General features: G+C 47.3%; 1 protein-coding gene across 1 annotated transcript; it reads left to right on the top strand.

Annotated features, from left to right (window-relative positions):
- Positions 1-2556: 2556 nt before the first annotated feature.
- Positions 2557-266733, top strand: LOC146838949 (uncharacterized). The gene is made up of 4 exons (XM_085599991.1): positions 2557-2749; positions 52140-54266; positions 67963-68068; positions 264408-266733. The coding sequence occupies exons 2-4, from the start codon at positions 52833-52835 to the stop codon at positions 265763-265765; spliced, it is 2898 nt and encodes a 965-aa protein (XP_085456117.1). The 5' UTR covers positions 2557-2749; positions 52140-52832; the 3' UTR covers positions 265766-266733.
- The last annotated feature ends 207661 nt before the right edge of the window (positions 266734-474394 follow it).

The raw sequence follows: 474394 nt of genomic DNA on the forward strand, positions 1-474394 counted from the left end.
CTGCTATTGAAGGAGTAAAGGAGCAATCAGCACCTACTGGCTGGAATCCAAAAGTTGGGGATATCGTTCTAGAAATAATTGCGGTGAAGAAATAATTTAGCCCATCATACCGTGCCAGTCCTTGGAATTCAAGGTACCAGAACAATGTTTTTGCCACCGCTTGCTGGTTGTAAAGACAAACGCTTTGTCTCCATTGATCAAGTGAAACTGCACCAGTTGGCCGATCCTACACAGTAGGCCCGAGGACTCCTGGGTAGTTACCTAACCCTTCTCACTATCCTATAGGAAATACCTCCTTGTGCACTAAACAACAGCATTGTTTCCCCCAGGTTGGGGAGGGTGGAGAATGAACATTTGTTGATTCCAGTTACCGCTGCAAATACAATCCTTCTTCAACTCTAAACTCCGGATGCACGTATTGGTCCGTCCTCACCTTTCTTTAACTCTACTTTTGCCATTTCCAATGGACCGCTCTCCTAAGGTCTTTCTTCACCTTTTCTGTTTCCCTTACCGAAAACCGGATAGCTCCATGTCACCGCAATCATCACTGATGCCTGCGGGTTCTTCTGGTTTCGGTGGGAGTATTATTTGTGTATTTAAGTCCGAGCAAGCGCACGCTCTGGGTCATTGACCTACAGCAAGCAGACGGATGCAGTCTTGCTGTGAGCACGTAGCACTGTCACGTGCCCCATGGAACTTTATCCACACTAAGGTAAGGAACACGCCTGGCGCCTCGAGCACCCGAATACCTTTAACCGCATTGTTAGTCAAGCCCTAAGCTAACACTCCGATTCCTCATTACTTCGTATAATCTCAAAGGGAAGCGGACAGCCTGCCGCAGACCCGCCCTCAACATTAAATCATCTGTGGACTACAAGCCACGCTTTGGTAAGATTTCAATAATTTACCTCCAGTCTGGTTTTCCCTGAAGCTCATTACCGCAAGGGATGGTCCTCATTTTTGTACAATCACGTGTACCCTCCGCCACACAGGTCCTGATCTTTTACCTTTTCCCCAAAGTTCCCACACCGACACCGGCCTATACACGCCGAGGTGCATCATCTGCATCAACGCTGCATTACCCATCAATTGCCAGCCTACACCCTCACCAGGGGTAAGTCTCCCATTTGCGCAACACCAGCAGTTCCCCGAATTGTGAGCCCATTGACATGGGATATCATTTGCCCTACATTTTTTCACGTTGTTTTTCTTCTATTCTCTCTCTCTCTTTAATCCTCACATTACCAGAATCCAGCTGGGTTTCCCTGTGAGTACCTTCTTTTTTCACTATTACCCACGGTTGGCACATTCCCTTCACTCAGCTGAGCAATTGAAAATTCAGGTACCCCATACGAATTCCTTTTGCCTATATGATCCAGTCGATCGCATTTGTGCCGGTATATGGGCCATATGCTGACATCACACTGTTTTTATTCTTCCTTTCCCAGATGTCCCTATAATCATAGGTCCTGAGGAGACCCTAAACTCTATATAGGGTAGAAACGCTGTCAACAGTAAAGATGAAAGCGAACCACTGATTCAGCACTTATTATTGTATACAGTTGCTGTATATTTTGTATATACTCAGAAATGGTCACTTTCTGTAGAAAGAATCCTTGTAAATATTGTCACATTGTGTCACGTATATTTTAGGTTCTTGTTTCACTTGGGGCACTTCGCACAATTGCCTATTTCAGTATATTATTTGAGTAATACATACATATGTGTTCAATGCGACCATTGGTGTGTGTGTGTTTTTTTTCTTTCTGACATCACCCTAACCCTTTTATCGCGATTGTGCATTATAGCACCTATATATGACTATACTATTCCACAGGAACCGCTGTTTCTTGTATTGCTTCCCACTATAGCATACACTAACTTGAGCTCAACCCCTCCTAGAAAGCCTCTGATAACACCAGTCAGGTCACAGGGCCCACCAGACAGATTGCTGGCCCATGAGAAGGGCCCCAGGTTTTACCTTCTACAAGAAATACCTCAGGACCTCGCCACCAGCAATCCAGACCTCTCCAACCTTACCAACCAGGCCTTCCTCCCACAAAGCTACCAGGTTTCCCAGATTCATGGGTGATGTACTCCTCCTGTCCAGACTTTTTCCTTTTGATTCTGGGATTTGTACTGCTGTTTTATAATGAAATGAACATGACTACAAGACCTAGAATGTAAAGACAAATCCTGGAATGGTGCAGCATTGGACGCATGGACATAGTAAACTGGACAGGGCTGCTTCTACCAAACCATACACTAACTTGACATCAGCTCCCCTAGAAGGTCTTTAGTGACCATCATTCAGAGGTCAAGACCTTGTTTTGAACCAGACTCACCCCAGGCCCTCACCGACCACCATTCAAGTGCTATAACCCACCAGTCTCCTCTCACTACCCACCAGCCAGGCCTCACCTAAGTGGTTAGCAGCTTGCACCACAGGGCAGCTAATATAGGGTATACTTGCAGCCAATCACAGGCTGTCTCGAGCTATTATAGGGGCATACTTGTAGCCAATCATAGGCTGGCTCGAAAACTTGAGCCTGTTGCAACTGTAGCGATTAGCAGAAGCCATGATTTGGGCCAATCAGAGCCCGCGCCGCCCTGGGGGCACATTTTAATGCAAACACGGGGAAGAATTGCTCGTTATTCCCCACTGTAGACCGAACCCTTCGGTGTCCCGCGGAGCTCTAGATCCCTGCACGGATCGCGGTGAGAGAAGACGGCTTCATCCTAACTAAAGGTGAGTGCCCGCTCCTTTAAGAACTAGCGGAAGAGGGTGTGTCCAGAGCTGCCGACTTTGGAGTTGTTGTTGTGGGTGCAGTTTTGTGTAGCACGAACCGAAGGTCTTGGAGCGCTTTACAGGAGCACCAGTTCCATTACACAAGGGGACATTTTACGGTAGGGAACCACACTCGGCGTCGGCTGAATATCCTGTGAGTCTGGGCAAATCACTTAATCTTCTCCAAACCCATAAAACGCATGAATGTGTAATGTAATTGATACACATATAAATAGCTCCCATACCTTCGGGTCGAGGTCGCGCTATATAAAGGCTGTAAAACCTACAAGCTGAGTGATGCGGTGCGCGAGATGGACTTTTGTGATTTACCACACCCAATATGGCTGATGCGGACTTCAGTAGGAGAGCGTCAGCGAGCTAGATAACTAGAGCGCTAACCGAGCAGCGGGAATGCGCCTGTTGTGGGCGACATGTTGTTGGATAAAACACTATTACTTGTGATATTTCATCTTACTCTGCAGCCTGCTGTATTAGGCACAAGCGTGGCCTTCTGTGGTGATACAATTTGTGCAAGTAGGGAGTACTTGAGACGTGCACTTCCATTTGTTAGCCATTCCCCATGCAGGGCTAGGCATAGCGTTTTCAGCCGGTTATGTTTTTAACTGGTACCTGGCTGGTCCATTCTGCTTTAAAATAGTTACCCAATTTTGCTTCTCGTTTACGCTATAAAAGAGTTTGTTAAAATTAATAAAGGGCTGTGGCTTTTGAGAAGATGTTTACAGTATGTTTCATTGAGGATAATTTTGCTTTACTGAGCAAAAATACATTTCAGTGTTGCATGATGTACATGCTGTGTGTTTGCCACATCTTCACCTACCTGCTTTTAAAAGAAATGCCTTGGTGTGTCCTTAAAATGCTGGTTGATGAGTCACTAGCTTCGTTAGTTAGTAAAACTACCCGACAGTTACCAGAACTAGTGCATTGTAGCTCTGTGTTGCATTTATTATAGTTGCTGTATCTTGTTGCAACCAGTGTCTTATTTACCACTTTATTACTGGTAGTATTTTATTACAGAAACCCAACCGTTCTTGATGCTAACATGGGGCATGTGCCGTGGCCCATAACCTATTTTGCATCACACAGACGGCAATGATACAACTGTTTGTGGTGAACAAGGCACCTTTGTGCATTGACCCCTCCTATGGAGTGTTAAACTCATCAGATGTGAGAGCTATTTCAGTGCTGTGAAGCAGATGGATGCTGCTTCAGTTTGGAAGATAAGAGACCTACCAGTTCTCCAGATATCTCCTGATACTGGTCATGAACAGTGATTAGGACAAAGCCTTAATGAAACAATTTTTTTTCCACCGGTAAATTGATTTCAACATTCAGTAAGCCAAAGAAAGTAAAGAAATGCATAGATAATGTAGCTGTATGGCTCCATGTGTAGCTGACGTGTAAACTGCCAGACATAATGAGGTAAAAGAAGTTGCACAGACAGATCATTAGTGACCTGGGCCTGTTTTTGTCATGTATTTTAGATATGGCGCTGCAGAGTGTTGACTTATTTACTGGCTCGGGATCTGGGAGTACACAAAAGAGACGGAGTGCTGGAGTGGCCATATTAGTGTGGTCATGAATAGTCATAGGAAAGTAGAATTGTGTGCTGCTGTATGTGATTTTACGTTCTCTATTTCTGGCAACAGTGTGGATGTCATGGTATCTTCTATCCAAGATGGTTGACTTACTCTTCCTAGATTTTGACAAAATTAGTTTACACTCCTAATTTCCTGTATCTTCCATTTCTGTGTGAACAATTGCCTACAATCAATCAGGTACATTTTAATGCTTACTACTACGTGCTGCTATTGTCGCGGAGTTAGTAGCAAAGGAGGTAATGGAGCCACTAACCTCGGAAGAGTATCAGCAGGAACGATGGTAGGCAGAAAGGTCCCCCTACTCCCCTGGGCGCAGCCCCACACAGGGTGAAGCAAACACTACTATGAACGAATGCGCCCCGGGGAAAAAGGGGAGAGGATAAAATAACAAACACTGCGGACCCACTGGTTTCTCCTAGGTCTACTTCTGCTTATCATTCATGCCGCATCAGTACAGGAGCGTGGGAGTCCAGCAGAGACAACTGTATAGGGAAACGAGACAAGAAGCCGGGAATCAGAGAAGCACAATGCAGGAACCCAATTGCCCCAAACACATGGAAAGAACTATCGCACTCACACGCTCCACCTCGCAGTAGCCAATATAAAGAATACTTCAGGATGCCGTAGTTCGTGCATTTAGTAAGAAAACGTAAAGGTGTAGTCAAGAGTCCCGGTTAGTTAAACATGCCGTTTCAGTCACTACATGTTTGTGTCTATAGAACCAAAATCAGCAAAAGGAAAAATCCCTTCTTCATATAGGGACCAAATCCAAAGGAAGCACTCCTGCGCAATTCCCCACAAAACCTAAATATCTGATAACAGCGAGCGCAGAATGCCGCTGACGTCCTGCTGCGGAGATCAAGAACCGCCCCAATTAAATCACTGAAGAGGTAATCCTGGCATCCAGACGCTCGGGGCTTTGGAAAGCAAGTTCCCTTCCGTCCTCCGAAGGCAGCCAGGAGAAGGGAATCCCCTGAGACTCGGCACAACGGCGAGGAATAACTTCCGCTGGCCGAGGCTCAGAGGCGTGTGGAAGCGGAGCGGTGGTGGGCAAAACGGGAAAACAGGGACGTGGGAGCACAGGGACGCGGGAGATGGCAGCTTGAAAACCGGAGCTCCGCTGCTTGGTAATCCGGCGGGAAGACTTCTCGGCTCGGCCTCAGAAAGCGCTGGGAAGTTTGTCAAGCCCCCGATCCTCGGAGGAGGAGGGGCTTTGTAGTTTTTGTGCGTCCGGAGCGCTGGAGTCTACTTCCGGTCTGCCGCATTCCAGGCTTCTGGGTAATGTTGTGCCGATCTATCCGCTTGCCCTCTAGTGGCCCCTCGCTTGCAGCGCATTCATACACAGGCATTCTCTTTCTAATGTAAGGAATGGGAAGCCAGTTTAACGCTCTGTGCCCTTGCCTCCGGCACGCGATCGCGACAGCTATATATTTGGTTGAACTAGTTCTAAGCAGATAAGATGTCGCCACAACGTCCTGCTCGAGCAGACTCCGAGATTCTTTTCGATGTCCGGCTACAGCAGATGACTTTGGCACCTCTGCTTAAACAAGTTTATTATTTGTCTGTTTGAAGGCCTGCTGAGTGCACTCATTATCTAAGCTGCAGAATAAGAAGCGCGTCATTACCACCATACAGTCAGTCAGTCAAAATACTTTATTTCGAATTTAGAATATAAATTCATAAAAAGTCACAAACGGCACAGAGTTAAGTATACATCCAAGATAAAAAAAATCAGTCCCATCAGAATGTTTAACAATCCATATCCATTCTAGATTTCAAAGTGGATTTTAAAAAACGGACAATAAAATATGTACAGTCCATATTCAGTAATTGTAGAAACATTAAAGCAGGTTTAACTTGAATAAAATTCATTTTCTTTAGAATTGGGATCAGGAAGGTTTTTCTTGGGACTGAATAAAAAGTACAAAAAAGCATAAAGTGTTCTATATTTTGCGGCAATTGCCCATTACAGTCACATACTGGTAACAACTGACATACATCTTTTTCCCAGGGCGTCCATGGGCGCACAGTGCAAGCATCGTCCTCTTCGCTGGCTGTCACATTCCTACTGGCAGTGGTGTGTTTTGGATTCCGAGGCTGCAGCCTCATTACTCCATAATAATTTTGAATTTTTAAGTCACTGTTTTGTTCTCCTATTGTTCTGTGGCACTTTGTCTCTGGTGAAGTTGGTTCACACGGTCAGCGCTGTGATGGGTATGTAGTGCAAGCAGGTCAGTGTGAGTAGTTTATAGTTGCTGGGAGCACACGCTTGTTTATGTCACAGCCCATTTCCTAGCAATTATAAGAAGGAGGAAAGAGAGCTTTCTGTTGTCTGAGCAGAGTAGCTGTGTTTACCACAATGAAATCTGTCATGAAGTGTTCAGAGAAGTTGCATGATTTAGTGGAGAGTCACTGTCGCCTCCTTCCCGTAAGAACCCACGGACGGAGGTGGCTACTGATGATCAGGAGGGAAAGGAGGAAGAAATAAGAGGGTAGATTGGTGCAAGCGTTAGTGTACAGATTTAAGGCAACCAATATATAGATTATGATTAATGTTAATATCAAGAGTACAAAATCAGCATTTTTTAAAGTTTTTAAACAATTAGAAAAACTGTAATAATCATTCATGCACTTTTATATCCATCATACAGACTCACAAACATTCTGAAAACAAGTTTAAAACATTTTTGAAGTGGTGACATATTGTACACAACTGATAAATCGACACAATATATAAAGAACAATGAGAATTAAAAACCAAGTGGCACAAATTCAAATGACTGGTGCAAGGCCCAGAGCTGAAAGCGATCATCCAACACAAGACTCAATTTGTCATTTCTAAGGTTATCACAACTAGTGGAGACAGAGGACGTCCAAGACTGAACCAGATCATTTGCTCCTTCATGCGTCTATCAAAGGGGTAACGGAGTATTAGTGGAAGTAGATTGACAAGACTTCTTTTTCATGGTTTCTTTCATGCAGATATCGCATACAAAATTTTGAAGACGAGTTTCAGTGGATAGTGAAGGTGAATTCACTGATGAAGAGTCTTGTGTCTCATGGCACATTTATCTCGAAAGAGGGGAGTCCTTTGGAACCTGTGGATAAGGGGGTTGAGAAGGCTGTGAAACGCTCATATGTGGCTTCCAATTTTTCTATTAGAGCAGCAGCATATTCGTCCTATCCTATCCAGTTCAGAACAAGATTTTCATTAATTGGCAGATCTCCTGCAACAGGGTGCTACTTTGAAAGGCGCTTGCGCTAATGGAGCAGGCTGTGTGCCTTCAGTGAAATTTCCTATGATGGCTTGAGTGCTGCTACAGCTGGTTCCTCCATAGCAGCAAGAAAAAGGATATGGCTCAGAAGCTGACATGGCGAACGTGTCACAAAAGGCACTATTAATAAACAAGCATTGGCATAGCCAACAGGTCTCGCCTTTGGGAGCTTGTAAGTAAAAAAACAAAAACTGAAGTGTAAGACTTCACGTTTACATTTACTGCATCCTAAATACGAAGTAAATGTAAATGTGAAGTCTTATACTTCAGTTTTTTTTTTTTTTACTTACAAGCTCCCAAAGACGAGACCTATTTTCTATGCCAATGCTTGTTTTTAATGAAATCTTTAACCGAGGGTTCAGAGAAAAGGTATACTCAAAAGAGGAGTTTAAGAGGGAAAAATCATCCAGGCCACCCTCCACTCAATCAATAATACACACTATAAGACCTGGAGATATCAAGCACTATATCACAATACATGGGATTGGGAGAGGGGCAATATAAACATTTATTATACCCTCAAAAGTAGCTCGTATCATGAACTATCAATACCAACCCAAGTGCTCAAGTTTAACATTTAAAACAACCCGTCATGTGCAGAACAATCCAACCAAAGCATAAGTCAGAAAAAATGTGTGGAGAATGAGAAAGCATCTCACGTGCGCAACACCAGAGGAGCTGCTGGCTGGTACTCGCCAGTGTGCTCACGAGTTTCTCATCATCGATGACTTTCTCATGAAAAGAATGAAAAGGAATGTGTAAAAGAATTTATACACCAAGAGAGGTATATTAGGCAGCCCAAAAAAAACCAAAAGAAAAATTTTTTGGAAAAAAGACCCGTGTGGTCTTACAGATAAGATTAGGTATGACCCACGTCTATATTCTGACCCGTTTTATTCCACTCTGTGAGTCACCCCAAGGTTAAAAACACGGTCATGTTCAAAAACCACATTTATGAATGGCCAACATGTTTCATTGCCTACTTAACTTGGCGGCAAATTCATCAGGGCGTCAAGGGACTGCAATCACCTCCCTGGAATAAATCTGTTGACAAACAGAAATCGCTCGTGAAAGCCAAGGGCCCATATACCAGCTCTCACGGAGTCAGTGTATTGAATGAGCACTGTCTGTTGCTCTATTGGTCCTAATGCCCACACACATCCGTTATTTTGTGGTGCTTAGACCGTCATCGTACGGTAGAAGAGCTCACTCGGTAACTCATTCCCGGAACCAGAATGAGTGGCTTTCACGAGCGATTTCTGTTTGTCAACAGATTTATTCCAGGGAGGTGATTGCAGTCCCTTGACGCCCTGATGAATTTGCCGCCAAGTTAAGTAGGCAATGAAACATGTTGGCCATTCATAAATGTGGTTTTTGAACATGACCGTGTTTTTAACCTTGGGGTGACTCACAGAGTGGAATAAAACGGGTCAGAATATAGACGTGGGTCATACCTAATCTTATCTGTAAGACCACACGGGTCTTTTTTCCAAAAAATTTTTCTTTTGGTTTTTTTTGGGCTGCCTAATATACCTCTCTTGGTGTATAAATTCTTTTACACATTCCTTTTCATTCTTTTCATGAGAAAGTCATCGATGATGAGAAACTCGTGAGCACACTGGCGAGTACCAGCCAGCAGCTCCTCTGGTGTTGCGCACGTGAGATGCTTTCTCATTCTCCACACATTTTTTCTGACTTATGCTTTGGTTGGATTGTTCTGCACATGACGGGTTGTTTTAAATGTTAAACTTGAGCACTTGGGTTGGTATTGATAGTTCATGATACGAGCTACTTTTGAGGGTATAATAAATGTTTATATTGCCCCTCTCCCAATCCCATGTATTGTGATATAGTGCTTGATATCTCCAGGTCTTATAGTGTGTATTTCAGAGAAAAGGTGCCTGCCTTCCCTCTCTGCTTTTCTGAGGTTTGGGCTATGTGTGAGTACTTTTTTTTTTTTCTAACGAGGACTTTAATTGAAGGTGAACTTTTGGGAATGTTTTTTTTCTTCTTACCGTTCATGTGTAAAAATCATCAATTAAGCTACAGTGTTCGGAGTGGAGTTAAAGACAACAGTGGCATTCCTCTCCGGGTCACAGGAGCCTCACTCTCGTTAATCCCATCGAGGCCCACATCCTTTCACCTGGCGGTGAAGACAAACAGTCGGCCCATTAGCCAGGCGGGTGAGCCAAAAAAGAAACACACACACACAAGCGTGTGTTCAGAGTTTAAAGTCCTTACTCAGGCGACACCTAAAAAGATTTTTTTCAGGATCTAATTTGTTTGGATATCAGCTGGTGGAAGCTATAGGAATATTTTATGGCTCAGGAAGAGCATTTGGTCCATCCTTTCAGGGAAGAGTGAGTCAGCCCATGTGGGGAAGAGGATCTGGACAGAAGTGTCTTACCAGTGGGTGGTCAGATCTCTTTATTTTCTGGATGTCTGTAGGAACTCCAGTGCATATTAATGGGTTCTAGAGATACAGAATATGTTTCAAATTAGTTTTTTTCCCAGCCTCCAGAATTTTTATGCCCCACTCCATTGTCATCAAATGTGTAGAAACGTCCTTGAGAGATGGTATCCTAAAGTTGTTAATGAAAGGGCTTATTGCACTGGTTTTGACAACCAGGATAATAAAAATTTATAAAAATCGAATATATTTTTGCAAATTGGTGTCCTGTTTCTGTCCTGTCATGTAACTTTCTTATTCTGTTGTTTGGTGCTGTTTAATGCTGTACACATTGGGCCAGATGTATGAAGATGCCATTTTGTGATTTCCTAATTGTGAATCACAAGGATTCACAATGTATGGAGGTATGTAGTACACTTTCTGCGATTCCTAGGGGGTCGCAAATGACCTACCCCATCAATATAAATGCGACTGCCTAGGAAGCGCAGAAATCACAGGGGTGGTGGCCTGCAATCAGCAGACCAACATGATCGGTGATTGCTTTTAAACAGTGTTTGAAATTGAAAAATAGAAGTGCAGGTACTCTGTCCCAGAGTACCTGCTTGTTTCTGAGAAGTGCCGGTACTCTCCTATTAAAAGTATAGCATTTCTCTTGAGAAGTGCCGGCACTCTCCCTCCCAAAATAAAAAAGTGGCGGTACTCCGTACCGCACAGTACCGGCCCATTTAAAACACTGCTTTTAAATAAAGCAATCTTCTTTTTTTTCTTTTTTATTGTAAAGCAGCCCGTTTTCCTTAAAATCGTCACAATGTGTCACAGTGCTTAATTTGTAAAATATGAAGTCCAGGTGCTCACAATTTTTCAGGAGGCCACACCCACTTCCTCCCTGGCTCCACCCACTTTCTCTACTGGCTCCACCCAAAACTATCGGCTCCGCCCACTTCCTCAACTGGCACTGTTGAAAGTCAGATGTAATACCCGATCTGAATTTAAGCAAGGGAGCCATCCCGCAAGTAAGCATTTGATAGGAGCTTCCCCTGCCCTCTGAACATTTTGAAAAAGATTAAATCAAAAGTGCATTTAAAGCACAATTTTGGAATAAATTAGCTAAAACGACTAATGCATTGGAAAGAGACACTTGAAAAATTCTAGTGCTCTATGTGCCGATTTGGGGAAAGAACAATACTGGGGTATGCCATTTTTAACAGAGACTAATTGTATCATGAGTTTGAAGATACAACTATTACCTGTGTTGCCCTGAGCTGATTACGAACATTGGAACCCTGCAGATAGTTACCTGCTCTCCCTGCTTGTCCTGTGGTTGCTGCTGGCTCTCATTTCTCCCGCCGCCGCTTTGCTGACTACGCGGCCGCCGAGAGGAGAAAAACTTCAGCCCCCAGAATCCCCAGCCCCAGGAGCAGGTGACGCTAATCACGCGCCCGGAGGTCCTATAAAAACAAGCACACCTCCGGGGGAGCGGGTGTTGCCCTGAGCTGATTACGAACATTGGAACCCTGCAGATAGTTACCTGCTCTCCCTGCTTGTCCTGTGGTTGCTGCTGGCTCTCATTTCTCCCGCCGCCGCTTTGCTGACTACGCGGCCGCCGAGAGGAGAAAAACTTCAGCCCCCAGAATCCCCAGCCCCAGGAGCAGGTGACGCTAATCACGCGCCCGGAGGTCCTATAAAAACAAGCACACCTCCGGGGGAGCGGGTGTTGCCCTGAGCTGATTACGAACATTGGAACCCTGCAGATAGTTACCTGCTCTCCCTGCTTGTCCTGTGGTTGCTGCTGGCTCTCATTTCTCCCGCCGCCGCTTTGCTGACTACGCGGCCGCCGAGAGGAGAAAAACTTCAGCCCCCAGAATCCCCAGCCCCAGGAGCAGGTGACGCTAATCACGCGCCCGGAGGTCCCATAAAAACAAGCACACCTCCCGCGTCGCGGGACGCGCGCGGGCGGACGCCGGGCTAAGCCCGGGCAAAGGGCGGGCCCTCTGTGGCCCTCAGTGGCCGAGGTTGGCCGGGCAGGGCCCCGTTATTTCCATATTGCTGCTCACAGCATGTACATTCTCTACAGCTATTGAAGGCGATAAAACGGTGAGGGTGATACAACTATACAACTATTGACTGGTCGCATATATAAACTATACATTGACAGTTGATTCTTAGTATATCATTGGTTAATTTATTGTGTATTAGTTTTTTGCTTTTATCCTTTTACTTGATACAAAATGACAGCCAAAAAACTACGCTCTGGAAGAGTCTTAGGGGGGAGATCATGTATTAAAACTAGGTCCAACCCCCTGAGGAATAATTTTGAACATAGTCTACAATTGAAGGGACAGATGCAGTTGTTTAAACTATGGGAAAAACCAGAGAATAAATATATGGAAGTTCCAGTCACTACTGACAATGAGACAATAACTACGACGGAACCGCAGATAGAAGCAGCCTTCGACACTAACTCTAGGTCAGCTACGGAAAAAGTTTCTCCCACCTTACTCCTGACTAAAGATGTAGACATCCTAGCATGTCCTCCCAAAGGAGATAATTCAGTCTTACTGAAGGCAGATTTGAAAGGTTTTCAGTATAATACTCCTAAGGTTACAGAAGAGAAGGTGGAGGATATAAAAGAAATCTCTATTCCGTCTAGTATTGATCTAGAATTGTGTGGTCGTTATATGGGTGAGAGGGTTGTGAAACAGCCTGATCCTTGTATTTCCTTAAACGGAGCAACGCCTTCAGGATTACGGCTATATAGTAGCACCCCCTCTATGACATCTAATGATATTTTTTCACTGCAGAGCGATTTGAAATCTCCTCAACTTAACCTATCAGGTATCTGCTCTCTTACTGCACCTGAATATATAAAAAATGAAAAACCAATTTCTGATTCTCTGATAGCACTTGAGCATCTGCTGACCTCCATATTAGGTTTATTGAATAAATTCGTTGGGAGCACTGACTGTATTATGGATTCAGTTACTGAAATATTGAAAGTATTAACTGCCAAAAATGCTGTGAACAGGTCTATTTTTCCTATCGAACCTATTGCTCAGAACGTTATTGATAGTAACATTGCATTAAGAAAAAATGTATCTGCGGGGTTGGTATTAAAAGTAGATATTCATGAGCCCTCAACCTCTTCTTTACCAATCTCTGCATCTTTGAGGAAAGAATTAGAACCGATTTTGAAGGAAGAACAATCGGCAGTGGTTAACCCAACCGCTGGAAGCGAATTTTTTCCTATTTTTATTCAGGATAAAAAAGAACCTGAAGGTATTGTGGTGACTACTGGGACAGTAATAGAAAAAAGCAGAAAGATTAAAGGGAAAAATAGGAAACCTGTTCGCAAATATAAGAAGAAAAGACAGAGGAAAATGATCTTTCAAGAGCATGTAAATACAGAAGTAACTGATGTTATAGAAACTCTAGATAGTTTAATACAGGAGACTTCATCTATTGAGGTTGCTGGTGGCCTCACCGATCCTCTAGCTGAAGGCCCCCCCGGTGTCAGCACCTTGGATGGAGGACCCCTTTGTTCTGAGGCTGGTGGGATAGAACCTCTTGAACCAAAGGATGAAGTTACAAGTAATAGGCCTATTGAAAAAATAGTACTTAATCCATCGGCATCTACTTTTTGGCCTTTAGCGCATGTGACCACTAATTCATCTACTGTAACACTAAAAACTTCCAACCCATGTGTGGATACTTTGTCACTGGATTTTCTCCCCTTATTCGATTTAGACCTTAATATGAATAGATCATGGTTGCTGAATTCCTTCAAGGACATTGAATGCTTAAAACTTATTTTGTCAAGCGACATTGATTTGGTTTCAATAATGGGGTTTGAAAATGGTCCGCGCGTAAGGGTAAAATTCTGTTAAAAAATAATTGCGAATCTTGTCCTCCAACAAGCGGAATCATTTCAACGTAGAGGGATTGATGTGCTGCCCTTTATTAATAATGGAAATCATATGTTCTTTAGAAAAGGAGCTTCTGAGCTGGGACTTGGGCAAGAAGACCCAATTATTCAAAATAAAGATCTAAAGATACGGGTTTCTAGAGGAAAGCGTATGGTCTCTCAGGTACCTTCTCCCCCTGAAAATCTTCTTATTTCCATGACAGAAGATAATCAACACTGGAATTGGCTTCCTGGAGTTTTATCCAGTAACACATCGAACAACTTAAGACCGTTTCTACATCTTTAACAGTCAATTAAAAATCATATCCTGGAATGCTGCAGGATTACATAATTGTCCTCAGAAGTTTGATTATCTGTTCTCTCTGAATGCAGATGTGCTATGTATTCAGGAAACATGGTGCAAAGATTCTCTTTATGGGGGGAAAAATTATTTTGTATTCGAGGCCCCAGCCACACCCTCAAGAAAAGGGCACGCGAAAGGAGGAATAGCCTGTTTTTTATCAAACTCATTACAATGGCAATTTTCCCATTATAAGGACACTAGTAATCTTTTTCAATCAATTACTATTAATAATTTAGTGTCCACAGGTAGACGGTCCTCTCTTGTAATTCTTAATGCATATATCCCACCTGAAGAGATTTTTAATACCGTTCTGAAGCGAATGTTTTCTTATGTCAAACAACTACTGGAGCTCGATCACCCCCCATATATATTACTTACGGGTGACCTAAATAGTAAAGTGTCCACTTCGAGTATAGACTTGTTTAGAAGTAAATTTAAGGAAGAAGCTTACAATATACCCCAAGCAATCTTTCCTAGTAAAATGAAAACTAACAAAAGAGGAAAGATATTACTTGAAGAACTTAGTTATGTAGAGGGGTTAATTGTAAATGGTAGGATGCCCTCTGACACTCCGGCTAAGTTTACACATAATTCCTGTAGGGGTGAATCTATTTTGGACTATGTAATTACGGATTATGATTCATTTTCTTATGTTCAGGACATGATGGTCTCTCAATCTTGTTTGAGCGATCATAATGTGATTAATATAATAGTTTCATTACAAACCCCAGATACTGAATCATGGTCTATAATTAATAAAGGTGTTTCAATTCATTGCAAGTCTGGAAGGTGTTTCTGGGACCCTTCAACTATGAAAGACGTACAAAATATTCTTGCCCAAACCTTACTTGATCTAGATGATTGGCAGGGTAGGGAATTTTCATGTTTTGAAACTCTTAAGGAAACCCTTACCATGAGAGCTAGGAAATTAAGTAAACCTAAAAAGCCATATCTCCCTCCTAGTTTATTATTACCCCTAAATAAGGAAATAAATAAACTCGTAAGGCAACAGTTCATTAGTAGAACTAAGGAAAATGAGTATAAGATAGCCTTATTAAGAAGAAGGCGAGCTAGACTTAGAATCAAATTAAAAAGAGAAAAAGAAGATTCTCTCTGGATCAGGTTAAGAGAGGCATCGGCCTTTAATAAATCTAGAGAATTCTGGACCCTAATAGGGAAGGGATGTGGGGTAAGAACTTCCCCTATCCCTATCTCTATTGCCGAAAATGTCTGGATATCATTTATATCCAGTTTGTATGCTTCTAATAATGTAGAGGGGGATAGCTGGGATTTAGCCCTAAATAGTCAGCCTATTATAGAGCTCCCATCTGAGAAAACGATCGCTTCGGTGATAAAGAGTATGAGTGCGTCCGGAGCTATGGGCCCGGATGAGCTGCCCATGTCTATAATAAAGCAAGACGTTACATCCTGGAGTAGGATTCTCCTTCCAGTATTCCGTGCGTGCTTTTTACTGAGATCAGTCCCTAATTCGTGGAGGGGAAGTATATTAATCCCGATATTCAAAAAAGGAGAGCGGGATAGCCCTGGGAACTATCGTTTAATTGCTCTTTTAGATTCGATAGGGAAAATTTTTGCAAAATGTCTTTTGATTTTAATCTCCGAATGGATGGAAGCGAATGACATCCTACCTTTGGAACAAACTGGATTTCGTAAAGAGCATGGTACACTTGATAACTTAACAGCATTACAGGTGATTGTCGATAAATATGTACGTGTTCGCGGTGGTGGAATATATGCGGCATTCATTGATTTCTCCACAGCGTTTGATAAGGTCGACCGACCAACCCTGTGGAGAAAACTCGCTATTCTAGGGATGCCGTTATATTTGCTCGAACTTGTAAAAGCCCTCCACTCGAACACGTGGTGTAAGGTATTACAAGGTGGAGAAAGAGGTTTGTCTCAATCTATCCCCTCACCTAATGGGCTAAAACAAGGGTGCATATTGGCCCCTATATTGTTTTCTCTCTATACGGCAGACCTTCCTTCTTCCATTTCAGTGTGCGGTGGGATAGCCCCGATAATTGGAGGATCTCCTGTATCAATTCTAATGTATGCAGATGATATCCTCATATTAGATTTAACTCCGAAGGGCTTGTCTAACCGCTTATGTGCATTAAATCAATTTGCAGAAGCAAATTTCATGAAGATTAATGCTTCGAAAAGTAAAATCATGTGTATTTTTGGAAAGAAAAAATGTAGGTCTGTAAATTACGGATGGGCCATAGGCGGACATAAGCTAGAGGTGGTAAAAACCTACACCTTTTTGGGTAAAATAATATCGGCAAACTTAAGTGAGAAACTCCATACAGATCATAACTCGCGTAAAGCATTAGCCCATGGTATGGGATTATGCTCCTTGTACAAGGCTACAGGGAAGAGACACCTTACACTATTTATGGAGGTATTTAGGGCAAAGATCCCTGCAACTTTATTGTATGGGTTAGAATTAGTAGAGTTAAAACACTGGGGATTTTTACATAGAATGGAAGGAAAGATATTAAGAAGAATTACTTCCATTAATACAGCTTGTTCTGTATCCTCATGTAGATTGGAGTTCGGACTCCGAAGTTGTTGGGTACAGGGGCTGATAGCTCTGGTAAGGTGGGTAGCTTGCATAGCTAGAGGTAAAAAGGATTCCTTACGGGAAGCCATAAAAAATGAGCTTCTGGGCAGTTTCAATGAGTTTTCCCTGTTAGTAAAAAACTTTAGAGAAGCAGTAATTCTGTTAGAGCTGGATGTAAGTACTCTGTTCCTACTTACTCCCTCCGAACTAAAATCTAAATTAAAAAGTGCATCTTGGGAGCTCAGTTATAAATTGGATATGATTGCCCAACAAGGAAAATCGGAAAGGCAACTTCTTTTAAACACATATACATTAAAGCTGCCACAACAATACCTCACATGGAATATCCCCCACAGAGTCCGTAGGTTTTGGTACCTGTTAAGACAAGATTTGCTTCCACTAAATCCACTTTTAGCTAAATGGTATGGTGTATCTCCTATATGTAATCTTTGTCATAATGCTGTACAGGATCGTAATCACGTTCTGTTTATCTGTCCTGTTTTACGCCCATTGCGTTACAAATGGTTGAAACCTATCTGTTTACAATTAGGAATTTTAAATGTAAACACTTTTTTTCATGCACTTTACTGTCCTCCAAATGAAATGTTCTGTTTTAAAGTTTTTAACTTTTTTTTAGGTTTTTTAAATATTTATTGAATGAAATATAGAGAAATATCTGTCAATTGTCAGACCAGTGTATATGATGTATCTTCTTCTCATCTGTTTGTCTGTGATTTTATTGTAAGTATTGTTGTATAATTGTGTCTTTATTTTATGTGGCCCTCTTTGAGAGCCAAAACATAATAAACTTAAACTTGTGAAACTATTACCTGTGGTTAATTTGTAAATAAATAAGTGCCAGGGCTCTGTTCAGGAGGCACCTTGCACCAGCACATTTTTCTTGTTAGCGCCGCCTAAAACAAAACCATCCTTTAAGCATGAAAGTGGGTCAAAGGCGTAATGGCCAGAGCTGCCAACTTCGGAGCACGGGAACCAGGTTCGAGTCTCGGCTGCGGTTCAACATCCTGTGATTCTGGGCAAATCACTCAATGTCCCCCTGTATATGGATGTGGCCTTAACTGGTGCTCCTGAAAGTGTGAGTGTTGATGATTGAGTGCTGGTGCTGAGCACCTGAATTCACCTGCTTAAATTAGTCTATGTTTATAAGGCACAGATTGGAGTGAGAAGCAGTTTTCACTTATGTGTATGCCATTGTAACTGAAAACAGATATGGCCCAATAACACATTATTTAGTGTCACTATACTAACATACATACATTACTACAGGGCAAAGGTCAAATTCAAGTTTTTACCACAGAAAGTTGAAAGGATAAAAATAGTTTTTTGCTTCCTCACAGACTGGCTGTAACAATTACTTTACACAGGTAAGCAACTGTTCAAATAGTCATGCATCTCTTCAGTGCAATCTTACCCCATTACAGGTGGGTGTTGGTTAAATACCACCTTCCAAATTCGCCTCTTGTGAGTCATGGACCTCCTCCAATCTCAACATTGGTAATAAACAGCATATCACACGCTGCATATCTACTCCGCATATATGCACGAACGAAGCACAGCAAACAATTAGATCGGCAACCTGGCACTTTTTCATCCACATTTCAAGAATGGTGTGCACTACTTTTCCTCCGGTATCATCTATGTGGAAAACACAACATGATTTCAAGAGGGTGTGTGTTTCTATCCCACGAGTAAAATGGTAATAACATGCATTCTAATGAGACCCCGAAATAATAAGTACGTTTCTGTCTGAGAAACACGCACGTGGCCTGGTGTTAAAATAGCACCCTGCTCAAGGAGACGCTGTCAAAGGCATGGGGCTCGTGGCGATGTTTTGGAAGCCCCTGTCCCTGGGCCACGGAGTAAAGCAGTCTCTTCCAGCTTCAATAAATCTATCAAGCCGGTTTCACTTTTTCCCCCCAGACATCACAAACTAGGGCACAGTGAAACAATAGAATTATCAAGGGAGAATTTCCTAAATGTGTGGGCCTGGGGCACCACTACATTCTGTCACCTTTTGTCCTCTCAATCACAAAATTGGACTTTGTGTGAGCAGCCCCCAAGAGGAACTGAGTGCCCACGAGCCAAGGTGCTTGCGCATGTGCGGCCGATGGGTTGGAGGTTGCTGCACAGATTCTAAGAATTAAGTTGCTGACAGAGTGATAATCTCTCTCATGTGTATGCAAGAAGGTGCAAACAGCGTGACAAAGTAAATGCAAGTGCGGATTCAGAAAAACGATTAAACCTTAACGTAGTCTGCCACTGCCCGGCACGGGACAGGAGAAGGCTGGATGAAGGGCAACAGAGGCCGTTGCAGGGCCTCTAAAGATTAACCCCATTACACCGGACTTCATTGCCGAGCCGGAGCTAGCCTACCACGCCGGTGACCTTTGCAGACAGTGTGACACCACCCTTCACGCTCTCACCCCCCAAAAAAGCAGCGTTGCTACTTACAGATACTGCTGGTAGTGGTGGGCAGCCGGACACTGGCCGGCCTGCCTGCCTTTATTCAATAGGCGGCCTAGGCCTGCTACTGCCTGCACTCGACTGGGGAGAGGCTGTGGTCCATCGGCTAGAGCTGCTGCCTCTGGTGCAGGAAACCAGGGTTCGAGCCTCGGGGTCGCGTCCACATCGTGGGTGCAGGAAACCAGGGTTCGAGCCTCGGGGTCGCGTCCACATCCTGTGATTCGGGGCAAATCACTTCATCTCCCCGTGCCTGAAAATGTAATGTAAATGCGGTGCTCATAGAAAGCGCTCCAATACCTTCGGGTCGAGTTCGCGCTATATAAATATGCAAAAAAATTAAACTCTACGGCGGGGACAGTGCGTGCGGGTGTGCCTGGGGCAGGGCACTTTGAAAAAAAATCTACGCACACACAGCTCTCCACTCGCAATACAACCCCCTGCCCAATGAGTGTCTCCCAGCCCTCCCATTGGCTGCAGCCTGCCACCTGCCGCCTAAAACACATTTGAAATGCGCATCGTCATTGAAATAAATAAATAACATGAGTGGGGCGGTCTACGCGCGCGAGTCTGAGCCGTAGGTAAATTAGTTTTAGATACTGAATGTAGTAGTCTCGAGTCTACCCACATTTACATTGCTTGACATATGACGTGTCGTGCAGAGTCAGAGTTGCAGACGCGTGGTGTTATGTAGACCCGGCCCAGATAAATAAGTGCCAGTGCTAAGCACCGGAAAGCACCGGCACAAATTAAGCTGACTAAGAAAAAGTTGAGTACATTACCACAGTTTCTCAACAGTTTGATTGATGAATTGAAGAACCCCTCCAAAAATCTGCATATTGAGAGGGAAGTTGTAAAGGGTTTCCATCCTGTTCCCAAAAACGCATCTCCATTGAGCATCTCTGACTGCGTCTCACTATGTATAAAAATCAATTTTATGCGGACGCATTTCGGAATTACATTTGTCTAATCTCATCCTTGAAACCAGACTGTGGAGGAGAAGAAATGTACATATTTACCAAAGGAATAAACTAATTCCAACCCGAAGATGTCCTTCCCTGTAACAAGCGGAATACAGGAACTTGCCTCAGAAGCCCCTCTTCATACATCGGCAGAGACTACTCTCTCAGTTGCGGACTGATAAATACTCAGAGCATCAAGTGCAAATGATCAAACAGACCAACAAGAGGATGTAATATAAATGGAAAATGAAACAGCTCCCGTTGAGCAGGCTACGGCCAGGGCTTCACGAACAAAGTCCAGAATACATGACACGGAGAAATAATCAAAAATTGATTCATGGGGGGCGTGGCCAAGCCGAGCATGGTGTAGGACGCGAGCTGTCGGAGCTCCGGGCTGCCGCCGGCTAAAATAAGCTTTTAAAGCACCTTAAACTGCCGGTACAAGGCTTCCCCTGGTGCGAGAGGCCATCGGAGCTGGAGGGGGCTGCCGCTGCCTGGTGTGCCGGGCTCGGGGAGCACGACTGGCGACATCGGAGGCCGGACACTGGGGAATCCCGGGCACGGAGGAGACGGCCGCCATCTTGCGCGACCTGCGCCGGCGAATGCTGCTGGGTCTCGCGGACCACCCGATCGCTGGAGCCTGCTGAGGAGCCGTCTGCGAGGCTGCCTGGCCGGCCTGAGGCGATCTGAAGCGGCGGAGGGCGGGGGCCGAGACCCCCTGGTGCCGGTCGAGGACAGCGGAGCTGGGCTGTCTGCCCCGGCAGGCGAGGCCGCCATTTTGGGACCCTGCACCGCTGAAGCCACGGATGCTGCCTGCGAGCGCCGGACCCTTCTGCGCTGGACTGCGCTCGAGGTGAGGAGGTCGGCGGGAGGCGTCGGCCCGCGGGGCGGTACACCCTGGTTGGGTAAAGCCTGTAGCCGCTGAGGATACCCTGTCAGCGGTGGTCCCGGACGCTGGGGGGCCCCAGAGAGCGCTGTCAGTGTGGTGGCGACGGCTGCGGTGAGGGCGCTTGAAGGCCTGGAGCAGAGGAGGTCGCTGTGGCCCTGGTTCTGAGCTTTGGCCTGGAGGTGGCTGGGCTGGCTGGACTTCGCGGGCGGCGGCTGTGGGCTTGGAGGCTGGCCCGGGATATTAGCTCGCCCCCCCTGCTGGACTCGACGGAGGAGCGGGGCTGAGGGGTGCGGTGGCAGCGGGACCCGGGACGGTGGGACTGCTTAGCTACCGGCCCCCCCCGGGTGGTTGCTGAGCTGTGGGGACAGCGCGCTTTCTTGGAGCGCCGGACGCTGTGCTGCTTGCTCCCTGCGTGAGCGGGGAGGGCCCTGAGTTGGTCTCTGGTGGGCCCGGCGACCTGGTGGCCTCCGTGCCCTGAAGACGACGCGGATCGGCGTGGGCCGCGAGGCCTTGGCTACCTACAGCACCTGAGGCACGTCTGCGGCGGCGCTGCGACAGGGCTCCCGGCTTGGGGATTGGAGCGGCCTTCCACTGGACGTGACCCGATCTGGCCTGTACGCCCTTCGGTGCGGGCTGGCCCCCCGGGGGCGCTGAGTGGACGAGCCGTCCTGCGGCTGGGGTCTTCCTGTGGAGGCGGCGTATAACGGCACGATGACGCGCACCAAGTCAGGAAAGGACCCATCGGCGCCCGCGAAAGATGCCACAGTAAAGGACCTTTGGAGCAAGCCTGGAGGGGCGCCGACGGGCTCGCAGGCGGCTGGAGCCGGTGGGTCGGCAGAGCCCGTGACACAGTCCTTCATGGCGGTCTTCATGCAGGACCTCAAGTCCGAAATCGGCTCGCTGCGCACGGAGGTCCAGGCATGCGTCAAGGAGCTCCGGAGAGATGTGGGGGAGCTGGGGGACAGGGTTGACGACATGGAGAAAACCCTGGACGCCCGCTCGGAGGATCAGGAGCGCCTGTGGCAGAGGATAGCGGCCCTGGAGGAGCAGAATGTGGAGCTGCAGATCAGACAGGAGGACTTGGAAAATAGGGGGCGCCGCAATAACATCCGCATTCGGGGCGTCCCGATTGGCGCGGAGGGGACGGATATCATGACCTTCGTGGCGGACCTCCTGCATGAACTCCGGGGGGACGACGACGCCTCCCCGCCGGCTTTGGACAGGGCCCATAGAGTGTCGGGCCCACCCGGAAGGCCAGGTTTGATTCCCGATATCCTGACGAGGGTCCACTTCTTCGTCGAGAAAGAGGCCATTATCAAGGCGACAAGAGACAGGACGGACGTCAAATTCAACGGGGCCCCGATACAGCTGTTCCAGGACCTGGCCCCCACGACTCTCCGGCGCAGACGGGCCTTCCGACCGGTTACGGACAAGTTGCGAGCCCTCAACATTCGATATCAATGGGGACACCCCTTTGCCCTCATCTTCAACTGGGAGTCCAGACGACGGGTGCTGCGGTCCTACAGGGAAGCCGCGCAGCTACTCCAGATCCCAGACTCCCCTCCGGCCAGCCCAGTGCGCGGTGCCGCGGGGCCTCGAGCCTCGCTTAAGCCCAGCTGGTCCGGGGTGCGCCGGGGGGGGCGCTCTCCTTCCCCTGCCGCCAGCCGCTCTTCGAAGGACAAACAAGACATCATACGCCACATTCGGTCGCTGGAGGCCGGAACCTCACCGGCGGGGTCACAGGAGCCTGCTCCCTAGTAGCCTTCCGGACATGCAATTTGGGCTCCTTCTCCCTTGGGTAACTGAGATGGCCCGCCTCGTGGTTCCCGGCTGTTGGTGCGGGAGGGGACGGCGGCCCTCTCGCTGTTGTCGCTGCTGCAGCTCCCGATGCCGGGCGGTGGCCCGGGGCCTCTTCGAACCTGGAGAATGGCGGTAGTGCCGACGGACCCCCACCACTATTCCTGGGAGAGTGACTTCTCTGGGATAACCTGTGCCGAAGTGCCTGGCCATTCCCTAGACTGGAATAGTTCTTGTTGGCCATGTTGGCCGTTTTGTGCCTCTAATTCTTTCGTTTATCTTTGTTCTTTGACTTCCTTCCTCATTCTTTCCTTACCCTCTGGCGGGGGGGCTCTGTGGGGGGGTTGGGGGTGGCCGGGGGGGACATTTGCACATGCTGACCCATGTCTGTGACTACTGTACCCTCCTGGAAGCTCGTCTCCTTGAATGTGCAGGGGCTTAACTCGCCTAGCAAACGCCACCAGATCTGGAGGTACTTGCTCCAACAGGGGGCAGACGTAGTATTCCTGCAGGAGACGCACCTTCTGCGGGCTGATGTGGGTCGTATGGCCCATCCGCGCTTCCCTCACAGATTTTGGGCTTCCGCAGCCACCAAGACAGCGGGGGTTGCTATTTTCTGCCGGGCGGGATTCTGCCACGGGGACACACAGGTGCGTAAAGACACTGCGGGCCGGGTCCTGAGGGTGGAGCTCACGAGGGGGCACCGTAGGCTCACGCTTTGCAATCTATACGCCCCTAATCAGGGGCAAGATACCTTTTTGCGCGGGGTCATCCGGGAGTATCTCGACCCGGTGGATTCGGACCTCATAGTGGGGGGGGACTTTAACCTGGTCTGGGACGCGGAGTTAGACCGCTGTGGGGGAGGCTTCCGAGGCGTGGGGGCCCTGTCGGCTACTGTGAAAAAATCCCTTACCGCTCTGACCTTGGTAGATGTGTGGCGTTATCACTCCCCGGGGCTGAAAGACTTCACTTTTTACTCGCACGTCCACCGCTCCTACTCCCGCATCGACATGCTCTTTGTCTCCCACTCCTTGCTCTCTGACACTATATCAGTCTCGCACTCGAGCATCTCGGTCTCCGACCATGCCCATGTGGAGCTGCTGCTCCACGAGCGCTCCACTCGCGCCCCCGGCCCGCGCCGCTGGCGGTTCCCGGATCACGCTTTACGGGACCCGAGGGACAGGGAGGAAATAAAGACGGCCATCTTGGACTACTTTGAGCACAACGAGTTGCCGGAGACCCCCCTCCCCCTCCTATGGGACGCTTTCAAGGCCACGATACGGGGCACCCTCACGGCTATCTCTGCTGCACGGACACGGGAGGCCCAACTGTATGAAACCAGACTTACTCGCGAACTCCAGACGCTGGAGAAGATGGACCAGACCCGCCCTTTGGCGGTCCATAAGCGGCGCCTGGCGGTCCTTAGAGGTCAGTTACGGGCACACCGGACAAACAAGGCGGAACGGGCACTTCTTGCGCTCCGGCAGCGCTTTTACATCGGTGGGGATAAGGTGGGAAAGGTGCTGGCAAGGCGGCTGCGCGCTAGGACGGCAAAGGCCCACATTGCGAAGTTACAGGGAGGGGGAGGAACATGGGTGACCACCGAGGCAGCTAAACTACGGGCGTTCCATGGATATTATTCCTCCCTGTACGAGAGAGAGCCGCCCGACCCGGCGCTGATCACAGAGACACTGGGTAGTTGTGAGTGGGAACCGCTGAGTAAACACCACTCTGAGCTCCTAGAGGAGCCCATCACGCTGGAAGAAATAGCGGGAGCCCTGGGAGATCTTCCGCTGGGCAAGACACCTGGACCAGACGGGCTACCGGTGGCATTCTTCCGTGCCTTTCTGCCGCAGCTGCAACCCTACCTACACCGTCTCTTTAACTCCTTCGCGGATTCGGGGGGGCCGTCCCCGGACATGGCGATGGCCGAGATTGCCCTCATCCCAAAGCCGGGGAAAGATCACACCCTCTGCTCCTCATACCGGCCCATAGCCCTGTTGAACTCGGATCTTAAACTTTATACTAAAATCCTTGCCAAACGGCTTAGTGCTCATCTCCCACGCCTCGTGGACCCGGATCAGGTGGGGTTTATTCACCAACGCCAGGGGGCAGATAACGTTCGCCGCATTGCCCACATAGTGGGAAAGGCCAGGCATTGGAATATCCCGGCTTGCCTGTTGTCCCTAGACGCTGAAAAAGCGTTCGACCGGGTGGATTGGGAGTTCCTTCGAGCGGTTCTGCGGAAAGTGGGGATTGGACCCAAAATGGAGGCACGCATCATGGCCCCATACGCTGCTCCGGCTGCCCGGGTGCGCGTGAACGGCCAACTCACACAGCCTTTCCCCATCTGCAGGGGCACGCGGCAGGGTTGCCCCCTATCGCCTCTGCTTTTCGCCCTGGTGGTAGAACCCTTAGCTATTCTCATTCGCCAGTCACCGGACATCAAGGGCGTCTCCCTTCGGGGACGTGACCATAAAGTGGCGCTCTTCGCTGACGACCTCCTCCTCACGCTGTCTTCGCCCTCCGCCTCGCTCCCAGCTGCGCACTCGTTGCTACATACCTATGAGCGGGCCTCCGGGCTTAAAATTAACCACGCCAAGTCTTGGGTGCTCAATCTCACGATCCCGGAGACGGAGGCAGCGACGTTGCGGACGAGCACCCCATATCAATGGGCGAGCGACTCCGTGAGATACCTTGGTCTCAACCTGACGCCGGACCTAGCCACCTGGACGCAGGCCAATTGGCAGGAGTGCAGACGCTCTGTCCTAGATGACTTGCGCACCTGGAAGGCATTGCCGCTTTCCTGGCTTGGTCGCCTCAACGCGATTAAGATGTCCGTGCTGCCGAAGATTCTCTACTTGTTTCAGACCCTGCCGACCCCCATCCCGGAACATTATATCCAGGGGCTACAAAGGGATTTGATCTCCTTTATCTGGGGAGGTAAGAAGCCGCGATTCTCTAACAAAATATTAAAGCTTCCTCGGGATAGAGGCGGCCTTGCCTGTCCCAATCTACTTGAGTACTACTGGGCGTCACACCTCCGATGTGTCCTGGAGTGGGGGGCGTGGGAAAGCGAGAAAATCTGGTTCCACATGGACAGGGCGGTTACCTGTCGCCCGATTTGGGATCACGCTTGGCTGCCCCGGGCGGCGCGTCACCGTAGTGCGTATATGGCGATCCCCACTAGGACGGTCCTAGAGATTTGGGATAAAGTGGCGGTCCGCAGGGGCCTCACCACCTTCCCCTCACCGCACACCCCTCTAGCTCGCAATCCCCAGTTCCCGCCGGCCTGCTGCGCGCCATACTTCGAGAACTGGACGGAGAGTGGCTGCCGGACGATCCGAGACCTCTTCGAGGGAGGGGCCTTCAAATCCTTCCAGCAATGTCAAAGGGACTTTGGGCTGGCAGACGGGGACAAGTTCCAATACGCTCAGCTTCGGCATTGGGTGCAGGGCTCTTCGCTGATGCAGGCGGCCACGAGACCTCTCACCCAGTTTGAACACTTGGCGCGTACGTTTGGCTCCTACAAGGGCCTAGTCTCTCGAGTCTATAAAGTGCTTCAGCATTCTCAGCGGCCAGGCCTACACCCGTACCAAGAGCACTGGCAGAATCTTTCGGGCTCCGAGATTAATCCCGCCCAATGGACAAGACTATGGAGCGACATCCCCAAAACCTTCCGCAGCATTCCTCAACAGGAATCAGCCTACAAGGTGATGACCCAGTGGTACTACACCCCTGTCCGATTGCAGAAAATGTTCCCCAAGGTGTCCCCGCTGTGCTGGCGCTGTGCCCAAGCACCAGGAGACTTTATCCATATTTGGTGGACGTGCCCGAGTCTGACTATCTATTGGAAGGAAGTCCTCAGCCACATCAAGAAGGTGCTTGGTTACCCCCTGCCAGAGGACCCCCTCACGATTATTTTGGGCCTTCGGCCGACGTCGCGAAGGGCAATGACAGGCCGCGATTGGCACCTGAGCCTTCATATGTTAAGCGCCGCAAAGCAAACGGTGGCGGTGTACTGGAAGAAGGCGGAGCCACCGTCTGTCAACGTGTGGTTCACTCGTCTCTGGCAGGTGCTGACGATGGAACTGCTTACAGCCCGCCTTCAGTTTAGAGACACCAGGTTTAAGACCCTCTGGTCTCCCTTGGTGGCCCACTTGGGCAGGATAGAACACGCGCGAATGACACCGCCGAGACTGCGGGCCTTGAAACTGTTCGACGACGAGATATCTCAGGCGCGTTCTGAGGTTCTCACACGGCCGGGGGCATTGACACCTTCGACGTTGGGGGGTTCCTAGCTGCGGGTGGGCTAGCCGGGGCCGGACCCCACCACGGTGCAGACATACTTCCCCACAGGCTTCGTCCCTTAGACCTGGGCCTCCCCCTCCACACCGCTGCGAGGACTGCCGTGCTGCCTCCCCCTCCCCCGCCGCCCTCCCCCTCCCCCCGCCACTTTCCCCCCCCCCCCTTTCTGTTTACTTAAGTTTGTCCTGCCTTCAGGACGTGTAGAGGTTAAGTGCGTTACTAGGGCCTTGATAACTCAGCGCGGTGGCGCGACGCGCCTCTATCCAACCCCTTCCGACCCTGCGCGCTTACATCGGGGCGCTACACCGCCACACACGAGCTACCTCACACATTGTGTACCCGCGCAACACGCTGCAGCTCCGGCTTAGTGACAGGGTTGCCCTCAGCTGCGAGTTTCGTGTCGGAGATTATCGGGCGTCACCAGGTACACATGCCTTATCAGCCCCCGCACCGGGCATACACGCGGCTCTGGGTGGGATGCGGGGTGATGGGCCTCCGGAGTATGACACGCTGATGGCAGTGAATTGGAAGGGGGGGAAAAACTGCGATATGTTAGGCAGTAAGGCCTTTGTAAAATGGAATTGATTTTGTTCGCTGCCGGCCAGGTTGGTTGTAGGCACACAGCTGTGTACTTTGAGCTCACCTCTTTTTCTAAATAAAACAAAGTTGGATACAAAAAAATTGATTCATCAGTAGGACCTTGAGGACAGATGACAAACCGGCCATGCAAAAGATTGCACAAAATTAGGAATCGTGGTCTGAAATCAACCACACAAGTGGGTAAGGCCTCCCAAAGAAAAGTGTTCCCAATATTCAAAGGCTACCCCCAGAGAGCAATGCCCTCTCTGCCGGGACCAACCTCTTCTCATATTCTTCCAGGAGCAAGGCACAGGCCCAAGGAAGTCCTTGGTGTTGAGGCGTAGCTTACTCTTGCCTCCTGAAGTCTATAAGGCACCACAGGTTTTAAACAATGATGTTATGGAAGTTCTGTCCATCTACCAAGACATCAGCATGTTGTAGTTGAAGAGAACTCTAATTCACCTTTTGTTGATTCACTCAGTTTCACTATATATAACAATGGCATACTGGATTCTACGTTGGCTTCATCAGAAGTGAACTCACGCCTAAAATCATCCATTAATCAAGCTCCGAAACATAAACTAGCTGATGCTGCTAAAAGGCATAGACATACAGCTCCAGTGGAAAATGCAACACATCCTGTGGCGGTAAGATTCACCACACCACACCACATGGGACAAGGAAGAACACAAACCTGTCAATGATTAACGCATTCGCCGAAACGCGCCTGCCAGGTGTTTTTCTACCGGATAGTGGTAAATAAATTCCCCTGAAGAGGTTCCAAGCATGTGTCGGACCCGTTCTTTAACCCCTTCGACGCTCATGACGGAACGGTTCCGTCATGAGCGTCGGTTGAGCTGTGCTCATGACGGAACCGTTCCGTCATGACCACGCCCGCGCAAGCAGCGCTCAGCACAGCGGGGGAATCCGCCCCGCATGGAAGGGGTTAAGGAAGAGTGGTCCGAGATGTATCTTGCTTGATACGTTACCCCTTAACTTCACGGGCTAGTGTTGGTGAGATAAAACAATAGTCCAAACGACAACGTATTAGTGGCTGGTGTATGGCATGAGAATATTTTCTGTCTGGGGTTGCGCTCCCATATATCCGTGAGTTGCCTCCAACTCAATTTGATAGTACGCTGCTGCCACATGTATCTTAGCAAACCATGCAGCACCACCCATTTTTATCTAATTACTCATTGATCTTTTGGAGGGGATTTGAGTCCGTCCAAATTCTTTTGTTTAAACTACATAAATACACACACACACACACACTCATGTCTCTGTTACAGTTGCGGGCCACCACTAGAGGAGACAATCAGATGCAGGAAAGTTCTCCATCATATGATGACTTGTACTCCCTCCTCTTTGTTCCACCCCCTCCATCTATTCCACCCACTTATGACCAGTTGATGGAGCACAACCTCTCCTTTCTCCGTCAAGAAGTACAGGCTTTCTTGGTCAAGGAAGCCATAGAGAAGGTGCTGGTATTCGAACTAGGTCATGGTTGCTATTCCTGCTACTTTCTGGTGCACAAGAAGGACGGAGGACTCTGTCCTATCCTAGGTCTGCACCATCTCAACCTCTTCTTGAAGAAGGAGAAATTCAGACTGCTCACGCTCACCCAAGTGTTGTCTGCACTCGATTCGGGCAGATGGATGGTAGCATTGGATTTGCACAGTGCTTATTTCCACATCCCCATCGTGCCGGCCAACAGACCCTATCTGCTGGTTATGGAAGTCCATGAGCACTTTAAGTTTGCTGTGCTCCTCTTTGGTCTTACCGGCGGCCCTCGGATTTTCACCAAGGTGATGGCGGTGGTTGCAGCTCACCTGCAGTGGTCAGGGAATTCAGTCTTCCCCCATCTTCAACCACTGGTTGTCGAAGGCGGGCTCACCCTAGGCAACTATTTCCCATTTTCAGACTACGCCGAACCTGCTGCACTTGCTGGTATTCACTATCAACACGCCGAAGTCACACCTGACTCAGTCTTATACGCTCCATTTCATTGGAGCTGTTCTGGACACAGTGCAGTTTTGGACCTGTCCTCCCGAGCGGGAAGTCCAGGATATTCATGCTATGATACTGATGTTTCTGCTCTATCGTAGATTTTGGTGAGACTGACTGAGGCGGTTGGGCCACATGGCCTCCTGCATTATGCTGGTGACACATGCCCGCTGACTGTGTAGGAGGACCTGAAGGTCCAGTGGACTCAGCCTCAGGAGAATCTCTCCGACACAGTCCATATCTCAGAGGGGACTGAAAAGAGCCTGCAGTGGTGGCTGATGAACCGCAATAGGGTCGGTGGCAGACTTCTCTCCCTTCCTCTGCAAGATGTTGCTGTAGTGACAGATGCGTACCTTCTGGGATGGGGTGGCCACCTAGGAGAATTGCTCAGAGGACTCTGGGCACCGGCAGAGCCCGAGCTTCACATAAACCTGCTGGAACTTCATACGATCCAATTGACATTAAAAGCCTTTCTTCCTTCGATCAAGGGAAGGCTGGTGCAGTTGTTCACGGACAACACCACTGCCATGTGATGCTGTTAGAAACAGGGCAGGGTGGGGCCATGGACCTTATGTCAAGAGGTCCTGCATCTCTGGACATGGCTGGAATGTCAGTGCATTTCCCTGGTGGTTCACGCCTTGCTGGCTCTCTTTAATGCCAGGACAGACAAACTCAGACGAAGATGCCTAGCGGATAACAAATGGCGTCTCCACCCAGAGGTGATCGAGGGTCTCTTTCAACAGTGGGAAGAGCCTCGGTTAAATCTGTTTGCCACCGATGAGAGCGTGCAGTGTCAGGAATTGTACTCCAGCCTCCTGTCTGCCTTTCGCCTATACCACTCCTGCTCAGAGTTCTCAAGAAGATCAGGAAAAACCGGGACCAAGTTATGCTTATGGCTCCGGATTGGGCACTTTGTTATGCGTCAGTGGAACCTCAACCTGGTTTTTTCCTTTCTCATATGTGCCCCCTTTTAGCCTTTACCAAATTGTCCTCCTAGGCTGTTGACCATCAAAACAGTCTTTTTAGTGCCTATAACATCAGCTAGAAGGGTCAGTCAACTCCCAAGTGGGCACCAAGGCAGACTTTTTCCCAGACAAACTGTTCCTCCGGACACGTGCCTCTTTCCTGACAAAGGTTGTCACTCCTTTCCATGTAGGCCAGAACATCACCCTTCCTACCTTCTTTACTCCTCCTCATCCCTCCAACAAAGAGGAGAGACTCCAACACCTGGACCCCAAAAAAACCTTGTCTTTCTATCATGACTGGAAAAAGAGTTCTGGGTGGATTATCAGCTCTTAATGGTTTATGTCTGGAGTAAAAAAGGAGAAAACTGTACAAAAAAGAACCATCTCTTGATGTATTGTCCTGAGTGTTAGGAGCTGCTTACGCTAAGGCCAAACACAGCCCCCAGAGGGCTTGTGTGCTTACTCTACCAGAGCCAAGGCTATAGACACTGCGTTAGTGCACGGAGTTACTCTGCAGCTAGGAGTGTCTATCAGATGAACAAATTACTTACCATTGGTAATCCCTTATCTGGTAGAGACTCTATCCAGCTGCAGATTCCTTACCAATCCAACCAACTCTGGCAACCGGTTCAGGTATGAGGGACACTCCCTTTCAGGGCATTAGTATTTTGCACACCAGTGGCCAGTTTTCATTGTGGCTCCGCGCTTGGTGCTAGAATGTGAATTTACCATAAAAAATAAGATAAGAGGCTTTTGGCAAAACAGGAACAGCTGGTTTAATTAAACGCAGCGGCTGGGAGAGCAGGCAACAGAGTCTGGGTCTGAAGACTATCTCAAAGCACATTGCTTTCGACCGTTATTTTGAACATTGCAAGAAGCGTCGTAAGGTTATTTGTACATTCATTTGGAGATAGAAATATGGGCCTAGTCACTGGGCCATAAATCTGGTTACTTGATAAGAGCGCAGGTGGGTCTAACCTTGCGTGGACACAATGGAAGGCCAGCGGTTACATGTCTAGATGTCCGGGATGGGGAGCTCAGCTGATTGACTGAGTGCTCCTAACTTAGTGTGGCACCTGACTTTATGGTGCTTTTGGGAATGCGGGCCTCTCTGACCAATTATGTTTTATAGGGGCCAATCTCCTAAGACAATTGTGTTGTCGCTGCCTAGCTGTGGGATCGATCTGGGCTTTCCTGTTCGCTCGTTTGTCTAAAGGTTGCGTGTCATCCCACCGTGACATGTCCATCAGTTGCTTCAGGCCTATGTCGGAGGGCCTGCCTGACCACTTACATTGGACTGGGAGTTGAGCGGGAGGTCATATCGGGCAAATTCAACAACAATGATGTGAGTTGGTTACTATATGTGCATATATCATGATGTGCATTGATATTGTATTTTCCAATATTAACATTCCCCCCTCTAGTCGATTTTTCAACTACATCATTTACCCCATACTTCATGACAGTCACATTGTTCAAGATTGGCTGTGTTTCTGTTGTGTCTATTAGTAATTGCCTTGTTACTTGCTTTCTACCTAATTTGAGAACTGCGTTTTTACAGCAGGAAACCCTCACCTGTAGGAAACCACACAAAATAGCACAGGAAGAGCAATTGAAAGCAATGACGAGCACAGTCTGGTCACACATCGGGGGTAACAGGAAAATAAGTCTATAAAAAAGTTCTGTTCGGGGGAACCTCCCTCCATCATGTCAGCTTGTAGACAATGCAGTTGGTGAATGGCAAGAGTTTGTGTCCCATTGTATAGATCATTTCTGGGGATGAACGTGCAGCAGGATACCTTGATTTTGACACCCCACACTCCATCGCAGTCATCAAGTCCAGCACATACTGATGTTGCATCACCATAAGGCGGATGGCTGTTAGTTCTTCTATGATAGTGTTTAGGCCGAACTCCGTATCGAGTTTTATAATAAAAAAAAAAGATAATTATTTTTATTGAAACAACGCTCATCATACAGGGCAAAGACAGAGAGAATCTCAGTTGTACATTTAGTATGGCATGACATCGACACACTATATGTGGGCAGTCACCGTTGGAATCAATACATCGTTAGCGCTGCCTTGGTCTGGTTTGATATCTTATAAATAGGGCTCCCGGTTTTATGGTATTTATTTTTCGGCCATTTCCGTCTGTATTTATCCACATTTATTTTTGTCACAAGCAAAAGACGACGCTACAGCTAGTATTTTTCCGCATTTATTTAAATCAACAATGCACACATGAGCTCGGTTGTCATTAGTCAACACAATACATTAATCTGAAAACTTTGCCATTGTAGTACACAATACCTTTCAAGCCCAACATCTTGCTCCAAATACCATCTCCTCCAGCCACTCTTCTAGTCTGCTATCCCATATTGAAAATACCTTGGATCTCATTTGACCTTTCTAGAACCTCACAGTAATCCACAATGCTCTATCGCCAAAAGGACAGAGCCACAACCCATCATTTCTGCTCGATTTCTTTCAAAATTGCCACTAGTGCTGCTTTTTAGTGCCCAAGGTCACCCAGTAAATATCTTGAACACCTATATGTCCAACATAACCTGGACACTACCACATGAAGCCAGAACCCCATGGGGTAGGGGAGGGAGGGCAGGAGCCCGAGGCTGCAGAGGGACAGAGAGAGGCATCATTTTCTGCATCTGCGGTTGAGCAGCCAATGAGGGTCATCGGACGCAGATGTGTTTGGGGCCAAGCTTCTATTTCCGACTACTAAAAATTACAAATGTTCCACTTGAAACACCGAGTTGCAGCGCTCCCAGAGCTTTCCTGTGTAGTGAGGCATATGCAGGCAATAACAGAATGTTTTGAATGCATGCTGCAGTGCACATAATCAATTGTTTAATTACTAGCGTGGGGGGGTAGTTTGTCACAAGTCTGAGGGCTGGTGAGCAAATCGTGAATACAGAAAATACATGAAGGACATTAGGAGCATTGTCACGAAAGGATTTATTAACACTCCGCTTTTTACTGGTACTCGGAGGCCGTCACAGAATAGATGGCGATCGCCTTTATCCCGGAGGGTGGGAGTCGCAGAGTTTAGGTATAGAGAAACCTGGGGCATGCAGCAAGTCTCACCTTTACGAGAGCATGGTGCTCAGTGACCAGCATGGCACAAAAATATGCTTACGAAATTTTCAAAGATGCCTATTAAACAGCTAATCCCAAACAAAATGAATAAAGGCATTAGAGGGCATTTCAGTCACTCTACAATTAGGCACACCAATCACAATAAAAACGAAATGAAAACGAGACCACAAATCGGGGGGAGCGAACACCTGGTGCTGCCGCTTCATACATGGGGTGGGGGAGGGAGGGCAGGAGCCCGAGGCTGCAGAGGGACAGAGAAAGGTAGGAGCGGCTTTCAAGGCGTATTGATCGGAGGCCACATACATAAAATACATGGACCTTGGAAGTTTCAAATGGCGGCGGGCTGGCGCAGAGCTAACTCGGGCGGCGGGCTGGCGCAGAGCTAATCCGAGCGGCGGAGTCCTGGATCCCCGGAGATGCTGAACAGGAAGACGTCTTCAAACGTCACTGTTCCGTAGTGCAGGCAAAAGGAAAAACAGGCAGGTGAGCTCCCACAATAAAGGGCAAAAGTTCCAAGGGCGGGGCTGGAGGTGTTAGCACGCCCACACAGTGACGCTTCGATACGACCAGGATTGGCTCAGGGTCACGGCCGTCACTAGAAGACCCTGTGCCAATAGGTCCACACCACAGCACATCACTGAAAGGAATTCCCAGTATCAGAACAGGGGCGTGGCACGGCAACTCTGAATCACGGCAGCGCTGCAAAATTTACCCGTATTTTGCCGTTTCTAAATATAAATACAGACAAAGGAAAACTTGTTTCCCGTCTGTATTTATTTCTGTATTATTGTGGTTTAAACGGAAAACCGGGAGCCCTACTTATAAAGCACAAATGAATGCCCTGAGGCGTCTTGGCGCTGAGACATAAAATAGGTGGAAGTCCATGGCCATTAGTTCCTAAAGAGCCAAGTCTTTGAGAACTTACGAAACTTCAAAAGAGTGGGGGCATTTTTTTATATCAAGAGAGCAGGTTCCATTTCTGTATAGTGCAGATCACAAAGCTTCTGCCTCCCCGCGAGGATAATTTAAAGGATGGTACGAAGTATCCTCTCTGGGACATACCTTCTGAGTTTCTCTCTCAGGCATGCTGGGCCAGATCCCTGAAGTGCTTTGTATGTAATACAGAGAGCCTTGACCTCTATTCGCTTTTGGATTGGGAGTCAGTCTAGACTCTGTAGGGCCTGAGAAGCAGACTGAAATCGCAGTATTTTCACCAGCAGCATAGCTAAGTTAAGTTCTGGATAAACGTTTCAAGGTGCCTTTTTGCAGGTTTTGGTAAAAGCCATTACAACAGTCCATTTTGGACACTACAAGTGCCAAAACTACTGTGTTCAGAAAGTTTAGTGGGAGAAACTGTGCTATCTTCCTGATAACAGGGAGCAAATAAAAAGAGGTGGAAATCATCTTGTTTACTTGGTCCGTGTAAGGGAGTCCATCATCGATCAGTACTCCCTGATTTGTAACTTTTTTTTTTTTACTGTTCCTGGGACTGGACCCAGTTAATCGGGCCTCCAGGATGGGTTCCAGAAAGAGATAATATTCCTGAAGCTATTAGCCTCGGTCTTCGAGGAGTTCAACTTAAGACAGTTGTTATCTAACCATATGCTGACTTCCCTCATACAGTTACGAAAAGTCTCTTTCAAATTGGGTCCTTTTCTGGAAAGTGACACTACGATGTGTCGTCTGCATAAGATACCAATGACAGCCCAAAAGATTTTACAAGAGAAGAAAAAGGGGTTACATAAATGTTGAACAGGGTTGGACTTAACGATGAGCCCTGGGGAACACCACACGGCAGGGAAAAGAGTTAAGATGAGAATTCCTTCAGGGTCACCATTTGCGTTGGATCGGTCAAAGATCCACACCCTGTATCCCCAGATTATCTAACCGGTCGATCAGGTCATTATTGACCGTGTCAAATGCCGCAGTCCAGTCTAGTAGAATGAGGGCGGCACTCTACCCCACTATCTACTGTAGCTCTAATCATTTCAGTGGCAACGATCTGGGCAGATTCTGTGAAGTGTCCTTTGCGGAACCTGAATTGGGAGTCATCCAGCAGGTGATTATTGTCCAGGAAAGTTGCTAATTGAGAATTAATTTATTTTTCAATTTCCTTCACTAGAAATGGAAGTCTAGCAATAGGTCTATAGCTGTTAAGGCCCAGAATGTTCAAATTAGATTTCTTGAGCAATGGGAGAATAGAAGTAGATTCCTACTCCTCTGGAAAAAAGACCTGTACTGAATATTGCTTAAAGATGGATTTCAGTTGTGAGGCTGCCAAATCCATGATAAGCTGCATGATCTTGGGAGGACAGGGATCCATGGGGGATCCTAATTTGATGTTAAGGACCGTTTGTTTTACTTGGTCCTCTGAAAGGGATTTCTCCTGAAGAGATTCTCATGTTTTTCCCTGACGGATATGTCCTTGTTAGGCTGGGGTGTGGATACACTGGAGGAGAATCTATCAAAATTAGCCTCTACTTTGTTTTGAAAAATCATCTAAAAAGTCACAAAAGTCCTGATTAGCACCTTCCATGTTCTTACTAGCTGGGGATGAAAGTTTTCTAACCGCTTGAAATAACGCTTTGCAGGTCGATTCTATAGATTTAATATAAAAATCAGATTTTTCTTTAATAATTAGTTTTTTGTATTCAGCAAGCATAGTTTTATATTTTTCTTTTTTACTACATCGTAGCCTTTCCTCCAGGTCCATTCCGGTCTACAGCATGCCTGTTTGGCCACCCAAAGTGTCTCTCCGAACCAGGGGGCTGAGGACTTAGTTCTTGTCCAGACGTCCGGGATGGGGAGCTCGTGATTATTATGGGCAGAGTGTATGGTGTGTCCTGATTGGCTGAGTGTTTCCAACTTGGTGTAGCATCTGACTTTAGGGTATTTTGGGAACGCAGGCCCTCTGGCCAGACGTGTTTTATTGGGGCCAATCTCCTAAGACCTTTGTGGTGTCTCAGCCTATATGTGAGATCTATCTTGGTTTTCCTGTTCGCGCATTTGTCTAAGGGTTCTGTGTCACCCCACCTGTTATCTGTCCATCAGTTGCTTCTGGTCTAGGCCGCAGGGTCTGCCTGACCAAGTACTTCTGACTCAGGGGTGAGAGGGAGGTTACATCTGGCGAATTCAGCAACGATGGTGCGAGTTCGTTATTATACGTACATATATCATGATGTGCATTGATATTGTATTTTCCAATATTAACACACCCTCTGCGTGGAAAGTTCCGAAAGTAACTGATGTTAGCGTGCCGAGATAGCACCTCTATAGGTACTGCGCATGTTACTTCTGGTGCGGGCGGCGCCGACAGCGCAGACCCGAACTACACCACCTACCAGTGTGCAGGGTTATTGCTCGAAAATCTTCCGGATCCAGCCTGACACCTGGGGATATTCAGAAGTAAGGAATGTGCGGCTGGATGGAGCTTTACCTGATAAGGCGTTACCACAGGTAAGTAACTTGTTCTTTGTTTAAATCTAATAGTTTAATGAGTTTCTCTGTTAAAACATCGGGGAATTCCTGTGACAGGTTATCCATAGCGGTCTGCTCCTTGGCAACCAAAATCTGTTCTTTAGCCCTGGTCTAAGTACCATGCCAAGCAGTTCCTGGTGAAGCCACCCCAAAATATTGAGACCTTTTTTGCTACATGTATTTTACCCTGAATTCTATATCCCTTGAATACGAAATTGTCTTCTATGTACCCCTCCAGAATTATCCTCCGTCCTTCATAGGAGAATGAAAATCTGTCAGGAGGGAAAACTTTCCTGTCACCCCATTTTTAGGTCGAGCGCTGAGCCAGCGTGCAAGCACTGCTCTGGGGTTGATCTGTGGTAGTTCAGTACGGGGGGAGAAGCCACTCCCACTACCCCGCCCACTTTTTCATTGGCTTGTGTCTTTGTCCATTCTAAATGCTGACTTCCGATTGGTTTATAGGCTGTTAGTCCCTCCTTATGACAGCCATGTTGTCATTTGTATCCTTCCATGGCTACTGGCCCCTTTACTTCGTGTTGCATGAGCACTGTTTTCTATCTGCCCTCTCCCGCCCGCACTCCCAATTGCAATGCAATAGGTCTCGCATAAATGCATTGCAAATGCTTGTTGTATCCTTGTGATTGCTTCTAGGAAGCGCGCTTCCCATACCATGGTGGCCGCCAACATATGCGCACCGGAAGCTAGCTGAGCGGTTCCTGTCCAGGTAGTATATTTACCAGTGGAGAGCGAGAGGCAACGTTCAAAGAAGGGCTGGATCTGAACTTGTTCTAGCAATGATCTATCTATTGTTTAGAAAAATTTATGAGGCATATTACGGATTCTCAAAACGATTACCCGCCCCCCTTTGACACAAACAACTAGTATGGCTTGGAGCTGCTGAGCTCGTGCAGGGATGAGGCTCAGCTGCAGGTGGAGAGGCAAGGGCAAGGTGAGTGTGCGCCATTTTTCTGCATGAGGGTCCTGATCACTCCTCGCCCTTCTGTAGGGTGTTCGAGCCAGGGGCTTGGCACCAAGAGCCCTTGCACAAACCGAGTTGGGGGCATGTTTGGCAATTAAATTGTGCAACGAGCATCACGTAAAATTCAGACAAAACGTCTTCAATATTCCCCAAAACTTGATTTCGTAAAACGTTAAAAGTGATTTTGTTAAAGCTTTGTATTTTAGCAAATCAGATCATCTCGCTGGGTTAAGAAGCATTTAATTAAAGCAGTCAGAGGCGACACAGTTTTGTATCAAATAAGTGAGGTAGTTGTTTATTACACATAGGGCAACATTATAGTATGCTAAATATAACCAGAGAGAGTACAGTGAGCGCATGTTTAAAGGTGCTGCTATGAGCAATAATGAGGATAAAGGAGCCGCAGTGAAATTACATATTTTGATCCAGTTTTTCTGGTTTCACATTGTGCAATTCTGCCACTAAATGGGTATCACCGTCTTTCGTGTTTGACATCAAGGTTTATTGCTGTGGCTTTAATTCTTGGAATATGAGGGTTCAGTTTGAGTAGCAGACAGATGCCATATAAAAGCCCGACTTGTTTTGGGCCCAAGGGTCCAAAAGGGTCTCGAGCTGAGCCCGAACCAGGCAAGTAACTTGACCTTTCAATAGGCCCTGACATAGTGTACTCAGAGGGCCCTCGTACAGGGACACCGGCTACTGAGAACCCCAGTGAGTAGAAGTAAAGGTGCTGAGGATGGTGCCAGTGCATATACTGGGCGAGGGGTGAGAGCGATTCATCCCGTGGCTTATGTCGCTCTGGGATGTATGTCGCTGGCCATTACTAATGCTTATTCCAGTATTGAAATTCTATGTCGCTACCTTCTTCCATCACCCTGCCCAAATGCCATTTTTGTGCAGTGTGTAGGTGTAAATCTATAAAGAAAATTACCTCCAAGTAACTTGTGTTATAAACTGGTGAACTGTTGGTCTTATGTTATCTAAATATTTCCATTTTGCCATCTGGCAATGTAGCAGCCAGAACTGTGTCCACTCCTCCAGCTGTGGTTACTTTTAGTGGATGTGATGCTTTGATATATGTGCATTTGTAGAGTGCACAGTCACGCCATGGAGCATTCTGGCCCTGAATAACAGTTATTATTGTCTCATTTGATAGACCTCGAGGAATAAAAGGGTGAGTGGAACGTCTGGCAATCGAAAATGTGACCTTCAGGTCAAACAGACTCCTGGAGAGGATGCTTTAGTCCACTGAGCCTCTGGACTTGGCTCTGCAGTTTCTCCCACAACGTACAACAGTGCCGCTCATGTTTCACCCAGTTTTGCACTTATTGCCTCAGAATAGAGCATAGTTCTCCAGCTAATGTCTCCAGGCTTCTGCAGTTGGGATTGGAGTAGAGCCTAGAGATTGGTACTCTGCTCTGTCACTTGTTCCCCTACGAATGTCACATATCGGATAGACCGTTACGGACGAGGGACGGCTGCCTCTTCCAGCTATTTGGAGAATACTCATGCCCAGCACCAGACCGAAGAATATTTACCCCTACAGGTGTCTATAGGACACTCGTGTATGCTGAGAATACACCGTATGTCCTGAGGCAAACCCCTATACCCTCCTCTACTTCCATTAGTAGGGCTCCCCTGAAAGGACGAATACTACACCGCCTGAACCCTCCAGGTATGGACAGAATATTCCATCACCGAGGTGGAATCCCTCTTCGACGATGGACAGTTACGGACGTTTGACCAAATAGTGGCAGACCATGGCGTCCCTCCGGGACAATTCCTGTGATATAGGCAACTCTTAGACAGCAGTCGTCAATTCTGGAATTTCGATGAGGGGGAACCCCCGACACATCCGGTACTTCACACGCTTCTTCACATGAGGGCGGGTCGACACCTAGTTACCTGGCTCTATAAGGCTATCAGGGAACTCCTTCTTAAACCACTCCACACACTACGACAGACATGGGAGAACGAGGTGGGACGGGCATTCCACGATAAGGAATGGGGGAAGGCACTAGAGTACCCCAAAAAGGTTTCCAGGAACGTGTGATGCAAAAACATACAATTTAACATTCTTCTCAGAGCGTACCTCATGCCCCAACGCCTACATTGCTTTTACCCGGACACCCACTTTGCATGTCCCCCAATGCCAGACCCCCGAAGCTGACTTTAAACACATGTTCTGGGATTGTCCCACTATCCAACTGTATTGGAACAAAATCCACCAGACACTCCGAGAGACGACACACATCATAGACCTATCTACATGGGAAGCGTGCGCCCTTGGGATATCCCGCAGGGGGAGATCCGGAAAGGTGCAGGGTCGCTTCACATCTCTAGCTATCCTTCTGGCAAAAAGGGGGCTGGCCATGTATTAGCAGCCTGGGTGGGGGCGGTGCGAAAATGGGGCACAGCCGAAGAAGAAGTGTTGCAAGATGAGGGAGTGAAGGGAGCACACAAACACCCCATATGCCTGGAGTGGGCACAGATATTACACCAATTTAAACATCCACACCAGCGGAAGCGCCCGAGGCCTCTCCACCCCAGACACTACCTGTATCCCCAATCGGGCCGACAGCAGTACACAATAGTCTGAGCCCAAGGACTTAGGATGATCGCCCTACCCGAGCCAACCCCGTAGGCCCCATACACAGCCAAGACCACCCGTAACTACCCGAGATGGTTCCCCCCCACGTATGCATGACCACACGATGATGTCACATTGCGACCAGCCACATATCAGATCTCAGTAATGCATATCCCCACCCTCCCTGCCCCCTGTAGCTTTCCCAGTTCACCCCCCAAGTTTGAAGTTAATACTATACATCGGCAGTTCCATAGCCGGTGATCGTCAACAGAGAAAGTATCCCTTATCTGTTGCACTACATAGCGCCCATGTGTCAGTATGGGGATAGGCATACCCCGGACTCCCGGGAGCCGCGCCCAACCAGGCTAATGCACATGTCTGTTAAAATATTCAGACCTACCAAATAGGTAGCACCCAGTTTAACCACCAAGAAATATCAATTGTACGCCGGATGAACAGTTACTGTAAACTTGATCATCAGTAGATGCTTCCGTCTCGGTCCGTATCACAAACATGTATTGCTTTGTTATGACTGTACTGTGCCAATCTGCTATGAATGATGTTAAAAACCAATAAATACATTTTAACAAAACCTTGGGATGTGAGGTGGGTTCTGGCTTAGTCAGAACTCCAGCTCAGGCTGTTCTAGTTTGTGATGGTGGCATAGATAATGCCACCTTACTTGTCTGTCAGAGTAATCAGGGCAAGTACAGACAACAGACTTTGATCAATGTAACAGAGGCCATGGCCTACAGGGGCCAGTGTCACAATGGTGACAGAGAAACTTGCGTCTCCTGACCAAACCATACTTGGAGAAATGTACCAAGTGACCAATGCTAACAATGTCAGGAGTGACCATTTCTTGACAGTTGTTAAATTCAGCTGGAGAGGGCTAACTGGGCCTAAAAAGGTTGTGGTGTCTTCAAACCTACCAGTAGCTCGTTTGTTGGGCAATGATTTGGAAACTTCAGCCTGGGCTGAGGTTGAATTCAGGACTCATGCAGAAATGTTGGGCATCTCTGTGAATGTGTTTGCTGTGACCAGGTCACAAGCCAAACTGACCTCCACTGAACAAGGCCCTGGATCTTGGAAAAATGGACCAGGTACCTTCCAAGAGAAAGAGCAGGAGGGGTAAGGCAGTGTCTCCCCCACCCCACCCCCCCCGACTCAGAGGAAGGATCAGTCTCTTGAGGGAGATGATCTTAGTCCCACTGAGACAGTGACTACCGCCTGCTTGTAGACCTGTTATGGTGAGAGTGATGACTCTGGAAACAGGTACTGTTGAATCACTTAATTCTAAGTTGTAATACAGACAAGTCCTCGTCAGCCGCACCAAAAGCCCAACCGCTCTTGCACCTTTGAATCCCCAGCCCTTCATGCCCCAGCAATAGAACTGATCAACCCCAACACTAGAACTTCAAGAGGACAACAGAGTCCTTTATAGGGTTGAGGATAAGAGACCTACAGACCTTTGCAACGGAGCGCATCACCATCCCACTCTATGCAAAGGAATTATATAATTAATATCGGGATTAAAAGTTTTAAAAATGTTTTGTAAAAGTCTTCAATAAAACTGACTTTTGCTGATTTTGAGGGTTTTTGTGAGCATCGCTACTCTAGCAGTTGTAATATGGGCCTTAAGATCTTTTTGTTCTGGTGTTAATCAGTGAGAGGTGCTGAGTCTAAGTAGACTCCTTAATCAGTATCCGCTGGAAAATCCGCTCCATCAGAATGTGTTCACCTGATCTTCTTTAGAAGTTATATGTAGAGACTGAGGACTGGGATTAATTTCTAGGGATGTTTCTCATGGAATCTGTACTTGAAATTTGGTTAGGTTATGAAGACGAGTCTACGATGGCTGGGGCATCAGGAGCACCAACAGTGAAGGTCGGAGGGAGGACTTTATAAGCAGTCAATTCATTTAAGAAGGTGCTTGGCAACCATCTGTGTTGTATTGGGTTGTTTGCTGTTGCTTCAGTTCGTTCAGTTATTGCGTTCTTCAACTTTGTTGTGTTGGATTTACTTTTTTGGTTCCCTGGTGCTCTGCCTGAACTCTGACTTGTCTCTAAAATATATAACTTGTTGCATTATTATTAATGGCGAGTCTTGTATAGCCCACAGCTACCCACATGGGATTTCCCGGTGCTCTTGCAGCAGGTCGAGTCTATCCAAGCCCCACTGACTCAGAACAACCAAGTCTTCAACTGTCTACGAAAGGTGGACAGCAAGGTACAGCTTCTCAAGGGTCCCAGTAGGGCATTTCGCAACGTAGAACCTTGATAGGAAAGGAGTGGCCTCCCATGCTTGTATGTTTGACTCTGGGGACAGTGCTCAGGGACAGTTCGATGGAGCAAAGGGGGCGGGAACTGTTTGCTGACTAGTTGTCTGAACTCTGAATGGCCTCTGGATTATCACTTGGTGTTGGTTGCTGTGTTTGTTCTCCTACCTACTTCCTGAATTACAGGTTCGCTTTCAATCAGAAATTCCACCATTGAGGTTTCCAGCTTCCTGCTAAGTTCCCTGTAGCCTGCCATTAAGAAGCCTGTAAGCGTTCCCACCAGTTCCTTCTTTTCTAGGATAATTTAAGTGTTAATGAGTCATAGTAAAAACTTGTTTATTTTTCATGCCTTCGGTGCACATTTGGCATTTACCTACGAAAACACTATAGTGGATTGCCTGAAGTATGCAAGACGTGGTTGGCAAGATTGCAACATTCCTGCTGTCTTTTTAGGCCTCGCCTGAGCCAGCGCGCACGTGCTGCTCTGCAAGACATTTAAGAAGGGCTTTAAACTTTGGAACACGAGCTCGTGCGTGTGCTTTTGTTTTCTTCACCCGCTATTGGCCTTTGCATGCATCTTTCTAAGAAAGACAGCACGCAATTGGCCAAAGACGGGTGCATGTCCCGCCTCCTCTCTGCCCTGGCCTAGTGTCCGCGGGAGCAAGCGCGGCTTTCCTCCCTCGTCATGGCTCATTAAGCACAGTGTGCACTTTCAGCTCCATAACGCGGTAGCTTTCACTTTCACATACTGCACTTGTTTTATTTATTTATTTATTCTTTTCTTTGTGAGCCACTCACTGCAGGCACGACGTGTTTATTTTTTATTAACGAAGCATTGCGCTTTAATACGCTTTAAATTTCAAATGCCGTACTGGGCTGTACAGAGCCCTCATTGCTGTGCATGTCCTACATGAATGGATATTTGTTTGTTGTATAGTGTGCAGTACTGGGCTTTACAGAGCCCTCATTGCTGTGCGTGCACTACATGAACGGATAAAATTAGCTTTTGCTCTACAAGGTCTGCTGGCTGTTTGTTTAGCAAATTCATACAGCGCAAACTGAACTCAAGAGTAGTAGAGTCCTTTACAAGACACCCAGTTTCATTACATGAGCCACTCTCACTGCAGGCACGTGTTTTCTAAATTAACTGAGCATTGCGCTTTAAATTTTAAATGCAGTACTGGGCTGTACAGAGCGAGCATCATGCGTGATAAATCAATTAATCTCCCCATGGTTGCCGTGTTTACTAAAAACGGGGTGCTAAGGAACATTCACATGCGCTATAAGAAGGGACCACCCCATTAAATCTGTTTCGTGTTCTATCTACTCGCGGTTTTTTGTTTCTAATATTCGGCCTCTTTCTGCTCTCCCATGTGCCCCCTTCGAGATCCTTCTCTCCTTCCAAATCCTGTCAGCACCCTCCTACCCAATAGTCCACCACCACCATGTCCACCACCACCACGTCCACCACCACGTCCACCACCACCACATCCACCACCACCACATCCACCGCCACCACCACCACGTCCACCACCCCCACGTCCACCATGTCGTCCACCGCTACCACATCCACATCCACCACCACCACGTCCTCCACCACCACGTCCAAGTCCACCACCAAGACCACCACCAAGTCCACCACCACATCCACCATCTCCACGTCCACCACCTCGTCCACCACCACCACCACGTCTATCACCACCACCCGTGACAGGTAAAGTGTCACTGGAGGGCAGGGGTAATAAGTGTGTCCACCTCGGCTGTACATGGGACATTTAAGGATGCATTGTGTGCGAGAAGACGGAAATAGGGGCTAGAAGTATTATACCAGACCCAAGATACATTTTGAAGAGGCGCAATGTCACAGGGGCTCCTGTAAAAGCACTCGCAGCATCTCTACCTCACAGTGGTATACCTGCACGAGCCACTCACTCGAAACAAGCATTGGCATAGCCGATAGGTCTCGCCTTTGGGACCTTATGAGTATTTAGCTATGCAACACTTGATATTGTTGCACCAAGGATATTGTGCTGGATAACTAAACACTTATAAGGTCCCAAAGGCGAGACCTATTGGCTATGCCAATGCTTATTTTTCTTACTCCGAATCCCCCTGCATTCTAGGATTTAGTCCATCAATTTTTACTTACTTCTGCCCAGGCAGAACTACATTTTAGGGAGTCTGGGTCGATCAAGACTACGAATCCCAACACTTGCCAGTTCCCATTCAGTCCTACCCAACGTGCATCATTAAGGTTGAAGTGCTTTTTAATCTGAAAGTTGTTTGGCTGTCAACTCTGGGTCCCTCTGCAGCATGTGGTCTTGGTCAAAGGGTTTGTATTGCGTTACAGGACAAATGAAAAAAGCCAGGTTTGCTTGCTGATAGCAGGCTTGTGCAATAATTCAGCCCATATAAGGTCAGTATTAAATATCTGTCTCTCCAAGGAGTGAACGTCGACCCAGACATTCCCACGCATTTGACTTTTAGTCTGAATGCAGGGAACTGAGCCACCAGAAACGTAAGAAAGAAGGGAGCTTCCCGTGGGATTGAAAAAAGAAGGACCATTCTGATGAGCTCGGTCTGTTTGGCTATAAAAAGTAGTTCATGGTATTGCTTACCAGGTTGACAAATAGGATAAAAATAGGACTGAGCCAGTGATCTCAGACTGCATATAGTGAAGTGTGGATGTAAGAACGCAACCTTTGGTGAATGAATAGATCAACAGAATTTGAATTCAAGAGCTGCCTTGAAATTATCAGATCAGGCGAGCAAGTTGTCTTTGTCTGCCATAATTAATTTCTTTTCCTGAATAACCAAAAAGTGGGGGGCAAACCATTGAAAAAGGGGCACTTTCCTACAAGGAATCATTCTCATCTAGCATTTTGAGCCCGTCCTCAACTATGTGTGTACGGATTGTTTACATGCTGTGACCCTGGCGGAAGCTGGATTTGAATTGCTCTATATGGTGCATAATTGGACATGGGCACATTTCTCAAGGAACTTTGCTAGAGTCGAAATGTTGGAAATTGGACGCAAGTTATTTGGGTCCTCATAATCTAATGTGGGTTTTTTTGGAATAGGGGTTACCTGCCTGGATATTAGGCAGTCTGTTATAGCGCCTTGAAGTAGTGAAGCATTCACTGTCTTGGTCCAAAGTGAGAGTATAGATGTGTTAATCTCAAGTTAGATAGCAAAGGGGTGGTTTGACGGTTTAAGTGGTCTTAGAATTTTAAAAATAGCGTTTTCATCAAAGATTTTGAATGTGTTCCACGAAGCATTGTTTTTGAGGGTACGTCCAGGTAACAGAGGCAGGAGGGTGTTGTTTATTGAGATGACCGAAAGGTGCTCTATTGTTGTTTGAAGATCATTTTCAATGTTTGCCTTTTCCAGGAAGGAGGCAAATTCCTCGTATTTTGGATGCAGGTTAGATCAAACAGTGGATAGGTTGGGCTGTCTATTAGATTGTAGTTTTACAATTTCTAATAGCCTTTTTAGGTGATTTCTGGCTTGGTCTAGTTGGTTTCTAAAGAAATTTGCTTTTATATTTCTGATGCCTTTGTAGATGCTTCTCAGAGATCTCAAGTGCTTAAGGTGTTCGAGGAACAGTGAGAATCTCCACTCTTGTTCAGTGTGTATCAAATTGTGTCTTTCTTAAGTTAGGTTACCATTATACCATCGTTTGGAGTCTTTAGTGGACATTATTTTTAGCTGTAAGGGCGCTATTGTGTCAAGAATGTTTATCATGAAGTTGTTCTAATGGTCTGTAAGGTCATGTACATCAGACTTGTCCACAGGAAGAGGCAGGATGTTATTGCTGACAGATGTCAGTTCGTTATGGTTTGTTTAGAGGGCTCCTTTACCAGTATCTGTTTTTTTTTAGTTGAGCTTTGTGTGGCTTCAGTGATTAGGAAGGTGATGATGTAGTAGTGGTCTGTTCAGTTGCAAGGTACGATAGATTCAGGTTGAATGGAATTGGCCTTGACAATGATTAGATCCAAGGTCGCACCCAAGTTATGTGTAGTGCTGTCAGAGATTTGGATCAGGTTAAGGTCCTCTATAAAGGTTTTTAGGCTGTCCGCTGAGGGATCATCCTGGTTGTTCCAATGGATGTTGAAATCTCCAAGGAAGATCTAGGTGCAGTGTTGCTCCATGTTGCAGGTGGATTACCATAATTTGTTCGATGAATTAGAGGTTGTCTCCAGGTGGGTGGTAAATCACATGTATTTTGCATGTAGGCCTGTAGGTACTCGCAGTGTTTATGCATAGATATTCACGGAGAATAGCACAACGGTTTGTAACTGTATCACCGCAAGGTTATTGTGGTGCGTGTAGATGATGCCTCCACCTGGTCTGCAAGGTCTGTCTGATCTTATGATGTGGTAGCTAGGTGGGACTAATATGTCAATGATTGGTGTGGAAGAGTCTTTAACCATGTTTCAGTCAAGATTACTAGATTAAGCTTGTGTGCCAGGATGAGGTCAGCGATGTCCGCCGCATTTTTCTTTGCTGCCCTACAATTGAGTGCATCTATTTCAGGTATAGTTTGGTGTCCCCTGAGGTAGTCTATATGATGGGACTCTCTTAAGGTTAGTCTTGTTTACGTCTCTAGAGTTGGGCCTAGGTTTTCTGTGTGGGTTTCGAGGGAATTGTTTGGATAAGAGCCAGATTGTCTGGGTTATTGTGCTGTGTTGGCTTATATGTGAAGAGAACGGAGTGAATGTGACTGTCTAATAGCGTATCCTTTGGTCTGATTGGCCATGTGGAGGCATTGGGGTAGGGTATAGTCTGCATCTCCAGTAAGGTGTTGGGGAGATCATTGAGGACATATTGGCAGGGGTGTATGATGTCAGTCGTGAGAGGTAGTTAGTAAGTTGGGAATGGTTGTATCTATTATTTTCTGGAGTCCTGATGGGCCACCTGTTGTAAGCTTACTCTAGGTGATTTTTCTTAGGTTCTGTAAGTCTGTCTTGAGTTGTTGAAGGTCCTGTGTAGTTTGACCAAGTCTGGATTCTAGCAAGGTGTGGGAACAGGTGGGTGTGGCCAAGGGACTAGGTGGTGTTATGGGCTGAGGTGTTAGAGTAGTGCTGGCCTGAGAGAGCTAGTGGGGGAGGGGGATTGAGAGAGATTTAAGCTTTGGGTATGGAAGAGTAGAGATCTGTAGCTTACTGGTTAGAGGCATTTGAGACTTGTGGGTCAGATTACTAGTCAAGTTTGGAAGTTCAGAATTGAAGAGTATTATAGTTTTGGTCATGGGGAGTGTCGGAGGCAAGCTGATATTATCCAAGGAGGTGTATTCGGAGGTCGAACTTAGAATAGGGGTGATATTTACTTTTGTTGCTGTGTAATTCTGCGACCCTTGCTCTAGCAGTGAAGTGTGGGCGCATTCTGGTTTGGTGAGGTTGTGGTCAGATGATTGGACGAGGATAATCCCATTGTTATAAATGGAGATGGCTACCTCTGCACTGCTAGCTGGAGAGGGAGCTACGGATATTTTTAGACCATGAGTCGTCGTATGGGATGTAGAGATCGAGAGCAGTGAGTAAATGGCTTTCCTCCATAGGGCTCTTCTTTTGGTGTAGAAGATAAGATCACTTATTAAGGATCCTGCAGAAGTAGGGGTCCGAGATTAGTGTTTCTGGGTGAGACTTGAGCTGTGTGCGTTTGAAGCTCTTGGAGCTTGTTGTTTGTTAGATCAGGAGGCTATTTAATTTTATAGGCATTGGGGCTGCCAAGTTCCAGTTTGGTGTCTAGTGCATATGGTGAATCAGTATCCATGTCTGAGCGCAGCACTGGACCCAGATAATGGGGGGTTAAGGCATGTGAGTGAGGGTAGTGAGACACACTGAGCTCTCATCTAGGCTGACCAGCCTCTTAGCTATAACAGGGCGTGGAACCCAGTGAGATGTGAGTGAGTCAAAGTACAGTTCTCCTGATTAGCCTTCAACACTTTTTCATGTCATAGTGCTCCGGCCCAATGAGAAGTGCATTGTGAAGGTTAATTTCCAGAATCCTACACAGTTAAAGGGTAGAACGCTGGTCTGGTGCCCATTTATGTTTTCCATCAAGCAGTATCCCAGCTCGAGTCTTAGCAAAAGCACTATATTCTACTTCTTTAGCAGTGATTAAAAAACACTTTTAAAAGTGGCATTTTTCTGCTTTGAGACCGACTGTACAAAAACACTGGATTGATTGGGACATAAAGAAATCTTAGGCCTGAAGTTTTAATCAATAGATATCTTAAATTCAGTTTTATTAAAAGCGATAGGGTGATTCGAGATTTACTGTTGACCCACAAATAGAGCGAGGGAGACTAAAAACAAAATTTTACATGTGTGCTCTGAGGCAGTCTGCTTGCTAATAACACCAAATGGCTACTTAGACGAATCGGTTATATTCAAAATATCGGCTTAAACAGTTCATGTTCCTTTACTTGCATGTAACAATGACAATATATTTTTAAGCGTATTGTGAACACATACTATAAATGCATCTCCAAAATGGGGAGCTTATCTGATAATTACGCAATGAATTGCACTGTGGGTCAGTTTAAGCGGCAGAATGAGTTCCTCTGCACTTTACGAACAGCAAGCTACCTATTGAAACAGATAACATGAAATGGTAGTTTCAAATGCATGACTTGTAAATGTGAAAGGTTAGCTATCATTTGCTTTTGTCCACGGCAGGTTTCAGACCACAGAAACACCACAAGTAAACAGAGGATAGGAAAACACTTGGTTTACCATGATGTACCCTGTGGCCCAAGCAGAGGGCCAGTTATTTCTGTTTGTTATAATGCCAGGGTTTTGAGGTGGCAGCACAAAGAAATGTTAAAATACATACCTTGATTTTAGTATAAGTGAGATTTATGTATTGAGTCATTCAGTTTCTTAGTGGATTTGAGGGCTTTTTTAGTCTTTAATCTTCTGAGATCAGATATGTGCAGTTACTATACAAGAAACTTCTCTTAGGAAATGCAGGGTGACGTTCAAGTAAAAGATAGTACTTAGATTGAATTGTAGTACGCAGTAAATATACATTTATTGAGGTACTGGATATTTTTCTCCTTGTGATGGGAAATGAAGTAGACATGGGGGGGCATGAGAAGCTTGTTTTTTCTCCCTTGATGTGTTTACACACTTTTCATATATTTATATAAAATCGAGTTCCACCAGTAGTCTTCAGGCTGCCACACAGTCTCCGCAACTGGCTTAGCGAAAGGTGTTTCAAATGAGTTTAATCGAATAGAGTGCAGCTTATGATTTCTAATTCTACACTTAAAAGTAATGAGAAATGGTGAGTTCTATGCTCAAATACTGCATTGAAACTACTAAAATAGATATAAATAGGGGCATCATTGACAATACAAAATAGAAAAGTTATTAGTCCTTGAATATAAATAAGCAGCTTATACTATAAAATAAGTACTTATAAAAACTGGTAGAAAACGGAACGGAAGTGGATAGAAATAAATGTCCTCCTTTTTAGGGCATATGCATCTTTACAAGTCAAAGGGCAATTGTGCGGACCATAGTCAAGAGAAGTTGGTTGAATAGAGTTAGTTGAATCGTCAGACAGCTCTATTGTTTCGGAGTTAATTGTTTGCATATTCATAGCTACAGAAGTGAAGACCTACATTAAGTTTTTCAAAACTTCCCATTTGTACCGTGATATTGTTACTCTGGTTTATTTTACATATCTAGAGTGCCAGTATCACAGTAAAGGCCGTCATTACACATGAACTAGTGTTTAGTTTGATAGTTATTGAAACAGAAACTAAATCAACACAAATTTGTTGGGAATTTATTTGGTGTGATATTTATCAAATACTACCAATTTTTGCTTTTGGAATTGGGCTTAAAATGGATTTTAATGCTTACCTATTTGAAATGCTGTAATTTAACAAGGCATGCATTCTTTATCTATGTCATTAATTACTGGGTATGATAACCATTGAAACGTATATATTTCTGATTCCTGCCTAGGTAGGTGTTTGCGCCGGGATCTCAATTTAAAAAATACAACTGTGATGCGGTTCTAGATAGAAAATAAAACCGTCTAATAAGAGGCACCACTCCTTCTCTTTCATGAAAAGGTAAACTAATGAGGAGATAAAAAATACATTAATTCCAACCATATTTAGTTAGAATTTCACTGGTTAGTATTAGTTATACATGTGTTTTTTACAAGCAAAAAATTGAATTGCATTTTATGGGGACAAAAAACACAAAACTTTGTTTTTGTAAATAATTTTGTGCAAGTTATTTAGTGGTGATTCATCTGAATGTCGAATGCAATAGGGGTGCTAAACAGAGGTTTAATCATGAAATATGAAAGTCTTTCATAAAAGGAACCGTTTTTGTCTGTGGGTAGGGACCATGATCAGTACATGCACCACTATAGGACATTGTGTTTCTGTCTAACACATGCTATTCATGTGTTTTTATATTTAGATGTTTTGTACAATATTGCTGTGCCTAAACTGCACACATAACCAATTCTATATTTGATATAGGGTTTTGCTTCTTATGTTGCAGATATTTGTATTTGTTCATTGCAATGTGCTTATATTTTGTTTTACTTCATACATTGTTATATGTAGTGCATTTCAATTTTTCTTTGTTCTATACCAAAAGCTTGAGATTTTGTTAATAACTAGATCAATATCTTTATTCCAATAGCATGAAATTTCATTAAATGGATAGTTTCACTTTTCCTAAAAGATAAGATGCTCTAATGATTCCTCTTAAAGTATCCATGTTTTATGATTTTAGATCTCCATAACTCCAACAGCGGGAGAATCCATGTGCATCTTAAACTAAGACCCATCGGAAATGTGTACCATAGAAGCTGGAAGCAATGGTGTTTGTTCTTCAGAAAGGGAGCAGTATCACAAGAGGATGAATAACCCAAGTATGAACAGATCCATCCTGCAAGTAACCAACTAAAGCAATCCATTGGATGTACGAGTCGGAGTACCTTCACACCATCTGACTAAAACAGATAAACATGTACCAAATCAAAAGGCAAATATGCTTTATAACATTTCCAACACTGTCCTTGATCTGAGCTCTCCCAGTGATAGTCACAGCATTGCTCTACTGCATAAAAAAATGATAATCGTGTTTTATTTGCGGTTAATGTAATCATCTTTTGGCCACACTATAAAAACTACATTGAATGTTCGAATCTGCAGAATACATACCTTGTAAACCATGCAACTAAAGGGTAAAAGATGTAGCAATGCTTCTTGCAGTACTGAGCGATGTACTAACATTTCAGACTTATTTTCCTCTTGTGTAAAATGTAATGTGATTGAACAAGAAAAGACAACCCTCACCAGAGAACAAAGAATGTCATGACTGTGGAATTAATTTAGGCAATATTAATCTTCTCTATTGTTGGAAAATTCTTATCTGCAATACCACATACATGTGAATGTGCAAATAAATGAAGTTTTATTCACCATGACGGGCCATCAGCAAACTAATCTGGATGATGAACATAAAAATGCAGCCAAGCAAGAGTCTGAATTGCCAAGAGAAAAACAAAGCACAGGCAGCGAACGTGTGAAAAGCTTAAAAGTCACATCATCAACCCTAAAATGCCACCAGCAAACAAAGAAAGGAAACAAAATATTCATGTGCAGCGAGTGTGGGAAGACCTATAAGCAGTCCTCACTCCTAAGGGTCCATCATAGAATACACACAGGGGAAAAACCATATGTGTGTATTGAGTGTGGAAAGGGTTTCATTCAGTCATCAGACCTAAAGCGCCATCTACAAATTCACTCAAGAGAAAAAACATATATTTGCCATGAGTGTGGCAAGGGATTTGATCAGGCATCGGGCCTATTGTGCCACAAGCGAACTCACACAGGAGAAAAACCCTACGCATGCACTGAATGCGGGAAGAGCTTTAGTCGGTCATCAATCCTAAGGCAGCATCAACAAACCCACACAGGAGAAAAACCATACACATGCAGCGAATGTGGGAAGAGCTATATTCAGATGGCACACCTAAGACTGCATCAACGAACACACACCGGCGAAAAACCATTTAAGTGCAATGAATGTGGTATGAGTTTCAATGTATCATCAAGCCTATTGTCTCACAAGCGAACGCATGCAACACATAAAGCAGTCAAATGCAGTCAGTGTGGAAAAGGCTTTAATCGCTCATCATATCTAAAGATCCATGAGAGAACACACACAGGTGAAAAACCATACAAGTGTGGTGAATGTGGTGCAAGTTTTAGTCATTCAAAAACCCTGAAGTATCATCAGCAAATGCACACTGGTGAAAAACCATATAAATGTAAGTACTGTGGAAAGGGCTTTCATGAATCTTCAAGGCTAGTGGTCCATCTGCGAACGCACACAGGAGAAAAACCATACACATGCAACATATGTTGGAAGAGTTTTAATGAATCATCATACCTAAGGGTACACCAACGAACACACACAGGAGAAAAACCATACATTTGTAGTGAATGTGGGGCAAGTTTCATTTATCCATCAGCTCTAAAGGCCCATCAGCAAACACACACACGAGAAAGAACTCACATTTGTGGTGAATGTGGGAAGAGCTTCAAAGCAACATCCATAAGGAGCCATCGGCTAACACACACTTCAGTAAAGCCATACACCTGCAATAAATGTGGAAAGAGCTTTAATAGACCATTAACCCTAGTGTGGCATCAGCGAACACACACAGGAGAAAAACCATGTAAGTGCAACACCTGTGGGAAGGGTTTTATTAATTCGTCCGGTCTAAAACGCCACTGGCAAACCCACACAGGAGAAAAACCACACACATGCAGCAAATGTGGGAAGAGCTTTATTCAGTTGTCGCACCTAACACGTCACATGCAGATACACAGAAAAAACATAGATGTGCAATGAAAATGGGAAGAACTTTGAATAATTATCAGCCATAGGGTACCATTCACAAATATAATAGTGGAGAAGAAACAAAAAGATAGTGAATGTAGGCTTTTGTGAATTGTCCTCCCAGAGAGCACTCAATTGAAAAACCAATGCATTCAGTGAATCTGATTAATATCTCTCTTAATTTTATATTCTTAATGTGCTATCAGGAAACACACACAAAGGGGGAGACGAACGTAGGAAATATGGGATGAATGTGCCAGCTATCAGTGTTAAAGAACAAACATGATGCAGTGATTGTGGGTTAAGCCTAAATCTATGTCAGTAAATACGTATGGCACGAACTCATTAAATTTAATAAAATTATTAACCGCTGTACTAATGTAATGTTAGGAACTCAAAAGTGGACATGTGTATATAAGAAATTCCAAGGAATGATCTTAAACTCAGTTAGACCCTCAAACGTATGGTTTGTTTAACAGAGAAGCAAAACCATTCATGATTGCTGAATATATAATGAGTTGCAAACCTATTCAAGTTCGCTGAGTATGGCATGATTTTCATCCATTAATGTGTCATAAGGCTGTTACTTCAAGAATGTTGAGAAACCCTTTTTGTGCAGCCTCTCACACACCTATGCCATTCTCACTATATTGTGTATTGTTTCTAGGAAGTCACACTTGCATTCTTGTTATTATATTGTATACACATTTTTTTAATCTTAACTGGTTTTTACTGTATTGTCTCAGTGCAGTTAGTTGTTCTCTGTTACAACATTGCATAATAATGTACAGTACTTTCATGCATACAAATCCTCTTGCTGTATACGTATAAGAGGTTTTATATGCTATATGCACAGAGCATACCTATATAAAGTATTTTCCAACAGTATTAAAGAAGTCTGATTGCTGTGTAGTGGAAGAATAAGGGTTGGAAATTATTCATAAATAAATTAACGAAGTGTAAATATAAAAAAATCTGACATATAACATTGTTTACATTTGTCAGAGTATGGTTGGTTAGACTGGAACGCTCTCTGCAAGGAATGACACTAAGCGGTGCAGAAGAGGACTAACACTGAAAATTGTCAACAACCGCAAGTCCTATGAACAGAGGTTGTGGTGACTTTGGAGAAGCTCCTTTCTGATGCCAGCTGTGCTTTTCTTTCCCCTTCGTTTTCTTCTTCCTGGTCACACCTTAGCCTCCCACTTCTCCAGGTTGAGTTAATGGCAAATTAACCAATTTGAACTATTTCTCTGTTTGGGTTGGAGAGACTGACCATGGAGCCGGCATATTTTCATGCTAGAAGTTTGGTTTCAATACACTTTTGGTTCTGCATAACCTTTCGTGTTACAGTAGACAGTCATCTGTAGATAAAAACATTAACACAAAGAGGAAATCACTAATCAACCATGATGCTCTTATCTTTGCAACTGCATGCTCTGATTGTGAGAGCGTAATTGGTACATCTTTTGAAACAAGACCTGTTTAAGCTTCAACTTGTTATGGAACACCTTTCTTTGCAAGTGGATCTTGTGATGAATTAACTCTGAAGTCATGTTTGTGTTCAGGAGTTAAAAACGGTATAAAATAGTCCAGGTTCTTTCATTTATCTGTGTGATTGAAATATATATTACGTTTGTAAGAGAATTCAAGAATATGACACTTCATTTTACCCTCTAATCAGTAGCTCAGAACTTGCTCTCAAGTACTGAGTAACCCACACCCAATGCCGCTTTTATTTGTTATGATGTGAGAGATTCCATCCCAGTCATTTAATACCCAAATTAATGAATACCTACCCTATTATGAGCCTTAAAACTACTGGGGTATGAACAGCTCACTGGTTTCAGTAGAACATTAATGACCTCAAGGTGAACCCAAATTTGCATGATCAGTAACCTTACCTGTTAATTCTCTCAGAACAAGCAACATTGATACAATTATTTATTTTGACTTAAACTAGTTGTTTAAATTAAATAACACTGTAAGGGCGGCATTGTGGGTCACACTTGCTGAAAACTGACAGTATTTCTACAGTTTGTCTCAGTATTGTAATATTGGAAAATATAGTTTACTGTATGTGTCCCAACAATTTTATCTCAAAAGAAAATCTCAAATGTATTAAGGCAGGAGCAAATCTACAAAGAATTAATATTACTTATTCTAGTGCGAAAGTCACAAGAAGGGGAAGAAACTTTCCGCTGTGCCAGTCTGTTGACTATACGGAAACATTCAACAGCAAGAGTTTATGCCTAAATGTACAGTAGGAGCCTGGGTGTCATAGTTCATGGATTTTGGTCACCAATCTAAAGGGGTGCCACAAAGCTAGTTCTATTCACCTCCAGAGAAAAACCATGATTTCTAATTGTAATAGCATTCACAGCATCCCACATATAGGGGAAAATTGTAATGGGATGACAGTGGAAACGCTGGTGCAAGGCTCGTCACACTTCCTTTGGAACTGCAGCACTTCCTTCGGAACTGCTCATCGAAGTCTGCAATGAAGCAGTGTCAGAAAATAATCTTGGAACATTAGTATAATATACAATTCTACCTAATTATCTTAAGTAACAAGTCCTCTAACTCACCAGTTTCTTCACTTACTTAATGCAGTCTCTAACTGGGAATATAAGAAAACCATGGTTACTATTTGTGCTTTTGAAATTCTTGCGTGGAGCATTAATGCGTAACTCTATGGACCTTTAGAGAGTTAAATGCTTTTTTTTTTTTTTTTAACTTTATTTTTCAATTTGCATTATACAAATTCAAAAAACAAATCGGCATCAATACAGCGTACATAGACATACTATTGGTGTTATCATTGGCATGTAGCACAGATGGTCGGATGGGGGGGTAAAAATACCATGGGGTCACATAAGTATCCAGAAGCGTTCTACAGTGAGGAGAAACATGGGGCATAACATCGAGTCCCAGTGCGCATATAACCGGGGTCAGTCCCCTCACTCCGTGGCAAGGGGATGTCCGCTTTCCTCATCCAACCCACTCTCCTCGCCATCAGTCGTATCCTGCGAGGAGGACTCCCTCTCCGCCAACCCTGAAAAGCACAACACCCACCAAACCATGAGGTCTTCTTGCAGTTTACCATCCCTTTGGATGAGTTGCATGTGTGTTTCTTCAGCTAGGGACCACTCTCAGACATCTTTAAGCCAGATGGACACTTCTGGGCCCCTCTGCAACATCCAGGTTATAGCTACCCTTCGCCTAGCAAGCACTAGCATTAACTGCAGAAGCTTACATGGGAGTTTCCTATTCTTTGGCTTCCGGACAAATGCAAGTAAACAATGCAAGGGTTCAAGCTGCATTCAAATGCCTGTAGTTGCAACTATCCTGCCCACCACCTCCACCCAGAACTGCCTGACCAGAGGACAATCCCAAGCTAAATGTAAAAAACCCACCTTATCTGTGGCACATCTAGGAAGTTAAAGTGTGTTAATTTAAACCTGGCATTGCAGGAGACTTTTCGTGTGAGGGCGCCTATGCGTGCCCACTGTTTCTCTTCCAGCAGAAGAGCGAGATCCCTCTCCCATGCAACCCAAGATGGTGGCACCGGTGGGGCAGAGTCTAGTTTCATAGCCTTGTAGATGAGAGATATCAGCCTGCGACCTGTACCGCACATAAGCAGGATGTCTAGGATGTGTGTGAGGGGTGGAATATCTGGGTACTGTGGCCAGGTGGTTTTTACTACATTCTGAATTCCCCGGAAATGTAGGAACTGACCCTGTCTGAGGCCAAAGTTCTCTTCTGCTTGCTCATAGGTGATAAAGGTCTCGTTGGGAAATAGGTCGGCAAAAACTTCACATCCACCCTCTCTCCAAGGTTGAAAGGACATATATCGTCCCATGTCTATGAAGGGGGCCAGTATCCAAATCGGGAGCTCCCTGTGAAAGGGTGCTTTCCATAGGACTTTTTCGACAAAACACTGCCATATACCGGCTGTATGTTGCACTATATAGGGAAGAGATGCGTCTGACCCTTTGCCCGGCATCAAAGCTTCCTGTAGTGCCCGAGTATCCGCCCTGTCGGAGAGAAGACGTTTCTCCCAGTTGTCCGCGTCTGTCAGCCAACGTGCCACATGTTGCAGTTGGGCCACGAAATAATAAAAGTCGAAGAGTGGGGCTTCCAAACCGCCCTCCTCATAGCTCCGTATAATAGTGTTAAGAGCTACTCTACTACGCCGGCCCGCCCAAAGCAGGGATGTGAGCAGCATGTTTAGGGCTTTGAAGACACGTGGCGGCAGCGGAGATAGGGAGTTCTGGAGTACTTGTAGTGTCCTGGGAAGCATCACCATCTTAGAGATGGCCAGCCTACCCATAAATGACAGCGGAAGAGTGTTCCAAAATGTCACCAATTGTTGTAGAGACGTGATTATGCGGTCCACATTACGTGCTAACGCCTGTGTGTCCGTCGGGGCCACCTGTATCCCAAGGTAGCGGAATCCCACCTGTTCACAACGCAGTCCCAGGTCTGGGAGATCGCCCGGAGGCACCGACGCCAGTCCCGCTAGCGGGAAAATCAGGGACTTACCGCGGTTAAGTCGCAAGGGAGAGAACTCATCAAATCTTTCTAGGTGATGCAGCAGGACCGGTAGTGCGTCCCGGGGAGATGTCAAATAAAATAGGGCATCGTCAGCATATAGGGAAATGATGTGACTCTTGGCACCCACTGTAATTCCCCAGCGTTCCATGTCAGTCCTGATCCAGACCGCGAAGGGTTCTATGGCCAAGGCAAACAATAAGGGCGAGAGAGTGCCCCTTCCCAGTTGGTAGTCTTCCGATCTCGCTCTCCCAAGTTTAACCCTTGCATGAGGTGCTCTATACAAGATGCTAATCCAGCGACAAAATTTAGGGCACATCCCACCAGCGCGTAAGACCTCGTGAAGACCTCGTGAAGGTATCCCCAATCTACTGTGTCAAACGCCTTGGCAAGGTCAATGGAGACCAAGACCATATGTTCCTCCCAATCACGCACCTCATGCATGATATGATTAAGCTGGCGCAGATTCATTGCTGTGTTTCATCCCGGTATGAACCCACACTGGTCCGCATGGATCAAGTGAGGCATGTAAGGCACTAATCCAGAGCTTGCATAAGATTTTAACATCTGTGTTTATCATTTTAATCGGACGATATGATGAGGGCTCATAGGCATCCCCTCCATGCTTCAAAATCATGCAGATTTCCCCCTGTGACATACTCAGGGGGGGGTGGGGGGGAGGACTCCGCGTTCAAACGCCTCGAGGTAGACCTGCAATAAGAGACGGGGAAGTGTGCCCACGAAGGCTTGATAAAACTCCGGGGGGAGCCAGTCGCTCCCCGGGGCTTTGGCGCACGGCAAATAGTGCAGGGCAGATTGTATTTCTCCCAGCGTTCGGGGTTCACCGAGCTCTTTCTGTGCTACCTTGAGGATAGCACATAGTGGCAGGTCTTGTAGGTAAGGGAGATGGGATGCCTCGGAGATTGCAGTCTACAGATGTAACCTGAGGACCTGGAGAAGTCCCACCTCTGAGTGGACCAATCCTCCCGTGGGCTCCCGCAAAGCCACAATCGTGTCAGGGGCATGTTCATTCCGGAGTATCCAAGCCAAAAGCTGGCTCGATTTATCTCCTTCCCTATGAGGACGCTGTCTGTACTGTGTGAGGGTGCATTTGTTGAGCCTGTCCCAAATGTCATGGATGCATTCCTGAATGCCACGCTCCCCTCTCCGCCGCGTCAGGGGCTTTGCGAGTCTGTAGTTCCAAGAGGCGACGCTATTCCTGCAATTCCCGTTGGAGCTGTTTCCGAACCCCATATGTAAGGCCCATGCATGCTCCCCTTACCACCGCCTTGAGGGCCTCCCACTTCGTGGCTTGTGATAAGTCTGACCCATCCCAATTTAGGTCAATATAATCATTTAAGACATGTTCTATGTGCTGCTTCCCTACTGGGTCCTCAAGAACCTCTGCCGGCAACCGCCAAGTCTTTGGGCGAGTTATTGGCCCCCCCCCCAATCAACTACACATGCCACAGGGGAGTGGTCAGATAAGAAGCGCACTTGATGGGTCACCTCAAAGGACCTAGCCGCATCGGGAGTAGCAAGCAGAATCCTGTCTAAGCGACTGTGTGTATTATGAGTGAACGAGAAACAAGTATACACTTTCTGGGCTGGGTGTCCCTGGCACCATATATCGTGAGCCCCTATGTTCCCCACAACCTCTCGGAGTTTCGTCGTCATTCTAGGTTTCGTACCAGTTTGGGGCGGGAACCTGTCAAGGTCGGGGTCTAGGACACAATTAAAATCCCCCATCCAAAGCAATGGGACCTCAAGTTTCGATATCAGAACCTCCTGTAGGGACTAAAAGAAGTCCGGGTCATCTGTGTTTGGGGCATAGGTGTTCATTATTGCCACATCTCTGCCATCTAGCTTAGCTTTAAGGAGCAGGTACCTCCCATTAATGTCAGCTTCTACATATTGAACAGCCAATGGGGTCCCCGGGGCCACCCACACAAGCACACCCCTGGCGTAGGAAGAGAAGGAAGAGTGGAAAACCTGCCCTCGCCATTTCTTCATCAACCTATGAGCTCCTTCCTCAGTAAGGTGAGTTTCTTGGAGGCAGGCTATCGAGACCTGATGCCTGCGGAGGAAGGACAGGACTCTATATCTCTTGCTGCAAGTGCCCAGCCCCCTCACATACCAGCTTAAAAATTTAAACCCCATAAATGATTAAATAAGCGGTCCCCGCTCGCTCCATAAACCCTGATCCCCAGATGCCATACCTGCAATGCCTGAAAAAGAACCCAAACAACCCCCAAAAAACACCCTCCCACGAGTAGTATACTGACAACAAAACATGCAGAAATGCCCTTCCCATGCTGGTGCCAAGACGTGCACAGCTGTCCCATTAGCCCAACCGCAGCTAAAAAACACTCTACCGAAAAAAAACTATAAGAGAACCCCCCCCCCCCCCCCCCCTGAACCAACTCCCAACTTAGGCCAGCCGCCACACGATAGATCAATGACCCAAACTGCCTTATTTTACACAAGCGAAACATTGGTACTAGATTGTGCAGTATCGCCCACAAGATACATATGGCATCAACCGTTTTACAATAATCATTTCTCCCAAGTCGCTGCAAGTCAATGGTCCCAAGGCCTCCAATGACCGGCCCCTGCCCACCACAGTAACGTTTAAAGAGAATAAATAAAAAGGATATAGCCTTCATGCAGGAGCTGAAGTGGGCGTGAGCGGGTCCATGACCGTTTCCGGAATCACATGAGAGGTCGGCGGGACAGTCTCTGGCACCAGTCTCTCTTAGGGAATCCCTGACACATTTGGCAGAGGAGAGTCGTCCGAGTCCGAAGACTCCACGCGTAGGGAACCATCGTCCCCCACTGTAATTCGCTGTCGCTCCGCCTGGACATCACCATCAACTCGATCCTTCCATCTTCTTCTGCGGTTCCCCGGAGGTCTGGACCCCCAAGCACTCCGGGATCCCCTCCGTTCACGTTGGGGGAGGGCCTCACCCCTGATTTCGAGCCATTCCCATACCTCCTCAGGTGCATCGAAAAAATTGTCCTTTCCTTGGGATATCACCTTATGTTTTGCAGGATACAGTGACATGTACTGTAGATGAAGTTCACGTAGCTTCTGCTTGATGCCAAGAAAGGATTTCTTCTGCTCCTGCACCTGGCAGGTATAGTCCAGATAAATGGAGACCTTGGCGTTGTCAAAAATGAGGTCCGTTGTTTCTCTCGCTGCTTTCAGGATACAGTCCGTGTCCCGATAATTCAGGATTTTTGCTATGAGTGCCTTGGAGGGTGCCCCCAGCGACGGCGGAGGGACCAGCGCCCTATGGGCTCTCTCCACCACGAAGACCTCCAACAGGCCTCTGGGGCATAGCGTAGTTTGTATCCAGTTCTCCAGGAACCGCTCCGCGTTGCTCTGTTCCGAGCTCTCCGGAATACCGAGGGCCTTGATGTTGCTATGACGGGCCCTCCATTCCGCCTCCTCCGCTCGGCGTTCCAGTGCTCCGGTAGAATGGGTGAGCTGAGAAACTTGCTGCTTCAGGAAAGCCACTTCTCCCTTAAGCTGGACAATGTCCCCCTCTGCCGTGAAGACCTTGTCTGCCACCTTCCGCAAGTCCGCCCGTAGTAGGTTCACATCAATAGAGACGGTCTCTATTTGTTTTTCCAGGGCGGTGCGGGAGCCCTGAGTTCAATGCATGTTAGTCCAAATTAGTTCAGTTTTAAAAATCCAGGGAAATTATCATATGTACGTAGGTGGAGATGAAAACAAGGCAGACTCAAAGTGCAAAATTAGAATGTGCCCAACAAACCAAAAAAGTGATAGAAATAATGCACAAGCATAAAGGTACAAATGTGCAAGACCTTGAAAGCAGTAAACAGTTGTAGATAAGATCCAATTAGGCAAGATAGTGAAACAGTAGGACGTCCCAGTTCCCACCTGATGTTTCTACAGCAAGGCACTGGCTCTTCAGTGATCCTCCAACCACTACCAAACATTAACTGCTTTGCTAAGCAACAAGACTGGATAATATCTAAATCCATAATCCAGCTTCCTGCGGAAGTCGTTGGTTTCTTTTTGTTGTGGCGTTTCACTGACGTGCAGGTCACCTTTCCTCCAAACCTGAACGTTGTATCTTGCTCTCCAATTGTGCTAAGCATTCAACACAATTTAAATTGATATTTTCTGTAGCTCTAAAATTCCTGACACCGGTATGTTGTGTAATCATGAGAATGGGGTATATAATAATCACCAAATTAGATCTACTGGTCTAATTGATAGTAATGGTGTTTTTGTGGAACAACAAACTATGCAGCCAACAATTTTAGATCCATGTATGCCTGTGCATTAATTCTTACAGAGAGCCAATATGTGTTATGTTTATATTCTTGCTGTATTTATGGTCTGCAACATAATTAAAGTCTCGGCATGTTTCTGCTCTACATCACACTTTTTTGGGCTTTCATTAGGAAGAGTAGGCAGAACCAATATTAACCTATGGTCAGGGAAGTAAATTCTTTAGGTCAGTAAGATCGTCTTCAGTTCCCAGAATATCCTGTATCACATTGTCTCCAACATAGAAACTCAGTGAAGGTTGGGGGTGCGCCAACTCAGGGAGCAACCACTAACTTGGATTCCAGCCAGTTGATGACCATATACAGTTTGTATTTGTGTTAACTTGAAGGGAAGTCCAGGGTCCTGCTATACCAATTAGGTGAATGATCATGGCTTAGTGTGTAAATTTTTCTTAAGAGATAACTCTTTCTCTGCCTTGGACGGTGTTGGACCTGGCCCTTTTTGAAGGGTCATCCCTAAACTTTTTGCCTTCCTCCTGTATTTTTTCTGACCTGGTGTTGGCTGATTTATGACTCTGGGCACCTTACCACTGCTGACCAGTGCTAAGGTGCATATGCTCTCCCTATGGTAAAATGTATACATTGATTGGTGTCCATGATTGGTTTATTTGGTTTACTGTCAGCCCCTAGTAAAGTGCACCAGGAGTGCCAGGGCTTGTAAATACAAATGCTGCTGGTGGGCTTGCAGCACTGGTTGTGCCACCCACAGAAGCGGCCTAGTAAAATGTGTCTAGGATCTGCCACTGCAGAACCTGCGCGCAGTCTGGTACTGTCGCGCTGACTGCGCAAGTGCACCCACTTGCCAGTCGCTAAACCTTCCCTTAACTACATATTAGTCACCCCTCTGGTAGGCCCAAGGGCAGGGTGCATTATAGGCATAAGGTAGGACATGCCCTGATGTGTGTGGCATGTCTTAATAGTGAATTACAGCCATTTTCGTTTTTCACTATTGAAGGCTACCTGCTCTCCATAGGCCAGAATGGGCTACTGGAATTACTACACCCTGTAATCCCAGTGGACTCATAGAGCATGGTAGAAAGTTATGTTTAGTATGCCTGAACTCAGAATAATAAAATACTTCTTTTAGTAAAGTTTATTTTAATATCCTGCGTTTGTAAATACTACTTTTAGAAAGTTAGTATTTACTGATCTGGCCATTCAGTCCGCCTCTGCGCTGTGTGTGTGTGTGTTCTGCCTAGCAACAGTAAGGAGCAGGGTTGGGGAAACCCCAGAGACAGGTTGGCTGCCAGGTGGTGGGTAGAGAGATTACACCAGGATGGGTGGGAGGAGTACACCCTGACTCTTGAATAGACCTGTGCTCTGCCAGCACAAAGCTGGCGCCGCCCCCTGTGGAGCGGCTGATGTCTCTGCCCTGCTGCTGAAAGGAAAGCGCGGAGTCATCCACAACACAGTGCTCCAAAAACTGGACTGAGCCAGGCCCAGGCCCCCTGGCGCTAAAGAACAAAAGAATTGGTGTATAAAAGTAGGAGCCTGGCTCCTAAGAAATCAGATCCTGTTTGCGCCAAGAAGAAACTCTGCCTGAAGGAGAAGGACCTGGAGAAGCTGAAGGAGGAATACTGTCTCTCTGCCTGAGAGACTGGCCTGCAGTGGGTGCCTGTCTGCTGGAAGGAGAGGGAAAGCCTGAAGAAAAGGACTTTGATTCAACTTGTGCCTTTAAAACAATCTCCAAGGGCTTGCGTGTGAACTTGCCCCCTGACCTGCGCCCCAGGAACAGTGGGCGCTACCATCCTGAAAGAAGAGGAGAAGTGCCTTGAAGTGATTCAGCAAGCTGACCCCGGAGAACCTGTGCATCCCCTGATCTCGCTGAGCAACGCGACTTCTGCTGCTGGCGTGGCTGCAAACAACGTAAAGGCCTGACAGCCCGAGCACCGTGAACAGTTGCCCCCTCGAGCCGTAGCTCGCAAAGTAAGGTGGAGATCTCCGCGCCTGAGCGCCGAGTCCCTGTGACCCCTGCCGGGTTGTAGAGGCTTCTGCAAAGGACTAAAGTGCCCTGGTTCGCGTCTCCGGCCGAAGCTAACAGCGCGCGGCGCTGTGATCTCACCCCGAGGCTGCCCTCCTGCTTCTGACCCCCTTCGTGGCAACCTGCATCCTGCCCGAGCGCCCCACGAAGCTCCGCCGTCCCCTGGACACTGGGGACACCAGCGCGACGTGGGACACCCCTGGACTGGACCGCGAGGCCGCCACGAACCTTCCCCGTGAAATCTGCAAGGTATTGTGCCAGCGCGTGAAAAGTACGGCCCGTACTTGCCTTTGTACGAACCGTACCTGCCTTGTAACTACGGGTGCCTGGTTCGCACCGTACTGCCTGTGAAGTGCCTTGGTTCGTACCCGCCTTGTAAATACTTGTGCCTGGTTCGCACCGTACTGCCTGTGAAGTGCCTTGGTTCGTACCCGCCTTGTAAATACTTGTGCCTGGTTCGCACCGTACTGCCAGCTGAAATAATGGCGCTTTGAAAAGTGCTCCTTTTGGCTGAGTTCGAGCCGTAACAGCCTTGGTTCGACCCGTACTTACCCTGGGAACAGCAAGGTTCGAACCGTACCTACGTTTTAACCGTACTGCATTGAAAAGCATTACCGGTGCTCACTCGAGAAGAGTGAGACTCGGCAAGCGTACTCCGGCTCACGCGAGAAGCGTGGGAAACGGCAAGGCACTGTAAAAACCTTGCCAAAGGCACCCCAAAGGCGCTACGAAGTGCCCAGAAGACCTAAGAAACCTATTTTAAAGAGAACTGTGCCATTTTTACAACTGTGGACTGCCCGTAAAGCATTTTGAGAGTAACTGGATTATTTTACCAAGAGAACTGTATTTATGCAACCTGCCTGAAAGAAAACCTTTTATATAAAGAATTATATTTTGGACATAAATACAGCCTTGTGTCTTTGTGTGGTGGGGTGGTGATTATTGTGTGGGACAACTTGAACGCTTAACCTATATGCCCTCTGGAAATTTAGCCTGACTGCTCGCGCCACGTTACCTAGAGGGTGAGCAGGGGTTATTTTTAAAGAGGTGATCCTTTGCCCTGACTTAGATGAAAAGGGTCCCTGCTTGTCGCAAGTGCATACCTGCGCCAACCAGAGACCCCGGATTCTAACAGACGGTTACTCCTCCCTGGCTGGCATAAACTAGCCATGGGGGGAGATATTACAGTCATTGCTGTGATTGCCAATCCAGGCCCTCACCCCCTGTGTATGCCTCTTATTCTTGATGGTATATGTAGAGATGAATCTCCTCCTCCGTGTCAAGGGTGCTGTTGAGGCGCTGCTTCCTCATACTCCCACTTCCTCATGTGACAGTGAGGGTCACACTAGGAGGCCTGGGGTGGAATTCAAAGAATGTCCACCCCCCTGGGCTGCTTCGGGCCGATGGAATGGCCCAGAGCGAGCGCGTGCAGGCAGGCGCCTGCTTTAGAACGCGGCGTTTTCAAATGCTGTGTTCTAATTGCTTGTTATTTGGGGGTCCTCTGAGGCAGGTAGGAAGCAGCGTTTTCCTTTCTTGCCTTTCTCATGGAGTTTTATGGATTTTTGAACTTAGCGCTGGGTTTGTTATTTAAATGATGGCCGAGTCTGCTGCTGATGTTAGGGAACCCTTGAGAGTGCTTTGCCAGGCAGGGAGGGAGGATTTATTGGCCCCATGGGTGCTGGGTCAAGCATGGACCGGTTTGTCAAATAAAAGAAGGGCTTCTTCAGATGGGGTTTCTGCTGCTATTTTAGCCTGTTCTTTATCTGATATCTCCCCTGAGACTGGTGATGTTAAGTTGCGCTGTGGTAATGGTAAGCTTTTAAAAGGGGATTATTTTCTTATCTCATGTCAGCAGCCTGCTTCCTCAGGTTTGGGGAGAGGGAGGGGCAGGTCTCGCACACGCGCAGTCAGAGGCAAACTTCTTCAGAAAGCAGCCTCTCTTGAAGGTGACTGTGGCAGCACAGATGAGGTGCTTTTGGTTGGCATTGAGGTTATGGCGCCGCCTAGTGGGGACCTACATATGGCTAATTTTGATGTTAATCGGAATACTACTTTCCTAAATACAACTGCTAAACAGGATATTCCTATATTTGGTAATAAATTTCATTTGTCAAAAAGCGTGTGTTATGCGTCTGGTGATAGGTCTCTCTCGCCAGTTTTTTATTGTGGGAGTGGTGAGTCAGCCTCAAGCAGTGTGGTTTTGTCCGCTGGGGACGCTTCAAGGGTTGGTGTAAAAAGCTATTCTGGTTTAAAATCAGCTATAAGCACCCAGGTTTTGTCCTCTAATCAGAGTTCAGGAGTTCTCCTTTCTCGCCTTGAGTTTGGCAGTGTCATAGATTTGTCAGTTAAGGATAAGAGTGCGCCAAAAGGGCAGGGCCAATGGGTGTGGGTTAGTGATGAGGCTAAAAGAAATTCTACTTCATCAGACCTGCCTGCAGAGCCTCCGATGTCTGCGAGTTCCAACTGCTTGCAGGCCAACGATGGGACAATACTGCAAAAGGGCATCAGGTGCAATGATACATCGATAAACAGGTATAAAGCGTCCTGTTCTCTTCCCCAACAACAAAGGGAAAATCCGGTTGCGGTTTTCCCAACACCTTTGACTAACCACAAAATTGCACAGCTCAAAACAGCGGTGAACTGGAGACATTTTGATGGTGGAATAGGGAATGGGGCTCAGCCATCCGGCAGTGGGGCCTTTCAGGAGGTTTATGATGATGGGGCTGATGGATTTTCTCATCTGGAAGAGGGTGAAATTGGGGTTGGGGATGAGGATGGCTTTACAAGTTTTTCCCAATCCAGCAGGGGGGAATCACTAATAAGATGTCCAAAGCTCATATTTTACAGATGAAAGAATCAGAACTGAGTTGGAAAGACTTCAAGCGATATACCGGCGGCAGTGAAAGTACCAGCGCGAAGAAGTTTTCAACGCTGGACAAGCCTTTTCAGTCAGGTGAGGTGCAAGTAATCATCCTTGCTGTAATGCCAATTTCAGAAAACGCAAAGTTCATGAGATTTTAGTTAAAGGTAAAAATAGAGATGCTAAGGTTTGCTGTCATTGTGAGACACCTTCGGAAGTACAACAAACGTCATCTCCCAGTACTGGTAAGGACAAGGGCGAACTAGAGGAGTCTGAGAAACTTGCTCAGAATTACGCAGCGTCTAAAGTCCAACAGGATAATGAGAAGGTAACCGGTTTAAAAAGGCTTCCTTATATGGGTCTATCTATGCCCCTCTGTTCTCATTTAAGCAAGAATACCAAAGAGAAATTTGTAGAGGTGAGTTTGTTGATGTCTTTAAATTGCTTCACAGGCAAATCCAGTCTAAAGAAGGTTCCAGAGAAGAGGCTTGGGAATTAGCGAAGAGACCTAGATTTCATACCAACATAGATTCTTGGACATATGCATTTCTGGTTTTTGCAAGTGTTTATTGCGAGAAATTCCCAGATCGAGCAGTATCTATTTTTAAGTACTTGGAAACAATCAGAAAGGCTCAGTCCGAATTTGGAGGTTTTGCTTGGCTTCACTATGACCAGGAATTTAGATCCCGGCTAGTCCTCGTTCCCGATAATCCCTGGGGGGAGGTTGACAACGAATTATGGGTTCAATGGATGTATCCACAGAAGCCTCCTCCTACCATGCATACTGCCTGCGGGCTTGCTATTACTCACCGGCCTTTTCGTAACAGACCCACCCTGGGAGGGGTGGGTACTTGGTCCAGACCCCAATCACTCATCCCGGGAGCATGCTGGAATTTTAACCGAGGGTTCTGCCAGAAGTATCTCTGCAAATAAAGAGTTCAAAATGCAGTGGTAAACACACCATTTTGCAGTGTTTCAGCGAACAAACCCAAGGGTATACTGTCCGTCAGGGTAGAGGGCGGGGTGCTCCATTCCAGCCTAACCACAAGGGCAGTTACCCCAATTGATATTCCCAAGCTATGTTATTGGCTTCAGTTCTATCCTCTGCGGGATAAAGATAAAAAATTGGAATGGGGTTTCAAAGAAGGCTTCCGGCTTGGTTACCAAGGTCCTAGATGCCGCAGGTTTGCTCTTAATTTGAAATCTGCTAATCAATTCCCACACATTATTGCTAAAAAGTTACACTCAGAAATTGCTGACGGAGGAATGGCTGGTCCTTTTTCTACCTGGCCTCTTCCCGACCTTATCATCTCTCCCTTGGGTGTTGTTCCAAAAATGGCACATGGTGAATTTCGCATGATACAGCATTTGTCATGGCCACAAGGTTCGTCATTGAATGATTTCATAGCTAAAGAAGATACTATGGTACACTTTGCTTCAGTTGATGTGGCTCTCGAACTGGTGAGGAATGCCGGCTCACATGCGGAGTTGGAAAATGTGACATTAAATCTGCTTGTAGATTACTCCCTGTGCACCCAAGGGACTATGCATTGCTTGGTATCCATTTTGAAGGGCAATATTTTGTTGAAGTTTTGCCTATGGGTTTTGCAGTTTCTTGTCAACTTTTTGAGGATTTTAGTTCATTTCTGCAATGGCTTTTCTCTTTTAGATCAGGTCATGTTCAAGTGTCACATTATCTGGCTGACTTTCTGTTTGTTGGTATAACTAAGACTCAGCAGTGTAGTAGAGCGCTTCAGTCTCTGGCTGAGGAGAAAACTGAGGGCCCTGCAACATGTTTGATTTTTCTGGGCATTGAAATTGACTCAAAGAAAATGGAGGCCAGATTGCCATTAGCAAAAGTAAAAGAGATTTTGGATTTCTTGGCACATGCTAGGTTATCTCATAAACTCACCTTGTTCGAGATGCAACGATTATTGGGTGATTTGAATTTTACGTGCAAAGTGGTGAAAGCTGGCAGGTCCTTCTGTCGAAGGTTAGGTTTTGCTATGTCAGGTATTACCTTACCTCTTCACAGAGTTCGAGTGTCTCTTTCTATGAGAGCTGACTTTGAAGTATGGATTATGTTTCTTAAGGTCTTCAACGGAGTCACCATTTGGTCTTTAGACGAAAGTATTTTTTATGGTCAATTCAGATTTTCTCTGATGCATCCGGGGCCAATGGCTTTGGGCCCTTCTGGGATGGCAAGTGGTGTGCTGAAACCTGGCCAGAGAAGTGAATTACAGAAAAGCGTAGTATAGCATTTTTTGAATTCTTTCCTCTGATTGTAGCATTGGCCATTTAGGGAACATGGTTGGCAAACTAAACCGTTCTTTTTCATGTGGACAACAAAACTCTGGTTGACCTGGTAAATGATCAAAAGGCCAAAGATTGATGTCTGCTAAAATTATTACAGAGATTCATGATTGGTTGCCTGATGTTCAATGTAATGTTTAAAGTAAAACATGTCCCAGGTTTGGATAATAATATAGCGGATGCGTTATCTCGTTCCCAGTGGCAGAGAATCCATGGTTTGGCACACGGAGCAGACCCAGTAAAAACTCTGATTCCTCCAGAGGTATGGGAGCTAGCAGATTAAAGATACGGCGATTACTTGAACACTATCTTGCTGACAGTGCACGTTTAGCTTACAGAAGAGCTTAGGCTGAATTCCTACATCTGGGTGCTGCTTGTCACAGCAATGATGAAATAGGTTGTTTAAATCGTAACAATGATATCTTACGGTTCGTTTTGGATAATATTGATGGGAATATATCAGCCACTACAATTGCTTGGAAACTGTCAGGCGTTTCTTTCTATGGTAAGTGTTTTTGGGGGTATGAGCCATCTTTAGGAGACCTGGTAGGAGAATTTTACAAGGTTGGTCTAAAATAAAAAAGCACTGTACTGTATTAAGAAAGCCTATAGCTCTTTCCTTACTGGGCAACATAATATCAATTTTACAAAGAATGTGCTATTCCCATTTTGAATTTTTGTTATTCAAACTTTGCATGTTATGGTTATTTTTTGGGGCCTTTAGGGTCTCAGAGTTATTGGGTAAGTCAACCTCTCAGGGGTTAAAAGACTCTAATGTTTCAACCACTAAGCAGTCTCTATGTATTTTATTTGAATCCTCAAAAACGGATCAAAAAAGTAAAGGGGCTACTGTGGTATTGTGGAAGCTTAGCGGCCCGCTTTGCCCAATTTCAGCTTGGTTCCAAATTAGGTTAGTGAACGACTTTTCGCAAGAATTTGTTTTTCAGCACCAGGACGGTTCTGTTTTAACAGCTTCCCAAATGTTAGCAGCTTTACGTATCTTGGGTCTCAACCCCATGGAATTTGGTACACATTCTTTTTGAATAGGCGCGGCTTCAGAAGCTGTTGGAGGGTTTTTTTTGCTGCAACAGTTGAAATGTCTATGTCGCGGGTCATCTAATTGCTGTTTAAAGTATGTTAGAGATTTAGACGATTTATAGATTTGTTTTGGCCTTCCTAACATCTTTTTCTTTTTAGGTGCCCTGTTGAACCGACCGGCATCCATGCCAAGCGTCTGGATCGTCGGACTCTCCTTTATTAAGTGGGCAGCCAGACAGGCTGAACGAAACCATTATGGACTTAATCTAGGTTTTAGCTTTGCGAATATCAATATTGATTGGTGGGGAAAAAGTGGCATGCGTTGGGGTCAATTGTTGCTGTTGTTAAACAAGTTATTTTCTTCTAAACCATGCCCTAATGTACTTCTTCATTTGGGGGAAAACAACTTGGTGCAACTTTCGGGCCTGGGTTTCCTTATTGAGATAAAAGCTGACTTAGAACGAATCATGAATGTCTTGGCCTTCCACAAAACAAATTAAGGGCTCTGGTACCAAGGAGGGTGTTGGGGGGGTGCTGATAAGTTCTCTGCAGTTGACGGAGCCAGAAGAAAGGTCAATAGGGAGCTGCATCGTTTCTTTATCACTAATGGGATAAGTTGGTTCGCCCATGAGGATATTGGCAAGGATGATTATCAATTTTTCAGGCCAGACGGGGTTCACCTTTCATTTATAGCAAACAAATTGTGTTTGGTGAATATCAAAGAAAAATTATCGGATTTGTTGGGGTTGCAACCTTGGGGCTAAGGGCTGTATTGGTGACAGTCCCTTATTTGTCACTTCATGTTTATATTTCACAGTCATTTCTTATATATCTTCATTAGTTTTTTCCTCTGTTGGAGCCGCATTGAGGTCAATGCGTTTATTCTCATTAAATCTATTTAATTAAAGAATTTGGTTTGAAATACTGACTTTAATTTGACTAAATTGGGAAGTTTGCACAATTCAAATACTTGGGGTGGAAGGGGGGGGGGGGGTAGGGTGGACAGGAAAAACGCCTGTTCAGGGTTTTTCCTGGTGGCAGATTTGGACGGGATTTAGGCAGGCAGGAAGGGTTGGGGCAGGCAGAATAGCTTAAGGACAGAGGGAAAACAGATTACAGAGGAATGAGGCAGGAGGTAGGAAGGGGGACAAACTAAGGAGTTGGGGACGAATTTCAATATGGGGAAAATTCATGGGGGATCAGTATGGCATGGGGGATCAATATGGGGGAAATGTTATGGGGGATCAATTTGGGTAAAATTCATGGGGGATCAAGGAGGGGTTGCGGGGGTTACATTTGAGCCGTGTTAATCTCGCTTGCATTATTGTAATTGAATTGATTGTTGCTAATAAAGTGACCTTCTACCCCCAATCGGTCGGTGAAGTAATTCATTGCCCGATGACATGTCTCTCTCACGGGGGGGGGGGGGGGGGGTAGGGGGGCCTGCAGCCCAGCGAACTATTTGCTGCTCGGCTGTGATGGAGGCTCAGCAGTACAATAATCTCATCCCCTGCCCATTGTCCCAGCCTGACATTTACGCAGGAATTGCCGAGTCTGCCACCTGCCACTGAACTTTAGTATCCGGTGCCCCCTGTCGCTGCCTGTCGGCTCCAGAGCACACTGGGAGACCCTTCTGACAGCACACACGCCTTGTGCACCTCAGCTCGTGTTTAATGCTAATCCAGGCGGGGTAGCTCCTTGAAGCCCTACAAGCAGCACTATAGTCTTCCAGACAGGACAAGATGGATATCAGCTGCTGAGGTAATTCAGTTTTCCGATCTCGTTCATATTTAGCCATCATTATGTGTCTTTCCGCCATTTTGTGTTGCCCTCACTCAGGCAGCATGGTGAACGAGGTGTTGTTTTCCCTCTTCCTACTGCAACGTGTCAAATAACCTCCTGCCTCTGTTTAAAGCTGGTGTCAGGGTCCGGCCGACTCCACTAATCCTCGTCTGGTTTGACTGATCCCTGTTTCAACTATCTGTTGGTTCGCACCATTCTTTCCTGACTTTATCTTATCCTCTGGCATTTGCTATTCTTTACTCGTATTCTCTCATTTCACAACTGTCCTCCGGGGCATACAAATGTGTCCTGCCACCTGCAAGTCGACTTATAAACACTACCACTGATTAACTTGTGGGGAAGGGTGACAAACACAGTTGGAAGAGAGGCTTATTTGAGTTACTTAATATCTTGTTTTCACATTCTTCTCATTGGTTAACCCTGTATGCATTGGGAGTGTTCTTTGTGAATATGTGTGTTATAAAAGATTGTGCGCCACGAAGTAAAGTGGCAGTCTCCTAAGAACATACCGAGTGTACTTCTGGGACAACTGTACTTAGTTGCAGCTAATAAACCTTATCTTATACAACTAACGGAGTGTCCCGTGTCTCTGTTCGACAAAGCAGGTGAACTCCGGAGATTAGGCGTACCCTGCGCCGCCAGGCCCATAAGGTCCCGGTTCTTCAAATTGGCACCCAACGGGGGGCGGCTTCAGAGGTAGCAGTTCTGCCCGAGGATCGTGAGGAGCCCCGCAAGAAAATTCTGGAGGAATCGCGAACCACGTCAAGCGACCCCTGTATGTCGAAGTGGTCCGAAGGTCTTTTGCAGCGCGGTTTCTCCTTTCTGAAGGCTGCTGGCGACTGCTGCCCTGACTGCCGCCCTGCTTTGGTCCCTTTGATGATGTTTGGTATCGCAAGACATTAGACGGGCCTCTGTTGGCGTAAGAAGACACTTAGTTAAGTATTGGTGAGTAGCTCCCACTATTTTGTTTTGATTTGGGTCTTTGATTCGGCTATTGCAAAAGCCGAAGCCGAGGGGTGAGTACGTTTGTGCTGTATTATTTGATTTAACCCCTTTATGTTTGTGAACAGTCCAGTGAAATAACGATGCCTGGTCTGAGTAAGTTTAGGAAGTTCTGTTGCTTTGGTTGTAATAGGGATTCCTGGCTGGAGGACTCTTGTCCGATTCCTCCGGTTGGAACTCCCACCTATGAGCTTTATTCAAAACATGGTGTCGGCCCCATTGCCTTTAATAAGGCATGGATCCGATACACGAAGAACGATGGTGTTATACAGTGGCCACAAAATGGTAGTTTTAAGCCTGACATATTAGACAATTTGGAAGCGATATTGTTCAAAAGACAAGCCCGGCCGGCAATGTTTGACTCTTTCCGCCTCTGGCGTAAGGAAGCTAAACAGAAAGAAATTAAGCAGGCAAAACGAGATAAGAAAGCACAAAATATGACGATTATACAGGCTGCCCAGCAGTTCAAAGATAATGAGATTGATAATACAATGTAAATTTCAGAGAGACAGCATCGTATGGCAATAGATAGATGCTATCCGGTGTTGCCTAATTCCCCTTCTGATAAAAGTAAGAATCTGGAGGAAGACCCTTCGATGTCTCACCTATTGAGATTGCCTCCTCCCTATGTACAAGGTGCTAATGCACCCCCGTTGTTACAACCTGTTCAGTTGCCTGTTGTCCCCCCACCTGTTCCGGTTCTTCCACATTTGCCCCTTCCGGTATTGCCACTCCCACCTCTCGTGCCACCGACTCCTTTGTCTCCATCTCCTGATCCTCAATCTTCTTTGCCTTCGGCTCCCCTTATAACTGCCAGTTCCTCTCCTGTATCGCCTAATACCTTGTCACCTGTCCATATGTCTAATTCTCCTACTGTGCGCAAACGAATAACAGACACTGTCTCCTTTCTTTGGGACTCTGAACATTTCTCCGGCTTTTTCTCGAAGATAGTCTCGTAGTCAACTTCCAGGTTCCGACGAATGGGTGGTGTTGGACTCTCTCGCTCGCAAATGGATCGAGAAGGGTCCCCAGTATAGTGTGAAAGATATCATGATCACCTTTCATCAGTGGGATGCGCCCACGCAGAGATATGTATTTAATGTTATGTATGACACTCTCGCTAAAGGATGGGAGGATATGGATTTGGGTTTACTTCCCCGGGGTCTGTTGGATGTTCAGGGTAATTTCGATAAAGGACTCATTGTGGGTTCTAAGGTTGAGGACGCCGTAAGGACACTTGTTACTTTTAGGTCCTTATTTTCTTCACAAACTGTTCTTGATTCTGATCCTGCTGTTCGGCAGACATTGAAACATTACCCAATGAGAGAGGTTCCTCCGATATGGAGGGAAGAGGTTGCGCAAGCAGGTAATAATCCAGCTATTCCCGCTCACTTCCAGCGTATATGGATACCCTGCTGGTTACTATAAAGAATTGTCCCAGACTGTTGATGCCTGTATTATGAATTTAGCCGATATTGACATGTTGATGGGAAATGTAGTCCCACAAGCGTTATGGGCTCGGATTCGTAGAGAGGATCACGTTCAAGAATTGGGTGGTACATGGAATGCTATAACTGCCTCGGATAGAGCACAAGTGGGTGGTGCTAAGCCTGATGTTTTGATCACAGAACTCCATCGTAGGATTATTACTTTAATGAAAACAATGATGCCCGCCTTACGAGTTAATTGGGATAAATTAGCTGCGTGTAGACAGAAGAAAGATGAGTGTCTCCGATTTCTTCACTCGTTTTGAGGAGACGTTTATTGATCACAGTTGTCAGGATATGACTACGGAGGGTGGACAGCGATTATTTGTAGATAAATTCGTATTTAATTTGCTCCCAGAGTTGTCACATAAGTTAAAAGACTCTGAAAGTTCATGGGCTGTTTCTTCTTCTGCTCAGATATTGGCTACTGCTCAATATTACGAAAACAGGGACAAAGAGGAAAAAGACAAGCAAGAGAAAAAGACTGAAGAATTACAAAACAAAGGTTCTTCTGCAACAAGCTTACCCTCCTCGCTCTGCTCAGTGCCAGTTTCAACAGCCTCCCCAATTTCAGAGGGTGTTTCAAAAGCCTGAGCCCTATATTCCGCGGCCTTTGTTAGGTCCTAACCAATGCGCCTATTGCAGGGAGGAAGGTCACTTAAGAATGGCTGCCCGGTTTTATTACAACGTAATGGAGGACTATCTACTCCACGAGGTCGTGGTGGTTCCCAATTAGCGCCCAGGGGTAGAGGTTGAGGTATGTCGCCACAGACACAGCATTCCCTTCCACCTCCACATTCTATGAACTACTTTGATCAGCAAAATACTCAGTCTACACAGTATTACAATGATGATTACTATGTTGAAGGTGAGAATGACGGTCTTTACGCTAACTAGGACAGCCATAGACAAAGTGAGGGAGTTGTATCGATTCCAGTAGATCAGAATGGGCCTTATGTTAATGTCACTACAATGGGTGTTTCAGAGCCATTTCTTTTAGATACTGGTGCGATGAGAAGTTCTATTATTCAATCCAAACTCCCTGGGGAACCTTTGTCTGGGTTAACAAACGTATCCGTAGGATTTTCTGGCGCCTCAGTTCATAGCCCGGTCTCTTGTCCTCTGCCTATTTCAATTGGTTCTTATGATTTGGAAGCTCCGCTTCTTTTAACGACTGGTTGCGGCGAAAATCTGTTGGGTTTGGATTTATTGAAAAGATTGCATGCAACGATATATTGTTCTCCTTCTGGTGTACATCTCGTTTTGGGGCAGAAACTGACTTCTCCAATGTATTTGTCTAAAGATCAATTTCCACCTGAATTGCTCTCTCTCCCTGCAACACTTTGGGCTACGGGTCCAAATGATGTTGGTTGTCTTGAGATCCCACCCTATGTTGTTACCCTCAAGCCCAATGCTAAATTGCCACGCATACCTCAATACAAAATTCCCAATGATTGTGAAAGAGCACTTTTTGCTATTATTTATAATTTGGTTCAGAAGGGTGTGGTCGAGGAGACGAGGGGAAATGTATGCAATAGTCCTGTTCTCCCGGTTCTTAAACGCACTGATCCTTCTCAGCCTCCTGTTTATCGCTTTGTTATTGATCTCCGGGAGGTTAATAAAATTGTTGTACCGCAGTTTCCTGTTGTTCCAGATATCACTGCCCTGTTAACTATGATACCTGCCTTGGCAGCTTGGTTTTCTGTTATTGATCTGAAAAATGCTTTCTTCAGCATCCCCATTGCTGAAGAGAGTAGGGATATTTTTGACTTCTCTTTAGGAGGCCGAAGTTTCTGGTTCAAGCGCGCACCCCAAGGCTATTGTGGAAGTCCCTCCATCTGTAGCCAAGCTCTGAAATGCCAGCTTGATGCTTTCCCTTTGCCGCCTGGTGCTACCCTTATTCAGTATGTGGATGATTTATTGATTGCTGCTGATTCAGAGGATAATTGCAAGAACGTGACTATTGCACTATTGCGTCACTTGTCTGACCTTCACCATAAGGTTTCACCTTCTAAATTACAATATGCCTGCCAAGAGGTTACCTATTTAGGTCATCTCTTGTCGAAGGAGGGAAGGCGACTGACCCCAGAACGTATTCAAGCAATTGCACAAATGTCTGTGCCATCCACACAAAGAGAAGTGCGTGCCTTTCTGGGCATTACCTCTTATTGTAGACCGTGGATTCCAAATTTTTCTTTGTTGGCTAAACCTTTGTTGGCACTCACTTTGAAACACACACCCAACCCCTTCCTTGGACAGACAAATGTCAGAAGAGTTTTGCTGATTTACGTGCTGCTCTGTGCTCTGCTCCTGTGTTGGGTACTCCGGATTACAGAAAGCCCTTCATGCTCTATGTCCATGAAAGAGAGGGTTGTGCGTTGTCAGTCTTAACACAACGATTTGGAGACAAGCAGCGGCCATGTGCCTACTTTTCGGCTACATTAGATCCAGTAGCCAAGGCATTGCCTAGTTGTCTTAAGGCTACAGCAGCAGCAGCAATCTATTCGTCAGTCTGCTGGAGTGGTGCTAGATAACACTCTTATTGTTATGGTACCACATGCAGTGGATACCTTGCTAAATAGGACAACATCTTACAAGCGCTCGCTTGTCTGGGTATGAGCTGACGCTCTTGGCTAGTCATGTGCACATCAAACGATGTAACACTTTAAATCCAGCCACATTGTTACCTCTTCCAGAAGAGAAAGGTATTCAGGAACAACATGATTGTTTTCTCCGTACTGAGAAGGAGACAAAAGGTAGGATTGATTTGAAAGATACACCACTAATGGACCCGGATGGGATCCTATGGGTGGATGGTTCTTGTTTTAAACTCCCTAATGGTGAAACAACTTCAGCTTATGCTGTTACCACCTTGCATACAATCGTGGAGACAGCACGCATCAGACATAATTCAGCTCAGGCGGCTGAACTGATAGCTTTGACCAGAGCGTGTGTGTTATCTAAGGGGAAGAGAGTGAATGTATATACTGACAGCCAGTATGCGTTTGGTGTGGCACATAGTTTTGGTCGTATGTGGAAGGAAAGAGGATTCTTTACCTCCCACGGTACTAAAATACAGCATGGTCAGTTGGTAACTGATCTTCTTGAGTCAGTTGGTTTGCCTACCCAGATAGCAATCATTAAGTGTAGTGCGCATAAGAGGATTACTGATGATGTTGGTCGCGGGAATGCGTTTGCGGATGAGGTAGCGAAAGAAACAGCCAGAGATGCTATGAGGCGCATGTATGTTGCGGGCCCTGCAAATTGGGTCAAGGAAAAAGGAATGTGTGAGGATACAATAGAAAGTGTGAGATCGATTCAAGGAGAAGCTACAGAGAAGGAGTTGAGTAAGTGGAAAGAGAGTACAGGAATGTTAGACGCGATGGGATGTTGGATAGAATTGTCCGAATATCAGCGTTGGCTGTTACCAGATGCCTATGTACTGCCAGTAGTTGCTATGTCACATGGTCCAGCCCACATCAGTGCGAAAGGAATATGTAAGCTTCTGGCTCCAGTGTGGCTGAACGAAGGGATTCCAAAATGTGCAGATAATTTAGTGAAGCATTGTATCGTTTGCTTGATGCATAATCCAGGAAAGGGAACCCCAACTCCAGCAGGTCATTTTGCTCCCCCAACATATCCTTTTGAGGTTTTGCAAATTGATTATATTCACATGGAACGATGCAACAATCTCAAATATTTTTTTGGTGGTGGTGTGTGCCTTCTCCAGATGGATAGAGGCCTACCCCCTGAAAGACAACACTGCTTTGTCCACTGCCAAAGTTCTTCTGAAAGAGTTCTTCCCTAGGTTTGGTTTGCCACGCATTGTCTGGAGTGACAATGGAAGTGAATTTGTGGGCCAAATTATGAAAAAGGTGTGTGCCGGTCTTGGTATCAGGCAGAAATTCCATGCGGCGAACCATCCCCAATCAGCGGGTTTGGTAGAGTACTATAACGGCACTCTCAAACTTAAGCATGCAAAGGTACAGGCTAGCACGGGACTTGCCTGGCCCGATGCTTTACCTTTGGCTCTCCTATCCACTAGAACAGCTGTACATTCTCCTTTGGGACTCAGCCCATACGAGGTTGTTTTTGGGCGCCCGGCTAATGTTTGGGGAGTTCCTCGACCTAAAAAGTATTCTGACATACAGTATCCAATGCTGATTGACTACTTACATGACCTCATCACTAAATTACGTGTTCTCCACCAACAGGTTCAAAACGCTTTACCAGAGGCCTCCACAGACCCAGGTCATTCTATCCAACCGGGAGACTGGGTCTGTGTGAAAAAGTTTCAGAGGACAAGGAATTTGGAACCTCGCTGGAAGGCGCCTCGACAAGTTCTTCTGGTGACACGTACAGCAGTGAAAGTCGAAGGGAAAAAGAACTGGATCCATGGCGTGCACTGCAAAAAGGTGCCCTTGCCCTTGCCTCTTGACCAGTGGGTCCGTAAGGGTGTAGGTGATTTTGAGGGTGAAAGGGTCCCTCGGTTTGTACCTTTCAGTAATGCACACCTAGATGGAGCTCGGTCAGAGAAAGAAGATGACGTTTTACAAGAAGCCGTACCGCCACATCTCCGATTGAACACTACAGATCCACAGACACTATTTCAGGACCAAACTGTACTGAACAGAACTCGATATAATTTAAGGCCTAGACTGGTCAAGGACACCTGAGATTTTCATCTCTTTCGTGACATGTATCATCTGTCCAGGTTGCAGGGTCACGGTAGGAGTCTTGGTTCGTGACCTGTATAGTGGCTAGGCCCCCAGGACTTGCAGTGTCATAGGACGGCTAATAATCACAGTCAGGTGAGTAAGGAAGATTGCCGTGAGCAACAATTTTAGAGGATGGATGTCAAATTGGGAAAGAATAATAAGAAGGAAGAGATGAGAAAGAAATATTGTAAATTAGTGTACAGTCAATGTGGCATAGCATTGTGTGTTCTTATGTTTTCTAGTATCTTATTGGCTTGTGCAGGTTGGATTGTTCATTCTATGCAGCACAAACCTGTCCCTACTTCTATTTCCTTGCCTCTTCATTCTACTATCTCCCCACATCAATTATATACGCTTCCCCCAACATGAACTAATCAGGAGAACAGAATATTTTAACAATTCATTTGTCCAGTTGTTGCATCAACACCAATTGGTAGTCAACACAACCGACTGTTGGGTGTGTGGACTTATGCCTCATACCACAGACAAAGGGATACCATATTTAGCCCTTCCATTTTCTTATGAAGGTTCCGCTTGGACCTATTTTGTGATGTTTTCAAATGCATATCAGAACCGATTTAGACGTCCAGTTGGTTCATATGGTAGTGGGCAAGATTTTAGTCATAGTTCTCTGATAAAAGGAATAGTGGCTATGGCTAGAATTGTGGAGAATAGTAGGGTTCCTGTTGATGAGAAACGGGCATACGATGGTTGGAACGTGACTCGTTACGCTACTAGCCTTACAGATAGAGTTAAACAGGGAAAATCTCCACCTATTTGGACTGTGCCTCATCGAGGTAACTTTTGTTTACAAATGAATGGCCAGACTACTGACACTGGACAAGGAAAGAGTTTTTGTTCCCATACATACATTCACACATCTCAGAATTCACCACTGTTAGTGCCATCCCAGGGCACGTATTTTGTCTGCCACGATAGAGCCTACACGTGGCTACCGACGGATTTTTCAGGAATGTGCTATATTGCTTTTCTTCTCCCCCCTACATACACTGCTCCTTCGGGACATCACAGAAACCGATATGGCAGAGGGATTATTGATTCTAAAGACACGGCAGGACAAGAGGGAGGTGATTTCCTTAAAGGATTTCTCCCTTTTTGGGGCCCAATGGCCAACAGTAGAAACATGAGACAATTGGTTCGTGTTGTTGAGACTACCATAGATGTCACTGTGGGAGCCTTGAGTAATCTCACAGCTGAACTTCAGGCGTATCGTCTCATGACATTGCAGAACCGGATTGCTCTGGACGTTATTCTTGCGGATCGTGGTGGAGTTTGTAAATTGATCGGATCTAGCTGTTGCATTTATATACCTGACGACGCCCCTACGGTATACCAAGCCATCTCCAAATTACATGTGATCTCCGAGTCGATTCATCAGGACGAAGGAGATTGGTCCTTATTGGAAATCCTTGCAGTGGTTTTGCCCATCATTTTTTCCTGTCGTCTCTGTATGCAGTGTGGCCCCGCCATCTGTGGTCTTTGTGCCACTATATGTGTCCCAAGGCCTGTGCCACGGAAGACGGAGAGCATTAAAATGATGTTGCAGCAACAGCTTGATGACCTCATGGCCATTGACGTCGACTCAGATTAAAATGAGTCTGTGTGTTTTGCCTGAGTAATGGCAAAAGGAGGGTTTGAGGTAATTCAGTTTTCCGATCTCGTTCATATTTAGCCATCATTTTGTGTCTTTCCGCCATTTTGTGTTGCCCTCACTCAGGCAGCACGGTGAACGAGGTGTTGTTTTCCCTCTTCCTACTGCAACGTGTCAAATAACCTCCTGCCTCTGTTTAAAGCTGGTGTCAGGGTCCGGCCGACTCCACTAATCCTCGTCTGGTTTGACTGATCCCTGTTTCAACTATCTGTTGGTTAGCACCATTCTTTCCTGACTTTATCTTATCCTCTGGCCTTCGCTATTCTTTACTCGTATTCTCTCATTTCACAACTGTCCTCCGTGGCATACAAATGTGTCCTGCCACCTGCAAGTCGACTTATAAACACTACCACTGATTAACTTGTGGGGAAGAGTGACAAACACAGTTGGAAGAGAGGCTTATTTGAGTTACTTAATATCTTGTTTTCACATTCTTCTCATTGGTTAACCCTGTATGCATTGGGAGTGTTCTTTGTGAATGTGTGTTATAAAAGATTGTGCGCCACGAAGTAAAGTGGCAGTCTCCTAAGAACATACCGAGTGTACTTCTGGCACAACTGTACTTTGCTGCAGCTAATAAACCTTATCTTCTACGCCTAACGGAGTGTCCCGTGTCTCTGTTCGACAAAGCAGGTGAACTCAGGAGATTAAGGCGTACCCTGCGCCGCCAGGCCCATAAGGTCCCGGTTCTTCACTGCGAGTGCCTTTGAGGCGCTCAGGTCAGTTCAATTGAGGTGGGTGATTGTTTCCTCTGAGACTGGCTCGGTTTGCAGAGGAGTAACCCCTAATGAGGAATGAATACAGGAATCGGGGGGACACTGGGGTTAGACCAGCAGAGAGAAGAGCCAGAGATACCAGGCAGAGTGAAGAAGCAGACCAGCGAGTTGGCAGAGAGAAGCAGCAGGTAGGTGAACCAGAAATGAGGAAAGGCATGCCAGTGAGCCAGCAGAGAGAACTGCCAAAGAGGAGAGGCAGGCTGGTGAGTCAGCAGAGAACAACCAAAGAGGAGAGGTAGGCTCATGAGCCAGCAGAGAGAGCAACCAAAGAGGAGGCAGGCTGATGAGCCAGCAGAGAGAAGAGGTAAAGAGGAGAGGCAGGCTGGTGAGCCAGCAGAGATAAAAGGCAAAGGGGAGAGGCATGCTGTTGAGCAAGGAGAGAGAAGAGGCAGAGAGAAGAGGCAAAGAGGAGGGGGAGGCTGGTGAGCTAGCAGAGAGAAGAGGCAAAGAGGAGGGAGGCTGGTGAGCTAGCAGAGAGAAGAGGCAAAGACGAGGAAGGCTGGTGAGCTAGCAGAGAGAAGAGACAAAGAGGAGAGGCAGGCTGGTGAACCAGCACAGAGAACGGCCTAAGAGGCAGGCTGGTGAGCCAGCTTAGAGAGAGGCAAAGAGGAGGGGGAGGCTGGTGAGCTAGCAGAGAGAAGAGGCAAAGAGGAGGGAGGCTGGTGAGCTAGCAGAGAGAAGAGGCAAAGACGAGGAAGGCTGGTGAGCTAGCAGAGAGAAGAGGCAAAGAGGAGAGGCAGGCTGGTGAACCAGCACAGAGAACGGCCTAAGAGGCAGGCTGGTGAGCCAGCTGAGAGAAGAGGCAAAGAGGAGGCAGGCTGGTGAGCCAGCAGAGAGAAGAGGAAAAGTGGAGAGGCAGGCTGGTGAGCCAGCAGAGAGAAGAGGCAAAGAGGAGAGGCAGGCTGGTGAGCCAGCAGAGAGAAGAGGCAAAGAGGAGGCAGGGTGGTGAGCCAGCAGAGAGAAGACGCAAAGAGGAGGCAGGCTGGTGAGCCAGCAGAGAGAAGAGGCAAAGAGGAGAGGCGGACTGGTGATCTAGCAGAGAGAAGAGGCAAAGAGGAGACAGGCTGGTGAGCCAGCAGAGAGAAGAGGCAAAGAGGAGACAGGCTGGTGATCCAGCAGAGAAAAGAGGCAAAGAGGAGGCAGGTTGGTGAGCCAGCAGAGAGAAGAGGCGAAGAGGAGAGGCAGGCTGGCATGCCAGCAGAGAGAAGAGGCAAAGAGGAGCGGCAGGCTGGTGAGCCAGCAGAGAGAAGAGGGAAAGATGAGGGAGGCCAGTGAGCCAGCAGAGAGAAGAAGCAAAGATTAGGGAGGCCAGTGAGCCAGCAGAGAGGAGAGACAGACCAGCGAGTCAGCAGAGAGAAGAGTCAGGCTGGTGAGCCAGCAGAGAAGAGGGAGGGATAACAGGCAGACTAGCGATCCAGGTGAGAGAAGAGGCAAGCTGATGAACCAGCACAGAGAACAAACAGCCTGGCTGGTGAACAGACAGAGGGAAGAGGCACGACGGTGAGCCAGCAGAGTGAACAGCCAGAGAGCTGCCAGAGAGAAGAGATAAGCCGGCAAGCCATCAGAGAAGAGGTGTGTCAGAGAGCACTATAGTAGTCCAATGCCAGACAGCCAGCTCTAGCACAGTGTAGAAACGTCAGATGTCGATTTTCTTTTTTGCTTGCGATAAGTTACAGAAATGTTTCCTCAGATATTTGTTTTGATTCTATTCAGCATGCTGTCATAGGCGTGTTTAGTGTTTTTATTAGATGATGTGAAATAATCTGACCTCTAATAATTTACATGCAGTGCTGATAAGAGACACCGCTCAAAATGGGCATAGTACAAGTTGTACCAAGAAGACAGTAATGGCTATACAGCTTCTCCTAGAGATGTATTTATGCTTACCTCTGAGCTGTCAGCAATGACTATCCAGCCTTTCTCAGGGACTGATCAGTGCCGCCCTCTAACCTGTCAGCAATGTCTATCCAACATCTCTCTGGGACTGATCTGTGCCACCCTCTAACATGTCAGCAATGGCTATCCAGCCTCTCTCAGGGACTGATCTGTGCTACCCTCATACCTGTCAGCAATGGCTATCCAACCGCCCTCAGGGACTGATCTGTGCTTCCCTCTTACCTGTCAGCAATGGCTATCCAGCCTCTCTTAGGGACTAATCTGTGCTACCCTCTTCGTTATCAAGCACCAGACTTGAGCCTTCACCCAGCTCTGGCTTTCTAACCCACGGTATGTTGCATTCTGGGACCTGGAGTTTTACTTTAACATTGCAAATTAACATAGGCTGGCAAGTGATGTGAGTTAAAAGGCGAGTACTTCTGAAGGTGCCTTTGTAGAAGTGGGCCTCAGCTAGGCCTACCAATGAAAGGGGTTCACCCTTCTCTGCACAGAGTCCTCAGACCAATAGGAAGAAGTTGGCACAGAAACTGGAATAGAAAATACAAAGTTTAATAAACCCTCATGAGGTGGAACCACATTCATACAGCACCCTGTGGTGCTGAATGAATGTAGCACACAGAGTAGAAGAACCATGGGTCTTTTATACCCACACAGGGGCTTACAAAGAGGGCGGTACAAGCACACATAGGAGAATTACATACATAGATGGTCATACAGAAATGCACAGTCAACAGTAAAGGAGGAGCTAGCAGTTGCTGACTCTGGTAGAAACAACCCGACAGCTACAGACTAAAAACAGATGTATGGACAGTTAGATTCTTCTGCGCATGTGCAGAGCAGCAGAGTCTAAGTATAGCCAGTCCTTTAAACAGAGCACAAGGGAAAACAAAATGGCTGCCAGAAATACAAAATGGATTCCACAAAATTGACAAGATAGCCTCTAAACACAAGATGGATTCCACTAATGCTAATCCAATCGCTGCCAATTTACAACACCTTGTATAAGATCAGTCTCCTTGGCTGCTCTGTGTGTGCCCTCAGAATGGGATTTCAGCCACACTGGAGCAGGACCAGACTTTACTCCCTGGTAGGAAACAGATAGCAGTGACATTTGCCCACCTTACTCCCCGGATGGAATGACCAATAGCAGATATCACTGAGGAGCCTACACAGGGGACCCTGCGGACTGGAGTGAGCAAGACGCAAGTTTGTATCAATCCATAGTCAGACGAATGCTCATACAGTCCCCCAACTTTAAGAGTTCAGCTGTGACGACAACCATCAAACACAAATAGAACCCATATCATAGTGCCGTTGCGCTTGGAGACAGAAACCACATGCTGCCTTTTGTGGGGACTGGGGAAAGGCGGACATGCATTCCCAAGACAGATGTCGCTTTAGTGTGGAAAGATGTACACCCAAGTTGGAACTGAGGACCATTGTATGGTACATAAATAGAATGTTGTATGATTGTTTGTGGTATTTGAATACAATGTTGTGTGCATTATCTGAATAGGATGTATGTTTGTGTGTGGTATCTGAATAGAATGTTGTACTGTTGTGTATGGTATCTGAATAGAATGTTGTATGGTTGTGTATGGTATCTGCATAGAATGTTGTACGGTTGTGTATGGTATCTGCATAGAATGTTGTACGGTTGTGAATGGTATCTGAAAAGAATGTTGAATGTTTTTGTGTGGTACCTGAATAAAATTTTGTTTTGTGTGTGGTGTCTGACTAGAACGTATGGTTGTATGTGACATCTAAATAAAATGTTCTATAGTTGTGTGCCATATCTGAATAGAATGCTGTATGGTTGTGTGTAGTATCTGAATAAAATGTATGGTGTGTGTGGTATCTGAATAGAATGTTGTATATGGTATATAAATAGAATATTGTATGATGGTGGGTGGTATCTGAACATAATGTTGTATGGTTGTACGTAGTATCTGAATAGAATGTTGTATGGTTGTGTACGGTATCTGACTAGAATGTTGTATGATTGTGTGTGGTATCTGAATTGAATGTATGGTTATGTGTGGTATCTGAATAGAATGTTATATGTTTGTGTGCGGTATCTGTATAGAATGCTGTATGGTTGTGTGTGGTATCCGAATAGAATGTTGTGTGTGGTATCTAAATAGAACGTTGTGTGGTTGTGTGCGGTATCTGAATAGAATGCTTTATGGTTGCGTGTGGTATCTGAATAAAATGTTGTAATGCTATGTGTGGTATCTTAATAGAATGTTGAATGGTTGTGTGTGGTATCTGAATAAAATGTATGGTTGTGTATGGTATCTGAAAACAATGCTGTATGGTTGTGTGTGTTATCTAAATAGAATGTTGCATGGTTGTATGAAGTATCTGAACATGACGTTGTGGAGGTGAGTTTCTGAAAAGTTTCAGCGCTCCGTTCATCATCTCCTTGTGTTTGCTTTGTTCGCTCTAAGTTGGCAAGGTATGTCCAGACGTGGGTCCCTTGCTCACTTTGCCACTGGATTCAAGCTAGCCTGGCTGATGAGGGATGTTAGCCTGAAACCGTTTGCAAGATGCTTGTTTCCGGTCCAGGGAAGACATGGCTTGGCAGTTCGGGCTGGACTGTTCCCATGAGGCACAGGGTCAAGACTCATTTGCATATAGCTGGGTCTGAACTGAGGTGGTGAATTGACCTAAAGAATGATGATGGATTCAACCCTGATCTGTGTCTGGGGGTGAGTGTCTGAAATGTTTCAGTGCTCCGTCCATCATCTCCTTGTGTTTGCTTTGTTCGCCCTAAGTTGAAAGGGTATGCTCAGACGTGGGTCCATTGCTCACTTTGCCACTGGATCCAAGCTAGCCTGGCTGATATGGGGTGTTACCCCGAAACCAGTCCCAGGATGCTTGTTTCCAGTCCAGTGAAGACCTGGCTTGGCAGTTTGGTCTGGACTGTTCCCATAAGGGACAGGGTCAAGACTGATTTTATAGCTGGGTCTGAACTGGGGTGGCGAAATGAGCTAAAGATCTGTGACGGGGTGAGTGTCTGAAAAGTTCTAGCTCTCAGTCCATCATCTGCTTGTGTTTGCTTAGGTCATGTAACCAACCTTTAGGTGTGGAGTGGGGTTACCATCCCTAAGGATCGCAACTCTTCACTTTGCCATTAATGACGCCATTGGCAGTACGTTTCTGACCCCAGCAGAAACCTCCCTTGCGCAACCTAGCAACGTCACGAGAAGCTCTGTTATAAGTGTAATTGTTCCTTTATGGAATTGTTTTTGCTTGTAATGGGTTCCTCGTATAGCTTGGTGTGTTTTATGTCAGTAAACACTCAAAACATCAGCCTGCAGGACCTGCCCTTCATTACTGGAATAAACCTTCCTAGGAAATTACTTAAGTGTTGTGGTATTTCTACATGCAACAGATTGACAACATGGAGTGGTGCCTACCCACTGGATCTACGTATTCTGGCTTGGAATATTTTTTTTTTTTTTTTTTATTGTCGAGGATTGTGGGATCTATCAGTGGAAAATTACCATACAGGGATTTCAATACAGCATCACGGGAACACACAGAAGCACAAGCTGAAAATCGTCGTATTAACCTTCTGTAACACTTTGTGTAAGTTATTTGCTATTTTTATGACTGTTGCTTACTGTAACAGCTAAATCATGCTGCGCGTGCGGTGTATCTTTGAGCTGGCTAGTATGTGCTGCCTCTTACCGTGCACAGACACAAGCTGTTACAACAAACAAATGATGGACGGAATGCTGACAATGCAGACATTCTCCCCCAGTCAAGAGATCTGGGTTAAATCCATCGTTCTTTTGCCCACTACACCACCCCAGTTTAGACACGGCCATATGCAAATCAGTCTTGACCCTGTGCCTCATGGGAACAGTCCAGCCCGAACTGCCAAGCCATGTCTTCCCTGGACCGGAATCAAGCATCCTAGGACCGGTTTCTGGCTATCAGCCGTCATCAGCCAGGATAGCTTGACTCCAGTGGCGTAGTGAGCACGGGTCCCACGTCTTGGAATACCCATCCCACTTAGGGCGAAAAGCGTTACAACAAACAAATGATGGACGGAATGCTGACAATGCAGACATTCTCCCCCAGTCAAGAGATCTGGGTTAAATCCATCGTTCTTTTGCCCACTACACCACCCCAGTTTAGACACGGCCATATGCAAATCAATCTTGACCCTGTGGCTCAACACATGACTGCTGGAGCGCTTGCTTTCAACTGTAGAACTTCCGCATGTCTGCACAAACTACAGAAGGAGAATACAAAATGTTCCAGCATTCGCAACAAGAATTTTAGATTCTTTTAAGAACGCGGAGGCGAGGATTATGCTTCTCAATTTCTTTACTGCTAAAATTGCAGCCAATGAAAAAACATTAAAACATGTAAAACACTACATATCCCATGAGGCTTGAACCCCGCCTCCTTCAATAACCAATCAACAAGGTCCATAGTATACAAAATAGCGAGGTACCATCTTGACTGCCTCTTTCTTTGCAACAAGCAGTATTATTTGGCAAGTAAACAAAATAAGCAAATGTTCTGGCTCTCAAAATAGAGCAACTCCAAAAACAGGTCACAGGCGAGACAACTTATCCACCAAGAGCAAAGGCTTGCACGGAGAATCCCAAGTTTAGCTTTGTTAGGAATCTGTTCCTGAAATCAGAAACAAGTTTGAAAACCATGGAACCAAATGTTTGGTACATAAGGGTGGGAACAAAAAACATGTCTTATGCATCGTATGACAACATGAGAGTTGTAAATCTTTCTTATCTGTCCCAACGGGTGGGATAATCCTCCCCTCCGTGTCCTTAAAAGAATCTAAAAATCTTGTCGCGAATGCTGGAAAATGTTGTATTCTATGGCGGGACCGGGGGCTCAGATTATGCTGGTTCAAAGCTGACCAACAACAACAGAAGAAACATGTGCAATGGGCTTATAATAAAATAATTTAAACATGGAGTCAGATGACCAATCTGCTGCCTTCAAAATATCTTCAAAACGAGAACCCATATAAAAGGCTTTAGACACCATAGCCCCCTTGCTGAATGCGCTCCATACACAGAGACATCTATACCTACTTCAGCCATCACCCATCTAACCCAATGTGCCAAAGTGGCCGCCGAGACTGTGCGAAAGGGTTTCTGGATTGACAGGAGTAGTGGTCCTAAAGGATCAGATCTGTGAGATAAAGTACGTTCTTCATACACTTTTACTAATTTCAAAACACATAACTTATCATTATGAGGAAAAGCAGGATACTCAACCGAACGCGACATCATTTTTGTTCTTCTAGAGATAATGAATGAAACGCCCTGGGGAGTGAAAATCCTTCCTGCCAGATCTAAAGCATGTACATCAGAAACTCTATGACAGTTAATAAGACATAACAACCTAGGGAGTTTTGCTGATAATTGTTTTAAAGATAAATCTTTATTGTCTGCCATGATTCCAACAATGAAAGAACATTAGATACATACCATACGTAGTATATATGGGTCGCGGTGGATGAGCGACTCTGATACCTTTCATTAACTTACACACCTACAGATGGATCCCCACTGGTTTCCCATCAATGTGATCATGTCCAGCCAATCAAGCCGATCTGAAATTATTCACTGATCTATAACAAAGACCTGATTCAGCACATTCGGACAAGAAATTCTCCTTCAAATCAGATCCCATGGGATCCACCTGTTGTTGAAGGCACCAACCCATCCATCGCTTTCAAGATGCAGAATACCGCTTGCGGGTGGATGGAGCCCAAGCCTGCTGTATAAACTCGGCAGCCGCTGATGAAAGGCCCTCAATTCGTTCATGTCTCCTGAGAGTGTCCAAACCATGAAAGTTAACTGATTCTGAAGGACCATAGGATGTGGGGAGCCCACTGGGTCCTGGAGCAGCATCGGACAAGCGGGCAGTTGAAATGGCAGATTCACTGACAACTCCAATAGAGTCGGAAACCACGATTGTATCTTCCATAATGGTGTGACTAATACCAATGAGGTTGCCTGCCGCCGGACCTGAGCCGCTACTCTCGGTATTAATGCGAAGGGGGGAAAGAAATAATTCCTATGTGAACCCCAGTGATGAAGAAACACGTCCGTTCCCAACGCTATCAGAACTGGTCTCCAGCTGTAGAAGCGGGAAAGTTGGGTATTGAGGCGAGAGGCAAAAAGATCAATCTGACAAGGGCCTCGAATACCGATGATCACTAGAAACACTGACGGATGAAGTTTCCAGTCACTCAGAAAACTGGAGTTCCAATCTGCTACCTGATTGTTCTTGCCGGGAATGTTTTCTGCAACTATCCTGATCTTCTGCGCCAGGCAGAAGTGCCAAAATTCTCTGGCAATATTGCCCAACAGACAAAACCTCGTCCCTCCTAGGCGATTTATGTATCTCACCGCTGACACATTGTCCATACTGAGGAGGATGCAACAATTGCTCTTCAGTGGGGAGATCGACCTTATGGCAAACGAGCCGGCTAACCACTCTAGACAGTTGATGTGTAATTTTAACTCTCCTGCTGACCACCAGCCTCCTGTGGCAAAGTCCCCGCATCTAGCTCCCCAGCCCCATCGACTGGTGTCCTTAACTACATCGGGAAAGGCTCCGAAAATCGCCTTGCCATTCCAGGCCTCCATGTGAGCTAACCACCAGTACAGTTCTTCTTGAGCGTCTAGTGACAGAGCAATCAAGTGATCGTACAAGAACTTTTGCAGATAATGGATCTTGCGACGTTGTAACGCTCTGTAATGGAGAGGTCCTGGGAAAATAGCCTGAATCGAGAAAGCCAGAAGCCCCACAATCCTCGCCAGGGACCTCAAAGAGACCCTCTGTTTCGACAGTCGTTCGTAACTCCCTTTTTATGGATTTGATCTTGGTCGCAGGGAGGAGCAACTGAGCATTCACTGAGTCGATTTGAAAACCTAGGAAATCCACCTGTTGGGACGGAGTTGTCATGGAGATTTTTAGATTGATCACAAAGCCCAACTCTTGCGATAGAGAGATCATCCATTATAAGTGAGTGCACAACTGTGTTTGATCTTGAGCTAACAGAAGCATGTCGTCGACATAAACGATCATGTGGACTCCCATTTCTCGAAGGCGAGTGACTATTGGTTTTAACAGTTTGGTGAAAACCAAAGGGGCGAGGAAAGACCGAAGGGGAGAGATAGGTATTGGAACCACCGACCCTTCCATTGAAATTCTAGATATTTCTGATGAGAGTGGTAAATGGGACTGTTAGGTAAGTGTCTTTTAGGTCCAAACGAACCATCCAATCCTTTTCTAATAACCGGTCTCTTAAAAGATGGATTCCTTCCATCTTGAAGCGTCTGTAGACAACAAAAGGGTTGAACTCCCTGAGATTTAACACTAATCTGTCCTCCTCCTTTCTTTTGTACCAAGAAGACCTTGTTGCAAAAGCCATCTGGAGTGAAGGGTCTCGCAGCAATAGCCTGCTTTGACAAAAGTTCTAGAAGTTCTGAGTCTATAAAAGAATTGTTCTTGTAGGGAAAAATGGAGAGGAACAGAAGGAGCTGGTTGAAAGGGAATACAGACTAACTCGATTTGATACCCCTGAACAGTGTTCATGATTCACGCATCTTAGGTGATCTTTGCCCAATTGTACAAAAAAATGCATCAGTCTGCACCCCAGAGGAATCATAGGAAGAAAAGGGGTTGTTACCTGAGGACTGGGCATCGTTGTTCCTGAAACCTCTGTTGATGCCTCTGTTATAGCGACCACGGAAACCCCGGGATCTCGTGGGGTAGAATCCGGCCTGGTCTGGCTCCTGGGTATAACCCCTACGTCTAGGAGCGAATCCACACTGAGGACTTTGGTGACTGTATCGGCCAGTCGAGTGTCCTCTGCCACGACTGGCCCTGCCAGAGAGGGGATGGAATACTCTCTTGAACTGCGACTTGTCGAGGGATGTGAACGTATTAACAAACTTTGTAATGTTTTTAAAAAAACGTTCCTCGAAAAGTTGTCCTTCAGCCAGAGGACCTGGTTCGGCAGAGGCTAATTCCACAAGCTGCGGGTCAATTTGTAGGAGGACCAACTCGTGTCTCTCTGAAGAAAGGGCACAGTTCGCATTTCCGAGGAGACAGATCGCCCTCTGAGTCCAGCCTGCAAGAACCTACGGGTAGATAGCTACCCCTGTCTCTTGCGCCTGAAGCGCTAGCTCCAAAATCTTAGTTAAAGGACCAAAGACATCCAAAAGCTTATCTTGATAAGCCTGAAGGGTCCGATCTATGCCCTTTTTGGGGTCCTTTTTATATTTCTTTAAAAAGATTTGCATGGACGTGTCTATCTCGGGGGTCAGGGCAGTTTTGTTCGCAAGGTCTGGTCGAGGGCACTCAGATCTCAAGCGGGCTTGGACCTCCTTATCAAAGCTCTTGCGCAGATAGTCTGCATGTACTCTGCCACTGCCGGCGAGGGTGCCCAATCAGAAGAGTGAGGGTGGACAATATTAGAAAGGTCCAAGGTGAAAAGTGAAGGATGGACGGGGGAACAAGAGTGCTTGTGCTTCTTGCCGCGTTTAAGTGGGTGTGATTCATGGAAGAATCAGCATTGTTATATGTGTCGGTCTGAGGGGGTGGAGCGGAGGGGTTTGGAACAGCTAAAGGGATCAGGGGATTCACATTGTAATCATGGTCTTTGGCCTTATTATTATTAACAGATTTGTACAGCATGTAGCTTCCCCAGCAACGCGGCGTCCCAGCGCTACCCAAAAATACCCGTCAGTAGTGACAGCCCGGGAGGAGGAGAGAAAGTTACGCCGGTAAAAGCCAGGTCTTTATGGCTTTCCGAAAAGCTAGGTGATCTTGGAGCCCTCTAATAGCAGTGGGAAGGGAGTTCCAGAGTTTGGCCACCAAGACTTTAAAAGAACGACCACGAGCTCTGGCTCTTAAAACTCTGGGGGTTCATGCCAACCCTTGGTCAGCTGACCGCAGGAGACGGCTCGGGATGTACGGTGTTAGAAAGTCTGCTAGGACCGGGGCAGCTTGTTGAGTAAAGATTTTATGAGCAACGCATAGTGTCTTGAACTGGATTATTTTCTCTACTGGTAGCCAGTGTAGTTTTTTTAGAAACCTAGACAAACCTAGACACTGAACAAAGTTTCGGAAGCGCCAGTAGAGTACGTGCCGCTGCATTTTGTATTCTCTGAAGGCTGTGAATACAGGATTTTTTGGCACCTAAATATAGGGAATTGCCATAATCCCGTCTAGATAAAATTGTAGCCTGTAAAATAGTCTGCCGGACTTTGGGCTCGAAAAAGCCAAGTAGACGTTTTAACCCTCTCAGGAGCCCAAAGCAGGTCCCTGCGACTACTTTGGATTGAGCGTCAAAAGAGAGACCTCTATCAATCCAAAAGCCCAGGTTCTTGACCGCCTCCTTCGGCAGGGGTGCTGGTTTTAGTTCTGGCCACATATCGCTCTCTCTTTCAAACAGCAGAATTTACTTGTGTAATTTGGAGTAAATCTCAACATGGGGCCACGGGAGACCTGGGGGCTAAGGGGGGATAGGTGAGAGAGTAGGAGTGCCAGATGGAGTTGTGGGAGTGGCACCTACTAATTGGTCCAGACTGAGAGAGATAGGCAGCAAGGCGGAGGAAAGAGCTTTATCTAATTTTTTATCATCGTAATAGTAATCTTCATCCTCTGCAGGACCATATGCAGCTATTTCCTCCTCATGGACCTCACTGTCCGTCATCTTGAAGAATAAATCTATATTCCACTCAGAGTCCCCAGAGGGAAGCTAATTTTACAACCCTGACCTTCAGATGAGAAAAGGCGTTGAAAGGGAGACAAAGCTGTTGCAGTGAGGCCAAAGAAGGTACCCCTGTAATATAGGACTAATGGAGGGTAGTTAGCCCTACTTGCCTATTTAAATCAGGGGAGTTTACCAAAATTATTTCTCTGCAGACAAAGTCAATGAGGGGTTAATGCTTTGAAATGGTATGCAAAATTCGTAGCTGAGGCCCGGTACCGGCATGAACACTGCTTGCTGCTTCCCTCGATTCTGCCAGCCAGGGGAGAGGCGTCATCAGGCGTGTGTGAAGGAGTCTGCAGACGCATGCACAGATGCATGCAGGCTCCCGAGGCTCACGTAAGCAGCCAGAGCGGGCTCCTCACTGTGAACCTTGCTCCCAGAGGGGGGGGGGGCCAGACCCTGTGGTGAGCGCGAGGAGGGCACGTACACGGCCACAAGACTCGCAGACGCGAGTGAAAATGCTGATATTATTCGGGGCGAAAAACAATGGAAAATGCAAATACGAGGACAGCGCAACACGCGCTGGAGGAAACTAAAGCAATTATAACACGTGCATACTGCAGCACGAGCGCAACAGCGCTAAGCAGAATAACATCGCAGTAAACCCCATAAAGCATGATGAAAAACAGCTATAATAAACCGATACTACAATGGTGAGCAAAATAACGAGGCACTTATCTTGACTGCGGAGCAGCAAAGAAAGAGGAAGTCAAGATGGTGCCTCGCTATTTTGTATACTATGAACCTTGTTGATTGGTTATTGAAGGAGGCGTGGTTCAAAGCCTCATGGGATATGTAGTGTTTTACATGTTTTATTTTTTTTTCATTGGCTGCTATTTTAGTAGTAAAGAAATTTGAGACGCATAATCTGAGCCTTTGGTCCTGCCATTGAATCATGCCGTACTATACGCATGCATTGCATTTTGACGTCAAACTAAGCAACAAGACGAGGAAGCCGCTACCGACATTGTGAGGCTAATCTGACGCGCCTACATCTTTTTGGTATAGGCAGCATTCCTACAACTGAGGTAACAGAAGGTGAGGCCAAAGGAATTTATTTGTTTGCTGTACATCACTCTGCAGCTGAAGTATATTTTTAAGTTAGATCTATACAAGACTGTAACCGTATCATATCATGATACTATTAACTTCAAGTTGGAGAGATTTTTGTTTTTTAACAGTATTTCCAACCGTTTGAGGGCAGTATTAAATGGCACAACAACATTTTCCTATAAGTTCACCACATGCATGCAGATGGAGCCAAACTCTACACCATGGGTTGAATGGAAGGAGTATTTTATAAATTATATTGAAACTAAAGATATGGCAGCTGAACATAAGTTAACTTTTCTACATTCTTTGGGCCCACATGGGTTAAAAACATATAATTGCATGCCCAAATCAGTCATTGCAGGGACATAAATGTGTTTGATGCAGCAATAAAAGATGTGAATAAGTATTTCCTTTATAGATAAACAACGAGAGAGAGAGGGAAGATAAATGGAGCCTCTCTTGGTCCCCCTGAACAATAGTAATTCAACAACGAAAGAGTGCAACCAACAAGAAAAGAGCCAGCAAGAGAAGACACTCTTGGTTTATTAAAAAGAACCCTCACTCGCCAACCTAGTTGGTGACATGCTTCATCATTGGGTTCCCACCAGAGAGGCTGAGTGCCTGTCTGGTGTGCTACATCGCCTGATTACAGCTGAGCAGGTTTTTCGGAGCAAGGCTTGAGTGCAATAGGTGAGTGGAAAAAGTGATTTAAAAGGAGCACCGCGTCTCTGTCCCTGTAGTTGAGCGATCGGGCAATAATCGGCCTGGGTGGTGCTCCAGGGGGGCGGTTGTGCCGCCAGCGAGCGATGAGCCCTCTCCATGATGAACATACTGAACAGAGTGTCGTCTGCACAGAGTTCTCGAAACAGGTTTTCTACATAAGTTTCCAAATGCCCAATGTTAGTCGATTCGGGAAGTCCTAGGATACGAACGTTATTGCGCCGTGAACGCGCTTCAAGATCTTCATTCTTGGCTTGGATGACCACCAGGAGTTTCTCCATATCAGATGTTTTGTCTCAACCTTCTGTAGGCCATCCTCCGCATTCGATATGCGTTGTTCTGCTTCGCCGATACGTACACCCTGCTTATCAAGTTTAATTGAGATGTTATCAATTCGACCTTTGAGAGCTTCCATATTGTCATTTATAGCTTGTAGACTCATTTGAATGGCAGCGAGGGATTTCTCCAGAGTGGTCGGGGCCGAAGTGGCGTTGTCTAATTCTGAGTCCGAGGCTTGCTGGGATTTACCAGGTTTGCGCAGATCAAAAGTGAGCCGCGGTTGGTGTTTGTCAGGTTTACCCATTGCAAGTGACGAGCGTGCGCGCAGCGCCACTGACTAGAAACCGATGAGGTAGGGTAAAACGATCGTCCCGCTTGTGCTGATCTTGCCCAGGCTACCAGAATAATAGTATGCGAGAGGGACCTGTAGAGACCAGCGTGGTAGTGGAGCGCGTCACTGGACAGTCAATGTGACGGGGTACCAGCACAGGTCGGTGCGCTCTGTCAGAGAAACAGCAGGTGCTCTCCCTGTGGGGGTTATTGTCAATTATAGCTGCATGAATATGCGGTGGGGCAGGACCCTCTCAGGCCCTGTAATATCAGATCCAATAACAAATAAACCAGGCGGGGGCACGAAGCTCTCCGGTTAATGTGGGGCACAATATCAATGTTGTGAACACTTAGGCCTAAATCTCTTCAGTATGGGCCAGCAGTATCGACGTCCCTCGCTATAGTTAGTTCAAAGCCCTTGTTATCCAGTGGGGTGCCGCAATACAGCCGGGCCTAAGGATTGCAATTACCGTGATCGGATCACCGGCATACACCATGATGGATTCCGCAATGCACCCACGTCTCGGCCCCAGCAGGAACAGCAAGCACTCATGCACTGACACAATACCTCCTTGTTATAGGACACGGAGAGTGCTCCCTTTGCTTAAGCATCTTTATGTCTGTGCCATGCGTTGATGTTCAGCGGCTCCACGGCGCCTCTCCACAACAGGGCTCCAATCTTCAAAGCTAGCAGCCGCCTTCAGCTCTCACCTCCTCGGCATGCACATCGCTCTATAGGCAGCCCAGCAGCATCAAAGATCGCCGTGCAGCGGCTCACGGGCCCCGCAGCTCACCTCAAGGTCCAGTGGGCCCGGCACGCAGTCCCCCGACATTCGCCAACGGGTCCGCCAGGCAGCAGCAAGCCGATGCTCACCACCCTGGAGCCCCCACGTCAGGTGAGCAGTAGATGAAGCCACCGGAGACCGCCCGACCGACAGGGGCGGCAGCCGGAGGAACTCGATCACCGCAGCCGCCTCAATTCTCCAGGGCTCCAGTACACCGCACCATAGGGCCGGGGGCCGCCATTTTGTCCCGGGCGCAGCGGGGGCCGAAGCACTGATTTATTTCGTCTCGGGCCCTTTTTCTCTTCACAAGCGCCTCGGTCGGGTCACACAATGTCTGGACAGCAGGCACCGTAGCTTTTGCAGGCGCGATGGCTACAAGGCAACAGGATTATTGCAGGATTTTTGTCGGTGGCCGGCAGAGCTGTGTTACTATGCGGCCATCTTGCCGTGCGTCAAGCCACTCCCCCCTGAAATGGCACATATCAAAGTGTCATGTGCAAGATCTTACTAGTATGTTTCATAAAGGCAGTTGTCTACCTCATGCAAATAAATCATATTATCAGGTGATCAATATGAGCCTTGCACACTATAAATGGCACATATTCCAACTTTACTTCCGAGATCTTAACAGTGTGTTTCATGTTGACAGGTGTCTATCCCATGCAATTAAGTCATATTATCAGGAAATCAGCATGGACAATGTACACTACAGGAGGTAATGGACTATCAGTCCAGAATTCGTGATGTATGGTTTAATTAAATATCAGCGCCTCATCACCGCACCCCAGGGTATATTATCATTGAGTCCACGAAAGAAAGGCAATAAATTCAACGTTGTTCCTTCTCAAACAATATTTGCGAAGACTTGTTTCCAAGTTTATTTGTTCAATTACAGTCCAACACATGTCGTTAGTAGTGTGGTTTGACTGTAAAAAATGTTCAGTCAGCTTGGTGGTACTCTTTCTACATCGGATGTTCACTCACCAGTTTTATTGTTTGTTTGGTCATACCCACGTATCTTGAACCACAAGGGCAAGTAATCAGGTAGATCACATTCGTCAAATTGCAATTCGTGTGTGAGCGTTGCGTCCATGTCTTGCCACTCTCTAGATCCAGTGTTTTTGTAGGTGTGGTCAGGTGGCAAACACTGCACGAACCGCAGGGGAAACAACCTGTGACCCTGGGGAAACCCCAAGCATTGAGTACCGACGGTTCCTCGTTAGTGTCAGTTTTCCTGGGGCGTGTATGTACTAAGGTATCCTTGATACTTCTTGCCTTCTTGAAAGAAAATAGAGGTTTTTCCCATTTTAAGTTGTTGCTTCCAAGAATCCGCCAGTGTTTCCTGATGGATTTAGTGATAGCGTTGGATGCAACGCTATAAGTAGTGACACAAGTTAGTGGAACTTCTTTAGTGTTTCTGGGTGTGTCTTCAAGGAGGGACTCCCTGGGTTGATTTCTTGCTTTTTTGCAGCTCCTATTCAGAATCTTTCTGGGTAACCTCGTTTGCGGAGTTTCTTTGTACGTTCACCGGATTGTGAACGATAATCCTCCACCTTATTGCAATTACGCCTTACGCGACGGTATTGCCCATAAGGGAGATTTTCTCGCAAAGGTCTTGGGTGGAAACTGGAAAACGACAAGTTGTTCTTAGCTGCTGGCTTGTAATGAGTTTTCGTGAGCAGTCTTCCTTCTGACTTTGTTATGAATAGATCCAGGAAGATCATCTCTTCTTTATGGAAGGTATGTGTGAACCTTCGGTTGGGATCACAATAATTAATCCAATCAAAGAATTCCAACAATGAGGTTTCAGGTCCATGCCAGATGACAAATACGTCATCTATATATCTCTTCCAGAAGGATATATAGGACGTGTAAGGGTTATCTGTGGTCAGAATGTACTTGCACTCAAAGACGTGGACGTAGAGTCCGGCCACGCTCGGGGCGAACGTACTGCCCATTGAAGTCCCTGTGGACTGCAGGTACAAGTCCCCCTTGTACTCAAAAGAGTTTTGCTTCAGTGCTAGAGTAGCACATTTAATGACAAACTGTCTCGGTGTCTGAATATTCCAAGGGGCTTCATTTAAAGCCTTACTGAGGACCTGGATAGTATCATCCTGGGGAATGCTGGTATAAAGACTCTCGATATCCAGAGAGACCTAGATAGAGGAGTCATTGTCCACTCTGAGATTTTGCAGAAGAGCCAGGAGGCTTCTTGTATCTTTCAGATAAGTAGAGGTCTTTTTAATGAGAGGTTGTAGGAAAAAAATCACAGTACCGTCACAGTGGCTCCAACAAGGAACCGATTCCTGAAACGATAGGACGTCCAGGTGGTGGTGTCCTGTTCTTATGGGTTTTTGGCATGGTATAAAAGTATGGGATGATTCCATCACCTGTTGTTAAGAAATCAGCCTCCTGCTTAGTAATGTACCCATTGGCTTCAGCGTGACCAACCAGGTTTATGATAGTGGCCCTAAGTTGGGGAGAAGGGTCTGTAGGTAGCGGAGTGTAATTTCTACGGTCATCTAACAGGCGCCTACATTCTTTATCATAGTCCATAGCGTCCTGGATAAGCACTCCGCCCCCCCTTGTCAGCTGATTTTATGACACTGGAGGTGTTGGACTGTAGGGATTGTAGAGCTTGAAATTCAGCCACACTCATATTTTTGAAAGCTCCTGTTTCTTGAAATGCCTCCACATCGTTGAATACTGCCTGTTCAAAGGCAATTATTTCAGCTGGAATGGTGTGTGGTGGAGGAGTAAATGTAGATTTTAGTCGTAACCCAGTGTCCCTAGGGGGTTAAGAGGCTTCAGTAGGTTTTTGCTTCTCAAAATAGAATTTCAGTTTTAGTTTTCTAAAAAACTCCGCCAGACAGGGGATCAGTAGGCGTGCTCATTCCCTGTACAGCATATGAGCATGAAAACAAGGAGCGCGCTTAAGTTCCTGCACGCTTACATGGGTGTTACCGGTAGGTGACTTGACAAAACAATGAACATGACTACACAACTGAGGCACGAGGAATGATAGGATTCGTGACGTCAGTAGACAGGGCAGTTTTATGAGCATGGTTTAAAAACAGGGCTTACGTAACGTATTATGTAACCTCACGACACGGGTCCCGGTGGGGGGCGGTGGCTTATAGTCACACTCTGTAAGGGTTAGAAAATAAGTAACACGAAGTTAGATACAAGATGGCCAAAGTGTTACCTTCAATCATTGTAATTGCTCGTAAGACCACTCACTTCATCAAAGTCACACGCCCGTATGACACCTGCGTACTCCCTTCCCTGGACCCCGATAATACCATGGTGTCCGCTTGGCGTGTATTCGAAGGAAGTAACTGGCCGAGTGGCCGGAGCACTGTGCGTGCCATATACTACTTGGCGTGGTGACGTTTGTGCTTGCGTGCATACGCAAGGGCTGCAACGCTAACCTTGGTGCTGGCGGAGCGGTAAATTCAAAGTCCAAAACTTTATTTTGAAACCAGTTCCCACGGAAACTAGTAACTCCTATATGGCAATGTCGAGCGTATCGGGCAAGTCTTCCTAATCTGCATATTTAAGCACATAGGGCCCAATTCACAGAACTAACTTAGGACAAAATCCTAAACTTACTACTTTTGGTATTCACAGAAGGCATTTAGTAGTAGTAAAGTTAGGAGTCTGTCTTAAGTCTGTCTTAAGACTGTCTTAAGTCTATCTTAAGTCTGTCTTAAGTCATACTTAAGACAAAATCCTAACTTTACTACTACTAAATGCCTTATGTGAATACCAAAAGTAGTAGGACAGACTTAAGACAGACTTAAGACAGACTTAGACAGACTTAAGACAGACTTAAGACAGACTTAAGACAGACTTAAGACAAACTTAGTACAGACTTAAGACAGACTTAAGACAGACTTAAGACAAAATCCTAACTTTACTACTACTAAATGCCTTCTGTGAATACCAAAAGTAGTAAGTTTAGGATTTTGTCTTAAGTTAGTTCTGTGAATCGGGCCCATAGACAAGGAGTGACACTTTATTCGACAATCTCGAGCATGTTGGTAAAGTCTTTCTAGTATGTATGTTTTAGCACTGGACACGGAGGGTGAACGTGACGACTCATAATGGTATTCTACAAGGCATACTATCTGAAATGGCACAGAAACACTGAAGAAGTTCCACTAACTTATGTCACTACTTATAGCTTTGCATCCAACGCTATCACTAAATCCATCAGGAAACACTGGCGGATTCTTGAAAGCAACAACTTAAAATGGGAAAAACCTCTATTTTCTTTCAAGAAGGCAAGAAGTATCAAGGATACCTTAGTGCATACACGCCTCAGGAAAACTGACACTAACGAGGAACCGTCGGTACTCAACGCTTGGGGTGTCCCCAGGGTCACAGGTCGTTTCCCCTGCGGTTTGTGCTGTGTTTGCCACCTGACCACACCTACAAAAACACTGGATCTAGAGAGTGGCAAGACATGGACGCAACGCTCACACACGAATTGTAATTCGACGAATGTGCTCTACCTGATTACTTGCCCTTGTGGTTCAAGATACGTGGGTATGACCACACAAAAAATAAAAGGGGTGAGTGAACATCGTAGCAACATCCGATGTAGAAAGAGTACCACCAAGCTGACTGGACATTTTTTACAGTCAAACCACACTGCTAACAACATACGTTGGACTGTAATTGATTAAATAAAACTTGGAAACAAGGGTTCGCAAATATTGTTTGAGAAGGAACAACGTTGGATTTAACGCCTTTCTACACATGTGCGTGGACTCAATGATAATATAACCTGGGGTGCGGTGATGAGGCGCTGATATTTTCCCAGCGGTTCGTGCAGTGTTTGCCACCTGACCACACCTACAAAAACACTGGGTGTAGAGAGTGGCAAGACATGGACGTAACGCTCACACACAAATTGTAATTCGACGAATGTGGTCTACCTGATTACTTGCCCTTGTTGTGAGAAAGTGGCTCAGTATATACTGTTCCAAAATAGGTACAGTGTGTACAGAGTCCACAGTCCCCAGAGGTTTGACAGAGGTTAAAGTTAGATATAACCTTACTCTCTAAAGTGGGAGCTTGGTCGAGCAGTAAGGCAGAATCGGAGGACAGTGTAAAGCATTTGTTGTACACACTCAGTCAGCAAATGGTCTCACACACTCAATAACTGAACTCTAGGCAAATGGTTTATATAAAAAATATATGGTTGTTTTATTTTAGAACCAACAATAGGTATCAAAATATACCTTCTCAGAATGAGATGCTTTAGTTAAATACTTTTGCAATATGCAGTTGATTTTTGATTTTTGTAGGTAATAGTTACAGGTTGTTGCAGTAGGCAACACAATTTCAAACACAATAATACATTGAGCTCAATGGGAATTTTAAGTTATGCGCACTTGATTACTTTCAGGATTACTTTTCTAACTCCAGGACTGGATCCTAGATTCAGTCCTGGGACAGTTTTTGGAAACAAGGGAGTAAATTCAGTTAAGTTACTGTTGTGATTTTTAAACAAATTTTGCTATTGTAAAAGTTGACACTTAGAAACTTTTTCTGTTCAAATTACCAATGTTATCCTCTGGAAGGAAATTCACTTAGCAGGTAAGTGGGGTTATGAGTACTTTTTCGAGGTCAGTGTTGGATCCTGGATCCAGCACTAGTGTACCACCTGTAAGCAGTTGAGAAACTGCGTTTAAGTTATACAGGCGATTTTTAAAGAATATTTATAAGTTTGCAAAATCGACACTTAGAAGAAATTTCATAGAAAAGCACACAATGGTTTCCTACGGGAGAAAATTCAAGCTACGGGTAAGATATGTTCTCGTTACTTTTGTAATCCAGTGCTGGGCTTCTAGGCTCAGCACTGGGGCATCTATCTAAAAGAGGTAAGTAATTACGTTTACACAGATTTTTTTTTTTTTTTTACTTTATTTGTAGTTTTGAACAGTTATTTAACAGACAAAGTTACAGTGCCAGCAGGTTCAAAGGATGAATGACTATAGGAGGTAGACAGTCCACAATCCAAACACGTAATTAGTTTAATCTGTGCAATTTCGGAACCCGTGCAATAATTCAGGCAGGAGCAACGATAAGAAGGAGGCAGACAAACAAGTAATGAGATCCAGCAAACCAGAAATCCCGTCCGTGTAGTGCATATAAGACCTATCCATGTACTAAACCCCATTCCCTCCTGAAACTCCATGGAGCCCGTTCAAACTCTACCAAACATGGAAGCACAGCCACTCTGCGGGCGAAGGCAGCTGTACCAGTCACTCCTCATTGGCATTTCCAGCTGCTCCCAGCACAGGGGCACCCCCTGCGGGGTCATGCGTCAGGAGGTATCCCACCAACGGTCCCCACACATCCCTGGACCGCGAGGCTCGCGGCAATAGTTCAGCGTAAGTGGCGCTCTGCTCTTGACAAAATGTCATGTTCGCCAGCCATTCCTTGAACTTCGGGGCCCGGCCCCTACCCCATCTGCAGGCCACCCTCCGCTTTGCCAGGAGCATTGCAATGGCAACATATTTTTTATGGGTCGGGGGAATGTGAGCCGTGTGCCCCAAGAGCGCAAGCAGCGGGTCTCCCTCTAGCTGAGTCCCAATCATATTCCCAAGCGCCGTGAACACCTCCTCCCAATAGTCTCGCACCGCAGCGCAGTACCAAGCAAGATGCAAAAAACCCGCTCCTAACCGGCCACATCTCCCACAGCGATCAGTGTCAGCCAGCCCAAAGCGTAGTTTCCTGACCGGCGTATAGTATATCTGGTGCAAGTACTTAAAATGTATGACCCGGAACCTGCTGCTAGCCGATACCTGCGCCGTCTGGCGACAGCAGTATCGCCATTGCTCATCCGTGAGGTCACTCCCCAACTCCCTCTCCCATCGGCTCCGGGCCGAATTGTCCTCTCCCGTGTCTCCCTCACGCACGGAGGCATATAATCTGGACACCAAGTGCCCCCCGTCCGTCGAGCCCAAAAGCCGATGCAACGGTTCGAAACATTCTGGCTCACAGGGAAAAGAAGGAAGCAGCGATCGCATACCCTGTCGCAACCGCACGTAGAGGAATACATCGAGCGGTGTGCTAGCCGTGTCTTGCAAGAAATGTTCAGCGGTGCGAAAGGTCCTCCCTCGGAAGAGGTCTCCCCATGTCGCGACCCTCGCTCTGGTGCAAAGATCCTGAAACCCCTTCTCCTGTAGTAATGTCAGACTAGGATGGTATGTGAGGGGCAATCTAGGGGAGTACAGGAACGTGGCTCCCATGAGCGCCTCCAGGCGACGCCACGCCTCTACCGTACTAGTGATCGTGGTGAATGCCACAACCGGCGCGTCCCTATAGCCGTGTATGAGGCCACTGAAGGGGATGGGGTCAGCCAGCCAGGCCTCCACCGCCACCTGCGGCATATAACGCGGGGGGCGCATCCAATAGTAAGCATAATGTGCCTGAGCACATAAATAGTACAATTCTAGATCCGGAACATCGAACCCTCCCTGAGCATATGGCCTGGTAAGGATAGACCATTTCAGACGTGACTGCTTGCCTCCCCACACCAGCCGTATAAGCTCCGAACGCAGCGTAGCGAAGAACACCCGTCCCGGATGATAGGGAATGTTGAGGAAGAGGTACAGAAACTGCGGGAGTATCTTCATTTTAATGAGCGACACGCGGCCCGCCATCGATAATGGCAGCGCAATCCACCTTGTGATATTGGCCCTGAGCCGTTCCACAGCCGTACCGTAGTTTGCCCTAATAATCTCATCCCTGCCGCGGGCCACTTGATTCCCAAGGTACCGGAAATCCTCCTGGCACCATTCAAGCGGGAAGTCAAGCGGGAAGGGAGTCACCGCCGCAGTGAGCGGGAACACCATAGACTTTCCCCAGTTAATTCCCACTCCGGAGAGCCGCCCAAATCGGATGAACTCCCGCAATACGGGGTTAATATTGCCCTGCGGGTCCCTGACATACAATGTTATATCATCCACATAAAGCGCGATTAATATTTGCCGCAAGCTGCAGCGGAACGCCTTGTCATTGTGCACCTGTTGGAGTCTGGCAGCTAACGGTTCCACAGCAAGTGCAAACAACAGGGGCGACAGCGGGCATCCCTGTCGGGTACCCCTCGAAATCAGTATCTGTGGGGATAGATGCCCATTGATAAGTACTCGGGCCGTCGGTTGAGTATATAGGAAGTGGAGCCAGGAGAGATATAGCCGAGGGAAACCCATCCGTTGAAGGACACCAAATAAGTAGTCCCACTCCACTGAGTCAAATGCCTTTGTGGCATCCAGGAATACAGCGGCAAGCGGGAACTCCTGATCCACCATCCGCACCAGGGAAAAGAGAGTCCGGAGGTTATGGGAGGTCGACCTCCCGGGTACGAATCCCGCTTGGTCCGGTAGAACAAGCTTGTCCATCAATAACGCAAGGCGATTCGCCAGCACCTTAGCCAGTATTTTGGCGTCACAGTTAATTAGAGAGAGCGGCCTATAAGAGTCGCAGGAGTCAGGGGTCTTTCCGGGCTTCAGTAACAAGGTGACTACCGCCTCTCTCATCGATGGCAGCAGCACACCCACCTCCAGGGACTCCGCATACACCTCCCGAAGGACCGGCGCCATAACATCAATGTAGCTCTTATAAAACTCTGCCGGCAGCCCATCTGAACCCGGCGCCTTCCCATTTTGTAACTGCATGATCGCCTCGCGCACCTCATCGAGCTCAAACGGGTGACATAAAAACTCCCGCTGCGCATCCCCCAACCATCCCAAAGCTATATCTCCCAAGAAGTCATCCATCTCAAGTGTCCCCGACCTTTGAGATGTGTAGAGTGCGCGATAGTGGTCTACAAATGTATCGAGGATGGTGCGCGAATCTCTGTGAACCGCGCCATCCGAGCCACGTACTTCTAATATGTGGGCGCCAAAACGAGGAGGGCACGTCGCTGCCGCGAGAGCCCTCCCAGGACGCTCTCCCTCACCATATCTGCGGGCCACCCAGTATTTCCCACGTAACTTCAGCTCACGCTGCGCCTCAGCCTCGTATTTAGTTAGTGTTTCCCGAAATGCACTGTGCACCGTCCCCGCCTGTCCCTGAGCCATCCGACCTTCCAACTCCTTCAGCTCTCTCTCCAGGCGACTGAGAGTGCGCTGTATATCCTTAAGCACTCCACAGCTCTTAGAGAGGCAATAGCCGCGTATCGTCACCTTAAAGGCCTCCCATATCACCTCGACACTGCTGACTGAACCCTTATTTCTCACGAAGAAATCTCGTATCTCCTCCTCAAGTTCCACCTGAAACACGGCATCTAGCAGCGCAGCGGGCTGTAATCGCCAGAGTGGCCTAGGGGCAGTATACCCCGGCAGAGCAAGCGACATCTTTACCGGACAGTGGTCTGAGTATGTTCTAGCCAAATGCGAAGTTTCTCGGATACCTGAAGCCAGTCCCCGGGACAACAGACAATAATCAATTCTCGCCCAGCTGCCCAAGTGAGACGTGAAATGCGAGCCCTCCCTCCCCAAGGGATGCGAATATCGCCAGCTATCAATCAACCCCTCCTCCTCGAGTATGCCGGACAACGCCTCCCTGGATTTAGTGTAGTGGTGCGGCATAGGGTGAGACCGATCCTGAGCAGGTTTGAGGGCAACATTGAAATCCCCCCCCCATATTATGTGCGCAGAGCCAATCGTCATTATTTTGCCCCAAACATCATTGAAAAAATCTGGGCTATCCATATTCGGGCCATAACAATTAGCTACCGTGATAGAATCCTCCCCCAGCCTGCCCCAGGCAATCACATAGCGGCCCTGCGGGTCTGAGATCATGCCTGCTAGTTCATAGCGCAGCTGTTTCTTAAAAAGGATCGCCACACCGTGGGCATATGAGGAGTAGGAGGAAAACAGACGATGATCCGCCCATTTGCATGCGAATGTGCTAACCGCCCCAGGGTCTAGATGGGTCTCCTGCAACAGCGCCACATGAATTCGCTGTCTATCTAGGTATGCTAAAATCTTCCTGCGTTTCCGCGGGTCCCCCAAACCCCACACATTCCAAGTCATTACGTTGATCACATCGTCACCCTCCCGAGCCATTGGTGTCGTAAAAAAACAGACCAGTCCTGCATATTGAGCCCCTGCCCACCTCCGCTGTCACTCCACAATCGTTGCCTGCATACTGAACCCCCATAAACATCCCTCCCACCTCCCGCTGAAGCAGCCCCAACTTGCCAGAATCCCAAGACCCTCCCCCCTCCCACAAAACAACGAAAACTTCAACACTTTTAGGTGTACCCATACTTAAGTGAATCAATGGGTGCTACCCGCTGGGGGGTAAACTCTAGGTGGCGGACCGGGTGTCCCCTCCCCCTGAGTCCGCAGATGAGTAGAGAGGCGAGCCTCTCGCGGTTTGGGAGAGGGTGCCCAGCGCAGTTCCGAGTGTCATGCCCACTGGCGCGGGCCCGTCTGAGCCCTCCATATCAGCAGAATAGTCAAGACATGCATTGTGAAGCCCATCAGCAATCCGCCACTCCCTCCCTGCCACTCTGCTCACTGTCTCTGTGGCAAAGCACTACTGACAACGATGCATATGGGTGGCAGGTCTGCCCGAGGTGGACGGCGAGCCAGGGCCGCCCCCGGAGCGCTTAAGATGTTTGAGGAAGTCTTCTACCTGTTGTGGGTTAGTGAAGAAACTCTGTTTGCCCTGATGGGTGACCCGGAGGCGCGCCGGGTACAGCAAAGCATAGTCCACCTGCGCCTGACGTAGCTTATTCTTGACCGCCAGGAATTTGCGTCTGTCCTCCTGTACCGCGGCCGTGAAGTCCGGATAGATAGAAAAGGCGACCCCCTCATAATGAAGCTGTTGACTACTCCTCGCCACTCGAAGTATTGTGTCACGATCTCTATAATTAAGGAGCCTGGCAATAATGGGACGAGGCGTACTCCCAGGCGGAGGGCGGGGGCCCAGGGACCGATGTGCCCGCTCCACAATGAACTGGGAGGAGAGCTGCTCCTTTCCGACGGTTGCAGTCAACATTCTCTCCACATAGTCCTCCAGTCGGCCTGTGTTTGTAGTCTCTGGTAGCCCAAGAACGCGGATGTTATTGCGTCGACTCCTCGCTTCCAAGTCTTCATTCTTGGCTGCGATCAGTTTCAGAAGCTTGTCCATTTGCGCAACCTGTGTTGAGATGCGGGTGGTAGTGTCTTCTGTATCCGATATGCGACGTTCCGCCTCCCGGATGCGATCTTCATGTTTGTCCAGCTTTTGCACAATGGCGTCCATCCGGGTCGACATGCCATCCATTTTTTCCCCCATAGTGGCAAAGCCCTGCCTGACCTCCCGGAGGAGCGATGTCAGCTCCCCCGCACTCTCCGCGGGCCCAGCAGCCGGGTCCGGCCCAGCCACCTCCACCCTCTCGTCCGGTGGGGCGCGGCCCGTCTTCTTCGCCTCGAAGGTGAGGCGGGACTGCCGGGCATCGGTCTTCCCCATCGCTAGGCGTAATCAAGGGGACTATACAGGGCACCCCGCAAGCAGTCGCCAGCCGCGAACTCGATCGCTGCCCTCCACCACTCCGGACTATCCAAGGTGCAACTCCGTCCCTCAACTCGAATCCAGCCACGAGCTCTCTGCACCGGTGTACCTCCCCCTCGTTCTTGGAGCCAGGTGAGGCGCGGGGGGGCTGCACTCAGGGCCTCCTCACTCTGCGCGGTCTCGAATACCAAACGGCACGCAGTATGCGATGGGTGATAATGTATTTACTGCTCTCCACATGCCCACTGCTCGGCGGCCCTGGAAGTGGTCACTCCCAGCCCTCCATGAATAGCTCCCCACCACGCGTGCTCCTCCGCGCGGTGCGCGACCTCACATGCACCGCGCGGCCGATCATGCGCCACAGTTCAACAATCCAGGGGGCTATGGAGGGAGGCACATGCAAGGAAGCTCTAGTGTAGATTGTGACCCACTCCCCTCTCGTTCTGCTCCCACGAGGGGCCCTGCACAGCTCCCGCACCGGGCCCGCACCAAGCGGGGGGGATGGGCGGGCGAGCTGCGCCGAACTCGCCCCAAGGCAGGCAGCGTCCTCCGCGGGGTTTCCCACCGATGCGGCAGCTGGCTCCCGAATCTCGCCACCAGCACCCTCGGGTCCTGCTCGGCCCAGCAGCAGCGGCCGCACTCACCCGACCTCCGCTGACAGGTACCCAGCACAGCGCGGATTACAGGCACCACCGCTTCCCACCTTCCGGCAGCGTCCTCTGGCGTCCTGGGCCCCCCGGGTGTATCCTCCAGCCTTCCGGGAATCACTAGCGCCGCACTCTCCGGCCCCCCGGCCCGCGCGCCGCGTGGGACGCCGCGGGCTATCGTCCCGATCTTCCCGATCACTCCTCCACCGCAACCTCGTCATCACAGCCGTTCCGCGGCCACCGCTCCACCTCGGCGTTCAAAGCCCCCCAAGCCGCTGAAAGTGGCCGCCGGGGACGTGGGCAGATTCAGGGCATACAGCCCATCGCAGGCAGGTCACAAAGATCGCCGTGAGCAGGATAATTATCGGATCCGTGCGCCGGACGGCAGGAGCCTCACGTATGTGCGGCCATCTTGCACGGCGCCAGCTAGCGCCCCCACGTTTACACAGATTTTTAAGGAATATTTGTAGTTTGCAAAAATCGAAATTTCACCGAAAAACAGTCAATGGTTTCCTATGGGAGAAAATTGAGTTAGTGGTAAGTACGGTTGTAAGTACTCTTCAGGGTCAGTGCTGGGCACCAAGATCCAGCACTGGGATCTCTCCTAATAGTAGGTGAGTATTTCCGTTTTCGTTACTCTGTTGATTTTAGGTGAATATTTTAAAGTTTAGAAACTCCAGTCAATTTCAGAAGAAACCAGTCAATGTTACCCTATGGAAGGAAATTGGGTTATCAGCTTTTGGGTAAGTTCTCGACTGGCAGAGTTAAGGTTCTGGGCACAGACTCACGGGTCTCCCAGGGTCAGGTAGGTACAGTTGTTACACCCTCAGCGGCACAGGGGCAGCCAGGTGCAGAGTGAGTTAGGCCCAATGTTATCCTACGGGAGGCAGGGGGGCCTTGGTTGGTGGCTGCTGACTAGCAGGCCACGCGGCTGTGGGAGCTGGGCTCCTGGTCACTTGCTGAGGGCAAATGGGGAAGTAGGTAGGAGTAGAAGTTACACTGTCAGGGCCACTCGGGCGCCTGGGTGCAGGGTGCTTTTGAGGCTTCGGGCGCTCAATGGATTTCAATGGGAAAGCTCCAGGATGAACAAAGGCTGCAAGCTCGGGACGAAGATTCTTCAGGTGCCACCACCACTTCGAGAGGTAAGTTGGGTAGTTGGAAGATAGGTAGGTACCCAGGAGTTGGGCACAGGGGGCCGCAGGGCGCCGGGTGCAGGGGTGCCTTTTGGTGTTGGGAAATCTTACCCTCTGTTGATCGTGGTTGGGGGGGTACCTGGTTCTAAAACTGCTGGTGTCGTCAGGAGCGTCGAGGTGAGTCCTTGGGCGCCGGATTCGGGGTCACAGTCACTGGGGGGACGTCCTCTGGGTCTTTGTCCACTCCGGCACAGGCCTGGCTTGGCGGGTGCAGAGTGTGCAGGGTTCGCGGTTCCGGGCTGATACCAGGGGTTAGAAACTTGCTTTGAGCAGAGCCACTGCTCATGGGAGTCCCAGGTGCTCAGAGTCCCAAGGCAGCCAGGTCCTCCGGGGTTTGTGAGGTTGCTGGCCACAAGAGGTGCCGGGATTTAGCAGGAGCAGGTTCGAGGGTCGACAGGCCAGTAGGGCTGGGGCCAAAGCAGTTGGTGTCTTCCTCTTCTTAGCAGCTGCATGGAGGTCTTCTTTCTTCTTGTTCTTCTTTGCTATTTTAGAATGTGGAATATGAGGAGGGAAGGTTCAGGGTGCCCCTAAATACTAGATTTAGGGGCGTTACAGGTAGGTAAAGGGCAGGGACCAATGGGTCCCTGCCCTGGGGTGAGTACACCCCCTATCCTGCCACTCTCCTGTGGGAGGGGGGCAGTAGCCTAGTCCTGATTGGGCAGGGCTTCCCATCTTCAAGATGGCGAGAGCCCGGAGATGTGCTTCACCTCGCCTCCCCCACCTGAGGGGTGGGGTTGGCAGAGGCTGGCACATCCCCTGTCCTTACTTGGGGTTTCCGGCCAGTCTTCCTGCCAGAGTGGGGGTCAGAACCTGTGGGCGCCAGTTTGCTGGGTACAGCAAGTGGCCTGGAGTAGCTCACAAAGGCAGCACACTCAATGAGTAAATCCAAGATCAATGGTTTGTAAAAATAATAGTTTTAGTATATTTATTTTATAGAACCAAAGATGCTTAGTTGCATGTAAAGACGTTTTGCAATATCAATGCTTTTCAATTTAAAAAGTGGACACTTAGTATATTTTTCAGTACCACAATATTATCCTATGGAAAGAAACACAATCAGCAATATGTAGTTAAGTTAACGATTTACAATATTGAGTTTCTGGATAAAGAATCAGTACCAGGAAATGTTCAGGTAAGGTTCAAAACTGTCCCACCAGCTGCACTGGGGCAGGCGGGGGCAGAGGTCAAACTCAGTATCGGCTCCCAATGTTATCCCATGGAGAAAGGGGGGCAATCAAAGTGGTACTACTTACCGGTGGGTAGCAGGATTTATTAACCCAGTCTCCGGGCGTTAAGGTGAGCACAGGAGAGGCCACAAGGCAGCACCAAACTTACACCCTCAGCGGCACAGGGGTGGCTGGGTGCAAAGTGCCAACACCGCGTCGGGTGCCCAATGCAAACCAATGGAGAATCTTGAAGTCGGAAAAGGCTGCAGGCTCAGGCCAGGAGACCGATCTAAGAAAACCTACAGCTGCACAGGTAAGTTGGGATGATCTGGAGCATCGGCACACCATCGGTAGATCTTCCCAAGGCCCAGGGGCTACGGGTGCAGGGGTGTCCTTTGGCGTCTGAAATCAGCTTACCAGTGTGGTCCCAGTTGGTGGGGGGGTCGTCGTGCAAAGGCTGCAGGCATCGACATGAAGTCCGGCAGATGTCAACCCTTGAGGGACTCTTGCTCAGGATAGCTGGGGAACCTTTTCTGGACTGGTGGGCCACTTAGACTCGGGCCGTGGGAGTCAGGTGCAGAGGTGGACGGTTTTGCAATTCCACAGGCAAACCATTGGTCTTTGAATTTGTTTTTCTTTTAGCGAGGTCCGCGGTCCACGGAGATCAGGAGTCTTTATGGAAGGCAGCCAGTTCTCCCAGGGTTTTGGAGATCGCTGGTCTGCGGGACGAGTTGTGGAAGCTTGCAAATTTCAAAGTTTACAGACAGGCTTGCGGGCTGGGACCAAGCCACCGGCTGGAGCTTCTTGTCGTGCAAGATTTAACTCTTCTTTGTCCTCTTCTTCATAGGTCATCAGTAATTTGACGATTAAGGTTCAGGAGTAACTCTACATACTTACTTTAGGGGCATTACATATTGGGAGCCCGAGTGGATTTAAATCACCTCGGGCTTCGAGAGGCCTTTGTTTTATTTGTTAGAACATTTTGCCCTCTAGTGGCAGAATGTTCCAATAGCCTCATAGCCCTTCGTAGCTGGGCTATACTGGCTATTAAAGTTCCACTCCCTTGTTAAAGGCCCTTGCCTTCGGCTCGTGTCTTTCACGCTGGAGCGGGCCTTTAATAGCCAGTATAGCCCACTACGGCAGGCTATAAGGCTACAATATTACGCAATACCACGGAGTGCTTGATCTGGTCTGGCAGACCATCGGTGTTCCAAGAGAATACCATTATGCTAGGAATAGACCTGGTCTGAAAGGAAAGGTGCGGGCCGTTCTGCAGAGGACCATGGATACCTATATGAAATGAGGTAGGCACAATTGTGATAGTATATGAGACAACCCAGAAGCACTTGGCATAGATAGCCCTGAGAGGAACTGGCAGGGCTAGAACAACAAACACAGCCACTAGGGGCCAACTTAAGTCCCCCCCAACTCCTTCACCCTACACTTCTTTCCAGGAAGCATCTGTCACCCTTAAACAGACTACCAATGTTTGTTTATTCATGCCAGGACAGGGAAGACCTGTATTTATAATTTCCCATTTGCTTGGCTAAAGTTGACACTGTAGCTATAGAGCAGGACACAAGATTGTTTCTGTTGTATTTGAATTCCTTTTTTTTGGTTTACATTTGTTTATTAAAAATTAAAAAGTTCACGTCCTTCACGTACCGTAAACTGATCAACAATTTGCCGGACCCTATGGGGCTCTTGCGGGAGAAATGGGCCGACGAGGTCGGCGATTTTGATGACCCAGATTGGCGGGAGGCGCTGGCCTCGCCACGCGAGGCGGGTATACCCTCCAGGCTGCGTCTAGTGCAACTTCGTATTTTACATCGTTCATACTTCACCAGAAGCCTGTTACATAAACTGGGCAGAGCGCCACATCCCTTCTGCCTGCGGGGTTGCGGGGAGGAGGGAACCTTCTATCACCTGATCTGGGACTGCCCTGTTCTCCAGCTCTTCTGGAGGCGAGTGTTGCGTACGATGTCGCAGGTGTGCGGGGTGTCACTGTTGCCGGAACCCAGACGCTGTCTGTTGAATGTGTGGGAGCCCACGGATCTTAATCGCCAGGCGCAGGGCTGGGTGACGCTGGGGAACATGATGGCCGAACATAGCCCAAAAATGGGGAGCGATGGAGACACCGTTGCTATCAATGTGGAAGAAAGAGATGGATGGGGCTATGTTTGCTGAGCGTTCCGTATTTATCAGGCGGGGTTGTCCTCGAAAGTGGGTCAGAGTGTGGGGAGCATGGAACAAGTATAGGGGTAACATATGCGATCCGCCACCTCTTTCTGATGAGGAATCTTCTGACTCAGATGGCTAGGGAAACTGAGGGGGTGGAGGGGAGGGTGGGCGATATTGAAGGTTTCAAGGCGTCCGATCTAGGCCTACTTGTAGAAATTGTGACTATATGTGGTGATTTGTCTAATGAACTGTATATACTATCTGATTTCATGTCCTTTGGTTGTGTTTGTTGTGAAAACAATAAAATTTCTTTAAAAAAAAAAAAAAAATTAAAAAGTTAGCTTGTCAGTACTGTTTTTCGCAAGGGAAGCACTACTAATAGGACACAGGATTTAGCCAGGGAAGTAAAAGCGAATATCTGAGAAGCTAATGGAAGTGTATTACCTGCATTCCAGTGGCAGAAGGGCAGGGGATGCAAACACTGGTGTGAGTGTGGGAATGGTAAAAGGGCTCCCTTTACAAATGTAATGAACACTTTTGTTAGCAAATGGCTGATGACAGGAATCAGGGTGTGCGAATATAGCAAACTCTGGCAAACCTGTGTCTAAATCAATGCAGCATCTCTGTTCGGCAGCCCGTGGTCATGTTGTATCAATGGGACGCAAACACCATACAGCATTCTAAGTGAGTGTTACCTGACTCTGTAATAGTGTATAACATACTGCTAGGCATTGCTTGGCATTAACAAGTGATCATTTATGTGCATCATCGAAGTGTTACACTTTTCTTTAATCCACCGGACAACTGGCAGACCTTCCGTATCAAAGAACTGAGTAACTTACCCGGATTCAATCTCTTAAATAAGCCAGTGCACTCAGGGCCGGCTTTAGGGCAGTGAGACTGGTGTGGCCGCACTGGGCGCTGACCTGTGGAGGGGGCGCTGACCTTAGGTGGGTGTGGGGGGTGGTGCTGTGTTTAGCAATAACTTATGATTGGAGAGATGAGGGGCACTTTTGCCCAGTGGTAGTGAGAGAATCCAAGGAGGTGGTCATGGGTCGGGGCACCCAAAAATATTGTCGCACCGGGCGCCATCAGCTCTAAAGCCAGCCCTGAGTGCACACTTTACACAGACAACCCTTTGCGCAGATATACACGGGCTGACTGCTCGTAAACGTGCATTATTTGAAAGTGACAGTAAGACATAAGGGGTTACTCTACACCTTTTAATAGAATCTGCCCAGGTAGGACCAGGGCTTTAAGTGGGCCGGGTCTCACCGGCTCTGAGCACCGGCAGTTTCATCCCACTTAAAGCCCTGGGTAGGACTTTATTTACAGTCCTCAGGGTGCGCAGTCCATGCCTCAGCAGGGAGAGCGAATAGTACGCGTCTTCGATCCATGCACACTCAGGTTTTCAGCCAGAGTGTGTAAGCTGGGGTGCCTGCCTGCACCAGTGCAAAGACACCGAGGGCTTTGGACCACTGACGCCCGGCGACGTTTAATCTGAAGAAGGCCATGAATAGAAAGTGCGCAAATTATAAATGTATTTTTCAACTTCACCCCAATTCCTTGGACAGGACAGCGGTGCTGAGGCAGCCATGACTTCATTTCAACTCCTCTGGCGCTGCCACTGTTACATGGCTCGGCACAGCACCAGAGTGCCCGAACGAAACATGTTTAGCCACAGCACCGAGGTCATAAAATGAATGCAGAACAACAGCCTCAGAATGATAAAATGAGAACTGTTTACCACAGCACCAGGGTGATGACATGGAACACATTAAATAAGAAGACCAAGGTGATAAGAAAAGGCTTGTTTAACCACAGCATCAGGGCAATAGAGTGATATGTTTAACCACAGCATCAGGGCAATAGAGTGATATGTTTAACCACAGCATCAGGGCAATAGAGTGATATGTTTAACCACAGCATCAGGGCAATAGAGTGATATGTTTAACCACAGCATCAGGGCAATAGAGTGATATGTTTAACCACAGCATCAGGGCAATAGAGTGATATGTTTAACCACAGCATCAGGGCAATAGAGTGATATGTTTAACCACAGCATCAGGGCAATAGAGTGATATGTTTAACCACAGCATCAGGGCAATAGAGTGATATGTTTAACCACAGCATCAGGGCGATAGAAGAAAACATGAAACCACCAGAGTTATAACATGAAACACACTGAATTACAGCACCAGGGTGATAAATAACATGTAACATGTTTAACCACTGCACCAAGGTGATAACACGGAGCAAACAAAAACACCTAGGTGATACCACGAAACATGTTAACCCCAGGACCGGGATGATCGAAGGTTCAAGTTTAACCACAGAGCACTAGGGTGATAACAAAGACATCTTTAGCCAGCAGCAGGGTGGTAACACGAAACACAACGAACCACGGGGCATATTAGCAACGCTTTGCGATAAATATCGCAAAGCGTGCTTAGCGGTCATTTTTTTACTGCCGGCTATCGCTGGTTTTCATTGCGGAGATAGCGCGTTATTAGCAACGCGTATCTCCAAGGCGATAAAAAATCCAGTGATAGCGGCAAAATGCCTGACTATCGCTGGAAATCCAGCGATGAAATGTCAGCGATAGTGAAATCCTTGGTAATAAGCCGAGGTGGTCTTAGCCTGACAATCCACCTCCCATTGGAAGAGATGGCTAAGTCAGGTTTCAAGCAGGTGTTAGGAACCAGCGATAATCGCGGCTAGCACGATTTTTATCATCGCAACGCGGGTTTGCGGCCGCATTGATAATAGGAGGTAATCATGTTAGTGACTGTTTTCATGGTGTTTCACGATGGCACCGCCTACTTTGCATCTCATTAGCGATGTATATCGCTGAGATACTTTGCGTTAGTATTTCGGCTGCTAACATGCACTAATGCATGTTAGCGCTGCCTTGGTGATAGGGCAGTATTAATATCGCCGCTTTAGCGGGTAAAATTGCCGCTAAAGTGGCGATACTGCCCTTGGTAATATGCCCCGAGTATCCCGTATGTCCTAAAATTTGAGAGTCAGACAGAAATTGTTAGTTTGAGTGCCTTAAATACAAAGTAAACTGTAGCAGAAAAACAAAAAACTAAAACAAATAAAGACTGCCAGGTCGATGAGAGTAGAGCTGAGAGTCACTGGTGACAGCTGACAATCTTGTTGAAATCAAGGCCCTGATTAAAGACCAGGGACATTAACTTCATCACATTTGTTGCTGATGGTACCTTAGGGAATCTTACAGTTTTAAATCGTTTCTACAGGATCCTTTCACTGGCGCGAATTGCAGTGCTTCATTTGAATCGCGGTTACCAGGTAGCCTTGTAGGGGCTGGCACTTATTTTTCCTCGAGACTTCGATCCAAAGAAAAAGTGAGAAAAACACAAGAGGGGGCAGAAGGAGGCAGAGAATGACTTAAGACGCTCGACTAAACGTGACGAACTTCACTACAACAACCATCTAGGGAGGGGGTGGCACTGGGGTCTAGGAGCAAAAAGAGACAGATGGGGAGCAGAACCGAGCTGTACTGACCTCGTGGGGCAGTGCTTATGAAAAGCTCTCTTAAAGTAACAAGCATTTGCAATGCAATAGGTCTCGCATTTACGCGAGTTTCAGCTATTGGCATTGTAAATGATAATGCCTTTATTTATGTTTTGGTTTTTAAAACATAAAAAAAGTGCATTGTCATTTACAATGCCAATAGCTTAAACTTGTGCAAATGCAAGACCTATTGCATTGCAAATGCTTGTTTCTTTCTGGTTGATACCGTCTCTGGCTGATTACCGTGACAGGCATTAAAGTGGCCAACATTAAAGTGAAGTCACGCATTTATAGCACCTCCATAACTGGCCAGGGTGCTCATAGCACTGTGTGCCTGAGCAAACTGATGGCAGCACGTGGTTTGCACTGCTTGCGGCAGGTTCGGGGGCTGGCTCAGCTGAGCTTGAAGCTCCACAATGTAGCCAATTTACCCAACACACCAGTGGCACCAGCACTGACGTTAGGCGGGTCAGTCTGATTTTGCCCAATCACAGCTAGTGTGTAACACAGAGACACCCTTATAGGCTGGCTTTGCCGCGCTAGTGGGTGGGGCACTGTAGTGCAAACGTTTTCAAACAGCTAGCAGCTCCTGCCGCAGCTCGCACCGTGCCTCCTATTGCACCGCCGGCACCCACGAGTAGTGTGCCTCAACTGATACTGAGGCTGCACTGCAGTCAGGCAGCCAGTGCAGTGCCATTATGCCACAGCGAGTCAATAGTTCTGGACCTCGTACAGGGGTAAGTCAGTCATGCAGCTGGCCGGCCTGCTCATCGAGCTCCACAGACCAGTAAGTGTCACTGTGGAGTGTGTGTGTGCAGCTCCAGCCTCAGCCTCGGAGTCTCTCAACTGAGGCGTGGCTTGCTCTGTGCTCCAGTCAGTCCTAATTTAATTTACTTTCGTTGTGTGTGCACTGCAGCCAGCAGCCCTGCTCCTTTGACTCTGAAAATACAAGGTAAGCAGGCGCCCATTGTGGTGCAGAATGTGAAAGGGCTCCTCCTCTTAGGAGTGCCTGTTAATGGGACCTCCCGGGGCGTGCTGATGATAGTGCCATGCTGTGTTGAATTAGGTTTGAAGTGCCGAGGGGTAATCAGGAAGGGCAAGTGGCCTCAGGATGACTATCACAGAGTTATATTTAAAGGCCCCTCCCAGCCAGGCACACTGCTGTAATAAACCAATCTAGAAGTGAACCCCACTGTCATTACAGCTGTAGGCCCCCAAAAAAGAGCACTTGCCCACCTGTTCAGTGTCATTACACATACACGCCCCAAATTGGAAATAGCCTGTCCCCAAGTGACATTAAACCTGAGAGGCCCCACACTTAACAGCCAGGGATTTCAACTGTTGCTAAAACTAAGGCCTTAGGCGCTTGCAAAAGGCTATACGCTCCTTCTCACTAAACAGAGCGTTGCAGCCAAGAATTCAAATGAAGATAAAGATGAATTTATTAGTACATAGTGTTTAAAGACACTGTATTTTCCATTGTAGCTGTAATATGTACCGCCACTATTACTAAGTATGATGTTATTCAGTGTATTTAACTACAAGCTTTGTCAAAGGCTTGTCTAACTATTGGCTTTGCCAATACTGTGGAGCAGCAGCAAAAAAAAAATGCAAAAACTGCGTGATGACGTGTAATCATCAAGGTTGCTGTGGCGGCCCAGTGTGATGACGTATGCACGTGTATGCCTTGCCTTTTTTTTTATTATTTACGATTTCAAGATGTCGAATGTCACCTTTAGCAGTCAATTTATTTTTGAAAAAGACAGGTAATTTCTGATGTATATGTTTCCCTCGTCTTCATTTTGCTTGCAACAAAGTGTCACCCATAATCGCTGAATGCCACTCAGAATTAAAGTGAAGTTATGAAAATGTCATACACAAGCAATATGAAACCTTGGCATCTATGCGTCTCTGCTGATGCGGTCTGAAGGTGGCGTGGGGGGGGGGGGCTGTTGCGGCCTCTCTGCTGATGCTGTCTAAAGGCGGGGTGGGGGGCAGAACACAGCTGGGCTGCGAGGCCTCTCTGCTGATGCTGTCCGAAGGTGGTGGTTGAGGGGGCAGAAGAGGGCTGTGCTGCGTGGCCTCTCTGCTGATACTGTCCGAAGGCAGCATGGGAGGGGGGCAGGGGGAAGCAGAAGGCTGAGCTACAGAGTCCTCTCAGCCGATGCCATCTGGGAGGGGGAGGCTGACTCGGGACTGTTGTGGCCTTTCTGCTCACGCTGTTCAAGGGGAGGTTGGAAACAACAGCGGGCTGTGTGACAGGCGAAAGTGAAAGACGAGTGCTTTCAGGCTGCCAAATGGTGCGCGCGCCCGGCACACATGCACAGTAGTTGGCGGCCTGAAAGCACTCGTTTGCACTTCCAAAAGTGCTTACTATAAGTCTCGCCAGAACAGCGCTAAAGCGCTGTCTCAGGCGAGACCTAAAAAAGGAGTCCAGAAACAGTGCCATATAATGCTGGCTGCGTATGCTAAGAGGAAGTTGGGCGGTGCGCTTGGGGAGGGCTAAACACCAGAAGAGGCATGACGCATGCATACCCTTTATGAACGGGGAAGACAAAATCTGAGCGATGGTGGTGCCAGCAAATGGCAAGCGAGTGGGTGGAGTGCAAGCCCAGAAGTAGATACATCATGTCTTGGTTTGAGAAAGCGCATGCGTGCCATCTAGAGCCGAGACCTAAAAGACAATGACTGATGGAGCTAGAGCAATGGGACTGGTATCAAGTCCAGGTAGGGGGCAGTAGGAGCTGAGCTATAAAGCAAGCAACTGACCAATGCTTATTTCAGCAAGCAGCCGGGGGTAAGAGCAGTCTGCTTAGGCGCCCCCACTGTGCCAGCCAATGACCACCGCACGGGCAGACAATATGAGAAGAGGGTCTCAATATCCTTGATCAAGGAGGTGAGGGGGTTCAAGAGATCGAACTCAGTACATCGTCAAAAGACAAAAAATCCATGGGGTATCTATCAAAGTTTCTTCCGGGGTTGATGACACCAGTGGCTCTCCCTCTGCCGGCACCGGGCCCAGCGTGGTGGCCACCTAATGCTATTCGACCTTTAACTTTCTGGAGTGAGAACGACTTCCCCTATTCCATAGACATGGAAATGTCTGATTGCGTCCCCCGAGGCCGCCGATTTGAAGCACATATTTGATATTTAATGATTTATATAGCGCCCGAATCACCCCTTCAGGGGTATCTCCGAGCTAGGACTGTTAGCTAGAGCCAAGCAAACGCATATTAGAACAGAAAGGTCTTTAGCAGCTTTCTGAATTGTAAGTAGTCTGGACATTGAAGTAAGTAAAGGGGATGTTGGTTCCAAAAAAGGGGGGCAAGATGAGAAAAGGCTTTGCCACCCATACAAGCTTTTTTAAACTGAGGGCTGCAAAGAAGTGATTTTGATCCTGACCGTAGGGACCTAGAAGGTAAATACCTTACAAATTTGTCAGATAGATAGTTAGGACCCAGGTCATAGAGAGCTTTGAAAACAGTGCAGCAGATTTTGAATTTAATCCGATTCTGCACTGGGAGCCAATGTAGTTGTTGCAGAAGGGGTAAAGATGCCGTTCTGGAAGGGGCATTTGCTACTAGGCAGGCCGCAGTATTCTGGACCACCTGCAATTTCCTTAAAGAAGCTTCATTGGCTGAAACCAACAAGGCATTGCAGTAGTCCAGGTGGCTTAACACTAGTGCCTGGATCAACATTTTTCGTGTGGAGGAGGGTAAAAAAGGGAAAGCTCTCCTTAGTAGGCTAAGTGTGTGAAAACATGCCCCCGCAGTAGTAGTGGCATGCTCTTCTAGTGTGAGTTTCTGGTCTATGCGGACTTCCAGGTTTTTGACCACTGGGGCAGAGCCCAATTCCTCTGGCCATCAGCTAGGAGTCCATCTCACTGCCGCACTCCCAAACAACATAATCTCCGATTTCTCTGCGTTAAGTTGAAGGAAGTTGCCCCTCATCCAATCAGCAATGGCCTTCAAACCCTCTGAGAAGATGACATGGATGTTGGGTTTAGATTTATCAAAAAAAGAGTAGAAGCTGAGTGTCATCAGCATAAGAGATGGGACTAAATCCTAATTTCCTCATTAATCCCGCCAGGGGAGTGACATAAATGTTAAATAGAGTAGGGCTCTAACAGGAGCCCTGCAGTACTCCCTTGGTTTTAGAGCGGAAAGGACCCAGGCTAGTCGTCTGAGTTCTATCAGTCAGAAAGTTTGCCAACCATTTCAGTGCATTCCCTTGGACTCTGATGTCCTGAAGTCTCCTGAGCAGGATCCGGTGAGAAATGGTGTCAAACGCCGCCGATAGGTCAAGCAGCACAAGAAGTGCTGCCTGACCATTGTCACATCAGGTGACGAATGCCGCAGCGGACTCTGTTCCGTAGACCATTCTCAGGCCTGTTCCGGAGTATCAACAAAAAGGGTAGTGGGCTGAAAAATTACCTTCAGGCGGGCTGGGAAGAGGAGTATCTAATGGAGCTTTTGTTTCACCTCTTCAAAAGAGCGGTAGCTTGGCAGTTCGGGTGGACTGTTCCCATGAGGCACAGGGTCAGACTGATTTGCATATGGCCATGTCTGAACTGGGGTGGCAGAGTGAGCTAAAGAACGGTGATGGATTAAACCCAGATCAGTTGACTGGGGGTGAGTGCTTACAATGTTCAACACTCCGTCCATCATCACCTTTGGTTTTGTTTTGTTCGCCCTAAGTTGGCAGGGTATGCCCAGACGTGGGTCCCTTGCTCACTTTGCCACTGGATTCAAGCTAGCCTGGCTGATGACGGCTGATTAGCCAGAAACCGGTCCCAGGATGCTTGTTTCCGGTCCAGAGAAGACATGGCTTTGCAGTTCGGGCTGGACTGTTCCCATGAGGCACAGGGTCAGACTGATTTGCATATGGCCATGTCTGAACTGGGGTGGCGGAGTGAGCTAAAGAATGATGATGGATTAAACCCAGATCAGTTGACTGGGGGTGAGTGCTTGCAATGTTCAACACTCCGTCCATCATCCCCTTTGGTTTTGCTTTGTTTGCCCTAAGTTGGCAGGGTATGCCCAGACATGAGTCCCTTGCTCACTTTGCCACTGGATTCAAGCTAGCCTGGCTGATGACGGCTGATTCGCCAGAAACCGGTCCCAGGTTGCTTGTTTCCGGTCCAGGGAAGACATGGCTTGGCAGTTCGGGCTGGACTGTTCCCATGAGGCACAGGGTCAAGACTGATTTGCACATGTCCATGTCTGAACTGGGGTGGCGGAGTGAGCTAAAGAATGATGATGGATTAAACCCAGATCAGTTGACTGGGGGCGAGTGCTTGCAATGTTCAACACTCCGTCCATCATCCCCTTTGGTTTTGCTCTGTATATACTATACTAAAGTAAGGTATAGTGTGCAGAGAGTCCCCAAAGGTACAGCAGAGGCTAAATTAGGTAAGTACTAACAGCTCTCTTTGTGGTAGTGTGGGCGAGCAGTTAGGCTTATCCAGAGGGTTTGTTAAACATTTATTGCATTCACTCAATCAAGGCTGGCGGCACACACTCAGATACAGAATCCAGACCAATCAGGTAAGTATAGAAAAGGAATACTTATGTTTTATTTTAGAACCAAGCAGGACTTGGCACAGGTGAGTAAAATATACTTTCAAATGCAAGACTGCTCAAGGAAATGCGGTTTTGCTTGAAATGGCAATTGTTACAGGTATGTATCACATTAAAATGCAGTTTGAAATATGCAGTAAGTATTTCCAGATTACTTTTTAGTTATTTTTGGATTACTTTGAGTACTGGGGGTGGTATGTATGGATACCACACCTTAAGATCTTGCAGTACAAGGTAATCCGGTTTTTATGCTTTGCAATTGAGTTCTCTTTTCTCCATACAATAACAGTTCAACACTTAGAAAATTTTTTGGCCCAAAATCTCTTAACATGGGTTCCCATGGGAGAAAAGTGTTAGCAGTTTTCCAGGTAAGTACAACATTTATGAGTGGGGTGCCGCTCGTGCTTGGGAACTATTCTGCCAGAGAATATTGAACATTGTGAGTGTTTGCTCTTGGGTGTGAGGGACTGCGAGGCCCTGCAGCGGCAATATCCTCATCAGCTGCGGCCTCTTCCCGGACACTCCCCTTCTTGCCTGCCTGTTTAAATACGACTCGCGGCCCCCGGTTCGCGGGAGCCGCTCGTGCTTGGGAACCATTCTGCCAGAGAATATTGAACATTGTGAGTGTTTGCTCTTGGGTGTGAGGGACTGCGAGGCCCTGCAGCGGCAATATCCTCATCAGCTGCGGCCTCTTCCCGGACACTCCCCTTCTTGCCTGCCTGTTTAAATACGACTCGCGGTCCCTGCTTCGCGGGAGCCGCTCGTGCTTGGGAACTATTCTGCCAGAGAATATTGAACATTGTGAGTGTTTGCTCTTGGGTGTGAGGGACTGCGAGGCCCTGCAGCGGCAATATCCTCATCAGCTGCGGCCTCTTCCCGGACACTCCCCTTCTTGTTTTCTCTACCTATAAATATTCAGTCTCGTGACACAACGCGGGACGCGCGCGGGTCGCGCGCCGGGCGAGGCCCGGGCCAAGGGCGGGCCCGTTTAAGCCCGTTAAAGACCGAGTAACACCGGACCGGGCACCCCCCTAACATCTGTTATTGCAGGAAGTTGGATACTGTATTTTATTGTATTACATTAACATTTGGCTGCTCTATTATTCAATTTATTAATGGCGACCACACGAGGAAGTAGGAGTAAAACGGCCATGGATGCATCTAGTATAATTGGCCCATTGGACAATTTTATTGTAAGAGCTAACTCTGTTATTGATCAAGGGATTGCACTTATGGAACGGAGAGTGTCCCAGGACTTAGCACTAGCAAAACGTTCTTCTATGGGTCACTTTGCAACAGCTAAAACTCCAGACCAGCAAAATAAAGAAATAGTCCCTATTTTGATTCATGCGGACCTACATAGCTTTCCAAATGTGGTGGATCTGTCAGTGTCGGCTTCTGAATGTATATCAGTCTCACAATTAGAGAGGTCCTCGATCTTAGAATTAGACCCACTGCTAGAAGATTTAACTACTAGACAGTCGAGGGGAATGAGAGAGGGTGCTATACTAAAGCCATTAAAAAACTCAAAAAGAAAGCAAAGAAAACTAAGAAAATTCAGAAAACTATTGTACCTGCGGAAAAGGGGTCTTGCGAGTTACCCCCAAGTAATGAGGAGGGAGTACATCAACAAACAAAGGATGTTGAGGCTGATAATAAACTTTTCGAGTACATGAGCGAGCTTTATAAAATACACCTCTCCCCTTTAGAAAATAGATTGAGGTGCATCGAAAAGCAGTTAACTGAATTGATCGTCTTCTCTAAGTCTCCGAGTAACCCTGGGGTATTAAAGGCTGGAGATAGGAAGTTAACTCATAAAAATAACAAATCAGGGGGCTTGTTGACAAACCAACTATCTGCTCCAGCCGAGTCTACAGAAATAACAGATCCCACTGTTTTAGAGAAAAAGTCAGTGGGTAATACTAATACCCCCATTGTGAACATTAGACAGGAGACTAATACATCCAAGGACACTGCCTCGGACCCTACGGGGAATCGTAGCTCGGGACCTCCATTGGAGAAACTAGCCATTAATTTGCCCCCGGAAGTAACCCCTTTCTTGGTGGTTTTGACCGGGGTACCAGAGTTGAAGGAGGATGCAGAGGAGCCTATTGGGTCACTAAAAACATAAGGTTCAGCATTGGCTCAATATAAAACGATCATTACCTCCTAATAGGACGAGCAAGATTCTAATGGTGCGTAAGGTGCCATGGGTGGGACATGGAAGAAAAACCATCCCGGGCGACTGCGTTTTGGTCAATTTTGAGGACCCGGGTACGGTCAATTATATCTGTTCATGGTATAACCAGAGTAACAACGAAGGTATTGGAACTAAGCGACTTTCCTTTTTTTATCCTCCCAGGATTTCTTATGAACCAGTTCCTGATCGAAGCTGGGGAAGAGTAGGTTTTCAAGAGAGAGGAGTAGTCAGAAGGGAGGGGGGATGGCAAAAAATTAGGGAAGTAAGTTCTAGGGATATCTGGAGAGGAATACCGACCGTCAATAGGTTCATTTGTTTGAAGATGGTCGATTGACGCCCTCTGACTGCTGGAGTTAAGTATGATTTTTGTTGAGGCCCTAGTAAGTTAAAAAAAAGAGCCAATTATTTGGCAAATGATAATTCAAGGGCTATGTATGAGGGATGGGACAACGAGACAGTAGCGACTCCAATTGTCTCGCGACCACTAGTAGAAGGACTAGATAGACAAGAATACTCAGTGTTTAAACACACTGGTGTTGAATATGAAAGCAAACTAGTTTGTCAACAATCTCAAAATATTCTAGGGAGGGACATCGGAGTAAATCCCATACCGATAGAAATAGGTATTTGTACTGATAATTCCTCTGTTTTGGAGCCGCCAGGAGATGTCCAAAGGGGAAAGCTGGCTCTCCTATCCTGGAATATAGCGGGTCTATCAAACAAGGTAAAGGACCCCATCTTCCAAGATTTTATTGAAAAATATGATGTCATCTGTTTCCAAGAGTGCTGGGAACAGGATGAGATTCATCTTGCAGGGTATCGTACATATTTTTCGACTGCATCTCAGTCAAGGAGGGGTAGATGCTCTGGTGGGCTCTGTACATATATTTCTAATACTGTTAATTCGACCATAAAGCTCCGGACCACCGGGGGGCATAATTATTATCAGATTATATTTCTCATAATGGGAGGCAAACGACACATTACTCTAGTAAATCTGTACAATAACATTCCAAAGGAAGATCAGAAAAGAGTCTTGGAAGACTTAAATAACTCGTTACGTCTTGGGATGGGCTCGGACCACAATGACATGTGTATTATATTGACAGCCGATTTTAATTGCCATTTATGCCCCCATAGTAACTTGGGTATATGTGGAATGGTTAATCTAATTGGTGACCCTTGCACTCACTTTGAGCATTCCATGCTGGGAAATCTGGTTAACAGTTTAACTCATGATTGGAATCTGGGTTTTGTAAATGAATTATGTAGCCCACAGGTTAGCTTTCAATCCACTTTTAATGGACGTGGACTGCGGTCTGTTATAGACTATACATTGGTTACTACTAGCTATTATCATAACGTCCTGTCCTTTAAAACAGAGGACATTGCGATGAGCGACCATTTTCCGATTAGTTCAACTTTCGATATTGGGACGAGCATTAGATTAGTACCTAATGCAGTTGAAAATTTATATCGCCATGCTATTTCGCTGGCGAAAATAAATGGTTATGCAATAAAATGGAGCAAGGTTGATTCTTCAAACTTTTTGCAAAGCCTAATAGCAGATCAATATAGTAATTTTATGACCTGCCTAGAGGAATCCCCTGATCCAAGTGCGGTCATCAGTGCCTTTCAGAAGATCGCAATACAAATTGGCAATAAATTGACAGGAACACTGCGGGAAGGGGAGAGACATAAAGCAGAGGGATGGTTTAACTCAGAGTGTAGTAAAGCACATGCTAATGTGAAGCAGGTTTTTAAAAAAACACCTAAAAACCAGCAAGATATTAGAGCCGCCAGAACAGCGTATAAAATTACATTACATAAACGGAAATTAGAGATAAAGAAGAATACGTGGGCCTCATTACTAAAGGCATCCTCCTTGAGAGATAATACTGCCTTTTGGAGAGCAGTAAATGCTCCCTTTTTCGTCGAAAAGAAATCTGACCTGGTAGAATTTGCTATAGAAGAATCAGTCTGGGTTGATCATTTCACTGAGCTTTATAAGAAAGATGACTCGCTCAGCCTAGATAACACTTGTCAAAATCAGCTGGCTGTAAGCGAGCTTATTCCTTCCGTCTGGATTCCTTTGGGGATCTCCTTTTCTGTCTCTGAGGTGGAAATAGCTTTACTTGAAAGCTCAAAAAATAAAGCGCCAGGACCCGTTGGGATTCCTATAGACATATTCAAGGATAATATCCCCTTATGGGCCCCGCTCCTGACTAATGTGCTAAATAGCTGTAATAATAAGGGATTTCCACCAACTTGGCAGGAAGCGATAGTAGTTCCTATTTTTAAAAAGGGAGATCGAAATGATCCTAAATGTTATAGGCCCATTTCGCTACTTGATTCTCTGATGAAAGTGGCAGGTAGAATCATCTTAAATAGATTGCAAACATGGGCCAAGTTCCAGTACGGTTTTAGGTCAGGATTGGGTACTGTTGAACAAGGACTTAACCTAGCCATAATAACTGGCAAATATACGGTGGCAAAAAGGGGTAATCTTTTTATGACTTTTGTTGACCTCAGCTCAGCTTTTGACTGCTTGAGTCATGAGGTTTTGTGGGATACTCTAAAAGGACTTGGCATTGATTTAAATATCCTTAATTTTATTAAAGAGCTATATAGGGCAGGGGCAAAGGTACGTTTGGAAAAAGAGGAGAATGTACAAATAAATTCCCAATAATGAAAGGTGTTCGGCAGGGTTGTATTTTGGCACCTTTTCTTTTTAATTTATATATAAATGGTGTGGCGGAATTTTTAATAAAGCTAGAAGTAGATTACCCCCAAATTGATGGCACGGCGGTGCCCATCTTATTATATGCAGATGATGCGGTTATCATGGCTAGAACCCAAACAGGCCTTCAAAAGGCGATAACTAGTTTTTCAGCTTACATGGGATCTAGGGGCCTAAAAATCAATATTGGGAAGACTTTTACCATGTGCTGCACATCAAAGAATAAGATTTCTTGTAAAAAACATTTTTAGAGCAGTCTAAGATAGGACTAACAAGTACTTTTTCATATTTGGGGATTGTTTTTAATAAAAGAGGTACTTGGACAACAGCGGTTAGTACCAGGAACCTCGCATTTGCTCGTACAATAGGCATAGTAAAACAGTTCGCCAATAAATTGGGGGGTAGACCTGTTCGTATCCTAATGGATATTTACAAGGCTAAATGTGTGTCAACTGCCATATATGGGGCTGGTATTTGGGGTATTGCAGACTGTCGGGAAATACAAGCAAAAGAAATTTTTTTCCTGCGTTATCTGTTAGCTGTCCCCAATTCCACCTCCACATACGTTTGTCATAAGGAACTAGATCTGGTTTATATATCCGATTTGATTAAAATCAGTCCATTATTGTTATGGCATATGATATGGACCTCGACGGCTACTGCCTTTAATAGAGCCATTTTGTTGGATTGCACTAAACTAGAGAGAGCGAAAAATATTCAGTGGTTATCATATGTAAAGGATTTTATGACCAATATGGGATACCCAGCATATTTTAGTACTCCCTCCTCGCTATCCCTGATCCCCAGAAAGGCACTTAAGGATTGTTGTCTTGCTTTTCTGGAGAATCAGCGGTGGCTTGAGGAGAGGAGTAAGGTATCTGTAATGCAACATTATTTACTTTTGCAGGGCCCTGGTCTGCAGCTTTATTTATCTTCTGAGCAATCTAGCTACAATAGAATGTTACTAGCACGATTGAGAACTGGTAGTTATTATAGGTTATTATAGGTTGCTAACCTTCCCAGATAGTAATGATTGGTCGTCAAATTTAATTAAATGTCCTTGTGATGATCTTTCCACGCAATCAACAATACTGTGGGCCTCATGTAGGTAGCCAAATACCGGTCGGTAACGGCCGAAATTCGGTAAATTTCCCGTTACCGACCGGTATTTAGTCAAGTGAGATGTAGGAGGCCAAAAACCAAAATTCGGTAAATATGAAGCGGTAAATACCGATTCATATTTACCGATTTCTAAAATACCGATTCATATTTACCGAATACATATTTTCCGAATCGGTAAATATGAAGTGGTAAATATGAAGTGGTAAATATGAAGTGGTAAAACGGAAAAAGACATGTAGGTAAATTCGGTAATTTAGAAATCCATGAAATTCGGTAATTAAGAGTCGGTAATTAACACAGATTGAAAGCAGGTGGTAATCATCAACAGTGCATAAAAGAAATCCCAAAATGCATCAGCGTGGACAACATGGCCGCTCTGTATGTCATTGCAAGGCGCCTACGTCTACAGGCAGCAGGTCTGAGGATATGGAGACGGGAGGAACGCATATACAGACAGCGCATCACACTCTTCCAACTGACTGAGGCTGAGATACATGAAAGGTACAGGCTACACCCACAAACCATCATGGACCTGATAAGGGACCTGCACCCACTCCTGGACCAGCCAACAAGAAGGGCGCATGCCATACCACCACATGTGCAGGTTCTCTGCAGCCTACATCTACTTGCTTCTGGAAGTTACCAGGTGGTGATAGCTGCGCTGGGCGGTGTATCCCAGAGTTGCCTGTCCCGTTTCTTCAGGAAGTTCCTGGATGCCATGATGCAGAGAATGCACCACTACATCAGCTTCCCAAACACACAGGCTGAACTGCAGAAAACTAAAACTGACTTTTATCACATGGCACAGTTCCCCCATGTCATCGGCTGTATTGATGGCACACACATCCCAATCTGCCCACCAGCTGCCACTGAGCACATCTACAGGAACAGAAAGTCCACCCACTCCATCAATGTGCAGGTAATCTGCGATGCAGGGAACATCATCACTGACATTGTTGCGAAGTTTCCTGGGAGCACCCACGACTCCTACATCTTCCAGAACAGTGGGATCTACATACGACTGCTTGCCGGAGAATTTGAAGAAGGATACCTGCTAGGTAAGTCACAGTCACGCTCCCTAATACTTAGTGCAAATCATAGTGTATTGAGGCATGTGACTGATGGTTCCCTTTAACTCACCTAGGCGACAGTGCATATGCCGTGCGGTCATTCATCCTGACTCTCTACCTACACCCATCAACCCAGAGTGAGAGACGATATAATGTGGCACACAAATCTACACGAAATGTGGTGGAGCGCACGTTCGGACTATTGAAGAGCAGGTTCCGCTGCCTCCATAAAAGCGGAGGTGCACGCCAGTACACACCCATCATCTGTTGCAAGATCATTGCCACTTGTGCAATGCTGCACAACCTTGCCACAAAGAGAGGTACAGAGGTGGAACTAATAGATTTTGAGGACAATGATGATGAATCAGGTCAGCCAGAGGACAACGCTGCTGGAGTGCCAACAGCAACAGATGGGAGAGAGAGACGGGCAGAGATCACATGCAACTATTTCTGAGTAAGTAAGGGGACACAGTCAGTTGTTGTCTGTAATGACGTAGTTTAATAATGCGCCACTACGCCACTAAACAAGGATAATGCCATTCTGGCAACATTGCTCATTCACAAGTGTGAAGTCCAGGGTTACGTCACCCAATAGTCTATTGCTACGCGGTGCAGCATCAAAGTTTGCGGCCACGCGCTACATTGTGGGATGGCACGGATTCAGCCTCCTCACTGGTGCCAGCCCCATGCCGCCTGCTGCTCCTGCGTGTTTCTGGGACGGGGGGTGTGATGCTGCTCCTGCTGCTGGTGTCCATGCTTTCAGAAGCATCCCCTGCACCACTTGTGGCCGCCTGACTGGTCAATAGGACCTCCAGGGCACTGGTGACCTGCACCATCCCCCTAGTGACGTCGCTGCTGCAGTGTGTCAGGCCCTCCTGCATGTTCACTGAGCGCCGGCAGAGTAGTGATGTTGCAGTTGCCAGGCGGTTGAGTGCCCTGGTGTGCCTGTCTCCCCTCTGCCGTTCCCGGCGCCTTGCAGCTCTATCTGCGTCCAACTTGCTGCACAACAGCTGCATGGACTGTGGCACGTCCCGCAGGCCCGCTGCCATGTTGAAGTACTGGGTATTTTAGACCCAGCGGTGCAGGGGCACACACCCTATGACTTCTGGGTTCACCCTGTTCCAGACCTACAGAAACACAGAGTCTTCTGGGTGAAGTCAAAGATTCGTTTATTGGCTGCAGACCAATTACAGGTATCCTAGAAGTACAACAGCGTGTATGTTCTCAGGAGACTGCTGAAAATCATAGAAACGGACTTCATCTTAAATACCCTTTCTCCTTGCCTCAAGCATACATTCCTAGGTTTATGATATGGCCATTACAAGTATATATTACAAACGAAAAAGCAGAGTCATGATGACCATCCCACATTCCAGTTCGGCCAGCCCACAATGATTTACACAGTAAGGTTCAGATCCCACATCGGATGTCAATAGACCCCCCCAATAAACATGAGCATCTCCTGTTTTGGGAAACAAGTCATAAAGCAGGAACAGCCAGGTGTGAAAGAGATTAGCCGGAGGATTGTGTAGAATGAAAGGGTTTTATGACGGGTCAAACCCTGATGCTAATCACAGGTGGACGGAGGAAGGAGAGCTCGTGAGACCAGTTTGACCTGGGGCAGCAGAGCCAGCTGCCCAGGTCACAGAGAAGTCAGAGGAGAAGCCCATGTACTGTGGGGCCCGTATTTTACTCCATTATAGCCTATGTGAGGGCAATGACAAGATGGCCACTGCTTCCAAAATGGAACCCGCGTAGTGAAGCAGAATAACGTGTACACAGTGCATTCATAGCTAGAACGATATATAAAGCACTCGTACATGCCGCATTTACCATTTGCGGTTTGCTAATACCAATATAGACAGGGGTAGGGCCCTGTTCCCTACGCGGTCACAGAGATTAAAGTACGACAGACCCTCCTTTTGCCCTTACATAGGCAATCACTATACTCATCTTAATCCGAGTCTAGGTCAATGTTCATGAAGTCATGGAGATGTTGCTGTAGCATCATCCTATTACTTAGCTCGTCCCTCGATACAGGTTTCCTTACACATAAGGTAGCACAGAGGCCACATATCGCAGGAGCACACTGTATACACAGACAGAACAGGAAAAGAATGGCTAAGATCATTCCAATGACCATCAGAACTTTCCAACCCCAGGCAGATATCAGTTCCCAGAACCACCCCACCAGTGACCAATTTCCCTTATCCACGTGTATGGATTCAGATATTTTATGGAGTTTGGAGATGGCCTGATACACTGTTGGAGCGTTATCTGGTATGAAAATGCAGCAACTGGATTGGATGACCTTGCATACCCCACCGCGGTCTGCAAGAATAACGTCTAGAACCATGCGGTTCTGCAAAGTCATAAGGCGATCCGCTTGGAGCTCGGCTGTCAGATTACCAAGGGCACCAGCCGTTACATTGACAGTGGATTCAACCACACGAGTCAGCTGTCTCAGGTTCCTACTATTGACCATAGGTCCCCAAAACGGCAGGAAACCCAAGAAGAAGTCTCCCGCTTCCTGACCCGCAGTGTCCTCCTTACTAATCACGCCTCTCACAACTCTGGTCTTGTGATAGTCGGAGGCGGCAGTAAATGTAGGCGGTAGCAGGTTTGCAATATAACATGTGCCCGAGAAATCAGGGGGCAACCATGTATATGCTCGATCATTACAGATGAAATATGTACCCTTGGCAGTCAAAAACGCAGGGGAAAACTGTGACGGGAAAGTGTACGTTTCAGTACAGTCACTTCTTCCCAGTTGAGCTCTAGGATTCTGACCATTACCCTGTAAGCAGAACCGACCCATGTGGGGTACGACCCAGATTGGAGATGAGATTTTTCGCTGTCTTTCACCCAGACTAATACTATACCCCGTCGCGTTCCATCCTACATAAGGTCTCAGCTCTTCTTTGGGAATGGATGAGTATGCATCAATATCCCTACTCATATCGGCAACTCCTTTTATCAAAGCCTTATTATTGGTGATAGGTCTGATGGAACGCGGTTGGCGAGGGGAGTACGTATCTAGGGCATAGAGAAACATGGTCTGGAATGCCCATGACGATCCATTGTAACTATACGGCAGCACCAAATAAGGAATACCCTTGTTAATGGTATGTGGCATTAACCCACACACCCAGCAATTGGTCGTATTCATTACTAGTTGGTGCTGGTGCAAGAGCTGGATAAACGAGTTATTTACGAACTCCGATCGTCTGGTCTGTTCGTGTTCAGGCAAAGGGTGAAAGGAGTGAGAGGAGGCGGTAGAAAGAGGTATAGGCTGTTCAGTGGGTGCAATGGGCTTTTGAGCGGAGAAAAACACAAATCCTACGATGAACATCATTATGCTACACAGTGTAAAAAGGCACAAAAATACAAAACATTTACTTTTTACAATTCTACACATCCTTGCGTTAAAGTTCATTTCCTCAATCGGTCTCTCCATCTTAAAAAACTCCATCCTCTACTCGGGCCGCTCGCGGCGGATGAGTTTCTTCTGCTAAGGGGCACGCCTGTGAGTCCAGGGAAACGCCCTAGACCAACCAGAACCGTTGACCTAACTTCTTCGGCCTGTACCCCAAAGTCTTGGCACCGCGACCCTGCGGCAGAACTCGGATGGTGGTTCGAAAAACAAAAATCAAGAAAGTCCTTCAGATGGGAGAGCCAAAATGTCAAAAAGGAAATAGTAAGGAAATCTTTATTTGTCCATGGGCCTTGGTCTCAAATTATAGCGGAGACAGCCAGGTGCTGTTTGGTCTTGGAACAAAAGTTCAGGCTCAGTGGTGTCCGGTTGATTTGATGGTGGCACAGCTTCCTGCAGAATATTGTCACTCTCTTGGTCTGAAGCTGTGTCTTTTAGGCGTGCGTCACTGAATGGTACAAAACGAGGTACAGTGTCTGCCTCAGAGTTGGCAATACCCTCCTTGACCCACTGGTCATATGGCAGAGGCAAGGGGACTACTTTGCAGTGGGTACCATGGATCCAGTGTTTCTTCCCTTTTACTCGCACCGCTGATCTTGTCGACAGAAGCACAAGGTGAGGGCCGATCCAGCGAGGCTCGTCGTTGCTCTTGCGCTGGAAATTCCGGACCAGGACCCACGAGCCAGGGTTGATAGGGTGTCCAGGAGGTTCAGAAGCTTGGGGAAGAGTATCATGTACCTGTTGGTGCAAAACACGCAGTTTAACAGTCAAATCATACAGGTAATCGAGTAGTACTGGATGCTCAATCTCACTAAACTTCGTAGGCCTTGGTACACCCCATACGTTGGCCGGGCGGCCAAAAACGACCTCGTAAGGGCTAAGTCCCACTCGTGAGTGTATGGTCATTCTGGTGGACAGGAGTGCTAAAGGCAGAGCGTCAGGCCATTTAAGACCGGTGCTCGCCTGAATTTTGGCCAGCTTGAGCTTTAAGGCTCCGTTGTAGCGCTCTACTAGTCCAGCTGATTGGGGGTGATTTGCAGCGTGGAACTTCTGCTTTATCCCTAGCCCTTCACATACATTCTTCATCACTTTACCCACAAACTCACTTCCATTATCACACCACACCATTCTTGGCATTCCAAACCTAGGGAAAAATTCCTTCACAAGGGCTTTGGCTGTGGATAGGGCAGTGTTATCTTTCAGAGGATAAGCCTCTATCCATTTTGAGAAAGCACAAACAACCACCAGTACATATTTTAGGTTGTTGCATCTTTCCATGTGAATAAAGTCCAGCTGCAAAACTTCGAATGGACATGATGGGGGTGCAAAGTGACCAGCTGGAGTTGGGGTTCCCCTACCAGGGTTGTACTTCAAGCATACCATGCAATTCTTGACCACATTCTCTGCACACTTGGGAATCCCAGCATTCTGCCATACTGGAGCCAACAACTTACAAATTCCTTTCGTACTGATATGTGCCATTCCATGTGCCATAGTAACCACTGGAAGCACATATGCATCAGGCAATAACCATCGCTTATGTTCTGTCAGATCAATCCAACAACCATTCTCATCCAACTTACCCATACTTTCTCTCCACTTGCTTAACTCTTTCTCTGTGGCTTCAGCCTGAAGCAACTTCACACTCTCTATTGTGTTCTCACACATTCCCACATCATCAACCCATCTTGCGGGGCCTGCAACATACATTCTAGTCTTCACATTCTGTGCTGTTTCTTTCGCGGTCTCATCAGCAAACGCATTCCCACGTCCAACATCATCCGTGACTTTCCTGTGCGCACTGCATTTCATGATCGCAACTTGCAACGGTAGGGTCAGTGACTCAAGGAGATCATTCACCAACTTGCCATTCTGGATTTTAGCTCCATGCGACGTCAGGAACCCACGCTCTTTCCACAGTCGCCCAAAATTATGAGCCACGCCAAAGGCGTACTGGCTATCTGTGTATATATTCACTCTCATTCCTTCAGACAACACGCATGCTCTTGTGAGGGCGATTAATTCTGCTGCTTGGGCCGAATTATGTGGCACTCGTGCAGTTTCCACGACCGTGTGTAAAGTCGTGATAGCATATGCAGCAGTCGTGTCACCATTAGGGAGCTTAAAACACGAACCATCCACCCATAAAGTACCATCACACTCAGTCAGGGGAGTATCTTTTAGATCTACTCTCCCTTTCGTCTCTTCTTCTGTTCTGAACAGACAGTCATGTTGCTCAATCTCATCTGAGTCTGCTGGAATTGGCAATAACGTAGCTGGATTCAGCGTATTGCATCTCTTTATGTGTATGTGATTTGCTAACAGTGTGAGCTCATAGCCTGATAATCGCGCACTAGTCAAGTGTTGTGTCTTGGTCCTATTTAATAATGTGTCTACAGCATGTGGAACCATAACGATCAATGTGTTGTCCATTACCAGACCAGCAGATTGTCGGATAGACATTGCTGCAGCGGCTGTCGCTCTCAGACAGCTTGGCAATGCCCTCGCTACAGGGTCCAAGGTTGATGAAAAATATGCGCATGGGCGCGGTCTGTCGCCAAAAGGCTGTGTTAACACTGACAACGCACATCCATCTTTCTCGTGAACATACAATGTAAAAGGCTTGCTATAGTCAGGAGTGCCCAACACAGGTGCATTGCGCAATTCCAAAAAACTTTTCTGGCACTCTTCAGACCATGGGATAGGATTCGGTGTGTCTTTGCATGTTAATGCTAACAAAGGTTTTGCCAGCAAGGAAAAACTTGGTATCCAATGCCTACAGTATGAAGTGATGCCCAAGAAAGCACGCACTTCTCTCTGTGTTTTTGGCACACTCAACTGTGCAATGGCTTGAATTCTTTCTGGGGTCAGTTTCCTTCCCTCCTTCGATAAGAGATGACCTAAGTAGGTCACTTCTTGTCGACAATATTGCAGCTTAGAGAGAGACACCTTGTGATGGAAAGCGGATAAATGACGCAACAGTGACAATGTGGCTTCTTTACAGATCTTCTCAGTATCCGCGGCAATTAGTAAATCATCCACGTACTGAATCAGGATAGCGTCACTATGTAAAACAAGTGCATCAAGCTGCGCTTTCAATGCTTGACTGTATATGGATGGACTCTCACAGTAGCCCTGGGGAGCGCGTTTGAAGCGAAAGCTTCGGCCTCCCAGACTAAAGCCAAAAATGTCTCTGCTCTCTTCTGCAATTGGGATGCTAAAGAAAGCATTCTTTAAATCGATCACTGAAAACCATGCAGCAGAGGCTGGAATCATTGTTAACAAGGCAGTTATATCAGGGACAACCGGAAACTGTGGCACAACAATCTTATTAACCTCTCTAAGATCAATCACAAATCTGTAAACGGGTGGCTGTGAAGGGTCCGTTCGTTTTAAGACAGGTAAAATCGGACTATTGCAAACGTTGCCTCTTGTTTCTTCAATCACACCCTTATTAATCAAGTCGCTGACAATGTCTAACAATGCTTTCTGACCTTCATTAGAGATTTTGTACTGGGGAATACGCGGCAGTCTGACATTAGCCTTTAAAGTCACCACGTATGGCGGTATCTCCAAGAGGCCCACATCATTGGGACCAGTAGCCCAAAGGGCATCCGGAAGGGATGACAATTCAGGTGGCATTGTATTTTTAGACAAGTACATTGGGGAAATCACTTTCTTGCCTAATGTAAGTTGTACTCCTGAAGGAGAACAATACAGTGTAGCGTACAATCTTTTCAACAAATCTAATCCCAGCAAATTCTCACCACAACCTGTTGTTAGGATCAGGGGTGCTTTCAGCTCGCAAGGTCCAATAGAAAGTGACATGGGACTAGAAATCGGGTTCCTAACCGGGGCGCCAGAAAAACCTACTGAAACATTTATATCGCCAGACAAAGGTGCGCCAGGGAGTTTTGAATGCATGATTGAACTCTTTGCAGCACCAGTGTCTAGCAGAAAAGGCTCCGTTACATTTGCTGTAGTCACCTCAACATACGGTCCACTCTGATCCACTGGCACTGAAACAACTCCCTCTCTCTGTCTATGGCTGTCCTAGTAATCATTATTTTCTGCATCGCCATCCTCTGCATAATAATCATTATTATAATACTGAGCTGTATTACTAGTCGCGTTAGCTTGCTGATCAAAGCTATTAATGGCGCTTTGAGGCGGAAGAGGACGCACATTCTGGGGAGCATTTCCTCGCCCTCTGCCTCTAGGAGCTTGCTGACCACCCCTTCCTCTGGCGCCATACATATTGCCGTTCCGCTGCATTAATTTAGGGCAACTATATTTAAAAGGACCTTCCTCTTTGCAGTATGAACATTGGTTGGGACCTACAGGGACACGTGGTTGATAATACCCGTTCATTTGCTGATTGTTCTGAAACTGTTGGGGTTGGTGATAGACACCTTGGGGTTGCCTATAATTATTCTGACCTCCACGTGGTGGATAGGCCTGCTGTAAAAGGACCTTTGTCTTTAATTCCTTCGTTTTCTTTTCTGTTCTATCTTTCTCGTCTTTATCTCTATTTTCATAATACTGTGCAGTAGCCAGTATTTGCGCTGAAGAAGAAACAGCCCAAGAACTTTCTGAATCTTTTAACTTTTTACACAGGTCAGGGAGTAGATTCTGCACAAACTTATCCACAAATAACCGTTGGCCACCCTCAGTACTCATATCCTGCCCACTGTGGTCAATAAACGTTTCTTCAAACCTAGTGAAGAAGTCTGACACTGTCTCATCTTTCTTCTGCTTGCATGCAGATAACTTGTCCCAGTTTACGCGCATCGCGGGCATTATTGTCTTCATATACGTGATGATTCTACCAGGCAGTTCAGCTACTAAAGGTTCTGGTTTCGCGCCACCAGTTTGTCTAGCATCAGCAGCAATAATGTTAGCCCATGTGTCCCCTAGTTCTGCATCGTGATCTACATTACGGATTGACCCCCATAGAGGTTGTGGAACAACATTACCAAACAACATGTCTATATCGGCCAGATTCATAACGCATGACCCTGCCGTCTGTGACAACTCTTTATAATAACCTGCTGGGTTTTTACGGGGATCAGGTAAGGACTGCTTAAGCGCTAACACCTCTGAGCGCTTCCATGGAACATGCACCCAAACACGCTGGAAATGCGCTGGCACAGCGGCGATACCGGCACCAGCTGCAACTGCTTCCTTCCATACCGGGGGAACTTCTCTCATGGGGTATTGTCGCGCTTTTACCTTTGTCCCCACAAGGACATCTTGTTCAAACAATGACTGTTGACAATCATCATTCCTGAAGGACAATACAACCGCAACTGCTTTATCTACCTCGCGGTCCACAATTATACCAGTTCCAAAATCAAACCTCACTCTACACAACTCCTGCGGGCTCGGGTCTTTACCACTATCCTCCAATTCTTCACAGAGAATTTCGCACATTTTCTCAAACACATATCTCTGTTTTGGGGCATCCCACTGATGGAAAACGTTGACAACTGATTCCACATCATACAATGAACAATCCATCTACGCGCCATGCTGTCTATTACCTTTTTCTCATCAGGGTTAGGCAATTGACTGCGCAATTGCTTACGCTGTAAACCAGGAGTCGCACTAGATGACTCAAAGAGAGGCGACATTAACGTAGTAACCACATTAGCTAAACGCTGTCGCGCTGAAGGAGAAGTTGAGGCGGAAACAGGGGGAAAAACAGAGGGGAGAAAAGAGGATGCAGAAACAGGTACTGGAGTGGTGCAAGGAAAAGAGGCAGGGGAGGCAGCTGCTGAATTGGACAAAGTCGCAGGAAGTGCGGGGGCAGTTGGAAGCACAACTGGCGGCCCTTGAGAGGGCTGCACTACATGGATAAGAGCCGGCTGCAAAGCAGCTGGCGGTTGCGGCAAGGCTTGCAGTATATTAACTGGAGGTGGCATATTCGCAAGCTGGGGAGGTGCCGTGGCATTTTGAGCATACGGGGGTGGCGAACTCAACAAATGTGACATCAGGGGATCTTTCTCCTTTTCTTCTAACTCATTCTGCTTAGAATGTGGTAAAGCTGGGTAACATTTGTCAATCCCTAACTTGCGCTGCCTGTGCAATTGCTCACTCATCTGCTCCTCCTCATTATCTTTAAATTGTACAGCTGCTTGCATTACTGTCATACCTCTCTCTCTTTTATTCTTTTTCGCTAGCTTAATTTCCTTTTGTTTGGCTTCCTTTCGCCATAAGCGGAAAGAGTCAAACATCGCCGGCCGGGCTTTCTTTTTGAACAATTTAATTTCCAAATTATCTAAAATATGGGTATCGAAACTACCATTTTGGGGCCATTTTAAAACACCGTCTTTTCTGGTGTAGTGGATCCATACTTCGTTATATGCAATGGGGCCTACGCCATGTTTTACATAGAGCTCATAAGTTGGAGTTCCAACCGGAGGAACCGGACATGATTCCTCCAGCTGGAAATCTTTTCCACAACCCAAACAGAATAATCTACCAAATAGTCCAGAACCAGGCATCTTTGCTCACTAGTCTAGATCCAAACGTCAAAGGATTATCGATTACGATATTCTCGTGAATACACGAGTCCTCTGGCTTTGGCGTTTGCAAACTCCAAATTACCAATTCAAACGATCCCGAGGGATACCAAAAACAAATGGGAGACGCTCCACTTATACTTAACTGAATATTACTGATCGATGGCGTCACCAGAAGACTCTCTCGATTGTTTCGCTCTCTCAAACTCGTCAAGGGTCCAAAACAGGTCGATTAATCAGGGCAGCAGTCCTTCGTAGCCGTCGGGACGCGGAGAACCTCGCAGAAAAGACTTTCGGACCACGTCGACATGCAGGGGTCGATGAAGTGGCGGCCTTCCTCCGGAATTTCCACACGAAGCTCCTCACGAACCTCTGGCTTGGACTGGTACCGCTGAAATCGTCCCGAGTTGGGCGCCAAACTGAAGTACTGGGTATTTTAGACCCAGCGGTGCAGGGGCACACACCCTATGACTTCTGGGTTCACCCTGTTCCAGACCTACAGAAACACAGAGTCTTCTGGGTGAAGTCAAAGATTCGTTTATTGGCTGCAGACCAATTACAGGTGTCCTAGAAGTACAACAGCGTGTATGTTCTCAGGAGACTGCTGAAAATCATAGAAACGGACTTCATCTTAAATACCCTTTCTGCTTGCCTCAAGCATACATTCCTAGGTTTATGATATGGCCATTACAAGTATATATTACAAACGAAAAAGCAGAGTCATGATGACCATCCCACATTCCAGTTCGGCCAGCCCACAATGATTTACACAGTAAGGTTCAGATTCCACATCGGATGTCAATAGACCCCCCAATAAACATGAGCATCTCCTGTTTTGGGAAACAAGTCATAAAGCAGGAACAGCCAGGTGTGAAAGAGATTAGCCGGAGGATTGTGTAGAATGAAAGGGTTTTATGACGGGTCAAACCCTGATGCTAATCACAGGTGGACGGAGGAAGGGGAGCTCGTGAGACCAGTTTGACCTGGGGCAGCAGAGCCAGCTGCCCAGGTCACAGAGAAGTCAGAGGAGAAGCCCATGTACTGTGGGGCCCGTATTTTACTCCATTATAGCCTATGTGAGGGCAATGACAAGATGGCCACTGCTTCCAAAATGGAACCCGCGTAGTGAAGCTGAATAACGTGTACACAGTGCATTCATAGCTAGAACGATATATAAAGCACTCGTACATGCCGCATTTACCATTTGCGGTTTGCTAATACCAATATAGACAGGGGTAGGGCCCTGTTCCCTACGCGGTCACAGAGATTAAAGTACGACAATGTCAGTAATCCCCGCCGCCATTGCGCAGATGTTCCTGTCCATGTGTTTGAATGTGGTTCTCAGTCCCCGCACATGCCGCTGTACTGAAATCACTGCCTTTGTTTGCAGGCGCTGTTGTTTTAACATGTTGGCCTCAAGGCCCCCAAAGACCCCATGGCTGTGATCGATTGGTGGTGGACTTTGCTCACGCGACCTGCGGCGCCGTCCTGCACCCGTGTCTTCTCCCTGTGAGGTGGAGGGCACAGTGGTATGTCTCCCATCCTGGGGCATTGTATTTGGCTCCGGGCCCCTGCTGTCATCAGATGATGTGTGTAACACGCGCAGCCTGGCAGCAGCACGCCTCCTCGACCTCACTATTGCAGGCGGTGATGTGGCCGGTGACTCCAGCATGAGTGGTGATGCTGGCTCAGGTACTGGGGATGCTGGCTCAGGTACTGGTGATGCCGGCTCAGGTACTGGGGATGCTGGCTCAGGTACTGGGGATGGTGGCTGTGGCAACGCTCTCTGGCCAGAACTTGTGCTGCCCGTAGCTGAACTGGCTTGACGGTGTGCCCCCTCTCCTGTGCCATGTGCAGTCCTGCGCGATGTTACGTCTGTGGACAGAAATGCAACATCAGCTCAGTGTACCTGAAGGCATGCATTGCAAGCTTGACAATAAATTGATGTAACACTCTCACATTGTCCTCTGTCTGCTTTAGGCTAATGTGTGTACCATGCATCATTGTTCTGTGCTATTCTGTTCATGGTGGGGGATCCCTGACTACATCTCCCATAATGCATTGCCTGTCTGCAGTAACACATGGACTGGAGTGGGATACTCATTTCACTATGGGGGATGTGGGATAGGGGTAGGGGGGGCTACATTGCTGTGCATTCCTCTTACCTTGTTGGGTGGCGGCTCTGGCAGAGCTGTCGGCATCCCCAAGGCCCACGACACTCTCGGGCTCGATTGTCGACTGCACCAGCTCCTCCAGTTCGGTGAGGGCAGGTGCCCTGTTACTTCCACCTCCTGTCCGGCTGGCCTCCTTCTGGATGTCCCCCATCTTCCTCTTAGTCACGATGCGCAGGTCGTACCAGCGTTTTATTAGGACGTCAATGTCCCTGTGGGTCACTCCCACAGCATTTACCTGCGCCTGGATTGCCAGCCAAATAGTGCGCTTCTCACACTCTGCCACTTGCAGGGATTGCCTCCCAAAAAGCTTCTGGTGCTGCTTCACCACCTCCTCCACTAGCACCTGGAGTTCCTTGGGGCTGAATTTCACCTTGCGCCTCCTTTCCCCTCCTGTCCTCTGGCTGGACATAGTGAAGTTTGATCTCAACAATCAGGCACTGGCTCCCTGCCTCTCCTCTGCACTCCCAGCCTCTCCTGAGTCTGTTGATTGAGTGCACCTGCCTGGGTGTGGCCACTTCCTACTTGGGTGGGGTTTGGTTGCACAGGATTGGCTGTTTCAAACAGTCATGTGATTTTGTTTTTCCGAATCGGTATTTTCCGATTCGGTATTTACCGAACCGGTAAATACCACCTCGGTATTTACCGAATCGGTAAATACCACCTCGGTATTTACCGATTCGGTAAATACCACCGCGGTATTTACCGATTCGGTAAATTCCGATTCTTGAATACCGAATGTTACCGATTCGGTAAATATTACCGAATTATTACCTACATATAACTTACCGATTCTTAAATACCGATTCGGTACGGTTCGGTATTTAAGAATCGGTAAATTTTATTTACCTACATGAGGCCCATAGTGTTTTGTTCTGCAAATTTTATGCCTGGGGGAGGAAGAGATATTTGATTCCCCTTTTAAAGATCTGGGGCTTGAGGCAGTGCAGACCTGCTTATTTAAAGCTGCTTTTGTTAGAAGATGAAATGACCATTAACACTCTATACAAGTTTTTAAAATTTGCAATTAGGTGTAGATCTTCTATGGACTAATTTTTTAATTTGTCTTGACCCAGACTGTCCCCTTATGATGTACTTAATTTGAAATGTATGTCGATTTCTATTATTGTGTTTTTATTGTATGTATTTCTACTGTGCTTTTATGATTTTTTATATTGAAATCGAATAAAGCTATCTTTGATTGATTGATTGAGTGGGAGTTTTGGGGTTTAGGACCAAGGTTCCCCAAGGTTTAGATGGACATGCGAGGTGCACCACCAGTTGCACTGGGGCGGCCGGGTGCAGAGTGCAGGGGCCCAATGTTAGCCAAAGGGGCTATTCGGTTAGGGACTGCTGGCGAGCGGGTCACTCAGGTGTGGGTACCAAGCTCCTGGTGTTAAGGTCATCACTGCAGGGCCCAACGACTGCATCAGATGTCAGGCAAAACGTGGTGGGTAACCATTGAAAAAGGGGCACTTTCCTACATCCACCCTTTTAGTGAAAGCTGTGATTTAGGTGGGTAGTTTAGATACTTGATGTTTGTGTGTGGCAACCTCGTATTCGGTCGTGGAAATCCGTGTCTCAGCCTCGGTCACTCTATCCGCTACCTTGTGTAGTTCTTAGCGCAGTAGAGAGAAGTCCACACAGACTTTCTCAAGTCCCCGCATCGGATTGGGGGGGACCGTGCATTGATCCATTCTTGTCTGGGCCGGCGTTGGCGGGGGAGACTTCCTGCGACCCATTGTCAAAATGATGCGGCCCAGTTGCACGCAAAGGGGCAGCTCAGATGGGGCAGATCCGCTTGCCACCCCAGCAGCACAAGCAGTCTGCTCGCAGTGGGCGCCAGATGCCCTAGGGCACGGTTTTCCCCTGGTAGCGGCAGCTGCAGGTCACGCCCCCTAAGGGGCCGGCACCTGGTCAGTCACCGATACGGAGATGCCACAGGAATTGACAATGGCAGCAGGTAGTGAGGCAGGGGAGAAAGTAGGCAGAGGGCAGGACCAAGCATGTTAGCCAGAGGGGCCCCAACAGACCCAGGCGTCATAGTACATCAGTTCAGCTCATGGGCAACAGAGCCCTCCAACAGCATACACGTCCCAATAAATGTACGAATGGATGGTGGAGCCCTGGAGTAATGGCAGCCGCCGCACAGAGGGTGAGGCCTAGCCACGCAACATGTGCCTCTGTCCACCAGGAATTAAAGTCTCCAGCTGCAGCCAGATGGGTGAGCAGATTATTTGCGCAGAGGCCACTTTGTAGATTTTTTAATTAAAAAATCTCTCGCTTCTACACAGGGGCCTCATCGCAAATAATCATCAACTCTAGTAATATTGGTATGTGTAAAGTTAACAGAGTTACTAGACAGGGGTGCCCTCTGTCGCCTATGCTCTTTGCTCATTCTATAAAGCCTTTAGCAATAGCCGTTCGCACTAATGTTAATATAGTACCTTCTCTGAAAGGGATGACCAATATTTAACTTTATGCTGATGCTATAGCTTTGTTTCTTGAACCCGATGGAGCGATCCAAAAGAGTGTGTTTACAGTTTTGCATGAATATCAATTACTAGGATGCTTTAGAATAAATATATTAAAAACTGAGATTTTACTTTGTAATACTGCACTAGACACTTTATTAACTGAATTTCAGGCTTCTGGTAATTCAAGGCCCAAAAGGTATCTTGGAATATATGTTTAAGAAAATATTACCGATCTAAATTTTTTGAACTACGTTCACTTAAGATCTAAGGGTTGCTTTTAAAATGGAAAATTTTCTCTCTCTCATTAATGGGCCAGGCTGCTTTGATACGAACGTCAATTCTACCCTTGTGTAATTTTGTTTGCTGCTATCCTAATGCTCTGCAGATAACATTTTTTAAAGAGATGCCGGGTATCTTTTCAATTTTCCCATGAGCTAACCAAACACCTACACTGGCACTGGATACATTATGCAGACCACAGCAAGAAGGAAGCTTGGCCCTGCCCGACTTGCAAGAATACTTGTTTGCAAATTTTGCACACACCTCATATAGGTTTTTTAAATCCCCAAATACGAGCAGATTTGACAATTTATCTTAGATTTATTTTTTCAGGAGTATGATATTGTTGATTTTTTATGCCTTACGAAAGTTCCCAAAAAGGTAAGATATAAGATTCTACAATGGACCATTAGACGTAGGCAGCAATTGTTTAGGCGCTGTGATATCCCTCTTATTAACGGAGCGACCTACCTGGCTGATATTTATTTTGAGGATCAACCCCTTGTAGATAAAAATGTTGCTTCCAAGTGGGAGAGGAATGGATGATATGGGATTTTTTAGAGATGCAGAAAATTGGAAAAGCTGGAGGGAAGTAGGCCCAGCATTAAACATTTTAGAGCAGTGACACAATGGTCTTTTATTAAGATTAAGCATGACACAAGATATAAATTCCAGAGATATAATTGCAACTATGGAACTTACTGAGGAGATGATAGAATCTAGGACCCGTAAGTCGATTAGCTGTTGGGATACCTTACTATGTAATAACAAGGCAGTTAAACGTTTTGATAAGGAACGTGATAAATGGCAGGCTAAAGAAAACCTGCAAATATCTACTTCAACTTGGGATAGGATAACCAGCTTAATTTCACCATATTTAAAGGGATGAATGTGCGTTGAAAGCAATTTTACACCAAGTGGCTGCTTTACAGAACTGCGGACCTTCTCCAAAAAATTAGCCCTCAAATCTCTTCAAATGGGGTTGTTCTAGACTAAGACAATTATTAATCGACCAGTATTGTTTCCATACGTTAGAATTGGAGCCCCCGCTAGATGTTCAGACAGTGGTCCTGGGGTTTTTCTCTGACCTAAATGTCAGCCTCTTACAGAAGAAACCATTATATACGATTCTTTTAATAGTTAGATCACTAATTCTTCAGAAATGGCGACCTAAGGAAATTCCAAATTTTCAACATTGATGGTCCAAACTATGTAGAATCAGGGAATCAGAAGCAATATGCACTACGGTCAGGCTCCTAAAGAACATTTTTAAAACTCTGGGAGGCATTTGGTTTGAAGCTCTGTTGACAATATCTACAATGCAAAATTGTGATTTTTTTCCTTTTTCGTCAAGATGTGGAGGGGGCTTTCTCGCGCTTCATGTAATGCAAGTTGTCCCGCCCTTTTTTACGATCTTTTTTATGTATGTACTTTTCAAGTTACATTTCTAACGATGTTTGTAAAAGAAAGAAGAATAGAAAGTAGAGGAAAAGAAAGAAAAAAAGAATTGTAATGATATGCAGTAGATGAACTCTCTCAATAATAAAAAAATATTTTTTTTAAAAGATGGGGGTGAGCAGCAATCTGCCTCCTCCTCAGCAGTCCTCACCTGGAGCAGCCCCAGCAGGTCTGGCCCTGGGCACTGGAGTGGACAAGGTGCCCCATACAGCTCCTGCAGCAGGCCACGCCCCCAATTCGGGCCCCATCATAACCAAGCAACACAGGAGAGCTTGAAAACCACCCCCAGGGCAGCGGGGCTAATATGGTAAGTTGCAGGAAAACTGCCGTCCAAGAAATGACTTCACTCATCACCGGGGGAAGGGCGAACAATCTCTGTCCGCCACAGTCCGTCTCAGGCCCGAAAGTTGCGGGTCAGCAAATCTGCAGGGAACAGCACAGCAATGGTGGTTGGCCCCCTCACCGTCGCCCTGTGTCCCAGGCAAACCCCATGGAAATACCTCCGGGCGCCGTCAGTGCAGTGCACTGAAGGTCATCAGATGGAGCAGCCGCTGTCCTCAGCGTGGCTCAGCCCCCAGCCGCCCACGGCAGCCACACACCCTGTAATCCTCCATAGGAAGAGGGCCCCCACCTCCAGCGCCACACCAGGGCTTGGATGGCCAGCTCAATTCATCCTCAGCTGAGGGTTGGCAGCACCTGACAAGCCCCAGTTGGGGAAACCGAGCTGAGAGCACTACCGCCGCCATATCACCAGTGGAGCGGGCCCCAGTTAAGGCCGTCGGCTCAGGATTAGAGTCCTTGGTGACCCCAGCTGGGTGTGAAGGCTGGCCAGGAAGATAAGCTGCTGATCAGGAGCCTGTCAGGACGGATGATTAAGGATTAGGCCCTGGAGACGGGAGCCTCACAGAAACTTGACCGCCATCTTGGCCGTCTTAGCCACGCCTCCCAAGATGCACTTATTAAAATGCTCTTGGTTATATTAACTATTGCGTTCTGTTACTATGTTCTGTTTTGAGGGAGAAGAATCAATCAAGCAATCAATCAGGGATTTATTAAGTGCGCTACTCACCCGTGAGGGTCTCAAGACGCTGGGGGGGTGCAAGTCCAGTTCAATCGAAAAGTCCGAGTCGTGAGGTTCTTCCTGAAGGTGTGGAGGGTGGGGGAGCGTCTGATGTTCACCGGGAGCTCGTTCCAGGCTCTGGCTGCGACGTAGGAGAAAGCTTTTCCTCCTGCTTTGGTTCCGCGGATGCGGGGGGTCTCTGCGAGGGCGAGGTCTCCGGAGCGAAGGCTCCTCTTGGGTACATGGAAGGAGACTCTCTTGTTGAGGTTTATGGGTCCGATGGTGTGGAGAGATTTGTAGGCGTGGGTGAGCAGTTTGAAGGAAAGTCTCTTCTCGACAGGGAGCCAGTGGAGGTTACGTAGGTGTTGGGTCACGTGTTCGTGCCGTGGGGTTCGCGGGGAGAGAATGCGGGGAAAGTATAAAGAAGGTGGGAAACATTGTTAAGCATTAATTTATTACATCCGACTTTATATAATTTGTTGAGAATTAACATTGCACGTTTTAAGTCTCCGACCCCATTTATTTGGTCATTCTAGGAAATATTCACCTTACTTTACACTGGCAACAAGCGGGTATGGGTTTACTCACACATGTACTAATTTTACGAAACATACCATCGTGGAATATAGCTGATTTCACGCCATGGAGGTTTGATGTGTGCGTAACTTCGTGTCACACTTAACCCAGCACGATCGAAATAGTTCATCTAATATACCTTATGGGTACGGGTAGACACCTAATGGTTTTATTGCGGGATCCATACCCACAACTGTCCCCTTTGACCCTGATACACACTAAGTGGGAACAAGAAGTCAACAAACCGCTCTCGGCTAAAGAGAGGAAAACAATACTGGAATACCCAAACGAGTATCTCGCAATACACGATTCAAATGTATCCAGTTTATGACAACTCGACGGGCATACCTAATGCCACACAAGTTGCACTGTATCTACCCTAGCGTTACGGCAGCCTGCCCTGGGTGTACTGAGCAGGACGCGCACCTAATCCACAGGATATGGCCTTGCAATGGGATGCGAGAGTACTGGGGGAAGGTAACTGCTGCCCTGGGAGAGGTGGTGGGAGACATGGTTCGGCAAACAGCAGAAACGCGCATGTTCGGTCTCGACCAATGACGAAAGGGACACGAGGTGCAGGCCAGATTCGCAGACCTCGCTCTTAACCTAGCGAAAAGAGGCGTCACGAGGAGACGGGAATCACCATCACGTCCCCAAGATACAATACCGGAAGTAAGAAGCCGAGCGGTGTGGTTTAGCAGGAAATGCAGCTATCCGCAGAGAGGAGCGCAGAGGACTGCGGGAGAGGCCCACAGCCATGTGCTGGGATGCGGACCCCATACCTGTTGATGCCAGACGTCATCTCCACATCCACTATCGACTCAAAACCGATATACTGAAATACGGTGAATATGAAGCGCCCGACCCCTTCAAAGACCGCGACCCGTGTAACTGCAAGGCCACCCTCACACACGATAACCAGTCCGTATACAGTCGTCCACTCTGCGCCGTCAGCAGGGGAGGCGAGAGGGATCTTCTGTTATTTGATTGTTCCTTTCTTTTTGTCAATGTCACTTAAATAGAATACTCTGACGTCATTATAGGATGGATAAAAGGGGGTCGCCTCAATCAATGCTGTCAGACCTTGTAATGAACACGATATGCTTGTATGTGCTGATACCTGGCAGGAATAATGTACAATTGTATAAATCGAGCTGCCACAACGTGTAAGGCTGCTACCATGCTAGACAAACAGAGTGTGCCATAACCTGCTGAAAACCAATAAAAGTTGTTTTTAAAAAAAGTTTGTGCCACACTTTACTGTTGTCAGCACTGAACTGGATAAATGGTGAGAAATTTACCAATTGACTCCGTGTTGGATACAAGGTGTACCTTGGGTTTTCATTGCCAATTGTATCCGGCTCTTTCATTGAATACAGCGCGGACAGGAGTATTCTATCCGGCTCTTTCATTGATTGCAGCGCAGAGAGGAGTATTCTATCCGGCTCTTTCATTGATTGCAGCGCAGAGAGGAGTATTCTATCCAGCTCTTTCATTGAATACAGCGCGGAGAGGAGTATTCTGTCCGGCTCTTTCATTGAATACAGCGCGGACAGGAGTATTCTGTCCGGCTCTTTCATTCAATACAGCGCGGACAGGAGTATTCTATCCGGCTCTTTCATTGAATACACTGCGGGGAGGAGTATTCTATCCGGCTCTTTCATTGAATACAGCGCGCACAGTAGTATTCTATCCAGCTCTTTCATTGAATACAGCGCAGAGAGGAGTATTCTATCCGGCTCTTTTATTGAATACAGCGCGGGGAGCAGTATACTATCCGGCTCTTTCATTGAATACAGCGCGGACAGGAGTATTCTATCCGGCTCTTTCATTGATAGCAGCGCAGAGAGGAGTATTCTATCCGGCTCTTTCATTGAATACAGCGCGGACAGGAGTATTCTATCCGGCTCTTTCATTGATTGCAGCGCAGAGAGGAGTATTCTATCCGGCTCTTTCATTGATTGCAGCGCAGAGAGGAGTATTCTATCCGGCTCTTTCATTGATTGCAGCGCAGAGAGGAGTATTCTATCCGGCTCTTTCATTGAATACAGCGCGGACAGGAGTATTCTATCCGGCTCTTTCATTGATTGCAGCGCAGAGAGGAGTATTCTATCCGGCTCTTTCATTGATTGCAGCGCAGAGAGGAGTATTCTATCCGGCTCTTTCATTGATTGCAGCGCAGAGAGGAGTATTCTATCCGGCTCTTTCATTGATTGCAGTGCAGAGAGGAGTATTCTATCCGGCTCTTTCATTGAATACAGTGCGGGAAGGAGTATTCTGTCCGGCTCTTTTATTGAATACATCGCGGACAGGAGTATTCTATCCGGCTCTTTCATTGATTACAGCGCAGAGAGGAGTATTCTATCCGGCTCTTTCATTGAATACAGTGCGGGGAGGAGTATTCTGTCCAGCTCTTTCATTGAATACAGCACGGAGTGGAGTACTCTATCCGGCTCTTTCATTGAATACAGCATGGAGAGGAGTACTCTATCCGGCTCTTTCATTAAATACAGCGCGGAGAGCAGTATTCTATCCGGCTCTTTCATTGAATACAGCGTGGAGAGGAGTACTCTAGTCGGCTCTTTCATTGAATACAGCGCGTAGAGCAGTATACTATCCGGCTCTTTCATTGAATACAGCGCGGAGAGGAGTACTCTATCTGGCTCTTTCATTGAATACAGCGCGGAGAGGCGTATTCTATCTGGCTCCTTCATTGAATACAGTGCGGGGAGGAGTATTCTATCCGGCTCTTTCATTGAATACAGCACGGGGAGGAGTATTCTGTCCTGCTCTTTCATTGAATACAGCGCGGGGCGGAGTATTCTTTCCAGTTCTTTCATTGAATACAGCGCGGAGTGAAGTATTCTATCCGGCTCTTTCATTGAATACAGCGTGGGGAGGAGTACTCTATCCGGCTCTTTCATTGAATACAGAGCGGAGAGCAGTATTCTATAGAGGAGTATTCTATCCGGCTCTTTCATTAAATACAGCGCAGAGAGCAGTATTCTATAGAGGAGTATTCTATCCGGCTCTTTCATTGAGTACAGTACAGGGAGGAGTATTCTATCCGGCTTTTTCATTGAATACAGCGCGGGGAGGAGTATTCTGTCCGGCTCTTTCATTGAATACAGCGCGGAGTGGAGTATTCTATCCGTCTCTTTCATTGAATACAGCGTGGAGAGGAGTACTTTATCTGGCTCTTTAATTGAAATACAGAGCGGAGAGGAGTACTCTATCCGGCTCTTTCATTGAATACAGCGCGGGGAGGAGTATTCTGTCCGGCTCTTTCATTGAATAAAGCGCGGAGTGGAGTATTCTATCCGGCTCTTTCATTTAATACAGCGCGGAGAGGAGTACTCTATCTGGCTCTTTCATTGAATACAGCGCGGGGAGGACTATTCTATCTGGCTCTTTCATTGAATACAGCGTGGGGAGGAGTATTCTGTCCAGCTCTTTCATTGAATACAGCGCGGAGTGGAGTATTCTATCCGGCTCTTTCATTGAATACAGCGTGGAGTGGAGTACTCTATCCGGCTCTTTCATTGAATACAGCGTGGAGAGGAGTACTCTATCCGGCTCTTTCATTGAATACAGCGCGGAGAGGAGTACTCTAGCCGGCTCTTTCATTGAATACAGCGCGCAGAGCAGTATACTATCCGGCTTTTTCATTGAATACAGCGCGGAAAGGAGTACTCCAGCCGGCTCTTTCATTGAATACAGCGCGGAGAGGAGTATTATATCTGGCTCTTTCATTGAATACAGTGCGAGGAGCAGTATTCTATCAGGCTCTTTCATTGAATGCAGCGCGGGGAGGAGTATTCTGTCCGGCTCTTTCATTGAATACAGCGCGGAGTGGAGTATTCTATCCGGCTCTTTCATTGAATACAGCGTGGAGAGGAGTACTCTATCTGGCTCTTTCATTGAAATACAGAGCGGAGAGGAGTACTCTATCCGGCTCTTTCATTGAATACAGCGCGGAGAGGAGTACTCTATCCGGCTCTTTCATTGAATACAGCGCGGAGAGGAGTACTCTAGCCGGCTCTTTCATTGAATACAGCGCGTAGAGCAGTATACTATCCGGCTCTTTCATTGAATACAGTGCGGAGAGCAGTATTCTATCCGGCTCTTTCATTGAATACAGCGCGGAAAGGAGTACTCTAGCCGGCTCTTTCATTGAATACAGCGCATAGAGCAGTATACTATCCGGCTCTTTCATTGAATACAGCGCGGAGAGGAGTACTCTATCCGGCTCTTTCATTGAATACAGCGCGGAGAGGAGTATTCTATCTGGCTCATTCATTGAATACAGTGCGAGGAGGAGTATTCTATCCGGCTCTTTCATTGAATGCAGCGCGGGGAGGAGTATTCTGTCCGGCTCTTTCATTGAATACAGCGCGGAGTGGAGTATTCTATCCGGCTCTTTCATTGAATACAGCGTGGAGAGGAGTACTCTATCTGGCTCTTTCATTGAAATACAGAGCGGAGAGGAGTACTCTATCCGGCTCTTTCATTGAATACAGCGCGGAGAGGAGTACTCTATCCGGCTCTTTCATTGAATACAGCGCGGAGAGGAGTATTCTATCTGGCTCTTTCATTGAATACAGTGCGGGGAGGAGTATTCAGTCCGGCTCTTTCATTGAATACAGCGCGGAGTGGAGTACTCTATCTGGCTCTTTCATTGAAATACAGAGCGGAGAGGAGTACTCTATCCGGCTCTTTCATTGAATACAGCGCGGAGAGCAGTATTCTACAGAGGAGTATTCTATCCAGCTCTTTCATTGAATACAGCGCGGAGAGGAGTATTCTGTCCGGCTCTTTCATTGAATGCAGTGCGGCGAGGAGTATTCTATCCGGCTTTTTCATTGAATACAGCGCGGGGAGGAGTATTCTGTCTGGCTCTTTAATTGAATACAGCGCGGAGTGGAGTATTCTATCCGGCTCTTTCATTGAATACAGCGGTGAGAGGGGTACTCTATCCGGCTCTTTCATTGAATACAGCGCGGAGAGGAGTACTCTATCTGGCTCTTTCATTGAATACAGCACGGAGAGCAGTATTCTATAGAGGAGTATTCTATCCGGCTCTTTAATTGAATACAGCGCGGAGAGGAGTATTCTATCCGGCTCTTTCATTGAATACAGTGCGGGGAGGAGTATTCTATCCGGCTCTTTCATTGAATACAGCGCGGAGTGGAGTATTCTATCTGGCTCTTTCATTGAATACAGCGTGGAGAGCAGTATTCTATAGAGGAGTATTCTATCCGGCTCTTTCATTGAATACAGCGCGGAGAGCAGTATTCTATAGAGGAGTATTCTATCCGGCTCTTTCATTGAATACAGCGCGGAGAGCAGTATTCTATAGAGGAGTATTCTATCCGGCTCTTTCATTGAGTACAGTACAGGGAGGAGTATTCTATCCGGCTCTTTCATTGAATACAGCACGGGGAGGAGTATTCTGTCCGGCTCTTTAATTGAATACAGCACGGGGAGGAGTACTCTATCCGGCTCTTTCATTGAATACAGCGAGGAGAGGAGTATTCTATAGAGGAGTATTCTATCCGGCTCTTTCATTGAATACAGCGCGGAGAGGAGTATTCTATCCGGCTCTTTCATTGAATACAGCGTGGAGTGGAGTATTCTATCCGGCTCTTTCATTGAATACAGCGTGGAGTGGAGTACTCTATCCGGCTCTTTCATTGAATACAGCGCGGAGAGGAGTACTCTATCCGGCTCTTTCATTGAATACAGCGCGGAGAGGAGTATTCTATCTGGCTCTTTCATTGAATACAGTGCGGGGAGGAGTATTCTATCAGGCTCTTTCATTGAATGCAGCGCGGGGAGGAGTATTCTGTCCGGCTCTTTCATTGAATACAGCGCGGAGTGGAGTATTCTATCCGGCTCTTTCATTGAATACAGCGTGGAGAGGAGTACTCTATCTGGCTCTTTCATTGAAATACAGAGCGGAGAGGAGTACACTATCCGGCTCTTTCATTGAATACAGCGCGGAGAGGAGTACTCTATCCGGCTCTTTCATTGAATACAGCGCGGAGAGGAGTACTCTAGCGGGCTCTTTCATTGAATACAGCGCGTAGAGCAGTATACTATCCGGCTCTTTCATTGAATACAGTGCGGAGAGCAGTATTCTATCCGGTTCTTTCATTGAATACAGCGCGGAAAGGAGTACTCTATCCGGCTCTTTCATTGAATACAGCGCGGAGAGGAGTACTCTATCCGGCTCTTTCATTGAATACAGCGCGGAGAGGAGTACTCTAGCCGGCTCTTTCATTGAATACAGCGCGTAGAGCAGTATACTATCCGGCTCTTTCATTGAATACAGTGCGGAGAGCAGTATTCTATCCGGCTCTTTCATTGAATACAGCGCGGAAAGGAGTACTCTAGCCGGCTCTTTCATTGAATACAGCGCATAGAGCAGTATACTATCCGGCTCTTTCATTGAATACAGCGCGGAGAGGAGTACTCTATCCGGCTCTTTCATTGAATACAGCGCGGAGAGGAGTATTCTATCTGGCTCATTCATTGAATACAGTGCGAGGAGGAGTATTCTATCCGGCTCTTTCATTGAATGCAGCGCGGGGAGGAGTATTCTGTCCGGCTCTTTCATTGAATACAGCGCGGAGTGGAGTATTCTATCCGGCTCTTTCATTGAATACAGCGTGGAGAGGAGTACTCTATCTGGCTCTTTCATTGAAATACAGAGCGGAGAGGAGTACTCTATCCGGCTCTTTCATTGAATACAGCGCGGAGAGGAGTACTCTATCCGGCTCTTTCATTGAATACAGCGCGGAGAGGAGTATTCTATCTGGCTCTTTCATTGAATACAGTGCGGGGAGGAGTATTCAGTCCGGCTCTTTCATTGAATACAGCGCGGAGTGGAGTACTCTATCTGGCTCTTTCATTGAAATACAGAGCGGAGAGGAGTACTCTATCCGGCTCTTTCATTGAATACAGCGCGGAGAGCAGTATTCTACAGAGGAGTATTCTATCCAGCTCTTTCATTGAATACAGCGCGGAGAGGAGTATTCTGTCCGGCTCTTTCATTGAATGCAGTGCGGCGAGGAGTATTCTATCCGGCTTTTTCATTGAATACAGCGCGGGGAGGAGTATTCTGTCTGGCTCTTTAATTGAATACAGCGCGGAGTGGAGTATTCTATCCGGCTCTTTCATTGAATACAGCGGTGAGAGGGGTACTCTATCCGGCTCTTTCATTGAATACAGCGCGGAGAGGAGTACTCTATCTGGCTCTTTCATTGAATACAGCACGGAGAGCAGTATTCTATAGAGGAGTATTCTATCCGGCTCTTTAATTGAATACAGCGCGGAGAGGAGTATTCTATCCGGCTCTTTCATTGAATACAGTGCGGGGAGGAGTATTCTATCCGGCTCTTTCATTGAATACAGCGCGGAGTGGAGTATTCTATCTGGCTCTTTCATTGAATACAGCGTGGAGAGCAGTATTCTATAGAGGAGTATTCTATCCGGCTCTTTCATTGAATACAGCGCGGAGAGCAGTATTCTATAGAGGAGTATTCTATCCGGCTCTTTCATTGAATACAGCGCGGAGAGCAGTATTCTATAGAGGAGTATTCTATCCGGCTCTTTCATTGAGTACAGTACAGGGAGGAGTATTCTATCCGGCTCTTTCATTGAATACAGCACGGGGAGGAGTATTCTGTCCGGCTCTTTAATTGAATACAGCACGGGGAGGAGTACTCTATCCGGCTCTTTCATTGAATACAGCGAGGAGAGGAGTATTCTATAGAGGAGTATTCTATCCGGCTCTTTCATTGAATACAGCGCGGAGAGGAGTATTCTATCCGGCTCTTTCATTGAATACAGCGTGGAGTGGAGTATTCTATCCGGCTCTTTCATTGAATACAGCGTGGAGTGGAGTACTCTATCCGGCTCTTTCATTGAATACAGAGCGGAGAGGAGTACTCTATCCGGCTCTTTCATTGAATACAGCGCGGAGAGGAGTATTCTATCTGGCTCTTTCATTGAATACAGTGCGGGGAGGAGTATTCTATCAGGCTCTTTCATTGAATGCAGCGCGGGGAGGAGTATTCTGTCCGGCTCTTTCATTGAATACAGCGCGGAGTGGAGTATTCTATCCGGCTCTTTCATTGAATACAGCGTGGAGAGGAGTACTCTATCTGGCTCTTTCATTGAAATACAGAGCGGAGAGGAGTACACTATCCGGCTCTTTCATTGAATACAGCGCGGAGAGGAGTACTCTATCCGGCTCTTTCATTGAATACAGCGCGGAGAGGAGTACTCTAGCGGGCTCTTTCATTGAATACAGCGCGTAGAGCAGTATACTATCCGGCTCTTTCATTGAATACAGTGCGGAGAGCAGTATTCTATCCGGTTCTTTCATTGAATACAGCGCGGAAAGGAGTACTCTAGCCGGCTCTTTCATTGAATACAGCGCATAGAGCAGTATATTATCCGGCTCTTTCATTGAATACAGCGCGGAGAGGAGTACTCTATCCGGCTCTTTCATTGAATACAGCGCGGAGAGGAGTATTCTATCTGGCTCTTTCATTGAATACAGTGCGGGGAGGAGTATTCTATCCGGCTCTTTCATTGAATGCAGCGCGGGGAGGAGTATTCTGTCCGGCTCTTTCATTGAATACAGCGCGGAGTGGAGTATTCTATCCGGCTCTTTCATTGAATACAGCGTGGAGAGGAGTACTCTATCTGGCTCTTTCATTGAAATACAGAGCGGAGAGGAGTACTCTATCCGGCTCTTTCATTGAATACAGCGCGGAGAGGAGTACTCTATTTGGCTCTTTCATTGAATACAGCGTGGGGAGGAGTATTCTATCTGGCTCTTTCATTGAATACAGTGCGGGGAGGAGTGTTCTATCAGGCTCTTTCATTGAATACAGCACGAAGAGGAGTATTCAGTCCGGCTCTTTCATTGAATACAGCGCGGAGTGGAGTACTCTATCTGGCTCTTTCATTGAAATACAGAGCGGAGAGGAGTACTCTATCCGGCTCTTTCATTGAATACAGCGCGGAGAGCAGTATTCTACAGAGGAGTATTCTATCCAGCTCTTTCATTGAATACAGCGCGGAGAGGAGTATTCTGTCCGGCTCTTTCATTGAATGCAGTGCGGCGAGGAGTATTCTATCCGGCTCTTTCATTGAATACAGCGCGGGGAGGAGTATTCTGTCCGGCTCTTTAATTGAATACAGCGCGGAGTGGAGTATTCTATCCGGCTCTTTCATTGAATACAGCGGGGAGAGGGGTACTCTATCCGGCTCTTTCATTGAATACAGCGCGGAGAGGAGTACTCTATCTGGCTCTTTCATTGAATACAGCACGGAGAGCAGTATTCTATAGAGGAGTATTCTATCCGGCTCTTTCATTGAATACAGCGCGGAGAGGAGTATTCTATCCGGCTCTTTCATTGAATACAGTGCGGGGAGGAGTATTCTATCCGGCTCTTTCATTGAATACAGCGCGGAGTGGAGTATTCTATCTGGCTCTTTCATTGAATACAGCGCGGAGAGCAGTATTCTATAGAGGAGTATTCTATCCGGCTCTTTCATTGAATACAGCACGGAGAGCAGTATTCTATAGAGGAGTATTCTATCCGGCTCTTTCATTGAATACAGCGCGGAGAGCAGTATTCTATAGAGGAGTATTCTATCCGGCTCTTTCATTGAGTACAGTACAGGGAGGAGTATTCTATCCGGCTCTTTCATTGAATACAGCGCGGAGAGGAGTATTCTGTCCGGCTCTTTAATTGAATACAGCACGGGGAGGAGTACTCTATCCGGCTCTTTCATTGAATACAGCAAGGAGAGGAGTATTCTATAGAGACGTATTCTATCTGGCTCAGCGCGGAGTGGAGTATTCTATCCGGCTCTTTCATTGAGTACAGTACAGGGAGGAGTATTCTATCCGGCTCTTTCACTGAATACAGCGCGGGGAGGAGTATTCTGTCCAGCTCTTTAATTGAATACAGCACGGAGCGGATTATTCTATCCGGCTCTTTCATTGAATACAGCACGGAGTGGAGTATTCTATCCGGCTCTTTCATTGAATACAGCGCGGGGAGGAGTACTCTATCCAGCTCTTTCATTGAATACAGCGCGGAGAGGAGTATTCTATAGAGGAGTATTCTATCCGCCTCTTTCATTGAATACAGCGGGGAGAGGGGTACTCTATCCGGCTCTTTCATTGAATACAGCGCGGAGAGGAGTACTCTATCTGGCTCTTTCATTGAATACAGCACGGAGAGCAGTATTCTATAGAGGAGTATTCTATCCGGCTCTGTCATTGAATACAGCGCGGAGAGGAGTATTCTATCCGGCTCTTTCATTGAATACAGTGCGGGGAGGAGTATTCTATCCGGCTCTTTCATTGAATACAGCGCGGAGTGGAGTATTCTATCTGGCTCTTTCATTGAATACAGCGCGGAGGGCAGTATTCTATAGAGGAGTATTCTATCCGGCTCTTTCATTGAATACAGCGGAGAGCAGTATTCTATAGAGGAGTATTCTATCCGGCTCTTTCATTGAATACAGCGCGGTGAGCAGTATTCTATAGAGGAGTATTCTCTCCGGCTCTTTCATTGAGTACAGTACAGGGAGGAGTATTCTATCCGGCTCTTTCATTGAATACAGCGCGGGGAGGAGTATTCTGTCCGGCTCTTTAATTGAATACAGCACGGGGAGGAGTACTCTATCCGGCTCTTTCATTGAATACAGCGAGGAGAGGAGTATTCTATAGAGGAGTATTCTATCCGGCTCTTTCATTGAATACAGCACGGAGAGGAGTATTCTATCCGGCTCTTTCATTGAATACAGTGCGGGGAGGAGTATTCTATCCGGCTTTTTCATTGAATACAGCGCGGAGTGGAGTATTCTATCTACCTCTTTCATTGAATACAGCGCGGAGTGGAGTATTCTATCTGGCTGTTTCATTGTAGACAGCGCGGAGAGCAGTATTCTATAGAGGAGTATTCTATCCGGCTCTTTCATTGAATACAGCGCGGAGAGCAGTATTCTATAGAGGAGTATTCTATCCGGCTCTTTCATTGAATACAGCGCGGAGAGGAGTATTCTATCCGGCTCTTTCATTGAATACAGTGTGGAAAGGGGCAGTTTTATTCATCGGCCCACCGGTGATCACTACTGGTTGTTTCTGGTCGTCTCCAAGGATTTCCGCGCTCAGCGTAGGAAGAAGCATCGGGCTGCGCGCGCAGGGTTGTGTCCATTGGGAAACGACATTGGCTGTACGGACGGAGCTCGGCTGCACGGACGGAGCTCGTCTGCAGGGACGGAGCTCGGCTGCACGGACGGAGCTCGTCTGTAGGGACGGAGCTCGGCTGCACTGACAGAGCTCGGCTGTACGGACGAAGCTCGGCTGCACGGACGGAGCTCGGCTGCACAGACGGAGCTCGGCTGCACAGACGGAGCTCGGCTGTACGGACGGAGCTAGGCTGTACGGACGGAGCTCGGCTGTATGGACGGAGCTCGGCTGCATGGACGGAGCTCGGCTGCACGGACGGAGCTCGGCTGCACGGACGGAGCTCGGCTGCACGGACAGAGCTCGGCTGCACGGACAGAGCTCGTCTGTAGGGACGGAGTTCAGCTGTACGGACGGAGCTCGGCTGTACGGATGGAGCTCGTCTGTAGGGACGGAGCTCGGCTGCACGGACGGAGCTCGTCTGTAGGGATGGAGCTCGGCTGCACGGACGGAGCTCGTCTGTAGGGACGGAACTCGGCTGCACGGACGGAGCTTGGCTGCACGGACGGAGCTCGGCTGCACGGACGGAGCTCGTCTGCAGGGACGGAGCTCGTCTGCAGGGACGGAGCTCGTCTGTAGGGACGGAGCTCGGCTGTACGGACGGAGCTCGGCTGTACGGACGGAGCTCGGCTGTACGGACGGAGCTCGGCTGTACAGACGGAGCTCGGCTGTACGGACGGAGCTCGTCTGTAGGGACGGAGCTCGTCTGTAGGGACGGAGCTCGGCTGCACGGACGGAGCTCATCTGTAGGGACGGAACTCGGCTGTACGGCTGGAGCTCGGCTGTACGGACGGAGCTCGGCAGCCTTTCTTCTCATCAGCTGTTGCATGTGAACGGTGATTGCAGTGCTCAGCCGCTGTACACGCGGTGATGTGCACACCTAGAACAGTGCAAAGAGCCATAGGTTGAAACATCATCTCATTTGACGACGATGACTACTGTTATTATTTTCTGTTGGTTTTTTTTTCTTGTTGCTATACTGTGTTACGCTTATTTCTAGCAGTATCTGGTTGGTGTGCCACCAATGAACTGGGAAACGTGGGAAGTGGTATTTTTAGCTTATGTAGAAGTATTAGATGGGGATGACTGGGAGCATGAGAGGAAATTAGCATCATTCAAAAATTGCTTGAGAGTTGTAGGTTTGAAGGAGTTCAAGAATCTGCCGGAGTTTATTAATCCAGGGGAAATTAATGTGTATAATATGCATCCAAACAGTTGTATTTACACTAAGGAAAAAAATCAATGCAGTTATGGAAAGCTTTACATTTTATCCCAGGAAACAGTGTGGATGAGTCTATAGAAGATTATGTATCGGCATTGGGATCAGTAGCTGTTGCTTGTGATTCTGAACATATCCCCTATGAGCAGGTCCTAAGAGATCAGAGTCTTATGAGGACCAATAACAAAACAATACAGGAAAGGTTATGGACTACCTCTGACATGCCTTTAAATGCTGCTACTGACATAGCCAAGGCAAGTCAACACACAAAAAAATGAGTGCAGGAAATTCGAGGTGGTAAAGATAATGATGTTATCGTGGCTGTGAAACTAAGTGGAGATAAAAAAAAATCTCTTGGGTAGAAGCATGAGGTGGAGACCACATGGAAGAACGATGGGAAAAAAGTGCTTTTATTCTATAGGTGTGGCAGTGGGTCACACGTAGTTAATTCCAAATTTTTCCCAACTATTGATAAAGTGTGTTCTAAATGCAACAAGAAGGGGCATTTTAATAGGGGGTGCAAATCCAACCCCAGGAAAGTCAATCTTGTACAACAGGATGATGAGGTGTCAGTTTATCATGATTTTTTTCCACAACAAATGTTATGGGTTTTTGCCAACAAAATGACCCAACAGGGCCATATACACTCACATGATTCCTCAGGATGAGTTGTCTTTCTTTATTCCCCCCCAAAACAAGCAGAACACAAGCACAGTAAGCCCTCGGCGCCCTCCCGTCCACCTCAATGCAGATCTTATGACGTTGCAGTTTGAAATCCAGTGGCGGTGTCATGTATATCCTGCCCATATTGTCTCATTTCAGCATCTAACTGTAGTTCGGCTCCAGAAACAAGCCCCGATAATCTGCGCACCTCTTCCAAATCTTTGGATGTTTCTGAGGGCATCCCCTAGCCTGAAACACTGCCACTTCCAGCCCCACGTGAATGTCCATCCCACACCTCCTTACCCCCAGATGCGGTGGCTCACTGGCCTTCCGCTGTTGTGTGATGTCCCTTTTCGCTAGTGTGAGCCCAAGAAATAATAAGCGGTGTTTATAGCGGTTCCTGCCTATCCCCTCTATACTGTGAAACTGAATGTCCCATGCAAGAACCTCTGCCAAACAGGACACCACTCCCCTCCAGAATCTTGTCTATACATTACATGTATAAATATGCCTTCCTCAGCCTCACAACGCAGACATACAGAAGACCTCTGTGTACATATTTTAATTGGATCAGCGTCAGGCGGGAAGATATCGTCGCACCACGGGGGCTTCCAAGGCCTCTGCCCAATAATCGTCTATGTTGCCCAGATGAGGTTGCCACACCGTCTGGAGGGCAGGCAACGTAGTGAAGATGTTAGTAAATTTGGGAGATGTTATGGCTATTTAAATCGCCCATTAGAAGCTTACCCTCAAGCGGATTAAAATCCGGGAAGACCGAAAGGGCGTGCAGGGACAGGGAGATAGCGTGGCGCAACTGCAAATATTTATAAAATGTACTGCGATGCATCATGTATTCAGATAAGAGCTCCTGGAGTGAGTTAAGTATGGCGCCATGCATGATGTCACCCAGTGTGGAAAGCCAACATGATCCCACCCCTCAAAGCCATTCAGTCCAGCCACTTGAGGGAGAAGGGTGCCCCGCCATAATGGCCTCTCCTGTGTTAAGCGCCCTCACTAGCCCATTCTGAGGAGGGATTGTCTCCACACCTGCACCACTACCCTAGTAGCGGGGTGAGGGCACCCATGTCCGATCCACCGTACAGCAGGTCAAGAACAGAGGCCTCGCCCATCATCTACCTCTCCGTAGCATAGGCTGGGTCGTCGCGCAGACTATACCACCAGTCATTAAGGATCTGCAAGTGAGAGGCAGCATCATATGATTGGGCATCTGCAGCAGCGATGTCACTACAGTAGGTAGATTGAAAGCAGGTCCGGAGGGCTATGTGGGAGGCGCCTCCGCCCCACAGGAACTGACCCAGTCGTGTACTGATCTGCCGGAACCATGAGGGAGGGACATTATAGGAATCATTCTGAAGTTGATAGAGGAGGCGGGACAACGAGAACATCCTGAAAATGGCCGATCTGCCAAATATAGATAAAGGCAGCGGGGACCAAGACTTTACCTCCACGGTGACGCGCCTAAGCAATGGGGCTAGATTATGGTTCCATTAGACGGCAGGAAGAGACGATAGGAACACCCCAACATAGTTACACCCATCAACCGCAAGGGACTGCTCCGATGCCTAGTCCAGGTCGCCTGGCGACCTTCCCAGTGACAACAGCATGGACTTGCCATCATTCATTTATAGTCCAGAAGTCACGTCGAAGAACTGCTTAATTCGCAGTTTACGAGGTCCCGAAACTGTGGTGTCTGTCATGAAAACCAAGACATCGTCTGCATATAGCGCAATTCGGTCGGACAATCTCGTAGACCATTCAATGCCCCTCACCTTGGAGTCCATCCTGACCCAAGCAGCCAAAAGCTCCACTACCAGGGATAATAATAGAGGGAACAATGGGCAGCCCTGCCTAGTTCCGCGCCAAATGGGGAACACAGCATAAACCGCTCCCGCCACTCCATACAAACCGAGGCAGTCAAGTCAGTGTATAGCAATCTTACATATGATAGGAATCGGAGCCCAAGATTAAGCCGCTGAATGTCGCTAATATAGCCTTATAGCCCGCCGTAGCGGGCTATACCAGCTATTAAAGGCCCGCTCTAGCGTTAACGGCCCGAGCCGAAGGGGAGGGCCTTTAACAAGGGAGCGGGACTTTAATAGAAGTCAAGTCAAATAAGCTTTATTAGATTTAAAGAGAATAAATCATAAAAGCACAGTATATCACATATTATTAAAAAAAATCGACATAATGATAAAAAGTTATTACAAATAATAAGAATAACATAAGTTAAAATGCCAAGTTCATATTTCACATTGTTTTCCTACATCTAATGACATTTTTCAAATACAAGACTAAAGGACTAGTAAACACTTCATGCTCTAAAGTTGTAATATTAAAAATACTGGGTGGCATTGTCTCAAGCCTAGTTCCCTTAAAATGTGTTAAAATCCATCTCTTTCTTGGGATGGAACTCACGGAGTCAAATGCTTTATCGATTTCTTCCAATAGCAGCGCCGCGGGTTGGCCCAGTTGGTCTGCCGGGCCATGGTGTTATGGGCACGTCCTAATGTATGGCCTGTGGCTCGGTGGGGCATAAAATCAACCTGGCACGGGTGAATCAGGTCCAGCATGTGTGCCATCAAACTGTTGGCCGGCGTCTTAACGAGAAGCTTTACCTTGATGTTGAAGAGAGATATCGGATGATATGAAGAGAGCCTCGGCAGGCGCCCTGGCTTTGGGAACACAACAATTTCGCATATCAATACTTTATTCAACAATTAAGTTGTAAAAGTGACAAAAACAGTATGCACAAAAATTCAACACATTTTTACATTTAAAAATTACAATATAATAAAGCATATGATAAAATGACAGTATGCATGGTACATTGACGAACCAGAATATAATTATAGCAAAAAATACCTAAAAATTACTTTGGCATTTGATCAATTTAGACCGAATGGCCCACGCCCACTTAATGTATTTTGCCATTGCAATAGAGATTGTCGGGCTTGGATCAGTTGACAAAATTCTCATGGCTACCTCGTACCTTCGAGTTCCCAACAATCGGCAAACAGGTAATACCCATTTCTTACGTGGAACGGTATAGAGCGGGCAAAAGAGGACAAAATGGCTCATAGATTCGTGCTTGTCTAAACATTTTGGGCATCTGCTTTCTGACCCCACTACCCAATGAGATGTAAATGATCGCACCGGAAGTGAGCCTATCCTGAACTGGAAAAATAATTTGCGATCAGAAGGAACTTCTATTAAGCCCCAATACAATTCCAGTCTGGTGTCGGGTTTGAATTCCAGAAATCTGCCAGTTAAAGTAGATGAGCACCCCTTAATATATGATTCTAAGCCAATCATCTCCCAATAGCTATTTTTCAAAAAGTCTTTTGAAGGGAAGTCTGCATTAGAAGGGTCGTCCCAAAGATCTCTCAGTCCCATGCGATAGAATAATGATTTTAGGGATTTCAACCATTCGATCCTATGAGAGGAATCTTTTTCTATGATTTCCTTTAGGCCCATTGCATAATGGCTAAGCTCGTCGGTTGTCCATACCCTGCGCCAATATAGCAAAGGACGCAGATAAGCTACGTCCTGCAAGGATTTTAAACCAAGACCGCGAAAAAGGGGTAACAAGGGGGTGCTCTGGGGAACACCAACAGATTTCCGAATATACTCCTTTTCCATGGTATTCAAGCGCTGTGGGTTTTTGCCATACCCCCACAGCTCAGACCCGTATAGAGCCGAACTATATATCTCTAAAAATGGCTCCATTGGCTGTGACTGCGAGGCTTTAAACCGTTTCATTAGAATACCAGACTGTTGTTGGTATTTTAGTATCGAGAGTTCTATATGGTTATTCCAGTGCATATTTTTCTGCAGTGTTACTCCCAAATATGTAAATGCATCGACCTGTTCTAGTGGGAGTCCATTCATAAGGATTGCACCTTTAAATGGTCTATACATTTTATTGGGTCTAGGACCGTTGAGCACCATGAACTTGGTCTTTGCGACATTGATTTCCAGTCCACGCGATAGACAAAACTCTTCGAAGCGCCGCAAGGTCAGCTGGAGGCCAATCGGAGTTTTCGAAACCAACAAAGTGTCATCCGCAAACATGAGGACCGGGACACGAGCCCCAGCCAAAGCTGGGGCATCCGTGGGGACCCTGGAGAGGAACTCTGCCACCCCGTTGACGAAGAGTGAGAACAGGGTAGGTGCCAAGACACAACCCTGCCGCACTCCCCTCCCAACGGGGAAAGGTTCGGTAACCTCTCCGGGTTTTCCCCAACGTACCCGAGCAAAATTGTCCTCATGTAAGCGGACGACAAGTGCCAGCAACTCCGGCGCCATCCCCAGCTCCTTGAGTACTTGCCACAGTTTGCCGCGCGGGACCAAATCAAATGCCGCCCGCAAGTCGACAAATACTGCGTACAAGACACCTTTATCTAAAACCACTGTCCTCCAATACAGCATTAGAAATCTAAAAACCTGATCGATAGTACTGGTCTTGGGGCGAAAACCAGCCTGTCTTCAATCTGAGGGGCGTCGGAGCTCCTTGGGCACTACCTGAATCACCCCCAATACGTGTCTCTCCACTTGCAGCATTTAGGCTCTCAGAAATTCATTAGGAAAACCATTTGGCCAAGGGGCTTTCTCAGGACGCAACTCCGCAACGGACAGCGTTGATTCTTCCTCTGTAAGTGGCTCGTCCAGCTGCGCCCTGGCAGACGAGGACATGGATTTATGGGGAGGGCTTTGATAAAGTTGTTACAATCTCTCTCTTGGCATATACGGCCTCATAATACTCAGCGAAACTCCGAGCAACCTCCCTGGGTCCTGACAACAGTCTTCCCTGCCCGTTGTGAATAGTTAGAACCAGGGCGATCGCATGGGATACCTGGCAATGAAGCATTTTACTACATTTGTCACTCCATTGGTATATACGACTCTCGGAAGCCTGCCATGTACACTTGGCCTACTTAAGCATCTGTTGATATTTTTGTTGGATCAGGCCCAAGTGTCGCTATGCACCTCCACCCCTCTCACCACGGCCCCACTCCTCAAGGTCAAGCATCTGCATCTCCAGTTGAGAGAGCTCCTGAGACTGACGCTTGCGCTCGCTGGCACAAAAACTGATATCGACAACTCTAAGAGTGGACTTCATGGCCTCCCACAGTACTATCTTGGAGGAGGCGGTCTTTAGGTTAAGGGAGAGGTACTCCACTATAGCACGATTCAAGTGCACCTTGTAAGATGGGTTTCTCAGGTGCCAAGGCGATAGTTGCCATCTGAAGGGAGGACGCTGCGGACCCACATGAAGTCACAATGCTAGCGGGGAGTGATTCGACAGCCCTCTAGACAGAATGTTGACTCCAGATACTCGATATATGAGGCCAGCAGGTACCAGCAGGTGGTCCAGTCGGGAGAAGGAGCCATGAACTGTGGAATAATATGTATAACCCGCATCCACGGGATGATAGGGTCGCCAAACATCTACCCACCCTATCACAGCCACGAATTACCTCAATTTGGAACCCCCAGAATCCACACCACCTATCCACCTGCAGGGACATTACGTCATTCCAATTGCCTCCAGTGGCAGCCAGCCCACCAGGCAACTCTCCCTATAAGCCAATGATGCGGTCTGCAATGGATAGCCGAATGGCGAGGGGGGCATAGACACTACCAATGACCAGAGATTCTCCATAAACTGTACCAACCACAAAAACATTCCTGCCCCAAGTATCCACCCACGTTTTGATGGACTGAGAGGGGACCCTACAATGGATAAGAAAAGCCATGCCCCGCGATCCCCTCACAAACCTGGAATGGAATGTTTGTCTGTACCCAAATTTAGCCAGACACGGGACCTTGGACCCCAGGAGGTGCGTATGCTGTAGAAGAAGAATGCCAGCTTGTAACCTTTCGGCCTGTCTAAGCACCATCCCACGCTTAACCTTGTCTAAAACACCTCAGACATTCCTTGTTATAACATGGAGCCACTCGGCGGGGCCATTAGGGTCTGCATCAGCCATACGGAACCGGGGTAGAAGCGTACAGCTGCAGATGGAGTTATGGTCAAGTTGGCGCCAGGCCTGTGCAATTCAACATTAAACAAAACCTTAGAACAAATCAACCCCATTCCCACCCCCCTCCCCAATACCTCACAAACACTGAAGTATCTGATGCAGAGAGGGCCCATGATTGACCCCAACAGGGGCGAAACTGGGCCCATCCATTGGATCCCTATATCTCATGAACAATCAGGAGTCTCCTCTGCAGAGCCTTGGTCCTAGGCAAGCCAGAGGTGCAGGCGATGGAAACCTGCCTTCATCGCAGGCACATAGGCGGCAATGTTCAGTCCAACGTGTAAGATAGGGACAGTTCCATAAGCTGCAGCAAAGCAAGGGCCATGCCCCGTGTCACAGAGAAGCATCAGCGTTCATCATTTTGATGCTTGGACCGCCAGGACGAGCAAGACCTGTCCCGACGCTTCTCTGTGGGACTAGCTTTCTGCAGCCATCTGTCACTCAAAGACGAATCGGAGTCCAGGCGTGGTGGTGTGTGGGGCTTCATGGACACAGTCTTATCCATTCACACAGTTTGAGAATTGAACACAACATGCATACGGGCAGGGGAAAGAAGCATATATACTATTTTGAAGTCACATAGGTGTTTCTTTGCAGCGACAAAGAATTGGCGCTATTGTTGAACCATTTTAGTATAGTCTGGGAATATCATGATGTGGTGCGATTTGAAGAGAAGCATGTCTTGACTGCGTGCAAATTTGAAGATAGCATCTCTATCATGGAAGTTAACATTTTTGGCAATACCCGGCCACAGCCGGGCACTTGGGGAGAGAGGGGGGTTTCTTAAACCAGCGCCTGATGGCCCCGTTTGTTCATGAAACAGGAGGAAAGGGAGTCCAGAGGTATTAGTGTACTAATCCATAGGGCCAGAAATTTGCCCATAGACTCGCCTTCATAGTCGTACAGAAAATCGTAAGTTGTAGCAGCGAGCATCGCCCTCCGCATCCTCAACCCCCACCTCCAGCTCCCTGGTCACAGCTGTGAATGTGGTGACTCTCTGCTGAAGAGATGTCATGGCGTCTTCAACATTAGATACTCTAGTTTTGGTGATCCACTCTACTGCTTTCCATAGGTCCTGGAGCAACAGGTTCACGTCCGAGCTGACTGCACCGATTTTGGCATCTAACATGTGCCTTGACTGAGTAATGGAAGTTAGGAGTGTTGCATTGTCAGGCCCAGACCCCAGGGCCACCCCCAGAGTCGACCTACGCGCCCCAAGCCCTGTAAATTTGTCCATGGTGCTTTGTTTGGCTGTGGAGCTTGGAAGTTTGTCCTTTGTCTTTATGAAGCTGCTTCAGGTGCACAATCCATACACAACTGCCATTCAGCACCGCAAGGACTTCTGACCCACCAGACACCCCCTAACCACAACTCCAAGGGGGTGGCACAAGCAGTCGGGATATTGAAGGGCCAATGGTATCTCAATAATGAGGAGGCAGACTGGAGTGTTGGCAGAGTCCTGCAATGGGCCTCCAAGGTGCGCGGAACAGCAATATCTGGGCAGCCCCCGACCACATGCCGCACCGAGTGCAGGCCCAACCGTCTTCGCAATCAGGAGCCCACCCGCAGCACTGCCTCCTAACGAGGGGCCCAACCCGAGAATGCATGGGTCAACGTGGCATCTGAATCGTGGGCCGCACTTCTGTGCAGATGTAGAGGAATAGGCAGCATTCTAGCGTTTACTTCAGCAGTTAGTTCCTAGCAGGACAGCTCTCCCTGGTCCCGCAGGCAAAGCGGAGTCAGGCAAGGCAGCACAGTATGTGGTGTGGGAGAGACCGGGGACCAGGGCAGACACCACGCAGTCTGGCGGGGCCAGTCGCAACCCAACCACTCTGCTCAGTGTCTCTACGCCGGTTCCTCTGGGGCTAGGGCACAACATCCTCCCTCCGGTGCGGCCGGGGATCTGACCACAGCTTCACACAGTGGGGCTCCCCCACCACCCCAGCAGGCAAGGGCAAGGCCTGGGTCGCGTTGCAGGCCACACCTGGGATAGCCCTGCACCACCACTCACTGCGATGTCCCTGCAGCCCCGATACCTGGCCCGGATCCACCACAAAGGCTGGGTCGCAAGGGGAGCACAATTACTCCTCCGTCCACCGCCCTGGCCCGACACAGCCGCTGACACCACCGCAGCTGGCCCACTTCAGGGCAAGGCCAGATAGTCCCTGCCGCACCCATTTTTTTTTTTTTTTTTTTTTGAAAAACCTTTATTGTGCACAGTTTCATCATCCTACAATGTACATTCACCATCCAAGGTGTCAAAGCAGTTAGACAATAAACCCATGCTTCCAGACAGTAGTACACAGGCATTCAGCCGGCAACCCGGGGGTCCGGCGGCGTTGTGCAGGTTGGCATTGTTACAGGAATTAGGTGTGTACTTTGTGAAACGGTAAGTCTATGTTGCTTTTTGGTGTTTTGTTGTGGTGGTCCTTATGCGTGTTATCAGCGACAATGGATGGCGCTGAATTCCAGCCCACACCGCGGCTATCTCGGGCGCCACCCAGGCCCCTATCTGGAGTCGTGTAGGATACCGTGGTTGGCCCCAAGTGTAAAGGCCTCCGGTCAGCTCAATGTCAGTATCGCGCTCGCAATGCGGGCCGGAGCGCGGCAAGGATGTGTCGGTATAGCTCACTGAGACATAGGTGCTAACGTGTAAATCCGGCGAACCCAGTCTACAGCTTCGCAATTCGAGTCCATGCGTGAGCTATGTGGCGCGCATCCGTCCCTCCAGCGCTACACCCCTCAAGCAGCTGATTGTCGGGGTGCATCTGGTGTTCAATACAGTGTGCCCTGGGCAAGATCTTTCCGCATTCTCTGGGCGTACCCGTCCCTGGTAGGGTGTGTGTGTGTCATCATTGCTTTGCTACCAGTGAGCGGGGCACGCTAGGTATGGTAGCGCTTCGGGGACGCCCGACGGCGCATCCACCGTCTGTCATCTGTGATTAGGTAGGAATCCGGTCAGAGAGCTTAACCAGTAAACAAACTGCTCCCTGTGTGTATGTGGCGGTAGGGGGAGTCGAGGTTAGGGTCATAAACTCAAACTGGATCGATGGGAAGGGGGGGGGGGAGGAGATCATCTTGCGTTTGAGCGGGAGTGCTAGCAGCTGTCGAGTGGGGCACACAGCGGGACTGCGCGGCGCGCGCGGGAAGCAGCAGGCCGGGGGAGGGAGGGGAGGGAGCTGCCAGGCAGGCTGGAATCCCAAAGCGCCGACGCCCACACCCATTTTCTCAACGCATAGGGTGCTCCGCTTTGCCAGAGAGGGAGCGGCAGGGCGGGGTGGAGTGGTCATGCCCTCCCGCCTCGGCCCTCAGCCAGGCACTGTGCGCTTTGTTTCAGATTGTGGCAGCAGCGTTCACTGGTTGTGCGCCATAGCTGTACGGCGGTCAATCCCCGGCAGCAGTCCCATTTAGGGCGGAAGTAGGGGCCACCAGGGGCAAGCAGAGGGGGGCGGGAGCTAGCGTCCCTGCCGCACCCATGGCCCACAGCGTTGCCTGCTCCGCAACTCTACACCGCAGCCACACCACGAAGCACAGTTCATGCTAGATTATGAAGGATGTGGAGTCGGCTGCTGGAGCTCCTCTAAAGCGCATCCGCCATGTTGGACCACTAGGCCACGCCCCAGTTTATGATGATTTTGATCAGGATCCCAACACTGTTTTATGCATAAGTGATGGTAAGAGAGGGTTTACATCCTGTGCTATCACTATTGATGGAAAGAAAGCAACAGTTCTGGTGGAATTGTGTGTATTGTACACTATTATTTCTCAGGCCACTGTCAGGGTGAAGTGTCCGAACAAGGTTTTATTACCCCTAGATGTGACACTTGGTGGTAACACAGGACCTAAAAAAATTATATATTGGGTTATTTTTGGGCGGATTTGTGTTTTTCTGGAAGTTGCACTCCTGTGAAGGTCTATGTGGCAAGGAATGGGCAGTCTCTTTTAGGGTGGCCCCACCAGGAAGAAATGGGAATCAGGTTGGACCCCAGAGCTAATCCCCATGTGCGTTGTTAGTAATGGGGTTATCAAAGGAGGAGAAGGTACAAATTTGAGTCACTTTGTGGAACAATTAAAGGAAAATGTCAAGGACGTATTCAGTGACAAGCTGGGAGAATTTATTGGTTTTAAGCATTCCATTAAGTTAAATGACAATGCTTTGCGAACATGACACAGAGTTGGGAATGTACCTTTATCATACAGGGGAGAAACTTAAAGAAATACTGAAGGATTTGTGTGAGAAAGGTATCATTGAACCAGTGGAATCACCCCCATGGGTTTCTCCTATTACGATTTCGATGAAAACCTTAGGGGAGTTGAGATTGTGCATTGATTTGTGCAGTCTCAACAGTGCAATCTGGGTGGACTCCCATCCCCTGCCCTACTTTAATGAGAACCTTAGCGGGGGCACAAGTGTTTTCAACTTTGGATTTGGCAGATGCATATCGCCAAGTTAAAATGGATAACGAGTCAAAGAATTTAACAGTGTTTATTACTCCAGATATTGCTGCATGCCGTTTGGGTTAGCTAGTGCAGCATCTGTGTTTCAGAGGCTTATGAAAGAAACACTGGAGGGTGTGAAAGGAACATTTGTTTTCCAGGATGATATCTTGGTGTTTGGGCAAGACACCAAGGAATATCGATGACAATTTAAATTGTGTTTTATCAGCATTATCAGCCAAAGGCCTCACATTAAAGTTGCAGAAATGTGAATTAAAGAAACCTGAAGTGGAATACCCAGGGCATCTCATAAGTGCTGCAGGAGTCAAACCAAAACATTGCATGTGGAAAGCATTATGAACGCACCTTTGCCTGCGGGCCAGTAGCAGTTGGTTGCATTCCTTGGGCTGACCGAATTGTATGCTAAATGTATTCTGAATTGTGCCTCCAGAGTGGATCCTATCAGGTGTCTTCTTAAACAAATGCTAAATTTGAGTGAACTGGGGGTATGACATTGTCATTCAATGAATTGAAATAATTGATTGTCAATGCCCCTTGTCTCAAACCTTAAGGAGTAGGGAAGGAGTGCATTGTGGTAGTAGATCCAAGTAACTGTGGGTTACGGGTTGTACTGATGCGGCGAGAGCATGGCAGAGAATGGATTGTGTCATATGCATCCAGGACATTAAGGGATGCGGAGAAAAAAAAACTACTCCATGATTGAAAGGGAACTGTTAGTGTGTGTCTAGGGGGGCAGAACATTTCAGGACCTTTTTGTGAGGTACTAGATTTATGGTCATAACTGACCACAAACCTTTAGTAGGTATGCTGGCACCAGTGGGTGGTCGCACCATGACTGCAAGGTTGGCCAGACTTGCATCTAAGTTGCAAGCTTTTCAATACTGTATGGAATATGTACCAGGGCAGACTAACGTACATTCCGACTGTATGTCTAGGTTACCCCTATCTGGAGTTAGGTCTGATGACATCAACGAGAACGAACGCAAGGTAGCTTTTACTTTGCAGGATATCTGTTTAGTGACTTTAGAGCATCCTGTGGTGTTGGGGAGTAGTTGGGAAAGCGAGATGGAAAAAGATGCTGGGTTGACCCAGGTAATACAATTTCATAAGTGTAGTGTCCATGTTATCTGTGGCCATGTTCTACTTTGGAGTGTTATTGTATCACTAGGGTTCTAGGTTCCATGATGGGTTGAGAGATCTTTAGCAGTTTGAGACTGTCCTGTGTGGTTGGAGGTTTGAGGAAAGGAAGATTCCTGTAGATTTGAGGGAATTTTTCAAGGTGCATGAGGAATTGGCCTTAGAGAACGGTGTTGTGATGAGAGGTGACAAATGTGTGCCTCCTTGAGGGCTGAGGAGAGTTGTGGTGGACATTGCCCACGAGGGACCTATGGGTGTATCTAGTAGTAGGAAGCGGATCATGGTCGATTTGTGGTGGCCAGGCATAAACTGTCTTAAAAAACACGAGGTAAGGAAGTGTGGTGTGTGTTACTCAAGTGATGTCTGCTAGAGCACTGATTTCAGGCTCCCAAACAGTGGAGTTGCCACTGGGACCATGGAGGAAAATTGGACCATTTGTGCTTCTACCTAGGAAGCATTCGGCATTGTTTTGGTGAAATTTTTTTCTAAACGGCCGGAAATTAAAAAGGTAAGAGGTTACATCTGAAAGCGTTGCGGTATTTTTTTTTTTTTTTAAATACATCTGAAAAAAAAAGAAGCTATGTCTGTATACAAATCTTTGCAGCTGAGAAGGAAACTGTGCACTCTGTAGTCATCACATGTCTCTGTGGGTTAACTATAATTTGTCAGTGTTCTAGTTGCATTGATTAAGTCCACTCACATTTTAACCAGTTTACTTTTCCATTCTGCTGTCGTTTGACCTGCTCAAGCATAACTCACTCTTTACAGTAACAAATAACCTTTCAACAAGAACTCCCCCTCCTGCCCTTAGCCCCTTTTTGGCTTCGACATGGTTATCAGTCACAATGAGAACATTCAGCAGTATAGGCAGGATGGGTTCCCAACTAGGTCTCATAGTTTGGGGGTACATCCCCAGCTTTCTCATGTGGTATGAAACCCATAGAGTCAGGGCAGAGGTGTCACCGCCATACCCCTTCAATGCAGCAACCATTCCACCCAGCAAGAGAAGGAGACTCTCATTCCACTACCTCCTCCTCTGACAGGGCGGTCAGTGTCTGAGTCCTCATTCCCCAGGAGAGTAAGTCGTTCAGCAACTTGTCATCTCTCCTCGTTTGTCGCATGTGTGCCTCCTCTGCACCTGCCCAAGCAATCATGTCCCTTTTCCAGTTCTGTAGTCCAGGGGGCGCCTACTAAGTCACTGTATTACGATAGGCCTCTTGGCCACCACAAGGCCCAGAACCACAAACTGCCTGCTCAGTTTTCTTTTGGTCGTTAGCTGGGATAAGGCCCAGCAGGCATTGATTAATTGTACTGCAAACCACACATCCAGTGGCAGACTTAATGTGAGAGACACCTCAGCCAGTAAGTTGTAATGGCGGAACAGTGCCACACTATGTGTATGAAGTCAGCCTTCTCATCACCACACCTAGTGCACACAGAGGACCTACTAGGATAGATATAGTGAAGTCAACTTGGCGATAGATAAACTATGTGCACATTTGTAGGAAAGGGCCCCTTTTTGAATGGTTACCCCCCACTTTTTGCCTGAAACTAGATGCACTTTAACTTGATGTGCCCTGAGTCCCTGCCATTTAGGTTCCCATGGCATGTGTTCTTTTCCTAAAGCTGTACCTTTGTTACCCACAATTGGCACCTCTCTGGCCTCAGGTAAGCCCCTTTTGAAAGGTACAATTGGTACCAAGGGCACTGTGACCAGGGAAAGCATCTAAGAGCTGTAGCACCTATTGTGCCACCCTTGGAGACCCTGAACCTTAACACCCACACACTGCCATTGCAGACTGCATGTTTTGGTGTAGACAAAAGTGAAGAGTCGACATGGCACACATGCAATCCACTGTCTTTGGCCTAGGTAAGCCACCCCTCTAGCAGGGTGCCCTAGACCACAGGTGAGGGTACAGTTGCATGAGAACTGTACCCGTACAGTGTCTAAGTCCATTCTTAGGCATTGTTAGTGCAGTAAAGCCATAAAGAGCATATGGTCTCGGAGTTGGTCACTACAAACTCTATAGTTCCATAATGGCTTTACTAAAACCTGGAAGTTTGATAGCAACCCTCTCAGCACATTAAACCCACACTGATGCCAGTGTGAGATTTAATGTAAAATGCACTCAAAGGGCATCTTAGAGATGCCCCCTGAAAAATGACCAGCCCTGGTGTGGCTCTTGAATGGCTGCCTGCCATTTGCACCACCAAATAGGTTTCTGGACCCCTGGGAAGAGGGCATCCGCTCTTTGGGTTCAGAAACAAGGCCCATCCTGGGCAGAGGTGTCATGCCTCCTCCCCCAGGATGGGCTGGGTCCTCGAAAGGGAAGCTTCAAAGGCCTGCCGCCTTTGTGAGCTGTTGTTGCCTTTTGCGGCCCCCAGCAACTGGCTCCCACTGGTTCTGACCCCCCACTTTGGGTGGGAGAATCAGTGGGAAAAACAAGTGAGGAAGAGAGGTGTGACCACCTTTGCCAACCCCACCCCTGAGATGGGGGAGGCGAGGTGAAGCACTCATCTCAGTCCCCTCCCTATTGAAGACGAGAGGACACAGCCAATCAGAGAGAGGCTCATGCCCCCCTCCCCCTGGAGGGTGGCATAATAGGGGTTGTACTTACCTCAAGGAAGGGACCTTTAGGTCCCGAACTGCACACCCCTGTAACACCCCTACATTTAGTATTTAGAGGCGACCCATAAACTGGCCTCCTCAGATTCAAGGAAGAAAGAAGAAGGATAGAGCAGTGCTGACCCAGGAAGAATAGGACACCAACTGCTTTGGCTCCAGCCCTACCGGCCTGCCCCAACTCCGACCTGCCTACAGCAAAACTACAATATGGCCAGCTAGCAGCCCCCCCGGAACACAGAGGATGTGCCCTGCCTTCATCTCAAAGACTCTGTATCCCTTGAGCACCAGATTTGTTCAACCCAAGACTTCAACACAGAACCCGGATCCAGGCGGCTCTGCAGTTCTGCACCACTCTGTACTCGACGCCCACGGCCTGAGTTTGAGTGGCCCAACACCACGAGGAGGTGTCACCAGCGATACTGATTTGGGATCAGATGATCCTTGACCTACATTGAGCTTCAAGCCGACACCTGTAGCCTAAACCTGAGGGGTCCCCTCGACCGGAGCTGGTAAGAAGATCAGATGCCTAAAGACACTCCTGCACCCGATGTCCCACTGACTTGGGTGGTTCAACTGATGGTGTCCAGACATCCCTTGAGACCACAACTTACCTCTTCTGCTGGTGGTCCCCCTCAGTAAGCCTCCTTGACCGAGCCTGCAACATCTTTTCCAAACCGGAGATCTCCATTGCAAACCACAGGGCTCCCTACGTCTTCTTGGCATGTTGCATCTTGCCGCCTCTGTGCCGTTTGTGGTGCAGCTCCTGTGCTGATTGTTGGCCCCTGCAATGCTGATCCTAACTCCAGAGCCTTGCTCCAACAACTGAGTAGCCTGCTTGTAAGCAGCCCCTAACTTAAGGCCCCCTAACACCATTGGCTAACATGAGCCCCTGCACTCTGCACCCGGCTGCCCTAGTGCCACTGTGGTGCGATTTGAGTGCCTAACTGAACCTTGGTTCTAAACCCCAAAAACTATTCTTTCAGGTCATTTACTTACCTGCAAACCAATAACCTTGTTTTCTCCCATAGGAACCAATGTTATGATTATTGTCCCAGAAATGTTCCAAGTGTTGAACTGACTTTTCTTTTTTTTTAAAGATGTTTTTATTATTTTAAAGAACATGTCAATCAAAGCTATATATCAACATTTAGTACATGTCAACACAGTTATTTCCCACAGTACATGTATAAATAGTTTTATTTCTGTTCAGCCACTTATATCCTATCTGCTTCATTGTTTTTCTTTCATTTCCATCCCAGTAGTAGGCGACACACAGGGTTCACCCCGGTACATGTTCCATTTGCCCCATTTTTTTCCATTTCTTGGGGCATCCTCTGGATTTGATTACCTCCTTTTCAGCAATCGTACATGTATCCAGTACCTTTGCCCAGCTCCCTGATGACGGCACCTCAGCTGCTCCCAACTTCATCGCTATTATGCGTTGTTGAGCTGACTTTTTGTATGAAAACCAAAGTAACTTTCTTTGAACCAAAAAGTATCTAACTTACCTCTATATTGTAGGATTCACGGTGTGATATCTAGGCATATTACCCCGAGCAGTCAATGTAATCCAAAAGTCACACAAAAGTAATCTAAAGCAATTTCAATGTATTTTGAACTGTTTTTGTATTTTGAACTGTTTTAAAAGCAAATACAAACCTGCAACGATTCCATTTCCATTCACAATTGCATTCCTTGTAAAGTTTTGCATTTGAATGTATATTCTATTTACCTGTGCCAAGTCCTGCGTGGTTCTAGAAATAAAACATAAATAAACCTTTTTATACTTACCTAATTTGTCCGGATTCTGTCTGGGAGTGTGTGCCACTAGCCTTGATTGAGTGAATACAATAAATGCTTAATGCACCCTCCTGATAATCCTAACTGTTCGACCAAACTACCACAAAGAGAGCTGTTAGTGATTATCTGAATCAGCCTCTGATATACCTTTGGGCATCCACTGGACTCTGTGCACACTTTACCTTACTTTGGCATTGTATATAAAAAGCCAGCTTCCTACAACATAGTTCTATTGTGTGAGAAGTTGGCCTGATATATGCTGTCCACTAGTTCTAGTGGGCACCTTGTATCAGTCCAAACAACCCCTTTTGGTGATAGGTTAAAGACAACCTTAATTGAAAGCTATCCTAGTGGTAGCTATGGAGAGCAGCCTTCAGGCTAAGTCTTCAAGGAATGTAAAGCAGCTTGTTTTACCAGTCTATAATCTCTTGAGTGACCAAATGAAAGGACAACCACACCAGGTATATATTTAAAATATATGTATTTAAGATAAAACACACCCCTCTAGTCTCTTTATGAGACTGGAGTTCGAAGTACTTAAGTTACAAGTTACCAATCAACAGTAATAGCACAAATACACGTTTGGGCCCTAAGGGGCGTACCAAACCATATACCAATAAAGTGGTATAAGAACCACGACTGAACTAGACACAAGGCCTAGAGCCTGTAGAATTGCTGGGACCCCAAGGAACCACCCAAGGTAGTGACACAGGGGACCCACGGGGACCGTGTGCAGTGTGTAAACACAGCCGCGAGTTCCTGTTAGCTTCTATGGGCAATGTCGCGGTTGGAAATTTAAAGATTATGGACACTTAGAATCGAGTCTGGACCAAACTCTTTTGGACTTAGGAAGTTCTAGGGCTAGCACCAACGGTAGCACTAGAGTACTCGTGTTACCTCACCCAGGGAAGCCGGGTGCATAGGTGTCTTTTGGTGTCGGGTCGTGTCGTCGATTTAAATGGAAGCTGGCGAAGAAGTGCTGCTGCCATGAGGAGGAGAAGTGTCCGAAGCGATCCAAGCCTGGATCTAGGATGGAAGGAACCTGAAAGCAGAGGGGACAGAGTCTGGGTCACTTGCCAGTGACTAGGGGCACGATGGACCAATGCCCACAGATGTCGGGTGCTTCAGGTGAGTTGAGAGGTGTCTTGACTCTTCAGCCACGAGGTCCAGGAGGTGCCGATGATGACCAGGAGCTGGATTTGAGCTGTCCCACAAAGTCTGTCGAGTGCTGCAGTGTCGGCGACCAGATTGGACCCAACAAGCCTTGGCAATGGCAAGTCTCTTGGAATCAGAGAAAGGACGGCGGTGCAGACCATCAAGGTCTGGGGGACTCATCCAGCGAGGGAAAGTTGGGGCACGTCTAGAGCAACCAGGAAAGCCCAATCAGAAGAGGAGTTGCCTTCGTGGGGACCTACTAGCCAACGGGTTAGCGATCGCGAAGGAGCCTCGAGCGGTCGCACTTGAAACTGGCCCATGGGTCACTCGTGGAGTGGGGGCCAGCAATCTTCGGTGCAGGAGGTGCTCAAGGCTGGGGCTACTCGGAGCCCAAAGCACAACTTCGAGGAAGACCAGGAAGAGGGCGTTGCTGCAAAAGTTCACGGGGTCCAGGGGTCAAGGTTCCATGTCACCCACGATAGCCACGGGCCTCAGCTTTGCTGTGGACTCAGGGTAGCCTCGGGGAGGTCTGGAAATCCACCCCTGGTGATGCAAAGACTACGGCGTCCAGCGGGAGCTTCAGCGATGCAGACCGGTCAGTTGCTTCTTTGGTGCCTGCCAAGCAGGTGAGTCACTCCTTGACCCAAAGGGAGATTTCTTCAGTCTTCTAAGCAAAGTAGAACGTCGAAGGTCCAGGATATATATTGCAGAGTTTAGTCCAGGGTAATCTAAAGTCACAAGGACTGGGTTCCCATACTTATGCAAAGTTTGGGGGTTGGACATACTCTAGGGACCCACCTATGAGAGGGTTTGGAAAGAGGTGGGGTTACACCCATTTCCTTTGTCCAGTTTCACGCCAGAGTAGGGGCAGGTAGCCCCTGCAACCGGTTTGAACTGGACTATGCACAAGTGTGCCCCCAGTGCAGGACTTCAAAGCACCAGAGAGTGCTCCCGCCCAGCCCCAATACACATCTGCCTGTCTAGGGAAGTGGTTACACCTCCCTGGGACAGGAAACCTATTGTCCAGGCCTCCCCTACCAGAGTTTCGGTCAGCAGCAGGACGCCAGACCTGTGTCTGTGGCAGAGGCCTCCATTTTGTGGTGCCAGGGCTGTAGAAAGTCCTACCGGGTTTAGCCAGTGTGAACATGTCACAACATCAGAGGAGGTACCCGGAACACTGCAGAGGGGCTCAGCTCATGCAAGGGCACCCTCTCACATAAAAACCAAGCACTCTGCCTTCAGGATTGTTAAGGCCTGCCATAGGAGTGACTTATAGGTTTTATATGTGTGTGCAATGGTAGTGATATAGGTAGCCTATACCACAGTAAGGGGTGCAAGCACACCTTTACCCAGGCTGCAGTAGCACACCTGTGGTGCCATTTTGGAGTGCTTCCCAGGGGTGGCATAATACATGCTTCAGCCCCTGGTAGGCCTCTGAGGTACCTATGCCCTAGGTACTTAGTATACAATATACTAGGGGTTTATAAGGCACTGCAGAATTCAATTAGAAATGTACCTAATGTACATGGAAACCATTTTAGAGAGGAAGCTGCTAGGATGGGGTCCTGATTAGCAGGGCCACAGCCAGACTAAGGTCGAAAACAGTGAAACACCAGCAAAAAGTGGGGGTACCCATGTGAAGCAGATCCTGCTCTCCTACATATTGTATAAGTTTGAACCGAGGACTTACAGAGACCGCACTGCCTCGTGTATTTTAGCCTAGTCCCCAGATGTCAGGGGCTCATCGCATTCCTGCTGCCATGTTCCTTCCATCCGGAGTGACCCCATCTGACGGTCCACCCAGAGTGCCCGATAAATGTGTATCATGCGTCTACTGTCCCAGCTTGAGAAAGTATAGTGAGCAAGGTTGATGTGGGGCATCAGGGAACGTCGGTCACAACTGTCGGGGTGTGACCTCAATTTTGGCGTGTTGCAAGAATTGCCAAGGCAGAGTCCAAAAGCCTTGAAGGCATTCTGCATAGTAATAAAACGGTACCCCAGGATATAGGTCAGAAAGCATAGGAGAGCCTCCCTATTTCCATTTGTCAGTCAACATCGTCTGCACTATTTGGGTAACGGGCGTACTATCCACAAATTTAGTTCTGGGGCATATGGAGCCCTTCTTAGCATCCACCATATGGTCCGCTCCCAGAGCCGGCACAGCAGTCGGACTACATGAGGTAGAGAATCTGGAACATTCTTGACCCTCATTAACAACTCATTTAGTTGGTGATCCTCGTGCGTCACCAATAGTGATCTCTACCAATTATCATCAATATCAAACCAGTGGACAGGATGCTAGAGATGGGCTGCCAAGTAAAATAACTCCAGATCCGGGACCACCATTTCTCCCTGCCCCCATTAATGCTTCAGGGTTGCCAAGCGCACTTTGCAGCATTTCCTCGCCCATAATAACTGGATCAAAAGACTGGACAGCTCCTTAAAAAAGTGGTGTGGGACCTCGTACATTGCGCCCTGTAGCACATATAAACACCTGGGTACCACTATCATCTTAATAAGGGCAGTCTTTCCCATGAGAGATAACTTCAGTGAATTCCAAAATCTATTGAAGGTCGAAAATTCCTTAGAACCCTTCCCATATTTAAGTTGTGGGTCCGCTGTTCCCCTTGCTTGACATAAATACCTAAGTATTTGACAGCGTCAAGTCTCCACGGTATTTGGCAACTGCGCTACCAACAATCTTGCCATAAACCCAATCAGGAATAAGGCCCACTTGGTTTTATTAATGTTCAGACCCGAATATTCACCAAATTCCAGCATAATGTTCAATAGAATTGGAACTGATATGTCTGGCTGATGTAAGAAAAGCATGGCATCGTCGGCGTAAAGCGGGACCACGTGAGTAGCATCACCAACCCTCATACCCCAATTGTGTAGCACGGTACTAAGACGGCAAGCCAGTGGATCCATCGCTATGGCAAAGAACAGGGGCGACAATGGGCACCCCTGCTGTGTGCCCAGTCATAGCTGTATCTCTGTCGAGACATATTGGGCAGTACGCACTCTCGCGACTGGGCTTGTATACAATAAGTGAATCCATTTAATGAAGTTGTCACCTAGTCTCACAGTGGCCAGTACCTGCCAAACAAAGTCCCAACTAATTGAATCAAATGCGTGCTCTATATCTAAAAAGGCGAGGGCGTAAAGGTCCTCCTCCACCTGGTGGACATGTAGGACACAGTATACACAAAAAGAGGGACAAGGGCTTTTTAAGGTGTAGGTCGAGCATGCCCGTATATGTAGAAGTGAATCAAAAGGTATGCAGTTCCTAAGGAGGTGATTGGGACGGTCAAATGGGAACAAAAAAACAGGTAGGAGAAGGAAGAAAGGGAGGGGAGAGCTCCAATAAGGAGCAAGGGCCCTCACACACCTGAGAGGTGGCATGCTTCTTCATAGGTCAGCTCCTCGAAGAGCCAGCGCTGCAATGCCCAACGGGCCCCGCAGGGGGGCTGTTTGCCGGGATCTTCTATGTTGTAAGCCCTATGTGATGAGGTCGTAGGGCAAGCGTGTAGTGATTAGAGTGGGTACCGTGAGTGCGTAAAAAATAGCTATGAGTGTCCTAAGAACCTTTAATCGCTGGGCACTGATGCTATGGCTAAAAACAGACTACAAGAGTCGTGGCTGGCAAGGAAAATTAAACCTGCTGCAGCCCAGAGTGCGAGGTGAAGGTGGTTTAAAAGGTCGACATGTTTCTCGCCTTAAGTCTCCTAACGGACGAGCAGCGTTTCATCATGACCGGGGGAAATAAAACCCTTATCTACTCTAAAGTGTCAAGGATGGTTGGAAGGGTGTCCTAGGGGGTACCGTCCCTGTGACATGCATTCAACAGAAATCCAGAAAGGAGGAAGGAGAGTACAGAAAATCTCTTCCTTCTGGCGAAACCTAGAGGGGGATAACATGGAGCCTCAGCCGTGACGTCCGGATAAACCGCAACACTGACGAGAGTGAGTCACCGCTGAGTCGGTGCTCCTACGCGTGGGACCTACCCATGCCTGGATGCCTGGGATGGCGTCTGGGCATGGGGCACCAGTGATGCGGTTTATCCAGATGTCACGGCTGAGGCTCCACGCTATCCCCAACCTCGTAGCTGTGCAAGGGCCGTCATCATGTTAGGTTTTGTGGCTTGTTGGGGGTGGGGGACCTGTCCAGTTCTCCGTCAATTACATCATTAAAATCTCTTGCCATAATTATTTCCAATTCCAGGTATGGCCTTGCCGACGCTACCACTCCACCAACGAAGCTGCCATTGTCCACGATGGGCGCATACACATTGATCATACACAGGTCATTCCCAACTAGTGACCCCGCCAGTACAATATAATGAACATCTGTATCTATTTGCACAAACGCCTTTTGAAAAAGCACCCCCGGGGCCACTCACACTAGGACCCCCCGGGCATATCTCGAATAGTATGTCGAGTAGATCTGGCACCTGGTATGAAAATGGGTTTCTGTTGCAGTAACCCCCCCCCCCTCCCCCTCCCACTTGTGCCAGACTACTGATGCAATTTCACATGATGTGTCGCTGGTCCCTGCCATTCAGGTTCCCAGGGCCTGTGCTCTTTCCCCAAAACTAACCCAATTGGCATATCTGGCCACAGGTCAGCCCCTAGTAAATGGTACCACAGGTACCCAGGGCACTGTGACCAGAGAAGACCTCTGAGGGCTGCAGCACTTATTGTGCCACCGTTAGAGGCCCTGTACCTTTACACACACACACTGCCTTTGCAGGTTGCGTGTGTTGGTGCAGAACAAAGTGAAGAGTCGACATGGCACACATCCCTGTGTGCCATGCCTACAACCCACTGCCCTGGCATAGATCAGTCCCCCCTCTAGCTAGGTGCCCTATGCCAGTGGTGAGGTTACAGTTGCATGAGCCCCATTCCCTTACAGTGTCTAAGTCCATTCTTAGACATTGAAAGTGCAGTGCTGCCATTAAGAGTATATGGTGCTGGGAGCTTGTCATTACAAACTCCACAGCACCATAATGGCTACACTGAAAACTGGGAAGTTTGGTATCCAACTTCTCAGCACATTAAACCTACACTGATGCCAGTGTGAGATTAAATGAAAAATGCACACAGAGGGCATCTTAGAGATGCCCCCTGAAAAACGACCAGCCTCTGGTGGGTTCCCTGACTGGTACACACCAGCCAGCCACCACAAGACATGTTTCTGGACCCCTAGGGTGGGAGCCTTCACTCCCTGAGCCCAGAAACAAAGCCTTTCCTTGGCGGAGGTGTTCACACCTCCCCCAGGCCAAGAAGAACCATCTGTGGCAGGGAAGCTTCAAAGGCCTGGCAGCCTTTGTAATGCGACCCCCATCCTCTCCTGCCATCAGGAGCAGGCCCCCTTCTTGTCTCCCCTCCTTTTCGGCAGGAAGACAGGCGGGAAAAACTAGTCTGCCAACTCCACCGCTGAGGTGGGGGGGGGCGAGGGGAAGCCCCCTCTTCAGTGCCCGCCATCTTGCAGATGGCAGGCACTCCCCAATCAGGATTGTGCTCACTCCCCCACGTGGGGTGAGCACACCAAGGGTGTAGTCACCCTAAGGTCAGTAGCCCATTGGCTACTGACCCAGAGACCCCTAAAACGCCCCGTTAATACAGTATTTAGGGGGCAGCCCTGAACCAAGAAGGGAGATTCCCGCAACCTAAGAAGAAAAAGGACGAAAGAAGACACCCAGCAGAGGAGACTGCAGAGAACAACTAACTTGGCCCCAGCCCTACCAGCCCGTCTGCAGTTTCCGGAGATCCTGCGCCAAAAATCATCTTGTCCTGCAGCCAGTGACTTCCAGAACCCCTGAGAGGACTGACTGCCTTCAACAAAGATGGGATCTACTGTGAACAGCAGACCTGTTCAAAAGAAACTCCGAAAGCAGACTCTGAGCCTGCTGAGGACAAAAAAACCTGATGCCTGGAACCACCACTGCACCCGTCGCCTATGGCCCGAGTTCGAGTGGCCCACCAGTCCCAGAGAGGCCTCCAGCGCTCGAGAGTCTGAGTCCACCATGGGTTGACCCCTCCAGGACTCCCCGACGTCGCCTGCAGCCTCTACACGGAGACCCCCCCCCAACCGCGAGTGGCCTGGTAAGGTGAAATCCGACCTCAACAGACACCCCTGCATCTAGCCGCCCTGCGCCCTGGAGAAAAGCACCCGAGGTGCAACTACGTCCTCGAGCCCTCCAACTTACCTGCCCAGCTGTTGGTTCCTCCTGGAAGTCTTCCTGGACCGAGCCTACAGCTAAAAAACAAAACTGAAAATTATTAAAATTAAAATGTGTTACCTCTGCTTGCTTGGGAGCTATCCCTCTTTTCTCTCACCGCCCGAATTAGCGCATATTCAGCTGTCTCTGCTGCTTTTGAACATGTAATCCAAAACTCAGGGTTTCTCCCCTAAATGCTGCCTTTAGTGCATGTCACAACATGTCATTTTTAGCGGTGTCCCGGTTTATTACTAAAAATTGCTTCAGCCACTGTTTTATATGGCTGACATACTGATTGTTTAGCAGTAACTTCCGATCAAAGGAGAAAGCGCCCGAGGTCGAACCACTCCCAGCATTTTAATTTTTAATAATATAGGGTTGTGATCCGAGGTTATTCTTGGGAAGGTCTTTATTTGCCCATCGGCTAAAAGTATTTCAGTGACCAAAAAATAATCAAGCCTCGCTAGTTTTTGATGTGGGCAGGAATAATGCGTGTATCCTGGGTCTGCCTGCTTTAATCGAAATCAGGCATCCTCCAACCCATGATCATATATAAGCTGCCATGGGGCCTTTTAAAGTGTAGGTTTCCGACCATAACATTTTTCTCCAGTAGAGCCCTGCGTGATTTCTGCCAGTTGAATATTGAGATCCCCGCCTAGAATCAGAGAAGATACCCAGGAAGCTAACTTGGTATTTAAATAATCTATTATCTGGGCTTCGTCATGATTGGAACCATACACCTAGCAAATTGTAAACTTTTTATTAGCCATACTGCACTCCACAATGACCCAGCGCCCACATTTGTCCGCAAGACTTTTCCCAATTGTTAAATTGCATATTTTAGCCAATATAGCTACTCCTCTAGTTGTAGTCCCTTGTGAGGTGCAAGCCAGTAGCTTATACCCCAATTCTGCTAAAACCTTCCACTTAGACCAAGGGATATGCGTTTCTGGGATTCAAATCACATCGGGGTTCATATTTTTAATTTCTTGCGCTACCCTTTGCCGCTTAGCTTTCTCATTCAGACCCCGAACATTAAATGAACAGACTGAAAACATACTCATCTTTGACCTTCTTCATACTGCGAAGACCAACAGATCCCTTTCTCCCAACATAAAAACTTGCTCCTTTTACTTTGTAAACAAACATTTATTGGCTTTTTTATCCCATTTTTCCCCAAACCCTGTGCCCCTACAGCAACCACCACCCCATAACATCCCATCCAACCCTCCCCTCCCCACCCCTTGTCCCTTCTGCTAGCAGAGACCCCCCTGTACATCCAACCAAAGAGGCTGCAAGACCCATAGGTCTTGGATAATAGAGAGCCCTGCCCCAGCACAGACCGCCTTCCCTCCCCCCCAGAATTTTCAACACCCGTGCACCACTAACTACATATTCTCAACCTTTCTCTACTATACTATAATACATTATTGCAGCCGTACTAACTCTAAAAGACAAACTATAACACATCATGAGGAATGGGCTAAGGACAGCGCCAAAAAATACCAAACATATCGAAGGGAATGCTATGAGTTTGGGGAGACTACAGTCAGGTGTTAGGCCAAGAAAATCAGGAATAGGCAGGTAAAAGACACAATTACCGCAATAGAAGATGGTAATCGGAAAGTAGTTGATACACCAGTGGAGATTTTAGAAGTGTTTAGAATGTTTTATGAGGGGTTGTACACAGAGGAATATAAAAGTCAGGATTGTGCAAGAGCATTCTATAAAGACCCATATAAGAAGACACTCAGTGCGGAGGATTCAGCATATTTGAAAGAACCCATAACTCTGGAAGAATTAGTGGAGGTGGTTGGATCCCTAGCAGTGGGGAAAGCCGCTGGGCCGGAAAAGTTACTGCTTGAAGTCTATAAGATTGCTTTAACCGAAATACAGTCAGATATGTTGACAGTGTTTAGGGAGGCCCAGAAAGGAGATGCATCAAAGTCATGGGATGAGGCGGGTATAGTCATTTAAAAAAAAAAGATAAGCCATCTATGCTACCTGGATCTTATAGACCTATTTCGCTTTTAAATTGCGATGGACAGATCTATGCCAAAATGTTGGCAACACGCCTCTCACGTGTAATAACCCCTATAGTATCCGTGTGACAACATGGGTTCATCCCAGGTAGAGGCACGGTCAACCATGTCGGCAGAGTAGTCACTATGTTGGACATTGCTAATGTACAGAAAACATCTTGCGGAGTAGTGCTACTTGATGCTGAGAAAGCGTTTGACTGTGTCTCCTGAGAGTTCCTCTGGGCTATGAGGTGGCAAGGCTTTGGACCTGGGCATATCCAAGCTCTGCGAACTATGTATAATGCACCCCAAACAAACATATGTGCAATGGGTCTGGAGTCCGATTCAGTTGTAATATCAAGAGGCACACGGCAAGGGTGCCCGTGCTCTCCTCTACTATTCGCTCTGTATATTAACCCCTTTTTAAACTTACTGGAAATGCGTCTAAATGTGCTAGGTCGGCCCGGGGTGGAAGTTACTATATTAGCATATGCGGATGACATTGCTGTAATCTCACCAGATCCAGCTAAATCCATACAAGAAATTGAACAACTAGCAGCTGTATTTGGAGAAAAATCTGGATGTAAGCTAAATATCGAATACAAACACAAATAATCTGTACAGAGATAGCATGTTTTAATGACGCCAGGGTTACAGAAGAGGCTACATATTTGGGCATTCGTATCAATGCATGTTTAGAAAAGATGGTAATATCCAATTGGGAACCATTGGTATCCAAAATAAGGAAGAATTTGGATAGACTAGAAGGCCTGCATTTTTCTTTAGTAGGCAGGTGTAATGTGTTAAAAATTGATGTTTTACCCAAAGTATTGTACTATTTTAGATGTGTCCCCCTGGAACTTACTCGGAAGCAATTGCAGAAACTACAATCTATTTGTAGTAGCTTCCTGTGGGCACAAGGAAAGCCCAGTCGTGCATTGAGGTATATGATGTTACACCGATACCGAGGGAGGTGGACTGTTCCAGATTTTTTGTTCTACTACTGGGTGTGTTTATTACAACAAATGGACATAGTGTTGATTGGAGAAGAGGAGGAAAAGGTAGAAGAGTCCCCGAATATTTACAAGATTCTATGGGGCACAAAAACAGAGAGGAACTTCCTTCAGAACCTGGAGCCCAGCTACTACAAGAAAACTCGCTTTAAGGTGCTTCAAGCTGCTTATAAAGCATGGTCTCATATCCGTAGGATGTTGAAGATTGGTAAACTTAATTTTTATACACCTACATCCTCTCTAGCTTTACCCCCCTTCATTTTTTCCGATGCTGTTATGGCTAGGTGGCGGAGAAAGGGTCTAGTGACCCTGGGGGATTTAATTAGTAATGGTGTTATTAAGGACTATTCCTCGCTGGTGTCTGAATATAATCTCCCTCAAGCTGATTTTTTAAAATACTTACAAAAATACGGGACTACCTAACAAGAAGACTAGATGTAGTGAATTTGGTTAGGAAAAGTGATTTGCTGGAGATGTTGAGAAAGCACGGCAGGATTGGTAACCTATATCAGAGTCTTATTGAACTACAAAGGGATGACCTCGAAGTACAGAAATCTAAATGGAAAAATGAATTGAAGCAGGAAGGGGATATCCTGCAGGAATCAATTGCGGTGGCTGAGAAACTTCTGATATCTTCCAGCCTTAAATCACAATATTTTAAAACCATATTTAACCTGTATTATACGCCTACCAAAATAGCACGGTGGGGAGGGGGGAACTAAATGAGGGTAGATGCACGCGATGTGGAATAGAGCAAGCTGATAGCATCCATATGTTTTATGACTGTCCAGAGCTGAAGCAATTGATACATAAAATGGAAACCTTTCTGGCAGAGGTGACAGCGGGACAGACTGTGATTACCCCGAAGGTGATGTTGGGGTTATTGGATGATTCATTGATGGAACAAGGGGTATATCAATCTAGATATTTTATTTTTATCTCTATAGCCGTAGCCAGATTATGTATTGCTTCATTATGGAGGGAGAAAGGGCGTGGCAGATTCTATGCAATATACAATTTAGAATATAGTTTGCATGCCTTAAAAGGGCCCCATAAGCGTAGGTTAGGCATCAAAATATGGGGGACACTCAGATTATTTTAAATAATTATGATATAGCAAATTGGCTCGCCTCAATATTACTTGGAACAATCCTTGCAAATCTATGCTTTCATTTTCTTCCGTACTCTTTTCCAATTCTTCGTTTCCTAGCACTTGTCAATGATTTTTTATCCCGTTCGATCCTTCCGTATATCAGTTAATTAATCTACAAAATATATAACAAAAGACACATCAATAATAACTCTCCTTCAGTCTCTACTGTTAATATGCTGAACGCGCCCAACTACCATAACGTACCTTGCAATAATATATCCTCATATATTCCACATCCGGTCCGATGATCCAGCTCAGTAGCTTGAAACCACCATCTTTATTTAAAACATTCCATCATCCATCTATATTTCCGCAATTTCCACTTATTAATTGTCCTCCTGTTTGCTGATAATTCCTCTAAAAATACAACCAAATGGCACCCAATTAATATCCCTACTACTGGTCCTCCAAAAGTAAAGTGAATCGCCCTATTCTAAACACATACCTTGCACCAGTATATCCTTGTGCCTTGCAGCCGGTCCGATAGCCCTGCTCTGTAGCCTTAGACCGCCAAAGCTCCTTTTTAAAAGATTCAAACACCAATCATTTCTTCCGATTTTCAGGCCTTATTACCATTTCACTAAGACTGTTCCCTATCTGGTCCACCAGTTCGAACCTCCAATCAAATCCCGTTTTACTATAACGAATTCTGAACTAGGTCTGGATACCGTTCCATGTGATCCCGAACCAATCCATGTTCCTCATTTCAAAGCCTCATTAACATAAGGGCTCAAGCAGCTCCCTATCTGGTCCGCTAAGTTTCTCCTAACATCTGTAAAGAACGGAAATAAGGGAACGGCTATTCCTATTCGTTAGTTACTCCACCAATGTGATCGCCTTTTACTCTGTGTGATGTAACAAGCGGGGAACATCGTTTACAACGCGGGGATTACATCGCGATGCCATTACATCGCGGTTTTTACAACGCAAGTCGTTACAACGACTTGCGCTAGATGGCGCTCTAGGACAAGGAATAGTATAATTTACTATCCAACACCTTCCCTACTGTACGTAGACTGGAGTTGGAATAGTAAATATACTACTCCTAAGTCCTATTCCTTGTCCTAGAGCGCCATCTAGCGCAAGTTGTTGTAACGACTTGCGTTGTTAAAACCGCGATGTAGTGTACCGCGATGTAAATGTATGCGTTGTAACGTCATACATCCGTAACAAGCGTAGTCCGATAATTATTACATCCCCCGACCGTCATTTACCGACGAAAAAAAGGCCAATCCTTAATCAACCTGATTTGTGGTGTAATCAATGCGAAGCGCTAATAACTCTACCCAAATCGTGTAGGGATTATCTTATTCTTTACCTTATACTTGAACTATACAAAGACCTCAATACAATTAGAGACCAGTTCAAATAAATGTTACTGCCTCAGCGATAGGTGGTATATTCACAGGGACAGTTCCCTACCTTGACACCTTCCGTTAACACTGCAGAATCACTTATAACAACCACCCTCAATCACCAATAACGCCATCCATTTATTACAAATCCTATTGGAAATTCCACTCGATAATCCAATCTAATCCCATCTCCATAATAATAATAATAATAATAATAATAATACTGATATTTGTAAAGCGCGAACAGCTACCTCACGAGGAGGTGTCCCGGCGCTATAGACCGCTGGGGAACCCGTCCTGGCTATCCCTGTGAGATGGTCCCTTTCTGGGTATCTCCAAGGTGAAACCAGGCATCCCCAGCGTCTGTGGGGGGCCGTTGTAGAGATGAGGCAAGCTTAATGCCCAGAGTTGCCGAGTGTGTTCCTGGTTAGATGGGTACCGAGGCGAGAATTATCAAGTCCGTTTTGACCCTGGTCCACAACCCTGCCGCGTCAGGAATTGAACCCTGGTCCCTGGCTAATTCTCTGCTTACGGGTCTACCGCCTCTAACCAGTGAGCCACACCTCTCCACCTAATCTCCATTTACAACACATCAGACAACACTGCAGAGGATACCAATAATTTCATATTATTCCAATAATTTCATATTATTCCAAGAAATAGTGGAGCTCAGAGTCACTGTTCAAACCTAGCTCCACTGTTCTACATCTACTAATCCAACGTGCCTCCTCCTGTTTAATCTTTAATTCCCAGTTTCCTCCTCTAAGTCCTAGTTCTATTTTCTGTATCCCATGAAATCTTACATCTCTCCTCATAGGATGTACTTCCTTAATGTGCTGAAAAAGTGGGGATCTGATGTCCTCATTATTGATGGACCGTTTGTGTTCTTGTATTCGCAATTTCAAATTACGCTTAGTGCTGCCTATATAGACTTTTTGACATGTGCACACTATAACATAAATGACCCCAGTACTGTTGCAATTTATAAATTCCCTGATGGGGTATTTTTTGTTTGTGTTATATGAAAACTCCTTAATCTTGTTGATACCCATATTACATACATTACAGGTACTACACGTGTAGAAACCATTCGGAGGTGGTAACCACATCCTATCCACACCTGCAATTGGTTCTATACAATTTTTGGTCACCATTTCCTTAATAGTAGGACCGCGTTTAAACACAATCCCAGGTTTGTCTCCAATTACGTTCATCAAACCTGTCACTCCTTTCAAAAGACCCCAATTCTTTCCTAGAGCCTTGTAAATTTGATTTTGTTGGGAACAATACGTGGTCACAAATGCAATTCGCTCAGTAGTCTGAGTTCTCTCTTTTTGTTTCAAAGTATTAATTCTATCCACCCTCAAAATTCTCTGCCTAGCCTTAATCAAATTCTTTTGCTGATATCCCCTGTTTGTTAAACGTTTCTGAAGATTATCCAACTCCTTATTAAAGTCTACTTCAGTCCTACAATTCCTACGAATTCTAACCATTTCCCCATAAGGAATTCCCCGGATTACTGAGCCAGCACGAGCACTTTCTGCTCTTAGTATCGAATTCGTAGCTGTATTCTTCCTGAATAGTCTACGGTTAATGGTTTCACCTCCAACAAATAGTTCCACATCCAAAAACTCAAATTTTTCAAAATCATATTTCATAGTAAAAGTTATATTGAAATTATTAGAGTTCAAATAGTCCAAATATTCATTCAAATCACCTGAGTTCCCCTCCAAATCATTAAAACGTCGTCAATAAAACGAACCCAGAATAGAATCTGATCTGTCCATTGTGCAGCACCCCTACCCCAGGCATGCTCCCTCTCATACCATCCCATGAAGAGATTGGCATAAGAGGGAGCAAACCTGGAGCCCATCGCGGTCCCCCTGATTTGATGGTACCACGTATCCTCAAAAAGAAAAAAATATTTGGTCAAAATCAGCTGGCTCATTTCTACTAACATCTTAGAATGATCTCTCAAACTTGCACTTCGGCTACTCAAAAAATGATTCAATGCCTGCACACCTTTATCATGTTCAATACATGTATATAAGCCTACCACGTCAAGTGTTACTAGACTCATATTTGAATTCCATTTCAAATCCTGTTCCCTTATTTCCGTTCTTTACGGATGTTAGGAGAAACTTAGCGGACCAGATAGGGAGCTGCTTGAGCCCTTATGTTAATGAGGCTTTGAAATGAGGAACATGGATTGGTTCGGGATCACATGGAACGGTATCCAGACCTAGTTCAGAATTCGTTATAGTAAAACGGGATTTGATTGGAGGTTCGAACTGGTGGACCAGATAGGGAACAGTCTTAGTGATATGGTAATAAGGCCTGAAAATCGGAAGAAATGATTGGTGTTTGAAATCGGAGTAAATGATTGGTGTTTGAATCTTTTAAAAAGGAGCTTTGGCGGTCTAAGGCTACAGAGCAGGGCTATCGGACCGGCTGCAAGGCACGAGGATATACTGGTGCAAGGTATGTGTTTAGAATAGGGTGATTCACTTTACTTTTGGAGGACCAGTAGTAGGGATATTAATTGGGTGCCATTTGGTTGTATTTTTAGAGGAATTATCAGCAAACAGGAGGACAATTAATAAGTGGAAATTGCGGAAATATAGATGGATGATGGAATGTTTTAAATAAAGATGGTGGTTTCAAGCTACTGAGCTGGATCATCGGACCGGATGTGGAATATATGAGGATATATTATTGCAAGGTACGTTATGGTAGTTGGGCGCGTTCAGCTTATTAACAGTAGAGACTGAAGGAGAGTTATTATTGATGTGTCTTTTCTTATATATTTTTTAGGATTAATTAACTGATATACGGAAGGATCGAATGGGATAAAAAATCATTGACAAGTGCTAGGAAACGAAGAATTGGAAAAGAGTACGGAAGCAAATGAAAGCATAGATTTGCAAGGATTGTTCCAAGTAATATTGAGGTGAGAAATAACTAGCAGGGATATGGAAGCTAGAGGATATTATTGGTGAGAGGGAAGAGGTCTAGGGAATTGATGACGTAAGGGTCAACGTTTAGGAAACATTATTTCATTTTCAGATTATACTTTCATGCTCTGGAGAATAAAAGGTGCGCAGTTGGAGAAGATATAGCACCCTGAATTATTTAAACAAATAGATAATAAATTGGGAGATCTTAAAAGGAATATAAACATGGAGGCTATCCTCCTAAATAATAGAATATATAAAATGGATGACAGACCATAGGTGGGATCATGGGCACATTCTGGATAATTAGGAGATAGAGTAACAATTAGATTATCACTAGAACTGCAAGCAACTGTTAACACTGTTCTATCGTAAAGGGATATTTTTGATCATGATCAATAACATTGTATTGTCAAATAGGTATATTCTGTATACTGTGGATATTTTCCTTCCTTGTACAGATACTGTGGTAGGATTTATATACTGATTAATTTATAGTGATACGATGTTCTTTTTCTTTCATTACAGCCCTGATGATGTCCTAGATAGGACGAAACTCGTTGGCTGTACGATTATATACACTGAGCATTATTTACTGAATGGACTTATTATAATGTTTATAATTTTGAATATTGTTTGAACAAAGTATATGAATTGGCTGTACGACTGTATACACTGAGCATTATTTACTGAATAGGTTGATTATAATGTTTGTAATTTTGAATATTGTTTGAACAAAGTATATGAAATAATGCAACAGTTTTACATGTGATGGTTGAGATGGAATCCAATGTTACAGTTTAATGGAATACTATCGAACAATTGATTATTTGAAATAATTGGGAGAGAAATACTCAAAGAATTACAAAGAATAAGAAATAAAAACAAATAACTCAAATGTATTTTGTACTACAACATTTATTCGTGGATAGCATGTAATATTACTCCGCTCCTTTCTATTATACTTCTAATGTTTTGTATTGAAGTGGCTTTAACGGTGGGCCACTAGGAGTGAGCAGGAGACCATTAATTGTAGGTAATGACATTGTTACACAAGATATTACTCTCTGGTGCACACATAGCTGTAACCCTCATCGTTGCTTTCATAGTAGTGAACAGAGGATATGTGCGGAAATGAATAAAATAATGGTGCAAGCACATAATCTCATATTAACAACTTTTAGACTGCAGCCGTACCTATGTTTGATAACATGTGATTATGACAAAGTTTTATTGATGCGTTTTCGCCTGGGTATCTTGCATAGATCATTAAATGATTGGTCGATGCCAAAACAGCACTCTGCACCCGGCCGCCCCAGCGCCGCGGAGGGTGCACACCTTTTGTGCGGGCTTGTTTCTCTATTTGCCCTGAGCTAAAGTCCAGGAGCTTTGCTCCCACAGCCAAGTGGCCTGCTCCTTAGCAGCCACTAACCAGAGGCCTCCTATCCCCCATTGGATAACATTGGGCCTCAACACTCTGCACCCAGCCTCCCTAGTGCCACTGAGTGTGTAACCAGAGTGCATCCTTGACCCTGGTGGACCCCTGAGTCTACTCCCAGAACCTCAACTTCCACTACAAAATACTTACCTCAAAACCGATAACCATATTTTCCTCCATAGGATAACATTGACTGTTTTTCTATGAAAAGTTTTTAAGTGTGTAGTTTGAAAACCTAAAGAAATTCTTTAAAATTGTACCGATTAACACAAACGATTTTACTTACCTGTTTGCAGGAGATGTCCCAGTTAAATATCCAAGTCTACTACACTGTGTAAGAAAAGTAATCTCAAAAGTAACTTACCTGTAAACACTATTTTTCTCCATAGGATAACATTGACTATTTTTCTTGGAAAAGTTTGTGTGTGGAGTTTGAAAACCTAAAGAAATTCTTTAAAATTACACTGCTCAACAAAAATGATTTTACTTACCTGTTTGTAGTAAATGTCACAGAGTAGTATCCAGGCATACTACTCTGAGTAAGAAAAGTAATCCAAAAAGTAACTTACATGGTATTTTACTGAAAATCCCATTCAAGTCTATGTACTGTATTTACAAATCATTGCATTTCTCTGAAACAATACTGTACGTCAAATCAAAGTACATTTACTATTGCAATCCAAACTATTTACAAACTGCATTACTACTGTAAAGTATTTATTGCTTACCTGTGCCAGGCTTGCTTGGTTCTAGAAAATAAAATAACTAAATGAATATTTTTATACAAAAACAATTGGTCTGAAGTTCAGTCTTTGAGTGTGTGAATTCATTTGCTGACTAAATGTGTAACAACAAATGCTTAACACTGTCCTCTGATACTGCCTTACAGCTCTTCCACACTACCCCAAATACAGAGTAAGATTCTATCTAACTTTACCTCTGCCTACCTTTGGGATTCCACTGGTCTCTGTGCAAACTATACATCACTTTGGTATAGTATATACAAACCTAGCTTCCTACACAGCTCCACTGTTTCCTTAAGGCTTTAATACAATCACCCTATATATGTGGGTCTCCTGAAGGAAGGATACTTTCACCCCATCTCTCCTGAGGTAGGCATAGATCCTGCTCCTCTTCTCTGGCTTATTAAGACCTCTTACATTTCAACTGAGGAATTTGGATTTGGTTCCTTTGTCTACCATAGTATGTTCTGGTTGCAAAGAACAAGTTACTTACCTTCGGTAACGCTTTTTCTGGTGGATACAGTATCTGCCTGTGGATTCCTCACCTTGTGAATATCCCCTGCGCCAGCATTCCACGGAACTTTTCTTTCCCAGCACTCCACGTAGACGTGGGCGACGTCATAATACATCGGCTCCGCTCGCGACTCCGTACGACGTCACCAGAGCCATAAGAAGCCCACGTCGGCGTGATGACGTCAGTTCCACCCATTTTTTCCGAGCCTTCGAGGCGAACAGGTGAACCAACGACAACTCCAAGTATACACAGTATACAGAATACCAATACATATACATAGCATACACAGCAAAGGAATGCTAAACAAACAAGTATTTCCTACAAATGTACAAGAAAGTATCAAAACATTCCAACAAGACCTCTTTCATGGTATACAAAGGTGGACAACGGGGAGGCGGGAGGGTCAGTGAGGAATCCACAGGCAGATACTGTATCCACCAGAAAAAGCGTTACCGAAGGTAAGTAACTTGTTCTTCTGATGGATACATCTGCCAGTGGATTCCTCACCTTGTGAATAGATTCCCACAGCAGTCCCCACTCCCGGAGGAGGGTGTCCACCTTCCTATACCAGAAAGTCTTGCAACACAGAGCGCGCGATGTGGCCCTCCCTCCTCATCTCTGAGTCCAAGCAATAATGCTTTGCGAAAGTATGGAGGGAGGCCCAAGTCGCGGCCTTACAAATATCTGCCACAGGAACACCCCGGGCCAAAGCAGATGTAGAGGACTTAGCTCTAGTTGAATGAGCTCTAATGCCCTCAGGAGGGGTCTTACCAGCCAGGGCGTAGCAGATCTTGATGGCAAGGATAATCCATCTCGACAAAGTGCGCTTGTGCACTGCTCTTCCTTTTGAATGACCAACGTAGCCAATGAAGAGTTGATCATCAAGACGAAAGTCTTTAGTCCTGTCCAGATAAAAACTCACAGCCCTCTTCGGGTCCAGGCGATGGAGTCTTTCCTCCTCTTTGGAAGGATGTGGAGGAGGATAAAAAACAGGGAGAGTAACAGACTGCCCCAAATGGAACGGAGTAACAACTTTTGGCAGGAAACCAGCCCTGGTCCTAAGAACCATCCTTTCAGCATGTAATGTGAGAAAAGGGGGTTTAGAACTAAGAGCTTGGAGCTCACTCACCCTCCTTGCCGAGGTTATGGCTACAAGAAAAACCACCTTAAAGGACAACAGCCTCAACGGACAGCTATGTAGAGGCTCAAATGGGGACCCCATCAGAAAGGTTAAAACAAGATTAAGGTCCCACTGAGGCATTACAAAAGGAGTGGGAGGAAACATGTTTGTAAGGCCCTTAATAAACCTCAGAACAACCGGAGATTTAAATAGCGACGGTTGATCAGGAAGGCATAGAAAAGCCGATAAGGCCGAAAGATAGCCCTTGACCGTAGCCACAGCACATGGACTTGGTGGAGTGTCGCCTGGCCGATAAAATAACATCCACCACATCTGGCGGGAGAGAGAAGGAACTCAGGTTGCCCCGTTCAATCTCCAGGCATGAAGGTGTAAGCTCTGGAGGTGGGGGTGTAGAACCTGCCCCTCCGACTGCGAGAGGAGATCTGCCTTCAGAGGGAGACGGAGCGGAGGGCACGAGGAGAGGTGGAGAAGATCTGTATACCACACCCTTCTTGGCCAATCCGGGGCGACCAAAATAACTTGGGCCCGGTCTTGGCGAACCTTCCTCAGAACCCGAGGAATCAAGGGTATGGGAGGAAACGCGTAAAGGAGTTGTCCCCTATGCGTTGGCCTATGTGTCCCCTAGGTGTTCCCCAACGTTTTTGTTTACATGCATGTATGCCATGCATTTTCCCTCCATGGCCTGTCTATCATGATGCTTATGCTATAACGTGGCCTGCCATCATCCAGTCTCCCATGAGAGAAACGACAAATCTGCATTGAGGCCTACACGTTTTGCATCATGTTTTCCTGCACTCGTGTCATTTTCATGAAAGCCCATTATTGTGGCTCAGCCAGAGCCGAAAAGAGGTTTCAGGCCTCAGACGCTCTGAGAGCTGCAGCTGCGTATCCTTGGCCTTGCACACTTGGGCCTCAGCCAAAGGGGCCCTGTCCGAGGTGCCGAGCACGGTTATCTGCTTACTCCTACTGAACCACATTCCTGCCTGGAGAAGGAGGAATAAACACAACCCGTCTGCAAAGGAGAGAGCCTAGCCTTTCTGTCTCTTTTTGTGTGATTGCAAAGCTCACGTCAGTGAAAAGCCCATAGCCCCCATGTAAGGCCTACGCAGTGAATGAAGAAATAGATGCCACATCGGCTCTTGGTGGTGGGCAACCTATGTCACAGATCAGTCCCTGCTCCGGACTTTAGATATCAGATAATACAAGATGTACTGGTCGTCCTGACACTGAAGGCCTCTCTTCCAGACTCCCCGACTGCACAAGCAGCCTTCCCCCAGCTACACGTCAGTTACACGTCATGCTCGAGTTGAGCACAAGTAAGGCAAAGTTCCAGTAAAGTTCCAGCTGATCACGCAACCCCCTCCAGGTACCCACCCACCTATGACACTCACCTATGACTCATCAAGTGGACGCCCACATGGACGCCCACCTTCACGCCTACTTACACGCCCACATGCTCTTATCTCATTTTCTCTTGCTCTGCCTGAAGCGCTCCTGCTTACGTATAATATTGAATGTATATATACTGTACTCTGTGAATAAAGTTTCAGAAGACCCTTCCTGATCCCTTGTGGTGATGGAACCATTCTCCCTATAACTCGAGTTATTGGAATAAAGCCCTTTTGAACCTGATACCACAGACTCAGCCTCTTGCTTTATGCATGATCATATTGATACATATAGAAATTATGAGTGCGTAATACTTTATTTACGACATTTAATGGCGCCCGAACAGGGACAAATCCCTTTCCCCATGCGCCGGAGATGAAGGTCCAGTTTTGCCCCCTTCTACAGCCGTGACGGACTTCAAGTGCGCACGTCGCGGGTTTTCCCGCCAACTCCCTCAGGCCAACGAAGGAGACGGACTGCGACCAGGCATCCATACGAGGCGGTGAGGATTGCGGATCGTCCCAACCCAGAGCCCACCCTGCGAGAGAGCTGTGTCCGAGGTTTCTAGAGATCCACCAAAGATACGCCATTCCCTGCGCAGCGTCAAGTGTCCGAGGCCTTCAAGTTCTGCTTCCCGGTGAGTTTTTAATGGGGGTTGCATAAAGACGGGTTCATTTAATGAACACAGTAAAGACGTGTCTCACTTGTGAGACCGGTATGTTTTCAAGTATTCAAGTATTCAAGAGCATGCATCAAGTATTAAAGTATTCTAGTATTCAAGAATTCAAGTATTCGAGTATGCAGGTGCACCGATTTAACTGTATGAATGTTATTGTCTTAGTCAGGTTCAGTTAGGTTTAAATGTGTCAGGTTTTTATGTAAGTTTGTTTCATTGTGATTTTTGTTTTTGGGTCATTGTGATTTTTGTTTTCGGTTACATTCCAACATGCCGCTGTTTTCGAAACTGCGTAAGATATGTACCAGAAAAGGTGTACTAGAGGAACCAGTTAACATTCCGCCTAGAGACACACCTGGACATTTCATGTACTGTAAGCATGGTTTAGATGCCGTGTTGTTTTTAGAACTATGGGTGGATTACACGAAGAATTTAGAGACAAAGTATAGATGGACTATCACGGGAACGTGGGATGCGGAATGCATCATGAAGGTAGAGGAAGAGCTATGGAAGAGAAAATGTAGACCTGCTCAGAAGGATGCCATTGAGTTTTGGCGCAAGGAGTCACATAGAAGAACAGAGAAAGAGTTCCACAAAGCAGAGAGAAGTAGACAGGAGTCTGAAAAAGCCAAAGAAAAGAAGTTACAGGAGGAAGGGGAGCGGGTCAAAAGAGAACAGGCTGAAAGAGAAAGAAATACTGTCGTTGCTGGTATTTATCCCGTCCTTTCAGAGGAACTAGTAAGAGTGGCCCCAGTAGAAAGACCCGTTAGAGTGCCACCGCAAGTACCGCGAAAAATAAAACCAACAGCATCCGAAGCGTTTATTAACACCTACCTAGAGGAATCCCCACCAGCATACCTAGACGGATCTTTTCCTGCACCCCCAACACAAGCCCAGCTCCAGGAGCTTGAGGACGGCGGGGAGGGATCCGGGACAGCATCAGGAGGGGGGCCAACTGTAAAAGTTGACATCTCCGAATGTATATACGATCCAGATCCAGGAAAGGGCAATATGCTCGTGATTTCACTAAGACTTAGACGAGCAGTGTCATATTTGGAAAAATTACCAGATATGGATAAAGACCTAAAGAAAATGTACAAATTCATAAGAACAGGGGAAGGTCCTGAGTGCATAGCAGAGGCCACACAAAACAGAAAAGTAATTATTAAGAACTAATATCCTTCGTTTCCTAATTAACTGTCTGATCAGGGAAAAAGACGAAGGTGACGGGGACGTACATCCTCGTTATATAGGTTGGAGTGATCATATAGATGCCGGTCAGCATGATAAATTAGGACAGACAGACAGCATGTTGACCAAAATCCGAAAGGCGATAATAGCCTCACACGAAGCAGGACCGGACGGAAAGGCTGAGTCATCCTCTGATGACGAAGCCGGGGACAGAGACAAAGCACTATACGTGGGCCATGCCCGACGGTTCGAGAGGCCCAAGGGCCTCAATTACCATAAACAGGGAACGGCTATAAAAGAAAGATATTCCCTTGAAAGTTTATTCCAGATTACCAAAAAAGCCCTGAATAAATGGATAGGTAACGACCAGCCCCTCACCCCGACCGAAAAAGAATTAGCACGGTCAGCCACCCTGTGGGTGTCCCAATATGATACATATAATAATGATATAGTAGCCCAAACGTTCTTGAGCCTCCCACCAAACGAACAGCGCATAGCTGGTGTTTACATGGTCCAACATTTGATTACGTTGTATGAGAGTCAATATTCTGATCCTGGTCCATTGTATAAGTTGCTGGACGACATAGTACTAGACAGGTGGACGAACATGGGTACTGAATTGATTAATGTCATCCTAGATCAGCGACACAAATATATAGAATTCGTGACTAGGTCCCTGCTTCCCGCTCCACCCCAAGATAGGCGACAGTTATACGACAAGTTGAACCCCCTACGAGAGGTTCATCCTGTAAAGGATACAAACAATGTGCTACAACGGGTGTATGTCTACACCCCCTTGTCAAAATTAGAGATACTGGAAATGAAAAAGATGTTGCCCTCCCATGATAAACACCCGGGGGGTTTTCACCGAGAACTAAAAGACATTCTCCGCTTAGGAGAGTATACATATGCTGACATTCTAAAGTTATTAAAAGTACTATTGCCTGCTGGTATTTACGAGAAGCTTAAAGAAAAGGACTGGGAGGTGGGAGAGAAAAAGATAAGCTGGGATGTGTTGGAAACAGAGGATGCAGCCAGAGCCGCGGGGGTTGGTCTGGGTCCCCTAGCTAAAGAATTACCTGAACTCCTTGTACAAGTTTTGCCTAGATTATTAGTTACTAAAAAGGAAGACTGGGATGCTATTTCAGCCTGTAAGCAGAAAGCAGACGAGGACACAAGCGATTTTTACTCTAGGTTTGAGAAATGTTTCACTATCAATAGTGGCCTTAAGCCCGGTAGCGAATCATATCCTCATCTTTTCGTGAGCAAACTAGTAGAAAATTCCCTACCCGAGATTAAGTATAGGGTACTGAAGGTTGAGAGTACTTGGCAAGCAAACAGCCCTTCCCAAATGTTACAAATGTTACAATATCACCAGAACAGAATTAGAGAAGAACACGACCAAGAAAAGAGACGCATGAAAGACACAAAGATGAAGATGCTGGTGGCCCAATCGACACCGGCAAACACTAACACAAACACGAACAAGAATAGCACGAAACAAACTAGTGGGACCTGTAATTATTGCAAGAAGCCAGGCCACTTCGTAAATGAATGTGCAGTCCTGAAACACAATATAGCTATAGGTAAAACAAAGCCACGTCCATATCCGCCCAAGGAAAATAACACTCATCAGACATCGGATACGTTTCCACCGCCGCCACCACCTGTCCATGCACCCACCCACGCTACAGCACAAATGTATCAGCACGCTCAACCTAACTATCCTGAATACCAAGCATATTCATGAAGCAGCCTAGAGAGGGAATTCGACTTGCCCCTTATTCCAGTTCCTGTGGACCAAGAGGGTCCCTATGTACATGCACGTTTACTGGGACAGGATAAAAAGTTTTTGATTGACACTGGGGCGAGTAGAACTACCATCAGTCATTCCGAGGTTCCAGGGGCACCCCTCTCGGGCTCAAAGAGCATATCCCTGGGTTTTTCAGGAAAGCCAATTATTAATGAAGTTTCGGAACCAGTCTCTTTAGGAGTTGGTCCACTGATACATACAACAGACTTACTGCTTACTAAATCATGTCCAGAAAACTTACTTGGTATAAAGACATTAAAGGAACTGGGAGCAATTATCTGTTGCTCGCCAGAAGGAGTGCGACTGTATTTACGTGATTTCAAGGGACATTTTGTAATAAAAGATTTTGACATCAGGCTCCAAAATGTACCACAGCACCTATGGGCACAAGGTCCGACTGACGTAGGTTTCATGAACATTACACCACACCAGGTCACCCTCAAAGCAGGAGTAGTGCTGCCACGGATACGACAATACAAGATCCCACCTGAGGCTGAGGTAGGGTTACTGAAAATAATCGACGAACTCATTACACAAGGGGTGGTGGTGGAGACTGATTCAAACATATGTAACTCACCTGTTCTTCCTATTCTTAAGCGAACTGATCCCAAAGCACCACCTGTCTATAGATTAGTTGTGGACCTGCGAGAATTGAACAAATGTGTAGTCCCACAGTACCCGGTGGTCCCGGACATTTCTTCATTATTGACTGCTATTGATGCAGAGGCTACGTTCTTTACAGTTATCGATCTAAAAAAAGCATTTTTCAGTATCCCAATACATCCAGACAGCCAATATCTTTTTGGTTTCAGTTTAAAAGGCCGCAGCTTCAGATTCACAAGAGCACCACAGGGCTTCACAGAGAGTCCTAGCATCTACAGTCAGGCGCTCAAACGACAACTAGACAGTATTCATATGCCTACCACTACAGCACTGATACAGTACGTAGATGACATTCTCATCACTGCAAGATCAGAAACTGACTGCGAAGATGCATCACTGACGGTTTTACACTTTCTGGCGGACAAGGGGCACAAAGTGTCCCCTTCAAAGTTACAATTCTGTGAACAGCAAGTGGCGTACCTTGGGCACTTGCTATCCAAGGAGGGAAGGCGACTAACACCGGAACGTATTCAATTGATTTCTGGCCTTTCACAGCCCAAGACACAAAAGGAGGTACGTGCATTCATTGGCCTCACTTCATATTGCAGGCAGTGGATTCCCCAGTATGCTTACATAGCCAAGCCCCTAATACAGTTGACGACACAGGAGGCAGCTTCTACTAATGTCCTCCCTTGGACACAAGCACACACTGTGGCATTTGAAGAATTAAAAAGAGCTTTATGTCAAGCACCAGTTTTAGCGACCCCTGATTACAACAAATCTTTTATGCTTTTTGTGACAGAGCGGGATGGAACAGCACTATCTGTCCTCACACAAGATCATGCAGGAAAACACAAGCCCTGTGCTTATTTTTCTAGTACATTGGACCCAGTAGCCCAGGCTTTGCTTGCGTGCCTAAAATCTGTTGCAGCAACGGCCTTAGCCATAAGACAAAGTGACTCGATAGTGCTGGGCCACCCCCTGACAGTACAAGTACCGCACGCAGTGGAGGTTCTCTTGAACCAGACACAAACCCAACACCTGACTGTAGCGAGACTGACAGGTTATGAGCTGACGTTATTTCAACCACACATAGAGATCAGACGATGCAACATACTGAATCCTACTACTCTTTTGCCCTCTAGTACAGAAAACGTTCCACCACATGACTGTGTTGAAGTAATACATACCGTGACTAAACCAAGACAAGACTTGACAGATGTTGCACTCCCAGACCCTGACCTAACACTCTATGTTGACGGCTCATGCATGAGGACGGGGGCGGGAGAATTAGTGGCAGCATATGCAGTGACCACTGCTACTGAAATCATAGAGACTAAAAGAATAGACATACTGTCAGCACAAGCAGCAGAGCTCATCGCTCTGACACAAGCATGCATAAGAGCTAAGCACTTGAGAGTAAACATTTACACTGATTCACAATATGCATTTGGGGTAGTTCACGATTTCGGAGTACTATGGAGAGAAAGAGGTTTCTTGACCTCTCACGGGGCCAAGATACAGCATGGCCCCCTTATACAAGCCCTTCTGGAAGCGATACATTTACCGACTGCCATAGCTATCCTAAAATGCAAAGCACATACTAAAGCCACAGATACCATTTCTCAAGGCAATGATCTGGCAGACCGAACTGCTAAACAGACAGCTCAGACCCCACTAGACATGACGAACTCACAGATACCATCAATGACCAAAGCCATGACAGTCAGGGTTCCTTCCAGGGATGTACAAGACATACAGACACATGCTACTCTAGATGAATTAAAGAAATGGTCGGAACAAGGAGGGGTACTGACTGATCAGGGTTGGATGACTAAGGGCAAAGAAACATGGTTTCTTCCTGATTCGATGGTACAAGTGATAATAAATACCGCACATAGTCCTGCACACTTAGGAGAGAAAGCAATGCTAGACAGCTTACAGAATATCTGGTTCAACAAGCACCTGCGTGCAGCAGCGAAACAAAAAGTCAGAACATGTATGATCTGTTGCCAATTCAATCCAGGTAAAGGCATTCCGATGGAACAAGGTGGATTCCATCCACCTGACCATCCTTTTGAAGTCCTCCAAATGGATTATATCCAAATGAACAGATGTAGAGGTTACAAATATGTCCTGGTAGTCGTATGTGCACTCACAAGATGGACAGAAGCTTTCCCAGTCCCTGATTATACTGCTGTAACTACCGCCAGACAATTGGTGCGAGAGTTTTTCCCACGTTATGGATTACCGCGTGTCGTATATTCCGACAACGGTCAGCCTTTCTCCTCTGAACTCATGAAACAGGTGTCCCTTCTGTTAGGGTATACCTGGAAGTTTCATTGTGTACGACATCCTGAAGCAGCAGGCCTTGTAGAAAGGCACAATCAGACCTTAAAGATAAAAGTAGCAAAGATTTGCGCAGACAAAGGTGTAGATTGGATGGTAGCCCTGCCGGTTGCCCTCTTTTACATGCGAATGGTAGCCCATTCTAGAACAGGCTTATCTCCCTATGAAGTGGTCTTTGGTAGACCACCGAATATGTGGGGCACTCCGAGGCCTAAAAAGATTACTGATGTTGATAGTAACATACTGACAGATTACCTGGCTTCCTTGATGTCTGCACTACTCTCTTGTCGTTCGCAGGTTGCTGCCGCCTTCCCTGACAACACCCAGGTCAAGGAACACTCCATCGCTCCTGGGGATTATGTCCTAATAAGGAACTTTGATAGATCGAGCCCTCTTGAGCCGAGGTGGAAGGCGCCGAAGTTAGTGTTATTAACCACGGGGACAGCCGTTAAAGTTGAAGGACGGAAAGGATGGGTTCATCTTCATCATTGTAAACGCTACTTCGGGAATAACGATTCTTTTAAAAAGGACACGAACTTTTCAGACTTTGAGTCCCCTTTACTAGAGGAGACTCCTCAGCAGGAGTACAAAGCTAAACTTAGATCTAAAAAGTCAGAACCCGTTTGATCAATTAAGTCCACTAGGTGGTGAAGCGGTTGAACATGTATTCTGGCTTGCATAAGATCTTGGACAATGATAATGATAAAATGAGCAAGATGAAAAACAAATACTGTAAAATATTACGTAGTAGATGTATAGTGACTTTGATTTTTCTATCTCTTCTGTGCATCACGATAATATGTATCAGCTTAATACTACATGCTATTTTTCCTCCTATTGCCTCACTCTTACACTCCTCCACTAATGATACCATAAAGCACACATTTAGTGATCTGCCATCCCATGAGCTATCATATCGACTTGCCTTACGCAACAATACCTTTATTCAGATGCTGCACCATTCACATCAGACTAGCAATGCTACAGACTGCTGGGTCTGTGGCCGACTTCCCCCGTATCAGAAGGTGAAGGGAGTGTTGCCTCTTTTCCCTTTTCCGTTCTTCCATAATGGTTCTTGCGGAGCATGGTTTGCCTTAATGACATCCATCAACGGTGATGCCAAAGAATGTCAAGACAAGGAGTGTAGGGGTGACTGGGTATGGGGTAACTTGAATAAAGTCATGAATGAAGCATGTTTCCCAGACGAAGAAGGTCTTCCCCAAAGAAAAGGTACAGATCTAGAAAATGAAGAGTATCTGCAACGAAATGCGACCCTCGACTTTATAATGTTGAATGTCAAGCCCATACACACTGTAGGTCCATCCTCAATTACAGTCCTGCCAGTGAGAGGGGACTTGTGTGTCAGAAAAGAAGGCTCAGTACATTTGGGGCACAGCGAGTGTAATACTATAATAGAGTTTAAAGACAAAGGAAAGTCCTATTTCAGAGCATCACGACACACCTACTTTATTTGTGGCCAGACAGCCTATGTGCAACTGCCCTTAGACTGGGGTGGGACGTGCTACATATCATTTCTTTTACCACCCGTTTTCTTGGCCCCATCGAACTATCATCAAGATCTCCAACTAGCACTTATCAGACACAGACGAGGGCTCGATGCCTCCGGCATTGACCAGACTGAGACAGCTTGGGAGCAATATACCGATTTCAACAAAGGATTCTTTTTCTTCATAGGTCCCGTCCAGAATAGTAAACTTATCCGCAGGCTAACAAGGATTCTAGAAACAGTTGCAAATGAGACTGCATCAGCCCTGGGGAACTTGACCCAGGAACAGTCTGCTATGAGAATGGTTGTTCTTCAGAATCGTCTTGTTCTTGACCTCATCCTGGCGGATAGGGGCGGGGCTTGTAGGATCATCGGCTCCAGCTGTTGCGTTTTCATCCCTAATAACGCACCATCTGTATACAAAGCAATAACAAGGCTCCACAAGATTGCCCAAAGCATACATCAAGACCCAGGCACGTGGACTTGGTCCAGTTGGCTCTGGGGAGTAATATCGGTATGGGGATGGAAAGTGTTGACCGTCTGTGGGTTAATACTACTAATGATATTCAGTTGTTGTCTATGTCTGCAGTGTGGCCCGGCCATTTGCGGCCTGTGTGCTACTGCATGTGTTCCACATCCCCATATACTAAGTATTGAAAATGGAAAAATAATGCTGCAAGAACAGATCGACTGTCTCATGAGAATAGATGTGACATGAAGGGTCCACTAGGGGACAAGGAGGGAATGAGGAAATAAAAAATTATGAGGCCTATGTGTCCCCTATGCGTTGGCCTATGTGTCCCCTAGGTGTTCCCCAACGTTTTTGTTTAGATGCATGTATGCCATGCATTTTCCCTCCATGGCCTGTCTATCATGATGCTTATGCTATAACGTGGCCTGCCATCATCCAGTCTCCCATGAGAGAAACGACAAATCTGCATTGAGGCCTACACGTTTTGCATCATGTTTTCCTGCACTCGTGTCATTTTCATGAAAGCCCATTATTGTGGCTCAGCCAGAGCCGAAAAGAGGTTTCAGGCCTCAGACGCTCTGAGAGCTGCAGCTGCGTATCCTTGGCCTTGCACACTTGGGCCTCAGCCAAAGGGGCCCTGTCCGAGGTGCCGAGCACGGTTATCTGCTTACTCCTACTGAACCACATTCCTGCCTGGAGAAGGAGGAATAAACACAACCCGTCTGCAAAGGAGAGAGCCTAGCCTTTCTGTCTCTTTTTGTGTGATTGCAAAGCTCACGTCAGTGAAAAGCCCATAGCCCCCATGTAAGGCCTACGCAGTGAATGAAGAAATAGATGCCACATCGGCTCTTGGTGGTGGGCAACCTATGTCACAGATCAGTCCCTGCTCCGGACTTTAGATATCAGATAATACAAGATGTACTGGTCGTCCTGACACTGAAGGCCTCTCTTCCAGACTCCCCGACTGCACAAGCAGCCTTCCCCCAGCTACACGTCAGTTACACGTCATGCTCGAGTTGAGCACAAGTAAGGCAAAGTTCCAGTAAAGTTCCAGCTGATCACGCAACCCCCTCCAGGTACCCACCCACCTATGACACTCACCTATGACTCATCAAGTGGACGCCCACATGGACGCCCACCTTCACGCCTACTTACACGCCCACATGCTCTTATCTCATTTTCTCTTGCTCTGCCTGAAGCGCTCCTGCTTACGTATAATATTGAATGTATATATACTGTACTCTGTGAATAAAGTTTCAGAAGACCCTTCCTGATCCCTTAAGGTGATGGAACCATTCTCCCTATAACTCGAGTTATTGGAATAAAGCCCTTTTGAACCTGATACCACAGACTCAGTTTCTTGCTTTATGCATGATCATATTGATACATATAGAAATTATGAGGGCGTAATACTTTATTTACGACACCGAAAGATAGCCCTTGACCGTAGCCACAGCACATGGACTTGGTGGAGTGTCGCCTGGCCGATAAAATAACATCCACCACATCTGGCGGGAGAGAGAAGGAACTCAGGTTGCCCCGTTCAATCTCCAGGCATGAAGGTGTAAGCTCTGGAGGTGGGGGTGTAGAACCTGCCCCTCCGACTGCGAGAGGAGATCTGCCCTCAGAGGGAGACGGAGCGGAGGGCACGAGGAGAGGTGGAGAAGATCTGTATACCACACCCTTCTTGGCCAATCCGGGGCGACCAAAATAACTTGGGCCCGGTCTTGGCGAACCTTCCTCAGAACCCGAGGAATCAAGGGTATGGGAGGAAACGCGTAAAGGAGTTGTGAGCCCCAACTCAACTGAAACGCATCCCCTAACGCCCCCTGCATCGGATACTGGAGACTGCAAAACGACGGGCAGTGCGCGTTCTCGCAAGTGGCGAAGAGGTCCACCCAAGGGGTTCCCCACGTCCGAAAAACGTGACGAACCACCTCCGGATGGAGCCTCCACTCGTGGTCGGTGGAGAACTGTCGACTGAGACTGTCCGCATGCACGGTCAGCACCCCGGCCAGATGATTTGCCACCAGACAAATCTGATGGTCCTGAGCCCAGGACCAGAGACGCAGAGCCTCTCTGCAGAGACAACGCGACCCCACTCCTCCCTGCTTGTTGACATACCACATCGCAGTAGTGTTGTCCGTCAGGACTTGAACAGACTGACCGCGAAGGGAGGAAGGCCTTGAGAGCCAAACAAATCGCCCGCAATTCCAGAAGGTTGATGTGAAGTAACCTCTCCTCTGGAGACCAAAGACCCTTGATCTCCAGATCCCCCAGAAGAGCACCCCACTGATGAGTACAGGCCCCAGCTAGGCCCGCAAGTACAGAGGGTTCGCCCTTCTGTGTACGAAGTACTAGAAGGAAATTGGCACGGAAACTGCAAATACAAAGACAAAGTTTATTAACCTTCAAAGGTGGTCCTACAACCTACGCAACACTCTACAGTATTGCACAGAGTAGCACAAAGAACTTGTGCACATGGTCCCCTTTTATACACAATAGGGGGGCTCATAAGTAGGCGGATACAACATGAAGCAAGGTTTATGGCCTTATATGGACATGTTCAGTGCATGATCAATACATGGGTGGAGTTAACAGTTCTTGTGACCCGCGAAAACACATTCGAGCAAAGCCTAATTAGTGACAGATGTGGTCAGTTCTGGACATGCACCAAACGCACAAAGGGGTTATTTATAGACTGTTGCTAAGCAGATCTCGGGAGTGAGTAGTGAAGAGGTAAGGACTCTTCTCGTGCAAAGCACGTGGTTTCATGGCCATACAAAATGGCGGATGGCTAAGCAAAATGGAGTCCGAACATTAGTCAATATAAAGCAGAAAACGTAACTTAGACATGAAGAGCACATGTCTTCAGTGAATGCTTAATCATATCGCAGTTTCATTTACAACAGACGACCCTTTCAGCATTTGCTGAAGACATTCGGCTTGCTAGGATAATCAAGATAATCATCATTTATATCGATTCTCATCATCTCAGTTATTTCTTTGTTTATGCTCTTTCGATAGGAGGCATCGGCAACAGCTTTCTTATTGGGGATACAGAATGAAACACAAAGGGAACATATCATAGGACCACATTGAATACACATACAACATGTGAACAACATTTCTACAATAATACATAGACCAGTAAGAACTTTCCATCCCCATGCAGTAATTAAGGTCCAAAACCATCCAGAAAAGGTCCAAGTGCCATTTTCTGTATGATTGTCAGCAGCAATTTTATGCAGTTTATTAATAGCTTGATAAACTGATGGTGTGTGATCAGGGATAAACACACAACAACTACTTCCTATAATTCTACATGCTCCACTCCTATCTGCTAACATAACATCTAATACCATACGATTCTGTAATGTACCAATTCTAGTGATCTGCAATTCTTCCGTAATGTTCCCGAGAGCAGCAGCAGTTTGATTCGTCACAGCCTCTACAACCCTAGTTAATCGTCGAACCTTTCTACTATTCAAGGCAGCTCCAACAAAGAAAAACAGTCCTAGATTAAAATCAATATACTGTTGCAAACTGGTATCCGTCTGGTCAACGTCATCAACAGCTAGAGTGCGTTTATACCTATTTACGGTTACGTTGTTTAATAACTTCAAATCTTTATGATAAGACGCAGGTGCTAAGAATACAGGGGGTAATAAAAAGGCCACATAGCATACCCCGGATCATCCGGCAGGCAAACGATAGTAACCTTTATTACCACACACAAAATAGGTATTGTGAGAGGCCAGAAATGTACTGTTATTTAGTCCTTCTATATTTAGTACAACAATGCAATCACTGACACCAACAGGAATATGACCAACGCTTTGGACACACATGTCTGCTTGGGCTTGTGCCACTGAAATTACAAATTTCTCGTTTCCATGAGTGTCTCTAGTATTCGTAAAGACGTAGGGAATTGATTCATTGTCTGGTCGATATTCTTCCCATTCCCATATTGTCCCATTGGCTTGTGGATAGCCTTCTTTATCCTGATGACACTCTTTGTTAAGTCTGAAAAGTAATCGTCCCACTGTAGGTTTTCGTATGGCAAAAAGCAAAGTGTACCATGCTCTACAAGAGCCATTATGTGAGAAAGGGAGAGGTATAAATGGTGTTCTCCCTTTCTTCTGATGGGCTGGCATCATACCACATATCCAACAGTTTGTAGCATTTGTGGCAACGTGGGTATGATGCAGCATCTGGATGAAAGTATTATTCAGATAGGACTGTCGATGCTTCAATTCTTGGTATGGAAGGGTGTAGAAGTAGTGCTCCTCAGGCACTGGAGTAGACACAACAAGCAACTCACGGGCAGGAATTACATCCTCAACAAACCACGTGGTTATAGCAGCAATCACCATAGCAGCAACAAAACCTGTCGCACAAAAATTTTTCTTCTTCTCCATTTTCAAACAAATATCAATATCTTCCTGAAGCTAGAAAGGTTGTCAGAACTCTACCCCCTAGGCAGCGGTTGATTTCTTCACCATCGGGCCAAGACGGGTGTCACTACACTAATGCAGGGCTGATCCCCCCCCCTTGCCTCATTGGCTCTCCGTTTCACTAACCCAGGGGCTACTCTGACAACGTATTGTGATACTCAGAAATTCACTTTCTCGGTCTGAGGTGATATCTCCTTGCTCCAGGGGTCGCTTGGTCCGGGAAGAGCTCCTCAGTGTCGTCCGGGTCCACAGCACGGCCTTTCTTCGCAGTCAGGATTTCTCGATGGTCGGTCAATACAGCAGGCTCCACCAATCCGGGTGGCACTCTACGACAATGTATAGAGTGGATCCAATTTTTGCGGTTGGAGACCCGGACAGCCGTTCTCGTTGCAAGCAAGACCTGCTCAGGACCGCACCACCTCGGCTCTAGACTGCTCGTCCTTTCAAACGATTTCACCAAAACGAAATCTCCGGGCCGGATATCATGGCCTTCACCTGTGGACCGGTCGGGGAGCGCTTCTCGAACCTGTTGATGAATAGAGACCAACTTATCGGTTAACTGTGCCAGATAATCACTCATCATTACACAAGGTACATCATATACTGACTTTGGTTTCGGTGGGCCCCAAATGTTCATTGGACGTCCAAACACGATCTCATATGGCGTGAGACCGGTTCGAGAATGCGGTACTGATCTGATTGACAATAATGCCAAAGGTAAAGCATCCGGCCAAGTCAGAGAAGTGGAAGCTTGTATTTTCGCTATCTTAAGCTTCAGAGTGCCGTTATACTTCTCAACCAATCCCGCAGACTGAGGGTGAAACACTGCGTGGAATTTTTGTGTAATTCCCAAACCTTTCAGGACATACTTGATAACGTCCGCTATAAAATGAGGTCCGTTATCGCTCCACAACAATCTACAAACACCATATCGAGGGAAGAATTCCTTCAATAACACCTTGGCTGTAGTAATTGCAGTATTGTCTTTCGTAGGGTATGCCTCAATCCATTTGCTGAAGGCACAAACCACTACTAGGACATACTTCAGATTATTACAGCGTTCAAGCTGAATATAATCTATTTGCAAAACTTCAAAAGGTGCAGTGGGTGTTGCAAATCCTCCTGCTGGAGTTCGTGTCCCTTTTCCTGGATTGTACTTCAGGCAAATCATACAAGTCTGCACCACTCTCTTTGCCGTCGTGCTAGCAATCTCTGGATGCTCCCAAACTTGTGTGAGCAATTTTACATTTATCCATCTGCTTATTTCTCCAACAACCTTCATCGTCCAATTCTCCGTCAGTAGACCATTGCTCCCGTTCTTTATCGGAAGCTGTCCTCTGTATCTCTAACACTTCTCTCCTAGCATCGTGCCATCTTTCTGCCTGCGACTTCACAACATACATTGCAGTGGAGTCAGGCTGCATCGCAGTATCTCGTGCTACTCGATCTACCAGAGCATTCCCTTCTCCCACTTTATCTATCACCTTTTTATGTGCATTGCATTTAACTATGGCAATCTTCTTTGGATATGTTAATGCAGTCAAGAGGTTGTGAACTAACTCTCCATTCATTATCTGTGCTCCATGTGACGTTAGAAACCCTCTCTCCTTCCAGAGTAAGCCAAAGTCGTGCGCTACCCCAAAGGCATAGCGGCTATCCGTATAGACATTCACACACAATCCTGCACTAAGCTCACATGCTCGTGTTAAAGCTATCAGTTCCGCTGCTTGAGCGGATTTCTGCGGTATGCGTGCTGTCTCCACTACTTTTTAGCGTGGTGATTGCATACGCTGCTGAAGTCGTACCATCTGGTAGCTTCAGGCACGACCCATCCACCCACAGTTCTCCATCTACATCTGTAAAGGGCGTATCCTGGAGATTGATACAACCCTTTGTCTGCTCCTCCTCCTCTTTCTGTTGGCGCGCTTTCTCTTTGAGTTCAAACATCTCGTCCCGTAACGCAAACAGCCGTCGAACCGCATCGGGTACCTTAGAGGGAGAAAGGACACCGTTACGTAATGCTTTAGAATCTAAAACTATATCATCAGGCTCAAAAACATCGGAATATTTCCGAAAAGCAGTAACCACTTCATCAGAAAAAGCTTCAGCAAAGTATAACTTTTCCCTATCCTGCCATCCTTCCAAAGACGACAATAATTCAGCGAGAGATAGTTTATCTTTAAGCGCACGAAAAGAAACTTTCCGAAGCTCACCCATGCGATCAGTTGATAACATGGACCGCGTGTCTACCTTTTCCTTGAGCAATCCAGAATCCTTGACTCCCGGAGCGGACGGGCCAACATAAGGTGGCGGAGAACGATCTAATAGAGAAAAATCATCTTCAAGATTAGTAAGGACAGGATAAAGAGGCTGCCGAACAGCATATTGACCCGATATTTGCAACCTGTGCTCTTTCTCCTGTTTTTCCGCCAGTTCTTTTTCCTCACGCTGTTTCGCTTCCTGTGCTTTCACATGGTCCTTTTTCCGTTGTTCTTTGTCACTCAGCGCTTTTTCACGTTTCTCGCGCTTTCGCACTTCTTTCACCCACAATCGTATACATTCAAACATGTCTTGTCTCGCACGCCGCTTACATATACACTGTTCCACATACTCAATCTTACGCATATCAAACGATCCATACAAAGGCCATCGCAACTCAGGATCCTTCTTGGTATATTTCCTCCACAATGTGCTGTACATTATAGGGGAAAGACCGTGCTTCATGTACATGTCCCTATTAGGAGTCCCCTCTGGGGGAGCTCGTTCAGATTCCTCAAGACTTAACCGGTTTCCAAAACAGCAGCACCACTTACGGAGTGTGCTCAAAGCAGGCCTGTTCAAGAATAGTGCAAAATATGCAATATTAACCAAAAAATGGCACTTAAACGTTGCGCCGTTCAAATTCAAACCACCCCGGAGAAATATCTCCACATTACCTGCCTATATATATTTCACATTACTTATTTCAAAATATGACCGGTCATCACAAATCAAATCAAATAGCCACGACAAGCGTATCCTAAAACTGCCTTGCCAACCCAGGCTTCAAAAGCTCGCAGCAAGTACCGTACAACGGTTCTTACCAATCAAGAGCGTCCAGATTCCAACTGCCAAGTTCCAAATTCGCCCAAACGGCTATTACACGGCAAAACCGACAGAAGGGGTCTCAGTCGAGGACCGGCGCCACCCAGATGGTTCGCTCGGAAGGGAAGGAAGAAAGCCTCGGGATGCCAGGACTAAAGATGCCGCTGGCAGTGATCACATCCCCGGCAAGGTTCCCCTCCTTCGTCACGACCAATCCTTCGAGTATCCGAGTCGCCGATAAACCCCACGTGACGGGCGCCAATTGATGAGTACAGGCCCCAGCTCGGCCCGCAAGTACAGAGGGTTCGCCCTTCTGTGTACGAAGTACTAGAAGGAAATTGGCACGGAAACTGCAAATACAAAGACAAAGTTTATTAACCTTCAAAGGTGATCCTACAACCTACGCAACACTCTACAGTATTGCACAGAGTAGCACAAAGAACTTGTGCACATGGTCCCCTTTTATACACAATAGGGGGGCTCATAAGTAGGCGGATACAACATGAAGCAAGGTTTATGGCCTTATATGGACATGTTCAGTGCATGATCAATACATGGGTGGAGTTAACCGTTCTTGTGACCCGCGAAAACACATTCGAGCAAAGCCTAATTAGTGACAGATGTGGTCAGTTCTGGACATGCACCAAACGCACAAAGGGGTTATTTATAGACTGTTGCTAAGCAGATCTCGGGAGTGACTAGTGAAGAGGTAAGGACTCTTCTCGTGCAAAGCACGTGGTTTCATGGCCATACAAAATGGCGGATGGCTAAGTGGAGTCCGAACATTAGTCAATATAAAGCAGAAAACGTAACTTAGACATGAAGAGCACATGTCTTCAGTGAATGCTTAATCATATCGCTGTTTCATTTACAACACCACCCTAGGGTCCGTAATCACTGTGGCCACCGATGGAGGAAGATGGAAGGGCTTTCCTTGGGACAGATTGCCCTCCACGCTCCACCAAGATAGATCTGCTGCAGCTTCTCCAGAGATCCTGATCGACTCCCTGAGATCTCCATTGTGCTGATACCACTGCCTGCGGCGGCACCACTGGAGCGCCCTCATGTGCCAGCGTGCATGGTTGACCAACAGTATGCAGGAGGCGAACAGACCGAGCAGGCGAAGGACCTTCAGAACTGGAACAACCGCTCCATTGTGGAATAAAGGGACCATTTCCTGAATGTCAAGAATCCTTTGAGGAGGAGGGAATGCCCGACACACAGTAGTGTCCAGTACCGCCCCTATGAACAGGCCGCGTTGAGAGGGCACCAGGTGAGATTTGGGCACATTGATCGGGAAACCCAATTCGTATAACAGCTGAGATGTTACCCGCAGATGACGCTGCACCATCTCTGGGGACTCTGCCTTCAGAAGCCAGTCGTCCAGGTAGGGGAAAACCGGAATCCCCGACCTCCTGAGATGAGCAGCTACCACTGCCATCACCTTTGTGAAGACTCGAGGTGCGGTAGTAAGACCAAACGGGAGGACCGCAAACTGGTAGTGTTGCGACCCAACCGTAAAACGGAGATACTTCCTGTGCGACTTCAGGATTGGGACATGGAAGTACGCGTCCTGCAAGTCGAGCGACGCCATCCAGTCTCCTTGCTGCAACGCTTGAAGAACCTGCGCAAGGGTCAGCATCTTGAATTTCTCCTGTTTCGGGTAAAAGTTCAAGATTCTGAAGTCCAGAATCGGACGCAATCTGCCGTCCTTTTTGGGAATCAAGAAATACCGGGAGTAGCATCCCTGACCCCTTTCCTGCTCCGGAACCACCTCTAGTGCACCCTTCTGAAGCAAGGCTAGAACCTCTTTCTGTAGGAGAAGCAGATGGTCTTCCGAGCAATAACCTTGGCAAGGAGGGTAAGGGGGAGGAAACTCCCGAAAGGGAAGGGCGTACCCAGTCTCTACGAGGTTCAAAACCCAAAGGTCTGTTGTAATAGATTTCCAACCCCGTAGAAAGTAGGACACCCGACCCCCCCACAGGACTTACATGATCCGGGATGGGGGATCTAGGGCTGCTTCCCTGAAGCCTCATTGGGAGCAGAGGAGAAGGAAGAAGAGGGGTTGCGACCAGAACCTCTCCGACCCCTTTGCTTCCCTCTATAGGACCTATAGAGGGGATTCTGTTGTTGCTGCTGCTGCTGCTGTTGGGGCTGTCGGAAGGAGCGAAAGGATGTTCTTCCGAAACCCCTAAACTTCCGAAAAGCTGAACCCCTAGCAGGAGCCTGCAGACCCAAGGACTTTGCCGTCAATCTGCTGTCCTTAAATCGTTGAAGGGCAGTCTGCTTTCTCCCCAAACAGTTTCTGTCCGTCGAATGGCAGATCAACCAACGTGGCCTGAACATCCGCCGAGAATCCAGAGGAACGGAGCCAAGCCTGCCTTCTTGCGGCTATAGACGACCCCATAATCCTCGCCACCGAGTCCGCCGTATCCAGCCCTGACTGGATCACCTGTCTGGCAGCTGCCTGAGTGTCCACAACAACCTCCAAGAAGGACGACTTATCCCCCTCAGGCAACTTAGGGGCCAAAGATTTAATAGAGTCCATCAAGGCATGAACATAACGCCCCTGCAGGCATGTGGCATTAGATGATTTCAGCGCCATACTTCCTGAGGAGAAGGACTTCTTGGCCGCCTGATCAATTTTCTTGGACTCTCTATCAGCTGGAGACTGAGGGAAAGCACCGGAAGCATGTTTTGAACAAGAAGCCTGCACAACTAGGCTCTCCGGAGATGGATGTGTGGACAAAAAATCAGGATCCCCTGGTGCAACCCTGTACCTTCTTGCCACCTGTCTGGAAACCGCCGGAGATGAAAGAGGTTTCTTCCACACCTCCAAGACCGGCTCCAAGATGGCCTCATTGAAAGGCAACAAAGGCTCCGAAGCTGATGACGGAGAATGCAACACCTCCGTAAGTTTGATTTGTACTCCACAGAGGGCAGCTGCAAATCTAAGAGATCTGCGGCCTTCTTAATCACCACATGATAGGGCGCCAATTCCTGAGGTGGAGAAGATCTAGCGGAAGTATGCTCCCACTCTGGGGTTGTATCCAAACCACTTGCTTCTTCAATTCCCTCAAACTCATCCGAAGAAGAGTCGACTTCACCTTCTTCCACCTCTGCTCTATATCTTCCTTCCTCCAAAACCCTCTGGGCCTCCCTTCTCGATCGAATCCGGGGAGCCGGCGTCGTCGACGTCGTACGCGGCGTCGTTGGAGCCAGAGGTACCAGAGTCGGCGGCGCCATAGGTGGAGCCGGTGGCGCCGGATGCGGCGCCGATGGAGTCGGTCGCGGCGAAGAAGGTTCCGAAGTCTGATGGTCCATCCGAAGTCGTGTCGGACCCCCAGATGGCGCCGGAAACTGCCACGAAGGCGCCATCGGCATAAAGGGCAAAAAGGGGGCCTGAGCATAATGCTGCGGCACCCCTAGCGTATACGCCATCGGACCCACGGGACCAGTTGGTGCTCCGGATGGGAAGGCCGCCCTATTAAATATACCATACATGGTATTCAGAAAATGCGTTGAATCGGTACCTGGAGCCGGGAATTGAGGATAAGGAACAGACCCTGTATCCCTTTGTGGAGTCTCCGGCGTCGGCTCCGCAGTGTCTTCCACCGGAGCCGCAGATTCATCAGGCACCGGAGCAGGCTCTTCCTGTTCTTGTTCATCCATAGAGACCTCCGACTCCACTCGAACCGGAGTCGACGCCTTAGACGGAGCTGGTGACTGCGTCGGGGACTGAGCTGGAGCCCGCTTCGGCGAAGGAGAACCTCTGAGACTTCGAAGGAGAAGGTGACAAGTCCTTGCTTCGACGTCGACGGGGCGAAGTCGACCTCGACTTCCTGGACTTCGAGGACCGACGTCGAGAAGAATGCTTTCTCTTTTTGTGATGCTTCTTCGACTTCGACGACCTCGAAGTCGACGACTCCCGCCATGACTTCTCTTTTTTTCTCCCTCTCTTCTCCTCACCGATCTTCTTCATAAAGAGCTTAGTCTTCCTCTCCTTCAGCGCCTTAGGATTCATCCTCCTACAGCACGCACAATCTTCTACATCGTGGTCAGAAGAAAGGCACCACAAGCAGTCTTGATGCGGATCAGTCATGGACATCAGACCTCCACATTCCCTACAGGGCTTAAAGCCCGACTTCCTCGTTGAAGACATACCGAATTTTAAACAGTAACACCACTAAACTACAAAGTAGCTAGAGAGCACTGGAAGAAACCGTTGCGCGTCGACGGCGCAGAAAAAAGGGAACTGACGTCATCACGCCGACGTGGGCTTCTTATGGCTCCGGTGACGTCGTACGGAGTCGCGAGCGGAGCCGATGTATTATGACGTCGCCCACGTCGACGTGGAGTGCTGGGAAAGAAAAGTTCCGTGGAATGCTGGCGCAGGGGATATTCACAAGGTGAGGAATCCACTGGCCGATGTATCCATCAGAACCCTAACGGCTGAAAAACCACCATAGATCTAAGGTGTGACATGTCCTGACCACTAGCAGTGGATGCCCCCCTGTTCAACCCCAACCGTGAAAAGTGAATGTTAATCTCCCCAACCCTGTCCCCAAACCCTTCCATATGCAGATCACAGAACCTCTGACAACCCGCAGCCTAAAGGGCTCCAAATACTGCCCCACACTCCCGCCCCCCAAAACCCCAACTAATACACTCAAAGATTGCCTACACCCCAACGAATCGCCGGCCCCACAAATGTTCTCTACAACTCAATGGAGGTGTGGCCCCCAGACTCTCCCGCTTAAGGAATACATTTTTACTCGAATTGTTGACTGTTCAAGGATTCTGTGAATACAAAAACTGTTAGTAGGATGAATAGTTTAGAGGAGAAATATGCATTCAAAATATACGTAACAGCTCTTCCCCCACTGTTAGACCCGGCCCTCGTAACATAGCCAGACCTGACCCCTGCACCTCACACCAGCCCCCGAGCCCACGGCCTAGCCGATCCTTCCCACCAGAACACACACACCCGACCCGGACTTCCCCGTCCGTGCCGTCCTCCTTTCGGCCACACCGGGCCCGCGTGCCCACTTCATGCACCAAGATGGCCGCCCGGCCCCAGCGCGACCCTGGCCTAGAGGCGCCACTCCGGCTGGAGGACATTGTGCTCCCCTTGGGATGAGAAAGGGAGGAGCAGTTTCCATCACACCTCTGCGCTTCCCTGGGAAGGTGGGTTTCGATCGACCCGCCGGCCTCCCCGAGGGCTGGCTCCACGCCTGCTGGGTGTCTGGGACTCCTCCCGACCCGGCCCTGAAAGGATCAAAGGACAATGGCAGGAAACCCCAACAAGCGACCCCCAGGTGACAAGACCCCTGCCTGCACAGACTCCGGACATCAAAGAGGAGTCGCCCTATAACAAGTGGTGCTCTGGGACTGTCCGGCAGATTCACCTTGGAAACACCTGAGCCCTGCTGAGTGACTCGCGGCTCCCTGAAGATTGTAAGACCTCCGAACTTGTGCTTGAGCCCTGCTGAGTGACTCGCGGCTCCCTGAAGATCGTAAGACCTCCGAACTCGTGCTTGAGCCTTGCTGAGTGACTCACGGCTCCCTGAAGATCGTAAGACCTCCGAACTTGTACCTGAGCCCTGCTGAGTGACTCGCGGCTCCCACAGACTCTCTTGGTCCCGCCGGACCCCACGACGACAAGCGTATCCCCCAGCTCGAGGATTGTGAGCTGTGCGCCGGGTACGCTCCTGCATCTGATCCATATCCCCAAAGACTGTCCCGCTACCTCCTACCCCCCCTCCAAGACTTTGTGAGCCCGCGCTCCACTTGTATATATTCGCCTTGCTGATCATAAAGATCCTACGACTCCGATCTGATAAAGATTTATTCTTAAGAACTCTCGGTGTGGTGTCTCTTTGTCGTGTGGTGCCGAGTGTACGATCCTAGATACGGGATTTCTCCCCTGAGGAGTCTCCCGCCAGTGCCCGGCTACGATACCTCGAGGGTGGGTCTCAGGACAGCCAGGGCCCCCTCCGGGCCCCTCTGAGGTCGCCTTCTAACATTGGTGGCAAGCGACGGGATTCAGGCCCATAATCTAGAGATCGTACCATGAACGGCTGACGCACTACCGACAAAGATGGCAGAAGGAAACGCCGTGGTTCTCACAGAAAACGACACCAGTACCGTGTTCCAGGTGGAACAGCTGGAAGAGTACACACACAAAGAACTGAAGCAATTCTGTAAGGAACTCAAAATCGCTACCACTGGTCTCAACACCAAAGAAGATATGCAAAAGGCACTGAAAGCTTGGGTGGATTCTGGAGCCTCCCGCCCAGAAGGAGCGGGGGAGCCCCACGACGAAGCTGGACCCTCCCAAGGAGAACGCAGCAGCAACCAGGTGCGAAGCTTCGTACCAGACGGGGGCCTATCCCCGGAGGAACTCGCAGACAGAGAAAGAAGTCGCCATCACGAACTCGAATTAGCTGAACTCAAAATTGAGGGCGAGTTGAAATTAGCCGAGAAAAAACTAGCGGTGGAACAGCTGCGAGTGCAGGGAGAACTAGAAGAGAAGAAACTCCAACGGGAACACGAAGGAAGGAGACTTCAACTGGAACATGAACGCAGCTTGAAGGAAATGGAGCTGAAAGCAAAAAGCGAAGAAGCGCGGCCCCCGGGGAGCCGAGAGGCGGCCTCAAGAATATTACAAAAACGATGACATTCAACAGTGGTTCCGGGCCTACGAGGTCGCCATGACCTCCCATCGGGTCCCGCAGAAGGATTGGGGGGCCGGGTTGTGGGGACGATTCCTGAGCGAAGGGAGAGACACCCTGCTCGACCTACCAACCTCCATGCAGACCTCCTATGACCACATGAAAGCGGCCCTCCTCACAAGGTACGGCCTCACCCCGGAGATGTACCGCCAGCGGTTCCGGGACTGCAGGAAGATCCCGGGTACCACCTGGGTAGAGTATGTGAATTTCTTCAGCTGCGCCTTCGATGGGTGGATCAAGGGCAGCAAGGTAACCACCCTGGAAGAACTAACAGACCTTATGTTGTGGGAACACCTGGCTAGGAACTGCTTTGTGGAACTGCGCCAGCATCTGCTCGACAGCAAGCTCACGGATCCGAGAAAGCTGGCCGTCGAGGCGGATCGCTGGACCAACACCCGGGTCTCCCGGGGCCCTGTAGGAGAGTACCCCCGAGCCAGTCAGGGACCACCCCGCCAGAGAGGGGGGGGAAACCAGGGAGGGCAGAGAGAGTCCCAGTCTAGTCCCCCGAAGTCCCAACCTCCGCCTTTCCCGGCACCCCCACCAGCTGTATCCGGCCCCCCCCTGAGACGGGGGCACCGGGTGACCATCACTTGTTTCCGTTGTCAGAAGCCCGGGCATTACGCCAACGACCCTGAATGCCCCATGGCCCCACGCACCACCCAGGCAGCACCCCCCGCTAGACAGATAGCCAATGTAGCACTGGGGGAGGAGGTTGAGGAGACCGAAGAGTGGGAACCCGCAGCCATGGCCCTAGTATCCTTAGGAGATAGAGAAATGGTCCCTGGAAGCCTCCTGCCCTCCAACACGAAGAAATACGGGCAGCTCGTAACAATCAATGGCCACCAAGTAGAAGCCCTCCGTGACACCGGGGCCAGCATCACCGGTGTCCTCAGTCATTTAGTCCACGAAGACCAGGTCCTCCCCAACGTCTTTTGCCCGGTCATTTCCGCCGACAACACGGAAAGCCTATGTAAGGTAGCCCTGGTGCCTTTTGAGTGGGGAGGGGTGGTCGGTAAACTGAAAGTCGCAGTGAGAACCTCCCAGCCAGTCGACTGTCTCCTGGGGAACGACCTGGAAAGTTCCCCCGGGAAACAAGTCGAGCGCAAGACCCACCTAGGGATGATGGGCCTCCCTGAGTGGGTGTGCGCCACCACTCGATCCATGGCGGCCCGACTGACCCCCCTGAGGGAAGTCGACGACGCCCCGACCACTGAAGATAGGATGGTCCCCGCCGAGGGTCCCCACATCCCCCCACCAGAAGGGTCGGTCGCCAGTGACGAACCCCCGCCTTCCGACTCCGCCCAGGTCACCGAGTTAGGCGATCTACCCGAATTGGCCCAGTGGCGCCACGAGGGGGGCCCCTCCCGAGAGGAGTTCTGCTGAGAGCAGGCTACCTGTCCCTCCCTGGTCGGGCCCCGGCAACAGGCAGAGGCCCAGGCCGCAGGCGACCAGACTGGGACGCACCGGGTGTATTGGGAGAATGACCTTTTGTACAGCGAGCAAAAGTCGGTGGAGCTAGGGTCCGGCCGGGTGCTGGTGGTACCCCTACGCTTCCGAAACCTCCTCCTGGGCTTGGCCCACGACGTTCCCCTCGCAGGCCACTTGGGCCAGGACAAAACCTACAGTCGCCTCGTGACTCACTTCTACTGGCCCAGAATGAAAGCAGATGTAGAAGCCCACTGCAAGTCCTGTCCCACGTGCCAGGCCAGTGGGAAGAGCGGAGGAAAGCGCAAGGCTCCCCTCCAACCCTTCCCTGTCGTCAGTACCCCTTTTGAGCGGGTCGGGATCGACATCGTGGGGCCTCTGGACCCCCCAACCTCCCAAGGGCACCGTTTTATCCTCGTCCTGGTGGATCATGCCACCCGATACCCTGAAGCCATCCCCCTGCGCACCGTCACAGCCCCCGTGGTGGGCCGGGCGTTGATGGGAATCTTCTCCCGCATGGGTTTTCCCCGCGAGGTCGTGAGCGATCGCGGTACCAACTTTATCTCCCGATACATGAAGTCCTTATGGCAACAATGCGGGGTGTCCTATAAATTCACCACCCCGTACCACCCCCAAGGAAACGGCCTGGTAGAGCGGTTTAACCGGACTCTGAAGGGGATGATCGCGGGCTTGGAAGAGCCCCTCCGGCGTAAGTGGGACGTCCTGCTCCCCTGCCTCCTATTCGCCTACCGAGAAGTTCCCCAGAAATCCTTGGGGTTCAGCCCCTTTGAGTTACTCTACGGACACCCCGTCAGGGGGCCCCTCAGCCTGGTCAAGGAAGGGTGGGAGGCGGCGGCCCGAGGCCCCCCCCCCGAGATGTGTTCCGTTACGTCCTGACCCTCCGAAACCAGACTAGGAGGTTCCGAGAGATGGCCGAGGCCAACCTGGAGGCGAGCCAGGAGGAGATGAAGCGCTGGTACGACCAGAACGCCACTCTGGTCGAGTTTCAGCCAGGCCAGCAGGTATGGGTCATGGCCCCCGTGAAACCCTGCGCCCTCCAGGATAAATGGACCGGGCCCTTCAAAGTGGTTGAGCGGAAGAGCCAGGTCACGTACTTGGTGGACGTCCAGTCACCCCGGGACCCCCTCCGGGTCCTCCACGTGAACCGCCTCAAGCCCCACTTTGTGCGGACGGAGCTGAGCCTCCTACTGGCCACTGATGACGGGTCCGAAGAGGAGTCGGATCCTCTCCCTGATCTCCTGTGCACCAAAGAGAAGGACGGCTCCGTAGAGGGAGTGAACCTCTCCCCATCCCTCACTCCCCAGCAACGTGAGGATTGCCGCCAGCTCCTAGGGCAGTTTTCTGACCTCTTCTCCCTGGTCCCCAAAGTCACCGACTGGTGTGTCCATGACGTGGATACCGGGGACAGCCCACCGGTGAGACACCGAGCCTACCGAGTCCCTGATCGGGTCCGGTCCTGTATTCAAGCCGAGGTCTCGAAAATGTTGACCCTAGGAGTGATCGAACCCTCAGACAGCCCCTGGGCCAGCCCCGTGGTCCTGGTCCCAAAAGCAGCTGCCCCCGGTGTCGCCCCAGAACTCCGCTTCTGCGTGGACTACCGGGGACTCAATGAAGTCACCCGAGCCGATGCCCACCCCATTCCCCGAGCCGACGAGCTCATTGACCGGCTCGGGGCTGCTCGGTTCCTCAGCACCTTCGATCTCACCTGCGGCTACTGGCAAATTGCGCTCACAGAAGGACCCAAGGAGCGGTCCGCCTTCTCCACCCCGGATGGGCACTATCGCTTTCGCGTGATGCCCTTCGGGATGAAAAATGCCCCGGCCACCTTCCAGCGACTGGTAAATAGAGTCCTGGCCGGGCTGGAAAAATTCAGTGCTGCATATCTCGACGATATCGCAGTTTTTAGCTCTGAATGGAGTGAGCACCTCCAGCATCTCCGGAGGGTGCTGACCGCCCTGCACCAGGCAGGCCTCACCGTGAAAGCCAGCAAGTGCCAGATTGGGCAAGGTTCGGTAACCTACCTGGGGCACCAGGTCGGAAGCGGGCAGGTCGCCCCTCTACAGCCCAAAATCGACGCCATCCTAGCCTGGGAACCCCCCACTACCCAAACGGAGGTCCGAGCCTTTCTGGGCCTCACGGGCTACTACCGGAGATTCATCCGGAATTACGGCAGCCTGGTCGGTCCCCTCACGGGACTCACGTCCAAGAAACAGCCCAAGAAAGTGCAGTGGTCCCCTGCCTGCCAAGAGGCGTTCGATGCCCTGAAAGCGGCCATGTGCACTGCCCCCGTCCTCCAGGCCCCCGACTACTCCAAGGAGTTTGTGGTACAAACTGATGCCTCCAAGCATGGCATCGGGGCAGTCCTCTCCCAGGTGAATGACCAAGGCCTAGACCAGCCCGTAGCCTTCCTCAGCCGAAGGCTGTTGCCCAGGGAACAGAGATGGAGCACCATCGAGCGCGAGGCGTTCGCCGTAGTCTGGGCCCTCAAGAAGTTACGCCCTTACCTGGTCGGCACCCATTTCAAGGTCCAAACCGACCATCGCCCCTTGCGATGGCTCATGCAGATGCGAGGAGAAAACCCCAAGCTACTGCGGTGGTCAATCTCCCTCCCGGGGATGGATTTCACCGTGGAACATCGCCCTGGTACGGACCACACCAACGCCGATGGCCTCTCCCGGTTCTAACGCCTCAGCGAAGAGAACCCCCAAGAGAATGGGTAGTTCTCTCCGGCTTTCAGCTGGGGGGGGACGCGTGTTAGACTCGGCCCTCATAACATAGCCAGACCTGACCCCTGCACCTCACACCAGCCCCCGAGCCCACGGCCTAGCCGATCCTTCCCACCAGAACACACACACCCGACCCGGACTTCCCCGTCCGTGGCCTTCCTCCTTTCGGCCACACCGGGCCCGCGTGCCCTCTTCATGCACCAAGATGGCCGCCCGGCCCCAGCGCGACCCTGGCCTAGAGGCGCCACTCCGGCTGGAGGACATCGCGCTCCCCTCGGGATGAGAAAGGGAGGAGCAGTTTCCATCACACCTCTGCGCTTCCCTGGGAAGGTGGGTTTCGATCGACCCGCCGGCCTCCCCGAGGGCTGGCTCCACGCCTGCTGGGTGTCTGGGACTCCTCCCGACCCGGCCCTGAAAGGATCAAAGGACAATGGCAGGAAACCCCAACAAGCGACCCCCAGGTGACAAGACCCCTGCCTGCACAGACTCCGGACATCAAAGAGGAGTCGCCCTATAACAAGGGGTGCTCTGGGACTGTCCGGCAGATTCGCCTTGGAAACACCTGAGCCCTGCTGAGTGACTCGCGGCTCCCTGAAGATCGTAAGACCTCCGAACTTGTGCTTGAGCCCTGCTGAGTGACTCGCGGCTCCCTGAAGATCGTAAGACCTCCGAACTCGTGCTTGAGCCTTGCTGAGTGACTCGCGGCTCCCTGAAGATCGTAAGACCTCTGAACTTGTACCTGAGCCCTGCTGAGTGACTCGCGGCTCCCACAGACTCTCTTGGTCCCGCCGGACCCCACGACGACAAGCGTATCCCCCAGCTCGAGGATTGTGAGCTGTGCGCCGGGTACGCTCCTGCATCTGATCCATATCCCCAAAGACTGTCCCGCTACCTCCTACCCCCCCTCCAAGACTTTGTGAGCCCGCGCTCCACTTGTATATATTCGCCTTGCTGATCATAAAGATCCTACGACTCCGATCTGATAAAGATTTATTCTTAAGAACTCTCGGTGTGGTGTCTCTTTGTCGTGTGGTGCCGAGTGTACGATCCTAGATACGAGATTTCTCCCCTGAGGAGTCTCCCGCCAGTGCCCGGCTACGATACCTCGAGGGTGGGTCTCAGGACAGCCAGGGCCCCCTCCGGGCCCCTCTGAGGTCGCCTTCTAACACCCACCCTTCCACTTGGTAGACCCTAAACCGCATACTCAGTAAAAGCAATTCATTGTTACCTGATTTTCCAAACCACCCTATGTCACCCCGCATCTGTGCTATCACTAAGTGTGTCCGGTATATTCCGCCATGGAGTAAAAGGGTTTGAGACACCCCGTGTACAGTTTGAGACTGAAGAGTTCCATCGGGGCAGACCAATATACGCCCATCCCCGTCCTCTGTAGAACTCCGGGAGCGGTCTGTGGGCTTCACCTTCAGTCTGGTCGAGCAGCAGACCGCTCGGCGGCGTGGCTCCTGCCATCAGGCCCATCGTGTACACCAGTGGCCGCTGCCTGGGGCGTCTGCCAGCTCGAGGTTCGCCTCTCAAGCATCAGGCCCATTGTGTGCACCAGTGGCCGCTGCCTGGGGCGTCTGCCAGCTCGAGGTTCGCCTCTCAAGCATCAGGCCCATTGTGTGCACCAGTGGCCACTGCCTGGGGCGTCTCGAAGAACTGGACCATCCCATTGTATTGCACTCTCAGTTTGGCTGGATCCCTGAGGCCATATTTAATGTTATGTTCCCACAGGCGTTTCTTGATCGGCACAAAGATTTTGCATAGGTCCTGGACCCTGCGTGTGTAGTCTGGGACGATAAGTATGGTTCTGCCTTCGAATCCCGGTGGACGGTGAGCTCGGCCGTGTTGTAGGAACACGTTCCGATCCCTATAGTTAAACAAGTGGGCTGCTGGCCCTAGAGCTTGGTATACACTCGCTCGACCGTGAAAAACTTGAGGCTTTTGGGCTTTAGCACATGTTATCCAGTCTTTCAGAAACAGTTCCTCTGTTCTCGCCAGGAATCCTATGAGGAAGATGGTATTTCATTGAACGCCCCTCTGCGTCTTCAATGCACCCTGCCATGTGTGCTGCATTGCATTGAGCTCTGCCACCGTAGTGTGCAGGGACCCAACCTCGGTTTTTAAGGATGCGAGATATCTCTGCTCCAGTCCCACATTCTGCCACCTTCTGAAGACCCAGTCACAGATGGTTAACATCTGTGGCTATGGTGTCCATCTTGGCCTCCAAGGCAGTCCTGATGCCCTGCATGACCACTGGGATCTCAGCATGAGGCGACGCGAGGTCCTCGGTCCGGATCAGGGTGCACTTCCAGCATCTGTTCTTGGGATCCTGGACCTGAGACGATGTTCTGGTCAATTTTGTTAGTCTGCGCAAATGTAGATCCCTTATCTTTCCCCATCACGTATGTAGGTTTTTGATTTGCCTAAGAGCACTACCAGCCACTCACAGTGAGGCCACCACACTGCGCCTGAGTGGTCACCAGGGCCCTCTGCCAGACACCCTCACCAGCCTACTCCTCCGCTGCACCCCTGCGTTGACACTATGTGCCAAGAGTCCAGCATTACAAGTTACTCCTCGTAGACTGCAATGCTGTGAGTGATCTGTCAGTGAACACTCCATACATCAGCCTGCAGGACCTGCCTTCTATTACTAGAATAAACCTTCTTGGAAAATGACTTCGTGTCATGGCATTTCCATATGCACCACTTGTCTTTCGGATATATCCATAATCTCAGACCAGTAAGCAACAACCCAGGGCATTGCCATGCTAAATGTAAGAAGTCAGCTCTGAGGGTAGACATGACGCTGTCTGTAGGTCCCAGCCTATGCGCACACCCGGGTGTATAGTGTATTCCAGGTAGGAATTTGATGTCTCAGCTCGAGTTTGGAATTGGGCGAGAGGTGACCAGTTTGTGTACAATAGAATTTCGACGGATGAAACATTAGGGCTGGGATTATATCCGCCAGCCCTTTGGCCCTGGCAGTTAGAGTACAGATACGGCGGTGTTCACCACAGTGCCTCAATCCTAGAGGCCAGCTCTGGGGATGAGTCTGGGGCAGAGAGCGGCAGAGGCGGCGCAGGAAATGGGGTTAATGGTTTTGCAGGTTCTGAGAAGCTGCGCGTATGGAAAAACGTCCGAAGGGGTGTGGTCATCAATGCTCTAGGGAGAGGAAGTGCTTCTTTGGGTACAGGTCGCCATGTTTGTGCTGCTTCAATTGTACCAGTTGTTTGAGGGCCTTCCGTTCGGGTGTGAGTGGAAGTTTAGGGTAACATACAAGAGAAAGGCCCCAGAGATAGGGGGAGTCTGGGTGGGTCCTGAGCTTATCCCAAGCCCAGGCAGTGCATTGAACGCTGCCCGCTTCCAAAGGAAGGTGGGGAGCACATGCTCATATTAAGGGCACCGGGCAGCTGTGTGCAGCTGGAAAGGGCTAGACTGGTGCTAGACGTGCCCCTAGATAGTGCACCTCAAAATCCGGCCACAAGATGCCGCCCTGCTCAAATGGCATTTCTCTTTTCAAACTCTTGTTTCTCCCTACCCAATCCAGATGCACCGATCATGGTTTCATCCTTTCAAGGCAGGGTCTGGTGAAGGTGTTGAGAAACGGGTACAAGAAGCAAGGCAGAACAATCCTTCCGGCCATCAACAAAGGCAACCTGATCCCGCCTTGTGTTGTCGCCTTCATAGTTTTCACACCAAACAGCCTCTTTGTCTCAGCTCACCATACTCCCAGGTACTTCACAGAAGTGAACCATTGGAGAGGATACCTTTGAGCGCATTCGTATACTAACGTGGTAAAGGGGAAATAACTGATTTCGAGCAGTTTATCGAGCTCCTAAGGATGGCTGCCCCTAAGGAGTTCTCGGATGACCGGGGAGATTTAAGTGGAAGGATCTCAGATATATAGTGTGACATATGCGTGATAGAAACCCAGGAGGCGCCTAGCTGTAAAACGAATCCCTCTCTCTGAAGGATGCTGCCTGAGCCTGTCTGCCAAAAGCTCCATGGCAATAGCAACAAGCATTGGCAAAGTCAACACATCGCGCCTATGCAAGAGTTACTGGGTTTGCCAATTGCTTTCAGCCGTACAGCACCATGACTGCTGTGCGCGATGGCAGAAAGTTAGAAGAAAAGTGCCATGACATGGCCAGCGCCATGGAGGGTAAGGATAGTGCTTTTAATTCTGGTGCGGCAGGAGATGATGGGTGAGACTAGGCAAGCAACACACGGGGAAATATAGAAAAAAGCACCAGGACCCGGACAGCATTGCCTGCAACAGAGGGGTTTTTCTGTTGGGAGAGGGGCTGTGGAGGGATCAACAAAGGAGATGGGGAGCACTAAGAGATGCAAGGTGAATAATTCATAGATACAAGGCACTGTGCTAAGAGATGCAAGGTGATGCACTAATAGATACAAGGAGCTGTGCTAAGAGCTGCAAGGTGATACACTAATAGATACAAGGTGTTGTCCTAACAGATGCAAGGTGATGCACTAATAGATGCAAGGTGCTGTGCTAAGAGCTGCAAGGGGATGCATTAATGGATACAAGGCGCTGTGCTAACAGATGCAACGTGATGCACTAATAGATACAAGTCGCTCTGCTAACAGATGCAAGGTGATGCACTGATAAATACAAGGAGCTGTGCTAAAAGATGCAAGGTGATGCATTAATGGATACAAGGCGCTGGGGTAACAGATGCAAGGTGATGCACTAATAGATACATGGTGTTGTGGTAACAGATGCAAGGTGATGCACTAATAAATACAAGGAGCTGTGCTGACAGATGCAAGGTGATGCACTAATGGATACAAGACACTGCGCTAACAGATGCAAGGTGATGCACTAATGGATACAAGGCACTGCGCTAACAGCTGCAAGGTGATGCATTAATAGATACAAGGCACTATGCGAAGAGATACAAGGTGAATCATTAATAGATACAAGGCGCTGTGCTAACAGCTGCACGGTGATGCACTAATGGATACAAGGCATTGTGGTAACAGATGCAAGGTGATGCACTAATAGATTCAAGGCGCTATGCGAAGAGATACAAGGTGAATCATTAATAGATACAAGGGGCTGTGCTGACAGATGCAAGGTGATGCACTAATAGATACAAGGCACTGTGCTAACAGATGCAAGGTGATGCATTAATATATACAAGGAGCTCTGCTGACAGATGCAAGGTGATGCATGAACAGATACAAGGTGCTGTGGTTACAGATGCAAGGCGATGCACTAATAGATACAAGGCAATGCACTAACAGATGCAAGGTGATGCATTAATATATACAAGGAGCTCTGCTGACAGATGCAAGGTGATGCATGAACAGATACAAGGTGCTGTGGTTACAGATGCAAGGCGATGCACTAATAGATACAAGGCAATGCACTAATAGATACAAGGCACTGTGGTAACAGATGCAAGGTGATGCACTAATAGATACAAGGCACTGTGCTAACAGATGCAAGGTGATGCAATAACAGATACAAGGCGCTGTGCTGACAGAAGCAAGGTTATGCATTAACTGATACAAGGGGCTGTGCTAACAGATGCAAGGTGAGGCACTGATAGATAGAAGGCGCTGTGCTAACAGATGCAAGGTGATGCACTAATAGATAGAGTGCTGTGGTAACGGATGCGAGGTGATGCATTAATGGATACAAGGTGCTGTGCTAACAGATGCAAGTTGATCCATTAACAGATACAAGGCGCTGTGGCAACAGCTGCAAGGTGATGCATTAATGGATACAAGGCACTGTGCTGACAGATGCAAGGTGATGCACTAATAGATGCAAGGCGCTGTGCTAAGAGCGGCAAGGTGATGCACTAATAGATACAAGGCGCTGTGCTGAGAGATACAAGGTGATGCACTAATAGATACAAGGAGCTGTGCTAAGAGCTGCAAGGTGATGCACTAATATAGATACAAGGCGCTGTGGTAACAGCTGCAAGGTGATGCACTAATACAGTGGTTCCCAAACTTTTTCAACCCATGGATCACTTGGCTTATTGGCCGTGGCTCCCTATTATGTGACAATGTTTTGCGGGTGGATGGATGTCAGCCTGGCCTCTGGAGTACTTACACTTTTCTCCATTAAAACAATTGGCATAAAGTTGGGTCATGTACCCCATGAGATGCCGAACAGTCATGGGATACTCTTGTAGTGTAGCATGGGATGGAAGGCCTAGTTCAGATGGGATATTTATCACACACAAAAAAAAATCAATTATTTTTAAAGAAAAAAATGACTTAATTTACCTTAGGAAGATGTACTTTATAACTTCAGGAAGCCAAATATTGCAATCTGTTCTCCTCAGAGTAAATGTTTATAGTTACTTTGTAGCTAAAACTGTGCTGTGGGCAGTCTGACCATCTATGACAGAGTACAGCTTTAATGGTAGGTTAAAGTGCATAATCAGAGCACAGTTTTGCAAGGCTATATGTAACTTGGTTTTGCAGATGGAATACACTGTTCTTGATGGGAAGCATTGGTGGAACTGTGCTGCTCGAGCACCATCTATGCTGGGGGTTGGTTGTGCTTTCTTCCTATCTCAATTTCGTTTTAGCTCAGGGTGTGCGCTTCTGATGCGCAGATGTGTTCTACAGTGCTGCAGAGTCAGCAGAAGCAACTGGCACTGTCAGAACTGCCAATGTAGAGGTCGAGCGTGCTACACTGGTATGAGGGACAAACTGAGGTTTATTGTTGCTCGTCAGTGAACAAAGGTGCATAGGTGGTTATGAATCGCTCTCTAGCCCTCTCTTCATAGGAAAACTGTTGGAGAGGGTGGTCAGAAGGTACGCAGGCCCTAGTGGGCACATTTTCTCCATGCTGGGGTAGGTAGTGTTTCTTCTTTCTTTTTAAATTTCAAAGCAGCACTGTGTTCCTCAGTTCTGGAGTAAGTCCTCTTCCAAATATAGTTCGGGACTGTATAAGCCTGAAGGGTGCCGCTTATATCCGGTACAATGATAGTTGGGCGCCAGCTACACAAATTCAAAATGGGCCCTAAATGTACTAGAGTAGCTTCATTACAAATCACTTTTAGTTCCTGTGTTCTATAGCAGCCTGCTACCATGACCACTGTCACTCAGTTTGTGGATTGGCAACCGAGTGACCTGTTGCTGGCTTCCTAAGCAGGAAATATGAGTAACCCATCTCCACTAGTAACATTCAGTTATGCGCTCTTAATCAAGAGTGATATGCTGCCATCTGGTGGAAAAAGAGGTTTTATGCTTTTAGTAAATAACATTTCTGTGATGTTACCGGCAATTTATGACTGGAGATCAAAAATCTGAAACCTTTGGAGCAAGGCGCCCCTGGCTAGTTTGGAGGGCGCACCACGGTGCTGTGGCACACAGATTGGGAACCACTGTATTAATAGATACAAGGCGCTGTGCTGACAGATGCAAGGTGATGCACTAATAGATACAAGGCGGTGTGCTAGGAGCTGCAAGGTGATGCACTAATGGATACAAGGTGCTGTGGTAACAGATGCAAGGTGATGCATTAATAGATACAAGGCGCTGTGCTAACAGATAAAAGATGATGCACTAATAGATACAAAGCGCTGTGTTTACAGATGCAAGGTGATGCGCTAATAGATACAAGGCGCTGTGCTAAGAGATACAAGGTGATGCATTTATAGATACAAGGCGCTGTGGTAAAGGATGCAAGGTGATGCACTAATAAATGCAAGGAGCTGTGCTAACAGATGCAACATGATGCACTAATAGAACAAGGCACTGTGCTAACAGATTGAAGGTGATGCATTACTAGACACAACCCATGGTGCGGATAGTGCAGCAAAGTGCAGCAGCAGAAGAAAGGTGCAATGCTAACACCTTAAAGTAGTTCTGAGGCTGCCTCCAGGCGCTGCGCTAACAGATGCACAGTGGAGCATTAACAGATATACGACACTGTACCAAAAGATACAAAGTGCAGCAGAAAGTGAAAGGTGCAACCCTAACAGTCTAATGTGGCCCTGAGGCTGCCTCTAAGCTCTGTAGAATAGAGACATCACCGTAAATGCACACAAAGTTTGTAATCTCAGTTGTATTCACACAGCATAAACAGGTGAGATTTATACTTAAATGTATTTTTCGGAGCGGCAGAGGAAATAGACATGCAGAGAAAGCTGAAATGCTAAGGCAACTAGTACTGAATGGACATATTACACCTTCCTGGAAGACGTGCACATAATGCTGAGATGCTGAGCTGACCATCACCAACTAAAACATAGTTCCCCTTCCTGAAAGATATATAGTGCTTGAATGCGGACCCCACAATCTTTCACTAAAAAACACCCATCCTTCTTGCAAAACAAGCATAAGCAGGTGAAATGTTGAGTCCATTTCCACCATTTAAACACAGAGGGGCATATGTACAACAGAATGGCAACGCGTGGTGTTAAGCAAACATTGCTAACTGAATACTATTCTGAAAACGCAGGGATGCGCCGGATACACAAGAATGCGGCACACTCATGCGTTTCCCCTAGCGCTGGCGCTAAATCTAGCTGCCTAGCGCCAACGCAGGCACACTTGCACCATAGTGCAAGGGTGTGAGTTGGGGAGAATGATTGTTTATGTGCAGGAGGGTGCCCCTTACTGCACATTAACAATCCAGAATGCTGATTTGAAACTCCTATGTGTGTTGCACTGTGCAGCACACATAGAAGGTGCAAATCGCAATGTGTTTAATAATTGTTTATGTGCAGGCACCTTCCTGCACATAAACAATTATTCCTGGCGATTTGCTGTTTTGCAAAAATGAGGAGAAATTAAGCATTTCTCCACGTTTTGCCATGTTAAGACCAGGTTTTCCCTTGTAAATAGGGGACAGTGTCAAAATTAATGGGTTTTGCGGAGGAACGCCCACCGCAACACTCATTGCAAAAGGCGGAGTTAAGTCACGTTAAGTAGCTTAACGCCGCCTTGTCAGTAAGGTGAAGGGTTTATCGCCAGATGAAGGTCATAAAACATGAAGTTGCTGTGGTGATAGGGACTTGTAAATATGCCCCTTAGTACTTCCCCATAGACGTCTCCTGACCACTGGGTCGAGGGTTTCCTTATGTGTAAATGATTGGATTAACTGAATGACCTGGTCACCTTCACAGAAAGTCCAATTTTTCTAACCTTGCTTTGTTGCTACAACACAAGACACATTTTCATTCAATGCCTCAATTAATCAACTGAACCAAAGCCCACCGGATGTGGGCAGTCCCTTTCCAAACACCATGCCATCAGCGATTCCACGTTAACAGCAATAGTTTGAGACATTACGTTCCATATGAAATGCTGTGAAAAGAGATGGCGGCGGACGAATACGATTGTAACATTAACAAAACTAGAGTTTTGCTTAACTTGTAAAAGATCCATCAGTGCTGAGGGTAGATTTCGTTCTCAGATGTTAGCGTTGAGAGTTTTGCTCATAGGAGAGACTGGACCCCATGAAGGGCTACGGAGTGTGCCCCTCACAAAAGAACCACAGGGCAGAGTTGGGAGGGGGTTTAGCCTGCAGCACTGACTCAATTCTTGGTAAAACAGCACAGAAAGTAAACTCGACGAATGCTGTGCAGCATTCGGGTTTCCTGTTTCTTAGGGGGGGGAGGGAGGGGGGGTGGGGGGGGAGTTGTAAATATTTGGAGGGTTAGGTCAGGTCCGAGGTCTGCTTTTCATGTTAGTCTGCAGCGAATCTCAATCCAGCCCTGGAAAGCATCTGCAGGCTGCTAGTCCTTTCTTTTAATATGGAATCTACTTATTGTTTCCACCAGCAATAAAGTCAGTTCAACATAAAAACAAACCAAAAAACCCCAATGAGTCTAAAGCGTTTTTGTCGTTCACCACCTTCGCCGCAGCCCCCAGCACCGGATCCTTCACCCACTCTGCCTGCACGGGTGCGTGTGTGCATGCTCCGGCTGACGAGCAACATCTGCACAGAACTGGACAGTGCACTTCCTGTACAGCGATGTACATTGTAAAGTGTTATTAAATGCTGAAAATGAGAGTGGGCGAGCCTAAGACTTCAAACCACAGCAGAACTGTAAAGAGATAAAACAAGCAGCGGAAGGGGCAGACGGACAAGGGTGAAGGCAACACCCACGGGGGCAACAGAGTGTGCAGGAAGCAGGCCCGGTTCCAGGCATTTTTATTTGGGTGGGCCAAGGGTGCATTTGGTTGGCCACTGCGGGCCCAATTTGTCGCTTCTTGTGGTAGCCTACAAACCCTAGATTACATCATATCTACTTGCAAATAGTCACCATGATACAACAGATCGATTCTGTGTGTATACAGAGCATGTGGAGAGTTATCTGAAAGGAAGAGCAATGTCTGGACCTAAGTGCAAACACTCAAATTTCAACAGGCTCGATTATCCACTTTTCTACCATCCCTCTCCTGTGCACTTTATCTCACAACTGACCTTGGGCCCCAGCCCCATATCAGCCACCATTCAGCTCCACTTTCATTATTCCCGTAGAAAACATTAGTAAACCCACCTTCAAAACTTAAAACTTTGAATATAGCAGTAAATATAATTAGCACGCACTTTAAAATATGTTCCACCATTGCCCTAATAACCTGACTGCTAAGTAAATAAAACAAAGGCCATGACAGGCCGGCTTTAGCGCTAGATCGAAAGTCTTTTTTGTTGCCCACCAATGACCTCTTTCTCTGCAGATACCATTACTACCACCCTCCAACAGCGCCCTTCATCTCTCTATTGCCACTCTCTCATATGCATAGAATTTGTTGTATAACGCTACTCATATCAGTGTAGGGTGTCAGTACTTTACACCACGCACAAATTATACAGAGACAATGAATCATACAAGAATGTACATCAGTCTATAGGTAATGTCACATAAGCCAAAGAGGATTAGAAGTTGTAGGAATCACATGTCATCCATACTGGTGGACAGTATATTTTAAGAGGTTTTGGACTGCGGAAGCACAAACTCAGGATGTAAAGCATACCCCAGTGGTTTGGGGCTGGCTTTCCTAATAAAAATGTACATCGGACCAAACTCTTTTTAGCAACATTAAAATAATGAAAGACTGGGGAAGTTCTAACTATATAGTAACAGAAAAAAGTGAAGTTCTAACTATACCATTCATGTTTGTATGCAGTTCTTTGAAGACAGTTCATAAGTCACTGTCCTATGTTAGGATTGTAACTTCTGAACTGCAAGTAACACAAGAATCTCTGTGTCAAAGGCAGTAACCCACTGAGCTATCCACATAAAATACAGCTTATCTGCATTTCAAAACTACCAACAGGCAAGGGATTGCTCTCCAGCAGGATCATTAATCACTGGTTATCTGGACATTTTTATTGTTGTTTAGCATCCATGGCCATGAGAATGTAAAAACAATTTAAATGAAGCATACACAAAGTATGGGCCTTGCTGGCCCTGTGCAGATTTTAAAAATAAAAACAAATAGTAACACATTCTCATACCTACTCTGTTAGTCAAACTGTGTGTCACAGCCTGATCTGATAAGCAGCTGCAGGGGGCCAGGAAAGGTGAATCAGAATAAACAAATGTATTTTCTCCACGCTGAACAGAAAGGGAAATATTCAGGCAGCATGACGGCAGGCAAAAGTTACTCGTGCCAAATAAAGAATTTGTCCTCTTCGCCATGCCCCTTTTGTACCTGCACCACAACCCGCCTCTCTAAAAGGAGTTGGGTGATTGGGGATGGCTATGATAAAGAGCCCAGGCCCAATCACGCAACTCCCAGAATAGAAAGGAAAACAGCGTTCGGAGGAACGTTTTAAATCACACTGCCCATTTTCTACTGGCTTTCATGTCCTCACTGCGAGGACCAAGGCTCATGTTTGGGTAGGCCTGACCCACCCGGCTCCCCTGCGAGAACTGGGCCGGATAGGAAGGATGGCGGGAAAAAGCAATAATGCAGGAGCAATGGGCAGAAGGATGCAGCAGCAATGCAGGATCGACGGGGAAACAGGCAACAGAGGCAGAACAAGCACCAAGGATGGAAAGCAAATAACGAGGGAGCAATGTGAGCCCGCGGGTGGGGGGGGGGGGGGCAAGTTTGTAAACAACAAACAGCAGGTCACACAATCCACCGGCCTGACTTCTGGCCCATGAGAAGGGCCTCCGCTCCAACCAGATGTCACTTCGCACCAAAAGTACCCCAGAGCCTCACCACCAGCCATTCATGGCTCTCCTACCCCCAACCCAGCCCTACCCTTACCAAACCACGCGCTAACTGGACGTCAGCGCCCCCATACGGCCCTCACCACTCGCCGTTCAGATGCTACCACACAGCATCGGGTTTCCCTACCTACCAGCCAGACCTCACAGACCACCGACCATGTGAGGCCTCACTATCTACCAGCCAGACCTCACCGCCCATGTGAGGTCTCACTACCCACCAGCCAGACCTCACAGACCATGTGAGGCCTCACTATCTACCAGCCAGACCTCACCGACCATGTGAGGTCTCACTACCCACCAGCCAGACCTCACAGACCATGTGAGGCCTCACTACCTACCAGCCAGACCTCACCGACCATGTGAGGTCTCACTACCCACCAGCCAGACCTCACAGACTGTGAGGCCTCACTACCTACCAGCCAGACCTCACCGACCATGTGAGGTCTCACTACCCACCAGCCAGACCTCACAGACCATGTGAGGCCTCACAGACCATGTGAGGCCTCACTACCTACCAGCCAGACCTCACCGACCATGTGAGGCCGCACTACCCACCAGCCAGACCTCACAGACTGTGAGGCCTCACTACCTACCAGCCAGACCTCACCGACCATTTGAGGCCGCACTACCCACCAGCCAGACCTCACAGACCATGTGAGGCCTCACTACCTACCAGCCAGACCTCACCGACCATGTGAGGCCGCACTACCCACCAGCCAGACCTCCCCGACCATTTGAGGTCTCACTACCCACCAGCCAGACCTCGCAGACCATGTGAGGCCTCACTACCTACCAGCCAGACCTCACCGACCATGTGAGGCCGCACTACCCACCAGCCAGACCTCCCCGACCATTTGAGGTCTCACTACCCACCAGCCAGACCTCACAGACCATGTGAGGCCTCACTACCTACCAGCCAGACCTCACCGACCATGTGAGGCCGCACTACCCACCAGCCAGACCTCCCCGACCATTTGAGGTCTCACTACCCACCAGCCAGACCTCACAGACCATGTGAGGCCTCACTACCTACCAGCCAGACCTCACCGACCATGTGAGGCCGCACTACCCACCAGCCAGACCTCCCCGACCATTTGAGGTCTCACTACCCACCAGCCAGACCTCGCAGACCATGTGAGGCCTCACTACCTAACAGCCAGACCTCACAGACCAGCGACCATGTGAGGCCTCACTGACCAGCGGCCAGACCTCACAGACCACCGACCATGTGAGGCCTTACTGACCAGCGGCCAGACCTCACAGACCACCGACCATGTGAGGCGTCACTGACCAGCCGTTACCTGCTTGTGCGCCTCCCATCCTCCTCGCCAAATTAATGTTGTATTGAGGAACAATATTAAAAGAAAACATAGACATAGGATCTTCTAAAATGATTTCTTCGATTTACAACAAATATAGAGCAACGAAGAAACCCGCGGCGAGCAGGGAAACAGTCCGGTGAAGCTGCTGTCCAAGACCAGTCGCTGCGCCATGGCAACGGAACAGAACATTACCCTAAAACTCGAATGCGAAACGTGTTAAAGGGGTACAACACACTTGCAGCCAATCACAGGCTGTGTCGAACTATTATCGGGGGGGTTACATACACGCAGCCAATCACAGGCTGTATCGCAAGCTGGAGCCTATTGCAACATTAGCGAATAGGAGCAGCCATCATTTGGGCCAATGAGAGCTGCGCTGCCCCGGGGGCGCATTAAATGCAAAAACGGGGCGGAATTCCTTGTTTTCCCCCCACAGCAGGCCGATCCCGTCGGTGTCCGGGGAGCGCCAGATCCCTGCACGGATCGCGGTGAGAGAAAGCGGCCTTCATCTTGGCTAAAGGTGAGTGTCCGCTCCTTTAAGAACTAGCGGGAGAGGGCGTGGCCAGAGCTGCCGACTTTGGAGTTGGGGAACAAGGTTCGAGTCTCGCTGTCGATTCAACGCCTCGGAGTCTAATCAAATCTCGCCATCTCCCCGGTACCATAAAGAATGTGTAATGTAAGAGTTATTCATGGAAAGCGCTCCCACACCTGCGGGTCTAGTTCGAGCTAAATAACATCCCCACCCCTCCCACAAAATGCTGAGCATGCGCGACAGGCGGCCACGTGCGGGGTGCGCGAGATGAACTGTTATTATTTACCTCATCCAATATGGCCAATACGGAGCTTCTGTGGGGAAAGGGGCAATATTACTTGAGGTATTTCATCTTCTTACTTTGCAGCCTGCTGTCTTAAGCAAAAGCGTGGCCTTTTGTGTTTAAAATAACATTTGTGCAAGTAGGGAGTACTTGAGACGCGCACTTCCATTTGTTAGCCAGTCACCATGCAGGGTGTGGTGTCGTAGGACACTCGGTGGGCGCTTAACGGCGCGGTGAGACTATAGGCCGCGGTGATGGCAATAAAGACGCGGGGACAGTATTGGTGATTTGTACAGTCCGCCGCTGTAGCCTCTGGCCTACGCGCGCACGCAACTTGCTTTTTATTCTACATTATCACGTGACCTGACGCGTACGCCCAGGCGTATCGCGTCATGGTCACGACATCACATTCCTCCCCAACAAACACAAAAATCAAATCTTTCAAAAACTTTTCTGGCCTAGAGAAGCTTCCTGCCCCCTAATTACTATCGCCTTACTCACACCACCAATCTGTGACTAAAACAAAACAGTCTTACGTGAGGTAGTCCTTAAGGCGACGGGATGGCTCCGGATTGTTTCGGAGGTTGTATTGTGACACACCCCGGGTTGGTGAACTTCCGGTGTCTCCGCCCAGTTTTTCGCTGTTGTTCATGACTTCTGCCCGGGCTGGGCAACTCTGGTTGCTGCGAAGACCTTGGAAACTCATTCTCGCCTGACCGTTCTGTGGCCTGGTCAGTCACATCATCTGGGGGGGCCTCATTTACCACTGGACTCTCGGTACACCCCGGGTTATCGATGGGTGCTCCCTGGTCCGGATCCGCTGCACTTGGTGGTTGATTGTATCTTTTAAAGTATGACACGTTTCGGGTTATTCTCTCCCGCCCACGAGTGGCAGTGACGCAAGTCCCCTTGACGGTTTCTACTGTCCATGGTTCTTTTTCAAACTTCAGACGGAACTTTCTTCCAAGTGTTCTATTCTTTAGGAGCACAGTGGCCCCTGGGATGATGTTGGGCACCGCCGATCTCCGCCGTGTGCTGGCATGCACATGGGCGCTCCGTCGTTTGGCATCAATGGCACTGTCCTCAGGGGTTGCTGGCCGCCACTCAGGGTGGTGAGGTATGGTGTCCGTAACAACTCTTCCCATCAGAAGGTGCGCCGGAGCTACTCCAGTGGTTGTGTGAGGTGTCTGGCGATAGCTCCGAAGGAAAGTGAAAATGGCCAACTCTATGGACTGAGTCTTGTCGTGAGCTATGCGTATTACCTTATTAAGGGTCCTCATGAATCTTTCCGCTTCCCCATTTGCTTGCGGCCAGCGGGGAGTAATTCGCCGATGATGTATGCCCAACGCTTGCAGATATGTGGCAAATCCCTGGCTCTGGAAGGGGGACCCATTGTCCGTCCTGATCTCTTTCACCAGTCCATGGGTAGCCATGATCTTCTCTAGCTTGAGGATAACTTCACTTGCACTGAGGACTGGCAGTATTTCCACTTCGGGGTATTTCGAGTGGTCGTTGATCGCCACTAGAGTGTGGCGCCCATCTGGCAGACTGCCAAAATCCAGACTGATTTGAGACCACGGGACTCTCGGCCGAGGCTCCATGATGATGGGGGCCGGTCGAGGTGTCTCCCCGGTGACTTGACACGAGTGGCAGGCCCGAGCGGTGGCCTCTACAAGGTCATCCATGAGTGGGAACCAGACTTTTGTGCGCATTCTTGACTTAGTCTTTACCATCATCACAAGTAGGAGCTACAGAGGGTATATGCCAAGCCGCCCTCCACTCAATAATCATTCAATCAAACAAGGCTTAGCACTAGGGAGGGATATGACTTTTATTATTGCTTTAGGACCTGCACAGCTCATGGAAATTGTTATTTCTCTTCGGCTACTGGTAGTATATCCAGATAAATGTAGTCCTAATCCCCTCAAATGTTGAAAACAAACTAATTAACAGCCCACCCTTATCCAACACCTTCCCAGAAAGAAGTAAAGAATACTCAAGAAAAATGAAGGTGAAAAGTGAGTGGGCACCTCACGTACACAACACCAGGGAGGCTACCAGCCGGTTCTCGCCAGTATGCCCACGTTTTCTCATCATCGGTTACCCACTCACAAGAGTCAAGAAATTGGAGTCCAGTGAAGAAAAAGAGGGAACAGATCATGAAAGGGAAATATATACTGTTCCCAACAAAGAAAAAGAAACAGAAACCCGTGTATTGCGAAGAACCAGATGTCCCAAGCAATATTAAAATTGAGTTAAAGACTCACTTGCAATAACCCTCTTTATTCAAACCGGTGAGTCTTAGTCAAACTAAAAGCACTCGATGTTGCTAACCTTTGTAAAGAAGGCCAACATGTTTCATTGCCACTCAACTTTGTTCTGGCAAATTCATCAGGGCAAGGGTTTCAATCAAGCACCTCACTGGACGTAAGTTTTTATGTTGCGGGAGGGCATGTAGAGGCGGAGGGCATTCGTACCTGCCTCCACTATGCCGCACGGGGTTGTATTGAATACTCTTTCCCCGATTTTTATGGCTGCACTATTGCTAGCTCGTTAATCACCGCAACCGCTATCTGGAAGGGCCGTATCTCATCCCCGCTTCCAAGGAAGCTTGATTGAAACCCTTGCCCTGATGAATTTGCCAGAACAAAGTTGAGTGGCAATGAAACATGTTGGCCTTCTTTACAAAGGTTAGCAACATCGAGTGCTTTTAGTTTGAGTAAGACTCACCGGTTTGAATAAAGAGGGTTATTGCAAGTGAGTCTTTAACTCCATTTTAATATTGCTTGGGACATCTGGTTCTTCGCAATACACGGGTTTCTGTTTCTTTGTTGGGAACAGTATATATTTCCCTTTCTTGATCTGTTCCCTCTTTTTCTTCACTGGACTCTAATTTCTTGACTCTTGTGAGTGGGTAACCGATGATTAGAAAACGTGGGCATACTGGCGAGAACCGGCTGGTAGCCTCCCTGGTGTTGCGTACGTGAGGTGCCCACTCACTTTTCACCTTCATTTTTCTTGAGTATTCTTTACTTCTTTCTGTGAAGGTGTTGGATAAGGGTGGGCTGTTATTTAGTTTGTTTTCAACATTTGAGGGGATTAGGACTACATTTATCTGGATATAATACCAGTAGCCGAAGAGAAATAACAATTTCCATGAGCAGTGCAGGTCCTAAAGCAATAATAAAAGTCATATGCCTCCCTAGTGCTAAGCCTTGTTTGATTGAATGATTAGTCTTTACCATGCCTTGATGTCCTACGTGGCCAGGTCTACCATTCTCTGGGTCAGCGATGTTGGGATGACCAACCGGTGCCCCCGCAGCAGACACCCGGTGTCATCCTCGGTGAGTTCATCTCTTACATGGTATAAACTGTCCATTATCCGTTGTGCCATCGTTGTCAAACTCTTCCATTCCTCCTTTGCTCGATTCCAGCTGTTCTGGACCGCCTTCTTGGCACGTTGCAGACACTCGTCCTGGCTGGGAGGCTTGCTGGATGCTGGCCATGGAGATGGGTATGGGACACGACCGAGCAGTGACACATCTTACATACTCCTCGGTATCTGCGGCTTCTTCCATTTCTTGGGGAGTGGCCTTCTGAGGATGGTGGGACAGGTAGTCAGCCAGATTCCTTGACCCGGGTTGGTATTCTATCTTGCAGTTATAGTTTTGTAACTGCAGCATCCACTTCTCAATTCGTGGTGGTGGTTTTGTTGAGGTCCCCGAGAATAGTGACACCAGGGGCTTGTGGTCTGTCACCACTACAAATGGTTTTCCGTACATGTACAGATGAAAATGATGACAGCCCCAATGAATCGCGATGGCCTCTTTCTCTATTTGTGAGTACCTTTGCTCCGTCGCGGTAAGTGATCTGCTTGAGAAAGCCACCGGAGCCCACTCTTCTTGAGGCGTCTTCCTCTGTAGGAGAACGGCACCCAGTCCGACCGGACCAGCATCCACGGCGATTAAGGTGAGCTTAGCGGGATCATAGAACGCGAGTGTCGTAGCTTCCGAGAGCGACTTCTTGATCTCTTCAAATGCCTGGGCTTGCTCGCTGCCCCATGTCCACGGGGTGGATTCTTTGGTCAACTCTCTTAGGGGGGCAGTCAGATTTGCCAAGTCCTGGATGAATCTTCCACAGTAGTTGACCATCCCTAGGTAGCTTCGAACCTCTGTGACATTGGTGGGAGCAGCCGCGTCTTTGATGTCCCTCACCTTCTCAGGATCTGGGTTTACCCCTTCCGTGGAGAAGGTATACCCAAAGAATTGCAACTTGTTGCACAGAAACTCACACTTCTCTCGATGTAGCGTGAGGCCGGCATCTCGAATTCGGCGTAGCACTTGGAGCAGTCGTTCATTATGTTCTTGGACAGTCTTCGCATGGATCATGATGTCATCACTGACATTGATCGCCCCCGGGATTCCAGCGATGAGCTCTTGTATCACATTTTGAAACACCTTGGCGGCACTCGACACTCCGAAGCTTAATCGTGTGTACCGCCTGAGTCCCACATGTGTAGAGAAAGTTGTAATATTTCGTGAGGCTTCGTCGAGTACTAGTTGGTGATATCCCGACCTGAGATCCAACTTCGAGAACCACCGGGCACCAGCCATTTCCCCTTTGAGGTCGTCGATAGTGGGAGTGATGTGGCGCTCCCTTTTGATCGCGACGTTGGGGAGTCGCATATTGATGCAGATTCTCACTGCGCCCGGCTGCTTGGGCTTCCTGGCAACCAAGATGGGGGACACCCATGGTGTGGGGCCTGAGCTCTTCCTCCACCAGCGGCCTGAGGTGGAATGCTTTCCGCCGGTGTCGTAGGGCGACCGGCTGGACTGTTTGGTCGATGTGGAGGTGAATTTCTTTCCCTCGGAATTTGCCAATCCCTTGGAACACCTCTTCGAACTCGCCCAGGATGTGTTGCATGGATTCCTGGTGCACCCCGAACGCGAATGTCACTACTCCCAAGTCCTCTGCCGCTCGGCATCCCAGGAGCATTCCCTGGCCATCTTCCGTAACGTAGATGTTGGTGGTGACCAATTGGGTTCCGTGAGAGACTACTGTCCTGAAACATCCCCGCACTCTCAACGGTGCTTCTTGGCCATATGCAAATACTGTGATCGTTGACGGATGTAGAGTCGGTCTCGGGTGCATCGTGCTGTACAGCGTGGCAGCCATGATGTTGATAGTGGCTCCAGTGTCCACAACTGCGGTGATATCTTGCGACCCTACCCGGATGTTGCACTGTGGTAGGCGTCTTGCCTTGCGTGTGGCGGTACCTATCATATGGATTTTGTGCACCACTCTCTCCTCTTCGTCATCATCATCCATGTCGCTTGTCACCGGCTCTCCTTCCTTGATGGCATTCGCTGCCGGACGGGGTTTGCGGTACCTCTTTGACCGGCACACCTTTTCGAAGTGATTGAAACGCCCGCACCCCGAGCATTTCTTCCCTCTTGCCGGACACTCCGCCGCTGCATGTGGCGGTCCCCCGCAGTACCGGCACGACTTTGGCTGTTCCGGCGCTGTAGCTCCCGCCCCTTTCTTGCCCCATTTCTGCGTGGGCCTTGCAGACACCGCATTAACAGGGTCAGTCTTCACTGGCGCTTGAAGGGCTGCCTCCATGTGCGCCGCCCCTGCTTTCGACAGCTCTTTGGTCCGACCCATCGTAAGGATTTCCGCCAATGGTTTACCGGATTCTTCCAGTATGCGCTCTCGCAATTTGGCTGACGCACATCCCTGAATGATTTGCCCTCTGATTTCTTCCGTCTCGTCCCGGAAACCACATGTGGCCGCTAGGTTCTTTAGGCGGGCGCGCTTGTCGGAATATGAATCGCTCATAGTCGCTGTTGGCCATCGGTTCGAAGTGTTCGTTCAGGGCAGCCATCAGCGTCAGGTGCGTTTTGGGAGTGGCTTCTGCGAGCGTCTTGACGATATTGTGAATGTCTTTCCCTCCTAGGTGGATAATCATCGCCCTTTTTTGGTCTCTATGGACTTTGTTAGCTTCGAAGAATATGCGTAGCCTATCTTCCCAATCTTTCCATCTGGCCGCCACTGACGACGGTGACCCCTCCACTGTGAAGGGTTCGAAAGGTGGTATGTTCGCCATGACTTGCGTGGTTGCCCTCAGTCCTCTGCGTGTGTTGCTCCTTGCTTGGCTCTTAGTGCGTGGTTGCCCTCAGGCCTCTGCGTGTGTTGCTCCTGCCAGGCGAGACCTGCCTGTCACGTGGGTGTTCTCCACCCTTAGCACCCCCTTGATAAGGGAACCAGTCCTCCTGAGTAATGACGAGGGAGACAGGTCCACCTCCCTAGCGTGTGCACACAATGCTTCCCCTCCTTGAGGCCTCAGACACTCAGCCACCAGTACTCACGGGCACCATAGAGGGGCTGGTTCCTTCCCTGCAGCACACGCCTCCTTCAGTGCACTGTGCAGCACTCGCGAGGCACGGTCCTCTTCTGGGGCACTTGGCAGTCGACTCTTCAGTGGCAGCGCTCCGGCCTACTTGCAGGCCCGAGCCACGTGGCACTCGTGGCTCACACCACCCACGCGTTCACGCGCCGTCTCGGAGCTCCGCCGAGCAGCGCGAAGGATCCAGGGCACCGGACCCGCCTCCGGAGGTGCTGACAGCCGATGGGAACGCTGCGCAGGGGCACGAGCGCCACGAGTGAAAAATCGCTCGCGGCCACCACACCAGCGCACTACGCGTCGGCGAGGGCACGCCCACCCTCGTCGCCAGTTTATGTGGTGTCGTAGGACACTCGGTGAGCGCTTACCGCGCGGTGAGACTATAGGCCGCGGTGATGGCAATAAAGACGCAGGGACAGTATTGGTGATTTGTACAGTCCGCCGTCGTAGCCTCTCTGGCCTACGCGCGCACGCGACATCACACAGGGCTAGGCATAGCGTTTTCAGTTGCTAAGATTTTAAACTGGTACTTGGCTGGTCCATTCTGCTTTAAAATAGTTAGCCAATTTTTCTTTGCGTTTACGATATATGAGTGTGTTCAAATTTAAAAAGGGCTGTGGCTTTGAGAAGATATTTATTGGTTGGTTTTATTCAGCAACGTTTTGCTTTACTGAACACAGTACGTTACAGTGTTGCATGGCGTACATACTGTGTGTTTGTGTAATGAAATCCAAAGGGTGCGGTAGGTTAAGTAACATAAGCTTTATTCCAAACGTGTCTTCCAACACCCCCCCCCCCCGCACCCCCCTCTCCCACGATGGGCAGCGACCGGCCAGCTCAGATCCCAGCGGAAACTGACCATGTCAGTTGGAGTCTTTGCTTACCGCTCTCCACCCACATGGGACATAATATGAAATGCTTATTTAAACAATAACACAACTGAACTTAAACATTCAGTGTGGCTCGGGCACGCAAGTGCACATGCACAGGACAAGCCACAAGTCACACTGTTAAGTGTTAAACCACATCAGCTTCCCTGTCAAAAAACAAAACCCCAAAAAACAAGATGACATACAGAAGTTGAACAAAACTAATGCATAACATAATTCTTGTATTTGCTAGGTATCTTAACCTCACAAGACTTAGTGCATGCTACTGTAGGGGTACCGCCATTCCTATTTAGACTGTTGGATGAAATATGATATGGAACAGACACCTCGCAACCCATTGCTGGTTGTACACATTGTGTCCAATCCAAATCCATGCCAGTACATTTCTTGTGATAGATAATTTTGGCTTGCTGATGGGACTGTCTCGCAAGGTTCCACACGCTCCACCAGCCTATGTCTTCCAACATATCTGAACCCTTACTAACTCTTAACACTTTAGTTGGGGAAGAAAATATTCACTCCCCATTTCTCTTCATGACGTTTTTTTTAAATCAAAAAAATCTTCAGACTTAGGGTAGATATCTCGAGTGAAAGTTTGGCTACCAACCTGTGTCCTTTTTGGCCTGTTTCTCCTCAACTCCTGGAATAACCATGTCTTTGACCATCAAGCTAACATCAGCTTATTTGATTTCAAGTTGAATCTTCAACCATGTAGGAAACAAAGCGGAAAGAACTCCTTTCTCTCTCAAGAACATGAATGGAGTGACTCCTGTGGTGTAATGTGGTGTTACATTATACTCCCAAATCCTCTGCTTGAGGAACTGTTTAACATCCAATCTGGCTACAGTGGCTGTTTGCACACCTTCCTTTATCACCTTGTTTCCTCTCTCCACTATGTAGGAGAGTAGGATCTGCTTCTTATGGTTACCCCCACTTTTTGCTGATGTAACACTGTTTTTCGACTTTAGTCTGGCTGGGGCCCTGTTATTCAGGACCCCAGCCTAGCTGCTTCCTCTCTAAATGGATTCCTAGTACCTTAGGTACACTCCAGATTGGATTCTGGGGTGCCCTTATAAGTCCCTAGTATATGGTATACTATGTACCCAGGGCATAGATACCCCAGAGGCCTACCAAGGGCTGCAGCATGTATTATGCCACCCCTGGGAAGCCCTCCAAAATGACAACACAGGTCTGCTACTGCAGCCTGGGTAAGGTGGTGCATGCACCCCTTACTGAGATATAGGTTCACTATATCTCACCTATCACTGCACAGATAAACCTATCAGTCACCCCTATGGCAGGCCATATCAATCCTGAAGGCAGGGTGCTTGGTTGTGTGTGAGAGGGTGCCCATGCATGAGCAGAGCCCCTCTGCAGCCTTTGGAATCTCTTCTCTGGGGTTGTCTGTGGTGCAGCCTGACCATATACTCTTAAGTGCATTATAACCAAACGGTAAATGCTAACTTTGGACTGGATGCACAGAAACATGTTGTGTTTGGTGTCAAACACCTTGGAATCATACCCCCACACCAGTAACTGGGGTGGGAGTATGATCCCACCCTTCTAGAGGGAGAGACATGGCAGCACCGGTATACCCGGTACCAGCTTAAAAGAACCCTGGCATCACAAAATGGATGCTGCAGCCACAGATACGAGTCTGGCCTCCTGCTGCTGACCGAAACTCCGGCAGGGGAGGCCTGGACAATAGGTTTCCTGTCACAGGGAGGTGTTACCACCTCCCAGACAGGCTTTAGTGTATTGGGGCTGGGTGGGTGGACTCTGAGAGTGTTTTGAAGTCCTGCACTGGGGGCACATTTGGTGTCCCTGTGCATAGTCCGGCTAAAACCGGTTGCAGGGGCTACCAGCCCCTGCTCTGACGTGAAACTGGACAAAGCAAATGGGTGTAGCCACCCCTCTTTCCAAACCCTCCCATAGGTGGGTTCCCTGAGTTAGTCCAACCCCTTCCTTGGGTATAAAGAAGGAACCTCTGTAACCAGAACGTTAGATATTCCTGGATGAAACTCTGAAACTGAATCCTGGACCTTCGACGATCTGTTCAACACCAGATGACTGAAGAATCTCCCTTAGGGTAAAGGAGTTACTCCCCTGCTTGGCAGGCACCAAAGTCGTGTCCGGTCTGCATCTCTGAAGCTCCCTCCGGACGCCAATGACTTTGCAACACAGGTGGTGGGTTTCCACACTTCTTAGAGGCTGACCAGAGTCCCCAGCAAAGCTGAGACCCGTAGCCCTCGTGGGTACCGTGGAACCGGAACCCCTGGACTCCGTGCACATTTGCTAGTGCAATAGCTTCTCGGCGTCCCTTGAGGCTGTGCATTGGGTTACTTGTAGCCCAGACCCCGAGCAGCAAATCCACCAAAGATTGCTGGCCTGCCCACTCCCAGTGACCCGTTGGCCGCCATTTTGTGATTCTTCTCGAGGTCCCTACGCGATCCCTTGTCCATCGGCTTGTGGGTCCCCGAGAAGGGTAACTTTACTTTAATTGGACTTCTCTGGTTGCTCCAGACGTGCCCTGACTCTCCATCGCTTAGGGAGTCCCCAGGACCTTGCTGGTCCGCACCGAAGCATCTTTCTCCTTTCTGTGTGGGTTGCTGTTGCCAAGGCTTGTTGTGTCCAATCCGGGCTCCGACGCTGCAGCACTCTACATCCTTCGTGGGACAGCTCGAATCCAGCTCCTGGTTTTCCTCTGTGGATTTGGGGGTCTTTTGGGGGACCACCCAAAGGTGCAGGGTCCACCCTTCGTCCACGGGTCCGGGATACAAACTGAGACCATCACTAGAGCGCCGAGAGAGAGGATATTTATTACAATCTCATGAGATGGAGAGAGAGCATCGGCAATAGACACCCGCAGCTTGTCTGAGGAGGCAATCTCCTGAGTGCTTTGCTTCTGCACCTTATATACCCTTCATCCCCACCCTGTGCGTGCTAGGAGAACAATAACAAACACCAATAATTTACAGACAAGCAATGGTCAGTTATGATACAATCAGCAGGTGGTGGCTGTTTGGCCACTGCAGGGCATAGGTGAAAAAGGCATGATTATATGTCAAACAAAGGTTAATCTGATAAGTCCACAGATGGTAGCGGTGAGGCCCCTGCAGGGTGTAGGCGAAAAGCATGTTTATACGACAAGTAAAGTTCGATCAGATAAGTCCGCAGATGGTAGTTGTTGGACCCCTGCAGGGCACAGGAAAGAGGAATGATTACACAGCAAGCAGAGGTCAATCTGATAGGCCTGCAGATGGTAGCTGTTGGACGCCTGTAGGGCATAGTGTGCAGGGTGAGGACGATAAACATCTGGGAAACTCCCTGTCTGACTGGTTGAGCATGGGCTGGTCAGTTTGTGGCAGGTCAAAGCACGAACAGGGTGTGAGCGTCCGTGCAGGAATGTGGGAGGTCAAAAGTGGAGCTCCAGAGTGATCGTGAAAGAGAGAGAAGGTCAGTCATGAAGGGTATAGCACAAAATGGTGGAGTGAATGGCAAGATAACAGACCTACTTTTCCACACCTCGACGCCTCCTGGTCCTCGTGGCTGAAGAGTCAAACTTCACCTCTTTCACCTGAAACACCCAACATTGGTGGGAATTTGTCTATCATGCCCCTGGTCACTGGCAAGTGACCCAGACTCTGTCCCCTCTGCTTTCAGATTTTTCACATCTCCGATCCAGGCTTAGATCTCTTCGGACACTACGCATCTTCCTGGCAGCAGCACTTCTTTGCTAGCTGCCATTGAAAACGATGACGTGACCCAACACCATTTGACACCTATGCACCCGGCTTCCCTGGGTGAGGTAACTCGAGTACTCCGGTGCTCCTGTGGGTGTTGACCCTAGAACTGTCTAAGTCCAAGAGGGTTGGATCCTAGTCCATTTCTAAGTGTCCTTTCACTTTAAAAATCTAACTGCGACTTTCCCCATAGAAGCTAACGGGAGCTCCTGGCTGTGTTCTCACACTGCACACGGCCCCCGTGGGACCCCTGCGTCACTACCTTGGGTGGTTTCTTGGGGTCCCAGCGATTCTACAGGCTCTAGGCCTTGTGTCTAGTCAAGTCGTGGTTCTTATACCACTTTCTTAGTATATGGTTTGGCTCGGCCCTAAGGTCTAACGTGTATTTGTGCTAATTTACTGTAATATTTGAAGTACAACTTATGTGTTCTTGTCTCATAAAGAGACTAGTAGGGTGTTTTTAGGAATAAATACATATATATTATATATATATATATACCTCGTGTGGACTCCTTTCATTTGGCCACTAAAGAGATTATAGACTGGTAAAACAAGCTGCTTTACATTCCTTCAAGACTTAGCCTGAAGGCTGCTCTCCATAGCTACCACTAGGATAGCTTTCAATAAAGGTTGTCTTTAACCTATCATCAATAAGGGGTTGTTTGTACTGGTACATGGTGCCCACTATAACTAGTGGACAGCATATACCAGGCCAACTTCTCACACACTAAACCACTGGGGTATGAAGAATAGAGAGCAAAACATACGTTTTTGACATGTTTTTCTAAAAAATCAATCATTTTCACTGACACGAAATGTGATTTGCTCTCTGTAACGAGAGATCTGGGTGAGCCCTCAATGGCAAATACCTGTTCTAAGATATTGATTGCTGTGACAGTAGAGGAAACACTCACAAAAGAAAAATATAACCACTTTGAAAAGTAATCAAGAGATAAGATGGGATATCTCATATTAGCTCTAAAGTTCTTACCACCAGATAAATGACAAATGGTGAAAGTATACACATGTAATTTAGATACAAGTCTTGTTAATCTGACAAAGTGTTCTGAATTCCTCCTGAAAAAATGAAAGGTTTTAATCTGTATGAAGTTCAAAACACCTGCCCCACACTTACATCTTGAATTTTTGAACAGCCCTGATACATGCCAGTGCCTCACGTTCGATGGTACTATACTGTTTCTCACATTGCCTGAGTAATCTGGAGGCAAATGCGATTGTTTGTTTTTTGCCTCCAACTTTCTGACTCAGAACAGCGCATAAACCCTGCAGTAATAATTGCAGTGCAGTGTTCTCTGAAAGCAGATAGCGCTGGAGCCTCCACGATTAAGTCCTTTACTTTTTTTAAAGCAATTTGAACTTCCTCAGACCACGTGAATTTCTGACCTTTCCTTAACAAAAACCTTCGGGGTTCCACTGCTAAGGCATAGTCTGAGACAAATCTTGCTAAGTACTCAGCGAAAGAGCGAAGCGTATCACGATCCGTGGGTGTGCTTGCTTCCTTAATGGCCTTCACCAAGGAAAATTCTGGTTTGATGCCAGATTCAGGTATGGCATGTCCCAAATATTCCAGCTCTTTGGTGAAAAACTTACACTTATCCTTCCTGGCTGTCATGCCTCTATGCAATAAAATGGATAACACCTTGTAAGGAATACTATTGTATTCTTCAAGGGAATTTGCAAAGACTACTATGTCGTCCTGATAAGCTTGAACACCTTCTACATAAACAAATAAGACGTTCATGAATTAAAAAAAACAATGGTGGCTGATACCAGCCTAAATGGCAACCTTAAATATTTGTAGACACTAAAAATCGTGACCAAAGCCCTTGGATCCTGCAAGACTTCATCTAATGCAATTTGGTGGTAGGCCGGCCTCAAATTAATTTCAGAATACCATTTGGCACTACCCAGGTTAGCCAACATCTCTTGTATTCTGGGCAGGGGTGACAATCTACTAAAATGTTAGCGTTTAGGCCCCTCAAGTCTGTACATATCCTGATATTGACTGTGTTTTGTGCGACCACGACCGGAGCCAACCTCTGAGATGATTGTACGGGTACTATCCTACCTTGTGTACACAGAACCTTTAGCATTTGTTTACGTTCTTCCCAGACAGATAAAGGAACTTGATGCAACAAATGGTTTAGCATAGGTTTTAGCTTGACATGATGCACAAAACACATGACAGTCCCAACCTGCTCATTGAACACCCTTTTGTACTTATCCAGAAGAGTTCTTCTATACTACATATCAATTTGTCAGGTATGTTACCCGCAACTACTAGCTTAAGTGAACCAGGAACAGGGTATAGACCCATTTTGACTAAGGCCTGCCACCCAATAATGTTCTTACCTTTGAAGGTAACATACACTTTGGTAGGAATCTCTCTTAACAAGACACTGTATTTGCACTGTAAAGAAACCTAACATATCAATGGGTTTCTCACCAAATGATTTGGGATTTATATCCGGTAAAAAAGAACTTTCCCTCTGCCCCATTTTTCATAAAATGTGGTGTCAAGAACAATAGTAATAGGTGAGCCTGAGTCTGCCATAACTTGTGTAAAGAAACATCCTCAATATTGGCAACTCAAGTTGACCATTAACGGATGTAGAAACAGTATTACATTCAATAGTTACAACCACATTGCTGATAGAATGTGTGTATGAGTCAACATCGATATTACTTATGCGCCCAGGTGTTTTACCACCCCTGCACACCATTTGGAAAGGACTTATTTTTTTGCAAGATGTATAACGTTTGCCCACAGCAGGACAACCAGGAAAGTTGCTAATCTGATTTTTAGAGCCATAACAATTAAAGTAATTTCCTGGTATTTTATTTTCTGTGTAAAAGACTTCCCTCTACTAACTACTGCACACAACCTATCGTCTTCATCTTCAGGAATAGTACTTGAAGCCAATTTCACTGCAGAAGCAGGATTTAATAATAGGAGATCAATGATTTTTCTATACTTTGGTTTGGTCTAAAACTTCATTAAGAGTGGGGTTGCGCAACTGAGTAAACGCTCCTGAATTTTCCTAGAAGCACAATTGAAGATGAACTGGTAACAAATGTATGTATCCACGTTGGAACCAAACTCGAATGTGGCTTCCAAAATGTGGCTGCCAAAATTTTCTGAGCAGCCACATACTCTTCAACTTCTTCCTCAAGAAGTTGTTTACGTTTAACTAAGTTATGTCTCTTCAAAACGATACTAGGTTCCCCAGCAAATTGTTTACGTAACAATTCAACTGCCTCTAAATATACATTCAATGTATCGTCACAGGATTGGCAACGGGGCTTCGCTTTAGGTGGTAAATTGTCAAAAATTAGCTGTGCTGTCAAACCCAAACTGCCATACAGTAGTGCAGATTTCGCTCGGGGAGATAACTGCCAACGTCAATGGCCACGAGGTGATTTTCAAACATATGAAACCAGTGAGCCCACCTAATTGTAGGTTTGCCTGGTTGAGCCAAGAAAGAAGGAGGCTGTGTAATTTGTTGTGGTGCAGCCATGAGTATTCAACAGGAGATATCCAATGACACTAAAGGTTCGTTCAGTGCAAGTATGCTCGAGGATAAATATAACGAAGAACTCCCCACAAATGCCCAGTTCATGTGGTAAAGAAGAAAAGATATAATAATAATTATTAACCAAGGTGCTGTGATTCTCCGTGGCACCAGTAGTAATTTATGGTCCTTAAAAATAAATGTAAACGTAGAAGATTGTGAACTGAAACACAAAGCTAGCGTAATGTAGTGTAGAAGGAGATAGCTGGCCGAATCCAAAGGCTCTGGTAGGTTAAGTAGCATAAGCTTTGTTTCATACATTTCTTCACCCACGACAGGCAGCTACTGGTCAGCTCAGATCCCAGCAGTATCTGACCATGTCAGTTGAAATATTTGCTTACCACTCTCTGCCCGCACAGGCCATAACATGCAATGCTTATTTAAACAATAACACAACTGAACATAAACATGCGGCGTGGCTCGGGCCTGCAAGTACACATGAACAGGACACTCCATGAGTCACACCTCTAAATGTTACTACAGTTTGTGACATCTGCAGCTACTTTAAAAATAAACCGGCCTCGAAAAATCATAAAAACTTTACTAGACCCGCAGGTCTAGTGACTTAAATACTCTAGTGTTCGGTGTAGATTTAGATTCCGTATATAGGATTCCCGATTTATGCCCTTGTATAGGTACAATTCATATTGTCCTTATTTAGGCATAGAAAATCCAACCCTTATTTAGGCATTGTCCATGCTAACCAAATACAGGCATGGTCTCCTACATCCGTCCATCCACGTCACAACGAGTTCTTGGAACACCAGACTCTTAAGCCTTTAGGAATTTCCCTTGCTTGGATATTGATTTCTCCAAGAACTCATTTATTATGCATGAACATCTATTCCTTAGGGGTTCATTCATGACGTTCCGATGCCTGACTTTTACGTCAATACAGGCATTCCTAAACACCTTCAAGGTATAAATATACCTGCACTTGCCCTGGCAAACCACGGTTCCTGGACGATTTGATCCAACTAGACTACGCGGCTCGCCACGGCAAGTTCTAAAGGAGATCGAGTTCCGGGCTGACGCACTGACCAGACGCTGTCATCCTCCTCGCAGAAAATCCAGCTCCAGTGTTTCTGACTCCCTTTGCGGGGTGCTAGAATATCGAGTCCCGGAAAGAGATTCCAACCTCTCTCATTCTAAGGTATGGAGCTGACTAGAACTTAGAGAAACCTTTGGCATCTCTTGACTAAAACTAAAATATAGCTAGCTATACTTTAGAAACCGCACCTACTTCAAACCTCGTACTACACTTAGGTTAGGTACACTGGGGTAGAACAATTTAGAAGCACCAGATGAGTATCAAATTTTAGCTTGTGTTATTTATGTATGTATTTTGATTAATATATGTCATAGCTACAAACCATACTATTGCAGTATTATTTTATCTTACTGCTAACTTCGTACATATTGTACTTCGCAGTCTGTCTTACGATTGTAGCCATTCATATCTCTTGCACGAGAAATAAGACTGTTCAATAAACCCTTTTTATTGAAACGCCCTTCTCTATTTCTATGCAACTCTGTAGAAACGAAGCATGCACGATTGACTGAGTGAAACTGTTATCTATTGTTTCCATGATTCTCAGATTGTTCCGTCTCTAAGGGAAACAAATTAGTCATGTTTATGCGGTTGTCAGAAACGTATCCCTTCTTGTATATTCGAGAAGTTTCTAGTGACCTCTGAGTTAGCTGGCACACACAAGTAATTAAGTTTATTGTACTCGATAGAGACATACTGACCTCAGTCCTATGTCAAATCTATAGTGTATATTATTCCAATGCGCAGAGCCTATCCGGGATATAGGAACTACACTAGTCAACCTATGTGTAATGCTCTTAACACATAAACTGGTTTCAAATGATGTGATCGTGGGCAAATCATTTAATGTAGTACAGTTGGAGCTAACAACATTTACTTTGCATGAATGAACCATAAATACAGGTCTGAATAGCATTAACACATGGATACAAATATTACCATAACTGCAGATAATGCCCTTCTCTAATCCATAATGTGGTACTGTAAACTGGCAGCCAAAGGGTTTGTGCTGCAGGGGGTTGGGCCTACTTGTCCCAAGGACAAAATAAACATGAAAGTTTGTTGTCCTTGCCCCAAACAATATGTCCTGGGCGTCGGGCTATACGAATTCCACACCACTTAACTAGAAGGGTGGCTTACCCATGCCAGGGCAGTGGATTGCAAAAACAACAGTTGATGGACAGAATGCAGAACATTGTCATACATTCACCCCAGTACAGAGATCTGGGCCTAAATCCATAGTTTTTTTGCTCACCATGCCATTCCAGTTTGAACCTAGCCATATGCAAATCAGTCTTGACCCTGTGACTCATGGCCCGAACTGCCAAGCCAGGTCCTCCTTGGACTGGAAACAAGCATCCTACGACCGATTTCGGGGTTTCACCACTCTTCAGCCAGGATAGCTTGATTCCGGTGGCATGTATCTCTTGACTGGGGGTGAATGTTTTGATTTGTTCTGCATTCCGTCCATCAATTGTGTGTCTTTTGCTAGGGCAGTAGATTGTAGGCATGGCACACAGGGATGTGTGTCATGTTGATTTTCAATTTTTTTGCACCAAAACACGCAGCATGCAATGGCAGTGTGTTTGTGTAAAGGTACAGGACCTCTAAGGGTGACACAGTAAGTGCTGCAGCCCTTGAAGGCCTTGCCTGGTTACAGTGCCCTTGGTACCTTTTAGAAGGGACTTGCATATGGCCAGAGAGTTGCCAACTGGGTTTTGCAACATCACAGTTTAGGGAAAGAACATAGGCCTTGGGTACCTGGTTGACAGGAACCCAGGGCACACTCAGTCAAAGTACATCAACGTTAGGCAAAAAGTGGGGGACAACCATGCAAGAAGGGGCACTTTCCTACAGTATGCGGCAAATTTATATTTATTTAGGTTCTGTATATTTTGTCTCCTTATGACAGGCAAACAAGTAGGCATATGAGGGCATTAGAAGCGTGTTATTTCTTCCTTGACATGTGTACTCACTTTTCATATCTTTATATTCTATAGAGATCCACCAGTAGTCTTCGATCTGATGCGCAGTCTCCGCTATTGGCTTTGCGAGAGGGGTTTCAAATGGGTTTAATCTGGTAGAGTGCAGCTTGTGCATTATAATTGTGCACCTAAAATGTGTGAGAAAAGGCAAGTTTTATGCTCAAATTCTACTTTGGAGTCACTAAAATAGATATAAACAGGGACTTCTTTGGTAATTTAAAACATAAAGGGCACATTTAGCCATAGAATCAAACGAGTTATTAGTCCATGAATAGAAATAAGCGGCTTATACATTAAAATTAGTACTTATTAAACTGACAGCAAAAGGAAAGGAAGAACATAGAAATAAGTGTCCTCCTGTTTAAGCCATATGCATCTTTACTCGACAAAGGGCAGTAATGAGGACCGTGGTCAATTAAGTCTGAAGAAATTGGTTGAAGAAAGTTAGTTAAATCTTCCAAAAAGTGTTTTATTGTTTGGAAGTTAATTCATTGCATATTTATAACTGTAGAAGCTAAGATCTACATCAAGTTTTTCAAAAACTCCCCATCTGTATGTTGATTTTGTTAATCTGATTTATTTTACATTTCTAGTGTGCCAGGATCACAGTAAAGGTCTTCATTAAACATGACCTAGTGTTTAAATTGATAGTTATTGAAACGGACACTAAATCAACTCAAATTTGTTCAGAATTTATTTGGTGTGAAATTTATCACCTACCTCCAATTTTGCCTTCAAATGGGGTGTAAAAATGGATTTTAGTGCTTCCCAATTTGAAATGTTGTAATTTAACAAGGCATGCATTCATCATCTCTCCTAGTAATTACTGGGTATGGTAACTATTGAAACACGTATGATTGTGATTCCTGCCTAAGTAGGTGTTTGCGCTGGGATCTCATTTTAAAAGTACAACTGTGACACGGTCCTAGGATCTGTTGTTCATGTTTTTCAAGAAAAAGACTGAATTGCATTTTATAGGGAGAAAAAAACACACAGAATATCTTTTTTATAAATTTTGTGCAAGTTTTACACATGCTATGAGAAGGTTTTTACAATGTTTGTGTGCCTGGATTGCATATGTATCTAATTCTCTCTTTGCTACAGGGTTTTGGTTCTTATGTTGTTAATATTTATATTTGTTCATTACAATGTGCTTGTTTTTCATTTTACTTCATGCATTGTTATAGGGAGGGAATTCCACTGCATTTATCTTTTTAGGTCGAGCCTTGCTCGACTTTTAGTAAGGGGGTTTTCAAAGTGCTCCCTACAAGCTTTTCCTGGCCTAAAGCTTGCGTGCATGTGCGCATCAACACGTGCAGCCGTCATTGCCTTTCTTATCTCATTATTTGTTTTACAGTTACGAGTCGTCATGGCTCATTAAGTGCTTTCACACGCAGCTATGTATGCATTACTGATTGACGACTGATTGTGTCTCAGGAAATATTTGCATTGCAAATAGAGACACGCAGATGCCTGGCGGCCCCCCCCCCCCACTCATTTATGACACCTTTAAGAGCTCTGGCTATCTACACATTTGTAGATGTCATGCTGCCCTTCAGTACGTCACCTGATGCGTGACCAGCTGAGGTCAGGCACTGCACGCGGGCACAGAAGTAGATTAGAACAATTAGCCTGGGAGGGAGTTTGGGGGTGGGTTCTATTTTGATCGGATTGATAGAGCCGATACATCCCTGAAGCGTGCTAAATACCCCCTGCCCAGCTCCTTTGGATATAAATCGAGTCAGCTCTCATTATATCTGTCATGATTATTCTGATAGGCTTTGATGTTTGAGGAAAGTGTTGCTATTTAGTTTGCATGGTTTACATGTTGACTGTTGTTTTCAAACAGATGATTCCACAAGTGGACCAGAGTACACGAGTGCATTTTTACAAAATATATGCTGTTTTAAGCTTGGTGATCTTAGAACAGAATGGCACATTTCATTTTTGATTGTAAAAACACTTCCGTGAGTGTACCATAAAGGAGGGCAAGTCAAAGGGGGGAGAAGGAAATACAAACATTGACAGTGCCAATTTTAAAGTCGAAAACTGTTTTGAGTTTCTATGTAACAAGCAGAGAAAGGAATACACGCTCATTTTTTATTTTTCTAGATTCATATAGTGCAAACTGGACCCGAAGGTATTGGAGCGCTTTACATGAGCACCGGTTACGTTACACAAGGGCACAATCATTTTTAGTTCTCGCCTGAGCCAGCGTATGCGTTGCGCTGGCAAAACATTTAGTAAGTGGACTTTTACAAGTCCGACCACGCGATTTTGCTGGCATAGAGCGTGCGGTTACGCGCACAATGACGAGCAGAGGCGCCATCTGGCTTTCCTCTCTCATCATGGTGCGCGCGCACCGCTCGCCAGCCTGCTTTCACTTTTGCCGTCGGGCGCGAGCACCACTCGCGTCCCTTTTTTTTCTTTTCTTTTAGCTCGCGCGCGCACACACTCCCGCTTGTTAGTTCTATCAGCCAAGAACAGACCAGCGGCCATCAGGAGCCTCATGGGTGATCGGGTCCATCCTTCGCGCCTTTCCCTGGCACGATGCCTGCATCCTTCACATCCAGAATCACCGGCGTTGCCACCTTAACCCGCCGGGTACGCTACAGACCCGCTGAACTACGGCGGCAGGCTATTGATTTTAAAAATACAATTACAGAGTCATTGAAGATGCGTCCTTTTTTTTTTTTCTTTTAGATCGCGCACACACACACCTCCCGCTTGTTAGTTCTATTTTTCTTTCTGCACTCTATTCATCTTAGAAAGAGACTGGAAGCGGCAGCTCAGCATTGCTTCCTTCCATGTTGTTCACTCAGTGGCTGTCTCTTCTGACAGCCGTTCCATCATCAATCCACTTTGTCGCTACTTTGCACTTGCATAAGCGTTTCTACAATTGCGACCCACTGCCTGGTTGGACTCCCCATTCACTCTGGCTACCTATCCATCTTTTCCTTCTTTCCCTGTCTGATTTCACTTGCCATCGAACATCTGGTTTCCACTTCATTTTTCTCTCCCTTGCCGGCATCTCTGCCCATCTCCGCAGCCTTTCACCCCCCTTTCTCTGGCTTCACTTTTGCTCTTCTTTTCTGGACTCCCTCTCACTCTCTGCTTCTTCTCCTATGGCTTTCCTGCTTCTCATCCTCTCTATCTGTTCTTTGCCTTATGTCTCTCTTACGCTCTCTTTCCCTCCTCGCGTCCTCTGGTTTCTCCTCACTCCCTGAATGATCTCTTCCTTTGTCCTCTTCTTTTCACCCTCAACCATTTTAGATCCGCGTGTTTTCCTACATCACTAGCCGATTCTATCTCCCTCACTTTCACTGGTATCTACCCCCCTCACTTCCACCCCCGTCCTTCACTGGCTTCTTTTCCCCTCACTAGATTATCTCCTTTACCTTCTTTCCTGCTGCCTGCAATTTCTCCTTTTCTTTAATCTTTTTCTCTCCCTTGTGTATCTCTCCTGAACCACTTAGCTCCTCTTCCTCTCACCGCCTCCTCTCTACTTCTCATCCCCGTTCTACCCAGTCTTCCTCTCTACCCTTCACCTGCTGCTTCTCTCTCTCACCCTTTCTCATCCTTTCATCCCTTTCTAACCACATCCTTACTGGCTTCTCTCCTCCTCAGTCTTGCCAGCTTCTCTCCCTTACTCCTCACATTATCTGACTAATCTCAACACCAAGCTCCCTTCTCTCTCTCCTTCTTTTTCGGTGCACTATACACCCTATTTTTCTTTAACTTTTAAATTCTTTTGCTGTTTGGTTTCTCCTGCCTCACCTTTTTTCTACATTTACCCCAAATCCATTATCTTTCCTTTCACCTCCGTTAAACATTTGTCCATCAACTGTTACATTGAGCTTTCAAATTCATTTTACAAATTGTATCTGAGTAATAGCATCAGAAAATGAGCGTGTAAGATGTGCCTATCTCTGCTTTTTTGGCCTGTGATTGTGAGCTTTGAATCATCACTGATTTTTCCACCTTGATCCTTCCAAGTAGAAGCTAGCTGTAATAAGACGAATGAGATTCTGCACTGAAGAGTAAAAACGTAATGGGAAAAAATCATCTATCTATCTGCCTGTCTGTCTATCTATTAATCTATCTGTGTATCTATCTATCTATTTTCCACCAGCTGTCAGTGAGCCACGGTTAGCCCTAGCACAGCAATCTTTACTCCCATACTAATCTTTTGGGTCATCTATTCAAAATGACTCTTTTCATCAGAAAGCCGGCACAGTCTGTTCTGTACTACCCCATATGTGACTACATTCTGGCACCAGTTTCAGACAAGGGTGAGAGGGTCATTTTTTGGTTGACTTAATTAGCGTGCACCGCTTTACGGATGCTGCTATTTATCTATCAGCATTTTGGCCACTTTGGGAGTCTGTGTGCCTTTAATAATTATTGCCACAACACTGTTAATCGTCTCTATGGGCCTGATCTTACATAGTTTAAATTTAGTGCAGGTTCCTTTCTTAAATCTGCCCGTAATTCTTTTCCCTCTGCCTGTATACCACACAATGTGGGGTTACAGATATGGTCTTAACATTACATACTCTATTTCACAGGGCTGTAAGCCAATGCCATAACTCTAACATGGTTCTCTAGCTTCTTGCTCTGCAGCTCTGGTTATTATGTCACATCCTTGTGCTTTAGGGAAATTGCTAGTGCCATATTGTGTGCCTATGCTCCCATCTACAGTATGTCATACATTATTAACAAGCATTGGCATAGCCAATAGGTCTCGCCTTTGGGACCTTATAAGTGTTTAGCCAAGCAACAGTTGTTGTTGCACCAAGGATATTGTGCTGCATAACTAAATACTTATAAGGTCTCAAAAGCGAGACCTATTGGCTATGCCAATGTAGAACCAAGAAAAGCCCATCTCAAGGAGGAGTGGGGGCTTGGCGGTGCAGGAATCACCCGAGTCTACTCTTACCCTCCTTATATAATAAAGTGGACCCGGAAACCTTCGTCTGCAGAGAGAACCACCTTTATTACAATAGCCCGGGCTATGGAACAGAGTCCCAAGCTAGTCAGAGACAAAACCCAGGAGGCTGCTGCTTTACTCCACAGCGAACAAGCCTTATATACATTTTTACTCCACTCTTTTGGCATTCAGTCCATTGTTCAACCAGGGCAGTGTTTGCAGTTGATAACCTGATCAAGGCGGTGTTTGTAGTCGATAACCTGATCAAGGCGCTGTTTGTAGTTGATGACCAGATCAAGGCGGTGTTTATAGTTGATGACCTGATCAAGGCTCGGCATTCAGACCATTGTTCAATCAGCTTGATCAAGGCTCGGCATTCAGACCATTGTTCAATCGACTTTATCAAGGCTCGGTCAGTCAGACCATTGTCCAGATAACCTGATCAAGGTGTCAAGGATGTTTACCAAGCAGGAAGCAGAAGATGAAAAACAAGCTTGTTTACACAGGGCGTAGGTGTCTCATGGCTTTCTGTTGATGAATTGGCTAACTGCAAAGAACAGAGGGACTTGGGTATGCGATAGTTTTGAGCGTCAGCAGAAATGGAGGCTGTAGGCAGGGTTTTGTCACGAGATGGCAAGGAATGTAAGGAAATTAATAGAACCTAGTAAAAACTCATTTTCTTCACCAATGCTGGTTTCTATTCGTAAAGCTTTCAATCAGAGATTTCATTAAATACTAGTTCCATATCTTTATTCCAATAGCATGTAGTTTCACTTTTCCTAAAAGATAAGATGATTTGATGTCTCTTAATGTATACATGTTTTATGATTTCAGATCTTTTTACCACCAACAGTGGAAGGATCCACTTACATCTTAAACTAAGACTCATCAGAAACATATCCAAGAGAGGCTAGAAGCATTGGTGCTTGTGCCTCAGAAAGGGAACAGTCTCACAAGAGGCCGAATAACGGAAGCATGAACAGAGACATCCTCCAAGGAACCAACTAGAGCAACCCATGGATGTACAAGTCAAAGTACATTTACAGCCTCTGACTAAAACAGAAAAACCAGTATGAAATCAACAAGCAAATGTGCTTTATAACGTTTCCAACATGGTCATTGAGGGGAGATCTCCCAGTGGCAGTTACAGCATTGCTTTACTGCCTAAAAGGAGGATAATCATGTTATATTTGTGGCCAATGTAATTCTCATTCTGCCACACTATAGAAACTACATAAAACGTTCTATTATGCAGAATACATACATTGTAAGTTGAACAATTAAATGGTAAAAGATGTAGCGCTGCTTCTTGCAGTACTGAACAATGTGCTAACATATACACTTATTTTCCTCTTGTGTAAATATTAATGTAATCGACAAGAAGACACAGCCTTCTCAAGAGAAGCCAAGAATGTCATCACTGGAATTAATGTAGTCGTTATTCATCCTCTCTGTTGGAACATTCTTATCTGCAATACCACTTACGTGTGAATGTGAGAATACATTTTGAGCTTTATGAACCATGATGGGCCATCAGCAAACTAATCTGGGGGATGAACATAAAAATGTAGCCAGCCAAGAGTCTGAATTTCCAAGAGAAAAACAATGCACAAGCAGCGAATGTGTGAAAAGCTTGAAAGTCACATCATCAAACCTAAAATGCCACCAGCAAACAGTGATAGGAAACAAAATATACATGTGCAGCGAGTGTGGGAAGACCTATAAGCAGTCATCACTGCTAAAGGTCCATCAGAGAATACACACAGGGGAAAAACCATATAGGTGTATTGAGTGTGGAAAGGGTTTCATTCAGTCATCGGACCTAAAGCGCCATCAACAAACTCACACAAGAAAAAAAACATACATTTGCCATGAGTGTGGCAAGGGATTTGATCAGGAATTAGGTCTAATGTGCCATCAGCGAACTCACACCGGAGAAAAACCTTACACATGCATTGAATGTGGGAAGAACTTTAGTCGGGCATCCATCCTAAGGGGGCATCAACAAACCCACACAGGAGAAAACCCATATAAGTGCCATGAATTTGGTATGAGTTTCAATGTATCATCAAGCCTATTGTCTCGCAAGCGAACGCATGCAACACATAAAGCATTCAAATGCAGTCAGTGTGGAAAGGGCTTTAATCACTTATCATACCTAAAGATACATGAGAGAACACACACAGGAGAAAAACCATACAAGTGTATTGAATGTGGTGGAAGTTTTGGTCATCCAAAAACCTTAAAGCGTCATCAGCAAATGCACGCTGGTGAAAAACCATACAAATGTAAGGACTGTGGGAAGGGCTTTCATGAATCTTCAAGACTAGTGGTCCATCTGCGAACACATACAGGAGAAAAACCATACACATGCACCATATGTTGTAAGAGTTTTAATGAACCCTCATACCTAAGAATACATCAGCGAACACACACGGGAGAAAAACCATATGTTTGTAGTGAATGTGGGGTGCGTTTTGTTGCTCCATCAGCTCTAAAGGCCCACCAGCAAACACACACAGGAGAAAAAACTCACATTTGTAGTGAATGTGGAAAGTGCCTTAAAGCATCATCCATAAGGGGCCATCTGCTAACACACACTTCAGTAAAGCCATACTTGTGCAATACATGCGGAAAGAGCTTTAAAAGACCAGGAGCCCTATTGCAGCATAAGCGAACACATACTGGAGAAAAACCATGTAAGTGCAACACATGTGGGAAGGGTTTCATTAATTCGTCAGATCTAAAGCGCCATGAGCAAACCCACACAGGAGAAAAACCATACACATGCAGCAAATGTGGGAAGAGCTTTATTCAGTTGGCACACCTAACACGCCACATGCAGATACACAGAAAAAACACAGATGTTCAGTGAATATTTAACGATCTTTGAATAATCATCAGCCATAGGTGCCATTCACAAATGTAAACCATGGTAAAAACACGAACGTAGTGAATGTGGGCTTTTATGAATTGTCCTCCCCAGAGAGCACTCAATGAAAAAATAAGTGCATACAGTGAATCTGAGAATAGCTTTAACCAATTCTTATTGTTAATGTGATATCAGCAAACACATACAAGAGGGAAAAAAACAAACTTAGGAAATGTGGGATGAATGTACCAGCCAACCTTTTTTGAAGAATAAACATGATGCAGTGATTGTGGGTTAAGCTCAAGTCTGTCAGTGAATACATATGACATAAAATCCTAAAGGTGAAGCAAATTACTAACTTTATCTACAAATGTAATGCTAGGAGCCCATCAGTGAACATGCATATCAGAAATTTCACAGAGGAGTGATTGTGAACTTAGTTACATCCTCAAACATTAAGGTCCTTTAACAGAGAAGCAAAACCATTCATGTTTGCTGAATGTAGAATGAGTTGCAAATTCATTCAAGTTCTCTGAATATGGAATGAGTTTCACCCAGTAATCTGTCATAAGGCTGTTATTCCAGAATGTTAAGGAGCAACCCTCTTGGTTCAGGCTCTCACATACCTGTTCTGTTCTAACTACATTATGTAATGTTTCAGGAGTTCAAACTTGATTTCTTGATATTGTATTTTATACATATCATCTTAACTGTTGTTCCTGTATTGTATAAACCTCTTGGCCCTTTGTCTCAGTGATGTTACTTGTTTACTGTTGTTACAACATTGTATAATGTATAGTTATTTGACGCATACAAATCCTCTTATGGATATATGTATAAGGGGTTATAAATGATAGATGCATATGAAAGTATTTGTATAGCGGTATTTGAAAAAGTCTGATTGCTGTTTAGTGGAAGAATAAGGCTTGGAAATCATACATCAATAAATGAAAGAAGAGTAAATAGTAAAACTCTGCATGTAATATGTTGTGTACATTTGTCAGAGTATATTTGGTTAGATCTGAGTTCTCTGTAGCAGAAGAGGACTAACCCTGTAAATTGTAAAACTCACACAAGTCCTATAAATGGAGGCTGTAATAACTTTGGAGCTGCTCCATTCTGATGCCAGCTGTGGTTTAATTCTTTTGCTTTCTTGTCTCACCTCAGCCTCCCAGTTCTCCAGGTTGTGTTAATGTTAAATTAGTAAAAACAAGATATCCCTTGGTTGTTCCACAAACAGTACAAAAAAGCTCTACCCACATTAGAGTCACAAGTTCCAATAAGTACAATATAACAGCCCATGTAATAGAATACAAATGTATATTCTATATATATATATATTCACTGAAAAAACCATAGGTTTCACACATGTTATAGTTAGCTGTACATTTTACTCGTAAAAAACCAATGAAATTCCACGTTATAGTTGGATCAGGTAACTATAACTCGCGCGACCGCCACTCTATCACAAGGATGATGTCATCAGTAATGTCATGAGTGATGCCACTGACCATGTCATGAGTGATGTATTATGTGACGTCATCAGCAGTGGATTGCGGGCGCGCAAGTTATAGTTACCTGATCTAACTATAACGTGGAATTTCATTGGTTTTTTACGGGTAAAATGTACAGCTAACTATAACATGTGTGAAACCTATGGTTTTTTCAGTGAATTTGCAAGGTTTTTTAAATGCTAATTCCTAACTATAACGTGTGTAAAACCTATGGTTTTTTCAGTGAATTTGTACGTTTTTTTAAATGCTAAGTTATGTATTTATTTTTAATTTTTGCGCGCACGGTGCGCTTCGCGCACCGTGCGCTTGCTGTGGGCACTCGGTGCGCTTCCCGCACCGAGCGCCCACGTGGCGCATTTCGTACCGTGCACGCCTCGCCATTTTTTACAAAATATCAATTGTTTTTTTCTCTCTTGGGGGTCCTTAGATTTATATATTAAATGTGATTGTTAATTCTTTTTTTTTTTAAATTTTTTTTTTACCTTACGCGTACGGTAAGCTTACCGTACGCGCACCCCGCGATTTTTAAAAAAAATTATTAAATTCATTTTTCATACTTTTTGGTCCTTCGTGAACCCCCTGACGAACGCTAGGGGGTCTGCAACTCTCTTCATGGCCCCCTTTTCGTGTTATCAACCTTTTTTTCTCAGTGCGAGAGACAGAAAATGGCGGCCGATACTTCCTGGTTTCGACCGATTCGAATGTTTACTTTGATCTAACAACCAATCAGAAACGCGCTCGCGCACGCCACCGTACGCGTACGGTAAGCTTACCGTAAGCGCACGGTAAGCGCACGGAGCGCTGCCACAGATATATATATTGATTTAAATACTATTTTCTCAGGACCTACTGAACAGATTTACACCAGGCCTACAAAAGGCACTTCCTTGACCTTATGGCTACCTCTCTGCCAAATTTCAAGTAATTCTGTTCAGCCGTTCGGGCTGTAGCTGTGTCTAAAGGTCCTATGGAAAAATGCATGGGGAAAACGTGTTTTGGGACCCCCCTTTTTTCTCAGCCCCCGCTAGACGAATCCCCCCGAGACTTTCAGGGTAGGAGCGGAGCGTAGCGCCCCATTAGTTTTGAAAATTTCGCGAGGATTCGTCGACCGGCGCCAAAGTTATTCCAAATAGAATGTTGCGGATTTCCTATGGAAACATGGTCCTAACTATAACTATCTACTGGCGACCGCCAGTAGATAATATATATATATATATATATATATATATATATATATATATATAGCCAAAAGCATTTTTTTATCACACAAATATTTATTGTAAAAAAACGAGCTTGTGTCACAAACCTATCGTGAAAATAATCACAATCACAATAGCGATCTATCTCCAATTTATATAAAGTTATAAAAACTCCTTAAAAACGAATACATTTAATACAGTTAAAACAGTACATCACATAACATAGAGAGAGAAAGAAAAGACACTATGTTTTGTCATTCAAAGAACATATCCGTTGGAACAATTGTATAACTGGGCCTGGATACAATATATTCTTTCAGTATCTACAGATCCAATTACTTCCACAAATTATGTAAACGATGCGTCGACGCGTTTCGATGGTTCTACTGATCGCCCATCTTTTTCAAGACAAATAATACAAGTCTCTCTTTATTGCACTGTAGAGTTGCCCTTGACCTGAATCCTGTGTAGAGCATATATAAAAACTATACTGTGATAAGTCATTGTTCAATTTAGAAACTAACATCTATTGCAATAATAATTGCGACATAGTATTTTATCATTAAAATACCTTCAACAGGTACCCTACTTCTGGATGCAGAATAACAGTCTGTTAGGACCAAACATATGCTATATTTACATTTGTCTATCAAATGGGCTGTATTCAAATACATAGTTCTGTCACAATTCCTCCCACATATTCTCTCAGGATATCCGCACAAATATGGATATCATTGGATGGAAACGCGTATGGTATGGGTTTTAATCCACCCAGGCTCCCCTGCAAGGATGTGAGCTCAAGCCTCAAAGTTTACCTTATTAGAACCAGTGAGTGCATATAGTTACTTCATCCACATAACGTACTTGCAGCCCGTGCTCCTAATTATACATGCATTATTCCAGATAATCTGAAAAAGGGAGAAAGGGAAATCGGTTTATCTCTTCTTGATACGACCCGGTCTAAACAAGTTTTGAAAAAAGAGGTAGAACCCCATCTCACCTGATAGATTTGATAAATATAGCCTGAGCGTTCTGCCCCAAAGCTTATCGCCGCTCCCTCTCAATCTTGTGTTGTTCTCTTAATTTAGATATATCTGTAAAAGAGGATTCTTTAATGTTAAATTAACCAATTTGATCCATTTCTTTGTTTGGAGTGAAGAGACTGTCAATGGAGCCAGTACATTTATATTCTAGAAGTTTGAAGGTTATATTACACATTTGGTTATGCAGAACCTTTTCGTGTTACAGTGGAGAGTCTTTTCTAAATGAAAAACATTAAAAAACATAAAGCACTAATAAACCAGGACATCCTCATCTGTGCACTCTACATGGTCTGATTATGAGAACTTCATTGGTACATTTTTGTAAAACATCATGCTTAAATTTCAGCGTGTTGTGGAACACCTTTCGCCGTAAGTGTTTCTTGTGACAAATTAACTCTGAAGTTGTGTTTTTACTGAAGAGTTAATAATGCTGCAAAATTGCCAATGTTCAGTAATTGACCCTTGTGATGGAAATATATCTTGCGTTTGTAAGAGGATTCAAGGATAGGACACCCCATCTTACCATTCAGTTGCTCAGAACTTGCTCTTAAGTGCTGAGTAAACCACACCCAATGCCGCTTTTATTTGCAGCCACACTACAAAGAATATAAAAGGAAAATATTGTTATGATGCGAGATATTCCATCCCAATCACTTACTACCCAAATTAATGAATACCCTCCCTCATTTGATCCCCAAAACTATTGGTGTAAACACAGTATCAAAAGGTCAATGTTTTCAGTAAAACATCATTGACCCCAGGGTAAACTAAAATTTGCATAATCAATAACTTTACCAGTTAGTTACCTTTGAGCAAGTAACATTTATACTGCGATGTAATATGATTTAAATTAGTTGTTTAAATATCACCTTTAGAGCAACATTGTGGGTCGCACTTGCTGAAAACTGACAGTACTTCTACAGTTCTTCTCGGTGTTGTAATATTAGAAAATATATTTTACTGTATGTGGCCCAACAATTTAATCTCAAAAGTAAATCTCATATGTATTCAGGAAGAAGCAAATCTACAAAGAATAAATATTACTTATTCTAGCACAGAAGGCACAAGAAGAGGAAGAATCTTGACACTGTGCCAGTCTTTTAACTATACCCAAACATTCAACAGTAAGAGTTTATCCCCAACGGTACAGTAGGAGCCTGGGTGTCATAGTTCACGGATTTTGGTTACCAGTCTTCAGGGGGGTGCAAAGCTAGTTCTAGTCACCTCCAGCGAGAGACCCTGACTTCTAATTGTAATGGCAATCACAGCATCATACATATAGGGGAAAAGGGTAAGGGGATGAGAGCGGAAACAGTGGTGAGAGACTCATCACACTTCCTTCGGAACTGCTCATCGAAGTCTGCAATGAAGCAATGTCAGAAAAGAATCTTGGAACATTAGTATAATATACAATTCCACTTAATTACCTTAAGTAACAAGTCCTCTAACTCACCCTATTCTTAACTAAACCCAATGCAGCCTCTAACAGGAAATATAAGGAAACAATATTTACTGTTTGTGCTTTTGAAATCCTTGCAGTTTGCTTTTCGTTAAGGACTCTGAACTTACTAGAGAGTTCAATGCACATTAGTCCTAGCTAGTTTAGTCTTGAACATATGGGAAAATGATCATATGTACATTGGTGGAGAGGAAAACAAGAGGACAGACTCAAAGTTAACCATGGGCAATGAACTTTGCTCCGCTGGTGGAGGTTGCGGAGAATTTATTAACTACGCATTACATTGAAAACACTGAATTAATGCAAAAACTCCGACTCCGCCATGTAGCGGAGTTAGCTACCGCACCCACAACCCTTTAATAAAAGAACTTTACCTTAACATGCTAAAAAGCATATAACCAATTCACAAAAGTGAACTTTGAAACATATCAGGCAATGAGAGATGTGATGATTTTGGAGTCCCCCTAAACTAGGGGAGGACCAAGCAGATGCTTTGAACACAAAGAGCATATCCTACTGAACATTTTGGTGGTGGTCCCATCCTCCTAGGACCACCCCAAGCAAAGTTATGGGCAAAAATACAATGCCAACCAAAGGCCCAGCAAAACATTAGCGAGATTGTAGCGTGCAGTGAATATTATAGTTTTTGCTCTCAGCTGAGCCGGGAGAGCTGCCCCCTCTTGAGTAATGTTTTGCTATTGGATACTATAATATTCACTGCACTCTAAAATCTTGTCCCATAATGCTTTGCAGGGCCTTTGGTTGGGATTGTATTTTTGACCATAACTGTGCTTGGGGTGGTCCTAGGAGGATGGGACCAGCACCGAATCGTTCAGCATGATGTGCTCTTTGTGTTCAAGGAATCTGCTTGGTTCTCTATCTTGGTTAGGGAGGCCCCCAAAATCATCACCTCTCTCACTGCTTGCTGTATTTTCATGTTCACTTTTGTGAGATGACTATATGCATTTTAGCATGTAAAGATAGTGTTACTTGTTGTTTCACCAAAGGTATGTGAGGTTTCTATTTTATTAATTGGGATGAGACGGAACGGAGTGGAGTTCACTGAGTTTTTGTTCAACTCTGCAGAATTCCACGTAGTGGTACTCTGCCAACTTCGCCCACCCTTACTCAAAGTACAAAATTAGAATGTGCCCAAGAAACCAAAAAAGTTCCTGGTTGGAGACATGGGCTAAAGGCATGGATTACTGTATGGGCCTTTTGGTGCCTGATTTACTTAGCAAGGGGATGGTCCCAAAACACTTCAAGAGTTCGAGGGAGTGGGTGGGGCTCAGGGGCATATTGCTCGAAACATGCACAGACAGGCCGTGGTTCACCTTTGGGACACACGCCTTCGGAGTTTCAACACACTTACTGCGCAAACAGGATGAAAAGTAAGTCGGTGCCCATTCTCTCCACCTCCCCGGCTCGCCCTGCTACATGCGGCGGTTGCACTGATAGGCATGGGACTACGCACCTCACTTCCTGGGCCGGTGGAGACTCTGGGAGGAGTGCGCAAATTATCCGGATAAGTTGTTAAGCTTCTCCAGGTTACTGGGCCGGATCTGCAGGCCCTGTCAGACCAGCTAAACGCATCCTGCCTTTCATCAGAGTATAGGCCTACAAACTGTTATGTTCATGATGACACATCCAGTGCAGAGCTTTACCCAGTCTTGGCCTATTCGCGCTCTGCAGTCTGTCTGTCTGCAGGCAGTCTGTCACCAGGTGACAGACTGCCTGCCCCCAACCTCACCAAACATGGGCAAGCATGAGGGACATCAAACCAAGCTATCATTCAAGAGAAAGCGCAACACTAGACAAGTGGACCATACAGAGGACAGTGGGACAGCCTCTACTCGTGCGGAGGATTCCGATGAGCCTGAACTGGATCGGACACGGTGAGAGGTGTTTTAGAGTTATCATTTGTCAGAGTTTGTAAGATTTATCAGTCCCTAGTTTATTACGGGAGACTGAAGAGCCAAGCCTTTAACCCCTTCAGTGCCCGCCCCTTTCCCCGCCCAGTGCCGCGCTTTGTATTAGCGGGCGGAGTTCATGACGAGCTGGACTCGTCATGGGCACAGCGCCACCGTAGCCCATGACGAGTCCAGCTCGTCATGGGCACTGAAGGGCTTAAAGCCTTCTGGAAAATGGGTTCAGATTTGGCTTTTCTAATATGATCGGGCATGGAGTTCCATAGGATTGTCCTCCAATTCTAGATTTAGAGAAACGGGGGATGATAAGGCACTCATGGTTATTAGATCTTAGGGTCCTAGACTGATGATATTTACGAACTCTCTTCTTTAAGTATTGTGGGCCAATATCATTGAGTGCTCTGTAAGCGAGAGTTAGTGCCTTAAATTCAGATCTTCTCTTGGCAGGCAGCCAATGAAGACTGCGCAAGTGGGGGGGATATTCGATGTCTGAGTGGAATGTTTCTAATGAGCCTGGCTGCCGCATTCTGCACCATTTGCAGTTTTCTGAGTGAGTATGCTGGCAGCCCCAAGTACATGCTGTTTGCATAATCAAGTTGTGATGTGATTACTGCATGGACCTCTGTTTTTCTACAATCCATTGGTAGAAAGTAGAGGAATCTCCGGAGGGCCTTCATTTTCCAAATGCAGGAAGAGGAGACTTATTTGGGTCTTGCATGACAAAGAGGTATCTAGTTTGAACCCTAGATTCCTAGCAGATGAGACTGGAAAGGGTGGAGGGTTGAGTGCTATAGGCCACCAGAGATGGGATAGTGGGGGAGAGGGATGGTTGAAAAATAACACCTCTGTCTTGTCTGTATTCAGCTTTAGGCAGTTAGCTGACATCCAAGTTACGATGTCCAGGAGACACTGCCTAACGTTTGAGAAGATGGCCTCTGAGCAAGCTTCGAAGGAAAATACGAGCTGCGTGTCATCAGCTTATGAAATAACATCAACTCCGTGTTTCATTACCAAAGTGGCGAGGGGGGGCAAGATAGATATTAAAAAGGGTTGGGCTGAGAGCCGAACCCTGAGGTACTCCACATATCGGAGGGCGTGAGCCAGAGGTGTGGGGATGTAGCCGTATTCTCTGTGTGCGGCCTTCCATGAAGGAGCTGAACCAAGCCAAGACGGTCCCCGTTACTCGTAAATGTTGAAGCCTGTCTAGAAGGATCTTATGAGTGACTGTGTTTAATGCTGCAGAGAGGTCCAATAACACCAGCATTGCACAGTTCCCTTTATCCATAGTTTCCCTGACAGTTTCTGCTACCTCAATTAGAGCCGTCTCCGTGCTGTATCCTGCTCTTAATCCCGTTTGGGTATCATGGAGAAGTTTATTGGATTCAAGGAATGTTGATAACTGTTTTTGCACTTCCTTTTCGAAAATTTTAGCAGGTACTGGCAGGAGGGAAATAGGTCTAAAACTTTTCAAAATTGTGGGGTCTGCGTTCTCCTTTTTAAGAATTGGTTGAACAATAGTAGTCTTCCAGCTAGATGGATAAATGCCAGTTTCCAGCGAGGTGTTCCAAAGCTGGTTTAGGGCCGGATTGAGCAGTGGTGCTAATATTTTAAAAAACCTGGGTGGGCAGGGGTCAAGTGGGGAACCAGATTTAGTTTTATCCAACTGTTTGAGAGATGTGGCCAGATCAAAGGGGGTAAATTCAGACCAAGTTGTCGTGGGGGGTGGGCGAGGTAATGACATTATGGACGGATCCTTGGCAGGAAAGGTTGTATAGATGTCCTGAATCTTCTTCTGGAAGAAAACTGAAAGATTTTCACAGAGCGTAGCAGAGGGGACGATGTTACTTTTCGATGCCTCTGGTTTGAGAAAACCCAGCACAATTTAAAAAATGTCTTTAGAAGAGTTGTCAGCTGATTTCATTTGGTTAGTGATATGATCTTTAATCGCATTACGTTTTAATTTGTGAAACTGTTTTATTGCCTTTCTATATGTGTTTTTGGCTTCATAGCCGTTTAAGTTTTTTACATCGGCTCTTTTCTACTTGAAGTGCAGGTGTAAACCAAGGGGCCGAGGGTGTATTTCTGGCCTGTTTCATTGTTTTCATAGGAGTGACTTGGTCAAGAGCCGTTGTAAATCATTGATTAAGACTTACGGCGTCACAGTTTGGATCTCCAGTGAATAGCAGAGGGGTGTTTAATAGCATAGGTCCTAATGCTTCATGGGTAACTTTCCTCCAGTTCCTTTTAGTAACATATTCAAATCTATTAGCATTATGGTTAATGGAGGTAGTTAGATAAACTGGAACAAGACAGTGGTCTGACCAGAGGAGAGGGATGGGATCTTCGGTTATTAGGGTTACCTTAACACTTTAACACTCATTATTCAGAATCGATGAGTGTTTTTACCTGAACAATTAAGGACATGACTGCAAGGCCCAGAAGGGACCTGTTTAAATGCCCATTGTGTATATCGTTACAAAATGTGAGCAGTGTGGTTTTAAAAGAACACATCCCTGAACACAGAGCATTGGTACAGATTTTATAAACTAAAATAAGGAAAACAGCTGATTAGGATCACATAAAAAATTTACCACTCCAGTCATCAACCAGGTATTACAGTACCTCCAGGAATGGTGCACTTCCCCACCCGGGCAAACAATACTGTTTAAAGAAAGACGAGAAAACAAAAGTAGCGCTTCACTGGCAAACTTTGTAAAGTGGCGCTAATGTGTTTAGGTGTGAATAAAACCAATCTGACCACTTCGCGACTGCTCTGTCCTGCTTTATTTAGGTATTTGTTTTTCGTTTTTTTTTTTTAAAACCTTTATTTATACCAACATGGATCACAGCTAGTCAGCCGACATCCAGGAGGGAAATAGGTCTAAAACTTTTCAAAATTGTGGGGTCTGCGTTCTCCTTTTTAAGAATTGGTTGAACAATAGTAGTCTTCCAGCTAGATGGATAAATGCCAGTTTCCAGCGAGGTGTTCCAAAGCTGGTTTAGGGCCGGATTGAGCAGTGGTGCTAATATTTTAAAAACCCTGGGTGGGCAGGGGTCAAGTGGGGAACCAGATTTAGTTTTATCCAACTGTTTGAGAGATGTGGCCAGATCAAAGGGGGTAAATTCAGACCAAGTTGTCGTGGGGGGTGGGCGAGGTAATGACATTATAGACGGATCCTTGGCAGGAAAGGTTGTATAGATGTCCTGAATCTTCTTCTGGAAGAAAACTGAAAGATTTTCACAGAGTGTAGCAGAGGGGACGATGTTACTTTTCGATGCCTCTGGTTTGAGAAAACCCAGCACAATTTAAAAAATGTCTTTAGAAGAGTTGTCAGCTGATTTCATTTGGTTAGTGATATGATCTTTAATCGCATTACGTTTTAATTTGTGAAACTGTTTTATTGCCTTTCTATATGTGTTTTTGGCTTCATAGCCGTTTAAGTTTTTTACATCGGCTCTTTTCTACTTGAAGTGCAGGTGTAAACCAAGGGGCCGAGGGTGTATTCCTGGCCTGTTTCATTGTTTTCATAGGAGTGACTTGGTCAAGAGCCGTTGTAACCCATTGATTAAGACTTACGGCGTCACAGTTTGGATCTCCAGTGAATAGCAGAGGGGTGTTTAATAGTATAGGTCCTAATGCTTCATGGGTAACTTTCCTCCAGTTCCTTTTAGTAACATATTCAAATCTATTAGCATTATGGTTAATGGAGGTAGCTAGATAAAATGGAACAAGACAGTGGTCTGACCAGAGGAGAGGGATGGGATCTTCGGTTATTAAGGTTACCTTAACACTTTAACACTCATTATTCAGAATCGATGAGTGTTTTTACCTGAACAGTTAAGGACATGACTGCAAGGCCCAGAAGGGACCTGTTTAAATGCCCATTGTGTATATCGTTACAAAATGTGAGCAGTGTGGTTTTAAAAGAACACATCCCTGAACACAGAGCATTGGTACAGATTTTATAAACTAAAATAAGGAAAACAGCTGATTAGGATCACATAAAAAATTTACCACTCCAGTCATCAACCAGGTATTACAGTACCTCCAGGAATGGTGCACTTCCCCACCCGGGCAAACAATACTGTTTAAAGAAAGACGAGAAAACAAAAGTAGCGCTTCACTGGCAAACTTTGTAAAGTGGCGCTAATGTGTTTAGGTGTGAATAAAACCAATCTGACCACTTCGCGACTGCTCTGTCCTGCTTTATTTAGTTATTTGTTTTTCTTTTTTTTGTTTTTTTTTTAAAACCTTTATTTATACCAACATGGATCACAGCTAGTCAGCCGACATCCCGGAGGTCCGGCAGCATGATAAGAACAACACATGAAAGGGTCCATGTCTATAGAACAGGAGTAACTAAGGTTTAGTTTTTAAATTAAACAAAAATGCAAAACAAAAGCAAGGCAGAGCATATAGTAAACATGCGCAGGTTCGCGGTTGGGGCGAGGTCCCACTCCCATCCGCAGGTCAGTGCAACACACTAAAGGAGTGGGGCGGAAAGCAGAGGTATGGACTCCAAGTTCTAGTCAGTTTTAACTATCAAGACTGATTTGCATATGGCCATGTCTGAACTGGGGTGGCGTGGTGAGCAAAATAACGATGGATTAAACCCAGATCTGTGACTGGGGGTGAATGTTTTGCCAATGTGCAACATTCCGTCCATCATCTTGTGTGTTTTGCTGTTCACCCTATGTGGGAAGGATATGCTCAGACGTGGGTCCCGTGCTCACTACGCCACTGGAGTCAAGCTATTCTGGCTGAAGAGGGGTGAAACCTCGAAACCGGTCCTAGGATGCTTGATTCCGGTCCAGGGAAGACATGGCTTGGCAGTTCGGGCTGGACTGTTCCCATGAGGCACAGGGTCAAGACTGATTTGCATATGGCCATGTCTGAACTGGGGTGGCGTGGTGAGCAAAATAACGATGGATTAAACCCAGATCTGTGACTAGGGGTGAATGTTTTGCCAATGCAACATTTCGTCCATCATCTTGTGTGTTTTACCAGGTGACAGACTGCCTGTCCCCAACCTCACCAAACGTGGGCAAGTATGAGGGACATCAAACCAAGCTATCATTCGAGAGAAAGCGCAACACTAGACAAGTGGACCATACAGAGGACAGTGGGACGGCCTCTACTCGTGTGGAGGATTCCGATGAGCCTGAACTGGATCTGAAAGAAATACTTATGGATGATAAAACAAGCTTGAAAAACAGATTCCATGTTGGATCTGCTCACCTCGTGCCTAGTCAAAGTGAAGGGGCGAGTGGGCGGCCATGACACCAGACACGACCAGCTGGAAACCGTGTTTCAGATGCCGACGACAACCAGGCAGTTGCAAGGGAACCGCTCCTATGAATGGTCAAAGTATTGGAACTCATAAAGCTCAAGAATGAAGATCTCGAACCCCAGTCGAGGCACAACAACATCCGTATTGTGGGGGTGCTTGAGACTACCATGGTCACCAGAATGGAGGACTTTGTGGACAACCTACATAGGTACCTCTTTGGCACAGAACTGTCGCCAGTATTTATTGTTGAAAGGGCTTACGGGTCACTCTGCCTCGGGCTCCACCTGACCTATCGTGGCACTTCTGCTAAACTACAAAGACCGTGATGTAATCCTCAGGCTGGTTCGAGAAAAGGGACGAATCCAAAATAAGGGAGACAACATATTCGTTTACCCTGACTTCACCGTAGCGGTGCGGGCCACCCACCAGCACTTCCTTTCTGCCAAATGACTGCTACAGCAGGCAGGCGTGCAATAGTCCCCATTATAACCAGCCAAACCTACGTTCATACAGAAGGGCAAAGTATGACTGGAGGTGAACTTCAGTATGGATTGTGGTGAACAGGCCTTGAAGGTAAAGCCACACTTGCCACCGCTAGGGGCCACCGGCTGGTGCTAAGACACCAGGGCTTGTAAAGTCTAGCGGAGCCTTCTAATGTCTAGCATGTGAATGTGCTTCCTCAGGAGAGGGGTCTGGTGGACTGGTCATGAAGTCTGAACCTGGTTCCTCAGTTCCAAATTCAGCAGCTCTGGTCATAGTGCCACATCCTGTCCCCCACTGAACACCAAATTGTCCGTCTGAGAGAAACTGACACTTCCTTCAGCTACAACCCAATTGTGCTCTGCAATAAACACCTGGATGCGACTCAATTCAAATTACAGACTTGACAAAATTATTATGCTGCCTAAAAAAAGGGGGAAACATCCTGGAAAAAGCAAACCCTCATAGGGAATGCAAGATTAAGTTAAGCATGTGAAACGTAGGCAGAACAACATGGTTATTTATTTATTTATTTATTTATTTCTACTCTTATATAGCGCTCAGCTACCCCCCAACGGGGGTGTCCCGGCGCTTGCGGACACGGTGAGAGGTGTTTTAGAGTTATCATTTGTCAGAGTTTGTAAGAGTTATCAGTCCCTAGTTTATTACGGGAGACTGAAGAGCCAAGTCTTTAAAGCCTTCCGGAAAATGGGTTCAGATTTGGCTTTTCTAATATGATCGGGCATGGAGTTCCATAGGATTGCAGTATTGACGGAAAAAGATCGTCCTCCAATTCTAGATTTAGAGAAACTGGGGATGATAAGGCACTCATGGTTATTAGATCTTCGGGTCCTAGAATGATGGTATTTACGAACTCTCTTCTTTAAGTATTGTGGGCCAATATCATTGAGTGCTCTGTAAGCGAGAGTTAGTGCCTTAAATTCAGATCTTCTCTTGACAGGCAGCCAATGAAGACTGCGCAAGTGGGGGGGATATTCGATGTCTGAGTGGAATGTTTCTAATGAGCCTGGCTGCCGCATTCTGCACCATTTGCAGTTTTCTGAGTGAGTATGCTGGCAGCCCCAAGTACATGCTGTTTGCATAATCAAGTTGTGATGTGATTACTGCATGGACTATTGTTTTTCTACAATCCATTGGTAGAAAGTAGAGGAATCTCCGGAGGGCCTTCATTTTCCAAAAGCAGGAAGAGGAGACTTGGCTTATTTGGGTCTTGCATGACAAAGAGATATCTAGTTTGAACCCTAGATTCCTAGCAGATGAGACTGGAAGGGGTGAAGGGTTGAGTTCTAGAGGCCACCAGAGATGAAATAGTGGGGAGAGGGCTGGTTGAAAAATAACACCTCTGTTTTGTCTGTATTCATCTTTAGGCAGTTAGCTGACATCCAAGTTACGATGTCCAGGAGACACTGCCTAACGTTTGAGAAGACGGCCTCTGAGCAAGCTTCGAAGGAAAATACGAGCTGCGTGTCATCAGCTTATGAAATAACATCAACTCCGTGTTTCATTACCAAAGTGGCGAGGGGGGCAAGATAGACATTAAAAAGGGTTGGGCTGAGAACCGAACCCTGAGGTACTCCACATATCAGAGGGTGTGAGCCAGAGGTGTGGGGATGTAGCCGTATTCTCTGTGTGCAGCCTTCCATGAAGGAGCTGAACCAAGCCAAGACGGTCCCCGTTACTCCTAAATGTTGAAGCCTGTCTAGAAGGATCTTATGAGAGACTGTGTCGAATGCTGCAGAGAGGTCCAATAACACCAGTATCGCACAGTTCCCGTTATCCATAGTTTCCCTGATAGTTTCTGCTACCTCAAGTAGAGCCGTCTCCGTGCTGTATCCTGCTCTTAATCCCGATTGGGTATCATGTAGAAGTTTATTGGATTCAAGGAATGTTGATAACTGTTTTTGCACTTCATTTTCGAGAATTTTAGCAGGTACTGGCAGGAGGGAAATAGGTCTAAAATTTTTCAAAATTGTGGGGTCTGCGTTCTCCTTTTTAAGAATTGGTTGAACAATAGCAGTCTTCCAGCTAGATGGATAAATGCCAGTTTCCAGTGAGGTGTTCCAAAGCTGGTTTAGGGCCGGAGCAGTGGTGCTAATAATTTAAAAAACCTGGGTGGGCAGGGGTCAAGTGGGGACCCAGATTTAGTTTTATCCAACTGCTTGAGAGATGTGGCGAGATCAAAGGGGGTATATTCAGACCAATTTGTCATGGGGGGTGGGCGAGGTAATGACATGATAGACGGATCCTTGGAAGGAAAGGTTGCATAGATGTCCTGAATCTTCTTCTGGAAGAAAACTGAAAGATTTTCCACAGAGTGTAGCAGAGGGGACGATGTTACTTTTCGATGCCTCTGGTTTGAGAAAACCCTGCACAATTTAAAAAATGTCTTTAGAAGAGTTGTCAGCTGATTTCATTTGGTTAGTGATATGATCTTTAATCGCATTACGTTTTAATTTGTGAAACTGTTTTATTGCCTTTCTATATGTGTTTTTGGCTTCATAGCCGTTTAAGTTTTTTACATCGGCTCTTTTCTACTTGAAGTGCAGGTGTAAACCAAGGGGCCGAGGGTGTATTTCTGGCCTGTTTCATTGTTTTCATAGGAGTGACTTGGTCAAGAGCCGTTGTAACCCATTGATTAAGACTTACGGCGTCACAGTTTGGATCTCCAGTGAATAGCAGAGGGGTGTTTAATAGTATAGGTCCTAATGCTTCAGGGGTAACTTTCCTCCAGTTCCTTTTAGTAACATATTCAAATCTATTAGCATTATGGTTAATGGAGGTAGTTAGATAAAATGGAACAAGACAGTGGTCTGACCAGAGGAGAGGGATGGGATCTTCGGTTATTAAGGTTACCTTAACACTTTAACGCTCATTATTCAGAATCAATGAGTGTTTTTACCTGAACAGTTAAGGACATGACTGCAAGGCCCAGAAGGGACCTGTTTAAATGCCCATTGTGTATATCGTTACAAAATGTGAGCAGTGTGGTTTTAAAAGAACACATCCCTGAACACAGAGCATTGGTACAGATTTTATAAACTAAAATAAGGAAAACAGCTGATTAGGATCACATAAAAAATTTACCACTCCAGTCATCAACCAGGTATTACAGTACCTCCAAGAATGGTGCACTTCCCCACCCGGGCAAACAATAAGTCTCGCCGGGATCACAACCTCCTTCGGAGAGGAGATGGCATACTGCCAGTCCTCATCGTCCAGCTCGAGACCATCCCTAGTCCATTGTTCGCGCACATCGAGGAGGAGATCTGTCCGAACGTTAACAAGCTTCTTGTAGATCAAGGAGATTGTACTCTCCGGCATATGGCCATCTAGAATCCTGTCCTCCAAAGGGGAGGACTCAGGCACGACCTCCCCCTCGGCAAAGACAGATAGCAGAGCATGACGCACCTGGGCATATCGAAAGTATTCAGTACCCCCTAATTCGTACTCCGTCTGCAGCGTCGCAAACAATTTCACCACACCCTTAGCCAGCAGATCCCCAACTCTAGAAATCCCAATTAGGTCACACTTCTCGAACCCTTTCGTACGCCACAATTTCCCCAATTTATCGGATTCGAAAAGCGGAGTAGCCCGGGTAAGCCTGTCCTTCCAACCCAACGAATTTGTAACCGCCTTCCACACATGCACCGCCGTCTTAGTTGGCCCTGTGAGGGACCCATCCAGCGATTTGGAATACAGCGCCCTAAGATAATTACCCCCTCGCAACAACCATCGATCCATAGCAAAGCCAGGGTTCAACGCCGGACCATAAACACCGTGGTTAATCGCTCCCAACTGGGTAGCCCAGTAATATCTTCTGATGTCAGGGAGTGCAATCCCCCCGTCATACCATGGAAGGGTCAGCTTTGCAATAGCTATAAGCGGTCGACCATCCCACAACAGCGAGCGCTGGAGACTCTCCACCTCACGAAAATAACTGGCCGGAACTAATTCTAGGGTATTCTGTAAGGCATAGAGAAATCGGGGAAGAGACATCATTTTAAACAATGCGGCGCGGCCCAGGAGGGAGAGCGGCAGCCGCCGCCAACCCGCAACGTCCCGTCGCAAGCGTGACAACGGAGGAAGTAGGTTCTTCTCATAGCGGACAGATGGATCGGTGGAGATATATATCCCTAAGTACAGAAAACCCTGCTGGGCAATCTGGATGGAGCAATTCCGCGAGACAATAGGGGTGTCTCCACTGAGAACATAGAGATGCGACTTTCCCCAGTTAATGGCGAGACCCGAGTTTCTACCAAAAGAATTCAAGACGTCACAGACCACGATGAGGGACTTCCTAGGTGAGGTCAGGTATAACAAAATGTCGTCCGCGTACAAAGAAATGCGGTCCTCGTGGTCTGGCGACCATCTGATCCCCTTTATGTCTGGCTGCCATCTAATCCATGCCGCCAGTGGTTCAAGGGCGAGGGCAAACAATAGTGGCGACAGAGGACAACCCTGCCGGGTGCCTCTCCCAAGCTCAAACGGATATGACGCCCTACCGTTCACCGCGACTTTAGCCAAAGGTTCCTCATAGAGTAGCCTAATCCAGCCTATAAAACCCGGGCCGAAAACCAAATTTTGTCAAAGCTGCCCACAGGTACGGCCACTCCACAGTGTCGAAAGCCATCGTGGCATCAAGTGACGCCAAGATGGCTGACTCCCGCAGCGTCCCAACCCTCACGAGCACGCCATGGAGTCGCCTGAGGTTCAACGCAGTGTTGCGGTGTGGGATAAAACCGGATTGATCCGGGTGGATCAAGTCCCCAATGACCCTTATCAAACGGTTAGCCAACAATTTGGCGAGGATTTTTGGCTCAGCATTGAGTAGTGAAATCGGCCTATACGAGCCACATCTATTCCTGGGCTTGCCATCTTTGTGTATTACCACTATTGTCGCCAGACGTTGATCGAATGGGAAACACCCGTTCTCCCGCGCCTCTACAAACATATCTCGCAAGTGCGGGCAATCTTATCCGGCCTGAGTTTATACAGCTCGATCGGTAAGCCATTCGGGCCCGAGGCCTTGCCCGGGCGTAGCGAGCGAATAGCAACTGCTACCTCTTCCGCTGTGATGTCACCATCAAGGTCTTCCCTGTCTATGTCCGAGAGACAAGGCAGGGCTATATCACGCAACAGTTCCTGCGAGTCTTCCTCCGGCCTGTCTGACACGGAAGCGTAGACCGTACGGAAGTGGTCCGCGAAACACTGGGCTATCCCATCGGGATCGGTGACAATGTCACCACCAACTGTCACTATTTCAGGCACAACTCTATTCACTCGTTCTTTTTTGTCGAGCCACGCGATTAATTTCCCAGCCTTGTCCCCTACGTCATACAATCGAACCTTGGCCGCGTTCGTCACCAGTGCCTTATATTCAGACTGTTTTAATCTCAACTTGTGCAGTGTATCCGCCGTAACCTCATCTTCCAGAGCTGCCTCTAATACCGCTATCTCATACTCAATCTGCCCCACCTCCGCGTCTCTCCGACGTTTGACATCCGCTATCAAGGAGAGAGCCTCACCTCTCAGCACCGTTTTAAACGCTTCCCACAAAGACACCGCGGATTTAACCGAACCAAGATTTTCCAGGAAGTAGAGATCGACCGCTTTCAGCAACGCGCTACTAGTCCTAGGGTCATGGAAGTACCAGGGGTTAATCGGAGCCACCCTATCCGACGCCCCCCGGCCAAAGTCCATACAAATCCACACCGGCGAGTGATCGGAGATGCCCCTAGCCATATGCCTAGCCTCGGACACCAATGAAGCCTGGGCAGCCAAACTGAGAACATAATCTATTCTGGAGAGGCTACCGTGTGCCCCAGAGTGAAAAGTGTACTGCCGCTGAGTGGGATGCAGCAGCCTCCAGCAGTCAACCAGGCCTAGTGTATCAAGGAGGTCTGGGAGCCATCTCTGCGCCCCCCCGGGGTCTCTCGGCGGATGTCTGTCTAGTTGTCCGGAACCAACTGCATTAAAGTCACCACCCACCAACAGCACGCCCTCAGGGAGATCCAGCATAGCCCTCCCCAAGTCGGTAAACGTGGCGGTCTGCAGGCCAGGAGGGACATAAACAGAAACCAAAACCAGTGTTCTGCCCTCCCACCTCCCAGCAACAGCCACAAAGCGCCCCAACTCATCAACAGTAGTAGAATCAATCTCAAACGGCAGCGAGGCACTAACAAGTATTCCAGCCCCCGTGATCCCGAGGAAAACCCCAAGTGCGCAACAAATTTATAACCCTTTCTATTGAGTGCATGACACATATTTCCTATCAGGTGCGTCTTCTGCAGCAAGACTACGTCAGGAGAGCACCGCTTCAGAAACTGCAATACAATCCCACGCTTAATACGATCCCCCAAGCCGTTGACATTCCAACTAAGTATATTCAAACCCCTACCCTCCATCACGAAATGGTAAGAGATCCCCCCCCCCCAGAGAGCTGCACTTGAGCGAAAAAGACTTGCGTTGCGATACCTTGCAAAGAAAAAAACAACAACATCCACCCCAACAGACGCATACCGCCCCCCTCCCTGCACCCCTGCATAAGCCTGAAGAGCCCCCCCAACTTGCAGTGTGCCTGTCGCCCTAGCAAAAACTAATCTACAAGAAGAAACCCCGTAGGAGGAAAGAGTTCCCATTGTACCCCCCGCCGCCCCCCGAAAAATAGCCATCGGAGAGAACGAAAATCAGCGAACCACTGTCCCGGGCATAGTCAGAATATTCGATCACCGGAGTCCTCACTCTTGTTCGTCCTGACCACCTGCTGCACCGCCAGCAGGGTCCCCACTAGTCCGCCGCTGAGGCAATGTGTCGAGCCATTCCCCGGCCATGTCCGGCAAGTCAAAGAAAAAGGTGCGCTCTCCGTACTCGACGCGCAACTTGGCTGGGAAGAGCATGGCGTACTTCAGACCCATCTCACGTAGCCTCCTCTTAACCCCCATGAAACTCTGCCGTTGCTTCTGCACCGCCTGGGTGAAGTCAGGGTAAAAACTCACTGCAGTGTTCTGGAAGGTGACTGGTCCGGACACTCGTGATGCTTGTAGAATGGCGTCGCGGTCCCTGAAATTAAAGATCCTGGCAACAATCGGTCTCGGAGGGGCCCCCACCTTGGGCCTCCCTCCTGGGACTCTGTCAGCCCGCTCGACCGCAAAGAACTTGCTGAGGCCCTTGGGCGCCAGGTGATTAACCACCAAGTCCTCAACAAACAAATCCGCAGATTGCTCCTCCGATTTTTCCGGAACACCAACAATGTGCACGTTAATGCGTCGTGCCCGGCCTTCAAAATCCTCCATCTTGCGGGCAAAGAGGTCATTGGCAGTCCTCAGCGTGCGGACCTCTATTTGCAGGTTAGAGACGTCCCCCGCAAGGCTAGAGGTCTTTAGGTCCAACGATTTAACTCTTTCATTGGTTTTCCCCAGGTTGTCGTAATTGGCCCGTCCGTGTTAGCGATTAGCTGAACCTACACGTTGTCCTCCTTAACTTGGCTGTATATGATAAACGCCATTTTGAATACTGTGGCGGCCATCTTAGATCATGAGCGGCCTCGTGGCCGACGTGCCCTTTAGTCCTTTGTCCATTCCACTGACCACTCACATCTGCCCAGCAACAGGATATTTTTAGTACTGGTCAAGCCACACATGCGCAGTTCTCACTGACCCGTATACCTTCAGGAATGTGCCGCTAACTGACCAGCGGGTTTGAAACCCTCCAATGAGCTGGCAGTATTCCAAAACATGACTATGTATGTCTCTAAAACTGCGTCTTAACTTGTGCCGCCTATCTTTTATTGCCCCAAAATTGTATATAAACGGGGTCACACCGGTGTTCGGGGTGATACCTTTTGCAATACCGAAGGGTGCTGTTTGAGTGTACCACCACCCCATGGGGTCTTAATAAACTTGTTCTTTGCCTTTTACAGCTTCCGTGCCAACAGTTCTTTTGTGTATGTGGGTAATCTCTGGAGCGTGTAGGCCTTGGGAACCCCGTAATACTTCAATTGGCGACCACGAAGGGACTCATCGGCGACTCGGATGCCCGAAGGAGAGGTCGTGACGAAGGCTTGGAAACTCGCCATGGACGCGCACTGCCACGAGTGACCCGAGTCTTGGCTGCCAAGGTGTTTTTTCCTTTCCTTCCGATCTGACCTTCCAGGTGGCGCCGGTCTCCGACTGAGTTTTCGAGTGTCCGCTTCACTGAGAAAGTGCCGTTTGGCTGATTTGGCTTACAAGACCTTGGCAGTTGGAATCTGGACTTTTGAGAATTGGTAAGCTTTGTGTTCGGTAAGGTAGTCTTCGGACGCTTACTGAAGTCTTGAGATTTGTGATCGGTGAGGCAGTCTTCGGACGCTCGCCGAATTTTGTGAACTTTGATCTGAGTTAGCTAACATTTTGAATTTGTGATCTTTGAACTTATATGTGTAGTGCACTTCACATAGGCAGGCATGTAGAGATGTTTCTCTAACCTTGTTTTTTTCATTTGAGCGGCACAATCGTGTGAAGAACTGTAAGTGCCATTTGGTCTGGTGTCACGCTTTTGTGATACTTTTCGAACATGCCTGTTTTCAGCAAGCTCCGGGGAATGTGTTGCTTAGGAGATGATGCATCAATTAGGTTAGCGGAATCACAGCCGGCTCCCCCAGAGGGAACACCAAATAGGGACATGTATATCAAGCACGGCCTTCCACCTATTATGTACAGTAAATTATGGCATAAGTACACTAAGGCCGATTCTGAATTGCAATGGCCCCTACACGGGTCATACGATTTGAGTAAAATCCAATTTGTCGAGCAATGTATGTTTCAACGTAGGTCTAGACAAAATATGTTTGATTGTGTACGAATGTGGGAGAAAGCGGCGCGTGAACGAATGAAGCGTGAGGTTGCCTTGGCGGATAAAGAGCAGCGTAAGGCTGCTCGGGATAAGGCTTTACAGCTCGAGGAGAAGGAGGCGCAGGAGAAGAAAGAGAGGGAGGAACGGGAACGTAAATTGCAAATGACTGGGCAGTTTCCTATTCGCCGACCGCTTTATCCTGTCCTTAATGATGAAATTGATGATTTTTCTTTGTTAGATCGGTCACCGCCTCCGTACGTTTCACCGACGGCTCCGGCTGCGGACTCCGAGGATGATGGGCAGATTCAAGTGAGCCAGAAAGGGGTATCGGCTCTCAGGTTTACTGCGGAGAGGTCCGCTCATTTGCGCAGTTGGGCTCGTAAAGTGAATAAGCATTGTGTTACTCAGGAACAGGTGGTAGCGGAGAAACAGGGGTGGTCGGATCTTGAATTAATGTATTTCTTGTCCATTTTAGCGGATGAAGTTGTAAATGCATATCGTGAAGTTTCTGAAACGTTAGAACCTAAAGCTTTGTCGGTATATCGTGAGAATTTAGCTAAAGGGGATTTTGATCTTACAGATGTGGATGACCTGTTCAAACATTTGATCGCGCTGCGGGATGAGACGACGTATTTGCGCCAGGAACTGAAACGGAGGAAAAAGGAATCCGAGCCGGGAAACGACGGGGCGGTTAAGGAGTGTTCTCTTCGTGGTTCAGATAAGAGCTCTGCGTTGCATGTTATGCCTATGCGTGAAGCCGCGCCTTTGTATGTTCCACCAAAAGGGGAAGGTACGGATGATGATAAATTGTCAAAGGATGCGAAGGGATATTTTGTGTACAATTGGGTGTATACACCATGGAATAGAGCAGATGTCATGGCACTTAAAAACTCTTTACCTGATCTCCGAAAGAACCCAGCGGCATTCTATGAGGGGGTAGAGGGGGCTATATCGTCTTGTGTGATGACTCTTGTAGATATAGATTTGTTTTTTGGGTTGATTTTACCGCCTGATATGTGGAGGCAAATTCGTAAAACTAATGATGAAACGATTTTGGGGGGGACCTGGAAAGAGATAAATGCTGCAGATTTAGATAGAGAACCAGCATGTAAGCCTTGTCAGCTAATTCTAGATCTTCCGGCAGCTATTTTGCATAAATTGAAAACGCTTGTTCCTGCCAAAAAGATAGATTGGACCATGTTAACGTCGTGCAAGCAGAAACCAGATGAAACAGTCTCAGATTTCTTTACACGCTTTGAGGAGGCATTTCATGATTACAGTGGTCAATCTTTAACTGACGATACGGGTCGGCATTTGTTTGTAGATAAGTATGTGGCTAATCTCCTACCAGAGATTGCAAAGCGATTGAAGTCGAGTGAGAGTTCCTGGGCCACGGCGACCCCTGCGTCCTTATTAACTATGGCTCAGTACTATGAGCGGCAGGAAGTGGAGGCTAAAGAAAATGTAGAGAAAAAGACGAAGGAATTGAAAACGAAGGTGATGTTGGCACAGGTTCGGGGAACACAGAGTAGAGGGAATGATAGAGGTAGACGAGGTGGAGGAAATGCGTCGTATGGCCGTACGGACATTGCGGAGGATCAGTGTGCTTATTGTAAGGAGTTTGGGCATTGGGCCGATGATTGTCCGGTACTTCGTGAACAGCGTAGTCAGCGTGGTCGAGGCAGTGGAAGGTCAAGAGGAGGTTATACTGGAGCGAGAGGTGGCGGAGGTGATCGTAGACAGGTTGAGGAGAGGGGCCGTGGTCAGGACGAACGAAATACGTTTGATAGACGGAATCAATATCAGATTTTGGAAGGAGAGAATGTGGAACATCAGGATTATGTGCATGCATAGGATCGCGTAGGATGGGGTAAGGAATCAGTCGAAGTGCCAGTAGATCAGCAAGGTCCATATGTAACAGCGGGTATTTTGGGTTCTACTGATCAGTTTCTAGTCGACACAGGAGCTACTCGTAGCGCTTTGTCGAAAAACTTGGTTCCGAGGGCTCCCCTGTCTGGCGAAATGGTTACGTGTGTAGGGTTTGATGGCACACCCTCCCCCAGCCCATTGTCCAAGCCCCTTGCACTATGTATTGACAAGTACTTTAGTTTTGGCCAATTTTTGTTATCGCCCCATACCCCAGATAATATCTTGGGCATTGATTTACTCAAATATTTTCGAGCAACAATACGCTGCGCTCCAGAAGGAGTGCGGGTTATTCTGAATGACAACTACCCTGATCCTGATGACTGCCCTACACGTGACAGATTTTGTGTCATTTTAGATATTCCCGCTTTGGCCTCTCTGCCGCACACGTTGTGGGCGACATCAGATACGGATGTGGGAGAGATGCGTATTCCACCAATACATATCACTGTTAAGGAGGGGGCCCCTCTACCACGAGTGCCACAGTATAAGATTTCGAAGGAAGGTGAAATTGCACTAACACATATTGTTCAGGATTTGATTTCTGCGAGGGTAGTGGAGGAGGTCCCTTATAATGTCTGTAACAGCCCTATTCTACCAATTCTTAAGAGAGATTCAGATGGCAGGATCTATCGATTTATTATTGATTTGCGTGAAATAAATAAAATTGTCATTCCCCAATACCCAGTGGTGTCTGATATCACGACTTTGCTTACTTTGGTTCCACCGACAGCCACCACTTTTAGCGTTATCGATCTAAAGAATGCGTTCTTTTCTATCCCTGTTCACCCAGATAGCAGATATCTGTTTGGTTTTACGCTCAATAATAAATCGTATAGATTTTGTCGTGTTCCCCAAGGTTATACTGAGAGCCCTAGCATCTACAGCCAGGCTTTGAAACGACAACTAGATTCCTTCGAATTGCAGTCTGGCGTTGCGCTCATCCAGTATGTGGATGACCTTTTGCTTGCTGCTGACTCCTATACACAATGTGAACAGAGCACGCTTGCGTTGCTGTCCTTTTTGGCACAAAACAACCACAAGGTCTCTAAGAAAAAGCTTCAATACTGTAGACCCCAGGTGACCTACCTCGGTCATCTGTTGTCTAAGGAGGGGAGGGCATTAACATCTGATCGAATTCAGGCGATTTTAGATACACCAGTCCCCCGCACGCAGAGAGATGTGCGTGCCTTTATAGGGTTGACATCTTTTTGTAGACAATGGATCATGGGTTTCTCACATATCATAAAACCTCTGCTAGCATTATTGTCCAAAACTACACCAATGCCTCTTGAATGGACAGACGAATGTCAGAAAGCCTTTGAACAGTTGAGACAGGCCCTTTGTTCTGCACCCGTGTTAGGAACACCAGACTACACGAAACTTTTCACATTGTACGTGCACGAGAATGATGGGTGCGCGTTGTCAGTGTTAGTGCAGTTACACGGGGATAAGCAGAGACCATGTGCATACTTCTCTGCCATTTTGGATCCTGTAGCACGAGGGCTGCCTGGGTGTTTTCGAGCAGTAGCGGCAACAGCAGTAGCCGTACGACAGAGTGAGGGCATAGTGTTATCACACAAATTGCTGGTGTTGGTTCCTCACGCGGTAGACGCCCTGTTAAATCAAACAAAGACCCAATACCTCACGAGTGCACGACTTACAGGATATGAGCTGACACTTTTAGCGCCGCACATAACATTGAAGAGATGCGCTACTTTGAACCCTGCGACTTTATTGCCCTATCCGGGCGAGGAGGGTCAGGAAGAAAAACATCATGATTGTGTTTTCCTGACTGAGGAACAGACAAAGGGTCGGGTTGACTTACAGGATGTGCCACTTCCGGATGTGGATGGGGAACTGTGGGTTGATGGATCGTGTTTGAGGCTGCCAGATGGCACGACTTCCGCAGCATATGCGATCACGACTCTTAAGACGGTGGTAGAAACAGCTAGAATACCACAAAAATCGGCTCAGGCAGCAGAGCTGATAGCTTTAACAAGAGCCTGCGAATTGAGTGCTGGCCTATGTGTGAACATATACACAGACAGCCGGTACGCCTTTGGAGTGGCCCATGACTTCGGGCTTCTTTGGAGGGAACGCGGGTTTCTGACGTCACATGGGGAGCACATTATGCACGGAGAGTTAGTGCGTGATCTCCTAAATGCGCTGCTTGGCCCTAAAAAAGTAGCGATAGTGAAGTGCAGTGCCCATAAGAAAATTACGGATAAGGTGGGCCAAGGAAATGCCTTTGCAGACAGCATAGCAAGGCAAACGGCTATGTCCCAAACTAGCTCCCCCATGTACGTGGTACAATCGCAGGCTGAACGATGGAGTGATGCTAGAGTAGAGATACGGGATATACAAAATTCAGCTACAGAATCTGAGCTTGCGGCTTGGGCAGTAGATGGGGTGCTAGATGATGAGGGATGTTGGAGAAGCAAAGACATGGAGAAGTGGAAATTGCCTGTGGCTTACTTACAGGCGATGGTCCAGATGACGCATGGACTGGCGCATGTCGGAGCTCTTGCAATAACTCAGCTTTTAACACGAGTTTGGGAACATCCCGAGATTGCGAACACTGCAAAGAGAGTAGTGCAGACCTGCCTGGTATGTTTGCAACACAATCCTGGAAAGGGGGCCTATACTCCGAAAGGAGGGTTCGTTCCACCTTCTGCACCGTTTGAAGTCCTTCAAATGGATTACATCCAACTCGAGCGCTGCAATAACCTGAAGTACGTTTTAGTGGTGGTGTGTGCCTTTAGCAAATGGGTTGAGGCCTACCCCACGAAAGACAATACGGCTTTGACAACAGCTAAGGTGTTGCTTAAGGAATTCTTTCCTCGCTTTGGAGTTTGCAAATTTTTGTGGAGCGATAATGGGCCCCATTTTGTCGGAAAGATTGTGGAGTATGTACTGAAGGGGTTGGGGATTCAGCAAAAGTTCCACGCTGTATTCCACCCTCAGTCAGCAGGTTTGGTCGAGCGGTATAATGCGACGTTGAAGCTTAAGTTGGCCAAAATTGTGGCGTCTACATCATTGAAGTGGCCAGATGCGTTGCCGCTAGCACTACTGTCTCTTAGATCAGTGCCCCATTCACGAACTGGCCTTACACCTTATGAGGTGGTGTTTGGCCGCCCCATGAATATTTGGGGAGTGCCCAAGCCGCGATTAATACATGATGTGCCTTGTGTTATGATGAATGATTATTTGGCACGATTAACAAATGATTTGCTCTCCATTCACCAACAGGTTCGAGAAGCGCTCCCTGATAACTCTACTGGAGAGGGCCACGATCTTCGTCCTGGGGATCGTGTGATGATCCGTTCGTTTGAAAGAGCAAGCAGTCTGGAGCCCAGGTGGAAGGGCCCCGAGCAGGTCCTTCTGGCAACCCGCACCGCAGTACGAGTGACCAACAGGAAGCGGTGGGTGCATTCGACTCACTGTCGCCGAGTCTCTCCGGATCTGGTGACTCCTGCTGTGCTTACTGATTATAAAGAGATCTTGGAGAAAGAAAAGAGCCCAGCTGTGACGTCGGCCGAAGTAGAGGGAGCCTTCCCGGACCAAGCTGCTGCTGGAAGAGAGCGCTACAATCTACGACCGCGATAAAGAAGATTTTTCCCTTTTTGAACTGGTTGGTAACCGCTCCAGGTTTGTGAAACGGAAACCGGGAATTCCAAGGGGGGGGGATCAGTTCTGCCAGAGTAGCGACACCCGTCTTGGCCCGGAGAAGAAAACAACGGCTACCTCGGAGTTCAGCACCGCATTTTTCTTTTTTTCAGGTATACACGTACGTGTATCAGAGATTATTTGTGAGAAACTGTGAACGATTTGTTTTCTTTGAGACTTTGCACAAAACTTTCTTGAACTATGGCATCGATGGCATCGCGAGATAAGAAAATACTGGGTGCCTTTCTTTTTGTTTTCACGATTGTGGTGATAGCTGTTATTGCCTGGGTAGTCGAACTTGTGGTGCCTGTACGTGAACATTTGCTGCCGACTACCCCGGCACCGTCTGAACATTTTCACTTTACCTTGCCTTTTCATGAAGAACGCCACCGTCAAACGTATTTAAATAACAGCTTCATTCAGATTCTTCACCACACACATAATATGACCAATACCTCTAATTGCTGGGTGTGTGGAATGTTGCCTGGGCACCAGAAGAGAGGGGGCACCCCACTTATTCCACTCCCGTTTTCGCATAATGGGTCTTGCAATGCCTGGTACACCCTCCTCTTTACCTTGAGATGGCCAACCAAAGGGGGGGTGCTTTTCCGCCTAAATAAAGAATGTCCCCATGATAAGGATGGGTTTCCACGGGCTGAGGGTACACGTTTTGAATGGGAAGAGTATAAGCCCGACAATGTGTCTGCTCCACGAATATACAGCAATCAGAGAAATGTGAATGTATCAAGTGCTCATGTTATAAATGTCATTGCTACGAAAGCTGATTTATGTATCCGAAATAAGGGCACGATTGCAGTGGGGAAAAGTGAATGTAACGTTACTCTCACGTTCGATAGCCCGAATGGCATTTCATTTGTTGCATCCAGAAACACCTACTTCATCTGTGGAACGAAGGGGTACCATCAGCTTCCAGTGGGGTGGTTGGGCACATGTTATGTATCGTTTGTGCTACCTCCTGTATTCATTGCCCCACCGATGTATCACAACGACTATACTCTGTACCATGACTTTGTTTTAAACAGGGTTAAGCGAACTGTTGCACTAGAGGACATTGATCAAACGGACACTGCGTTGCAACAATATGTGGATTTCAATCTGGGACTATTCTCCTTTGTGGGGGCCGCACTGAACAGTCGGAAGATCAGACGCCTGACACGTGTTGTTGAGGCTGTTGCAAATGACACTGCTATTGCCCTGGGGAATATTACCGAAGAACTGCAGATTTCCAGAATTGTCACCCTCCAAAACCGGATGGTGCTGGATGTTGTTTTGGCTGATCGTGGGGGGGCATGTAGGATCATTGGAAGCAGCTGTTGCGTTTACGTGCCTGATAATTCTCCATCTGTGTATGATGCGATTTCAAAGCTGCATAAAATAGCTGCCGAAATACAACCGGACAATGGAACTTGGACACTTTCTGGATGGTTCTGGTCCATGATTGCAACTTGGGGCTGGAAACTGTTGACAATTTTCTGTATACTTGTGGGAACAATGTTTTTTATCTGTTTGTTTATCCAATGTGGTCCTGCATTATGTTCAATGTGCCTATCGGCCTGTTTGCCATCGAGACGAGCTCTTGTCCACGATAAAATGATGCTACATAAGGAGGTGACACAAATTATGTTAATTGACATCGAGGACGAACATCCAGACTATGTTCATTATGAGGTAGATTCAGCTAAACGCTAAAAGGGTCGTCTGTCGTAATTGGCCCGTCCGTGTTAGCGATTAGCTGAACCTACACGTTGTCCTCCTTAACTTGGCTGTATATGATAAACGCCATTTTGAATACTGTGGCGGCCATCTTAGATCATGAGCGGCCTCGTGGCCGACGTGCCCTTTAGTCCTTTGTCCATTCCACTGACCACTCACATCTGCCCAGCAACAGGATATTTTTAGTACTGGTCAAGCCACACATGCGCAGTTCTCACTGACCCGTATACCTTCAGGAATGTGCCGCTAACTGACCAGCGGGTTTGAAACCCTCCAATGAGCTGGCAGTATTCCAAAACATGACTATGTATGTCTCTAAAACTGCGTCTTAACTTGTGCCGCCTATCTTTTATTGCCCCAAAATTGTATATAAACGGGGTCACACCGGTGTTCGGGGTGATACCTTTTGCAATACCGAAGGGTGCTGTTTGAGTGTACCACCACCCCATGGGGTCTTAATAAACTTGTTCTTTGCCTTTTACAGCTTCCGTGCCAACAGTTCTTTTGTGTATGTGGGTAATCTCTGGAGCGTGTAGGCCTTGGGAACCCCGTAATACTTCAAGGTCAGCGCGAAGCAAGTTAACATCCACTGAGATAGTATCCACTTTGTGTGCTAGGGCCTCGAACTGTTGCCCAATGGAGGACTTCATCCCCTCAATGGCGCCCATGATGTCTTGCAGTGTCAATTCCGGGTCGGGGAGCGAACCATCTCTCGGTACTTCCTGCGGCCTTCCCGGTCCACTTGGTGGTCCCTTTTGCTGGGCATAGCGATCCATATTGTTCGTTTGAACGTAGCCCCCTCGCCTGGTATTCTTGGGCTTCTGTTTTTCGGCTTCCGATTTGGCCGACATCCTCGACTCCGGAACAGTCAGCGTCAAAGACAAATCACTCAGCCAGCCAATTAATATGAGGTCCACTGTAGCCTAAACGCCCGATTCAGATCAAGGCATGGGCAGGTCGAGCTACAGGCGACCACTGCCCAAGGTACTCTTGGGCCAAGGCGCGCAGTTGCCGAGAAAACGAAAGTGAAAGTGAAGACAACACCCATCCGATGGTCTGCACCCCACACGGCCGCTGTTGTTCAATTATAGTCCGGGCCCAGGCCAACGCAAGACCCGTGCATCTCCCGGGGGTAGGCCGCGAACTTCCACTTGTCACAACTTCGGTCCCCGGTGAACGATTTCAGTCCGGATTACGACCTTAGCCTCAGCAATGGTTCGTCTCCAATTTGCCGGATATTTGACACAGGATGCGTTTCAGGATAGTTGCCGGAGGGCACGAGGGTCTCGGGAGCTCTGTGCTCATGCAGCCATCTTGGTCCCGCGCTAGGCTCCTCCCCTGTTTTTCGTATTTTGAAAAAAATATTCTCTTCATCCCGAGGCTGCACTATGCAACAGAAAAATGTTAGAAAAAGACATTTCCAGCAATCGTGTTTCTTTGTCTTCAAACCATTCCGCAGGGGAACAAATGAAGGAAAGTAGAGGAAACAGAGGATAAGAAACTTTTATTGAAGTCACAGTTTTCAGCAAGTGATGTGCAGCGAGAGAGAGACAGAAACAGAGGGAGAAGGAGTAAGAGGAAGAAAGAGGGGGGCAGCAGACCGTGAAAGAGCAGGAGAAGTGGAATGGTTGGTTAGTGGTCTTCCGAGTGGCTTAGTCACGCCAGCAGGTTTATTAAGGGAAGATTAGCTTCAAAGTGTTCAATAACTATTCCACAGACTTAGTATTGTTGAATTCAAACTCATATTTCAGAATCGCAACATTTTCAATTCTGATTATTCACAACGAAATCGTCATTTATCTGATACTACTAACAAGCATTAGCAAACCTATTAGGTCTGCCTTGTTTTGGCCATATGTTCATTGTCCTATGATGTGTTTGGATGCCGTAACAGAAAACTCAAGCGAAAAGCACTCAAATACTGACTGATCAATTGGTACACCATGCGAATCAAAGGATTTAAGTTAATGTTTTAACCCTCGCCTTAACTGCATAGGTCGCGCCTCTCGGATATGAAGCAGGTGACGAATGGCAGTGGATGGCGAGAACACAAATTAAATCTGTGCCTGTTGAGTAATAGGAAACGCAGAAAAAGTGTACCAGAATACAACCGGGGAGCCTCATGTTTAGCACAAACTTAAAAAACGTACGTTCTCCAATGTCCGGGCCAGGACTCCGCCATTGCAGTGATATTGCTGTGATCAGGTTGGGCAAAGTCCTTGCAAACTTTTAATGTTCTGTTGCAAGGAGCCTTGAACTCAGAGCCTGTGATATTACAGTGGTTAAGCACACATGAGGGTGTTTCACCCAGCATCGCAAAAGTAAACAGTCTGCAAAACAAATATATTTTTTTTTTTTACCCATTTCATGGGGGAACCAATAAAGGAAACAGAGGGTAAGAGACGTTTATTGAAGTCACGGTTTTAAGCAAGTGCGGAGCAGAGAGAGATACAGAAATAGAGGGGAAAAAAGTAGGAGGAAGGAAGAGGGGGCGCAGCTCACAGTGGCAGAGCAGGAGAAGTGGACACTTCCACCACTAATCTTACCCTAATAAACCGGCTGGGCACCGGGATCTCACATGCAACAGATGCGGGCTGCAGGATAGGCCAACCAGAGCTTGCCTTGACCCTCCTGACTCCTACTCCGCACTCGAACTCCATAGCACCCGACTCAGCAGGACTTTCACTGCCGCGGGGCGGGCTCGGGACAATAATGTTTGCAGGACCGTCAGATTGACGACCCTCGGACCCAATCAAGCTAGTTTGCATCCTCCGGTTGTGACAACACTGTGCATGGACGGGCATAGGCGCGCCTTGTGATCTGTTTAACACTGTTATCTCTCTTCTACTTCTACGAAGATTAACATTGTGGAAAAGAAAGAGAGACCACAGTGTTCAACAGTGCAGGCTTTTCAGAAATACGACTGGTGCTGATTTTGGTGCACAAATGGTGCCCCCCTGACCTTGGCACCGAGTGCAGTGGCATCGCGCACACTGCCCAAAAGCCGGCACTGCATCGACGTAGGCATGGTTGATAGCATCATCATCGGGTCTTGTTGACCTCCACCAGGAGGTGATCCCGACGAAATAGTTGGGATCTACTTTGTAAAAATGTGAATTAAAATGACCTCTTTATCATAGACTTAAATTTATTTAAAACAATGATAAATGGTCTTCATGTTTCAGCCGACATGTGCCCTTGCCGGGTTGATGGCTTTCGTCAGGAACAATTTAAGGTGCAAAAGGATAATCTCCCCTTGTTTTTTACATTATTCCGCCGGGTGCATTCACTCCAGCAAGCGAGAATGGATTTTCTCTCAGCTGTAAATAAAAAGAAAAGTTAGTTCACACGTAATGCCAGACATCATGTAATATGTCTGGTTTTCATCATAAGAATGTGTGAAGTCTCATGTTAGTTTTGTGCTCTCAATGATGGTTGCAGTTGTATAGTGTGCTATTTACACTTAGCAAGATTAAGTGTGTTTTCTACTAAGAATGAAAATCTACATGTGACTGTCACTCCTCCATATCACCGTTCTGTTTGGAACATATAATATCTCCAATGTTATTTTGAGCAAATCAGGGTATTTACAGTATTCTTTTGGTACACAAGTTCATTTTGTAAATTTTGGTGGACCTTGATTAGCCATCCATATCACCGTACTGTTTATGCATGCATTATACTCAACGTTGTTATACAGATCAAGGTTCCGCTTTCATGCATGTACGTTAATTAGATATTGATGGGCATGTGCCGATCATGATTATCCCACTCGAAAAATTACACATGTACATACATTTCCTAAAGGTTGTCATTAGTTTGAAATTCGTGGATACTAGAGAATGGCAAATGCCCATTTTGGGATGCTTTACCTTTTTAAATCACCAAACATTTCACATAGGGTGGCGGGACAGACGCGAAGGCTGCTCTCCTTTAGTAAGGGAAAGAAAAGAAATCAAATACACGAAGAATTATCCCAAATCTAAAGTAAAAAATTGCTTCAGTTAAGGCTCGTGCTAAGCTGGAAAAATAACTCTGTTGGCATCTCGGTCACTTACTTGAGGTGCAGCTTGTAGCCTCTGGTTTGGTCTCTCCCCTCCTGCATGTTACCTGACCAGAGTGCTCAGACCCTATTTATGTAACGGTAGCCCTGATTGGCTCAAGTGATGTCGATTTATAGCGAAGACAGACTACTAAACTAAGGAGATTGTTATTACAAGCCACAAGTTTTTCTCCAATTATGTGCAAAGTTGGTGTAATTTAATTTGGATTGTGGGTATCGCATAAATTAGATTGTTGTAATATTTATGTTCTCTTTTGTGACATTTGTAAAAAATCACCAGTGTAAGTTTGTGCAATAGACAGACTTCTATGGTCATGATTGCATATCAGTGGGGATTTATAACTCCCATGTAGGAAGGTTTTTTGATGTAATCTGTGTTAGGTGATGAGTTTCACCTTGTTTACGACATCCCAATGTAGAGCATGAAATGATCCTATTTGTTAAAAGCAATACCTCTGATGTTCGTTCTGTGGTATGAACAGAAAAAAACCTATGGAATATAATAGTCTATATAGATTATATGTTGTACTGTTGTGTGTGGTATATAAATGGAATGTTATATGGTTGTGTGTGGTATCTGAAAAGAATGTTGTATGTGGTATCTGAATAGAATGCTGTATGGTTGTGTGTTGTATCTGAATAGAATGTTGTATGGTTGTGTCAGCACGCACACCCTTGCCACTACAGACTACATCCTCCTGGGGGACCTGAACTTCCACCTGGAGAACAACAACGACAACAACACCACCACCCTGCTCGACAACCTCTCCCAACTTCGGACTGAAGCAACTAGTGAACACCCCGACTCACCACGCAGGCCAAACGCTGGATCCCATCTTCTCCGCCAGCCCCAACGTCACGGTCAGCCACACCACCACTCTCCACTGGATCGACCACCGATGCATCCACTTCTCCTACAAGAACCTCACCACACACATCCAACTGCCGCAGATCCCCCGAAGATGCTGGAGCAAAGTCACTACTGACCAGCTGACCGCCGCCCTCGCCCAGGGCCACCCGGCCAACGCCTCGGACACCAACACCGCCGCCCGAAACCTCACACAGTGGATCAGCAACTGCGCCGACACCCTCTCCCCTATCAAGAACCCTCCGAACAAGCACAACAGCAGGAGAACCAGCTGGGTCACCACAGACCTCAAGGACTCCAAAACAACCCGCCGAACTCTTTTGAAAGCCTGGTGCCAAGAACGGACTGCAGAAAACCTCGAGGCCCTTAAGACCGCCACACGCAAACACCACCAGCTCATCCGCATCGCCAAGAGAACGGCCTTCAGAGAGCGCATAGACAACAACGCACACAACAGCAAGGAGCTCTTCAGCATCGTGAAGTAACTCTCCAACCCAAGCTCCAACTCCAACGACATCCCCCCCTCACAGGACCTCTGCGACTCCCTCGCGGCCTTCCACCGCAAGATCGCCGACATACACGACAGCTTCGCAAACCAGACGCCTCCACCAGCCGCAGAACCAATGCCCGCCACCGCCCTCCTCAGTCACTGGATCCCCGTCAACACCGAAGACGTCACCCAGATCATGAACACCATCCACTCTGGCTCTCCATCCGACCCCTGCCCTCACCACATCTTCAACAAAGCAGACACCATCATCGCACCCCACCTCCGAGACATCAACAGCTCCTTCGAATCTGCCACCTTCCCTGAGAGTTGGAAACACGCTGAAATCAACGCCCTCCTTAAGAAGCCGAAAGGAGAGCCCAAGGACCTCAAGCATTTCCGGCCCATCTCCCTGCTCCCCTTCCCGGCGAAGGTCACCGAGAAAGCAGTCAACAAGCAACTGACCAACTTCCTCGAAACCAACGGCTCCCTCGACCCGTCCCAGTCTGGCTTCCGCAGCAACCACAGCACCGAGACCGCCCTCATCGCCGCCACCGACGACATCAGAACCCTGCTCGACAACGGAGAAACCGCAGCCCTCATCCTCCTAGACCTCTCAGCTGCCTTCGACACGGTCTGCCACCGCACCCTAAAAACACGTCTGCATAACACAGGGATCCAGGGAAAGGCCCTGGACTGGATCTCCTCATTCCTCACCGACAGAACCCAGAGAGTCCGCCTACCCCCGTTCCACTCAGAGGCCACCAAGATCATCTGCGGTGTACCCCAAGGCTCATCACTCAGCCCGACGCTCTTCAACATCTACATGAGCCCCCTCGCCGACATAGTCTGCGCACACGACCTCAACATCATCTCCTATGCCGACGACACCCAGCTGATCCTCTCCCTGACCAGAGACCCAGTCACCGCCAAATCCAACTTCCAAGAAGGAATGAGGGCCGTCGCCGAATGGATGAAGATCAGCCGCCTGAAATTGAACACAGACAAGACGGAGGTCCTCATCCTCGGACCATCCCCCTCCGCCTGGAACGACTCCTGGTGGCCCGCCGCCCTGGGCACAACACCGACACCCACCGACCACGCACGCAACCTAGGGTTCGTCCTGGACTCATCGCTCACTATGACCAAGCAAGTCAACGCCATCTCCTCCTCCTGCTTCAACACCCACCGCATGCTACGAAAGATCTTCGAATGGATCCCCACGGAAACAAGAAGGACTGTCACCCAAGCCCTCGTCACAAGCTGGCTCGACTATGGCAACGCACTCTATGCAGAGACAACGGCCAAGCTACAGAAAAGACTGCAACGCATAAAGAATGCCTCCGCATGCCTCATCCTGGACATCCCCTGCCACAGCCACATCACCGCCCACCTGAGAGACCTGCACTGGCTCCCCGTCACGATCCCGTTCAAGCTCCTCACCCACGCACACAAAGCGCTCCACAACGCCAGACCCGAATACCTCAACAAACTCTACGCCCGACTCGCCAACTCCGCTCAGCCAGCCTCGCCCTCGCCACCGTACCACGCACCAGAAGAACAACAACAGGTGGCAGATCTTTCTCCTACCTCGCCGCCAAGACCTCCCCACCCACCTCCGACTTACCCAAGACCTTCTCATCTTCAGGAGACACCTCAAGACCTGGCTGTTTGAGCAGTAGCAGCACCCCCCCACCCCACCCCCCTCAGCGCCTTGAAACCCTTGCGGGTGAGTAGTGCGCTCTATAAATGTACTGATTGATTGATTGATTGTGTGGAATCTGAATAGAATAATAAATAGTTGTATGTTGTATCAGATTAGAATGTTGTATGGTTGTGTGTGGTATCTGATTAGAATACTAAATAGTTGTATGTTGTATCTGAATAGAATGTTGTATGGTTGTGTGTGGTATCTGAATAGAATGATAAATTGTTGTGTGTGGTATCTGAATAGAATGTTGTATGGCTTTTTGTGGTATCTGAATAGAATGTTGTATGGTTGTGTATGGTGTATTATTGAACATTTGGTAAAGTGATTGGAGGTGAAGGGTCATGGGAAGGCTTGATAGAACTTATCGGATGGGTTAGCACAGAAAAGTACCTGAGGGAAAGCAGAGAAGCTGATGAGTGTAATGGTAAGAGTGCCTAAGAGTATGGAGAGTTCCTTAAGCAGAGGGTGAAGAACAGTCCCCGAGGGGCTAGAATGTGCTAAAGAGAGGTGGAGAACCGGTACAGGTGAGGGTTAAATGGAACCTGAGGGAGTGGAGTACTCCCTATTGGGTGCAAAGGCATGGAAAGAATGGCTCATCACAAAGAATGCAGAGAAATATAGGGCAGACTACATGAGGGGGAGGTGAATACAAAAACACCTGGGGGTAATGGAAGAGAGATTACTTTAATATGGAGCTAGTAAAGATTACTTGAGCAGGGATAGAGTGGGAATGAAGGAAAGAGTATCTGACAAGAATGACGAAAGGCAATGAGTAGAAACCAGAAGGAAGAAGGTGGGTGTTGAAGACACAGCATGTCTTGGAGATGTAGGCGAAAGAGTATATAATGTGAGTTAGATACAGAGACACCTGGGAAGCATGGATGAATGCTTACTTGAAGATAGAGCATGCAGAGATTACTTGAGCAAGGATGCAGCAGAGAGAACCTGAGAGGGGTTAGAGAAAAGACTGAGGGGAATGAATGAGAGCATGAGAGATCAGGAAGAGCGACAGAACCTAAGAGGAACACCTTGGGGCAGAGGTCTTCTAACTTTTTGATGCCGAGCCCCCATTGTCAAACTTTTGAAGGTGTAAGGACCCCCTTCTGACAACAATTTCTAGAACTTGGTACTCCTCATCATCGACAACTACCGACAACAAAAAACACCTCCAATTCCAATAGCAAATAACTTTTACGGTGGGGAAATAATATTAAACAGTGTTTAGCAAACCAAAGGTCAGTGAGCGTGGGGGTGTAATCAAAGGTATAGCTAAAAACAAAGGGCCTCATTTACAGGGTTTTTGAGTCTTCTTACAGCGCTGCCCTATACCAATGTTTTTTTATTTTTATTGAGAGTTAATAGACTTAATCCGCATACAATAATATCCTATGTAAATACATATTTCAAAATATTGAAAAAGAAAAATTGATTTAAATCTAAAGTTCAAAGTATTACAGTTTTATAAATATATATTTCAGAAAATACTCAGTAGTGCAATCAAAATAGTCCTCCAAACAGGAAAAGAAACTAGTAATTTAAAGTGCAAAGTGCTAAATCAGAATACATGCTTATATATATGCCCTATCTTCTTATACCGAATGTGAGAGGAGTACGGAGAAAGATCAACTTAATCTAAAGTGCAGAGTGCTATATCCGGACAGATACCTATATATATATATATATATATATATATATATATATATATATATATATATATGCTCTCCTTTTATACCCACTACAAGATGTTATCCTATATTTCAAACACACTCCAATATTTCTCATATTTTCTTTCAGCTCCTGATATTATTGCATATTTCTTTTCCAATTCTTGTATTCTAGACAGTTTTGCCCTCCATGTATTAAAGGTGGGTACCTACTCTGTTCTCCACAATTGCAGAATTAGAGATCTTGCTATTGAAACTGCAATAAACAAGCCTTCCTCGTGTGCAGAAGTAGCAGGAGAGCAGCCCGAAACCTCTGTCGATTTATCAAGTAAGATATGGGGATCAAATATAAATTTAAGATATTTCTCAATCTCCACCCAGAAGCTCTGGATTTTTTGGGCACTCCCAGATGATATGCGTCCAGGTTCCTTTCTCTGCACAGTGAAAACATTTATCTTCTATTTGCGGGTATATTTTATGAAGAAAAGAGGGTGTTCTATATATCAACCATTTTGCATAATATTGCATGCAATTGAAGTTTGCCCCTCTGAATATAACTATTACATTTATTAAGCCTATTCCAGATTGATTTAAGAATCTGCATATCTTCCCTTTTCTTCCATCTATCCCTAACTTTTTCATATAGTGAGAGAGATATATTGTCATCAAAGATCTTAATCCAGTTACTAATTTTCCGTTGCATGGGGGAATTAAGAGCTTCACTGAATATAGTTTTATAACGCAGGCTTTCCATATCTAGTTTTTCCAATATGGGTTTCAATCTAATAAATGACCATTTTAAAATTGTGTTTGAATGTTGGAGCCCCATTTCAATCTCTGCCCAGATTTTCCAACAGTTCCCCTTAATAAAATCTGGATTTGAACATACACGTTTTCTTCCCACAACCTTGGTATATTATTCTCTAAGAGACCTGTTTCCCTCGTATATATATTAGAAAGCCTTGTTGAAATATTAATTCTTAAAATATCGTAGTGTGCTAACAACTGAGTTTTTTGTTTAATTAGCCATTGTAGGGTCTTATAACGGACTTTTTTAGGGTATTTAGTCACTCTCGTGGGGTCTATTATATTGTACTCCCTTAGGATCTTTTTCATAAAGAAGTTATCTACCTCTTGAGGATCTAAGAGAAAAAAATCTAAAACTGTGATGTGCAAATGTTGCATAATAATAATAATTTCTAATATTCGGAAGAGAGAGTCCTCCATCAGCGACAGGATAATTTAAAGTGCAATGGGCTAATCTTGGTACCTTATTTGTCCATAAAAAAAGAAGAGAACATACTGTCTATTTCTTTAATAAAAAGTGGTCTGTATTGCACAAGGAGCTGTACTAAAAAGAAAATTGAAAAGCGGTAGAATAGACATTCTAATTAACGCAACTCGTCCTATTATTGACAACGGCAACTGATTCCATCGTTTTAACTGAGACTGTACCTTTTTGACAATGGAATATAATTTAGGGAAAAAAGATCTTCTACTCTCTCAGTTACATGGATCCCTAAATACGTCTTCGGACGGGTGGTGTATATCTGTCTAAATTCTAATAAGAGAGAATTCACATCGCAATTGCATAGTATAATTTCTGTTTTAGACTTATTAATTTTATAACCCCCTATCTTTTCAAAATCTGCAAAGATTCTCATAACTTACTTCTGGGTATTTATCTTTGGGTTCAGGAAGAGAACGATGTCATCAGCATATCTTTTTATGTTCGTCACTCCTTGAACCGGAACCGTATGGGCTCTTTTTTCCCGGATTGCGATTGCTAATGGTTCTATAAATAAAGCGAATACAATCTGGGAAAGGGGACAGCCTTGTCTGGTGCCTCTATTTATTTGGCATGTCCCTATGTTAACAGAATTGATTAAAATTTGGGCCTGTGAATTTATATAGAGTTGTTTCAATAAAAAAATAATCTCATTTGGGAAGCCGAAGTTTTCTAAAATTGTAAAAAGACAGTTCCAGGAAACAAGATCAAATGTTTTTTCGGCATCTAAAAACCAAATCTGCGCCTCAACCTTATTGATATTAAAAAAATCAAGTGCCTCTAATAAAAAATTTGCATTATTATAAAGCTGTCTCCCTGCTACAAAACCGCACTGATCTGTCCCAATACGGGATCCCACCATCTTATTTAGCCTATTGGCAAGGAGTTTTGTAAACATTTTGTAATCAGTATTTAAAAGGCTTATTGGCCTATAAGAGTTCACATTTTCACTGTCTTTATCTTTTCTTAAAATACTGACTACTACTGCCGTGCGAAAAGATGCAGGTGGGTCACCCCCTTGTAATAAATACTTTGCAAGTTTTTAAAATTCAGGGCAGAGTACAGTAGAAAATGCTTTAAAAAATTCTGCGGGGATGCCATCCTCTCCAGTAGCTTTGCAACTAGGCAAAGAGCTGATAACCGCATCTAATTCTTCCTTCGTAAATTCGACTAGCAGCAACTCTTTAAAATTATTTTCCAAAGTTGGAATTGGCAATTCCCGCAGGAATCCATTAATTATTTCTGAAGGGACATGGTGAGATGTCTGATAGATGTCTTTATAATGTTTAAGAAACACCTCGCCTATTAGTGGCGTAGTGTTTACGTGAGTTTTAGTTACTTTATCCTGAATGTATTCGTTTCTGTTTCGGACTTGCTTTCCTTTGCCTGCCAAGCTAGCAATCTTCCTGTGTACACGCTATCTTCATAGCTTGTCTGGAGATATAATCTACTTGCCCTATCCCCTAAGTCATAATAAAATTCCCTCATTCTTGTTTTTGCATTCAGTACTTCTTGCCTATTATTCAAAGTCCTATTTCTAAAGTATTCTTGATTTGCATAGGCTAGACTATTTTCTATTGCCATTCTTTCCTCCTTCTTAGCTTTTTGATTGGTATCTCTTTTGAGGTGATTATGCCTCTCAGTGTAGCCTTAAAAGCATCCCATATTATGTTAATTGGGGCAGAGTCTTTATTTATAGGAAAAAAGGAACCAATATCCTTCCCTAAATCTGCACACCATTGCTTATCTGCTAAATTAAGTTTATTAAAATACCACCTTCTTGATGCTTGTTCATCTTTCTTCCCTAAAAGGGTTTTCATCTTAATGAGGACATGATCTGAGAAGGCATTCGCTATATGCTCATATTTACTGACTTCCAGATTATGGGAGGTTAGAAAAAATTCTAGCCTTGATGACGAATCATATTTTGCTGAATAGCAAGAGTACTCACGTTTAGTCGGATTGTTGAGCCGCCAGTAGTCTAAAATATCTAAATCTGTCTTACAACTCAACAATGCAGTACATACTTGTGGTTTGTTTTGCCTTCGATCTTTCTTTGTAGAATCAACCACAGGGTTTTGCAAGAAATTAAAGTCCCCTCCCCATACAATCTGACCAGGTATACCTGTCAGTGCTTGTTTTAACTGCAAAATGGGGAGCGGATCATCCACAACTGGTGCATAGATTGTAGCAAGTATCACGCTTGTGTGGTTTATTTTCCCATGTAAGAATGTCCATCTGCCCCTCATATCTGAATGAGATGCTTCAACATGAAATTGGACATGCTTGCCTATATAGATGCTCACACCCCTCTGAGCTGTCCCCGACACAGCCGAGCAATAAAAACCCGCCCAGTTTTTAAACATCTTACTAGCATCTGTTAAAGCTCGGAAATGTGTCTCTTGTAAAAAGATCACATCCGGATGGTGACTTTTAAATCATCTTTCTATTGCACCAGTTTTACGCCTATTATTTAAACCATTAACATTCAAACACAAAATTGAGAGTTTATACCTATTTATAATGCAATTGAGAAGAAAATATAACCTGTTTTATCCATACGCCCCAGGGAGTCTCGTCTAAAGTGCGATATGTGCAAAAATGCATTTCTAAGTGCAGTTTGTGCAAATGTGCAACATGCATAAATAAGTAACCACTTAAGTTGATAGATTTCTTTCTCTCAATAGGACCATAGCGGGCTAGGTTGTATGCTGAAATATAGGCCATTGAATTGTGCAAATTGCGCAGGTCTACCATACCTAATATAACAATTGTGCAAATCATACAATAGAGTGCAAATCACGCATTTAGACCAGCATACTACAGTACAGTTTGTATCAATTGTGCAAAAGGCTATTTATAGTGCAAATCAGGTAGCTATTAGACCACTCAAAGCAATATGCTACAGTAAAAATTGTATCAATTATGGAAGGTGAACATTAAAAAATACATTAAAGTGCAATATCCAATGTGCAATATATGCAATATGTGCAATATAACAACTATACAAGACAGCATCTTTCCTTAGCAACATTACGTATCCTTTTCCTTAACTTATTCAAAAAAAGAAAAATATTACCGTCTATGAACTCTCTTTTTTTGGCTGCTTCACCCCCCGCCCTCCCCATAAGAAGAGAAACCCCGACCTGTCCCACTGTCCTTTCTTCTTCCTCTTGGATGCCATCTTATTGCATCCTGTTGCGTCCCCTGATTTACCTCACGTCCGCCCCTTAAAGGAAAAATATAACAACTCAGCCTTATAGCCTACAACCACATAGTCTCTTTTCCTTATGCAGCTATGAGAGCATCCAAAAGGCTTTGAGCCTCCAGTATCTCTGTGAAGATAACAATTTTTCCTTTGGCTAGGACTTTCAATTTGAACTGCTGCACAATCATCGCCTGTGCTCCTTTAGCTTTAAAAGAGTCAATCATTTTGACAAAATCCTTGCGTCTATGGGCAGAGGCTGCTGACATGTCAGAATTTTGTTTAAAGTTTTTAATATCATTGGTATTAAATGATCTCCTTGATATTGCCACATTTAGGATTTGCTCTTTAATTCCATAATCAGAAAAGTTTATTTAAATGGTTCGTGGATATTTAGGATTCGCGGGTTTATGTGCAGATACCCTATGGGCTCTCGTAATTGTGAGGTCTCCTTGTAATTCAGGTATTACCTTTTTCAACAGAGATTCAGTCCATTTCACCATTTCCGCACCTTCCAAACCCTCCGCTATCCCCACAAGGCACAGATTGGATCTCCTGTTGGAGCTTCGATTCCATCTGGCTCTTGCTCTTATTCAACACCTGGAGATCTTTTTGCATAGTAATGATGTTATCTTCCAGGGCTGAGACACGAACCTCCACCTCAGTGACCCTTCTGGGTAAACTGCCTAGACTTTCCTCCATCTTTGTTAACCTATTATGCAGCTGTGATATTTCAAATGCTTGCGAAGTGTTCAAGTCTCGTAATTCCTGCTAAATAGTTGTAAGCATTTCTTGTATTGAGGTGTCTTGCTCAGATCTTTTACCCAGGGTTTCGTTGATTCTTGAGGGGAGGAGTGTCTCCTTTTCTTTTTCCTTTTCTGACTCTGATTCTAGTTCTAATTCAGACATAGAATCCAACTCGTCTGAGAGTATCTCTTTACCAACTTCCCTTTGCGATGTCGGTAGACGTTTTTCAGCTACTTTAATCAATGGCTGGCTAATCAAAGGTGATTTCCCATGAATGGCTGTACTCACTTCTACGGGTTCTAACCCGAAGTGCAATCTCAGTATGGGCTGTGGGTTTATGACTTGCGCTGGGGGAGCATGGGCATGAGCATGGACATCGGCATGTACTTGGGCAGGGATAAATAGTGTTTTCTGTCCATGCATATCCTGTAGGCATATTTCACCTTAAGCCTTTTGCTCCTCCCGATTCGGCTGCAGTGTATTAGTAGGTTTTCCCCGTGTCATGGGGGGCTTGCTGAAGAGAGGATACTGTTTAGAGTTTGCCAAGCTGTCGTTCTCTCTGCTAAGTACATCCTCTACTCCATCTCATTCCCCTCCCCCTCCTTCTTCCCCACCCACAGCCAACATACTTAAATCAGCTGAGGGTTCAGATAGGGTCTCCTCTTCCTCATCCTCCTCCTCCAAGGTTTTGTCAAGACCATTCTGTCCAAGCAATGCTGCCCTATGCCAATGTGAAAGGGCAGGGATGCACCATATTTTTTAAATATGGTATTTATGAAATACGGTGCATTCCAGTCCTTTTCCCTTGCGTTGGTGCACAAATTGCTGCCTAGCACCAACATAGGCAGGATTGTTTTTGTACAGAAAGAGGCACCTTCCTTCACAAAAACTAACCAAAGAGGCGTTTTCTTCTTTCTATGTGAGCTGCAGAATGCGGCACACATGGAAAGAGGAAAAAAACGAGGAGAAATAAAAAACAATTTCCTCGTTAAACCTCTGCGGGGGAGTCCTCCGTTTTTGGAGCTGCCCCTGGTTTACATGATTTTGTAAATCTGGAGCAGCATCAAAATCCATGGGAGCTGCATGGGAACCCCACGCAAAGCTCATGGAACACCTGCTTGACGAAGGGTAAGGCAACGCAGTGACTTGCGCTGCTATGTCTTACTCCATATCTATGAAGCCATGCACAGCCATGCAGGGTGACTTTGCAATGCCTCATGGGCATGTTTGAGGCGCTTGGACCACCGGAGCATCAAAACAAGTGATGCTCTGGCGACGAAAGCCTCATAAAAAAGCCCCAAAATATTCTGTACGTTTTTGAGGTCTTTCACCATCAGGTATCTACATATAAAATAATGGCCAACGTAAATGAAAAATACATTTTAAAAAGTTGTTACTCAGTGGGAAATGCATTGTAGTACATTATGAAGCCTCTTTTAGATATTGCACTGCAGAGGTCTGTGTGTAACCAGAAAGCGACAGAATTACATCTTGGTTGGTGCAGTGGAGAATAGTGACGTTTATTTTTAGTGCTTCGAGGTCACAGCCTGTGACTGAAAGCACTGTGAATATGAGAGTCATTATTCTATACTTGCATTACACACAGTGTAAGAATGCTGCAAAACATCCGAATGGTTTTACAATAAAATGGTGATTTTAGTAATACCAGAGCGTATGTAATGGAATTATTTTTTTACATAACTGTCCCTTCAACACATCCTTAGGGGTACTAAGGGCTGTGTAAATACAGTTAAAATTAAAAGCAAGCACTTCCCAGCCCAGTTGTTAACTATTTTCACTACCACTCAAAAAACCAAATCTTTATCATTACAAAGCTTGGGGTGATTTGACCATTTAAAGCCAGAACTGCTCCCAATTATCCCTTACATTTGCAGATTAACTAATAGGCACATTTGCATTTCATTCAGGCAAGCAGCTGATATTGATCTAAATTAGCCGTCTTGGGACGGTTGTCTTTTTCCAAAAGGAAAGCAAACGTTTTGGATTGCAGGGGCAAGTTAAGCTGGGGAATGCATGACCCCCTTCCCAAGACTCCACGGCCCCCATGGGGGTCGCACCCCTCAGATTGAAGACCTCTGTTTTAGGGTAATGGAGGGTAAATACTGGTAAATATGGCCGACGGAGATTGCCATTGTCCATTAAGGAGGAACCTGTCAATGCAATGCGCAAAGAAGCCTGCAAACAGAAATCGGAGTCAGCAAAACCGAGCGACAAGCTGACCCTGCAGCTGGTGTGGAGGCTCCTACCTCTACCCAGGTGACTACCCAGTATGGGGGAAGACATGTGGCGCTTGGGGAAAACTCAATCGTTTCTCAAAAGTAAGCTGCTCCACACTGAGACATTTCGCAACCAAGTCAACGAGATCCTTCAGTGCTGTTGACAACCACCCTGTCATGCTTGCAGAGAGCTGATGACGAGCAGGAGGTAGTCCATGTCATGAAGGCGAATGACCCACATTGCACCACACCCTAGTTAACCTCTACATGCCTTATTAACATTCAAGGCTAACCTGTCACTGCTGTCATCGACACGGGGACGGCGATAAATCTCATGGCTGCTGACGTACATCGCAAGCTACCATTCCCGCTTGCTCTGTGCATCACCAAAATCAAAGTGTATGCATTTCACAATTGTTCACCCCAGCGACTAGAGGGGGTTTTCTACACAGATGTTGCACATGATGCCACCTGACGAAAGACAAAGTTTGTGTTTCAGGATGCAACATATTTCCTTCTAAGCTGCCAAACCGCCCAAGAACTCCAGCTAGTGCACTTTGCTTTCAGTGTGTACATCAACGATCTTGACAGACTGGTATATTGATGAGTGCAATGCTCCGGCATTGCCCCGGCACTGACGAATAGCTTTCCACCCTTACCCCAAGGTGGCGAAGGAGCTGAAACTTCTCGAGGAAGCTGGCATCATTGAGAAAGTAACATGTCCAACCCTGTGGGTCTCTGCCATTGTGGTTGCGAAAGAACCGAAGCAACATGAAGACGTGCACATCTGCATCAATATGAGGGTGCCAAATCTAGCCATTAGATGGGAGTGGCACCTGACACCGACCATTAAAGAGAACGTTGGAGAGCTGTCTTGGTCACAGTGGTTCTCCAAGATGGACCTTTGATCTGGCTATCATCAGATTCCACTATACCCAGATGCTTGGCCCTTAACCACGTTCTCCACACATGTAGGTCTTTGGCGATACATCCGATGAATTTTGGCATCTAAAGTGCAGCCCAAGTTTTTCAACACACGATCATACATACATCATCATACATCCGTGTCAGGTGTCCAAAGCTTCATTGGCATAGTTGCGTACTGTGGGCGCTTCTTGAAGGGCTTGTCAGATATCACTGGCCCCCTTTGTGAGCTTACCAAAATCCATCAGCCCATGGGTATGGGGGAAAGAGCAAGAACAGGTGTCCAACAACACAAAAGAAACATCTGCAGACACAACGCTGGTATAGTTGGACCCCAAAAAGCACTGCCTACTGGTAGTGGATGCTAGCTCCACAGGGCTAGGAGCAATTCTGGCCCAACGTCAAGAGTGTGGAGAGTGGGGCCCAGTCGCATCTGCAAGCCAGGCACTGACACTGACGGAGCAAAGATACTCTCAAATCGAGCGAGAAACCAATGCGCTTCATTGTGGGTGTAAGAACTTCTACATATACTTGTATGGACATCCTTTTACCGTCTTCACAGACAACAAACCACTGATTCCTTTTTTCCAGGGGCCCTTCTCCAAGCCACCTCCAAGGATTGCAAATGGATCCTGCAGTTACAGGTGAATATTGGCTGGGCACTCGCAATCCATCTGATTTCTTGTCATGTCATGCCCGCCCTGTTACCCCCTCTGAAGCAAGGGAAGCCCAAGTCACAGAGTATTACCTCCGCCTGGTGCTCGACAGGTCCAAGCCCATCCTCATGCCCCTCTCTGACAAAGTGATAGCCACCACCGAGCATGATGACTGTCCGCAGATTGCCATACAGACAAAACCATAGAGAGACTGGCAGGCCCTCCGTTGCCCTTCAGCGTATCAGGCCAAATCAGCACTCCAGTTATTTCACCATGTTTGACATGAACTGTCCATCACTGTGGAAGGATGCTTCATGCAAGAACCATGAATATTCCTCTCCAGCACTCTAATATAGTGAGCTATCCTCCTAGCTCATGGAGCCCACCATGGTTTGGTCAAATCCAAAAATAGATAGCGGAGCAAGGCCTGGTTTCCAGGCCTCAATCAACAACTGGAGGAGGTCGTCAGAGACTGCTCTATCTGCCAAGGGACCAACCTGCCCGAGCCTCCGGTGCCAGTTATCACTGAAGAAAGACGATGGCAGCGAGTCAGCGCCGATTTTGGGAGTCTCCCTGATGGGTCCCACATGCACATCATGAAGGATGATTTTTCCCGGTAGCCAGAAGTGGAAATTGTGCCTACTTCCTTGAAAACGATGGCCATTCATGGTTTGTTTGAAGAGATTTGCGCAGAAAATGGCCCACCTTTTAGCATTCATGAGTGTGCCGAGTATCTATTGTCCAGAAACCCAAAACACTGTCACATAACACCCTGATGGCCCCAAGCCAATGGGGAAGTGGAACTGTTCGTAAGGACATTCACAAAATTAATCTGAATTGCTATGGCAGAGGCTAGGAATATGGAAAGTGCCATCTATATTTTACTATGAGAATACTGGCTTACACCTCACTCCACCATTGGTACTGCCCCCAGCAAGTTGTGTTTTGGGCAAACATTAACAGACACCATTCCCTATCATCCTATGTGGGTCGACCAACCAAATCCCCCGAATTGCTCTGATTCCCAAAGGGCCAGCAACAATGAGTGTGCTTCCCGACGATGGTGTGCCAAATGCCGCACTCTTCATGTTGTATAGGGTCCTTGTCAAAGATCGACATCCAGAAGGAAAATTCCATTTGCCTTTTGAAGTTGCTCCATGGACAGTCAGAGACATTAAGGGCACTATGGTGACTGCCAGGAAACAAGAAGAGACTGTCACCCAGAACATCTTTTAGTTCACCTTGGTCACATGATAGCACACCATCAGATGGTTATACCACCGACGGTCAGTAGTGCAGCCAACCCTGATGAAGCTGTTGACGGAGGCGCGAGTAGCACTCAGCTTCCGACAGGTCACCCTTGGTTGGCCATCCCTGGTTTCGGCAGCCAGAGCACCATCCCTGAGAACAGAGCCCAGAGGCATTCCGTCTCCCTGAGACAACTGAGTCTATCCATAGGTGCAATGTCACCTAAGGTCTAATCCCAGCCCCTTCCGACGTTACATAGACTTTGTAGTTGACTGAAAATTTGCAAGCAGAAGCTGACTCTCTACAAGTGAAATATGTGCCTTTACCAGTCTGCAGGTCCAGTTCTATAAACCGATTGACTTTATGTTCTATGTGTGTTCTGTTTTGTTTAATTGTTCTGTTCTGGGGTAAAGGAGGGATGTAGTGTTGCGTCAGCGCCGCAGCAACACCACATGGGATGCCCGAGAGAGGGGTAGATCCAGGTGCTCCCCTGCAGGAGTGCTGTTGTTTGGTTTGTCCTGAAGTTCACGTCAGGGAACTAATAAGGGTATCCCGGGGACAGGTGTGGTCAGTCCTACGACCACAAGATATTGCAAGCACTGTCCATATGTTTATTTTCTGTGTGCGTCATCACTGCTGTACAGACGGGTTACAAACATATGGCGTGACATCATATGCGTGAAAGAAATCCAGTAGACTTCTAGCTGTTAAACAAACTCCTCTCTCTGAATGCTGATGCCTGAGCCTGTCTGCCAAGGACTGCATGGCAATGGCAACAAGCAATGGCAAAGCCAATAGGTCTTGTCTATGTAAGATCTATTGGCTTTGTTAATGTCTTTCAGCCATGTTGTACAGAAGTATGACTGCTGTGCAGAATAGCAGAAAGGGTCAAAAAAGTGCTATGACATGGCTAGCGCTGGCCGTGTCCAACTGTTTTTTTCTGGTGGGACGAGTCAGGTAAAAGCAACAGTGGATGAAAGGGGGAGGCGACTGGTGAGAATAGGCAAGTAACCAATGAGGAAATATATGAAAAAAGTGCTATGACCTTGTTGTATATGCACTAGTTGTACAGATGCAGTCCGTTAGGTCGGACGTAGTATGTCTTCTATGTTAGCTGTGTCACATGTCTATTCTCTGCCAATCACGGATGGGGGTGACGTCAGAAAGGGGCGAGTTCACAAGGATGATTCAGTTATGCCCGCGCAGCGGCGGTTAGCGGCTCGTGGGTCTCTGTAAGAATAAATCATATTGTACTTCGCACCAAGTATCGGACCTTTCTTTGTTACAACAAATGGCGACGAGGGTTTGTGCGATTTCAGAGGCCCACGAGCGATCTTTGATGTGCGGATCGCATTGCTGACGGACAACGGCGGCGGGTGAGCGGTGCCGCGCTCTTTTCCCATTACGAGCGGACGTACTCTAAGTGCCGCTGTATGCCCTGACATTCTGGGGTCCTGCTGCCAGTCTCGCAGTGTTCTGCCTTCATCCCTTCTTTGCGTCCCCTTGATGCCGGCCAAAGCGCCTCTTCACTGCGGAGACCACGTCCTGCTGACGCGTGTCCTCTCCATCCTGCTGCTACGTGCGCTCCGACCGGAGTGCTTCCTGCCACACGACGGTGATCCTGCGGCAGCCATCGGACCGCCTGTGAGTGCGTCTAGCGCGCCAGTGGAGTCCAGTCCCTGTCATATACTGCCTGGCAAGCCTGTATATCTCGTGCTGCACGTCCTGAGGGCTAGGGCGCTCAGGAGCGTATTCCTGCTTCCAAGACTCAACCGAAGGTACTGTGTGCTGCATGGCCCTTTTCTGCTGACATAGTGTGGCATGCCTCTGTGGGGCTGCTGGGACTGCTACTTTGCATAAGGGACGCCGCGGGCATTCCACACATTCCAGTCCGCTGTCGTGTTCTAGTGCGCAGTGCGGGTGCTTCTGAAACCATGGCGCAGAGTAGCAACATCTGTGTGCCGCCCCTCTTCCTCGAGGACCCGGGAAAACCTTGTATGAAGTGGAAGAGCTGGTTGCGGGCTTTCGAGAACTACATCGTATCGATCGATGGGAAGAAGTTCGACGCGGAGCGGAAACAAGAGCTTCTGTTTGGTTTGCTGGGAAGGCTGGCCAGGAGATTTTTGACAGTCTGCCGGAGTACAAGAACCCACCAGGGGTGCTCCCCGCGCTCAACGTGTACCAGGAGGCGGTTAAACGTCGCGAGCGACAGTTCTCAGAGGAAAGTAATATTATGGTGGGGCGCCATAAGTTTGCGCTGCGGAAACAAGCGGACGGAGAGACAATTGAGGAGTACATTGCTTGTTTGCGTGTTCTGGCGCAAGACTGTGAATTTGAAGATATGGTCGACACGTACATCCGAGATCAGGTGGTGTTCTACTGTCATTCCAAAAAGGTGCAGGAACGTTTGCTTACATGCAGAAACCCTACTCTCAAGGAGGTGACGCACATTGCGAAAGCAATTGAGCGGTCACTTCTCTCTACTAAAGAATTGGCGTGTAGAAGTTCTAGCTCTAACGTGTTTTCTTTGCAGGATAAGAAGCGATCTGATCATATGCCTACGGACAAGGCATTGACTGCCAAAGCAGTAGATAGGAAGCCGTTAAGTTGCTTTACATGTGGCTCACATGACCATCTAGCAGATAGCAAGTCCTGTCCCGCGCTGGGCAAAACATGTACGAAATGTAAAAAAGTGGGTCACTATGCCACGGTATGTAAGACAAGAAATCCCATGCGCAGTGTGAAAGTGAGTTCGGTGAGTTAGGACGATATGGAAATGTGTGCGAACATTGTATTGTCCATTGATGCGGAGGATGGCCGTGTGAAGGGGCCCATAGGCTCGGTGATGATTGGGTCGGTGGAGTTGCCGTTTACTGCTGATTCGGGTTCACCCATAACGCTGATTTCTGACACAGTATTCAATGAGAAGTGGTGTAACGTACAGTTGAGTGAGACGGATGTGAATCCAAAAGCGTTTGGTGAGCAGGACATTGAGATGCTGGGTTACTTCTGTGATACCCTCACTTTTAAGGGGAGGGTGATTACCACAAAGATATACGTGGCCGAGAAAGGCAGGAATCTGGTAGGCTGGAAAGACCTAGCGAAGTTGGGGGTGATTTTGGTTCCCGGAGCGGACGACCCCATAGTCCTGCGAGATGATTGGGTCAACTACGTGCAAGTGGAAGAGGAGCAGGAAGACTTGTCGGGGGTGCTAGACAAGTGTGATGGGGTGTTCAGGAATGCAGTGGGGTGCGTGAGAGGTTTTGTGCATGACATACAGTTAAAGGAGGGAGCGATGCCAGTGAAGCACAAGGTTAGGACCGTGCCTTTGTCCGTGAGGTGTGAGCTGAAAGCCGTACTTGACAAGCTTAAACAGGAAGGAGTGATTGAAGAAGCCGGTGCCTCGGAATGGGTCTCCGCAATTGTAGTTTCAAAGAAGAAGAAAACGGGGGACATCCGCCTCTGTGTCGATCTCCGATCGCTGAATAAAAACATACTGATTAATTGCCACCCTCTGCCCAACATACAGGAGATTCTGTCGTCTACGTCTGGGTCTCAGTACTTTACTCTTATTGATTTAAAATCAGCATATCACCAAGTCTGTTTGACCAAGGAGTCCAGAAAACTAACGACCTTCATTACTCCGGTGCTTACCGGTACGTCAGGTTACCCTTTGGGCTGGCCTCGGCCTCAGGGGTTTTTCAGAGACTGATGGATTTATTGTTCCGTGAGATGCAGGGGGTCGAGGCATTCCAAGACGACATCTTGATACACACAAGGAGCAGACAGGAGCACTTGGCGTTACTGAGCGAGGTGTTAGGGGTCCTAGGTGCCAAGGGGATGACGGTGTCGAAGGATAAGTGCAAGTTCATGAAGACAAGAATTGAATACTTGGGGCACGTGCTGAATCCGGACGGCATAGCACCAAAAGACGACCTTGTCCAGGCAATACGCAATGCTCCGCGTCCGGAGGATAAAGACACGCTACGGTCCTTCCTTGGCCTCAGTGAATACTACTCCAAGTTCGTCCAGGGATACACGGACAAGGTTGAACCGCTGAGGAAGCTGCTGCGGAAAAATGAGAAGTACCTTTGGTCGGGCGAGCAGGACGCTGCGTTCGAATCTGTCAAAACAGCCATTGCCACAGCTCTGGTGCTGCGACCCTATGACAAGGATTTGCGTAATGTGGTCACCGTCGACGCCAGCGCCAAGGGCATAGGAGCTGTCTTTTGTCAATTTCAGGGGCGCAAGGAGAACACCATAGCCTTCATATCCCGCACGCTCAGCGACGCAGAGAAGAGTTACAGCACTATTGAGCGGGAAACACTGGCGTGTGTTTGGGCGGTGGAAAAGCTGAAGAATTATCTATGGGGCAAGGTGTTTGAGATCGTCACGGACCACAAGCCGTTGGTCTACATGATGGACGGAGAAGGCCGAGGAAATAGAAAAGCGAGTTCGAGGCTTCTGCGACTGCTGTCCAAATTGCAGGAGTATCTCTTTACGATACGACATATCAAGGGTGGCCTCAACTACAGAGCGGACTGCCTATCCCGGATGCCGGTGAGCGGTATGGAGGAGCCCCCTCTGGATGACACTGAATGCGTGGTGGCATTGGTGGATGCAACCGTGATGTGCAATGGCTCCATCACTGAAAACGAGTGGCTGGCTAGTCAGGGGGAAGACAACATCCTCTTTAAAGTGATGGATTATATGACGACCAAGTGGCCTCCTATCCGGAACTTACAGAATGACTTGAAGAGTTTTCAACAGGTGAGCGAGGAGCTTACCATCGAAAATGGATTCCTGAAGCGCCATGACTTGTTCGTTCCACCGGCGGGGCTGCGGGGGAAATTAATCAAGATCGCGCACAAGGGACATCCGGGAAGCAGCGCGACCAAGAACATCCTCAAAATGTACTATTGGTGGCCAGGAATGACCAGTGATGTGTGTAATTACATAGACAGATGCGAACAGTGCCTGAAAGCTGACAAGCACTGGAAGACCGGTAAGGGAGAAGTACAGCTGGTAGAAATCCCGGTGGGTCCCTGGAGTAAAATTGCAATAGATTTTGCAGGCCCGTTCACCGTGCTGCCCGAGGACTGCAGATACCTGATCGTACTCACTGACTATTATTCTAAATGGGTGCACTACAAGTTTGTCCATGCTGGCACTACAGACCGTGTCATAGGGGTCTTAAAGGATGTTTTTGCAATGGAGGGACAGCCGAAAGTCCTGGTCTCCGACAACGGTACTCAGTTGGTGTCCAAGCAGATGATGGATTTCCTGGCTGCCCTGGGGATCAAGCAAGAGAAAACACCTTTGTACAGTCGCAAGAGCAACGGCCAAGTCGAGAGGATGAACAAGTTTATTAAAGAAGGCGTTCAACTAGCCATTGCCTCTCATCTCGATGTGAAGGAGTTCCTGGCTGAGAAAATTTGCACTTACCATAACACTCCGAATATGGTCACGGGGCACACTCTGTTTTTTCTAATGAGGGGAAGAAGCTGCACTAACGAGCTTACACCCAAATACAATAGGTGGTACAATGTGAGCGAGGAAACGCAGGTTATACGTGATGAGATGTTGGGAGTGAGGGAGAGAATTGTGTCCAAACAAGAGAGTTCAAAGAAGTACGCTGATGCGGCAAACAAAGCGAAGGTGAAGGTCATAGAACAGGGAGACTGGGTCCTAGTACGGAAGCCACACAAGGTGATGAAGGGAGAGTCTGTGTTTAGTCTGCCGGTGCGTGTACAAGAGGCGACAAAAGGTGCGGTGTGCCTAGTGGGCAGAGGTTGGCGCAGCAAAGATGATGTGGTCAAACTGAAGAAGGGTCAGGAGGAAATACTACTGAGAGGGAGTTCGGAGAGTAGTGAATGTGGTGACAATAGTGTTTTAGAGTGGCAAGAAGAAGGGGGTGCCAATCTGGGAGCACAACGTGAAGAAAGAGGCATGGACACGTCCATATATCCACGGACAAGGAACAGCAGTGGGGCCGAGAGTCAAACAATTAGGTGTGAGAGCGGTTATGCTGAGAGCCGGGTGGAAGGTGGAGTTAAGAGGGAGCACCCGAGTGGGCGGGAGTCTGGTGGCACGGGTCACAGCTTCAGCAGCACTAGTGCCGAAAGGGGTTCCCCATTGTATGCTTCTCGTAGACCGAGGAGGGAGGTAAGAGCGCCAAGACGCTATGACGATTATGTTACGGATTGACTACATTTATTTTTGTTTTGTGGAAAAAAAGGAGATGTTGTATATGCACTAGTTGTACAGATGCAGTCCGTTAGGTCGGACGTAGTATGTCTTCTATGTTAGCTGTGTCACATGTCTATTCTCTGCCAATCACGGATGGGGGTGACGTCAGAAAGGGGCGAGTTCACGAGGATGATTCAGTTATGCCCGCGCAGCGGCGGTTAGCGGCTCGTGGGTCTCTGTAAGAATAAATCATATTGTACTTCGCACCAAGTATCGGACCTTTCTTTGTTACAACAGACCTTGCCATGAACTGCCTGCATTAGTGCTTCTTCTGTTGGGGGGCGAGGGTAGAAGTGACAGGACAAGTAACAGCACCAAGAGATGCAATGTGATGGACTAATGGATACTGTCGTGAATGTCTGCCCGGGCCGTTAGTTGCAGCAGTGGCGGAGCCACGCACAAACAAAAGGACACGTTGGGACGGAAGGAGCACTTCGCGTTCTAGTTCTTGCAAGCGTCTCCTTCGCGCCTGGTGTCACTCACCTGCTTCCGGGTCCCGCGGCACCATTGATTCCTTTTTCCTGGCATCGGGTTCTCGGTCGGTGTCGCTTCATCTCCTCGGCGGCTCTGCGGGAATCACTCCTGCAGAAAGACTAGAAAAGAATTCAAAAAAGCATCGCGTAGACAAGGCGGTAACACGCTTGCGCTTAGCTACTGAAATATCAGTTACAGAGAGTATTTAAAAATACTTATCTGATGGGGTTTCCATGATTGTAATGGACATCTGCATTCCTCATTGTTGTGTTGCTGTTGTCTGCACTGATGTATGGCAGTCAGTGCATTAGATTCCTCGGGATTTAAGGATATCAAGAAATACATTAGCCTACATTTTTTGCATTTTTATATTTGTGTTGCTTACTCAAAACTTCTCTATGGGTGATTTCTAGGCTATCATTTTTGGGCTAACTTTCTTTTTTCTATGTTCCTATTCATGGTAAGCCTAAGGCATAAGTATCTCTACATTGCACACCAGAGATGAGGTACACAGTGTGATATTTTCAGTTTGTTGTTTCCATGCAGAATTACTCATTGATACCTGAAACACTTATTTTGGATGCTAGTGGAAGAGGGGAAGGCATAAGGTATAGAATACTGACATATTTGTTAGATATTGTTTTACAAACTTGTATTTCTCTATCTTCAATAAAGTCTTACTCTAATGCCTTGTTTACAGAGTCATTACCTGTCCAGTGACGAAACTTGGCGATCCAGGTGTTCCCAAAGAATTTTCTTCTTCCTATTATTATTCCTTCCCTTGTTTCCCCTCTTCCCCCTGTACACTGGTTCGCTTTGACTTGGGTGGACTAGGTGATAGCTGGAAGTAGAGAGCTACTCTTCAGTCTCTTGCCTCTCGTTCCTGTGGAAACTTCGGGTGAGTCTTGATAGATACAAGGAACTGTGCCACCCGATGCAAAGTACAACAGATACAAGGTGCAGCAGCAGATGAAAGGTACAACACTAGCAGTTTCATGTGGCCCTGAGGCTACCTCAAGGCGCTGTAGAATAGAGACATCCCCGTAAATGCACCCATAGTTCCTTACCTCAGTTTTCATTCACACGGCATAAACAAGCGAGGTTTATACTAATATATATTTTAGACATGCACAGAAAGCTGAAAGGTTGACCCAACTAGCACTAAATGAAACTCATTACACCTCCTGGAAGACATGCATATAATGCTGAAATACTGAGCTAACCATCAAAAACTAAAACATGCTTTACCTTCCTGGAAGATGTACATATAGTGTTGGAATGCTGACCCCACAATCTGCAACTAAAACAGAGCCATCCTTCCTGCCAGACAAGCATGAGCAGCGGAAAGGTTGAGTCCATATCCATCATTAAGCACCTAGTATCTCCCCAAAGAAGTGTCCTGGCCACTGGGTCGAGAGTTTCCTTATGTGTCAATGATCTGATTAACTGAAAGACCTGGTCACCGTCATAGGAGGTCACATTCTTCTAACCACGCTGTGTTGCTGCAACATGAGCCGCCTTTCCAATCAATGCCCTGAGTGATCAATTGAACCGAAGCTCACTGGTCCCTTTCCAAACGACACACCCTCAGCAGTGTTATGTTATGTTGTATGGCTTGTAAAGCGTGCTAATATCCAAGGGTGTCTTGGTGCTAGTTTTATGAAACATGATATGGCAGTTATTGATCTGTGTCGTAAGAAAGCAGGACTACTGGTGTCCATACGGGATACTAGAGTTTTGAGAAAAGCCAGGTTTTAAGGTATTTTCTGAACTTTAACTGATTAGGTTGATTTCTCATCTTCCACCACTTGGCAGTTGAGAGAAGGAACGTTTTAGTCCCCAATTGGATTTTTTAGCCGTGGGGACCTGTACTATTTTTGCTGAGCTGGATCGTAAGGGACAGATGGGGGAGTACCATTTACAGGTTTCTTGAAAGAAGCTACGAGCTTCTTGATAAAGTCCTTTATGCTCCCAACAAAGTGCTTTAAATTGTGTCCGGGATCTGACTGGAAGCCAATGAAGCTTTTTAATGGTGGAAGAAACTGAGCAGAACTTGGGAAAGGTTTAGGGGCACCCTAGCTGCAGCCTCTTGGACTGTCTGAAGCTTATTAAGCGCATGTTCTTGAGCATGTACGAACAAAGAGTTGCAATAATCAATTTTGATGATGACCAGGGCTAATATCACTGATTACTTTAGCAGCATAGGGAGAAAAGGAAGTTTTTTTTTTACAGCATTAGAAAACAGCCAATGTGATCTTTTTGGAATGTTCAATAAAGGTCAGTTTCGTGTAAAAAGCCACCAAGACTGATTTCAGAAAGGTGTTGTGGCCGAACAGCAACACCTCGGTTTTATCTGAGTTCAGCTTTAGATAGTTGGCTTGCATCCAATGTGCAATGTTGCTCATGCATGATCTATACTGTAGAGCTACCTTCTCCGGATCCGATGAGACTGACACAACTAGCTGTGTGTCATCGGCGTAAGAGCACACAGAGAAACCGCAGGATCAAATCAGACTGATAAGAGGGGAAAATTAAGCATTAAACAGCGTGGGATTTAGGGCTTAATTACGAGACCTGCGGTCCATGGACTGCCAGACCTGTGTTAGCACAGCGGCGGCAGTCTCTGGACCGCCCTGTTACGATGAGCGGTACAAAAGGGGGTGGTGATGGACGGAGCATCAGAACCAATCAAACACTCACACCCAGTCAACAGATCTGGGTATGATCCATCACCGTTCTTTAGCCCACTCTGCCACCCCAGTTCAGACATGGCCATATGCAAATCAGTCTGACCCTGTGCCTCATAGGAACAGTCCATCCCGAACTGCCAAGCCATGCCTTCCCTGGACCGGAAACAAGCTTCCTAGGACCGGTTTCTGGCATTTCAGCCGTCTTCAGCCAGGCTTGCTTGAATCCAGTGGCAAAGTGAGCAAGGGACTCACGTCTGAGAATACCCTGCCAACTTATGGCAAACAAAGTGGTACAAAAGGGGGTGGTGATGGACGGAGCATCAGAACCAATCAAACACTAACACCCAGTCAACAGATCTGGGTATGATCCATCACCGTTCTTTAGCCCACTCTGCCACCCCAGTTCAGACATGGCCATATGCAAATCAGTCTGACCCTGTGCCTCATGGGAACAGTCCATCCCAAATTGCCAAGCCATGCCTTCCCTGGACCGGAAACAAGCTTCCTAGGACCGGTTTCTGGCATTTCAGCCGTCTTCAGCCAGGCTTGCTTGAATCCAGTGGCAAAGTGAGCAAGGGACTCACGTCTGAGCATACCCTGCCAACTTATGGCGAACAAAGCGGTACAAAAGGGGGTGGTGATGGACGGAGCATCAGAACCAATCAAACACTCACACCCAGTCAACAGATCTGGGTATGATCCATCACCGTTCTTTAGCCCACTCTGCCACCCCAGTTCAGACATGGCCATATGCAAATCAGTCTGACCCTGTGCCTCATGGGAACAGTCCATCCCGAACTGCCAAGCCATGCCTTCCCTGGACCGGAAACAAGCTTCCTAGGACCGGTTTCTGGCATTTCAGCCGTCTTCAGCCAGGCTTGCTTGAATCCAGTGGCAAAGTGAGCAAGGGACTCACGTCTGAGCATACCCTGCCAACTTATGCCGAACAAAGCGGTACAAAAGGGGGTGGTGATGGACGGAGCATCAGAACCAATCAAACACTCACACCCAGTCAACAGATCTGGGTATGATCCATCACCGTTCTTTAGCCCACTCTGCCACCCCAGTTCAGACATGGCCATATGCAAATCAGTCTGACCCTGTGCCTCATAGGAACAGTCCATCCCGAACTGCCAAGCCATGCCTTCCCTGGACCGGAAACAAGCTTCCTAGGACCGGTTTCTGGCATTTCAGCCGTCTTCAGCCAGGCTTGCTTGAATCCAGTGGCAAAGTGAGCAAGGGACTCACGTCTGAGAATACCCTGCCAACTTATGGCAAACAAAGTGGTACAAAAGGAGGTGGTGATGGACGGAGCATCAGAACCAATCAAACACTAACACCCAGTCAACAGATCTGGGTATGATCCATCACCGTTCTTTAGCCCACTCTGCCACCCCAGTTCAGACATGGCCATATGCAAATCAGTCTGACCCTGTGCCTCATGGGAACAGTCCATCCCAAATTGCCAAGCCATGCCTTCCCTGGACCGGAAACAAGCTTCCTAGGACCGGTTTCTGGCATTTCAGCCGTCTTCAGCAAGGCTTGCTTGAATCCAGTGGCAAAGTGAGCAAGGGACTCACGTCTGAGCATACCCTGCCAACTTATGGCGAACAAAGCGGTACAAAAGGGGGTGGTGATGGACGGAGCATCAGAACCAATCAAACACTCACACCCAGTCAACAGATCTGGGTATGATCCATCACCGTTCTTTAGCCCACTCTGCCACCCCAGTTCAGACATGGCCATATGCAAATCAGTCTGACCCTGTGCCTCATAGGAACAGTCCATCCCGAACTGCCAAGCCATGCCTTCCCTGGACCGGAAACAAGCTTCCTAGGACCGGTTTCTGGCATTTCAGCCGTCTTCAGCCAGGCTTGCTTGAATCCAGTGGCAAAGTGAGCAAGGGACTCACGTCTGAGCATACCCTGCCAACTTATGGCGAACAAAGCGGTACAAAAGGGGGTGGTGATGGACGGAGCATCAGAACCAATCAAACATTCACACCCAGTCAACAGATCTGGGTATGATCCATCACCGTTCTTTAGCCCACTCTGCCACCCCAGTTCAGACATGTCCATATGCAAATCAGTCTGACCCTGTGCCTCATGGGAACAGTCCATCCCGAACTGCCAAGCCATGCCTTCCCTGGACCAGAAACAAGCTTCCTAGGACCGGTTTCTGGCATTTCAGCCGTCTTCAGCCAGGCTTGCTTGAATCCAGTGGCAAAGTGAGCAAGGGACTCACGTCTGAGCATACCCTGCCAACTTATGGCGAACAAAGCAAAAACCAAAGGAAATGATGGACGGAGTGTTGAACATTGCAAGCACTCATCCCCAGTCAACTGATCTGGGTTTAATCCATCACCGTTCTTTAGCCCACTCTGCCAACCCAGTTCAGACATGGCCATATGCAAATCAGTCTGACCCTGTGCCTCATGGGAACAGTCCAGCCCGAACTGCCAAGCCATGTCTTCCCTGGACCGAAAACAAGCTTTCTAGGAACGGTTTCTGGCATTTCAGCCGTCTTCAGCCAGGCTTGCTTGAATCCAGTGGCAAAGTGAGCAAGGGACTCACGTCTGAGCATACCCTGCCAACTTATGACGAACAAAGCGGTACAAAAGGGGGTGGTGATGGACGGAGCATCAGAACCAATCAAACATTCACACCCAGTCAACAGATCTGGGTATGATCCATCACCGTTCTTTAGCCCACTCTGCCACCCCAGTTCAGACATGTCCATATGCAAATCAGTCTGACCCTGTGCCTCATGGGAACAGTCCATCCCGAACTGCCAAGCCATACCTTCCCTGGACCGGAAACAAGCTTCCTAGGACCGGTTTCTGGCATTTCAGCCGTCTTCAGCCAGGCTTGCTTGAATCCAGTGGCAAAGTGAACAAGGGACTCACGTCTGAGCATACCCTGCCAACTTATGGCGAACAAAGCGGTACAAAAGGGGGTGGTGATGGACGGAGCATCAGAACCAATCAAACACTCACACCCAGTCAACAGATCTGGGTATGATCCATCACCGTTCTTTAGCCCACTCTGCCACCCCAGTTCAGACATGGCCATATGCAAATCAGTCTGACCCTGTGCCTCATGGGAACAGTCCATCCCAAATTGCCAAGCCATGCCTTCCCTGGACCGGAAACAAGCTTCCTAGGACCGGTTTCTGGCATTTCAGCCGTCTTCAGCAAGGCTTGCTTGAATCCAGTGGCAAAGTGAGCAAGGGACTCACGTCTGAGCATACCCTGCCAACTTATGGCGAACAAAGCGGTACAAAAGGGGGTGGTGATGGACGGAGCATCAGAACCAATCAAACACTCACACCCAGTCAACAGATCTGGGTATGATCCATCACCGTTCTTTAGCCCACTCTGCCACCCCAGTTCAGACATGGCCATATGCAAATCAGTCTGACCCTGTGCCTCATAGGAACAGTCCATCCCGAACTGCCAAGCCATGCCTTCCCTGGACCGGAAACAAGCTTCCTAGGACCGGTTTCTGGCATTTCAGCCGTCTTCAGCCAGGCTTGCTTGAATCCAGTGGCAAAGTGAGCAAGGGACTCACGTCTGAGCATACCCTGCCAACTTATGGCGAACAAAGCGGTACAAAAGGGGGTGGTGATGGACGGAGCATCAGAACCAATCAATCACTCACACCCAGTCAACAGATCTGGGTATGATCCATCACCGTTCTTTAGCCCACTCTGCCACCCCAGTTCAGACATGGCCATATGCAAATCAGTCTGACCCTGTGCCTCATGGGAACAGTCCATCCCGAACTGCCAAGCCATGCCTTCCCTGGACCAGAAACAAGCTTCCTAGGACCGGTTTCTGGCATTTCAGCCGTCTTCAGCCAGGCTTGCTTGAATCTAGTGGCAAAGTGAGCAAGGGACTCACGTCTGAGCATACCCTGCCAACTTATGGCGAACAAAGCAAAAACCAAAGGAAATGATGGACGGAGTGTTGAACATTGCAAGCACTCATCCCCAGTCAACTGATCTGGGTTTAATCCATCACCGTTCTTTAGCCCACTCTGCCAACCCAGTTCAGACATGGCCATATGCAAATCAGTCTGACCCTGTGCCTCATGGGAACAGTCCAGCCCGAACTGCCAAGCCATGTCTTCCCTGGACCGAAAACAAGCTTTCTAGGAACGGTTTCTGGCATTTCAGCCGTCTTCAGCCAGGCTTGCTTGAATCCAGTGGCAAAGTGAGCAAGGGACTCACGTCTGAGCATACCCTGCCAACTTATGACGAACAAAGCGGTACAAAAGGGGGTGGTGATGGACGGAGCATCAGAACCAATCAAACATTCACACCCAGTCAACAGATCTGGGTATGATCCATCACCGTTCTTTAGCCCACTCTGCCACCCCAGTTCAGACATGTCCATATGCAAATCAGTCTGACCCTGTGCCTCATGGGAACAGTCCATCCCGAACTGCCAAGCCATACCTTCCCTGGACCGGAAACAAGCTTCCTAGGACCGGTTTCTGGCATTTCAGCCGTCTTCACCCAGGCTTGCTTGAATCCAGTGGCAAAGTGAGCAAGGGACTCACGTCTGAGCATACCCTGCCAACTTATGGCGAACAAAGCGGTACAAAAGGGGGTGGTGATGGACGGAGCATCAGAACCAATCAAACACTCACACCCAGTCAACAGATCTGGGTATGATCCATCACCGTTCTTTAGCCCACTCTGCCACCCCAGTTCAGACATGGCCATATGCAAATCAGTCTGACCCTGTGCCTCATGGGAACAGTCCATCCCGAACTGCCAAGCCATGCCTTCCCTGGACCGGAAACAAGCTTCCTAGGACCGGTTTCTGGCATTTCAGCCGTCTTCAGCCAGGCTTGCTTGAATCCAGTGGCAAAGTGAGCAAGGGACTCACGTCTGAGCATACCCTGCCAACTTATGGCGAACAAAGCAAAAACCAAAGGAAATGATGGACGGAGTGTTGAACATTGCAAGCACTCATCCCCAGTCAACTGATCTGGGTTTAATCCATCACCGTTCTTTAGCCCACTCTGCCAACCCAGTTCAGACATGGCCATATGCAAATCAGTCTGACCCTGTGCCTCATGGGAACAGTCCAGCCCGAACTGCCAAGCCATGTCTTCCCTGGACCGAAAACAAGCTTTCTAGGAACGGTTTCTGGCATTTCAGCCGTCTTCAGCCAGGCTTGCTTGAATCCAGTGGCAAAGTGAGCAAGGGACTCACGTCTGAGCATACCCTGCCAACTTATGACGAACAAAGCGGTACAAAAGGGGGTGGTGATGGACGGAGCATCAGAACCAATCAAACATTTACACCCAGTCAACAGATCTGGGTATGATCCATCACCGTTCTTTAGCCCACTCTGCCACCCCAGTTCAGACATGTCCATATGCAAATCAGTCTGACCCTGTGCCTCATGGGAACAGTCCATCCCGAACTGCCAAGCCATACCTTCCCTGGACCGGAAACAAGCTTCCTAGGACCGGTTTCTGGCATTTCAGCCGTCTTCAGCCAGGCTTGCTTGAATCCAGTGGCAAAGTGAGCAAGGGACTCACGTCTGAGCATACCCTGCCAACTTAAGGGAAACCGGTCCTAGGATGCTTGTTTCCGGTCCAGGGAAGGCATGGCTTGGCAGTTCGGGATGGACTGTTCCCATGAGGCACAGGGTCAGACTGATTTGCATATGGCCATGTCTGAACTGGGTTGGCAGAGTGGGCTAAAGAACGGTGATGGATCAAACCCAGATCTGTTGACTGGGTGTGAGTGTTTGATTGGTTCTGATGCTCCGTCCATCACCACCCCCTTTTGTACCGCTCTGTTACGATGAGGGCAGTTGGACTGCCATTGCCCCGCCGCAGCTGCCAGGGTACCGCCTTTCCCTGGTGGTGTTGCGACTGTCAGGCGGCATCAATATGCTTGGCGGGACTGCCACGGTCCCGCCACGCATATTAGGAGTTTCCTCTCCACCATGGTTTTCAAGGCAGTTCCTTCTCCATGAAATCCCTGGTGGAGTGGAAACAAAGGGGACCCTACACCGCAGTCCTGCTTGGCATGGACTTTTCAGTCCATGCCGTGCAGGAACTGCAATTGGCGTTCAAATTGCGGTGCCCATTTTTAGAGGCACCACTGTGGGAACGCCCAAAAAAAGCCCATCAAACAGGAGGAAACACCTAATCTGGTGGGGGGCCTGACCACCGCTTTGACAGAGCAGACCCGGCGATGCACCGTCAAAGTCATAATCAGGCCCGTACTGAGGATCCCAAGGGACCCCACATGGGAGATTGAAAGAGGAAGAGGAGTAATCACCCCAGGTCACCACTTGCTCTTTGTTAGATAAGAATCATTCAATTAACTTGAGAGCCGGCCCCTTTATGTCCATGTCCTATTGGCCGTTGACCAAGGTGCAATGGTCCATCGTATCGAATGCAGCCAATAGGTCCAACAGGATCAAGGCCGCACCGTCTCCCCTATCTACAATTGTCCTGATTTCTTCACTGGCTACTAAGAGAGTTGAATCTGTACTGTATTTTGGTCTAAATCCGCGTTGCTCTGAGTCAAGAATATTAGTAGTCTCTAGAAAAGAAATAAGCTCTGAGTTCATGGCTTTTTCCAGTATTTTTGCTGGAAATTGTAGGCGTGAGATTGGCCTTTGGTTATTCACTTCCACCGCGTCCAAATAGTTTTTTTTATATCAGTGGGAGGATTGAGGCCTTTTTCCAGCTATTAGGGATTCCAAGACCAGATTTAAAATTGCAGTCAATTGTGAAGCAATTGTTTTAGATGCTGGCTGGAGAGCCTCCGGGGGGGCATGGATCTGGGGGTGATCCCAATTTAGTGGCTTTCAAGAGGGCATCCACCTTTTCTTCAGTAAAAGCCATAAAGGAACTTAATTGTAAAGGCTGATCGGGCGTCGCGTATTCGGAGGCAGCTTCCTCAAGAGTGATATCTATCACTTGCCTGGGGTTGTTGCAAGCATTAGAAAACTCCTGAAATATTATATTGACTTTAGAGAAGAAGTTTGCTAGTTGATCAACAAAGTATTGATTAGGTTCTATCCCCTTCCTATTTCCAAATGCCAAGAGGGTATTTACAGTGGTTCAAAGCTCTCTGAATGTGTTTTAGCAGCTCTAATTTTGTCATTATAATAATTTGTTTTAGTATTCTTCATTCGTGTTTTATAGTCTTTAAGTAGGATTTTATATATTTGTTTTTTCCTTGACTCATAGTCCAGTCTCCATTTCTGTTCTTGTCTTCTGCATTTTCTTATTTGCTCCCTACGTTCATGTGAGAACCAGGGTGCGTCAGGCGTTTATCGTTGGTTCATTCTGGTTTTTAAAGGGCGGGGCTAGTTGAGTGGCCGCAGCATTGACTCAGGTGGTCGATTAGCAGCCGCTACCTCTGAGTCCTTATTTGGAGTGGGTTTCGAGTTACATTTGGTCTATTGTTTTCCAAGCTCTGCTTTTTCTCAAGGCTGATGGTTGTGCTGAACTGTTGTTCAGCGCACGGATGTTAAGTTTCAAAATAATGGCTTTGAGATCCGTCCATACTAGCGGTATCACTTTTATTATTTGGATATTAGGGTTGTTATCAAAAAGCACATCCAAGATGTGATTGGTCTTATGTGTGGGTTCTTTTATTAGTTGTCGCAGATCAAATCTTTGTAAATTGTCATGGAGATCTGCTTTAGATCCTCCAGGCAGTCAAAATTAAAATCACCCAAAATGGTGAAGGTGGAGTTGTCCACACAGCTTTCCATAAAACCTAATAACGTTTGAAAATAATTGTCCTTAGGGCCAGAGGGCCTGTATAATAAAAGTCCATTAACAACAACTGAATTGTGATTTTTTAGGGTGAAACAGAGTGCCTCTGAATTAAGATGGAAGAGAAGTTTAAAGGCCGCTTTATATGCGCTGCGATGTGTCATCGCAAGCCCCCCTCCTTTTGATCTGGTCTATCAAGCCTCATTATCTTGAAACCTCCCGGAACACATGTAGTCTGGTCCGGGTTGGATGCTTCATCTGCCCACGTTTCCGTCAGGAAGGCGATATCAACTTTTTCTTGCTCAATGAAATCTTCAAATTTTATTTTGTGCTAAATGAGCGAGCAGGTATTCAGGAGAAGGCATATAACCTCCTTACGAATATTATTATTGTTTAGGGGCCTTTCTGGTAAAATATTTCGCCGGTGACAAGAGTCAACTTGTAAAGAAAAGCAGCATTGTTGACATTTGAGAGTGCTGGATAGACCAGTGACCTGAAATGCGGGCAAGGAAGGGACTTACCGTGGGTATTTAAATTCATAACTTCCGCTTTGGTGTAGTCCAGGTTAGTAACTCTGCCAGGGTTTTTGGCACTGGGCGCTGACCTTCCTTGGACGGGCGCAGACGGGCTTGCCTTTGGCGCGCCTTTGGCGCGGACCTGCATTGCAGCTCCTTAAGTGAGCCGTCATAGAAGGGGGTGTGGCTGGGGAGGACCCAACAAGGCAGAAAGCACAATAGAGCGCTGTAGGGAAAAACGAGTGGGGAAACAATTAGCTAACTGGGGTCCAGCAACACCCTTCTGGCGATTCAGGCTCCCCTGAAAGGCCAGAATACTGGCAACTTAAAAGAAAATTAAAAGCAAATGTGGCAAACTTTACCAAACCACAAACCAATCAAAACTTGAAATGCGATGAGATTAAAAGATTAATGGGAGCCAGGCACCTCCCAAATATGGTCTCCAGCGAGGAAAGTAAACGTTGTCTTTGAGCAATTCCAAGTTAACAGCAATAATTTCAGCAGGATGATGCTGTATCTCCAAGGACACCGTGCTCAGGTCTCAATATGCGTTTACCACCTAAATGATGTCTCAGAATTAAAACTGTGCTGAGGGGTCCCCTGGAGCTCGAGGGCCCCCCTACAACTCTGGGGCTGCGGGGGCTGATGCTACGCCACTGCTACGAATGAACAAGATTGTAACATTAACAAAAACTGGAGTTGTATTTAACTAAGTCAGCGCAGAGGATAGATTTTGTTCTCAGATGTTAACATAGAGCAGAGGTCTTCAAACTGTGTGGCGCGCCCACCTTGGGGGGCGTTGATGGGTTCCCAGGGGGGCGCAAATGCCTCTGCAAGTACATGTAAATGAAGATGGCCTGGAAGTGCGGCGATGTTTATTTCCTGAATTTCCAGGCTGTCTTCATTTACGTGGGGCCGGAGATCAGCTCGAGCTGCTGTGGGCTCGGCTGGGCAGTGCCTGGAGTCTTATCTCCGGCACGCCTGAGTTTTTCACAGGTCTTTAGAGACCATTTGCATACCTTTGTAAACTGGTTACCGAGGCTTAGTTTTTTCTGGTTCCAGTACCCCCTGGGCCCCCACTCTACCTATTCCTTTAATTTGCATTTCATGAAGAGGAATATAAAGTAGGGTCGCCAATAGAAAAAATGCCGGCCATGTATGTTTAAAGAGCCTGCAAAGACCTTGTCTTGACACTAAATAGGGTTATATATAAAAAATAATTTATTCATTTGTAATGTGACTTTTCTATCTATTCCCTTTAATTATCATTCATGGATCATTCAGGCCGCCTTAGAACACAATTAAAAGTGCTTTCTATTTATATTTGCTGTTTTGAAGTACGCACAGATAAGTGATGAAAATAGGGCTTTTGGTGACTATTTCTTTTTGTACCGTCTGCGACATCAAAATAATGAGCTGGCAATCCTAATCATAAGACTGGAAGTTTGTTGCAGCATCATCACATTATTTATTTCCTCCACCCTTGATCTCTGATTAATGCCATGATAGCAATAGTTTAACCTCTTCCATGCGTCGGACGTCCCCCCCCGGCCGTCTGACGTCACGGTGGGCGTGTGCGGAGGATGGCCGGAGGCCGGCTAAACCGCGCATTAGTGGAATTTTCCTGCACAGCGGGGGAATTCGGCCGCAGCGAAGTGGCTAACTTATATCTGAATCCCTACGCCACCGTTAATAACATTCTAATTTACTTCAAGTGTCTGTGAATGCACCCTGCATTCAGACAACTCACTCCTCAGTCTCACTTTTCAATGCAGCAACACATGTTACCTCACAGTGCAAGGCCCTTTCTAAAGTCACCTTTCTGTTGCTTATTGCTATATGTGGGTGTTAATGTGGTACTAATGAGGGGCAATAAAGGCCAGGACAGTGTTAACAAGTGTAAAAATTGCAAACTAATGCAGTAATGCTATCACAAAATATGCAGCATTATGCAGCATAATTCGCCTTTGCTTGCTGCAGAATTCAGTCATCCATGCTGCATAATTTGTCCTTCTCCTGCTGCATAATTCCAGTGGCCCTGTTGATAGTGCTATGAGGTCCCAGCCTGTGGCAAAAAGCACTGTGAATATGTAAGCCATTATTTTAAAACGGTATTTACATGCCCTAAGCTAGGCTGATGCAAAATGATGCAGTGATTGAGATAAAACAAGTTCTTACAAAATATACTTTTTAGTAATAAGTAATCAAAACTATCTAATGCAGACATTTTTGTAAGTGTCTCCACTATTCCAGGTCTCAGCTGATAACACCCTTACATAACATCTCAAAAAGAATACATTTTTGCCACCATGAAGCTTCAAGCAGAGCCACCGGAATTATTCAGCAGAAGAGGACCGCTTTATGCTGCAGGTTTGACTAAATTATGCAGCAAGAAAAGGTAAATTAATATCCGTTGGGCAATAACTCTGTTTGATGCAGCAGAAGTCTCCGGTGACCCTGTGGCTGTGCTCCTTCTGGATGCCGAGAAGGCTTTCGATAGGGTCTCCTGGGACTACCTATGACAGGCTATGAATTGGTTTGGAATTGGGCCGGGGTTTAGTAAAGCTATTTGTACCATGTATAACGCACCCACAGCTCGCCTTAGAGTCAATGGGAAATACACTCACCACTTTCCGATTATGCGTGGTACTAGGCAGGGCTGCCCCTGCTCACCCCTATTATTCGCCATTTATATTGATCCTCTAATTCTGTAGTTTATGGCATGTCGTGAGATTGAGCCTGTTTTATATCATGGGGCATCTACAAAAGTCTTAGCATATGCTGATGACGTCGCCTTAGCTACCCCCAACCCAGTAGCAGCAATAGTAGCAGTTGAGGAAATTACTCTAGCCTTCGGCTCAATTTCTGGGTATACCCTAAATAAACAGAAAATGCAGATTGTCGTGAATAGGCAAATAAGATGCTCTGATTCACGGATGACAGACTCAGCAATATATCTTGGGATTACTATTACTTCAGATTTGAATAACTTAGTGGCTACTTATATCGATCCCATTATTCGGAAGGCCAACATAGATTTTGATAAATTTCATAATTTACACCTGTCATTGGTTGGCCGTTGTAACATGATAAAAATGGTACTCCTACCAAAGATATTGTACCTGTTTAGATCAATACCCTTGGAATTTGAGAAAAAATGGTTTACTGCATTGGACAACTTGGCTAACAGATTCATTTGGGCTCACGGCCTTTCGTTTTATGACTCTACCCCAATTAAGGGGTGGCTGGGCTGTTCCGGACTTTAAACTATAATATTGGGCTGCCGCTTTTCAATATATGGCTGGAATACTTAGTGGCAGTCCCAAAAATGTAAGTATGGAAGGCAAGATCCCAGATGTATATGTACTTCTGGTGGGGGAAGATGCCAAAAATTGCTTTATGAGATTTAGCGAGCCGAGCTATTTTAAGCAAACCAAGCTCAGAACTCTTCAGGCTGCGTTTAAAATTTGGTCTATTTTAAAAAAAAATGTTGGTTTAGGGAGGTTGAATTACTACACACAAATGAGTGGTAACCCAACGCTCCCAGAAATCTTCTCAGACCAAACTATGGCATTTTGGGCAGGATTTGGCCTCTCAAAAGTTGGGGATTTATTAGGCACTGATGGAATCTATCAGTTTAAGGATATTCAAGATAAATTCGGAATTGGGGCTGGGAATTTTTTTAAATATCTCCAGATCCGGAGTTATTTGAGCAAAAAGCTGGTGGACCCAACAGCGTTCGATAAGGTAAAAACTATGAAAGTTATAAGAAGTGGGGATGGCTGCACTATTAAAGGAATATATAGGGAACTCCTGGCACTTAAACAAGATGATCTAGAGAAACATGCTGGAAAATGGGAAGACAGGCTGGGCACTGATCCGGACAATTTCTTTCAGTCGCTAGAGCTGGGACAGACAGTATTATCCTCAGCTTAAGGCCCAACATTATAAAACAGTATTTTCCCTGTACTACACTCTGGCAAAAATCTCACAATGGGGGGGGTCAGCAGGGAACCACGTGTCCACGCTGCGATTCCCTTCAGGCTGATCTAGATCATATGTTTTCATCCTGCCCCCGATTAGATAAGTTAAAAATAGCAATTTCGACTTTTCTCGAGTCCACCCTGGGTCTTCGGGTTAAGTTAACTTCATCTTTAATTCTTTTGGGGGTTGATAACACCCAGGGATATACCATGTCTCTTCGCTTTCTCTTTATTGCCATGGCAGTTTTACAAATTTGTGTAGCTTCAACCTGGCTAGGTCCAGCTGCCCCTACATTTAATTTATGGCTGGCTCGGCTTCTCTCTGTATTTAATCTTGAGAAGGGAATATACGAGAGAAAAAAGGCAAGAAAGGGAAATCTCTCGGTAGACGTATTTTGGCACCTCTATATAGCTGGCTGGAGTCCTAGGTCTAAAATAGATTTCTGGCATGCTTCAATGGAACGGAGCCCATATGCTGCCCATCCATATTCTCTTATCTGATATGTATCTGCTTAATTTTCTGCCACAAAATATTTATCTTATATTGATTGTAGGCTCTCGGCTTTATTTACTCAATTCCTTTCTCTGCTGCCAAATGAAATTCTGTTTATTAAAATATGGTATTATGTTTCCTCAGATATAATCGTAATGAATTGTTGATTACTGTGCAAAATAAAAAGAAAAAGAAAAAAAAGAAAAGAAAAGGTAAATTATGCAGGACAATGCGCCACATTTTGTGGTTAGCATTACTTCATTATTTTGTCATTTTAACTCCAAGGTAACGCTGTCAGGGGAAATATTTCACCTCATTAGTTCCAGTTTAACACCCAAATACAGCAGTAAGCAACTACAAGATTACCAGTCAATCTTTGCAAAGGGCCTACTCTGCTCCGGAACACTTTGTCATGCTTTATGTAACTTTTGTTCTGTTTGAGCAAGTTTTTGTTGTTGAAATCTGCAGATTATGTAGCAAATGCAGTTAACTGATAATTATGTGGAAAGCGCTGCTGCTGCAGAAACTCATAATTCCAGTGGCCCTGGCTTTAACCCCTTCAGCGCTGCGCGGATTCCCCCGCGGTGCTGAAGGGTTCGAGCGCGGGCGGGGCCATGACGGAACGGTTCCGTCATGAGCACAGCTCAACCGATGCTCATGACGGAATCGTTCCGTCATGAGCATGGAAGGGGTTAAATGACTCAGTCAATTAATGGCTGGTAAGAAGGCTGGTTTATTTTTTAACTTTCTGCAGTACCACCACACCCTACGATTTCAGGCAGAGGCACCTCAAAGTCAGTATTAACCATTCAGGGGCATTGTGAAAGCTTTAGTCCATGGGGTGGCAGGTAGAAGGCCAGCAGGGTTGCATTCAGATACAGAGCCCTAATCCACTAGATCCCTGGGGCTTCACAGTAATGGTCTAGGAGACAGAGGAAAGGAGCTAGATTCATAGATTATTTATAAGTATCTTTATTGGCATTTTCAATTTTTGCAATACAAGTCTTATAAAATAGGCATATTCAAAACAGTCCTAAGTACAGTTACCGGGATAGCCACAACGCATAATATTTGCCATAGGTCACAATACATGGCCCGTCCTACTCAATACTTGACAATGTGCAGTGTAGGGCTAACCACCAATCTACCAAGGAACCCAAACAACAGTTAGAATTTGCAAAATTCCACTTCAATTATCGAAAACATAATTCCAATAGCATGATAATAAAATAACTCCAAAACAAATGGCGCAACTGGGGCAAAAGAAATGAAAAAAGGAGAAAAAACAATAAAACAAAACCCAAAGAAAAGACCTTCTGCAGAGGGGGAAACATATCATGTACATCTATTTCGGCTTGTGGTGGGGGAATTTCATAGAAAGAAATTACAGCAGGTTGACACATAGGTGAGACGCCCATAGCTACCAATCAAGGCGCCTCCTCCAGATTACACAGATTTTGTAAGCTCTAACTCACTCTGCAATTGGACACATTGCCCCTTCAGGGCCCCAAGCCATCTAAAGTAGCGGTAGGTGACGCAGGCCAAGACGCCCCTGGGCGTGCATCCGTATTTGATTCGGGGCCCAAACCCATCTCCCTCTCCTTCTGTCCCTCTGGATTCTCCCAGGTCGCCAGCACTTCCCTCCATAGGCCAGCCATGGAGAGCTTCCTCATACCCTTAGATTCTTCCCAACTGAGTGATCTGCTCTCCGTTCCACCCCACACAATAACATCTCTATGCCAGGTCACGAACCGTGGACCCCTGGCAGATTTCCATTCCAGTGCAATACGGCGTTTCGCTAGTCCCAGCGCTAGGTCCACAAATCTGTTCCCCACCTTACACTTTGGCGGCCTAGGAAAAATACCCAAAATGCAAGTCTGTAATGTGAGAGGTAAATCTCTGCCCAGTACTTTAGTTAGCTTACCCAGGACTGCCTCCCAGAAAGGTCGCAAGGCACCACACTCCCATATCATGTGACCAAAGTCCACATCTGGGTGAGAGCATCTGAGGCAAGAACGAACCTCACCTCCATATGTCACATTGAGTCAATGTGGGGTCATGTAGGCCATATGCGTATAATTAAACTGAATATATTTGAGGCGGGTGTTTCGAGAGATTTTCTTGGGATAACGCAAGACCCTTCGCCATTCCACATCTGTTAACTCTTTACCCCCAATCTCATCCCATTTAGCACGTAGTCTGGTCAAGTGGCATACCGAGGCCTCCTGGAGGGACACATAGAACCATTTCACAAGGTGCCTCGCTGTGCCGAGTGTGAACAAGGCATGAAGCACCGGATGTGTTTCCAGTTCGTCTCTACCCACCTCCCACAACTGTGCAAAAGTTTGGACCAAGGCTTCATAATGCAGGAATTGGCCAGGGGGCAGACCACAATCCTCCACTAGGCCATCAAAGGGAATTAGGGACTTGTCCAAGAAACAATCTCCAACCACGTCTAGCCCCACATCTGTCCAGGGGGCCAGTTGCTCGACGGTAAAGACGGACTGGGGGGTCACCATGCGGCAGGCCCACCAGGGGCAGCACCGGGGTGTATTTAGCGGTCTGCCGTCCTCGGTTCCCACATCGCCCCCAGGCCTGAAAGGCAGTGCATTGTAGTAAGGAACAGTATGGTGTAAGCGTCCTAGGCCGTAGCAATTTTGCCATTACCAATCTAGGACGGGTATCCGGGTGTGCCAAGAATGTACCTCCTTCCTCATTTACCTCTTCTATCCACTGCGCCAGCCACTGTAATTGACCAGCTAGCATATAATACTCAAAATTCGGCACACCCAGGCCACCCTCAGCAGCCGGACGCTGCAGCGTTGCCAGCGACACCCGGAAACGGCCATCTCCTTGTTGGACTTGGCCCTTTTTCCCTGATTTTTTTCGTTTTTGTAGTGTTAAGGTGCAGGTGCTTACTTCGCCCAAGATGGCTGCCACAGACCCCCGCTACTGCAGGGTGGTCGTTTTTCATAGTAGCACCCTAGCTGCCAGGAGCTGGCTGGGACCCACAACAATGTTGCGACACCAGCCCGCCTTTTTGTCCCATAGTTAGAGTGGGGAAGCTCCTGGAAGAAGCTGGAACCTTCTAGAAGGGAGGTGGGGTTTTACTTTTGCCGCCTTGGCTAGAGGTCACCTGACCTAGGGCTACTTAAGAGTGGGAGGGAAACTTGTGTGGTGAGTTGGCCATTGGGGTGAAGCAGAGCTGGAAGAATCCACCAGGAGTGTAGGCGGTAGGGCCTAGCCAGGGACTTATGCCTCTGAGAGTGACAGGATTTAGGTACTGCCTTTTAAGTGAGTGAGGTGCCCTGTGAATCCCACTGATCTTGCCCAGTAGTAGGAGGACCCAGAGACTCTCTGCCAGCCTGACTAGGAAGGATCTAGTCGCCCTCTCCATTCCTACCCCCTGTAACAGAACCCCTTAAGGGCGCCAGATACATCTGCGCCAAAAGACTTCATCTGTCAACTGAGAACTGAAACCTAACTTTAAGAACTGAGACTGCATGACAAGAGCGAGCTGAAGCCTTGAATGCCAGAGCTGAGACTACGTGTCCAAGCTACCCTAGTGAACAAAATACTAAGCCGATTGCCAAGTCACCGGGGATCGACCAGGTACTAGCGCTGTGACCCCCGCGCTCCCTGCCCTGGTCTGGGACCCCCGGCAGCGTGCTCCGCTGAGCACTTTACCCCCATCCTTAATTTAAGCCCCCCCTGCGACGACGAAGCCAGCGCGCTCACCGCCGCGGCCTGGAGGCCTGGAGGAGTGCCCTGCTGTGTCGCGAGGCCCAGGCGAAGTCCGGGGCCCCGTCGCTGCCGTCGCAGCCGTGTGAGGAGGTGCGCAAGGTCGGGGCCGAGTTCCCCCAACGTCGTGAGGACGGACGGCTGCTGACGCCGAGACGGAGGTAAGCCCGGAGGCCGAGATCCCCCCTGGTGCGCCCCCTGCTGGTCCGGAAACCACACCGCACTTGGCCCGGGTTGTCCCCTCCGTGGGAATCCCCTCCCCTGCCTGCGCGACGGAGAGACCCCGCCGAGGGATCCTGTCCGTGTCCCCCCTTCTGTGCTACTGAGCGCGGTGCTCGGTGAACTGCACCGGAGCATAGGGACTCGCTCCTCAAGTCCAGTAATCCTCCCCGCTGGAAGCCGTTCAAAGTACTGACTGACATTACTCTCGTGTGGCGCTTCACGCCACCGACTCTGCTTCCTCAGCCGGAGAGACCGGGACGGCGAGTAACCCCATGTGTTATATGCACTGCTCGAAAGAAATTACATGCCAGGGAATGCGAGTAGCGCATTGTGTTATATGCTCTGCTCGAAAGTAATTATATGCCAAGGAATGCGAGTAGCGCACTGTGTTATATGCTCTGCTCGAAAGTAATTACATGCCCAGGAATGCGAGTAGCGCATTGTGTTATATGCTCTGCTCGAAAGTAATTACATGCCAAGGAATGCGAGTAGCGCATTGTGTTATATTCTCTACTCGAAAGTAATTACATGCCAAGGAATGCGAGTAGCGCATTGTGTTATATGCTCTGCTCGAAAGTAATTATATGCCCAGGAATGCGAGTAGCGCATTGTGTTATATGCTCTGCTCGAAAGTAATTATATGCCAAGGAATGCGAGTAGCGCACTGTGTTATATGCTCTGCTCGAAAGTAATTACATGCCCAGGAATGCGAGTAGCGCATTGTGTTATATGCTCTGCTCGAAAGTAAATTACATGCCAAGGAATGCGAGTAGCGCACTGTGTTATATGCTCTGCTCGAAAGTAATTACATGCCCAGGAATGCGAGTAGCGCATTGTGTTATATGCTCTGCTCGAAAGTAATTACATGCCAAGGAATGCGAGTAGCGCACTGTGTTATATGCTCTGCTCGAAAGTAATTACATGCCAAGGAATGCGAGTAGCGCATTGTGTTATATGCTCTGCTCGAAAGTAATTATATGCCAAGGAATGCGAGTAGCGCACTGTGTTATATGCTCTGCTCGAAAGTAATTACATGCCCAGGAATGCGAGTAGCGCATTGTGTTATATGCTCTGCTCGAAAGTAATTACATGCCAAGGAATGCGAGTAGCGCATTGTGTTATATTCTCTACTCGAAAGTAATTACATGCCAAGGAATGCGAGTAGCGCATTGTGTTATATGCTCTGCTCGAAAGTAATTATATGCCCAGGAATGCGAGTAGCGCATTGTGTTATATGCTCTGCTCAAAGGTAATGATATGCGACTGATTACGAGTAACGCGTTGTGTTAAATGTTCTACGCAAACGTATCCACATGCAACTGATTGCGCGTGCGCTGTGTTTATATGCCTTGCTTCACAGTACTAGGGGCCATTGATCACGAAGAGCGCTCAGTTCTACAGGCGCCATGTTGATGAACCCAATGTTCCCCCTTACAAGGATTACGCTGTGTTAGACGCCTGTTCAGGGACAGACTTAACATAAGCGCGCACCGCGCTAGAATCTCCTGCATTTAACCAGCAGGCGTGGGTACAGGAACGAGGTTAGGCACTGCATAGATATCACCCAGAGTGTCGAATGTAATGTCACGATGGTACTATGATTCATGTATTACCTTGTTATTTCCTGAACTGCATCTGACCAGCTATACTTGGATAAACGTGAAGTATTTGCATAATTTAAACGGTGTGGCGTCCCTTATTGTGTGTGACTCTAGTCCATGAGAAGCGTGTGGTGTATGGTTGCTTAACACATAGCCCTCTGGTTGCCTGACCGGCTCGCGCCACGCTACCGCCTATAGGGCCTGGTGACCCCAGGTTCCTACATTGGTGGCCAGCGGTGGGATCCTTGGGACTTGTGACCATACAGCACCCTTCCGTGAGGCGAAGGGCGCCACAATTAAACGCCTATCCTACATTTTTTTTGTTCCACAGCTCAGAAACCATTGTTGCTGGATCATTAGTCCACTGTCCAGGTAGAGAGTGCGAGAAGCCTGGTTAGCTATTGACTGTTGCCTACACCCTAGGAATTTTCTCCTTAGTGTCTAGGTCCCCACCTGCCAGAATGGAATCCCGGTTAGCTGACCTCGAGGGGTACACAGCGAAGCAACTAAGGGAGTTCGCGCAGGAGTTGGGGGTGCCTGGGATGCGGAGGGCCAAAGCGCCGGAACTCCGTACCGCCATTAGGGCATGGGTAGAAGCCCACCCAGAAGGGAGAGGGGATGAGGGACAGGAAGCGCCAGAGGCACCTCAGGAGGAGAGCGCCCAGGATGTCCTAGACATCTTGAATGTAGACATGTCTGAGAATGTGCCCCAAGGAAGACGTTCTGGGGCCAGTAGTAGGACAGGGTCCAGGAGGAGCGCGTCTCCAGAAGAGTACGAGGACAGGAGGGAAGAGAGGCGACTATAATGGGAACTTGCCAAATTAGCGCAGGAGAAAGAAAGAGAAATGGCCAGATTGGAACAGGAAAAGGAATTAGCAAAATTGAAATGGGCAATGGAGGAGAGGAGGATGGCGCACGAGCTTCGGATGAAGGAGTTGGAGCTGCGTGCCCTCCAGATGAGTGTGTCCAGTGAGGACACTGGTGGCAGCATACCGGAAGCTCCACAGGAGCTAGAAGTTTATTTACCCCAGGATGACATCACTAGGGTGTCTGAGGAGGCATTGGGGTGTGAACCTGAAGGGGGTGGTGCAGGGATCTCCCAACCCAGCGAGGTGGGAGAAGTGGTAGATAGCCCAGCTAGGTCCCAGGGAGAGAGGGTTGTAGGGCCTCACGACCTATCTATAGGAAGGCGTGAGACGGGCAGGTGTCCCGAGGTGCCCCAACCGCAGTCTCAGGGCCTGGAGAGTTCCGCAAGGGAGCCCCAGGTTGGGAGCCTAGGCTGTCCCGATGTGCCATCCAGTGCAGGGGAGCCCCTAGTGTCAGGAGGACCCAGGGCGACTGTAACCAGCGCGCCTGAGGTTCTGGGGTTGGCCCAGTTGCAGGGTTTAGGTCCTGGGCTGGGGTGCCAGGCTCAGGGGTTGCCTGACCTGGCGGGTGGGGCCTCTGCTAACAGGGTCCCCCCGAAATTGACTTCCAGGGGTACTTTTCCCGTTAGGAGGGTGCTGAAATCTGGAAGGGGATGCAGAGGGAGGAAGGTCTCACCTCGGGGCCCGGCTCAGCCTAAGGGTTTAGACCCTAGGCTGAGGAATCAGTTGAAGGGTCAAGGCCCTAGACTGAGGAGGAAGTGGTGGTCTGAGGGTGCCTCGCAGGGTAGGGTGAGGAACCCCAGAAGGAGAGTTAGGGGGAGGAGAGCCTCGCCCCTGAAGGCTGGTCAGCCTAAGGGTGTGAACCCCAGGAGGAAGGACCAGAGGCAGTTTAGGACTGCAAGGAGGAGGACCGGAGTGGTCAACGGGCACTACAGGCCTGGGGCTACTGCCCCCCACTCCGCGAGATCACCCGGGCCAGAGACATCTGGACGGCTCAGGGGCCGGTCCTGGCCACAACTAGTTAGGAAGCCCCAGTGGGGTGGTTTCGTTGGTCCAGGGAGGTTTGTTAGGGAACCATTGGGTTCCAGAGCGGCGGAGAACCTGCGGGTGCTCCTGCCGTTGCGGGCCTGCGTCCACCTTTTCTCGCCCCAAGCAGGGAAGACCATCAAGGCATTGATCGGTCTACCCTGGCTTTCGGCTGGAAGGGGGTTATGTTGGACTTGGCCCTTTTTCCCTGATTTTTTTCGTTTTTGTAGTGTTAAGGTGCAGGTGCTTACTTCGCCCAAGATGGCTGCCACAGACCCCTGCTACTGCAGGGTGGTCGTTTTTCATAGTAGCACCCTAGCTGCCAGGAGCTGGCTGGGACCCACAACAATGTTGCGACACCAGCCCGCCTTTTTGTCCCATAGTTAGAGTGGGGAAGCTCCTGGAAGATGCTGGAACCTTCTAGAAGGGAGGTGGGGTTTTACTTTTGCCGCCTTGGCTAGAGGTCACCTGACCTAGGGCTACTTAAGAGTGGGAGGGAAACTTGTGTGGTGAGTTGGCCATTGGGGTGAAGCAGAGCTGGAAGAATCCACCAGGAGTGTAGGCGGTAGGGCCTAGCCAGGGACTTATGCCTCTGAGAGTGACAGGATTTAGGTACTGCCTTTTAAGTGAGTGAGGTGCCCTGTGAATCCCACTGATCTTGCCCAGTAGTAGGAGGACCCAGAGACTCTCTGCCAGCCTGACTAGGAAGGATCTAGTCGCCCTCTCCATTCCTACCCCCTGTAACAGAACCCCTTAAGGGCGCCAGATACATCTGCGCCAAAAGACTTCATCTGTCAACTGAGAACTGAAACCTAACTTTAAGAACTGAGACTGCATGACAAGAGCGAGCTGAAGCCTTGAATGCCAGAGCTGAGACTGCGTGTCCAAGCTACCCTAGTGAACAAAATACTAAGCCGATTACCAAGTCACCGGGGATCGACCAGGCACTAGCGCTGTGACCCCCGCGCTCCCTGCCCTGGTCTGGGACCCCCGGCAGCGTGCTCCGCTGAGCACTTTACCCCCATCCTTAATTTGAGCCCCCCCCTGCGACGACGAAGCCAGCGCGCTCACCGCCGCGGCCTGGAGGCCTGGAGGAGTGCCCTGCTGTGTCGCGAGGCCCAGGCGAAGTCCGGGGCCCCGTCGCTGCCGTCGCAGCCGTGTGAGGAGGTGCGCAAGGTCGGGCCGAGTTCCCCCAACGTCGTGAGGACGGACGCCTGCTGACGCCGAGACGGAGGTAAGCCCGGAGGCCGAGATCCCCCCTGGTGCGCCCCCTGCTGGTCCGGAAACCACACCGCACTTGGCCCGGTTTGTCCCCTCCGTGGGAATCCCCTCCCCTGCCTGCGCGACGGAGAGACCCCGCCGAGGGATCCTGTCCGTGTCCCCCCTTCTGTGCTACTGAGCGCGGTGCTCTGTGAACTACACCGGAGCATAGGGACTCGCTCCTCAAGTCCAGTAATCCTCCCCGCTGGAAGCCGTTCAAAGTACTGACTGACATTACTCTTGTGTGGCGCTTCACGCCACCGACTCTGCTTCCTCAGCCGGAGAGACCGGGACGGCGAGTAACCCCATGTGTTATATGCACTGCTCGAAAGATATTACATGCCAGGGAATGCGAGTAGCGCATTGTGTTATATGCTCTGCTCGAAAGTAATTATATGCCAAGGAATGCGAGTAGCGCACTGTGTTATATGCTCTGCTCGAAAGTAATTACATGCCAAGGAATGCGAGTAGCGCATTGTGTTATATTCTCTACTCGAAAGTAATTACATGCCAAGGAATGCGAGTAGCACATTGTGTTATATGCTCTGCTCGAAAGTAATTACATGCCAAGGAATGCGAGTAGCGCATTGTGTTATATTCTCTACTCGAAAGTAATTACATGCCAAGGAATGCGAGTAGCACATTGTGTTATATGCTCTGCTCGAAAGTAATTACATGCCAAGGAATGCGAGTAGCGCATTGTGTTATATTCTCTACTCGAAAGTAATTACATGCCAAGGAATGCGAGTAGCGCATTGTGTTATATGCTCTGCTCGAAAGTAATTACATGCCCAGGAATGCGAGTAGCGCATTGTGTTATATGCTCTGCTCGAAAGTAATTACATGCCAAGGAATGCGAGTAGCGCACTGTGTTATATGCTCTGCTCGAAAGTAATTACATGCCAAGGAATGCGAGTAGCGCATTGTGTTATATGCTCTGCTCGAAAGTAATTATATGCCCAGGAATGCGAGTAGCGCATTGTGTTATATGCTCTGCTCGAAAGTAATTACATGCCAAGGAATGCGAGTAGCGCATTGTGTTATATGCTCTGCTCGAAAGTAATTATATGCCCAGGAATGCGAGTAGCGCATTGTGTTATATGCTCTGCTCGAAAGTAATTATATGCCAAGGAATGCTAGTAGCGCACTGTGTTATATGCTCTGCTCGAAAGTAATTACATGCCCAGGAATGCGAGTAGCGCATTGTGTTATATGCTCTGCTCGAAAGTAATTACATGCCAAGGAATGCGAGTAGCGCATTGTGTTATATGCTCTGCTCAAAGGTAATGATATGCGACTGATTACGAGTAACGCGTTGTGTTAAATGTTCTACGCAAACGTATCCACATGCAACTGATTGCGCGTAGCGCTGTGTTTATATGCCTTGCTTCACAGTACTAGGGGCCATTGATCACGAAGAGCGCTCAGTTCTACAGGCGCCATGTTGATGAACCCAATGTTCCCCCTTACAAGGATTACGCTGTGTTAGACGGCCTGTTCAGGGACAGACTTTACATAAGCGCGCACCGCGCTAGAATCTCCTGCATTTAACCAGCAGGCGTGGGTACATGAACGAGGTTAGGCACTGCATAGATATCACCCAGAGTGTCGAATGTAATGTCACGATGGTATTATGATTCATGTATTACCTTGTTATTTCCTGAACTGCATCTGACCAGCTATACTTGGATAAACGTGAAGTATTTGCATAATTTAAACGGTGTGGCGTCCCTTATTGTGTGTGACTCTAGTCCATGAGAAGCGTGTGGTGTATGGTTGCTTAACACATAGCCCTCTGGTTGCCTGACCGGCTCGCGCCACGCTACCGCCTATAGGGCCTGGTGACCCCAGGTTCCTACATTGGTGGCCAGCGGTGGGATCCTTGGGACTTGTGACCATACAGCACCCTTCCGTGAGGCGAAGGGCGCCACAATTAAACGCCTATCCTACATTTTTTTTGTTCCACAGCTCAGAAACCATTGTTGCTGGATCATTAGTCCACTGTCCAGGTAGAGAGTGCGAGAAGCCTGGTTAGCTATTGACTGTTGCCTACACCCTAGGAATTTTCTCCTTAGTGTCTAGGTCCCCACCTGCCAGAATGGAATCCCGGTTAGCTGACCTCGAGGGGTACACAGCGAAGCAACTAAGGGAGTTCGCGCAGGAGTTGGGGGTGCCTGGGATGCGGAGGGCCAAAGCGCCGGAACTCCGTACCGCCATTAGGGCATGGGTAGAAGCCCACCCAGAAGGGAGAGGGGATGAGGGACAGGAAGCGCCAGAGGCACCTCAGGAGGAGAGCGCCCAGGAAGTCCTAGACATCTTGAATGTAGACATGTCTGAGAATGTGCCCCCAGGAAGACGTTCTGGGGCCAGTAGTAGGACAGGGTCCAGGAGGAGCGCGTCTCCAGAAGAGTCGAGGACAGGAGGGAAGAGAGGCGACTAAAATGGGAACTTGCCAAATTAGCGCAGGAGAAAGAAAGAGAAATGGCCAGATTGGAACAGGAAAAGGAATTAGCAAAATTGAAATGGGCAATGGAGGAGAGGAGGATGGCGCACGAGCTTCGGATGAAGGAGTTGGAGCTGCGTGCCCTCCAGATTAGTGTGTCTAGTGAGGACACTGGTGGCAGCATACCGGAAGCTCCACAGGAGCTAGAAGTTTATTTACCCCAGGATGACATCACCAGGGTGTCTGAGGAGGCATTGGGGTGTGAACCTGAAGGGGGTGGTGCAGGGATCTCCCAACCCAGCGAGGTGGGAGAAGTGGTAGATAGCCCAGCTAGGTCCCAGGGAGAGAGGGTTGTAGGGCCTCACGACCTATCTATAGGAAGGCGTGAGACGGGGAGGTGTCCCGAGGTGCCCCAACCGCAGTCTCAGGGCCTAGAGAGTTCCGCAAGGGAGCCCCAGGTTGGGAGCCTAGGCTGTCCCGATGTGCCATCCAGTGCAGGGGAGCCCCTAGTGTCAGGAGGACCCAGGGCGACTGTAACCAGCGCGCCTGAGGTTCTGGGGTTGGCCCAGTTGCAGGGTTTAGATCCTGGGCTGGGGTGCCAGGCTCAGGGGTTGCCTGACCTGGCGGGTGGGGCCTCTGCTAACAGGGTCCCCCCGAAATTGACTTCCAGGGGTACTTTTCCCGTTAGGAGGGTGCTGAAATCTGGAAGGGGGTGCAGAGGGAGGAAGGTCTCACCTCGGGCACCGGCTCAGCCTAAGGGTTTAGACCCTAGGCTGAGGAATCAGTTGAAGGGTCAAGGCCCTAGACTGAGGAGGAAGTGGTGGTCTGAGGGTGCCTCGCAGGGTAGGGTGAGGAACCCCAGAAGGAGAGTTAGGGGGAGGAGAGCCTCGCCCCTGAAGGCTGGTCAGCCTAAGGGTGTGAACCCCAGGAGGAAGGACCAGAGGCAGTTTAAGACTGCAAGGAGGAGGACCGGAGTGGTCAACGGGCACTACAGGCCTGGGGCTACTGCCCCCCACTCCGCGAGATCACCCGGGCCAGAGACATCTGGACGGCCCAGGGGCCGGTCCTGGCCACAACTAGTTAGGAAGCCCCAGTGGGGTGGTTTCGTTGGTCCAGGGAGGTTTGTTAGGGAACCATTGGGTTCCAGAGCGGCGGAGAACCTGCGGGTGCTCCTGCCGTTGCGGGCCTGCGTCCACCTTTTCTCGCCCCAAGCAGGGAAGACCATCAAGGCATTGATCGGTCTACCCTGGCTTTCGGCTGGAAGGGGGTTATGTTGGACTTGGCCCTTTTTCCCTGATTTTTTTCGTTTTTGTAGTGTTAAGGTGCAGGTGCTTACTTCGCCCAAGATGGCTGCCACAGACCCCTGCTACTGCAGGGTGGTCGTTTTTCATAGTAGCACCCTAGCTGCCAGGAGCTGGCTGGGACCCACAACAATGTTGCGACACCAGCCCGCCTTTTTGTCCCATAGTTAGAGTGGGGAAGCTCCTGGAAGAAGCTGGAACCTTCTAGAAGGGAGGTGGGGTTTTACTTTTGCCGCCTTGGCTAGAGGTCACCTGACCTAGGGCTACTTAAGAGTGGGAGGGAAACTTGTGTGGTGAGTTGGCCATTGGGGTGAAGCAGAGCTGGAAGAATCCACCAGGAGTGTAGGCGGTAGGGCCTAGCCAGGGACTTATGCCTCTGAGAGTGACAGGATTTAGGTACTGCCTTTTAAGTGAGTGAGGTGCCCTGTGAATCCCACTGATCTTGCCCAGTAGTAGGAGGACCCAGAGACTCTCTGCCAGCCTGACTAGGAAGGATCCAGTCGCCCTCTCCATTCCTACCCCCTGTAACAGAACCCCTTAAGGGCGCCAGATACATCTGCGCCAAAAGACTTCATCTGTCAACTGAGAACTGAAACCTAACTTTAAGAACTGAGACTGCATGACAAGAGCGAGCTGAAGCCTTGAATGCCAGAGCTGAGACTGCGTGTCCAAGCTACCCTAGTGAACAAAATACTAAGCCGATTGCCAAGTCACCGGGGATCGACCAGGTACTAGCGCTGTGACCCCCGCGCTCCCTGCCCTGGTCTGGGACCCCCGGCAGCGTGCTCCGCTGAGCACTTTACCCCCATCCTTAATTTGAGCCCCCCCCCCCCTGCGACGACGAAGCCAGCATGCTCACCGCCGCGGCCTGGAGGCCTGGAGGAGTGCCCTGCTGTGTCGCGAGGCCCAGGCGAAGTCCGGGGCCCCGTCGCTGCCGTCGCAGCCGTGTGAGGAGGTGCGCAAGGTCGGGGCCGAGTTCCCCCAACGTCGTGAGGACGGACGCCTGCTGACGCCGAGACGGAGGTAAGCCCGGAGGCCGAGATCCCCCCTGGTGCGCCCCCTGCTGGTCCGGAAACCACACCGCACTTGGCCCGGGTTGTCCCCTCCGTGGGAATCCCCTCCCCTGCCTGCGCGACGGAGAGACCCCGCCGAGGGATCCTGTCCGTGTCCCCCCTTCTGTGCTACTGAGCGCGGTGCTCTGTGAACTGCACCGGAGCATAGGGACTCGCTCCTCAAGTCCAGTAATCCTCCCCGCTGGAAGCCGTTCAAAGTACTGACTGACATTACTCTCGTGTGGCGCTTCACGCCACCGACTCTGCTTCCTCAGCCGGAGAGACCGGGACGGCGAGTAACCCCATGTGTTATATGCACTGCTCGAAAGAAATTACATGCCAGGGAATGCGAGTAGCGCATTGTGTTATATGCTCTGCTCGAAAGTAATTATATGCCAAGGAATGCGAGTAGCGCACTGTGTTATATGCTCTGCTCGAAAGTAATTACATGCCCAGGAATGCGAGTAGCGCATTGTGTTATATGCTCTGCTCGAAAGTAATTACATGCCAAGGAATGCGAGTAGCGCATTGTGTTATATTCTCTACTCGAAAGTAATTACATGCCAAGGAATGCGAGTAGCGCATTGTGTTATATGCTCTGCTCGAAAGTAATTATATGCCCAGGAATGCGAGTAGCGCATTGTGTTATATGCTCTGCTCGAAAGTAATTATATGCCAAGGAATGCGAGTAGCGCACTGTGTTATATGCTCTGCTCGAAAGTAATTACATGCCCAGGAATGCGAGTAGCGCATTGTGTTATATGCTCTGCTCGAAAGTAATTATATGCCAAGGAATGCGAGTAGCGCACTGTGTTATATGCTCTGCTCGAAAGTAATTACATGCCCAGGAATGCGAGTAGCGCATTGTGTTATATGCTCTGCTCGAAAGTAATTACATGCCCAGGAATGCGAGTAGCACATTGTGTTATATGCTCTGCTCGAAAGTAATTACATGCCAAGGAATGCGAGTAGCGCATTGTGTTATATTCTCTACTCGAAAGTAATTATATGCCAAGGAATGCGAGTAGCGCATTGTGTTATATGCTCTGCTCGAAAGTAATTATATGCCCAGGAATGCGAGTAGCGCATTGTGTTATATGCTCTGCTCAAAGGTAATGATATGCGACTGATTACGAGTAACGCGTTGTGTTAAATGTTCTACGCAAACGTATCCACATGCAACTGATTGCGCGTAGCGCTGTGTTTATATGCCTTGCTTCACAGTACTAGGGGCCATTGATCACGAAGAGCGCTCAGTTCTACAGGCGCCATGTTGATGAACCCAATGTTCCCCCTTACAAGGATTACGCTGTGTTAGACGGCCTGTTCAGGGACAGACTTTACATAAGCGCGCACCGCGCTAGAATCTCCTGCATTTAACCAGCAGGCGTGGGTACATGAACGAGGTTAGGCACTGCATAGATATCACCCAGAGTGTCGAATGTAATGTCACGATGGTATTATGATTCATGTATTACCTTGTTATTTCCTGAACTGCATCTGACCAGCTATACTTGGATAAACGTGAAGTATTTGCATAATTTAAACGGTGTGGCGTCCCTTATTGTGTGTGACTCTAGTCCATGAGAAGCGTGTGGTGTATGGTTGCTTAACACATAGCCCTCTGGTTGCCTGACCGGCTCGCGCCACGCTACCGCCTATAGTGCCTGGTGACCCCAGGTTCCTACATTGGTGGCCAGCGGTGGGATCCTTGGGACTTGTGACCATACAGCACCCTTCCGTGAGGCGAAGGGCGCCACAATTAAACGCCTATCCTACATTTTTTTTGTTCCACAGCTCAGAAACCATTGTTGCTGGATCATTAGTCCACTGTCCAGGTAGAGAGTGCGAGAAGCCTGGTTAGCTATTGACTGTTGCCTACACCCTAGGAATTTTCTCCTTAGTGTCTAGGTCCCCACCTGCCAGAATGGAATCCCGGTTAGCTGACCTCGAGGCGTACACAGCGAAGCAACTAAGGGAGTTCGCGCAGGAGTTGGGGGTGCCTGGGATGCGGAGGGCCAAAGCGCCGGAACTCCGTACCGCCATTAGGGCATGGGTAGAAGCCCACCCAGAAGGGAGAGGGGATGAGGGACAGGAAGCGCCAGAGGCACCTCAGGAGGAGAGCGCCCAGGAAGTCCTAGACATCTTGAATGTAGACATGTCTGAGAATGTGCCCCCAGGAAGACGTTCTGGGGCCAGTAGTAGGACAGGGTCCAGGAGGAGCGCGTCTCCAGAAGAGTACGAGGACAGGAGGGAAGAGAGGCGACTAAAATGGGAACTTGCCAAATTAGCGCAGGAGAAAGAAAGAGAAATGGCCAGATTGGAACAGGAAAAGGAATTAGCAAAATTGAAATGGGCAATGGAGGAGAGGAGGATGGCGCACGAGCTTCGGATGAAGGAGTTGGAGCTGCGTGCCCTCCAGATGAGTGTGTCCAGTGAGGACACTGGTGGCAGCATACCGGAAGCTCCACAGGAGCTAGAAGTTTATTTACCCCAGGATGACATCACCAGGGTGTCTGAGGAGGCATTGGGGTGTGAACCTGAAGGGGGTGGTGCAGGGATCTCCCAACCCAGCGAGGTGGGAGAAGTGGTAGATAGCCCAGCTAGGTCCCAGGGAGAGAGGGTTGTAGGGCCTCACGACCTATCTATAGGAAGGCGTGAGACGGGGAGGTGTCCCGAGGTGCCCCAACCGCAGTCTCAGGGCCTGGAGAGTTCCGCAAGGGAGCCCCAGGTTGGGAGCCTAAGCTGTCCCGATGTGCCATCCAGTGCAGGGGAGCCCCTAGTGTCAGGAGGACCCAGGGCGACTGTAACCAGCGCGCCTGAGGTTCTGGGGTTGGCCCAGTTGCAGGGTTTAGGTCCTGGGCTGGGGTGCCAGGCTCAGGGGTTGCCTGACCTGGCGGGTGGGGCCTCTGCTAACAGGGTCCCCCCGAAATTGACTTCCAGGGGTACTTTTCCCGTTAGGAGGGTGCTGAAATCTGGAAGGGGGTGCAGAGGGAGGAAGGTCTCACCTCGGGCACCGGCTCAGCCTAAGGGTTTAGACCCTAGGCTGAGGAATCAGTTGAAGGGTAAAGGCCCTAGACTGAGGAGGAAGTGGTGGTCTGAGGGTGCCTCGCAGGGTAGGGTGAGGAACCCCAGAAGGAGAGTTAGGGGGAGGAGAGCCTCGCCCCTGAAGGCTGGTCAGCCTAAGGGTGTGAACCCCAGGAGGAAGGACCAGAGGCAGTTTAGGACTGCAAGGAGGAGGACCGGAGTGGTCAACGGGCACTACAGGCCTGGGGCTACTGCCCCCCACTCCGCGAGATCACCCGGGCCAGAGACATCTGGACGGCCCAGGGGCCGGTCCTGGCCACAACTAGTTAGGAAGCCCCAGTGGGGTGGTTTCGTTGGTCCAGGGAGGTTTGTTAGGGAACCATTGGGTTCCAGAGCGGCGGAGAACCTGCGGGTGCTCCTGCCGTTGCGGGCCTGCGTCCACCTTTTCTCGCCCCAAGCAGGGAAGACCATCAAGGCATTGATCGGTCTACCCTGGCTTTCGGCTGGAAGGGGGTTATGTTGGACTTGGCCCTTTTTCCCTGATTTTTTTCGTTTTTGTAGTGTTAAGGTGCAGGTGCTTACTTCGCCCAAGATGGCTGCCACAGACCCCTGCTACTGCAGGGTGGTCGTTTTTCATAGTAGCACCCTAGCTGCCAGGAGCTGGCTGGGACCCACAACAATGTTGCGACACCAGCCCGCCTTTTTGTCCCATAGTTAGAGTGGGGAAGCTCCTGGAAGAAGCTGGAACCTTCTAGAAGGGAGGTGGGGTTTTACTTTTGCCGCCTTGGCTAGAGGTCACCTGACCTAGGGCTACTTAAGAGTGGGAGGGAAACTTGTGTGGTGAGTTGGCCATTGGGGTGAAGCAGAGCTGGAAGAATCCACCAGGAGTGTAGGCGGTAGGGCCTAGCCAGGGACTTATGCCTCTGAGAGTGACAGGATTTAGGTACTGCCTTTTAAGTGAGTGAGGTGCCCTGTGAATCCCACTGATCTTGCCCAGTAGTAGGAGGACCCAGAGACTCTCTGCCAGCCTGACTAGGAAGGATCTAGTCGCCCTCTCCATTCCTACCCCCTGTAACAGAACCCCTTAAGGGCGCCAGATACATCTGCGCCAAAAGACTTCATATGTCAACTGAGAACTGAAACCTAACTTTAAGAACTGAGACTGCATGACAAGAGCGAGCTGAAGCCTTGAATGCCAGAGCTGAGACTGCGTGTCCAAGCTACCCTAGTGAACAAAATACTAAGCCGATTGCCAAGTCACCGGGGATCGACCAGGTACTAGCGCTGTGACCCCCGCGCTCCCTGCCCTGGTCTGGGACCCCCGGCAGCGTGCTCCGCTGAGCACTTTACCCCCATCCTTAATTTGAGCCCCCCCCTGCGACGACGAAGCCAGCGCGCTCACCGCCGCGGCCTGGAGGCCTGGAGGAGTGCCCTGCTGTGTCGCGAGGCCCAGGCGAAGTCCGGGGCCCCGTCGCTGCCGTCGCAGCCGTGTGAGGAAGTGCGCAAGGTCGGGGCCGAGTTCCCCCAACGTCGTGAGGACGGACGCCTGCTGACGCCGAGACGGAGGTAAGCCCGGAGGCCGAGATCCCCCCTGGTGCGCCCCCTGCTGGTCCGGAAACCACACCGCACTTGGCCCGGGTTGTCCCCTCCGTGGGAATCCCCTCCCCTGCCTGCGCGACGGAGAGACCCCGCCGAGGGATCCTGTCCGTGTCCCCCCTTCTGTGCTACTGAGCGCGGTGCTCTGTGAACTGCACCGGAGCATAGGGACTCGCTCCTCAAGTCCAGTAATCCTCCCCGCTGGAAGCCGTTCAAAGTACTGACTGACATTACTCTCGTGTGGCGCTTCACGCCACCGACTCTGCTTCCTCAGCCGTGAGGTTCCGTCTGAGACGGGACGCCACTTTTTGATGGTGACGAATATGGATGAGTTTGGTATCTATGAACCGCAAATGACGAGTATAGTGGGTGTACGAAGTTTCGCAATGCAGCCACGTATGGTTCGCCTCATTTTTGGGTTCGTTCATCCGAACCCTCGGGTTCCATTTTAGATACAGCGTCCATTTTGTTTCTTGCCCTCAGGTAGCCAGCGAACGGGCTTTTTGTCCGCTTCGTGACCCTGGGACTTTCAAGATAGTACGAAGGACACGTGTTTCTTTGAGGCGACTTTTACGATGAGGGGAATGACACGAGTGACACAGATGGCCCCGCTCAAGGCCCATCTTGCCGCTCCGGTCTATTGTTTCAGCCACGCATACATTAGACACGAGGTCTTTGATCCCTCTATCGAGTTTCCTTTATTGCCCTCACACTCTTTTCTAACCTGTTGTGCATCCTTGTCCTTTCCTTACATCTGTTTTCCGTCCTTCCTCTTAATGTGTTTATAGCGGAGGGGATATGTTTTTACAGTTGGGAACCGGCAAGATTGTTGTAATTATGTTCCGGCCTCCTGAAACATGAATGCGACCCTTTTGAAGTTTATTGTGGGAACTGAGTTGTAACCTTTGTTCACTATGTTGTGCTATGGCCAAAACTTGTATAAAAGGAGCGACCCACTTCTACGAATTTGAAGCAGTCTCCGAGAACCTACACGTTGTGTACTTCTTGTGACCTCTGTATCCCTGCAGTAATAAACTCTGATCTCTGACGTCGCTGGAAGTGTCCCCTGTCTCTGTGTTTGGTACGCCAGAACAGGTAACCCACGAAGGTTTCAGGTGTTGTCCCCTGGCACCGCTGGGTCTTAAGAATAACCCAGTCCTTCAGTTGGCGCCCAACGTGGGGCGACATCAACGGTACCGGTCCAAAGCCCGACGATCGTGAGGAACTTCGTGTGAAATCTCCGAGGGAAGGTGCACCCCGCTTCATCGATCCAGTTGTCGAAATAAGTGGCCCGACGTCTTTTCCCGCGAAGATCCCCGCCTCCTGACGGCTGCGACGGACCGATGCCCTGACTGTCGACCTGTTTTGGCGCCTGGCGTAGTCCTTTGTACGGCGAGACGATCAACGGGCCTTCCTGGTGACGCCATTGTTCTCTCAGTTAAGTATTTGTGGGTCGCTCCCAGTGTTGCTTTGTTGTTTTGCATGGTTCCATAGCATTCGTGGTTCTTAGTTGTTGGGTTTTATTTGACGATTGCAGTTGCCAAAAACCGAGGGTCTTGCATTTTTGCGAGGACATCGTAAATCGATAGCCCTTGAAGTTTGTATACTCGGTTAGTGTGCACGATGCCTGGCCGTAGTACTTTGTTTGGGTTTCTCAAATGTTGCAGCATGGATTCCCGGCTGGAGGATTCATGTCCGATACCTCCGGCTGGAACTCCGCTTTACGAGCTCTATAGTCGCCATGGCGTGGGTCCTATCATATATAATGAATATTGGGTTCGTTACACTAAAAAGGATGGCGTCCTTAGTTGGCCACCTCATGGTAGTTTCGAGACTACCATTTTAGATAACCTGGAAGCCAAATTATTTAAAAAGAAAGCTAGGCCGGCCGGATGTTTGATTCCTTCCGGTTATGGCGGAAAGAGGCCAAGCAGAAAGAAATCAAACAGAATAAGAAAAATAAACGAGAAGGTGTCATTACGGTGATGCGCAATGCGGAACAATATCAGTTAGATAAAGATGAGAAAGAGCAGGAAGTTAGTGCTCGGCTTCACCACATGGCAGTGGACAAATGTTATCCGGCGCTACCTCCTACGATCGATAAGACAGGAGAAGAATCGGTGGAAGATTCGCTTTTGTCTTATCTGATGAAATCGCCACCTCCCTATGCTCCCGATGTTATGGGTCCCGCTCATCCACCTCTTCCTCAACCCGCTGTTTTGGCGGCTGCTGGTCAGCCCGCCGTTCCTCCCGTACTCCCGAATCCCCTTGGGCCACAGATCGTATATCCTCTTGGTCCGGTTTCTCTCCCTATTGCGCCTTTCCAAGTCCCTCCTCAGTCTGTTGTTCCCGCTACTCCTGCTGCTGCGTCTACTTCTACTGTTTCCGCCCCTATGGCTGCTACACCTGCGTCTTCTTCTTCTTCTCCTTCTGTTCGTAGTCGTCTCTTGACTGCTGTTGCTTCTCTCTATTCTCCGCTCTTTGGGCCGATACTTGGCTCGACTCTTTCGGATGTCGCTCAAAGACGCAGTCAGCTTCCTGATGGTAGGGAACGTGAATCATTGGTGAAAACGGCACGTAGATGGATTCGTAACCCTGTTAAATACACCCCACGTGTAGTGTTCGAAACGTTTTCTCAGTTTAATGTGCCCACGCAACGATTTGTGTTCGACAAATTATGTAAGTCATTGAAAGAGGAGTGGGACGACGATATAGCTGATGATTTACCACCTGAGGTTTCCGAGCTGCAGCTTCGGTTTGCCACGGGTGTGATTGTAGGTGATAAAGTTCGAGAGGCTCTGGAACGTTTGTTATCCTTTCGATGTTCAGTGCAACCACGTGCACTGTTTAAGGACGCGACCGCAGAATGGATGGCACAACCTGGTCAATATCCTATGCGGGAAGTTCCCCCGGCATGGATGCCAGGTGATCCTGCTGCTGTCCCTGCTGTCCCAGGCCATTTCCAGAGAGTGTGGATACACCTCCCTTGGAAGCGATCGGAAGTGTTGCAGGTAAAGCAATCCTTACCTGATCCTCGTAAGAATCCTACGGGTTATTATAAGGAGCTGTCCCAATTGGTGGATGCTACTGTTATGAACCTAGCCGATATTGATATGTTGTTCGGCAATGTGGTGCCTCAGCCGATTTGGGCGAAAATTCGTCACGAGAATCACTTAGCCGAGTTAGGTGGTGACTGGGCTGCCCTTATAGCGGCAGATGCCCGACAGGTCGGTGGGGCTAAACCTGAACAGATTATTGTGGCTTTGCCTCAGAGGATAATTACCCTCATGAAAACGCTTATGCCAGCGATGCGCGTCAATTGGGACAAATTATCAGCGTGCAGGCAAAAGAGGGATGAAAGTGTTTCGGATTTCTTTACGAGATTTGAGGAAGCGTTCATTGATCATAGTGGTCAGGACATGGGTTCCGAGGGTGGACAGCGGCTGTTCGTTGATAAATTTGTATCGAATTTGTTGCCCGACTTGAGCAACAAGTTGAAGAATTCTGAGAGTGCGTGGGCTGTTTCTACCACTGCCCAAATATTGGCTACGGCCCAATATTACGAGAATAGAGAAAAAGAAGAAAGTGAGCGTGCAGAAAAGAAAACGAAGGATCTCAAAACTAAGGTCTTGTTGCAGCAAGCCTATCCACCGCGTTCGAATTTCAGTGATACGCAGCAGCCAAACAGATCTCAATCACAGTTTTCCAGGTCGCAGACGCGAAATGCTTCGCCTGCACCTCGTTTTGTGCTGGGGTATAATCAGTGCGCGTATTGTCGTGGGGAGGGCCACTTGAAGTTCGATTGTCCGGTTCTTCGTGATAGGTCTAATGGCGTGTCGGCTCGCGGAGGACGCAGCGGTCCTCAGCAGGTTTCTCGTGGTAGAGGTCGCGGAGTTACCCAGAATCAGGCCGAACGCTTTGCGACGTCCTCGGATTCGCAAAATTGTTTCGATCGGCGCGAACCATCGTCCGGTCGGTCTACACAGTATCATGTGGATGATTGTTATGTCGAGTGTGATGTTGATACGGATGGTATCTACTAGGACAGCCATAGACAAAGGAAGGGAGAAGTATCAGTTCCGGTTGATCAGAGAGGGCCTTATGTTGCAGTAGCCACTTTGGGCGTTGTTGAGCCTTTTCTGTTGGACACTGGTGCAGCAAAAAGTTCCATCATGCATTCGAAACTCCCTGGCGCGCCTTTGTCTGGCTTAACGAATGTTTCTGTTGGATTTTCTGGCGCCCCCGTTAGCAATCCAGTTTCTAGCCCTTTGCCCCTTACAATTGGGTCTCATGAGCTAGAGGCTCCTTTGATTTTGACTACTGGTTGTGGTGAGAATCTTTTGGGCTTAGATTTGTTGAAAAGGTTACATGCGACTTTGTACTGTTCTCCTACGGGTGTGGAGCTTACGTTGGGTAAGAGCGTGATTTCCCCTATGTATTTATCGATCGACAAGCTCCCATCGGAATTGAGATCTCTTCCAGACTCCTTGTGGGCGACAGGTCCTAATGACGTGGGCCTGTTGGATATACCACCTTACGTTGTCCAACTAAAAGTGGGTGCGCGGTTGCCACGTATACCTCAGTATCGTATCTCCCTTGATGGTGAAAGGGCACTGTTAGCGATCATTTATGATCTGATCGGCAAAGATGTTATTGAGGAGACACGAGGTAATGTGTGCAATAGTCCCGTGTTGCCTATTCTGAAACGAACGGATCCCTCTAAGCCTCCCGTGTATCGTCTAGTTATTGACTTACGGGAGGTAAATAAAGTCATCGTTCCGCAGTTTCCTGTGGTGCCAGACATTACAGCTTTGCTGACTCTGATTCCAGCCACTGCATCATGGTTCTCGGTCATCGATTTGAAGAATGCGTTCTTTAGCATTCCGATTGCTGAGGAGAGCAGAGACTTGTTCGGTTTCTCATTAGGTGGTCGCAGCTTCAGATTCAAACGCGCTCCACAGGGCTACTGTGAGAGTCCATCTATCTACAGCCAAGCTCTTAAGAGCCAACTCGATGCGTTTGTGTTACCGGCTGGTGCAGCCTTGATTCAGTACGTTGATGATCTGTTAATTGCTGCTGACACTGAACAGCTCTGTAGAGCCGCTACAGTATCTTTGTTGCAGCATCTTTGTGCTTTACATCATAAAGTGTCACCTTCCAAACTGCAATATTGTTGTCAAGAAGTTACCTACCTCGGTCACTTATTGTCAAAGGCGGGAAGAAGGTTGACCCCTGAACGAATTGCAGCAATTGCTCGAATGACTGTGCCAGCAACTCAGAGAGATGTGCGTGCCTTTCTAGGTATCACATCGTACTGCAGACAGTGGATCCCGAACTTTTCACTGTTAGCGAAGCCATTGGTAGCTCTTACGTGCAAGGACGTTTCGACTCCTTTGCCTTGGACGGAGGAATGTCAGAAAAGTTTTTCTGAACTACGTGATGCGCTGTGTTCGGCTCCTGTGTTAGGTACTCCTGATTACAGCAAGCCTTTCACATTATACGTCCATGAGAGGGACGGTTGTGCATTGAGTGTTCTAACGCAACAATTTGGTGATAAGCAGCGCCCGTGTGCATATTTTTCCTCGACCTTAGATCCGGTAGCTAGAGCATTGCCCAGTTGCTTAAGGGCGACAGCGGCAGCTGCGGCGTCTATTCGGCAGTCCGCAGGTTTGGTCATGGATAATATGCTCATAGTAATGGTTCCGCATGCAGTTGATACGCTTTTGAATAGGACAAAGACTCAACATCTGACGAGTGCAAGGTTGTCTGGGTACGAGCTGACCCTTTTGGCAAGTCATATCCAGATCAAGCGTTGTAATGTACTGAATCCGGCGACATTGTTGCCGATTAATATGGAATCAGATGATGTGCTGCCCCATGATTGTTATTTACGGACTGAGGAAGAAACAAAAGGTCGTGTGGACCTGAAAAACACTCCTTTGTCAGATCCCGATGGTACTCTGTATGTGGATGGCTCTTGCTTCAAATTGCCGAATGGCGATGTGACGACTGCGTATGCTGTGGTGACGTTGAGCACGGTCGTGGAAACTGCGAGATTGAACCAGAATTCAGCACAAGCTGCAGAATTAATTGCGTTGACAAGAGCGTGTGTTCTGTCGAAAGGAAAGCGAGTGAATGTGTTTACCGACAGCCAGTATGCATTTGGTGTTGCGCACAACTTCGGAAGATTGTGGAGAGAAAGAGGATTTATGACATCGCATGGTACGAAGATCCAACACGGGCATCTTGTGAATGACCTTTTGGATGCGCTTACATTGCCTAAACAGTTGGCGATTGTGAAATGTAGTGCGCACCGGAAAGTGACGGATGATGTTGGTCGTGGTAATGCATTTGCGGATGAGATTGCTAAGGAAACGGCTAAGAATCTTGCGACTCGAATGTATGTCACGAGTTCAGTGAGGTGGCCGGCGGAGACTGGTATGTGTGAAAATACTGTTGAAAGTGTGAAAGCAATCCAGAACGAAGCTACTGAAGCTGAGAAGACCAAGTGGAAAGAAAGTACAGGGAAATTGGATATGCATGGATGTTGGGTCGACCTGACGGAATGTCAGAGGTGGATGTTACCAGACGCATATGTATTAGCTGTTGTGACGATGGCTCATGGGTTGTCACATATTAGTGCGAAAGGAATATGTAAGTTCTTGTCTCCTGTTTGGAGGAATGATGGGATTGCTAAGTGTGCTGAAAGAGTGGTTAAGAATTGTATGGTGTGTTTGATGCACAATCCCGGAAAGGGCACCCCTACTCCACCTGGTCATTTTGCTCCTCCTACCTGTCCCTTTGAGGTTATCCAGCTGGACTTCATCCATATGGAGAGATGCAATAATTTGAAGTACGTTTTGGTTTTGGTTTGTGCGTTCTCCAGATGGATTGAGGCCTATCCTCTTAAGGACAATACTGCCCTGTCCACAGCCAAAATCCTGCTGAAGGAGTACTTTCCTAGGTATGGAATGCCACGGATTGTGTGGTCGGATAACGGAAGTGAGTTTGTGGGTAGTGTGATGCAGAGTGTGTGTAAGGGCCTTGGAATTAGGCAGAAATTCCACAGCGCCAATCATCCTCAGGCAGCGGGTCTGGTCGAAGGGTACAATGGTACCCTGAAGCTGAAACTCGCTAAGATTCAAGCCACCACTGGTCTGTCATGGCCTGATGCCTTGCCTCTGGCTCTCCTATCAACCAGAGCAACCGTACACTCTCGAGTAGGGCTCAGCCCATATGAGATTGTGTTCGGTCGCCCTGCGAATATTTGGGGAGTCCCGAGGCCTAGGGCTTTTGATAGTCTTGAATATCCAATGTTAATCGATTACTTGTACGATTTGACCACTAAACTACGATTAATTCATCAACAGGTCTTTGAAGCTCTACCAGCGCAGACAGAGGGTCCTGGACATCAGCTCCGGCCAGGTGACTGGGTTGTCACCCGAAACTTCGGTCGGAAGCGTAACCTGGAGCCAAGATTCGTCGGACCCCACCAAGTCCTGTTGACGACGAGGACAGCGGTTCGACTGGAGGGCAGGAAGCATTGGGTTCATGCCAGCCACACAAAGAAGGTGCCGATCCCCTTACCAACCGACGGTTGGGTGAGAACTGGGATTTCGGCCGAAGAAACTGAGACTCCTTTGCGTTTTGTGCCATTCAGCGACGCTCAGCTTGTGGAAGAGGAGTCGTTATCGCAGAACCCAAGGTCCGACCCGTCGTCTGTTTCATTGAACACTGTTGCGCCAGCTGAACAATTGTTTGTAGAGCAAACTCGACCTGGAAGAAGTCGATACTTTCTTCGTTCAAGGACTTCAAGGACTAATAAAAATTGACAGTATAGTGGTTTTGACGTTACGCATATTATGGACAATTACATCCTTTCTTTTTGAGTTTTTGTGCTTTCCACTGCTAAGAGACTTGTAAGAAATCTGAACGTTTCAAGGAAACCTCGCCATCCGGGTCACCGTAGGGCCGTGCGGGTACTTCTTTCTGTCTAGCAGGTTTCTGACGCTAGGTTGGTTACTTTTGTCGATCTCTGGGAACTCCTGGGGATTGATAATCGCTACTCAGAACGAAGTGCGTCAAGTACGTCACGGACGGTTTGTAGAGGATGGCATTCTCTAAGCTGGTGGAAGAAGAAAGGGTGTTGGCACAGAGATCAGAGTTATGGAGGGTCGTATGAACAAAATGTTTTCTGTTTCAGGTGTTTCTATTGTTTCTAACTGTATCTATGCTATTGGTGGGTGGAGTGTATTTCGGAGTATCGCAATTCTTTCCTTCTGTTTCACCTACTTTGTCTCCTGACTCAAGTTCCCTCACCACTGTCTCCCCACATTCCTTTCATCCTTTGCCTCAACATGAGCAGGTTAGACGTGCGGAATTCATGAATAATTCCTTTGTTCAACTCCTACATCAGCATCAGTTGGTGGTGAATACTACCAATTGTTGGGTATGTGGGTTAATGCCACACACCATGGATAGGGGTATTCCGTATTTGGTCCTTCCATACAGTTCCCAGGGTTCAGCTCGAGCATTCCAAACTATGTTCCGCAGTGCACTAGATTCCTACCCCAGTCGAGAGCCACGGTCTGTCAACTCTGGTCCTGGGCCGTACCACAAGCCTTTGGCGATAGCTATAGCAGATCTGGATAGAGATGTTTTTGATGCATCACTCATCCCAGATGAGGAAGTACAGGCCTATAAAGACCTGAGCAAGACGGAATATAGTACGTCAGTGGGTGATAGACAACTGAAGAGCTCGTCCCCAATATGGATTGTACCGCACCTCGGAAATTTCTGCTTGCAGGGTTTGGGTCGAAATCCGAGAGCACAACTTGGGAACAGTGCTTGCACTGAAACGTATGTCCTACCGATGCTCTCTTCCCCTGTTTTTCTGACTGCTAAGGGCACCTATTTTGTATGTTATGAACGCGCATATACATGGTTACCCCGTGACTTTTCGGGTACCTGTTATATTGCGAATCTCTTACCCCCGACTTTCACAGTTGCTTCAGACTACCACAAAACTAGAGTCGTGAGAGGCGTCATTAGCAAAGAGGATACTGCTGGTCAAGAAGCAGGAGACTTCTTTAAGGGTTTCTTGCCGTTTTGGGGACCTATGGTTAATAGTAGGAACCTAAGACAGTTGACCCGTGTGGTTGAATCGACTGCTAATATCACTGCAAATGCCCTTGGTAATCTAACAGCTGAACTGCAGGCGGATAGACTCATGACGTTACAGAACCGTATGGTTCTAGACGTTGTTCTTGCAGATAGAGGGGGTGTGTGTAAAATTATCCATTCGAGTTGTTGCATTTTTATTCCTGACAATGCTCCAACTGTTTATCAAGCCATCTCGAAGTTGCACAAGATTTCCGAGTCCATACACGTGGACGAAGGTAATTGGACGCTCCTAGGATGGTTTTGGGGCCTGATGTCAACCTGGGGTTGGAAGATTCTGATGATCGTAGGGGCTGTTGTAGCGTTTCTGTTCACGTGTTGTCTTTGTGTACAGTGTGGTCCTGCCTTATGTGGCCTATGTGCTGCGACGTGTATAAGGCGGCCATCTGTTACCAAGGAGACGTTGATGAACAGAATGATGTTCCAGCAGCATCTGAACGATCTGATGAATATTGATATAGATTCCGATCTTGACTAGTGCTTGCCTACATGAGGGCAAAAGGAGCGTCTGAGGTTCCGTCTGAGACGGGACGCCACTTTTTGATGGTGACGAATATGGACGAGTTTGGTATCTATGAACCGCAAATGACGAGTATAGTGGGTGTACGAAGTTTCGCAATGCAGCCACGTATGGTTCGCCTCATTTTTGGGTTCGTTCATCCGAACCCTCGGGTTCCATTTTAGATACAGCGTCCATTTTGTTTCTTGCCCTCAGGTAGCCAGCGAACGGGCTTTTTGTCCGCTTCGTGACCCTGGGACTTTCAAGCTAGTACGAAGGACACGTGTTTCTTTGAGGCGACTTTTACGATGAGGGGAATGACACGAGTGACACAGATGGCCCCGCTCAAGGCCCATCTTGCCGCTCCGGTCTATTGTTTCAGCCACGCATACATTAGACACGAGGTCTTTGATCCCTCTATCGAGTTTCCTTTATTGCCCTCACACTCTTTTCTAACCTGTTGTGCATCCTTGTCCTTTCCTTACATCTGTTTTCCGTCCTTCCTCTTAATGTGTTTATAGCGGAGGGGATATGTTTTTACAGTTGGGAACCGGCAAGATTGTTGTAATTATGTTCCGGCCTCCTGAAACATGAATGCGACCCTTTTGAAGTTTATTGTGGGAACTGAGTTGTAACCTTTGTTCACTATGTTGTGCTATGGCCAAAACTTGTATAAAAGGAGCGACCCACTTCTACGAATTTGAAGCAGTCTCCGAGAACCTACACGTTGTGTACTTCTTGTGACCTCTGTATCCCTGCAGTAATAAACTCTGATCTCTGACGTCGCTGGAAGTGTCCCGTGTCTCTGTGTTTGGTACGCCAGAACAGGTAACCCACGAAGGTTTCAGGTGTTGTCCCCTAGCACCGCTGGGTCTTAAGAATAACCCAGTCCTTCAGCCGGAGAGACCGGGACGGCGAGTAACCCCATGTGTTATATGCACTGCTCGAAAGAAATTACATGCCAGGGAATGCGAGTAGCGCATTGTGTTATATGCTCTGCTCGAAAGTAATTATATGCCAAGGAATGCGAGTAGCGCACTGTGTTATATGCTCTGCTCGAAAGTAATTACATGCCCAGGAATGCGAGTAGCGCATTGTGTTATATGCTCTGCTCGAAAGTAATTACATGCCAAGGAATGCGAGTAGCGCATTGTGTTATATTCTCTACTCGAAAGTAATTACATGCCAAGGAATGCGAGTAGCGCATTGTGTTATATGCTCTGCTCGAAAGTAATTATATGCCCAGGAATGCGAGTAGCGCATTGTGTTATATGCTCTGCTCGAAAGTAATTATATGCCAAGGAATGCGAGTAGCGCACTGTGTTATATGCTCTGCTCGAAAGCAATTACATGCCCAGGAATGCGAGTAGCGCATTGTGTTATATGCTCTGCTCGAAAGTAATTATATGCCAAGGAATGCGAGTAGCGCATTGTGTTATATTCTCTACTCGAAAGTAATTACATGCCAAGGAATGCGAGTAGCGCATTGTGTTATATGCTCTGCTCGAAAGTAATTATATGCCAAGGAATGCGAGTAGCGCATTGTGTTATATTCTCTACTCGAAAGTAATTATATGCCAAGGAATGCGAGTAGCGCACTGTGTTATATGCTCTGCTCGAAAGCAATTACATGCCCAGGAATGCGAGTAGCGCATTGTGTTATATGCTCTGCTCGAAAGTAATTATATGCCAAGGAATGCGAGTAGCGCATTGTGTTATATTCTCTATTCGAAAGTAATTACATGCCAAGGAATGCGAGTAGCGCATTGTGTTATATGCTCTGCTCGAAAGTAATTACATGCCAAGGAATGCGAGTAGCGCATTGTGTTATATTCTCTACTCGAAAGTAATTACATGCCAAGGAATGCGAGTAGCGCATTGTGTTATATGCTCTGCTCGAAAGTAATTATATGCCCAGGAATGCGAGTAGCGCATTGTGTTATATGCTCTGCTCAAAGGTAATGATATGCGACTGATTACGAGTAACGCGTTGTGTTAAATGTTCTACGCAAACGTATCCACATGCAACTGATTGCGCGTAGCGCTGTGTTTATATGCCTTGCTTCACAGTACTAGGGGCCATTGATCACGAAGAGCGCTCAGTTCTACAGGCGCCATGTTGATGAACCCAATGTTCCCCCTTACAAGGATTACGCTGTGTTAGACGGCCTGTTCAGGGACAGACTTTACATAAGCGCGCACCGCGCTAGAATCTCCTGCATTTAACCAGCAGGCGTGGGTACATGAACGAGGTTAGGCACTGCATAGATATCACCCAGAGTGTCGAATGTAATGTCACGATGGTATTATGATTCATGTATTACCTTGTTATTTCCTGAACTGCATCTGACCAGATATACTTGGATAAACTTGAAGTATTTGCATAATTTAAACGGTGTGGCGTCCCTTATTGTGTGTGACTCTAGTCCATGAGAAGCGTGTGGTGTATGGTTGCTTAACACATAGCCCTCTGGTTGCCTGACCGGCTCGCGCCACGTTACCGCCCTTAGGGCCTGGTGACCCCAGGTTCCTACACTCCCCATTCCAGATCCGAAGCAGAGCATTCAGGGGGCGGAACCACCGGCTAGGCATGAGGACAGGAAGATTGACAAAAAGTACAACAAGCGTGGAAGCACGACCATTTTGGATAAAGAGACCCTGGACATCACTGGCAGCCGCAACGTGCGCCAAAACTGTACACTCCCTCGTAGGGATCACACCGCCTTTCCGAGATTACCCTCCTTCAAGTCATCTAATGAATGGAACACTTGTATACCCAGATATTTAAACGTGTGCTGAGCCCATACAATATCGGGCGCCAATGCGTCCGGCCTAGGAATGGGGCCTGCTACAGGGAATAGGTACGTTTTCGCCTTGTTAACCCGCAAGCCCGAGAGGCCAGCAAAATCTTCAAATATTTGCATTACCGTCGGGGCGCCCACCACAGCATCCCCGAGATAGACCAGAAGATCATCTGCATATAGGGAGATGTAATGCATCCGCCCAGCAGAGTCCAGTCCAATTTCTTTACCCCCTTAACGCAATCTCTCGGCTATAGGTTTGATCGCCAAGGCGAAAAGAAGGGGGAAGAGGGGGCACCCCTGTCTGGTCCCTCGAAACACACCGTATACCCTGGATATTGTCCTACCCGTTCGGACCCTGGCAGAGGGCGCCGCATATAATAACCGCACCCAACGGATCTATTCGTCTCCTAACCCCATGCGCCTCATCACTTCAAACAAAAACTTCCATCCCACTGTATCGAACAGAAAGCACCGCAGCTCAAGGGTGAAGCGGAGCTTCAGCATGGTACAGTACGGAATAAAGCCTACGAAGGTTATAGGAGGTGTTACGGGTTGGTATGAACCCATTCTGATCCGGATGCACAAGCACCTTCATGCAAGGGGCCAGCCTGCTGGCCAACACCTTGCTCAGGATCTTGAAATCCAGGTTGAGCATGGAAAGGGGCCTATAATCCTCAACTCTGGCCCCCGGCGACTTGATTTTCGGAAAAGGGATTATGAGGGCGCTCCGAGTGGAGTCGGGTAGAACCCCGGCCTCATAGGCATCTGCATACAGCCGGACCAATTGTGGCGCCAGTATATCAGAGAAGCGCTGGTAAAATTCGTCCGGAAGGATATCCGGCCCTGGTGTCTTGCCAGCTGCCATCGCATGAATGGCGGCTTTAATTTCTTGCAAGGTAATTGGGTCACCCAGCTCCTCCCGATCCTCATCTGCCAACACTCGAAGGGGCAAAGGGTCCAAAAACTCTCCAATCACAGAACAAGGGACCTCCGCCGGAGCCGTATAAAGGCATTCATAATATGCGGCAAAGGAATCATTGATGTCATCGGGGCAGTACTGCACTCCACCAGCCTCTGTAGCCGATTGTGTAATAGGGGAGCCACCCAGTTCAGGTTGGATCAATCTAGCTAAAAGACGGCCCACTTTCCCTTCCTCTCTCTGCACTTTGTCAAGGTATTCATTATGATTGTAACAACGTAAACGTTCAAGGGCTGCATTATAACACGCCAGCGCTTCCTGCAATGCCAGTGGGGCCGCCTCCCCTGTACCTTGAGTGTTATCTAACCTGCGAATGTTCTCTTCCAAAGTGAGGACCTCCTGGCGAAGCTCCCTGTAAGCCCCTGTTGCTTGTCGCAGGCAAAGGCCCCTCACCACCACCTTGAATGCTTCCCATTCCACCCGGACTGAGGACGCAGTGTTGGCATTGATGGGGAAATATGTCTCAAGAAGAGTATCTAGCGAGGACCGAAATGGGTCATCGTCCAGCATTGCCGGATTGAGTCTCCAAGTGGGAACAGGAGGACACCGCCCCAGCGGTTGGTGTGTCATCATTAATGGGCTGTGATCTGACAGTGTACGGCCCAGATTTTCTGTGCACGTGATGGTACTATTGAAAGCAGGGGAGCATAAAAACATGTCAAGACGCGTATGCACCTGGTGCACTGGGGAGAAAAAAGAAAATTCCCTATTACTATCGTGTTGTTGCCGCCATGTATCTTCTAACCTCCAGTGTGCCATCCATGCCCGGAACCCCAGAGTGGTACGGCGTGCAGGAGACCCCATTAAAGGTGGGTGTGACCGGTCTACAACAACATCCGCAACACAATTGAAGTCTCCCCCAAGGATTAGATTGCCCTGTAAACTACCTGCTAAGGTAGCAGAAAATAGGTCCAGAAAGCCAGCCTGGTCCTGATTAGGGGCATAAACATTTCCAAGCGTAACCTCACGCCCTGCCAGTCTCCCCGCCACCAGGACATATCTGCCTCCCTGCCAGTCTCCCCGCCACCAGGACATATCTGCCTCCCTCATCCAACCATGCTGTCTTTGCTGCAAAAGGAACTCCCGGTTTCACCCAAATCAGCACCCCTTTGGCAAAGGTGGAGCAGGTGGTCGCAAATACCTGCCCCCTCCAACGTCGTTTCAGTTTCCCAGCTTTCTCACAGTTTAAATGGGTTTCCTGTAAGAGCGCTATGTGTATGTCCCTACGTCTCAAGTAGGAGTAAATATTATGACGCTTCACCATGGATCCCATCCCTCTAATGTTCCACGTTAGGAACCGTATATGCTGTTGAGCCCCAGCCATTCCTGCTTTAACACACCAAGAAGCATCCCGGCCCCCAGGTTCCCCACCCCGCCTACCCACTGCATGCAATTTTCCACCCCTCCGCAATCATTCCAGGTCATAAAAACAACAATGAAAAAACCCCCATGGTGATCAACTCCCCGATCCCAGGGCGGCCCAACAACGGTCAGCTGCCCAAACATCTTATGTAACAATACGTGCTAAGTGAGGTCCCAACCTAGTGAGGCACTCAACGGGGGTAGGCGAGGCAGAAAAGAGCAAGAAAGGACTGAAAAGAAGTGTTCCTCTCAGGGAGAGCGCACCAGCCTACAATAAGCAAGACACGGCACAGGGCTCAAGATGGACCATATTCAAACATTAAGTCTCTAGTTAGCACTTCCGCTCCAGGTTACCAGACACATCAGATGATGTCATCCGCCGAGCGAGGCGTCACTTCAGGCATCTTCACACTATACCTTTGGGAGGTGTCCGTTTCATTGTCACCGGACTCTCTAGAGGTGCCGGTCCCTGCACCTGGAGCTGAGCCCTGACTTCCCATCAGATAAACCACAGCCCGCAGAGCCTCCTCCCTCTCTTTCACTGTCTGTGATATAGACGGCTTCTTGGAGGCCCCCTTGCGGATGCGCCATCTTAACCGTTTCCGTTGCTCCTGAGGCTGCTGCCCACCACTCCTAGGGCAGCCAGACTTAGACTGCTCGTCCCTGTAGGTCTCCAACCAGTCCCATGCATTGCTAGGGCTATCAAAATAATGAGTGGTCCCATCCAGTATGACGCGGAGGCAGGCCGGAAACATCAGGGAGTAATGAAGGCCCTCCTCTCTTAAGGCTCTCTTGACCTCCAGATATGAAGACCGTTTCCTCTGGACTTCCAGCGTGTAATCTGGGAAGAGTGAGACTTTACTGTTATCAACAGAGAAAGGGCCATCCACTCTCGCCTTCTGCAAGAGGAGGTCCCTATCACGGAAATGGAGCAGACGGGCCACCACAGGACGTGGGGGTCTCCCCGGCGCCAGAGGTCTGGCCGGCACCCTGTGCGCACGTTCAAGAGTGTAGAAGGAGGAGAGGCCCTCCGGCGCCACAACAGATTTAAACCAGTTCTCAAGGAAGGCCGCCATATCACCGCCTTCTGTTCCTTCCGGCAGGCCTAGGATGCGTACATTGTTCCTCCAGTTGCGCACTTCAGCATCCTCTGCCCTACGTTCCAATTGACCCACTCTGTCTGCGAGGGTCCCCACCTGTTGCTCCAATGCCTTATGTGCAGGCGCCAGCTCCGCTACGGTAGACTCCGTCTCTTTGACCCTCTCCGACAGTTTTTTGTGTTCTTCGTGCAACAGGCCAAGCCCCACTGCGACCGTAGTAATGTCTTGGTGGAGGGTTGCTTTTGTGTCTGCAATCGCCTCCAAGATTTTGTTGAGCTGCTGCTGAGTTGGGTCATCTGAATTGGTCAGTGACTGATCGTGCGTGCTATCCTCCGGGTCCATTGTGGCGCCGGTCTGGCGACCCCTTGGTTTCCCCATGACAGCAGACAATCCCCGGTGGGACCTGCGCCCTCAATGGGCACTACTCCCTAGCTCTGAGTCACCAAGGGCCACCCACAACAGTGAAGCAGTCACTGCAAAGCGCCGAGCGGGGGGTACGGTCCGCATCCCCTGCTGTCCCCAGTGGTCAAATACTCACCCCTGCTCACTCCAAAGGTCGGCCAGGGGGCCCCCGCCACGAGGTAGGCTCGGCCTCCGCACTAGTATGTCCGGTCGTCTCCTGAGTTCTGATCACCCCCGGTGGCCGAGCTGCAGACCTCCGGGTCGTCTCTCGCTAGGGGTCACTCCAGTCCATCCGGGGGAAGGCAGCGTGAACCCCCGCAGGCGCCAGTCCAACATGGAAGAGACAGGGGCACCTGTTGCGCACTTTCGCCGACCTCCGCCCTCAGTGCCAACTTCCGCCCGTGTCCCCCACTCCTAAGTGCTCTGGGCTCAGTTGTTTTGTCCCTCCAATCAAGTCCAGGGCTCTTTATTTAGATCCGGCTCCTGGTGTCATGCTCAGGGTGACACCATCGTCAATTCAGGCTCATTCCACCGGCGTGGGCCCAGGGCCTCCCATGAACCGTGCCACTGCCCTATAGTGATGTTGTGTTAGGGTACTGCACCCTCCGTGGCTCAAGGGCAGTGTGCATTACTCCGATGCTGCCTCCGAGCGCCCCCGCAATCATCCGGCTCTGGGGAGATCACCCGCCGGTCAAAGCGGCTGTCACGCAGCTCTCCGGCTGGGAGGTAAATTCATACTGCGGCCGCCTCAGGTGTCAGAGAGCGCGGCCGTCATCAGCCCTGCCGCGTCTGCAGCCGCGGCTAACTGCACGGAACTCCAGGATCCCTCAAAAGCGGAGCGAGTGCCCTCCTGATGTCTTTCAAGACCCGACTGGGAGTAGAAGACTTAAAAGTGCCCCGGCCGCAGGTTTCAGAAGGAGAAATGATCGGCTGGTGCGGAGCTCCTCGCTCACGCGTCCGCCATCTTCTCCGTCCAAGCCACGCCCCCTAAAACTGTCACCCTCAACTATAACCTGTTGGTGGATCACACTTCCAAGTCGCTGTCCGACTGGTCTCGCCTTAATCTGGCCTGGTACAGGAGAGTCGCGGCGATAAAAATGGCTGTGCTTCCGCGTGTACTTTATTTGTTTCAGATGCTCCCTGCGCAGCCTCCACCGGGCACTCTCCAGAAATTGCAGGAGCTTCTTAATAAGTTTCTGTGGAATAATAAGAGGCCGAGGCTCGCATTATCCCTTGTTACCTCACCGAAGGCCGTGGGGGGGCTGGGCTTCCCGCTCTTGGGTGCCTATTACCAAGCATCTTTTCTGCGTTATGTCACGGACTGGAATAGACCGATGTCCAGCAAGCACTGGAACTTTATGGATCAGACGATAGCTGGGTGTAATATATGGCGCGAAATCTGGCTTCCACGGAAGCATAGGGCATGGGGCCTCTATTCATCGCCAGTGACCTCACCGACTCTCAAAGCGTGGGATCAGTTAGCTGGACACAAGGGTTGGACTACGTTTCCATCCTCTATGACACCTATAGTGGATAACCCTGACTTTCCGCCGGGCTGCGCGTCTCCAGTCTTTCAGCGATGGAGGGAGGAGGGGTGTAAGAGAGTGGGCTCCCTCTTTGATTTGGATGGCATGATCCCCTTCGCTCAACTGCGCAAAGACTATTTTGACTTACCGAAGACTGACGCTTTTCATTACTCGCAATTGGCGCACTGGGTGACCCAATCTTCCAATTTCGCTTTGATGTCGTGTCCCCTAACCACTTTTGAGCGCTGGTTGGTTTGTAAAAAGGATGACTGGAATTGTACGCAATGATAATGGCGCGTCCTAAGCAGCAGCGGTCGAAGGCGCAGGTTAGGTGGGAGACTGAGTTGGGGCGCCCTCTGACGCACAAGGAATGGGAGCATATTTTCTTCCGCGCCCATCACGGCCTCTGTCACGGCGGAATCTGCGTACAAGGTGGTGGCATATTGGTACTATACTCCAGCGCGTATTCAAGCTTGGGATAACACTAAGTCAGGCCTCTGCTGGCGGGGGTGTGGTCATCCTGGCACCTTGGTCCATTTGCTGTGGCATTGCCCAAAGCTGGTGCGGTATTGGGCGGCGGTTCTTGATGACCTTGATGGGGCGTGCCAGATCTCGGGATCCCGCGTACGCATTGTTGGGTCTTCCTCATCCCAAGTTCTTTCCTTTGCGCTCGCTGTGGGGCAGACAACTTGCATTAGCGTTGCTTGCGGCGTGGCAGGTTCTTCTGGCGCAGTGGGGCTCTCCGATTGCACCTGACCCGAGGGATTGGATACGGAGACTCTGGCACCTTCTTGCTATGGAGCGCCTGCCGCTCAGCATTGATGGGAGGGGGTCAGAATATGCAAAGCTCTGGGGTCCATTCCTGCAGCTCCTATCAAAGGAATTGAGGGAAGTCACGTGCCCACAATACTTACAAATTCTTCAGCTCATCCCTTTGGAACCGGCAGGGGCTGCTGGGGTAGTTGACTCACCCTGAGCTATGACCGCTGACCACGGGGGACTAGACTTGGAGGTTCGAGACTGATGCGGAGAGGGTGGGGGGTTTTGGGGGGGTTGAGGGCTGGGGGTTTGTCTATTTGTTTTGTTTTTCTATTTTTTATAACAGTGGTACATGAGCAGTTGCCCGGCAGGTCTGTTCTACACTAAACTGTTTTTTTTTTTGCGGGGTCGCCCTCCGGGCTGTAGACCTGTATGCTGTGTACTGACCATACCGTTACGCTCTGCCGGCCGATGGTTGTAGGCAGTTGAGCTGTGTCATTTGAATGAGTATCACGTAATAAAAATGATTGATTCCAATAAAGTTTGGGAGGGATGTAGTGTCCTGCTGGACACATTCTAGTGTTCAGCCCTGGGCTGTAACCCCACTCTACACCCGCCCATAACTGGCATCACCGGTCAGGTGACCCTGCTAATAAAAGGGGCCGGGTGGACGTGCCCTGGATCAGTTATCAGTACCACAACTAACTAGGTGTCTTTGTCACTCACTTGTGTAGCATGTGGGCCTAGGGCCCACAACACTACAGTGGCCACCCCCGCGCCACAAGGACTACTGGGGGGTGGGGGGGGGGGAGGGGAAACTTACACCCTGAATGAATGATAAAAGATTCAGCATTGAGTTTCATGTCAAGACCGGTGGTGAGGATTATGTTTTTTATTAACCAAAAAGAACATCATCACTAGAACACTGTATGTACTACGTTTCCCAAAAAGCATAGGAAAAAATGTAGTCAATCACAACCAATAGGAATAGCCACAACGGTATGAATGTTCTTCCTCTTTTGCTCCCACTTCAAGTGGCTCACTTCGTTTTTGCCCTTACTCTGTGTTATAATTACTGGTTCTCCTGTGGTAAAGTAAAGATTATGTACTGTTGTTTTTAACAAAGCGCGCCCCTTGGCAGTGTGTTCTGGCCTTCAGGTGAGGTCATGTAGATGCATTTATCTGTGCCCTGACGCTGTAATCCCTCTCATTGACCTGCAGGTGGCGCTCGAGGACAGCTTTTTAGAATCAGTATAGAGTTCTGCAGCGCGCTGGTTTCAAGCATTTTGAAAGGAGCCCAAGGTTTCCATTGTCTACTTTTGTTATCTCAAAGAGGGGGGGATTTACTAAGATTTTGAGCTGTGTTTGCATTGCAAAAGTGAAGCAAAATGGTGCAAAATCTTTTTTTCCTAATTACCTTTCCAACGCTAAGCTTGTTTAGCGCTGGAATAATGTAATTGTCCTGAGCAGCAGCGCAATGCGCTGCTTAGCATTACGATGCACCGTGGGGGGCGAACCAAGGGTGGTGCATGGGCGTTCCCATGCAACCACCCAAGGTTACTCACACTAAACCCAATTTACTAAAAACAGTAGATTAGTGTGAGAAAACTGCGCCCTTTTCAACTAGGCGCAAGGAAGGAGAAAGGCTTTCATTTCTCCTTTCTTTACCGACTTTGCATGCGTGCTGCACGGTGCAGCACGCATGCAAAGTGGGATAAGCTTTCCCTTGTGTCTAGCATCGTATTTTGTACAGGAAGGGTACCCTTCCTGAACAAAACCTATTCTACACCCATGCACACACCCTGGCGCTGCTGCGCTAAGGTGCGTGCATGGCGCACGGCTGCTGAAATCAGCGCCAGTGCAAGGGAAAGGGGAGGAGAGAGCCATATGTTTAAAAATATGGTGCTCTCCTGCTCTCTCCCTGTCACGCAATGCAGCGCAGGCTCGCAGGGGCTGCATTGCGTTGCGTGACTTTTTGTAAAACTCCCCCAGAGTCTTTTAGCATTCTTCAAACAGACCCGATTCAAGCAGGAGATTCCTGATTTTGTAAACTAAATTAGTTTCATTTTAGGTGTCTCCCACCTAAAATCCCTTCCACTTCTATATAAGTCAGTGGGGAGAATCAATTCCACTGATTTCCTTTTCAAACTCTCCCTCTTACAGTGTTCACAATGTTGGCATGTATGTTTTAGACCCGTGCTGCGCCATCTTCCCGTCTCTGTGGGTCTGCTGAAGTTGTTCCTTCCCGTATGTGAGCACCCTGTTCAGGGTAAGAGCTGCATGTGGTTCCTTCAAAGGTGCATTCTACAGGGTTTTGGGCTGTACTCCTAGTCAGAGGGCCCCCTCCAGTACTGAACCCCAACACTTACACAGCCACAGTTTGTAGGGAGTTGTCGCCCCTATTGTGCTCCCTGCACTTGCCCTCCACCCAGTTAGATATTTTATACCCAGTGGTTGCCATACTTTTTCGACTCATGGCTCCCTTGACCTATTGCCCATTGCCCGCGGCTCACCATTATGTATCATTTTTGTGGCGGGTGGGGGGATGTAAACCTGGGCTCAGGAATACTACATTTTTCTCCCTGAAAATAATTGGGATTGAGCAGATGAAGGTATTATAATCATAGATGTAATCCTATCCTATCCACTGCATAGCCCCATGCAGAGTCAACAACTGATTAGAGGGACGCAGGGTTTTCGGGGCAGTGAACTGTTACTGCACTGATTGTATTTATATACCCATCATGTACCAAAAGGACCCCAATTATCTGAAGAAGGAGGCGATTTTATTCCTTGGGACGTGACTATTACCAAGGTGGTCGGCGCCTCTGTTCTGCGGGCGGTGAACAGTGCCCTGGGATCCTTCAGGAATGACTTGGGCTGCAGCCCTGCTTGAACTCCTCTTTGGGAGGGAAGACCGCATTCCATCTCTTGGGGCAGATGAACCACGAGGCCCGGGGAGTGAGATTCACACCAAGGCCAAAATAAATGGGCAAAACCGGCCTGGGGAGGATGGCTTTCACTGGCTCAAAGAAGTATTTCTGACCTGGTCAAAAAGTACACAAGAAGGGAATGCAGACTGGATTGAACACCCTCAGGGTCCCACAGGTGAATCGTCAACAAAGCCTGATCCCAGCTATATTTTGCCCCAGGATGACAGGGAAGGGGCATTTCAGTCGCCTGGGGGCACGGACGAGGAGCTTGATGTGGGTAGACATTGAGGCCCCTCATCCACTCCTAAAGATCAACCTAGTAAGGGTGAGGCACTACTGCCCAAGGCGCTACGAAATATGTTGGACCCTGAGACCATCTATCACCGCAGGTGTTCAGCCTGGTACTCTGCGGACAAGGTGGCCCAATATCTTGCCAACTGACTTAGGAAACCCTTGAACCATGAGGTTAGAGCTTGTTTGAAGTCAGAATGCCCCAGACCTACTCATGTGGGTATGGTGGTGGTCACACCACAGATTGAGCCCAAGATTTTGTTTGTCTGAGAAAGCACCCAGTACAAGCAGGAAACACAATCCTAGTCAGTGTACGTCAGATACACACTTCAGAAGGGGCCTCACTTTCGCGTTTTTCCAGTTCTCAGGGAAGGAGGCCAAGGTGATGGATGTGTTCAGGATGTATTTGAGCTCGTCACCAATCGCTTTGCTCCCAAGGTTGAAGTTGTGTTGGGGACAGGGTTTCGTGGGTGCTCCCGAGTTTCAAGATGTGGTGGGGACAGGGTTTCGCGGGTGCTCCCAAGGTTGAAGTTGTGTTGGGGACAGGGTTTCGTGGGTGCTCCCGAGTTTCAAGATGTGGTGGGGACAGGGTTTCGTGGGTGCTCCCAAGGTTGAAGTTGTGTTGGGGACAGGGTTTCGTGGGTACTCCCGAGTTTCAAGATGTGGTGGGGACAGGGTTTTGTGGGTGCTCCCGAGTTTCAAGATGTGGTGGGGACAGGGTTTCGTGGGTGCTCCCGAGTTTGAAGTTGTGTTGGGGACAGGGTTTCGTGGGTGCTCCCGAGTTTCAAGATGTGGTGGGGACAGGGTTTCGTGGGTGCTCCCGAGTTTGAAGTTGTGTTGGGGACAGGGTTTTGTGGGTGCTCCCGAGTTTCAAGATGTGGTGGGGACAGGGTTTCGTGGGTGCTCCCGAGTTTGAAGTTGTGTTGGGGACAGGGTTTTGTGGGTGCTCCCGAGTTTCAAGATGTGGTGGGGACAGGGCTTCGTGGGTGCTCCCGAGTTTGAAGTTGTGTTGGGGACAGGGTTTCGTGGGTGCTCCCGAGTTTCAAGATGTGGTGGGGACAGGGTTTTGTGGGTGCTCCCGAGTTTCAAGATGTGGTGGGGACAGGGTTTCGTGGGTGCTCCCGAGTTTCAAGATGTGGTGGGGACAGGGTTTCGTGGGTGCTCCCGAGTTTCAAGATGTGGTGGGGACAGGGTTTTGTGGGTGCTCCCAAGTGCATGAAGTTCATGATAGAAATCGTGGCTTGGGTTGTGTGAGGGTCCCAATGGGTGAGCAGATATTCGGGGTTTGTGTTCATAGTTGCGAGCAGACTGATGCTGTTGTTGGTGGGGGGTTGGGGTTTTAAGTTTTTGTAGATGACTGAGATTTCGTCGTGGAAGGAGCTTGCCAGGGGGTCACATAGTTCTTGTGAGGGCGTGATGTCATTGTTGGTGGCTGCGGTGTAGCAGAACTTCTTTAAGATGGTGAAGAGCTCCTTGCTGCAGTTTGCGCTGTCTTCTGTGCAATCTGCAAGGGCGTTTACCTTTGTTTCTTGCAGGAGGCAGTGGTATAGGTTGACTGCTGTTTTGAAGGTGCTACGGTCCCCTGTCACTTTGCTGGTGCACCCCTTCCTTTCTAGTTGCAGGCAGTTGCATTTGGTCGGTTTCAGCTCTGTGGTGAGCCAGCTGGCTCTTCGGGCACATCTTTTGGATTTGGCTGGTTTGGCGGGGAGATTGTGTCAGCACATTCTTTGATCCACTGGGAGAAGATCTTCGCAGCTTGTTCTGGGTTGGGTATTGTGTCTGGGAGGTGGGAGTTGAGGGCGTTGGTCCACTGGTCTTCTGATATCTTTTTCCAGTTTCTGCATGAGGAGCTGGAGTGCATGATGCCAGTGTTGGCAGATGGTGAAGTGGACGCTGTAGTGGTTGGTCCAGGTGAGCTGTGAGACATGGTTGCACTTGACTCAGTTGCTGGGCGTAAAAATGTGGTCAAGTGTCTGTCCTGTAATGTGGGTAGGGTTGTGACAAGTTGCTTGAGGCCGATGTTGCTCATGCTTTCCAGGAGGTCGGTTGTGTTGGTGTCGCTGGGGTCATCGAGGTGGAAGTTAACATCCCTTAGGAAGATGCAGTGCTCGGAGTCAAAGCAAGGGCATGGTCCTGGTGGTCTGTGGCGAGGGTGCCAGGTTTTTTCATCTGCGTGGAGTTGGTAGTTGAGGTGCTCTATTATCGGGGTCAAGTAGTCTGAGAAGGTCGAGCTGCAGATGGTGTTCTTGTTGATGATGGCAATTCCACCTCTATGTTTTTTAGGTTCTGTTCGGTTGTGTTATCTTACAGCCTTCGGCAGTGGCGATGGCTCAGATGGTTCAGCCAGGTCTCTGTGAGGAAGATGACATCCGGGGTAAGGGATGAAATCATGTCCCAGATCTCAGTGGCATGTTTGCCAAGCGATCATGAGTTGAGTAGAATGCTCGGAGTTGTGCTGTGGTGGTCTCGGTTGGCGTGGTGGATGCAGTCGTGTTTGCTGTGTCTCCGGCATTGTGGGTTGCTTATGTGTTTCAGGTGAAGCAACAGTGCTGGCAGGAGAATGATCCTCTGGTGGTGTGTGGAGATGTGCGGCAGCAGTTGTTGTCGATGTACCTGTAATGTAGGCCTTGGAAGTCTGTGGCGGTGTAGCTGCATGGGGTGGAAGAAACAGGGTCCTTGACACTGGGTGCGATCCAGGCGCGGACGGGCACAGGCAGGCTTGCCTTCGGTGCACCTGCGCTGCAGCCTCCATTAAGTAGGTCCCGAGAGGAGGGAGGTGCATTGAGAGGCAGCGGGCGGGGCTAGGCAGGAAGCGGGAAAATGGGCAGCAGGCAGAATGTGGGAGCAACAATGGGTAAAAAATATGAGAAAGCAATGAAAACGTGGGAAAAGCAAGGATGAAGCAGTGAAAAATGAAGGATAAGCATGGAGAAAGCACTCAGAGAAACAGGGAAGAAGCCATGGGAAGTCGGGAGCAGGAGCAATGCAGCAGCACGGAGAGAGCTGGGCCTGGAACTCGCTCAGTGGGGTCGCGCTGTGGCCTTCATTAAGTAGGTCCTGGGAGGAGAGAAGGGCGCTGGGAGACGGTGGGTGGGACTAGGCAGCAGGCGGGAAAACGGGCGGCAGACAGGAGCGGCAATGGGGGAAAAAGAAGGAGAAAGCAATGGAAATGTGAAGAAAGCAAGGAGCAGGCACTCAAAACCGGGGGACTAAGCATGGAGAAAGCAATGAGAATGATGGAAAAGTAAGGAGAAAGCACTGAGAAAGTGGAGGGAACGGAAGGAGAAAGCAATGAAAAATTAGAGAAAAGCATGGAGGAGGCACTTAGAAAATTAGGAAAAATTACAGAGAAAGCGCTGAAAAACAAGCATTTGCAATGCCGTCGGTCTCGCCTTTGGGACCTTATATGTATTTAGCTATGCAGCACATTAGCCTGGGTGCTGAAACACCTACTGTTCTTTAACATGGAGGGAAAGTAAGCACCAAACTGCGTGACACCCCAGGTATGTGAACACATGGACAGAAATATTGCGTTACAGCTGGAAGTGGTATAGTCCAAAGCTCTGTTTTTAATATAAAATCAATGCCTTCGGTGGTCATATCACTGAAAATACAAGATTCTAAAAAAATATTATTGTCTACGGGTGCTCATGGAAGACAATTTCTGTGGACTGGAATCTAGAGCATGCTACATTGATTCTGGTATTTTACTGACTTCTGCTGGTCGTTTTCTATCAAGAAAGTTAAATAGAGACAGTTGCCAGAAAAAGAAAAAAAGAAAGTCCCTCAGCAGAAAGTGATTCTGGTATTTTACTGACATCTGCTGGTCGTTTTCTATCAAGAAAGTTAAATAGAGACAGTTGCCAGAAAAATAAAAAAAGCATTTGCAATGCAATAGGTCTCGCATTTACACGATTTTAGGCTATTGGCATTGTAAATGACAATGCCTTTTAGTTATGTTTTTAAAACGAAAACAAAAATAAAAGGAATTGTCATTTGCAATGTGAATAGCACAAACTCGAGTAAATGTGAGACCTATTGCATTGCAAATGCTTGTTCTAGCTTGTATTGTTCACACATCTGGACCGCAGAGTCACATAGCTTTCAAACTAAACAAAATCCTGCCTTGTTTATTTTGGAACTTGTATTATTTGCCCTAATAGAAGGGGCGTGATAATTATACTTTGTTTTGGGATACAGAAACGCGCAATTTGTTGATTATCCATTTGAAGCAAACACAAGCTGTCGAAAGAATTGCATTATTTATTTAACTTGACACCACGAGCCACGAGACGAATACACTGCAAGTACTCCGACCCCTTCCTCACACTCTGGGCACGATGCCGTCGCTCACTGCCTGTCCCTCTCTGAAGAAGATTCTACGGCCAGGGGCGAGCCTGTTTTTGCTGCATTGTTAGCTGCTCAACACAGGCTCTGTACAAGCATAGCTCTGTAATCACGAGACCGACAGGGTCTTAATGGAAGAGCAGATGGACGTGGCACAAGCCAGCGTGTCCTCAGCGGATCATGTCACAGTATGGATCCACAATGTGACCAGAAAGCCTTACTGCAACCAGTTCGCAGGAGTCGCTTTGGGACGTTAGGAAATCTGTTCTATTTAGGGCCTGTTGTGACCGCCATTATACCAACAACGAGGGGCTGTGAGCACAATTCTTTATACAGCACATTTTGTAATAGTATTAGTTCATTATTTCATCATTTTTAAAATTGGTAACACTCTCTGGGCATTGGCTGCACTTCATTACTACCAGTTGAACACCCAAATATAGCAATAAGCAACAGAAAGGGGACCAGTCCAGCTTTGCAAAGGGCCTTCCACTGCACAGCAACACGTCACATTTCTTGTAACTTTTGAACCGTTTGAGCTGGAAACAAAATCTTTTTTTTTAATCTGCAGATAATGCTTTGGATGATGGATTAATGTGGCAAATGCTGTAAATCTATAAGTATGCAATAATCGTTGCAGTATCGCATAATTCCAGTGGCCCTGCTCAAAGCCCACAAATAAGAAGTCAGTGCCCTCAAAAATCACTGGCTGGATATTTCTTCCTCATTGACAAAGTTGTGAATAACTGCCCAAGACAAACGCATGCGCGCCACTAGGGATGCAAAAGGATGCTTTATGTTAAAGGTTCAAAAGTGCTGGGGTTGAACCCTTCCGTTGTTCAGGATGTTGGTGGATTCATTTGAATGCAAAATTATTTGGCATGTAGTTGACACCAATTGCTCTTTGCTTCTGGGGGAGCCTACTCCTCGGCGGAGAAGACACTCCAGGACCTCATGCAAGCGGTCTTTGATTGAATACATAACGTGGACAGAGCCTACTCCTCGGCGGAGAAGCCACTCAGGGACCTCATGCAAGCGGTCTTTGATTGAATGCATAACGTGGACAGAGCCTACTCCTCGGCGGAGAAGACACTCAGGGACCTCATGCAAGCGGTCTTTGATTGAATGCATAACGTGGACAGAGCCTACTCCTCGGCGGAGAAGACACTCAGGGACCTCATGCAAGCGGTCTTTGCAGAAGAATCGAGGAGGAATAGAACAGGAAGGAGCTTTGCGGAAGAATCGAGGAGGCAACTAGCATCAGAGAGGGGTTTGTCGCTGGCGTGAAATCCAGAAGAGGTTACCTACCTTGTCCTAATCCTGTCCTGAACCTATCACCTGAAACTTTCTGAGGGGCCCAAACTCTTGGCCAGAGGGGTCTGATATTGCACCATCCTAGGTAAATATAAATCTGTGTAATATGTCAATGTGCCTTTTCTCTCTATCCTCTCTTTCCTGAGGTACTCGTCATTGAAATTATAGATTGAATTAGGGATACATTGAATCTTACCTCTTCTGAATGATGGAGTTAACACTGTAATTTTGTCTTTGATTCTCATGGTAAAATTCAGATAAGCATATAAACTTAACTGAGTCTGTGGTTATTTAATGAATAAATTAGGTAAATGCTTTAATGTAATTAATTACCAACTCTAATTCAACTAAAATAGATCCATGAGTAAAGAAAGGGCTTAGTAACTAATAGGCCTAAATTTTAGCGACAAATCGGACACGTATAGAAATAGCCCTAAAATTGATAGCCAGCGGGGTTTCACTGACCGGATTGTTGTGTGAGTGTATGGTTTATGGACCCGAATGTGTGTATTTTAGAGGTAATTATCCGCAGGTTGGTGTCCCGCTGGATCAGTACTCAGACACATCTAACCTTCCTGTGTTTGTGGCTGTCTAGAGGGAATGCACAAAGTGAAGCTGTTACTCATCCCAGACGTGTATTAGAGATAGACTGCAGGCACAATGAGCTGTAAGAGCGGAGAAATGTCCACTTTCTAAAAGTGGCATTTGTAAAATAGTAAGGTTATGTTAGAAATAGGGGTCTCTAGTTGGCAGTGGCTTGCACCATGTCCAAGTAGGGACCCTTATTCAAGTCAGGGTAAATCAGTTACACACCCAAGATAACCCCTGCTCACCCCCTTTGTAGCTTGGCACAAGCAGTCAGGATTATTTCAGCGGCAATGTGTAAAGCATTTGTACCACTACACCCAGCAACACAGTGAAAACACTACAAATGAACACCAAACCAGTTTAGAAAAATAAGCAATCTTTATCTAAGTAAAACAAGACCAAAATGACAACAATTCAATACACAAGTAAAGATATCACTTTTAAAATGTTCAACACAGTTCGGTCCATAGGAAACTATAAATGCATCACTTTTTAGCACAAAGTACCTGGAATGCACCAAAATTAAAGATGAAACAGGCGCAGGGGAGATGAGGCATCGGAAAACAAAGCGATGCGTTGATTCTTTACTCCCAGGGGAGGTGATTTGTTGATTCCTTACAGCCAGAGGAAGGGATTGTCATGAAAAAAAAACCCTGAATAAACTAGACTCCCTTAAGACTCTACGGCAATGCCAGGAAAAAGCGTAACCAGCGGACTAATGATAACCCCAGAATTATACCCGCTGAAAAAACCCACCCCTGTCCCGCGCAACCAGCACAATCCCGTATTTGAAGTGAATTTACTTATGTGTCTTTACGTTTTGTAATTATGAATCTTGTTATACATCTTATCAATTCCGTAGTGACCTACCGTTGACGGAAGTATGATTGTGTTTGATGCTGTATTGACATTCAGTGATTCATGTCAGATGATTTACAAACTGTAATTGAGGCGTTTTTAAGGCATTTGAGGTGGAGTAGCGAACAGAGAATAGAAATCCATGCAGACTCGAGCAGGTTGTGCTGCTCGCTTCTGTTCCACACAACAATGCTGAAGGCTCTAGGCAACGCTGCGTTACGCACGTAGAGCTTGCGTCAGCGTGGCGGCCATCTTGGGTGTGACATTACTATTTAAAGCCACACCCAAATTCTGGAAGGTGCCTAGCCTTCCGGTTGTTGTCAAGGAGAGTTGGTTTCTAGGGACCCGGAGAACTTACCTGAAACTGACGCTGCAGTCCTGCGTTCGGCTTCCAGACTTCGGAGTTCAGCGAATCATCAAACCCTGGCGAAAACAAGAGAAAGCTTTAAGTTTGATGGTGCCCGGCGCAAGAAAGGCTACTTTCTGAGAACTAGATAACTTTTTCAAAAGAAGAAGAAGTAATCATTTTTTCAACCTTTTCTTAAAACAACATGTTGTGGAAGAGTTAAAGAACTGCTTATGCTTTTTAGAAAGAACAGTGTATGCATCAACAGAGGAAACAAAGAACTGTTATTTTGACTTTTGAAAAAAACAACAGATTTGTGCATTCTGAAAAAAAGACAACATAGATTTTTATGCACAAGAAGATTAGATCCAATGTTTTAGGAATCGTATTTATGTGTTATTTATTTTCTTTAAAAAAAACTAGTGATGAACACAGAATTGGCGTGCAAAAACTACTTTGCAGGTAATTCATCACAAAGGTACAGAAATATTTAATGTGTACTGGTATAGAATTTATTAATACAAATTGGTGCTGTCTGTTTTTTCTAGATTTCTAAGCACAGAAGAGGCATAGTGCAATAAACTACGCCGAATAACACCACCACTTCTCCTTCCATCACAACCAATACACTATATCAGGTATCTGACAACTTTGACTCGCAGGTAGGAAAGGTTAACTAACAAATTCACAAGCATAAAAAAGAGAACATACTAAAAGTGAGTTCTTGTTGCCTCGCAGGTTGACAACCAAGACTCCTCAAGCGTCCAGTATCCGGCCCTCCTCCCTGAATCTTACTTCATATCCCTAGTGTGTTGCAGACTACACTGGTTATAAGGTAGGGTACCGGGAAGTTGCTCCATAACATCTCTGCGAAAGTCAACCTTGCGGACTTAATGTAAGAACGCATGGTTAGTCTGACAGTGATGTGTCCATTTTTTGCTGCATTGCAGAGGAGGTGATGCATCGATTCCTTGCTGTCAGGGGGGGTGATGCGTTGATTCCTTACTATGAGGGGGGGCGATGTGTTGAGTTCGGACACGCGAGCTCAGTTCCTTACTGCATGGCCACATCAATGAAGAACTTGGTGCACAGGTGCAATGCGTGGATAATCCGGACGCGCTGGGTCGATGCGGTGGTGAAACAGGCACTGCGTCGATTCTCCCAGCCGTGAGTAGGTAATGGGTAAATTTCTTTAGCTGCACAGCAGCGTATGCATCAGAATCAGAACGGGTACCAAGGACGTCAGAGACACGGTGCTCCGGACTCGGGCTGCGGTGTTTTCAGCCACACGACAGGCACTGCATCAATTCTTCAGCTGCCCCACGATGATGCATTGTTTTTTCAACCATGCGGAAAGACGGTGCCAAAAAAAAAACCAGACGCTGATGGTTGATGCATGGAGTTTTTTTCTTCTCTGCAGCACAAGCACCCCCAAGGGCTCAGAACTGGAATTGGCACCACTTGACAGGTCAGGACTTCCAGCAGAAGAGTTCAGGGGCTGCAGATGAAGTCTTTGATGGCCCTGAGACTTACTAACAGCAGGCAAAAAATTAATGACTTGGGCTGCAGCCCTGCTTGAACTCCTCTCTGGGATGGAAGACTGTGTTCTACACCTTGGGGTAGATGAACCACAAGGCCCTGAATGTGAGATTCCCACCAAGGCCCAAAAAAACAGGAGGACCCGGACTTGGGATGACGACTTTCACTGGCTCAAAGAAACATTCCTGACATGGTTAGAAAATACACAAGAAGGGAAACCAGGCAGAAGTGAACCTCCTCTGGGTACCGCAGGTGATTCGCCAACAATGTCGGGCATGATCCCGGACATATTTCCCCCCAAAATGAAAGAGAAGGGGGACTTTAGTAGCCTGGGGACACAGATGAGGAGCTTGATGTGGGTAGACTTTGGCGCCTCGCGTCCACTCCTAAAAATCAACCGAGTTAGGATGAGGCCCTACTGTCCAAGGCGCCACTGAATATGTTGCACCCTGAGACCATCTATCACTACATGTGTTCTGCCTGCTATCCTGTGGACAAGGTTGCCCAATATCTTGCCAACTGACTTAGGAAACCTTTGGACCATGAGGTTAGAGCTCGTTTAAAGTCAGAATGCCCCAGACCTACTCATTTGTGTAAGGTGGTGGTGACGCCACAAATTGAGTTGAAGATGGCGGCTTTTCCCCAAAAAATCGTCAAAGACCCCGAAAAGGATATTGACAGATCCAGGCGAGCCTGTTAGGATAAAGTCCTTGATGTCACAGGGCCTCGGATAAAGATCCAAGCGATCATTAAGAAAATATTTGAGCAGAAGATTTTTGAAGGGTCCAGTCAATGAAGAGGGTGCTTCACTGGCCAGTTTTCATCCCAAGGCTCTCACAACAGTCAATTTAAAAGCCAGGGCATTGACAAGACTATGTTCACCCAGTAATAAACCACAGAGACTTCAACAAGTGGGTGGTCTTTTGTCATTTCAAGATGGAAGGGATGCACCTTCTCAGAGATATCTTCAGACAAGAAGATTGCATGGTCCGGTTGGACTTCACGGACGTGTGCCTTGCAATACTGATTTGTTATCCTTATTGTAGGTTTTTATAGTTCCAAAGGAGGGAAAGGATTTAAAAGTTAACCACTCTTTCTGCATTCGGCCTGTCTTCAGCACAGTAGTTCTTCACAAAGGTCCTGAGATTGAGTTCCTCACAGAGAGAGAGAGCTGTGAGGTTGAATATTTATCTGGACAACATTCTCCTTGTGGATCAGTGTTCTCACAAACAGTTGGAGCACCTTGGCTGGTGGTATCTCTGCTACAAGACCTAGGTTTCATGGTCAACCAGGAGAAATCAATACTCCACCAGGTGTAATTCAATTTCTGTGGGTCCTGGTGCATTTGGTCTTGGCTATCCTAAAACTAACGACCCCCAAAATATTGAACATCTGGAATATTGCCAAGTCAGTTCGACTGCATAGAGGGCACTTCCATCTAGGACATATTTACAGGTCCGGTACACTTCAGAGTGAGGCAGTGCCTGAAGGCGGCTCATCTCAGGAGAGGACCTAGTTATTCAGAATTAGTAGGAGCTGTTGGGAAGAATTTCACTGGTGACTCTAACACATACAATCCGAAAATGGTGAAGTGTTTTTTTGTGTCTTCACCAGATCTGATCATCGAAGCGCATGAGGGCTGATCATGCTGGAGAAACAGATGTGGAGACTGGTCTACAGGTGGACAATGGTCAGAAGATGGGTCATTCTTACACATGAACTGCCTGGAGTTGCTGGCAGGATAGTTTGCCGTCAAATGTTGTACAAAGGGATTGTCGAAGTTTTACAATAGTGCCATAAATGTTGTGATTATCTGTGTATAACGCATCCTGCAATTCACTTACGGTTGCACATTTTTTATTATCCCAGAATATTGCGGAGCATCTTGCTTACAACACCGGGGGCTCGGTGGGATTTATTTTTACTTTCTAAATACACGCAGCGAGAACGCTTCGCATTTTCCTAGTAAGTTAAACTTTTTTGAGTATCTAACAATAGTGTTACTAGTGCACACAAATTTCCCATCGCTCATCTGTTTTATGATTGCATTTTTCACCATAGAAATTCAAGGAGCAAAAATAAGGCAAAAGTCTAACTTTACTACTCGTAAATGCCCTTTGTGAATACCGAAAGTTGCAAAGTTAGACTTTGGTCTCAGTTTACTTTTGTGACTTGGGCCCCTGGTGTTTAAATGTCGGGGTACAAAGCCACTCCATAGACGTTCTTAATGTGTGTGGTCATGAGCACAGAACACTTTTTTCATTATCGATGTACGCGCATGGGGAACTTGTAATGAGCTCAACTTCCGCAGGGTGTCGTAATGACATTGACACACACGTCTCACCAATATGAGTCTTGTTCGAATGCACACAATAACCTTGGTGGGCTTTTTTGTTTTTGGTTTTTTTTTAGTCTAAAAGCGCCCCTTTGATTTATTGTCATAAATGTGTTTACGCACGCGGCACCTCTCTATGTGGCGAGCATCTCCACTGATTTTTGCTATGACAGTCGTATATGTGCTTCCCCAATTGGAACATTTATTGAATGGTCAGCATTCATGGGACCTTATGGATATGTTTTATTTTTTTTGATAAACAAGTTTTTATTGTTTTTAGGTAGTACAACAAAATAAACTGTCGGACCCTTCGAACCACCACCATGGATATGTTTTAAAGATGCTTCTATTACCTACCATTATAAATGTGAATTTTTGACTCAGTTTGGACATTACATGTGACATGAGCCATTTGACTACTACCATGATTTAAATATGTACATTACATATGTCCAATATGTTGGGCCCTAGGCTTTATTTTTGAGTTACACGTTTTACAGATGATATATCAGATATCTGATGCATATAATTATATGTTGTCAGGTTAATTTTGACTGAATATTATGCACCTAACCATGAGTTGATGAAACAAACTGTTGTTGCATTTCCCCCTAGTTTTTTTGCTAACTTGGAATTGGTGGTTTGAAAGGAAACACGATAAATATGTTCGTTTGATGTGTAAGATGGAAGATAATAAATGTTGTGCAATGGTGTAAGCACCTTTATTTCCACCATTGTAGAAATGCACCTTTGTAAAATGGCATTTTTAAAATGGACGCCATTTCTGTCTGCTTGTGCCGCCTGCCTGAGGTGGGTTGGCGGTCTAGTGTTTGAAGTGACAGGGTGCCCCACACCTCCCCCACAGTGACAGTTGGGACTGAGACTGCCAGGAGCCTTCCGGGAGGTTCTAGCCCTTGCTGGTAGGTGGGAGGAGGGGTGGCTATATAGCGGAGCTGGGATGCCATGTGCTCAGACTGAGCGTGGACTTAATTGAGAGGGGACACTCTGCCAGGAGGTACCGCCGCAAGGGCCTGTGTGCTGGCCCCTGAGTCCATCTGTACCCCTCTGCTGTCCACAGGGCCAGTGAGAGCCCTTTGCTGGAGCTAAGACTGGATGGGGGATGACCGTTCCCAGGAACTGCTGTCCTGTCTTGATGAGTGCCCCCTGCCTGCTGAACTTGCCCAGTATTGCCTGCCTGCTCTCGTGCCCTAGCGCCTCGTGAGCGCCATTGGTTGTTGGCTTGCACTCCAAGGAGGGGGGAGCGTGGGCGCTACCTTCTCGTGTGGGACCCTGGAACTGTGAGCCACCTAGCGCCTCGGGAGTGCCATAGTTGAAGTGCCTGCGCCGCTCTGCCCGCACTCTAGCGCCTAGTGGAACTATTTGCTTGATTACCCGAAGAGAAGCGCTATATGGCCCTTTCCAAAGAGAAGAGGAGAGCTGCCTTGTGTCCCTGAAGCTCCTGGTGGAACCTAGCACCTTGGGAGCGCTATATTTGGGTTGACTGTACCTCCCTGCCTGCACTCTAGTGCTTGGTGAGTGCTGCAACTGGTTGCCAGCCCCCCAGGACTTTTACTCCTGCCTTCATGGGATCTAGCACCTAGTAAGTGCTACAACTGTGCCCCAGGGGGAAGCGAGAGAAGCGCCTGTCCTCTGCAGCGCTGTAATGCCCAAGTGCTACATGCAAATGGCCAGTGAAGAGAGAGGAGCGTGGATCCTGCAGCGCTGAGGCTGCGACTTGATGTGAAAGATCCCCGGCGTGTGAGGGGCTCCCCCTGTGGCGTGATATTGGCGGGTGCCTACCCCGTGCTATCACCGCAATTGCCTGCACGAATTCACGAGCGGGTGCCCACCCCGCCGTGGTGCCGCAATGGGGTGCTTATTAAAATCAGCAGGAGCATACCCCGCGTTATCGCCGCCCTGTTGCTGATTCAACCTCAAGCGGGGCCCACCCCCATATTTGCAGCCTGTCGCTGGTGCCCACCCAGCCTTTGTGTACACGGTGGCCTTATTTTGAATTAAAAGCGGGATCCCACCCCACGCTTGAAAACTGCCCAAGATCACCGCCGCGGGCCTGGACCCGACGCGGACGCCAGGCACCTCTGCCGGACTGTGGGCGAGGCTGGGACGACGTCAGGAGCCGGCCGGAAGCAAGCAGGATATTCCTTGAAGTTCTGGGTCCCAGGAGGGGGGCCCGGGTGAAGTCTGCGGGAGACCCCGAAGGAGCGGGTCCAATCGCGGCACATTGTCGGTGCCGGGGACCTGCTGGCGGAAGGAGAAGCCGCGGGAGACTACCGGAGCCTCACAGGGCTTCGGAGACTGCAGCCAAGACTACCCGGTGAGTGGCAGGGGCTCTGTGAAGGCCGGAGCAGCCCTGCCTGTATCGCGCTTCAACCGGCTGCCCCGGGTGTTGAGGGAAGCTGCAATCCTTTTCTTTTTTAGACTGACGTTGGCCACACCGTGGCACCGGTTGGGGCACTTGAGTATCCCGTGTCCCGGAGAGGGCTCACATCTGTGGACTGTGGAGCCCGTGGTTGGTTGTCCCCCAGCTGCCCCGCCGGACAGTGGGAAGCTGCAACGGCGCCATATCGTTGTTGTGCCCAGAAAAGGGACGCATGCCTGACCAGAAACTTTTGGGCCTTAGTGGTGCACGGCGGCAGCGTTGGGCAAAGCTTCCTGTTAGAGTCCCAGTGGGGGCTTCCCCAGTGCAGGATGATGACATGCTGTAGGCATAACATGTGTGTATGCCTAATGTGATGCATACAGTGTTGTTTAGCTGCCCCATGTTCACGCATTTATGCCAACGAGGGTTGGGTGCCTAATGTTATGCTTTTACACTACTGGTGAGGTCTTCATGCTGCATGTGTTTCGGCCCCATGTACTGCATGATGTGCTTTGTGCATGTGATAATGCCCAATGTCATACCATAATGCTAATGGGTTCTGATGCATAATGAGTTTATATGCCGCAGGGGATAAGTTGTTTAGGTTGAGGCCTCACCTGCATCAGAAATGTTGCCTATATTGACCCTGTACACAAGGAATGCTGCCTGGAGTGAATATGTGCATCAGGGATGTGACCTTTATTGACCAGGTGCATAGGAAGTGTTGCCTGTGTTAACCTAATGTGATAGAAACGTTCATCCTGCATACTATGCCTTCATGCCTCATGCTTTTCCCCTCAGGGTTGCCGTGTTGATTTTAGGCCTATTGTGTTCCTGCGGAAGGGGTGCCACATACTAATATGTTTCTAGGCCTAATGTTTTCCTTCCAGGCCGGCGCTAATGTGTTTTATGTCCCTGGAGATACCTTCTGCAAGTACGCCTTATGTTATGGGATGCGTACATTTATTGTCATTGGACTCATGATGGTTCTGGCAGTGGCCCGATTGGCCCTGCCCTGTAAATAGTCCCCCTCTGTACATGGCTACCTGGTGCCAGTTGGCGCCGTGTTCACAAATGTGATTGCATCCTAGTGTGTTTTTCAAAATACACAAGTTATTTTTCATACAACCTGGCGTGGAGTCTCTTTTTGTAGTGTGCCTGGTGTGTCACCTGTGTGTGCTGCGCAGATGCTTTACACATTTCCTCCGGAGTTTGGCCCGCCCGCTCTGCACCACGCTACCCGTTTCTAACACAAACAATGAGATATACAACATCGACAGAATATGTTTGAACAAATGTTGTTTTCTTTCGTTCTGTCGCACAAATTGACCTCCTGATGAAGGACAATGAGGTCCGAAATACATTTAGCATTTAATGAATGAATCAAATTGATGATAAATTGATCATGAAGGATTATAATCAAGGAATGAATAAAGTGGACATCTAAGTGAAAGAAACTGGAATAATGTTTAATTTTGAGGTTATCTGATTTGTTGAATTGTTGAACCTCAGTCGGGGACTCAGAGGAGGGGACACTGCACCAGCCCTGGATGGTGCAACAGTGAGCATCATTGACAGCCCTCAGGGTCAGTGAGCCGCACCCCGCAGGCACCCAACCCAGTTACAACAGAGAACAGCCACGGGAGTGCACGGATCACTATGCCTTACACCTAAAGTGAAGCCATTTATAGGTTAAAACATCGGGAGTCTCCTGCTTGAATCGGGTCTGTTGGCATGCATGCTGAAACACTCAATAAAATAACAGAGGATAGTAGTCACTCACATGGACGTCATTTGGGGGTCAGCAGAGGTAACAGCTGCGACCCCTGGCTTGACCCTTGTGACCCCTGGACTCAGAAGTGGCGAAATCAGTGCCAGGAACACCTTGGCCACTCGTTCTTATGGACAGGGGCGTAACAGAGGCCCCCTCATCCCCCGCGGTGTGGGGAGCCCCCGAGCTGCAGGGGGCCCCCACAGCACAGTACTCATGCCTAAACGCTCTGGATTAAATCCGGAGTGGGGGCCCCTCTGTGTACATTTCAGGAGGGGCCCTTACATTTTCGTTACGCCACTGCTTATGGACATTAGTTTGGGCTCCTTTTCATTTTTTCCAGTCAGTTTTTTATTACACTGATAGTGAATTTTATCACTATTAGTGTAATAAAAAAGAAATAGAGCGCAATTAGCTGGGACATGACCCTATCTGGCAGGTAGGGTAAATTAAAAATGCTTTTGAAAGTTTGTTGTGTGCATGCTTGCAAGTGAGAGTTGCTTATATCAGAGAGAGTGTGGTATGTGTGAATGTACGTGTATGTGTGAGCATGTGTATGTGAGTGGAACTAAAGGTCAAATGACGTGATGTCACTTCCGCTACCCCAGGAATTTTTAGGTCTCGCCTTGCTATCGCGTAAGTGATCGCAAAGCGAGACTATTGTAAGCGGCTTTTAAAAGTGCTCCCAAAAAGCGGATTGCATGGCTAGCACGCGCACAATCACGCGCATCGTGCCGCCATGCAATCTGCTTTTTGGGAGCACTTCAAAGGGTCCGCTCCCCTGCCTGGAATGCGCTCCCCCGCCCCCAAGCGCGCGCGCGCCACGCTCCGCCGGGCTTGTTTTTCTTGTCTGGTATGGGAAGGCTCTCCTTATGCACAGCTGCCACCCCTTTTCTCCAGGGAACGATGTTGCTTTACACATCGGAAGTTAAACATCTCCTTAAACATTTTTCTCTTCAATGCGATCCTCTTTCAATTATTACAAAATCAGTTTCTGTGTATTCTCGGTGTGCAGCTGCTCAGTTCCTACAGGTTCAGGGCCATGATTTCAACCAGGCGCTTCATGCAGTGACAATGTGTGCGCACCCCCAGTACGATATAGAAGCATCTTTAAAACTGTCATGGAGTGAGAGGGTGTGCAGCGAGCATGCGCGCAGGGCTAAGCCCTGTCGCAGGGCTAAGCCCTGTCTCAGGGCACCACAACAAATGTCCAGCTGTGCGCTGGCAGGTACTGAATCACAAGGGGTTCATACCCAAAGTCGCCCACAGCCAGCTACTTCCTTTGCATATGTGCGGCACCGTCTTATTGCCCTCTACGAGGCCCGCTGGGACACACAAGGATCAGGTGCCAGTCTACCATCTCACCGAGGATTCGGGACACATCGCTTACCCACACCCTACCAGCCCCTCTGCATAGACAGCACGGACTGATCTTGCAAACGCACAGCACCCCTCCCCACATCTCAATAACCACCATTAGTGCCCTTCAATGAAAAGGTCCACATTGCACCCAGAACATTTCATTGCTGGAACCTGTTTCACTTCCGTGCCACAGAGTAGTTATGAGGCGCAGCCGAGCATGTTTAAATGCCAGCAAGTTTTTAAATAACAAAGCATGTTATGTGCAGTAATTTAAAACCGCAAAACCTGTGACAGAGCTACATAAAAACAGGTATTGACAAAACCAGTAGTTTGACTTTAATTAAACGTTGTGTGTTGCACTCGTGATTAATTTATTTGGTTCTATACATGTTTTTTATAGCCTGCTCCAGTTTTGTTAGTGGTAGTGCTCTCCTCATTTAATCGACCTGGGTGACATTTAATTACGTCAGTGTTCCATTTAATTAATTTTTTTCCAAAAGGAAGCTTGCTTTTATACAAACAAAATCAGTGGGTTTTTTTTGTAAATCATTATGTATGATACAAGGATGGGGAGAGGTTGTGGACTTAATGTCGGAGCTGCCGACTTCGGAGCTGGTGAACCAGCTTCGAGTCTCATCGTTGGCTCACCTGCCTGTGTCCATGTGTAATGCTCTAATATCATTGGGTCAAGTTCTCGCTATATGAAAACCCCCCAAAAACACGCCTTTGAAATCCAATAGATTTCGCAATTGCGAGAGTTGGAGTTATTTATTTGTTTTGAAACCCTGCAAGCTGTGCCTAAACCCGCATATTTTCTTAACACATAACTGAAAGCCTTTGTCATTCGCAATGCCAGTAGCTCAAACTCTCACAAATGCGAGACCTATTGCATTGCAAATGCTTGTTGGTGAATTGACGACGACATGGTCACTGGAAACCTGAGAGGATCCCTTCCCACTACTTGAAACGAGCGGGCAACAAAACTTCATGCTGTATAACTCAGCAACAAATCAGCACTGGCTGTCCTCGAGCGCCACCTGCTGGTAAGCGAGAGGAAACAAGTCTCCGAGCACAAATAAAAGCATCCGCACGAGCTGACCAGTGAGGAGAGTAAACATAGCCAAGGGGCGCGCCTTGTCAGTAGTAACAGCACCTCCTTTGTACCTTCCCGCAGGAGAAACATTACTTATAACCCAGCATAAGGGCAACAACGAAGGGAGCCACTTATCTTGCTGAGTGCATTAGAGAAAGGACATTCATACCGTTATGTTGATTGGTCGTGGTTGTGATGGATACATGTTTTCTCTGCTCTTGTTGAGAAATGTCGGGGCATATTAACCAGGGCTTTATCTCCGCTTTATTGGCTTTAAAAGCCAAAGTAGCGGAGATAAAACTATCGCCCTATTTACAAGAGGGTGCTAACATGCATAATCACATGTTAGCACCATTTTTCCCGACGCCTCCCTTTGCATCTCTAATGAGATGCAAAGTGGGCGTCACTGGGCAGTACAGCCTTGTAAATATCGCTGATGTGCACATCGCGATATTTACAAGGCTGCCCCAGCATTTTAGCAGACGTTAGTTTTTGGAGAAAACCGCTGTTTTCTCCAAAAACTAACATCTGCTAAAATCCTGATTTACCCATCCCTAACATAGGGGGTGGATTATGCTGCTACGACCACAGGGTCGAATCAGCAAGGTTATCGCCCTATTGCAGGGAACATCGCTGGAAAACCAGCGATGTTCCCTGCAAAACAGCGATTTCCCCCGCTAACTCTGGAATTTTTATCGCCCTGGAGCAACGCGTTGTTGATAACTCGCTATCAGGGTGATAAATTCCAGAGATAGACGGCGATGAATAACAAAGCGCTAAGTGCGCTTTGCGTTATTCATCGCCGTTCCTTGCTGATATGCCCCGTCGTACCCTGTTTTAGTGATGAGGAAAGCTGTTCTTGTCGGTTATTAAAAGCGAAGCACAAAGACCGCATAATCCTCACGCCCAGGCCGGACATAGGATTGAATGTTGTTTCTTTTTTGTGCATTTAATTTTCAATTTAATTTTTTATTATTTTATTTATTTCCACTTTTGTGTCCATAAATGTAACATTTTTCTCACTTAATTTTAATTTGGTAGGGTTGTTGTTAAAATATATCAAGCGCTCATCTGAGGGGGGTTTGGCCCCTTCTACATTATGAAAATATCACTTTATTGTGTTGAGTTATATTATCCAAATATTCACCAGCTTTATTCATTGCTGACTTGAGCCCTGCCAGCAGGGGTTTCTTCCCACCCTCCCATTGTTGAACTGCTGAGGGATGGGGCACATTGGCGACCCGTTTCAACTCTGCGAACTTGCAATAAAAATGTATTTGTTAAACACAAAATAAATATGAATCATGGGAGTAGTGTAGGAAGGCAGCTCGTAATGATGAGGACACTTGGAGTAATTTGTGATTAATTTATTTACTCATACCGAGCGCCGAGACACGTCCGTCCGCTCGCTCTCACCGGCACTCTCTGGCGCAAACTCGCGCTCTTTCCCAGAATGCCTCGCGGCGCTCGGGAAAGACTAGAGCGCAACGCTACATATCTCCCCCTTTTAACCTTAACAAACACAACTTTATGAGGGGACAACATTACACAGTCTTACTTGCTCTGCGTGTCAAAGTCTTCAAACCTTCTAGGCATCTTGACCACTCTGCCTGACCTCGTGTGGTATTGTCCTTGCCCTGGAGCCTCTCTTGTCCCTCCCGCAGGGGTCTCTCATCTGGCTCCCGCCTCTCCTGTCCAACCTCTGTCCTTGCCTTGGACCGTTGATTCAGTCTGTCTGTTGAATCCCTCTTCAGCGTTCCCCCTCGGAACCTTATGACTCTCTCCCATCCTTCTAGGCGAGACTGGCCCTTGTACCCCGACCTCGGGGTCTTCTCTCCCTTCCGTCTCACCTCCGTCGTCCCCGCCAGGCGTTCCTCCATCTTCGGGATCTTCCCATTTCATGACTCTGTTGCACTTCGCCATTCTGTCCTGCGACCACACCTTACCATCGCTCAGCAGGGCCGACCTGGCGTATGACTCTACCACTTGAAGGGGGGGGGCTGAACTTGCTCTCTCCTTTCTTCTTTAGGGTAACATGTTTCACTCTTACCCATTCCCCTTTCTCTAGATTTACCTCCTTGGTGTTGTGTCGTTTGTTGTAATATTCTGTATACACGGCTTGCGCCTTGTCCAAATTTCGTCTCACCACTGCGGGCGACCATTTACTTTGCACCAGTAGATGTTTCCATGCCACATTGTCCTTTGTGAACGGTTCTCTCCCTCGCAGGATCTTGAATGGGCTGTACCCTGTGCTGGTCGATGTTATGCGGTACGCCCACAGCATGCGTTGGAGTTCCTTCTCCCAGTTTAACCCCGTGCTTATTGCGGCTTGTATGGATCCCATTATCACCCGGTTTAACCTTTCTACTTGTCCGTTCCCCGCTGGGTGATAGATTGGGGTGTGTTTCACTTCAATCCCGTTCCTGGCCATGAAGGCGTTCCACTTCTCTGACACAAACTGTGGGCCATTGTCACATGTCAGTACTTTGGGTATTCCTTCCCTCATGAACGTGTCTGTGAGAAACGCTAACACGGTCTCCGTGTCGGCTGTGTCCTTCGCCACCACTTCCGGCCATTTGGAGTATCTGTCCACCACCGCTATTACGTACTTGGGTGTACCTTCTCTGTTCAGAACTGGGCCTAAGATATCCACTGACAGCATTTCCCACGGGTTGGACGGGCTTGGAAATTTTCCCAGTGGTGGTCGTAGCACTGCCTGTGACATGTCCGCCCTGTTGCACTGCTCGCACATCCTGACGTGCCGTTCCACTTGCCCATCCAGTGCTGGCCACCAATATGCCTGCTTCACTCTTGCCTTAGTTTTCGTGATGCCCAGATGCCCCTCGTGTAGGAGAGTGAGTAGTCGCTCCACTAGGGTGGACGGCGGGATCACCTTGTCTCCTCTCAATAAGAACATCAGGTTGTCTCCAACTGACAGTTCCTCTCGTACCTCCCAGTACTTTCTTAGCTCGCTGTCTAGGTGCCTTTTCTCCGGCCATCCTCTCGTTACGTAGGTTTTCACTGTGCTCAAGGCCTCATCTGCTGTGTATGCCTGCTCCCACTCCTGGGCGCTGACCACTCCTTCGTGATCTTGCGTGACCGCTACCATGTACTCCTCCCATTCCGAGGCCTTACTGTTGTCTGCGGGTTCCATGGCCGCTGCTCTGCTCAGGAAGTCCGCTACTCTATTCTTGGATCCCGGGATGTACTCTACTTCGTACACATAGTCCAAAAGCCTTAAGCTCATTCTCGCGATCCGAGGAGTTGCATGCGCGTGTCCACTAGATGTCAAAACTTTTACCAACGGTTTGTGGTCGGTACGGAGTAGCAATTTCGAGCCCCATATGAACTGCCGGAACCGTTCCATCGCCCAGACTGTCGCCAGCATTTCTTTTTCTATAACACTGAATTTTTCTTTGCTTGCCGCCAAGGATCGCGAGGCAAAGCTGACTGTGGTGACCTCTCCTCCTCCGGCTCTTTGCATCAAGACCGCCCCTAGGCCTTTGTCACTTGCGTCCGTGGTTAAGATGGTTAAGGCTTCCTGATCAAATCCTGCCAGGGGGATCGCTGAGCAGATGTCGTGCTTGATGCTATCGAATTCGGCTTGTTCCTCTCGCGTCCACCTGAACACTGTCTTCTCTTTCAGTAGTTGCCTCAAGTGGTGCGTTTTCGTCGCGAAGTGCGGGACGAACTTGCTGTAAAACTCCGCCATCCCGAGGAAGGACCGGACATCTTCTTTCCTTGACGGCGTGGGCGCGTCCTTGATGGCCGCCATGTTGGCTCTCTTTGGTTCAATTCCTCTCCCGCTGATTTCGTGGCCCAGGTAGGTCACCGAGTCCACTCCGAATCGGCACTTCTGCCATTCTGCCGTGAGCCCGTTCTGGCCTAGAATCGTCAACACCGTGTGCAGCTTCTTGTCGTGGTCTTCCTTTGACTTCCCCATGATGAGGATGTCGTCCTGGAAGTACTGCACTCCATCCACCTTCTGGAATAACCTGTGCATTAGCTTTTGGAACACCGCCGCTACTGACGCCAGGCCGAACGTCATCCTGAGGAATTTGTAGCACCCAAAGGGGGTGATGAAGGACGTTAGGTGGTTGCAGGAGGCGTGTAGCGCGATTTGGTGGTACGCCGAGGTGAGGTCCACGGTTGAGAACCACGTTACCCCCTTCGTTTTCGCCAACATTTCGTTGATCCGGGGCAAGGGGAACTGGTCGACCAGGATGTTCTTGTTGAGCTCCCTCAAGTCCACGCAGAGGCGTACCTTCCCACTCGGTTTCTGCGCCACCACCAGCGGGGCGAGCCATTCCGCACTCTCGATCGCCTCTATGGCTCCGTCTTTCTCCAACCACTGCAACTCTTCCTGGACCGCCTCCATGCTTCTGAACGGGATGTTGCGGGCCTTGTGGCTGACTGATTTTGCTCCCTCTTTGAGGCGAATTTTGTGGGTGAATTTCATCAGTCTCCCGATCGTTCCTTTAAACACTTCTGGGTGTGCTGTCTTCCACCTGCACCCTCTGTGTGCTTGGCTGGCGTCGATCAACAGCACCTGCGTGGATGCTCCCGGGTTGAGCTGTATGCCTAAGTTCCCTTGGTCCATCCATCCTAACACCGACGGCCCCTTATCCTCTACGTACAGCTTTCCTTCGGCTCTGCGCCCACTGAATTCGAACATCAGCCTTCGGTACCCTACCATGGGTATGGGTTCGCCTGTGAACGTGACCGGGTGGATGTCGGTCGGCAAGAGGTCGCCCCCTACTTTGGGAGTGAAGTCCGTCTCCCACACCGTCCGTTGGATGATCGTGTACGGGGAGCCTGAGTCTGCCACGATGTCCACTTCTACCCCACCGATCTCCATTTGTAGCGCCGGCTTCTTGGAGCGCGTGCAGTTCACCCCTAACACCTGGTCATCGATGCACAGGACTTCCTCGTCTTCTTCTTCCTCGTCCGGGTGTTCTCCGTCTTCTCCCGGGTCTTGCGCCACATACTTTACTTCCTTCCTGTTGGTTTTGCGTCGGCACACCTTCTCGTAGTGCCCCATTATGCCGCAGTATGCGCACCTGGCTCGAAACGCGGGGCAGGCTCTGTCGTTGCTCTGGTGCGCTTGGCTGCCGCACCTGTAGCACGAGGCCTTGTTGTCCCCCGGTGTTCTGGGGTTCCTCGTTGGCCTTTGCTGGTATCTTCTCTGGAACCTTACGTTGGCCGTCGTGCTCTGCGCTGCGCTTTCGGGTTTGTTCCTGTCTGTCACCTTGCAGACCGGTGTTTTTTCACCGCTCTCCCGCTTGGCTGCTTCCGCGCAGCGTTTGGATAGTTCCGCTTTCTTGACCAGTGCTACTACCTCCTTCAGCGGTGCATCCCCGTTGACCCATAGCTTCTCTTGTATGGTGGTGTGGGTGGTGTGCATGATGATCTGGTCCCGGATTAGTTCATCGTGTAGTGCGCCGAATTTGCAGGTCAGCGCCAGCTTCTGCAGTGCTGATACATACTCATCAACCGATTCCTCCTTGCGCTGTTTCCGCTGGAAGAAATTGCACCAATCTATGGCTGTGCACACTACCGGCCGGTAGTGGGCATCTAGGTCATCCAGCGCGTGTTGGAACACTCCTGCGTCGCCCACTGGTCTGGCTGGTTTCACCAAGCTGTCGTAAACTCTGATGCCCTCCGGGCCGAGGTTGTGTAACAATATTTTCTTCCTCCTTGCGCTCGAGAACTCCCCTTCACCTTCTTCTTCCAGGGCCTCCAGGTAGTTCAGGAAGTATCGCCTCCAGTCCTCCCATGGCATTGCTGGGTCTCCCCTTTTGGGCAAGAAGGGCACCAGGTTGGTGAGGGACGTCGCTTGTGCACACATCCTGTCTCCTCTGCGCTGCGCTAGGCTTCGCCCGTCACCTGTGTCCGGTGGGCTCCCTGGGGCTCGCTTTCCCCTCTCTCCGTCCGAGTGTGTGGGTGAGGGACTGCCTTGCCGTCCCCTCGCTGCCACTTGGGTCGCCAGTGCGGTCGTCACCTCGGTTGATGGGCTGCGTGTCACCCCCTTTGGCGCGGTCTGCCACGTGGCCCCGCTTGTCGCGCTTTCCTGCTTACTCGTGTTCTCCAGGCCGCTGTGGTGAGTCTTCCCGCTTCTGCCCTGTCAGGCGTGGTCACTGCTGGGTCGGTGTCCCGTCGCCTGTGTCCCTTTCCATGCGGTCGCTAGACTGTGCTCACCCCAGGCTGGCTGGTCTTGCCTGGAGGCTCTTCCGTGGTCCTTTAGCTGAGCCCGTGCGTTTGGCGCCCGTCTTGTCGCTCCCGCCTCCTTGGACTTCTTGCCCTGGACCTTTGTTGTGTGGACGCACCTCTGCCACGCTCGGTATTGTCCTGGTCTGGCTGCTCGTGCTCCTCGCTGCTTCTATCCCACCCTCGTCGCCATTTTGTAGGAAGGCAGCTCGTAATGATGAGGACACTTGGAGTAATTTGTGATTAATTTATTTACTCATACCGAGCGCCGGGACACGTCCGTCCGCTCGCTCTCACCGGCACTCTCTGGCGCGAACTCGCGCTCTTTCCCAGAATGCCTCGCGGCGCTCGGGAAAGACTAGAGCGCAACGCTACAAGTAGCTCCAAGTTTAGTTTATTAGGTTTGATAGAATGTTGACTTAGCAAAACAAACTTTGAAAAAATTACGAATATCGTCATCCTCAAAATGCCTCTATTCAGCCGCAGCCATAAAGGCAAAGCAACGTCACCGCAATAGAGACACAAATCCATGTTCTAAGAGCAGCTCTATTCAGCTAAAGCTATAAAAAACCAGACAACATCACCACAATGAATACACAGATACACAATCTCAGTGGGTTACAAAGCCTACTGGTCTCTAATGTTAAACGCCAGTCTTATAAAATGTAAAGAATCGTGACAAATGTCTAGTGAATCTAAACGCTGCAGGAACACAGGCCCGTCCTTTCGGTGCGGCGTCTCTGTCGTAAAACAGGTGCCCACCAAGAGTGCCTCGGTGCTGAGTACAAGCGGCAGAACAGATGATGTGGCTAGTGTTTGCGAGGAGACATTATCGCAGCAACAGGGAGAACGATCAGGCTGCCACAGCCCGAGGACGCATCTAACATGCGCGGCTCGACCTAAAAGAGTGAGGTGGGCCTGGGTAGGATCAATTATCCATATCAGATAGGGTCCAAACTCCTCGTACTTGACACCGAGGAGCGATTTATTATTGATTCTTTAACCTGAGCTTTCTCGAGACGAGCGTGCAAAGAAAATAGTCCAGAAAATGCTTTTTGACCAGAGCTTTATGTTCCGAACTTGGGGGCATATCAGCAACAACCGGCGATAATTATCGCTAAGCGCACTTAGCGTGAGGATAATTATCGCCGGCTAGCGTGGATTTTTATTGTTGAGATAGCGTGCTATTAGCAACGCTTACCTCAAAAGCGATAAAAATCCTAGCGCTAACTGCCTAACGAGAGATTATCGCTGGAAACCCAGCGATAATATCACGCAATGAGGCGTTAGCTTGCTGATAGGGCCTCACAAACTTAGCCATGATATCCACCTTCCATAGGATATTATGGCTAAGTCAGTCCTGAAGCAGGCGTAAGGAAAGTAGCGATAACAGGGGTTATCGCTACTTTTCCTGATGCTATGCTTCATAGCGTGGGGCTTGATGATAGGAGAAATGTCGCTTAGCGACATTTCTCCTGTCATGTCAGGTCAGGAACGCCCACTTTGCATCTCATTAGAGATGCAAGCTGGGCGTTAGGAATCCCGACGCTAATGCAAGGTTTCACGCGTTAGCGTGACCTTGCTAATTAGGTGATAAAATTATCGCAGCTTTTCGGCCGAAAATGGCCGCAAAAGCGGCGATAATTTTCTATCGCCGCCTTGTAAATATGCCCCTAAGGGGCATATTATCAAGACAGGTGATAAAATTATCGCCGCTTTAGCGGCAGAAAACTGCCGCTAAAACTGCGATACTGTACTTGATAATATGCTCTATGGAATTCCAATTGAAGCCCATGTTAGATGTGAAGGACATCTAACCTGAGCTTCAATTGGAATTCCATACAGCATATTATCAAGTCCATTATCGCAGTTTTAGCGGCAGTTTTCGTCCGCTAAAGCGGCGATAATTTTATTGCCTGGCTTGATAATATGCCCCTAATTATTATAGGATTTCTGAAGAGTTTGAGCAGCCCAATGCTCTTGAAGGGGCCCTTTAAATAAGAAAACTAGGAAACGTGGTCCATCCCATCTAGCGACGAAGAGTCAGGCATGCAAGTTCTGACGAGTCCCGCCTCCGATGCACCCAGCATTGAACCCACAGTAACAGGGCGGCGAGGCCATCCAACCCTCCAGGTAAGACATGCCCGAGTCTTCATGGCGTATCAGGGCGGCGAGGCCATCAAACCCTCCAGGTAAGACATGCCCGAGTCTTCATGGCGTATCAGGGCGGCGAGGCAATCAAACCCTCCAGGTAAGACATGCCCGAGTTTTCATGGCGTATCAGGGCGGCGAGGCCATCAAACCCTCCAGGTAAGACATGCCCGAGTCTTCATGGCATACCGGGGCGCCGAGGCCAATCAAACCCTCCAGGTAATAAGACATCCCCGAGTCTTCATGGCATACCAGGGTGGCGAGGCCCATCCAACCCTCCAGGTAAGACATGCCCGAGTCTTCATGGCATACCAGGGCGCCGAGGCCATCAAACCCTCCAGGTGAGAAATGCCCGAGTCTTCATGGCATACCAGGGCGGCGAGGCCTATCCAACCCTCCAGGTAAGACATGCCCGAGTCTTCATGGCATATCAGGGCGCCGAGGCCAATCAAACCCTCCAGGTAATAAGACATGCCCGAGTCTTCATGGCATATCAGGGCGGCGAGGCCATCCAACCCTCCAGGTAAGACATGCCCGAGTCTTCATGGCATATCAGGGCGCCGAGGCCAATCAAACCCTCCAGGTAATAAGACATGCCCGAGTCTTCATGGCATACCAGGGCGGCGAGGCCGTCAAACCCTCCAGGTAAGACATGCCCGAGTCTTCATGGCATATCAGGGCGCCGAGGCCAATCAAACCCTCCAGGTAATAAGACATGCCCGAGTCTTCATGGCATACCAGGGCAGCGAGGCCCATCCAACCCTCCAGGTAAGACATGCCCGAGTCTTCATGGCATATCAGGGCGCCGAGGCCCATCCAACCCTCCAGGTAATAAGACATGCCCGACTCTTCATGGCATACCAGGGCGGCGAGGCCATCAAACCCTCCAGGTAAGACATGCCCGAGTCTTCATGGCATATCAGGGCGCCGAGGCCAATCAAACCCTCCAGGTAATAAGACATGCCCGAGTCTTCATGGCATATCAGGGCGGCGAGGCCATCCAACCCTCCAGGTAATAAGACATGCCCGAGTCTTCATGGCATACCAGGGCGGCGAGGCCCATCCAACCCTCCAGGTAAGACATACCCGCGTCTTCATGGCATATCAGGGCGCCGAGGCCAATCAAACCCTCCAGGTAATAAGACATGCCCGAGTCTTCATGGCATACCAGGGCGGCGAGGCCCATCCAACCCTCCAGGTAAGACATGCCCGAGTCTTCATGGCGTATCAGGGTGCCGAGGCCCATCCAACCCTCCAGGTAATAAGACATGCCCGAGTCTTCATGGCATATCAGGGCGGCGAGGCCATCCAACCCTCCAGGTAAGACATGCCCGAGTCTTCATGGCATATCAGGGCGCCGAGGCCAATCAAACCCTCCAGGTAATAAGACATGCCCGAGTCTTCATGGCATACCAGGGCGGCGAGGCCATCAAACCCTCCAGGTAAGACATGCCCGAGTCTTCATGGCATATCAGGGCGCCAAGGCTAATCAAACCCTCCAGGTAATAAGACATGCCCGAGTCTTCATGGCATACCAGGGCGGCGAGGCCCATCCAACCCTCCAGGTAAGACATGCCCGAGTCTTCATGGCGTATCAGGGCGCCGAGGCCCATCCAACCCTCCAGGTAATAAGACATGCCCGAGTCTTTATGGCATACCAGGGCGGCGAGGCCATCAAACCCTCCAGGTAAGACATGCCCGAGTCTTCATGGCATATCAGGGCGCCAAGGCCAATCAAACCCTCCAGGTAATAAGACATGCCCGAGTCTTCATGGCATATCAGGGCGGCGAGGCCATCCAACCCTCCAGGTAATAAGACATGCCCGAGTCTTCATGGCATATCAGGGCGGCGGCCCCTCCTTGAACAGATAGCATTCTGTGCAGGACATTTAGGAATATACTTTCTATACATTTTTACATCCATAAATCAATTTTTAAAGAGATAATGAAAGAAAGAAAAAAATATAAGAGAATGTTAAACCTACAGTTTGCCTTTATCCCAACAACCTTACTACTAATTAACTAATTAAGGGTCTGGTTTAGATCTTGCCGGAAGGGTTGCTCTGTCACAACGGTGACTGATATCCCATCCGCCGAAGTATAAATGCCATAGGATATAATGGGATTTATATTTGGGTGGATGGGATATCTGTCACCGTTGTGCCGGAGTAACCCGTCCGCCAAGACCTAAATTGGCCCTACAGCTGAAAATAGGCCTCATAATGAAGCGCATCTAAGAGTTTAGCCACATTAAAACATATTTTTGTAAATGCATACGTAACAGATATTAAACCCCACAAACACAAATTTATTAGTTGACTGAAAACATCCAAGAAAAATGTTTACGAAGAACCATTATAATTTGTTTTAAGTGCATATATATGACATATTCAAATCCCACAAACACATAATTCATTTGTTAACTAGCAACACCCAAGTAGCGTTAAGAAGTGAATCAATACTATTGTCAAACCATAGCAGCAGATTAACTATGCAAAAATATTCAATACTGTACAGAACGCAAAGTACATTTGTCATTTAACGATATAAAATGATTTATTATTAATACAAACAAGTATCTTAATGACAAAAGAACATTTATTACTTATAGTAACCGAGAATTATTAAACATCACAGGATTTGTTTAACGCAAGCTGCTAATTAAACATATCAGAGCATTATTAAAAGTAAATAAAAAATTCATAGTATAGAAACTCCAAAGTGCAATGGTGACCCAGCTCCTGAGACAGCAGCTCTGAACTCTAACGTACATTAGTCACCGAGCAGCGACCTTACTTTATATTAACCACATTCTAGCATCAGTGCACACAACTATCCCCTGATTCAATAGCCCTAAAACTAGAGGCCATTTTCTCAAAACACTGACTTAATATGAAGCAGAGAGTTATATTTTCACTCTCATGATAGTAGGAAACAGTGAATCAAGAATCCTAATGGCCAGAACTCTCACAACAAGAAACAACAGACTCCTTCTTTCTTTTAAAAAGGCTGTTCAGAAGACAGATAGATGCCTCACTTCTAGTCTGTGGATTTGTGCACCTGTCCCAACCTCAGCTTCAACAGCCATCGTCTCCCCCCCCTCGCCTTTACTTCGTTTAGATATTGCTGCATGTTGCCTATTCCAGTAGGGTCCAACCTATGTGCAAGATGGGGACACTGGCCGCTGTCCTAGTGATCACGTAGAATAGCTGAGCCCTTGACTGGGCGTTTGATTATTTTCTTCCTTCCAGCTCTTTGTCATATATCTTGGTCCAAACATCCCTTTGGGTCCACATACCTTATGATTTTTCTCAAATTTGTCTTCCACAGCTTTGGATTCACAGACGGAAGGTAGGATTTCAGTATGTACCTCACCGTACCATTTACTTCTTCGATTCTTGCCCAGTGATTCAGGAGTCTCTGGCAGTACTTTAGTTTTTATATTAATAAAACCCCAACTCTGGTGGTATCGCTGAGTTGACTAATCTACTCGATAGACCAAATGACGACTTTCAAATATTCATTTCAAATACTTCCAAATGTTTGATGTTCAGACCCACATAGCAGCACGTTTGTCAGCGCCTTCGCTGAGTTGTGGCCCAATTCTTGATCTATTCTCGCCAGTGCACCTGCTGGTGGTTTACTCTTCTGTTCCTGAGCTCTGAGATGTGTTTTGAAATTGAGATTCCGGCTAAAAGTCCTTCCCAGACATTTATATTTGTTACATACTTGACCCTTTGGCTGTTTAGCTATAATCTAAGCTTATACATTTTAGGCCATTTTATATAGCTTTTGTTTTTGATATATTGTTTAACAAGCCCTTCTCAGCACAGTAAACTCCAAAAGCCTCTAGCGATCTCTGCATACCGACTAGTGTAGGATTCAAAATTTGCAAACTTACGTGACGAGAATTTTCAATCCTATTAAGGACACGAAGGCTCCGATTATGCTTCTCATTTCTGATAATTTTCTCAGCAGCCAATAAAAATACAGAAACCAAAAATACTTCAATACCCATGAATACACTTCGTGTCACATGACCAACCATGGAAAGTATCCCCTATATAAACTCCAGTCCTGAACACAGTGTCCTCTTTCTTTGACAAAACGTCAAACAGTTCAGTCCATAAACAACAACTTGATCCTGAAGAACCATCTTTAACGTAGAAGAATCTTCTCTAGCCGAGATAACTTGCAGCCTAACGGGGCTCCTTATTCCAGACTTGGTTCCTGAACCAACGCGTTGCATTAACTTCCGTGAAAAAACACGAAGACCTTCCAAAAACAAGGACCATCGTGCTCTATTTGAGATCAGCACCTGAAATGAAAAGGATAAGACCGTAACATCATTCGCCCTCTGATATCTCACCAATACATCAGAAAGGGAAGGGAAACATAGGAACATATGTGCAGTATGAAGATATTCAAAAACCATGCAATGCAATTTACAATATGCAATACATGTCTTTGGGTGGGATAATCCTCGCCTAAATGTTCTTAATAGGATTGAAAATTCTTGTCACGTACGTTCGCAAATTGTGAATTCTATATCAGGACCTGAGGCTGCGATTATGCTTGTTTATAGCTTAGCCACCATTACTGATGCCACATCCACAATAGGCTTATAGTAAAAGGATTTAAACGTTGTATCAGATGACCAATCAGCTGCGTTCATAATATCTGCTAAGCTGACCCCTACAAAAAAAGCCTTAGATGCCATAGCTCCACGAGCTGAATGTGCTCCAAATTTTGAGACATCAATACCTGCTTCGCTCATGAGCCAGCGCACCCATCTAGACAAGGTAGCTGGAGTCACTGGGCGAAAGGGTTTTTGTAGCGCAATTAACAATTGGGCCCTCATGTCTTGCCAAAATTCAGCGGTACTCACCTCATAATCTTTTGTACACTGTACTACACATAGTTTAGGATTGATAGGGAAAACTGGGTAAGCTATTGAAGAGGTATTACATTTAGTACATTTTGTAATGACAAAAGTCACACCCTCTGGGGTAAACCTACTGTAGGAAAGTGGCTCTATATATACTGTTCTCAAATAGGTACAGTGTGCACAGAGTCCACAGTCCCCAGAGGATTGGCAGAGGCTAAAGTTAGATATAACCTTACTCTCTAAAGTGGTAGCTTGGTCGAGCAGTAAGGCAGTATCAGAGGACAGTGTAAAGCATTTGTTGCACACACTCAGTCAGCAAATGATCTCACACACTCAAGAACTGAACTCTAGGCCTATGGTTTGTATAAAAAAATATATGGTTGTTTTATTTGAGAACCAACAATAGGTATCAAAATATACCTAGGCGTGACGATCGGGAAAGGCAATTAAAAAAAAAGAACGCATTTTGGCAATAAAAGCAAAGTCCCAAACGCTAATTTATGCATACAGACAGCTCCAACTAAAAATGGGGGGTTCAAACTATACACACCTCCTTAGGGTAATGTCTGCCCAAATTCAACCCACATTATCATATGGATTAGTGACCTGGCTGGGAGGTGAGGCCAAAATCTAAGAGGATCTACAGACCAAAATATACAAATCTGTGTTCAAATTGCCAAAATCAGCATCTGCGGCCCAAGTCCGTCTCGAATTTGGATTACAAAACCAACACCTACGTTCAATGTCAAGGTTTGTAAAATGGTGCCACAAACTTCGGTTAGCCCAACCTAAGTCCATGGACCACGTTTGTTGGCAAGAGATAAGCACCCAAGACAGACAGCCCAATGGAAATTCTTGGGCAACCTACTTGAACTCCTGTTTGATCGAACTTGATCTCCTCGAAATTTGGAACAAAGAAATCGACCATGTTTCCTTTTGTAAAATAGCCAACAGAGTGGCAAAAAGAAAATCTTTACTAGAGGATAAATCAACACTGGCTACTCGTCGCCACGCTTGGACCGTAATTTCTTCCTACACTTATCAGAAACCGCAGACTTACTTAGCAACCCACTTTAGTCAACACCTAAAAAAAACCTTCATTGACTACAGATTGGGTTTGCAGTATTCTAAAGACTTAAGACCGTCTTGGAAATACCAGAAAGAAAGTTTTCAATGTAGATTATGCGGATACCATAACGAAACCCTAAGTCATCTGTTCTGCGTGTGCCCAGCGCTAATGACATTGAGAAGGAAATACTTACGTGCTATTTTGATCAACCTGAACATAAAAACATGCCGGCAAGCGATAATATCCTGGTTGAGTGGTTCTTCTTCCATTCTAGCCTGCCGGGGGCTCAAATTCATGACTGAAGTAAAAAAACTACTCCCGGACAAATGAGTAGTTCTACATTAGACTCAAAGTGGAAAATAGTGACTAAGGCCGGATGTTTAATCACGTGACTTCAACTCAACACGTTAGACCAAGACTCAGAAACTAATAGAATCATCTTTTGGGGACCACGTGATACGGTTTAAAAAAAAAAAAAAGAGAGACGAAACTAAATATTCACAAATGTAAGTTTTATAACACGCACTGCTTTTATATTAAATGTGAATTGTAATAATTTTTATTAATTATGCAATAAACTTGAACTTGAACTTGTATCAAAATATACTTTCTCAGTATGAGATGCTTTAGTTAAATACTTTGCAAAAAGCAATTGACTTGAAATGCAATAGTTACAGTTTGTTGCAATAGGCAACACAATTTCAAACACAATAATAAATTGAGCTCAATGGGAATTTTAAGTTATATGCAATTGATTACTTTCAGGATTACTTTTCTAACTCCAGGACTGAATCCTAGATTCAGTCCTGGAACAGTTCTTGGAAACAAGTGAGTAAATACGTTTTGGTTACTGTTGTGACTTCTAAGCAATATTTAGCTATTTTAAAAGTTGACACTTAGAAACTTTTTCTGATCAAATTACCAATGTTATCCTACGGAAGGAATTTCACTTAGCTATAACCCCACTTAGCAGGTAAGTGGGGTTATAGTTACTTTTTCTAGGTCAGTGTTGGATCCTGGATCCAGCACTAGTGTAAGTAAGTAATTTTTATTGTGTTGATTATTTAAAATCTTACAACAGTACATATCAAGAAAAAAAATTAAAAGTTATATTCCTAATATAAAATCACATAAAATTACATTACATGGGCTAGCTTAGTCAATTAAATATTTGCAATGATTGCCTCACCTAGTTTCTTTTTAACTAAAATTAAGAACTTTACAAAAGAGACATTTAAAATAATATCATCTGGAACCATGCATTTAATCACCGCCTGCCTGCATGACCGTATGCTGCGAAAATTAAAATGGGCCTTAAGCAGTCTTTTTCTTTCTTGAAGTAGTTCAGGACAAATACATAGTAAATGAGAAATGTCTTCCTCTCCCCACTTACACAGTCTACATTTTGTTTTAGTTTCTTGAAATTCCCATGGGGGAAGATGACATAGCCCAGTCCACGGGGTCGTCAAATATTTTTGGATCTCCTTTTTATATCCATTTAGTACCATCCATGCATGGTTTCTCTTTGTAAGAATGGCCTTATCCTTTATGACAGATAAGTGGGCTGCAGTTTTATTAATAATTTTCTTAAATGATAACTTAGTTATGTTATTTTCCCATATTGATGTAATTCCGAATGCTTTAATTGCCTCACTACGATAGCGAGCAGCAGTGGAGTTAGTGTCCCTTATTATTTCTGACCATAAGAGCTGCGAAATCTCGTTATGTTGATCGGTTTTTATTCGATTCCAGACTTTTATGAAATGGCCTTGCCTTGCAAATTCTTGATTGGTAAGGCCAAACTCCAACCTTATTTGCGAAGGGGACGCATTCGCTGGGAGGTGGAAAAGCGCTCGGTAGACTCTGGTTATGGTTTTGTTCAGGTTGACGCTGTCATTGCCCATCACAGCTTCACTGCCATATGTAATCGAGGGTAAAAGTTTTGCACCAACTATACTTAGAAGGGGGCCATAGGTCAGGGTGGGTAAAGACTTCTGGATAGTTCTAAAAGCTGAAGTTAATGTGTTAGCTTTTCTTTGTGACTCTTTGTTGTGTAGATGGTAGGTGCCCTTTCCATCAAATAATACGCCTAGGTATCTGTAGACCTCGACTTGTTCGAGTTCTATTTTTTCCATAAACCAACGGCTTTTATATTTAAGCCTAGCGTTTTTGGCAACCACCATAATTTTGGTTTTGGTCTCATTTATAACCATCCCATTCTCATTCGAATATGTACAAGTCCTTCTAATTAACCGCTGTAAGCCCACTTTTGTGTGGCTCATCAAGATGACATCGTCCGCATACATCAAGTTTGTGAGCCTCTTTTCTGCCATTTTCGGGGGATGCGCATTTTCTTTATCTAAGATTAGAGGTAGGTCAGCAAGAAACAGATTAAAAAGAAGGGGAGCTAGCACACAGCCTTGCTTCAGACCTTCATTTGCTGGGATCTCCCTCGATAAAGTACGACCATCGCCCATCCTCACACTTGCCCATGTCTCTGAATATAGAAGGCAGATTAACTTAAGGAGTGGAGTTGGAATTCCCATTTTTTCAAATTTTTTCCAGAGCAGTTTTCGGTTGACGCAGTCAAACGCCGATTTAAAGTCTATAAAACAAAGGTACAAAGGTTTTTTTAACCGGAGAGACTTGTCAATTAAAAGTGCAAGAATCATTATGTTGGTAGTGGTACCTAATCCTTGAATAAAGCCTGTTTGGTTTACGGGCATTATTTTTTCTTCCATCTGCCATTCTGTTAACTTCGTAAGTATTATTCTGGCAAAAAGCTTAGCGTCAGTATCTTGCAATGTGATCAGTCTGTAGTTTTCAGGCAGTGCCCAATCGCCTTTTTTAAAAATGGGGCTTATTAGGGAGCCACGCCATGACTTAGGTACCGTTCCTGTCCGAGCAACTTCTAAGTATAATTTTTCTAAGATGGGTGCCCATAATTCTGGTTTTTCTTTGAGGAGCGCAAACGGTAGCCCGTTTGGACCCGGAGCGCCGTTCTTCTGTTGTTTTATAAGTTTGATTATCACTTCTTTATCTATGGCTATGATTGAGTCTGTGTCACTGCCTTGATAAAAAGTGGTGTTTACATTGACTGTTTTATGCCCCTGCTGCATTTCTATTGGGGTTGTATACGGAGTCTCTTGATTCAGGTGCCTCCTCGGGTACTTGTCCCATTCCTGCTCAGACAGAGGTGATGAGACTGCTTGCTTATGGGGTCTTGCAAGACCATTGATTATAATCCAGAAGTCTCTTGAGTTCTTTTGCTTACTGGCGTGAAATATTTTTGCCCAAATTACTTGTTCGGCTTTGCTTTTCTCACCCCATATTAGTTTTTTCAAATTCTGGTTTAATGACTTTAGTTTTCCCATGTATTCTGCGTTTCTCCCTGTTTTGTTGGCTCGTCTGATAATCCTGTTTCGTTCTTTCTTCAATGCTCTTATTGTTATCGGCATATTCAAAGTAACTTGGTTTTCCTTTTTATTTTCCCTCCTGTAATTTGGCCTATTTGATCTTAATTGACCTTCTGTTTTAGTTAGGCTGCCGATCAATTTTTCCCATTGCTCTATCGCTGTTTTTGATGTAGTGTCTTTCAAGGTTTTATCTAGGATCATTTCTAGTTGTTCTCTCATTTCATCTTTATTTTCCATGTTCCAGATCAGTTTTTTATAATTAATAGTACCAATGTGCCCTTGAACGGTCCGGTAGGTTTTTTTCGACGTTACTCCAATATCCATTAATATTGACTGCTGGGCATGATCACTTTCGTTTACCTTTATTAGTCGATATGAGATGATGTCTTGGAACATACAAACTGATGTCATTGTGTAGTCGATCCTGGAATTTCCCTTATGACCAAAATAGCTGTATTTAGGTGGAACATCTGGTTTTACTCTTCCATTTAGTAGTCGAAGACCCAAAGCTTCCGTGTCCTTTAAGAAAGTCAGTCCTATTCGATTACTGTTGGAATTGGTCGCCGTCCCTATATCCTGCTCAGGAATTAGCCATTGTAGGTTTTGGATAAGCGTGGTCTCATCTCTTGTATGAGAAGACATTAAGTTGAGGTTAAAGTCCCCGGTGACCAGAAAATCCGCTATTGGGTCATTCAACATTTTGTCAATTAGAACTGCATTCAGGGTTCCACATACTGTCTCTCTGCTCTTATTTGTGGGCAATATGTAGACAGAGATCACATATATAGTTCTAACATTTTGAGTATTTGTTTTATAACTGAGTTTAACCATCAAGATATTCAGGTCATCTGTCTCCACTTGCTCATGGTCAATATGCAACGCATTAGAGATGAATATTGCCTGCCCAGCGCTTGCTCGCCCGAACCTTTGCTCTTTCTTTGCATTCTTGTAATATCCGACGTAACCATGTAGCATGAATGGTTTAAGTTCCCATGTTTCCTGCAGTACTACTATTTCTGGGTGTCCAAATATTGAGTCTATACACGCATTGCGTAATTTCCCCCTCAGACCATTAATGTTCCATGAACATATTTCTATTGTCTCTTTATCTTTACTGATAGGTCCTGATTGAATTGTAGAGCCATATCATTGTGTTTGGTTACTATGGAGTGCCATATTAATCAATTTTTCTTTCATTTCTAGGTTTGTTTCTCCCTTACTTTGCAGATTTGAGTATACCTTTTTTCCGGAGATCTACCTAGTGCGTTTTTTAAGACTGACGTAAGCTTGGACCTTAGTATTTTTTGTTTTGGTGAATTGTCCACATCTATGAAGGGAGTGGGGTAAACCTCTGGGAGTTGTTTCATTAACATTATACCCCATGATTTGAATGTTTGCTGCTCCTTCATTATCTGATCAGCTAAAGATAATGTTGTTAGTGAGATTAGAGTTGGAGTTTGACTGCTCAATTCATCCTCAATAAATTGTACAGAGATAATGTCTTCATTTACAATGTTATTCAGTGAGGGTATGGATTTAAAAAGTCGGAGTAGATTCCCTCGGTTGAGTATGTCTTGTTTACCTCTAGATTGGAATTCTGGTGTAAATATAAGTTTCACAGATTTTTAAGGGATGTGTTGTCCAGTTTGGTCCTTTTGCTCTTTTTGATTTGTTCGCAAGCTGATTGTTTTACTCCCATCCATGCTTTTGATAGGCAGATTGACCCACTCATAAGGTATTTCAGGGTTATTTTCTACCCTCAGTACTATGGGGGCCCTTTCCTTTTTTGAGTCTTTCTCGTAGCACACCTTGTGATGAGGAATCATTACATCCGTGGTGTCACTTGATTTGATTCCACTTCTTTTATCCAAATTGTTAGTGAAAGGTTCTTTTTCATCCCTACTTTGATTAGCCTCCCCGTTTGATATTATTTGCAGATGTTTTTGTTTCCCATTCTGCTCTTGCATTTCCAATATTTCTTTGTCCTCCGCTACTGACATATGGATGCTTTTTTTTTCAAATTTTGTTGTTTCAAATTTTGTTATATTTTGGCCTTTTGATGGTTTTTTTTCAAAAATAGGGAAGGAGTTGTCATTTCGTTTCATGTTATTATTGTTTTCTGTAGTAGGTAACGCTTCCTCCTCAACTTTGTTGTTTGTTTTACTCAACTTTGTTTTCTCGTTTTTCCGTGCTTTGCGGAGTTTTTTCTTTTGACGTTTTGACATCTTCGTAAAACCATCTGAGTCAGTGTCACTCTTGATTTGAGTCCGTTTTATCCACTTTAATTAAAGCCTCGCACATATAATCATTGTGCATTAAATCGTTAGCCTGCTGTGTCTGTAAGCTGATTTTATCACAGGGTTGGTTTACTAACTTATGTGGATCTTTGTCTATGAGGATATCAGATCCAAACTCCGCTGTTATTTCTTGCGTTCCCTCGGTGGTTTTAGGGATTATTGCCGGATTGACCATACTAGATCGAATCTTTCTTTTTGTATCTTCTATTATGGTAGTTAGAACAGCTGGTAGGGCTGATAACTTATCCATGATTGGAACGTAGATAGAATCAGAAGTACTTGTTTCATTTTCCCTTTGTGCCCTGATTATAAGATCATTTAATTGAGCCGGTTTGTTATCAATTCCCGCTACATTCGTAGCCATCATTTTTAGGAGGTCAATCTGTATATCCATTTTATTCGATTGCTAATGAAGAGCTTCTAACGTAAGGGTCGATGTTTGGTAGAAAATATCCCAGGGTTTCACTATCTCCTGTTGTTTTAGTCCTATTTGAGTTGCGTGGGCAGTTTGCGTTTTGTTTCGCTCTGATCTACTGAGATCTAATATTTCCTCCCGGTCATTATCAGCGTTGATAGGGTTTTCAGGCGTTTTTATGACGAGTTTGTTGAATCCCTGTAGTCCCTCTATTTTTGCCCCTTGCATAGTGGTTTCTTTTTTCGTTTCCTTAGGAGTCTTGATGTAATTGTCACTCGGGTGATACTCCCCATGGTTTTTAGGGAGTATTTCAGTTTCTTCAGCAGTTAGAACCAAGTTTTTCTTTATCTCAACTTTCACTTCCAAGGGGATCCTTTGAATTGCGTGTTCAATCCTATCCTGACAAATTTCCTGGCTTCCTGCCGTTGATTGCAAGAAAGAGTTATTGAGTGGGCTAGCTTCCGAATTAGGTGTTACAAGGGGTTTGTTTTCCTTCTTCAGTGTTAGGCTACAATTTAGCATCTCTTTTGGAGGTTCTTCCTGTGCTATCCGTTGCAGCCGTTCACCAGTCTCTCCGGTATCTAGATTTATTTTTTTAGATTTATTGTAGTTCCAGTTTTGTTCTAGTAGCTCCACTTTTTCATTTTGTTTCGTGGTTTCCGTAGGGTTTAGAGATTCGATATTAATATTGGTAGGTTTCATAGGAGTCTGGAGTCTCTCAATATTTGTTTCAGAGCTCATTGTCCAAATACTTCCCGCAGGATCCTTCAAGAATTGAAATTTGTCTGGTATTTTGCCAGACTTCTCAAACATCCGCGCAATTGGGGATATAAGGGACTGGGACTGACCGGGTGCGTTGGTTTTTATATTTTTCAGCACAGTAGGTTGCTGCAATCTTTTAGCGCGTTTTGATGTTGAACCCACAGTTCTTACTTTCCCCGATCTCATGGTGTTGACGTTAACGTTAGGTACGTTGTAGTTGTAGATTTAATTTTAATTCCACATATCTGTCCGGTGGTTTTCGAGAGTGATGTTCTTCAGATCTGAAACTTTCTTTGCCCAGAATCCCCAGTTTGCCCAGGCTCCAGCCCAGGCCTAATAATAAGAATGTCAGTCTAACCGCCCAGCACCCCGTATGCTCCCAAGCCCGTCTACTCCCTCTGTGACCTCGTGGGCCAAGACAAAGGGGCAGTTGCCGTCAGGGAGCAGAACGGGAGCACAGGCGGAGCGGCGCTATTACAGCGCTTACGCCCGCACGCAGCCTGCTGCCCCCTCTCCCTCCGGCTCCGGCTGCGTTAAACAGAGTTTTTAGTGGCTCCAGCGATGAAAAATGCGGCTGGAGAAATACTTGGCCGTGCTAGGCCACTATTGGCGACTCCGTCCGCAAGGGAAAAAGGTTTGGCAAAGTGAAATGTTTGAAATGTATTGACGACTCCACGTCAGGGAGAGTTTTGTCTGCTCCTTCGTCGAGAGGGATGTTTCCGATTTCGGCTTCTGCTCCGGTCGCGCTCAGACAAGCGCTCAGGCAAGCTCAGGCAAACGGGAAGGAAGTCACAGTAATCAAGTACGCAGCAAAGCAGCAAGGAATGGCGCGTCCTTCGCCTCCTCACACCGCTCAGCTCTGCTCTTGCTCTACTCTCTAGTGTACCACCTGTAAGCAGTTCAGAAACTGCGTTAAAATTATACAGGTGATTTTTATGGAATATTTATAAGTTTTGAAAATCGACACTTAGAAGAAATTTCACAGAAAAACAGTCAATGGTTTCCTATGGGAGAAAATTGAGTTTGTAGTAAGTACGGTTGGGAGTACTTTTCAGGGTCACTGCTGGGCACCAAGATCCAGCACTGGGGTCTCTCCTAATAGCAGGTGAGTATTTCCGTTTTCGTTACTCGGTTGATTTTAGGTGAATATTTTAAAGTTTAGAAACTCCACACTTAGAAGAAATTTCAGAAGAAGCAGTCAATGTTACCCTATGGAAGAAAAGTGAGTTATCGGCTTTTGGGTAAGTACTCGACTGGCAGAGTTAAGGTCCTGGGCACAGACGCAGGGGTCTCCCAGGGTCAGGTAAGTAAAGTTGTTACAGCCTCAGCGGCGCAGGGGCAGCCGGGTGCAGAGTGAGTTAGGCCCAATGTTATCCTATGGGAGGCAGGCCACGCGGCTGTGGGAGCTGGGCTCCTGGTCACTTGCTCAGGGCAAATGGGGAAGTAGGTAGGAGTAGAAGTTTCACTGCCAGGGCCACTCGGGCGGCTGGGTGCAGGGTGCTTTTGAGCCTTCGAGCGCTCAATGGATTTCAATGGGAAAGCTCCAGGACGAACAAAGTCTGCAAGCTCGGGGACGAAGATTCTTTAGGTGTGCCCACCACTTCGAGAGGTAAATTGGGTAGTTGGAGGATAGGTAGGTACCCAGGAGTTGTGCACAGGGGGCCGCAGGGCGCCGGGTGCAGGGGTGGCTTTTGGTGTCGGGAAATCTTACCCTCTGTTGATCGTGGTAGGGGAAGTCCCTGGTTCTGAGGCTGCAGGCGTCGTCAGGAGCGTCAAGGTGGGTCCTTGGGTGCCGGATTCGGGGTCAGTCACCAGGGGGACGTCCTCTGGGTCTCTGTCCACTCCAGCACAGGCCAGGCTTGGGGGGTACAGAGTGTGCAGGGTTCGCGGTTCCGAGCTGGTGCCACGGGTTAGATACTTGCTTTGAGCAGAGCCACAGCTCGTGGGAGTCCCAGGTGCTCAGAGTCACAAGGTAGCCAGGTTCTCCGGGGTTTGTGAGGTTGCTGGCCACAGGAGGTGCCGGGATTTAGCAGGAGCAGGCTTGAAGGTCGACAGGCCGGTAGGGCTGGGAGCAAAGCAGTTGGTGTCTTCCTCTTCTTAGCAGCTGCACGACAGGTCTTCTTTCTTCTTGGTCTTCTTTGCTGTTTTAGAATCTGGAATCCGAGGAAGGAAGGTTCAGGGTGCCCCTAAATACTAAATTTAGGGGTGTTACAGGTAGGTAAAGGGCAGGGAACACTGGGTCCCTGTCCTGGGGTGGGTACACCCCCTATCCTCACACAGTGGCCTAGTCCTAATTGGGTAGGGCTCCCCATCTTCAAGATGGCGAGGGCCCGGAGATGTGCTTCACCTCCACCACCTGAGGGGTGGTGTTGGCAGGGCTGGCACATCTCCTGTCCTTACTTGGAGTTTCTGGCCAGTCTTCCCGCCAGAGTGGGGGCCAGTTGCTGAGAGCAGCAAGTGGCCTGGAGAAGCTCACAAAGGCGGCATTCCTTTGAAGCTTCACCCGTCCATCCTGGGGGAAGAGACCTAGCACCTAGCCCAGGATGTGCATTGTTGCAGGCCCAGGAGAGCAGGGGCTCTCCACCCAGGGGTCCAGCAACATGTCTGCTGTGTGGCAGCCTAGGCAGCCTCTCAGACAAGATGTGGATTGTAGGTTACGTTTCAGGGGGCATTTCTAAGATGCCCTCTGTAGTGCATTGTACATTAAATCCCACACTGGCATCAGTGCGGGTTTAATGTGCTGAGAATTTTGATACCAAACTTATCAGTCTTCAGTGTTGCCATCATGGTGCTGTGGAGTTCGTGTTTGACGAGCTCCCAGCACCATATACTCTTAAATGGCAGCACTGCACTTACAGTGCCCAGGAATGGACCTGGGTACTGTAGGGGCACAGGGCTCATGCTCCTGTGCCCACTCCACTGGCATAGGGCACCCAGCTAGAGGGGTGGCTGATGTATGCCAGGGCTGTGTAGGTTGTGGGCATGGCACACAGGGATGTGTGCCATGTCGACTCTCTGTTTTGTCTTGTATCCAGACACTCAGCCTGCAAGGGCAGTGTGTTTGTATTAAGGTACAGGGTCTCTAAGGGTGGCACAATAAGTGCTGCAGCCCCTAGAGGCCTTCCCTGGTCACAAGGCCCTGGGTACCTAGGGTACCATTTACCAGGGGCTGACATGTGGCCAGGGTTTGCCAATTTACGTTTTAGGTTTTAGGGAAGGAACATAGGTCCTGGGCACCTGACTGGCAGGAGCCCTGGGCACACTCAGTCAAAGTACATTCAGCAATTCAGCAAAAAGTGGGGGTATACCATGCAAGAAAGATGGCACTTTCTCACACCTACGACCTACTAGATCTAAAGCATGGACATCTGAGACCCTTTTGCATGACACTAGGCAGAGTCGCATATTCAATTTAGCAGAAAGCTGTTTTCTTGACAAATACTTATTGGACGGCCAAGAATCTCAGAACGGAGGACACATCCCATAACTCTGAATTTTTGGGACAAGGGGGTTTGACCATTCTGATACCCCTGAGCAGTTTACTTATCAAAGGATGCTCTCCTGCCGGTTTGCCATCCACTGACGTGACCTGCTGAGATGGCGGACCAGAAATTATTCATCGTTCTATAGGCTAGGCCCGAAGCCGCGATGGAAGATTGAAAATTTACAATGAAGGAGACATGTGCTTTAGCGGGATCCACATCCCATTGAGAGCACCAACTACACCATTGTTTCCAAGCCGAGGAATATCGCTTGTGTGCGTTAGATGACCATGGTTCGCTGATAAATCTGTCAGCGTCTCGCGAAAGGCCTGGGATATTCCATATGTCCCTGAAACCCGCCATGCTACCAGAAGAAGTTGCCCTGATTCTATCAAAGAATGCGGAGCCTTCAGAGGATTTAACAACAGGTTCCCCCGCTGAGGGCTTCAGTAAGGAATTTTAACGCGATGGAGCCAGACAAGCTTTCTCCCCCCCCCCGTGCCATTAATCACAGGGACGCAGAGGTAATTGGATCACAGCGAGGCAGTAACTAAAGAATAAGAGCGACGCCTAGGCAACCCCTAAGAACTCGGTGACCATAACGGTACGAGTAACTAAAACACAGAGACAGCCTGCCTATACTCAAGCACCTGCAGGTCTTTCACACCCAGCGAATCCATCCAACGCTGTATTCAGGTACAGACACCCAACGGGGCTATCCGACGCCGCATTCAGAGTCCACTCCATGACCAGGTCCAAGTCCTGAGGAGAACCCTGAATCAATTACGGGTTCGAAACGTGTTGACTCTTGAGAATGGGGCATTTTTGAGAGGGTGTGCTATAAGGGAACCAATTGAATTTCTCTCCCTTTTCATGAAACACCTCACCAACGATTCCAACCCCATCTCCATTTCACAGGCAGGACAGTAGACAAGGGCCTGAAAAAGAGACAATGTCCGCCTAGTGTTTAACTTTAAAGTTAAGACTGGTCAAATGCTTTGAGCTTCTATTTGTTATTTGTGTGTTATATGGTTATTTCACTGTAATGTCTATTGGCATTGTTACATTTGATGTGGTATTGATTCAGTTTGAATATGTACACAAAATGAGTTATCTATAACGCCACTTCAACTAAGTGTTTTTCACTCCAATACATGCACAATTAAGTCTGATTGTTTGTTGTATAAATGTTATAATATAAGCTGAATAAAGCTTTGGCGCCTTTGAATTAATGATCTAAGGTGTCCACCAAATGTACGGTTAATAGTCTTCCTGGACACATAGTTTGTTTCTCATTATATAGTGGTCTAGTCTAGGCAGCTAAGGACCCAAGCCATTCTTGTTTATACTGGTGGAAGAAGGGTCGGCACCGTACAAAGCATCTCCAGAAGTAATGGGAACCATGCCTGCGCTCTCCATAGTGGAGTGATCAGAATCAACTCTGATTGATGACGTCTGGTTCGTGCCAGAACCCTGGGAATCACCACGAACGGCGGGAAGACATAACAAAAAGACGTTGGCCAGTCCTGTAGAAACGCATCCGTGGTAAGAGCTTCCAAATCCGGACACCAGCTGTAAAATGCTGGGAGATGCCTGTTGAGACGTGATACAAACAGGTCTATCTGGCAGGGGCCCCAAAGCCAGTTCAGCGACTGGAAAATCCATGGTTGGAGTCTCCAGTCGCTGAAATCCCATAGGTGTCAGGAGTGGCAATCAGCTATCTCATTGTTGCAGCCCGGAAGGTACTCACGCTATCACCAAAATTTTGTTTTGAAGACAAAAATGCCAAAAATCCTTCTCAATCTCCGCTAACATCCGGGATTTTGTCCTCCCTAGCTTGTTCACATAGTGTACCGCTGATACGTTGTCAATGCGAAGCAGAATACGACAGTTCGTCTTTTGGGGGGGTGAGAAGTTGGCCTGATATATGCTGTCCACTAGTTCTAGTGGGCACCTTGTATCAGTCCAAACAACCCCTTATGGTGAATAGGTTAAAGACAACCTTTATTGAAACCTATCCTAGTGGTAGCTATGAAGAGCTGCCTTCAGGCTAAGTCTTGAAGGAATGTAAAGCAGCTTGTTTTACCAGCCTATAATCTCTTGAATGACCAAATGAAAGGACAACCACAGCAGGTATATATTTAAAATATATGTATTTAAGATAAACCACACCCCTCTAGTCTCTTTATGAGGCTGGAGTTCGAAGTACTTAATTTACAAGTTAGCAATCAACAGTAATAGCATAAATACACGTTTGGGCCCTAGGGGCGTACCAAGCCATATACCAATAAAGTGGTATAAGAACCACGACTGAACTAGACACAAGGCCTCGAGCCTGTAGAATCGCTGGGACCCCAAGGAACCACCCAAGGTAGTGACACAGGGGACCCATGGGGGCCGTGTGCAGTGTGTAAACACAACCGCGGTTTCCCATTAGCTTCTTTGGCCAATGTCGCGGTTGGAAATGTAAAGATTAGGGACACTTAGAATCGAGTCAGGACCAAACCCTTTTGGACTTAAGAAGTTCTAGGGCTAGCACCCAAGGGAGGCCCGGAGTACTCGAGTTACCTCACCCAGTAAAGCCGGGTGCGTAGGTGTCTTTTGGTGTCGGGTCGTGCCGTCGATTACAATGGAAGCTGGCGGAGAACTGCTGCTGCCGTGAAGAGGAGAAGTGTCCGAAGAGATCCAAGCCTGGATCTAGGATGGAAGGAACCTGAAAGCAGAGGGGACAGAGTCTGGGTCACTTGCCAGTGACCGAGGGCAGGATGGACCAATGCCCACAGATGTCGGGTGCTTCAGGTGAGTTGACGGGTGTCTTGACTCTTCAGCCACGAGGTTCAGGAGGCATCAAAGAAGTCCATGAGCCAGATTTAAGCTGTCCCACAAAGTCTGTCAAGTGCTGCGGTGTCGGCGACCAGAATGGACCCAACAAGCCTTGGCAACGGTAAGTCTCGTGGAAATAGAAGAAGGACGTCGGTGCAGACCAGCAAGGTCTGAGGGACTCACCTAGCAAGGGTAAGTCAGGGCACGTCTGGAGCAACCAGAGAAGCCCAAGCAGAAGAGGAGTTGCCTTTGTGGGGACCCACTAGCCAACGGGCTAGCGATCGCGAAGGAGCCTTGAGTGGTCGCACTGGAACCTGGCCCACGGGTCACTCGTGGAGTGGAGGCCAGAGATCTTCAGTGCAGTCGATGCTCAAGGTTGGGGATACTCGGAGCTCAAAGCAAAACTTCAAGGATAAACAGGAAGTCGATGTACCAGCAATAGTACGCGGTGCCCAGGGGTCACGGTTCCTCGTCACCCACAATAGCCGCGGGCCTCAGCTTTGCTGTGGACTCAGGGTAGCCTCGGGGAAGTCAGGAAATCCACCTCTGGTGATACAGAGACCTTGGCGTCCAGCGGGAGCTTCCGAATTGCAGACCGGACAGTTGCTTTTTTGGTGCCTGCCAAGCAGGAGAGTCACTCCTTGACCCCAAGGGAGATTTCTTCAGTCTTCTAGTCAGGATAGAACGTCGAAGGTCCAGAATATATGTTGCAGAATTATGTCCAGGGTAATCTAAAGTCGCAAGGACTGGGTTCCCATACTTATACTAAGTTTGGGGTTTGGACATACTCTCGGGACCCACATATGGGAGGGTTTGGAAAGAAGGGTGGTTACACCCATTTCCTTTGTCCAGTTTCACGCCAGAGCAGGGGCAGGTAGCCTCTGCAACCGGTTTGAACTGGATTATGCACAGGGACACCAAGTGTGCCCCCAGTGCAGGACTTCAAAGCACCAGAGAGTGCTCCCGCCCAGCCCCAATACACATCTGCCTGTCTGGGGAGGTGGTTACACCTCCCTGGGACAGGAAACCTATTTTCCAGGCCTCTCCTGCTGGAGTTTCGGTCAGCAGCAGGAGGCCAGACCCGAGTCTGTGGCAGAGGCATCCATTTTGTGATGCCAGGGTTGTAGAAAGTCCTACCGGGTTAGACCAGTGTGAACATGTCTCTCCCTCTAGAAGGGTGGAATGCTACCCCCGCTGCCAGAACTGGCAGGGGGGGTAAGTAATTGTTTATTTGTACATGATTAATTAAAATCTTTACAAAGAGTCATAAAACATGAAAAGAAAAACATGAAAAGAGAGAAAAAAAACAAAAAAAAGAAGTTTAAAAAATCATTAATACATTAATTTAAAAGTTTTTAAAAAAAAGTTTTTAAGATCAGTTAGAAAGGATTTGTTAGTTGTATTCAAGTCTCTTGAGTCTTGCAGGTACTGGCAGAGTATAGGGTCAGACTGCACCACAAACAGCATCAGAGAAGATACTCCGAACGCTGCAGAGGGGCTCTGCTCATGCAGGGGCACCCTCTCACATAAAATCCAAGCACTCTGCTTTCTGGATTGTTAAGGCCGGCCATAGGAGTGACTTATAGGTTTTATATGTGTGTGCAATTGTAGTGATATAGGTAGCCTATACCACTGTAAGGGGTGCAAGCACACCCTTACCCAGGCTGCAGTAGCAGACCTGTGGTGCCATTTTGGAGTGCTTCGCAGCGGTGGCATAATACATGCTTCAGCCCCTGGTAGGCCTCTGAGGTACCTATGCCCTAGGTACATAGTATACCATATACTAGGAGCTTATAAGGCACTCCAGAATCCAATTAGAAATGTACCTAATGTACATGGAAACTATTTTAGAAAGGAAGCAGCTAGGCTGTGGTCCTGATTAGCAGGGCCACAGCCAGACTAAGGTCGAAAAACAGTGAAACACCAGCAAAAAGTGGGGGTACCCATTTGAAGCAGATCCTACTCTCCTACAGGGGGAAAGACAGCAGATCGCAAAGGAGCCTGCCAGGAGTTCCAGCCAATTGATATGCAAAACAAGTTCCTCCTGTGACCAGCGGCTGCCCATGAAAATCTGGCCGCAGCGGGCTCCCCAACCCCACCAGCTGGCATCAGATTCTATCACTACAACTGGGGTAGATCCGAAGAGGGCTCGACCATTCCAGGCCTCCATGTGGTCCAACCACCACAACATCTCCAACCTCGCCTCCTCGGAAAGAGGAATCTGATTTGAGTATCCGAGGCCTTTCTGGAGATGTAGAATCTTGAGCGGTTGAAGTGCTTGGTAGTGAAGGGGACCTGGGAAGGTTGCTTGAATTGAGGTAGCTAACAGCCCTACGATCCGGGCTACAGATCTCAAAGACACACTCTGCTTGTGCAAAATCAACCTCAACTCTCTCTTGATAGACCCGATTTTCTGCGCTGGCAAGGGGAGTCGACAACTCCTTGAGTCGATCAGAAAACCCAGAAATTCGATCGATTGAGTTGGAACTAAGATCGATTTTTGTGGATTTACAAGAAAACGAAGACATTGCAAAAGATTAATCGTCCATTCTAGATGGGTCATCACTAGTTGAGGACAACGAGCCATGATGAGGATGTCGTCCAAGTATATAATCAGACGAACCCCCAGCGCTCTCAATGATTCCACTACTGGTCGCAGAAGTTTCGGGAAGCACCAAGGTGCTGACGAGAGGCTGAAGGGAAGGACTCTGTATCCGTACCACACTCTCTGCCAGTGGAGAAAACGACGGTGCGGTTCGTAAATGGGAACAGACAGATAGGCATCTTTCAGGTCCAGATGGACCATCCAGTCCCCCTCCTGAAGGAGGTCGCGTAGAAGATGAATACCCTTCATCTAGAAATGCCAATATACTACCCATCCATTCAAATCCTTTAGATTTAAAACTAACCTGGATCCACCCCCTTCTTCTCTACTAGGAAGATGCTGCTGATGAAGCCTCGGGATGATGATCCGAGGGCCACTATGGCCCCTTTCTTTAGGAGAGAATCTATCTCTTCGGAGAAGACCTGTTCTTGTCAGGAAAAATACATTTGGTGTGGAGGAAAAACCTGATTGGAGGAGTTGTAAAACTATCGTGTACCCCTGCACTGTCTCTAAGATCCATGCATCCTGCGAGATCGTGTGCCAATTGTGCAGAAAATACTGTATCCTTCCCCCCAACATTACTTATATAGACAAAATCAGCCTCACCTGACTTACCGGTATCTTGCTGACCGGCCTGATGTTCTCCATATCTGCCCTTCCGGCATCTGTTCTTGGATCGACGGGTCGGATAGAAGGAGGAATTACCATTGTAACTGGAGTCTTGGTAACCTCCTCTTTGTTGCTGGTACTGACGACGTGGGGCGCCATGACTGTAACCACGGCCGATTGACCACCCTCGGTATCGCCCAGCCCACCAAAAACTGTACGGAAAGCACGTTTAAGAGATCCCTGGGCCTTATCTAAACCACTAAAAGTGGCTACAAACTTCATCAGCTTCTTAAGGAAGGGTTGACCGAAGAAAAGGCCTTGAGCTACTGGACCCGATTTAGAAGAGGAGAGCTCTGCCAATTTTGGATCAAGTTTCAGAAGTATTGAGCAACGTCTTTTGCTGGACATAGCACGATTCGCATTACCCAACTGACAGACCGCTCTTTGTGCTCATTCAATTAATTCATCCGGGTTAATAGCCATTGCGAACTCCTTGGCTCGAACGCCCAAATCCAAAATCTTAGTGAGGGGACCTGTCAAATCTAAAAGTTTATCTTGGCATGATCTTCATGCCCGGTCTATGCCCTTTTTAGGGTCTTTGGAATACTTTTAAAGATAAGTGAGAATAGTAGGATCCACCTCCGGCATCTCCGCCACCTTATCTGCCAAGTCAGGCCTTGGGCACTCCGATCTGAGTCTCGCTCTCACATCTTTATCAAAAGCCTGTCTAATGTGAGATTGCACATACTCCAGAGGCAGTGGCTTAACAAAACTTGAGGGGGCCCCCCTGCAAAGCACATGGAGGGGGTCCTCCACCTCCCGGAGGCCTGGCCCACCACCTAACACTTTGCTCCAAATCTGGTATATTTTGCTTTGAAACCTCCAACATATAATGAAATGCCTCTATATTCTGGAGAGTTGGTGGAAGTTCAGGCGGTGGTTGAACTGGTCCATGGTTGTGTAGGGCTGTGTAGCTGTGGATCAGAATCTTGAATTCACATCTCTTCTGATTGGGGAGCCTGGGGAGCTTCTTGAGGTGGGGGGTGGTGCGGGTTCGCTTAGTGAGGTGGCGGGTGAGCCTGGCTGCTGAATTCTGTATGGTTTGCAGTCTCTTCAGGAGGTGCAAGGTGATTCCTACATAGAGTGTGCTGCCATAGTCCAGCTGACTGGTGACTAGGGCTTGAGTGACAGTTCATCTAGTGTTGAAGTGGAGCCATTTGACGATTTTACAAACGTGAGAAGAGTGAGGAAGCAGGTGGAGGGGATTGCGTTGATCTTGTTTTCATGGTGAATTTGCTGTTCAGGATAATGCCAAGTTTGGGGGCATGGTCTGTTGGAATGGGTGAGGGTTCTAGTTTGGATGGCCACCAGGCGGCACTCCACGGGGTAGTGTTGTTCCCGAAGATGAGCACTTCCGTTTTGTCTGTGTTGTATTTTGGTAGACATCTTTCATCCAGTCAGTGACGCACGTCATGCACCTGCGGAAGTTGGCCATTGTGGTAAAGGGGTCTTCTGATAGTCAGAGGATGAGCTGGGTGTCGTCCGCGTAGGATATGATATTTGGTCCGTGGGTTTCTGACGATGTTGGCCAAGAGGTCATGTAGGTGTTGAACATTGTAGGGTTGAGGTACGAGCCTCGAAGGATGCCGCAGAAGTGCTCTTAGGTTCCGAGGTGAAAGGCGGTAGGCAGATTCTCTGGGTTCTTCTGGTGAGGAATGATGCAATCCATTTGAGGGTGTCTCCTTAGATTCCAATGTGGTGAAGCTTCTTGATAAGGGTGTGATGGGATACGGTGTCAAAAGCTGTTAAGAGGTCGAGGAAGATCAGGGCCGCTGTTTCTCCCCGGTCAAGGAGGGCTCTGATGTCGTCTGTGGCGGCGATCAGGGCTGTTTTGGTGCTGTGGTTGGTGTGGAAGCCAGATTTGGAGGTGTCCAGAAGATTGTTGTTCTCCAGGTGTTCCGTGAGTTGGCAGTTGATTGCCTTTAGGAGGGCTTTGGCTGGAAAGGGGAGCAGAGAGATGGGACGGTAGCTCTTGGGGTCACTGGGGTTGGCAGATGGTTTCTTGAGAAGGGGTTTGACCTCTGCGCTTTTCTATTCTTCAAGAAAGTGGCCGTGGAGATGGGTGCATTGAAGATGGGGGTGAACTTGCTGCTGATCGTCTTGCTCCTTAGGTTGAAGATATGGTTGGGACAGGGGTACGTTGGTGCGCTTGAGTGGACAGAGTTGTGGATGGCTGCACTGCTTTGAGTGGGGAGCGGGTCCCATGTGGTTATCAGGTAGTCAGGTTTGGCATCTGTGGGAGCAAGGAGGGAGAGGCGCTGGGAGGTGGTGGGCGAGGCCGACGAAGGCTGGAATTGGGAGAGAGAAGCATGAGGGAAAATGACGGGAAAGAGAGCAGGCAGTAAAGCAAACAGAAAAAAAAAGGCAGTACAAAATGAACAAGTTGAACAAAACTGAAAAAAGACGAGCTAAACAAGGTGACCACAATAATACAATAACAAGTAAACAATTCAGAAATCAGGGCGGCAGTGAAGCAGCAAGGTGAGAGCTGTCACAATCACAACACAGTTACCAGACCACCTTGGCCACTAAAACCAGTAGAATCTTCATCCTGGCAAATCCTGCATATGCTTGATGAAAACCAATAGCAGAACTCAGAGCTAACTCAGTACTAGAGACACCATTGCACTGATTCACCTGAGAACTCAGAAATGTGGCACTAACATGTGTACCACTCATGAACTCAACCCATAAAAAGAGATGTACATCCCCTGAGGGATGTTGCCTATTAATAATGCCAGGTAGTGTTAGGAATGCATTTGTCCCCCCAAGGAAATACTGAACACAGGATTAAAAAAATAATCCACTAATCTCCATGTATGGACATCTCAAGAGGCAGAGGTGCATAACTGCCTCATAAAAAAGTAATGTGCAAGCAAAGAGGATTTTGAGGTGAAGGGATGCAGAGAGAGTAGAATAAACCAGCTGTGTGACATCCGAGAGAGCCCCTTTCGTACTCGCAGGGATAATGGAGTGAAAGGGCAGCATCCTAACACAGCAAATAGCAAATAAATATTAGAGCAGGAATGTATCACCATTTAGGTATAAAGTTAGTGTTACATGTCACTCATCGGGTCCTTCAAACAAATTGGCAATGATGAGCACCATAAGCACACAAAAATGCCATGAGACCATTAAGGAACCGGCATTGGGGGACATACTGTCAGACCAAGGGCCATGAATCAATGTCTCTTTCTCTTCATTCCCTTTGATTAAATCCTGACAGGTAGCACCTAATTTGATGCAGCTTCACAGGCCATCACAGGGGGCTGCTGCAAGCTAGGACCCAAGTGTAAAGCAACAGTGATTATGTAGGTAGAAAGCCCTTCCAAAGAATGTGAGTAGCCGAAGAGCAGGGGGTCAATGGCCTGAGCATGCCAGGGCTTTTGTTGCCAGTTGTCACATGTCTCTTTTTCTTTTAGTGGGCTGAGTCTTCCCATTTTCCCAGTTTGTATTTTTACACCTCTTCTGAAAAGTGCTGCACCTCACTGATGAGGTCCGAGTCGGCAAGAAAGTGGTCTGAGGTCACTTATGTTCCTGTCTGAAAGAGACCTGACTTAGCAGTTTGGGCTAGAATGTCCCATTAGGAGCAACATTAATATCTGCATATTGGGATATTGCTAATCTCAGTCTAAATTGGCACAATGGACTGGAATGCAGCCCTGAGCAATCACTAGTGGCTGAGATTATTTCAAACATTTTGTTCATTACTTTGTATTTTATTGCAATAGTCCCCTATTGGTGGGCATTGGAGCTCTGGCCACATCCTTTCTTTTCTGGCCTGGGAAAGTGGGTAAATCTTTTCATAAACTAGAGTATCAGCCCTGAAGTACTGCTCCCTTTTACTCCCATCTGTTATGTACCTAGGATTCTTGTGCAGAGACCCACCAGAATGCACTACTGGGAATGTTCACAACCATCCAGTCACAGAAGGCAGTACCCACTGATAGAGGACCTTAGCTGATGGAGGAGGGGTCACATGGGATGAAGAGATGAAGACTGATACCAGCTAAAGCAAGGTGTGCATTACATATTGGGCTTGCCTCCAAATATTGTCCTGTGGTGGATCAAACATGCCTTGGGGTTTGTACGGATAAATGGCTAAAGCCACAAAAGCATTAAACTATTCCACTAAACCTGAACCTGGTGCTAGAGCTTGAAACATCCGGGGCTTAGCCCAAACCCAGATCATAAAATTGGCGGTGCTTCGTTTTACCACCAATATGATGCTTGGCAGGACCACAAATAACAGATGTTTCTAAACACAAACACAACTGTGAGCATCAGGAATCTACAAGGATCGAGCATCTAGTGGAAAATGGTAGAGCACTGAAACATACCGCCCTAGTCCCTCCATCATTATTGCTACCTCACACGATGCAGTCATGGTTGTCACAGTGATTTACGAAGGCTGAAGGGAGAAGAATTCTTTACACCTGCTATGGAGATAAGGGATAAATCCTAGTTCTAAGGGCTACATTGCATCCAATGGGTCAATGGCTGAACACTAGGTTGGATGAATTACTTTTGTTAAAGCAGGTCTGATTTGAGGTATTAGTGGACTGTCCAACATACAAGCAGTGTTTGTAAATGTTTTATCCCTGCGACTAACTCTTTCCTGGAACTTTCTTTCGGTAAGGACAATTCTGAATTTTCAAGACATACAGCACCACAGTGTTAGACCGAGGGACCCCATTCTATATGTTATGATATCTTTTCATGTACATGCTTCTGATGCGATTGAAACACATAACCAGCAGGCTACCACAGTAGGCTACAAAGAAGTTAATTACGGGTTTCAATAATTGGGTGCAAAGAATTAAAAATATGAGATGGTGGTAAAAGAGCTAACGTCCTCAAATTTGGCAAAGGCTTAGCACTTTGCTGAAAGTGGGGTGTTAAGCACCAAGTAACAGATTCAAGGGGACAATTGCCACAGAGAACAGAAACATGACATTTCCATAGAAAGCACAAATTAACACAAAGGCTCTTAACTTGACCCTCTGTCCCAAGGGTACACGCACAATTTGATCGCAACAGTCAAGGTATGCTCCCCGGGGGAACTGTTTTCAGCAATCTGGCTGCTTTCTAATGTTACACCAAGTCGGTTGTAAGTCTGAGAAAGACACCACTGTCTTAAACCAGTATTGACAAAAAACAGGAATACAGTCAGCTGAATTCTCTCGAGTGGTCAAGTAGGCAAATAGCCATTCAATAGACTTAAATGGAAAAACTGTTTTACCACAAGAGCCACTTTCGGTGCCAATGATCATCAGGGGTCTAGAAGAAAGGTTTTTGGCTGTCTAGCTGGTTCAAGACATGTCTGCGGGCAGGTGACAATATGAAGTGCATCTTTGCCTGTGAAATTTAGGTTTGGAAATGTTGAGAAGGCTATTTATTGAGGGACAGCAAGAGGTCAACCAAAGAATTAGCCAGCTAGGCAAAAAGCACAGAGCTCATTTCTTAAACATTTCCTGCCCCATGCCAAGGGAAATGGAGAGGACCAGAAAACTCAACACAGCCACCCAACAGAAAATCCGGGAGATTGCACCCTAGGTGAACCAACACAGAACAAATGAATCCAAACTGTTGAGTCCTATTTGGCCAGGAGAAACTTTACCTTTTTGAAGCAGTGAATGTTGCAGGACTGTAAATAGAACCCTTCTCAAACTACGGGCCAGATGACATCAATCATGCTTTGGAACGCCAATTTGTTATGAAGACAAAATGGTGCAGGATAGTGTTGTACTCTTGTGTTAATAATGTACAACTGTGCTGGTAATTATTGCCAAAATATCAGGAGTTTAAAAAAAACATTTTTGTAGCCAAGTATAACTCTTTTTATGTAATTTAGTAAAGGAGTCAATCTTCGGCATAAAACTTTGTATTTATATACAAAATTGTAACTGTACAAATGAACCACTGTATGACATTTGCAGCATTTAGTTAGTAAGAAAGTCGCAGTTATGCATAAAAATAGCAAACAGTATGCAAAATAATATCCCCCTCTATGAAAAAATAGTTTAAAAAAGTATTGCTCAACAACACAACTGAGCAGCACTAAGTTTACACCAAAGATGATACACTGGCAACTGGGGCAAAACAAAACACCACCCTGGCATCATTATGAGCGCACAATAACTTACACCACTGAACTTATTTGATATAGTGCAGACCAAAAAATGTGTCTAACGTTTAAGCAGAAGTCCAAGATACATGCTTGAATGCCTGCATATCCATAGGGGATAATTTTACATGTAATACTTCTTGGGAATAATTTACATAGTCAGTGGTTAGCTTGAAAAAAATCTAGAAGGGATACACCTTTCATGGTTCCCACAGTGGCTGGCATGGCATGGGTTGTAGACAAAAATGAGGGCCAAAAACTTTAATTTTGGTTAAGTGGGTCAGTATAGTGGTACGTGTGCTTTCTAGGAGCTGTTCCAGACGCCTTACCTAAATATGCACCAATGATCTGGTAGAGGAGTGAAGAAGACCCGATATGTTGAATGTTGTTTTGTATGAACCTATTCTAAGTTACTTTGAAAATATTTATATATGGTTTATGTTTTATCATGGAAAGTTTAGATTGGCGACCTGTACGGTCAATGCTACGTCATTGAATGGAAGTGAGCTTGGTGGCAGAAAGTGTAATAGTTCTGGTTGGGGCAGCCACGTGCGACAAGAAATGTTGTAAAACTTGGTCAAATGAGTATCTCCAATGAACCCGCATTCAGAACGGGGCATATGACATATGTTTCTTTATCTGATACGAACGAGTAGACATAATTTTTGGAAATCAAATTTGATCCTAATTTTAGATTGCGCAATCATTTTGAAAAATTTGATTTACATTAAGTTTAAGTGACAATTTGTCATATCAACAAGAACCTTTCAAGAATTAAAGCAGATGATTTATTTATTTATTACTTTATTATCACGGCAACAGGCTGCCTTTCGGGCACTTGATACAAAAGGGTAGAAGTGAGTAGAACTGGCTGAGTATTGGATGACTGAGGTTGGCATAGTCAGGGTAGTTGTTGGGTTGAAAACAACAATCGGGAATAAAGTTAAACAGCAACTGTCCCGATATTAAGGACTGATGTGTTAAGGGAATTTTTAACTGTACTTTGCTTGGGTCGTGTTAAACGTTACACATGTTCACAGTTTACATATTTGTGCAGCATGTTTTGTGGATGGTTGTCTGCACGGGGAATCCGTTGCATCAGGTGGGTGTGACACTTAAATACATATGGGGGACACGTGTCATGTACCTTTGACAACAAGACTGTGGTAACAACTCTCACTTGGGAGATTAAGGGGGGAGAGGGAGGCAAGCCGACACCAAACCACTTTATTGTGTGTGAAAAAGGCCGCTTTATTGAAACAGGTGCATATCACAATTTAACTCCTTGGCCACTGCCTTACAAAACTAACGCCTCGCTATACAATAACCTCCTGACCCCTTGTGTTTTCCCCCCACCCCTACGATCCCCACATCATTTCCCCCATCCCCCCAAAATACAACATAACATTCCATAACCAACATATAACCCAATCCTACACCATGTAACCTTTCCCAACTCCCAAACTCCCCTGACCGTAACCCCTACCTGCCTTTAGTGCAACTGTAACTAACCAACCTCTAATCTAAACTTATCCAACCTGTCTACCCTTTACCTGTCCCTGGACCCACATTACCAAACCTCTAACAACAAACTCTAGCCAATCCCGGCCAACTGTCAACCACCCCGCCACCCAGGAAAAGGGGGGAAGTGTCGGCGACTGCGCCTCTTCCTCCCCTTTTTCTGCCCCCCCCACGCGCCGCGACCCCGCATGACCTAACGCCTATAAACTCCCAACAGACGCGCCAACACTTCTCTCAACTCCAAAAGGTACAGGTCCATTCCCATCCTGGACAAGTGCACCCCATCATCCCTGAACATCTCCCGCGCATCGTATCGAATGTCCCCGTGTGCCATGCGGTCAATCCCCAAATGCCGACAAAACCTCACCATCTCCGTATTAAGTTTTCGCCGCGCCTTATCCACCGCACCTGGGTTCACCGCCCCCCTCCAACTCCTCCGGGGGACAAATTCCGTCCACACAATGGAACAACCCGCCCATCTCTCTTTAATCAAAGCCAGATCCTTCTTCATTGCCCGCATTAGTGCCAAACCTGTCTCTCTTACCATGTCGTTCTCCCCCAAATGAAGAACCAATACATCTGGGCACCGACCCGCCCTTAAGATCCCGTTCAACACCGGCACCAGTTCCTTCCACCGCATCCCCCCCCTACCCCTCCACCCCACAGAGAACACATCTTTATTGAAACCCAACTGTTCCCCAAAATAGCTCTCCTGCGCCTGCAATTGGGCCCTCCTCACGAACGAGTGCCCCACAATCCAGATAGACATTTCTCGGGCCAGGGGTCCCATAACCGAACCTGAAAAGAAAAACAAGAATGAAAACCTATCCACACCCTCTGAAAAGCTCCGCTGTACTGTGTGAAGTCCCCCTTTTGCATGTTTTTTTTTTTTTTTTTACAGTGTCGCCCCACCCCCCGGCTCGCTGCGCACATAACGCTGGTAGCAATTCGAAGACCACCTTCCCAACTTCATGATTTCTTCCCTGTCCCAACCCCTCGCATGCGCCTCCGACGCTGCCCCAATGCGAAAAGAGTGCGTGCCAAAACCCTTTTCTTCGACCCCCAGATTCCTAAGTGCTTTCCTCAGTACTGCCAGCAATTGTGAAGCTTTAACGCCTCGCCCCTGCTGATGGGAGAAGACCAGTCCCCCCAGACCCCCAGCGCACGCCCTCCACCGCATACCCCAGCGGAACGGACAAACCCTCGGGGTTCGCCCTTTCCTCAACGGAACCCACTTCCCCCGACTCTTCTGGTCTGTCTTTGCCTTTCGCAGCCAAATGCTCACTACCCGTTCCCCAAATGATACCTCATCCCAGGTCAAACCCCGTTCCCCTTTCGACCCCAACAGCTCTGACACCCGAAACGCCCCAAAAAACATCCAAGACATGAGCGTGGCGAACAGCAAGGCCTCCCCACTGTCCCAGCACACCGCTGGCAGAACCCCCATCACCCTACCTAAGAGCTCCCAGGACAGAGGCCTCCGCACCCTGGCCACTCTCCCACATTCCCGCGCCCAGCCTTCCAAAATCCGCGCCCCCAGCTCCCCCGCGGATGGCGCATAACCCCACAACAGTTTGCCGATGAACGCAACCCCCGCCAACTTGCCCACTATAGTCACCCTCGTCAAACCCCTCTCCACCAAATCCAGAATAAATTGCACAACGTCCTCCTGTCTCTCCGCCTCGGAAGCCCGCCATCTCGCCCCTGCGCGAACAAACTCTTCCCATGCCGCCCTGTATGCTAGTTTCGTTGACCGTGCCAATGAACCTAGAACCAATTGTAGCATCCGGTATTGCCTACTTCCCAGAGTTGGTTCGGCATCCTGGTCGGGTTCACGTCCGCGTCCTTGGCGAGCCCACGGAATCTCCCCCACTGTGAACGAGACAAGGCATCCGCAATGTCATTGTCCACTCCTGGCACATGCACCGCACGAAACGCAATATCATGCCTCAAACACCCCAGCACAAAAACCCGCAACAGCTTAAGCACCTGCGCATCCCGCGCCGACTGCCTGTTCACCACCTGGACCACTGCCATGTTGTCGATCCTGAACGTGACTTTTTTGTGGGCCAGCAAAACCCCCCACAGTGTGACTGCCACCACTAAGGGAAAGAATTCCAAAAACGCGATGCTCCTGCCTCCCTCTAACCAGTCCTCGGGCCAGGGCTCCGCACACCATCTCCCCTGCCAATACAGACCAAATCCCTTGCTCCCCGCTGCATCCGAGAAAATCTGAACGTCCCATACCATGTCCACTTCCCTCATCAAAGGCACCCCATTGAACTGGTGCAGGAAAAACTGCCACATGCGCAAGTCCTCTCTCACCCCTGCTGACAACCTCACATGATGGTGCGGAGGCCTCTGCCCCTCCAGTGCGCGCCCCAGTCGCCTACAGAAAGTCCGCCCTACTCTGACCACCCTACAAGCAAAATTGAGATGTCCCAGCAACACCTGTATGTCCCTGACCGTCACCTTCTGTCGTGCCAACACACTGGTCAGCAAGCTCAACATGTTTTGCTTCTTTTCTTCCGGGAGGCGCGCCTCCATGCGGACCGAATCCAATTCAATACCAAGGAAGGCCAGTGCCGTACTGGGGCCCTGCGTTTCTTCCGGGGCCAGCGGCACGCCCATGTCCCCCATGATCTCATGGAAGCTGTCCAGACCCTGCTGGCAGTCCGCGGAGTCTGAGGTGCCGACAAAGAAGAAGTCATCCAAGTAATGTGTCACACCTTGGTGACCCGTTCGTTCCGTAAACAACCATTGTAGGAACGTGCTGAAACATTCGAAAAGTGCGCAGGACATGGAGCAGCCCATCGGCAATGCCTTGTCCACATACCAGTGACCGCCGAATTGTATGCCTAACAGATCCCAGTCATCTGGATGCACTGGCAGCAACCGGAAAGCTGACTTGATGTCGCACTTTGCCATCTGTGCAGTTGCGCCCGCGGACACCACCAGTGCCATGGCCACGTCAACCGATGAATAGGACACCGTGGCCGCGCTGTCCGCAATAAAGTCATTGACCGACCCACCTTCTGGCCATGACAAATGCTGAATAAGGCGAAACTGGCCCACCTCCTTTTTAGGTACCACACCAATGGGTGACACAATCAGATTGGGCAAAGGCCACTCGCGAAAGGGTCCCGCCATGCGGCCCTCCTGTACCTCCTTGTCTAGTTTTGCCTGTACCACCTGTGGATGCTCCCTCGCTGATCGCAAATTGTCTGCCCATCTCCGGACCCTCGGCCCCTCGTACCCCAACCTGAACCTCTCTTGAAACCCCAATCTCAGTGTTTCCGCCGCCGCCCTGTCCGGATAAGCCCCCAGCGCCCCCACCAATTGCTCTACTCTAACCGGAGTATGAGCCCTTTGCCCCAGTCCCCCTCGCCCCCCTCCCTCCTCCTCCCTGCTGTGACTGCTGCTGGGCTCCAGCCTTAGGGGCTCCCGCCTGCCATTGCTGCCCGCTCTGGCCCGGACCGTGCGTCCCCCAACACTTGACCAGCGGATGTCGCTTGCCGCAGCCCGAGCATTCGTGCCGAAACTTACAATACTCTCTCGTGCATAGGCCTTTGTTAAAGTCCCAGCAAGCCCCTTTGTCTCCTGTCGTCCCTCTGCCGGCTCCCCCCACCCCCCCGCGGGTGGGACCCCCTCGAAAGGGCTGGTACACAAGCGGCAGCCCGCTGGCCGTAAATATAGTCTTCCCCGACCCAGCCAGGCCCATGGTATGCTGCCACAAATCCGTATCCAACTCTCCCCATTTTGCCTCCGCATCCCATGCCATGCGCGCCCGGAATTCCTCATCATACTGAGCCCAAGCATATCCACCCCCCGTAATCTGTGCCTTCCTAATGACGTCCATGTATTTAAACATGGCCACTGACCTCTCCGGAAACTTCTCGCAATACACGCTGGCATATATCAGAAAAGCCGCTGTCCAGTTTTCTATTGTCAGCGGCACCTTAGGCCTTTTTGCGAGCTCAAATTCCTCTTCCTTAGAACCCTCCTTCGCCCTGACCTCTCTGTGCAGGAGTTTGAGTATCTCCACATACTCCCCTTTCCAGATCCGTTCCTTCGTTGCCAACATCAAGTGCGCCCCCAAGGGCTTGGTCACTCCCATATATGGTAACCGCTTTACCTTCAATTCCTTGCTTTCCAGTTTTGTCTCCTCTGCCTTTGCGTCCCCTGTCCCCTTCTCACTTGTCCCCTCCTTCTTGGTCTGCCCGCTGTCACCCTGCCCTACTCCGTCCGTGCCCACAGCCACATCAACCACATACGTGCCTTTGCGCAATCTTTCCCCTACCCCGCCCTCCACCCCCACCCCCCCCCACACCTCTCGACACCATCCTTGGCCGCCCGAGCAAATGTGCATTACCTGGCGCCAGTGTCTCCGTCCGTCGCTCCTCCCGCCGTCCAGTCCTGGGAGCCGAGCTGCTTTCCCACCTCGATGTCCGACCCGTGGGCTGCGCCTGGCGTCGTGACACCTGTAAGAAACTAGCCACAACATTACTCGGCCCCCCGTCCCTACCGTCTCCCACCTCACGCAACTCTCCTTCCTCCATACTCTCCTCCTCAAAGTCCAATTCCTCCTGTCCTGCACCCCCAGTGCTCCCCGCTGGACATGCCACCTGCTGCTTAGGAAAACAAACAACATTCCTATCGGTGTTCCTCCGTCGCTGCCCCCCGGGGCGCTGTAACCCCGTGGGTGTTGGGGCTGGCGAGCCCGTCTCGGGCCTACTTGTGCCAACCGCGTCGGGATCCCTCGCAGGTACTGGGCACGCCGCCCGAGGCTCCACCCTCCCTTCTCCTTGGCGTCGCCAGGCCGCTCCCAGCCCTGCCAAGTCCGGTACCCCGCGCTGTTCCCGCTGCCGCTCCGCTACCTGCAAGGGAAAGGAATGGTCTGGTGTGCTGGGCCTACCTACTTTTCTCCTGCCATCCCATCCCCGCTTGCCAGCCCCCGACGACTCCGCGACCCACGCCTTACCCACCGCGCTCAAATCCGCCACTTCGTCGTCCTCCTCCTCGCCGTCGTCCCCATCGCTCCACTCCCCCTGCCCGCTCCATCCTACCCCGTGCCCGCTCGACCCCACTCCGACCGTGCCACCCCCCCACACCTCTCCCCCCTCCCTTCCGTCTCCCCCGCTCTCCCGCCCCCGACCCCCGGCGCCCCCCCCAACCCCTCCGCCCAGGACTCAAAGATATCCAGGCCTCCCCAGTCCCTCTCACTGCCCTCCGACTCGAATAGCACTGGGGATTCTCCCCCTGCTGCTTCCCCCCCAGGGCCCCCCTACCTGCCCCCACCCTGCGTCGTCGCGCCCCGCCACACCCCTGTCCCCTCCTCTCCTCTCCCATGCGCCCGCGTCACCCCCCCCCGCCCCTCCCCGGCTCCCCCCCAGCCGCCTCATGGCCCGACGCGATCGCCACCCCACTGAAGGCCGCGCTCCCCCCCTCCCCTGACCCCCCACCGTCTGGCTAACCAGCCTATCCACGCCTCCAATATCCAGGCCCGGGCCACCCGCCCCCCCCGCCCCCCCCCCCACTCTCCACCTCTGAAGTCTCCAACCACGGGGTCGCGCGCCTCCGCGCTGTGCCGGCCCCCGATATCCCTTCTAACAGATCGCTCCCCCCGGGCCCTTCCCCCAGCCCTTCGTCCTCCTCGTCATGTTCTCCCCGCCCCCGCGTGCTCCGCGATCCTCCCCGCGTCATCGCCCGGCCCTCCGCCGAGCATCCCCTCGCCGTTGCCCTGGATACGGCCGCTCCCCGGCTTACGGAGCGGCCCGCGTAGGACTTAGGCCTCGCCTGGGAGGCGCCCGGAGCCTTCCCCCGTCACGTCGCTCGTCCCCGGCCCCTCCCCGCCTCCATTCCCATCGCGCTTCCCTCCGCTACGCACGCTGATCCCGGGGCAGCGCTCCTGACATATGCGCTGCCCCTGTCACTCACCGCTCTTCCCAACGGACTCCCGGGTGGCGAACAAGCCGCGACGGCGGCCGCCACCCCCGCGGACGCGCGCTTCGTCGGGCGCTTCGTCCAATTTCCGTCCTGGACCAACAAATCCATTCTCCCCGCCTCGCTTAAAAGGCGGATGGCCTCCAGGACGCGATAATCTCCCACCGACATACCTACAGGTACTTATTAGCCCAACCTACACCTACAAAAAAAAAACTTTAAGCTAGCGCACCCAGCCACCAGGTCACCAAGCCTAAAATGGTGGCTGGGGAAGCGCGCGTTTTGCATATATACCCCTTGGGCTACTATGCCTGGATTTGGGCTACATTTGGGCTATCCCTCAAATGTAGCCCAATTACTACAAAATGGCCGTTCGGCCACGCCCCCCTCTCCCCCCTCCCAACCTGCCCGGGCGGCAGACCTCGCGGTGCTCGGCTGCCCCCCAGGCTCCCATTACAGTAAAGAAAAATCCAGCGCTCGCAAGTGCCGCGGGGTCTGTCCTGGCGTAGAAAGGCCAGTTCTTGAAGGAGTCCAGTCTCTGCTCCTCGCCTCTGAACCTCTCCACACTCGGTACTTCCGGTGGGACCTGGATACGCGCGTCATACTTGGGGACGTTCCCCGCCTCTTTCCCTTGAATGAAGCCACAGTCAGGCTGACATTTCAAGTGGTCGCTGTGCAGGGAAATTCTGAGCATGTGGAGCACTGCACTAGCCCACACGGCAGAAACACTGCGTACTGCTCACCACACCGGTGCTATAGAAGCCCGCGTTGGGCATCTCCTGAGGGGACCAGGACGAGACAAGCTGCAAATAAAGGAATGTTTTCAACCCTAAGGATGAAGAGCTGACGCAGACGTGGAGACAACTGCGCGCTGCCGCGCACCATTTAATTTAAAAAGAGACAAGGTGCAACGACGTCGAGCGTAACCTATCACATCTAAGCAAGACTGATGTATTGTGCTTGCTGGCTGCGGAGGGGGCCCCTGGAGCGTGGGGGCCCCCCGCAACGCAGGGGCTTTGGGGGCCTGTGGTATGCCTCTGTCCAGAGGTGGAAGCCAGGCGGTGGAATTTGGATGCACTATCTCTGCCGGCTCAAAGGTTAGGAGCTTAGGTTGTGAAAGTGCGTCAACATAACGCTTCTTTCTTAATTTCTTGGAGGGTCTAGGAGTCTCCTCCTGGTCCGACGCTTGTTCCGAAGACGTATAATCGCCATCATTCTGAGGTAACTCAGTGATGGTTGCTCCCTTAGCGGAAGTGCCATAGTAATGGTCAGAAGCCATTGCTTTGGTCAGCTTTGCAAAATCTGCCGCATGGGGATTCTTGGACCGTTTCCCACTGGCACTAGGGCGACTGCCTGAGTTGAGGAGTCAACCCTGCTGTTTGGCATAGGTGCATAAATGGCGCTATAGTAGCTCTATGACCCTCACCAGGGCCTTATTTACTGAGCGCTGCACTCCTGTGTCTAGCACATCCACAAGGTTCTGCTCCATGGACCCAGAGGGCTGCTCATCATAATATTCCTCCTCAAAATAATACTCCAACATTATGTCCCACTTAAGTGACACACTTTCCCACAGGAGGAATAGACTGCCCCTCACACGAAGGGTTAATGTTTATAGGCAAGAACTTGTAAGCAGTTGTAGCTGATATTCAATGAGGAGGAGTGGAGAAACCCTAGGCAAGCCAAAATATTGATATAAACACAGTCTAAACTGCTGAAAACGTTTTAAAAAATGTGGAGGGAGGGCTTGCCAGAACCACTCTAGGCAGAGCCTATGCTTAAATCATACAGCCCCACTCCGAAACAAGAAGGGGCGTCACTGGGAGTCTGGTTCGAGCAAAGTGGGAAAGGAGCAAATAACGTGCTGCTCCCACGCTCACTCAAGCCCGAAATAGCACTTTAAAAACGGGTAAAATGGCTGCCCCGCATGCGCAGTACCGGCCGCCCATCAACACAGAAAGAGGACTACGCATGAGTCCCATGCGCAACTTCGCTCCCTTCTCCTCCCACTCCACAGGAAAAATGTCTGCACGGATATTACAGACAAATCCCATATTATGAGCCCATGTCCTCATGCCTCTTTATAAGGCAGCAAGAAAAGATAATGGAGCCCCAGTGTGGAAGTATTAGAGTTCCAATACATAAAAAAAGGTCCAATAGAGCGCCCACAAAATTACAGAATGATCACATCGCTTAATATATCCAGTAAGATTAATGCCAAATTACTGCTGAAACACCTAAAAGAAGGGGTCAAGGAGAAAAAGATACAACCTTTCACACAGATGGGTTTCAGGAAAGGCCGCTCAACAATTGACGAATGCTTTACATAAAGCTGCTAGCAGGAGAATATTCTCTGTATAAACATCAGGCGTTACGTGTGACATACACTGACTCTCATCTGCCTTTCATATCATCGAGAGGCCAAGGCCGTGGGATAAATGGGACACTTAGGGTATCCCAGGGGGTTTAGGGCCACTGGTAGTCCAATGACTATATACATTAACCCTTCGTGTGAGGGGCAGGCAATTCCTCCTGTGGGAAAGTGTGTCACTTTAACGCTGGTGGCGCAACAATCCCTTTTGGCATCTCCACGTCCCTTGACCGCCTCCTCAGATTCTCTCACTACCACCTGCAAAAGTGCCCCTCATATCTCCTATTATAAGATATTGCTAAGCACAGCGCCCCCCTGAGGTCACAGTGCCCCCATCCATAGGTCAGCGCCCAGTGCAGCTGCGCCAGTCGCCCTGCCCTGAAGCCGGCCTTGCAGACGGATCATCAGGGCCCTCTGCTCTTCATATTTATAGACTCTTGGTTAACTATTCGATCGCTTAACAGATGGAATCAGATCTCTTTGTAGGAGGGATGCCTTTCTGTTATCTGGCACAGAGCTGGCCCCATCTGTCCACTGGACTCTTTCACCTTATAAAATGTAGGTATGTATTTAGCGCATGTTCCTTCGCAATGAGGCTAGCTGTGATCTTTTTCATTGTGCCCAAAGTCTTTCCTCTCAGAGTCCAAAATGTTTGCGTCCTATTCACCATAGGATTATGATAACTTCTGTCCATTTCTTTCCCTTTCAAGCCACCAAATTTGACATACTCTTTTTGGTGTCATTTTCTAGTTATCTTTATTGCTGCCTCTCTCTCAGGTGGGTCAAGTCTGTAGACATCCCTCATCTTCTTTTTCAAAATAGCTTTTGCTTTGTCATAACCTGATTTCCTGGCTAACGGTACATTAAGCGCTTGCAACATAACCAATTTTTTATATTCCTTATCAGTGTTAGAAATTGGGTATCTGTTTAGCAGAGGTAGGCACCCTGTCCAAGCAGGAACCACAATCCTAGTCAGGCTGAGTCATATACACACCATAAATAAACCTGCATCTCTTAGTAAAATGCCTTGTTTCTATAGTTGCATCACCTTGCATCTGTGAAAACAGCGCCTTGTATCTATTAGTGCATCACCTTGCATCTGTAAGGACAGCGCCTTGCATCTATCAGTGCATCACCTTGCATCTCTTAACACCATGCCTTACATCTATTTGTGGATCACCTTGCCTCTGTTAGGACAGCATCTTTTATCTATTAGTGCATCACGTTCCATCTGTTAGCACAGCGCCTTGTGTCTATTAGTGCATCACATTGCTTCTGTTAGCACAGCACGTTGTATCTATTATTCTATCACCTTGCATCTGTTAGCACAGCGCCTTGAATCTATTAGTGCATCATCTTGCATCTGTAAACACAGCACCTTATATTTATTAGTGCATTGCCTTGCATCTGTTAGCACAGCGCCTTGTATCTATTAGTGCATCACATTGCTTCAGTTAGCACAGCACGTTGTATCTATTATTCTATCACCTTGCATCTGTTAGCACAGCGCCTTGTATCTATTAGTGCATCACATTGCTTCTGTTAGCACAGCACGTTGTATCTATTATTCTATCACCTTGCATCTGTTAGCACAGCGCCTTGTATCTATTAGTGCATCACATTGCTTCTGTTAGCACAGCACGTTGTATCTATTATTCTATCACCTTGCGTCTGTTAGCACAGCGCCTTGAATCTATTAGTGCATCATCTTGCATCTGTAAACACAGCACCTTATATTTATTAGTGCATTGCCTTGCATCTGTTAGCACAGCACCTTGTATCTATTAGTGCATCACCTTGCATCTCTTAACACAGCACCTTGTATCTATTAGTGCATCACCTTGCATCTGTTAGCACAGTGCCTTGCATCTATTAGTGCATCACCTTCCATCTGTTAGCACAGCCCCTTGTATCTATTAGTGCATCACCTTGCATCTGTTACCACAGCACCTTGTATCTATTAGTGCATCACCTTGCATCTATTAGCACAGCGCCTTGTATCTATTAGTGCATCACCTTGCATCTGTTAGCACAGCGCCTTGTATCTATTAGTGCATCACGTTCCATCTGTTAGCACAGCGCCTTGTATCTATTAGTGCATCACATTGCTTCTGTAAGCACAGCACGTTGTATCTATTATTCTATCACCTTGCATCTGTTAGCACAGCGCCTTGTATCTATTAGTGCATCATCTACATCTGTTAACACAGCACCTTGTATCTATTAGTGCATCACCTTGCATCTCTTAACACAGCACCTTGTATCTATTAGTGCATCACCTTGCATCTGTTAGCACAGTGCCTTGCATCTATTAGTGCATCACCTTCCATCTGTTACCAACACACCTAGTATCTATTAGTGGATCATCTTGTATCTATCAGTTCATCATATTGCATGTTAGCACAGCGCCTTGTATCTGTTTGTGGATCACCTTGCATCTGTTAGCAAAGCGTCTTGTATCTATTAGTGCATCACCTTACATCTGTTAGCACAGTGCCTTGTATCTATTAATGCGTAATCTTTCATCTGTTCCCACAGTGCCTTGTATCTATTAGTGTATCACCTTGCAGTTCTTAGCACAGTGCCTTGTATCTATTTGTGGATCACCGTGCAGCTCTTAGCACAGAGCCTAGTATCTATAAGTGCATTATCTTGTATCTGTTAGCAGGGCACCTTGTATCTATTAATGCATAATCTTGCATCTGTTAGCACAGTGCCTTGCATTTATTAGTGCATCACCTTCCATCTGTTACCACAACACCTTGTATCTATTAGTGCATCACCTTGCATCTGTTAGCACAGCGCCGTGCATCTATTAGTGCATCACCTTGCATCTGTTAGCACAGCGCCTTGTATCTATTAGTGCATCACGTTCCATCTGTTAGCACAGCACCTTGTATCTATTAGTGCATCACATTGCTTCTGTTAGCACAGCACGTTGTATCTTATATTCTATCACTTTGCATTTGTTAGGACAGCATCTTTTATCTATTAGTACATCACGTTCCATCTGTTAGCACAGCGCCTTGTATCTATTAGTGCATCACATTGCTTCTGTTTGCACAGCACGTTGTATCTATTATTCTATCACCTTGCATCTGTTAGCACAGCGCCTTGTATCTATTAGTGCATCATCTTGCATCTGTTAACACAGCACCTTGTATCTATTAGTGCATCACCTTGCATCTGTTAGCACAGCGCCTTGTATCTATTAGTGCATCACCTTGCATCTGTTAGCACAGCGCCTTGCATCTATTAGTGCATCACCTTCCATCTGTTACCACAGCACCTTGTATCTATTAGTGCATCACCTTCCATCTGTTACCACAGCACCTTGTATCTATTAGTGGATCATCTTGTATCTATCAGTTCATCATATTGCATGTTAGCACAGCGCCTTGTATCTGTTTGTGGATCACCTTGCATCTGTTAGCACAGCGTCTTGTTCCTATTAGTGCATCACCTTACATCTGTTAGCACAGCACCTTGTATCTATTAGTGTATCACCTTGCAGCTCTTAGCACAGTGCCTTGTATCTATTTGTGGATCACCGTGCAGCTCTTAGCACAGAGCCTAGTATCTATAAGTGCATTATCTTGTATCTGTTAGCAGGGCGCCTTGTATCTATTAATGCATAATCTTGCACCTGTTAACACAGCGCCTTGTATCTTTTAATGCATAATCTTGCATCTGTGAGCACAGCACCTTGTATCTATCAGTGCATTACCTTGCAGCTCTTAGGACAGCGCCTTGTTTCTATTAGTGCATCACCTTGTCTCTGTTAGCACAGCGCCTTGTATCTATCAGTTCATCACACTGCATGTTAGCACAGCACTTCGTATCTGTTAGGGCATTACCTTACATCTGTTTGGACAGCTCCTTGTATCTTTCAGTACATCATCACGTTGCATGTTAGCATCGTGCCTTGTATCTATTTGTGGATCACCTTGCATCTGTTAGAACAGCAGCTTGTGTCTATTAGTGAATCACCTTCCATCTGTTACCACAGCACGTTGTATCTATCAGTGCATCACCTTGCATGTTAGCACAGTGCCTTGTATCTATTAGTGCATCACCTTGCATCTGTCAGCACAGTGCCTTGTATCTATCAGTGCATCACCTTGCATCTGTTAGCACAGCACGTTGTATCTATCAGTGCATTACCTTGCATGTTAGCACAGGGCCTTGTATCTATTTGTGGATCACCTTGCATCTGTTAGGACAGCACCTTGAGTGTATTAGTTGTTCACCTTGCATCTGTTAGCACAGTGCCTTGTATTTATTAGTGCATCACCCTGTATCTATTTGTGGACCACCTTGCATCTGTTAGCACAGTGCCTTGTATGTATTAATGCACCATCTTTCATCTGTTCGCACAGTGCCTTGTATCTATTAGTGCATGACCTTGCATCTCTTAGCACCAGGCCTTGTATTTATTTGTGGATCACCTTGCATCTGTTAGAACATTACCTTGTATCTAATAGTGCATCACCTTCCATCTGTTAGCACAGCACCTTGTATCTATTAGTGCATCACCTTGCATCTGTCAGCACAGCACCTTGTATCTATACGTTCATCACATTGCATGTTAGCACAGCGCCTTGTATCTATTTGTGGATCAACTTGCATCTGTTAGGACAGCACCTTGTGTCTATTAGTTGTTCACCTTGCATCTGTTAGCAAAGCTCCTTGTATTTATTAGAGCATCGCCTTGTATCTGGTAGCGCAGCGCCTTGTATCTATTTGTGGATCACCTTGCATCTGTTAGCACAGCGCCTTGTATCTAATAATGCATCATCTTTCATCTGTTCCCACAGTGTCTTGTATCTATTAGTGCATCACCTTGCAGCTTTTAGCACAGTGCCTTGTATCTATATGTGGATTACCTTGCATCTGTTAGCACAGTGCCTTGTATTTATTAATGCATCACCTTGCATCTGTTAGGACAGCGCTTTGTATCTATTAGTGCATCATGTTGCATGTTAGCACAGTGCCTTGTATCTATTAGTGCATCACCTTGCATCTGTTAGCACAGCATCTTGTATCTATGTGTTTCACCTTGCAGCTCTTAGCACAGTGCCTTGTATCTATCAGTGCATCACCTTGCATCTGTTCACATAGTGCTTTGTATTTCTTAGTGGATCACCTTGCATCTGTCAGCATAGCGCCTTTTATCTATCAGTTCATCATATTGCATTTTAGCACAGCGCCTTATATCTATTACTGCATCATCTTGCATATGTTAGCACAGTGCCTTGTATCTATTTGTGGATCACCTTGCAGCTCTTAGCCCAGTGCCTTGTATCTATTATTGCATCATTTTGTATCTGTTAGCACAGTGTCTTGAATCTATTAATGCATAAACTTGCATCTGTTATTCAGCTATAAAATAAAAGTTATATTTGACTGATGGTGCGTAATATGATTCCCATCTAATCCTTATTTCAATTACATGATATTTGAGCATACAATTTATTATGTATATATTTAATATTTGGTTGAGAAACCATACAACTCAAGACACAAAAGAAAATTGTTTCTGGGGGCACCAACAAAGATTGTCGCACAGGGTGCCACAACCTCTAAAGCGGTCTTGGATAGCACACACAAAAATACAACATTCTACGCAGACATCATACACAACCATACAACATTCTATTCTGATACCATGCACAATATGTTTTATTCAGCTACCACAAACAACCATACAAAGTTCTATTCAGATAACACATACAACCTTCTATTCAGATACCGCACTCAACCATAGAACATTGTATTCAGATATCATACACAACCATACAACATTCTATTCAGCTATACATTCTATTCAGATACCACACACAACCATATAACATTCTATTCAGATACCACAGACAACCATATATCTTTCTATTCCAATACCATGCACAGCCATACAACATTCTATTCAGATATCACACACAACCATAAATCTATTTAGATACCACACACAACCATACAACGTTCTATTCTGAAACCACACACAACTACAACGTTCTATTCAGAAACCACACACAACAATGCAACGTTCTATTCAGATACCACACACAACCATACAACGTTCTATTAAGATGTCATACGCAAGCATACAGCATTCTAGTTAGATATCATATACAACCATACAACGTTCTAGTTAGATACCACACACAAATATACAACATTCTATTCAGATATCATACACTACCATACAACGTTCTATTCAGATACCACGTACAACCACACAACATTCTATACAGATAACGTTCTATTCAGATACCACACACAACCATACAACGTTCTATTCAGATATCATACTCAACCATACAGCATTCTAGTTAGGTATCATACACAGCCATACAACGTTCTATTTAGATACCACACACAAACATACAACATTCTATTCAGATATCGTACACAACCATACAACATTCTATTCAGATATATACCCATACATTTTATTCAGATACCATACACAACGAAACAACATTCTATTCAAACACTACACACAACCATGCAATGTTCTATTCAGATACCACACAAAACCATACAACATTCTATTCATATACCATATACAACTATACAACATTCTACTCATATACCATACACAACCATGCAATGTTCTAGTCAGATATCATACACAACCATACATCATTCTATTCAGATACCACACACAACCATACAACATTCTATTCAGATACCACAGACAACCATATATCTTTCTACTCCGATACCACGCAGAACCATACAACATTCTATTCAGATATCACACACAAACATAAATCTATTTAGATATCATATACAACCATACAACGTTCTAGTTAGATACCACACACAAACATACAACATTCTATTCAGATATCGTACACAACCATACAACATTCTATTCAGATATATACCCATACATTTTATTCAGATACCATACACAACAAAACAACATTCTGTTCAAACACTACACACAACCATACAATGTTCTATTCTAATACCACGCAGAACCATACAACATTCTATTCAGATATCACACACAACCATAAATCTATTTAGATATCATATACAACTATACAACGTTCTAGTTAGATACCACACACAAACATACAGCATTCTATTCAGATATCGTACACAACCATACAACATTCTATTCAGATATATACCCATACATTTTATTCAGATACCATACACAACGAAACAACATTCTATTCAAACACTACACACAACCATACAATGTTCTATTCTAATACCACACAAAACCATACAACATTCTTGTTGGACTTGGCCCTTTTTGCAGGGTCATCCCTAAACTTTTTGCCTTCCTCCTGTATTTTTTCTGACCTGGTGTTGGCTGTTTTATGACTCTGGGCACCTTACCACTGCTGACCAGTGCTAAGGTGCATATGCTCTCCCTATGGTAAAATGTATTATGTGAATTGACTTCCACGTTTGGTTTATTTGGTTTACTATCAGTCCCTAGTAGAGTGCACCAGGGGTGCCAAGGGCTTGTATATCCAAATGCTGCTAGTGGGCTTGCAGCACTGGTTGTGCCACCCACAGAAGCAGCGGGGTAAAATGTGTCTAGGGTCTGCCACTGCAGAACCTGCGCGCGGTCTGGTACCGTCGCGCTGACTGAGCAAGTGTCCCCACTTGCCAGTCCCTAAACCTTCCCTTAACTACATGTTAGTCACCCCTCTGGTAGGCCCAAGGGCAGGGTGCATTGTAGGTCTAAGGTAGGACATGCCTGATATGTGTGGCATGTCTTAATAGTGAATTACAGCCATTTTTCGTTTTTCACTATTGAAGGCTACCTGCTCTCCATAGGCCAGAATGGGCTGCTGGGATCGCTACACGCTGTGACCCCAGTGGACTCAGAGAGCACGGTAGAAAGTCATGTTTAGTATGCCTGAACTCGGGATAATAAAATACATCTTTTAGTAAAGGTTATTTTAATATCCTGGGTTTGCAAATGCTACTTTTAGAAAGTTAGCCTTTGCGTGCCTGACCATCTCAGTCCGCCTCTGCTGGGTGTGTGTTCTGCCTAGCAACAGTACAGGAGCAGGGCTGGGGGATTCCAGGAGACAGGTTGGCTGCCAGGTGGTGGGTAGAGAGATTACACCAGGATGGGTGGGAGGAGTACACCCTGACTCTTGAATAGACCTGTGCTTTGCCACCACAAAGCCGGCGCCGCCCCCTGTGGAGCGGCTGATGTCTCTGCCCTGCTGCTGAAAGGAACAAGCCGAGTCACCGCAACAGAGTGCTCCAAAACTGGACTGAGCCAGGCCCAGGCCCCCTGGCGCTAGAGAACAAAAGAATCACTGTATAAAAGTAGGAGCCTGGCTCCTAAGAAATCAGATCCAGATTGAACCACGAAGGAACTCTGCCCGACTAGAAGGACCTGGAAGAAGCTGAAGGAGGAGTAACTTTCCCTGACCTGAGGGACTGGCCTGCAGTAGGTGCCTTGCTGAGGAAGGAGAGGAAAAAGACTGAAAGAGACTTTTGCACTTTGTTCTTCAACTATCTCCAAGGGCTTGGAAGAAGAGCTTGCCCCCTGAACTGAACCCCAGGACCAGTGGGTTCACCGTGTCTCCGCTCGTCTGAGAATTCGAGCCGTGTGCTTTCTCCCGCCGGAGTGCCCTGCGCACCTTCGCATCCCTCCAAGGGCCGTGACACCCAGAAGCCTGGCCGCCTCCACTCGCCGAGAGCCCCGCTCTACCTGAGTCGCTCTGGACCCATCGAGTCTGGCCGTCCCGCTTCCCTGTCACCTGCCTGCTACTGGAGCGCGCTTGGTGCCCTTTCGCCCTCCCGCCGGATTTCTAGTGGGGAAGTGAAATCCAGCCTCGGACGGCCGCCCGTACGTCGCAACGTATCCGGCCGCCCCGCTTCACCTCCCGGCCTGAGTCTGACCGTGCCGCCCTCCGCAGTGACCTCCCGCACAGTCCGTGTCGGGGGCCCTGGGCCGCACCTGTATACCGAGAGCCGCCCGCTGAATTCTTGATCCGGAAGACCCACGAGGTGCAGAATCTGCATCTCTCCTGAAGACTCGTCCAAGCACATCGCACGTTCCCAGGTACAGTGAACTCTCTATCGGACTCGGAGTCCGCAACGTTCTGATTTCCCCGTATCACTGTACCCCGGGTGCACTGCGCATCATCGTGACTGGACCGACTCAACCGAGCCCTGTGAAGCGCTCGTGATCGAATAAGTTACCAAAGACAAGAACCGTGCCTAATTATCATCTTGTGGCTTCCATTTCGCAACCGTTATTGATGGTCTTGTACATGCCTGCGTAACAAAGAATCTTTTATATAAAGCATCCGTATTTTTGATACAACTTACGCCTGGTGTCCGTTTGTGGGGGATCATTGTGGTTTACTGTGTGTGATCATAAATGCTTAACTGACTAGCGCCCTGAAGTTTAGCCCTGACTGCTCGCGCCACACTACCTATAGGGTGAGCAGGGGTTGTTCTGAAGGGGTAATTCTCTCGCCCTGAATAGAAGAAGGGACCACTGCTTGTCACAAGTACCTACCTGTGCCAACCAGAGGTTCCCCATTCTAACAATTCTATTAATATACCATATACAATTATACAACATTCTACTCATATACCATACACAACCATGCAATGTTCTAGTCGGATATCACACACAACCATACAACATTCTATTCAGATACCACAGACAACCATATATCTTTCTATTCCGATACCACGCACAACCATACAACATTCTATTCAGATATCACACACAACCATAAATCTATTTAGATATCATACACAACCATACAACGTTCTATTCTGAAACCACACACATTACAACGTTCTATTCAGATACCACACACAACAATGCAACGTTCTATTCAGATCCCACACACAACCATACAACGCTCTATTCAGATGTCATACGCAAGCATACAGCATTCTAGTTAGATATCATACACAACCATACAACGTTCTATTTAGATACCACACACAAATATACAACATTCTATTCAGATACCACGCACTACACAAAATTCTATTCAGATAACGTTCTATTCAGATAACGTTCTATTCAGATACCACACACAACCATACAACGTTCTATTCAGATATCATACTCAACAATACAACATTCTAGTTACGTATCATACACAGACATACAACATTCTATTCAGATACCACACACAAACATACAACATTCTATTCAGATATCATACACAACCATACAACATTCTATTCAGATATATATACCCATACATTTTATTCAGATACCATACACAACAAAACAACATTCTATTCAAACACTACACACAACCATACAATGTTCTATTCAGATACCACACAAAACCATACAACATTCTATTAATATACCATAAACAACTATACAACATTCTACTCATATACCATACACAACCATGCAATGTTCTAGTCAGATATCACACACAACCATACAACATTCTATCCAGATACCACACAGCCATACAACATTCTATTTACACACAACCATACAACATTCTATTTATAAACTATATACAACCATACACCATTCTATTCATATACCATACACAACCAAGCAATGTTCTAGTCAGATATCATACACAACCATACAACATTATATTCTGATATCACACACAATACAACATTCTATTCAGATACCACATACAGCATTCTATTCATATACCATACACAACCTTGCAATGTTCTAGTCAGATACCATACACAACCATACAGCGTTCTATTCAGGTACCACACACAATACAACTTTCTAATCAGATACCACATACAAAATTCTATTTAGATACCACAGACAGACATACAACTTTCTATTCAAGTACCATACAATGGTCCTCAGTTCCAACCTGAGTGCACATCTTTCCCCACTAACCCCACTTCTGTCCTGGTAATGCATGTCTGTCTGTCCCCAGGCCCCACAAAAGAGGACGTGTGTCTGGTGAAGGCTCTGTCTCCAAACACAATATTACTATGATATGGATTCCATTTGTTTGATGGTTGTCATTACAGCTGAACACTTGAAGTTGGGGGCCTGTATGAGCATTCGCCTGACTATGTATGGATTGATACAAACCCGCATCTTGTTCACTCCACTCTGCACTGCAGGGTCACCTGCGTAGGCTGCTCAGTGCCATCTTCTCCTTATAGGTCATTCCATCCAGGGACTCAAGTGGGCCAGTGTCACTGCTATCTCTTTCCTACGAGGAAGTAAGGCCTGGTCCTGCTCCAAAGTGGGCTTCAAGGAGCTACACCACCAGGATTAGTGATAAACAAGGGCTCCAGTACACAAGGCACACACACAGCAGTCACGGAGACTGATGTGTACGGTACATCTTCAGAAAGTACTCACTTTTTAACTTACATCACTTTCCAGCCCATAGTTATGTACAATGTTAAAGTGTTAAAGTAAAACTCCAAGTCCCATACCATGGATCAAAAAGCTAGAGATGGGTGAAGGCTCACATCTGCCACTTAATAACTAAGATGGTGGCACAGATTCATCCTTAAGAGAGGCTAGATAGCCATTGCTGACAGGTAAGAGAGAAGCACAAATCAGTCCCTGAGAGAGGTTGGATAGCTATTGCTGACAGGTAAGAGGGTGGCACAGATCAGTCCCTGAGAGAGGTTGGATAGCCATTGCAGACAGGTAAGAGGGTTCCACAGATCAGTCCCTGAGAGATGCTAGATACCCATTGCTGACAGGTAAGAGGGTGGCACAGATCAGTCCCTGAGAGAGGCTAGATAGCCATTGCTGACAGGTAAGAGGGTGGCACATATCAGTCCCTGAGAGGTTGGATAGCCATTGCTGACAGGTTAGAGGGTGGCACAGATCAGTCCCTGCGAGAGGTTGGATAGCCATTGCTGACAGGTAAGAGTGTGGCACAGATCAGTCCCCGAGAGAGGTTAGATAGTTATTGCTGACCGGTAAGAGGGAAGAACAGATTAGTCAGTAAGAGAGGTTGGATAGCCATTGCTGACAGGTAAGAAGGTGGCACAGATCAGTCCCGGAGAGAGGCTGGATAGCCATTTCCTACAGGTAAGAGGGTGGCACAGATCAGTCCCTGAGAGAGGTTGGATAGCCATTGCAGATAGGTAAGAGGGTGGCACAGATCAGTCACTGAGAGAGGTTAGATAGCCATTGCTGACAGGTAAGAGGGTGGCACAGATCAGTCCCTGAGAGAGGCTGGATAGCCATTGATGACAGGTAAGAAGGTGGCACAGATCAGTCCCTGAGAGAGGCTGGATAGCCATTGATGACAGGTAAGAAGGTGGCACAGATCAGTCCCTGAGAGAGGCTGGATAGCCATTGCTGACAGGTAAGAGGGAGGCACAGATCAGTCCCTGAGAGAGGCTGGATAGCCATTGCTGACAGGTTAGAGGGTGGCACAGATCAGACCCAGAGCAACTACAAAGCCTGCATAAGGTAAGATAGCAGTCACAGGCTCGAGCTCATCTTCCACTCGGCTGCAGGTGGACCACTGTGACACCCCATGGGGTACTCGGGTGCTTCTGGCAATGCGCTGCTCCTTTTGTTTTGGCCATCCGTGCAGAACACAGCAGGCTTGCTTGAGCCACGCGCGCATGGTGACGAGGACTTGCTAATATCAGGAGGCTTCCACACCATATCCACACGACTACAATGGCACAGTATATGGCACAGTATATCTTAATGCAAACAAATACATCTCTAGCCTATGAGTCCACTTACAAAAGGGAAAGAGACACTATTTGATTTGTACAATGTCTTTCAGATATATTTTCTTGTCAAACGTTTATCTTCAGAGTCAGTGGTTGTAACTGTGCACTTCGATATTATTCATATAATATATATTTCTGTAATTGTATACACCTAAGCACCCAATAGGTTCATGACACAGTTGCTTCCTCAGGACAGACAACAGATGTAGGGTGTTATTTGTGTGAATTAGACTTTGGCGTTGTCAGTCAGGCCAATGAATAAAGCAGAAAGCAACCAACTCAAGTCTCAGCTGTAGTGAAGCCTGCTGATGGTCTCACTCAGTTTCAGCTAAACACACACTTATTGCTGCAGACTCCCTGAATTCACACACTCGCCCCAAAGGTACGCTTCTTGAAGTCCACTCGTAAGTCAGGGCTCAACGCACACCCGATAGTATATATTCCCTGAATTCACACACTCAACCCAAAGGTACGCTTCTTGAAGTCCACTCGTAAGTCAGGGCTCAACACAAACCCGATAGTATATACTCCCTGAATTCACACACTCGCCCCAAAGGTACGCTTCTTGAAGTCCACTCGTAAGTCAGGGCTCAACGCACACCCGATAGTATATACTCCCTGAATTCACACACTCAACCCAAAGGTACGCTTCTTGAAGTCCACTCGTAAGTCAGGGCTCAACACAAACCCGATAGTATATACTCCCTGAATTCACACACTCGCCCCAAAGGTACGCTTCTTGAAGTCCACTCGTAAGTCAGGGCTCAACACAAACCCGATAGTATATACTCCCTGAATTCACACACTCGCCCCAAAGGTACGCTTCTTGAAGTCCACTCGTAAGTCAGGGCTCAACACAAACCCGATAGTATATACTCACTGAATTCACACACTCAACCCAAAGGTACGCTTCTTGAAGTCCACTCGTAAGTCAGGGCTCAACACAAACCCGATCGTATATACTCCCTGAATTCCTACACTCAACCCAAAGGTACGCTTCTTGAAGTCCACTCGTGAGTCAGGGCTCAACGCAAACCCGATCGTATATACTCCCTGAATTCCTACACTCAACCCAAAGGTACGCTTCTTGAAGTCCACTCGTAAGTCAGGGCTCAACACAAACCCGATAGTATATACTCCCTGAATTCACACACTCGCCCCAAAGGTACGCTTCTTGAAGTCCACTCGTAAGTCAGGGCTCAACACAAACCCGATAGTATATACTCCCTGAATTCACACACTCGCCCCAAAGGTACGCTTCTTGAAGTCCACTCGTAAGTCAGGGCTCAACACAAACCCGATAGTATATACTCCCTGAATTCACACACTCGCCCCAAAGGTACGCTTCTTGAAGTCCACTCGTAAGTCAGGGCTCAACACAAACCCGATAGTATATACTCACTGAATTCACACACTCTCCCCAAAGGTATGTTTCTTGATGTCCACTCGTATGTCAGGGCTCAACGCACACTTGATAGTATATACTCCCTGAATTCACATACTCTCCCCAAAGGTATGTTTCTGGATGTCCACTCGTAAGTCAGGGCTCAACACACACCCGATAGTATATACTCCCTGAATTCACACACTCGCCCCAAAGGTACGCTTCTTGAAGTCCACTCGTAAGTCAGGGCTCAACACAAACCCGATAGTATATACTCCCTGAATTCACACACTCGCCCCAAAGGTACGCTTCTTGAAGTCCACTTGTAAGTCAGGGCTCAACACAAACCCGATAGTATATACTCACTGAATTCACACACTCAACCCAAAGGTACGCTTCTTGAAGTCCACTCGTAAGTCAGGGCTCAACACAAACCCGATCGTATATACTCCCTGAATTCCTACACTCAACCCAAAGGTACGCTTCTTGAAGTCCACTCGTGAGTCAGGGCTCAACGCAAACCCGATCGTATATACTCCCTGAATTCCTACACTCAACCCAAAGGTACGCTTCTTGAAGTCCACTCGTAAGTCAGGGCTCAACACAAACCCGATAGTATATACTCCCTGAATTCACACACTCGCCCCAAAGGTACGCTTCTTGAAGTCCACTCGTAAGTCAGGGCTCAACACAAACCCGATAGTATATACTCCCTGAATTCACACACTCGCCCCAAAGGTACGCTTCTTGAAGTCCACTCGTAAGTCAGGGCTCAACACAAACCCGATAGTATATACTCCCTGAATTCACACACTCGCCCCAAAGGTACGCTTCTTGAAGTCCACTCGTAAGTCAGGGCTCAACACAAACCCGATAGTATATACTCACTGAATTCACACACTCTCCCCAAAGGTATGTTTCTTGATGTCCACTCGTATGTCAGGGCTCAACGCACACTTGATAGTATATACTCCCTGAATTCACACACTCTCCCCAAAGGTATGTTTCTGGATGTCCACTCGTAAGTCAGGGCTCAACACACACCCGATAGTATATACTCCCTGAATTCACATACTCTCCCCGAAAGGTATGTTTCTTGATGTCCACTCGTATGTCAGGGGTGTTTGGCGCCTGCAATGAAGGCAGGGGGCATTTCCCTTGCAACAGCTCTGCAGTCGATGAGCACTGCCACAAGGACATGGAAAAGCTCCAGACGCAAATCCCAGTGCTATTAGCTATGAAGGACGGATGTGCTTTAACCTGTCACATATATGCCACTGCGCACGAAAGTTGTCCAGAAGCCAGAATGCTTGCATCAGTCAGTTTGCACACTTTTGCAATTTGTTCAATTCTCTTGAGAATTTGTGGGAGAAAAATGTATCTTTTTGAAGTGGGATAGCCAAGATTGAGTAAGGGTCAATGAATCGGGCATTTATCATGCACATTTTTGTTCTTAGAATATTCTGAAAATCCAACGTGGATCTGGCACTCTTGCACCTCTGGTAGACATCTGAATCACACAGATGATCAGACGCTAGGCTTCTTCTGTTTGCCGATGATGCTAGCCATCTGCGTATCGAGCTGTGGTTCAGACCACCTAGATTTGCTTCCACAGTTTTTGTGTGCATGCCTACAGATTTAGGAATACAATACCATACGATTTCCAGCAAGAAACGCCAACAAATGTAGGCATGCAGGACTTTAAACATTTGTCCTAACTCATATCTTCATATTTTGAAATTTGAAGAGGGAGATTATTTTCAAAGCTACAACATTATGGAAAGGATGTGAAGTTCTATTTTCCAGCAGCGGCTTTGGCTGCTCACATTTACCCATAATCCCGGGGCTTCAGAGAACCACTCTCTTTTGTCTCGGAATAAAAAGTTATGTTTATAAAACGACCCTTACAATATCATTTTGAAAACTAAATCCGCAGCATTAAGCGGCAGGGACATGCCCGCAGTTTCCTCAGACTAGACACAAGAAAGTGGTACAGATCAACAATACATATGTGGGCTTATCTCACAAGACAAAACCAATCCCCAGACTAAATACGCGCTTCTTTTTTAAAATTCCATGATATAACTGGCCCTTTCCCAAGGGCAATGTATGTGGGAGTAAAAGGATGGGACCTAAAAAACAAAGAAAGTTACCTTCATTCAAGACTGGAACTGTTAAGGGCTATCCAAAGATTTCACGTCAAGGTAGATCTGGCAACATATCGGTTCCCCCATTACTCATACATAAGATTACCACATAATGGTGCGTAACATTGCGCATGAGTAAAGGAGCAGGGCTCAGGAGTGGGAGCTGTGTCGGGAGCTATCTTAACAAGTACAAATGCAAGAGATTGAGTATTCACATACTGCTTTCCTGCCATTCCCACCCTGGAAATAGACTTACTCCTGTTAAGGAGAGGAGTAACTCCCGTTCCAAGGTGGAGAAGAGCTAGAACCCCCTCAGAAGTAGCCAGTGTGTAGGGGAAGGGCTTCCTTCACAGACTTAAAGATCTTTCCAGAAATGACTCGGCCTAGATTCAAGTGTAAATTCCCAAAAGACTCCCAGTGGTATGTTAGGAAATATGTCACAGCTGCTGGCTTCCTGACCTAACCTGCAAATGAGTCCAAAAAGTCAGAAAGTTGCACTTATGTGGGTAGATATTTGCGGATATTTTGTGAGCTGGGCTGTCAGTTCATTCCCTGCTGCGCTGTTTGGTAATGAATAGACTGGTGGGCACGCGTTTCAAGAATCTGTACGCAATGGTGAACATACAGGGCTTCTGGAGCCTTGCTACTAAACGATGTACACAACTGGATCATTTCCTGCTTAGGTGCCCACATTGGTCTTCGGTGACTAGCATGCAGACCCAATCACCCGATACACGCTCTCTATGGTGCCCTGGACTCTGGATTGTCTCAGCGATGACGTAAGAGCTTGCTTTGGATCTGAATGAATTGATTCATACTGGCACAGTAGGCAATCATAACAATAACATTTATTTATTCATAGGATGCTTTTATCATATTAGTAGCACTTTCATTGTATAGTTTACTTGAGTTTGAAGACTGATAATAGTACCCAACTCTGTCTTGCTCAATGTATCAAACTAGGAAGGATAAATGTCTGGATTGGTCCTGTTGGATATGAACAGTGAGCTATCTCACCGACTTCAAAGTTTACTATTACAGAGCGCACCACTTGAGCTGAATGGAGGCGTGTGAATGGAGCAAGGCTCGCGGAATACACTGGGCTCACTGGATTAGGCGTGTCAGCATTAACAGCTCTACATCAAAGGTAATTGGTCTGTTTTTAGGTCTCACCTGCAAACAGCTATCAGTTGTCTGTTTGCCAAAGGCCTCTTGCGGATCATTTCAAAATATTATAGTAGGAATAGGGCCTGTATATTGCTTAACCATTGGCTGGCTGTACTGTCACTCCCATTTGCTTGCTTCTTATTCAATAGCTCGTCTTCCTCTTCTTGTGTTTGACCCTCCTCCAGAGCATAGCCGTTTCATCATCCTTTTGATTGGGCGACTTATATAGCTTCATTGTTCACATTTAGGGAACTACGTTTTTCTTTTAGCACTTCATGAGAGTGCATGTGTTTTCTGGCTCTCTTGAATGCTGTTACCCCATCACATACCTGCGCACCTCCAAGCTCCAGTCTGTCCATTGCTTCTGCCTCCGCAGGTTTTATTCATTTTTGCAAATGTATTCTCTCACATCCCCATTTCTCATGCTTGCCCACTGCTCCCCACGTTCCTTCCTCATTGCCAGCCTCCAACCAGTCCCCACACCGTGCAGTCCTTCGGTAGTTAAAAAACCTATAAATACCTATTTATACATAAACATTTATACATATGCATAGCATAAGCAAAAGGCAAAGCCAACCAGTGACAAGCATTTGCAATGCAGTAGGTCTCGCATTTGCGAGAGTTTAAGCTATTAGTATTGTAAATGACAATACATTTTAAAACCCAAAACATAAATAAAAGGCATGGTCATTTACAATGCCAATAGCTCAAACTTGCGTGTATGCGAGACACACTGCATTACAAATGCTCGCTTCTCTAGCTGTTCTCTCTGCTGGCTCACCGGGCTGCCTCTTCCTTCTGCCTGTTCGCCAGCCTTCCTCTTCTCTCTGGCTGGTCTCTCACTGACTCTTCTATATGCTGACTCGCTGGACTGCGTCTTCTTTCGTCTGGCCTGCCAGCCTGCCTCTTCCTTCTGCCTGTTTGCCAGCCTGCCTCTTCTCTCTGCTGGCTCACCGGCCTGCCTCATCTTTGGCTGTCATCTCTACCGGCTCACCAGCCTGCCTCCTCTTTGCCTCTTCTCTCTGCTGGCTCACCAGCATGCCTCCTCTTTGGCTGTTCTCTCTGCTGGCTCACAGGCCTGCCTCCTCTCTCTGCTTGCTCACCAGCCTGCCTATCCTCTTTTGCTGTTCTCTCTGCTGGCTCACCAGCCTGCCTCCTCTTTGGCTGTTCTCTCTACTGGCTCATAGGCCTGCCTCCTCTTTGTCTCTTCTCTCTGCTGGCTCAGCGGCCTGCCTCTCCTCTTTGCCTCTTCTCTCTGCTGGCTCACCGGCCTGCCTCTACTCTTTGCCTCTTCTCTCTCCTGCCTCTTCTCTCTCCTGGCTCACCAGCCTGCCTCCTCTTTGCCTCTTCTCTCTGCTGGCTCACCAGCCTGCCTCTCCTCTTTGCCTCTTCTTTCTGCTAGCTCACCAGTCTGCGTCTCATCTTTGCCTCTTCTCTCTGCTTGCTCACAGGCCTGCCTCCACTGCCTCTTCTCTCTGCTTGCTCACCAGCCTGCCTATCCTCTTTTGCTGTTCTCTCTGCTGGCTCACCAGCCTGCCTCCTCGTTGGCTGTTCTCTCTGCTGGCTCATAGGCCTGCCTCCTCTCTCTGCTGGCTCACCAGCCTGCCTCTCCTCTTTGCCTATTCTCTCTGCTGGCTCACCCGCCTGCCTCAACTCTTTGCCTCTTTTCTCTGCTGGCTCACCGGCCTGCCTCTCCTCTTTGTCTCTTCTCTCTGCTGGCTCACCGGCCTGCCTCTCCTCTTTGCCTCTTCTCTCTGCTGGCTCACCGGTCTGCCTCTCCTCTTTGCCTCTTCTCTCTGCTGGCTCACCGGCCTGCCTCTCCTCTTTGCCTCTTCTCTCTGCTGGCTCACCAGCCTGCCTCTCCTCTTTTGCCGTTCTCTCTGCTGGCTCACCGGCCTGCCTCTCCTCGGGCTTGCCGGCCTGCCTCTTCTCTCTGCTGGCTCACCAGTCAGTCTCCTGTCTCCTCTTTTGCTGTTCTCTCTGCTGGCTCACTGGCCTGCCTCTCCTCTTTGCCTCTTCTCTCTGCTCGCTCACCAGCCTGCCTCTCCTCTCTGCGGGCTTGCCGGACTGCCTCTTCTCTCTCCTGGCTCACCGGCCTGCCTCTCCTCTTTGCCTCTTCTCTCTGCTGGCTCACCGGTCTGCCTCTCCTCTTTGCCTCTTCTCTCTGCTGGCTCACCAGCCTGCCTCTCCTCTTTGCCTCTTCTCTCTGTTGGCTCACCGACTCTCCTCTCCCCTTTGCCTCTTCTCTCTCCTGGCTCACCGGTCTGCCTCTTCTCTCTGCTGGCTCACCAGCCTGCCTCTCCTCTTTTGCGGTTCTCTCTGCTGGCTCACTGGAGTGCCTCTCCTCTTTGCCTCTTCTTTCTCCTGGCTCACCGGCCTGCCTCTCCTCTTTGCCTCTTCTCTCTGCTGGCTCACCAGTCAGTCTCCTCTTTTGCTGTTCTCTCTGCTGGCTCACCAGCCTGCCTCTCCTCTTTGCCTCTTCTCTCTCCTGGCTCACCGGCCTGCCTCTCCTCTTTGCCTCTTCTCTCTGCTGGCTCACCAGTCGGTCTCCTCTTTTGCTGTTCTCTCTGCTGGCTCACCGGCCTGCCTCTCCTCTTTGCCTCTTCTCTCTGCTGGCTCACCAGTCGGTCTCCTCTTTGCCTCTTTTCTCTGCTGGCTCACCGGCCTGCCTCTCCTCTTTGCCTCTTCTCTCTGCTGGCTCACCGGCCTGCCTTTTCTCTTTGCCTCTTCTCTCTGCTGGCTCGCCTTTTATCTATGGCTGTTCTCGCTGACTGCTCACTGGCCTACCTCGTCTCTGCCGGTTCTCTCTGCTGGCTTGCTAGCCTTTCTGGTCTCTCTGCAAGTCTAACCCTTAGTGTGTCCCCCCTCCAGATTCCTCAATTCATTCCTCATTAAGGGGTGGCTCCGCTGCACACCGAGTCTGCCCCAGAGGAAAGAATCACGCAAATCAATTGAAATGAGCAGAGCTCCTCCATGGCGCTCACAGCTGAGATACATCCTGTCCTGTCTGGGACACTGTAGTGATGCTTACAGGGCGTCAAGGAGCAACACTGCCAGGAGTAGTAGGAAACAAGGGCTTCAGTACACAGGGAACGTGTGCTGTCACAATGGGTATTTCATTGTGCTCTGGAGCCAACAGGCAGCAACGGAGGTCTTGGGTGCCCGCCAGGCCGGGGCCCCGGAAACAAGTTCACTGCAGGGGGAGGAACCGGCACTGCCTGCCTAAATGTCAGGCTGGGACAAGGGGCAGGGGAGGAGATTTATGTACTGCTGAGCCTCAATCACATCCGAGCAGCAGACGGTTCGCTGGGCTGCAGCATGCAGCGCTCCCCCGTGAGAGACACATCAGTGTGACCCTCAATGTCACATGAGGAAGCTGGAGTACGAAGAGGCAGCGCCTCAACCGCACCCAAGACACAGAGGAGGCGCTGCTGGAGCAGGGTTTTCTATTTAAACTCAAACTTCAGTTTATATTTCTATATGTCGTAATTAAAATTATTAACGAGTAATTATTAAATATTAATTTTTGTCGAGTGTTTTGACTAATCAACCTTACTAATGAAAGAATTACACGTGGGAATGCAATTGCATGGCTTAATGAATAAGTGAACTAAGTTGTTGAGCAAATTAATTAAATAAGTGTGGCTAAAGTGCTATTTGTTGTGTTTGCGCTTTAAATAATATGCTTTAATGCTTTTTTATTTCGCAAATGACTAGATAAATACATACACATAAGGGTATTAGTGGGAATTAACACTGTATAATCATTACGATGTAGTAACGTTGTTTTGTGTTTCTTTTAATTAAGATTGTCCATTTTGGCCTATTGAAAAATGGCCGACATCTACAGCCTGCATTTGAGTAGATGAAATATGAAGAGGCCTCGCTGAATATGGTTGAACATGACCTCGGCCTCTGTCTGAGCTAAAAGTTTCCGAAAGGACAGCAGCTCTGGGCTCATCGCCAGATATCCTTGAAGGAAAACAATTGCCACAAATGAACATTTTGATAAACTTGCGGTGGCTTCACTATAATTCCGGAGAAGAGCATCCATGGATGTTGCGAATGTAGTTTGTGCTTCCTTTTTCCGTGTTTTTATTTTTGAGATATTCGAGAAGCGGAGGTTTTTTCTAAATGTTGCGAGCCAACATCCTTTCCTGCTCGCTCTGCTCAACGGACGTTTAGAGCTTGTTTGTAACTTTTAATGTGAAAGTTTTAGTATAAATATTGTTAGACTAGAGAGGGTCTAAGGCCACTTCTTCCTGAACCTATGCTCAAGAGGATCGATGCTGATTGAGAGGACGGTGACTCGGGAGACTTTGAGAGACCTGTCCTGACCTAAATACGACATTTAGCTAGAATAGGTAACTATGAGAATAATGATTTTGCTATTGAGTGACTTTTCATTTGAACTAATTTAGATAAAATAACCTTTGTTTGAATTACAGTGTCGGGTGGTTATTTCTTTGTCATTTTTATTGAGATCTCAAATGTGCTTTATTGATTAAATCATGACTCGAGACAAATCAATTAGGTTGCATTGACCTCACTTTAGATGCAGGTTGTTTAGGAGTTCTCTCGAATAACCAGAGTGGATAGAGTAATAGAATGATTGTTAGCGTATGGTGAGTGTATGTGCGTGTGACTGTGGAAATACTCTATCCGTGGAAGTAGGGAGAATTTATAAGTTCCGATCTGCAGCAGTTTCCTGGTAGCAGTATGATGGTTTTGATTATTGTCTTGATCTGATAAATTGCTTGTACATAGGCTTCGGATTTATTGATTGATGTTGATACATGTACTAATACTAAATGTTGAAGTCGTCGTATTGAGTTATATGTAGTGTGTACGGCTTCTGGGACGTAGGGAGTCGGTGACGGTTCCGTAGTAGGGCAGAGGGAAGTGAGTGCTGCTCTCGGGAAAGACGGGATTGTTGGCCCTGTACGAATGCAGGGAAAAGCATGTGACAAATGAAGTTGTGCGTCGCATCGTCTGGGTTCGATTCAGTGACATCGCCGTGTGTTACTACTAGAGACGTATTTCTGTATAAAAGGAGTGTGTATGGTAGCAAAGGTTATCTATGAAACTCTGGTCTTAAGTCCCAGGGATCCGTAAGGTTCGCCGTTAAAGCTTATCGCTGGAGAAGTAATAGGTATTCTCTGAGCTTGCTTGAAGGACTGGGCAGAGGTAAGCGCTGCTTGGTTAACGTATGTTATAATTCTGTAGCAGGACAGACTGTTCGCTGTTCTCGGGAAAGGCAGGATTCTGTGTAAATGTGCTACATTTTCTGGTATGAAAGTGCGTGAATGTATGAGCATTTAGTTGATTGTGAGACTCTTTGGAGCATTCCGGGAGGAAACAGTTAATGGATGCATGTTAGAATGGCAGAGTAGAGGGATGTGCTACTGTGTCAACGAAAGAAATAATTCCGTAGTGGAGCAGAGGTAAGCGCTGTTCTAGAGAGAAGCGGGATTCTTGTGAGAAAGGTCTTTACTATTCTATGGTTAGCGAAGCAGACAATGGAGATGTTTATATGTTGTAACTAATAGTTTTGTAGAATCTGAAACAGAGTCTACCAAGAAGACTTTGTAAAGGAGGGGTAGACGAGTGACAGGAGACAAGAGTAGAAGCGACTGCAGCGACTACAGACGTCAGAAAGACCGTGCTGTGATTGGACAGTGGGTTAGAACAGCGAAAGCGCTGTGATTGGTGCGTTGGTGTGAGCCGCGCAGGGATTGGAAGGAGTACAGGGTGACGTAGACGCTCCGGGATTGGTGCGTTGGTGTGAGTCGCGCTGTTATTGGACAAAAGATCGTACAGTTGCGGAAAGGACTAGAGGGTTGTGGCAAACGCGAAAATGTATTACCAAACAGAGGAGAAAAAGAAGAAATCCTTGTTCAGTAAAATTAAAAAGTGGTTCGACAAGGATAAGAACATAATGACTAGAGAAGGTGAATTGCTACCTCCGACAAGAACCCCTGCATCCTTCATGGTTGCGAAATATGGGTATCATACCTGTATTTGGTTAGACAATTGGGCTAAGTACACTAAAGTAGATGGTGTTCTAGCGTTCCCGGAACATGGTTCATTTAATCTGGCCGTGTTGAGAAATTTACGGGAAAAGATGATGGCGTTGGTAGAATGGGAAGATGAGGTGCATGAGCAAGAAAAGCAGAGGAGTGGAGGTAACTATAGGTATATTTTTGGGAGGAAATATGATCGTGAAACTCATCATGATCGAATGAGGAGATGGCGAGATGCTAGTATGTCAGAGGGACTGTATCCGATGAGAACCGTTGAGGAAACAGAAGGGAGGAAAGGTACGGAAAAGGTACCTGATGCAGAATTGAGAAGGTATGGGGCTAATGAATATGAGGATGAGGTCTTGGATGACATGATTTACAAGAGACCACCTCCATATAGACCAGAACCAGAAGTGAGAACACCAGTTGCTACTCCAATAAGAGATACTTTGCAAATCATTAAAACAGAAGTTGTGACACCTGATCTGAAAAGTGGTAGCTCTTTCACGGAAAGGGAAAGAGAGCGAGAGAGAGAGAATGCAATCGGGGATGAGAAAACAAGAGAATTAGCAAGAACGACATCCGAGTTGACTGAGAAAATTAGAGAATTGACAAAGAACCTAGAAGCTGTTACAGTGCCTGTAACCATAAGTCCGGTTGTGCCTATTTTTGATAAGCAAAGAATGGGTGAAAATGGGTTGACAGTTCCATATGTAGGAAATGGACTAGTTGGTTCTTTGGGAGAGTCAGGATTGAGGACGAGAGAGAGAGAGAATCAGTTGAGACATACCATATGTGGTGGAGAGTCAGATGTACAGCCTGATTCAGGATTGAACACTGGTTGTGTGGGAGGATCAATTTTGGAACCACAGAGGATAGCAGAAAAAGTGAATACAGTGAAAAGGTCTACAGAAATAACAGCTGAGGATTTGAATGATTGGTTGAAAGTTCTCCAAAAGAAGGATAAAGATTCTCAGGCAATTGATGTAGCCAGGTTGCGGATAGAATTGGAGGAGCTTATAGCGGGAACAATTCCTACAGAAATATTGAAAAATCATCAGGATGGAGAGTTGTTATTCATGTGTAAAAGTATCACCTGGAGGGCTAAGAATACACATGACAGGTTAAAAGGAATAGCGAGTGAAATGGGAGTTGACATGGACAAGGTGAAAGCTTTGCAGAAGCCTTACCGAGTGGACTTTTCGGATAAAGATATTGAGAATATAAATGATGTTGGCAAAACAGGGCAGATTAAGGAAATGATTTCATTATTGCGAAAATGGGGTGATGTGGAAAAGTGGAAGGATAGGTGGTACAAGAAAAGGGAAGATTCGGTGGACAGGACTTACTCAGCATTTCCCATGAGAGAAAAGGAAAAGACAGTGGATGCTTATCCTATGAGAGAGATTCCTGGAGGAGGATATGTACATGTCCCATGGACTAGACAGGATATATTGTCATTTATAAATGATTTTCCTCGACTGAGAGAAAAGCCCGTCGAGTGGTATAGGCAGGTAGACAGGTTTGTGAAATTGTCAAAAGTGCTGTGGATTGACCTGAATAGTCTGTTTGATATAATTGTTCCAGCAGACTTGTGGGCAGAGTGTAAAATAGTTGTAGATTGGCCTGCTAAGGAATACCCAAGAGATCAGAAAACAGGAGCTCCAGACCCGGAGGTTATGCGAAAATACGAGCAGGTTATAGTGTTCCTGAAGAATAAGGTACCCCCTAAAGAGACCGATTGGGTAAAAATAGATCGAACACATCAGGAAGCAAAAGAATCAGTTCATGCTTTCTATGAAAGGCTGATACAGGCTTTTAAACAATTCAGTGGAGATGAACACTTGGGTGATAAGGATTTAAGTCATTTTGTATACAGATTTGTATATGGCTTGAGACCTGAAATCAGTGAAATGATTCGTGAGCACACAGTTGATTGGCAGAGTAAGAAGATTGATGAGATCTTGAGACATGCAAAGTACTTCAGTGATGAAATTGAGGCAAAACAAAGAAAGTTGAAGGAGAAAGCAATGTGGGCACAGGTGAAGGTTGCGGAGAGACAAGAAGCACAGCTGGTTGAACAAGCAAATAATCCAGGAAATAGGCCCAGATATGGTACAGGAAAAGGAAAGGGGAACTTAGAAGAGGCGAAAAAGAAGTTCCCGTGTCACAACTGTGGACAGTTGGGGCATTGGAGATCCGAGTGTACGAATCCACCATTAGTGAGTAATGAGAATAAATCATTGAATCAACAGGTGCAGAACGAAGGGTGTAATCATCAGCAGCAACAGCAGAAGGTTGCCAAGCAGCAGAATCAAGAGCCAAAACCGCCCTTGCCACAGAACAGAGGGTCTCAGAAATATAACCAGGACTCAGGATTCTACAATGATGAACAGGTAAACAAACCGAGACGTACTAACCCAGTACAGCAATACTGGTTAAAGAATGAGGGGAGTGAGTCTGAAGGGGACTACTGACGGTGCCGAAGAGAGGAGGAAGAGTGCATACTTGGAGCAACTCTAGAAATAGACCAGGCAGGACCATTTGTAGATGGGAAAATAAATGGGGAAAGTGTTACTTTTTTAGTAGACACAGGAGCGACGAGATCAACTGTCAGGTCAGCAGATATAAGAAATCTTCCTCTCTTGGACGAAGCAATCTAAGTGGTTGGTGTAGCTAATACACAGATTAAGACTCGTCTTACCGAACCAGTAAGGGTAAGAATAGGGAAATTTTCAGATATGCACCGATTTGTGGTGTGCGACACCAGTCCAGTGAACTTGTTAGGTAGGGACTTATTGTGTAAAATGAATTGCACAATTTTGTACTCCGGATGGAATAGCTTTTGAGACACCGGATGAGGATGTTTTGTACAGGATGACTCTAGATAATAGAGAAAGTGAGATTGTTGGAACATATGCTGTATTTAATCCAGATGACTTGCCTCAAGAATTGAGAAACACAGTAAAAGCAGTAGTCTGGGATTTTACTGGAGAGGATGTGGGATTGATGAATAATGTAGATCCAGTGAAGATTACAGTGAAAGAGGGAATCACTTACCCTAATATACCCTAATATCCCACAGTACAGATTGACACCAGAGATAGTTGAAGGAATAACACCTATAATTGATAAGATGATTCAGCAAGGTGTTTTAAGAGAGTTACTGAGTAGCCCATGTAATTCACCGATAATGGGGCTGAAGAAACCTAATGGGAAGTTCAGGATAGTGCAAGATTTGAGAAAAGTTAACAAAATTGTGGTATCATGTTGTCCCATTGTGCCAAATCCATCAGTGATTTTGTATCAGATTCCTCATGATGCTGAATGGTACACAGTAATTGATTTATGTCATGCTTTCTTTTCAATTCCATTGCATCATGACAGCCAGCCGATTTTTGCATTTCGGTTTGGACAGCGTATTTTGGCATGGTGCCGAATCCCACAGGGGTATACAGAAAGCCCTTTAATATTCAATCAGTTGCTGAATAAATCTTTGGAGAGTCTGACAATGCCTGAAAGCTCAGTACTAGTACAGTATATCGATGACCTACTTGTGGCATCGAAGACACGTGAAGCTTGTGAAGTAGATACCATAGCTTTACTGAATCATCTGGCAGATGGAGGGTTAAAAGGTATCTCCAGCCAAATTGCAATTTTGCAAGAAAGAAGTACATTATCTTGGACACAATATTGAAAAGGGTCTGAGAAAAGTAACCATTGACAGGATCAAAATTATCAGAGGAATGAGAGCCCCAATGACCCAGAGAGAAGCAAGAATGTTTCTGGGAATGGTGGGTTATTGTCGTCAGTGGATAAGTAATTTCTCCCTAATAGCAAAGCCACTGGTTAAATTGACTAAAAGTGAGGTGAAAGACCCATTGGAATTGAATGCAGAAAAAATGGCAGCATTCGAAGAATTAAAGAGCAGATTATGTGAAGCTCCTGCTCTGGGAATGCCAGACTATGAGAAGGAGTTCGAACTGTACTGTAGTGAGAGAAATGGATGTGCACTTTCAGTGTTAATCCAGAAACATGGACGTCTGAGGAGACCAATTGCGTACTTCTCATCAACACTTGACCCAGTAGCTGTGGGTTTACCAGGTTGCCTGAAAGCAGTAGCTGCTACATGCAGAAGCTTGGAACAGAGTGAGGGTATAATAATGGGATATCCTGTAAGGGTATTCGTACCTCATGATGTGGCAATTCTTTTGACAAGAAGCAGAACTCAATATATGTCACATAGTCGGCTGACTAAATATGAGAAAATCATTCTGGGAGCATCAAATGTGACTTGAGAGATGTGTGAATGTGAATCCAGCGACACTGTTGCCAGATGCTGAAAATGTGAGCGTGAGAGATGATGTTGATCATGATTGTTTGGATGTGCTTGATTACTGTACACCGAGACCAGACATAAGAGATCTTGCCACTACCTGAGAGTGATCAGGTGTTGTTTGTGGATGGATCGTGTTTGAGAACAGAAGAAGGTGTGCTGAGTGCAGCATACGCGGTGTGTAAAGTCTCAGAAGTTATGGAAGCTTCATCTTTGAAAGGAGTTAAATCTGCTCAAGTAGCTGAATTGGTAGCCTTGACAAAAGCTTGCAAGATTGGGAAGAATATGAGAGTGACTGTAATGACTGGTAGTCAGTACGGATTTGGAGTGGTTCATGATTTTGGCCAGCTTTGGCTACAGAGAGGTTTCTTGACTTCAAGTGGAACTCCTATAAAGAATGCTGAAGTGATTGGGAAATTGCTTGAGGCGATACAGCTGCCTAAAGAACTAGCAGTTGTAAAATGCGCTGCTCACGGACAAGGAGATGATTTTGTTACTCTTGGTAATCGGTTCGCAAATGACATAGCACAGTATTGTGCAAAGAACAATCAGTCGATTAACAGGGGAAGAGAGAAGGAAATGTCTTTTTGTTCTGTGATGTTTACTAATGTCCTGGAAACATGGGATAAGGTGAAGCAGTTGCAGGATGAAGCAGGAGATGAGGAAATGAGAGATTGGATCAAAGCAGGTTGTGCACCAAGAGAAAAAGATCATGTTTGGATCTATAGGGATGGAAGACCAGTCATGCCAAATTCCATGTTGTCGGCAAGAATGTATCATGGCCAGGGACACCTGGGAAGGGATGCCATGATTAGGTCTTTTAAACAGACCTGGTACAATGCAAAGTTCAGGCTGATTGCAGAGAGCATCTGTCAAAGATGTTTGATTTGTCATCAATTCAATACTGGGAAAAAGACAGTGGTGAGCCTAGGAACAATAGGCAGAGAAGGAGGTCCTTTTACCAGAATGCAAATAGATTTCATTGAAATGCCCCAAGTGAATAGGTTGAGGTATGTTCTAGTGGTAGTCTGTTTGTTCTCAAGGTGGGTGGAAGCATATTCGACTAGGAGAAATGATGGAACAACAGTGGCCAAGCTGCTATTAAGAGAGTTGATTCCTAGGTACGGGTTCCCAGTGACAATTGAGTCAGACAGAGGGGGACACTTTTACAATGAACTAATGAGTTTAATTTGTGAAGCATTGAGCATACAGCAGAAGCTACATTGTGCATACAGGCCGGAGGCTTCTGGCGTTGTTGAACAGATGAATGGCACAATCAAAAATAGAATTGGTAAGATGTGTTTAGCCACTGGAATGAAATGGCCTGATGTCTTGCCTCTAGTGCTAATGACTATTAGATCTACTCCAGACAGAACTACAGGGTTGAGTCCACATGAAATATTGATGGGACGTGCAATGAGACATGCATTTGTGCCTGTCAACAAATTGATGACAATAACTGATGACATGATTTTGGATTACTGTAAAGGCCTGGCTGACGCAGTTCATTCTGTGTTTCACCAGGTTAGAGAAGACGCCACCACACTTGAAAAGAAGCAAGCCCATGATCTGAGCCCAGGGGACTGGGTAAGAATAAAAGTGCACAGGAGAAGAAATTGCTTGGTTCCAAGGTGGGGAAGGCCAAGACAAGTCATTCTGACTACGACGACTGCTGTAAAGTGTGCTGGAGTGAACAACTGGGTCCATGCAAGTCATACTCTGAGAGTTCCAAATCCAAAGGATGGGACTGGGAAAGAGTACTTTGAAGAGTCAGATTCCAGTGATGATGACACTGAAATAGTGAGAAGAAAAAAGAATCCTGAAAGGGGGGGAAAGAGAGTCAGAAAGAGAGTCAGGTGATTCTTTTTTCTTACCAAGAGAGGCTTCAAGAGGAACTTTGAGAACCTCAGAAGATAGTTCAGATTCTGGAAAAGTGCCTGAAGTTCCAACGAACAGTGAAAGAGAAAAAGAGAAAGAAAGAAAAGAAAAGAGCAATTCCACAGAGACTACACCTGAGTCAGATGAAGAGATTGAGAATCCACCTGAGATTACTTCTGAAGAAGTAGGGTCAGAAGAAGATAGAGAGGGACAGATTGCGGAAGACCCCCGAGGAGGTGTAGGGAACATTCCTGATAAGCTAGGTGAAGGGACAAGTAGACAGCAAGAAGATTGCGTTTTGGAGACCCGAGGAGGGACAGTAGTAGGGAAATCTCAATCGGTGGAGAAGAAGTCTGTGGAAAAAGAGAAAATCGTTGATGAACCAGAGGCAAATGAGACAGAGTCGGGTGAGAATGAGAAACCAGAGGGTCGAGTTCTGAGAAAGAGAACCTGGATTGGGGAAAGAAACAACAGAGAAGTGAAACAGAAGAGAAGTGTGAAAGGAGATCTTTGGCCTAACAAGATAAAGAGGCTGAGATAGCGACTGACACGAGTGAATTCATCGAAAGCTGAACGAGGTGTCAAGTCAAAATCAAGCAAAAGAAGAAGAACGAAAAGAACCAAAAGAACCAGAGGAGATCAAGAGAATCAGAAAACCCAACCAGAAGTATAGGTCAGCGGAATGGACGTATGTGGCACTGTCTGAAGAAGAAGAAGAGGCAGAAAGTCAAGGAAATCCAGAGGGGACCTTACGGAGAGTGGTTGAGGAGGAGAAAGCTGTTGGAATCCTGAAAGTTATCTTGACTGACATTGGAGAAGTCAGATGCTCAGGATATTGGGGATCTGATACATTTTGATGTTGCTGAAGAAGAAGTGAAAAGTGATGAAAATCCAAATTGAGTGAACTGAAGGAGTCACTTGGAGAAGAGTGAAGAAGAAGAAATCTCAAAATTAACTAGAGATTCAGTAGTGGAGTGGTAGAGGCTAAGTCAAAAGACACTGCCAAAGTAATAAGATGGCTAACACAGAAAATAATCAAAGTAGATGTACCTTTCTGAAAAGATGGTGCAGAATGTGCTGCTGCTGTACAGGACAATTAATGCTACTATGGAGTGTACTTGCTTTATTAGTTACAATAGACACTTTTGGAATACATACTGAGAATATGACTAACATAGGGAAGAGTTCACAAAAAGTAGTACCAACTAGAATTAGTAACATATACATACATAAGGATAGGTCAATTAATGATTTTTCTAGTAATGTTTTTTCAAAATTGTTGTATGAATACGTAAAGACAATGGAAGTAAGGGATTGCTATGTCTGTATGCAATTGCCTGCATCCGTTTCAGAGGGAGTTACTTATCATCATCTTCCAGCTACGTATGGGATTTCATGTAGTGTGTTGAGTAGTGTTTTTTATCTGTTAGGAAAAATAGATTATGAGATGTCTAATAAGGATAACATTTTTGGGCAATTGCCTATGAATAAAAAACTGAATCCTGCTAAAGAAGCTAACATTTTTGGTGAGATTTTTATTGAAACAGAAGAATTAACATTAGATTACATTTTTAGAAACAATTTAACTTGTAGTTTGAAGGAGGAAGAAAAAGATTTCCTAGATATGGTAGAGAAAAGGAGAATGAGCATGCTGGAAAAGGCAGGAGGATATAAAATGAGTGAGACAGTGTGGGACATTGAGATGGGAAAAGAGTTGAAGAATGGGGCCAGTCCAACTTTGGCTTTAGATGCACCACAGAAGGGTAAACTTTGCATTACTAGAAGGAAATCCCAATATGATAATTATTTCGTTGGGACTAGTGAGTGTCAGGATACATACTTTATTGCAACGGGATGGGGATTTAAAGGAGGAGAAGATCCAGTTTTCCCGGGAGTGTATTATATTTGTGGGAACAAGGCTTATTACAGGTTGCCTGACCATTGGTATGGCACATGTTATGTTGGCCTGGTCTTTCCAAAAATTTTTCATATGGATAGAATAGAAGATGCGGAACAAATTAATCTACTAACACGCTTTAGAAGAAAAACCTGGTCAGAAATTGTAGGAGATATTTTTGGAGCTTTGATACCAGCAGTGGGAATTTCATTAAATGCATATGGAATTCGGAAGCTGTCAACAGTGGTGGATCGCTTATCGACAAGCACCGCTGGAGGGTTTCTGTTGGTAAATACAGAGATGGTTGCCATACGCGCCATGTCTTTGCAAAATCGACTTGCCCTTGATATTCTATTGGCAAAGGAGGGTGGAGTCTGTGGAATGCTGAAAGTTCAACATTGTTGCACTTACATTCCTGATGAAAGCAAAGATCTAAAGGTCTATATCAAAAATATTACTGATTTGCATGAAGAATTAGTACCACTGGAAGCTGAAAGTATCTGGACTAAAATGGCTAATAAGATGATTGCTGTTAAGAATTTTATTGCTAAGATAGGTAGTACCATTTCTGGTAAGATATTATTTCCATTGACATGTGTGATTGTTGCTTTATTGATTCTCAGATTAGGGTGTTTATGTTGTAAATACAGGAGGAGTAAAAAGAAAATAGTAAAAGAAAATACTGAAGAGAAACAAAAGAGGTCAAAAAGAGACCCACAAGAAATAGAATTAGAAGAATTTAGAGAGAGCGTGTACTTAGAAACGAAAAGATGATGAAAGGGAGACTGGTGTTTAATATTGATGCAAAAAGACATTTGAATTTCTCCTAAAGATAGGGGACTAAATTTTTGGGGTTGGATTTTTGTGGTGATAATATATCACCAAAGGGGGGGGATTTCTGGAGCAGGGTTTTCTATTTAAACTCAAACTTCAGTTTATATTTCTATATGTCGTAATTAAAATTATTAACGAGTAATTATTAAATATTAATTTTTGTCGAGTGTTTTGACTAATCAACCTTACTAATGAATGAATTACACGTGGGAATGCAATTGCATGGCTTAATTAATAAGTGAACTAAGTTGGTGAGCAAATTAATTAAATAAGTGTGGCTAAAGTGCTATTTGTTATGTGTTTGCGCTTTAAATAATATGCTTTAATGCTTTTTTATGTCGCAAATGGCTAGATAAATACATACACATAAGGGTATTAGTGGGAATTAACACTGTATAATCATTACGATGTAGTAACGTTGTTTTGTGTTTCTTTTAATTAAGATTGTCCATTTTGGCCTATTGAAAAATGGCCGACATCTACAGCCTGCATTTGAGTAGATGAAATATGAAGAGGCCTCGCTGAATATGGTTGAACATGACCTCGGCCTCTGTCTGAGCTAAAAGTTTCCGAAAGGACAGCAGCTATAGGCTCATCGCCAGATGTCCTTGAAGGAAAACAATTGCCACAAATGAACAGTTTGATAAACTTGCGGTGGCTTCACTATAATTCCGGAGAAGAGCATCCATGGATGTTGCGAATGTAGTTTGTGCTTCCCTTTTCCGTGTTTTTATTTTTGAGATATTCGAGAAGCGGAGGTTTTTTCTAAATGTTGCGAGCCAACATCCTTTCCTGCTCGCTCTGCTCAACGGACGTTTAGAGCTTGTTTGTAACTTTTAATGTGAAAGTTTTAGTATAAATATTGTTAGACTAGAGAGGGTCTAAGGCCACTTCTTCCTGAACCTATGCTCAAGAGGATTGATGCTGATTGAGAGGACGGTGACTCGGGAGACTTTGAGAGACCTGTCCTGACCTAAATACGACATTTAGCTAGGTTACCTTCTCATGAGTAGCAACATCTATGGCTCCTATCAGTTGGTGTGTAAGATCGTGCAACTGTCTCCCTCTGATAAAGCCATTCTGGTCCTCATGTATTAATTTATCAGAAAGAGAACCGAGTCTTATAGCCAATACCTGGGTAAAACTTTTATAATCTGTATTAAGAGGCGAAATTGGCCTATATGATTCGCAATAGGTGGGTTCTTTTCCAAGTTTTAAAATAAGGCTAATTATTGCTTCGTTCCAGGATTTAGGAATTGATGTCTCCTCAAGAAAGATAGTGTTAAA

The sequence above is a fragment of the Triturus cristatus genome, chromosome 4_2 (genome assembly GCF_964204655.1).
Source record: "Triturus cristatus chromosome 4_2, aTriCri1.1, whole genome shotgun sequence".
NCBI lineage: Eukaryota > Metazoa > Chordata > Amphibia > Caudata > Salamandridae > Triturus > Triturus cristatus.

What these genes read in the sequence shown, in the direction of transcription:
- LOC146838949 (XM_085599991.1), top strand. Translation starts at nt 52,833, where the DNA reads ATGACGGGCCATCAGCAAACTAATCTGGATGATGAACATAAAAATGCA. An exon ending in GAAAAAACATAGATGTGCAA is followed by an intron (nt 54,267 to 67,962) that starts TGAAAATGGGAA and finishes CATATTTTACAG; the next exon opens with ATGAAAGAATCAGAACTGAG. An exon ending in GGACAAGCCTTTTCAGTCAG is followed by an intron (nt 68,069 to 264,407) that starts GTGAGGTGCAAG and finishes TTTGAGCTTTAT; the next exon opens with GAACCATGATGGGCCATCAG.